Below are 576,716 nucleotides of genomic sequence, written 5' to 3' on the forward strand. Positions count from 1 at the left end.
CCATCACATGTGAACCCTCTTATCAATTATGGTGTCTCCCTTCTTTGATCATTTTTGTAACTTCCTTCTGACGTTTATCATGTTCTGTTTGGCCATTTCGTTTATTTTCATTTTTTAATTATTTGGCTACACCCATGCCATGTGAAAGTTCCAGGGCCAGGGATAGAACCCACACCACAGCGGTAACCCTAGCCATAGCTGTGACAACGTCAGATCCTAAACCCGCTGAGTCACCAGGGAACTCCGCCACTGAGTTATTTTTAAACTTATTTTTCCTATAAGATTTTTCAGCTCTTTGAAAAGACAGTAGCAAAGTAAGCTTGCTCATCACGTAGCACATTGTCTGTGGTGCAGTGGGTAGGGGCTCAGGGACTATTTCTTGAATGTTTACTATGTTCTAGCTTCTTCTGCACTTTGCACAGTTGCTGCCTCTGTTTCCCCAGATATGTCCCCATGGCTCAGGGTCACCTTATTAGAGGGACCACTCTCTCACTCTCTCTCTTTTTTTTTAGGGCCGCACCCACGGCATATGGAGGTTCCCAGGCTAGGGGTCTAATCAGAGCGACAGCTGCCGGCCTATGGCACACAGAGCCACAGCAACGCCAGATCCGAGGTGTGTCTGTGACCTACACCACAGCTCATGGCAACACTGGATCCTTAACCCACTGAGCAAGATGAGGGATCGAACCCACAACCTCATGGTTGCTAGTCGGATTTGTTTCCGCTGCACCATGACGGGAACTCCCGGAGTGACCACTCTCTTTAACGTGGTATCACTGTCCCTCCCCATAGTCCTCTCGTTTGTTATTCCCCACATGGCTGCTATCAGCTGGATGTTACTTATTTATCTGTATACTGCCCATCTCCTTTCTCTAGAACATAAACTTCACGAAGAAAGGCCTTTCTTTTTCTTGCTATTATATCTCCAGTGCCCAACTCCATGCCCGGCATAGAGGGAATGTCAGAAAATTGTCTTTAAGTTGAATGAATGAACTTAATGGACATTTATTTTCTTTTGTTTATGTAGTCCGTGTAACTACCCATGGCTAGGCAAGGTAGGTATAATCAGGGCATCATTCGATAAGAATGATTAAGGTTTGAGTGCAGGGATAAGCCTTTTGGCCAAGATGACAAATTTTTTTTTCTTTTTTTTTTTTTTATGGCTGCACTCATAGTATATGGAAGCTCCCCAGGCCAGGGATTGAATCTGAGCCTCAGCTGTGAGCTACGCAGCAGCTGTGGCAACGCCAGAGCCTTTAACCCCTTGCATTGGGCTGGGGATTGAACCTGCACCTCTCCAGCAGCCCAAGCCACTACAGTTGGATTCTTAATCCACTGTGCCACAGCGGGAACTCCAAGATGACAAATTTTTATATGGCAGAGCAGAGCTCGGAACTCAGCTGTTCTGATTCCCAGACCGGCCCCCTGTTGCCTTCCTGCCAGCCTCTAACTATTGAGTTTGTCAGTCTTCCTTTTTTTTTTTTTTTTTTTTGTCTTTTTAGGGCCACATCCATGCCATATGGAAGTTCTCAGGCTAGGGTTTGAATCGAAGCTGTAGCTGCCAGCTGACGCCACAGCCACAGCAACGCTGGATCCAAGCCTCATCTTCGACCTACACCACAGCTCTCAGCAATGCTGGATCCTTGACCCACTGAGCGAGGCCAGGGATTGAACCCACGTCCTCATGGATACTAGTTGGTTTTGTTAACTGCCGAGTCAGCGTGGGAACTCTGAGTTTGTCAGTCTTTCCTTCCCCTTCCTTTCCAGACCCATTGCTAAGAACCGAGCGGACCAGTTCACAAAGGCAAAGGGAGCCTCACACACCATTCCCTGAACTATCAGAAGGTTACATGCTCTGCAAGCATCCTATTAAATAGGTCTATTCCCCCCCCCCCTTGATCAATATATCTTTTTAATGACTTCATAGGTCAGGTTCAAAGGCAGAGTTCTCAGATTCCTTGAAGTTCTGGGCATAAATCTGCCAGTTGCCATGTCAATACAGAGCTTCCCACCTCCTCCCCCCACCCCACCCCCTGCCCCACTTCTTGGCCTCACGTGCTCATCTCACCCTACCTGTATGTCTGAGTCCCCTCCTGTCCCTGCAAACACCCACCCGCTGGCTGATCCTGGGACCAGACACACCAGCTGTCAGCCCAATGTCTGGCAGGAGGAGGCCACATAGGCATGGAAGAGAGCCTGGGGCCGAGTGGGCAGGAAATTCTGGGGGCCTGGGTATCTGAGCTTGGGAAAGCGGGCTCCTGGTAGGGTGGCTTCTCAGACTCCTGAAGTGTAGTTTCAGCAAGTTGGTACCCACTGTGCTTAGTTCTAAGAGTCTTACTGATCCTACCTCTCCTCTGTCCCTACACAGACTGTAAGCCTTTACAGGACCCAGGCTAAGTCTCCCTTTCCCCCAGACGCTGTATGTTACCAGAAAACAGGTGATGAGAATTCCAGTTGTGGTTAAGTCCTAAGTAAATAAACTAACCTGTCTGGCTCCTTTAACTACACACTGAGAATTGTCTGAAACAGTTTCTGAAATTGCTTCTCTTATCTCCTTTTATATCTGCACCGTGTCTTTCCCCCACACCGCAGCATTAAAAGGTCACAGTTGGTGCTCAGAAGTATTGCTGCATTTATTGTTGTATAATTTAGTATTACTGCCCTAAGGCCTTATCTTAATCCCTTCTCTTCTCAGACACAAGTATATAGGTGTGTGTGTTTATACATGTGAGGACTGTGCACACACGTGTGTAAACACCCCCCCCCCACCCTGTACCATTCAGCTTGTCTTGGACTTCAAGTTAAGCTGGACAGTCAGAGCCCGGGAGCCATTTTCTTTCTTTCTTTTTTTTTTTTTTTTGTCTTTTTGCTATTTCTTGGCCACTCCTGCGGCATATGGAGTTCCAGGCTAGGAGTCGAATCGGAGCTGTAGCCACTGGCCTACGCCAGAGCCACAGCAACGCGGATCCAAGCCGCGTCTGCAACCTACACCACAGCTCACGCAACGCCAGATCCTTAACCCACTGAGCAAGGGCAGGACCGAACCCGCAACCTCATGGTTCCTAGTCGATTCGTTAACCACTGCGCCACGACGGGACTCCCGGGAGCCATTTTCTTAGGCACTCAGCCAGGATGCTCTAAATCCCATAGAGGGAAGACTCAGTTTTAAACCTTCGGAACTGGGAAACCAGGGGACCCTAGGGATCTCACTTTCCTTAGAGAGTTAGTGACTTATTTCTATTATCTCAAAGTCGCAATTTTTTTTCTTTTTTGATTTTTAGGGCCACTCCCAAGGCAAACGAAAGTTCCCAGGCTAGGGGTCGAACTGGAGCTACAGTTGCCAGCGACAGCCACAGCCACGCTGGATCTGAGCCACACCTGCAACTTATACCACAGCTCACGGCAACATCGGATACCCAACCCACTGAGCGAGACCAGGGATTGAACCCACATCCTCATGGATACTAGTCGGATTCTTTTCCTCTGTGCCACAATGGGAATTCCTTGCAATTTTTTTGTTGTTCTCTCGTCTTCTTAGGGCCGCACCCATGGCATATGGAGGTTGCCAGACTAGGGGTCGAATGGGAGCTGTAACTGCCGACCTACACCACAATGCCAGACCTGTAACCCACTGAGTGAGGCCAGGGATTGAAACCATGTCTCATGGATACTATTTGGGTTTGTTACCATTGAGCCATGACGGGAACTCCTTTGCAATTTTTAATACATACTGATGTCAAACCCTTCTTAATGGCTGGGGAAACATTTCATTTTTCTTGAACTGGCTGAGAATTGGGAGGCTCCTTTTTTCCAGCGTTGGTGGAAGCTTCCTGGAGGCTGAGGCCAGATCTGAAAGGTTGCACCTCTTCACTGGGCAGGTGGATTCTGTGGTTCAAATCTACAAATGCATAACGACGGTTGACTGGTGCCATGGGCAGTCCTAAGCAGGATGACACCATCTTCGAACTTCACGTTAATTTGGTTGGAGAGGCAAAGCATAAATACATAAAAAAGAAAATAACGTAACAGGACAAGGCAGTTGAAGAATCACCCCCAAGGCAGTGGTTTGTGGTCAAACGAGGTGAATTCAGAAAATGAAGATCTAGGGCCATAGTATCCAGGGACCAGGGACCAGACATGCCTGGACAGGCAGTGTCTCCACACCAGCACGCACCTGGAGATTATGAGTGAGCAGCCAAGTACACAAAGCTCTCTGTTTAGGAGGGGAGAAGATCAGCTGCTAAGGACAAGGACTGTTTATGATCCAGAGGCATTACAAAGTATAAAACAGATCAGGAAATCAACGAAAGTTATCTTTGGAGTTCCTGCTGTGGCTCAGTGGGTTAACGATCCAGCATTGCCACAGTTGTAGCTTGGATTTGATCTCTGGCCGGAGAACTTCCATAGCCCACAGGTGCTGCCAAAAAAAAAAAAAAAAAAAAAAAAAAGTCGTCCTTAACTTTTATTTTCAATTCTCTTCCTTGAAACTAACAGGTAGGTACTTACAGATGGTGCCTCAGCCTTATTTTGAGGAAGGGCTATCACTGATTCTCCCATCTTATCACCAGGCACGATGCCTAGTTGGGCTGGAGATGCAAGGCTGGGCCTAGCAGGGGAAGAGGACTGGAGAGCAACCCGATTGCTTTTGTCAATGTGGATGATTTACATTTTCCATTGTCCTCAGAGCTTCCTGGGCAATAAGATAATGCCCTCAATTCACGCCTTTTTGTACCCTGCCTGGTGCAAACGTTCCAACAGGATGCAAAGATCCAAAATTGCATCGACGTTCCAACGCCTCTAAACCATCGGGCGTCCTTGGAGTTAAATGCCTGGCACGTAGCTGGTAGGAGACAAATGTTAACTTTCTTCTTGGCTTTCCTCATCCCCCAACCCATCTCTACTCCCCAAATGCTAATCCTCAGACAGAAGCGGTGCTTTCCCTAAAAGGGCCTGGACGTGCGCGGTTCCCTCCAGCTCTGCTTCAATTCCATTCGGCAGACGCCTTCTGCAGGCCTACTACGTGCACGGGCTGCGGGTTTCCCAGGCCCAGAGCATCTTGTACGTTTCTTTCACAACAACCTGGACAGGAGGCGAGACCTCCAGACAGGCGGCAGGAGGGGGAGAGCTGTGCGCGCGCTTTTCGAGCCCCCTCGACCGCACATCGGGATCCTGGGAAGAGCGCCCGACCTTCCCTGCGCTTTGTCCCGGCAGCAGCCCCGCAGCTGTCCTACAAACGCAGGCGCCCCACGCACACCTGCTGCCCCGCACGGGCTCCAGCGAGAGGAGGAGCGAGAGGCCCGCCGCGCTCGCGCTGGCCCGGTTTTCCGGCTCCGACCCCTCCTCGCGGGCCTCCCTCCCTCCATCCTTCCCGGCGAACCCAGGGCGGGACGCGCGGGGCCCCCGGGGCGGCAGGACCCGGGGTTCGAGCGGCGCCGGCCGCCGGCCCGGCCCAAGCCTCTCGCGTCCCCCCGCGCCTCCTCCCGGGAGGAGGCGGATCCCGGGGGCGGACCGGTCCCCGGCCCCGCAGCCCCCGCGCCCCGCGCCCGCCGCCTGGCTGCCGGGCAGGCAGGCGCTCGGCCGGCCGGGAGGTGGTGCTCGCCTCCCCGCCCCCGGGCCCGCGCGTTGCCGGGCAGCGGCTTGGAGGCTCCGAAGGGGGCGGAGCGGCGAGGCCGGCGTGCGGCTGGCGGCCCCCGTCCGTCCGCGGTTCCGGCCCCCGGCCCGCCCCCGCCTCGCCGGCCTCCCTCCGCGCCGGTGCGCGGCGCCCCGTCCCAGCCGCCGCCGCCGCCGCCGCATCGGCCGTGCCTCCCGGGCCTGAGAGCGCCGAACCGTGAGGCCCGGCCGGGCGCCGGCCGGGCTGCTGGGGGCGCGGCGCCGACGCCGAGGCGCGGCCATGGAGGGGAAGACCCGCGCCGGGGTCGCGCTGGTCCCGGGGCCGAGCGGCCGCGGGCCTTCCGCCCGCCGCGCCCGCCGCCGCCGCCGTCGCCGCCGCCGCCGCCCGGGGCTGCTGCTCCCCGGCCTCTGGCTGCTGCTGCTGGCCGGGCCGGCCTCGTGCGCCCCAGGTAAGCCCCGCCGGGACCCTCCGGCGCGACCCTGCCTGCCTTTATTGCTGTTATTTTCAGAATCTAGCTTTCCCCTCCCATCCTCTTTTATTCTCCACCGCTCCCTCGCTCTCCTTTCTTGAGGTGGTTTTCCATTCTTGTGGGGCCCAGCAAATAAAGGCACGGAGGAAATAACACGAAAAAGGAAGCGAATTCTGGCCAATCTTGCCAAAGGTCTGCAAAGCTATTCTGTTATCCACGGAGCCCCAGGCGGGTCTGGTGGCTTCATTTCAGAATGTGCCTTTATTTTCTGTGCAAAACACAGGCACTGGAATTGTGCTTGTGCATGCCCATGTGAATGTGGTTACATCAAATTTTTGGAAATACTTTATTGTCGGGTCGAAGGGGTGCATTCGGTGTGTGTGCTTTAAAACAGTATTGCATTATTCTGGGCAGCCCAGTGTCCCCCAGATGCCGGCAGCTGGCCGTGTCCCCCAGTGCACCAGGACACAAAGAACATTTAAAGACTATCTCTTGGAAAGCGCCCTGGCCATGGATCTTTCCAGGGAAATAGCTCTTGCTATGACTTCTGCAAAGGCATTAGTACAATAGAGTGTGAAAATATTGTGATTCTTAAGTGTCAGGGCCTGAAAGGGATAAAGGTTGTTTTTGTAGTAGATGCAGTTTACTGGCTGTTCGTCAGCATGGAGTTAAGAGGCATGATTTATGAAGAAGCATGTGGGCGGGTTTTGTTGTTGAGGAAATGATTTAATTCACATTGCTTCTCTGAAATGTTTATTTGTCCACCCCGAGCATACACACAAGATGGTCTGGAAACCATCTCTGAGCTCACACGCTGCGAGCCCGTCATTGCCCCAGCACACACACACTTGGCCACTTTGGGGGCAGGAAAGGTGGGGTGAGTGGTGTGCAGAGCTGCCGCATGCTGAACAAAACCAGAAAGCCGTGGAAGCAACTCCAAATCCTCCCTCCTCACGGGAGCAGTGCCAGAGGACTGCCAAGTGGCTTTGGAAGGAAATGGAACACATTTGAAGGTGTCCCTTGGACCTCACTGTCGGAATTATAACCAGTGCCCCATAGAGGATGGGACAAAAAAGCACAGGGAGGGACTTCAGGGATCATAGAATGGAACTGCTCCTCTACCTAAGAAGGAAAGTGACCGGAGTTCCCGTGGTGGCTCAGTGGTTAACGGATCCGACTAGGAACCATGAGGTTGCGAGTTTGATCCCTGGCCTCACTCAGTGGGTTAAGGATCCGGCGTTGCCGTGAGCTGTGGCTAGGTCGAAGACGCGGCTCGGATCCCGAGTTGCTGTGGCTGTGGCTGTGGCTGTGGTGTAGGCTGACAGCTACAGCTCCAATTAGACCCTAGCCTGGGAATCTCCATATGCCACAGGAGCAGCCCTAGAAAAGGCAAAAAGACAAAAAAAAAAAAAAAAAAAAAAAAAAAAAAAAAAAAAAAAGAAGGAAAGCGACAGGGAGAAATGACTTGCCCAAGGTCATAGGCTAGTTGGTGCGGAGTCATCACTTTTCCATTCTCCTTACTGCTCTTGATCCGTGATATACACCTGAGGCTTCTTCAGAGGTTTCCCGGAGCTGGGCCGAGTCCTGCTGGGGGAGCCACGCCAGAGCTGGGGGGACAAAAATGAGTCTCTTTCAGGCAGTACACAGAGGGTGCAGGAGCCTGACCCAGCTCCTCAGCTCTCAGTCCTGCCCCCGCATGTTCTAGCCTGTGTGTCCAGAAGAGAGGAGACTGGGCTTTCCATGCGAAGACAGCATCAGAGAGAGTGCCCGGGGCTTTAGGAAACAAAGCCCGCAGAATACTAATGGAGTCGTCAGCTGCCGGAGGCGCACAAATTGTTTCCTTATACTGAGCGCTTCCCGTGTGCTAGGTGCCGAATTTTATGTGCATGATCCGGTCACATTGTGCGCTAGGCATCCTTATCCCCATTTCGCAGATGAGAAAGCTAAGGCTTCAGGAGTTTAGGTTAGTTTGACTCCGAACTCCACGTACATAACCCCTGAACAGCTTTGCCCTGTGAACGTGGCCATCTGGATGTGCTGCAGAGGTTGCAGATAACATAGGTGATTCTTTTGATAAGTTTCAAGTAAACGGAGCTTTGAGTACCATGCCTCCACACCTCTCTCTTCTGTACAAGTCTGTTCCTATTTTCCCTAAAGCCTCCATATGAATATTCAATCCAGAGACTTGAAATTAATTATGTTTCCGCTCTGGGGTTGACGTCACCGGAGCAGAGCCGTCATCTTTTCACTAAGTGGTGTATTGGGCTCCTCTGGTTTGCACAGCTGCTTCTAGGCTGGGCATAGGATCGGAACTGGAAAAGGGGAGGACACGGCGCCTGTGCTCGGGAATCCTCTTGGGGGCCCAAAGCCGTACATAAGCAAGTGCAGATCCCTCCATGGACTGTCCCTGGGCAAGAAAGGCAGCGAATGAAAGGGCTCCTTAGGAAAGACGAGTTTGATGATTTTTTTTTTTTTTTTGGTCGCACTCATGGCATGTGGAAGTTCTTGGCCAGGGATGGAACCTGAGCTGCCATGGAGACTTGTGCCACCGCTGCAGCCACGCTGGATCCTTAACCTGCAGCACCACAGGGGAGCTTTAGGAAAGACTTCTTAAAGGTGGCCCTGATCCACTTGAAGGCTGTGAGATCAGTATTGGTGAAGGGTGGCTTCCTAAGTCGGATCCCTGGGCGTGGGGAGTGGTGGGTGAACCTGAGGAGATGCCTTTCAGTTGTTTGGCCCCCGTCTTGTGTCTCTGCCACTAGGACCCTGGGGCTCCGCATCCCGAGTGTTGTATTTTTACCATCAGAGTCGGGGGGTGGGAGAGGCTTTGAGGAGCCCTGCCTTGTTGGTTCTCTTTCCTGAGAGTAAGTGGTGTTGGGAAGTGGCCCATCTTATTCCTGCCTTGGGGCTCTTAGATAAGGCCAGAGTCCCTTCTGTGGCTGCCTGCAAATTCACCCCTCCTGCACCTTTTGCTTTCCTTGTTTTTTTTTTTTTTTTCCTTTTTGCTTTTTAGGGCCCCACCCTTGGCATACGGATGTTCCCGGGCTGGGGGTCCAATTGCAGCTACAGCTGCCAGCCTATGCCACAGCCACAGCCACGCCAGATCTGAACCACATCTGTGACCCACACCACAGCTCATGGCATCGCCAGATCCCTAACCCACAGAGCGTGGCCAGGGATCGAACCTGTGTCCTCATGGATCCTAGTCGGGTTCATTAACTGCTAAGCCACGAAGGCAACTCCTTGCTTTCCTTGTTAACTTTGGTTAAATGGAGTCCCCTCTCCAGTTGTTCCCCTTACTTCCCTTAAATTTCTGTGTTTTATTGATTTCTTGTCTATTTCTGTTTCATTCAGCATTTTGAATGTGCCCTTTTGTGTTTGTTTAAACATTTATAAATTTGGTCTTGACCGTTCACTGTTGTGGAAACAACCTGTAATACTTTGGACTTGTTTTTGAATGTAGTGCTTTTAGGAGATTCTGCGTCCACAATAGAAAAAGAAAGAATTGTGCCCCTTTTCTTCATCTTACTCAGGGATAAGTCTTAATAGTTATTATGCAATTGATCATTTTGGAAATTACTGGAAGGTACAGAAAACAGGTACCCATAACTCCACCATCTGTAGATAACATTGTAAATAGTTTATTTATTTTTTTGGCTGCACCAGCAGCATTCCCTAAGTTCCCGGCCAGGGATTGAATCTGCTGTAGCAGTAATCAGAGCCACAGCAGTCACAGCACTGGATCCTTAACCCACTGAGCCGCCAGGGAACTCTTATCGTTTTTTTAATACTGTAAATAATTTTCTCTTGTTAACATGAAGAAAAGAAAATTGAATTATATATATTTACTTTTTCACTCACTCTTTAACTTACGCATTTCCCTAGTCATTAAATATTGTTTGAAAACGCAAGTTCCATCCTATTAATTCACTTAATTATTCTTTTATTATTTGCAGCTTTTTTTGCTGTTACAATGTTAGGACGACTAGCTTTGTAGTAAGGCTTTGTCTCTCTTTCTTTGTGTGTGGGCTTTTTTTTTAAAGTATACATTTCTAGGAGGGAAATTAGAGTGTCATTTAGATCTAAATTTAAATCCGCCAGGCTGGATCTTTGCATGTTTCGTTTAGTGCGCTTGATGCCTAACACGGGCGTCGTAGGTGGTTGTTGAATGAATCAACTTTTTACGTAAAGCTGTAATACTGAAAGTATCCTGAGCAGTTTATGCAGTTCACGATTTTCTCTTCATCGTCACCAGCATTGAATATTATTATTTTTGAAACTCTTGTGAAATAAATTTGTAAGGCATTGCTTTAACTTTTTATTACTTTTGAATTGAATATTTTTTGTTTATTTGCTATCTGTATTCTGTGACTTTTCTCTCTGTGTCACTTATTTATCTGCTGTGATATATGTATACACACATATATTTAAAAATCTTCATATAGTAAAGATAGCAAATTTTTTTGTTCTGGTTCTTGTTGTGTTCACCCCTTCCTAGTGGATATTTTTTTAAATGTTATATAATCTTGACATTCAAAAGTTTTGATTATTTGATTAGAAAACTCTGCCATTTTTGGAGTTCCCTGATGGCCTAGCGGTTAAGGATTTAGCATCGTCACTGCTGTGGCTTGGGTTCTATCCCTGGCCTGGGAACTTTTGCATGCTGCGGGAGCAGCCAAAAAACAACAACCAAAACCCCCCAAAAACCCTACCACTTTTTCCATTGCATGTATGCTTAATGGCATGTTAAATATTCGTCTTACTTAATGCCCTGTTTTATTACTAGCAATTTGAGGTGAAGATTTTACACTTTTGAGTGGTTTAGTATCCAGTAAACAAAGGCAGATAATTGTTTTGAAGGTGTGATCCCCAGATGTCAGCGTAACCTTGGGGATGTGGGATGCCTGTTAAGAATTTAGATCTCCGGGGCTCCCCCTGGACCTACGTTAGAATCTTTGGCAGTAGTAACTGGGGATCTTTCTTTTTAACAAGTTGGAAGCTAATATTTTAGGCATTTTAACCTTTGGAGAAACACTGATTCAGTTACTGTAGACCCCTCATTGACCGGAGTTCTCTGGCGTGTTGAGACACCTGCGTTCTCACCGCTGTGGCTCTGGTTGCTTACTCTGTGATGTAGGTTCTATCCCTGGCCCAGGAATTCCCACATACTGCCTGTGTGGCAAAAAAAAGAACACACACACAAAGAGAGAACCTTAAATAAACGTTGCAACTGTCATTAAAAAAAAAAAAGTTGCCTCGGGAGTGGCTCAAGGAAACTCAAAAAGAAAAAAAAAAAGTTAACGGGGGTGTTCCTGTCGTGGCTCAGCAGAAACGAATCTGACTAGGAACCATGAGGTTGCAGGTTCGATCCCTGGCCTTGCTCAGTGGGTCAAGGATCCGGTGTTGCCAGTGAGCTGTGGTGTAGGTGGGCGGCTACAGCTTCAATTAGACCCCTAGCCTGGGAACCTCCATATGCTGTGAGTGCAGCTCTAAAAAGACCAAAAAAAAAAAAAAGTTTAATGGCCTTTTGCAATTGTCTTTTCACTGTTAGAGCAGTTGATTTAAAATTGTGATGTTGGAACCGTATTTTGTTATATCTGGTTTGTTTGCTTCTCGTTGGGTTTGGTATCAAAGGGCATAGAAGTTGTCATTTTAAATCCTCACCTCCTGGCCACTCGGGAACAGCTGCTGCAGCCTTGGTCAGGAAATGCCTCATTTAATCCTGCAAACAGAACCCAGCCAGGGGTTGTTAAAAGCCACTGGGGACCTGGGAGCCACAGGTTTTCTCTTTGTGCCCTGGGTGCTCTAGGCAGCTAATTACTGTAATTATAATCACACTAGGTTGATTTTCCCCGACAGGAAGATGCTGTTCTCACTGATCTCATTTGTTTCCAAGTGGTGACCACCCACCTGTCATCTGCAGCTCCCAGTGAGTGATTTCTCCCTCCTGTGCTGAGGACCCAGGGTTTGTTGAAAAGCGCCTTGAATGTGAGTTGGCAAACCTCAGCTGACAACTTGCTGTGTGTGACTGTGGACAGGTTACCCTGTTCTGGGTTTTTGTTTTTTGTTTTGGCTGCGACCCTGGCATGCAGAAGTTCCCCAGCTGGGGATTGAACCTGAGCCACAGTAGTGACCACGTTCCATCCTTAACCACTAGGCTCCCAGAACTCCTGTCCTGGGTTTTGTCATCAGCAGGGGTCTCTGAGATTATCTCTAAGCTCCCTTTTAGCTCTTTTATTTCGAGTGTTGGGTTCCTTAGAATGCACTTGTCATAGACAGAAGCTGTCCTGCTTCCACTGAAAGTGAGCATCACTGTCTCACTGGTCTGTGGATGTTCCAGCCCAGTGACCTACTGAAGGCCATTGCATTCTATTCTTCTTTTTTAAGAAAAATCCAGAGTTCCTGTCGTGGCGCACGGAATTGAATCTGACTAGTAACCATGAGGACGCAGGTTCGATCCCTGGCCTCACTCAGTGGGTTAAAGATTCAGCGTTGCCATCAGCTGTGGTGTAGGTTGCAGACGTGGCTCGGATCTGGCATTGCCATGGCTGTGGTTGTAGCTCCTATTCACCCCTAGCCTGGGAACCTCCATATGCTGCGGGTGCGGCCCTAAAAAGACCAAAAATAAAAATAAAAAAAATAAAATTAAAAAATCCTCCTCTACTCCGCCCTCCTGCCTCTCCCACCCCCAGGACACATACTTTGCTCTCTCTCATTCTTTCTCTTTGTGGCTTCCTTTTTTCCATCTTTGTTAATAATGCTTTGGACGAGGCTAGTGCTATGGCTGCTTCAGGCATTGCCTCTCGTTAGTGAAAATTTAAGTTTGTGGCAGAAAGTGTGGTGCACAGACCTGCAGAATGGTGGTCATCTGGTAGCTCGTGAGACATGCAGTCTCGGGTCCTGCCCCGAACCTTCTGAATGCAAATCTGCCCGTTCACAAGATTCTCAGGTGCTCTTGGCCACACACTTAAGAATTTGAGACGCTCGGGGCGAAGAGGTAACGGCTCCTGCTCTGGGCGTCTGGGAGTACGTGGTGTTAGGTTGCGAGGGCCTGAGTCAGCCCAGACTCCGCTGGAGTCCGTCCAGATCTTTGGAGACTGAGAGCTACATCTGCCTTGGGGACCGATGCCTGTGAATAGGGAGCAAAAGCCCTCTTCCATTTGACCAGGCAGCTTCACAACAGAACGGTTCTCTAGACCTGCCCCTGATTCCTGACTCATTGTTTTTTTTTGTCATTATGGACATCTGACTGGTGGTTAAAATACTCAAATACTACCACCAGTTGCTAAACAGGCTGCTCTATGGAGCATTCTCCCCATCCCGCAAGATCCAGCCACTGAAGGGTTAATGCTCAGCGCTGCAGAAACCTCAGGACCTCAGGACGCTGCTCTAGAATGTCCCCCCTTCCTCTCAGCTCCTGCTCCTGCCTCCTACCGCCCGCTGTGAACCCTGCTCTGTGTCCCCAGTATGTCCATTCACTCAGCCATTCATCCATCCCAGATCCAGCACTTAAAAGTGTAAGTGGATGCATTTGATGGTAGTTGAAGTCATAGACCTGGAAGAACTGACTGAGAAAGAACAGGAGGAGCTGGAAGGGAAGAAGGTCCAGAAGAGAGGAAGAGAAAGAAAAGCTCACCCAGGCAACCGACTGTCATGACAAACTAGTGTCGTGAGAGCTGGGGGCGGGGGCGGGGGGGGGAGCGTTTATCAAGGCGAGGGATCCATCATATTCAGTGCTGCTCCCCTGAAAGGGTGGTGACGGCCACCCGGTCAGAATCACCTGGGTTCTTGCTAAAAACTCAGACTCGGAGTTCCCGTTGTGGCGCAGTGGTTAACGAAACTGACTAGGAACTATGAGGTTGCGGGTTCGATCCCTGGCCTTGCTCAGTGGGTTAAGGAGCCGGCTTTGCCATGAGCAGTGGTGTAGGTCGCAGATGCTGCTCAGATCCTGCGTTGCTGTGGCTGTGGTGTAGGCCGGTAGCTACGGCTCCAGTTGGACCCCTAGCCTGGGAACCTCCATATGCCACGGGAGCGGCTCAAGAAAAGGCAAAAAAAGACAGAAACAGAAACAAAAACAAAAACCCCTCCGACTCATGGTCAAAGGACACCTAATGACATATGTGATGCCTGAGATGGTGTAGCTGGGAAGTGTGTTCAGTAAGCTCCTCACGCGATTCTCACTTGTGGTGAGGTTTGGAATACTCTGCACTCACTGTGGTCTTTTTCTCCTGAGCCCCCACATCCTAGATCCCCACTCCCACCCCCGTCACACTTCTAGTCCCGAGAGCACAGACTGTGGAGAGCACAGACTGTGGACTCGGACTTGGAGGAGCGGGAAAACCACCGCAACTGCTGCAGATGATGAAGCACGAAGGGACCAGATCTACCACCTGAAACTTCGTGGTGGCCTGGGCTTGATGGAGATTTGAAAACCTGTTGCAGACCTGGTCACGTGTATCGGCTTCGGGGAAGAATCAGTAAAGACATAGTGGTTGAAAACTTAAGAAAGAGGAGAAGTAATGAAGGATAACTCACCCGAAGGGAAGTGGTTCCTGCGCACAGGCTGGTGGGCTCCCCCTTGGGCCGAGGGGGGTAGGGGGAGACGTCTCTATGAGAGAAGGAAGTGGAGGGCGCTGGCGGAAGGTGGGGAGTGAAGTTGAAGGTGCTGGGAGGCATCTGTAGTGTTGTCTGTACACAGGCGATGCCTTTTTGTCCTGGGGCATCTGACTTGCCAAGTGCGGCCAGGGAACGTGGGCGGTTGGCTTGAGTCGGGGTTGGGAGTCTTGGGCAGACGCGGTGAAGAGCCGAGGGGAGCGGAGGGATCCGTCAGGACCTGGACCAGAGGATGCCGTGTGGAATCTGGGCTGGTGGAGGAGGGGACAGGGAGGCCGTGGGAAAGGGGGTCCGGATGAGATCCCAGAGCAGGGGGCAGGGGGAGGGCTGGAGGGATGAAGGTTTCAGAAGTGGATCAACCCTGGTGTTGGTCTTGGTTGAGGACCCAGGGCGGGGTGTGGCTGCGGGAGTCGGTTGTTGGGGTGGAGCCTGAACGTGGGCTTTGGGTGAATAATCTGTAGATGCCGAATTTGCCGGGAGTGAGGCCAGAGGATGCGAGCTGGGCGCTTCTTCCTCAGTGAATGAAGGGAGGTGACTCCCACGATGGAAGAGGAGGTGACTCTTTATTCTGTCCTCTCGGCTCTCCATCATTCCCACCACTCAGGTCAGGCTCCCTTTATTTTTCCTCCGCTTCTGCTATTGCTCGCCCTTCACCTGGAGGGTCCTTTTAGAAACAAATCTGGTCGCTTCCTTTTTTCATGAACACTTGTAGGGGCTGATGTCCAGGTCCCTAGCCCACAGCCTGTGCTTTGAGGCTTGTGATGGTAGGAGGAGGAGGCTCATGAGAAAGGGACACAGTGGGTGCAGAGTATTAAAATGTCTGTGCCGCAAATGAACCTTTCCCCAGAAAGGAAACTCAAGGACTTGGAGACTAGACTTGTGGTTTTCAAGGGGGAGGGGGAGGGAGCTGGGTGGGCGGGGAGCTTGGGGTTAATGGATGCAGACAGTTGCCTTTGGAGTGGATGAGCGGTGAGAGCCCGCTGTGTAGCCCTGGGAACTAAGTCTAGTCACTTATGATGGAGCATGATGATGGGAGAAAAAAGAATGTATACATGGACGTGTAACTGGGTCGCCATGCTGTACAGCACAAAAAGAATTGTTTTCGGGAAATAACAATTAAAAAAAAAATGTTCATGCTGAAAAGGACCCACAAGAGGGGAAAGTGACAAGATCTGAAGTCTGAGATGTGCCCTCCTCAGATCGAGGCTCAGCTGCGGAGAGGCTGTTTTTCTTTTTTTTCTTTTCTTTTTTTTTTTTTTTTTGTCTTTTTAGGGCCACACCTGCAGCATATGGAGGTTCCCAAGCTAGGGGTCTAATCACAGCTTATTGCAGCCGACCTACACCACAGCCACGGCAATGTGGGATCCTTAACCCACTGAGTGAGGCCAGGGATCGAACCCACAACCTCATGGTTGCTAGTCGGATTTGTTTCTGCTGTGCCACGACGGGAACTCCCTGTTTTTCAACCCCAGGGTGTGCTTTGTGGTGACCCACCAGCAGCTGCTAGAAGGCCAACTCCTGCTTTGGGGAGCTGTGTTTGTTCAGGGAGCAAAATAAGGCACTTGGTGAGGGGAAAGGAGGGGGCAGAGTAGGGGCCACCTGTGCCAGTAGGAAGTGGCAGAATCAGCTGCTTCGGGTGGGCTGGAGGCCTAGACGGATAGTGTTGGAAGGGGAGGCAGTGGGGTAGGAGCCAAGTCTCAGGGATTGGGAGGGGCTGGGATCCAGGGTTCGAGAGGAGAGCAGAAGGAGAAGCAGGAGGCTAGATCTGGGAGTAGCGACGAGGAGCCGGGGACTGTCCAGGGACAGCAGGGGACAAGGCCAGTATGAGATGGGGTCGGGAGCTTGAGAAACCGCTGCCAGTCTCCAGAGTGAACTGAGAGGAGGTGAGTGAGCAAATTGCAAGGGCCCCGCTGATGCTGCTAGGCCAGGTGGGTGCCCTCTGCTTGCCTTTCCAGTGGCCCTGGTGGCCCAGAGCCTTGGCCGAACGTGAGCAGGTGACAGTTGTCCTGGCCTATGGACGGCTGGCCTAGGTGCGAGGTCGGGGCTCTGGGGGCTTCTGCTCCTGGCCCTGTGGAGTCTCTGGGAAACTCCCCTCACCTTGCCTTGTTCTCTTGTCCGGACTTCGGAAGGATCCCTGCCTCACCATCGTTTTGGGTGCTGGGATTAGCTGTGGAGCCGCAGTGCCTGGAGGGCTGTTGAAACACCAGGCAAATCCTGCGGGGGGCGGGGGGGCAGGGAGCCTTCAAAGTGGGGTGCCTCACACGTGCCAAACAGACCATCTTCTGCAGCCAACTTCTTGGGGAACTTGGGCCACACCAGCTAGGAGCTGGTGCAAGGGCAAGGCCATTGCGTGGAGGTGTGGCACGTGGAGCTGCCACAGTAGCACACCTGGGAGCTTGCTAGAAAAGCTGATGCTCAGGTGTGGCCCCAGTTGCCCCAGTCGACTTGCAAAGAACAGGTCCTGGTGAGCTGTCTGTGCACTAAAGTTTGAGAAGCTCCGGCCCCGGCAGTGTCTCATTGCAGTTGGGTGCATTTCCCAGCCTTTGGGTTGTTATCTGTTCGTGGGGAGTCTTTAACCCACAGCAATTCAGGTGTCGGGTTGGTTGGAGAAACTGGGGGAAGGAGCAGCAGCAGGTTCAGATCTGGGCAGGCGTCTGGTGGGATGTGTAACTCAGAGAACTGCCTCCCTCTGCTCTGTGTTTTTCGCTCGGCCTGCCCGCATTTGTAGGCCTTGTGTCCAGTCCCAGGTTGCCCTGCTCTGACCTTGGTGGGGCCCACAGCAGGCTCACAAAAGCACCTGGAGGCAGTTAAAGCCCACAGGTGTAAAAAGATGAAGGTGGAAGCAATTCAGGTGTCCCTCAACAGATGGGTGAGCACAAATGCAGTCTGTCCACACACAGCGGTTGTTACTCCTTTGCACAAAGAAGGAAGTTCTGATACCTGCCCCCTGGGTGATCCTTGACATTAATGCCTAGGGAAATAAGACAGTCGCAAAAAGACAAATGCGGCAGGATTCCACGTGTATGCGGTTTCTAGAGTTGGTCAGAATCACGGAGACAGAAAGTAGTGGTTCTTGCCAGGAGCTGAAGGGAACGGGGAAGGGGAGTTAGCGCTTAGTGGGTGCAGAGTTTCAGCTTTGTTAGATGAAAAGAATCTGGTGACTGGTTGCACAACAGTGTGAATGTACCAAACGCTGCTTAGCTAGAAACTTAGAGATGGTTACTATGGTAAATTGTGTTATTTTTATTTACTTAACTTACTTATGTTTGTCTTTTTAGGGCCACGCCTGTGGCATATGGAGGTTCCCAGGCTAGGGGTTGAATCGGAGCTATAGCTGCTGGCCTACGCCAGAGCCACAGCCACGCCAGATCCAAGCCGTGTCTGCGACCTACACCACAGCTCACAGCAATGCCAGATCCTTAACCCACTGAGCAAGGCCAGGGATTGAACCCACAACCTCATGGTTCCTAGTTGGATTCATTTCTGCTGCGCCAGAAATTTATTTTATTTTTTAACTACAGTTTGTTGGCAGCCGGTTGTTAGGACAACAGTCACATTCCCTGCTCTTGGCTCTGTGGCACTGTTACCGTCTCGGGGCTCTTGGCTTCTTATTCTATGGAAATTGATAAGGGGCCAGACAAGAAAATTCAGGCAGGGCTTTACTGGGGACCCTGCTGCAGCAGAGGGAGCGAAAACAGCAGGTTCCCTTGCTCATTTGCTCCCTGGCGGGGGCTTGGGCGAACCTGGTTCCTTATGTGGGTCGGGGGTAGGGGTGGGTCCAGGGGTTGGCCTCCGGGGGTGGCTTAGGTGGTCTGCCCACCCCTGCGGTGCTGCTGTGTGCAGAGGGCACGTACGGCCCCCCTGCTTTTTCTCCCGACACCTCCTTTTGCTTTTGGCTCTTCAGAAGTGTCAGTTGGGTTTTTCCTTTTTTTTTTTTTTTTTTTTTGTATCTTCTTGCCCATGATTTGCCCCAACTGCATGCGCCCAGTTATTTTGAATCCTTTATAGTTTTTTTGAATTTTGTGACTCAAGATGTTTGTCCAAGTACAAGCATTGCAGCCACTGCAGCAGAGGGTCCCAGGTCCCAGGTCCGGCCTGTCTCAGCACCGTGAAAGATCCCCTGGCCTCTCGGCCTCAGGATTGCCCCCCACCCTCACTTCCCACCTCACCTTTAACCTTACAAGTCGTCGCTTGCCTCACGGCACCATCCTTGTGTTGTTTGATGGACGACGGAGCGGGAGACGAGAATGTTAAGAATTTACAAAAACAAGTTCTTTTTCCTAGCTCTTGGAATCGGGCTTTTAAAGATTTTGATGCAGCAGTGCCCATCGTGGCACAGCGGAAATGAATCCGACTAGGAACCATGAGGTTGCCGGTTCAATCCCAGGCCTCGCTCAGTGGGTTAAGGATCCAGCGTTGCCATGACCTGTGGTGTAGGTCGCAGACGCACCTCGGATCTGGCGTGGCTGTGGCTGTGGTGTAGCCTGGCAGCTGTAGCTCCGATTCAACTCCTAGCCTGGGAACCTCCATATGCCATGGGTGCAGCCCTAAAAGACAAAAATAAATAAATCCATATTTTGATGCATTTTCAGGCTTACGGATAGCTTTATTTTTTTTCCTTCTGATTGTAAAAATGGTATGTGTTCCTTGCACTAATTTGTACTTGCTGTTCCCTCTGCCTGGGACATTCTTACTTCAGATAGTATCTGCATGGTTCACTGCGCCCCTTCCTTCAGGTCTCTGTTCAAACCTCAGGGAGTCGGAGAGGCCTCCTCTGTTTTAAAGAAACAGCAGCCTGCTTCCTCATTCCTCCCACCTGACCCTGCTTTGTCTCCACAGCCTGTATCGCCTTCTTATATGTGTCTGTTTATTTCGTTTTCCTCCTTTGGTCTTTTTTTTTCTTTCTTTCTTCTTTTTAGGGCCAAACTCGCAGCCTATGGATGTTCCCAGGGTCTAATCGGAGCTGTAGACGCCGGCCTGCACCACAGCCACAGCACCACGGGATCCGAGCCTCATTTTTAACCTACACCAGAGCTCACGGCAATGCTGGATCCTTAACCCACTGAGCGAGGCCAGGGATCGAACCTGCGCCCTCATGGATACTTGTCAGAATTGTTTCTGCTGAGCCTGATGGATCACCCTTTCTCTGTTTTGTTCTGTGTCATTCGTTTGTCTGCTCAGCACATCTTTCTTGAGTGCCTACTCTGTGCAGACACTGTGCCGAGCCCTTGGTATTCATCTGAGAGCAAAGGTGGGTGATTCTGTGGTGTGTTCCTAAGCGGGAAGTGCCATGAAGAAATGGACTAGATAAAGAGCTTGGGAGCGAGGCAGTGGAGTTCGAGTGTGCTGGTTGGGGTGGCCTCATGGAGAGGGCGACTGTAGTAGTTGCTCGGGCCCCATACCGAAGTGTCACAAACCTGCGGCTTATGCACCGGGAATGTATTGCTGCCCAGTTTGGAAGCTGGAAGTGCCAGCTCACGGTGCATGGGGCCCTGCTCCCTTGGAGGGCACAGGGGAAGGATCCATGCCAGGCCCCTCTCCTGGGTTCTGGTAGGCCTTGGCTTGTAACCCCATAACTCTGGATTGCCTGTGGGCTTCTCCCTGTGTGTGTGTCTGTGTTAAATTTCCCCCTTTTGTAAGTAAGGATAGTCACTGGGTTAGTGGCCACCCTCCTCCAGCATGACCTCATCTTGGCTAATGGCATCTGCAGTGACCCTGTGTCCAAGAAAGGTCACATTCTAAAGCACTCAGGATCAGGACCTCAACACGTGAATTTGGGGGGGAAGAACCATGTCCCACCCATAACAGTGACTTTGACTCTAAGACTTGAAGAGGCCAGAGGGTGAGCCGAGTGGGTGTCTGAGGGGCACCTTCGTTCCCTGGAGGTGAGGCAGGCAGTGCAGAGGCGGGGCGTGCCTGGTGCTGGGGCGTGGGAAGGAGCCCCGTGCGCCCAAAGCAGCGAGGGTGGGGTGGGGAGTGGGGGACAGTGGGAGCGCAGGCGGGGGAGGGAGTGGGTGTTGGGTGGAGGCCATGGGTGTCCCAGGACTTGTCATGACTCCAGGTACAGGGGAATGAGGATTGGCAGAGGAGCGATGCGCACAAGTGATGGGAGCAAACCTTTATCAACAAATGTTTGATAAAAACATTTATTGCACCTTAAATGAATTCAGATGGTACAAAAAGATGTAAGTTAGAAAGTGAAAACCACCCCAGATCCCTCCACTCAGATGTAACCACTCTGACATTTTGATGTTTCTCCTTTCAGACTCTTTTTTTTTTTTCTGCACATTTAAGCGCAGACACATCCATGCGAAGAAACAGCGCTGTGTTCAGTGTGTTGTTTGCTGACTCTCTTTTTGTCGCTTCACACTTTGTCGTAGAACTTTACGCTGTCGGGAACTAGAGAGCCACGTCACAGTTTTATTCGACACCGTGGAACATCTATACTTTAACTGGTTCTCTGTTGATGGATAATTCTATTGCTTTCAACTGGTGCTGTGATTAAAAAAAAAGAAAACCCACTGCTCTGAGCATCTCTTTATATCTATCTTTACACACTTTCTAATTATTTCCTTAGGATAAATTCCCAGAAATAGAACTGCTGGACTAGGCAGTATTCATTTATTAAATGTTGATATCTATTGCCAAATTGCTCTCTAGAAAGGTTGAAACAATCAACATTCTCTCTAGCAATGAACCTGAGTGCCAGTTTTGCTTCTTCCATGATATAAGCTATTACCAGTCTTTATTGTCTTTGCCAAATTCACAGGTAAAAAAATACCTCCTTTAAAGTTGCATTTCCGGAGTTCCCGTCGTGGCGCAGTGGTTAACGAACCCGACTAGGAACCATGAGGTTGCGGGTTCGATCCCTGCCCTTGCTCCGTGGGTTAACGATCCGGCGTTGCCGTGAGCTGTGGTGTAGGTTGCAGACGAGGCTCGGATCCTGCGTTGCTGTGACTCTGGTGTAGGCCTGTGGCTACAGCTCCAATTAGACCCCTAGCCTGGGAACCTCCATATGCCGCAGGAGCGGCCCAAGAAATAGCGAAAAAAGACCAAAAAAAAAAATTGCATTTCCTTTCCTCTCCCTTTTTTTTTTTTTTTTTTGCTTTTTTAGGCCTATACTCACTGCATATGGAGGTTCCCAGGCTAGGGGTCTAATCAGAGCTGCAGCTGCCAGTCTATGCCAGAGCCACAGCAACTTGGGATCCGAGCCTCGTCTGCGGCCTACACCACCGCTCATGGCAGCGCTGGATCCTTAACCCACTAAGTGAGGCCAGGGATCGAACCCGCAGCCTCATGGTTCCTAGTTGGATTCGTTTCCACTGTGCCATGATAGGAACTCCTGAATTTCCTTGCTTAATAGGCACTCAGGCCTTTGATTGAGTTTGAATTTGCACTCCTTTCTCTGCAGAAATCTCAGGGCTGACCTGGGAATTATCCTACCCAACAACTGCAGAGGGCTCGCTGTGTGCCCGACATTGTGCTAGATGCAGTGTGTCTAGTTTAATCTCTACAGCGACTCTCCGAGGTAGGCACTGTTATTACCCCCATTTTCCAGATGAGGAAAATAAAGGTCCGAGAGCTTCACACGCTTACTCAAGGTCACGGAACTAATAGGAGTCCTCCTCGCCCTGGGGGTTTCCTTTGCCCTGGGTCCATGCTAGAGAAGGACTCCGTGACCTCTGCCATTGACATACCCCCTCACAGGCTTTGCTTGCTTGGTAGAGTGAATTCTGTGGATCCGGCACTACAGCCAGAGTCGCTGGGGCCCCTGGCCGCCCCCTTGCCTGTGTCAGAAGTCCTAGCTGTGCAGACATGGCCGAGGCCCGGCACATAGAAAAAGGTGCTCATCAAATATGAACTAAGAAAAATGAACGAAGCAGCCTTTTGAAAATGAGAGTATTATGTAAAAGTGCCATTTTGTTTTACTTTGGATTAAACATTAAAAAATTTAAAAATAGACGATTTCAGAAACTTAAAATTCGTATTTTGAGCCCCTATGCTGTATCCTCCAGGACAGAGGATGACATTTTTCCTGATACTAAGTGAAATTTTCTTGACTGCATTTCCCTTCTTATCACATCCTGGATCATATCCTTATGGTTTTGATCATATTTCTACTTTGTTTCAACTATACTGTTTTTCTGTGGCTTGTTTCTGCCAGCAGCGTGGGTGGTTGTAATACATCCTCCTGGTGAATAAATTGGTGTGTACCACTGCTTTAAAATCCGTTTCTCATTAGCTGTGAGATTTTGGTAGAAGGAAGTCAATGCCTTAAAATAAATACCTTGTTTGAAACCAGCCAGTGCACCAAGCAGTCTTATCTCCATTGTTTCATGTGCCCCTTGAGCCTCTTTAGTTCTTCATCAAACACGGTGTGTTAACACCTTGAGTTCTTGCCTGGATCTAGTGTTAGAGCTTAACCTTCTAAGTAATTTACAGAAATTTTAAGCCTGACAGTTAAATCAGCTTTTTTTTTTTGGTCCTTTTGTCTTTTTATTTTTTTTTAATTTTTTTTTTAGGGCCACGGCATATGCAGGTTCCCAGGCTAGGGGTCCATTCAGAGCTGTAGCCACTGGCCTCCACCACAGCCACAGCATCGCAGGATCCAAGCCGCATCTGTGACCACAGCTCTTGGCAACATCGGATCCTTAACTCACTGAGCAAGACCAGGGTTTGAACCCGTTGTCCTCATGGATGCTAGTCGGGTTCGTTAACCACTGAGCCACAACAGGAACTCCAGCCTTTTTTTTTTTTTTTGTCCTTTTTGCCATTTCTTGGGCTGCACCTGCGGCATATGGAGGTTCCCAGGCTAGGGGTTGAATGAGAGCTGTAGCCGCTGGCCTACGCCAGAGCCACAGCAACTTGGGATCCGAGCTGTGTCTGCAGCCTACACCACAGCTCACAGCAACATTGGATCCTTAACCCACTGAGCAAGGCCAGGGATCGAGCCTGCAACTCCATGCTTCCTAGTGGGATTCGTTAACCACTGGGCCATGACGGGAACTCTGAGCCTTTTTTTTTTTTTTTTTTTTTTCACATCAGAGTTTATATTGACTTTGCTATTGACAAACTTCAAGTTCTTCTTCCCTCTTCCAATTTAGGGTTCAGCTCCCTGTGAGAACAAAACAACATGTACTTGTGGAGTGTGTATTCATTCCATCAGTCAGGATAAACTGGTTGGGCTGCAGAAAAAACCCTCACATCTCCGTGCGGCTCACCAGACTCCATCCTGCCGATCTTGCCCTTCCTCTCTTTCCTGCGTCTTTGGAATTTTATCTGGGTCTAGAAATTTTGCTTTCTTCGAGCCTGTGTTTTCTTCCATCTTTGGCTTAGGTCTTCCAGTGCCAGAATGCATGTCTGCAGGTTGACCAGTTGTGTGGAGGGTCCGTTCACTGGTGCGTGCCTGCATCATTCATCTAACATTTTTGAGCACTCCCTGGCACGTGCTCAATGTGATGCTAGATGTGGGGATACCTAAGTACGGCAGTCCGTCGTGTCCTTCGGGGAACTCAGTTCAGTAGGAGAGCTCTCCTGTAACCATCCACAGTTGCTAAGCGCTATGCTGGAGGACTGCAGGGGGGATACAGAAGTCAGTGACTGGTAGTAAATGTGGGTGGGAAGATCTGTGTGGGTTGTTTTGTTTGAAGATGGGATATAAGACGGAGCATTCTTTTAGTGCCGAAGGGGAGCATTGTTTCCATTATCTGTTACATGGCCAGTCACCCCGATATTGAGTGGTATATAACAACAGTGGTGTATTATTTGCAGTGATTCTGCAGGTCGGGAATTTGGACAGGGCCCAGATGGGCGATTCTTCTGTTCCTTTTGTCTTTTTTTGTTGTTGTTGTTGTTGCTATTTCTTGGGCCGCTCCCGCGGCATATGGAGGTTCCCAGGCTGGGGGTTGAATCGGAGCTGTAGCCACTGGCCTACGCCAGAGCCATAGCAACGCAGGATCCGAGCCTCGTCTGCAACCTACACCACAGCTCACGGCAACGCCGGATCGTTAACCCACTGAGCAAGGGCAGGGACCGAACCCGCAACCTCATGGTTCCTAGTCGGATTCGTTAACCACTGCGCCATGACGGGAACTCCGATTCTTCTGTTCCGTGTAGCCTTGACTGAGGTCGCTGACCTGGCTTCAGGTGGTTGTTACTGGGACTGGGCTGGAAAGTCCAAGAGGGTTTCACTTGCCTGGCCAGTATCTATTTTTTTTTTTTTTTTTTCTTTTTAGAGTTGCACCTGTGGCATATGGAAGTTTCCAGGCTAGGGGTCAAACCAGAGCTGCAGCTGCAGGCCTACACTGCGGCCATAGCATCGCTGGATCTGAGCCACATCTGTGACCTACGCTGAAACTTGAGGCAATGCCAGATCCCTAACCCATTATTGGAGACTAAGGATCGAACCTGCAGCCTTACCAACTCTCTGTTGGGTTCTTAACCCACTGAGCCACAAGGGGAACTCTGTATCTAGTATCTTAATGCTCTTTCATGTAACCTCCCTCTCTCTTCCGACGAGGCTGGCTTGGGCTTCTTCAAAGTGTAGTGGTCTCAGGGTAGAAGGATGCTGTATTTAGCGCCACACTTCCAAGAAGGATGAAGTAGAAGCTGCCAATTCACTTGAGATCCAGGGCTTGAAAGTTCCCCTGCTGCATTCTGCTGGTCAGAGCAAGTCACAAGGCCAGCTCAGGTTCAAGGGGTGGGAGGGAATAGGAGCTACCTCATCAGTGGCTGGAATAGCACATGCTTATGAATTGATAGTCGTCGTCTTTGGCGATTATCTACCACGAGAACAGATTGGTCGAAGATAAGGGAGAGAAAGGTATAGTTCCCGGGGCGAGTTCTCGGAAGAGACAGGAATAAATGATAAAAGCAATAGGAATTATAACAGCTAACTCACATTTAATGTGCGCTTACCGTATGCCAGGCATTGTTCTAGGCATTCATCATGTAGTGATTCCATTACTTTATGTAATCCTAGCAGTAAGCCTATCAGCTGCAATTTTCCATTTTACACATGAGGAAACTGATATCCATGAAAGTGAAGTAGCCCCCTTAGGCCACACAGCGGTTAACTGGGAGAGGAGGGATTCAAGGGCATTCTTGGAGGAAGAATGGTGCTTTTTCCATTGAGACTGGTGGGACTGCCAGAGTGATGGGTGCAGGTGAGGCGTGAGAGGATGATGCCACAAGGAACCTCATGTTTCATTGCCTTTTTTTTTGGTTTGTTTTTCTTTTTTGGCCACTCTACAGCATATGGAGTCTCCTGGCCAGGGATCAGATCTGAGCTGCAGGTGAGACTGATGCCACAGCTGGGGCAACACCAAATCCTTGGGTTGGGGATTGAACCTGCGTCCCAGTGCCCCAGAGGTGCCACTGATCCCGTCGTGCCACAGCGGGAACTCCTTTTTTGTTTTTGTTTGTTTTTTGGCTGTGCCCACAGCATGCAGAAGTTGCCAGGGCCAGGGATTGGACCCCAGCCACAGCAGGAGCGGTGCCAAGTCCTTAACCACTAGGCAGTCAGGGAACTCCGCTTTTTTCTTTTTGATGGTGGCATGGTCATCACTTCAGTGTGATGGGGCAGGAGCAGGTTGGGCTTTGTGCAAAAGTGGTTGATAGCTGTAGAATCGGTTTACAGCCATAGAGAGTAGAGTGCGAAGCTGTAAAGTGGTTGCGAGTGGCGGGGTCCCCCAGGGGAGGATCACTGGAGGAGAGCAGCCTCCCTTGGTCCTATGGGGGCTCCTGCAGCAGGATTTCCAGGTAGGGAAGGTATATCCCACAGCGGCTCTTTGAACCCCTAAGAGGGTAACAGATGTGTTTCCTATCCAGCTGCTTCTCCGATTGCCTCAGTTTCACAGGATTTCTCTGGTAGCTCTCACAAAGCAGTTATTTCCTTCAAAGATGTGCAAAAAAAAAAAAAAAAAAAAAATCCCCCTGCATTGCCCCTACAGATATCTTTTGGCCTTTAAATGGGTACCTATTCTCTCTTTTTTTTTTTTTTTTTTTTTTTTTTTTGTCCTTTTAGGGCCGCACCCATGGCATGTGGAGGTTCCCAGGCTAGGGGTCGAATCAGAGCTGTAGTTGCAGCCTACACCACAGCCACAGCAACTCGGGATCCCAGCTGCACCTGCGACCTACGCCACAGCTCATGGCAATGCCAGATCCTTAACACACTGAGCAGAGCCAGGGATCGAACCCGTTGTCCTCATGGATGGTGGTGGGGTTCATTAACCACTGAGCCACGATGGGAACTCCTGGGTACCTAGTCTTAGTACCCAAGTCAGTTTATGGACAACCTAGAATGGGATTTTATCCACTTGCTGTGCACCCCAACTCCACTCTTCTTGGTGGGCTCAGGGTGTGAACATTGGCTGTCACTCAGGTCAAAGGGAGGAGGAGATGGCCCCAGCTCCCCAGGCGGTGATGCTGGTTATGAGGGGCATGGCGGGGGGCGGGCGGGGGGCTGCACTGTGTGGCCATCCAACCCCTTTCATTGCCTGTGTCGTGTGGGGTCCACACTGCGCGTGTCTTGCAGTTTCCCTGCACTCCAAGCCCTTATGTTCTTGGAGACTTTAATTGGTTCATAGGATATGTCTTCAAACTAGTTTGAGCTCTTTGGAAAACCCAGAAGGCACCTCCACGTGTCTTTCTGGTTCTACGGTGCTTAGAAAGCTTTTGCTGGGAAAAGCCCATCTCCTGGGAGTTCCCATTGTGGCTCAGTGGGTTATGAACCTAACTGTATCCATGAGGATGTGGGTTCGATCCCTGGCCTCACTCAGTGGGTTGGGGACCCGGCGTTGCCGTGAACTGTGGTGTAGGTCGCAGACACGGCTCAGATCTGGCGTGGCTGTGGCTGTGAGGTAGGCTGGCAGCTGCAGCTCCGATTTGACCCCTCCCCTGGAACCTCCATATGGCCCTAAAAAACAAGCAAACAAACAGAAAAGAAAAGCCCATTCTTTCTGAAGGACCAGCTTTACCTCCAGGAGGCACCAGAAAAACTCCCGGGAGTTGCCCGCCGCCAAAGCCCCACTCCAGCCTGGGTGTCTGGGAGCTTCCGCCAGCTGCTGGGCTTGAAGTGTTTTCATGTGTGTTTTCTGACCTCATGTGGGCTATTTCCCATATCACAGGGTTCCAGGGGTCCGTTCGCTTTCTCCGGGACCCCAGTAGCCCCACCAGCCTTTGACCAGTTGCGGCTGGGATGCGGCTCTAATTCCTGCTTTGATCCACTCTGTCTTGAATGAACTTTTGAAGCCTGTGTCTAACCCGACCAGACCTCATCCACAGCAGGGAGCTGGCGGTCTCTCCAGTGTCCTCTGGTCCTGAGCCCTGACCTGATACAACACAGCCATGACACGGGGAGCTGGGAAGTGTTAGTTCTTGAGTGTTTGAAGGCGGATCATGTCTGGTTCAGAGACCCCGTTCCCCACGCAGTTGCTCTGTGATCACTGCATCGCCTTTGACCCGCCGTTTAGCTCTTAGGAATTTACTGTCAGAACCCTTTCGCATACATACTTTAACATGTGCATACTTTTATAAAGAGGTTTGTTAATGGGTCCTCTAATCAAGGAAAAAACGTTTCTAATTTAACATAAATTTAAATAAATCATTTTGTAACCTAATATTCAGGACATATTTTATGCTGAAATAATTGATACCCGGTGTCAAGGTTATAAAGGATCATAACAAAACGATTACATCTTCTCGGCTTATAAAATCTGGATTCTCCCTGACAGAGTGTGTGAGGATGCGGGTTTGATCCCTGGCCTTGCTCAGGGGCTTAAGTATCCGGCATTGCCACAAGCTGTGGTGTAGGTGGCAGATGTGGCTCAGATCCAGCCTTGCTGTGGCTGTGGTGTAGACCAGAAGCTGCAGCTCCATTTCTACCCCTGGTTCGGGAACTTCCATATGCTGCAGGTGTGTCCCTAAAAAGAAAAAAAAAAAAAAAATCTGGGTTCTAATGGCAGAAGCGACTGTAAAGACCCTTTGCCCTGTGTGGTTTGGATGCCTCCTGCCCACGCCCTCCCTCCCTTTTTCCCACGGCGGGACCCCTGGGAGAGTCACCTGATTCCACAGCGCCCAGCATAAAGTCTTGTACTAGTGGATGAATGAATGAGTAGATAGATCAGTGGGCCTTCTTAGTTCATGGTGGTTGTGATTTCTGGCCGTCTTTTAGTTTTGATGGTTGGCTAATGGCCAAGAGGGAATAAATGATCCTACACCAGGTTTTGATAATACTGCTAAGGCTGTCTGGTTAAAAAAATTATGGGTTGGAGCTTTGGGCCACAGTTAAAAAAACCAGTCTGTGTTTCTCTAGTAGTGTAACTTCTACGCCTGCCTGGACAGGAACAGTTTCTGAGCTCTGCCACACTGTTTGGGTCATAATGGATTATTGCTGAGTGATCCAGAAGTGTCTGCCGTCCACATTAGTTAGGGGTTACTAGGCAGGAGCCGGGAGAGGAGGAGTCACCGTGCAGGGCAGTAGGGCAGCAAGACACTGGACCAGGGAGAGAGAAATACAGTGTTAAAAATAATCCCAGGGAGTTCCCGTCGTGGCGCAGTGGTTAATGATCTGACTAGGAACCATGAGGTTGCAGGTTCGGTCCCTGCCCTTGGTCAGTGGGTTAACGATCCAGCGTTGCCGTGAGCTGGGGTGTAGGTTGCAGACACGGCTCGGATCCCGCGTTGCTGTGGCTCTGGTGTAGGCTGGCAGCTACAGCCCCGATTAGACCCCTAGCCTGTGAACCTCCATATGCCACAGGAGTGGCCCAAGAAATGGCAAAAGACCAGAAAAAAAAAAAAAAAAAAAAAAAAAATCCCAGGCAAAGCCGTTGTCATGGGAAGTATGCGACGGGGTGTAAACTAGCTCCTGAATCATAGAACTTTACAGCTGGGAAGTTATATAAATATTCACGTGTGTGTCAGTGTCTGCTTCCATGGCCCTGACAAGATGCCCCATGGCCTGTACTTCCAGGATCCAGGCTATAGGAGTTGGAGGCTCTTCCTTCAGGGCACAGCCCATGGCATGAATTTCAGCCGTTATTATTGTCTGGTTCAAGATTCCAATGCTGGAGGGAGAGAATAGGTGCCCGTCCCTTGGCCACGAGGGAGTGGGCATTTTGGGTGACAGAGGTACCTCGATCTGGGTGGGAGGAGTGTTCGCCAAAGCAGGATTGGGGGACTGGGTGCCAGGCAGGTGAAAACCACAGTTGTCCACTCCAGTGGCCCACGTGCCCGTCACTTGTCCACTCACACTCTAGCACTTTTTTTCATTTGTATTCACTCACGTACTCACAGATAAACCTGCATGTACATACATCCAGAGGAAGACAGGGAGGGATGAAGAAAGACAGAAATACATGTTAACAGACATTGTCACAAATACAGAATACACAAAGACATCATGAGCACAAGTCTGTAGGTTTTTGTTTTTTCTTTTTAGGGCCACACCTGAGGTATATGGAGGTTCCCAGGCTAGGGGTTGAATCGGAGCTACACATGCCAGTCTACGCCACAGCCACAACGCAGGATCCGAGCCTCGTCTGCAACCTACATCACAGCTCATGGCAACGCCGGATCCTTAACCCATTGAGCGAGGCCAGGGATCGAACCCGCAACGCCTCATGGTTCCTCGTCGGATTCGTTTCCGCTGCGCTACGACGGGAACTCCTAAGTCTGTGGGTTAATAGCACTCCATGCAGAGGCGTAGATGGATGCTTGGAAACCCATGTGTAAGTATCCAGGCAGTCTCTTGAGTAGGTGCCCTCCGCAGAGGGCCAGGGTACTGAAGAGTCGAGGGTGGGTGAGGGAGAGAGTCGAGGCACAGGAGGGATACGGAGGGCACAGCACGTGATGTGGATGTGAGTGGGGCCAGAGTTACAGGCGTGAACGAAGTCGCTGGCTGAGCTTTATCCGTTGACTTTGGGTTTCTGCTTGTCTCTTCTTCGTGGGCCTCTTGGCTCTGTTCCTAGTCAGCGTGCTCTCTAAAGCTCATTCAATCAGACGGGCAGAACGGATGCACAGATGGCAGTGCCCCTGGTTTGTTGAATCTGCATCTCTTTCCCTCGGCCTGTAGTAGTGGAACATCCCCCGTCTCATTTCCTGCCTCTGCCCCCACTGCTCTGGCCACACGGTTGTTCTCTTATGACTCAGTGCCTTTGCACATGCTGGTCTCTGTGCTCTTCCTGCTGCTAGAATGTTCTGTCTCTTCCTGATTTTCTTCCCCCTTCATAGTCGCAGCTCAGATGCGACCTCCTTCAGGAAGCCTTCCAGAAGCCCCAGAATGGTTTGGATGGTATTGGTCCCCGTGCACCCTTATGGGAGCACCAGCCACTCTGCGCAGTATTTGTTTCTTAAAGGATCGGAGACTTCTCAAGGGTGGAAAAATGGCGCATTTTTCAATTTTGTCTCCTCACCACCTAGCACCATGCCTGGCCGTCAGTAATTGTTTGTTGACTTCTTAAATGGATGATTGAAGAAAGGAGTAGTATTGCCAGTTAGTGTTTAAGTGAATAAAGGATTATATATAACGATCGAATGAACTGGAATGATGACTCAGTGAGTTCAGCACCCTGGACTCATCAGCCAGATAAGTTTAGATAGCTTCCTTTTATTAAATTTTCAAATTAATTTTATTAAAAAATTTTAATAAAGCCAGGTAGACTTTTTAAAAATTTAAAAAATTTATTTTATTAAAAAATTTTTAAAAAAATTTTGCTTTTTAGGGCTGCACCCATGGCATATGGAGGTTCCCAGGCTAGGGTCGAATCAGAGCTGTAGCTGCCAGCCCACACCACAGCCACAGCAACGTGGGATCTGAGCTGCATCTGTAACCTACAGCTCACGGCAATGCCAGATCCTTAACCCACTGCGTGAGGCCAGGGATTGAACCTGCGTCCTCATGGATAGGAGTCAGATTCATTAACTGCTGAGTCATGACTGGAAACTCCTAGATCGGCAACCTTTTATCTTTCACTACGCGCGTATTTGCTTCCTTCTCCTGAATCCTAACTCCGAGCTCCTCTTCACGCCCTCTTTTCTTTCTTGAAGATTTTAATCACTCTCTTGGCTTCGGGAGTCATGTCTATGTATTTGAGCCTCAAAACTGCCTCTTTGACCCAGACCTCGTCCTTGAACTTAAACCTGTGTGGCTGATTAGATGTTATTTTTTTTTTTTTTTAAGTGATTAGATGTTATTTTAAACTCAGCACTGTCAGTGTCCAAGTTTCATGCGTGTTGTTGATTCCTTCTCTCTTGGGTTAAAGTTTATTTGCCTCTGTTTATGAGTAATACTCATATATTATTTGGAAAACATGGAAATATATTTAGAAGAAAACAAACACCTTTATTTCTACTAACAAACGGTAACTACAGTATCTCAATCTCAAAGAGGTTTTTTTTTTTTTTTTTTTTTTTTTTTTTTTGTCGTCTTTTCTAAGGCTGCACCCTCGGTATATGGAGGTTCCCAGGCTAGGGGTCTAATCAGAGCTGTAGCTGCCAGTCTACACCACAGCCACAGCAACTTGGCATCCGAGCCACATCTGTGACTTACACCACAGCTCACAGCAATGTCTGATCCTTAACCCAATGAGCGAGGCCAGGGATCGAACCCATGTCCTCATGGTTCCTAGTCAGATTCCTTAACCACTGAGCCATGACGGGAACTCTTCAAAGAGTTTGATACGTGTCTTTCTCATCTTTTAAAAAAAGTATAGGAGTTCCCGTTGTGGCTCAGTGGTTAAGGAATCCGACTAGGAACCATGAGGTGGCGGGTTCGATCCCTGGCCTTGCTCAGTGGGTTAAGGATCTGGTGTTGCCACGATCTGTGGTGTAGGTTGCAGATGTGGCTTGAATCCCGCGTTGCTGTGGCTCTGGCATAGGCTGGTGGCTACAGCTCCAATTCAACCCCTAGCCTGGGACCCTCCATATGCTGAGGGTGTGGCTCTAGAAAAGGCGAAAAGACGGGAAAAAAAAAAAGTACATATGGGAGTTCCCTGGTGGCCTAGTGGTTGTCACTACTGTGGCTTGGGTTCCTGCAGCGGCTTGGGTTTGTTCCCTGGCCCAGGAACTTCCTCATGCCACAGGCAAGGCCAAAAAACAAACCCAAACCCAAATGTACATATAGATGTATACATAATAGACTTTCTTTTGCATGAAATGGGATCATACTATCTTATAATTTTTCGTATTGTAATTTTTATTTTCTTATAAATGTTTTCCATGCCGCTATATATTCTTTAAAATCTTTTTTGATGGACGTGTAATACTCCTTTGTAGAGCAGAATTTGCCAAGCAGTTTTGCTTTGGCGTCTTTACTGATGCTCATCCCTGCCCTTTTCTACCTGCTCTGACGAACCTCTTTGTACTTAGATCTTTGAGCGTCTGGTTGTTTCCTATAGGATGGGCTTATGGAAGGAGAATAACTAGGTCAAAAAGGAAAAACACTGTGTGCACACACGTGTGTGTGTGTGTGTGTGTGTGTGTGTGTGTGTAAACCAGACTCTTTTCCAGAATAACTGTTCCAAGATATGCCCTCCGTTTTGGGATTTTAGAAACAGGTTTATAGTTTGGATTGTTCAGTAGTTTTCCAGAGAGAGGATACCTGGCCAGCACTGTTGTTTCTTCACAGCCACGTTGTCTGGTCATCTTCGATTTCCTCTCATTGTGAACAGGTGTTTAAATGACCATAAAAGGGTCACTACCCTCTGCACAGCTTTCAAGATCCAGGGCCCGGGAGGCGGAGGTGGTTTGGCCTCAGGAATCTTGGCCACAGCAGGGATGTGATCAGCCAGCACCGTAATATCCTGGGGACCGGGGGTGAAGGGCTGGAAGCTGGAGGAACACAGGCTGTTTTCCGGAGCATCCCTCTTCTCATCCTTCAGAGTCCAGCCCAAGCTTTCTTTTAGGCACCTCGTTGCTGACCCTCTTTTGTGCCACAGCTGTGTTCATTGTCACTATTGGACTGTTGCCCCTGTGTATGAGAGCAACTGATTGGTTCTTGTGGTAAAAATGCGTAAGATTTACCTTCACCTTTTTTTTTTCTTCTTTTTTAGGGCCACACCCATGGCAAAGGAAAGTTCCCAGGCTAGGGGTCGAATCGGAGCTGCAGTGGCCAGCCTACACCACAGCCACAGCAACTGGGGATCCGAGCTGCATCTGCGACCTACACCACAGCTCATGGCAACGCCGGATCCTTAACCTGCTGAGCGAGGCCAGGGATGGAACCTGCATCCTCATGGATGCTAGTCTGGCCCATAACCCACTGAGCCACAGTGGGACCTCCCCCTTCAACCATTTTTAAGTGTACAGTTTTTCAGGGTATTAAGTACGTGCCCATCGCTGCACATCCATTGCCATGTCTGTCCCCAGAACTCATCTCATACTGAAATTCTCTCAGCGACTTGTTATTAATTCTGTTTTTATGCTCAGACTCTGAGCACCTCAGGGACAGTGTCTCCAGATCCCGGTAATGTGGAGCTGTCTCTGACACGCAGTAGGGCCTGTCGGTGGTGGTATGAAGAGATGGAGGAGCCACCTGAGGGCCGAGAGAGGGTGGAGACCTAATGGGTCCTAGCCAATCTGTTTGGAGGTTTTCCTGTTGCTTCCCGTGGTGCCAACAGCCTGTAGGCATTGAGGCTTGCATGCTGCCTGCCTGACTTTGCTGTCTCTCTGTTCTTGCCCTGGGTCACTGCATCTGCCTTCCAGATGCTCCTCAAAATCTGCGGCTGGTTTTCTTTTCTTTTCTTTTCTTTCTTTCTTTTTTGTCATTTTGCCTTTTCTAGGGCCATACCCATAGCATATGGAGGTTCCCAGGCTAGGGGTCTCATCGGAGTCATAGCCGCCAGCCTAAACCACAGCCACAGCAACACCAGATCCGAGCTGCATCTGCAACCTATACCACAGCTCACGGAAACACGGGATCCTTGACCTGCTGAGCGGGATCAAACCCGCAACCTCACCGTTCCTAGTTAGATTCGTTTCCGCTGCGCCACAACGGGAACTCCTGCAGCTGCTTTTCTTTCCCCTGCTACCACCTCCAGTCCCCCATCACTTCGTTCCCAGCACCACTCAGTTTCTTCTGTGCTGCATGAATCTTCCTATGGTTCTTGCTTTTTTTTTTTTTTTTTGTCTGTACCCATGGCATGTGGAAGTTCCCAGGCCAAGGATGAACCCCATGCCACAGCAGCGACCCAAGCTGCTGCAGAGACAATGCTGGGTTCTTAACCCACGGTGCCACAAGAGCACTCCTGGTTTTTGCTTTAAAATTTTTTCTTTATTGAAGTAACAGTTGATTTGCAATGCTGTGTTAATTTCTGCTGTACAGCAAAGTGACTCAATTATATATACATACTTTGTCATTCTTTGTCATATTCTTTTCTCTTCTGGTTTCCAGAATTCTTTTCCGCTGTGTTTTATCACAGGATATTGAGCATGGTTCCCTGTGCTACGCAGTAGGTCCTAGTTTGCGTTTGCTAATCCCAAGCTCCCAGTACATCCCTTTGCCCCGTTCTTGCTTAATGCCACCTCTGCCCTGAATCCTCAGCAGCTCTGCATGGTCCAGATCCCTTCCAGGAGAGGCAGAAGCCTCACTGAGCCGGGGACGGTGGTCCGAGACAGCATCTAGAGGGAAGGCCAAAGTGGAAAACCAACTCTGGCATCCTCTGGGATCTGGAGCCCAGAGGCAGAGAAATTCCCTGCAAGACGTGGGGGGGGGGGGGGGGCAGCAGACCATTTCTGGTCAGAGAGCAGGCACCTGGGGGGTTTCTTTTGGCGGATGCCGTGAGCTGCGCTTTGGCAGAGGGTGGACGTGAAGGAGGCCAGACCAGCTTGTTCAATCAGTTCCAGACTGCCTGGTCTGGCAGTTCAGGTCCTCAGGAGTCCAATCCCTCACCCACCCCATCTCCCATTACCAGAACAGGCCGCTCGACCCAGTTTAATCATGTCCCCAGATGGGTCTTTATCATCTTGCTCGTGCTGTTTCCCTCAGAGGTAGCACCTGCCCACTCTTTCCCAGTTTGCTAAAGCAAAGTTCAGTGGTTTTTTTTTTTTCTTTTTTTTTTTTTTTTTCTTTGCCGCCCTGTGGCGTGTAGAGTTCCTGGGCCAGTGATCAGATCCAAGCCGCAGTTGTGACCTACGCCGCAGCTACAACAGCTCCACATCCTCAACCCACTGTGTCAGTCTGGGGATTGAACCTCTGTCCCAGTGCTTCAGAGATGCTGTGGATCCCGTGTGCCACAGCGGGGACTCCAGGGCTTATTTTTACCAGTGGAGTTCAAGGGCGTGAATGCCTCCTGCTTGACATTCTCTTAGCAGTTTCAGTCTACTGCATCCATGCTGCATATAGCCCCCTATGAGGAGCTGATTTGAATGGTAATTGATCTAAGTTTCTCAGCATACCTCCTGTCCCTGTGATTAGATTCTTGGCGCTTTGCTAGGATAAAACCTCGCACATAGTAATATTATTGCCGACTACTAATTACTAGATCATTGAAGCTAAGATGCCATCGATAGTGCGATGAACCATTTATTCTCTGTACCTCTGAGGAAGAAAAATTATAAGGAAAAACAGTGCCACTGAAACAACAGCACACCTTTGGTTTGCAAATGCATCCTAACTTCAGATAGCTTAGAATGTGAAAAGAAAATGCACCTTTGAAGGGATGAATCACAGCAGGTGTGACATATGTGTTTATTTAGTTTATTTTGTTGCATTGTGTGTATATTTGTGTTGTGCGGTAGGTGAGAAAGTTGATGACATTATAGGAAAAGCTCTTAAAATTTTATTTTTTAAAAAATTAAATTCCTATTGATTTTCTTTTTGGGACTGTGAATCCCATAACTCCCCCCATCCTCTTTTTTTTTTTTTCCTTTTTAGGGCTGCGCCTGTGGCATATGGAGGTACCCAGGCTAGGGGTCAAATCAGAGCTATAGGTGCTGGCCTACACCACAGCCGCTGGCCTACACCACAGCCACAGCCACAGCCACTTGAGATCCGAGCCGCGTCTGTGACCTACACCACAGCTCACGGCAACACCGGATCCTTAACCCACTGGGTGAGGCCAGGGATTGAAGCTATGTCCTCATGGATACTAGTCAGATTTGTTTCTGCTCCACTGCAGCAGCAACTCCAAACTTCCCCTTTGGAATGGAGCGCTGTGTTTCTTTCCTAAGGTGGCTTTCTTCACTTTATTTCACTCATGTTTCCTCTCGTGTTTTTGTTTTGCACTGTAGATTTTTCAGCATTTTTTTTTCAGTGATTCTTGTAGGAAGGGGACCCTTTTTCTTTTTTTAAAAAGCCTGTAGGACCTTCTGGAACCCCTTCAGGAGCCAAGAATCTGCTCAAGATGCTCACAAGGCAACAGACGTGATCAGAGTAAGAGTTAGTGTCTGTAATGCCACGTGCAGATCTTAGTGGGTGAAACATACATTTTAGAGTATAAATATTTAGCTAAAGTGACCCATTAGGTACTTAGGATGTTAGAGCTGGTCAGAGCTTCAGGCTCTGGAAATTCACATCCGCAATGCAGGTTCCTGCTCCTTAAGCAGGAGTGACCTTCCTGAAGGTCCCTCGATTGATAGAGTCCTTCTTTTATTCCTGCCAATGATGTATTTTGATTTCACTGAGAAGAGCAGAACCAGAAGGCAGCGTTTGAGCTGATGTGCCCTCAAACCCCTTTTCCCTAAGCTTCCTGGAGGTCAACATGCCCTCTTGAAGTGCCTACGCTTGCTGAGGCCAACATCTCCACTCCTTCCTTTTCCAGGCCATATTATGAACGATCATATTAATGGCATTTTGATGGGAGAGCTTGCCACATGTTAGTTCAGTGGTTCTTGCCCGTGTTTACATTAGAGTCCTCTGTGAAGTTCCAGAATAACAGCCACTTCCAGACATATTCAGTCTGAGCCTCTGGGAGTGGAACCCGGGTGTCAGCAGTCTGTTCCGTGCCCCGTGTGATTCCGCCAGGCAGCCGAGGCTTCTGCGTGATCTTATCCTGTTGAACGCCCCTCTGGGCCATGTGTTCTCTTCGTCCTTTTGTGGATGGAGGCACGAAGGACAGGCTTGATTAACTGGTGGAGATTCGAACCCGCTTTGACTCCAGCAGCTGTTCTTTCAATACATAGCAGTTATGCCTGGAGCCCGACTGTTTGATGAAAACAGAGCAGTGGCGCCCTGCGCTATTTACAAAGGAAACTCTAGGAGTTCCCGTCGTGGCACAGCAGAAACGAACCTGACTAGGAACCATGAGGATGCGGGTTCAATCCCTGACCTTGCTCAATGGGTTAAGGATCTGGCGTTGCCGTGAGCTGTGGTGTGGGTCACAGATGTGGCTCGGATCCTGCGTTGCTGTGGCTGTGGTGTAGGCTAGTGGCTACAGCTCCGATTGGACCCCTAGCCTGGGAACCTCCATATGCCACAGGTGCAGCACGACAAAAGATAAAAAACAAACAAGCAAAAAACCCCAATAAAACAAAGGAAACTCTAACATCAGTTCACGAAGTACTTTTATTTATTTAATTTATTTTTGGCTGCACCTATGGCATGCAGAAGTTCCCCGGCCAGGGATCGAACCTGTGTCACAGCAGATGATGCCTGATCCTTAACCCACTAGGCCGCCAGGGAACTCCTGTGACGTACTCCTGACTTCCTGGCTCTTGTGCAGGCCCCTGTTATGTTCTCCTCTATAATTTGCTCACCAGGACATAGGGCATTTCTGTTGGTTCAGAAGTGTTTGCCCATTCACTTTTTTTTTGTCTTTTTGCTATTTCTTTGGGCCGCTCCCTTGGCATATGGAGGTTCCCAGGCTAGGGGTTGAATCGGAGCTGTAGCCACCGGCCTATGCCAGAGCCACAGCAACGCGGGATCCGAGCCGCGTCTGCAACCTACACCACAGCTCACGGCAACGCTGGATCGTTAACCCACTGAATAAGGTCAGGGATTGAACCCGCAACCTCATGGTTCCTAGTCGGATTCGTTAACCACTGCGCCACGACGGGAACTCCCCCATTCGCATTTTTTGAACTCGGGCCCGAATTCCTTAACAAGGAGTGACTTGTTAAGCTTTTGGCACAGTGCGTTAAAGGGGTACCTGTTAGGCATCAGTTCTTTGTTTGGAGGAGCAGGTGTCACCACCTAACGGAGAGTTTTTTGCTGAAGCCCGTGCAGTTGTTCATCCGTGAACAGCTCGCAGAACCTTGGAGCTGGCCAGACCCCGTCCCGTGGCCTGGCCGTGCGCGTGCGGAGCTGGCAGAGAGGAATTGCGGGAGAAGAGGTCAGCCCAGGAAGCGCCCAGGGCAGGGAAGGGGAGGGCAAAAGAGGGAACCTGCGCCTGGGGCGCACCAGGGTTAAGGAGTCAGGGTGCCAGGGAGAGAGGGCCTCTGATGCTTGAAGGTGAGGAGGAAGATCCTGAGAGGAACGGAGAGGAGACGCAGCCTGTGGCGGGTTATTCAGGTTCTTCAGAGAAGGTGGAGCGTGGGGGAGGGGAGAGGCGCCCCTGACCTTGGGGATGGAGGAAGGACAGGGAGGCAACGGGGGACAGAGTGGGCTGAGGCGAGGGTGGCGGTGGCAGGGACCTCATGGGAGAGGGTGCTGGTCATTTCAGCAGTCGGGGGGGGGGTCTGATGGGAGAGTGAGGTTTCGGCCCCAGGGGAGGGCAGGGGTACCGCAGCATCGAGGGCTGGGCTCACCCAGCAGGACTGCAGCACCAGGTTGGCCTGAGCTGGTGCCCAGCCCTTGTCAGCTGCACAGGGAGGTAAATTGGAAGTTATGATTCCTGGGCTAGAGAGTCTTTGAAGGACAAGTCCCCTTAGGCATTTAAATCTCTTTCTGGGAGTTCCTGTCATGGCGCAGCGGAAATGAATCCAACTAGGAACCATGAGGTTGCAGGTTTGATCCCTGATTTCACTCAGTGGGTTAGGCTGTAGCTGTGGTGTAGACTGGCATCTGGAGCTCCGAGTAGACCCCTAGCCTGGGAACCTCCATATGCTGCAGGTGCGACCCTAAAAAGACAAAACATAAAACAAACCAAAAAAAACCCCTCATTCTGATGCCAGAGGTAGTTTTCATGCAGCTTTTCAAGAATTCACCTCATAACCAAAATTAACGCTCACCAAGCTCATATTCTCTCTTGAAGACTGAGAAGGCTACAAAGAAGGAAGATTGCAGGCAACTTTTCCTTTTTTCAACAACTTTAGTGGAGTGGCTTTAAGTGACCAGCTTAGTATGAGTGTTTGGATCTGTTAGAAGTGTTTTGGGGGAGTTCCCGTCATGGCTCAGCAGAAGCAAATCTGACCAGCATCCTTGAGAACGCAGGTTTGGTCCCTGGCCTTGCTCAGTGGGTTAAGGATCCGAGATTGCTGTGAGCTGTGCTGTGGGTCTCCGACGAGGCTTGGGTCCTGCATTGCTGTGGCTGTGGTGTAGGCCGGCAGCCGCAGCTCCAATTCAACCTCTAGCCTGGGAACCTCCATGTGCCGCCGGTGTGGCCCTAAAATGAATAGGAAAAAAAAAAGGGGGGTTTGGGGATTTTACAATTTTGATAGAAATGTAGCTTTTGAAGTTTTGTGTACTTCTGTCTAGCTACACTTTTACTCGTAACTTAAAGCATAATATATACACAGAGAAGTACACTTAGTGTAGATAGCCTGACAAATTTGCACAAACAATACAGCCATGTAACAATATGGAGATCAAGAAACAGAACATCATTGGCCCTTCAGAAGCCCCCCCCCCTGCCGAGGTGACCCCTGTTCTGATTTCTAAGAGCTGAAATAGTATATAGTATATTTATGTTTATGCAATATGTAGCATATTTTCATGTGCAGTCATGTCATACACAGATCTGGGCATAGCTTATTTTGCCAGGGTAACGAGTTTTGTGCAGATCTTAAAATAAGACGGCCTCAGCCACCTTCCTGAAAACGTGGGTGTCAGTTAGGAGCTTGTGGCTTGGCACAGGCTGTTGACTTCAGATCTGTTCCGTGCATCCGTGAACTTGCACAGGCTGCCCCCGCGCCCTGCCGGAGACTGGCTCAGATGTGTCTGCTTGGTGTGTGTGTCCTACCCATGGGCCTCCGGGAGCCTGGCGTGTTACAGGCGGTTCTGGGACCTGTCCCAGCTTCTGGGCGCCCCTGCCTCTGTATTCATCACAAGGAGCACGAGAAATGGTAACTTTAGCAGCTCTTAATCCTGATGCTCACATCTCCTGGTTCTCTTCCCGCAAGCTTGAGCCTGACAAAGCGGTTTCATTGGCTTGGAGATTTATTTGTTTTTTTTCCAAGTGTTGAAAGAATTGCCAACATTTAAAAATCGGGAGATTTTGGAGTGGCCGTCGTGGCTCAGTGATGCTGAACCTGACTCATATCCAGGAGGACACGGTTTCCATCCCTGGCCTTGCCGAGACCAGCTCAGCAGGATGGGGCTGAAGATCGGGTGCTGTGAGACTTAAGGAAAAAAAGTTAACATAAAACAAGACACAGAGACATTTATCTTAAGTAAAGGTGGGAACCGGGGGTCTCAAGGTCTCAGGGACCAAGAGCCCCGCCTCAAGAAACCACACTGCTCTTAGTGTGCTCTGGAGGATGCCTTCAAGTGAGGAGGGGCTATGGGTGGAGGATATAGGGTTTTTTTTAATTATTTTATACGTTCTTTTATTACTTTAAAAGTCACTTAGCTGGTAGATGGTTAAACTTTTACTCTAAACTTTAGGCATTTAAGAATCATTAGCATTTGAGTGAGCTGTCTATGCACAGCATTCCAGAGAATCCTCACTGTGCTTCTGCAAAAGGCATGCTTACTTGTGGCAACCCTGGGTGCCTAGGTTTGCACCTTGGTTCTCTTTTCTAAGGCATATTCTGTGAACGACCACTCATAAACCACTTGGCCATGAGGTTCCTCTTTCTCTTATTCTTTAGAGGACACATCATGCTTGTGCAAATGGCGTGCCATTCTGCACAGGTCCAGTGCGCCTAGACCATTGTATTATATCCACATTCAGCTGACCCCGCGAATAACCCATGCCTTTAGGTCTTTGTTCTCAAGCTTAAGTCATTTACCATCACCCGACTGTTTCTCAAGCAGCAAGACGGGACGAAGTAAGGAAGGACAAGATGGAGTTTTCAGCAAAGAGGCTAAGAAAATATTATAAAAACATGTCTCGCAACATGGCCTTGCTCAGTGGGTTAAGGATCCGGCGTTGCCATGAGCTGTGGTGTAGGTTGCAGATGCGGCTCGGATCCTGTGTTGCTGTGGTGTAGGCCGGTGGCTACAGCTCCAATTCGACCCCTAGCCTGGGAACTCCATATGCTGTGGGTGTGACCCTAAAAAGAAAAAAAAATCGGGGGATTTCGTTTCACAAGGTAGATTTCTGTCTCCTCTGGGAATGACTGGCTTCTGGGCCTCTCCAAGCCTGCTTTTCTGAATTGCGACTCTGTGTCCAGGACAAGTCTCTGAGGTCCCCTTTCTATCCCTGTGCCCTTTGTTTTCCGAGGTTCACTCTTGGGTCTCTTCTCTCCCTTGTTTTTCTGGGCATTTGTGTTAAAGAGTCTCCTGCGATCGCAAAGGGAGAACTTTCAGAATCCCTGCAACTTTGTGTCATTTGGACGGAGGACCTTCTTGGTACCAGTCACTTAACTCTTTTCAATGAAGGCTGTCATCTAAATCATGGATCATAAGCTTCGAGCCAGAAATAGCCAGCATGCTCTTGTATTTTGTTGTAAACCTTTTTTTTTTTTTTTTTTTTAAATTAATCCCACTTTTATTGACTGGCTCATCCTTTCACATGGTTCATCATGTACTAATGGAGTGTGTCACCCTGTTAGTTTGGAGACCACTGCCTGGGCTCTCCGAACAGAGGGGTCAGGTGCCCAGGGCTGGAGGCCTGCCTGCACATCCCAGGTCCATGGCTTACTAACAGCCAACCCTCTTCAGCTTCCTTGTTTGTAAACTGTGTTGTTGGGGAAATTAAGTGATTTGATGTCTGCAAGGTGCTTGGCACAGAGCTTGGCATATAGCAGGCGGCTGATACATATTAGCTCTCATCGATCTGCTGGGTTTTCCTACACCAGTTGGTAGTGGGGGTGTCAGGGGTGACTTGGAGCTTGTTTACCACTCTCTCCAGGCCTCCCCAGTGAAGATGTAGTGCACGCCAGTGGTTCTTCGCTGGGCACTGTCCCTGCAAGGGCATTTTTTTTTTTTTTTTTTGTCTTTTTGCCATTTCTTGGGCCACTCCAGCGGCATATGGAGGTTCCCAGGCTAGGGGTCGAATCGGAGCTGTAGCCGCCAGCCTACATCAGAGCCACAGCAACGCGGGATCCAAGCCACGTCTGCAACCTACACCACAGCTCACGGCAACGCCGGATCCTTAACCCACTGAGCAAGGGCAGGGATTAAACCCGCAACCTCATGGTTCCTAGTCGGATTCGTTAACCACTGCGCCACGACGGGAACTCCATGCAAGGGCATTTCTTGTCGTTGTCAGAGTAGGGGGAGCATTTTAGACAATGGATGGGGTCAGGGATTCCCAAGGACGGGGTACCACCAGGTAGGAGGAGGTGGAGGTCCTCTAGTAGGACTGCTCTAAGGCCTTTATTTTCATTTTTTCAAGTTCAAGTTCTGTTTTAGGGAATCTCGGGTCCATGAGAGGCTTTTCTCTTTGTCCCTGTCGCCAAGCAAAAAAGAAGGAGTAATTGTATCATTGACAGTAGAGTAGTTTAAAATTCTCACTGAGGATGCCCTGTGTTCCTTATTTAAATAGCATCAGTAATCAAGAGTCTTTTTCTCTTGGAGGCCACGGATTCCTCCAGAGAAATCAACCCAGGCTTACATACCAGCAGAAAAAAGTTTTTTTAGAACACATTGTAACCAGTGTTTAAAAGCAGAGAATAAAAACCTCCTTCAGTAATTGTAACAATGAATATAATATATTATTTGGTTTCATATTCTTAGGGTTAAACCAGTTGAGGAAAGGATGCTGAGAGGCTGATAAGACCACAGGGCTGGGGAGAGGCTGGCAAAGGATGGAGACAGACTGGGGGAGGGACAGGGAGAGGGGGTGAGGAAGGGGTGGTTCGTGGACTTAGAGATGGGGGAACCAGCCTAAACCATGTTCTTTGCCAAGATTGCTGTTGACCTAGACTGTGGGTATATTTTAAAATTACCGTATATATATTTAAAAACCTTACAAACTTATTTTAAGATTGGTGGGTTTTGAAGGATTGTTTTTTTTTTTTTTTGCCTTTTTTTGGGGTGGTGCACACCTGCGGCATATGGAGGTTCCCATGCTAGGGGTCCAATCGGAGCTATAGCCGCTGGCCTACACCAGAGCCACAGCAACGCGGGATCCGAGCCGTGTCTACAACCTACACCACAGCTCACAGCAACGCTGGATCCTTAACCCATTGAGCAAGGCCAGGGATCAAACCCGCATCCTCATGGATCCTAGTTGGGTTCATTAACCACTGAGCTACGAAGGGAACTCCTTGAAGGATTTTAATATGCCTAGAAGAAAATATTTTGGCAAACTGGTTTTAAAGTGGGGATGGTCAGAAATCAAAACAAGATGGCACGTGTGAGTTCATGCCTTAAATACGGACAGTACTTTAAATACATAATGTTGGTAGAGGAAATACAAACATAGGAAATCCCAGAAAGTCTCATCAGTCTCAAAAACAAGAAGTGGCACAGAACTGCAAATAGTGGGGCCAAGGTTAGCTTCTGCCAGATGGAGGGGCTTGACTCGGAAAGTGCAGCTGAGAGCCAAACACAGCAGGTGCTGCAACAGCTCAGAGGTGGTACCCAGACAGCAGCTGTCAGCTGGTAGCAAGGAGGTGATGAACCCTTTCCTTTTGAGACGCTCCAGCAGCTGGCATACTCGCTAGAAGGACAGAGGTGGGAGTATTCGAGGTGAAGCAAAGGTACTGGGGTGTGTGTTATACTCTGTATTACTGGGCTCTGCCCCCTTGGCGAGTCTGGAGAGAGACCTGGAAATCCACTAAAATTTTTTTTTTTTTATTTTTATGATTTTTATTTTTTTCCGCTATAGTTGGTTTTCAGTGTTCTGTCAATGTTCTACTGTATGGCAAAGTGGCCCAGTCATATATACATATATACATTCTTTTTCTCACATTGTTCTCAATCATGCTCCGTCATAAGATACTAGATAGAGTTCCCAGTGCTATAGAGCAGAATTTCATTGCTTATCCACTCCAAAGGTGATAGTTTGCATCTATTAACCCCAGATTCCCAGTCCATCCCACTCCCTCTCCCTCCCCCTCGGCAACCACTAGTCTCTTCTCCAAGTCCATGAATTTCTTTTCTGTGGAAGGGTTCATTTGTGCCTTATATTAGATTCCAGATATAAGTGATATCATACGGTATTTGTCTTTCTCTTTCTGACTCACTCCACTTAGTGTGAGTCTCTAGTTCCATCCATGTTGCTGCAAATGGCATTATTTTGTTCTTTCTTATGGCTGAGTAGTATCTGTTGTGTATATACACCACATCTTCTAAATTCATTCATCTGTTGTTGGGCATTTAGGTTGTTTCCGTGTCTTGGCTACTGTGACTAGTGCTGCAATGAACATGGGGTGCATGTATCTTTTTCAATGAAAGTTTTGTCTGGATATATGCCCAAGAGTGGGATTGCTGGGTCATATGGTAGTTCTATATTTAGTTTCCTGAGGTACCTCCACACTGTTTTCCATAGTGGTTGTACCAATTTCCATTCCCACTAACAGTGCAGGAGGGTTCCCTTTTCTTCACACCCTCTCCAGCATTTGTTATTTGTGGACTTATTAATGATGGCCATTCAGGCTGGTGTGAACTGGTACCTCATAGTAGTTTTAATCTGCATTTCTCTAATAATCAGTGGTGTTGAGCATTTTTTCATGTGCTTGTTGGCCATCTGTATATCTTCTTTGGAGAAATGTCTATTCAGGTCTTTTGCCCATTTTTCCATTGGGTTGTTGGCTTTTTTTTTGTTGTTGTTGTTGTTGTTGTTGTTGTTGTTGTTGTTGCTATTTCTTGGGCCGCCGCTGGAGGTTCCCAGTCTAGGGGTCGAATCGGAGCTGTAGCCACCAGCCTACGCCAGAGCCACAGCAACGCGGGATCTGAGCCGCGTCTGCAACCTACACCACAGCTCACGGCAACGCCGGATCGTTAACCCACTGAGCAAGGCCAGGGACCGAACCCGCAACCTCATGGTTCCTAGTCGGATTCGTTAACCACTGCGCCATGACGGGAACTCCCTGGGTTGTTGGCTTTTTGGCTGTTGAGTTGTATAAGTTGTTTGTATATATTAGAGATTAAGCCCTTGTCAGTTGCCTCATTTGAAACTATTTTCTCCCATTCCATAGGTTGCCATTTTGTTTTTTTGTTTTTTTGTGTGGTTTCCTTCACTGTGCAAAAGCTTGTCAGTTTGATTAGGTCCCACTGGTTTATTTTTGCTTTTATTTCTGCTGCCTTGGGAGTGGAAGTTCATATTTTAAAAAGATCTTCCAGTGCTTTTGAGAGCAGGACCGCTCTGAGAAGCTGGTTGAAAGGAATGACAGCTTGAGGGTAATGAGGGCTTACGAAAGTCAAGTTGAAATAAACATGTTTACTTTGCACCTGGGAGTTTTTGTATTTGAGCTCTGGAATTGGTTGCCTTTAACACAAATTGTAGTAAGATACACATCACCTCAAATGACCACTTTAACCCTCTTAGAGCGTGCAGTTCTGTGGTCTTAAGTACGTTTGCAGTGTTACGTGGCTCCACCTTCGCCGTGTGGTTCCATTGCCCCATCTCTCACCCCGTGGCAACCACTGATCTGCTTTCTGTCTCTATGGGTTTTTGTCAACTCTAGATCACTTAAATATGTGTTTTTGTGGGTGTGTCTGGCTGCTTTCACTTAGCCTGACCTTTTCAAGGTTCACTTGTGTCAAAGCGCGGCTGAGTACGTCTTTCCTTTTCGGCTGGAGAACATTGCATTGTGTGGACGTGCCCCCCTCTGTTAGCCGGTCATCCGCCGGTGAAGGTTCGGGTCGTTGCTACCTGTTGGTTATTGTCAGTGGTGCGGCTGTCAGCATTCCTGTACAAGTTTTTGTTTGCACTCCTGTTTCCAATTCTTTTAGGTATACACCTAGGAGTGAGTTCCCGGGTCCTATGGTAATTCTGTGTTTAACTGCAAAACTCTTCCACAGCGGATACACCAGCAGGGTGTGAGGATTCTGATGGCTCCACATCCTCCCCAACACTTGTGTTTTTTTGTCTTTTTAGGGCCACACCCACAGCATATGGAGCTTCCCAGGCTAGGGGTCTAATGGAAGGTACAGCTGCCAGCTTATGCCACAGCTACAGTAACGCAGGATCCGAGCCATGTCTATGACCTACACCACAGCTCAAGGCAACGCTGGATCCTTAACCCACTGAGCAGGGCCAGGGAGCGAACCTTTAACTTCATGGTTACTAATCGGATTTGTTTCTGCTGTGTCACAATGGGAACTCTTGTTTTTTTTTTTTTCCTATTTTTGTAAAAAAAACATGGCCATCCCCGGAGTTCTCATTGTGGCGCAGTGGTTAACGAATCTGACTTAACCCACTGAGCCTTGCTCAGTGGGTTAAGGATCCGGCGTTGCTGTGAGCTGTGGTGTAGGTCACAGATGTGGCTCGGATCCTGCGTTGCTGTGGCTGTGGCGTAGGCTGGTGGCTACAGCTCCAATTAGGCTCCTAGCCTGAGAACCTCTATATGCTGCAGGAAGTGGCCCTAGAAAAGGCAAAAAGACCAAAAAAAAAAAAATATATATATATATATATGTCCATCCTAGTGGGAGTGAATTGGTGTTTCACTGGGTTTTGGTTTGCATTTTCTTAATGACTAATGACATTGAGTATTTGTTCATGCGCTTGTTGGCATCTGTATTGCTTTTAAGTTAGAACTGTGGGGGGGGTGTTTTCTAAGTGGAGGGTAACAGTTGTGTATGTTGTGACTGAGACAGCAGGTGCTGGAGGCAGACAGACCAGGGTCCTAGTTCTGACTCTTGCTGGGCTTTGGGCAACCTCAAACTTTCCGTGCCCGTCTGTCTTGTTGGTGAAACAGTAATGCTAACAGTACCTCCCCCACAGGCCTGGTGACAATCAAAGGGGTCCCCTAAAGCATCTGGTTGTGGGGTGAGGATTCTGTCACAAACAGGTCGATCATTCTCTTCCTGCCTCTTTCTCGTGGGTCCAGCAAGCTGCCTTAGCTTCCTCAGCGTGGGGGGTAGGCAGCCTGCAGGACACAGTTTAGTTGTCCATCTGCTGTGTGAGGCCCCGGGGAGCCGCTTCTGGGTTGTCAGGGATAGCGGCCCCCTGTATCCCTCACTTGAGTTTTCCTGCTTCTGCCCCAACCTCCCGTTTCCCCAGCAGTAGGGGAGTGGACGCGTTATCAGCCCAAAGCCCAGGAAGGCCCATCTCCGGGAAGGTTCCCATAGGCCTGAGCGACCAAACCACTTACAGGGTCCTCCGGTGGCAGCAGCCATTTGTGTTCCTGGCGCAGAGCTGGCCCAGGAGCTCGCTTCATGCCCCTGTGGATTTCGTGTCCACGATGCTATTTTTACTGTGTTGTTCTTTGAAGTATTGTTTAACACCCTCCAAGTTGATAGGGCCGTATTGGGATGCCGTGAGCACAGTTCTCCTTTGAAATTGGGAAGCTATTTTTATTTATTTTTTATATATTTTTATTTATTTAAAAAATTTTTACAGCTGCATCTGTGCTGTGTGAAAGCTCTCAGGCGAGGAGTTGAATTGGAGCTGCAGCTGCAGGCCTGTGCCACAGCCACTTCTATGCTGTATCTGAGGCTCATCTGCAACCTGTGCTGTAGCTTGTGGCAACACGGGATCCTTAACCCACTGAGCGGAGACCAGGGATTGAACCTGCATCCTTAGGGAGACCACGGTGGGTTCTCAACCTGTTGAGCCACAATGGAAACCCAGGGTGCCACTTTTCATATATAGAATTATTGGAGTTCCTGCTGTGATGCAGTGGGTTAAGAATCTGACTGCAGTGGCTTGGGTTGCTGTGGAGGCATGGGTTCGATCCCTGGCCTGGCACAGTGGGTTAAAGGCTCTGGCATTGCCACAGCAAGGGCAGAGCTCTCAGATGTGGCTCATATTCAATCCCCGGCTTAGGAACTTATGTGTATAATATAGAATTCATGTTTACTGTCTAATTATGAAGATTTCAGTGTATAGCTATTCAAGAGCAATAATCTAGATATGTTGCTGGAAAACTCTTGGATGCAGTGCAGAACACCTCCCCAGAGAGGCAGCATGGTGTGGTGGAGAGAGGAAGGGATTTTGCCGGTGGATGGATCCAGGTTCAAATCCTGGATTCCAACCATTACTCATTATGGGCTTTAAGTTACTTCATCATTTGAAGCGTCCGTTTCTTCACCCAAGGAGTGGTGAGGATAACGGATACCTGCCTGGCAGAGTGGTGGTTATTGTTGACAAGGGCCCTTGAGCCCCCTCTCAGTTGACCAGTGTGACTTGTTTTGTGTGTGTGGTAAAATATACATAACATAAAAGTTACCACTTTTTTTTGTTGTTGTTGTTCTTTTTGCCATTTCTTGGGCCGCTCCCGCGGCATATGGAGGTTCCCAGGCTAGGGGTCCAATTGGAGCCGTAGCCACTGGCCTACACCAGAGCCACAGCAGCGCAGGATTCGAGCTGCGTCTGTGACCTACACCACAGCTCTCGGTAACGCTAGATCCTTAACCCACTGAGTGAGGCCAGGGATCGAACCCGCAACCTCATGGTTCCTAGTCGGATTTGTTTCTGCTGCTCCAGGCAGGGAACTCCTAAAAGTTGCTATTTTCATATTTTTTTTTTTTGTCTTTTGTCTTTTGTTGTTGTTGTTGTTGTTGTTCTTTCTTGGGCCACTCCCGCGGCATATGGAGGTTCCCAGGCCAGGGGTTGAATCGGAGCTGTAGCCACCGGCTTACGCCAGAGCCACAGCAACGCAGGATCTGAGCCGCGTCTGCAACCTACACCACAGCTCATGGCAACGCCGGATCGTTAACCCACTGAGCAAGGGCAGGGATCGAACCCGCAACCTCATGGTTCCTAGTCGGATTCGTTAACCACTGCGCCACGATGGGAACTCCTATTTTCATATTTTTTAAGGACACAGCTCAGGGAATTCATTGCAGCATTTGTTGCATTTCCTGTTTTTTTTTTTCCCCCCTATGGCGTTCAGGCCCCCTCATCTTCATCCCTGGAGGTCACACCTGACGGCAGGGACCCTGCTCCCCTCCCGATTGCCCCAGGCTGGTGAAGCTCTGTGTGAGCTGCAAGTTCCCTGGCCCAGGAAGGAAAGACTGGCGTCCTGGAAGGTTTGGCTGAGAATAGAGGCTTTCTCAGGGTCATTAAATCAGTCTGCCGGTGGTATTAACTGTCCTCTCCAGTTTGGAGGTGAGGGGGATTCTTACTTCTATCCACACAGGTATCATTACTGTTTATAACCCCTCTCCGAGTGTGGGATAGGGAGCCAAAGATTCAGACTCTCTTTGGTTGTTTTCTACAAACCCTAGTTCATGGCTTTGGGAAGAAGCGGAAATTGAAATTGTTTAACCATCATGTTTTAAGGTTATTTTAATACTTCATTAATCTCTCCTTTGGAAAGGGACTAAAATAAATGTCCTGATTTGTGAATATTCTGCTCTTTCTATTTCCTTCTCCCTGGCTCCTTCATAACTGTCATAATAGCCAACATTTCCTTTGTTCTTTATTCAGTGTCTTTTTGGAACTTTGACCTCCAAAGAGAGAGAGAGAGGGAGACAGACAGAGAGAGACAGACACATAACTTTATTACATGCACAGTCAGGAATTTATCTGTAATTTTTCTAAAGAATAGTCTAGAAGTCAGCGTCTTTGTACTGAATTTCTAATTAGATGACTTAAGAAATGTTCTCAAACATACACAAATATGTTATTGTTTCAGGCACCAAATAATAATTATTCTTTCTGTAATTATATCTCTGAGCGCTAGGAATGTCTAGTTAAGGCAGGCTTAAAAAAACCCGCCTCCCAGATGAACTGACCCATGTAAGCCGTGATCCTCTTGACGGCTTCATCGTTGGCTGGGAAGTCGATGGGGGGGGGCTGTTCATGGTTGAAGCCAGCTGTCGCCACCCAAAGCCCCAGATAAATGTTCGTATCAGTCAGAGCGGGGCAGCAGGTATTAGACGCCTCCTGGTGTGAAGCAGGGGCAAGTACAGAGAACCACCTGGAAGGTGTTCCTGCCGCAAGCATTGATCCTAAATTTAATAAAGCCTCCCCATGTAACACCCAGTTTATAGAAGATCCGAGGGTCGGCAGAACTGGTCACATGACACCGTGAGAATATAGTCAGCTAAGCATAGAATGTGGGCTGTCTGCCGTGACCAACCACCTTCTCCTCTAGCAAGTCAGTAGCGAGAGCTTCAACAAAGAAAAAAAAAAAAGAGGGGGGATCATTATCAGGTAACAGAGACTTGGGAGACATACCCACCAAAGCAGTGTGAGCACCTGTTTTGGCTCTTGATTTGCAAAATGCAATTGTACAAAAATATGTGGAGGCCACCCAAGGAAAACGAAGCGTAGACAGGATAATTGGATGATGTTGGGAGTGACTTTTCGTTTTGTCGGCTGTGTCAGTGATTGTGGTGATGATTATTCAAAGACCTTATCAAAGATTACCGGAGGATTTACTAGTGAAATAAACAGTGTCTGGGATTTGCTTTACTTTCATTAAACAAAAAAGTTGGGGGACTTGAGAGTTCCCGTTGCTGCTCAGCAGGTTAAGAACCCTTCCTAGTATCCGTGAGGACGCGGGTACCGTCCCTGGCCTCGCTCAGTGGGATAAGGATCTGGTGTTGCTATGAGCTGTGGTGTAGGTCGCAGACACAGCTCTGATTCAACCCCTTCAGCCCCTAGCCTGGAAACGCCATATGTTTCGGGTGTGGGCAAAGAAGGAAAAAATAGTTGGGGGACTAGATGAGGTGAGCTTGGCTAAAGTTGGTGTTGATGCTGGGTAATGGGTTCCAGTCTTTCAACTTTTGTGTATGTCTGAACAGTTTCATAACACAGAATTAAAAATGCTGAACCAGGAGTTGCCGTCGTAGCGCAGTGGTTAACGAATCCGACTAGGAACCATGAGGTTGCGGGTTCGGTCCCTGCCCTTGCTCAGTGGGTTAACGATCCAGCGTTGCCGTGAGCTGGGGTGTAGGTTGCAGACGCGGCTCGGATCCCACGTTGCTGTGGCTCTGGCGTAGGCTGGTGGCTGCAGCTTGGATTAGACCCCTAGCCTGGGAACCTCCACATGCTGCGGGAGCGGCCCAAGAAATAGCAAAAAGAAAAAAAAAAAAAAAATGCTGAACCAGTTTATTGGTGGTATTTAAACACATCACTTTAGGAGTTCCCATTGTGGCTCAGTGGTTAACGAATCTGACTAGGAACCATGAGGCTGTGGGTTTGATCCCTGGCCTTGCTCAGTGGGTTAAGGATCCGATGTTGCTGTGAGATGTGGTGTAGGTTGCAGACGCGGCTCGGATCCCGCGTTGCTGTGGCTCTGGCGTAGGCCAGCAGCTACAGCTCTGACTAGACCCCTAGCCTGGGAACCTCCATATGCCACAGGCGCGGCCCTAAAAAGACAAAAAAACAAAAAGCAAAAAACAAAAAAACCAAAAACAAACAAAAAAAGACTTCACTTTAAATAGCAAAAGCAAATAGAGAACTCTCCGGGCTGGTAAAACCTCAGTTTTGGAAAATTGCCTTTTGGCGTATCTGCATATTTGGTCTGGTTGGTTTCTTGGCAAATCATGTTTACATTAACTTCATGTTATTCCTCATCCCGAAGTCCCAAGGAGCCCTCCAATCAACCAAGAGAAGTCGTAATTATAGTGACTTAGAGAGTTAACGCCATGGGTAATTGCTCATCAGTGGGCTCTTCATACCAATGAGCTGGCAGAAGAGGGGGTTTGGGGAAGATTGTCAGTGAATGGAAATAAATCAAGGAAGGACGAGAATAATTGGCGTGCTTGACCGAGTTGCATTGTAGAGGTGTTTGTAACCAGCACTCTTATTTGGTATGATTGCTAAAGGTGGCACTTTTTTGCGGGGGTGCATATCCTTGGCATATGAAAGTTTCTAGGCAAGGGATTGAATCGGAGCTACAGCTGCCAGCCACAGCAATGCGGGATCTGAGCTGTGTCTGCGACCTACACCCCAGCTTAGGGCAACTCCGGATCCCTGACCCACTGAGCGAGGCCAGGGATTGAACCTGCACCCTCACAGATACTTGTTGGATTCATTTCCACTGCGCCAAAATGGGAGCTCCCTAAAGGTGGCCCTTCTGACTGCTGTAGAACACGGGGTTCTCCTGCCACCCCTTAAATGAAAGCAGCGTCGTAGAATGTGGGGATCAGGCTTTTTTTCCCTCTCTCTGCCTTGATGGAGTCATTTGACTTCGGCGATCTTCTTTCTGCAGCGGGTCACCACATCTCTATCCTTGGCCCTCATTCCTCTCGCGGGCACTGGACTCACATTTCCACCCACCTGGACTTGGTCCCCTGCCTTCCACGCCAGCCTCGCCCCCAGCCAGGCTCCCCTTGCTGGCTGTGAACCATGCACACCAGCTCTTTGCACATCTCTCGAGATCCTTCCTGCTTCCGGCCTTTGCACACGCCATCCCTTCTGCCTGGAGCCGTCGCCCACTCTTTTCCTCCTGGCTCCTCATCCTTCAGGCCTCGGCACAGACCTCACCTCCTGAAGTCACCTCCTTGATCTTCTTTACCCGTCATCCTCAGCTGCAGCGTCTTGCTCATAGGCTCAGCTCTCCTTTTCTCCACTGTGAGGTCCGTGAGCAGGAGGCCTTGGCACCTTGGTTTTCACTTCCTCCTCTGTCCTTAGCGTCCAGGGTCAGTAGATATTTCTTGGACTCATGCACGAATGACAGATAAATGAATGGACATGTCAGACTTTGGGACAGACCTGGAGACAGACTCAGACCTGGGAAAGACACAGTCTCTCTCTTCAAGCAGGGCGTGGGGTGAGACGGCAAATGAGCACACCAAATAGTACAGTTTAAGTTTTATGAGAAAGGTACACACAGGGTTCTGGGGATGGTGGACAAGGGAAGTCTGGGAGCCTGACAGGAGTTAGAGAAGGGGGGTTCCCATTGTGGCTCGGCGGTGATGAACCCGACTAGTAACCATGTGAATGTGGGTTCACTCCCTTACCTCGCTCAGTGGGTTAAGGATCCGAGTTGCTATGAGCTGTGGTGTAGGTTATAGACGCGGCTTGGATCTCGTGTGGCTGTGGCTGTGGTGTAGGCTGGCAGCTGCAGCTCTGATTCGACCCCTAGTCTGGGAACCTCCATACGCTGAGGGTGCAGCCCTGGGGGAAAAGAAAAAGGAGTTAGAGGAGGAAGGAGGGATGGGCATTTCTTGGAGAAGGAGCAGCTTTTTCAAAAGCATGGTGGTCAGAGAAATCATTGAGAGGTAGGAGTGTGGGCTGCTTGTTGTCAGGGAGGTGACACCAGCAGGACAGGCAGTGACCAGAAGGTGAGGACTCTTGGGTTGCAGCTGAGGACGATGGATTTCTGATGGCCGTTGCAAACTTTTGGCAGCTCTTCAGACGGGAATGACATGGAAAGGTTTTTCCTTTTCTTGCTTGAGTTAATTAAACCTCAGATATACAGAAATGGATCAGTCAGAGCTGCACGTTCGAAGACTCCAGATGGGCTGGAGGCGCTAGAAATGGCTTCAGGGTTTAGGGTGCCTTGTGGCTGCAGGGGAGAGACCACACCCTGGACCAATTTCCTTGGCCAGGAAACACTTCCCATCAGGCAGGGGCAGTTACAGCATTGCCTAGAGCCCGAGGGGCTGGGTGTGTGGGAAGTGGGTCGTCACACAGCTCAAGGGATGCTTTGCAAAACGTTGTCATGTTGCAGGTGCTCAGCTATTCTTGGGCCACCCCCTCTGCATTCTGGGTGTACAGTGCCACCCAGGAAGCGCTTCTCTTTTTTATTTATTTATTTTTTTTGTCTTTAGTCTTTTTAGGGCTGTACCCACGGCATATGGAAATTCCCAGGCTAGGAGTCGAATTGGAGCTGCAGCCGCCGGCCTACACCACAGCCACAGCAACTCGGGATCCAGGCTGCATTTGTGACCTACACCACAGCTCATGGCAACGCTGGATCCTTAACCCACTGAGTGAGGCCAGGGATCAGACCACATCCTCATGGATGCTAGTTGGGTTCGTTAACTGCTGAGTTAACTGCTGAACTCCAGGAAGCGCTTATCAAAGCAGTCTCTTCTTTGCGATTGGAAGGAAGGTTTACAGATGTTCTGGGTTCTTCTTGTTCTTGAACCAAACTCAGGGTGAGCAATGAAGCAGGGTTGGTGTCCAGAGTCCCAGCATCTCTCTGCCTCCAGGACTCGGGGAAGCCCATCTCACAGAGGCTGTGCCAGGTGCAGTTCTGAGTGGCACAAAGGTCTCTTTTTTTTTCGGGGCCTGTTGGATGCTCAGGTGGCACTGTCTACAGGGGGCAATTGAGTCTGTGGCTCAGAATCGCCTTGATTTTTTTTCTTCTTTCTTGCCCCACCCCTCCCATCAGTAGCTAATTTGAGTCCCGGCCTTCTGTGCAGGCTCTCTTGTAACTTCTCCATCCCCCTCTGATCATCCTCTCCTCACTCCTGGCCCATCAACCATGCGGGGTAAATCAAGGTTTTGTGCTTGTCTTTGCTCTGCCAGGCTGATGTCTGCAGCGGAACTTGGGTAAAAAGGCCACTTTGCCCTAAGTACAGCTCGCCATTGTCTCCTGACATTCTCAGGCTCCTCAGCCAACTTTTCCAATATTCTCTCCAACCAAATGGAGCCCCTATGGTTGGTTATGCAAACACACCCTGCATTGTCCCTTTGTTCATGCCATTGCTTCCAGCCGGGGGTTCCCCCCCTCCCCACTTTTAAGCCTCCTGCTCCCTTGTTATAAAATCAGAGCTTAATAGTGAGCAGAATAAAGGCATGGCACCTGTAGCAGAAGCTCCTGATTGTGACTTGGGATGAGAACCACCCATGAGGCAGCAGGCTTGCATGCTTGTTTGTGTGGAAACAAATGGGTTCGGGCTTCTGTGTTTGGGGGTGAAGTGCCCGCTTGTGCTGAGTCACGGGGTGTTGTGCGCCACTCCAGCTCCGGGCGTAATCGGAGACGGCAGATTATCTTGAAGCTGACGGTGTCCTTTTCCCTGTTGTGATGGCACCGTGTTTTGAATTAAATTATTTTAGAAACAGATGGCTGACTGTGAGCTTTTTCGCCTTTGTTCTTAGTGAATGGAGTATTTAGTTGAGTTTGTTTTGGTTACTTAAAGTGCTGGCAGTCCTGCTTTCCAGGTTGGTAGAGAGGATTGCCTTGTATTTAGGAAGGACTAAAACAAAACAACGGGAAATGACATCTTCCGATAGATACTTCCGTAACATGCTTTTTGAATTAAACCAACATTTTAGTATCCTTACCGCCTCATATGAGAAAATTGTGCCCAGAGAGTCCCAAGTCCCAATGGGAAGCTATCTGGTTTTTTTAATTAAAAAAAAATTTTTTTTTGTTTTTTGTCTTTTCTAGGGCCACACCCAGGGCATATGGAGGTTCCCAGGCTAAGGGTCCAATCGGAGCTGTAGCCACAGCAACGTGGGATCCAAGCCGCGTCTGCGACCTACACCATAGTTCACGGCAACACTGGATCCTTGACCCACTGAGCAAGGGCAGGGATCGAACCTGCCACTTCATGGTTCCTAGTTGGGTTCAGTTCTGCTGCACCACGACGGGAACTCCTATCCTGGTGTTTTAAATATAGTGAGTATGAATTAGGAAGCTGGGCGGTAGCATTATCTCAGTGTTGTGTGGTCCCACTTGTTTTCTGAGGTTACTCATCAGTTCTCCTGGTATTTCAGTGAAGTCCCTTGTGGTTTTCTGAACCCCCACCTGTGGAGGAGGTAACGGAGATGCGACTCATTACAGGAGATCTCTTCAGGGGAACAGAGCGAGTTTGCTACAGAGCAGGACCCAGTCGTGTTATCTGTGGAATGTTCTGGAGCAGTTGTCTCCCGCTGACTGGGATCGTGTTACATCAGTGCCGTGCTTTTGGTTAGCTCTGCCTTTTTCCAGCTAGAACGGAAGCCCCCCACTACACGGATATCATGGTCGCTGGTCCTTTAGGGGGGACCACTCTTTCCTTTTCTGGGGCATCTGTATGGTGCCAGGGTCAGCGGGCCACAGGGTTGACGAGGGAATGGGGCATGCACCCTCCGTGTGGCTGGGAAGATCACTCCCCACTGGACCTGGAACTTAGCGGGAGCAGTGCCCTGGAGGAGAGGCCTGGCAGGCCCCTCGGTGGCCCTACCAGTGGCCGTCCCTGCTCCGTGTCATCGGCAGATGCTCCCTGCAGCGGCCCCAGCGGGCTTCTCTGAGATCCGGCCTCCCTTGGCTCTCAGATGTGTCCTGAATCTGAGCCGCCTCGGCGGTTCCTTGGGCCCCCTGCTGTTTTTCCGTCGGCTCCCCTCCTGCTTCTGTGGCCAGAGCTGTCCCCACTGCAAGCAGCAGAGCACCGCGGCTGAGAAACGCTTACGGCGTCCGTGAGCGCGGGGCTGCGTGTCGGACCAGTGCTCGGCGAGTCCACACGCCAACAGCCGTTACTCAGCTGCCAACTTTCAGGAGCCTGTGTCTTAGGCGCAGAAGAGGGAGCTGAGGCCCAGGAGTATGAATGAAGTGAGCGCCTCGGGGTGTGCAGTTAATGAACTTGCAGGAGACCAGGGCCAGACCCGAGGCTGCAGGCTCTCGTTTCTCGTTTCTCCACTCCGTCCCGGAGTCTCTTGCTTGAATCAGGGGTGAAAGATGATGTCTTGGTCTCTCGAGCCGCCAGAACAAGATGCCACAGTGCGCGTGACTTAAACAACAGAACATTCTGGAGGCTGGAGGTCAGGCCAGCAGGGCTGGTTTCTGGTGCAGCTCCTCTCCTGTGCTCACAGGTGGCACTTCCTCGCCGTGTTCTCCGCGGCACCATGATGGGAACTCCCACCTTTGCTGTTTCCTCACCATTGCATGTTCCTGGTTTCCCCCGCCTCCCAAACTTCCCCTTCTTATTTTGCAGGTTTATCTCCCGGTGCAGATAGCCGCTTGCAAACCTGATATCTCCACGTGGACGTCTTTAAAATAAATCTCAGGCTTATACCTCCTAAACTTTAATGGGCATGCAGATCACCTGGAACTCTTGTTAAAAGCATTTTTGACACAGCCTGATCTCAGTGGGTCTAAGACACTGCATTTCTACACACCCAGCGGATGCTGATGGTCTGCAGGTCACAGCCTGAGTGATAAAGTTCTAAAAACCCCGCTGTAATCTAAGCCACCATCATCTCAAGCTTCAACTGTTGTGACCACATAACTGATCTCTCAGCATCTCCTCTTGTCCCTGGGTACCCTATTCCTCGCGCTGCAGCAGGAGGGATTTTAAAAAGACCATTGTTCAGGTCGTGTCATTCTCATTCTCATACATTTAAATGCCTTGGGTGGCTTCTCATGGCATTCATGATAGTGTGCATTATCCTCAGCTTCGGGCCTTCTGAGCCTGACATGCTCTGATCCCCCACCTCCCTCTGACCCATCTTGGAGCTCTTTTTTTCTTTTTTTTTAAAGGGCCACAGGTGCGGCATGTGGAAAGCTCCCAGGCTAGGGGTTGAATCTTAGCTATAGCTGCCGGCCTGTACCACAGCAACGCCAGGATCTGAGCCGCATCTGCAACCTATACCGCAGCTCATGGCAACACTGGATCCTTAACCCAGTGAGTGAGGCCAGGGATCAAACTTGCATCCTTATGAATACTAGTCAGGGTCATTTCTGCTGAGCCATGATGGGAACTCCCAGCATCTTGGAACTCTTGATTTTTCCTTCTTTCCCAACTTCCTGATCCTCTCTGTGTTCTTCAGTGGCCTACAGCACCTGTAAAGCCCCCACCCACCCCACCCTCGCCGCAGGCAGAGCCCACCTCCTCTGCCCACACAGTACTGTGCCAGGAGCCGGCCCGCTGACTCTTGTTTCTGTCCAAGTGGAGAAAAGGAAATGAGACCAGAATAGGAATCGACCCGTTAGGCAGCATGCTGCCTGGTTCAGCTGGCATATTTTTGTAGTATGCCCTCCTCTCTGGAGAAGCAGTACACACCCGAGCACACACACGCGCACACACACACAAACACCCCCTTTACCTACAGGCCCATTTGACTTTAAATGAGGGAGACAGTATAGAAGAATATTATCATGGCTTTTAGTGTAGGTTTCTTCAACCACCCGTCTTAAGACACGCAGATCTCAAACCGCCGTAGACAAGACCGATACATTTGACCATATTAAAACTGAGAACTTGCGTTCAGCAAAAGACCACATAAAAAGAATCAAACAAACTGCAACCTACTCTTTCTATGTCAGTAATAACTGAGAGAAGTTGTTACTGACATGGAAATAAGATCCCAAACCTTCCAAAGTATGCCTTTGCATCAGAAAGAAGAAGGCATACAAGCCAGTAGCAAAGTGGGCAGTAGAACTGCAGAGACACTCGAGGACACATGAGTGGCCATCAGGTAGGAAAAGGGGCTCAGTCTGTCTGTCACAATCAGGGAGCCATCAGGTTTCATAAAAATGTGAGAATCCAGGAGTATTAAGTGTTGGTGAGGATTTGAGGCAGTCAAGCGTGGGAGAAGAAATTGGTTCAACTACTTTGAAAGATTGTTTGATGTTACTTAGTAAAGTTGCACATGAAGATGCCCTCTGATAGTTCTTATGTATGCATGCACACATGCACACACACAGATACACACATGCACACTTGTAATTCACACATGCATATGCACACATAGACATTTGTAACACAGAGAAATGTACATATATACACATGCACATACTTAATACTTTATATATACATTTGTGTTCCAGGAGGTAGGTGAGAAAGTTCCCATCAGAGGTGTCTGTTGGAGTTCCCGTTGTGGCTTAGCGGGTTACGAACTTGACTAGTGTCCACGAGGATATGGGTTTGATCCCTGGCCTTGCTCAGTGGGTTAAGGATCTAGTGTTGCTGTGAACTCTGGTGTAGGTCGCTGATGAGGCTTGGATCCCATGTGGCTGTGGCTGCGGTGTGGGCCGGCAGCTGCAGCTCTGATTCAACCCCTAGCCTGGGAACCTCCATGTGCTGCAGGTGTGGCCCTGAAAAGAAAAAAGAAATGTCTGTAGTAGCGAAAAATGGCAACAATCCAACTATCCATCAACCATAGACAAAATAAATTTTGGTACATTCATATAATAGAATTCATGTTGAATTAAAAATGAATGGATTACAGGTTCATACGAAAAATGCTTATGGGCGCAAAAGAACACGGAGTTAAAAAAGAAGTTGCAGTAGAATATATGCTGTATAATTCCATTTTGATAAAGTTTAAAAACATACAAAGCTGAAGAAGATACTCTTTAGGGATACATACATATGGTAAGACCATAAAGAAAAGGACGTGAGAGATGCGTAGTTCCAAGTAGGGCTTCCCGCTGTGGGAAGGAGAGCGGTGGGAAGAGCCAGACGGGGGATGATATTCATTTGCTTAAACTGAGTGATGGGAACTCAGCTGTTCTTTATGTTATTATATGCTGCCTGGTATATATATCTTTTATTTATTTTTTTCTTTTTATGGCCACACCTGCGGCATATGCAAGTTCCCAGGCTAGCAGTCGAATCGGAGCTGTAGCTGCCGGCCTATGCCACTGTCACAGCAACGCCAGATCCAAGCTACATCTGTGACCCTGTACCTCAAGTTGTGGCAACTCAGCATCCTTAACCCACTGAGCGAGGCCAGGGATTGAGCCCACATCCTCACGGACACTATGTTGGATTCTTTTTTTTTTTTGCTTTTTAGGGCCGCACTCGTGGCATATGGAGGTTCCCAGGCTAGGGGTCTAATTGGAGCTACAGCTGCCGGCCTATGTCTGAGCCACAGCAATGCCAGAACTGAGCTGCTTTTGCGACCTACAGCACAGCTCTTGGCAACACCAGATCCTTAACCCACTGAGCGAGGCCAGGGATTGAACCCGAAACCTCATGGTTCCTAGTCCGATTCGTTTCTGCTGCACCCCGACAGGAACTCCGTATGTTGGATTCTTAATCCACTGAGCCACAACGGGAACTCCCTGTATCTTTTCAAATAGTATATCTTTTTTTTTAAATAAACATTATTTCTTATCTATTTGATATTTGATAATAAAATCAGTAGTGGTTGGAGGAGAGAGTGAACTGGTGGAGGTATTAATATAACAGGGTTGGAGAAAGAGTCAGTCTTTTTTTAAACCAGGGGGAGAAAAATGAAGAGGAGGAAAGGGGAAAGATAGTTTTAATAATGGCACTAAAATCCTCCTAGGACAACCTGAGGACTGAAAGTAGGATAAAAATTGCTGAAGATTTGCCAACTTGGGTATCGCTTTAATTATCTGACTGCTTTTGTCTTAAAACCCCTAGAAATTCTAACGGGGGAGTTTCCGTTGGGGCTCAGTGCTTAACAAACCCAACTAGCATCCCTGGTCTCACTCAGTGGGTTAAGGATCCAGTGTTGCCGTGAGCTGTGGTGTAGGTCGAAGATTCAGCTCGGCTCTGGCAGTGCTGTGGCTCTGGTGGAGGCTGGCTCAATTGGACCCCTAGCCTGGGAACCTCCACATGCTGAGGGTGTGGCCATAAAAAGCAAAAAGAAAAAAAGGAAAAAAAGAAGAAAAATTCTAGCAGGCTCTTGTTTTGTGGTAGGCTTGATACCCACATGCTCAAGATGACTCATCCCGCTTTGGGAACTCCAGTTTAGCTGAGAAGCCAAAGTAAGGGTTCTATTTGGATTAAAGTCCTTTAGAGATTTTTGACGCTGTGGTCCCCTGGGTTTCCCCAGCCAGCCCTCAGGGGATGTTTTGTTTTCCTAGCGCCCATGCCTGCAGCTGTGAGCTGTCCCGTGTGGACGGAGGGGGCGACGGCAGGGGGCGCGGGTTGGGGGGGGGGGGCTTGGTTTTGGTAACACCGTTTTTTTTTAGCAGGTGCTTTAATCTCCTTTCAGTATAACATAACTCAGCAGGTTTTTCAATGTAATTTCTTCACTGGCAGTTTTAATGAAATGGACTGATTGGACTAGACAGTGTGTGTTGTGAAGAGCATTCAACCATTGAGAACTTAGGAACCTGCCTTTCTAGGCTGGCTTTGCCCGGGATGCTATTTTGAGCAAGTCAGCTTAAACTCTGAGCCTCATTTGCAATGTGAGGGGATTGCCAAGGTCTTAAAGGATCCGTTCAGCTTGGAAATTTCACAGTTCTGTGATCTAGTGACTACGGTATTTTGGGGAGATATCCAGAGGGACAATATGGACTTTCAAAAATGTAAATCAAACACCAGAGTTCCCGTTGTGGCACAGTGGAAATGAATCCGACTAGTATCCATGAGGATGCAGGTTCGATCCCGGGCCTCGCTCAGTGGGTTGAGGATCCGACGTTGCCGTGAACTGTGGTGTAGGTTGCGGACGTGGCTTGGATCTGGCATCGCTGTGGCTGTGGTGTAGGCCAGCAGCTGCAGCTCAAATTCACCCCCTAGCCTGGGAACTTCCATATGCTGTGGGTGTGGCCCTAAAAAGCAAAAAACCAACCCCCCCTCCCCAAATTATGCAGGTGTAAGGCCAACAAGTTCTTGGAGACAGGCTTCTTCTTCATGAGTTTTTAAACAGTTTGATTATGTTTTTTTAAAAGATTTCATTTTTGGGGGCCATGCCTGCAGCATGTGGGAATTCCCAGACCAGGGATTGAACTCACATGATAGCTATAACCAGAGTCTCAGAAGTGACAAAGCCGGATCCTTAACCTGATGAGCTACAAGGGAAGTCCAAGATTTCATTTTTTTAAGAGCAGTTTTAGGTTCACAGCAAAATTGAGAGCAGTGGCTGGGAATCTGGGGTTAGTAGATGCAAACTATTGCCTTTGGCGTGGATCAGCAATGAGCTCCTGCTATACAGCACTGGGAACTATATCTAGTCACTTATGATGGAGTATGATAATGTGAGAAGAAGAATATATATGTATGTGTGACCGGGTCACTTTGCTGTACAGTAGAAAATTGAAAGACTGCTGTAAACCAACTATAATGGAAAAAATAAAAATCATTAAAATAAATAAAAAAAAAGAAAAATCGAGAGAAACGTACAGAGGCTCTTCATATACTCCCTACCCACACCCATGCACAGCCTCCCCTATTATTATTATTTTTTGCCACAGCATAAGGGGGTTCCTAGGCCAGGGACCAAACCCGAGCCACAGTTGCCACCTGTGCTACGGCTCTGGCACCACTGCATCCTTAACTGGCTGCACCACAGGGGAAGTTCTGCCTCCCCGTTATTAACTTCCCCCACCAGAGTGGTACATTTGTTACAATGAATGAACACAGCTGATACAGCATCGTCACCCAAAGTTTGTAGTTCACGTTGGCATTCACCTTCGGTGTTGTACAGGCTATGGGTTTGGCTTCTGACTTTTTTTTTTTTTTTTTGGTCTATTTAGGGCCGTACCCATGGCGTATGGAGGTTCCCAGGCTAGGGATTGAGTTGGAATTGCAGCTGCTGGCCTCCGCCACAGCCTCAGCAACGCCTGATCTGAGGCACATCTGTGACCTGCACCACAGCTCACAGCAATGCTGGATCCTTAACCCACTGAGCGAGGCGAGGGATCGAACCCGCATCCTCAGGGATACTAATCGGGTTCATTATCACTGAGGCACAGTGGGAATTCCCAGACTTGTGAATTTTTAATCACCGTGCATCTGCACGGCACTAAGGCAGTCCCTGCTCTGTTACATACAGCATGGCAAGGACGTAGCCCAGGGGGAGGTACAAGGTGGAGACCCGACGTGTCTGTGCCGTGTGGTCTACACTGGAGACAGTGGCTCAATACTTGCTGCTCAGAGTGTGGGGAGCCTCGTGGAAGCTCAGTGCCCCCAGCCCCCAGCCCCACCGGACGTTGCCTGCCTTTTAACCAGCTCCCTCCTCCTCCTCTCTATGCTCCCAGGGAGAACCTTTCACTCTTGTGTGAACTGACGCCTGAGAGCTTGAAAATTGATCTCCAGGGCTTGAAATAGAGTCCCTGAAGCCTTTTCTGCTGGGAGAGACTCACCTGGGTTTTCTAACCTCTTCCTGAATTAACTACAGAAGTGATTCCCGTGGCATTTTCAGCTGCCATCTCGGCAGAGTTGGTTTCTCTCTCCTGGGGCTTGGCCAGAAGGAGGGGGGCGAGAGCATCACAGCTTGGCTCCCCTCACCGTGGTTAAAGGGAAGTTTTTGGTCTTCGGTTTCACTAGCCAGGAGAAGTGTTCACTCTTAGGATCACTTTGCCTTCCCTGTTCTCTGTCCTTGGTGGGCAGAATTGATTAAATTCTAATTTGCATCAGATACCTGGGCTCAGAAATGAGCCACTAAATGCTCCTTTCTTTTGTGTTTTATCTTCTGCAGTCTTCCGGTGTACTTACAGATATGTTTCTGATTCATTTTCTTTTCTTTTCTTTTTTGTCTTTTTAGGGCTGCACCCATGGCATATGGAGGTTCCTAGGCTAGGGGTGGAATGGGAGCTGCAGCCACTGGCCTACACCACAGCCACAGCAATTCGGGATCCAAGCTTTGTCTTTGACCTACCCCACAGCTCTCGGCAACGCTGGATCCCCAACCCACTGGGCGAGGCCAGGGATCAAACCCACGTCCTCATGGATGCTAGTCGGGTTTGTTAACTGCTGAGCCATGACGAGAACTACTTTTTCTGATTCATTTTAAAAGGGATCTTGCTCTCTGTTCAGATCTTCTATTTCAAAATAAGTCATATCCTAGCTGAGTTTTAAAACAAACACATAAAATAATTTATTCTTAGGGAAACTTTAAAATCTCTTAGGCTACATAGTTGGACAGAATGTTTATTACTTCTTAAACTTACAACCTTTTAACCTTTACTGTAGAGAAGAAGAGCTGCTGCTTTGTAGTTGTAATAAGTGTCATCCATACTTTTACGCATGCTTGGAATATGGCAGGTAAATAGCAAACGTACATAGACAGGGGAGTTCCTGTTATGGCTCAGTGGGTTAAGAACCTGACTAATATCCGTGAGGATGTGGGTTCAATCCCTGGCCTCGCTTAGTGGGTTAAGCACCCGGTGTTGCCATGAGCTTCGGGTGTAGGTTGCAGATGCAACTTGGATCTGGAGTTGCTGTGACTGTGGCTGTGGCTGGCAGCTGCAGTTCCAATTTGACCCCTAGCCTGGGAACTGCGAGGGTGGGAACTGTGGGTGAGGATCTAAAAAGACAAAAAAAAAAAAAAAAAAAAAAAAGCCAAAGTACATAGACAGGAAATCCTAGAGCCAGGTAGTATGGAAGACAATAGTACATGCCTAATAATATTGCTATGAAACAACCTAAAAACCTCTGAAATAGTTTTCTTCCATTATTGTTCATTCCTTTTTAAATAGTCGTATTCCATAGAAAGGAGTGTGCAGCTTATATCTTGTGTAAGTTTGTGCCTTTCAGATGCTAACAGAACCAGCTAGAAATACCTGATGTATGTAAATATAGGACACATAGAATTTACAAGTTTTAGTGTATACACACAAAATCTGTTCACAGAATTTTATCTTAACTCTTGATTTCCATCTCTGCTGGTGAGTCATAAATTCCTCTGGATGCCCCTGTTTCAGCTTCTGTGTGATATAATAAGCTATTTGGATTCTATTATGTGTTTTTTGCAACCTCACAAATTACATAGTATTGTTGCTTTTTGTACCATCAGTGTTTGTTTAGATGTTACAATCTTTTTTATCATTTCTTCCATTTCTTCTCAGATCTTCATTTTGGGAGAATTACTTTTCTTTCTTTCCTTTTCTTTTTTTTTTTTTTAAGAGGTGCACCTGTGACATATGGAGGTTCCCAGGTTAAGGGTCAAATCTGAGCTGCAGCTGCTGGCCTACACCACAAACAGCAACTCCAGATCCGAGCTGCGTGACCTACGCCACAGCTCACAGCAACACTGGATCCTCAGCCCACCGAGTGGGGCCAGGGATCGAACCCGCATCCTCATGGATCCGAGTCGGGTTCGTTACTGCTGAGCCAAGACGGAATCTCCTCCCTTTCCTTTTGAAGGACATCCTTGTTTAGAGACTCCTCTATTGGTCTTTTGCTGGTGTAGCCACTCTTTTAAATCTGAAAATGTCCTTATTGTAACAAATTGAGACGATTTCTGGTTATTCAAATCCAGATGTCACATGTTTTCTCTCAGTACCTTGAAGATGTTATTATCACTTAGCCCCTAGTTCTGTGAAGTAGTTATCTGATAGTGTAACTGTCATTCGTTTTTTCTGACTGCCTTTGCAGCTTCTCTGTTTTTCCTGTTCTTTGTTACTAGCAGGTGTGTCGGTGTGGGTTTTTAAAATTTCACCTGACTTGGGATTCTTTGTCCTTCTGAATTGAAGGATTTATGTCTCAAATTAGTTTTGGACAATTCTTAGCACTCTCTCTTTGAATATTGTCTGTGTCCAGTTTCTTCTAGGACTTCTTTTTAAAACTGATCAAATGTATTTGGACTCTCTCATTCTGTCTTCTATGTCTCTTCATTTCTCTTTTTTGTGTCTCTCCTCCTTTTGTTTCTCTGTGCGCCATTCTGAATAATTTCCAAATCTCTCCTCCAGTTCCCTGAATCTTCCTTCAGCTATGTCTAAATTGGTGTTTATTGTTTATTATATATTGTTTCAAAATTTTAATTATTATATATATTTTTTCATTTCCAGTCATTCTTTTGGTTCTTTTTCAAATCTTTCTGGCCATTGTTCATGGTCTCTTGCTCCTTACTCACGTTTTCAGTCCCCTCTTTATTATTTTAAATGAATTAAACATACTTTAAAAATATATAAGCCATAATTCTAACATCTAAAGTCTTTATAGATCTGATACTGTTTTTGTGAGTTTCTTTTTATTTGGGGGGAGGAGTTCTCTTGACTTCTTTTCATAGTACCTTATTCCTTATTGTTTTGTAATTTTTTTTTTTTTTTTTTTTGTATTTTTAGGGCTGCTCCCGAGGCATATGGAGGTTCCCAGGCTAGGGGTCTCATTGGAGCTGTAGCCACCGGCCTACGCCACAGCCACAGCAATGCTAGATCCGAGCTGCGTCTGCATCCTACACCACAGCTCACGGCAACGCTGGATCCTTAACCCACTGAGCAAGGCCAGGGATCGAACCTGCCACCTCATGGTTCCTAGTTGGATTCGTTAACCACTGAGCCACAACGGGAACTCCTGTTTTGTAATTTTTTGCTTTGTACTCCTGTATGTTAGAATTCTAATGGCACTAATTCTTTGCTGCCTGGTTTGAGACTGTGTTTTTCTGGAGATGTTTAATATGAGCCTTTAATAGGCACTGGGTACCTGGGACATTTTAAATTACGATTCTCAGCATATAGTTTTTAGGACCATAGAAGTAATATATTCCAAACTTGGAGAGATTTATAAAATATCTGCCTGAAGTCAGAGTTGAAACAGGCACTTTTTCTTGCTGTCCTTTGGGGGTGAGTATTTTTCTTCCTAATTCCTTCTTTCCTTGAGGGTATGGCACATTCTGGGTCTTCTTTTTTAGGAGATAATTTTCAATAAGTTTATTTACCTGTCCAGACCCAGCACTTGTCCCTTATGCCCTAAGCATTAGGCTCTCTGGTCCAGTGTCCCTCTAGGCTCTTCAGTGGCATCAGTACTAACTTCTTGAGTCCAGCTCCTGCTTTGCTCCTGCACTGAGAATATGTCTCCTGTTGTTGTGAAGGCTCACTCAGTCACGCCAGAGGAGGCTTTTGACTATTTTAAGCCTAATCGTTAGGAGGTGGGAAGGCTTTAAGATCTCTAGTCTGTCATACTGGTAGGAATAGAATAGAAATAATTTACGTAAAAAATAAAAAGAGTGAATTCTAGTTTATCCCTATATTGAACACTCCTACGCTGTTGGTGGGAATGTAAATTGGTGCAGCCACTAATGGAAAACAGTATGGAGATTCCTTAAAAAACTAGATATGGAACCATCATGTGATCTAGCAATCTCACTCCTGGGAATATGTCCAGAAAAGGCAAAAAAGTAATTTGAAAAGGTATATGTACTCCAGTGTTCATAGCAGAACTAGTTATAATAGCCAGGACATGGAAGCAACTTAAGTATCCATCAACAGAGGAATGGATAAAAAAGATATGGTGTGTATATACAATGGAATGTTATTCAGCCATCAAAAAGAATGAAATAATGCCATTTTTCAACAACATGGGTGGACCTAGAGATTATCATACTAAGTGAAGTAAATCAGAGAAAAACCAGTAGTATATGATATTACTCATACGTGGAATCTGAAAAATAATACAAGTGAATCTGTTGGCAAAACAGAAACAGACTCACAGACAGAGAAACTTACCGTTACCAGAGGGGAAAAGGGGTGGGGGAAGGATAAATTGAGAGTGTAGGACTAACCCGGAGCTCCCACTGTGGCACAGTAGGATTGGCAGCATCTTGGGAGCCACTGGGACATGAGTTCAACCCCCAGCCCTGCACAGTGGGTTGGGGATCTGGCATTGCCGCAGTTGCAGCTTACATCAAGACTGTGGCTCTCACAGTCATCAAAACAGTGTGGTACTGGTATCAAAACAGACAGACAGACCAATGGAACAGAATAGAGAATCTGGAAATTAACCCTGACACCTATGGTCAATTAATCTTTGACAAGGGAGGCAAGAACATCAAATGGGAAAAGGAAAGTCTATTCAGCAAGTATTGCTGGGAAACCTGGACAGCTGTATGCAAAGCAATGAAACTAGAACACACCCTCACACCATGCACAAAAATAAACTCCAAATGGCTGAAAGACTTAAATATACGACAGGACACCATCAAACTCCTAGAAGAAAACATAGGCAAAACACTCTCTGACATCAACATCATGAATATTTTCTCAGGTCAGTCTCCCAAAGCAATAGAAATTAGAGCAAAAATAAACCCATGGGACCTCATCAAACTGAAAAGCTTTTGCACAGCAAAGGAAACCCAAAAGAAAACAAAAAGACAACTTACAGAATGGGAGAAAATAGTTTCAAATGATGCAACTGACAAGGGCTTAATCTCTAGAATATACAAGCAACTTATACAACTCAACAGCAAAAAAACCAATCAATCAATGGAAAAATGGGCAAAAGACCTGAATAGACATTTCTCCAAGGAAGATATACAGATGGCCAACAAACACATGAAAAAATGTTCAACATCGCTGATTATAAGAGAAATGCAAATCAAAACTACCATGAGATACCACCTCACACCAGTCAGAATGGCCATCATTAATAAATCCACAAATAACAAGTGCTGGAGGGGCTGTGGAGAAAAGGGAACCCTCCTGCACTGTTGGTGGGAATGTAAACTGGTACAGCCACTATGGAGAACAGTTTGGAGATACCTTAGAAATCTATACATAGAACTTCCATATGACCCTGCAATCCCACTCTTGGGCATCTATCCGGACAAAGCTCTACTTAAAAGAGACACATGCACCCGCATGTTCATTGCAGCACTATTCACAATAGCCAGGACATGGAAACAATCCAAATGTCCATCGACAGAGGATTGGATTCGGAAGATGTGGTATATATACACGATGGAATACTACTCAGCCATAAAAAAGGATGACATCATGCCATTTGCAGCAACATGGATGGAACTAGAGAATCTCATACTGAGTGAAATGAGCCAGAAAGACAAAGACAAATACCATATGACATCACTTATAACTGGAATCTAATATCCAGCACAAATGAACATCTCCTCAGAAAAGAAAATCAATCATGGACTTGGAGAAGAGACTTGTGGTTGCCTGATGGGAGGGGGAGGGAGTGGGAGGGATCGGGAGCTTGGGCTTATCAGACACAACTTAGAATAGATTTACAAGGAGATCCCGCTGAATAGCATTGAGAACCATGTCTAGATACTCATGTTGCAACAGAAGAAATGGTGGGGGAAAAACTGTAATTGTAATGTATACATGTAAGGATAACCTGACCCCCTTGCTGTACAGTGGGAAAATAAAATTAAAAAAAAAAAAAAAAAAAAAAAAAAAAAAAAAAAAAAAAAGACTGTGGCTCTGATGTGATCCCTGGCCCGAGAGCTCCATATGCCAGTAGGGTGGCCAAAAATGACCAAAACAAAAAAAGTGTAGGATTAACAGATACACACTGCTATGTATAGAATAGACAGCAACAAGGATTTACTGTATAACACAGGGAATAATATTCAATATCTTGTAATAACCTGTAGTGGAAAATAGTCTGATGTGTGATGTGTGTAAACTGAATCATTTTGCTGTATTATCTGAAATGAACACTGTATTGTAAATCAACGCTACTTCAACTAAAAAAAAAAAGAATATCCCTGGAGTATTTCACACATTTGTGTTCAGACAGACTGGATAAGTGAAAGGAGGGTGTTGTCATAGGTCATGAGAGTTGCTCTGTCCCCAGCCTGTCCTGTAGAGACCCTCTCTCTGCGGCGTATCTGAATCACAGGTGGAGACACCTAAACTACTGTGCTTGTGACAGCTGTCACAAGGGTGAAGAAGATGAAAGTTTGAGAGGACGATAGGATGCTTTTGGCACATATCAGACCTTGGTCATCCAGCACCATTCATTCATTCCTTCACTTCACATGTTTATTGCGCTCTTACTCTGTGCCACTCGCTGTGCTAGGCACCGGGGAAGCAGAGCAGCCGTCTCTGTCCTGAAGAGGCTCACAGTGTGATGAGCAGACGCTTCATCTCAGTGGGACACACTGAGGGATGTGTCAGGTGGAAGCCTGGGGGAGAGGCACTGTCCCACCTTTAGCGGATTGAGGGGGGAGGCGGTGTCTTTGCGGCATCTGCAGGGCCGGTAGGAGCGGCCCAGGTGGAGAGCCAGGGAGCCCCGGCCCGGGCAGGGAGAGGGGAATGTGCGAATCCCCAGAGAACGTGGGTTCTGGGCAGAGCAGGTAGTGCGTTTGGCCGGAGCGCAGTTGGGAAGACGTGAGAGTGGGGCCGAAAATGACTGGAGGGCAGCCTGGAGATGGTCTGAAGCCTGGATGTGGAAGGTCCTGTAATCAGGAAACTGCTGAGGTCTTTTCTCTGGGCAGCGAGTGATGCTGTCCTAGTGGTCATTTTCATTTCTCTGAAGAGCCAGCCAACTCTTAGGGAAGACAAGGAACATGGATTTGGGAGGCAAGGCAGGCTAATCCTCAGATTCCAGCTCCACCTCTGCCCTGGAGAGCATGTAATTGATTTAGTCCCTTCTCTGAACCTCTCTTTCTCAGGGAGTAAATGAGAGAGAACAGAACACACAAATAAAAGTTGTGCTCAAATTTATGACTCTTTGCAGGTATTGTGCTGACAGTAATTATGGCAGTTTCTGGCTTCCAGTTGATTAACTTCTGTTTTTTAATTTAATTTAATTTTATTTTAGTCTTTTTAGGGCCATACCCACGATATATGGAAGTTCCCAGGCTGGGGTTGAATTGGATCTGTAGCTGCCAGCCTACACCACAGCTCACGGCAACGCCAGATTGTTAACCCACTGAGTGAGGCCAGGGATCGAACCCTTGTCCTCATGGATACTAGTTGGGTTCATTACTGCTGAGCCACAATGAGAACTCCACTTCTAACTGTGAATCCTGGTTATTCACAGTGAGTGGATGTTCACTGATTGCGTGTGTGTGTAACATGTATTTATATGGCCGCACCTGCAGCATGTGGAAATCACTGAGCCAGGGATTGAATCTGAGCCGAAGCCATGACCCACACTGCAGCTGCAGCAATGCAGGATCCTTTTTAACCCACTGCGCCTCACGGGGGACCAAACCTGCACCTCTGCAGTGAACGGGTTTTTATCTGCTGCAGTTGGGTTTTTATCCCACTTGGCCACAGTGGGAACTCTGATCGAGTGTATTTTTGTATTTGAAACAAAATGTTAGCAGTCTGACTTTGATTGTGTTGCGGCCAAACTCAGCTTTTATTTCCTTTGTAGATGAGCTCCCTCTGGAACAGCACAACCTGTCTTTACCCTCCGTGGAGCTCATGTTGAAGGAAAGCATCATGCACAGCACTGCACATGTGGCCTTAACCGAAACCACTCCAGGGTCCCAGCAAAGCAGGTCTCTCCAAGTCAGACCCTCTCCATCTGCCACTACTTTTGATACAGCCTTTTTTAACCAAGGGCAATGGACCCAAAGTACAGCCGAGCACAGCGTCTTTCTGGCAAATTATGTGTCAGTGACGAGCAACGAGGTCACAGAGGATGAGGACATGGATAACTTTTTGCCAGAAACTCCCTGGACCACTTCCCGCGAGGTCTCTCCGGCTCGATACATCACAGTCCGCCCGCCAGGGCCACCCAGAGACATGTCAGACCCCATGCCGACTCCCTCATTACCCATCATTGCTTTCCAGGATGAAGAAGTGACATCAGCCTGGCAAAACACTGTGCAGCAACCAGCGACGTCTGCTGGATCCCCCGGTCGTTTTAGTGCTTTTCCGTCAGCTCTTCCCACTTCCAAGGGCATAATTGCAGCTCCTAGTGGGAGCTGGGTGTTTTATCCTACCGATGCTTATGGGCACGTATCAAGCAGGACTTTGCCGGAGATCACGTCTTCGGGAGTAGAGGGTGCAGAAACCCTCCTCCTCGGCCTGCCGTCTTCCGAGCCTCAGACACCAGGTGATGGTGTCACAAAACAGCCACCTCGCCCATCAGGGGAGGTTTTACCGCCTCCAGAGGATGCTCTGGCCACAGGTAGAGACAGATTTCCCGATGTGACTGCTGATTGGGGTCAAAGTCTAGATGAAACCATCTCTCCAAAAACATACCGTCCTGCAGGTGTGTCCCCAGTGGTGCTTGCTTTCAGCAGCAGCACGCATTTGGCTTTGTTCTCCACTCCTCTTGCGTTTGGACCCTTTTCTACGCAATCAGCCGATAACCCCTTTCTTCCCAGCAACTCGGGCGAGGTATCCGAATTGCCTGGCCGTTCTCTGGTCCCAGGTCATGAGGCCGACACTCACATCCGGAGCCTGGTGTCTTTGTTCAGCCCGCACACGTGGTGCACGTCCTGTACCATGGTGTCGCCGCAGTACGAGCTGTCGGCAAGCCTCACAGAGGACGTGGGATCGGGCGATGGCGCCGAGACCCTGTCCCTAACCCTCTTGGAAGCCAGCAGCATCTCTCCACGGAGCAGCATCATGGCAGACGTCCCCGAATTTGAGGAAGATGCTCCAGCATTTAATACACTTTTCCCCTCCAGACCAATAGTTCCCCTTTCTTCCCCATCCGTGGAAATCTCAGCCACGGGCGTTGCGGTTTCAGTGGAGAGAAGAATGAGTAGTGTTCTGACCTCACAGGTGTATTCTCCCCACGGCCACCTCCCTGGATCTGGGTCCCTCGATCCTGCTCCTGCTGGCTCCCCTTCCATCGCTGAGTCTCATGTAATGCCATCGGGCGTGACCGCTGTGGTTTCCTCCGTCTCCCCCCGGCTTCCCCTTGACTCATCTTTCCGCATCACAGCGAACAGAAACACACCATCCCCTGATGTCAGAGGCCCAGGTCTTTTTACGTCTTATGGTTTGGATCCTTCAGTAGACTCCTCGCCTTTTCCTGCCCAAGGACCTGCCAGTTTTTCCCGGCATGAAAGTGCACGTATTTCGGATTTTGCCTCCAGCGTTTTCTCCACTCCACCGCTGGAATCCAGCAGCTGGGTCCCGCCCTCTCCAACGTCAAGGGCTAAGTCAACCTTCAGTCCTCAGGCGTTTTCTGCCTTGGTGGAGACATTGACACTGACCAGCTCTGTCAATTCCCCATTGCCTCAGCTTTCTGTTCCCAATTCCACACACCTTGACTTGTCTCAGCTCCGGCCAAGTTCGGAGCTTCTTTTAAACACATTCACTCTCCTCCCTGCCTCCTCTGAAGTGTCACCGCGCTCCAGCGTCCCCTCGGAGTCTCTGAAGGTTTTGGAAGCATCCACAGTTTCACAGACGGATTCTGAAGCTCCTTTTACCTCGGCTTTCACCGAGTCTACCTCCTCTTTTGAGTTTTCACACACATCCCGCACGTCTGCCGTCGCCCCACTAGTGCCCTCCAGTCCTGAGCCCATTTTGCCCTCGGAAACTCACTTCACGCCACTTTGGACTGCTGTTCAGACCACACCCGCTTTAACTGAATCTTCTCTCGTTTCAACCCTGACGCCTTCTGAGGGTGACATCAGTGCTGTGCAGGATCACACGTCTGTCCCAGCCTCCTCCTCCGAAGTCATCCCTACCCCCACTCTGCCGGTCACTGCCGGGTACCCGACCCCAGCATCCTCATTCGTCCCTGAGCTGAGCCCCTCACCTCTGCCCACAGAGCCAGATCCTTTACATGGCCCATCGTTCGTGCCCACGGATGTACCAAGGAACACCTCCACTGAGCTGATTGTGTCTGATACCAGCGTTGCACCTGGGAATTCTGTGGACACAACCCCAAACAGCAGAACCTCAAGTCAGAATCCCCATGAGGGCAGCACGGCGCTCCCCCCGCCATCCCTTCATCCTGTGACCGCTCCCGTTCCCGAATCAGAGGTTCATACTCCGGCCCTGCTCACCACCAAGCCGCCGTACGTGTGTGATATTTCGGTGCCCGATGCCTATCTGATCACAACCGGTAAGGCCCTGCTTCACGCCGCTTCTCCGGGTTAGGTGAGGTTCTGAAGGAGCTTGTCTGAAATGCTTGTGGGACACACAGCATCATGGCAGGGAGTGTAGGCTTTGGACCCAGACATCTCCTGGGTTGTCGCTCACTCCTTCGCCAGCTCCCACGAGTCCTCTGGACTGGTGCTTAGCCTCTCTAAGCCTCGGTTTCCTCAACTATTAAATAGGGATGACCATGGTACCTGCTTCATTGGATTAAAGACTTTGATGCATTAATGCATATAAAATACTTAACCCAGTGCCTGGAGCATAAGAAGCAACCACAGAATACTACAGATGAGTCGATCGTAGCAGTGAGAACAGAGGAGAGATTTATTTATTTATTTTTAAAGCATCCCAGGATTTATTTGAATTCTTGTACAATCCATGGCTGATGACAACCCTTAAAATTGGAGGCCATTGTTTTTTTTTTATTTTTGATTTTTTTAGGGCCACACCCGCAGCATATGGGGAGTCCCAGGCTAGGGGTTGAATTGGAGCTACAGCTGCTGGCCTATACCACAGTCACAGCAATGCCAGATCTGAGCTGCATCTGTGACCTAAATCATAGCTTGAGGCAACGCTGAATCCTTAACCCACTAAGCGAGGCCAGGGATCAAACCCTGTGTCCTTGTGGACACTATTTTGGTTCTTAACCCACTGAGCCAGAACGGGAACTCCAGGAAAGATTTAAACGAGCCGTAGAAGCGTTTGCTAGGGTCTTTGTCTTGGGTGCTTGTAACCACTGGATGCATAGATGACACAGTTAAAGCAAAAGGCCATCGTGTGTAGTTCAGGCAGTTAGCTGGGCAGACGCCTAAGGGCCACGTTGCAATTTCTTACTAATGCACCATCCTCATTTTTCCTGGGAAGGAGGGACTTTGTTCTTGTACAGTCCAGTAAAGCTTCCTTGGATTCTGAGGCGAGAAGCATGGAGTGACTAAGTAGCCTCTGATTTGGGTCCCGGACTTTGACCTTCTCCCCAGCCTGCAGCCTGAGTTACCAGGTGACAGACAGCTACAGCTACTCCCTTGCAGCTGCCCAGCTGCTTCCGTAGCTGGAACCTGGAGCACTTGGATCTGTACAAGTCTGGGGACTGTGGTCCATTGGTCAGGCTCTCCCACTTGTTCCCCCCCCCGCCAGGAGTTGTGGGCGAAGCCATGTAGCTGGGTACCGTGGACTGAGGGCGCTGTGCTGTGGATCAGCAGCCTGGCTCTGTGTGTTGGTTTACGTGGGGATGCGGGATGGAAATGAAGCCAGGAGAGAGGTAGCCCAGGAATGCCCCGGGGTGGGGGGGGGGTCGATGGGAGAAGAGAGGACAGGGCAGGTGGGTGGGGGCAGGCAGGAGAACGTGCCGGGTCTTTTTCCTCCCTGCCGAGCCCCCAGTGGGCCGTGGGTCCTCTGCTCATTCATAGTGACACTGAAGCGCACCCGGGGGTCGGCTTTGATTTGCAGTGCTGGCCCGCAGAGCCGTGCAGGAGTACATCATCACGTCCATCAAAGAGGTGTTGAAGAGTCACTTCAACCGTGTCGTGGAGCTCAAGGTGGGTCCCCGAGGCGCGGAAGGCTGCTGGGAGAGCCCAGGTTGAATGCACATGGCCGTGGGCGTGTGACACTCTCACCCCTCCCTTCTCTTGCTGGACACCTGCTCCGCCTTTGGGTCCCCCCTCAGCCGTCACTTCTCCTGGGAAGCCCTTTCTGACCCCAGATGAGAACAGTCTTAGTCCATCGGGGGGATGTCTTGGCAGAGTTGGAACAAAGCCTTGAAGCCCAGAGACCCGGGCAATAACCTAATGATCTTGCTTCCCTTGATTTACTTGAAAGGGCTTGGATTAGAGTTTACCTAGAGCTTAGAGCGAGTGCATATGTATGTTTCTGTAAATCCAGTGAGACACAGAGGGATTTCGAGGTGTTTTAGGTGGGGCAACTGCTAATGCCTCCTCTCCACCCAAGAGCTGAAAGCCAAGCTCTAGGCCTGCTCCATCCCAAACGGAGCCACAGGCCCTGCTGTGGCTGTTGAGCACATGAAATAGGGCTTGTCCCAAATGAGATATGCTGTCAGCACAAAATATACACCAAATTTCAAAGACTTTGAATGCAGAAAGAAATGTAAAATGTCTCAGTAATAGTTTTTTGCATGGCCTACAATTGAAATAATAGGTCAGATATATTGGGTTAAGTAAAATGTATTTAATCTGTTTCTTTCTTTTCTTCCTTTCCTTTCCTTTCCTTTCCTTTCCTTTCCTTTCCTTTCCTTTCCTTTCCTTTCCTTTCCTTTCCTTTCCTTTCCTTCTTGTGTGTGTGTGTCTTTTTAGGGCCGCACCCAGGGCATATGGAAGTTCCAGGCTAAGGGTTGAGTTGGAGCTGTAGCCACTGGCCTACACCACAGCCACAGCAATGCCAGATCGGAGCTGCATCTGTGACCTACACCACAGCTCACAGCAACGTCAGATCCTTAACCTACTGAGCGAGGCCAGGGATCGAACCTGTGTCCTCATGAATCCTAGTCAGAATTGTTTTCCACTGAGCGACGACGACAGGAACTCCTTAATCTGTTTCTTTATATATATATATATTTTTTTTTCTTTTTTTTGGCTGTGCCCACGGCATATGGAAGTTCCTGGGAGCAGGGATCAAACCTGCACATCAACAGTGACCCGAGCTACTGGTGTGTTGATGCTGGATCTTTCACCTGCTGAGCCACACTAAAACTCCATCGTTTTATATTTTTTAATGTGGCTATTAGAAATGTAAAAATGGGATAGATGGCTCATGTATTTCTTTTGGACGGCTCTGTTTAGTAGGATAAGTGCTCCTTTACGTGAGGGTTCATTAAGCGCAATGAAACACCTTGCCTTCTCCTTCTTTCCTTACTCAGTTCATGTTATTGATTCTTCTTTTCCACTGTCCTTGCTTTGGTGCCATTTTTGAGAAAGTTGGCAGATGTGTAAGGGGCATAACTAAAATAAAATTTTAATTATCTGTGAAGCACCACCTCTTCATTGAAAACTACTTATTTATTTATTTTTTTTGCTTTAGTATTTTTCGACTCAGAACAACTTCCTTTAAGTGTGAATTATGAGACCCTCAAACTTGACACCTTGATAATCACTGTCTTTTGCATTTTTTTGTTTTTATAGGTTTACGAACTATTTGCTGACTTCACTTTTCTGGTGACATCTGGTCCCTTTGTTTACACGGCAATATCAGTCATAAATGTGCTTATAAATAGTAAACTCGTACGTGACCAAACTCCTTTAATCTTGGCTGTGAAGCCCTCCTTCCTTGTGCCTGACTCCAGGTTCCAAGTTCAAACAGGTAGGAAAACTGAGTAGCGCTGTTTTGATCTGTAAATGTCATTTGATTTTTTTATGTTTTAAAGAAATTTGGGGAGGATTATGTTAAAATTGTTTAAGTTAAAAAATTATATTTATGAAAAATTTCCAGCATATGCACAAGCACGCGGAGTAGTTCAATAAACCCCCAGGTACTCATTGTACAACTTCAATAGTTTTCAACTCCTGGCCAGTTTTGTGACGTCTATACCCCCATCTATGTCCCCTCCTCTCATTTTATTTTAATATGGCCTCATGTCCTCTTATTCATAAAGGGAAGACTAGTAAGCACATAAATACATACACATATAACGTATACTTCAAGATGCATATACACACACACACATCTATCTACACTATTATTGTCACATCTCCTAAAGTAATTCCATGTGACTTTTCATTATGGACACTTTTATTTATTTTATTTCTTTCTTTTGAAAGAAGACACTTTATTGTGCCATTTTAACCATTACTCACATGTAGAAAATATTGTTATTATAAAAACAATAGGAGTAACCGAAGCTACTGTTAGTCACTGTGCAATGCTCACTGGGAGTTTTATTTAATTTATTTATGTACTTATTTATTTATTTTTTTATTACTCAATGAATTTTATTAGATTTATAGTTGTACCATGAGCATCACAAACCCAGTTTTATAGCATTTTCACCCCCCCCGCCCATCCCCCTCCCCAACTTGTCTCATTTGGAAAACGTAAGTTTTTCAAATATTATGGACATTTTTAAACATATGCAAAAACAGAGAATAATATAGTTAGCCCACATATGCCTGTATAAGCTTAAAAAATTATAATCATTTTCCCAGTTACGTTTCATCTGTCTCACACAAACTTTTTTTTGAGCTAGAGTATTTAAAAACTATACCAGATATCATGTCTTTTCACCCATAAATACTCAAGAATTCATCTCTAATGAATTTATTTATGTTTGAAATGTTTTAGTGTTGCACCTTTTGATGCTGCAGTTGTTATCTTAGGTATTTTTCCATTTTAAAATGAATAGGTGTCACCTTTACATGGCATGTAGTCATTTGGTACAGTTGGCTTTCGGCATTTCCATATGATACATATAAAGGACCCATCACAGACCCTCATACGCAGTTGGAATGTTGGGAATATAAATTGGTGCAGCCACTGTGGAAAACTAAAAATAGAACTATCGTGTGACCCAGCAGTTCCACTCTTGGGTATATATCTGAAAAAATGAAAACACTAATTCTCAAAGAAATATATGTGCCCCAGTGTTCATAGCGGCATTATTTACAGTTACCAAGGTATGGACGCAACATAAATGTTCATCATCAGATGAATGGATAAAGAAGATGTGCTGTGTGTCTCTGTGTTTGTATATTCATATACATGTACATCCAGTGGAATACTATTCAGCTATAAAAAAGAATGAAAATTTTGCCATTTGCAACAATGTGAATGGACTTGGAGGGTATTAAACTTTCCGACAGAGAAAGACTAATACTGTGTGATATCACTTATATGTGGAATCTAAAAGATATAACAAACCAGTGACTATAACAACAACAAAAGGCTCACAGATACAGAAAACACATGAGGGGTTCCTAGTGGGGAGAGACAAGGAGGGAGGGGCAAGATAGGGGTAGAAGATTAAGAGGTACAAACTAGTCTGTATAAAATAAATAGACTGCAAGGATATATTGGCTCATACAAGGAAGATAGGCAGTGGTTTATAATAACTAGGAGTGGCATATAACCTGACTCACTGTGCTGTACTCCTGAGACCTCATGTACATCAGCGGTACCTCAAGAAAAAATAATACCTCACAGTACTTAATCCTCTACTACGGATGAGTTAGTTGCTTTAGACATTGTTTCGTGCCTCTCTTCATTCCTTAATGCTCAAGAAACGCCGCGTTCATGGGCCTGCGATGCTGTCCTTCTTTTCAGTCCTTCAGTTTGTGCCGCAGAGCGTGGACACCGGCTTCTGCAACTTCACTCAGCGCATCGAGAAAGGCCTGATGGTCGCTCTGTCTGAAGTGAGAAAACACCACCAGGGGGCGTACAACCTCACGGTGCAGGTGAGAGCAGCGCTGAAGGCGGAACAAGACACTTTATCATGTAAAGAGGTTTCATCTTTCCTTTAAGACATGCTAACTCTTACTGATTCCCTCGCGGTGAGGAGCTTTGGTTCACGTGGATCAGGGCTCATTCTTCCGTGGCATCGAGTCCACAGAGCATGAGCGTATTTGAAGACAGCAGAATAGCTTGATAACCAGGGAGCTCAGATAAGGTGAGCCGAAGAGAGCTGCGCCTATGCAGGAAATGCTGGAATGTTCTAGAAAGGAAGGATATTACCTTAAGTATCCAGGGGGAAGAATGCCTAAAAATGCTAGTGTTTCATATTATAGGACACCATGAAATGCAGGGTTTCACTCTAAAAGCAAAGACTATAGCTTCTAATAAAAAAACAGGCTTCATATATATTTTATGGAAACTGCTGACATGTTACATTTCTTTGATTTTTTTTTTTTTGTCTTTTTTTTTTTTTTTTAGGGCCACACCCCTGGCATATAGAGGTTCCCAGGCTAGGGGTAGCTGTAGCTGCCGGCCTACACCACAGCCACAGCAGTGCCAGATCCGAGCTGCATCTGTGACCTACACCATAGCTCACCACAATGCTTGATCCTTAACCCACTGAGTGAGGCCAGGGATCGAACCCTCAACCTCATGTTTCCTAGTTGAATTCGTTTCTGCTGTGCCATGATGGGAATTCCACATTCCTTTGATTTTTATTCTTCTGTATTCTTTGTGCTTTCTTTCTAGAATCATTTTAAGTAGATTTAGTGCTCCTGGATTCATCTTCCAGGTTTCTTGTTTTCTCCATCTTTTTTTTATAAAAAAAATTAAAAAAATTCATTTCTTAAATTAAAAAAATTTTTGATTTTTTTGTGTGTATCCTTAAATTTATTTAAACTTTTTAAAAATTATAGTTGATTTACAATGTTCTGTATATTTCTGCTGTACAGGAAAGTGACCCAGGTATACATATACATACATTCTTTTTCTCACATTATCCTCCATCACATTTCATCACAAGTGATTAGATATAGTTCCCTGTGCTATGCAGGAGGATCTCATTGCTTATCTACTCCAAATGCAATAGTTTGCATCTACTAACTCAAAATTCCCAGTGTATCCCACTCACTCCCCTACCCCTTGGCAACCACAAGTCTGTTCTCCATGTCCATGAGTTTGTTTCTTTTCTGTAGATAGGTTCATTTGTGCCATATATGAGATTCCAGATATGTGATATCATATGGTATTTGTCTTTCTCTTTCTGACTGACTTCACTTAGTATGAGAGTCTCTGGTTCCATCCATGTTGCTGCAAATGGCATGATTTTGTTCTTTTTTATGGCTGAGTAGTATTCCATTGTGGATATGTACCACATCTTCTTAATCCATTCATCTGTTGATGGACATTTTGGTTGTTTCCATGTCTTGGCTGTTGTGAATAGTGCTGCTGTGAACATAGGGCTGCATGTATCTTTCTGAATGAAAGTTTTGTCTGGATAGATGCCCAGGAGTAGGATTGCTGGGTCATATGGTAGTTCTATATTTATTTTTCTGAGGTATATCCATACTATTTTCTATGGCAGTTGTACCAATTTCCTTTCCCATGAACAGTGTGGGAGGGTTCCCTTTTCTCCACATCCTCCCTAGCATTTGTTATATGTAGACTTAATAATGATGGCAATTCTGACTGGTGTTAAGTGGTACCTCATTGTAGTTTTGATTTGCATTTCTGTGATAATTAGTGATGTTGAGAATTTTTTCATGTGCCTGTTGGCCATCTGAATGTCTTCTTTGGGGAAATGCGTATTCAGGTCTTCTGCCCATTTTTCAATTGGGTTGTTTGTTTTGTTGCTGTTGAATTATATGAATGTGTTTATTTTGCAGATTAAACCCTCGTTGGTTGTGTCATTTGAAACTATTTTCTCTGCTTCCATAGGTTGTCTTTTTGGTTTTTTTATGGTTTCCTTTGCTGTGCAAAAGCTTTTGAGATTGATTAGGTCCCATTGGTTTATTTTTGTTTTTATGTCTATTGCTTTGGGAGACTGACCTAAGAAAACATTTGTACGGTTGATGTCAGGGATATTTTGCCTTTGTTCTCTTCTAGAAGTTTTATGGTGTCTTGTCTTGTATTTAAGCCTTTAAGCCATTTAGAGTTTATTTTTGTGCATGGTGTGAGAGTGTTTTCTAGTTTCACTGGTTTACATGCTGCTGTCCAGTTTTCCCAGCACCACTTGCTGAAGAGACTGCCTTTTCCCCATTTTATATTCTTGCCTCCTTTGTTGAAGATTAATTGACTGTAGGTGTCTGGGTTTATTTTTGGGTTTTCTATTCTGTTCCTTTGGTCTGTATGTCTGTTTTTGTATTGGTACCACACTGTCTTGATGACTGTAGCTTTGTAATATTGTCTGAAGTCCGGGAGAGTTATCCCTCCTGCTTGGTTTTTGTTCCTCAGGATTGCTTTGGCAATTCTGGGTCATTTATGGTTCCTTATAAAATTTTTGGATTGTTTGTTCTAGTTCTGTGAAAAATGTCATGAATAATTTGATAGGGATTGCATTGAATTGTAGATTGCTTTGGGTAGTATGGCCATTTAAACAATATTAATTTTTCCAGTCCAGGAGCGTGGAATAGCTTTCCATTTCTTTGAATCCTCTTTAATTTCTTTGATTAATGTTTTACAGTTCTCAGCATATGTTTCTCACCTCTTTGGTCAGGTTTATTCCCAGGTATTTAAATTTTGGGGGTGCTATTTTAAAAGGCATTGCATTTTTATATTCCTTTTCTAATAATTCATTGTTAGTATGCAGAATGCAACTGGTTTCTGAATGTTAATCTTTATCCTGCTACTTTGCTGAATTCATCCACTAGTTTGAGTAGTTTTTGTGTGGAGTCCTTAGGGTTTTGTATATATATAGTATCATGTCATCTGCATAGAGGGACAGTTTCACCTCTTCTCTTCCAATTTGGATACCTTTTATTTCTTTTGTTTGTCTGATTGCTGTGGCAAGGACTTCTAATACTATGTTGAATAACAGTGGGGAGTGTGGGCATCCTTGTTTCAGATTTTAGTGGGAAGGCTTTCAGCTTTTCTCCATTGAGTATTATATTGGCTGTAGGTTTGTCATAAATGGCTTTTATTATATTAAGGTATGTTCCCTCTGTACCCATTTTGGTAAGAGTTTTTATCATGAACAGATGTTGGATTTTGTCAAAAGCTTTTGCTGCATCTATTGAGATGATCATGTGGTTTTTGACTTTTTTGTTAATGTGGTATATAATGTTGATTGATTGGCTATGTTGAACCATCCTTTTGAAATTGGGGTGAATCCCACCTGGCCTTGGTGTATGATCTTTTTTATATGTTGTTGGATTTGTTCAGCTAAAATTTTGCTGAGAGTTTTTGCATCTACATTCATCAAAGATAGTGGCCTATAGTTTTCTTTTTTGGTGGTATCTTTGTCTGGTTTTGGTATTAATGTAATGGTGGCTTCATAAAATGTCTTTGGGAGTGTTCCTTCCTCTTCAACCTTTTGGAAAAGTTTAAGAAGGATGGGTATAAGTTCTTTGTATGTTTGGTAGAATTTACCTGTGAAACTATCTAGTCCTGGACTTTTGTTTGTAGGGAGTGTTTTTATTATGTATTCAATTTCATTTCTAGTGATTGGTCAGTTCATTTGATCTATTTCTTCCTGATTCAGTTTTGGCAGGCTGTATGTCTCTAGAAAGTTGCCCATTTCTAGGTTGTCAAATTTGTTGGCATGTAATTGTTCATAGTATTCTCTTATGGTTTTTTGTATTTCTGCAGGGTCCATTGAGATTTCTCCTTTTTCATTTCTCATTTTGTTTATTTGAGTTCTTTCTCTCCTCTTCTTGGTGAGTCTGGCCAGGGGTTTGTCAATTTTGTTTACCCTTTCAAAGAACCAGCTCTGAATTTTATTGATTTTTTTCTTTTTTTTTTTTTTGAATCTCTATTTTATTGATATCCTCTCTGATCTTTATGATTTCCTTCCTTCTGCTGACTTGAGATTTCATTTGTTCTTCTTCTTCAGATTCTTTTATGGGATAGGTTAAGGTGTTGATTTGGGATTTTCTTCTTTTTTGAGGAAGGCCTGTACTGCTACTGAACTTCTCTCTAAGCAGTGCTTTTGAGGCATCCCATAGATTTTGAATGGTTGTGTTTTCATTATCATTTGTCTCGAAGTATTTTTTTAAATTTCCCTTTTGATGTCCTCATTGACTCATTGGTTTTTTAGTAACATCTTTTTTAGTATCCATGTAGTTAGCTTTTTCTCATTTCTTTTCCTGTGGTTGATTTCTAGTTTCATGCCATTGTGGTCAGAGAAGATCCACCATGAAATAATGATAATAATTATTATTGAAAAAATTTCTATACTCTTAAATTTGCTGAGGTGAGTTTTGTGCCCCAGTATGTGGAACATCCTTGAAAATGTTCCATGAGCGCTTGAAAAGAATATATATTCTAATTTTTTTGAATGTAATGTAATGTTATCAAGTCTAACTTTTCTACTGTGTCATTTAGGATCTCTTTTGCTTTATTGATTTTCTTTTTAGAGGCTCTGTTTATTGATGTGAGTGGGGTGTTAAAGTCCCCTACTGTTATTGTATTCCCATCACTTTCTCCTTTTATGTCTGTTAGTATTCGTTGTATGGATTTGAGTGCTCCTATATTAGGGGCATGCACACACACACACACACATGTATATAAATGAGTATAATATCCTCTTCTTGAATGAATCCTTTTATCATTAAATAGTGTCCTTCTTTTTCTTTCTTTATGGCCTGTGTTTTGAAGTCTATTTTGTCTGATATGAGTATTATAACTCCTGCTTTCCTGTCTTTTCCATTTGCATGAAATACCTTTTTCCATCCCCTCACTTTCAATTTGTATGTGTCCTTTGCCCTTAGGCGAGTCTCCTGTAGACAGCATCTTGTAAGCTCTTGCTTTTTTATGCAATCTGCCACTCTGTGTCTTTTTTTTGTTTTTTTGTTTTTGCCTTTTTCTGGGGCCGCATCTGCGGCATATGGAGGTTCCCAGGCTAGGGGTCTAATCAGAGCTGTAGCTGCCAGCCCATGCCAGAGCCACAGCCACAAGGGATCCAAGCCATGTCTGCAACCTACACCACAGCTCACGGCAATGCCTGATCCTTAACCCACTGAGCGAGGCCAAGGATTGAATCCACAATCTCATGGTTCCTAGTCAGATTCGTCGACCACTGAGCCACACCAGGAACTCCCACTCTGTGTCTTTTGATTGGAGCATTCAGTCTATTGACATTTAAGGTAATTATTGATAAATATGTATTTGCTGCCATTTTAAGCCTTGTTTTCTGATTGATTTGATGTTTCTCCTTTATTCCTTTCTTTTTTTGGTTGGATGATTTCCTCTTATTTTATGCTTGTGCCCTCTTCTTTTTAGTTTTTGTGAATGTGTTATTTTGTTTTGATTCATGGTTGCCCTGTCTTTCAAGTATGCTGACCCCTTCCTATATCTGCTTGCTTTTAGCCTGGTAGTCATATAGGCTCAAACACATTCTAAAAAAAGAAAAGAGTCTAGATTTTACTTTGATTCCTCACATTTTAGGATTTTGATGTCCTTTTTTTAACATCTTCATGTTTATCCTTTTTGTTGTTCCTGTGTTTAGCTTCGCTTTTACAGAAGGTTTTTTTTTTTTTTTTTTTTTTTTTCCCCTTTTAGATCTGTATGCCAGCTTATTTAAGCAATTACTTTCCAATTGTGATTTCCTCCATCCTATTTCTTCTTACTTGTTTATGTAGAGGAGTCCTTTCAGTATTTCTTTTAGAATGTGTTTAGTATTGCTGTACTCTTTTAGTTTTCGTGTGCTGGAGAAATTGTTTATTTCTCCTTGATTTTAAATGATATTCTTGCCGGGTAGAGTATTGTGTAGACTGTTGGTGGTGGTCTGTAGGAATGAGGAAGCAGGTGGTTAGTTTTGGCACCTTGTCCATCTTCCCCCGTTAGCTGTGGAGTCTGCATCAGCCCTGCCTCTTGATGGGCGGGTTCATTAGGGCCCTGGGTACCAGGCAGTGTGTGGTCAGAGACTGGCAGACTGGGCCCCCTCCCCCCCTGCGTGCGATGAGGAGGTTGCATCCTGAGGGGAGGGGACGCTAGTGTGTTTTTCATGGCGGAGCTGCTCTTTTCTTTCGTTGTCTTTCCATCTTTGTCTCTGTCTGCTCTGCAGTTGTCTCCACCCCCACTTCCTGCTTAGGGGCCACCCCATGGCGGGTCTTGGGGTCATCTCAGGCAAGGAGATCATCTTCCTTAGGGAGCAGTTCTTTGGGCTCCTGGGGTGAAGGTGGGGTGGCTGCTTGCACTTCTGAGCTGGCCTGGATGTGAAGCTAGAAGGGAGAGAGAAGGGAGACAGTTGACTCAGCTGGTGGCACAGTCTTTAATAAGTGACACTGCTTGCAGTCTTGCAGCCCACACTGCATGTCAGCTCCTGAGGGTCTCCGCCATGGAGGCCTGCTGGGGCCCCTGGGGGAGGTGGCTCTTAGGACCTCTGGCGTCTGTGCCTGTGTGTGTTGGGGCCTCAGTTCCCTCCGTTCTGGTCTGTGTCAAAGTGATCCTGTCCTCTCTCCATCTTCCAGGAATTTGACAGAATCTCTGGTTTTCTTCCATTTTCAGGGCTGTTGTGGATTTAGTCCCCTTTGTTTATCTTTTTGTTGTTTCAGTGGGATTTGGGATGGGAAGGAAAAGGGGAGGGACTGTAAATACGTGTGCTCAGTTCCTGACTTAATACAAAAAACACTTTCAATAAACTGCAGGTTTAAGGGATCACAAAAGGGAACCAGGTTGTAAAGCCAATTACTCTTCCTTTAAAAATGCTCATGCCAGGGGTTCCCTGATGGCTCAGTGGGTTAAGGAACTGGTGTTGTCGCTGCTGTGGCTCTAGTTAAAAATGTCGGGGCGGGGAGGGTTTGATCCCTGGCCAGGGAACTTCCACATGCCACAGGTGCAGCCAAAAAAAAAAAAAAAGTTCATCCCTTTGAAAAAAACTTGAGGAGAGAAATTGTGAGAGAGAAATCCTACTTGGGCTTTTAATTTTTTTTGGTGGGGCACTGGTATATACTATTTCTTTATAAGCAAATATTGTTTCTTTTTAAAAAATTTTATTGGAAAAAAAGAAAAATTTGGGGGGTATAGTTGATATTTTGTTGGGGAGTAGTTGATTTACGCTGTTGGATTAGTTCATGTGTACAGCACGGTGCATCAGCTTGGTTTTTTTTTTTTTTTTTTTTTTTTTTTTTTGTCTTTTCGTCTCTTTAGGGCCACACGCGTGGCACATGGAGATTCCCAGGCTAGGGGTCCAATTGGAACCGTAGCCGCTGCCTATGCCAGAGCCACAGCAACGCAGGGTCTGGGCCGCGCCTGCGACCACAGCTCACAGCAAAGCTGGATCCTTAATCTACTGAGCGAGGCCAGGAATTGAACCCTCGTCCTCATGGATGCTAGTTGGGTTTGTTAACCGCTGAGCCATGGTGGAAACTCCCGCTTAATGTGTTTTGGAAGCTCACTCCAGTTTCTTCTCTTTAGATCTTGAACATCACGGTGGGGTCCTCAAGGCTGGCCCCTCGCCGGGGCCCCGTGAATATCGTCTTTGCTATTAAAGGCGTGCAGGGCTTTCTGAACGGGTCCGAAGTGAGTGAGCTGCTCAGGAACTTGAGTGTGGTGGAGTTCAGCTTCTACCTGGGGTACCCGGTGCTGCAGATTGCCGAACGTGAGTGCTGCCCTCCCTCCAGCGCTGGGCCCTGGGGCCTGCGGGTCCGGGCCTTGGCGGACCTCTCCTTGTCAAATGAAATAGCACAAATGCAGACTGTCCATCGGCTAAAATTGGAGCGGCTCAGATCCCAGCAGGGGGGGCCTCCAGAGCCCTCCTCCCCCACTGGGCTTGCTTTATTATTCTCTTTAGAGAGTCCAGGGCCCTATCAAAGGCCATGCCAGTTCTGGAAAAGATGAAACCAGAGGGATGGAGAACAGATCTGTGGTTGTCGGGTGAAGGGCATGGGGAAAGCTAGACGGTGGTAGCAGAAAGCAGTTCTGGGGGCAGATGAAAGTGCCCAGTGTCTTTATTGTGCTGGTCACTCGCCTCTGTGCATTTGTCAAAGCCCATAACACTGAACACCAGAAAGCGAATTTTACTGTGTGTTCACTTAAAAAGAAATGAAAAGAAACCGCACCTTCTGCCTGATGGATGCAATTCGGTTCACAGTACAAATGGACTGGAATGGGGGCAGGGAAAATGTTCACTTCACAAAACAGTAGATTCCAGAGTCAAAGTCAGGCAAAAAAAGGATACCAAATTCTTTTTCAAAATGGAGCAGCCAAATGGCTTAATGAGTCTTTTAGGGTACTGTTAATTAAGTGTAAAAAAAAAAAATAACTTGTAAAATGCAAAAGTAGACAGGGATGGGAGTTCCCATGGTGGCTCAGTGGTGACAAACCTGACTGGTATCCATAAGGACGCAGGTTCGCTCCCTGGGCTCGCTCAGTGGATTAAGGATCCAGCGTTGCCGTGAGCTGTAGTGTAGGTTTCAGACACAGCTCAGATCTGGCATTGCTGTGGCTGTGGTGTAGGCCGGCAGTTGCAACTCCGGTTTGACCCTTAGCCTGGGAACTTCCATATGCTGTGGGTGTGGGCCTAAAAAGATAAAAGAAAAAAAAAAAGTCAGGGAATAAAGTTGTTACTTATGAATAGCAACTTTCAGTGTTGTACAGTGCGGGGATGGATAAAATAGTGAGTATGCTGGACATAGGGTCACTTTACCCTGCCTGAGTCAGTGCAAAGCCCAGGGCTCTGAGGAACCCAGTGTGTGAACTCACTGTTCTGGGACCGTGACAGTTCAAGGGGAACTTATGCCCCATGATGTCACTTGAATTAGCTCTTTCTTTCCCTTCTTTTTTTTTTTTTTTTTTTTTTTTTTTGTCTTTTGTCTTTTTAGGGCTGCACCTGTGGCACATGGAGGTTCCCAGACTAGGGGTCTAATCAGAGCTACAGTTGCTGGCCTACACCACAGCCACACCAATGCCAGATCTGAGCCGTGTCTGCACCCTACACCACAGCTCAGGGCTGCGCCGGATCCTTAACCCACTGAGCGAGGGCAGGGATTGAACCCGCAACCTCATGGTTCCTAGTCGGATTTATTTCCGCTGTGCCAAGACGGGAACTCCCCCTCCTCTATTTTTGTTTTTTTGTTTGTTTGTTTTTTAGGACTGCACCCTCGGCATATGGAAGTTCCCAGGCTAGGGGTTGAAACTGGAGCTGCAGCTGCCGGCCTATACCACAGCCACAGCAATGCAGGATCTGAGCCTCATTTGTGACCTGCACCACAGCTCACAGCAACACTGGATCACCTACCCACAGAGCAAGGCCAGGGATCGAAGCTGTGTCCTCATGGATACTAGTTGGGTTTGTTTCTGCTGAGCCACGGCAGGAACTCCTCTCCCCCCTCTTGCTCCTGGAGACTTATGTGCTCCAAACCCTCTTACAGTCCCTGCCTTAGTGTCCCCACTCTGGCACTTTGATCTTCCAAATTCAGAGCTCATCAGTGTAGGAGTGGCATCGTGCTGTGACTTAGCCACCACTCCCGGGACCACTCATCTCTCTGACTGTTGCAAACATGTTTTTTTTTTAATGGATCTTTTTCCTTTTCTAACCCTTTCCTTTTTATAGCCTTCCAGTACCCCCAGCTCAACCTGTCTCAGTTGTTGAAGTCGTCTTGGGTAAGAACAGGTATGTTTAACTTACATAACATTTTGGTTCCTGTAGGAATAACGAAGCTTGTGCGGGGGTGTTGAGAAGGATACCGCCTTTCCTGTTTCTGGGGCCTAAATTCAGGGCAAAATGTACCTTGGATCCTTGGCAAAGAATGAATGAGGAAGGGATTCAGATCTGGCTCTGGGACTGTGTCCTGCTGAGTTATGGCACACAAAGAATTGGCTTTCTTTAAAATTCATGCATCAAATCGAGGGCAACGTCTAACAGGAATTGACAGTCCTCTAACCCAGAACAGGATGAGGTTCTGAATAAAGCAGGGATCTCTCTTTTTTTTTTTATTTCCCCTAAGAGTCTTATATGTCTGGTTTTAAAAGGGCATATTTGATAAGCTAACTTGGTGAACAAATAAGAAGCATGTTTTAAAGTCTTGGGGGCCCGAGTGGGGTATTTACTGCTAAGGCTATGCAGAGAAGGGCTGGCTCACCCAGTGCACGGAAGGGTAAAGGTGGTTAGATGCCTGCAGTGCCCCGTGTGGAAGCAGCGCAGCAACGCATGGGGGGGGGTGGGTCGGGGTCGGGGTCGGGAAGCTTGTGGCGTGGGCGTGGCCGCCACTTACAGGTTCCCCGACGGCGCGCACGCATTGCTTCACATAGGAGCTCCCACAGAAAGGCCCCACCACTTTGCAGGCTACAGTGGCCTTATCCCAGATAATTTTCATCGTGGTGTCATGACTTGCCCAGGGTCCTCTGTCAGAGGGGAGTCGACAGTTCTGGCTGAAAAGCACATGCTTTTGGCTCCTGTGCCCTGCCGACTCGCCGCCGCCGCCGTCGTCGTCCGTTTAGATCTTCTTGTTTCCAGCAAATGTCTGAGCACAGGCACCCTTATCTGGAGTCAGTTCATGAGTCCACATCTTGAGTCGTCGTAAGAGAGGGACTCAAGCCATTTCCAGAAATCTGGAATACGTGCAGACAAGGTTTGATCTTGTGTAGGGAGCTCCTAGCTCCGCAGCTCCTGCACTGCCGAGCTCCTGGGACTTCTGGCCACTGGTCTTTGGAATCTTTAGAGATAAGACCCTGGGCTACTCCACGTGGCTCTTCTGTACCCCGTTCACAGTCCTTCTTCCCCGTTTAACATCTCCTCTTGGGGGACTGGCATTTTGTTGTAATCCTGTGTTAATTTCTTTGACACACACACACCTCCACCTACCCACACCCTTTTTTTCCTCCACTGCTAACTTGTCTGGGGGCCTGTGTGTGTCTCGTCTGACATGCAGTCCTCCTGGGTGTTGTTGAGAAGCAGCTCCAGAACGAAGTGTTTCAGGCTGAGATGGAGCGCAAACTGGCCCAGCTGCTGAGCGAAGTTTCCACCAGAAGGCGGATGTGGAGAAGGGCCACTGTTGCTGCCGGGAACAGCATGGTGCAGGTATGGCTAAGAAGCCTAAAGGGGTGTGTGTGTGTGTGTGGCGGGGGAGACGGGAAAAGAGAGAGAGCTGTCCTCAAAAAACCGGATGAGTTTTCATGCAAATGGGAAGTGCCAGGAGAAAATTCAGCTCAACAGATGGGTTGCTCTCTCGGGCAGCCGTTGAATGTGGCAGCCTCTCAGCTCAGCTAGAGGCTAGACAGAGAGTTCCTGAGTCTTTCGTCCATGGTCAGCGCAGCAGAAGGCCTTGTGGGGACCCCAGCAAAAGAACGTGTCAGTAGATTGCCATCTCTTTGGATGACCTGATTTTTCAAAGGGGAGCTTTTTCATTACCAAAAAGGGAGTCAGTTGTACGGTGAGCGTTGCGGATCGCGTCAGAGGTAAATCATACAGCGGGAAGAGACCTCGAGAGACCGGAAAGAGAAAAACATTCTGTTCGGGCACCTTGTCCTCCCCACCTCTCCGTGTTCCCCAAAGTGTCGTCACTGTGTAAGCCAGCAGAAAGGTTGCAGACGACAGATTCATTTGAATCCAAAAGTGACCCACTTAAAAGCGCACATCCCCACAGAGAGTTGGAGGTTGGGCTGTAATTTATTCCCATCTCCATGTGAATTACATGATTTTGGATTTTTTTTTCTCCTTTCCTAATGCTGACGTGTAGAGTTAGGAAAATGAGATATTTAGAGCCCTGGCATTTCAGAGATGGGAAGCCAGGGTGAAATCCAGGCGTGCAGGGGTGGGGAGGTGGGTGCTTTAGAGGCGCTAGAGAGAAAGTTGGGAAGCTGACCCCTGGTAGGGAGAGCAGGGGTCAGCAGCCCTCAACCCTTTACCAAGGTTTCGCCTATAAGTGTTGCTCTTTATTTTCCCTCCCAGAAAGGTGGTTGTTAGGTTTCTAAAATAGTTCCTTTGCCAGATGCAGTAGAATATAGAGGAAATTAAAAAACTCATTTAAAAAACTGACAGTAACATTAAGCAAATAGCTATAAAACTAAGATTAAAAATTAAAATGAGGAGTTCCAGTTGGGGCTCCAGTAGTAACGAACCCAACTAGTATCCATGAGAACACAGGTTCGATGCCTGGCCCTGCTCAGTGGGTTGAGGATCCGGCGTTGCTGTGAGCTGTGGTGTAAGTCGAAGATGCGGCTCGGCTCTGGCATTGCTGTGGCTGTGGTGTAGGCCGGCGGCTACAGCTCCCATTTGACCCCTAGCCTGGGAACCGCCATATGCGGCGGGTGTGGCCCTAAACAGACACACACACACAAAAGTTAAAAGGAGTTATGCAAACCTTATTTAGCAACCCCGGCTTTGTTGAGCTCGAGGTCTGGGTGGAGGTTGGTTCGTGCACATAGAGCAGTTGGAGAATCCCACAGAGCGGCAGGATGAGGTGCTCGACGAGTGGTGCAAGTTCCCTAGGATAGGAATACGGGCTTTGGGGAAGTTCACCAAGCCATCCCAGGTGAACGGTGCCATCTGATGGATTGATGGCTCGAAACTGTGCCCGATAGGTCCTCCTTTTGCAAGGATCAAACTCAAGAATGTAGATGAGAATTTCTGTACCACAGTCTAGGACTCAGGGAAACATAATGTGTGAAAGTGAAAGTATTAAAACAAATGTCTGGCAACTGGAGAATGGATTTATTTACAAATTGTAGTGAAATCTTTATGTGTTGGAATGTCCCATTATCAACTTTTTTTCATTTAGCGAAGAATATAGAAAAAAGCTCAAGTAAAGAGAGGCCATAAAAAAGCTATATGCCCTATAATCCAAATATTAATATAAAACTCATGAAAAAATAACAGGAGGAAATATGCCAACATGTTTACAATGATTTTCTTTGGTTGATTGAATTTCAGGTGATTTTCATTTTATTCTTTTTTTTAGTTGATTTACAATGTTCTGTCAATTTCTGCTGTACAGCAAAGTGACCCAGTTATACATATGTATACATTCTTTTTCTTGCACTATCCTCTATCATGTTCTGTCACAAGTGATTAAATACAGTTCCCTCTGCTATACAGCAGAACCTCATTGCTTCTCTACTCCAAATGCAATCATTAGCATCTACTCACCCCAAACTCCCAGTCCATCCCACTCTCTCCCCTTCCCCCTTGGGAACCACAAGTCTGTTCTCCACGTCCATGAGTTTGTTTCTTTTTTGTAGGTAGATTCATTTGTGCCATGTATTAGATTCCAAATATAAGTGATATCATGTGCTATTTGTCTTTCTCTTTCTGATTTTACTTAGTATGAGAGTCTCTGGTTCCATCCATGTTACTACAAATGGCATGATTTATTTTATTCTTTATACTTATTGTTCATGTTTTTCAAATTTTCTCTAAGAAGTATATACTTTGTATAGTGAACATATGATTTTATTTATTTATTTATTTTTATTTATCTTTTCGCCATGCCCAGGTGTAGGTAAGTTCCTGGGCCAGGGATTAAACCTCTGCCATGGCAGTGACTGGAACCAGAGCAGTGACAGTACTGGATCCTTAACCCTCTGGACCACAGGGAAATCTGAAACATGTGATTTTATTTTATTTTATTTTTTCTTGTGATGAAAACTAAAATCTCCCCTCTTTAGCAGTTCTCTTTCCAACTTTCTAATGTGTAATATGGTGGTTTTTTTTTTTGTTTTGTTTTGTGGGTTTTTTTGGCTTTTTAGGGCCACACCTGCAGCATATGGAAGTTTCCTGGCTAGGGGTCGAATCAGAGCTGCAGCTGCCAGCCTACACCACAGCCTCAGCAATGTGGGATCCAAACCATGTTTGCAACTTACTCCGCAGTTTATGCAACACTGGATCCTTAACTTACTAAGCGAGGCCAGGGATCAAACCAGCATCTTCATGGATACTAGTTGGGTTCCTAACCTGCTGAGTCACAGTGGGACATCCACAAACCTATGATTTTAATCAGAAAATATTTTTTAAATAAAACGGACACTGTTGACCCAAATGGTGACTCCATCATACCGTGGTTGCATGGATTCCAGCTATGACTCTGGTAAGAAGTCACCTAGAAACGATACTGGGATTAGATTTTTTTTGACCGTGACTTTCAGATTGAGGAAGTTTGTGGAATCTTTCATCAAGGCGAATATCATTGGGTACTTGGGTATATGGTTTCTGCAAGAAGTGGTGTTTCTAAAATGTACCAGAACTTCTCAATGGAATGAATAGCCACAGAGATAGGTGATACACTCTACCTGGGACAGGTGATATAATCTACTGGCTTTTCAGTAGCCCTTCAATGGTGTTCTTGTAAAGGCTAATAAAAATTAACCATGACAGCATAGTTCAGGGGCAAGGGGAGGTAGTAGATGTTTAGGGAGCAGAGTGGTCCAGGGATTGGCCTAGAAAGAGCAAACAAAGGGCTGGACATGTGAGCCCTTCTCAAGGTGGGAGAGTGTAAAGAACAGCTTCTCCAGGGATGAGCGTTTGGACCTCTGTCATTAAGGATTTTTGTTGTTGTTGTTGTTGTCTTTTTAGGGCTGCACCCACAGCATATGGAAGTTCCCAGGCTAGGGGTCGCCACAGCCACAGCAACACAGGAACCAAGCCACGTCTGCGACCTATATCACAGTTCACGGCAATGCCAGGTCCTTAACCCACTGAGGGAGGCTGGGGATTGAACCCGTGTCCTCATGCGTACTCGTCAGGTTCGTTACCGCTGAGCCGCAAGGGGAACTCCAAGGGTCTTTATACATTATCTGTAAGGAGGCATTCACAGTGAAATCATGAAATGGTTGATTTGCCAAAAATTTCCAGGAGTAAAGGAGGCCAGCAGCCATGTCCAGAGCACAGGGCACCATCACAGTTCTGGACCGCGGCTGGAAAAGCAGCAGCTGCATTTTGCAAATGGCAGATGTAGAGAGCAAACATTCAGGTTATGTGTATACTCTGGGGTTATTGTTGATTGTTCTCTCAGTCCACCATTTGGAGTCTAGAGGGGCGAGAAGGTTGTTGCATACTACTAAGAGGAAAAGCATCGAAAGCAAAACCTGTATTTACGCAAAACTGTGACACATCGAGTGTACTTGATTCTAAAGTACGAATGGAAAAGAATGGCCCTGTTAACCCCAGAAAGAGATAAATTTGGGACAAAACAGAGTACTCTTTGGCCCAGCATATTACGAATTGATGAGATTTATTTCCAGCTTGATTGAGATGTAATTGACGTATAACATTATATAAGTTTAAGGTGCATAATGTGATGATTTGATACATGGATATATAGCAAAATGATTATAATAAGATTAGTTAACACATCCATCGCTCACATAGTACCTTTTGTGTGTGTGTGTGTGTTGTGTGTGTGGTTAGAACTTAACCTATCTACTTTCTTAGCAACTTTCCTTTTATTTTTTTATTGCTCAAATTTTTTTATTCAGTTGTTTTATTTTTATTTTTTTTAATTGTTATTTCCCCAATACAGTTTTCTTTTTCTAGTCTACAGTGTGGTGACTCAGTTACACATACATGTATACATTCTTTTTTCTCATATTATCATGCTCCCTCATAAGTGACTAGACATAGTTTCCAGTGCTACACAGCAGGATCTCATGGCTCATCCATTCCAAAGGCAACGGTTTGCATCCATTAACCCCAAGCTCCCCATCCAGCCCACTCCCTCTCCCTCCCCACTGGCAACCACAAGTCTATTCTCCAAGGACATGAGTTTCTTTTCTGTGGAAGGGTTCATTTGTGCCTTATATTAGATTCCAGATATAAGTGATATCATATGGTATTTGTCTTTCTCTTTCTGACTGGCTTCACTCAATATGAGAGTCTCTAGTTTCTTAGCAACTTTCAATTATGCAATGCTGTGTTGTTAACTATAGTCACCATTCTGTAGTTAGATCCCTTTATGACTGGCGGTATACACCCTTTGACCACCATCACCCATTTCCCTTACTTCCTACCCTTGGCAGCCACCCACCCACTCTCTGTGTTTGGCTTTTTAAGATTCCATATGTGCATGAGAGCATACATTATTTGTCTTTATCAGACTTATTTCACTAAGCATTATGCCCTCAAGATTCATCCCATGTTGTTGCAAAAGACAGGGTTTTCGTCTTTTTTAATGGATAAATAATATTCCATTGTGTGTGTACATGTATGTGTGTGTGTATCATGTATCATACCACATTGTCTTTATTCATTTGTCTTTATTTTTTTATTTTTTTAATTTTATTTTTTGTCTTTTTGCTATTTCTTGGGCTGCTCCCACGGCATATGGAGGTTCCCAGGCTAGGGGTCCAATCGGAGCTGTAGCCACCAGCCTACGCCAGAGCCACAGCAACGTGGGATCCGAGCCGCGTCTGCAACCTACACCACAGCTCACGGCAACGCCGGATCATTAACCCACTGAGCAAGGGCAGGGACCAAACCCGCAACCTCATGGTTCCTAGTTGGATTCGTTAACCACTGCGCCACGACGGGAACTCCTCATTTGTCTTTTTTTTTTTTTTTTTTTTTTTTGTCTTTTTGTCTTTTGTTGTTGTTGCTATTTCTTGGGCCGCTCCCGCGGCATATGGAGGTTCCCAGGCTAGGGGTTGAATCGGAGCTGTAGCCACCGGCCTACGCCAGAGCCACAGCAACTCGGGATCCGAGCCACGTCTGCAACCTACACCCCAGCTCACGGCAACGCCGGATCGTTAACCCACTGAGCAAGGGCAAGGACCGAACCCCCAACCTCATGGTTCCTAGTCGGATTCGTTAACCACTGCGCCACGACGGGAACTCCCCTCATTTGTCTTTAGATGGACACTTAGGTTGCTTCCATGTCCTGCCTATTGTAAATAATACTACAGTGAACATGGGGTGCAGATATGTTTTCAAAATAGTGATTTCACTTACTTTGGATCTATGTGCAGAAGTGAAATTGCTGGACCATATGGTAGTTCCATTTAAAATTTTCCGAGGAACCTCCATACTGTTTTCCACAGTGACTGTACGAATTTACATTCCCACCAACAGTGTATGAGGGTTCCCTTTTCTCTACATCCTCACTAGCACTTATCTCTTGTCCTTTTTTTTTTTTTTTTTCCTGTCTTTTTTTGCCTTTTCTAGGGCTGCTCCTGTGGCATCTGGAGGTTCCCAGACTAGGGGTCTAATCGGAGCTGTAGCCACCAGCCTACACCAGAGCCACAGCAACGCAGGATCCGAGCTGCGTCTGCGACCTACACCACAGCTCATGGCAACATTGGATCCTTAACCCATTGAGCAAGGCCAGGGATTGAACCCGCAACCTCATGGTTCCTAGTCGGATTCGTTAACCACTGAGCCACAACGGGAAGGCCTCTTGTCCTTTTGATTATAGCCATTCTAACAGGTATGAGGTGATACCTCGTTGTGCTTTTGATTGGCATTTCCTTGATGATTAGTGATGTTGGACACCTTTTCATGTACCTGTTGGCCATTTCTGTGTCTTCTTTGGAAGAATGTCTGTTCAGATCCTATGTCCATTTGTTAATCAGATTATTATTATTATTTTTTTGCTATTGAGTTGTGTGAGTTCTTTATATATTTTGGATATTAACCTCTTATCAAATATATGATATTCAGATGTTTTCCCCTGTTCCACCTCTTCATTTTGTCGATTGTTTCTTTTGCTGTGCAGTAGCTTTTTAGTTTGATGTAGTCTTATTTGTTTATTTTTGCTTTGTTGCTTTACTTTGAATGTTTTATCCAAAAAAGTCATTGCCAACTCCTTTGTCAAGGAGCTTTTACTCTGTGTTTTCTTGTAGGAGTTTTATGGTTTCAGATGTTTCCATTTGGAGTTAATTTTTGTGAGTAAGATAACACCTAGTTTCATTCTTTTGAATATGAATACCAAGTTTTCCCAATACCACTTATCAAAGGGACTGTCTTTTACCCATTGAGTATTCTTGGCTCACTTCTCACAAGCGTCTTTTGTGGTTCCATGTGAATTTTATGATTTTTTTATTTCTGTAAAAAAATGCTGCTGGAATTTTGATAGGGATTGCATTGATTCTATAGATGGCTTTGGAGAGTATGGTCATTTTAACAGTATTAATTCTTTTGATCCATGATGATGGGATATATTTCCATTTTTTTGTGTCTTCAGTTTCTTTTATCAATGTTTTATACGTTTCAGTGTACAGATCTTTACCTCCTTGGTTAAATTTATTCCCGAGTATTTTATTATTTTTGATGCTATTGTCAATGGGACTGCTTGTCTCTTTTTCAGGTTCTTTGTTGTTGATGTTTAGAAACACAACTGATTTCTACATGTTGATTTTATATCCTGCAGCTTTATTGACTTCATTTACTAGTTCTAATAGTTTCTTGGTGGAGTCTTTAGGGTTTTCTATATCATGTCATCTGCAAACAGAGACAATTTTACTTCTTCCTTTTCAATTTTGGAAGCCTTTTCTTGTTTTTCTTGTCTGTTTGCTCCAGCTGGGTTTTCTAGTACTGTGTTGAAAAGGAATAGTAAGAGTGGATACTCTTTGTCTTATTCCTGATCTTAAAGGAAAAGCTTTCAACCTTTCACTGTTGAGTACAATGTTAGCTGTGAATTTATCACATATGGCCTTTTCTTTGTAGAGGTACGTTCTTTCTACACTCAATTTGTTGAGTTTTTATCATGAATGGATGTTGAATTTTGTCAGATGCTTTTTTTTTGCATCTATTGAGATAACCATATGATTTTTGTTTCATTTATTAATGTGATGTATCAGTTATTGATTTGCATATGTTAATGAATCCTACTTGATCATTGTGCATAATCCTTGTAATGTGCTATTGAATTTGGTTTGCTAATATTTGGTTCAGAATTTTTGCATCTATATTCCTTAGAGATATTGGCCTGTAGTTTTCTTTTCTCATAGTGTCTTTACCTGGCTTTGATATTAGGGTAATATTAGTCTCATTAAACAATTTTTTTAATGGCCACACCCACAGCATGTGGAAGTTCCTGGGTCAGGAATTGAATCCGAGGCGCAGCTATGCCGAAGCTGTGGTGACACTGGATCCCTTAACCCACAGTACTGGATGGGGGTTGAACCCACACCTCTGCAGCGACCCAAGCCACTGCAGTCAGATTCTTAACCCACTGTGCCACAGCAGGAGTCCCTCGTGAAACAAAATTGAGAGTGTTCCCTCTTCTTCAATTTTTTGGAAAATATTGAGAAGGATTGGCGTTGATTCTTTAAATGTTTAGTAGAATTTATCTACTAAACCATCTAGTGCTGGGCTTTTCTTTGCTGAGAAGTTTGTGATTGCTGATTCAGTTGCCTACCTTGTTATAACACAGTCAAGATGGAGTGCCCCCAGAAGGGGCATCTAGAAACATGAGCTTCTAAAATGCTCATGGTTCCCCTTATCTTTCAGGTGGTAAATGTATCGCGGCTCGAGGGAGACGACAATCCCGTGCAGCTCATCTACTTTGTGGAGGATCAGGATGGAGAAAGACTCAGTGCAGTCAAGTCTTCAGATCTGATTAACAGGATAGATATCCAGAGAGCGGCCATCATCTTGGGTTACCGGATTCAAGGCGCTGTTGCCCAACGTAAGTGTGTGAGGCTTGGCCCCAGGGTCCTCTGTGCTCTGCTGAGGTCAAAAGCCAGTCGTTTTTGGACAACACACTCTGAATGGAAAGCATTCTTATGTGTGCATAGTAGACTTATGTCTTAAATCTTTATTATTAAGTGCCATTTATATAAGATGTTGGTGGTTAAAATTAGTTTGCCAAGACCTTTTTTCTTTCAATTGCTTGTAGGGGCAGCCTTCCCTCTTCTTTCTCCTACCTAGCATTTTATATTCTAGTGAGTAGGTTAACTTGAACATTTTTTCCTCCTCCTCCTGTACTATTTCTTTTTAAAAATGTTGTCTTGGGTAAAAGAATGTGTTTTCTCTGTATTTATTCCAGAATTTTATATGTCATATTTTGAATGTTGGCGGGGACAGTGAGTCACGCAGGAAGCTGGGAGGTGCCCCCTGCATTTATTGGCTTCCTTCTGGGTCTTTTGACACAAAGAAGCCCTTCTTCCTTACCCTTTTCAGTCCTGTTTCTCTCCCACCCAGTCCTCACACCTCTCACCATTTAGAAAGAGGTATTTTGATGCTTCTTTGTTATTGTTGGGAGAGTCTAGGTTCCTGCGCCCCACCTCCCCGCCGGCAATGCCTGCTCTCAGTGCCTTTTTTCTTCCAACTTGTAGATTTGGGATATTTAAAATTAAGAAAAGGAGAGGCATGGAGGAGTAAATTTATCTAAATAAACCTTTGTGAATCAAACTACTATTTTTTTTTTTTTTTAAGGGCTGTACCCTCAGCCCGTGGAAGTTCCCAGACTAGGGGTTGAATCAGAGCTATAGCTGCCGATGTACGCCACAGCCACAGCCATGTGGGATCTGAGCTGGGTCTGTGACCTACACCACAGCTCATACAATGCTAGATTCTGAACCCACTGAGCAAGGCCAGGGATCGAACCCACATCCTCATGGGTACTGGTCAGATTTGTTACTGCTGAGCCGTGATGGGAACTCCTAGACTACTATTTTAGTATGGATATCTCTCCTTTATGGTCCTGGGGGCAATCCTGGTAAGAGTTCAGTGAAACTTGCTCCCGTCAGTACGTGCTTAGAAGGAATTCAATATCAGAGGATGTTGAAAAACTCCCACAGAGAGCGCATGGGTGACAAAGGCAGGTTGGTGGGTTTTTTTTTGTTTTGTTTTGTTTTTTTAAGACAGCTTTAAAATTATCCTCAATAATGGAATATTCTTTGTAAGATGTATACTTGACTCTGGAAATTTACCAGGATGAGGGCTAATGGGCACACGTTCTCTATGTTAGGGATGACAATTGGAGAGTTGAAGCAAATAACCATTGGTGGTTTGTGTTTGTATATTTGAGGTATGATTGTATATTAGGGTATTCTGATTCAAAGCACTGAAAAAATGAGGCACTTACTTGTATTTCTAGATAAATGACATTTCTTTTTTTCTCTCTTTTTTTTTTTTCAGGGCTGTACCCGCAGCATATGGAGGTTCCCAGGCTAGGGGTCAAATAGGAGCCACAGCTGCCAGCTTACACCACAGCCACAGCCACGCCAGATCTGAGCTGGCTCTGTGACCTACACCACAGCTCATGACCCCCCTGGATCCTTAACCTACTGAGCAAGGCCAGGAATCACACCTGTGTCCTCATGGATCCTAGTCAGATTCATTTCCACTGCGCCACAATGGGAACCCCAATAAATGACATTTCTGATTGTCAGAGAGGTGGCCCACTCCCGCTGAGCATTTCACTGTTTAGCGAAGATGGCCTGCAGTAGGCTGTGGTTACCCTTCAAGGCTTTTTCCATGTGTCTTGAACCTGCCTTCCCTCAGTTGCATGCTCAAAACCACAGGGCTAGCAGTCCTGGGCTTGGAAGCCTCGGCCAACACCAGGACCAGCCCCCAAACAGCTGTGGACCTCATCCTAGGGCCTTGTTTGGATGCGTCACAGGGTTTTATTAGGTTAGAACTAGGAAGAGTATCCAGTTGTCCCAGCATCTCTGGTTGTGTCACTCCTATATTGTCAGCTGTTTTCATGCAGAATGAACTGAATGTTAACTGTATTCAGGCCCGATTTAAAAATTCAAGTTTTTACCACATTGTCATTTTTTCCATTTCTTGCATATAGCCTTTGCTTTGTAATTTGTGCTTCTTTCGTAGCGCGTGTGCTTTAGAGGGCTCGCTCCCCTCCCTTGTCATTCTCTCAGGGACCTAAACCCAAACTTAATCCAGCGCCGAGCATCTTTCTTATTGTTAGATCTTTGAGTAGAAACATCTTGATGCTGCAGCATATGTTAACCATTATAGGCTGTGAAAAGAGCATAAAACTTAGTCTCTGCCCAGGAAGACCAAGATGAATTTGAAAAGACAAGGTTTAGAGTCATGACCATTTTAATGAGGAAGGTTGTATCGTCCATCAAGATGATACTTTTTTTGTTGTTGTTTGTTTGTTTGTTTGTTTTTTGCTTTTAGGACCGCACTCAAGGCATATGGATGTTCCCAGGCTAGGGGTCAAATTGGAGCCATAGCCACTGGCCTATACCACAGCCACAGCAACACCAGATCCAAGCCGCATCTATGACCTACACCACAGCTCATGACAATGCCGGATCCTTAACCCACTGAGTGAGGCCAGGAATCGAACCTGCGTCCTCATGGATACTGGTCAGATTTGTTTCTGCTGAGCCACAGCAGGAACTCCAAGATGATACATTTATGTAACAAAATGCATTTTGAAAGAATAGCAGCATATCATTTATCAGACAAAGACAAGCAAGAACAAAAGGCCTTAGATGGGGGGAATTTAGTGTCGTCTTGGAGAGGTCCTTGTGAAGTGGCCCTAACAGAGCGAGTTGGGCAGAGAGGAGGGGGCATTTTGATTTTCAGAGCCTGGTGGTCGGAACCTGAGCTTTAAGAGGACTGGAAGCAGTTGAGCTTTCCCGAAGAGCTGACGAAAGAACAACCTGCAAAATGGGAGGAAAAAATACTTGCGACCAACAAAGTACCAATCTCCAAAATGTACAAACATCTCATACAGCTTTATATCCAGAAAAGCCCAAACAACCCAAGTAAAAAATGGTCAGAAGATCTAAATAGACATTTCTCCAAAGAAAGCAGACAGATGGCCAAAAAGCACACGAAAAGATAAGATGCTCCACATCACTAATTATTAGAGAAAAGCAAATCAAAACTATAATGAAGTTACAATGAGGTATCACCTGTCACCGGTCAGAATGGCTGTCGTCAGCGAGTCAGTTTAATATTTACAATGTATTATTGTAAATAATAACTGCCAGAGAGAGTGCGGAGCATGTTGGTGGGAATGTCAGTGGGTGTATCCGCTATGGAAAACAGTGTGGAGGTTCCTTCAAAAACGAAATATGGTGCTACCATGTGATCCAGCAGTCTCACTCCTGGGCCTGTGTCCAGAGAAAACCAGTACATCAAAAAGATACCTCCACCGCCGTGTTCGTTGCAGCACTGTCTACAGTAGTGAAGCCGTGGAAGCAACCTAAATGTCCATCAGCAGCAGAATGAATAGAGAAGACGGGGTACATATGCACATGGACTATGACTCAGTCATAAACAAGAATGAAACCATGCCACTGGCAGCAACGTGGATGCAACTAGAGCTTATCATACTAAGTGAAGTTCGTCAGACAGAGAAAGACAAATGTATGATATCACTTATACGTGGCATCTCATAAAAATGCTGCAAAAGAACTTATTCGCAAAACAGAAGTGGATTCAGAGATTTCAACACTGAACTTGGCGTTATCGAAGGGGAAAAGTTGAGGGGAGAGATGCGCTGGGAGGCTGGGATGGACGTGTCCACATTCCTGTGTATGAGATAAAGAAGTAAGAAGGACCCACTGTACAGCACATGGCCACCTGCTCAGTGCCGTGTAAAGAAAATACAATAATCTGGAACGAAATGGACAGATGTATAACTGATTCACTTGGTTGTATACCTGAAACTAATATCACATTGTAAGTCAGCTATACTCCAGTAAAAAAAATTTTTTTTTGTCTTTTTAGGGCCGCACCTGTGGCATGTGGAAGTTTTAGATCAGAGCTGCAGCCGATGGCCGATGCCAGAGCAACACAGGATCCGAGCCCAGTGTTCGCCTTACACCACAGCTCCTGGCAATGCTGGATCCTTAACCCACTGAGCGAGGCCAGGGATCGAACCTGTGTCTGCATGGGTACAAGTCAGACTTGTTTCCACTGAGCCATGATGGGAACTCCTAAGATTTTTTTCAAAATATTAAAAAACATTTTTTTAAAGATCAAGAAAAAAGCCGAATCCTGAGAGAGGATGCGTGTAGAATAAAGGGGATGAGGGTCCAGTCCTGAGAGGCTGGGGTGGGGGAAGGAGCCAGTGAAGGAAATTAAGAAGGACAGAGTAGTTGAGACAGGAAAGATGGGGTTGGAATGGGGGTGGGAGGGGGGAGTGAGGGCTTCCAAATAAGTAAATTGATTTAATGTCATTTTAAAGTGGACGGCTGGTACCTTAGGTAAAGCAATTTGAATCAAAAGTCATGTTTCAAGGGCTTGGGGGCTGGGGGTGGGGACACAGATAAGGCATGAAGGCAGGGCTCGCAGACCTCGCTCTTGGTGTGGGACCATTCCTGCAGTGAGAGTTTAGGGACCGATCTGGTGGAATGAGCTGGAAGCCAGGAGACCAGGAATAAGCTGACATTGTCGTGAGTTAGCCCTGTTCCTGAGGACACATCACGTATGTCACCGTGGTCGCTCCTGGGCGGTCGAGGCGACCGACCCTCCCGTGTTTGTCACTGCCTCTCGTTTCCTGTCGTCGGGGGGCGTGCTCTCTCCCCAGTCGTCTTGCGCCGAAAGGACGGGGGCTGTGAGGGTGGCTCCTGGAAGAAGGCACAGTCTCGGCCCGGAAGGGCCGCCTGGCCCAGGGTCGCAGAGCAGCCCCTGACAGACCCCCTCCCTCGCCTGCAGCCGTGGACAGGGTGAAGAGGCCGGAGCCGGAGTCGCAGAGCAGCAACCTCTGGGTCATTGTGGGCGTGGTCATTCCGGGGCTGCTGGTGGCGCTGATCGTCGTCATCCTCTACTGGAAACTCTGCCGCACGGACAAGCTGGACTTTCAGCCTGACACTGTGGCCAACATTCAGCAGCGGCAGAAGGTAAGGGCGCCCCCGCCCCCGGCGTTCGCATGAGCACCCCGTGGGCTGGGCTGAGGTGCCTCCAGTCCTGATCCGGAAGGACGGGGGAGGGAGCTGGTAAGGAAGGGGTTTGGTTTCACCGGTGGCGTCCCGTTGTCTCCGTGTGTGCCTAGGGCACCCCAGTTCCTCTGCAGGATTAACTCCTCGCCAGGAAGGTGTAATGGCTTAGCAGTGCCGTGGGCTCTGAATTCCACTGTGATTTTATTTTTGAGATGCTCCCTTAGAAGATCACGTCCATTCTGTCTGTGAATTCTGATCTCTTTTAACCCTGGGTATTTTTCAGAGAACAGGAGCCAGGAAAGGTTTGCTTTGATCTGTGTATCTTTTCGTTCATATGCAACTCTGCTGGGTGGCTCCTTTCTTTTCCTCTCCTTCCATGTCGCAAGCCTACTTATCCACCGTGATCACGACCATTTAATCATTAAGAAAGTGTAATACAGGGAGTTCCTGTCGTGACTCAGAGGGAACGAACCCAACTAGTAGCCATGAGGATGCGGGTTCAATCCCTGGCCTCGCTCAGTGGGCTGAATATCCTGCATTGCTGTGGCTGTGGTGTAGGCTGCAGCTATAGCTCTGATCCAGTCCCTAGTCTGGGAACTTCCCTATGCTGCACATGTGACGCTAAAAAAGAAAAAAAAAAAAAGAAAAAAGTAATACATGCATTAATTTTAATATATAATTATATAAATTTATAAGTATATACATTTTATATATATATAAATGAGTACTTGCCAATCTTTTAAAAAATATTTTGGGGCATTAGTCTACTGGAAGAAATTCTGTGCAGTATTTCTTATAAGAAACAATACACATAATCCACCAGCTGCCATTTCCAATCCAGGCTTCTTATAGGGAACCTGAGTACAATTTTTTATTTTTCCAATATCCCCCCACCCCACTCTACTGTGTAATCTTTTAGAGTAAATTCACTGCCCCTCACCTGACAGCAGTTTCATTTCATTTCTTTTCTTTTTTTCTTCCTTCCTTCCTCCCTCTCTCCTTCTCTCTCCCTTTCTCTCCCCCTTTTTTTCTTCCTTCCCTCCTTTCTTTCTTTTCTTTTTTTTTTGTTTTCTTTCTTTCTTTCTTTCTTTCTTTCTTTCTTTCTTTCTTTCTTTCTTTCTTTCTTTCTTTCCTTCCTTCCTTCCTTCCTTCCTTCCTTCCTTCTTTCTTTCTTTCCGCCTGCCTTCTTCTTTTCTTTCTAGCAGCTCCTTTTCCATGTCTTTCCAAAGCATTCAAGGTAGGGTTTTTTCCTTTTCCTTTTTTTGGCTGCCCCATGAGATGTGGAGTTTCTAGGCCAGGGATCGGATCCAAGCCCCACTTTCGACTTATGCTGCAGCTGTGGCAACACCGGATCCTTTGACCAGTGTTGGCCAGGAATCCAACTTATGTCCTGGCACTGCAGGCACAGCCGTTACTGTTTTAGCGCAGCGGGAACTCCTTGAGTTAGTTTTTATAGTAATCACAGTCCCCTTCTCACACGTAGGTTTCAACAGTTTCTGCAATATTTGTCACATACAAGTTTCAGAGTGAAGATATAGCCTCTTCATCAGTGCCTAGCTCCCTAGTGCAGCGAGAACGTGCCAAGTAAGAGAGGCGCTTGTGAGGTCCGGACACTGAGCGCAGCGCCCGGGCTAGCCACACCCAGAGCATGGGACGTGTGGTCGCCACTGCATTTATTGACATGTGCCTGCTCTGGGTCTCACACATGTAGAGGGCCCACTTAACTCGAAAAGTTTGCTAAGAAAAGGCAAGCAAGAGGCAGAAGAACCAGAAATAAAAAAATTGTCCTTTTAACCTTTTAATTTTATTCTGATTTTCTGGGTATAAAAAAATTTCTGCACATCACAAACCTAGACTTCCTGGATGAAAAAAAAAAGTATTTTATTTTTTTAAATTAATTATTATTATTATTATTTTTGGCTTTTTATGGCTGCACCCGCGAGGGCATATGGAAGTTCCCAGGCCAGGGGTCCAGTCAGAGTTAGGGTTGCTGGCCTACACCACAGCCACAGCAATGCCAGCTCCGAGCCGTGTCTCACGCAACATCGGATCCTTAACCCACTGAGTGAGGCCAGGGATCGAACCTGCATCCTCATGGATACTAGTTGGGTTCATTACTGCTGCGCCATGATGGTAACTCCTGAAAAAAAAAAAGTATTATTTTAAGATGTATTTTACCTTTGTGAAAGTAAATGAGGAGCATTCTTTTTCTTATGGATCCACTAAGAAAGGCAAACCCTTGATTAATTGCAAGTTCATGGTTATGCAGTGTTTGAGAGGCAGTTTGTACATTACGGTTATATTTATGACCTCTCTTCATTTATTATTTACATGGTCTGCTAAGGTCGTTTTGTTGTTAGGTGGTGAATAGCATGGAAAGAACCTGGGAAAAAGTCACCGATCTACTAAATGATGCATAGTGTGAATTTCATTGTAATGAGATCAACAGTCGCTTTGGAAGTGTTTTTGTTCTGGTGAAAGGGTATTGTTACTGAGAGACTTAACCCGTATAGGCGGTTATGTATTTAGGTCTTTAATGTTTGCTGCTTCCTAACATAAACACACCTGTCCCTTCAGTAATTGCCAGCATTCCCACCGTTCACTAGATGCTACTGCCCAAGCTTTCGCCGTCTCCCACTTTTAGTTCCGAAATAGTCTCACATCGCAGATGTTGCTGTACATCAAACGGACAGTTTCCCATAAAACTGGCCTCCAGAGCTGCTCTCTTTGTGCCCAGTGCTGTGGAGTTTGATGCTTTTCCTTTGACGGCATCTTTGCCGGGAGGAACTCCGCCCGGAGGACCACCGGAGGTGACAGGTGTCCTCCGCTCTGTTAGGAGGGTGGCAAGGTCTTTGTTTTGCTGGCACAGGAACCCACCACGTAGAGCTTGTCCTGCTTTTATCGTAGGAAAACGATGATGTCCATGTCGTTGAAAAACGCGTCTCTCTGCTGCGTAAGTGTTTCTTCTGAGACCATCTGTCGATAGCGAGGGTCCCCTAGCCTCGTCTTCGGGGCCCTTTGAAAAGATGCTGTCTTGTCGTGACTGCAAGAGCACTTTTTCCTCCTCGTGTGGCTCTGTGATTTCTCTCTCCCCTCTGCCCACCCCGCCCCCTGATGCTGCTTCACCACTGCTCCCTGACATCTTTGGGCAAATCCCAGAGCTGCCAACATCTGGAATGAATAAATCCACGGACCAAAAATCCACACCCTCCCCCCTTCTTGTAACCAGAAGGAAACCTCTTCACATTGTCTGGGAATAGATTAGTTCTGAAATGTGATAACAGAGAGAGAGACCATTCTGTCCTAGTTTGAGGCAGGGTCTTTTACTGTTTCTAATGAGAAAGGACTGCTAACCCATGTCTTTCTTTTATCTGTGTTCTCTTTAATCTGGAGCCCCAAGGCATCACTTTTGACTGCTCCCAGAAAAATTACAGCTTGGACCCGCCTCGCCCTGTTGAGGTTCTATTTAAAGACACGAATGGCGTTGGCCAGATGCTGCTGGCCCTTTGGAAACTTGTTCCTTTCAACAGGGACAGTCCACACCCCGTGGTTGGCATAGGACCATGGTTCCTGGCCGGCTGGCACTGCGGGCAGCCAGATGGAGCTGCCTGGTGCTGCATGTTCATTCGCCCAATTGAGCAATTTACTCTCAGCCACTCAGGGCCGGGCTGGGTGACAAGCACGGATAACCCACCAACCCATAACCCATCAAGGACTTTCATAAGGGAGAAGGGGAAGCAGTTCAAAGCTGAGGTGCTGCAGTGTAGGTTTGTCTAGGGTGCTGGGGCGGCACACATGAGGGGCAGCACCCCCGAGTCTGGGGCTGAAGCTTGGAGGTGGAGGAGATGATGCCATGTGAATGGGTCCTGCCAGGGGCGACCCAAGTCGCTCGAGGTGAATAGGAGGAAGGGCACAGCTCACACCACGAGAAGTAGGCAGCTCCAGGCTCAGAGGGTTTTATGGGACGTATCGGGTCGGACGTGGTGCTTGGGGCTAAGGGGAGCCAGGGAAGGGTTTTCATCAGAGGGAGCAGCTTGGACGTATGTAGGTTGGGCACTGTCGCTGGAGGGGCAGTGTGGTCACCAGGTTGAAGGACAGCTTGATGAGCAGTTCACGTCCTCCTGGCTCTGTAAGGATCCCTGTTGCACGGAATGGCTTGGCGGTTCCAGGACCTGCTCGCTGTGCCCTGAGGGCTGAGAACCTTGGAGGACTGCTTGCCCAGCTTCTGGACCTCGGGTGTCCAGCGTCCCCTCGCCGGGCTGCCGAGGACACCCGCAGATGGCACTAGCTTTAGTATTGCCCTGATTTAGTCACTTTGGGGATTTGCTCTGTGGTTTCTACTGTCATCTTTCCTTTTCTTTTCTTTTTTTAAATGGCCTCACCTGAGGCATATGGACGTTCCTGGGCTAGGGGTTGAATCGGAGCTGCAGCTGCCGGCCTCCACCACAGCCACAGCCACAGCAACGCCAGATCCGAGCCATGTCTGTGACCTACACCACAGCTCACGGCAACGCCGGACCCTTAACCCACTGAGCGAGGCCAGGGATCAAACCCGCATCTTTATGTATACTAGTTGGGTTCTTAACCTGCTGAGCTGCAAGGGGAACTCCCTCTATTGTCATCCTAACTGCTGCTTCCCTGAAGGTTCAGGCTAACCCCAGGACCTGGGGACATCTCTCTGTCTTGTCCCATCTGCGTTGTATTATATTTATGGCTCACATGTTTTCATATTCACCAGGCGTCTCTCTTGTTGTTTGGCTCACCTGCTCTGCAGCCTACCCTGACTTGTCCGCATTGTATTCCTTTGGGGCACAGACAGGGAGGTCTGTCCCCTCTGTGATAAAGAAAGAAGGCGCAAAAGAGCCGTCTTCCCTCAAAAAATTGGGTCCTAACGGGAGTATAGAAGGCACTAATGAATTGTGACTCTTCAAACTATTGATGGAAGCTTATTCTGTCTGTGGAAGCTGCGGACACAATACGGTCAGACTTAACTCTCGATTTTTTTTTTTAAAGACATGGAGAAACTAGAAAAAGTACTCCAGAAAATAGTGATGAAACAAAAGGAATTAATTCCATAAGTGAGGGGGACCATGTTTCCTATAATTTTTTCCTTCTGTGTGTGGACAGTTTTGTTTTGTGTTAAGCGCAGATCTGGTTCTGAAATTTCTATTGTTATAGAAGGTAGTGATTCACCCGGGGGTCTAATGGATGGATTTAAAGATATGAGTCAGAATTAACAAAAGCCAGTAGGACTTCAGAGCTATAATGGATGGATATTTTGTTTAGAACATATACCCTTTTCTTGGTTCCCCAAAAAATCCAGTAAGTTTGGTGCTTCAGCTGACTTTTTTGAAATTCATTGAGACATCGGATTTTATTAAGGGTCTAACATGCATCGTGTCCTGTTGCTGAAAAAAAATTTTGTACCTGAGAGTTCCTGTGATGGTGCAGCAGAAGCGAACCCGACTAGCATCCATGAGGACGTGGGTTCTATCCCTGGCCTCACTCAGTGGGCTGGGGATCTGGCGTTGCTGTGAGCTGTGATATAGGTCACAGACGCAGCTCAGATCTCGAGTTGCTGTGGCTGTGGTGTAGGCCAGCAGCTATAGCTCTGATTCGACCCCCTAGCCTGGGAACTTCCATATGCTACCCGTGCAGCCTTTAAAAAAAAGCAAAAAAAATTTTTTTTTGGTATCTGAATGTATATCTATAGCTTTACCTAGTCTCTGAGGACTCTTAACTGACTATATTAACTGCTTGGTGTTTCATCAGCCAACAGCAATAATCTTGCTGTCAAGCTCATTCATATGGTGCCTTGACATTTATGAAACATTTTGATCTTGTTGAGGAGGAAGAATTTTCTAGGTTCTGGCTGGTCTAGAAATGAAATTGACCTGAGACAGGTGAGCAGGAGAGAATCCCAGGCAAGGTTCACATCACGCATCCGTAGTTCAGCCCCAGGGAGACTGAGTCACTCAACAGAATGGCCAAGCCCCTCCCTTAAATCCCACCTTCAGCTAAAGACGAAAGGATGTTGGGGGAGTGGGTTAGGAGGGAAGCAGGCAGTTCACACGGAGATGGAAATGCGCATTTTTGGTAAATAAGTGCTTGCTGGGCCTGTAGGGACCACAGGACACAGAATAGGTGCCCTCTGTTCTTTTAGACAGTAAAGGGGAGAAATAGCAAAATGTCTTCCCGAGTCTTTTGGGCCTTGATTGCTTTCAGCTTGAAATAATCCGCGTGTCAAAGAGACATTTGGGGGTGGAAAATTTTGTTCCTCTACAACACGTATATAAATGCGTGTGTATATGTGCATTTTGTTCCCCTACGACACACGGATATATGCACATATACATGCACATGTATGTTTACATATACACACGTCTGTGTGTGTGTATATGTACACACATGCATATAATATATATGCATACATAACGTATGTGCATGTGTGCAATATGATATATAACAACGTTTGCCACTCCCAAATGTCTCTTTGGCCTGTGGATTGTTTCACAAGCGGAAAACAATCAAGGCCCAAACGACTCAGGAAGAAATTTTGATAAATTATGCGTATGTATATATATATATATCTCTCTCTCTCTCATACGAACCCTGAGAGGCTGTCAGGGAAGGCATTTAGTTCCTGGACTTGGGTTCACAGCCTGCACCAAGGAGGCAGTGCTGTCCGTATTTTTTCTTTACTGCCTTTGGAGTCCTTTGCTTAGAGGAGGCTGTCTGTGGGTCCTCCTTCAGTTCGGATAAAGCAAACCATTTTCCAAAAGAGATGATGTTGCTGGTGGTGATTCAGTGCCTACGGACTGCATCTGCTATTCTTTGCTTCAGAGGCGCCTGATGGGGCTGAAATGAGGTGCAGCTGGGGTAAAACCCGCCCCAAGAGTGAGAGGAGGGCTGCTTCTATCAACTAGGAGAAGGAGTCTTGAGAAAGGTGGAACCAGAGTTTATATACAGAGGTCGTCTGTCTGGAATTTGATTCCCTTCAAAGGGCTGCATGCCCCTTGGCAAGTTACTCCCCCAGAAATTTGGGGAGCCCAGCAGAAGATGGCTAGGGGGTGGGGAGGAGTCATGATGCTGCAGGTTTAGGTTCATTGTTTGGGAAACAACATTTCTGAGCTGAGGGTTGTGTGCCCCTCCACAGTCTGCCTGTGCCGTGAAGCAGACTGTTGGTAACACAATATCATCAATTTAGACAATCGTTGCCTTTTGTTTCCAAGCAACATCTTCGTGAATTCCTTTAGAGTAAGTTCTATCTCCCTCTGGTGGCGTAAGTCATTATTGCAGACTACTTCCCTTCTACCCATCCAGCCTTGATTTTATTTGCTAAAAAGACCTCAGAAGCCATTCATTGATGTTGTCACTCATCTGTGCATGAAGAGCCAAGTAACGCTGGACCCTTTCACTTCTGCATGTAGTAGATTGTCTAGAAGAGCTACTTGGACGGTTGGCCTTTGTCTTCTGGCTGATGGACTGTCTGTGGGTGTGGAATTCATCCTGAAAGGAGGGTCCTAGGCTGCGCGTGGACCTCCTGCCAAGGAGACCCGTGGGACGAGTACTGATGTACCATTTAGTTTCCTCCCCTTTGCAACCTTGAATAAAGGAAACGGCTCATCCCCACCCTTGGCACTTTGTGTCACCAAAGGCACCTCGCCTTTATTCCCCATGTTCCTGGATCCCTTCTAGTGTCTTTGTGCTTTAGCACAGGCTTCAAAGCTGTGCCTGGACTCTGGCTGCAGGGCTCATGGGGTCTTGGTTGTGGGTTTGCTACTGGTACTGCATATCCCCAGGTAGGACTTCTTTCCTTCCTTTTTGTGCCCCGTTACTTCCATTGGCAGCTCCTTTCTAGAAGCCCTTTATTCCTCTTGGCTTCTATTACATTGAACTTTTACATTGAAGTGTTTTTTCTTTAGGGCCTCACCTGCAGCATATGGAGGTTCCCAGGCTAAGGGTCCAATTGGAGTTGCAGCTGCCGACCTACACCACAGCCACAGCAACGCAGGATCTGATCCATGTCTGCAACCTACACCACAGCTCACGGCCACGCTGGATCCTTAACCCACGGAGCGAGGCCAGGGATGGAACCTGCATCCTCATGGATACTGGTGGGGTTTGTTAGTGCTGAGCCACGACTAATTACATTTCGAATTCTTCTTTTTCTTTGAATTCACCTATTTTCTTCCTTGCTTCCATTTCTGCCTCTTAGCTCCGAACTATTAGATGTTCTCCAGCATTTTATCCAGAGAGCCTGTTTTCATCTTAAAGATCTCAGCTCCCCTCCATGTCCCTTTCTGTACAAATGCTCTCAAGCTCACACGTGCAGCCTGATGTTTCCCCCGAGCTTGTCCTCGTCCCAGCTACATCGAGCCACGCTCCTTTGGAGCTCTTCCTGCTGTCTCAAAACCAAGCCTGTCTAGCACGAAACCTGTCTTTTTACCTTCTCGTCATCATTCTTTCATGACTCACCTCTTTCCCTTCATGTCACGCCCACTGCTCACGGTATCCTACCTGCAGCCTCCCATCTCACCGGCTTCTTTCTCTCCTTTGCCTCTCGTATCTGTGTTCGGCTTCCAGGTCCTTCTGCTTGGTCTCTAGAGCTGTTCGTTCTTCCCTGTTGTCATTACTGAGGTTCGGGCCAAGGCTTTTGTCATCTCATGCATGGGATACCTTGGGTCTCCTTGTGTGCTTTCTGCTTGGTTTTTAGAAATCCGCCTCTTTAGAAAGATTGAGTGGTTTACCGCTCTAGAAGCTGGCATGTGGAGTCATCCTTCTAGCATAGCTAACTCCATCTCTTCCTAGCTCTCAAGTCGCCTCTGGTCCCCGACACTATGTAGAACATTCTTGGTGGAGCTACCTCTCTTTATTCTCTAGGAAGGGTACCTCGCCTGAGCCCCTCTCTGGAATTGGGTAGCGCGTAGTGAGGCTGCTGTGACAGCAGTCAGGGATTGCCTTGTGATGTCTTTTGTGTTATGGTCTGCGTAACCCTTGTACTTGAATCTGTAGCAAGTATCTATCTTGTCTGCAAACTCCAGGTATAAATGACACCTTGCAGGGGGAGATGTTTTAGAGAGGCACGTTGAGTTGGATGGGTGGCGTTGCAAGCACATTCTCGGATCAGAAGCTGGCACTCACAATCCGGCCAGCCCGCACGGTCTCCTCTACTGTCCTCAGATTCTGACTGACTGTCTCCCGTGTGTGTGTGTGTGTGTGTGTGTGTGTTTCAGTTACAGATCCCTAGTGTGAAGGGCTTCGACTTTGCAAAGCAGCATCTGGGGCAGCACAATAAGGATGACATACTGATCATTCACGAGCCAGCCCCCCTGCCAGGACCCATGAAGGACCACACCACGCCCTCCGAGAACGGAGATGTGCCGAGTCCCAAGGCAAAGATCCCTTCCAAGAACATCCGGCACCGAGGAAGGTTCTTATTGCTCTTTCTGTATTGTTCTCTGTGGCACGCGCATTTCCGTGTCTGGTCTGTCAGTTTCCAGAAGGGGAAGGCAGGCCTGGCGGCGAGTGCTGTCCAGGCCAGCCGCCTAGAAGACAGACAGCACTTTGCCCAAAGTCAGTACACCCGAGGGCTCTGGATCCCCTCTGCGGAATACCAGGGGAGTGCTCTCTTTCCCCAAAATGTTTAAAATTATGAATCATTGTCCATCATGGTTTCGTGGCTCCCCTGGGACTTCCTCAGGGCTTGACCAGCTCCAGTGTATGTATTCTGGGGTGACCACGCTAGACCTGCTGGAGGTGAGGTCAGGAATAACATATAACAGGTGCATGGCCAGTCTTGGCTTGGCCCTTGCCCGTCGCGCCAGCACCTGGAGCTGCGGCTTCTTCGCTTGGTCTGCACGTGACCGTCATCATCACATGCTTCTGCCCTTGCTTGGCTTTTTTTCCACCTGCTCCTGTTGTCATTCTTGTTGGCTTGTGTGCATGCATCTTCATTGCCTCCCCCCTGCCCAGCTCCCCATCCCCAATTTATTCCCAGTCCTTTTTTTTTTTTTTAGGGCTACACCCATGGCATATGGAGGTTCCCAGGCTAGGGGTTGAATCAGAGCTGTAGCCTCCAGCCACAGCCACAGCCACAGCCATGCAGGATCTAAGCCACGTCTGGAACTTACACCACAGCTCACGGCAACGCCGGATCCTTAACCCACTGAACAAGGTCAGGGATTGAACCTGCGTCCTCATGGATGCTAGTCAGATTCGGTAACCACTGAGCCACGATGGGAACTCCCATTCCCATTGCTCTTATCAAAATTAAACACATGGAGAACTGCTTGCTAACAGACTACCTACCATCTCTCTGCGGTTCTCTGAGTTGGGCCACAGCTCTCTGGATAAGATGACGTTTGGAATCAGGTTCTATTAAGTTGACCTCAGATGAAAGCGTAATCAGGCTTTGGCTATTGAAGCCTCAGATTATCAGCTTGCCTTTGAGCTCTGGAATCCCAAATCCTGATGTTTCTGCTGAGCCGGGGGGGGGCGGGGGGGAAGCGTGTGATCGTAAACCAACATTCAAAACGATGTTTTAATTTCCGACTTATCAGAAATCCTGCCCCAGGGGTTCTGGCCTAGTTTTAAGAATCTAATGGCTATGAGAACACGATCTCTTCAAAAGAAGATGAATTATGTAGAGAGAGATCGTTTGCTTAATTATTTTGCCGAGTGAGAATAAATCAAATCATGAAAGCTTAATTGAATATGCTAGTACAGTTTCGCCGCGTCTTCCCCCCCCTCTGGTAGCCTCATCCTAAACATTTCGTTCCAACATCTCAATGGTCTGCTTGGTTAAGACAGCCTTTTCGCATCCCTCAGGGGCACCAGAATGTCTTGGCATTTCAGAGAGCGCAAAGAGAAGGGGTGTTAGCGATTAGGCATTTTCACTGGCCTGGTGCAAGCTGGCTTCTGTGACACCCTTGCTTTTTATATGTTGAATCACATCACAGCGATAATCACTGCTTACGCTTATGTAGACTTTTTCCAAAGAGCTCAAGTTTTATGGGGTGACTGCAGGTATATACCCCTGCTTCCTGGATGTTCTGCCGAACAGGTAACCCCTAACAGGCTTAAACCCCGGATGCTCTGATCTAACCCGTGCCAGCCCCACACGGCCCGTCCAGGCCCTGTAGCTGCAGGACCGTCCTCCAGTGGGACTTGGTTTCCTGGCATTTGTTGAAACGAAGCCCCAAAGCCTTTTCATAAACCTTGTCAGACTGTCTTCAGAGGGTGACTGGGTGCCGTTAGTGCCCCTGAAGATGCCGGGCCACCAAGCAGTGCTTTGGACTGTTTCATTTCTACCAGTTTTGTCTGAAAGCCCGACTTCCACACCCACGTGAATGTGACTTTTCCCTCCCCCGTCTTTCTCTCTCCTAACGTTTGCATTTGTGTTGTGTTTGCAGAGTTTCCCCTTCAGATGCCGACTCTACAGTAAGTGAGGAGTCCAGTGAGAGGGAAGCAGGGGACAAGACTCCAGGAGCGGTGACCGATGGCAAGTCCCACAGAGCCCCTCAGAGTGGTCTGTGACCCTTCTTGTTCTCCACTTTAAAAGTAGCAATGACGAGGTTCCAACAGGCTAGGGGTTTTGCACCGCTTCGAAGGCCCAACATTAAAAACAAAACCAAAAACAGGTGCAGAAGAATATTCCTCATTCTGTAGTACATTTCTCAGATTGACTGTCACCAGCTAACACTGTATTGGCGTTTGCTTTGAGGTCAGGGGCCATGCTGGAGGTTTGAGATTCTGCCGAGGTGTGTTTTGAGGTTAGTGGTTCTATCCTAGTTTAGGGGTCCTCACAGTTTTCTTCTGCCAAGGACGAGGAGGGATCAAGCTAAAACCAGAGTCTCAAAAGCTGCATCCAGCCTGCAGGGACCTTCTTAGAGCCGGTTCGCTGTCACTGTTAGAAAGCTGATTATCTCTCACAGGTGCAAGAGCATCAGACTTGGTCGTGACCCTCGATGTGTCTCCTGGTTCCGAGTGATCAGATGCTGTAGCATATTTGCATGTGTTTTCAGATGCTGCCGCTTCTTAGGTCACGTTTGAGGTGAATGCCAGTCTCCTTCTAAAGAGGACTGTTGGAGTCCCCACTGTGGCGCCGTGATCCGCGTCATCTCGGTGGCGTTGCCAGTTCGATTCCTGGCCCGGTACAGTGAGTTAAGGATCTGGCGTTGTGTGAGATTCCTTCCAGTTGTTTCTTTTTTGGTGTTAAAATAAAATACCGTCTTAACATAAGGGAAGAATCTTTTTCTTTGGATCCAGTTTCAGAGGATCTTAAAAATTATTTAGCACTGTGGTAAGCGGTGTCCTGTTTCGGATAGACAGGATTAAAATCTAATTTTGATCCTGGGAAAGAAATATTTGGGAAAACAAAAACCAACCTAATCTGCCCTGGAGTTTCTCAGTTTCTGTTAATTGCATATCTGAGAATTTCATGCTTTCTGTTCCTGCATTTAACTCCTGGCTGACAGTGTGGGAACCAGTATATTCTATATGGCTAATGAAAATCAAATCTTGCTTGCAGCATATATTCAAAACCTTCAGCAGGAGGCTTATCAGCGTCGGGGCTCAGAGCTGATGGTGGAAAAAGACAAGTGTCTCTTACAGGGTTCTCTAAGAACACCTGTCTCTTGAGGATATTCTTGTGGGTCCTAGAAGCTCAGATGCTGCTGTTTTGATTTGAAGATGCCCCTGAATTGGTGCATTATTTTCATGCCTTAGAAGGATGGTTTTTCTTCCTACAAATACCAATTCATTTGTCAAAGTTTATTTACTTCTTTAAAATTTTAATGCTGCCAGAAGGCATTTTATCGCTTGCATGGAACTTAATTAAAATACCCTATAAAAAGATTCTCAATTTTTATTCAGAGCTGAATTATTTTGCAATTCACATAAAAACCCATCCTGTGTTGCAAATCATAATGAAATACAAGTTCACGGAGACGGAAGGTTGCTTGAGAACCTTTCTGGGTTCCTCCCCGCTGCTGCCCTGGGGCCTGCGTTTCCTCTCCCTGCAGTGGGTGGCACGAGGGTTGGGTCTCTTTGGACTCGTTGGCCAGGCTCTCACAGCTATCACAAGTTATCCGGCCTTTTCAGGGCCCACCCTGCAGTGAAAGCTGAGAAAAGACCGTGGTTTTGGTCAGTTCGTGGTTGTGTTTTGTCCCCTTGGCAGCAGACCGGTTTTGCAGGTGGCTAGACCGGGATGGATGGCTTTATGACTGTCGAGACCCTTCTGAGATTATCTACTCCGTGTTCAGTGTCGCCGTGTTCACGGTTCCTGCAGTTTTGACAGTCACTCGTTACCGCTGCTTCCCCCTTAGCGGAGGTGTGAGGAGATCTGGGATCGAGAGGAACGTACCTTCCTTGAGTGCAGGTGGCTGTTCAGGTTGTTTGTGCTGCGCCAGTGCTGCGTCCGGGCATAAGTGTCATTTTCTTTCTCTCGCCTTGCTCATCAGGAATAAACCACGCTGGGGATGGCAAAATGCTGAGTATTTTATTTATGCTCTCTGTAGTTTGCATGTATGTCAGGCTGTGATTTTTTTTTTTTTTTTTTTGTCTTTTAGAGCCGTACCTGCGGCATATGGAGGTTCCCAGGCTAGGGGTCGAATCGGAGCTGTAGCTGCCGGCCTATCACAGCCACAGCAACATCAGACCCAAGCCTCATCTATGACCTACACCACAGCTCACAGCAATGCTGGATCCTTAACCCACTGAGCAAGACCGGGGATCGAACCCACTTCCTCATGGATACCAGTCAGGCGCATTAGTGCTGAGCCATGATGGGAACTCCAAGGCTGTGATTTTTAGGTAGTTAGAACTTCATTAATAATTCATTAATTTGAATTCAGAAAATCCACATTGTAGAAGAGGATCTAGGCTGACATGTACTTTTGCGTGGAGTAAGAGGTTTTTTTGCAAAAGCAAATTAAAACCTTTTTTTCCTTTTTACGGTTATAGCTGTGGAGGGAGGGCAGAGGTGGAATTGGAGCTGTAGCTGGGGTCTACGCCACAGCCCCAGCAACACTGGATCCAAGTTGCATCTGTGACCTTCCCTGCAGCTTGCTGCAACACTGGATTCTTAATCCACTGAGTGAGGCCAGGGAGCAAACCTGTAACCTCCTGGAGACCATGTTGAGTCCTTAATCTGCTGAGCCACAATGGGAACTCCGCAAATTAAATTTTTAACAAGATTGCAGGATGCTTATTTTGACTGCACAGAACATCAGAGTTTTTCAGGTGACTGTGGAGTACCCATTTATAAAATGATTTATGAATCATAAAATGATTTTTTAATTGAAGTATAGTTGATTTATAATATGTTAGTTTCAGTTAAACAACACAGTGATTCAGATAGATAACATTCTTTTTCAGATTCCTTTTCCTAATAGGTTATTACAAAATATCTCTAGGTCTATCCATGTTGCTCCTGGTGGCATTATTTCATTCTTTTTTATGGCTGAGTGGTATTCCATTGTGTGTGTGTGTGTGTGTGTATACATCTTTTTTATCCATTCATCTGTCAATGGACATTAAGGTTAGTCCATGTCCTGGCTCTTGTAAATAGCGCTGCAGTGAGCATTGGGGTGCATATATCTTTTCAAATTAGAGTTTTCTCTGGATAGGTGCCCAGGAGTGGGATGGCAGGGTCATATGGTAACTCTATTTTTAGTTTTTTAAGGAATCTCCATACAGCTCTCCATAGTGGCCGCACCTGTTTGCATTCCTACCAACAGTGTAGGAGGGTTTCTTTTTCACCACACTCTCCCCAGCCTTTATTATTTGTAGACTTTTTGATGATGGTCATTCTGACTGGAGTGAGGTGATACCTCATTGTGGTTTTGATGAGCATTTCTCTAATAATTAGTGATATTAAGCACTTTTTCATGTCTGTTGACCATCTGGTGTCTTCTTCGGAAAGATGTCTGTTTAGATCGTCTGCCCGTTTTTTGATTGGGCTGTTTGTTTTCTTAGTATTGACCTGCATGAGCTGTTTGTATATTTTGGAGATTAGTCGCTTGTCAGTCACTTTGCAAGTATTTTCTCCCATTCTGTGGGATGTCCTTTTTTTTTTTTTTTTTTTTTTTGCTTTTTAGGGCCTCACCTGTGACATATGGAAGTTCCTGGGATAGGGGTTGAATTGGAGCTACAGCTGCCAGCCTGTGCCACAGCCATAGCAACACCAGATCTGAGCTGCATCTACAAGGTACACCACAGTTCACAGCAATGCCGGAGCCTTAACCCACTGAGCGAGGCCAGGGATAGAACCTGCATCCTCATGGATCCTAGTCGGGCTTGTTAACCGTTGAGCCATGACAGGAATGCCTTTTTTTTTTTTTTTTTTTAATGATTTCCTTTGCTGTACAAAAGCTTTTAAGTTTAATTAGGCCTATTTGTCTATATTTTCATTGCTCTAGGAGGTAGATCAAAAAAATAATGCTGTGATTTATGTCAGGGTGTTCTGCCTATGGTTGCCTCGAGGCATTTTGTAGTATCCAGTTTTACAGTTAGGTCTTTAATCCATTATGAGTTTATTTTGTGTGTAGTATAAGAGAATATTCTAATTTTATTTTTTTACATGTAAATGTCTAGTTTTCCAGCACCACTTAGTGAGGAGACTGTCTTTTCTCCATTGTACATTCTTGCCTCCTTTGTCATAGACTGGAGCTTTCTATCCTGTTCCATTGATCTATATTTCTGTTTTTGAGCCAGCACCATACTGTTTTGATGACTGTAGCTTTGCAGTGTAGTCTGAAGTCAGACAGGCCTGATTCTTCCAGCTCCATTTTTCTTTCTCAAGATTGCTTTGGCTATTCAGGGTCTTTTGTGTTTCTATACACATTAAAATATTTTTTTGTTCTAGTCATGAGACTATAAATTATAATTCTCCTTTTTTGTTATACCAGATTCCCAGATGCTTCTTCCAGGTGGATTTTTTTTTTTTTTTTAATGGCTGCACCCATGGCATATGGAAGTTCTGGGGCCAGTAACTGAATCTGAGCCACGGCTGTGACCTGTGTTGCAGCTGTGGAAATGCTGGATCGTATAACCACTGCACCAGGCCAGGGATCAAACCCAAGCCCCTGCAATAACCTGAGTCCCTGCAGTCATATTCTTAACACACTGTGCCACAACGGGAACGCCTTCCAGGAAGAGTATTATGTATTTAGTTGAGACGACTAGTCATTTAGTCATCCATTTAGCACATGTTTACTGAGTACCTGTGATGGGTCGGGTGCTGGGATGGGATGAGAACAAAGAGACAAATGTGATTCCGCCCACAGGATATTAATGTGGGTCCCAGCATCAGTAATAATGTATTTACCTATAGGTAATGAAATTCCTATTTCTTTTCAAATATTCATCTGCTTTGGTATTTTAATAATTTAGAGAGCCCTTTCCTGTGTCATTCTGCTTTGTGGGCATTGTCCTAGGCTATCATTTCTATCATTATTATTTTTTGCTCATTTTATAATATTTGGAGGAAAGACTTTAATCCAAAGTCGCTCATGCCTTATGGCAGGAGTCATGGCATCGGCCTCTGGTTAGCCTCATGCTTTCCTTTGGTCATTGTTGTCCAGGTAGGTTTTTTTTTTTTTTTTTTAATTGTGGAATGCATAGTAAACAATGCAAATAGCCCCGTGTTTATTTATGTCTTACATATACATAGTAACCCAGTTTATTTCCATGTATGTTTGGGATTATATGTATGTATGCATCTATAGTATATGGTTATGACAAATAACAAACTCGCCATTTCAGCCTTTTAGAAAGGTTGGGTTCCAGGTCGTTTGGAGGCTTGAGGGTTTTCTGTGCCTTCCCTGCTTCTCCAGTGGCAGGATCCAGTTGGGGATGTATTGGGGCATGGACCGGAGTCACCCACAGGCCGGCAGCTCCGGGGACGGGGACACTGGCAGCACATGGCAAAGGGCAGGAGGGGCCTTTCTTCCTGGTGACCTTTGCACCCTGGCCTTTTTTTTTAAATCATCCTGGAGGAACACAGTTGGGCTTTGGGTTATCAGTAAGTTTAATGAGACACCCTCTGTGACATCTGCCAGTCACTCGATAAGTTTGAGTCAGCAAGGCTGCCCTTATCTGGCGAAGCTCATTAGCTCCTTCTAGGCACCGTGCCTGTAAGTGGAGCAGCTGCGGATGGAATGGCCTGCCTGGCTGTGCCTGCCTTGTGTGGAGGGTCAGGCTCCCTGGAGGCAGGGAAAGCAAGCCTGAGAACAGCCTGAAGCCAGACAAACAGGCCTCCTCGCTGGAAGCAGCCTCTTCATTCACAGAGTTGGGTACGGAGTTTCCAGCCACGTGGGATAACAACTGAATGTAGTTGAAATTGAGAGGAAATACAAAGATCCCTGCAGCACCGAAGCGCGTCCCTTCTGTGAACCACCACCCACTCCTTCCTGCTTTGCTCCACCTGCTTTTCGCCTCACTTACGCTTGAGGTTTCAAAACTCAGGCTTTTGTTTGAAAACAGTTTCTGCATGCTCTCACGCCTTCTCTTGGCCCGTTGGCCATTTATTTTCAAGCCGTGTCCAGAGTGTCCGGAGGTGACTCGTGGCCTAGAGGGAGGCCACCAGTCATCTTAGCGCGTCTAATGGGAGAGCTCTTTCTGTTCCTTCAACCCCTCTTCATCTCTCTCTGCCTTTTTGAAATTAAAACTTATCTGATTATTCCTGTTCTAAAAGTAACACAGATTCGTGAAAATCCTCATGACAGAAGATACAAGAAATTGGAGAAAAGCACCCATTGTACAAAGATCTAGTCTCTGTTAACATTTCTTTTCTATCTTTTTTTCTACATGTTTGCATTTTTTTCTTTTTTGTGGTTGGGATTACTTAAAAAAATAAAATTCAGTGTGGGAGTTCCCTGGTGGCTCAGTGGGTTAAGGATCTGGCATTGTCACTGCTGTGGCTCTGGTTACTGCTGTGGCTCAGGTTCAGTCCCTGGCCTGGGAATTTCTGCAGGCTGTGGGTACAGCCCTCCCCCCACCCCCGAAATTCATTGTAGTGAAATAAGTGTTCTCTTGCTCTCTTTTAAAAGTGGGAACTATTGCCCTGTAGGCAGCAGCTTTTGGGTCTCCTGACTCTTTCCTGTAATTTCCTTCATACAGCAGAAGTGATGTAGATCCGAAAAGCCAGAAGCCATCATCGTTAGCCAGTACTTGCCAGCATGTCCCCAGACCCCCCTCCCTGCCATGGTCTTTTGCTTTCTCAACAGTGTCACTGTCTGGGCAGCTAAATTTACATCACTCCAAATAAGCGTGGAGGTGCAGCACTGCTTGCTGTAAGTGTGGTCCTTAAAGTTCTCTAAATTGTTACTGGCTGGTCAGCCTCAGGCCCCTCTTGTCCTTTCCTCTGTCTTACTGAACAGGACCATTTGGGATGCAACGTCTCATGATGATTTTCACATTTTTCCAAAGGATAATTGTAATTTTTAATGAGGCTGAAGGAAATACTATTTAACCCAGAGGATTTAAGCTCAAATAGTGACATTTCAGGTACTCTGCCATGGAGGGGGATGTGTTTTGGTCAGGGGCCCATCTGGGGATTCTTGAAGAAATAATCCAAAAAAAGAAACCAACCCAAGAAGACCCCCCCCATCACCCCCCCAAAGAAATAATCTGCAATTGTGATTTCTTGCTCTTTTTATGGCTGCATCCATGGCGTATGGAAGTTCCCAGGCCAGGGATTGAACCTGTGCCTCTGATCTGCTGCACTTGGATTCTTTTTATTTTTAGGGTCGCACCCATGGCATATGGAAGTTCCCAGGCTAGGGGTCCAGTTGGAGCTACAGCTGCCATCCTAGGCCACAGCCACAGCAATGGGGATCCAAGCCGAATCTGCAACCTACAGCACCGTCATGGCAATGCCGGATCCTTAACCCACTGAGTGAGGCCAGGGATCAAACCCACGTCCTCGGGGATACTAGTTGGATTCGTTTCCATGATGCCACAGTGGGAACGCCTAGAGTCAGATTCTTAACCACAGTGGGGACTCCTCTGACTTGCCCTTCTTTAGGATGACTTCGCGATTTATTGCGACTTTGCTTCTGGTCCAGGGGCACCTCCCAGCTCGGGGAATGAGCAGCACTCGTCCGCCTCCATCTTTGAGCACGTGGACAGGATCTCCCGCTCCTCGGAGGCCAGTCGGCGGGTCCCCAGTAAGATCCAGCTGATCGCCATGCAGCCCATCCCAGCTCCTCCGGTTCCGCACCCCATACTGGCCGACCGAGTGGCAGAAACCAACAAAATCAACAAAGAGGTATTTGGCTTTATGAAATAGTATGTTAATAATAATAATAAAAAAAATCCTGATTTGGTCAGTGCTTAAAAAGCGTGAACGTTACAGAGTCAGAAGGTTGCTAAGGAGCTGTGGACATGTATTCTTAATTTTATTTTATTTTATTTTATTTTTTTTTTTTTTTTTTTTTTTTTTTTTTTTTGTTTTTGTTGTTGCTATTTTTGGCACTCCGCATATGGAGTTCCAGGTAGGGTCGAATCGGAGCTGTAGCCACCGCCTACACCAGAGCCCAGCACATGGATCCGAGCCGCATCTGCAACCTACCCACAGCTCACGCATGCCATCCTTACCCACTGACAGGCAGGATCGACCCGCACCTCATGGTCTAGTCGGATTCGTTACCACTGCGCCCGACAGAACTCCGTATTCTTAATTTTAAATCTGGCGCTCAGGGAATTCCTGTTGTGGCTCAGTGGTAACAAACATGACCAGTATCCATGAGGACTTGGGTTGCATCCCTGGCCTCCCTCAGTAGGCTAAGGATCCGTGTAGATTGCAAATACGGCTCAGATCCTGCGATGTTGTGGCTGTGGTGCAGGCCGGCAGCTACAGCTCCAATTCCATTCCTAGCCTGAGAATCAGGGGTCCAATTTAACCCCCAGCCCAGGAACTTCCATATACTGCTGGTGCAGCCCTAAAAAAAAGACAAAAAGTAAATAAAATAACATTTTATTTATTTATACTACTACTTATAAAAAACTAAAAAATAAATCTGACACTCAGTGCTTTTAAATCAGATGCTGTTCAGAGACGCTAGTGGGCGCTCTCTGCAGGTGTGCAGGAGAGAGATCCCGGATGGCTTTCCTTAGAAAGCCCCACTTCAGTCTGCAGCTGGAGTTTGGGGATTTGGATTTGGGGAAGATTCCTACCATTCCTAGAACAGAGCAGCTTGCTGTGCCTAAACTGTTGGAGCAAACATGGTTTATACTGAACCCCTCTTTCCATCTGGGAGTCTGGAACTTTGCTCGGCAGAGGGTGCCTATGGGACTAGCCTCCGATAAGGATCCTGGGCACGGGTCTCTAAGGAGCTTCCATGGTGGGTGTCATCACAACTTGTTGCTGGAAAAATTAAGCCTATCCTGCATGTTCCCTGATAGATCTACTCTGGCCCCAAAGATCTAGATAATTCTTGGTAAAATACCCTATTCCCGCAATTCCTGGAAGAGTGAGTTAAATCTGCTTCCTTCGTACGATTTTGGGACCCAGACGTCTGGGTCAGGTCAGTGTTAACGGGAACCGGGGAGATCTGACCAGGTTGCACCTCGAGTGGAGTGAACGCTCTTTAGAGCTGCAATTCGGGCTGGGTCCGGGCTGTCACTCTCCTGCCGCTGAGAAACGCCTGCTGTTCTTGTGAGTTCTGCCAGTTTGAAGTAATAATTGGTACCACTGATCCCCCCCCGCCCCCGTCCCCACTTTAAAGGTGCTCCTTAAAGTGGATTATCTGACATAAGTCACGTATCCACAGTTCTTACTGTTTCTCTTCCCCACATTTCATTGGCTCCTTGCCAAGGACGTGACCACAAGAATGTGCTGTGGGTTCGAAGGTGGCACGTGCTGTCGCTTCTCACCGATGCCTGCATGACCCCAGTCCTAGCCTAGATGTGTCCCCAGCAGTCCTGCCTTGTGCCTGCCTCACACTGGCTGTGAGTGAGCCCCCTGGTGGGGATGGGGGTTCTCCACGTGGCCCAAAAAACAAACAGAATGTGCTCCCAGGCCCGTGACCTTCCAGTGCAGTAGCACCATGTCCACTGTTCCCTTTTCTTTTACTGTCTTTTAAAAATGTGTTTGATGCCTGTGTATGGCTATCGGAAGCATAGATATTGCTTATAAAGCATTAAATGAAAGCCTGACTTAAGAACAAGAGCCTTATCAGTACTGATGCACCTGCCTATTTGCTTCATACGTAAAAATTGAAATGTCTTCTTTTTTTTGGTTTCTTTTTAGGGCTTCCCCTGCAGCATATAGAAGTTCCCAGGCTAGGGGTCAGGTCGTAGCTACAATTCAGACCTATACCACAGCCACAGCAATGCCAGATCCGAGCCACATCTGTGACCTACACCACCGCTCATGGCCATGCTGGATCCTTAACCCATTGAGCGAGGCCAGGGATTGAACCTGCATCCTCATGGATACTAGTCAGGCTTGTTACCACTGATGGGAACTCCTGAAACATGTTATTAGCAAATCTCTAGTGTATCTTGGTCCTTCTGGGAAGTTTTCGTATAATTTATTTATTAAAGTGTGTTTTTTTTTTTTTTTTTGGCAAGAAATAGATTTATTAAGATAGGATGCTTTTGAGAGATGCAAGCAGGCAGGCAAGGAGGCTCTGCCCCCAGGATCCAGTGGGCTACAGTTTTATCATCCAAGGGAAGTTCAAAATGTTTTTTAAAAAAATTATTATTTTTAAAATTTATTTATGTTTTGGCTGTGCTCATGACATGTGGAAGTTCTCCGGCCAGGGATCAGACCTGTGCCACTGCAGTGACAATACTGAGTTTTAACCACTAGGCCACCAGGGAACTCCTATACATTTTAAAGAGCGGTTGCTTTTAATAGAGTAAGAGGGGTTTCCTGAATTCTCTTGCCGGGAGGTTGTCGAGAATCTCTTCCACCTGATCCTCCTCAAACAGTCCCAGAGAGTACGTGGCTTCTGGTCCAGCGGGGCATGGCCAGGAATGTTCCACCTTACCTTGGCCTGTGGTCCTGCCCTCCTCTCCCAGGTGCATCCCTGGCCTGGTTTCCCTTTTCTCCCTCTGTCTCCATCTCCCTTGCTGTGAGGTCCTCTGAAGGAGGGCTCAGTGCTTGCAGAACTGGGGGACGCGCCTTGATGAAGGGGAGCCCTTCTCGCCTGCCTTCTGCCACACCTGGCAGACCTGCCACTCCCTCAGCGGTGGCCTGTTCCCCCACACCTGCATCTGCACTCCTGGATCTGGCGTCTCCCTTCACCCCCTGCTCCCACTTTCTTCCCTCCCAGGCTGCAGAACCAACTGGCTCTGTAGACCCGTTCATGCCTCATGTAGCCAGTGAGGCCAAGTTCCCATACTCGGGTTCCTCCCACCCCCCGTTTTTTTTCACTTTAGGGCCTCACCCATGGCGTATGGAAGTTCCAGGCTCGGGCTGAATTGGAACTATGGCTGCTGGCCTGCACCGCAGGCACAGCAGTGTGGAATCTGAGCTGTGTCTGCGACCTTACACCACAGCTCATGGCAACGCCGGATCCTTAACCCACTGAGTGAGGCCAGGGATCGAACTTGAGTCCTCATGGATACTAGTTGGGCTGGTTACTGCTGAGCCACAAAGGGAACTTTGGGTTCTCCTTTTTGAAGAGAAGGCTCTCACGTCAGGGAGCTTGCTTTGGTAACGCTAAGCATCATCAGTAAGGGGCATTTTATTGTCTAATGCAAATATCTTCGTCGAATCTGTCTTAATGTAAAAATCTCTCAGAGTTTCCCTCCTAACTCAGTGATTAACGAACCCAACTAGTATCCTTGAGAACTAGGATTCAATCCGTGGCCTCACTCAGTGGGTCAAGGATCCAGCGTTGCCCTGAGCTGCTGTGTAGGTCCCAGATGCAGCTTGGATCCCTTGTTGCTGTGGCTCTGGCGGAGGCCGGCGGCTACGGCCTGATTGGACCCCTTGCCTGGGAACCCCCATATGTGGCGGGTGCGGGCGTAAAAAGATGAAAAACAAACCTCCCAAGTAGTGATACTATGGGCATGGATACTCTTGGATGTAAGTACGGGATCCTCTTTTCTCAGGGAGAATTGTATCTATTTGTCACTGTCCCTTAGTATCTTCAAAGTTGCCCCTGGCCGATTTCCCAGGTTTGAGTTATTTTGCGTTGGGGGCGGGGGTGTGTGCACCCCCTCTCACACTCCTCACGCTGAGGTTGAGTTTGGAGACAGCTCGTAGGCAGTGGCAAGTTCACTGCGCCCCCGTGTGGGTGTGCCTGGCCTTGTCACTCCTTTGGGACCTCGTGGGAGCCTAGGACAGCCACTGGGAGCGGGGAGGCCCTCTCAAGATGCTTTCTGTGCTGGGCCCCAGAAACCTGCAGAACTTTCGCCTCTCTCGTTTCCCAGATTCAGACGGCGCTGCGGCACAAGTCGGAGATCGAGCATCACCGCAACAAGATCCGGCTCCGCGCCAAGCGCCGCGGGCACTACGAGTTCCCGGTGGTGGACGACCTGTCCTCGGGGGACACGCGGGAGCGGCACCGCGTGTACCGTCGGGCACAGATGCAGATCGACAAGATCCTGGATCCCACGGCCAGCGTGCCCTCCGTGTTCATAGAGCCCAGGAAGAGGTGGGGGCCCTGCTGGAGGGGTACCAGGGCCCGGCCACTTTCAGGGAGAAGCTTCTGGAAGCAACTCCAGCTGTGTAGGTGCTGGGAGGCCGCGATCCCACGGGCCATCAGCTGTGCATAGAAGGCTGCGTTCTTTCCACCTGCCCCCTCGTAATCTCTAAGCATTTCTGTGGACTTAGGTTCTCCTGGAACTTAGCCCTCTGAAAAGGTGGGCCCCTTCCTTTTCAGACCTGCTCCCTGGCGCCCTCTCCTGGTCAGGCTCTCAGCCCCACTCTCTCCACCTCCTATGCTCCGTCCCCAGGTCAGCAGGCAGGTCTCATTTCTTTTCCCACAGCCACCCTCAGAGACTTGGTCTCCTGGCCTCGCAGACCCCTGCCCGCTAATGCAGAGGCATTTTCTGTAAGATCCGCTCTCATGGGTGCCTTGCTCTGCTCACCCCTGTTCGGGCTTGGCTGGCTCTGGGGTGGAGCTGCTTCTCCGTCCTGCGGCTCCCCACCGGCCCCAGCACAGAACAGAACTGCGGCTCCATTAGGCGGTCCTCCATCGCCCCCCAAACATGCCCTTGCATCCCCATTGCTGGCCTCTGGCCGGGTCTTACCGGCGCCTCGTTCTCTTCCCCGTCTGCTGATCCTCTCCCCCTTCGAGACCTTGGTCGGGTCCCAGATTGCCTGTGATGACGTCACTGCTCACACGGCCCTCGCCCTCTTCTGAAGGTCTGTGTAACGACCTAAGGGCCTGAGTACATCCTGTCTTGCGTGCTTCTCACCTGCTCCTGTGTTTGATAGCGTCTGGCCAGGCGGCCTGTGCGCTTTCTGGGAGCACAGACGGTGGGGTGTCTAGGCCAGCGGCCAGCAGATCCTCGCGTGCTCGAAGACACTTCGTGGTTAGGTGACGCGCCGGTGGCAGGAGGGTTTATTTCCCACGACGATCACATCTTTTTCTCCTGGCAGCTCCAGGATAAAACGTTCTCCTAAGCCCCGCCGGAAACACCAAGTCAACGGCTGTCCAGGAGATGCCGAGAGGGACAGACTCATCACCACAGACAGCGACGGCACGTACAAGAGGCCCCCGGGTGTCCACAACTCTGCCTATATGGGGTGCCCGGTGTGTTATACTGACCTTTGCTTCTGGAATGGGGGCGGGGCGGCGGGGGGGGTGGTCTCCGGGAGAAGAGGATGGAGTGCCCGGTGTGATGGGGGTGCCCGGTGGTTGATGCTGCAGGGCCAGCTGAGGTGGGGGCGGCGTGGGCCGCTCCTTGAGGAGAGACTTAAGAGCAGGTGCCCCTGGGGGAGCCCTCTGGAGACACATTCCTATATACAAACCCTGCCCTCTCAGACGTGAAGGAGCACCTCTTGAGGTTAACTTGAAAACAGAGAAATGTCCAGAAAGTTTTTTTTTTGTTTTTTTCCTTCTCTGGGTCAGAGAGTTGTTTGAGTTTCCTGATGGTTTCTAGAAGGATATTTAGGGGTTTGCACCCCCTTCTGCTCTTAGAGTGCTAAGAAGATGTTACATTTATTAACTTATGTATTTCTAATTTTAATGGAAGAAAGAGCTTCATGGGAATTAAGAAATAGGGAATTAGGGAGTTCCCAATGTGACTCAGTGGATTGGGAGCCTGACTAGTATCCATGAGGATGGGGTTTGATCCGCTTCGCTTAGTGGGTTGGAGATGCAGTGTTACCTCGAGCTGTGGTGTGGGTTGCAGACGCAGCTCGGATCTGGTTGTTGCTGTGGCTGTCGTGCGACTGGCAGCTACAGCCCCGATTTTACCCCTGGCCTGGGAACTTCCGTATGGTGCCGGTGTGGCCCTAAATTCAAAAAAAGAAAGAAATAGAGAATTAAACAATTTTTTTAAAAGAAAAGGGGCACCTATAGAGTTGCTTGAAATGTCAGAGCAGACGTTAGTGCTAAAACACATACAGACCCCACCAAGTAGGGAAGAAAGGGTCAGCCTCCCCCATGGGCCGTGAGAAACACACACAAAAACACCCCAAGACGGAGCGGGAGCCCCAGATGCCCAGTGTGTCCGGCAGCACGAGAATACACTGTTAACGTCTGTAGCCCTGAGCCAGGGTGCAGCCTTGTCTTATTGCACAAGGCCCCTTCCTCCTGGAGGCAAACTGACAGAGCCATCCTTGTTAGAAAGAAATTAGCAAAAAACATATACTGAGGCGTTCCCGTCAATGGCGCAGCGAAATGAATCCGACTAGGAACCAAAAGGTTGTGGGTTCGATCCCTGGCTTCGCTCAGTGGGTTAAGGATCTGGTGTTGCTGTGAGCTGTGGTGTAGGTCGCAGATGCAGCTCGGATCCTGTGTTGCTGTGGCTGTGGCATAGGCTGGCATCTGCAGCTCTGATTCAACACCTAGCCTAGCCTGGGAACCTCCACATGCTGCAGGTGTGACCCTAAAAGGCAAAAACAAAACAAAACCCAAGACCAAAAAAAAAAACCCAAAAAAAAACACATATTGGTATTTGGCTTAAGTATAATTGAGACATGATCATCTGAAAGAATCAGGCTTTTTCTTGGGCACTTACTGTGTTTTTGGAGTTCTGAGACTGCCCGAACCTTCACACCCAGCTCATCAAGGCTGGCGTGGTTCAGAGGGGTGGAGGAGCTCCAAATTAGGCGGCTTTGCTCCTCAACAGAATGCATGGGATCTCTTCCCAAGGTGTGAATGGCTTCCTACGGCGGGGGAACCATCGCGGAGGTTCTCACAGTAGGTGGCGCTCTTGAGCTGCTGCTTTGTTTCTGGGCCTCTTCCGCGTCAGGTTGATCTGGGGAGGGCTGTCCTCTTGGCTCTGCAGGATGGTCCTTGGGAGCTTGTGTTTTGTTTCTTGTGGGGACTCTGAGGTCCTGTTGTCTGAAACCAACGAGCAGAAGAAGGGGAAGCATTTCTTCCCCCAGGAAGGGGCCCCAGAGCTCTTTCTCTGAGAAGAATCTGCAGGAGAGACTTTTTTAGTCCCTTCCCCCCCTTTTTTAGGAGTCCCGAGTTCCTTCATCCAAGGCTGCTGAGCTTTGTGTGGGGAGAATCTGTCTTCCCCTTGCTCTCTCCATTCGCCTTCGTCAGAAACCCTCAATCAGGTCTCTTTTATGGCGGCCCAGGCCATCCTTTTTCTCTTTGCTTTTTTTCTTGGCAGAAGGCACGGAGGTTCCTCCCTCAGCTGGTGGAAAAAAGCCCTTCGCTGGAGAAAACCAGCAGTTAGCCCCAGTGACTCCATTTTTATCAAAGATTCCCTGAAATTACTCTTCCTCAAAGGGACTTTTTACTTTCTCTCCCTAAAAATTGTAAAACACATTTTTTGGGGAACCCCCCCCCCTTTTCTTAGGTAGTGTTTCATCTCGAAGGTTATGCTGGACGTACCTGTTTTTGAACTATCTTGAATTTTACCGTTTCCTCTCAAAATATCTTGAGAGTTCTCTTCTCCTGAAGTGAAATAATTGGATTGCTTGCAACTAAAGTTACCATGGTAATTTGGGCCTCAGCAAACTATGGCCCTCAGGCCAAATCCAGCTTGCTGCCTGTTTCTGTAAATAAAGGTTTATTGGAACGCAGCCACACCCATCATTTTGTGTTCTCTTTGGCTGCTCTTGCTATAGTAGCAGAGTTGAGTAGCTCTATGGCTCAGGAAGCCTAAAATGTTTATTGTCTGGCCCTTTACAGACGTTTCAAGCCTGATGTAATTTTTTATTTTTTTGTCTTTTTAGGGCCACACCTGCGGCATATGGAGGTTTCCAGTCTAGGGGTCGAATCGGAGCTGCAGCTGCTGGCCTACACCACAGCCACAGCCACGCTGGATCCTCAACGCACTGAGCGAGGCCAGGGATCGAACCTGCCTCCTCATGGATACAGGCGGGTTCCTTTCCACTGAGCCACAAGGGGAAGGTCACTCTTTGCCTTCTTGGCAGGGGTCATGGGACCAGTGAGAATCTGAGAGAGCCTAATTTCACACCTTCACCCCCTGTCTCTCTTCCTCTAAGAGTTAACCCTTCTCTAAAATTGTGACCGCTGAGGGTGAGGTAGCTGTTGGGGACTCTCCTCAAGTGGATGGTAGGTTTGTCCTCACCTCGGGAATCAGCCTTTGGGGCTGTGGCCGCACCGCTCGCATCGAGGTGAGGCAGTTACCTCGTCCACTTGCGGCACCACTGCCACGAACATTGCTTCTGGCTTTGGAGAGACCCTCGGGCTTAGCAGTCGGATGTTTTTACAGACCTGCTTTCCCTTTTGTCCGTGACCTGTTGCAGTGGCGGCCGTCTCCTTACCACTGTCTTCCCTGTGTACATCTCGAGAAAACCAAGAATGGGGAAAAGAGGTGGGCCTTCTCCGCTCAAGGAGGGGAGCGACGTCTTTCCAGTGCTGCCCTGTCACCCGGAGACCTTTGGGGCTCCCAGTCCTGCCTTAGAGTCCCTAGGGGACAAGGTCATGCCCAGAGCCTGACCGGGCTGTCGTGGTTTTGGAGCCGCAGCCTTACAGAGCTGAGTGGGGGGGGTCCCGGGGGGCGAGACCACCCACTCGCCACGGTGGCCGGAGGAGCACTGCCGTTCCGAGGGCAGGCTCTGCCGAGCAGCGGTTGTCTCCGTGGAGGATGCGAGCCTGCTGATGCTTCCGAGGCTGCCAAGAGAATCCAGAAAGTCTGAGTTCGAATAGGAAATTTCCAGATTGAAAAAATGCCGTTATTGATTTTTTAAAAGACGGTGCGGGCCAAGCAAAACAGGTCCGTGAGCTGTTTGTGTAAGTCTGCCAGTTTGGTCATATGATTTTTCTCTCTGTTTGGAATGAAACAGCTGCTGCCTTAGGTGCTTGATGCTGGCTGGCATGGTGGCGGTCGTCTCTGGAGAGACCAGAGCCTTTAGGACGTGTGTAGACAGTGAGCTAAGCGTAGGGATGTGTCTCTGGAATAGAGATTTTCTTGGTAAGAGACTCACTGATGGGGCGGATATGGCAGTGTCTTCCTTTGCTCCTGGCATGAGCCGGGCCAGCAGCGCACTGCAGTAAAGCATCCACCCTTCCTCATGGGCATGGAGGGCACAGCCTCTGGGGCAGGACGTCCCTCTTTTCCGTGTGTCAGTTGCAGTAATTGTGACCTCTGGGCTTCTGGGGCCACCGAGACCAGAAAGGCCCTTCTTCCATTGGCTCCTTGTTTTGTCTCTTAGTGTTTATCCAGTGTGTATGATGACACCGTTTTGCTCATAAGGCAGTTATCAGGGAATGAGAGTTTTTTTTAAAAAAATCTTTTTGGAGTTCCCGTCGTGGCACAGTGGTTAATGAATCCAACTAGGAACCATGGGGTTGCGGGTTCGATCCCTGGCCTTGGTCAATGGGTTAAGGATCTGGCATTGCTGTGAGCTGTGGTGTGGGTCGCAGACGAGGCTTGGATCCCACGTTGCTGTGGCTGTGGTGTAGGCCGGCGGCTACAGCTCTGATTAGACCCTTAGCCTGGGAACCTCCATATGCTGTGGGAGCGGCCCAAGAAATGGCAAAAAGATAAGAAAAAAAAATCTTTTTTTTTCTTGAAATACATAGGTAAAAAGCTTTTATTTATATATTTATTTATTTGTATAATGATCATAACAATCCAATTTCACAGGATCATTCATGTCCCTGCCTCTGAGCCTGTATGCATAGAACAGAATGTCAACTTTTCTTAACTCAAGTTATTTAGGGATCCCTCCTTTTTAAAGAAATAGTTTCTGAATAAATAATTGGTACTATTTAGTGTTTGTAAAGAGCTGTCACAATAGGTATTAAAATTGTTTTTATGGGGCGTTTCCCATTGTGGCTCAGCGGGTTATGAACACAACTAGCATCCATGAGGATGCAGGTTCGATCCTTGGCCCCGCTTAGTGGGTTAATGTTCTGGCGTCGCTGTGAGCTCTGGTGTAGGTCACAGACTCAGTTTAGATCAGGCATTGCTGTGGCTGTGGTGTAGACTGGCAGCTGCAGCTCCGATTCGACCCATAGCCTGGAAACTTCCATATGCCACAGGTGTGGCTCTAAAAAGCAAAAAAGCAAAAAAAAAACAACACTAAAAACCAAAAACGTTTTTACATACGTAATTGTAGTAAGGTGGTGACTTTGAACTCTTTGAGCGGTATATTTCCTCTTATTAACAAACTGATTTGGTTTTGGGTTTCCAAATCTATGGGAAGTCGACTAGATATTTTAGTATATAGACTCTGAGACATCACTTGCTAGGGGCTTTCAATGAAAAAATGTGTACTTCTAGCTCCTGAGATGCCTTTCAGGTAGTTGATTGAGTTTTGCTGGACACATGATTGTTGAATGTTTTTGCTTTTTTCTGATTCAAGCTTTTTGCCGCCTTGGAAGGTCATGCACATTCCTCAGCTGTGGGTTTAAAAATTCTCGTGGTGAACCTCTCCCTCGATGTCAGTGAACACGTTAAACGCCGTGCCGGTCCCAGAGTTTTGTTTTCGGGGGTCGGGGGTCGCCACGGCCGTCCGTGTCTGATTCCTCACTCTGCTGTCTCCCCCGCCCCAACTCTAGTCTGATCCCGACCTGCCGGCCGAAGTGCAGACGCCGTCCTCCGCTGAGCTGGGGCGGTACCCAGGCCTGCCCTTCCCCGCCTCCCAGTACGTCCCTCCCCAGCCGTCCATCGAGGAGGCGCGCCAGACCATGCACTCCCTGCTGGACGATGCCTTCGCCCTCGTGGCCCCCAGCAGCCAGCCCCCTAACGCTGCAGCTGCGGGCCCCGGGCTCCCGGCGGGCCTGCCCGTGAACAGCACCCCTTCCGGGGAAGAGCGACGAACCACCCAGTGGGGGTCCTTCTACAGCCCGGCTCAGACGGCCAACAACCCATGCAGTGTAAGTGTGGACCTTTTAGAATTCTCTTGTGGGCGAGAAGTTGGAGCTTTGTGCCTGACTGCCTCATGTGCAGGATCCCGGCAATACTCTGGCTGGATTTAGTGAGAGAAAGCTTGGATGATGGGTCTTCGCTTGTATTATGTTCTCCTAAGTTAAGTCTCAGATGTTGAAGGCATTCTTTTATGCAACTTGGGTTTTTGTGGAAGTTCCCGTCGTGGCACAGTGGAAACGAATCTGACTAGCATCCATGAAGACGCGGGTTCGATCCCTGGCCTCACTCAGTGGATTAAGGATCTGGTGTTGCCGTGAGCTGTGGTGTGGGTCGCAGACAAGGCTCGGATCCCGTGTTGCTGTGGCTGGACGTAGCAGGCTACAGTCAATTAAAGACTGATCCATACTGGGTAAGCCTAAAAAAAAAAAAAAAAAAAAAAAAAAGTCGTGCGTCCGTAAAGACAGTAGAAGCAATCATTAAGCTTCATCTGTAGGCCAGCTGGGACTTAAGAAGCCCTTGAGGCTCTTGGGAGCGTAGGCAGCGAGCCCACAAGTAGCCTAGCATGACCATTTTCAAATACCAGGTTTCTACCCTGGGAGTTGACACTTCAGTGTTTCATCTGTCTTTGTGATCCTTTATTTTTTTCATATTCAGTCAGGCCTTTCAAATGTTCTTTTCTTTTCTTTCTGTTCCCTCCCTCCCTCCCTTCCTTCCTTCTTTCCTTTCTTACTTTCCAAAATTTTATTGGGGAGTTCCTGTTGTGGCTCAGCAAGTTAAGAACCTGACTAGTATTCATGAGGACACAGGTTCGATAGCCCCAGGTTAAAGCTGCTCTCTTTCTCCCTAACAGCGTAAAAGTAAGACTTGAACCTGAACAAAGCTCAAGAATATTTATATAGAAAATCAAAGATATACAACATCCAACAAGGTAAACTTCATAATGTCTGGCATCCAGTCAAAACTAACCAGACAAGCAGAGGAGCAAGAAAATGCACAGATGATAGCATTAGTAGACAAAGATATTAAAAGAATTATTATGACACAAATCAAACTTAGATGTGAAAACTATGATGTCTGAGTTGAAAAATACACTGCAGAGGATAAGTGGCAGATTGGATATTGCAGAAAAAAAGATTAATAAAATAAGCTTGAATATGTGGTAATAATAACTTTCCAACATGAAACAGAGCAAATATTCGACTAAAAGTGAATAACTCATTAGTGAGTTATGGGAATAATAGGTAGACTAATATACATGCAATTGGAAGTTTTGAAGGAGGGTAAAGAGAGTCAAAAAAAGCAATTAAAGAAATAATGGCCAGAAGTTTCCTGAATTTGATGGAAACTTTAAATCTGCAGATCCACAAAATTCGATGAACCTATATACAAGAAACATGAAGAAAACTATTCTAAAAATGTCACAGAATTCCTGTCGTGGCTTACTGTTAACGAACCCAACTGTATCCTTGAGACATGGGTTTTATCCCGCCTCGCTCAGTGGTTTAAGCATCCAGTGTTGCCATGAGCTGTGGTGTAGGTCACAGAGGCAGCTCAGATCCTGCATTGCTGTGGCTGTGGTGTAGGCCAGCAGCCATAGTTCTGATTTGACCCCTTGTCTGGGAACCTCCATATGCCGTGGTGCAGCCCTAATAAGACAAAAAAAAAAAAAAAAAAAAAAAGTGAAATTGCTTAAAATAAGTGATAAAGATCTTTAACTCATCCATAGCAAAAGGGCAGATACTACTATATAGTGGAAGAAAATTAGGGATGACAGCAAACTTCTCATGTCCAGAAGACAGTGGAACAAATCTTTAAAGAACTGAACAAAAAAACTATCAACCTAGAAGTCTATATCCAGTGAAAATCTCTTTCAAACTAAGGTGAAATAAAAGCTTTTTCAGGAGTTCCCGTCGTGGCACAGTGGTTAACGAATCCAACTAGGAACCATGAGGTTTCGGGTTCAATCCCTGGCCTTGCTCAGTGGGATCTGCATGTGTGGTTAAGGGAACATGGCTGATGCATTGCTGTGGCTGTGGTGTAGGCCGGCAACTATAGGTCCGATTTGACCCCTAGCCTGGGAACCTCCACATGCTGAGGGAGTGCCCTAGAAAAGACAAAAAAAAAAAAAAAAGCTTTTTCAGACACACAGAGGATGAAAGATTGCATCACTGGCAGACCTGCTTTATAAGAAATGTTACAGGAAGTCCTTCAGGCAGAAGTAAAATGATACTAGATAAATGAATGAATAATACCAGATCATACCAAAAATATGAATGAAAATGAATGAATGAATGAAAAGCAGTAGTAATATAAGTATGTGGGTAATGATAGAAAACTTGTGCTTCATTATTTAAATCTTTTAAAGAGATAATTGACTATTTAAAGTAAAGTAGTAGCTAAGCAGAGTAGTAGTATTGTGAGGTTAGAAGTGAAATGTAGGAAAACTATAACACCTAGACCAAATGATAAGAAATAGAAGGATACTGTTTTAGGGTTCTTATACATCAAGTGGAATAATAGCACTTGAAGGTAGACTGTGATAATGAAAAATATATAATAAAAACCCAAAGCAACACTAAAAAACAGTTGTAGCTAATAAGCCAACATAGGAGTAAAAATGAAATAATTTAAAAAATAGTCCAAAAGAAGGCAGAAAAAGGGGAAAAGAAGAAATGAACAGATGAGACAAAGAGAAAACAGATACCAAGATGTTAGATTTAAATCTAGCCTTGTTAATAATCATATTAAATGTAAATGGTCTAAACACCCCTATTAAGGGGCAGAGATTGTCAGTTGGATAAAAAGCAAGATTTAGTTATCTGCTGCCTAAAAAAGACATCCAGGAGTTCCTTGTGGCACAGTGGTTAACGAATCCGACTAGGAACCATGAGGTTGCAGGTTCCATCCCTGCCCTTGCTCAGTGGGTTAAGGATCCAGCGTTACCGTGAGCTGTGGTGTAGGTCGCAGACGTGGCTCGAATCCCGAGTTGCTGTGGCTGTGGTGTAGACTGGCAGCTACAGCTCCGATTAGACCCCTAGCCTGGGAACCTCCATATGCTGTGGGAGCGGCCCAAGAAATGGCAAAAAGACAAAAATAAATAAGTAAATAAAAAATAATACAAAAAAAAGACATCCACATTAAATATAAAGGCACAATTAGGTTAAAAGTGTGGAGAAGGATATACCATGCTAACAATAATCACAAAACATGGAGTGGCTTTATTAATGTTAGCCAGAATCGGTCTGAATATTGCCATGGATAAAGAGGATCATCTCATAACTGATAAAGTAGCCAATTTATTAACGTCATAAAACCGTAACTATTTATGCACCTAATAACAGCACTTCAAAAATACACAAAGCAGAACCTGGTAGATCTGCAAGTAAATATAAATAAATCCACAGTTGTGGACAGAGATTTCAGCACTCCTCTTTCAGTAATTGATAACATGAGGGCTGTCGCCCCTTGGTTCTGGGAGACTAACCCCAAGTGGGAAGTAAAAGTGATGAGACACGAGGCAGGAGAGTGAAAGTAAGAAGCTGAGAGATTAGGAGACTCCGTCCTGAGAGGAGTGCCTGGAGACAGAAGGGTTTTGAGCAGGCTGGAGACATCGTTAGATGTGCCTTTTTGAAAGATTTCTCTCGTTCTCCACTGAAGAGTGATTTTTCGCAGTGTGAAGACCAGAGGCAGGAAATCATTAGGAAACGACGGTAGTAATCTCGGTGAGAGATGTTGATGGTTCCAGCTGGTGTTACGGATACAAGAGGAAGAAACAGCACGGCTTCCGCATGTCTAACTGCTGATGGCACTGAGCCGGTGGAGAAGGAGCGCTTGATGATACTAGAAACGGGATCCAGAGCACTGATGGAGGAATTCACTCAAGAAAAAAGGGGATCTATTTGCTCTAATTTAACAGGCGGGAGGGAGGAAGAGTTGTGTGCAGGTGCAGTCAAGTTTGTAATCGCGTGGCTGTGCGTTGCAGGACCACCCATCTCATGGCGTAGCTTCTGTTCTCACAGTAGAGAAAGCCATGTATTCTGTTGAGAATGCAGGGCGAAGTGTGGCAAGGCAAGAGGCTGAGGGAGAGTGGAGCCTTGAAATACTGTGGAAAATGAGAGAAAACAGATGAGGGACATGGGAGTGATGACTTAGCATGGAGGCCCCGGTTCAGATGGACGATGGTGAAGTTATAGTGGCAGAACTTCGTAGACTTCTGTAGTTCTGTTTACCAGCATTCAGATACCCAAGAGAGACAAGGAGAAAACAGGCAGCTGGACTGATCTGGGAGGGAAGCTTTCTCAGGCACATGTGATGAAAGTTCAGCTGGACGGAAATGTTCAGATCAGAGGATGCAGTTGAAATGATGGTGGACCAAGGACTGAAAGGGACAGTAGAGGAAGTTGAGGTCAGTTAAACATGCTGGCGCTTTTAGAATCTTCCGCTTGACTCTGTCCCCTGCATTACGCTGGGGGAGCCGCCATCATCTCTAGGCAGATTATCGAAAGGCTTCCTAATTGTCTCCCTGCCTCTGGTCTTGAATGTAGGATGCCAGGGTGGTGGCTGACAGTAAAACACCATTTATTGGCATGGAACAGGCCAAGGAGTTGAGAGGCTCACACAGTAGGTGCATCTTCTGAGTGACAAGAAGACTTGGAGTGAAGAGGGCCTAGCAGGAGCGCCTGCACTTAGTCTTGAGTTTTCCAAAGGGAGAGTTCTCATCTCACTTCCAGTCTGAATTTGTCCCCTGCTGGTGTTTTCATGTTGCTTCGCTATGTTCTCAATGCTCCTTGTAGTGCTGGATGCAGGAATCTGTGGCCATCTTAACTTCCCCCTTCCTAACAGAAGATAGACATGCCCTCTCTACTAGGATGTGTAAGTAGTTCTCGGCACTGAACTAGTTTTTCTGAATCATTTCTCCTCTCACCCCCTCACCCCACATAACCAGTGTCTATCTTGTCTTAAGATTCAACTCTTTTTTTTTTTTTTTTTTTGATTTTTTAGGGCCACATCTGTGACATATGGAAATTCCCAGACTAGGGGTGAAATTGGAGTTGCAGCTGCCAGCTGACACCACAACCACAAGAACACAGGATCTGAGCCACGTCTGCGACCTACACCACAGCTCATGGCAACATGGGATCCTTAACCCACTGAGCGAGGCCAGGGATTGAACCTGCATCCTCTGGGATCCTAGTCGGGTTCATTAACCACTGAGCCACAAAGGGAACTCCCAGGGAAACTTTCTTTTGTTGTGCTTCTGAAGTAATTTTTCTTACTCTATTCTATTTATTGGAGTTGAAGGTGCCGATTATTTTTATGTTGCCTCATCTTTGTCTCTTTTCTGTGTCTATCATTTAATCTCTAATTGCTTTAGCTGCTTTTATTCTTTTTTCTCTGTCTTCATTTTGGTTATCACGAGCCTTTTCTCTGTGGCATTGATTTGGTTTTAAGCCATATCTATTCTTTTCCTTGCGCATTGATTTCTTCAAGTCATACTGGCACTGTTTTGGTCTTTGAATTACTTCCACGGTTCTGTGGTTTCCCATTTTTGTATTTTATCATCACATTTTATTTTATTTTTTATTTTTTTGCCTTTTTTTTTTTTTGGCATTTCTTGGGCCGCTCCCGCGGCATATGGAGGTTCCCAGGCTAGGGGTCTAATCGGAGCTGTAGCCACCAGCCTAAGCCAGGGCCACAGCAACGCAGGATCCGAGCTGTGTCTGTGACCTACACCATAGCTCATGGCAACGCTGGATCATTAACCCACTGAGCGAGGCCAGGGATTGAACCCGCAACCTCATGGTTCCTAGTCGGATTCGTTAACCACTGTGCCACGACGGGAACTCCTATCATCACATTTTAAGACTTAGAAAAGGGATTACTAAAGTTTGCTGGTGGCCTCACAGGTAAGGATTTGGTGTTGTCACTGCTGTGGCTCAGGTTCGATCCCTGACCCAGAAAATTTTGTGTGCCATGGGCACAGCCAAAAAAAAAAAAAAAAAGGTCTTGTTATTCTTACCAAGTTAGGGCTGTATTGTGTGGCCAGAATCTTTTGGGTCTTTTTCCCTTGGCCATTGCTTTTCTCAGTTTCTGGCATGATTCCACTTTTATTTACTTGTTCGGTTTCTGCTGATGAGTTGTAGCCGTGATTTTTGACATAATTTGTGTTACTATTTCTGTTGTTTCCTCATTGTTCATACATGTTGCAGATGAATAATTCCATGATAATGCCTTAATCTACCGTGTTAACTAAGAATGCTGACCCATAACAAGATTTTTGACAAATACTGTTATTGAGTGGTTTTCTTGTTGGGAACTTTTGATGTTACCCTGGTGTGTTTTTTTTTTTTTTTTTTTGCTATTTCTTGGGCCGCTCTTGCGGCATATGGAGGTTCCCAGGCTAGGGGTTGAATCGGAGCTGTAGCCCCCCGGCCTACGCCAGAGCCACAGCAACTCCAGATCCAAGCCGCGTCTGCAACCTACACCACAGCTCACGGCAACGCCGGATCCTTAACCCACTGAGCAAGGGCAGGGACCGAACCCGCAACCTCACGGTTCCTAGTCGGATTCATTAACCACTGTGCCACGACGGAACTCCTCTGGTGTGTTTTGATGGGAGTGGTAACAGTTGAGTCTAGTGGAAAACCAGAATCATGGGCTGTATCGGGGCATATCTACTACAACGTCAACATGTTTATAAATTAGCTGTGAAGTTACTCTTTGTTGCCAGGAGGAACCTGATCACTGTGTATCGGCTGCTTCTGACTACAGTAAAAACCACAGGAATGCGGATTTGGGGGTGCCTTCCGTTACCCCGTGAACCTTTATTTGCCATCTAATGACATTTCTATTCTCCAGCATAAAGATATTATACATGGATAAGTCAGGCCATTTGATAGGTGGTATTTCGGCTTTTCCGAGTGAAGTTAACCTTTCTGGAGTGGTCCTCTAAGCAGCAGGTGTGAGTACTTGACTTAAGATATTTTATGAGCAAAGCTTGCGGTCGGCAACATCCCAAACTCCACCCACCACTTGCCTTTCTTGTTCTTTTGGCTTCTTTTATACTGAATAGAAAGAAAGGTTGCGTTAAAATGGCATTTTAAAACTGGAGATTCTCATGCTAAGTACAATAAGTCAGAAAGAGAAAGGCAAATACCGCATGTTGTCACTTATATCTGGAATCTCATATACGGCACAAATGAGCCTATCGACAGAAAAGGAACAAACTCACGGACTTGGAGAACAGACTTGTGGTGCCAAGGGGGGAGGGGGAGGGAGTGGGAGGGACGGGGCGTTTGGGGTTCATAGATGCAAACGATTGCATTTGGAGTGGATACGCAATGAGATCCTGCTGTACAGCACGGGGAACTGTATCTAGTCACTTATGATGGAGCATGATGGAGGGTAATGTGAGAAAAAGAATGTCTATATATGTATAATGGGTCACTTTGCTGTTCAGCAGAAATTGACAGATCATTATAAATCAACTATAATAAAAACTTTTTAAAAAACTAAATAGGATTTTTATCCACTTAGCTGATTGAAACCTTCAAGAGCTCTTTTGTCCCACAAACTATTACACAGATGTGACCGACACAGAGGAAATATCTGCAATTAAAACAAAAAAAAAACCCCAAGACCAAAAACTCCCAACTTTTCCTTGGGGACATGCAGTCTCTAGAAAAATAATACCCTTTTTTCTGACTACACTAGAGTGGAAAGGCCTGCCGCTATGATAGTAACACAGATAAAGAGTGGACAGCTATTTTGCATTGTTTTTCTTTTAGTTTATCTTTTAATAGACTTTCTGAAATCCTGATAAGCTGTTAAACCTTGATCTTTTCTTTTCGTTTTATTTTGCATATGATCATCTTTTAAAAAATCCAAACTGTACTGGAAGCACAAGGGCCACTGTGAATAATCTTTGTCCAGTCTCGGATTTCTGTTGACTCGTTTGGAAAAGGAATCGACGCTCCTTCTCCTCCTCTTCCTCTCTTCTGCTCTGACTCTTTTGGCTGGTTTACTGCAGAGGGGCAGCTCTACAGGGTCTAATCTCTCTGCCTTTGCCCAGGGGAGGGCAGCAGTGAGGGTCCGAGGGGAGTGATTTGATGTGGTTTCGTGTCTGATCGTCCCTTCGGGCCTCTGTGAGGTACAGAGTCGGTCTGTCCTTCTTGGCCTCAGGAAACGGGCCAAGGGAAGGAGGGTGGTTTGGTCAGTCTGTCTGACTCCAGACCTGCTGCTTTCCTCCCCCTAAGGAGAGATCAATTCAAGAGGGAAAGTCTAGGAGTTCCTGTCATGGCTCAGTGGTAATGAACCTGACTAGTATCCGTGAGGACGCGGGTTCGATCCCTGGCCTCGCTCAGTGGGTTAAGGATCCAGCATGGCTACGGGCTGTGGTGTAGGTTGCAGAGACAGCTCAGATCTGGCATTGCTGTGGCTGTGGTGGAGGCCAGCAGTTACAGCTCCAATTCGACCCCTAGTTTGGGAACTTCCATATGCCGCAGGTATGGCCCCAAAAGACCACAAAGGGGGGACGGAGAGTCTGGCTTTAGGAATCCTGAGTGGTGCAGCCCAGTGGTTAAAAGCACGGTCTTCGGGCCAGAAAGATAAATGAGGAAATTGTTTAACCTCTTTGTGTGTTTCATCTGTATGCAAAGGGAGTGAACAGTTTTTTATGTTACTGTGGGTCAGAGTTAGTGTTCCTGTAATGCTTAGTAAAATAACAATCTCATAAATGGCAGCTTAAAAAAATTAAAGATCTAATGTTAGAGCAGGTCCAGAGCGAAGCTGACTTAGTACCTCAGCATCGGAAGATCCTGGACAACCACTTAGTTTAAACTGATGGGTTGAATGGGTGCTGTCCAGAGTTACTATGCTGCTAAAATATCTGAGGCCAAAATAATGATTCCCAGTAACTGAAGAAGCAGTGTTGAAATTAGAGCCCGTGCATGTTAGGGTTAGGTTATATTGATTTCATGGGGAATGCACCGTATTTCTATGTTTCTTTAAATCTGGTGCTGGCTGTTTTAGACAAAGAGCCATTGGTCAGAGCAGAGGAGTTCAAATAAAAAGAACTGACTGAAGGATGCAGGGGTACCTTATGCAGCCCACGGGCAGGAAGTGTGGTTGGGCCTCCTGGGTACCAAAACACTGTCAGAAACTGACAATTCACCACTTCTTCTAGAGACTTACTTCTGGTTCTATTTCTTTTTCTTTGTCTTTTTTTCCAGCATTCTACAACATGATACAGCATTTGCATTGTTTAGCTGCTTTAGATCTGGTAACCATCACGGCCCATGTTGGTAGACTCATTTGTACGAAATGTGGCCACTCAGGTCCACCTTATTAGCAGAAGATAGAGGCGTGAAGAGAATGGGCCTGTAGAGAAGAGCAGATGCAGAGAGTCTGCTTATGATTCCTGTTTTCACAAAAGAAAAAAACGTCTCAAAATGAGTTGTTGCTTATTAGACCCATTCCCCAAACCGAAACTTCTGGCATTGCTTGATGGCACGATGCCCTGAGCTTTTTATGAGAAAATAATTCTCCTGGAAGTTGATCCTGCAAATCTGAATTTATAAGTTTGCTGTTGTCACTTTATAATAAATGTTGACTGTAATCTTCATCTTCTTTTGAATTTCTTCCAGAGATATGAAGACTATGGAATGACCCCCCCGTTGGGCCCGTTATCAAGGTAAGGTTGTTAGGAGGAAATAGCTCAAGGCTGTCTCACACGGGCTGTTTCTGAAATTTTGCAAACTTGTTTCTTTTAGTTAACCTGAGCAGATGCAAAATCTGAGTTGTGTGTTATCTCTGTCTAACCAGAAGAGGAGAAAAAAAGTTGCAGTTTAAGTCCTGCTTCCAGTAATGACAGACTAGATAATTTGCTGATGACAACTGGAAAAGCTGGACAAGATTTGAAAACAAAGGAACAAACAAAAAAACAGGTACTCACAGGACAGTGAAATAGTATAGGGCGAAGATCAGGAAATCCAGAGAGGTGAGCCCTGCGTTTGGACCCCTTTCTCCCACGGATACCTGCTGATTCCAGAGGAGGCAGCTGAGAAGCTGAGCAAAACTTTTGAGAGACTCATGTGCCTTGGAGTCTTGAAAATACACTATGTCAAAAGTTGCGGTGTGGAGTTCCCATTGTGGCACAGCGGAAATGAATCTGACTAGTAACCATGAGGTTGCGGGTTTGATTTAAAACCTTAAAAAAAAAAAAGTTGCAGTGGGGAGTTCCCTGGTGGCTCACCAGGTTAAGGATCTGGTGTTGTCACCACTGTGGTGTGGGTTTGATTCCTGGCCAGGGAACTTCTGCATACTGTGGGTGCAGCCAAAAAAAGAAAAAAGGATGAAGGAGTTCCCGTCGTGGCTGATGAATCTGACTAGTATCCATGAGGACGTGGTTCGATCCCTGGCCTTGCTCAGTGAGTGAAGGATCCAGCGTTGCCGTGAGCTGTGGTTTAGGTCAAAGATGTGACTCAGATCCCAAATTGCTGTGGTGTAGGCTGGCGGCTACAGCTCCGATTAGACCCTTAGCCTGGGAACCTCCATGTGCTGCGGGAGTGGCCCTAGAAAAGGCAAAAAGACAAAAAAAAAAGGTAAAACCATTAGGAGCTGATCAGATGACCTGTGTAACATTAGTAATAAGAGTAATGAAAAAGGACATATTAGTCCAAACACTTTACAGAAATTAAGATTTTGACAGAATTTTTTTTTTTTTTTTTTCTGCCTTTTAGGGCCATATCCGCAGCATATGAAAGTTCCCAGCCTAGGGGTCGAATTGGAGCTACAACTGCCAGCCTGTGCCACAGCCACAGCAACGTGGTATCTGAGCCATGTCTGCAACCTACGCCACAGCTCAGGGCAACACCGGATCCTTAACCCTCTTAACGAGGGATTCAACCCACATCCTCCTGGATCCTAGTCAGGTTCATTAACTGCTGAGCCACGAAGGGAGCTCCAGGTTTTGACAGATTTTAAAAAGTCAGGTTTGTTCGTTTATTTCTCTTTTAAGGGCCACAATGGGATCTCCTTAAAAGTCTGATTTATAAAAAATTTCACAGACATTAAGAAGAATTTATGAACACATTTTTTGGTGAGTAAATTTGAAAGGAAACAGTTCTTGGAGAAAGAACACCTAAATGGCCCTATAAATATTAAAGAAGTTAAATTTTTTTTTTTTTTTGCCTTTTTTGGGGCTGCTCCTGTGGCATATGGAGGTTCCCAGGTTAGTGGTCTAGTCAGAGCCGTAGCCACCGGCCTACACCACAGCCACAGCAATGCAGGATCCAAGCCGTGTCTGCAACCTGCACCACGGCTCACGGCAACGCCAGGTCCTTAACCCACGGAGCAAGGCCAGGGTTCGAACCCGCAACCTCATGGCTCCTAGTCGGATTCGTTAACCACTGCGCCACAACAGGAACTCCCAAGAAGTTAAAGTTATTATTAAAATTCTTCCCACAAAGAAAACTTCAGGGCCAGGGGCCTTCACCAGTGAGGTCTACCAAACCCTGAAGGAAGAAAAGACACCAAGGTCATACAAACTCTAAAGAACAGAAAACAAAAAGAGCCCATCCCCCAGCCTATTTTACGAGACGAGCATAACCTTGATTCCAAAGACGAGAGGGAGGCTCTGTCAGAAAGGAAAAACAGTACGGGCCAGTTTCACTTGTGAACATAGAGACAGCATTTTTGAAACTAAATACTGGCAAATATGGATACCAGTATGTACAATAGGATGTTGCATCACCATCAAGTTGGGTTTTTGTCCAGCAACGCAAGGGTGATTTAACACTTTAAAAAATCAATCACTGGGGAGATGCCTGGTGATCTAGTGGTTAGGCTTCGGGACCTTGACTCCTTGGCCCGGGTTCAGGCCCTTGTCTGGGAATGGAAATCCCACATCAAGCTGCTGCACGGCTTGGCCAGAAAACCCCCAAAGCCAAAATACAACAACAGCAAAAAACAATCATTGCCATTCGCCTCTTTGAGGCGAATAAAGGAGGAAAACTTCTCATTGCAGTAGATACAACGTTTGGGAAAATTCAGCATCCATTCGCCGTAAAGTCTTAGGAAACAACGAATAGAGGTAGATGTCTGTTGTGGGATAAAACAGCGTCTTGGCAAATACTACTTAATGGTGGGAGGTTAATATTGTTCTCCCCGTGAGGTCAAGAGCAAGACAGAGATGCCTGCTTGCATCCCGTCTGTTCAGCTTTGCCCTCGGGGGCCTCGCCTGAGTGATAAGGCAAGAAAAAGAAATGAAAAAATTGAGGGACTAGGAGAAAGAAAGAACACTGTTATTATTCGCAGATGACATGATTTTTTAGTGGAAAATCCTTACATAACAACACATGAATTGTAAAAATTAAGGGACTTAAGCAAGACAGCTAAATTACAAGGTAGCTGGATATAAAGATTACAGAGAGTAGCATACAACATTGCAAGATCAGTTTGCAATAATCTATTTATGAACAATGACAGAAAATAGAACAATTTCAAAGATACCATGTAAAATAGCACCCAAAAATATCAAATATAATAAATCTAACTGAAGATATTCAGTGGTGTAGGCTGGTGGCTACAGCTCCGGTTGGACCCCTAGCCTGGAAACCTCCATATGCCACAGGCGCAGCCCTAAAAAAACTCTCCAACGTTTATTTAAAGGGAATGATGCAGGTAGCCTGAGTTTCAGTTGATGAGATGTACTCCAGAAATGACAGTATAGAATAAAGGCAAGTCAGTGTATTTTCTCATGAAACAGGTTTAAGCTACTAATTACTGGTTAACTGTCATTTGTAAGGAGCTGTAGTTAAACTATCATTCTATTTTATTCTTGAATTTTTTTAAAAGAGTGGTTCATAGGGTGGGATTCTTAGACCCCTAGAGGGTTTTTGAGACCCTTTCAGAAGGTGTCTGTGAGGTCAAAACTATTTTTATCATCATAGTAAGATGTTATCTGACTTTTGTCATTGTGTTGATGTTTTCACCGGGGTGTGAAAGTGCCTGGCGGTGGTACCCGGGTGTTCACGGACTCACTCAAGTGTTCTTTGCTGCTGTATAGTCATAGTTGTTTTTGAGAGGTGTTTTTTTTGTTGTTGTTTTTTGTTTTTGGCTTTATTGGGCTGCACCTGCACACATGGGTGTTCCCAAGCTAGGGGTTGAATCGAAGCTGTAGCTGCCAGGCTACACCACAGCCACAGCAGTGGGGGATCTGAGCTGCATCTGCAAGGTACAGCACAGCTCACAGCATCGCTGGATCCTTAACCCACTGAGTGAGGCCAGGGATCGAACCCACATCGTCATGGATTCTAGTCGGATTGTTTCCACTGTGCCACAATAGGAACTCCCCACAGATTTTTTTTTTAATGCCAGTTTTTTTTTTTTGGTCTTTTTGCCATTTCTTGGGCCGCTCCTGTGGCATATGGAGGTTCCTGGGCTAGGGGTCGAATCGGAGCTATAGTCGCTGGCCTACGCCAGAGCCACAGCAACACGGAATCCGAGCCGCGTCTGCCACCTACACTATAGCTCATGGCAATGCCGGATCCTTAACCGACTGAGCAAGGCCAAGGATCGAACCCGCAACCTCATGGTTCCTTGTCGGATTCGTTAACCACTGCACCATGACGGGAACTCCCCTTAGGCCAGTTTTATGTTAGTATGTCCTTGATGAATAGTAGAAATTAATTTTATTAAACCTAGATCCTTGAGTCCATAGTAGTCTGGGTGACAAAAGAGGAGATACATGTAAAGCATATTTGCCAAATACGGACTTTTGAAAGAAAGGTGCTTGTTTGCACTGAGAACGGAACTGGTCTAACTGTTGTCAGGTTTTTGCTTCGAACAAATAACTGGCAGACTTGCCTCGAAAATGAGCAAAGTGTATCTCTTCAAGGAAAATAACTGACAGCCTTTGTTGCCAATGATAAAATTGAGCTTTCCAGTGAAAATTAGAACTTTGGAAACTTTTGTCTGCCACCGTGCGCTTGATAGCATCCTAGTACTTAAAGCCCTTCCTTCCTTCCCCTCTCTCTCTCTCTCTTTCGTCTTTTTAGGGCCGCCCGCACTCCCGGCATATGGAGGTTTCTAGGTTAGGGGTGGAATGGGAGCTGTAGCCACCTGCCTACACCACAGTCACAGCAATGCCAGGTCTGAGCCATGTCTGTGACCAACAACACAGCTCATGGCAACACGGGATCCTTAACCCACTGAGCGAGGCCAGGGATTGAACCTGTGTTGTCATAGATACTGGTCAGATTTGTTTTCCATTGAGCCATGGTGGGAACTCCCAGAATTTTTTTTTAAATGTACAATTCTTCTCATTAATTTTTTGGGGAGGTATTGGAAAATATACTTAATTTTATGAAGGATGTTGACATGTAATAGGTTTAATATTGTTATGTAAAATGAGTTTTTAGGAACTCCTGTCATGGCTCAGCAAAAATGAACCTAACTATATCCATGAGGATGTGGGTTCGACCCCTAGCCTTGCTCAGTGGGTTAAGGATCTGGCGTTGCGGTGAGCTGTGGTGTAGTTTGCAGACAGAACCCGAGTTGCTGTGGCTGTAGTGTAGGCTGGCAGCTACAACTCCACTTTGACCCCAAGCCTGGGCACTTCCGCATGCCGTGGTTGAGGCCCTAAAAAAAATGAGTTTTTAAATTTCTCAGTGTTATTTTTGAATATAATAACCATGTATAGATACAGTCCACATAAACAAAGGCTCTTGGGAGTCCTCATTTTTATGAGTGCAGACAGATGCTGAAACTTTGAGAATCACTGTTTTAGAGCACTAGTTTTCAGCCTTCATGAGCCTCAGGGTCATGAGTGGAGCTTTAAAAACTACCAGGGTCTGGGTTGCCCCATCTAAAGATTCTGTTTCAAAATGCTGGAGGGGGTGTGGAGAAAAGGGAACCTTCCTGCAGTGTTGATGGGAATGTAGCTGGTATAGCCACTATGGAGAACAGTATGGAGGTACCTTAGAAAACTATACATAGAACGACCATAGGACCCGGCAGTCCCACTCTTGGGCATATATCCGGACACAAGTTTCCTTAAAAAAGACACATGCACCCACATGTTCATTGCAGCTCTATTCACAATAGCCAAGACATGGAAACAACCCAGATGTCCACTGATAGATGGCTGGATTAGGAAGATGTGGTAGATATACACAATGGAATGCTACTCAGCCATAAAAAAGAATGACATAATGCCATTTGCAGCAACATGGATGGAACTAGAGACTCTCATATTGAGTGAAGTAAGTCAGAAAGAGAAAGACAAATACCATATGATATCACTTATATCTGGAATCTAATATCCAGCACAAATGAACATCTCCACAGAAAAGAAAATCATGGACTTGGAGAATAGACTTGTGGCTGCCAAGGGAGATGGGGTGGGAGTGGGCTGGATGGGGAGCTTGGGGTTAATAGATGCAAACTGTTGCCTTTGGAATGGATTAGCCATGAGATCCTGCTGTGTAGCACTGAGAACTATGTCTGGTCACTTATGAGGGAGCATGAGAATGTGAGAAAAAAGAATGTATACATGTATGTGTTAACTGGGTCACCTTGTTGTACAGTAGAAAAAAAAATTGTATTGGGGAACTAACACTAAAAAAAGAGATTGTGTTTCAGTTGTTCTGGGGTGCGGTGTGGGCTCCCCCAGGAGACCCTGATGGGCAGCCAGGATTGGGAATCACCCCTGAAGTCAGGTGCTGGTGATGATGGACATTGGAGCTTGGGCTGCACCCTCTTGGGGTCTCTAAACTACAGCCTTTCTTTTTCAGCCATCTGATAGATTGGTCAAGCATCAGCTATGTTCCAGCATATGTACTATATATATATATACTATATGGTTCTCAGCACTGGATATTCATCAGTGAGCAAATACAAAGAGCCCCTGACCTCAGGGAGCCTGTGTTCTAGAAGAGGAGATGGATAATAAGCCAACAGACAAATAGGTCTTAGTCTTTAGGCTGAGGGTGGACTTACATAGCAGAGCCAGCGCAGGTGTGGTCCTGATGCTGGGGTGTGTTTTGCCTTCAGACCAGGTTTTGGCCCCGGTTTGCTGCCGTCTGCGGAGCTGGTGCCTCCAGAGGCCCATCAGCCACAGGCATCGTCCGAAGTCACCTCGTTTGCTGCCCGGGGGATCTACTCTGAGGAGGGGCCATCAGTGGCCCGGCCTCGGCCGGTCGGGGGCACCACAGGTACGTGTGGCTATTTACCTTGCATTTCTTTTTGGCTAAACTCTGCAGAGAGTATTTCAGACTGCCCGGGGTATCAGCATCCCCACGTGGACCGCCTCTTCCGCCGGTGAGAGCTGTGTTCCTTGGACCCTGGTGGAGAGGTAGGGCAGGGGAGGTGGGGAAGGAGAGGGTGGCTGTGATCCCAGGGCTGATGGCCTCCAGTTTGTTCCTGAGTCCGAATCTCAAAACGGTCCCTTCACCGGGAATGCACAGCATGCCTCTTCCAGGAAAAACGCTCTGAAGTCTTCCTTAAACGGAAAGACCTACTTCTGAGTGCCTGCTCTGGCATTAAAACAAGCATTTATTTTAAAGAAGGTGGTTTCCCAGTTTGTAATAAGTGACCCTAAAAGTTGATACAGGAGTTGCTATTGTGGCTCCGCAGTGACAAACCAGACTAGTATCCATGAGGATGCAGGTTTGATCTCTGACCTCGCTCAGTCGGGTAAGGATCCTATGTTGCTGTGAGCGGTGGTGTAGGTTGCAGACACAGCTCGGATCCTGCATTGCTGTGGCTGTGCCCTAGGCCTGCAGCTATGGCTCCAGTTCAACCCCTAGTCTGGGAACTGCCATAGGCCGCGAGTGTGGCCCTAAAAAGCAAAACAAACAAACTCAGAGCCAGAGAAAGGGGAGTTTAAGATTTCCCGGTTGCCTCCTGTGCATTTGGTACTTGACCTATTTTTTATGTCTTTTGATCCATGAAATACCACCATGTGGTAGATTTTTATCTCCCTTTGAGAAGGAAGCGCGGAGGCTCAGTGGGAGTGGTCGCTGGGTGTCTAGGGTCGTGGGGCTTGTCATGGGCGGAGCTGGAGCAGAGATCCAGGCCTGCTGGGCGTGATGGGCCCCTTGCATCATGGGGAAGCCCATGCTGTCTCTTTAATTGCATAAAGCCGGGTACCAGGTGGAATCTGAACTGTGGTCTGAAGTATGATGTCAGCTGCTGTAAGGATTGAACACAAAGGGGAGCTTTTCTCCCTCGTTCCTTGTCTGACCCTTTAGAAAATGGGAAGGACACGGTGCCACCTTTCAGTTCTTTGCAGGATGTGTTCAAACAATGTCTGGTAGGCAAACAGAATGGATAGTTTTATTACTTTTCATACTGTTATGAACTGTTATGAATCTTCGGGAACTGCAGGTGCTCCTACAGGGTACATTTTCAAAAATGTATTTGATTCACAGAGGCTGTTGTTTAGGCAGCTGGCGTGGGACTAGACTTGAGAGTGGAGAGGGCTGCCTCCCTTACCTCCCATGCGGGACCAGTCTGAGAGCAGAGATGAGTTAGATGGTCCTTGGAGCGTTCGGACATAGGTGTCTTTCACAGCACTTACAGATCTGTTTTCCGCCTGTAATTATAGGATAGGGATGTGTTCATATGGTGAAGTCGATGGGGGGAGAAAAATGTGTTGTTTAAAGCCTGGTCCACAGAAGACTATGGCCTGTCTAAGGGTAGAATGAGCGCTAGAATCCATCTGCCTTTGCCATCAGGATGCCTGGGGGGCATCATGTCTTAAAGTTTTAATCAGGATATGACTAAATTATGAAAATGGTCTGAGTGTAACAAAAAGGTACTTCCACATCCTGAATTGAAATACAGGAGTTCCTGTTGTGGCTCAGTGGTACTGAACCTTACTTGTATCTATGAGGACATGGGTTCGATCCCAGGCCTTGCTCAGTGGGTTGAGGATCCAGTGTTGCCGTGAGCTGTGGTGTAGGTCACAAACTCGGCTCCAGCCCCGAGGTGCTGTGGCTGTGGTGTAGGCTGGTGGCTACAGCTCTGATTCGACCTCCAACCTGGGAACTTCCGTATGCTGCAGGTGCGGCCCTAAACACACACACTCACACAAACCATACACGCTCTGTCTGTTAGTGGCGGGGAGTGGCAGGGGAAGCACATTGTATTTTCAGCCCCTTGTGAGTCTTGAAGCCACAAGCAAGAAGGAGCCAGCAGGTTTCAGGTTCTTTCTGGCTCCAAAGCTTTTCACCCCTTTCTTCTGAATAAATAAGATCACCTTTATTTGTGGCCTCTGCAGGAATGAATAGAAGGGCTCTCTGTAACGCCACTTATTCTCAGCCCTTTGATGTCTGGCCAGGAAAATGCAGACATCACTATGGGCGACCGTTCTGAAAGGAAGTCAAAGCCCACGAACCAAGAAGCGCGTCTGTTTTTCTTAGGAAATGCCTCCTCTGGAGGTGGAATTGGTGCCCGTTGTGAGCAGCGCTGGTATCCCCAAGGGACTGCCATGGTCCGAGCCGCAGTGTCTCCCGGGGCAGCCTTGCTCCGGCATTGTTGACCGGACCCCTCACTGTGTCCCTCCAGGCTCCCAGATCCAGCACCTGACTCAGGTGGGAATTGCCAGCAGAATCGGAGCTCAGCCAGTGGAAATCCCACCAGGCAGAGGTGGCCAGTACGGGGGACCAGGCTGGCCTTCTTACGGGGAGGATGAAGCCGGCCGGAGAGAGGCTGTGAGTATCTTTGGGCTGGGATCATCGTCGAGAATTCAGACGTAAGCACTTAGTGTAGCTGCTGCTGCTTCTGCTTTGCGGAACTCTTTGTAAATTTACATCAAGTTTAAAAAACATTTTTTTTTCTTATTGTTGAGTTATAGTGTTCTGTCCATTTCTGCTGTAGAGCAAAGGGCCCCAGTCATCCGCACATTCTTTTTCTCACATTACCCTCCATCATGTTCCATCACAAGTGACTAGACATAGTTCCCTGTGCTGTACAGCAGGATCTCATTGCTCATCCACTCCAGATGTCACGGTTTGCATCTGCTAACCCCAAACTCCCAGCCCACCCCGTCCCTCCCCTCCCCCTCCCCCTTGACAACCACAGGTCTTTTCTCCAAGTCCACGAGTTTGTTTCTTTTCTATGGAAAGGTTCATTTGTGCCATATATTAGATTCCATATGGTATTTGCCTTTCTCTTTCTGACTTCACTTAGTATGAGAGTCTCTAGTTCCATCCATGTTGCTACAAATGGCATTATTTTGTTCTTTTTTACGGCCTAGTAATAGTCCATTGTGGATACATACCACATCTTCTTAATCCACTCATCTGTCCATGGACATTTTGGTTGTTTCCATGTCTTGGCTATTGCGAATAGTGCTGCACTGAACATAAGGGTCTTTTTCAAGGAAAGATTTGTCTGGATATATGCCCAATAGTGGGATTGCTGGGTCCTATGGTGGTTCTCTATTTAGTTTTCTGAGGTACCTCCACAGTGGTTGTACCAATTTCGATTCCCACCAATAGTGCCAGAGGGTTCCTTTTTCTCCACACCCTCTCTAGCATTTGTTATTTGTGGATTTATTAATGATGGCCCTTCTGACTGGTGTTAATTGGTACCTCATTGTAGTTTTGATTGCATTTCTCCGATAATTCGTGATGTTGAGCATTTTTCCGTATGTCTTCTTTGGAGAAATGTCTATTCAGGTCTTCTGTCCATTTTTCAAATGGGTTGTTTGTTTTGTTGCTGTTGAGTTGTATGAGTTGTTTTTATATTTTGGAGATTAGACTTCATCATTTGAAACTATTTTCTGCCATTCTATAGGTTGTCTTATTATTATTTTTTTTTTATGGTTTCCTTTGCTGTACAAAAGCTTGTCAGTTGATTAGGTCCCATTGATTTATTTTTGGTTTTATGTCTATTGCTTTGGAGACTGACCTAAGAAAACATTTGTACAGTAGATGTCAGAGAATGTTTTGCCTATGTTCTCCTCTAGGAGTTTTAAGGTGTCTTGTTTTACGTTTAAGTGTTTAAGCCATTTTGAGTTTATTTCTGTGCATCGTGTGAGGGTGTGTTCTAGTTTCATTGATTTACAGGCAGCTGTCTGGTTTTCCCAGCACCACTTGCTGAGAGAAAACTTACATAAAATTTTAACCTCCCTCACTTTCTTTTCCTTAAATGTGTATTTTTCTTGTAGTTTTTAGATGGTAGATTCCCTCTGCTCAGAGTGGGAGAGTGTTGGCCTTGAAGTTTGGGAAAGTATATACTTTTTCTTGATGGAGATGTCAGGCTTGGAGTAGTGAGTTTTAAAAAATAACTTAAAAATAGGATTTCCTTGGTGGCCTGATGGTTAAGGACTTGGCATTGTCACTGCAGCAGCATGGGTTTGATTCCTGGCCTGGGAACTTCTCATGCCACGGCCATGGCATAAAAATAAAACCACTTAAAAATAATAAAAACAATATTTATTACAGATAATCTGCTCAGAGACCTTATGACGCCTCTCCCCATTTTTTTTCCAATTACGATAAAGCATACATAGCAGAAAACTTAGCACTTGAACCATTTTGAAGTGTATACTTCAGTGGTTTTAAATGCATTCATAATATTATGCAACCATCACACCATCCGTCTCCATGGTTCTTTTGATCTTGTGAAACTGAAGCTATACCGTGAAACACTAGCTCCTCATTCGCCAGTTCCTCTAGGCAACCACCCTTTGTCTTTGAAGCAGTGAATGTGAATGTGAAAACTGGACTCGATCTTTGGGGTGATCTCTGTGTGAATATCCATGAGCTTATGGACGTGCTTGCTCACCGTTTGAGCCTGATTGTGGCTTTGTTAATGTCCTTTCCATTACGGCCACCCGAGTAGAGGTCTTTGTGCCAGGCACAATACTGGGGACACAAACCATCTTTTGGAGGGTTTTTAATCAGTCTAATCACTCCTTTAAAGAGTGGAATCAATATGGACACAGGGAATTCCTATAAATGTTTTCCTTTGTGTTTCTCAAGAACGTCACATCCAAGGGGAGTGAAGTGATGAATTTGAAAAAAAGAAGCCAAAAAAAAAAAAAAAACAAAAAAACTTTTTGTGTTATCCTTCTCACTGTGCCTCAACTTCTGTTGCACTTCACTGTCTTTCCATCAGATGCACTGAATTCCTTTTGTGGCTGGATGCATTTGCTCCGTGAAAGGAAGTTCTCTTTAGAATAGTTTCTCCCCTCTAGAGGAGAGAATAATCTTCTTGCTTTAGAATAATTCTCCCCTGAAAGATGCATTGTTATAATGTCAGGTCTCTGTGTTGCATTTGCTGACAGTTTGCTGTTTCTCTGCCCAGCTTAGTTTCATGAAGTGTTTTGAGTTTTCCTGTCAAATCCAGTGTTCCCTTGGGGGGGGGCCTCTTTGTCACGATTTGGAGAAACGAAATGTAGAAATCATTCTAGGGCTTCAATGTCATGTTTACCAGCCTATCAGGTTGCCCTTAGCACAAGAGAAACTGCAGATGGGGTGTGTGTGTGAGTGTGTGTGTGTGTGTGTGTACAAAGACAGATTTTTCACTGAGAGAAATACAAAAAAAATTACTAAAAAGTATAATTCTTGTCAAATGAATGCCCAGGTCGTCTCTACTGTGACAGTGTCAGTACAGATGACTTTTTAAAACACAGGTGCTCCAGAGCACTTACGTACGGACACAAAGAAAGGCAGCCGGACAGATAGAATGGGGAGTGACTGTGATCGCGTGGCCGCCCCGTGGGCCCAGCCTGTGTCCTCATCACGCCCTCCTTGCGTTTGGGATGCAGAGCAAAGGCAGTTGCTGTTCCCCTTGGTCTGCGTGGCAGCATCTGCTTCTCTCTTTGCACAGTATCCTCTCGCGACCCTTCCGCTCCGTGGGGCACCCCTGTCTCCATCCCTGTCCAGCCCTGCAGGTCCCTTCCTGTTTCCCCAGTTGGGTGGACGGTGCATTCATCTTTCTGTCCACCTTTAAGCACGTGTCCACTTGGCCCTCGTTAAGTCCGCGGGTCTCTTTATTGTGCACCGCAGTCCGGGAGGCCCTCTCGGAGGCCCTGAGTTGTCGGGTGGGAGGTGGGCAGAGCACCCCTGCTGCCCGTTTGCATCCTGATCTTGCTCCCGTTTTCCCGAGGGACGCGCAGTAACCTTTGCCGTGTTTTCCAGACACACGTGCTCGGCCATCAGGAGTACTCGTCCTCACCGCTCTTCCAGGCGCCAAGGACTTCAGGCCGGGAGCCCTCCGCCCCTCCCGGGAACCTGCCGCCCCGGGGGCTGCCGGGCGCCGGGCTGGCCTACCCCGCCAGCTCCACGGAAGACCTTCAGCCCGGCCACTCCTCGGCCTCGCTCATCAAAGCGATCCGCGAGGAGCTCCTGCGGCTCTCGCAGAAGCAGAGCGCCGTGCAGAACTTCTACAGCTGATCGGCCTCGCCTCCCGCATTTGCCAAGTATCTGCTTCCTGTGGAAGCAAGACTGGAAGGAAAGCAGCCGGGCGGGTGTTTGTCAGAGGACGAGCATCTCCTGGGGCCACGTGCCCGAGGAAGGCAGCAGGTTGCAATTTTAGAAGATGCCATAAGTCCGTGACAGCTTGTCATGCTTTTTCTACGTTGGCAGTTTTTGTGACCACTTGGGTAGCGTTGACGTTTCTGTACTTTAGGCCAAAAGCCAGCAGCACTTCACGAAAGACAGAGCGCGATTCTGAGCTCATGAAGTGACTGTGAGTCTCGTTTTTAAAAGGCAAAAGATGACCATGTGTAGCTGGTGTAGGGGTTAAAGGGATCGAGTGTTTCCGTGGGAAGATGTGATTCAGACTGGTTTGTACGATGAACCTGCTGCTTTGTTTTCTGAGAAGAGAGATTCGAAGACATTTTCTTAACAGCTTGATTTCCCTCTTTTCCTCCATAGGAACTTATTTTAATAGTAATATTAACAACAAGAATACCACCACTGGGAATTTAAAAAGCTACTCGTGAGAAACCAAATGATAGATTGTAGAGCCTGACGATTCCAAATGAAGCCATCATCTGCGTTTTCCTTCTATTTCTGGTGCTACAGCCCCAAGAGCCCCCTTAGCCTTGTCCGTGAAATGCAACTTTGGCTTTCTCAATGGAAGAAAAGCTTGAAGGTTTCATTTTGTTCTAAAAGGAAAAAAAGAAAAAAACAAAAAACAAACAAAAAAAACCAAACTCCCTGCATGGGAGAAAAAGCTTAATATTTATTTGGTTATTCAAAATACATATCAGAGTTTAGATTTACATTCTTAATTGTCTTTGCGGTTTGTTCATTGGCTCATGCAACTACTGGTGGCCTCTCATTGGCGTGCGTCTCTCTCTCAAGGCCAGTCCTGTAGAATGAAGCTTTCAGGGGGTCCCGAGTGAATCCTTGCACTTGGCTGATGAGTTGCTCCCCCATTATGTTTGAATGAGGAATCATACATGAGCAAAAATTATTGTGTAAAAAAAGAAAAAAATCCCAGGACCACTGGCTGGTTGTCCGTGAATACACTCCTGGTGAGCGCATCCCCTGTGTTCAGCAAAGCGGAGTCCTGGTCGGTCTCTTCGCAGTGAATCAAGAGAGGAAAGAAGAGCCTTGAGACCCTGAGGGGGTTGCTTCTAATCGCTGGGTGTATTGTGCGTGGCTCTGCTGCGTGACTGTTGCGACTGTCTCTGGGCCTGGTGGAGAGAGGCCGCCTCTCCCTGAGACTGACTCCCGAAGGGTACGTTTCTCTACTTCCCGAAGCAGAGTAAGGAAGAGAGTACCCAGGGCTGTTCTGTCTTCCAGTTCCTGAGCAAAATGAAGAAGAACAGCAGATTTTATTAGAGCAACTCATACTTTTAATTTAATAGCAGATACACAGGCAGAATGTGGGGCCCTGGCTAATTAGACTCTGTATCTGTGTCTGATTTTAAAACCCCTGAAACGGCTAAAAAAATAGGTTCCCAGCGTGTAATCATTGAGATTCAGAATCAGGTTTCAGTCCTTCCAAAATTAAGCCTGTTGTATAGACTCAGAGTCTCAGAATCCAGGAAATGTTGGTTCTGGGAAGTTGAAATGTGGCCATTTTTCATGATTACTCCTCTGAAAGGGGGCAGGGGTGCCAGGGGACAAGTCTCTAGAGGATGTCAGGTAAAGGAATGGAACTCCTTTTCAGCCCCAAAAGCGTGGGAGCGAAGCCCCCTGTCTGGACTTGGTATCTGACCTCCCGGGCTTGGTTCAATACCAGACCTACCCACTCGTGTTTGCATGTCAATCAAAAATACCAGGTTCCCGGAATGTGTACTTCAGAATCTCCATCATCCGAGCAGAGTCTATTACGGACAGCTTCGCGTGAATTCAGATTGTGCGGCAGCTGATGGAGTGAGTGTGGGCCTCTCCCCGTCCTGCCTAGGGTCCACGGGTCCGCACACACAGAGCACGCAGTCGGTTACCTCTCAGTACAGCAGAGACAGGCCTGTTTCCCTGGGGCTGCAACAGGGTTTTGAGGCCTTTTCAAACGGATGTTAGGGGATTCTGCCTGGATTTTTATTCTTAGAGCGGATACACTTTTGAATCGACACCAAGACCAAAGATGACAGAAAAGAAACAACCGGTGGTGTGTGCTGGGTGTGAGGAGGTCCGTGGGTCCTCAACACTCTCGTGCACACTCGTGCACTCAGTTTTACCATCACCAGACTCAGAACAGACTAGCTGTCGTGGGGAGCACCAGCCCAGAGGGGTCTTCAGACACTCAGCGAGCAGCTGGCTTCAACACAAGGACCTTGGGGCAGTCACATGGGGCTTTGGCGTTCCATTTATTGAAACACTGCAAAATGCAAAGTTAATTTTTACGTCTGTTGTTTTTTCCTACTTTAAAATTCGAAGTGGTGAGTAACACGAGCTATCCATTGGAATCAGAATTTGAGAGAAGATTGTTTGGAGAAATGACCATTTCAGAATCTGCTTTGTCACTCACTGACTGTCAGGTGGCTTCTCCGAGCCTCATTCCCCCTTCAGCCAAATAAGAACGGGCCTCCCCTGCGTGCCCCGCCCCCTAGGATTTCTCATTGCGAGAATCAGATGTGGTCACGTGTGCAAATGTCCCTTGAGGAGGGAGCACACAGCACTGTGAAAATGGAGAATAACATCAGAGCAAACCTAGAGGCCCCGTGTGACTCCGCTTCCTCCTCCTGTTTTGCTTTAAATTCACTTCCTTCATCATTACGTTTCAAATGGTATTTATTATGCATCTTTCTGCTCCTGATTTTCCGCTGTTTCTGGCACCAGCCTGAGCCCTGCCTTCTGAGATCTTAGAATCTGAATCAGACAACACGGACGGGTATAAAAGATGGAAGGAAAAATAACGCGTTGTAAACTTCGTAGAATATGCTGACTGTGCATCAGTGCATCAGGTGCTCAGGAGGAGAAATGGAGGTTGCACATTTGGAAACATCGGGATCGTGGAAAGAAGCCAGTGTGAGAATTGACTTTAAGGACGACAACCATGACAACGACGACGGGCGCTTCCCAGGTGCATGATGAGATGGTGTGAGAAGAGCTGAAGCAGGCCTGGAGAGGGCCTGGAGAAGGATGTGGAAAATGGGTGAAGCTGCCATTGAAAATAACCTTGATCCTGATTGGCTACGCTATGGAGACAAGATCCCGTGTGCACCATGGAGGGAGTTTTATAAAAGGAGGGAGTGATGCCTTGAGGACAGATACAGTCGCAGCCTACAGGGAGAAAATGACCAGACCTGGGAGGAAGGTCTGCAGCGGAGGAGATGGATTCTGGAGGGGAGGGGCGCGTACCCGGAACCCCGGGAGGACCGATGTCACGTGTGAAAACAGTGAGACTTCCCCCGAGCTCCGCTGCTTTGGAGCAGATCTTGGGGCTCAGCCATTCGGCTACATTGAATCCTTTGTGGAGCATAGTGGGTTATAAATAAATACATTTGACTTCTTTACAGCTACCTATACGTTTTCCTCCAAATTGTATTGGATTTCAGCGCGTGTTTGCGTGGCGGTGGTATGTGGCTTTTGAGCAGCAGACGAAGCCGGTTTTTGCCAACCAGATTTTTCAGGGCACAAGGCCTGTGACGCAGAGCACAGGTGAAGGGACGCCTGGAGGCTGTGGGCCCAAGCAGGTAATTCTGTGCTTTATGAGCCTCCTGTTGAACTGTGTACAGGGTCGGTATGTACTGCGTTCGTGCAATTCTTAGTGTTCCAGTGACCAAACCAGTCCCGTGGACACTGATTTGCATTTGCAGTATTTCAGGAGTTAATCATTAAATACATTTCTCTATCCTTTTTCATGTGAGAGTCCTAGACACGAATGAATTTGTCGGTTGGAAGCTGGTTCGGGTTCAGGGGTGGGGGGTGGGGAGGGGCTCCGGTATCGCAGCCGCTTTCACGGTGGATGTTTTAGCCGATGATTTCATTTCTACCTCCAGAGCAAGTCCTCAAAGCCCGTGTCCATTTGTCCCCCTTTGCCTCAGGCAGGAGCTTGAGGAAGTTCACTTCTGCACCTGCACGTAGGCCATTTGAACACAAAACACGTTTTTATGGGACGGTAACCTGAACTTCGTTTTTACGTGTAACCCAGCACCGTAACAGACATTCTTACAACAGGTGAGTGGGGATGGTGTGCACACCTGCGGTAGTACACTCATACCCCACACGAGGCTGACGTTTGTTACCTAGTGAACAAGAGGTGTGTGCCTGTTGGGTGGGTTTTGATGTCTTTGGAGGTGATTTTCAGTGTTTAAACCAGGACTCCTTTCTCTGAGCATGAAAGAGACTTGAAAACCGAAACCTCACGGTACGATCCTCATCCCCTGCTGTGTGTGGATCAGTGCACTTGACAGTGGCTCTCAACACGCAGCAGCATTGGCATTCAGGAGAAGAATATCACATGCCTTGGAAACATGAGACAGAGTTGGGAACCCGCGAGCAGGTGAACGAAGGCGGAATGTCTCCGTCTGAGGCACGTCCGCCCCGATGACTTTCCCACAGGGTAGACACTCGTGCAGCCTCTTCGCTTTTCCTCCTTCCTCTGAGTTTTTCTGCTCTGGGGCCACTTCACGTTTAAAGAAAGAGGAGATAAGCATGGAGTTCCCGTTGTGGCTCAGTGAAATGAACCTAACATCCATGAGGACGCGGGTTCCATCCCTGGCCTCGCTTAGCGGGTTAAGGGTCCGGCGTTGCCCTGAGCTGTGGTGCAGGTTGCGGACTCGGCTTGGGTTGGGTGTTGCTGTGGCTGTGGCACAGGCCAGCAGCTACAGCTCTGATTTGACCCCTAGCCTGGGACCCTCCATGTGCCGCAGGTGCGACCCTAAAAAGACAAGAAAGAAAAAAAAAATTAGAAAGGGATAAGTAGAAAGGACAGAGGGAAAAATGGCAGTGATTTGGGTCTCGAGGTCCCCGATTCCACGACCTCTTCCTGGAGGACTTGCAGCAGCGCGAACAGCCCTTTCTCATGCCCACCGGACTTCACACTTCACAGCTTGACTCCCTAAGTGTACAAGGTGGGACTAGAACAGGGCCAGGTCCTAGCCAGGCTCCCTGCGCTGTTCCTCCCGCAGATGGGGGGCAGGGAGAAGGCACTCGGGGAACAGAGGCTCCAGCAGTGGGCTCAGTTGCTCTAAGCAGTGGAGGGCTCGTTTCAGAAAAGGACAGCAGGAGCTCAGTGTTGCTGCCTCCGGGGCATCATCTAGGGAGCGTGGAGATGGGGCGAGCCTCACCCTTGCACGAAAGGCTGCTTAGCCGCTCTGGGAGCGGCCCCTTGTTTCCTCCGACTTGTCACGGTCCATGTTCTTCTGACTCTCCCTGCACTCTTGTTCCTAGGTTATGTGTGTTAATGTACGAAATGCAGAGTAAATTGAGGCTGCTCTTGGCCTCAATCCTGCAACTTGAACTTGACAATCATGGTTTGCTGGTCTCAGACGGGCCCTTAAATTTCAGTATGGGTATATGATGTAGTAAGCGAACCCTCCCTTCTCTTTGTCGGTTATGTTTCTACCCTTCAATTAGCTGCACTGTTTTCTAATGTGCTGTAGAGTTTTTGAGATAATTTATCCAAGTGTTTGGTTTCCATGTTTACAATTTATACAGCTTTCCTAGCGTTTTAAATGGAAATGTCAATAAATGCTCTGAATTGATGTCAAGTGATATTTTGTTTATTTCCTTTGCACCCGTGCTCTTTCTCTCATTTGTAAAATGTGCATGTTGAATGAGAGAGTTTTTGTTCTCGGACTTGGGTGTTTCTCATGAGAACACCTCGTCCTTCGATTGTCCCAGGAATTAAGTTGAAAGTGGTCTTTTGCGTGTGTGGGATTTGCAGCACTGCGGTCACTCACATTGGTCGGTGCCCTCCCTTCTACTCGCTGTTCTGCTTTTCCATTTCCCGCTAATTAACACTGAGGCTTCCACTAAGGGCAGATTCATTTTGGAATTAAATGATTAGGACTACAGCTGGAAAGATCTCTGGGAAGAGCGACATCTGTACCGTCTTGAAAGGTAATAGGACGAACCTGGAGTTGTTGATGAAACTCAAGAAAATTAAAAAAAAAAGGAGCTCCCGTCGTGGCGCAGTGGTTAACGAATCCGACTAGGAACCATGAGGTTGCGGGTTCGATCCCTGCCCTTGCTCAGTGGGTTAAGGATCCGGCGTTGCTGTGAGCTGTGGTGTAGGTTGCAGACGCGGCTCGGATCCCGCGTTGCTGTGGCTCTGGCGTAGGCCGGTGGCTACAGCTCCAATTCAACCCCTAGCCTGGGAACCTCCATATGCCGCGGGAACGGCCCAAGAAATAGCAACAACAACAACAACAACACAAAAAGACAAAAAAAAAAAAAAAAAAAGAAAATTAAAAAAAAAAAAACCCTTGAACCTGAGAAAAGCAAAAGGAGCTATGAAACGCAGGGGAGCACGACAAAGGAATGAAATGAAGCCTGGACAGGATTCTGGAACAAGAGCAACACCAAAAAAAAGGTTATCAGTGGAAAAAAAAAAAAAGGTGAAATCCAAATAACGTCTCTAGCTTAGTTAGTTGTATTGTGCAAAGCTTTTGGTTTTCTTAGGGGGAGCTGCATAGAAGGTGCACAGAAACACATTATTTTTGCAGTTTTTCCTCTCAATCTAAAATTAATTGAAAATTTAACAAATTGGGTAGAAATAAAGCCTGTAGGCCCCTGCAGAGACTGATACAGCCTGCTCTGGGCATCCAGGACCTGCTATTCTTCTCAAGGCAGCCAATTCCTGCTGACATAGAAACCACCGTTAGTAGCTGCAAGTTTCAGTTGTCCTGTGGTGCAGCAAGTTAAGAGTCTGGCGTTGTCTGCAGTGGCCTGGGTTGCTGCTGCAGCACAGGTTCGATGCCTGGCCTGGGAACTTGAACGTGCTGTAGGTGTGGCCAAAAAACAACAATTGCAGATCTTGACAGAAAATAAGCCTTTATGAAGGAGAGTTCTCAGGCTCAACCAAAAGCAGAATTTGAACCTAAACATTAGAGAAAATTAGGCCCCTGAAGAAACCTGAAAGAAAATGTTTCAGCTGTTTAAAGAGGTTGAACAGGAGTTCCCATTGTGGCTCAGTGGTTAACGAATCCGACTAGGAACGATGAGGTTGCGAGTTTGATCCCTGGCCTCGCCCAGTGGGTTAAGGACCTGGCGTTGCTGTGAGCTGTGGTGTAGGTTGCGGACTTGGCTCGGATCTTGCGTTGCTGTGGCTCTGGTGTAGGCTGGCAGCTACAGCTCCAATTTGACCCTGGCCTGGGAACCTCCATATGCCGAGGGAGTGGCCCAAGAAATGGCAAAAAGACAGAAAAATAAAATAAAGAGGTTGAACAAATAAGAGTTCCCCCTGTGGCACAACAGGGTTGGTGGTGTCTCTGGAGCCCTGGGACACAAGTTCAATCCCTGGCCCAGCACAGTGGGTTAGGGATCCAGCTTTGACCCGGCTGTGGCATGGGTCACAGCTGTGGCTTGCATCTGAACCCTGGCCCAGGAGCGCCATATGCTGGGGAGTGGCCAAAAAAACCTGGTAAACAGGAGGAGAACGGATTACAGGAAAATTTAAGCACATTTAACAAAACCGAAAAATAATCCTTGAGAGAAGAATAAAGGGGTTTAAAAACATACGTATTTACACACAATGACCAGATACTCTCTAGTATTTTAGATGTAGCTGAAGAAATAACTATAGTAGTTTTAGTATGTCTTTATATTATGTCTTTTCAACTCAATGAATTTTACTGCATTTTAGTTGTACAGTGATCATCACAACCCAGTTTGATAGCACTTCCATCCAAACCTCCAGCTCATCCCCTCACCCCCCAAACCTGTCTCCTTTGGGAACCATACATTTTTCCAAGTCTGTGAGTCAGTATCTGCTCTGCAAAGAAGTTCATTGTGTCCTTTTTTTAGATTCCACATGTAAGTGGGAGCATAGGACGTCGGTGTCTCACTGTCTGACCCCTGTCACTCAGCATGATCGTTTCTAGGTTCTTAGGTGTTGCTGCAGATGCCATTATTTCTTTCCTTGTCGTGGCTGAGCTTTCGATTATGTTTTAATATACTTTAGGTTCAAAACGAAACCTGTAGATTGACGGGTACACCTCATTTCCTTCAGAGATAGCATATGCTCTGAAGGTAGAAAGGTTCGAAACGGTAGAAGAACAAGGAGTTGGGAGAAGGAGCCGAGACCCAGGCTGGTCCCACCCTCAGCGTCTGACCGCTGCATTGACGTGAATATGCGCTAAACTGTAATTGGCGTTTCTTGTCCCTCTTTCTCCTCTTCCACGTTGCACCTGCCAAGACAGCTTAAGGTAAAAAGCAAATAAGAAACAATGACAAGAAGAGAAAGCCTTTGGTCCAGTGCCTGGGTTAGCGAGTTAATGAAACGATTTAATTGTTGTTGCACCGTGTGCTGTTTATCTAGTGCCTTTCTGCCTCCAAAGGTCTCCCTCGCTTTTCTGGCTACTCCCTCCTGGAGGAATAAATAGAGGTGGTGTGTGTGTGTGTGTGTGTGTGTGTGTGTGTGTGTGTGTGTAGAGAGTCTGGCAAAATTACAGACACAAGTCTAGGTAATCCATATTTATGTAGTGAAACTACTCTTTGTTGTACTTGTGCCAAAAGATAGCTTTACAGAAGCGTGTAGTGGAATGTATCTCAGACTCCTTTGGTCAAGTTGCTTTTAGAGACCGTGGGACATGGATGGTTATGTCAGTACCTGGGAAATACCAGTTAGTGTGGTATTTCGATTTTGATTCTGTGATGTGATGATATACCTCAAATTAGTGATTTCTTTTTTCTTTTTTTGTTTTTTAGGGCTGTACTCCTGGCATATGCATGTTCCCAGGATAGGGGTCGAATCAGAGCTACAGGGGCTGGCCTACACCACAGCCACAGCAACGCCAGATCAGAGCCGCATCTGCGACTTACGCCACAGCTCACGGCAACACCAGATCCTCAACCCACTGAACGAGGTCGGGGCTCAAACCTGCATCCTTATGGATACTAGTTGGGTGTGTTACTGCTGAGCCACGACAAAAACTCCCAAATCAGTGGTTTCTTTCATTTCATTCATTTTATAATGCTGAGATTCTTCTCAAGAAAACATTAGTACAAAGAGTTAAGAGAAGAATGGCTTAAAAACTAAAATGGAATTGCCTCACTTTCAGTACAAATGAATGTGGGTCTTTCCTCCCCAGAGTAGTTCAGCACTGTGACTGCTTTTGAAGAGCAGCAGGGATGTTCTATTTTTAGCAGAATTCAGAAGTAGTTATACCCTTTAGAAATTCGTAAAGTTACAAGAGAGAGAAATAACTGCTCAGATTTGAAGCCCAAGGACTGTTATGTGTTTAGACACTTACGTTTCCCTGACCCTGTTCTGTTTGGATTCCTTGCAAGACAAATCTGATACACAATTAGGAGTAAAGTTCGTTTGTTTGTTTGTCTTTTAAAGATGTAAGTAGGAGTTGCTGTCATGGCTCAGCAATAACAAATCTGTCTAGGATCCTTGAGGACACAGGTTCAATCCCTGGCCTCACTGGTTAAGGATCCTGCATTGCTGTGGCTGTGGTGTAGGCCAGCAGGTACAGCTCCAATTTGACCCCTAGCCTGGGAACGTCCATATGCTGCAGGTGTGGTCCTAAAAAGAAAAACAAACAAACAAACAAACAAAAACCAAACCTCCATATGCCACGGGAGCGGCCCAAGAAATAGCAAAAAAAAAGACAAAAAAAAAAAAAAGAACATCATATTACTAATAGCTAGTCTATTAACCATCAACTTTTTTTTTTTTTTACTTTTTTTGGCCAAGATGCGCATTAACGAAAAAGGAAATAAACGCCACTATAATTTCACCATTAGATACTGCAATCAAAATTTTAATAAAAAATTTTTAAAATAAAGAATCTCAACCGATTTAATCTTGTGACGTGACGGGACTGATCAGGATGATGCACTTTCGAATTGATTTTATCATAAGCTGTTGACTTAGATTCCAGAGTATACAGGGGCGGGGGAAGGTCAGGAGGAGGGCAAAAGGATTAGAACTGATACAGGATGTAATCTGGAAAGAAAGCCGTTGGGGGGGGGGACAGGGAGGGTGCCTGGGAATCTTCAGCTACTGGAGGAAAGTGGTGCCATGACCTTGAGAACCCCACCTCTTCGTGCCTAATTCTCTGCTCCATTGCGGGGGGGCGGGTACTGCCTGATTGACCTCTTGACACAGGTCATGGAATTTTGCAGGGACCCTCCCCTGAGGGATGCTCGTAGCTGGAATAGAGGACTTCATGGATAGAGAGAGCAGGTCCAGAAAGTGAGATTCCATTTCCAGACTTTGGCTTTTTTTTTTTTTTTTTTTAATTTTTTCTCACTGTACAGCAAGGGGATCAAGTTATCCTTACTTTTTTCCCCCACCCTTTGTTCTGTTGCAATATGAGTAGTATCTAGACATAGTTCTCAATGCTGCTCAGCAGGATCTCCTTGTAATCTATTCCAAGTTGTGTCTGATAAGCCCAAGCTCCTGATCCCTCCCACTCCCTCCCTGACCCGTCAGGCAGCCACAAGTCTCTTCTCCAAGTCCATGATTTTCTTTTCTGAGGAGATGTTCATTTGTGCTGGATATTAGATTCCAGTTATAAGTGATATCATATGGTATTTGTCTTTGTCTTTCTGGCTCATTTCACTCAGGATGAGAGTCTCTGGTTCCATCCATGTTGCTGCAAATGGCATTATGTCATTTTTTATGGCTGAGTAGTATTCCATTGTGTATATATACCACATCTTCTGAATCCAGTCATCTGTTGATGGACATTTGGGTTGTTTCCATGTCCTGGCTATTGTGAATAGAGCTGCAATGAACGTGTGGGTGCATGTTTCTCTTTTAAGTAGAGTTTCCAGACTTTGGCTTTAATGCAGGTAACTTAAATGTGTCTGCCCACAGACTGCCTTGAGGGGAGACCCTTGAGAAAAGTGTCTGCCTTAATGTCTTTCTTTCTTTCTTTCTTTCTTTCTTTTTTGGTCTTTTTAGGGCTGCACCTGCAGCAGCATATGGGAGTTCCCAGGCTAGGGATCGAATTAAAGCTGCAGCTGCCAGCCTACACCACAGCCACTGCAATGCCAGATCCAAGGCACTTTTACAACCTACACCACAGATCACAGCAATGTCGGATCCTTAACCTACTGAGCAAGATCAGGGCTCAAACCTGCGTCCTCATGGATACTAGTCGGGTTCATTACCACTGAGCCACAAGGGGAACTCTCACCTTGATGTCTTTCCCTTCACTGGCTAATTAGGCCTACACATCAAATCCCCATAATGCATTTCCTGCCCTGGCTGCTCACCTTCTCCACCCCACTTCTTGATGGATGGGCCAACAGAAGCATCTCAACTCCTTCTGGAGGGTCAAAAGCGGGCTTTGGCCCGTGACAAGTTCTCATGGCCCGTAACCTTGCCGCAACCCCTTTCTGGATAATTGAGGTTTCTATCTTCTGGAGGTTACTGGCCCCTCCCTGGACCTCAGGAGTTAGGGTGAGTGTGCTCTTCGAATCAGTGGGTGCAGAGAGACTGAATTTGATACGTCTCAGAATGTGGAAGGGTGGTATTGTGATGCGTGGCAATCAAAATCACAAATGATATTGTCAGGCTACAACACAAGCAAGAGGCATCAACAAAGTTTCATTTATTCCTACTAAATTTAAAGTCCTACTTGTAGATTTGGAGACTCTATAATATGCATATGTGATAAAGGGGACATGGTCTGACAGGACCTAGAAAAAGATCTGATTGATGTGTTACGGATCATTGGGAACACTGAGGATGTTGGGGAACAACCCAGACGTAGGCATTATAAATAGAAATATATTGCCCTCTAAGAATTTCTATCTCCCAGGCTGGTTCTTTGAAGAAGATAGGTGCCCCAGTTTGAGAGCAATGCTTATGAACTAGATGGAGAGACTGGGGAAAAGGGAGCCAGAATGTCAGGAGCGGAAACCGTGTCATTCAAGGAAGAAATGAAGAAACATGGAGTAAAGACAGAAGTAAGTGAGAGGCTGGGATTCAGAGGGTGATGGGGAAATAGATGTTCAGAGGAGCAGGGCCCTTGTCCTGTGGCGTAAGGAGGGAAAACCCACACAGCCCGGATTCAGGTCAGTCCGTAGAGATGCAAAAACAGCCTTTCTGCTGTGGAGGAAAATTAATTTCAAGTGACCTTGTTACCATTTCTTTACATTTATTAGCTTAGGCAGCAAGAACACTGTTTCATAGGAAATGGTCTAATTTTGTGCTTGTGTAAAGACGAATTCTGCTTTATTTTCCCTGGCTGGAAAGATAGAGTCATAGCAATAGAATCTGTTAGTTGAGCTAACAGAAGGACTGCGCGACACAGGGGTAGTTCTTCTCTTAATTTGGGATGGCCCAGAATACGGCCTGTCTTGGCGCATCTTCCACGGGAGTTTGAGAAGGATGTGTGGTCTGCTGTGGTTGGATGGAGGCATCTGTAAATGTCAATTAAATTCCATTGGTGGATGGTGCCCTTCTCTTCCGCTGTGTCCTTACCTCATTTCCTGCCTGCTGGCTTTGTCAGTTACGGATGGCGGGGTGTTGAAGTCTCCAGCGATAACAGGGGATTCATCTGTTTCTCCTGCAGTTCTATCAGTTTTTGCCTCACATATTTTATTGCCCTGTTGTTAAGAGTATATCCATTAAGGATTGCAATACTGTCTTGGAAAATTGGCCCCTTTATCATTTTATAATGCTGTTCTTTTTCCCTGATAAATTTCCTTCTCTGCATTCTGCACTGTCTAAAATGAATATAACTGCACCAGCTTTCTTTTGATTTGCTCGAGCATGGTGTATCTTTTGCCATCTCTTTGCATTTAATCTACGTCTTTGTATTTAAAGTGGGTTTCTTATAGAAACATATAGTTGGTCTTGTTTTTTATTTCTGTTTATTCCGATAGTCTTTTCTTTGATTTATTTAGACCATTCTCCTTTAAAGTGATTCTGGGGAGTTCCCATCATGGCTCAGTGGTTAATGAATCCAACTAGTATCCATGAAGACGAGGGTTCGATCCCTGGCCTTGCTCAGTGGGTTAAGGATCCCGTGTTGCTGTGAGCTGCGGTGTAGGTTGCAGATGTGACTCAGATCTGGCATTGCTGTGGCGGGGGTGTAGGCCAGCAGCCGTAGCTCCGATTAGATCCCTACTCTGGGAACCTCCATATGCCGCGGGTGTGGCCCTAAAAAGACAAAAAGTCAAAAATAATAAATACATAAAGTGATTCAGCACATGTTTGCCGTGCTTGTTACTGTTTTCATTCTTGCTCTTGATGTCTGTTTTTCATCTTCCACTCTTTTATTGCCTTCTAGTTTTATGAATATTTTATATCAGTCTGTTTCTCTCCTCTCTTAACCTATCAATTTTACTTCTGTTTTCATTTTTTTTTTTGAAGGCAGTTGCCCTAGAGTTTGCAACATATGTTTATGACTAATCCAAGTCCACTTGCAGATAACGATACGCTGCTTCACAGGTGGCAAAAATTCCTTCTAACAAAGTTTCAAGCTCTTTACATGGAAGCTGCAAGGCATGGTGGCGGTCAATTCACAACTAAGTACAAACACACGTGCCACCCAGACATACGTGTTCACGTATATAGTGTTGCTTGCCGTCACTATACAGCTTTTTCAAACAGCTCGCAACATTTGGGTAGAATTCCTTTCAGGCTTTTCCCTGTGCCTCTTTTTTTGTTTGTTTTTTTGTTTGTTTGTTTGTTTGTTTGTTTTTTTAAGGCTGCACCTGTGGCATATGGAAGTTCCCTGGCTAGGGGTCAAATCGGAGCTACAGTGGGGTCCTTGAACCCACTGAGCAGGCCAGGGATTGAACCCACATTCTCATGGATACTAGTCAGGCTCATTACTGAGCCACAATGAGAACTTCCTCCCTACGCTGCTTATTTTACCGAGCTGAGGGGCATAGACTCTAGGTACCGTCTTCTGTCCCGTTTTCTTTCTTGAGCACTGTCATAAACATTTTCTCATGTCACTAAAATCTGTTTTTGGAGTTCCGTGTGGCGCAGTGGTTAACAAATCCGACTAGGAACCATGAGGTTGCGGGTTCGGTCCTGCCTTGCTCAGTGGGTTAACGATCCGGCGTTGCCGTGAGCTGTGTGTAGTTGCAGACGCGGCTCGGATCCCGCGTTGCTGTGGCTCTGGCGTAGGCCGTGGCTACAGCTCTGATTCGACCCTAGCCTGGGAACTCCATATGCACGGAGCGGCCAAAAAAACAATAATAACAACAACAACAACAACAAAAAAAAAAAAAAAAAAAAAAAAAATCTGTTTTTATCCATCATTCTATGTCTAAGTAGACATAACCCCCCCCCCACATTCTCGTGCAATTCATTATTTACCCTCTAGCCTCCGTGCGTCTGAGTTAATTTCTTTACGAAACACATCTTTTCCTTTAGCAACGTGATGGCGTTGGTTTCTTTGTAAAGGTTTGTGGCTGGCATTCCTGTTTCCTTTCATACTTCGACAAAGAATTTCTGGTTCTTTCATAACATGGCCTGAATTTGGAAAGTCTGGAGGCTTGGAGACCAGGGTGTCAGCCTGGTGGGGTGAGGCACGTGTTCCGCCCTGCAGTCTGGCTGTATATCCTCCCGTGACCAAAGCGGCTCATGTTTTTTGTGCATAATGGTGCTTTCTGTGGACCTACCACCATTCAGCCATCTCCCAATGTTAAGCACTTGGTTGTTTCTAATGTTTTACTCTTGTGAAATAACAGTGTGCTAAATATTTTTGTGTGTAAATTGTCTAATTTTCAGATTATTTCCTTAGAAAAAATTCCTAGCAGTGAAATTCCTGAGGTGCGTGGTCTGAATGGATGTAAAAAGTCTTGTCATGTTATCAATTATTTTTCAGATGTCCCGAGTCAATATCTATTCTCTGGGTCACTTTTTTTTTTTTTTTTTTTTTTTTGTCTTTTTAGGCCTATGGAGGTTCCCAGGCTAGGGGTCCAATTGGAGCTGTAGATGCCGGCCTACACCACAGCCACAGCAACAAGGGATCCAAGCCGCATCTGTGACCTACACCACAGCTCATGGCATTGCTGAATCCTTAACCCACTGAGTGAGGCCAGGGATTGAACCCATGTCCTCATAGATCCTAGTCAGGTTCGTTACCTGCTGAGCCATTTAGGAAACTCCTCAATCCATATGAATTTTAAGAGGCTTTTTCATAGTGTAATGAACATCATTTCCTAGAAGTCACCAAGCGAAGCCAGGTCATCTTTCTCAAGGCGTAGCTAAGTGTGTGTGTGTGTGTGTGTGTATGTGTGTGTGTGTGAGAGAGAGAGAGGGAGGGAAATGGAATATACTGGCCTCTAAGATCCCTTCCAACTCCGATTCTGTGTCTCACTACATTGACCCAGTATCCCAGGCAGTCTTATTGAGGAGGTTTTAATGCAGAGCATTCCAAGCCTGGAAAGGATCCGATTTATTATTATTAATGTTTTTAATCCGAGCTGAGCTCCTTAGACCCATGTGACTTTGATCAACTCATGGCATCTGCTTGGATTTCACTGAAACCCACAGATGCACATAAAAATAATTTATGTAGATAACATTCAAGTTACACTAAATGTCTCTGGGCAAAACATTTTTTTACTGTTATCACATGGTACACTTTAAACACACAATTTTTGTCCATCACACCTCAGGGAAGCTGAAAAAAGATAAAAACATTGTCATCCTCAGAGCGTCATGGATCTGACTTGTCTTACAGGCGACTTCCTTGCCTTGCACAGAGCTTATCTACTTGGCCCCTCGCCAGCCCCCACCCCACCCCCAGCCCAGGGTTTTGCAAAGGGAATGGGCTTGAGAAGCTAGGGGCGACAGGTTGGTTTGCTCCTGTTAAGCTGGCTGCCTTCCATGTGGCTTTATCCACATCTCTGAGTGCAAATTGGAGATGCTGTGGCCTCTGGGAGGTTCCATTTGTCTCCTGGAAAATTTTACACTTGCAGTCATATATCAAGTCTGCAAAAATTATTTTCTCTTTTTAGGGCTGCACCAGCAGCATATGGAAGTTCCCAGGCTAGGGGTCAAATCGGAGCTGCCAGCCTACACCCAAGCCACAGCAACACCAGATCTGAGCCTCATCTGTGACCTACACTGCAGCTCATGGCAACTTGGGATCCTCTGCCTACTGAGCGAGGCCAGGGATCGAACCCACGTCCTCTCGGATACTAGTCTGGGTCTTAACCCACTGAGCCACAATGGGAGTGCCTGAAAAATTATTTAAAATATTAAAAATGATTTTTAAATTATTAGAAACCCCTGCATCCCTGGCATTTACTTTCCAGTGTTTGACAGAATAACAGTGGTCTGAAATAGCTTTAATATAAGCTTCGTAGGTCACAATGTCTGAGGTTTTCACACCCTCTGAGCAAGGAACACAGCTGTCATCCAGTCCCTGGTCCACTCTGTTGTTCTTACTGCGAGGACAGACTTTGAGAACTGACCTGTTGAAGCTGCATTTTGGTTCATTTCCGGGAAAAACACACTGAGGTCCCATCATAGTTCCAAAAAGATCCATCAGATTTGCTCTTTTGAATCAAACAGTTTCTCCCCAGGTCCCCAATCCTGGCAAAATCTTGGCATATCTGAAGGCGGGAGAATTCTGCTCTGGAGCCAGGAATATAGTAACAGGGCAGTACGTTTTATTTTTTAATTCAGCTAAAATGCACAGCTGCCTAGAATTTCATTCATGGCTGACCTTTAAAAAAACATTGAGACAATGTTTGCTAACTCTGAGACAAATCAATAGCAATACTGTTTTTAGACCTGGGAGAAAATTGAATTCAATAAATTGAATTCAGTATCTAAGACTGGGAATGCTGTGCATACTGGTGTTGGATGAGACATGGGTATGACAGACGCCTCTCCCGGAACGGGGAACTAGAAAGAAACAACAAAAAGTCAATGTTAATTTCTTTTTTAAAAAAATTTTGTATTACTCAAATGAATTTATCACATCCGTAGTTGTATAATGATCATAGCAATCTGATTTCACAGGATTTCCATCCCACAGCCCAGGCACATCCCCCCACCCCCAAACTGTCTCCTCCGGAGACCATAAGTTTTTCAATGTCTGTGAGTCAGCATCTGTTCTGCAAAGAAGTTCAGTCTGTCCTTTTTTCAGATTCCACATGTCAGTGAAAGCATTGGATGTTGGTGTCTCATTGTATGGCTGACTTCACTTAGCATGATAGTTTCTAGGTCCATCCATGTTGCAAAAAATGCTGGTATTTCGTTCTTTTTGATGGCTGAGTAATATTCCATTGTGTGTATGTACCACATCTTCTGGACCCACTCCTCTGTCTATGGACATTCAGTTGTTTCCATGTCTTGGCTATTGTAAATAGTGCTGCAATGAACATCGGAGTACATGTGTCTCTGTGAGTCGCGGTTTTCTCTGGGTAGATGCCCAGGAGTGGGATTGCTGGATCCAATGGTAGTTCTATGTTTAGTTTTCTGAGGCATGTCCATACTGCTTTCCACAGTGGTTGCACCAATTGACAATCCCACCAACAGTGTACTAGGGTTCCTTTTTCTCCACACCCTCTCCAGCACTTCTTGTTTGTAGACTTTGGGATGGCCATTCTGGCTGGTGTAAGGTGGTACCTCACAGTGGTTTTGATTTGCATGTCTCTAATAATGAGTGATGTTGAACATCTTTTCATGTGTTTCTTGGCCATCTGTATGTCTTCTTTGGAGAACTGTCTTTAGATCATCTGCCCATTTTTGGATGGGGTTGTTTGTTTTTTTGGTATGGAGCTACAGAAGGTGTTTATAAATTTTGGAGAGGAATCCCTTGTCAGTCGATTCACTTGCAAAGATTTTCTCCCATTCTGTGGGTTGTCTTTTTGTGTTGTTTAGGGTTTCCTTTGCTGTGCAGAAACTTTGAAGTTTGATTAGATCCCATTTGTTTATTTTTGTTTTTACTGTCAATACTCTGAGAAGACGTTGCTGTCGTTTATGTCAGAGAGTGTTTGGCCTATGTTTTCCTCTAGGAGTTTGACAGCGTCTGGTCTTCTATCTAGGTCTTTAATCCATTTGGAGTTGATTTTTGTGTATGGTGTCAGGGAGTGTTCTAATTTCATTCTTTTCCATGTGGCTGTCCAGTTTTCCCAGCACCACTTATTGAACAAGCTGTCCTTTCTCCATTGTATATTCTTGCCTCCTTTGTCATAGATTAGTCGGCTGTAGGTGTGTGGGTTTAATTCTGGGCTTTCTATCCTGTTCCAGTATATATTTCTGTCTTTGTGCCAGTACCATGCGTTTTTGATGACTGTTGCTTTGTAGTATAGTCTGAAGTCCAGGAGCCTGATGCCTCCAGCTCCAGTTTTCTTTTCTTTTTTATTTTATTTTATTTTATTTTATTTTATTTTTTTTATTATTAGTTTTCTTTTTCAGGATGTCTTTGGCTATTCTGGGTCTTTTCTGCTTCCAAACAAACTTTAAAATATTTCGTTTGAGTTCTGTGAAAAATGTCCTTGGTGATTTGATAGAGATTGCATTGAATCTGTAGATTGCCTTAGGTAGTATAGTCATTTTGATAATATTAACTCTTCCAATCCACGAGCATGGTACGTCTTTCCATCTGTTTGTGTCATCTTTGATTTCTTTCATCAGTGGCTTGTAGTTTTCAGAGTATAGGTCTTTTGTTTCTTTAGGTAGGTTTACTCCTAGGTATTTTATTCTTTTGGATGGGATGGTAAATGGGATTGTTTCCCTAATTTCCTTTTCAGCTTTCTCATTGTTAATATATAGAAACACAGTCAATTTCTGTGTATTGATTTTGTATCCTGCGACTTTGCCAAATTCGTGGATGAGCTCTAACAGTTTTATCGTAGAGTCTTTAGGATTCTCTAGGTATAGTATCATGTCATCTGCAAATAGGGATAGCTTTACTTCTTCCTTTCCAATTTGGATTCCTTTTATTTCTTTTACTTCTCTGATTGCTGTGGCTAGGACTTCCAGAACTATGTTGAAGAGTAGTGGCGAGAGCGGACATCCTTGTCTTGTTCCTGATCTCAGCGGGAATTCTTTCAGTTTTTCACCATTGAGAAGGATGTTCGCTGTGGGTTTGCCATATATGGCCTTTATCATGTTGAGGTAGGTTCCCGTTATGCCCACTTTCTGAAGGGTTTTTATCAGAAATGGGTGTTGGATTTTGTCAAAGGCTTTTTCTGTGTCTATTGAGAGGATCATATGGTTTTTATTCTTCAGTTTGTTAATGTGGTGTATCACACTGATGGATTTGCGGATATTGAAGAACCCTTGCATCCCTGGGATAAATCCCACTTGATCGTGATGTACAATCCTTTTAATGTATTGTTGGATGTGGTTTGCTGGTATTTTGTTGAGGACTTTCGCATCTACATTCATCAGTGAAATTGGCCTATAGTTTTCTTTTTTTGTGGAATCTTTGTCTGGTTTTGGTACCAGGGTGATGGTGGCCTCATAGAATGAGTTTGGGAGTATCCCTTCCTCTGCAATTTTTTGAAATAGTTTCAGAAGGAAAGGTGTTAGCTCTTCTCTAAATGTTTGATAGACTTCGCCTGTGAAGCCATCTGGTCCTGGACTTTCGTTTGTTGGAAGTTTTTTAATCACAGTTTCAATGTCAGTTCTTGTGATGGGTCCATTCATCTTTTCTATTTCCTCTTGGTTTAGTCTTGGAAGATTGTACTTTTCTAAGAATTTGTCCATTTATTCTAGGTTTTCCATTTTATTGGCATACAGTTGCATATAGTAGTCTCTTATGATCCTTTGTACTTATGTGATGTCCGTTGATACTTCTCCTTTTTCATTTCTAATTTTATTGATTTGAGTCCTCTCTCTTTTTTTCTTGCTAAGTCTGACTAGGGCTTTGTCAGTTTTGTTGATCTTTTCAAAGAACCAGCTTTTCATTTCATTGATCTTTTCTATGGTTTTCTTTGTTTCTATTTCATTGATTTCTGCTCTGATCTTTATGATTTCTTTCCTTCGACTAACTTCAGGTCTTGTCTGTTATTCTCTCTCGAACTGCTTGAGATGTAAAGTTATCTTGTTTATTTGAGCTTTTTCTTGTTTCCTGAGGTGGGCTTGTATTGCTATAAACTTTCCTCTTAAAACGGTTTTTGCTGCATCCCATAGGTTTTGGAGTGTTGCATCTTTGTTGTCATTTGCTGCCAGGTATTTTTTAATTTCCTCTTTGATTTCTTCAGTGATCCTTTGGTTGTTTAGTAGCATGTTGTTTAGTCTCCACGTGTTTGTGTTTTTTGCAGTTGTTTTCTTGTTGTTGATTTCCAGTTGTATAGCATTGTGGTCGGAGAAGATGCTTGATATGATTTCGATTTTCTTAAAGTTACCGAGGTTGGATTTGTAGCCCAGGATATGATCAATCTTAGAGAATGTTCCATGTGCACTTGAGAAGAATGTGTATTCTGTTGTTTTTGGATGAAATGTCCTATAAATATCTATTAAGTCCATCTGGTTTAATGCTTCATTCAGGGCCTGTGTTTCCTTATTGATTTTCTGTCTGGTTGATCTGTCCATTGCTGTAAGTGGAGTGTTGAAGTCCCCCACTATGATTGTGTTATCATCGATGTCTCCTTTTAAGGTTGTTAGCAGTTGCCTTATATATTGTGGTGAACCTGTGTTGGGTGCATAGATATTTAAAATTGTTATATCTTCTTGGATTGATACTTTGATCATTATGTAATATCATTCTTTGTCCCTTAAAATATTCATTTTAAAGTCTATTTTGTCTGATATGAGTATTGCTACTCTGGCTTTCTTTTGATCCCCATTTGCATGACATATTTTCTTCCATCCTCTCACTTTCAATTTGTATGTGTCCCTAGAAGTGAAGTGGGTCTCTTGAAGACAGCTATATATGGGTCTTGTTTTTGTATCCATTCAGCCAGTCTATGTCTTTTGGTTGGGGCGTTTAGTCCATTCACATTTAAGGTAATTATTGATATGTATGTTCTTACTGCCATTTTATTAATTACTTTGGATTTGTTTTTGCTGCTCTTTTTTCTTTCCTTCTTCTCTTGTTCTTTTCTGCCTAGAGAAGTTCCTTTAGTATTTGTTGTAAGGCTGGTTTAGTGTTGCTGAATTATCTCAGCTTTTGCTTATCTGTGAAGGTTTTGATTTCTCCTTCAAATCTGAGAGCCTTGCTGGGTAGAGTAATCTTGGTTGGAGGTTTTTTCCTTTCATCATGTTAAGTATATCATACCACTCCCTTCTAGCCTGCAGAGTTTCTGTTGAAAAATCTGCTGATAACCTTATCGGGGTTCCTTTGTATGTTATTTGTTTCTTTTCCCTAGCTGCTTTCAAGATTTTCTCTTTGTCTTTAATTTTGGTCAGTTTGATTAGTATGTGTCTTGGGGTGTTCCTCCTTGGGTTTATTTTATATGGTACTTGTTTTGCTTCCTGAATTTGAGTGAGTGATTCCTTCCCCATGCTAGGGAAGTTTTTGGCTATTATCTCTTGGAATATTTTTTCTGTCTCCTTCTCTCTCTCTTCTCCTTCTGGCACCCCTATGAAACGGATGTTGGTGCATTTCACATTGTCCCAGAGTTCTCTGAGACTCTCTTCATTTGTTTTCAATCTTTTTTCTCGTTTCTGTTCTGCATCCGTAATTTCTACTAATCTGTCCTACACCTTGCTTATTCGTTCTTCTGCCTCCTGTATTCTGCTGTTAGCTGCTTCTAGTGAGTTTTTAATTTCAGTTATTGTATTTTGCATCTCTTCTTGTTTCAGTTTTATATCTTGTATCTCTTTGGTCAGTGTTTCCTGTAAGTTATCCATCTTTGCCTCTGGTTTATTTCCAATGTCTTGCATCATCTTCAGCATCAACAGTCTAAAATCTTTTTCCTGGAGGCTAAGAATCTCCTCCTCACTTAGCTGTTTTTCTGGGGTTTTTCCTTTCTCCCTCTTCTGAGTTATAGTCCTCTGTCTTTTCATTTTTATAGGTTTTTGGTGTGGTGAACTTCTTACAAATAATAGGGTTGTAGCCTCTCTTACTTCTGATGTCTGCCTCCTGTGGCTGAAGTCAGTATGGGGGCTTGGTGTAGGCTTCCTGATGGGAGGGGCTTATGCCTGCCCCCTGGTAGGTGGATCCAATTCTAATCCCTCTGGTGGGAGGGGCTTAGTCTCTGGATGGGATTAGAGGCAGCTGTGTGCCTGAGGGGTCTTTAGGTAGCCTGTTTACTGAGGGGCGGGGCTGTGATCCCACTGGGTTGTTGTTTGCCTTGGGGCTTCTCAGCAGCTGACTGATGGGTGGGGCCAGATTTTCCCTAAATGGCCACAACCAGAGAAAGGCACTGCTGATGAATATTCCCAAGAGCTTTGCTTTCAATGTCCTTCCCTCACAACAAGCCATGTTCACCCCTGTTTTCCCAGGATGTCCTCCAAGAACTGCGGTCAGATTCCCTTGGAGACTTTGCTTTGCCCTGGGACCCAGTGCACGTGAAAGTCTGTGTGCGCCTTTTAAGAATGGGGTCTCCATTTCTCCCAGTCCCATGGAGCTCCTGCACACAAGCCCCACTGGCCTTCAATGCCAGATGCTCCAGGGGCTCTTTCTCCCCGTGCCAGATCCCGACATGAGAGAGTTTGATGTGTGGCTCAGAACTCTCACTCCTGTAGGTGAGTCTCTGTGAAACAGTTAGTTTCCAGTCTGTGGAGGTTCCCACCCAGGAGGTATGGGATTGTTTATATCGTGAAATCGCCCCTCCTACCTCTTGATGTGTCCTCCTCTTTTTCTTCTGGAGTAGGATATCTTTTTGAAGGTTTCCAGTCCATTTGGGTGAAGAGCGCTCAGTCTTTAGTTGTGAATTTTATTGTTTTTAGGAGAGAAGTTGAGCTCCAGTCCTTCTATTCTGCCATCTTAATCCCGTCTCCCATAAATGACTTCTTATTACTGATTCTAATCCTTGGCGGAGGTCTTTCCTTTTGCTTTTCCTGGTTGCAGTGGGTCAGATTCCCATGAGCGTTCAGCATAGCAGCAAAAGAATCTCCTCAATAGCTCTTCTACCCAATGTTAATTTCTGATACCACTGAATGAAACGTCTGTATGCCGATTTAAAAAGCAAGTTATCCCTTGGCACTTCGTTTCATTATGAGTGAGTTTGTCCTGTGACGCGGTGTTAATGCAGCTATCAGGATTGCCCAAGGGAATATATTCATCAACCTATAAAGGGAGCCTGGAGGATTTTGGGGGCAGTGTGATGTGGCAGTGAGGCTGGGAGCCAATCTAGGCTTCCCTCCCCATGGGAGCAGGGAAGTCAGCTGTGGACACCCACACAATAAAATCCTGTGTAGCAACTAGATGCTCTGGCCACATGGACATAAAATAAATCGATCCTAAAAACACTACTGCAGGAGTTCCTGCTGTGGCACAGTGGGTTAAGAATCTGACTGCAGCGCTTGGGTGGGGTGGCTATGGAGGTGTGGGTTCAATCCCTGGCCTGGGGAACCTCCCTATGCTGTAGGTGTGGCCATAGAAAACAAAGACATTATTACAGAGTGAACAAAGTCAGAAGCAGGATGAAATCTAGCCTATGTAAATTCAAAATATCCACACTTATAATAATATTTGGCAGAAGGAGAGAAATGGGGGTAAAAGTGGGTAAAGAGTAACATGAGGAAAGGCTGGGCCGACCGTTCGGTGTATATCATACATTTTCCCCAAATAAGTAAATAAATGAGTGGAGTTCTCTTCAGAGTAAACAAGTACTTACAATTTTGATTTATTCAGTGATCCCAAGAATGGGCTTGATACACCAGGCACAAAAATCTCATGCTAGGTAGTTCCCTTCATGGCTCAGCGGTTAATGAACCTGACTAGGACCCCTGAAGATGTGGGTTCCATCCCTGGCCTCTCTCACTGAGTTGGGGATCCCACGTTGCTGTGGCTGTGGTGCAGGCCGGCAGCTGTAGCTCCAATTCGACCCCTAGCCTGGGCACTTCCATATGCCACAGGTGCGGCCCTAAAAAGCAAAAAACAATAAATAAATAAAAAATAAATAAAATAAAATACAGTGCTCATACATGAGATATGGAAGTTATCCTTCCATTAGCAATCTTTTGTTCAAGATTTTAAACTCGAGGCTATTTAATTTGATGGGTTAAAAAACCCTCTCTTCTCGAGTGGGTACTGAGATTCTTCCCAATATATATGTTTTTTAAGTTTAAAAATGTAAATCCATTTTAAAAAAATTTGACTTTATTTTTTAGCATTTAGGTTCACAGAAAAATTGAGTGGAAGGTTCAGAGATTTCCCAAATACCTCCTGCCCCTTCATATGTACGCACAACCGCCCCAGCTCTTAACCTCTCCCACCAGACTGGTACATTTGTGACCATTGATGAACCTGCAGTGACATGTCCTTACCACCCAAAGTCCATGGTTTCCATTTGTGTTCACGCTCGGTGCACATGCTCTGGTTTTTGACAAATGTATGTGATGTGTATCCCTCATTATTGCATCATCCAAAAACATTTTATTGCCCTAAAAATCCTCTTTGACCAGCCTCTTCCTTCCTTCCCACCCCAACCACTGGTCTTTCCACCGTCTCCATAGTTTTGCCTTTTCCAGAATGTCACATAGTTGGAATCATAACAATGTGTAGCCTTGTTGGATTGGCTTCCTTCACTTATTACTATGCACTGATGGTTTCTCTATGTCTTTGCATGGCTGGGCAACTTAGAAGTCAGTTTTTAGGGGAGTTCCTGTCGTGGCTCAGTGGAAACAAATCAGACTGGGAACCATGAGGTTGTGGGTTCCATCCCTGGCCTCGCCCAGTGGGTTAAGGATCCGGCGTTGTCGTGAGCTGTGGTGTAGGTCACAGACAAAGCTCAGATCCAGCGTTGCTGTCACTCTGGTGTAGGCCAGCTGCTGCAGCTCAGATTCCACCCCTAGCCTGGGAACCTCCATATGCCCCGGGTGCGGCCCTAAACGACGAAAAGCCAAAAAAAAAAAAAAAAAAAAGAGTCAGTCTTTAAAAGAATAATTAGGGAGTTCCCGTTGTGGTTCAGCCAGTTATGAACCTGACTTGTATCCATGAGGACTCAGGTTCAATCCCTGGCCTTCCTCAGTGGGTTAAGGATCTGGTGTTGCCATGAGCTGTGGTGTAGGTCACAGATGTGGCTCAGATCTGGCATTGCTATGGCTGTGGTGTAGGCTGACAGCTGCAGCTCCAATTCAATCCCTAGCCTGGGAACTTCCATATATTGTAGTGCAGCCCTAAGACACAAAAAAAAAAAAAAAAAAAAAAAAAAGGATCTGAGCACCTCCAGAGCATAATTTCATTGTTCTCTGTATTTCATACATCACTTATAATAATACAGTAATTTGAGAAAGAAGCTATGTGCTCAAACCAATGAAGATGGAGAAATATTTGCTTATTTTTATAGCACCAATTTAGCTCTTACTCCTTCTTGACAGAAATGAATGTGTCTCAAAAGAAATATGATCGTTGCATTTGTGGTCCTGTCTGCATTAGTGGGGAGGAGGCGTGACTGCACGTGGGATTTGCATGACTCCGCATTTGTAGTCTGTCAGACAGTGTTGCCCTCTGCACTGTGGCTTCTTTCATCGATAGCACGATAGCACGTTATCAGTCTGGCTGTGATGGATTACTGTTGGCAATTAAGTTCTCTTTTTTTTAAAACTGTAGCCTTTTCTTTTCAGTATGGTTTAAACCATGCATTTGCACATGTGCTGTATAGCAAGCGTGTTTTGTACCAGACCAGCCTGTCACTGAAGCCAAGGGTTACATCTTATGTGTCGTTTCTTTTTTCTTCGGTTTTGGCAGCCCTTAGGATACCTCTATGCAAAGTTTAAAAGGTGCCTGTTCCTCAAGGAAAACTGAGTGAGTGAGTATGAGCTGCGTGAGTGTGTATGAACTGAGTGTGTATGAACTGAGTGTGTATTAACTGCTGAGTGTGTATGAACTGAGTGAGTGTGTATGAGCTGCGTGAGTGTGTATGAGCTGAGTGTGTATGAGCTGCGTGTGTATGAGCTGAGTGTGTATGAACTGAGTGTGTATGAGCTGTGTGAGTGTGTATGAGCTGAGTGTGTATGAGCTGCGTGAGTGTGTATGAACTGTTTGAGTGTGTATGAGCTGAGTGTGTATGAACTGAGTGTGTGTGAGCTGCGTGAGTGTATATGAGCTGAGTGTGTATGAACTGCGTGAGTGTGTATGAGCTGAGTGTGTATGAACTGCGTGAGTGTGTATGAGCTGCACTGGAAGAACTTTCCAGAACCCGGTGGGCAGTATCCCGAGCCCCACACTTGCTCTCCCTCTCATGGGTACCCCAGGGTCCCCTCAGTGGGCGTCTCAAACACCCCGTGTTCCTTTTCCCAGGGCCTCCGAGTGGGGCGATGGAATCCCGCGTGACAGTGTCAGGCCAGAAGCAGGGAGCCGGCTGGGGGGAATCAAGCTGGGGAGGGAATCGAGCTCAGGGAGCCCAGAGTGTGGCCGGAACAAGGAACAGTGCGTGCGTGCTCCTCCGAGTGTCTGCACAGCCATGGGTGCCATGTGGTTTCTTTAGAGGGGTTTTCTAGAAGGGAGCTTCCTGCTGCCCTAGGCCTTACATGAGAGCCTCCAAGTGCCACATTTCTCACCCTGCCCCCCCAACCCCCACATAGTTAAGTCTGGATGGAATGGCGCTTTTGTGCATAGCATGTGTGTGACTCTGGGGCTGGCATCTGCCCCCTCTAGTCGCTGCATCTTCCAAGGTATCCTCGTCACCCTCTTGACCTGTTCTTGGACGGGTAGCCTGTGGTGTAGGAGAGGAGAGCATGCTGGGCCATGGGCAGGTGCAGGAAGGCAGCCTGGGCCTCCCGTCACCAAGGGTGAATCACTCCACATTCCCACGGCTCAGAGCTTCATGGGAAACTGCATCCTGCTTACCTGTTCACGTTCGGTCACTTCTGTGGTCCACACATTGCAAACCCCAAGCACAAGGCTACCCTCGGTTTCAAGTTGAAACTGTTCCGTTTTCAAAAACCCATACTCCTGGAGTTCCCGTCGTGGCGCAATGGAAATGAATCTGACTAGGAACCATGAGGTTGCAGGTTCAATCCCTGGCCTTGCTCAGCGAGTTAAGGATCCGGCATTGCTCTGAGCTGTGGTGTGGGTTGCAGATGTGGCTCTGATCTGGTGTTGCTGTGGCTGTGGTATAGACCGACAGCTGTAGCTCCGATTCGACCCCTAGCCTGGGAACCTCCATATGCCATGGGTGCAGCCCTAAAAAGAAAGACAAAAAAGCAAACAAACCCATACACCTGGTAGGTTTGCTAGGACTGCTCTTAGAAAGTACTGCGAACGGGGCGCCTAAGAGCAATGGAAATGTACTGTCTCACTGTTCTGGAGGCTGGAGGTCTGGGTGTCGGCCTGGTTGGTTCCCTCTATGGGATGCGGGAAGCATCTGTTCCAGGACTGCCCCCCAACTTCTGGTGGGTACTGGCCACCTTTGGGGTTCCTTGGCTTGTGGACGCACCACCCTGATCTCTGCCATCATCGCATGTTATCCTCCATGTGTGCGTATGTACGTTGTGTGTGTGCGCGTGTGTGTGTCTGTTGAAATCTCCTTTTTATATAAGGACAGTTTGGATGAGAGGCCCAACAGAGGTCTATTTCAAAGTGACCTCATCTTAGTTAATTACAACTGCGATGACCCTATTGCCAAATAAGTTCACATTCTGAGCTACTAGAGGTTAGAACTCGGGGGGGGGGGGGACACACACTGTTCAGCCCATAACACTGATTCCGTAGTTCCCCTCATTTTGACCTGGTAACAGGAATCTCCCAGGTAAAAGATCTCCTTCAAGGTACAAAAAATGGGACACATGTTTCAACAAAGAGTTCAACAAATAGTCCCCGTGGAAAGAAATCAAGGCCATGCCACTGAGAAGAAGCAAAAGCTGTTTTTGCCAAGGGTCAGCCACCGCCATTTACACTTGGTAGAGACTCAAAGGCAGACAGGAGGTGGGAAAGCTTCATGGTGAAAAAGGGGGGCTTCTGTGTTGGTCCTAAGTTGGAGTAGGGCAAGAATTGACTAATTAAATAAACTGAAGCTGTCAATTATTGACCGAATCCCGACTCTCTGGGGCGATTGCCGTGGAGGTTGTCTGGCTTCCTGGACTGGTGCCGAGGGGGGTGGGTTGGCTTCCTGGATTGGTTGCTACACATTGTGGGTGAAAGTTCTATTTTGATACGTGGTCCAGCCCTTGTATATTCCTTCCTCCCTCCCTCTCTCTCTCTCTCTTTCTTTCTTTCTTTCTGCTTCTAAGGGCCACACCCGTGGCATATGGAGGTTCCCAGGCTAGGGGTCAAATCGAAGCTACAGCTGCCAGCCTACACCACAGCCACAACAATGAAGGATCCGAGCCATGTCTGTGACCTACACCTCAGCTCATGGCAATGCCGGATCCTTAACCCACTGAGCAAGGCCAGGGATCAAACCCGCAACCTCATGGTTCCTAGTCGGATTCATTTCTGCTGCACTACGACGGGAACTCCAAGCCCTTATCTATTATTTCACCCTCATCATAGAACCACCTTTGGGACAGGTCTGCCAGAGACTCTCTCCACAAATGACCTAATTATGTATCCTTATCAACTTATGAAAGCAGTGATTTAAATTTCTCGCAGCCTCGAAACCTCAAGTTTTCCCAAGAGCCTCCTTTGTTTTCACAGCTCTCCACTTCACCGTGGTTATTTGCACAGGCCACATTCGTGGTTCTCCTCAGCTTCACTAACTCATCAGACATTTGTGGAATTTTTGCTGCACACCCCAGTCTCTGGGTTGGTGGAAGCAATCAGAGGCTAAAGACATAGTCTCTGCCTCGAGAGAGACCATTGAGAGAGAAAAGCGATCGATGCCATAGTCCAAAGTGCTCAGTTGTCAAAGACGCACAGAGCTGGACACCAAGCTGGTAAGGACAGATTTTAACAAGAACTGTAACTGTTGCAATAGGGAAGAGGGCCCTGTATGAGCTGACCTCACCTGCACGGAGGTGGGTGGGCGTTTTACAGGGAGAATGAAGGAGCATGGAGGTTACGAGTCGGGGCTCAGTGGGGTCAGGGAATTGAGAAATGACAGAGTCGGTCATGATGAAGCCTAGTGAGGCCAACTCTACCTGCTGGGTGGCAGTCCTCGAAGCTAGGATTCTGTCCTTCTGCAGAGACTGGGGGACAGAGGCCCCCTCCTTCCTGATGATTAAATCTTAAAGGAATGGCCTCCAGGTCCTGAGCTGTATAGACGGATGGGTAGATGGATGGAAATAGAAACATCTCAAAGGGCCAGGGGGAGGATACACACCTAAGCGCTAAGGCAGTGTGGCCGGGGGAGGGGCTCTGGTCAGGCAGGGGTCAGGACAAGCAGCCTTGAACTTTCTCAGACAGGCGCTGCGCGGGAGGCTAGGGTCTTCCTAAGGATGCCGTTGGGAAGCATGTTGGTGTTTGCTCAGGTCTGTAAGGTGGGGAGATGGGGTGGACCAAAGAGTCTATAGTTTTCATAGGCCAGGTTGAGGCTTAGGGGAGCAGAAGGTTTAGAGAAGTTTGGTCGAGGAGAGTCTTTGTGGGTGTGTTTTTAATTGAAGCGTAGTTGATATACAATATGTTTGGCAGTACAGAAAAATGATTCAGATATATGTGTGTAATATATGTATATATACTCTTCTAGAAGATTCTTTTCCAGTTTAGGTTATTATAAGATATGGAGTACAGGTCTCTGTGCCATGCGGGAGGACCGTGCTTATCTTTTACATGTAACAGTGTGTATCTGTTAATCCCATCTCCTAAATTATCTTCCTCCCCTTTCCCCTTTGATCACCAGCAGTTTGTTTTCTGTATCCGTGAGTCAGTTTCAGTTTTATAAATATGTTCTTTTGTATTATTTTTTAGATTCCACATATAAGTGATACATATGGTATTTGCCTTTTTGTCTGACTTACTTCACTTAGTATGATCATCTCTAAGTCCACCCATGTTGCTGCAAATGGCATTATGGCATTCTTTTTCATGGCTGGGTAATATTCTCTTGTGTATATGGTACCATGTACCCCATCTTCTTTATCCATTCCTCTGTTGATGGACACTTAGGTTGCTTCCATGTCTGGCTATTGTAAATAGTGCTGCTATGAACTATTGGGGTGCATGTATCTTTGCAAAGTATGGTTTTCTCCAGATAGATGCCCAGGAGTGGGATTGCTGGATCACATGGTAGCTCTGTGTGTAGTTTTTTTAGGAACCTCCATACTGTTTTCCACAGTGGCTGCACCAATTCACGTCCCACCAACAGCGTAGGAAGGTTCCCTTTTCTCCACATCCTCAAGGAGAGAATCTTTTTCCTATGCTGCCCTGGGGGTGAGCACAGGCTGTTGAGGTGGGGTGGGCATGTGTACACGTGTGTGTCCGTCCAGGGAGGAGGGGGACGGCTTGACTTGGAAGACGAATCCCAGTAAAACAGATGCATCCAATCACAAGAGGGAGCGGGGAGGGAAGAGCAAAGGCAGGTCCAGATTGGAGCTGCATCTTCAGTCTACGCCTCCTCTCACAGCAGTGCTGGATCCTTAACCTGCTGAGCGAGGCCAGGGATTGAACCTACATCCTCATGGGTATTAGTTGAGCTGGTTACTGCTGAGCCACAACAGGAACTCCGATTACTGAAGGCTAAGTTTTGAAATGGAAAGCACATCTTCTGTCAGGCAGGCTCTACTGCTTTATCCCAGGAAGTAAGTTCTTAGATCCCTGAGCGTCCATCTCGGTCCCCCCACCCCGCTCCCCGCTCAGGTTTTCCCTTTTAATTTCCTGACACATCTCTGCCTTGCTGGGATTAAGAGATGCTGTGTTGAGGGTAGATCCGAGACTGCATCTGGGAAGCATAACCTGCAAATTATATAACCGCCTTTCTTTCTAATCTCAAAGAAAAGAGTGCTTGTTTGGATTTGATCTGTCCTCCCTTTTGTGAAAGAAAAACAATTCACAAATGCCTCAATTCTATTGTGACAGTGGCAGCAGCTACATGGAATTCCTTTTGATGTAGTCTAAGAATCTGCATGTTGTCTCCCACACCAAAGGGGGCTCTGACTCTCTGCTCTTTAAAGCAGCAAATGCAGTCTTGCCACAGAGGTCCAAAAACGTACAAAAGAGCTAAGAGCCCCGCTGCTCTGGTTACAAGGAAGGGCCTCATGCCCACCCCCTTCTGGGCAGCACCCCCTTCTGGGCAGCACCTCAAATAATTCCATGAGATTTTGGCAGCGGGGTTGGTTTTTTTTCTTCTTTCTTTTTATGGCCACACCTGTGGTATACGGAAGTTCCCACGCTAGGGGTTGAATTGGAGCTGTGGCTGCCAGCCTACACCACAGCCGTGGCAACCCCGGATCCAAGCTGCTTCTATGACCTACACCACAGCTTGCAGCAGTGCTGGATCCTTAACCCACTGAACGAGGTCAGGGATCAAACTTGCATCCTCACAGACACACCATGTCAGGCCCTTAACCCACTGAGCCACAACAGGAACTCCCTCAACGAGCTTCTGTAGCCTCGTTTGCAACTGCCAGTTTGATCCCGCCCTTACATTTTCTGCTTCGAAAGCTGATGCTCAGCAAGGTAAAGCGAGTCAATTCTGGTCTCATTCGCCAGAAATAAATCTTACTTTCCGTTCTTTGCCTCCTTTTTTAAAGCCAATGCTCTCATCACTGTGGCACATTGACTTATTTCAGAAAATGTTTGCATTACACCAGTCAGAGTGGCCATCATTAATAAGCCCACAAATAAATGCTAGAGAGGGTGTGGAGAAAAGGGAACCCTCCTGAACTGTTGGTGGGAATGGAAATTGGTACAACCGCTATGGAAGACAGTATGGAGGTACCTCAGAAAAGTAAATAGAGAACCACCATAGGATCCAGCAATCCCACTCTTGGGCATATATCCGGACACAAGTTTCCTTGAAAAAGACACATGCACCTGTATGTTCATAGCAGCACTATTCACAACAGCCAAGACATGGAGACAACCCAATGTCCATTGACAGAAGATTGGATTAGGAAGATGTGGTATATATCCACAATGGAATACTACTCAGCCGTAAAAAGAACAAAATCATGCCATTTGCAGCAACATGGGTGGAACTAGGGACTCTCATACTCAGTAAGTCAGTCAGAAAGAGAAAGACAAATACCATATATCACTTATATCTGGAATCTAATATAAGGCACAAATGAACCTTTCCACAGAAAAGAAAATCATGGACATGGAAAACAGACTTGAGGTTGCCAAGGGGGGAGTAGGATGGGCTTGGAATTTGGGGTTGATAGATGCAAACGATTGCCTTTGGAATGGATAAGCAATGAGATCCTGCGGTGTGGCACTGGGAACTGTATCTCGTCACTTAGGATGGAGCAGGAGAATGGGAGAAAAAGAATGTATACATGTAGGTGTAACTGGGTCACCTTGCTGTACAGTAGAAAACTGACAGAACACTGTAAACCAGCTACGATGGAAACATATCAAAATCATTAAATAAAAAAGTTTGCAGATATTAAACTAAGTGCCATCCTGAATCTTTTCAAAAGAATTAAACAGTCTTGTGGACCCTCTTCCCCCGAATTTCTAAAAAAGGGGAACACACAGGCCTGTGGACAACCACGACGTTGCTCAGGGCTCCTGCAGACACTCGTGTCCACATGACCACGTGGCGTGGAGGAGCCGTCATTCCATCCCGCTTTGCTGAGCAAACAGCCGAGGTTCTGAAAAGCATCTGTCTCTTCAGAAGACAGCAAAATGAGCCAGGCTGTCTCTTTTGTTTCCATTGTCAGGGAAATGTGTTCAGACTCTCTGACAGAGCAATCAAGAGGCTTTCCGTCACTTGCTGCCTCTAGAAAAATGTTTCTTCCTTTTTTAGAGGCCTCTGGCTTTTCCTTTTTTTTTTTTTTTCTGGTATTCTGATTATTTGTGGTTTGTCCCATCTAAACACGCATTTCCTCTCAAAGGGTAGACATGTTTCTGTAAAGAGTCATTGTCCTGGAGTTGCCATCGTGGCTCAACAGAAGTGAATCTGAGGCTGCAGGTTCGATACCTAGCCTCGCTGAGTGGGTTAAGGATCTGGCGTTGCTGTGGCTGTGGTGTAGGCCAGAAGCTACAGCCCCAATTCAACCCCTTGATCCTTAGCCTGGGAACTTCCATATGCCTCAGGTGTGGTGCTAAAAAAAAAAAAAAAAAAGACCAAAAAAAAAAGACTCATTGTCCTTTCTTCCTAAAGAACCCCCTCTTCTCTCCCCCTGACTCCCACTGGAAGAATCCACATTGATGGTGACACCCTGGCGCTGAGTGACTCCCTGACCCAGCAGGAACCAAGTGGCTTCTCCAGAGGTCCGTTACGTCAACCACCCTTGAACAAATGGAGGTTCTGCGTGCGAGATGATCGTAGGTACTTCTAGAGCAAGAGCTCCGGTGTTTGTTTATTTGTTCATTCATCGGACAGACAGTATGAGGTGCTTTCTGTGCCCCCAGAGCAAGAGGAAGTATAAGCTGATTGTGAGGAGGCCTATTCACAGCGGCTGTGCTCAGGGCCACACAGAAGTGCCCTGAGACCCCCGGCTCCTGGTCCCCCAAACACAAGAGCAGGGAAAGCTTCGTTCTGGAGGCAGACGTGGAGGGCAGCCTCGTTAGCAGAGGAACCAGCAGCAGAAAAGCAAAAGACATTCGGATGAGGGGTGGGTCGGTCAGAGCCTCACCCCAGATGTGCTGGGATACAGAGTCGGGGGGATGGGTGGACTCGTGTGAAGAACGGAATGCCAAGGTGAGAGGCTTCCATCATTCGGTGTTCCTGGACGTTATCGGCAGGGGAGTGACAGGCCCTGGTCTGGCAGCTGCTGGTGGGGTGGAGAGTGACAGGCAGGGGGGTGCAGGGAAATCCTGAAGGCACTGAGAATGAAATGAACGATTCCCGAAATGGCATAGGGACCGGGCCAGGAAGATATGTTGAAGAAAGAGACAAGAGCTGGAGAAGCATCGGCACAGGTCACAACTCTGGTGAGGGTTCGATCCCTGCCCACCCCCCAAAAAGCAGGAGTTCCCACTGTGGAATTAGGGTTTGGCAGTGTCTCTGCCATGCCAGGATGCAGGTTTGATCCCCGGCTTGGTGCAGTGGGTTAAGGATCCAGCATTGCTGTAGCTGCAGGTGCAGCATAGGTTGCAATTATAGCGGGATCTGATCCCTGGTCCCGGGAATTCCATATGCCTCGCGGGGGAGGGGGGGGAAGCAACATGGGACGTGGGCATGAGCATGTTGGGATGTCCAAGATGAGTCTCACATCGTGAAATGACAGTGACCCCTCTGATTGAAGAAAGGGATAAAAGACAATGATTTTGGGTGACGTGATGAGTTTAGTTTCGAATGTGTTGACGAAAAGACTAAAACTTATTTCTTGTGAACCACACCCTTGGACCCCAGCAGGAAATGATGATTAGAATACAAGCCACTCCCATGGGGACCCTCTTGAGAAAGGAGCTGATCAGATTATAAAAGGACCCAAGGGCCTTTGGAAATTAGGGGTGACAGAGGCACTGGCCTGGCCTGGCTCGGGTCCATCTTTCCTTCTTCCTCCCCTTTTAAAAGTAACCAGAGTTTAAAGGTGGAAATGACTTTGAAATGATGGCTCTCCCCTGGCACCCTCACCCACACACGGGCGGTGCTGGACATGCTGGGGACGGGGATTCTCAGCCTCACGCCTGCAAGTCCTTGGGGTCCTCTGGCGTGAGCTTCATCAGTTTGTCCACGCAGAGCAGGATGAGGGTGAGAAACAAGAGACTCCAACCAACGGCAGCCGCGATCCAGCCATACTCATCCACGCCGGTGTGGCAGCACCGGGCTGCCTGAGGGCAGAAGTCGGCATCTGGTGGCGAAGAGAGATGGCCAATGACAACAGTACCCCGGCCTCCCCTCCCCCACCCTGCCTCACCCCTACTATTCATAAGATCCAGGCCAGGGACCCTAGGATCCGCCGCCGTTGACTAAAGCACGCCCTGCCCTGGGCTGAGTGCTCCTCGTGTGTTACCTTATCCCTTCCTCACAAAGTGACAGGCAGGCATTCCTCCTGCCTGACTGAAGAAGCTGAGGCGGACCCCTGCCCAAGGTCACGAGATTGCAAGACTGGACGCGATGCCAGGCTGCAGGGGTCCAAAGCCATGTCTGCAACCTCCATGTCTGATCGTCTGTTACCCTCCTTCCTAAGTGCCCAGAAGTAAACACATTCGGTCATTCGATGAGGGCAGAAGAAAGGAGCCAAACGTAGAATAAAGCAAACTTTATATGAATTACACAAGCGGAACAATGGTTGCTTTATGAAGCCCCAGGCTCCTTGCCACTGGAAGTATTAAGTGGAGGATAAACAGAAATACGCAAAGGACCGAAAGGAAGCTCCTGCGCCCGGCAGACCTTGGGCTGGCTGATTTTTAGGATCTTTCTACTTCCGAACATCTATAAGTGTTTGAACTCCAGGCATTTGGGCTGCTGTCCTGTGGATGGGCCATTAAAGCCACCTGCACCAAAAATTGTGAGCCTAGATGGGGGCCAAGGCCAAGAGAGCTCTTTAAACATGCTCAGCAAACACTTCTGGGGCTGCAAACGAACCACACCGGTGCACCGGTAGGCCAGGCAGGCATTCAGCCACCCGATGCCAATGAACAGAAAGCGAGGAGCCTTAAGTGTCCCTGCCCTGCTCCAGGGTGGGCCCTGAGGTTAGGGCAGGTGCCAGGAGAAGCTTACTGGGGCACTGCTCCAGGGTCTCAAGGTCTGGATGGTGGACAGTCAAGGTTGAGTTGCTGCTGCCGCTGCTTGATTCTGAAAGAAAAGGCAGAAGATAGTCTCAGGCAGCAGGAAAAACCCATTCTCCTTTTTTTTTTTTTTTTTTTTTTTTTGGTCTTTTTGCCTTTTTCTAGGGCCGCTCCTGTGGCATGTGGAGGTTCCCAGGCTAGGGGTCTAATCGGAGCTGGAGCCACCAGCCTACGCCACAGTCACAGCAACGCCAGATCTGAGCCATATCTGTGACCTACACCACAGCTCACAGCAACGCCGGATCCTTAACCCACTGAGCAAGGCCAGGGACCGAACCCGCAACCTCATGGTTCCTAGTCGGATTTGTTAACCACTGAGCCACGACGGGAACTCCCCATTCTCCTTTTTCAATGAATCAGTAGTGAGTATGTTGAGAGTATTACAGAAGTGCCGGTATAGGTGCTTGAAGATTTCTTGCAACAAAACGAACCCTCAGCTCTAGATCAAGCTTTGTCTCCCAAATTCATACGATGAAGTCCTAACCCACAGTAGTGCTAATTTATGGAAAGCGTGCTTTAAAGAGGCAATTTGGAGTTTCTGCTGTGGCATAGTAGGTTAGGAATCTGACTATAGCAGTTCAGGTTGCTGTGGAGGCTCAGGTTCAATCCCCAGTCCAGGAACCATATACAGCCAGGGCAGCCATAAAAATAAACAAACAAATGAAGTGAGTTTCTTTGGAGTCCCTGTTGTGGCTCAGCAGGTTACGACCCTGACTAGTATCCTTGAGGATGAGAGTTTGATCTCTGGGCTCGCTCAGTGGGTCAAGGATTCAGTTCCATGAGTAGTGGTGTAGGTCTCAGATGTGGCTTGGATCTGGCATTGGTGTGGCTGTGGCATAGACCTGCAGCTGTAGCTCTGATTCAACCTCTAGGCTGGGAGGAACTTCCATATGGTGCAGGTATGGCCCTAAAAAGCAAAAAAAAGCAAGCAAACAAAAGCAGTTAAGATTAAGTGGTTAAATTAATCCAATATGAGGTGTCCTTGTAAGAACAGAAAGAGACACCAGGGATATGAACTCACAGAGGAAAGATCACATGAGGACCCAGCGCAGAGAGGGCATCTGCAAGCCAAGGAGAGAGGGTGAGAAAATAAGCTTCTGTTGTCTTGGGTACCCAGGCTGTGGTGTTTCGTTGGGCAGCAAATTCACTCCCCTTTTCGTAACACTCCCTATGCCCCACTCAGAGATGCCTTATCTTCCTCTCTTACTGCCGTTCAGGTACCAATGGCCTCTAAACACTGCATTTTATTTTATTTTATTCAGCTCTTTAAGGCTGTACCTGCGGCATATGGAGGTTCCCAGGCTAGGGGTCCAATCGGAGCTGTAGCTGCCAGCCACATTAGCCACATGCCCAGGGCTCAGTCACCACGTGTGGCTAGTGGCTACCATGTTGGAAGCACAGCATAAGTATGGAACATTTCTGTCATCAAAAAAGTCTTGAGAGTTCCCTTCATGTCACAGTGGAAACAAATCCGACTAGGATCCATGAGGATGCAGGTTCGATCCCTGGCCTCACTCAGTGGGTTAAGGATCCCTTGTTGCTGTGAGCTGTGATGTAGGTCGCAGACACAGCTTGGATCTGGTGTGGCTGCGGATGTGGTGTAGCCTGGCAGCTGTAGCTCTGATTCCACCCCTAGCCTGAGAACTTGCATATGCTGTAAGTGTGGCCCTTAAAAAAAAAAAAAAAAATCTCTTCGTGCTAATCTAGGTAGAGCAAGACCAAGAGACACTTAAAAGAATCTTTCTGGAAATTATATTGCTGTTCGATCTGCTTCTTTGAGAATTAAAAAAAAAAAATTGGAAATTCTCCGGACCCCATTGACTCTAGGTTAGCATGTCCTTCAAAGGTGCTTGTTGTCACATGTCACATAGCAGGACGAGTTAGAAGGAAACTTCTTGCTCAGCCAAAGCCATGAAATTGCTGCTCAGGCTCATTTTATGCCACCCACCCCTCAGCTACTCCAATGTCCTGCTGAAGAATAGTAATTAGCTTGATGCAATCGGATTGTTACTGTAAATTATTTACAGCGAAATGCCTTAGAGCTTGGTTTTATTTGCTTTGGAAAAATTGATTCCTCAACATTTTAATTTCCCTTGTAACCCACATAACTTCTTTGACCCTGACTTTCATCTCCCCTCTCCCCTAGAATGGAAGCAGTCCCTGTCTAGAGCTTGGGAGTGGGAAAAAAAACCCTAGTTAACGGTACACTGGTAGCAGGTTAAACCATACGAAATTGCCATTCCTATCCGTCAGCAATTATTCAATATCAGACATTTTATATGGTTTATACTGAATAGCCTCGTTATAAATCCTGAAGATTTTAATCCTCTCCCGCGGCCTCATAAGCAAAGCCAGCCAGGGACTGGTCCCACCTGGAGTCCCTTCTAAAGTAAAGGCTGCTGAAAAGACACAGCCAATCAGCACAGTTAAATCTGTCACATGCCGGAGGACTTATTTGGGAAGAATAAGAATAAGAATAAGCTGCCCCCACCCCTTCTTATTTGGGGAAGGGGTGATACTGGAAAATGAAGGGAACATGCAAACTTTCGTTGAGAGTTTACCACGTGCTGTTTTATTAAAAATTCTCTGCATGCAGTAACCCGATTTCATCTTTACAACAACCCTCTGCATAAACACAAGGATTATCCCCACGTTAGAAATGAGGAAACTGGAGCACAGAGAGGGGAAGTCATTTGCTCGAGGTCACACAGCTAGTAAGTTGTGGATGCTGGAGCTGAGCTGAGGCTCGGTGGCTTGCGAGCCCACAACCTGAGCCGTCACAGGAGAGACTGTGAGGATGAGAGAGATAGATAGAGCCTGGGGGGGAACCGTGCGGGTTCGTTTTGAGAGACAGAAAACGTGTCAGGGAGCAGGGCAGACTGTTCTGAGGAGCAAGATCAAAGCCAAGAGCATGAGAATGTGAACGAGGTCCCTGGGGTGCAGAGGGTAAGAGGGGGGTGTCACCGAATACACCCCTCAGCCTCCATGAGAGAAAGGGGTGATAGCCCCCCAGCTGCCAAGCCGAGGCGACGTGGGAGAAGTTTAAGCAGCATATGGCAGCTTTGTGTGTTGAGGTTTTGTGAGGGTTGCAAAGGGCGCACAGGGTCAAGGAAGGAGCAGAGGTCCTTAGGTGAGAGGAAGGGGTGCAAAGGGAGGGTGCCAGCCACAAAAGGTGGGATTGCAACACAATTGTGCAGAGAAGGAGCCATTGAGAGACAGCAACCGACCAGAAGATGTCATTTTAGGGCAATTTGGTCCCCTGCTGGGAGAGGCTCTCTGTGGCAAAGGCCACAAAGCAGAGGTGGCTGCTGCTAAGCTAATGCTGGTCTTAGGAGGACTTCAGACACCCCCACCCACCCTATCCTCTCCTGCCGAATCCCTCAGATGAGAAAGTGCTGTTTCCTCTTTCAGGACCAACCCTGGCCAAGGAATCCTCCTCCCGCCCCCTGCCCTCCCTCCCTCTTCCCAGCGTGGCGAGAGTAAAGCTCCCAGTTCTACCTGCCAAGCAAGCCGAGTGGAAGGAGGCAAAGGCCAGGCTGAGGACCAGGGGGGCCCAGGGTGCCGAGTGGAGGCGCTTCATGCCGGAGAGGGAGGCCTCTGTCCGCGCTGTGCCCACGGAGGCGAGCTGAGGGCCACCTGCCATGCGCCCCGGGCGTGCCGCGTCCTGCTGGAGCTTGCAGACAACGCTGCTGGCAAAGGTGAATTTCTGCTCTGTGTTTGGGGGAGAGGAGAGGGGTGGAGCAAAGCAGCCTAGGCTCCCACACCTTGCTCTCCCCTCTCCAGAAGGGAGGCCGAGCTAGGTTGGCTGGGAGAGGAAGGGAGGTTCTTCCTTAGCTCCTATTTTGTCCCTGCTGAGAAAAAAAGAGGAGGGCGGGGGAGGAGGTCCGGGCCCTGCTGGGTCCTTGTAGATGAACTTGGTGCCACTTCCACCTGCAGCTGCCGCGCGGGACTCCCCAGCCCCTCCCGTCCAGTATGTCCTGACCCCGGCTGCATGCACTGCCCTAGGCTAACTCTGCAAAGACCTGCCCTCCAAGTGCTTTAATAACAAACATGCATCATCCAAACACAGAGCAGCGTTTCAGCGGTGACCTGGGAGGGCGAAGCACTGCTTCTCAGCAGCCAGAGGCCTCACCTGCTGAGGGGCAGCTTCATGAAGAAGATGGCATTTGAGTTGGGCCTTGAGGGATGGCTAGGGCTTGGACAGGCAAAGAGGGACAGGGCCTCAGAGGCAGAAGGGACAGGTGGGCAGAGGCCCGGAGGTAATAGGTGCTCAGATGTCCACTGTGACAGTGGGGCTGAGCGTCTGGTGGGCCAGGCTGCGGGGTCTGAAACAGTCAAGAGGCCAAAGGGAGGCTTCGTGAATTTGGAGGGGGATTTTTGGTCTTTTAGGGCCTCAGGTGCGGCACATGAAAGTCCCAGGCTAGGTGCTGAATGGGAGCTACAGCTGCGAACCTACGCCACAGCCACAGCAACACGGGATCAGAGCTACACCTGCGACCTACACCACAGCTCACAGCAATGCCGGATCCCCAACCCACTGAGCGGGGCCAGGGATCAAACCTGGATCCCCGTGGCCACTAGTCATGTTTGTCACTGCTGAGCTGCAACAGGAACTCCTTGTGAAGAGATTTTTAAGTGAGTACTAATGTGATGGAAGTTCTGCCTTCGGTCTAAAACATTTAATTTCTACCATGTGTGTGAAAGCTACCATTCCAGGCATTTGAGGCTCAAAGAGGATTAAGATGGGATCCCTCCTTTTTTTTCTTTTTTTTTTTGTCTTTTTATGGCTGCACCTGTGGCATGTGGTGGTTCCCAGGCTAGGGGTCTAGTCGGAGCTGTAGCTGCCGACCTACACCAGAGTCACAGCAACGCCAGATCCGAGCGGTGTCTGTGACCTACATACACCACAGCTCTCACAGTGCCGGATTCTTGACCCACTCAGCGGGGCCAGGGCTCAAACTTGCAACCTCATGGTTCCTAGTCTGATTCGTTCGCTCTGTGCCACAACAGGAACTCCTTTTTTTTTTTTTTTTTTTTTTTTTTTTAGGGCAGGTGTGGCATATTCTTTTTTCTTTTCATATGCAGGTGCGGCATACAAAAATTCCCAGGCTGGGGTCAAATAGGAGCCACAGCTGCTGGCCTCCACCCCAGCCACAGCCACACAGGATCCAAGCTGTTGACCTACACCACAGCTCACGACAACGCCGGATCCTTAACCCACTGAGCAAGGCCAGGGACGGAACCCACATTCCCATGGATGCTAGTTGGGTTTGTTACTGCTGAGCCATGACGGGAACTGCAAGAGATCCCTCCTCTTGACTCCTGCTCACAGGGCAGCCGTGAGCCCAGGCAGTGAAGAAAGAACCGGAAGGCAGTATCGTAGGATTCACAGGCGCGTCTTCCACAGTGAAGGGGGCATAGAAGAAGGAGGGGTTAGGTCTGCTTGAGAGCAGGTGAGAGATTCACAGTGCATGTCACCTTTGGGCTGGAGTTGACGTTTGCATGTGCAGAGGGACTCTATGGGTCTTTCCAGAAAAACCCATAGATCATACAGAGGCAGGAGAATTGTCTGCAGGCCTGCCGGCTGCGTGTCTGGATCTGTGCCTTGTTTTCTGCAACAAGGATGGGCCTGGTTAAGAGAGAGAGAGGAACTGCAGCTCATGCAAAGCTCTGTGGAAGGACATGTACACCATGGGTAAGCTCAGAATAAGGGTGTCTGATGGGAATCTGTCAGCCTGGTGGAGGCACTTTTTTTCCCTCTTGTTGGGGTCACACCTGCAGCATATAGAAGTTCCCAGGCCAAGGGTCCAATCAGAGCTCCAGCTGCCGGCCTACACCACAGCCATGGCAACACCAGATCTGAGCCGAACCTGGGACCCATGCCACCGCTTGCAGCAACACTGGATGCTGAACCCACTGTGTGAGGTCAGGGATCAAACCCACATCCTCATGGATACTATGCCAAGTTCTTAACCCCCTGAGCCACAATGGAAACTCCTGGAGAAGACACTTTTTTCTCATTTGCCCAAGGTACAAATTAGTGGTGGCCCTATATGCTTGGATTTGGGGGTTGGGGACAGAACTGCTTTAGGAAGGCTAGACTTCAGACAGTGGATCAAAGTCCAGGTTAGGCCAACTACTTGGTTGACTCTCTAACAATTACCAAATAGCTGCTGTGTCCAGGCCCTTGGTTCGGGGTGGGAGTCTCACATGGGTAAGAAACACAGCCTCCATCTTCAAGGAGCGCGGAGTCCAGGGAGGAAGATGGATGAATAAATAATGATGACACATGAAATAACTGTGGTGAGGAGGGTTGGGGACCGAAGGACGCAGAATGTCCCACAATGGAAGTGGCGTTTTGACCTGAAACTTGAGAGGTGTGTGGTTTACCAGGCACAGGAGAGGGAGGAGCGTGGGCCAGGCTCTGAGACATGAAAGGGTGCCCCTTGTTTGGGAAGAAATTACTGTCCTCGGAGCAAGAGGGTGGGTCAGCCTGGGTCTGGTTAGACTCAGCACCCATCGTACCTGGGCCTACATGCCAGACTAAGGAAACGGGGCTCTGTCTTGAGATTGGGGCATCCTATAAGGACCGCGTAGACATGGCCACCTGTGCATTCCAGGAAAAAAATCATAGATGTGGCTCAGATCCCTCATTGCTGTGGTTGTGGTTTAGGCCAGCAGCTGCAGCTCCGATTTGACCCCTAGCCTGGAAATTTCCATATGCCACGAGTGTGCCCCCCCCAAAAAAAAGGCAAAAAAAGTATTTCAAAAGCAAGTTACACGATTCATTTCACGCATTTAAACGGAAACAATTTAATGTAGGCTGTCGTGTGCATTGTTATGCTTGCTATGAGTAGACATAGATGAGCGTGAACTTGCAAAATGACCAGAGCCTGCGACATAGATTTGAAACAGCTCTACCCGGGGTAGTTGTGATGGTGGTTTGAAGAGCATTCCAAGCCAACAGCATCGTATCAAGTCATAGAGCAAAAGTGGTCTGGACAGCAGTGGCTGTGGGAGACAGGGATTCACCTGTCTCCTCTCTCTCTCTCTCTTTTTTTTTTTTTTGCTTTTTAGGGCAGGCCCCACGCACATGGAGGTTCCCAGGCTAGGGGTCAAATCGGAGCTACAGCTGGTGGCCACAGCCACAGCCACACAGCAACCTACACCACAGCTCATGGCAACGCTGGATCCTTAACCCACTGAGTGAGGCCAGGGATCAAACCAGCAACCTCATGATTCCTAGTTGGATTCCTTTTCGCTGCACCAGGATGGGAACTCCCTTTTTTCTTGTTCTTTTTTTTTTTTTTTCCTCTCTCTTTCTTTTTAACACATTGTTCGTTGATTTGGGACTATTTTAGATTAGGTATTTAAAAGACAATTTAAAGGACCAACATTCTGGAGTTCCTGTTGCGGCTCAGCAGTAACGGACCTGATTAGTATCCATGAGGATGAGGGTTCAATCCCTGGTCTCGCTAAGTGGGTTAAGGATCAGGCATTGCTGTGAGCTGTGGTGTAGGTTGCAGACATGGCTTGGATCCTGAGTTGCTGTGGCTGTGGTGTAGGCTGGAGGGTACAGCTCTGATTCGACCTCCAGCCTGGGAACCTCCAAATGCCACAGGTGCAACCCTAAAAAGAAAAAAAGAAAAGAAAAGAAAAAAATAAAAGACAAACATTCTCTTATCAACAGATGAAGCGATTTTATTTTTCTAAAACAGGATGGTCTTGACTCCCTCTGCTAACTCATTACTTCCACTGTTTTACAAGTCTCCCCACTATTAGCTGTCTTTCTTTTTAACAGGTCTATAACTGATAACTTCGTGCAGCTGGTGACCTCACCTAGTAAGTCTTTTATGCATTTTGCATCAGGTTTGCTTCGGAAAGTGTACCAGGAAATTGCTTTGCTCAAAGCTAGACATTGTGCAGGAACTTTCTCAAGATTGTTTTTTTAAAACAATTGAGATAAGTGTTTGGTTACACATACTTTAAAAAAAGTCCAGGAGTTCCCACTGTGGCTCAGTGGAAACACACCCAACTAGTATCCATGAGGATGCAGGTTTAATCCCTTGCCTCGCTCAGCGGGTTAAGGATCTGGCATTACTGTGGCTGTGGTGTAGGTTGGTGGTTACAGCTCTGATTTGACCCCCAGTGTGGGAACTTCCATGTGTCACCGGTGCGATCCTAAAAAGAAAAAAAAAGACAAAGATTATCAGACTGGGTTTTTTATAATCCTACAATGTATAGGCAACACCGGATCCTTCACCCACTGATCATGGCCAGGAATCAAATCCATACTCCTCGTAGATACCCATTGGGTTCTTAACCTGCTGAGCCACAATGGGAACTCCTGGATTGAGTTTTTTATTATTCATTTTTTAGAGATTAAGACATCTATTCTGATCTTATCAAAGTCTAATATTAATTGATATTTTTACCTTCTTCATAGATAATGAAAAGACTCTGGAACTTTGCTTATCCATGCTTGACTTTCATGCCATTATGGTCATGTATTTTTAACTATACACATGCATTTTAACTCAATAATTAATTATTACTATTTTGTAAAATGAATGTTTAAATTTACCCACCTATTTACCAATTTATTGTTCTTGACTCCTTTTTGCATGTCTGGTCTTCCATCTGTGATCATCTTCCTTCACTTTGAATTATGCTTTTTAGTATGCCCTCAGTGGTGTGATTAATTCTCTTAGTTTTTGCTTGTCTGGATATATATATATATATTTTTTTTTTTTTTGTCTTTTTGCTATTTCTTTGGGCCGCTTCCGCGGCATATGGGGGTTCCCAGGCTAGGGGTCTAATCAGAGCTGTAGCCGCCGGCCTACGCCAGAGCCACAGCAACGCGGGATCCGAGCCGCGTCTGCAACCTACACCACAGCTCACGGCAACGCCGGATCGTTAACCCACTGAGCAAGGGCAGGGACCGAACCCGCAACCTCATGGTTCCTAGTCGGATTCGTTAACCACTGCGCCACGACGGGAACTCCCTGGATATATTTTTAATCTTGAAGAAAACCTCAGAAGATATTTTCATTGGGTGTAGAATTCTAGGTTGACACATATTTTCTTTCAGTGCTTTAAAGATACCATTCTAGAAGTTCCCATCGTGGCTCAGTGGTTAATGAATCCGACTAGGAACCATGAGGTTGCGGGTTCCATCCCTGGCCTTGATCAGTGGGTTAAGGATCCGGTGTTGCCGTGAGCTGTGGTGTAGGTCACAGATGCAGCTCAGATCTGGCATTGCTGTGGCTGTGGTGTAGGCCAGCAGCTGTAGCTCTGGTTGGACCCCTAGCCTGGGAACCTCCATATGCCATGTATGTGGCCCTAAAAAGCAAAAAAAAAAAAAAAAAAAAAAAGATACCATTCTATTTCTTTTGACTTCCATTGTTTCTTGAGAGAGCTATGCATCTAATTGGTGCTCCCTTGTAGGTAATTTGCCTCTTTCTTCTTTCATTGTTCCTGTGAGTTTTACTCTGTCTTTGGTTTTCAGCAATTTTATTCTGATGTGCTCAGGTATTAATTTCTTTTTATTTGTCTTGCCTGGGATTTGTAGGCAACTGAATATGGGGTTTTGTGTCTTTTATCAGTTTTGAAAAGTTCTCAGCCATCAAATACAACTCTGTCCCATTCTCTTCTCTCCTTCTGGGACCCCAGTTACACATAAGCTGGGTGTTCCCCACTGAATCCTCAAATTTTTTACCCTCTTACCTGTTCTCCATTCTTTTGTTTTCGTAGGCTTTAATCTGGATATTTTCTTCTCTCCTATTTTTTGTTAATTAAATCTCTTGTCATCTGTGTCTCATCTCCTTTTGTAGCTACCCCTTGGGCTCTTATTTTCTGTTATTTTAGTTTTAGTTCTAGAATTTTCATTTCGTACTTTAAAAATAGTTTTCTCTTATTCAGTCTTGTTTTTCACCTTCATGAACAGAGTGAACGTAATTTCTCAAAAATCTGTGTCTGACGCTTCAATATTTGCTCACCTCACCACCATTGGTCTGTTTCTATTATTTCTGTTGGTTTTCATTCATGTCGCTGTGTTTCCATGTGACCCTGGTTACTTTTTATTGTGTGGAAAATTGTAACTACATACAATTGTAGCAATAACTTGAGACCTAGGATGACTTGGATGACACATGATTTTTTTTCCATTGTTTGATCAGGTGCTTGGGGCAATGACCATGTGCCATCATGTTAATCTAGGCTCAGTGTTGGAGATAATTTATAGCTAAGTTGTAGACTTTGTTAGAATTGGCTTATTTTGGTCACTTTTCCTTCTATGTGGCAGCTCTTTGGAAATTTTTTCCCCTGAAAGAAATATTCAGAGATGAGCATACACACACGCATGCACACACACACAGTGTAGGAATCTAAGATTCTCCATCGCAACATTACAATATTTGTAAAAACAAAAGCTTAGAAACTGCTTATAATGGAATAAAATGTTTAAAGATTTTTTTAAATTAAAATGGTATTTTATTTATTTATTTATTTTTCCTTTTTAGGGCCACACCTGAAGCACATGAAAGTTCCCATGCTAGGGGCTGAATCAGAGCTGCAGCTGCAGGCCTGTGCCACAGCCACGGCAACAATAGATCTGAGCTGTGTCTATGACCTACAGCAACACCAGATCCTTATCCCATTGAGCAAGGCCTGGAATCGAACCCACCTCCTCATGGGTACTAACTGGGTTTGTTACCACTGAGCCACAATGGGAACTCCTAAATAACATTTTAGAATAATATTTATTATTGGGTTAAACACTTGCTGTATAATTCAAAACAGAAAAAGCAGGATATAAAACGATTCCAGTTTTGTAACACACACACACACACACACACACACACACAGAGAACAGTTTGGTGAGGCTCTTACCAAGATGTTAGCAGTGGTCATATCTAGAATTATACTTTGATAACTTTTATTTTCTAATTTATACTTTTGCATGTCCTTCAAATTCTCTCAAGGAATATATTTTACAATCAGGAAATCAAATCAAATTAATTCATTTTTAAAGAGTAGTGCATGGGAAAGCAATGCCGTTACAGTGGCACAGATAGACTACAGTTTACAGTGTCTGTCTGATTGCCTGGGGAAAATTTCAATGTTAGAAAATCTTTTCCATTTAAAAAAAATCTTTTTTTTGGGGGGGGGGGCAGCACATGGAGGTTCCCAGGCTAGGGGTTGAATCAGAGCTACAGCTGCCAGCCTACACCACAGCCCACGGCAACACCGGATCCTTAACCCACAGAGTGAGGCCAGTGATCAAACCCTCAACCTCATGTTTCCTAGTTGGATTCGTTTCCACTGTGCCATGACGGGAACTTCTAAAAAAAAAAATCTTAAATTCCAAGTTGTATATGGTACAAAAAAATGCTTATTGAAAGCCTCTGTTCTTGAGGTGCCCAAAGTGCGTAACAAAATGTATGGACACAGTCATGGTGCAGTGGAAACGAATCCGACTAGGAAACATGAGGTTGCGGGTTCGATCCCTGGCCTTGCTCAGTGGGTTGAGGATCTGGCGTTGCCGAGAGCTGTGGTGTAGGTTGCAGACGCAACTTGGATCCTGCGTTGCTGTGGCTCTGGCGTAGGGTGGCAGCTACAGCTCCGATTCAACCCCTAGCCTGGGAACCTCCATATGCCGTGGGAGTGGCCCTAGAAAAGGCAAAAAGACCAAAAAAAAAAAGAAAATAATAATAATAATAATAATAATAAAAGAATGTTCAGGACATAAGACTGGAAATAAGACACATGGAATAAACAACAACAGCAAAGAATTTTGATATTGGAAAGACACCAATCCTTAACCTGTAAGAATTCTCTCCTGCAAAGAAAGTAGTAGGTTAGAGGTTGGTATGGCTGCATCTGACCACTCAAGGTTGTTACCTGAACTTGGCTAAAATGAGTCAAGTGACAGGTTTCTCACTAACTTGGAAGACAACCATTTCCACTGTGGGATAGCTCCAACAGTGAGAAAGTCAGAGAGGTACTAGCATCAAGCTGGTAAGGGCATTTTAAGGTGAAGTTAATAAATGGAGGGGAGGCCCCGCTCAGCCACACGCCTCTGGGATCACAAATTCCTGCTGCCTTCTCTTCCTGGTCTCACCAATTGTGCAGAGTGCGTCTGTTGCCACAACAGTGCTTGTGGTCAGATTCCTCTTTTGTTTAATAAACAGAGATGTGTGTTCTCAAAAAGTAATTTTGAGCTAAGGTTTTGGGGAAATAAGCTGCATGCCTGCGATAAACACTCAGCTTTTCCCGTCCAGTTTTGTCCACATGAAACTAGGACCAGGTGGCCTCGTGAGAGACTGTTGCCTGGCCTCTCTTGCCGACATCTGACTTCTCTCCTCCATGGCCTTCCAGCCTCTTCTGTAACTTTCCTTCACTCTGTATCTCTCATTCTCTCGTCTCTCTTGCCCAGGCTGACCTTGGGGGTCAGCAAAACCACCCCTGAGTCGGGAGTCCTGGATTCCAGCTTGCTTGCTTGCTTTTTTTTATGTTAAATGATTTTGATTTTGTCCATTATAGCTGGTTTACAGTGCTCTGTCAATTTCCACTGGACAGCAAGGTGACCCCGTCACACACACATATATACACTCTTTTTCTCACATTCCCTCCATCACGCTCCATCACGAGTGACTAGATAGAGTTCCCTGTGCTAGACAGCAGGATCTCATGGCTCGTCCACCCCAGAGGCAATACTTGGATTCCAGTCTTCATGTCGTCACTTCCCTTGTGACCTTGGGGGGAGTCACAGCACTTTGCTGATGACGCCACCCAGGAGATGTGGGAACATGTCGGGGAAGTGCTGCCTCCTTGCCGGTGCAGGAAGACCTTTGTCTGGGATCCTCGGGACTCCCCCGAGGGGATAAACTATCCCCAGAAGGGTTTTTCTGTACGTGCCTACACAAAGTAATGTTAAGTCCTATGAGAAACAAACTAGACAATTCCAGGGATGAAGTGAAAACCGGGTGTCGGGGCCCTGTGTTCTGTGGCTGTCGCCGATCAGCTGTGTGAACTCCCTTCTCCTCTCTGGGCTTGTTTCCTTGTCTCTAAAGTAAAGGGATTGGGAGTTTCCCCTGGAGCTTAGCAGGTATGATCCCTGACATTGCTGTGGGCTGTGGCGTAGCCTGGCAGCTGGAGCTCTAATTCCACCCCTAGCCTGGGAACCTCCATAGGCCGTGGGTTTGGCCCTAAAAAGACAGTAAGTAAATAAATAAAGTAAAGGGATTGGATTAGATTTCTAAGCTGTCTTCCAATGGCACACTTCTATGACTCTGGGTTCCATTTTGTATATTAAATGGAGAAGAGAAACAAGCTAGTAAGTTTTGGGTTTTTATTTTTGGTCTTTTTAGGGCCCTACCCGTGGCATATGGAGGTTCCCAGGCTAGGGGTCAAGTTGGAGCTGCAGCTGCTGGCCTACACCACAGCCACAGCAATGTCGGATCGGAGCCATGTCTGCAGCCTACATACACCACAGCTCATGGCAGCACTGGATCCTTAATCCACTGAGCAAGGCCAGGGATCAAACCTGTGTCCTCATGGATGCTAGTCAGATTCGTTTCTGCTAAGCCATGATGGAAACTCCCAAGTTTTGTTTTGTTTTTTTTTTTTTTAAGAAAGTAGAGGTGGAGGGAGTTCCCTGGTGACTCAGTGGGTTAAGGATTCGTGTTGTCACTGCTGTGGTGTGGACTTGATCCCTGACCTGGGGACGTACGGCATGCCATGGGGCAGGGCCGAAACAAAAAAGAAAGCAGAGGGAGAAATCATGCTGAAGAGAATCTCCCGAATAGAATTTCGAGTAGATGTTATGACAGAAAAGGCGAAGAACGGGGTGGGGGGGTGCTCCCCAGGGAAAAACTTGGCGACACACGATGGGGAAAATCACCTGCAACACCCTCACAGGCGTTCTGTTCTCTTTGTGATGACATTTTCGATTCCTCAATCTCACCCCCACTCGGTCCGTGACTTGAAGCCAGGAGTGAATGATTGCAGAGTAGCTCTGCTCTGGAGAGAGAGGAAAGAGGGAGACAAGACCAAGGCATTAAGGAGGTGGCGAGAGGGGGAGGTGGCGAGCTCCGTGATGGCGAGGCTTCTCCTTGGGAATGAGCGGGGCAGGTGGGATGGGATGGGGCTTGGAGGAGAGTGGAGCTGTCTCTGGGGGACACGGGTGGGCTCTTTCTCTCGGGGCATGGTCTAGAGGACAGAAAGCTATAGAACAGCAGTGAGGCCAACAGACATTGGATGGCACAGGGCTCCTGCGACCCATCACTGGAGAAGGTCCATGGCCAGGAGGAGCGGGGATGGATGTTCACAGCAGAGCGTGGTCCTGGTGGCAGCAGGCGTAATATTGTCCTCTCTGCACTGATAACACAGACTTAGGGACTCAGCAGGATGCACTTGCTGTCAACGAAGTGCATCTAATGGCGTGGATTCGCGAGGTCGACTGTCTTCCCGTCTTCTTCAAGCAACCTCCAATCATTCTCTTTCTGTCTCCAGCGCTTTCTCTGTGACCGCCTGTTGTGAAGGCTCGTGGATGGTGGGCTCGGGGCCTGGCCTGTGGTGGAGCAGTGCTAGGTAAGTGGATGGTAAAAAATCAGTTCTTTGAATGAAGGCGATCTGGTTTGAATTCCGTTCAGGAAAATTAGATACTGCTTTGAGAAACATCAGGTTTCTTTTGCGGCTTAGCTCTTTTTAGAATTTCTGGCATGCGTTGCCTGCAAGCGTGTTGGTTTGCTCTCCACTTAGCCCCTTCCTTTTTAAAATTATAAGGATCTCTTGTAAGTTGATCTCGTCCAGCGGAGCACGTGGTTGTCTCACCCTAATCCTGGATACAGAGATATGAGAACACAGAGGGCCCTTTGTTGAAAGGAATGTCCACTTTGAAGGGGTGTAAGTGGAGCACTCACCCCTTCAGCTCTTCATGAGCCGTTTTGTAGAAAGTCCTCAGGGCATGAAAGAGCCTTGCCAGAAGCCTGTGTGGACAAGTGTATGGTGACCGCAACTGGCATCATGCCCCAGACTTGTCTAAAGAATGGGAACAGTGGTATTAAACACTCAAAATCAAAAACAGTGTTCATTTGGATAATATAGGCAATTGCTTCTGCTCTATGAAGGTAGTTCCTCTCAAGACCTACTGCCAAACTTAAATGTTATTGAAAATTTTGAGGATATATTAAAAATATGTAGGGGAATGCCCATGGTGGCTTACTAGTGGTAACAAGCCCAACTAGTATCCAGGAGCATGCGGGTTTGATCCCTGAACTCACTCAGTGGGTTGAGGATCCAGCTTTGCTGCAAGGTGTGGTGCAGGTCGCAGACTTGGCTCCAATCCCGCATTGCTGTGGCTGTGGTGTAGCTGGCAGCTGCAGCTCCAATTCAACCCCTAGCCTGGGAACTTCCATATCCTTTAGGTGTGGCCCTGAAAAAAAAAAAAGTGTTTAAGTGGAGTTTCTCAGTGGCCTAACAGTTAAGGATCTGGCATTGGCACTGCAATGGCTGGGGTCACTATTGCGTTGTGGGTTCAGTCCCTGCCCTAAGAACTTCTACATGCCATGGAACAGCTACAAAAATAAATAAATTTAAAAGATATACATATATAATATTTAATGGTTAATAGGAGAAGTAATTCCTTTAAAACAAAAAGAGTCAGTGGAATTCCCACTGTGGTTCAGTAGAAAAGAATCCAGCGAGTATCCATGATGATGCAGGTTTGATCCCTGGCCTCGCTCAGTGGGTTAAGGATCTGGTGTTGCTGTGAGCTGTGGTGTAGGTCACAGATGTGACTTGGATCCTGCTGTTGCTGTGGCTGTGGCTGTGGCATAGGTCAGCAGCTGTAACTCTGATTTGACCCCTAGCCTGGGAACTTCCATATGCTGCACCTGTGGCCCTAAAACCAACCAAACAAACAAAAACCAAAAAAAACAAAACAAAACAAAACAACTCAGTGAATTTTATTGCATTTATAGCTGTCCACTTTTCCCAGCACCACATTTTTGTTTGTTTGTTTGTTTTTGCTTTGTTAGGGCTGCACTCACAGCATGTGGAAATTCCTAGGCGTGGGGTCAAATTAGAGCTACAGCTGCCTGCCTATGCCACAGCCACAGCAATGCAGGATCTAAGCTGCATCTTTGACCTACACCACAGCTCAGAGCAACTCTGGATCCCCTATCCACTGAGAGAGGCCAGGAATTGAACCCATATCCTCATGGATATTAGTGGGATTTATTTCTGCTGCACCACAGGGAGAGCTCCCCCAGCACCACTTGTGGAAGGGACTGTCTTTTCTCTATTGTATAATCTCCCTTCCTTTGTCATAGATCAGTTGACCTTTGGAGCATGGGTTCAATTCTGGGCTTTCTGTCCTGTTCCACTGATCTATATTTCTGGTTTTTTTGTGCCAATACCATATTGTTTGATGACTGTAGCTTTGTAGTATAGTCTGAAATCAGGGAGCCTGATTCCTCCAGCTCCATTTTTCTTTCTCAGGAGTGCTCTGGCTATTCTGGGTCTTTTTGTGCTCCCAAAATCTTTAAAATATTTTGTTCTAGCTCTGCATTGAATCTGTTGATTGCCTTGGGTAGCATAGTCATTTTGACAATATCGATTCTTCCAGTCCAAGAGAATGGTACATCTTTCCATCTGTGTCATCTTTGATTTCTTTCATCAGTGTTTTATAGTTTTCAGAATACAGAACTTTCTTCTCTTGAATTTTCCATCTCCCTCTCTGTTTCTTTTCTTTTCGTTTTTTCTCCTTTTTTTTTGGGCTGCCTGGAGGCATATGAAATTCCCAGGTCAGGGACTAGATCTGAGCCATAGTTGTGACCTGCACCACAACTGCTGCAGTGCTGAATCCTTTAACCTCCTGCACCGGGCTGGGGATGGAACCCACATTCTGGCACTGCAGCAAACTGCCGCTCCTATTGCACCACAGCAGGAACTCCTCCCTCTCTGTTTCTTGTCCATCTCCTCTGTCTTGTCTTGAAAGCTTGCATTCTCCCTGCTCAGGCTTGACTTTATTGCTTTCCCCTTCTTAATGGCTGGGTTGCATGCACCCCCAAATTCACATGTTGAAATCCTAACACCAGCCCCTCAATGTGACCTTATTGGGAAATAGTATCTTTGCAGAGGGAATTAGTTAAGGTGAGGTCACATTCCTACTGGGCCCCTGCTCCAATATGTGTGGTGTCCTTGTGAAGAGGGGAGGTTTGGACACAGGCACACACAGGTGAAGATGAAGGCAGAGATGAGATGATGCTTCTACATGCTAAGGAAACCCAGATGCTGCCAGCAAACCACCTGAAGAGAGGCATGGAACAGATTATCTCTCGCAGCTCTTAGAAAGAGTCAACCTTGCTGACACCTTAATCTTAGGCTCTAGCCTCCAGAACTGTTAGACCATAAATTCTGTTGTTTGAACTTCCCAATATGTGGGGATTTGTTAAGGCAGCCCTAGCAAGCTAATATCTCCCTTCCACCGGTCGAGGTGCCCCTTTATACTCCTAAAAATTACTGAGGACCCCAAAGAGCTTTGGCTAATGGGAAGTCCATTCACTGATATTTATCACACTAGAAATTTAAACTGAGAAATTTTAAGAGTTCCTGTTGTGGCTCATTGGTAATGAACCCAACTAGTAAACATGGGGATGCGAGTTCGATCCCTGGCCTGGCTCAGTGGGTTAAGGATCTGGTGTTGCTGTGAGCTATGGTGTAGGTTGCAGACACGACTGGGATCCCACATTGCTGTGGATGCGGTATAGGCCTGCAGCTGCAGCACCAATTCAGTCCTTAGCCCAGAACTTCCATATGCTGCAAGTGCAGCCCTAAAAGGAAAAAAAATAAATAAAATAAAAATAAAACTGAAGAATTTTAAAAGTATTCATATAGTAGCTGATCTAAAATAACCCTAAACCTGTTATATGTTGATGTAAATATATATATTTTAATGAAAATAATATTTTCCAAAACCAACAACAATTTAGTGAGAAGAATGACATTGTTTTATTTTGCAAATCTCTTTTCTGTCTGACAGTGGAAGACGACTGGATGTCTTTTGCATCTATTTTTGCTTTCAATCTGTTGCTGTTTGTTATTTTGGTTCGAGTATATGAAGAAAGCCTGGGGGGGGCTGTTTTACTCTCTTTTCCAGATAGTTGTGGATATTTTTCTTTGATACTACATCAAAATTAACAAGTAGTAATTTTTGAAAGTTTAGTTCCAGTGTGGGATCTGAAATGAAATCAGTGGCCTTTTCATTAAAATCTACTGATGAGGGTGTCCCCATTGCGGCTCAGCAGTAATGAACCCGACTAGCATCCACGAGGATGTGGGTTCGATCCCTGGCCTGGCTCAGTGGGTTAAGGATCCGGCATTGCCATGAGTCGTGGTGTAGGTCACAGATGTGGCTCGGATCTGGCGTTCCTGTGGCTGTGGTGTAGGCTGGCAGTTGTAGCTCCAATTTGACCCTTAGCCTGGGAATTTCATAGGCCACAGGTGTAGCCCTAAAAAGCAAAATAAATAAGTAAATAAATAAATATCCACTGGCTAATCATTTGCTTTCAATGAATCATTTGTCTATACATGATTTTATAACATCATGTGTTGGTCATTTGGAAAATGTTGGTTTGCTGAGTTATGTAGATTTTCCAAATGTTGCTCTGTTTCGTTATATAATGCACTAAAAAAAGATCACATTTATATCACAGAATATGCTCAGTAGAAAAGTTTTTAGTATTAGGAAGCTGTCAACTTGTGATGTTTCCTAAAATTATAAATGGTGGCAGACAAATGTTTTCCTAAAATTGTCGTTTTGTCATTGGCAACAAACAGTGTCAGTTGTTTTCCTTTGAAGGGGTAGAATCATTTGGCTCACTTTGGAGAAAATGCCTGCCCAGTGCCAAAGTCTGAATAACCATCGTTTGTCAGCCGTTCTTTCAAGCAAAAGTTGGTGTTCTGTGAAAATAACAGCTAATTCAGCTTGCAACTCAAATAACTGCTTTTCTGACTTCCCAGTGCTATAAAAGTGCTTTGTATCTACTTTCCATTTTGTCATACCGGATATTAGAAATAAAATACATTTCACCTTTGGGAGTTCCCTGGTGGCTCAGTGGGTAAAGGACCTGGCATGGTCACTGCTGTGGCACAGGTTCAACCCCTGGCCCTGGAACTTCCGCATGCCACAGGCATGGCCAAAACCAAAAACAAACGGGAAAATATTTCCTCTCGGTCTGGAGCACTGCCGTAATCTTATAACTGGTCTGCCTGCTGCTGCTTCTCCCTCCCCTCCAGTCGACCCTGTAATCAGAAACATGGTTTCAGATTGAGTCATTGAACCCCACCCCCAGTCTTCACACCTCGTCGCACCTATCAAGGCCTTCCTGTTGCTCTGAGGCCAAAGACACCATCTTGAATGTGGGCCACGCGGTCCTGGATTTCCTCATCCCGCCGGCGTCCCCAGCCCCACCTCTCAGCCCTCCCTCATCCTCTCTGCCCTGTTTATACTGCCTTCTTTCCCAAGAATGCCTTCCTCAGCCTGGGCTGAGTCTGCTTATGCAGCTCAGACAGCCGTGTAGCCTCCTTCGGCATGTCCATCCCAGGTGCTGCACATCTGTCCCTCTGAGTATTTGACAATGTGATGGCTAAGACTGTAGTGTCTTGGCTCTGGAGTCATTGTCTGGTTCAAGTCCTCTCTTTACCACTTACTAGCTGAGTGGCCTTGAAGAGGTCACTTCCCCCTGCCTCGGTTTCCTAATCTGTAGAAAAGACAGTCAAGCAACAAGGATCCTAGTAGTACCTGTTTCTTAGGGGTTTGTCTTAAATCAGCCCATAGAAAGCCTCGTCTGTGTCTTAGCTATTCATGGTAGGATTACTGGATCTGACTCTGGGGACTTCGCAGGAGCAGAAACTGATTTGCCTGAGCTGTGCCCTAAGCCCTAGGTGCCTTCCCTGGGGTATTGCAGTTACTCAACAATTTTTTGTTTTTGTTTTGTTTTGTTTTTTAGGGCTGCACCTGTGGCATTTGGAAGTTACCACGCTAGGGGTCGAATCGGTGCTGCAGCTGCCAGCCTACACCATGGCCACAGCAATGCCAGATCTGAGCTGACTCTGTGACCTACACCAGAGTTCATGGCCACACCGGACCCACTGAGTGAGGCCAGGGATAGAAACCGCGTCCTCATGGATACTAGTCTGATTCTTTACTGCTGAGCCACAATGGAAACTCCCTGTCCTACTTTCTGGGGCAGGGGGTACACTTTTTACATGGGAGATTTATTTTTCTGCTTTTATGGAGACAGAAAGGAGAGTCAGCGTGTCCCTCTTGCATGGGCTGTTTTTAAAGTAGCTTTAAAATAACCAGTAAGCCATTCAGGCACATTTTGGGGTGCCCTACCCTGGGCCCCAACAGCTTCCTCCTCTGAAACATCCCTGGAAGTTTCAGATATTAAAGGCTGAGCTGATGACTTTGGAAAGAGAGAGATTGGATTATTAGAGTCTTCCATTTCTTTGAGCCAGTTTTAAGGTCTAAAAGCAAGTCATTTCACTTAAACAGTTGAATCTCATCTTAGGAGGCGATAATTCTGGTGGGCTCCCCAAGCTAGGCCTGTCGTGCAAGTGATTGGGTATTTAATATATTTAATACAAGAAATTCCTATGGAAATTGGCGTTCCTGTCGTGGTGCAGCGAAAATGAATCCGACTAGGAACCATGAGGTTGTGGGTTCAATCCCTGGCCTGGCTCAGTGGGTTCAGGATCCGGCGTTGCCATGAACTGTGGTGTAGCTCACAGACATGGCTCGGATCTGGCATTGCTGTGGCTCTGGCGTGGGCCGGCAGCTACAACTCCGATTAGACCCCTAGCCTGGGAACCTCCATATGCTGCGGGAGCATCCCTAAAAGGACAAAAAGACAAAATAAATAAATAAATAAAAAGAAATTTCTGTCAAAATAAAAGGAAAACAATAAAAGGCTAATGATTGGATCAAATTATAACCCGGTTTCTGAGCCCAGAGTTTGTTTATTTATTTTGTATTTTGGGTGGGCCACACCTGCAGCATATGGAGGTTCCCAGCTAGGGGTCCAATCAGAGCTGTAGCTGCTGGCCTGCCACAGCCACAGCAGTGCGGGATCCGAGCCACGTCTGCGAACTAATCCACAGCTCATGACAATGCCAGACCCTTAACCCACTGAGTGAGACCAGGGACAGAACCTGCGTCTTCATGGGTACTGGTCAGGTTTGTTACCACTGAGCCACGATGGGAACTCGAGCCCAGGGTTTAGATGTCAGGGTCGAAGCAGTTTGCAGTTTGAAAATGTCACTGAGGATGTCATCAGGTATTAGGCAAACTTCCAGAGTGACTCACCCAGTAACAGGCAAAAGGAATGTTTGAATATGAGTTGTTGCGGAAATTTCTCTGAAATTTCTATCTGGTCATCTAGTTTCCGTTTGCAGGACTTCAGGAAAAGGACAGTTGTAGTTTGAGAGTCTCTGAATTCTGGAGGGATGAGGAAGGGACAAAAAGATCCATGTTTTGATTCTTTTTTTAAGGTACAATTGACCAAATTGCTGTAAGTCCAGCTTTTCCATTGGTTCTTTTGACCTCACCTGATGATTGAGGGTGACAGGGACAGTGACATTTCCAAAAAGTTTGCAAGATTTTTTTTCAAGGCTTTGTCTGATTTGCCCAATGAAGCGGGTACTTTGATCACTGGTGACTCTGGAAGGTATACCCCAAGTGCAAAACCTTTTCTTTTTTTTTTTTTTTTCTTTCTTTTTGTCTTTTTAGGGCCACACCTACAGCATATGGAGGTTCCCAGGCTAGGGGTGGAAACAGACCTGGAGCTGCTGGCCTACGCCACAGCCACAGTAACTCGGGATCCAAGCCACATTTTTGACCTACATCACAGCTCATGGCAATGCTGGGTCCTTAACCCATCAGTGGTGAGGCCTCAGGTGAGGCCAAGGATTGAACCTGCGTCCTCATGGATGCTAGACAGATTCATTTTCGCTGAGCCTCAATGGGAACTCCAGGTGTTGTTCTTAATACAGCTGGAAGTGTCCTTGAATCTGGTACAGTTCAAGTTCTCCATGGTGCAGGGATGTATCTGAGACAAGATGCTCAATGGCCATCCAACTCCATTTCTGGATGCCTGAACTGTGATCACTCCATTACAATTTTAATTTGTCATCGATACTATATATACAGCTTCTTAAAATACTTTTCACCAACAGTGTACCAAGAACAGATTTCCTCATCAATAGAACGCTTTAGGTACTATTTTATTTTATTTATTTATTTATTTATTTTTTAAATTTTGTATTACTCAAATGAATTTATCACATCTGTAGTTGCATAATGATCATAACAATCTGATTTCACAGGATTTCCATCCCACAGCCCAGGCACATCCCCCAACCCCCCAAACTGTCTCCTCCGGAGACCATAAGCTTTTCAATGTCTGTGAGTCAGCATCTGTTCTGCAAAGAAGTTCAGTCTGTCCTTTTTTCAGATTCCACATGTCAGTGAAAGCATTGGATGTTGGTGTCTCATTGTACAGCTGACGTCACTTAGCATGATAGTTTCTAGGTCCATCCATGTTGCAAAAAATGCTGGTATTTCGTTCTTTTTGATGGCTGAGTAATATTCCATTGTGTGTATGTACCACATCTTCTGGACCCACTCCTCTGTCGATGGACATTCAAGTTGTTTCCATGTCTTGGCTATTGTAAATAGTGCTGCAATGAACATCGAAGTACATGTGTCTCTGTGAGTCGTGGTTTTCTCTGGGTAGATGCCCAGGAGTGGGATTGCTGGATCCAATGGTAGTTCTATGTTTTGTTTTCTGAGGCATCATCATACTGCTTTCCACAGTGGTTGCACCAATTGACAATCCCCCCAACAGTGTACTAGGGTTCCTTTTTCTCCACACCCTCTCCAGCACTTCTTGTTTGTAGACTTTGGGATGCTGGCCATTCTGGCTGGTGTAAGGTGGTACCTCAGAGTGGTTTTGATTTGTGTGTCTCTAATAATGAGTGACGCTGAACATCTTTTCATGTGTTTCTTGGCCATCTGTATGTCTTCTTTGGAGAACTGTCTTTAGATTGTCTGCCCATTTTTGGATGGGGTTGTTTGTTTTTTGGGTATGGAGCTGCAGAAGGTGTTTATAAATTTTGGAGAGGAATCCCTTGTCATTCGATTCACTTGCAAAGATTTTCTCCCATTCTGTGGGTTGTCTTTTTGTGTTGTTTAGGGTTTCCTTTGCTGTGCAGAAACTTTGAAGTTTGATTAGGTTCCATTTGTTTATTTTTGTTTTTGTTGTCAATACTCTGAGAGGTGGATCTGAGAAGATGTTGCTGTCGTTTATGTCAGAGAGTGTTTGGCCTATGTTTTCCTCTAGGAGTTTGATAGTGTCTGGTCTTCTATCGGTCTTTAATCCATTTGGAGTTGATTTTTGTGTATGGTGTTAGGGAGTGTTCTAATTTCCTTCTTTTCCATGTGGCTGTCCAGTTTTCCCAGCAGCACTTATTGAACAAGCTGTCCTTTCTCCACTGTATATTCTTGCCTCCTTTGTCATAGATGAGTTGGCTGTAGGTACGTGGGTTAGGTACTATTTTAATATTTGCACTGTATTCTAGCACACAGCTGTGTCATAATTTATTTAATCAGTTCCCTAAGTTGAACATTTATATTGTTCTAACTTAAGATCTCTTTGTCCCAAGGTTTTGCAATTTTTTTTCTTTAAGGGCCACAGGTGCAGCATACGGAAGTTCCCAGGCTGGGGGTTGAATCAGAGCTGCAGCCAGCAACCTATGCCACAGCCACAGCAACACAGGATCTGAGCTGCATCTGCAACCTACACCGCAGCTCACAGCATCACCGGATCCTTAACCCACTGAGTGAGGCCAGGGATTGAACCACATCCTCATGGATACTGGTTGGGTTTGTTACCACTGAGCCACAATGGGAACTCTCCAAAGTTTTGCAATTTGTTTTTATAAAATTATACATACGTATCCCCAAAAGATTAAATAATTAAAAATTCATAACACGATGTCTGTAAAGGCTGCTTCATTCTTTTTGCCAATTACAGGGTAAGGATGAACCACCAGCACGCCCTGAATCATTTCAAACTCCTTCCAGACCAGCTTTTGTTCTTGTCCATTAATAATTCTTTCTTCATGCAGCTTTCAGAGTAATTTGGTTTTTTATTTCCACTCCCCCGTCCCCCCTCTAGTTTTCATGGGGAAATCCATTGTTTAAACAAAAAAAAATTGGGCAGCAGTGCCAGAAATAAACAGGTTGCTCAGGAAGTCTTCACTCTTCCTTTCCTCTTCTCCAGAATGGTGCCTGAAGAAGGCTCTGCAAAAACCCTGGGGCTCTGGGCCCCAGCTTGAACACCCCTGATCTGGCTCAACATCTTCATTTTGCAATGAAGGAACTGAGGCTCAGGGTGGGGATTTATCTTTCCAGGACTGCTCAAATCCCTTGGGCTAGCTTGATCTGGAACATACATCTGGAGATTTTTCTCTCCCCTTCGCCACTGTCTGATGCCACGAAGCACAAGTCACCTTTGTTCTTATTGAGATCTTTTTTTTTAATAATACAATCAATTTTTAATGAACTCAAGAACTTCAGTTTTTCCTTTTTTTTTTTTTCTTTTTTGTCTTTTGTCTTTTTTTGTTTTGTTGTTATTTCTTGGGCCGCTCCCGGCATATGGAGTCCAGGCTCGGGTCTAATCGGAGCTGTAGCCACCAGCCTACGCCAGAGCCACAGCAACGCGGGATCCGAGCCGCGTCTGCAACCTACACCACAGCTCACGCAACGCCGGATCGTTAACCCACTGAGCCAGGGCAGGGACCGAACCCGCAACCTCATGGTTCCTAGTCGGATTCGTTAACCACTGCGCCACGACGGGAACTCCTTATTGAGATCTTTTTTAAAAAACCCGCTTGCATTTTGAAATCATTACAGATTTCAAATGAAAGTTGCAAACATAGTACAGGCAGGTCTCCTGTACTCATCACACAGTTGAGTGTGTCTTATATAACTACAGTAAAGTATCAAATCAAGGAAATTGATGCTAATATAAAAATATAGCACAGGGAACTCTAGTCAATATTTTGCAATAATCTATAAAGCAAAATAATATATATGTGCGTATATATTTATACACATATATGTATATATATATAAAACTCTGAATCATTGTACTTTATACCTAGAACAAACATGAAATTGTAAATCAACTATACTTCAATTAAAAAATTATATAAATGGGACCATATAGTATGTGACCTTTTCTCATTCAGTATAATGACCTTGAGACACATCTGAGCTGTGTTGTTCAATAGGTCATTGTTTTTAGTGCTGATTAGTAATCTATGGTATGGATGTATCATAGGTAGGAAATTTTGGTTGTTTCTGGGTTTTTGGATATTATAAATAAAACTACTAAGATCGAAGTACAGATTTTTTTGTGAACATAACTTTTCATTTCTCTGCGGTAGACGTCTGTGAATATGATCGCCGCATCATAAGGGAAATGTGTGTTTAGACTTTTAAGAAACTATCAGATTCTCTTCCAGAGGGACTGTACCATTTTACATTCCCCCCAGCCATACAGGAGAGATCCACTTTCTGTACATTTTTTCCATCATTTGGAATTGTTGGTATTTGTTATTTTAGCTGTTTTTGTAGATATATACTGACCATTTCATCATTTTTTTTGTTTGGTTTGGTCTTTTTAGGGCCACACCATGGCATATGGACGTTCCCAAGCTAGGGGCTGAATCAGAGCTGCAGCTGCTGACCTACCCCACAGCCCCCAGCAATGCCAGATCCTTAACCTACGGACTGAGGCCAGGGATTGAACCCACATCCTCATGGATAGTAGTTGGGTTCACGGGAACTCCCCATCATGGTTTCAGTTTGTATTTCTCTAACTGCTAAGGACGTCAAACATCTTTTCTTATGTTTTTGCCATCTGTATATCCTCTTTGGTGAAATGTCTTTTCAGGTCTTGGCCCATTTGCTAATTGGATTGTTCAATATTTTCCTATTGAAATTTGAGAACTCTATAGATTCTAGATATGAGTCCTTGATCAGATACATGGGTTGTAAATATTTTCTTCCAGCCTTTAGCTTGTCTTTTCATCCTCTTAACAGTCTTTTTAATATAGCAAAAAAAAAAGTTTTATATCGAATTTTTTCTTTTGGGGATTGTACTTTAGGTGTCCTAAGAACTTGTTACCAAGTCCTCAGTTCCGGAAATGTTCTATTGTGTTTCTTCTATAATACTGTGTATAATACTGTGTTTCTGCTTTTATAATTTTATGTTTTCAACTCATCTCTGAGCCACTTTGAGTTAATTTTTTTTTTTTTGTCTTTTCTAGGGCCAAACCCGGGGCATATGGAAGTTCCCAGGCTAGGGGTCCAATCGGAGCTGTAGCTGCCAGCCTACACCACAGCCACAGCAACTCGGGTGGGATCCGAGTGCACGGCAATGCCGGATCCTTAACCCACTGAGCACAGCCAGGGGTCAAACCTGCAACCTCATGGTTCCTAGTAGGCTTTGTTAACCACTGAGCCACAACAGGAACTCCCGAGTTAATTTTTAAATAAGGTAAAGTTCAGGTGTGGGTTCAGTTTTTGGCTTGTGGGGTGGTTGACTGGACTTGTGTGAGGCCACTTCTGGGTTCTCCATTTTCTTACTGTCTTTACCTTCCTACCCATGTCTTGAAATCCGGTAGAGTGGTTTCTCCCACTTTAATTTTTCTGTTCACTAGTCCTTGGCCAATGCCACTGTTGGAGGGGGGGGGGCGCAATTTCCCCCTCTACGCTCCTCAGTTCTTGTGGCTGGACTCATAATATAAGTGATACAAAACAGGAGTTCCCTGGTGGCTCAGTAGGTGAAGGATCTGCATTGTCACTGCTGTGGCTCAGGTCACTGCTGTGGTTTGGGTTTGATCCCTCGCCCTGATATTTCTGCGGGCCTCGGGTGTGGCTAAAAAAGAATGGACACAAGACAGATTAACAGAAGAAAAAGATATACTCTTTTTTTTTTTTTTGGTCTTTTTAAGGCTGCACCTGCAGCATATGGAGGTTCCCAGGCCAGGGGTTGAAGTGGATCTGTAGCTGCCAGCCTACATCACAGCTCATGGCAACACTGGATTGTTAACCCACTGAGCAAGGCCAGGGATCATAATCCACGTCCTCATGGGTACTAGTTGGGTTCGTTAACAACGGAACTCCAGAAATACATTGTAATTCACGTGCACAGAGGGCCATAGAAGTCGCTATGAAGAGGCCAAAGCAGGCAGCTTTTCTCCTTTTTAGATAAAGAGGCAAGAACTTTGTGAAGAATGGACAGGATAAAGAAACTCGGATTTGGGGCATCCAATCAGTGAAGAATCTAAACAGAGTTTGGGCTTGGGGTGGTATATTAACCAAGTAACAAGGTTGTTTGTTAGGCCTCCTGAATTCCCTGTGTCTGGCGATAAGGATGCTCTCCAGATGCAGGGAGGGTACCGCTCACAGGCCAGATTCATTTCCTGCTTTTAGGGAGACAGAGGGAGAGCCAGTGTCCCTCTTGGGTTGGCTCTTTCTTAATCACCTCTAATTCAAAATCATCAGTATGCCATGGAGGCTCATTTTGGGGTGGCCTACCCTGGGCCCCAACACCGCCCTGGCTGGAAGGAGCGAAGGTGCCTGGTTACTGCACCTCACGTGACCTCCATGTCCCCGTGGAGGGGTGGCCCAATTAGCAGTGGGCAGAGGTGAAGTTTGTAATTAAGTCTCATCTGACAGCAAAACCCAACCCTGGTTAACCAGGAGAACCTTGTTACCACGGGGAGCTGGGAGTTCAGGTTCCACGGCTCGGCCTCCTCTGACACCGCACTGGGCAGAGTTGCTTTAGACCAACTGAGAGAGGGGTAGAAGTCTAGGCATGGGTGGGCATGGGGCCCACACACAGTTTCTGCGGTGATGTGTGGCTGGATTAGAGTGATCTTTATCTGAAAGTCTTTTTTATTTTTTAATAATGATTTTTATTTTTTCCATTATAGTTGGTGTACAGTGTTCTATGAATTTCTACTTTAAAGTGACCCAGTCTCACACACACACACACACACACACACACACATATACACACATTCTTCTTCTCACATTATCCTGCATCATGTTCCATCACAAGTGACTAGATATAGTTCCCTGTGCTACACAGCAGGATCTCATTGCTCATCCACTGCAGGTGCAATAGTTTGCATCTATTAACCCAGACTCCCAGTCCATCCCACTCTCTCCCTCTTGGTAACCACAAGTCTGTTCTCCAAGTCCATGAGTTTCTCTTTTGTGGAAAGGTTCATTTGTGCTGTGTATTAGATTCCAGATGTGAGTGAGATCATATGGGATTTGTCTTTCTTTCTTTTTCTTTTTCTTTTTTTTTTTTTTTTTTTGTCTTTTTGCCATTTCTTGGGCCACACCCGCAGCATGTGGAGGTTCCCAGGCTAGGGGTCTAATCGGAGCTATAGCTGCCAGCCTACGCCAGAGCCACAGCAACATGGGATCCAAGCTGTGTCTCCAACCTACACCACAGCTCACGGCAACGCTGGATCGGTAACCCTCTGAGCAAGGGCAGGGATCGAACCTGCAACCTCATGGTTCCTGGTCGGATTCGTTAACCACTGAGCCACAACGGAACTCCATGGGATTTGTCTTTCTCTTTCTGAATTACTTCCCTTAGTATGTAAGTCTCTAGTTCTATCCATGTTGCTGCAAATTGCTAAAAGTCTTCTTTCTGGCAAAGCTGCCCCCTTCCTGTTCCTTTGGAACAGAGAGGAGGCTTTCTGTGGAATATATATATATATATATATATTTGCTTTTTAGGGCTGCATCCATAGCATATGGAGGTTCCCAGGCTAGGGGGTCCAATCGGAGCTATAGCTGCCAGCCATAGCCACAGCCACAGCAATGCAGGATCCCAGCCACCTCCACAACCCACACCACAGCTCACCACAACACCAGATCAATAACCCACTGAGTGAGGCCAGGGATCAAACACACAACCTCATGCTTCCTAGTTGGCTTTGTTTCCACTGCACCACGACAGGAACTCCTCCGTGGAACTTTTTTTGTCTGCATCTCTTGCTGACTTCTGCAACACCACGTCCCCGAATACACAAGGCAGAAGAAAAACCTTTATGTCATTCCTTAGATCTCGAAGTCCCTAGAAGGTCTAGCTTCTCTCCTCCTTTTAAGTCTTCTAATAGTTGTCATCTAAATAATATTCACTGTTTTTTGTTTTACTGATTGGGAAGAAAAAGTATTCTACTCCATCTTTCTAGAAGCAGAAGTCAAAGTAATATTTTAAAAATGTGAATCAAATAATGTCACTCTCCTGTTTCAAATTTCCCAAGGGCTTCACAATGTGATAGAATAAAAATCCAGCTTTCTGATTGGCCCATCAGCTCTCACATGACTTGGCCCACCTCCACTCTGACATACCTCTCCCAGCTGCCCACGTGTTCCTGCTGCTCTGGCATCCCTTCTGCGTCTTTCTTCTCCTTCCTCTCCTCCTCCTCCTTCTTCTTTTTTGGCAGCGCCCACAGCATGTGCCATTCCTGGGCCAGGGATCAAACCCGTGCCACAGGAGTGACCAGAGCCGCTGTAGTGACAATGCCAGATCCTTAACTCACTGTGCCACGAGGGAACTACTTTCTTTTCTTTTTTCGCTTTTTTGGCTGTGCCCCCTCCCAAACCAGGAATCAAAGCCTGCCTCTGCCACAGGCAACACCGGGTCCTCAATGCACTGTAACGGGCCAGGGATGGAACCAGCAATGCCACAGAGACTACCTGGATCATTAACCCACTGCGCCACTTCGGGAACCCAGGGAACTCCTCCTTGCTGTTTCTTGAACGTGTTGGCCCTTTTCAGACTGTGAGAGGATTTTGTGCAATGGTTGTAAACAAGGACTCTGGTGTCAGGTGACCTTTCATGAGTGACTGTGTGAACTTGGGCAAATTACTTAGCTTCTTTGCGCCTCTGTTTCCTCATGCGTAATATGAGAATAAGAGCACTGCCAACCTCACTGGGTTATTAAGAAGATTACATGGGCTAATGCGTGTACTTCTAAAGTAGTGTGTTGTAAAGTAATGCATGTATTCTGAAGTCACCAAAACAATGCACAGCACATGGCAAGCCCTCAGTCGATATATTAGCTGTTGTGATGACATCACACCCCTGCTCTTGCATGGCAGCTCCTGCTGCCTGGAATACCCTTCTAGCAGCTTCTTTTGGCAAGACTGATGCATTTTCATCTTTCGTGCCTCAGCTCAAATGCCACCTTCTCTCAAGTGAGAGAGGTCTTTCCTGAGCATTTATCTAAGATAGTCTCTCTTGGGAGTTCCCTTCATGGCACAGCAGAAATGAATCCAACTAGAATCCATGAGGATGTGGGTTCAATCCCAGGCCTCCATCAGTGGGTCAGGGATCTGGCGTTGCCATGAGCTGTGGTGTAGGTTGCAGGTAAGGCTCGAATCTCTCAGTTGCTGTGGCCTAGGCCGGCAGCTGCAGCTCTGATTCAACCCCTAGCCTGGGAACTTCCATATGCCTCAGCACGACCCTAAAAAAGGCAGAAAAAAAAAAAAAAAAAAACCCCCAAAACCAAAAAACAAACAAAATCAAGTAGTCTCTCTTCATTTCTCTACAGCCTTTCTTTCTCTGATTGCATGTCTCATAATCTGCAATATCTTGCTAACTAATGACTTGTTTACTGTTTGTCTCCTTTGGTCTGGACATAAGCTTTCTGAGGGAAGGAATTGTCTCTTATCTACTGCTGCCCTCTCCTCAGAGCCCAAAACAGAGTGGCACATAATAGACCCAATAAATATTTATTAAAAATAAATAAAATATTTATTGGCTGGATGAAAGAATTCAGATCTTTTATAATTACACACTTATTACAAACAATGATTGTAGTTAAATTTTGGTTTACACCCTAACATTTTTTTAGGACAAACTTCCTAAAGTGGCATTATTGGGTCAAAGGACATGCAAATTGCCTTTCAGACAGATTGCAGTAATTAAATAATTAATTTTTTTGTTTTTTTAGGGCCACTCCCAAGGCATATGGACGTTCCCAGGCCAGGGGTTGAATTGGAGCTGTAGCTGCTGGCCTGCACCACAGCCACAGGAATGTGGGATCCGAGCCCCATCTGCAACCTACACCACAGCTCACGGCAATGCTGGATCCTTAACTCATTGAGCGAGGCCCAGGATCAAACCTGCGTCCTCATGGATGCTAGTCAGATTCCTTTCTGCTGAGCTGACGGGAACTTCCCAGATTGCACTAATTTAGAGTCCTGCCAGCATCTAATAAGCATGCTGGCCTTTTGCACCTTTGATTTGAGGATTTAGGAGGGAAAAAAAAGCAAACGTTAAAATCACCTCTTCCTAAATTTCCACATGCTAAATAAATATGTAAGATCCTATTGATTTTATAGATATGGACACTGAGACCCTGGGGTTAAATAGCTTCCCCAAGGTCGCAGATGGGAAAGGGCTCCTAACCCAAGCAGTTTGGATCAGATTCTGCTCTTTTTTTTTTTAATGTTCACACCCCCCACATATGGAAGGTCCCAGGCCAGGGAGCAAATCCAAGCCGCGGCTGTGACCGGCCACCGCTGCAGCAGCGCTGGATCCCTTAACTCACTGCGCCGTGCCGGGGATTGAACCCGTAGCTCTGAAGCGACTCAAGCCGCTGCGGTTGAGTTCTTAACACACTGTGCCATGTGGGAACTCCCTGACTCTGCTCTTAACCATCCAGATGTGCTTTTTTCTCTCTATGCTTCTCAATGATTCCCGGGCACCAGGACCGTTGAGAGCTGCTGTTCCCCTGCTGAGCAGACGACAGCAGCGCCGAGGTGAAGAGCAGGCCACGAGGTGGGTGGGGAGGAGCCAAGGCCAGGCTTGCGGTGCCTCTTGCCTCCAGAGCTTCTCTGACCAGAGAGGCAGAGTCAACACTGGGGATGCCTTTGGAAGCTTTCAGTTCAAAACTTCTTGCTCTGCTTGTAAATCCTGAGTTCAGTCTTTGGATCTTTGCCCAGGTGGGTCTGGACTCTTTGGAGTAGATCCACCCTGTTGGGATGGGTGGTCGTGGCCAAGCTCTGCTCCTTAAGAAACCCAAAGAGTGGAGTTCCCCTCATGGTGCAGCAGAAATGAATCTGACTAGGAACCATGAGGTTGCAGGTTTGATCCCTGGCCTCGCTCAGTGGGTCAAGGATCCGGCACTGCTGTGAGCTGTGGTTTAGGTCACAGACACGGACCAGATCTGGGGTTGCTGTGGCTGTGGTGTAGGCAGGCAGCTATGGCTCCGATTCGACCCCTGGCTGGGAACTTCCATATGCCGCGGTGCGGCCCTAAAAAGACAGACAGACAGAAAGAAAGGCAAGGAAGGACCTTCCTTCTGGACCCTCTAGGCCCCAGCCGTCACTGCCCCAGATTCAGAATTGTTGCTGCTGTTGTTTTGCTGATTGTTTCCAAACTGTCTACACCCTCCTTCTCCCTACTGCCTTCCAAGCTTAAGGTTAGATGGTTCAAGCCAAGGTTAGATCGTTCGCCCCATGTTCTGACCCCATGCGAAAATCACCTGATTGAGGGCCTTAGCTTACGAAACAGGCAAACCTCGGACACCCAGGAAATATGAACACTGGTGGGATGTTTGATATTAAGGAACTACCGTTGCATTTTAGATATGATCATAGTACTGTGTGTCGTGTGTATGGGTGTGTGTGTAACACATACACAGAAGGATCCTTATCTTTTGAATTTTTTTTCATGAAGGCCGCACCCACGGCATATAGAAGTTCCCAGGCTAGGGGTGAATCGGAGCCACAGCTGCTGGCCTACCCCACAGCCACAGCAACGCCAATCCCAGCCGTGTCTGCGACCTACACTGCAGCTCATGGCAATGCCAGATCCTTTACCCCACTGAGCGAGGCCAGGGATCAAACTTGCGTCCTCATGGATGCCAGTTGGGTTCTTAACCTGCTGAGCCACAATGGGAACTCCTCTTTTGAATATTTTGATACACAAATATTTTGAAAGAAAAAACAGGACGCATGAGATTTGCTTCAGAAGAGTTGAGGGGGTGGGAGAAGTGGATGGGGATTAGACGATACAAAAATTCAACCCTTGTGGATGCTGAGTGGTGTGTACAGGGGGGTTCTTTATGTTATTGTCTGTACTTGTGCAGAGGTTTTTCTGTTTTTTGTTTTTTTGTCCTTTTAGGGCCACACCTTCGGCACATGGAGGTTCCCAGGCTAGGAGTCGAATTGGAGCTGCAGCTGCCAGCCTCCACCACAGGTCACAGCAATGCTGGATCCCTAACCCACTGAGTGAGGCTGGGATCGAACCCATGGATACTAATTGGGTTTGTTAACTCTGAGCCATGACAGGAACTCCATTGTGCAGAGATTATAATTTGTCCATAATAAAGTCTAAAAAAACTGAAAGCACCCCCCTCATTCTGGGGTGCATTTTACAGCGTCCAGGGAGTCTGATGGGATCCACCTCCCCCACCTGGAGAAAGGCTTCTACAGTGTGACCTCTGGTGGCCCCCCCAGAGTAACTCCGGAGACACATCTAACCAGCTGGCTCCTCTGCTCCTCACCCCTCCAGCCGATAACTGGGAAAGACAGCCGTCCTCAGTAAGAAAAGAGTAAATCTCATGTCTGGCCCTGTCTCTTCTTGACTGGGCTACAGGGAAGCTGAATTTTAGCCATAGAATGTACAGATGGACTTGTCTATTCTCCTTTGAAAGTAAAAGTGTTTTCGAAATTAATTGTCGGTAGGGTAGGGTGGCGAGTGTGTTGTTGTTTGGTTTTCCCAAAGTATTATTATTAGTTTTGCTTTTTAGGAGCACACTCTCAGCATATGGAAGTTTCTAGGCTAGGGGTTGAATAGGAGTTGCAGCTGCCGTCCTACACCACAGCTACCAGCAACACGGGATCCGAGCCACATCTGGGACCTACATCACAGTTCACAGCAATGCCAGATCCCTGACTCACTAAGCGAGACCAGGGATTGAACCGGAATCCTAATGGATACTAGTTGGGTTCGTTTCCTCTGAGCCACAGCGGGAACTCCCCCAAATAGTTTTTAAATGTTATTTCATTTATCCAGTGAAAAGGAGTGTGTTTTTGTTTGTTTTTGTTTTTGTTTTGGCCCTGCCAACAGCATGTGGAAGTTCCTGGGCCAGGGATTGAACCTGGGCCACAGCAGTGACACAAGCCATGCAGTAACAATGCTGGATCCTGAAATTCCCATGGGGCTCAGTGGTAACAAACCTGACTAGTATCCATGAGGATGCGTGTTCCATCCCTGGCCTCGTTCAGTGAGTTAAGGATCCAGCGTTGCCATGAGCTGTGGTGTATGTCGCAGACACAGCTTAATCCCAAGTTGCTGTGGCTGTGGTGTAGGCCAGGAGCTGCAGCTCTGATTCGACCCCTAGCCTGGGGAACTTCCATGTGCGGAGGGTACTACCCTAAAAAGAAAAAAAAAAAAAAAAGCTGGATCCTTAACCCACAAGAGAACTACTCCAAAAGAGAAATCCGAAAAGGAGTGGTTTTTTGTTTGGTTTTGGCTGCACCCTTGGCATGCGGAAATTCTTGGGCCAGGAATTGAACCAGAGCCACAGCAGTGGCCATTGCTAGGCTGCCAGGGAACTCCAAAAGGAGTGTTTTACTGTGCATAGGAGGAAGGTTGTCTCCAGGGCCTCTCTGAGACCCCAAGCAATCTCTTCCCTAACCCTCTGCTCCCTGGGGGGTAAGTTAGTCTCCTTGGGAAGAAAGTCACTGCTTCCCAATGGAGCCCCAAGGTCGTGGCCGAGGGCACAGGTGGGGCAGGGGGAGGGTTTGAGCAGGGCCGGCCCGGCGGGGCTGGTTTGTCCTCATCCCGGACTGGCTGGTGTTGATACAACAGAGCCGCCTCTAGGCCTGCGGGCGCCCGGGGAGGAGAAGCCGCCGCCGGGAGGGGCTCATCGCTGCAGGGAGGCTGCCTGTGGAGTCCCTGGCTGGGCTGTTGCATCCGCCTGCCTGCCACTCAGAGCCCCCGACTGACCTGCCTGGCCGCTGCAGCCCGGGCTCCCTGTTTGGGGTCGGGCAAAGGAAGCCCCTGGAGAGCCGCAGCCCCAAGGCCAACCACGCCAGACCTCCGGCCAGGACCTGCTGGGACAAGGTGGGGTAGGAAAGAGGGGGCTTTACCTTGTGTGCTTTGATCTGCAAGAAGCTCATGTCTTGTGTCTTTTTTTTTTCCTTTGCAAACATTGCCTTCTTTACCAGAATGGGCAGCATGAAAAATGCCTTCATCGTGGTGTCAAAAGGCAAACAGAGAAGACAGATGGGACTGCAATTCAGGAGGGAGGGATGAAGCTTAGCCTCTAGACAATAAATGGGGAACAGTTTTGGAGCAACTTCTTGGGGTTGAGCTAGACCAGAGAGGGGTGAAAAAACATGCAGTAGTTCGGCCCTCATTGGTTTTTCTGGCTAGTGGGCGAAACGGACACAAAGCAAGTCCCTGCAGAGGGTTGTATTCTGGGCGCATAGAGCACCCGGCTTCGTTCCCTGGGAGCGTGATGGGGATCAGGAGGGGCTTATGGAGGGAGAGAGAGGTTACACGGAGGGAGGAAGGGCGGGAGGGCAGGTGGATGCAGCGCGAGGAGGGAGAGGGTGAGCTCCCAGAGTGGGGGGAAACTCGGACCAACGTTCTGAGGGGGCCCCTGGAGAAGTCTGGTGTTAGGAGAGATGAAGCCGCAGGGGACAAGAGAGGCCAGAAGAGTCACACGGCCCCTCCTTGGCTACGTCAAGGATTTTAGACTTTATCCTGTGGGACAGCAGGACAATGGGAGCATTAAAATGGGAGGGATAAACTCAGTGGCTGGCAAGTGGTGGATTGTACATTATATATATATATTTTGTCTTTTTAATTTTTTCTTTTTTTAGGGCCACACCCTCAGCACATGGAGGTTCCCAAGCTAGGGGTTGAATCGCCGGCCTCCGCCTCAGCCTCAGCAACGCCTGATCTGAGCCGCGTCTGTGACCTACACCACAGCTCACAGCAACACTGGATCCTTAACCCACTGAGTGGGCCCAGGGATCAAACTCACGTCCTCTTGGATACTAGTCAGGTTCATTAACCGCTGAGCCACAGTGGGAACTCCGGATTATACATTATACAAGGACAAGGAAAGGGGACCCCTCCCTCTGGAGGTGTGACAATTCCTCCACAAAGCTGGGCTTTGGAGAAGACAATTTGGTTTGGCGGCAGTAAGGCAGTCTAGAGGGTCTTTGCTGAGAATGGATGCTAAGCGAATATCCTTTTTCCTTAGAGAGGACACACAGCTTTATGTAATGCCTCCTGACTACGCAGAATTGTATCAGTTTAATCATTCCCCTGTGGATGGATATCTAGGTTAGATCCATATATTATAATTATTATACACGGTGTTATCAGAAACAAGATCATTTATTATAATTATTATGTGCAGTGTCACCAGAAGCATCCTTACGTGTTTATTTCCCATCCTTCTCCCAGGTAAGGCTGAAGAGCTCGTGGGAATCTGGGGTCATGGGTATGAGTGATATAAAATCTGATGGATACTGACCGGTGGCTCTCCGAAAAAGCCGTACCAATCTACCCTCAGCGACTAAGTGTCTGGAAGTGCCTGCTTCCTTATGCCCTCCACCAACACAAGTCCGTCATTATATTTTCTAATCTTTTGCCACCCTGACAGGTGGCGAAAAGCACTGCCTTGGTTTTGTTTCCGTTTTAAAAATCGACAGTGATTCCTGCTGCATGTTTTCTGTTGGATTTTAATCGAACTCAGCCAAACCCCGTCTTCGTCCTCAGGTTGTCACACCTTCGTCCCCTCGAACGCCTCTGTCGCCTGCAGAGCAAGGCTGGGTCGCGATGGCGTCTGTGTTCCGAAGCGAGGAGATGTGCCTGTCACAGCTCTTCCTCCAGGCGGAGGCTGCGTACTGCTGCGTCGCTGAGCTGGGAGAGCTTGGATTGGTTCAGTTCAAAGATGTAAGTACTGCATTCTTTGGAGACCAGAGGAAGGTGGAGTTTCCACCTCTTGGTAGTGGACAAAGCTCAGGGAGAAGCGCCCTGGGCTGCACTAGATGGAATTCGGTGGTGCTGGTTCTTCTGGCTAAGATGGGTGATAACATTGGGCCAATGACTGGCAGACCTGTGCTCCTTTCCACCTTATGTGTCTCTCTCTGCAAATGATTTGATACTTTCATGCAACCACTAAAGGATTGTATATTATGTATTTTATGTCCTGAGTACCATCTTCAAAGCATTTGGTACATCCAATGGCTACATAGGTTGCCGACCTTGTGCTGAGGGCAGAAACCTATTCTTCCTGAATCAGTCAGTCTGAGAAAAAAAGTAGCCCAGAGTCAGAAACCTATTCTTCCTGAATCAGTCAGTCTGAGAAAAAAAGTAGCCCAGAGTTCGCAGTCTCTGTAGAGTGATAGTCTCAGGCTAGAATTTTTTTCTTTGCTTCCAGTTTTTTTTTTTTTTTTTTTTTTTTTAAGGGCCCCAAGTGCAGCATATGTAGGTTTCCAGGCTAGGGGTCAAATTGGAGCTGAAGCTGCCAGCCTACACCACACAGCAACATGGGATCTGAGCTGTGTTTGCAACCTACACTTTAGCTCACGGCAACGCCAGATCCTGAACCCACTGAGTGAGGTCAGGGACCGAATTTGCATCCTCATGGATACTATGTGGGTTTGTAACCCATTGAACCCACGTGAAGTATAACTGACCCACAGCACTGTTTAGTTCCTGGCACACAGTGATACCAAAATGTCAATATGTCTATACATTTCAGAATCACTGTGATAATTCTATGTACCCTTTACCACCTGTCACCTGGGACTGTCTTCTTTTTTTTTTTTTTTTTTTCCTTCCATTTTATGGCCACACTTTTGGCAAGTGGAAGTTTCCAGGCCAGGAGTTGAATCCAAGTTGCAACTGTGACCTACGCGGGAATGCCAGATCCTTTAACCCACTGAGCTGGGCTGGGGATTGAACCCGTGCCTCTGCAGCACCCAAGCCACCGCAGTGGGATTCTTAACCTACTGCTCCACAGAGGGACCTCCAGCATTGGGCTGTCTCGAGTGTGATGTTGGGGTATCATTTCCCCGAGATAGTTTAGATCTTCACCAAATCATTTGAATCCAGTTTAGAAAATTGGACTCTTTATCACCTCACCAAGGTCAAGGTGAAAAATAAGCCCTTGCAGAGAAGGGTCACGTCTTATTCTTTGTGACCCCCAGTTCCTAGCCCAGGGCCGGACGGTGAGGCAGCACCCCAGTAACACCTCTTGGGCTGAGCTGAGGGATCACCAGCATGAGGACACTGACTTTTTGTTAATGTCCAGGGTACACTCATGGATCTGGGCAGGTTTCAAGGTCCCGTCATGTTCATGACTCCACTGAGGAATTCAAGATGTGTTTTTTAACGGCTGCACCTTCGGCATATGGCATTTCCCAGACTAGAGGCCTAACTGGAGCTGCAGCTGCCAGCCTTGACCACAGCCGTGGCCACCCTGGATTGGAGCCACATCTAAGACGCACGCTGTAGCAACACCGGATTCTTAACCCAGAGGGTGAGGCCGGGAATCGAACCTGCATCCTCACAGAGACAACATTGGGTCCTGAACCCATTAAGCCACAATGGGAACTCCTCAGGATGTATTTGGATAGTACATGCAGGTAAAAATAACACAACCTCAGTTAGGACTTTCAAAGCTGAAAAGGCCAGAGCCAAGGCCTTTGAGGCCTTGAGTGTGAGAACATCAAGGTGCGTTTTGCTTGGAACTCTTTTGTCTTGTGCACGGAAGGATCTATTCCTACGACGATTCCAGCAATATTCTCCAGCATCAAAAAATAAAATAAAATAAAATAAAATAAAATAATAAAATAAAGTAAAATAAAATAAAATAGAAAAACCTAGGAGAATATGTTGGCAGCTCTTACTACTAATGTTTGCCTTGTGGTTTCTCCCCCTCTAGTTAAATGTGAACGAGAGCCGCTTCCAAAGGAAATTTGTGAATGAAGTCCGGAGGTGTGAGTCCCTGGAGAGAATCCTCCGTAAGCCACTTTTCTGCTTGCTGTCTAAACGTGAACGGGCAGCGTGGGAAGTGGTTTGCAGGGCTGACATCCTGCAGCGTGTCCCTTTTTGTAATTCTCCTCAGTGGGATCCTGGAGACAGGGCGGGGGAGGTTGGAGGTGGGATATGGGTGCTGTGGCGGGTCCCCAGGGCAGCAGAGGCCGCAGAGCTGGGAAAGCCACCTGTGGTCTTGCTTCCCCCGTTTCTTTCTTTGTTTCTTTCTTTTTCTTTTTTCCTTCCTTCCTTCCTTTTTTGTTTCTCCTTTCCTCCCTCCCTCCTTCTTTTCTTTCTTTCCTTCCTTCCCTCCCTCCCTCTTTCTTTCTTTCTTTCTTTCTTTCTTTCTTTCTTTCTTTCTTTCTTTCTTTCTTTCTTTCTCTTTCTTTCTTTCTCTCTCTCTCTCTTCCTTCCTTTCCTTTCCTTTCCTTCCTTCCTTCCTTCCTTCCTTCCTTCCTTCCTTCCTTCCCTCCTTCCTTCCTTCCTTCCTTCCTTCCGCTTTATAGGGCCGCACCTGCGGCACTTGAAGCTTCTCAGGGTAGGGGTTCAATTGGAGCTGCAGCTGCCAGCCTACACCACAGCTGCAACAACACAGAATCCGAGCTGTCTGTGACCTACACCACCGCTCATGGCAACGCCAGATCCTTAACCCACTGAGCGAGGCCAGGGATCAAACCCGAGTCCTCAGGGATACCAGTCTGGTTCGTTACCACTGAGCCATGAAGGGAACTTGCACCCCATTTCTCAAGGGTGAGAAAACACAGCCGCCTTAGGCTCTCTGACGGGGCTTCATCCCTCAGGTTTTCTGCAAGATCAGATGCAAAATGAGATTGAGATTCAGCTGCCAGAGAAGCCCCCGCCTACTCCTCTCCCGCGGGAAATGATCACCCTGGAGGTAGGCTTTTCTCCACTTGCCCGAGGACCCTGGCGAAGCCCGTCTTGGGGGCCTTTCTGGTTGCTGAAGGCGTGGAGGCGGATTTGTGTGTTTGTCCACTTTGCAGTGTTACTCTCCCGGGGAAACCCCAACATGCGATTTTCAGCCGTTCTTTCTGATCCAGGAGGGAGCTCTTTTTCCTCTCAGCACAGCTCTGGGGAGGCTCACCCCACCTTGAGGGGTGGTTTCCTTCCTGGGCATAAGATCCTCACAGGCAGTCAAGTCTTGTCTCTGTGGTGCCACTGAACAGACCTTTTACTGGCCCAGGGGAATGTTTCCTTCCTTCCTTCCCTTCGTCTTTTGTTTTTGACTTTTCAGGGCTGCACCCATGGCATATGGAGGTTCCCAGGCTAGGGGTCCAATCAGAGCTGTAGCTGCCGGCCTACGCCAGAGCCACGGCAACGCGGGATCTGAGCTGCGTCTGCAACCTACAACCACAGCTCGTGGCAACGCCAGATCCTTAACCCACTGAGTGAGGCCAGGGATCGAACCCGCAACCTCATGGTTCTTAGTTGGATTCGTTTCCTCTGCTCCACGAAGGGAACTCCATTTCTCCTTCTTCTTTTGTCTGTCTTCCTTTCTTCTTTTCTTTTCTTTTCTTTTCTTTTCCTCTCTTTCTTTCATCACCCTGCTGTACATCACATCCCCAGGACTTATTTATTTTAAAACTGGAAGTTTGCACTTTTGACCATCTTACCCAGTTCCTCCATCCCTCTCACCTCTGCCTCTGGCAACTGATAATCTGCTCTCTGTGTCTCTGAGTTCAGTGTCTTTTTTAGGTTCCGCATTCCACATATAAGTGAGCTCGCACAGTACTTGTCTTTCTCTACCTGACTTATCTCGATTAAGAGAAGGCCCTCAAGGTCTATCCTTGCTGCAAATGGTAGGATTGCCTTCATTTTTATGGCTAAATCATATTCCTTTGTGTGTATGTGTGGGTGTGTGTATATGGATATATGTATGTGATGTACATATCACATTTTCTTTATCCATGCATCTGTTGGTGGACACGTTGTTTTCGTGTCTTGGCTGTAATAAATAATTCTGGGAGTTCCCACTGTGGCTCAGCAGATTAAGAATCTGACAGAATCTTCGTGAGGATGCAGGTTTGATCCCTGGCCTTACTCAGCAGGTTAAGGATTTGGTGTTGCTGCAAACTGAGCCATAGGTTGCAGATGTGGCTCGGACCTGGTGTTGCTGTGGCTCTGGCTGTGGCATAGGCCTGTAGCTGAAGCTCTGATTCAGGTATGACCATAAAAAGAAAGAAACAAAAATTCTGCAGGATGCTGATAGCTTTCTAAGATAGTGATTTCTGGGAGTTCCCATTGTGGCACAGTGGAAACCAATCTGACTAATATCCATGAGGATGTGGGTTCGATCCCTGTGTTGCTGTAAGCTGCAGTATAGACCACAGTTGTGACTCAGATCCTGCATTGCTGTGGCTGTGGTGTAGGCTGGCAGCTGCAGCTCCAATTCAACCCCTCGCCTAGGAGCTAACTTATGTTGTGGGTGCAGCCCTAAAAAAAGCAAAAAAAAAAAAAGGACAGTGATTTCTTTTGGAAATTGCTGGATCCAATGGGATGTTTCCTAATTATCTGTCTGGTGGGAACTAGCTAATATATTGGATCCACTCTGGATTAAGCTCGATCCTCAGACAGGCTTCTATGATCACGTGTGAGGAGACAATAGTTTTCTCTAGCCGAGGCCATTACGGCCTCCCTCTTTCTTTCCCCTCTCGGTGGACTTGCTTTTATAAAACACGTGCCATGCACAAAGCACCTTAGACAGAAACGAAACATGGCCTTCCCCTCTAAGAGCTTCTGGAGCAGGTGGTGGAGAGACAAGTGAAGGCAGGGCAGAGGGAGAGCATGTGAGAAGATAGCAGAGCCAGATCCTGGAAGGCCCTGTGGATCTTGACACAAAATTGGGCTTTTTATCCTTAAAGGAGAAAGGGCTCATTAAGGGAGGCGGGCAGGTACGGAATTGTGTCTTATCTCTGGCTGGGTTTTTTGTTTTGTTTTACGATAACCTAAAATTCTTGAGATTGTTGAAGCTGTCAGTAGTACAAATCTAGATTCTCCAGCAGAAATATGAGACGGGCAACTACCTTAGAAAATATCTTTGGCCCTTGTCATGTTAAAGTCTGGTTGTTTGGGGGAGACGTTTTTAATCCATGTGAATAGGGTTTCCCTAAAATCCAGTTTCAGGGTGAGCACCATTCCTCTACTACCAGCTCTGTTAGCTCCCTCCCAGTCATTCCCCTCCCTTCCTAAACATCCCCGGCTGTGCTTGTGGACTTTTGAGCTGTCTTAATGGCTCTGCATTCACCCTAATCTCTCTCTCTCTCTTTTTGTTTGTTTGTTTGTTTGCTTTTTAGGGCCACACCTGCAGCATGTGGAGGTTCCCAGGCTAGGGGTCAAATTGGAGCTGTAGCTGCTGGTCTACACCACAGCCACAGCAACATGGGATCCAAGCCATGTCTGTGACCTACACCACAGCTCACGGCAATGCCGGATCCTTAACCCACTGATCGAGGCCAGAGATGGAACCGGCATCCTCATGGATGCTCGTTGTGTTTGTTACTGCTGAGCCATGACGGGAACTCCTAATCTTTTTTTTTTTTAATTGAAGTATAGTGAATTTACAGTGTTGTGTTAGTTTCTGGTGTACAAGGAAGTGATTGAGTTACATATATATTCTTTTCCACATTCTTTTCCCTTATAGTTTATTACAAGATAATGCATATAGTTCCCTGTCTGTATTGTTTATCTGTTTTATGTATAATAGTGCGTTAATTCCAAATTCCTAATTTATCCCTCTCACGTCCCATCCCCTTTCCCCTTTGGTGTCCATAAGTTTGTTGTCGATGTCTATGAGTCTTTTCCTATTTTGTAAATGAGTTCATTTCTATCATTTTATTAGACTCCACATGTAAGTGGTATCATATGGCATTTGTCTTTCTCTGTTGGACTCACTGCACTTAGTGTGGTCCACTCTAGGCCCATCCACGTGGCTACAAATTCACTTGAATCTTTTTTCTGAGTTTTGGCAGAACTTTTCCAACTTCCTTCTTCTTCTTCTTTTTTTTTTTTGTCTTTTTGCCTTTTCTAGGGCCACTCCCGAGGCATATGGAGGTTCCCAGGCTAGGGGTCTAATTGGAGCTGTAGCCGCCGGCCTACGCCACAGCCACAGCAACGCAGGATCCGAGACAAGTCTGCGACCTACACCACAGCTCACGGCAACACCGGATCCTTAACCCACTGAGCGGGGCCAGGGATCAAACCCAAAACCTCTTGGTTCCTAGTCAGATTCGTTAACCACTGAGCCTCGACGGGAACTCCCCCCAACTTCCTTCTTAACCATTTCATTGTATTCTGCCTCCTACGACCCACTCATTTTTGTCACAGTGTTGCTCTGTCTTGCCACCTCCCTGCTTGAGAATGGATGGTGGTTCCCTTTTCACCTGGATCAGGTCCATCCTGGGCCAGCAAAGCTGGCTCTCCTCAGCCCTGTCCTGTCTCTCTCTCTCTCTCTTTTTTTTTTTTTTTTTTTTTTTTTTGTCTTTTTAGGGCTGCACCTATGGCATATGGAAGTTCCCAGGCTAGGGGTTGAATCGGAGCTGCAACTGCCAGCCTACACCACAGTCACAGCAACATGGGATCCAAGCTACATCTGTGACCTACCCATAGCTCACAGCAATGCCAGATCCTCAACCCACTGAGCAGGGCCAGGGATCGAACCCACATCCTCATGGATACTAGTCAAATTCTTTTCCGCTTCATCTTCCACCTACACCACAGTCATAGCAACATGGATCCAAGCTACATCTGTGACCTACCCACAGCTCACGGCAACACCAGACCCTTAACCCACTGAGTGAGGCCAGGGATGGAACCTGCGTCCTCATGGATACTAGTTGGGTTTGTTACTGCTGAGCCACAGCGGGAACTCCCTAGCCCTATCTCCCAAGTGCTCCACTCTCCTCAGGCTGCCCCCCTGCTAGCCTCCGGTTCATCTGTCAAGTCCAAGCTTTCATTCATCTGTACCTCGTGCCCTGAGCCTAGAGTCCCTTCCCATACGCACACCACCACTGCGCCCCAGTCTAACCACGCCTCCACATGCAGCTTCAGTCCTGCCTCTCCAGTAAGCCTTCTCTAACTACGCAAAGTCACTTGAATTCCAAGCTTCTCAGGACTCTTATTGGGCATCTGATCAATATTACATTTGCATAATTTACCCTCCGGTTCAGTGCTTCTCAAGCATCTTAATCTCAGGCACCTTTATGCTCTTACACACTGTCGAGGATCCCAGAGAGTTTTGCTTATGTGGGTGATAGCTCTGATATTTACTGCGTTAGGAACGAAAACTGAAAAAAAAGGTGACCTCTTTATTTACTAATTAGCTTAAAAATAACAATAATACGTCATTATACGTTAATGTTTTTTAATGAAAAATAATTGTATTTCCCCCCAAAAGAAAACTTTTGTGAGAAGCGTGATGTTTGCAAATTTCTTAAAGGCACAGCTTCATAGAAGACTGAACTCTGATAGCTGTTCTGCTTTGAATTTGTTGCCACATGTTATTCTTAGGGATGTATATAAGGAGAAGTCAGCCTTGCATAGATAGCTAATTGCAAAAGGGAGAAGTTTTTTTGCTTTTTTTTAGGGCTGCACCCAAGGCAGTTCCCGGGCTAGGGGTTGAATTAGAGCTGCAGCCGCCAGCTTATGTCATAGCCGTAGCAACGCCAGATCCGAGCTGCAGCTGTGACCTACACCACAGCTCACGGCAACACCAGATCCTTAACCCACTGAGCAGGGCCAGGGATCGGACCTGGATCCTGTGGATACTAATCGGTTTTGTTACCTCTGAGCCACAGTGGGAACTCCCAAGAGGAAGAGCATTGTAATAGTCTTTTTAAGTAATTATGGATATTCTTTGATATTATGTTGAAACTTGACAAGGTGGAGACTTGTGCTTTCGTTAAAGAAGTGTTTTTGTTTCCAAATTGATGTTGGTTATATGTTTTGGATAGTACCTTAAAAAATCTATTCCTCCCAATGAGTTTGTTATTGGCCGACTGGTTGGTTTTGAAACTGTACACATTAGTAACAACCAGTAGGTAAGAGGCCATCAGATGTGTGCCAACAGCCTTTGCTCAATAGTCTCCTCTAGATACTATTTACTACAGAGATGAAATTAAAACAGCACGTAATGGAATTAAAACCACAGAGTAATGCCTGTCTTAGTATTGATCATGGGATTGGTTGATCGATTTAGCTGATCTGGCAGCTCAGTGTTCCCCCCACATTCCTAGAAAAGAGACTTCTTCTGGCAAGAGAACCCAAGTGGCTTGGGCCGTTGCCTTGTAGAATTTCTCAAGAGGCTTTCATAACAGTCCTAGAAGAAAGAAGAAGTCAGGAAAAAAGTAATCTACCCACAAATGTACCATTTCAGCAAAAACTGCCTAAGTTTTTGGTTTGCTTTCTTTTTTTCTTTTTAGAGCTATACCTGTGGCCTATGAAATTTCCCAGGCTAGGGTCAAATATATATATTTTGAATATATATATATATATATATATATCCAAATATTAGTTCCTATCTTTCAAAAAAGCACATTAATATCAGACAAAATTGAACATTTAACCTTTTTCTTTTGTTTTTTGGTTTTTTTTTTCCTTTTTAGGACACACAGGCTAAGGGTCTAATCAGAGCTACAACTGCTGGCCTACACCACAGCCACAGCAATGCAGGATCCGAGGCACATCCGTGACCTACCACAGCCCATGGCAATGCCGGATCCTTAACACACTGAGCGAGGCCAGGGATCGAACTTGCATCCTCATGGATACTAGTCAGATTTTTTTTTTTTTTTGGTCGTTTTTCGATTTCTTGGGCCGCTCCTGCGGCATGTGGACGTTCCCAGGCTAGGGGTCAAATCAGAGCTGCAGCTGCTGGCCTGCACCAGAGCCATAGCAACACAGGATCCCAGCCACGTCTGTGACCTACACCACAGCTCACGGCAACGCCAGATCCTTAACCCACTGAGCGAGGCCAGGGATCAAACCCACATCTTCACAGATACTCATAGGGTTTGTTACTACTGAGCCACAAGGGGCACTTCTCTCCTTGTATTATCCCAGAATTGGTGGTTTCTCTTTTATATTTTATTAGCAAAAATATTTTTAAAGTTAATTAATTAATTGATTAATTTATGGCCATGTCTACCACATGCAGAAGTTCCTGGGCCAGGGATCAAACCTGAGCCACAGCAGTGACAACGCCGAGTCCCTAACCTCTAGGCCACCAGGGAACTCCTACATCTTATATTTTGTGATTACAACATGACTGGGGCAGAAGGACTTCTCAGCGTGTAAGCTCACCCTGGCTTCCCTACTCAGTGTTTAGAATGGGGGAGAGGCATGTGATTTGCTGACATGCCTTGACTTCCTCGTGGGGCCAACTTCCCTCCCCCCAGAGTGTTTTCCACCCCACTTGATGATGGAACTCATCAAGTGTGTGACAGTGGCTCTCGGGTAGGGCTCTCCCGTCCTGTTGCATGTGACAGCGTGACAGGACAAGCCTCTCAACATCAAGCCACCTTATGACGCCCTGAATAGTCTTCGATGTTTAGTTACCTGCAGTGGGTAATGTATAGCAAATATTACAGTGCTTTCCACCTGCTTACTTTCTTTTCTTTTTTTTTTTTTTTTGGCTTTTTGCTATTTCTTGGGCCGCACCCTCGGCATATGGAGTTTCCCAGGCTAGGGGTCTAATTGTATCTGTAGCCACCGGCCTGCGGCAGAGCCACAGCAACACCAGATCTGAGCCACGTCTGTGACCTACACCACAGCTCACAGCAATGCCAGATCCTTAACCCACTGAGCGAGGCCAGGGATTGAACCCACAACCTCATGGTTCCTAGTCGAATTTGTTAACCACTGCGCCACGATGGGAATTCCCTGACTTACTTTCTTTTTCCCTCCTGCACAGACTACTCTAGAAAAACTGGAAGGAGAGTTACAGGAAGCCAATCAGAACTATCAGGCTTTGAAGAAAAGCTTCCTAGAACTGACCGAACTCAAACATCTTCTGAAGAAAACCCAAGACTTCTTCGAGGTCATAATTTGGGGACCGTTTATTCCAGGGCACTTTCTCCCAGATCCTCAGATTTTTATTTTGACAACTGGCTGGTTAGGAATATGAATGAATTACACTCTTTCTGTCCCAAGGCAGGGCCATGGGGGAGGGGGAGGTATGCAGGTGGAATGTGGCCCTGGTTGCATTGAATTCAGAAGTAGTAAGGTCCTTCCTAGAGGTATGAGCCCCAAATGGTCCAGACAGAAATGCAAGTCAGAATAAAGGACAGCATTAGTTTTAGCAGATTTGGGATCTTAGTAGGAAGAGACTGGGGAAGCTTTTGGATCTAACGAGGAGTACTCTAATTTTTTTTGAACGTGCCCAGAGCATGCAGAAGTTCCCAGGCCAGGGATCAAACCCATGCCCCCACGCCACAGCAGTAATCAGAGCTGCAGCTGTGATAATGCTGAATCCTTAACCTGCTGGGCCACCAGGGAACTCTCGTGCCTGCCCCCATTTTTTTTGTTTGTTTGTTTCTTTTTTGGCTGCCCTGTGGCCTATGGAGTTCCCAGGCCAGGGATCAGATCTGAGCCACAGTTGCAGCCGATGCCCCAGCTGTGGCAATGCCAGATCCTTAACCCACTCTGCCAAGCCAGGGCTGGAACCTGCAGCCCAGCGCTCCAGAGATGCTGCCAATCCCATTAGGCCATAGCAGGAACTCCGCACCACCACCCCCGCCTCCCTTTTGAATACACATATAAATCTTTATTTACAACAGAAAAACAGATCAGGTCTCAGCTCTCTATACCTTTTGAATTCTGTTTGTGGAGAATTAAAGCGTCATTAAAAGCAGACAAAATGGGTGTGTGGGTGCTTTCAAGGTAGTCTAAATACATTTCAATGGACATAGTGATTCTTTGACTTTCAGACGGAAACCAATTTAACTGATGATTTCTTCTTGGAAGACACTTCGGGTCTCCTGGAGTTACGACCTACGCCTGCACACATGAGCGGAAAGCTGGGGTTAGTGAAACTGTGCTCGGAAGGTTACCTGTAGATGGGTCCCTTGTTCGTCACTGAATGCCCGGTGTGAGAGGGGTTTCCCTGAGTGTTTGAGTGAGTGGGTGAACAGCCATGGGCATGAGGGCTCTAAGGCCTCCATCCCATAATAACCCCCTAACCTTACCAGGTTGGGGAGTTGCAGGCAGCGCGACCTTTTTCATGGTGACACTGCCATGACTGAGCCTAAAGAGTGTGATGTTTGTATCATCTCCACATGGGAAGGATGCGGTGATAATTGGTTTTGTTTGTTTGTTTGGTTTTGGTCTTTTTAGGGCTGCACTTGGCATATGGAGGTTTCCCGGCTAGGGGTTGAATAGGAGCTGCAGCTACCGGCATACGCCACAGTCACAGCAACGGCAACACTGGATCCAAGCTGCATATACGACCTACACCACAGCTCACGGCTACTTCGGGTCCTTAACCCATTGAGCGAGGCCAGGGATGGAACCTGCATCCTCATGGATGCTGCTCAAATTCATTTGTGCTCCTGGGAACTTGTTTTTATGGGGTTTCTCACCTGTTCCCTGGCTTGGGAACAAGGCTATGGAACACATGTTTTTCTCCCCTCAGTCTTTAAAACACTGTTTTGATAATAAGATAGATTTGGAGCTTGAAGGTTCAAGTATAATTAGAAATGAGAGGAGTTCCCGTCGTGGCGCAGTGGTTAACGAGTCCGACTAGGAACCATAAGGTTGCGGGTTCGGTCCCTGCCCTTGCTCAGTGGGTTAACGATCTGGCGTTGCCGTGAGCTGTGGTGTAGGTCGCAGATGCGGCTTGGATCCCGAGTTGCTGTGGCTCTGGCATAGGCCGGTGGCTACAGCTCCGATTAGACCCCTAGCCTGGGAATCTCCATATGCCGCAGGAGCGGCCCAAGAAATAGCAAAAAAAAAAAAAAAAAAGAAAGAAATGAGGTAGTTACGCAATCATGTCTTCCACAAGAAACAGTAATATGATGTGATAATAGCCACCAAAATGTGTAGTGATTCAAAGTGGAGGGATTTCATTTAGTGTTTGGGTAAAACTGAAGAAAAGCACAAGGTTTGGAATTCTAGGGTTTTATTCCAAGGAGATTTAGGGGTCTGCTCTTTGCGGCACTAGATAGTGAATTTGAAATGGAAAGGAAAATATGTACTGAAAATATTTGATCAGACAGTGATATGGGATCAACATATATTTAAAGAAATAGGCCAATGAAATTAACCATTTTAAACTTAACATGGGGGTTCCTGGCATGGCGCAGTGGCTTAAGGATCTGACTGCAGTGGCTCGGGTCACTGCAGAGGCTCAGGTTTGATCCCCTGCTTGGCACAGTGAGTTACAGAATCCTGCCTTGCCACAGTTGCAGCTTAGGTTGCAGCTGTGGATCAGATTCAATCCCTGGTGGGGGGAATCTTCCATATGCTGTGAGTATGGCATTAAAAAAAAAGAAAGAAAATTCATTGGAAAATGTGGGTCAGAAATGATCTAGGTACCTAGATGATTATAAAAATAGAGATGTATAGAAATCTGTCCGTCTATCTATATATCTATCTATCTTAGCAGGTTGTTTGTATAAATGCACACAAACCCCTGTTAAGCACATTAAACACTCGTGTCCTTTAGCCACAATGCTATAATGAATGGTCTCTCATATTTTATTGGGAATAAGTATATGACTATTATTGGGATGATTAAGGAAACCTCAACATGTCACGGGAGATAGGAGGTCCAAAGGGACTTGGGATGCAGAGTGGCCCTGTGGCCCCTGCCAGCGAGGCTGGTCCTGTCCTCCTTCCCAGAGGGAGGCGGTGCAGCTGTGGCTGCACATCTTCACATCCCCCAGGGCCTCCTCCCTGCACGCCAGCCCCGGGGACTCGGTGACGTCTCCCCTTCTCACTGCCCAGGTTCACCGCCGGCGTGATCCACAGGGAGAGGATGGCTTCCTTTGAGAAGCTGCTGTGGCGCGTTGCCGAGGAAACATCTACTTGAAGTTCAGTGAAATGGACACGGTGCTGGAAGACCCCGTCACGGTGGGTCTCTCAGACGGCAGGTTTCCTAAACTTCCCGCAGCCCCCACCGGAGGGGCTTCCTTCTCTCCAACACGGAGTCTTAACTCTGTGAAGCTAATAGGTATTTGCTTTTTCTTTCCTTTCTTGTCTTTTTTCCTCCCCACTGCCCCCCTAAAAAAAATACTGATAAAGAGTCAATTCAAGGACCGATCCTCGTTAACACCCGTAGGTGTTCGTTCCTTCAAATCACTGCACCCCACCAGTTCCTAGGAACTTTGCTGTCCTAGTGTCCCGAGGGGTGGCAGCTGTGTCTTCATCACAAACGCTAAGGACTGATTTAGGTCAGTTCGCCCCAAGCTCCATAGTGTACGTGGAGATAAGATCTTGTGAAATGTAGATGCTGGGAATTCCCGTCGTGGCTCCGTGGTTAATGAACCCGACTAGTACCCATGCGAACGAGGGTTCGATCTCTGGCCTCACTCAATGGGTTGGAGCTCTGGCATTGCTGTGAGCTGTGGTATAGGTTGCAGGTGCGGCTCAGATCCCAGGTTGCTCTGGCTGCGGTGTAGGCAGGTGGCTACAGCTCCGATTCAACCCCTCGCCTGGGAATTTCCATATGCCACAAGTGCGGCCCTAAAAAACAAACACACTACAATGTAGATTCTGATTCAGTGGGTCTGCTCAGGGGCCCAAGCACCTGCATGTCTAACAAGCTTGCTGTTGGTTGCTGGTAGTCATTGGACCACACACTTAACAAAGATTTTGAGGGTCCCCTTCGCTGAGTGCCACACACTTGTTGCCGTTAATTCCATGAGGTTTGCTTCCCCCACCCTTCTGGTTAGTATTTAAATCCACTTACTTTTGCTTTTTTTTTGGTCAAGGCATCCAGCAGCTTGATGGATTGCACCCGGGCTGCAGTGGTAAAATTGCCGGCACCAAGTCCTAACCACTAGACCACCAGGGAACTCCCTGGTTAAATTCACTTACTTTTTTAATTCCAAGAGACTTGGCTTATTTCTAAAAGAGTCATAGTCTTATATAGAGCAGAGGCTGAAAAGTGTAATTTTGAGTTTTATTTCATGGAAAACAACTTCATAGTTAAAATCAAACGTAAAATAAGAAAAAAAAGCATGGAATTTCACCATTCTAATGTCTTTATTTTTATTTTTTATTTAAATTTTTAATTCAAATTTCTGAAGTTTCCTTGAGGCATAATTATTTACAAGGTTGTGATAATTTCTGCTATACAACAAAGTGATTCAGCTGGACATGTACACACATTTCAGATTCTTTTCCCACATAGATTATCACAGACTATTGAGTAGAGTTCTCGCGATGGCAGGTTCCTGTTGGCCAATCATTTCATATATTTTTACTTATTTATTTATTTAATATTTTTTTAGGCCTGCACCCACAGCATATGGAGGTTCCCAGGCTAGGGATCAAATCAGAGCTGTAGTTGCTGGCCTATGCCACAGCTCATGGTAACCTGGATCCTTTACTCACTGAACGAGGCCAGGGATCGAACCCGAGTCCTCATGGATACTTGTCAGGTTTTTTAACTGCTGAGCCATGATGGGAACTCCTATTTTTATTTTTTTCTTGTGCTCTTTTTTTTCAGTCCATAGCCACAGGCAGGTATAATTTAATATGGTTGTAGTAATAACATGGGAATAGTGTTTTTGTCTTCTCTTGAATTTAGATGGTATGAATTTCCTCCTATATTACGATGTGTCTTTTATGAACATTAGTTTTAAATTTTTTATTTAAAAGATTTTTAATTTGGGGGCTACACCCATGGCATATGGAAGTTCCGGGCCAGGATCTAATCTGAGCTGCGTCTGCAACTTATGCCACAGGTGCAGCAACACCAGATCCTTAACACACTGTGCTGGGCAGGGAATTGAACCCACGCTCAGCAGCAAGGGCACTGCAGACAGTGCTGGATCATTGACACTGCTGTGGCTTAGGTCACTGATATGACACAGGTTTGATCCCTGGCCCCAGAACTTCTGTATGCCATAGAAACAGCCAAAAAAAAAAAAATTTTTTTTTGATGTTGAATCATCACTTTTCTTTTTTTTTTTTTTTTTTTTTTTTTTGTCTTTTGAGGGCCACACCCGAGGTACATGGAAGTTCCCAGGCTAGGGGCTGAATTGGAGCTGTAGTTGCCGGCCTGCACCACAGCCACAGCAACGCCAGATCCTGAACTTACTGAGTGAAGCCAGGCATCGAACCCTCATTCTCATGGATCCTAGTTGGTTTCCTTACCACTGAGCCACGGCAGGAAGTCCTGAATCATCACTTTTCCTGTGTTTTGATGTGAGATAGTCCTGGTGGCGGAGGGAGTACTTATAAAGTAAACACCTGGAAAAAGATGCCTTTAGCTTGAGGGAACCCAGAGGTCAGTGAGCAGATAACATGAGATCAGAATGGATTCCTTCTTCTGGTGGCTCAAGACACAAGAAGACCTGAGAGATTCAGAAAAGGACTAAGGGTGGGCTCCACGGATGTAGGAACCTTTGGAAATAATGTGAAGCAAGCATTTCCCCAAATCCTCAAATACCCCTTCCCTGCTCCCAGGAGCAACTGCCAGAGAGATGATTCGTTTTGACGTTATGTTCAGTTGGTGCCTAATATTCCCGTTGAGTTGATGTGACATGATCTATTTTTTGGCCCTTTTTTATTTCCAGTATTTCTTCAGAATTTAGAGAGTAGGATAAGCATCTTCATGCATGTGGATTTTTATTTTCTCTTGAACTATTTCCATGATATGAATTCAAGGAAATAGGATTGCTGGCTTAAAGGATGTGGGCATTTTCATGACCCTCCGTGGGTCCTGACAGATGGCGTTTCAGTGGGGTCTCGCCTGGTCCCGGTGATACCTAATACCTGAGTGATATGTCATGAGTGTGGTGGATTTGTTATTTTACCAAAATGGGCTTCATCATTTTACCTTCACCCCCTAGCCCCAAACTAAGTAAAGCACATTGCTTTGCTTATAGTAAAAGCTGAACATTTTCAGAGACGCTTGTGAGATGCATAGTCTCTCTTGCTTGTGAAATGTCAAACTTGGATTTGATTTGATTTGATTGTCTTTTGTCTTTTTAGGGCAGCACCTGCTGCATACGAGGCTCCAGGCTAGGGATCGAATTGGAGCTGCAGCTGCCGCCACAACCACGACACAGCAATGCAGGACCCAAGCCATGCCTGTGACCTATACCACAGCTCATGGTAATGCTGGAGCCTTAACCCACTGAGCAAGGCCAGGGATCGAACCCACATCCTCATGGATACTAGTCAGGTTCATAACCACTAAGCCACAATGGGAACACCAAACATGGATTTTAAAATTACATTTAGGAGTTCCTGTTGTGGACCCAACTAGTATCCATGAGGATGCAGGTTGGATCCCTGGTTTCAGTCAGTGGGTTAAGGATCTGGTGTTGCTGTGAGCTGTGTGTAGGTTGCAGACACAGCTTGGATCCCAAGTTGCTGTGGCTGTGGTGTAGGCCAGCAGCTGCTGCTCCAATTAGACCCCTACCTGGGAACTTCCATGTGCCTCAGGTGTGGCCCTAAAAAGAAAAATAAATAAATGAATAAACAAACAAGTAAAATTACATTTAATCTGTGTTCTTATGGTTATACAATGAGTGTAGCAGTCAAACATTAGACCTGGTTCTAGCTTTGTTTTTTGTTTTTGTTTTTTCCTTTTTCGGGCTGCATCTGTGGCGTATGGATGTTCTGTGCCCAGGGGTTGAATGGGAGGGGCAACCTCTGGCCTGTACCTCAGCCATGGCAACTCAGCATCAGAGCCACATCAGCAACCTGTATGCCGCAGCTCACAGCAATGCTCGATCCTTAATCCACTGCGGGAGGCTGGGGAGCGAACCTGCATCCTCAGACACCATGTCGAGTCCTTAATCCACTGAGCCACAATGGGAACATCTCTATTTCTGTTAAATAGCAAATACCTACTCATCCCTGAAAGGGAGATGAGTTAACATTGGTGAGCAAGGAGTTCCTGCCATGGTGCAGTGGTTAATGAATCCGACTAGGAGCCATGAGGTTGCGGGTTCGATCCCTGGCCTTGCTCAGTGGGTTAAGAATCCGGCGTTGCCTTGCGCTGTGGTGTAGGTCGCAGATGCGGCTCGGATCCCCTGTTGGTGTGGCTGTGGTGTAGGCTGACAACCCCTAGCCTGGGAACTTCCATATGCCGAGGGAGCGGCCCAAGAAAATGCGAAAAGACAAAAAATAAAAATAAAACATTGCGAGCGAGGTCAGCTGTGTTTATTTTAAGCCTTGCAATGTCCTGGCCCCTCTGTCCTGGATGTTCTCCTGTTGATTAACACATCTCTTCGGTCCAGGGAGTAGAGCTGAATACAAGACTCAACTGTAAGTAAGCCAGTCAGCGCAGCAAAGAGCGAGGCTGTCGCTTTTAGGCTGTGTCAGCCTCCCCAGGGGCCCTGCCCTCCACCTAATAATGTTATGAACTTGAAGCAACTGAGAGAAGTTGAAGTTTCCCAATTTTAAACTTAGACACATTTTGAGATTTCTAAAAATACATGTTTTACTGCTCTGATTTGCCAGAGAGAAGAAATTAAAAAGAATATATTCATCATATTTTATCAAGGAGAGCAGCTCAGGCAGAAAATCAAGAAGATCTGTGATGGGTAAGTGACTGTTTTTTTGGCCTTTCTCTAAGGCCGCACCCGCAGCATATGGAGGTTCCCAGGCTTGGGGTCTAATGGGAGGTGTAGCCACCAGCCTACGCCAGAGCCACAGCAATGCCAGATCTGAGCCGCGTCTGCGACCTACACCACAGCTCACGGCAATGCCGGATCCTTAACCTGCTGAGCGAGAAAAGGGATCAAACCCACAACCTCATGCTTCCTAGGCGAATTCCTTAACCACTGAGCCATGACGGGAACTCCCAGGTAAGTGACTTATATATTAAGGGCTCTTTTCATCAGCAGTTTGGGTCAGGATGAGGGCAGCGGTGTGCAGTACTCAGCAGGCTTGAGGTTTGAGTGGGGCTTCTTTGAGGTTTTAGGATAAGTTTCCTACGTTTGACAAGATAGTGTTAAAAATACAACTGGTGTTTGGAAGTTTCTATTGTGGCTCAGTGCTAATGGGTCTGACCACTATCCATGAGGATGTAGGGTCCATCCTGGACCTTGCTCAGTGGGTTAAGGATCTGGTGTTGCTGTGGCTGGGATGTAGGCTGGCAGTTGCAGCTCCGATTAGACCCCTAGCCTGGGTGCTTCCATATGCCAAGAGTACGACCCTAAAAAGAAAAATAAATAAATAAATAAATAAATAAGAAAAATGCAACTGATTTTTAATAACTATGGGCATAGGAACAGAGGACTGGATGAGCTAAATTTTCTGGTAATGCCAGATATTCTAGCCATTTCGATTTATTCCTTCTCACCCCCTTTATCAGCTGCTAAAGAGTGGGCAAAGGAATGGTCAGTTTTTTCTGATGTTACAGAATCATCTTACATGCAGCCCCTTAGAAGCAGAAATGCAGTTGAGGAAGACATTTGGACATTAATAAATTCTGGGGCGACAAAGAGACACTTCAAGCTTGTAGCTTTATTGACATAACACGGTTTGAATGAAGTTCATTTTATAATAGAACCATAGATGTGTGTGTGTGTGTGTGTGTGTGTGTGTGTGTGTGTGTTTAGGGCCACACCCAAGGCAAATGGAGGTTCACAGGCTGGGGTCAAATCAGAGCTACAGCGGCCAACCTACACCACAGCCACAGCAATGCAGGATCCGAGCTGCATCTGCAACCTACACCACAGCTCATGGCAGCACCGGATCATTAACCCACTGAGCGAGGCCAGGAATCGAACCTGCATCCTCATGGATACTAGTCGGGTTTGTTTCTGCTGAGCCATGATGGGAACTCCCGAACCACAGCTTTAATTCAAATCGTAGGAGCAGCGTGTGGGGAAAACTTGTTTCCGGGACTCCTGTTCTGACTGCCCAGTAGACATTTGTTCCAGGAGAAGGTGGCTTTCTAACCAAAGTCAGCAAGTGATAGCTTCATGGAATAGGATGTGCAAAATGCTTCTCAGCAATGACCCACGTGTGTCCTTTGCCATGTTTGAAACACAGGTTTCGAGCCACCACATACCCCTGCCCGGAGCCCGCAGCGGAGCGCAGAGAGATGCTGGCTGGTGTCAACACGAGGCTGGAAGATTTAATCACTGTGAGTGAGGCATTGGAGAGAGGGGCCCGAGCGGGGCTGCCGATGGGCTCTGTCTGTATTTCCTTCTAAGTCCTGTCTCCCAGGGCCTTGCTCCAAGCCGGGCTGGAATGTTTGCTGTGCTCTTCCTAATTAGGAGACGGTGTTCTGTGAGCTTCCCACGATGATGCTACGTGTCAGGGAAGCTTTGCCTGGGCTTGGGATAAACCACAGCCCTGACCAGCACTTCTGGTGCCCACCCGAGCCTCATCAATGGAGCCTTTTACTGCCAGACTGGCTTGGGCTGCATATGGGATAGAACTAACTAGCCAGTTAAGTCGGGCAGCCAGTCTTGCTGATCTTTTTCCACTGAATTGCCCAGTTGTATCTGCCAACCAGTAAATTCTCTCAAGACAGCGAGTCTAGTGTCACATGTGAACACGCCCCCAATTCATATCCTCTTGTCAAATCTGTCATCACTTTGGATGGTCCTGAACACCGTCTTTCTGAATAAGCTTATTGAAGCTTAGTCTTCAATAGATTTGCAAGTAATCCCTAAAAGCAGCCGAGCCTGCAATTGAGTTGTGTGTTTTAGATCAGCCCTGTCCCATAGAACTTTCTGTGGTGGCGGAAATGTTATATCATCTGCAAGTCTAGGGCCATAGCCAGGAGGCACATGTGACCACTGAGCCCTTGAAACGTGGCTGTATTATTATTATTGTTATTTTATTATTATTATTTTTTGGCCACCCCACGGCACATGGAGTTCCCAGGCCAGGGATTAGATCTGAGCCGAGGTTGCGAGGTGCACTGCGGCTGCGACAGCCCTGGATCCTTTAACACACTGTGCGGGGCTGGGATTGAACCCGTGTCCTGGCGCTGCAGAGATGCCGCTGATTCCATTCAACCATAGCAGAAACTCCGAAGAACTGGATTTTTATTTTTATTGAGTGCGCTGCTGTATTGATCAGCACAGTTCTAGCTCCTCAGTGTGGGTGTGTTTCAAAACTCTTAGGCTGACAAACACCTTTCTTTCTCTTTCTAGAAAAGGTCATGTTTACTTTCTTCGATCCTCTTCCCTCTTTGCCACTTGTCAAGGACACTGTGGTTCCCTGAAGCAATTACCCTTGAAGTCCTTTTCCCCAAAGACTCCACTAGATTTTATGAAAACTTCATGAAGAGAATGGAAGTGATACTAAAACTTATTTTTTTTTAATTTTATGGCTGCACCCATGGCACATGGAACAAGTTCCCCAGGCCGAGGGGAACTTAAATCTGAGCCACAGCTGCAACCACACCTTTAACCCACTGTGCTGGGGCGGGGATCGAACCCGTGCCTCTGCAGTGACCTGAGCCACCGCAGTCAGATTCGTAACCCATTGGGCCACTACGGGAACTCCAAGTGATGCTAGGCTTCCATTGTGTTTCAGATGACTTGGGTAGCCGAGGGTAAAAGTTACTGACATGAGTTACGCTATTGTATCATCAAAACAAAGACTAATTCGATGAAATGGATCCCATGTGGGCCAAATCGCCTATTCACGCCTTCATTCATTAATTTATTTCTCATTTATAGGAGGGGTTATGTATGTAAGGCATTTTGAGAGGTGTATCAGTTTCCTAGGGCTTCTGTAACAAATTACCCCAAACTGTGTGGCTCAAAACAACAGAAATGTATTCTCTCACAGTCTGAGCCAAAAAGTCTGAAACCAGGGCATAAGCAGAGCCAGACTTCCTCGGAAGGCAGTAGGACAGGACCCTCCCTGGCTTGTTCCATGATGCTTTCAGTGTTTGTGTCCCCTCCAGATTCATCTGTTGAAAACCTCATGACAAAGGTGGTGCTGTTAGGAGATGGGGCCTTTGGGGTGGGATTAGGTCATGAGGGCAGAATCCTTATGGGTGGAACTAGTGACCTAATGAAAAAGACCCCAGAGGAGTTCCCATTGTTGTAGCTCAGCAGTAGCCAACCCAACTAGTACCCAAAAGGACGCGGATTGGATCCCTGGCCTGACCTTGCTCAGTGGGTTAAGGATCCAGCATTGCCAGGAGCTATGGTGTAGGTCACAGACACGAATTGGATCCTGTGTTGCTGTGGCTGTGGTGTAGGCCGGTGGCTGCAGCTCTGATTCACCCCCTAAGCTGGGGACTTCCATATGCTGTGGGTGCGGCCCTAAAAAGCAAAAAAAAAAAAAAAAAAAAAAAAAGACAGAAAGACAGACAGAAAGAAAGAAAGAAAAAGACCCCAGTGGGCTTGCTTGCCCCTTCTGGTATGTGAGGTTAGGATTTGAGGTCTGCAACCCAGAAGAGGGCCTTGGCCCAGCCGTGCTGGCATCCTGATCTCAGACTCAGCTTCCAGAACTGTGAGAATTTTTGCTGTTTATAAGCCACTCAGTCTGTGGTATCTAGTAGGAGCCCGAGTAGACTAAGCCATCTCCCTAACCTCTGGTGGCTGTCAGCAATCTTTGGTGCTGCTTGGTTTGAAGTTGCATCACACCAGTCTCTGCCTCTGTTCCAGAGTGTTTCCATGTCCTGGTGTGCCTGGATGCCCGCATTTCTTTCCTTATTTCTTCCTTCCTTCCTTCCTGTCTTTCTCTCTTTCTTTCTTTTTGGCTTTTTAGGGCCACACCCAAGGCACTTGGAGGTTTCCAGTCTAAGGGTAAAATCAGAGCTACAGCCGCCAGCCTATACCACAGGCACAGCAATGCCAGATCCAAGCCACATCTCCAACCTACACCACTGTTCACAGCAACACCAGATTCTTAACCCACTGAGCAAGGCCGAGGATCGAACCTGTGTCCTCATGGATCCTTGTCGGGTTTGTTAACTGCTGAGCCACAACAAGAACTCCCACATTTCTTATAAAAATGTTAGTCATGCTGAATTAGCGCCCACCCTACTCCAGTGTGACATCATTTTAACTTGATGACATCTGCAGAGACCCTGTTTCCAAATAGGATGACATTCACAGTTACCCGGCTTAGGACTTCCACATTCTTTGGAGGGAACACAATTAACACATCACAGTCACACTCTAAGGAATTTTGAAGAAAAGGCAGCATCCTTGCTGTGGGTTTTAACCTCTAGCAGGGAGATCAGTGGCTCATGAGAGTTAAAGGCCAGATGAGCGCTACGGGCCAGAGGAGGGAGCCAGGAGCAGAGGAAGCCTCTCTGGCTGAGGTGCCTCCATTTGGCCCCACTGTCGGGCACCTCCAGGAGGGTCCCCTCTTGTGGTGTGCTGTCTTTGGCCCAGGTCATCACGCAGACAGAGTCTCACCGTCAGCGCCTCCTGCAAGAAGCGGCTGCCAGCTGGCACACCTGGGCCACGAAAGTGCAGAAGATGAAGGCCGTCTACCACACCCTGAACCTGTGCAACATCGACGTCACCCAGCAGTGCATCATCGCCGAGATCTGGTTCCCTGTGGCCGACGCCGTGCGCATCAAGAGGGCACTGGAGCAAGGCATGGTGCGTGGCGGGGGCAGCGGGGCGGGGGGCACAGTCACGTCCAGACGGACCACCCCCTCTGCCCGGCACGCAGGTCGGCCATCTCCAAAGTCACGTGAACGTCACCCAGTAGGATTGTCTCCTTTATCGCTGGTCCTTACCCAGCACGAGGGCACACGTCAGACACACCTGTTCTTCTCAGCATTCGATGAGCACCTTTCTTTGGTTTGGGCACTGATGTGCCGTCACTCCAGTCAGGCCTGTAGATGCCACCCTTGACCTCGCGAAGGTCTCAGTCTAGCTGGAAAGAGAAATAACCAGGCACTTGCAGTAACAGCCAGAAGGCAGGGAGGGGATTGCTTCCTGAGAGTCTGCCGCTGCCCCGAGCATCCTGCACCTTATGTAGCTCACTGCGCTCTTGATTCATCTCTCTCTGTGTTGGCTGTGCTCCAGGAACTGACCTAGGGCTGTGCTGGCAGAACAGGACCCTGTTCTGACAGACCTTTTAGAAAGGGAGAGAGATAGCAAGAGTGTCCCTAAGTCACGTGATTCAGGCAGTGATGCTCGGTGGGCAGGAAGTAAAGCAGGGGGCAGGTAAAGGATGGGGGGGGATGGTTGGCGGGGAAATGGGGGGCCTGTCTGATCCCCTTTTCACTTCCTTGGTGAAGAAGGGAACTTTTGCCCTAAATAGCACAAGGTGGCCAAACACATGACAGCTGACACTGGAGAGATATTTGGGCCACAGTGTATTAGTCGCATATACTCAGCCCAGGGGAGAATGCCACACGTCACTCAGGGCCACGTGGTGATTGGAGGAGGTGGTTAGCTTGTCTGAATGATTTTCTGGGGTGACGGGGAGGCGAGACTCAGGCTGAAGGGGAGGCAGCGTGCTGTTTGTTGGTCTGGCTGATGGGACGACGAGCTGAGTAGGGAGCCTGTCCTGCTAGGAGGTGGTGTATGTGGTGGAAGCAGAGGAACTCCTGGCTCGGCCTTTGGGGCCCTGAGGCTTTAGGTCTTTATAACACCAGAGAGGCAGGCCCCTCTGAGCAGGAGCCAGTGGAGCAGCCTTGCCTAATGTCATGGGACAATCGAGGCAAGGCGGGTGGAAGAGCTTTGGGGCTGCAGGATCTGCAGGGAAGGGCTGGAGGTGGGCTGGGGCTAGGAGAGAGGAACTGTCTTTAAGCCTTTGCACAGACGCCTTTGTAAACGGAGGCACCAAGAGTCGAAGAAACTTGACCCCGTCCAGTAGCCTGGAGGCAGGATTTGAATGTTCCCATAGTGTGGTCTAACAACCGCCGTGGTGGGGCATGTAGACAGAGCATTCACCCAGACTGGGAAAGACAGGCTGCTTTCCTAGAGGGATGCTCGAGCTGAGCAGTAGCTGGGTGGTCAGGGAGCAGGTGGAGAGAGGTGGGGGTGGGGGCACGTGGTACCCATCCACCCGGAGACCAGCGGCTGGGGGAGGCTGTGGCAAGGTTATTTCTTTATTTTATTTGTTTTGCTTTTTAGGGCCATACCCGCGGCATATGGAGGCTCCCAGGCTAGGAGACGAATCACAGCTGTAGCCGTTGGCCTACACCACAGCCGCAGCAACTCGGGGTCTGAGCCATGACTGCGACCTACACCACGGCTCTTGGCAACGCCAGATCCTTAACCCACTGAGCGAGGCTAGGGATCCAACTTGTGTCCTCATGGATGCATTAACCACTGAGCCATGGTGGGAACGCCAGCTGTGGCACGTTTAAAGACTTGGAACAAGATTGGGGAGAGGCTGCAGGGCAGGTCTGACAGACTATTTATAAGTGGTGTATCATCCCAAGCAGGGGTGACACGACCCAGTGTGCATTTTAGAAAGACTTGACAGCTGTGTGGGGAAGACAGCAGGGCTGGCAGGGAGATGCTGTCCTACGCAGGGGTCTGAGCCCAGCAGTGTCATCCTGTCATCACGAAGGAATCAAACTCTACAGGGCTACTTAGGACGGTTGCTACGTATCTTCAGTTCTCTGAGATAATGAAAGTCTTTTCCCCCATAGGATCAGAGGACGTGTGGGTAAGTGATGACAAGAGGAAGGGGATGGCTATCTCTGTGAGCATCACCAATAAGCAAAAACAAACACAAAAATCTCCATGCCAGCTCCTTGTGGGCATGTTTTTTTAAAAAAGGAGGGGGAGTTCCCTGGTGGCCTAGCAGCTTAAGGATCCAGTGTTGTCACTGCTGTGGCTCAGGTTTGATCCCTGCTGGGAACTTCCATATGCCATGGGTACAGAAGAAAAAAAAAAAAAAAAGAAAGGAAAAGAAAAAAAAAAAAAAGCGGACACAGCGCTTGCCCTCAGGGAGATCACAGTCACACATACAACAGGTGCATAAACACCGAGTGAGCATCTGCTCTACTTGCTGTGTGACCTCGGGGGAGTTCGTTAGTCTCTCTGTCCCTTAGTTTCCTCATCTGTAAAGTGAGGTTTGTGGTGATACCTATGTCATCGAGCTGTCAGGAGGATTGATGAGCACGAAGTCGCACCAAGTGTGTGGGCATGAGCGCTGTTGGAGTTTGAAGTGACCAGCAGTTCCCGGGCGGCCGGGCTTCAGAGCTGTGCATGCTTGTTGGGTGAGTGAAGAAGAGCGAGGCTCCTGCGGAGCTCGGGCTGGTTTCCGTGGAGAAGTGGGGGTGAAGGTGTGAAGAGAGGATTACACACGGTGATAAGACTAAAGGGTTTTCATTCAGTAGATAGGCTCGTTTGTGCCGTATTTTAGAGCAGAAGCAGACTCATAGGCCTGGAGAACACACCTGTGGTTGCCAGAGGGACGGGGAGGGAGTGGGGTGGACGGGGAGTTTGGGGTGAGTAGATGCAAACCATTGCATTTAGAATGGATGAGCAATGAGCTCCTGCTGTGCAGCACCGGGAACTGTATCCAATCACTTGTGACAGAACCCGATGGACGATAATAGGAGAAAAAAATGTATATGTATGTATGACTGGGCCACTTTGATGGACATACAGGAGAAAATGACTCAACCTTGTAAGTCAACTACACTTTAATCCTTTTTTTTTTTTAAATAACCATTGTTTGGGGAAAAAAAAGACTAAAGCGTTTTGATTTCATTCTTTAGGTAACAGAAAGCCTTTGAAGAGCTTTTAGTAGGAGGGTAACATGACACAAGTAGTGCTTTTTGTTTGTTTGTTTTATTAAAAGAAGATCGAGTTCCTGTCGTGGCACAGTGGTTAATGAATCTGACTAGGAACCATGAGGTTGCGGGTTCAATCCCTGGCCTTGCTCAGTGGGTTGAGGATCTGGTGTTGCTGTGAGCTGTGGTGTGGGTTGCAGACGCAGCTCGGATCCTGCATTGCTGTGGCTGCCGGGGGCTACAGCTCCGATTCGACCCTAGCCTAGGAACCTCCATATGCTGCGGGAGTGGCTCAAGAAATGGCAAAAAGACAAAAAAAAAAAAAAAAAAAAGTAGGATCACACAGCCTGGGGTGTACACTGCAGGGAAGGGAAAGAGACTAGAGTCAGAGGGTGAGGCTCGGGAGAGGGCTGGGGGCTGGGAGGAGGAGGGACTTGAAGGGGACACGGAGCAAGATTTGGCAATTGGTTGCATCAAGAGAAGGGACGTGTCTCATGACTCTATAAACTTTCTGGAATCTGGAGCTTGGAGATTGCTGAGAGGTCAAGGGAGGACCCGCTTTGGGGCACGTTGATGAGTTCGTGTTGGGCTCCTGGATTTTGTGGGCGTGCTGAGACATGAGCGTTTGAAAGCCTAAGCAGGCAACTGAAAAGGAAGTGGAATTTGGGAGAGGGTCAGGGCCGTTTGGACTATAGGAATGAAATTAGGAAAGCGAGTGAACTCTTAAGAGAGTGGGTAGAAAGAAGGGATGAGTCAAGGGCTCAGAACTGGGCAGAACATAAGCATTCGCAGGAGTAGAATAGAAATTGCCAGAGGATCAGGAGGAACTCGGCTCTCTTGACGATGCTCTATAAGGTAAATGAGATAAGCACTGATTTTATTTATTTTTTTTAAGTTTTAATGACTTTTGTTTTTTTCGATTACAGCTGGTTTATAGTGTTGTGTCAGTTTTCTACTGTACAGCCAAGTGACCCAGTCACACACACATAGATACATTCTTTTTTCTCACATTATCACGCTCCATCATCAGTGACTTGATATAGTTCCCCATGCTATACTGCAGGAAGTACTAATTTTACAGAGGAGATCCTGAGTCTCACAGAGGTCAAGAAATTGTCCCAAGTGCCCCCAGTAAGTGATGGCAGGAGCTGGACTGTGTTACTTGTGCCACCATCCAGCCCAAGGCTCTCTTGCTTACGTTTTTCTTATATGTTCTTCTTGCAGGAACTGAGTGGTTCCTCCATGGTCCCCATCATGACAGCAGTGCAATCTAAAACAGCTCCTCCCACATTTAACAGGACTAATAAATTCACAGCTGGTTTCCAGAACATTGTAGATGCCTACGGCGTCGGCAGCTACCGGGAGATGAACCCAGGTAAAGGGATCTGGTGTGTCTGTGCAACTAGACAGCTGAGAAACAAAAATTGGGTAAGAGTTACCCTTGTGGTGGCCTCAGAGGTTAATCGCTTTGAACGGTGACATTCCTAAAATTTTATTTGGTTTCCTAATGCCCTGCATTGTCTTTTGTAAATGGTGATTAGTGAAAGATTTTCTCCTTGTCAAGATTTCGCCTGTTCTCCCTTAAGCCGTAGATTGATCAGGCAGCCAGATTCAGTTCTTGTTTCCTTACCCATTCAGTGCGGGTCATCTGTAGGCATCTTCCCAGTTCCCGTATCTGTTATGCGGGAGAGATGGAGATGGGCTCCCGCAGGACGTGGAGTCGAAGCCTGGGTTCTTTGTGGCACAAATTATATCACTAAGTCTGATTTGTAAAATAAAGGGATAGACCAGATGCTCTTTAGCCAAGCAGTTCACAATGCTGTTCTCTCCAGCCTGAGTCCCTATCGAATTTGTGACCTGCACTGCAGGGACCCCATCAGGTTGAGGTTGGAGGCGTGCGCTACGTGTGAATGGGGGAGAAACAGACAAAAGAGGTGCTGGAAAGTGTATAGAAAGTGCCGAGAGTCAGGACACTGATTTTAAATCCCATCAAACTTTGTGTTCTTGGGCACAGTCAAGAAGCCCCTCTAAAACTCAGCTCAAAAGTGGGGAAATGATAATGCCCACTCGCTGATGAGCGAGTGTGTGGGAGCTGAGTGAGTGCCAGGCGTGGGGTTGGTGAGGGAAGACAGAATCAGAAAGACACACAGAACCAGCTTGTTGATCATGGAGCACGATAGAGAAATCTTGGATGTGAAGCCCAGAGGGTATTGGGAGGACTCAGGCTGTTGTGGGTCTCACCTCTCCAGCTCCCTACACCATCATCACTTTCCCCTTCCTGTTTGCCGTGATGTTTGGAGACTGCGGTCATGGGACTGTGATGCTTCTGGCAGCCCTTTGGATGGTCCTCAATGAGAGACGCTTGCTCTCCCAGAAGACCAACAATGAGGTACGTGCCCCCAAACGTCTTGCCTCACTTCTTGGAGGTTATAAGTAGAATATTCAAAATGTGTATAACGGGGAGTTCCCTTTGTGGCTCAGGGGAAATGAAGCCAACTAGGATCCATGAGGATGCAGGTTCGATCCTTGGACTCACTCAGTGGATTAAGGATGCTATGTTTCTGCGGGCTCTGGTGTAGGTCATTAGATGTGGCTTGGATCCCGTGTTGCTGTGGCTCTGGTTCAACCCCTAGCCCTGGAACGTCCATATGCCTCAGGTGCGGTCCTAAAAGCAAAAAACAAACAAACAGAAAGTGTATATTGTTTTCTCTGTGGAAATAACGTGAAAAGTAAGGGAAAGACAGAAAGTAAACAAGGACTTGGACTCAACATAAAAACTCCTGGCCACACACTGGTCAGTCCTTTGAATGGTTTCATGTAGTTCCTTTTAGAACCTTTGTTTTTTGCACATTGCTTGACAAGACATTGATCTTTTCCTTTACTCTCTTTTTTTTTAGGGCCACACCCATGGCACATGGAGGTTCCCAGGCTAGGGGTTGAATCAGAGCTATAATTGCCGGCCTACACCACAGCCACAGCAACGTGGGATCTGAGCCGTGTTGCGACCTACACAATAGCTCATGGCAATGCCAGATCCTTACCCCACCGAGTGAGGTCAGGGATCCACCCGAGTCCTTTACTTTTTTTTTAACATAGATTTTTTTCTTTGATTATCAAAGCAATATATATTTGTGGTAAAAATTGGGAAAATGCAATAACCTGGCTATCTAGAGAAAAATCACAATGTTTTTTCCTGTGCTTACGCATAGATGTATAATTTTCTAAAACTGGGATGAAATAGTGCTTATTAATTTGTAGCCTCCTTTTTTTCCCCACTCAAATATCACAAATAGGAGTTCCCTCATGACTCAGCAGGTTAAGGACCTGGTGTTGTCACTGCTGTAGCTCTGGTTACAGCTGCGGTATGGATTCCATCCCTGGCCCGGAACTTGCGCATGCCTTGGGTATAGCCAAAAAAAAAAAAAAAAAAAAAAAAAATCACAAATATTCTTTCATGGCAGAGCCCCTTACAATCAGCCCTTGATCAGCTTTCTTATGAAACACAGAGAAATCCTGAATATTGCACCTTCACTTTCATACTTGAAGTTTCCGCATTTTCTATGAAGTTTCTTCATAATGTTGTGAAGGTTGAAACAGCTCAAGTCAACATTGTTTCAAGGTTAACCTGTTAGCATCACTTTATGTACATCGTGATACATGTTATAAAACCAGAAACATGCCTTTAAGTTGGTTCTGAATTTGTAGAATATCTGCAATCCTTTTTTTTTTTTTTTTGGTGGCCACACCCGTGGCATATGGATTTTCCAGGGCTGGGGATTGAATCTGAGCTGCAGCTGTGATCCATGTCACAGCCGGGACAACGCTGGATCCTTCAGATCTTTTAACTGATTGTGCCAGGCTGGGGATCAAATCCACACCTCTGCAGCAACCCGAGTCTTTGCAGTCAGATTCTTAGCCCACTGCGCCACAGTGGGGACTCCATATCTGGGATCCTTAATACAAGTTGACTTAACTTGTATGCTAGTTCGGCGATGTCACACCAGGGCAGTCACAAGCAGGGTTAGTGGGAGAATCAACCTAAGGACAAGAGAGTTTTTTTCCATGACAGATGTTTTAACAGATGTGCTTTCCTACAGCATTTGAAGCCTCAAACTTTCACTTTAGCATCTCTGAGAATATGGAGTCATCCACTCTTGGAAAGCATTTTAGTTTACTTTTTTTGTCTTTTGCCTTTTGTCTTTTTAGGGCCAAACCCATGGCATATGGAGGGTCCCAGGCTAGGGGTCTAATCAGAGCTGTTGCCACCGGCCTATGCCACAGACACACCAATGCCAGATCCGAGCCGTGTCTGCAACCTACACCACAGCTCATGGCAACACCAGATCCTTAACCCACTGAGTGAGGCCAGGGATTGAACCCTCAATCTCATGGTTCCTAGTCGGATTCCTTTGCACTGTGCCACAACGGGAACTCCGCATTTTACTCTTCTTGATGGATGTGCTTAGACAGAGACCCAGTGTTGTAACAAGGCCCAGAAATAAGGGTTGATTTGACTTGCTATAAAATTTAGCAGCATGGGAGGCACCTCGGTCCTTGTCTCTCAGAAGCGCTCGAGACTGGAAGCAGCTGCCTGCTTTCAGGCTCTTCCTCGACAGGTGAAGCCTCAGCTTCTAACCAAGACTGAATGAAAGAATATGAGGACTGGGGAGTTCCACTTGTGGCTCAGGGGTTCACAAACCCGACTAGGATCCATGAGAATGTGGGTTCGATCTCTGGCCTTGTTCAGTGGGTTAAGGATTGAACGTTGCCATGAGCTGTGTGGTGTAAGTTGCAGACTCGCCCTGACCTCCTGTTGCTGTGGCTGTGGTGTAGGCCGCGGCTACAGCTCCGACTGGACCCCTAGCTGGGAACCTCCATATGCCGCAGGTGCGGCCCTAAAAAGACAAAAAAAAAAAAAAAAAAAAAAAGAATGTGAGGCTTATATGGCTTTCTTTCCCCAGTAACAACTACCATTCTAGGACTTTCTAGAACTTAGGGGGTGTGTGCCTGGATCTGTGCGGGACGCCCTTGTGCCTTGCTGTGGCTGCCCCAGTGGTGCCGGAGGCATCCTGTAGCACACATCCCCGGGGGCTGGCACAGAGCCGGCTGCCAATCACCCTCTGTCTCCCGGGCCCAGATCTGGAACACCTTCTTCCACGGCCGCTACCTCATACTCCTCATGGGCATCTTCTCCATCTACACGGGCTTGATCTACAATGACTGCTTCTCCAAGTCTTTCAACATCTTCGGCTCTTCCTGGAGCGTCCAGCCCATGTTCAGGAACGGCACCTGGAAGTAAGTTTGGACAGAGACGGGTCACTCACTGACACGCAGGTGGACTCAGGGACGGTTTTCGTGGCCGGGGGATTCGACACCCGACTCTGCTCAGAGGTGCCCCGGCCAGTTCAACAAATCATCTGTTTTTATCTATCGTGAGACCTTGCGCCCCTTCCCCAGCAGCTGTGCCGGTAACTGTAAGGCACGGAGAGAGGTGTTAAAACTTCAGCTCAATGAAGTCTGTATCTGGAGTGTATAGCACGCGCCAGGCAGTGTTGGGAAAACAAAGCCCCAGCAGGTATCCACTGGGTGTCGGGAGAGCAGTTGTGGAAGCGAGGCTTCTCCGAGAAGGAGGTGGCCCTTGAAACATACCTTGCTGGGCAGGAAATCAGCAGTGGAAGGAGGTTATGCAGCCACACCCTTAGGACAGAAGGCTTTGTTTTTAAGGAAGGCTGATGACGGCTCAGACAAGCTTGATTCAGTGTTACAATAAAACCAGCAATAATTGAAATATAGTTGATTTACAATGTGTTAGTTTCTCATATACAGCAAAACGATTCATTTATCTATATGTATACATATATACATATCCTGTATATATACACACATATGTATTTTTTTCCTTTTCATATTCTTTCCCATTATGGTTTATCACAGGATATTGACTATAGTTCCCCGTGCTGTAAAGTAGGACCTTGTTGTTGATTTTGTCCATCTGCTAATCCCAAACTTTTAATTTATCCCTCCCCCACCCCTCTTGATTCGGTGTTAAAAGCGAAGGAGGAGATGGTGAGTTTTGTGATGCTGGTTCCCCATGTTTGCCGTGTGGGTGGCGGGGTGAGGAAGCCAGGGCTGGCGTGGACTGTGCATGGATGGTGAGGAGAAGTCGTGGCTGCAGCTGGAAGAGACCTGGAAACTCTCTGCAACCTTACAAACCGCACCTCCCATAGGCATCACAGGGCTATTTTGCACTTAGTCGGACACGCAGTCATCAGAATGGAAATAGTGCTTCAGGAATGGAACTTTTGGAGTTCCCCTCGTGGCTCAGCGAAACGAATCCGACTAGGAGCCATGAGGTTGTGGGTTTGATCCCTGGCTTTGCTTAGTGGGTTAAGGATCTGGTGTTGCTGTTAGCTTTGATATAGGTCACAGACTTGGCTTGGATCCCAAGTTGATGTGGCTGTGGCGTAGGCTGGCAGCTACAACTCCCATTCAACCCTTAGCCTGGGAACCTCCATGCAGCCCTAAAAAGCCAAAAAAAAGAAAAAAAGAAAAAAGGAATGGAGTCTTGTGGCGAGGGAGAAAGGTTTTCGAGTTTTGAGAGCTGGGTCAGTGTGATGAGTTGGGCAGGCGGGGAGGGGGTGGAGGAGGGGGGCTCCAAGGGAAACACGTGGAAATGCTGACGACCTTGTGAGCTGTGGGGCATCTTCAGCTGCCGGCATCCCACACCCGAGACAACCCGGTGGCTTCTAGGCTGCTTTTCGAAGCCTAAAAGTCTCAGGGGACGTCCCTCACATCTGTCTGCCCCGCTTCCTCAGGTCAGCTTCAGGCTCATTCTGGAACATTCAGCGGGAAGTGTGATGGGAGCACTGGGAGAAGGGGAGGCAGAAGTGGGTAACTGTACCTGCAGCCTCGATCCCAGCTTTTCTCGCTCGAACATGGTAGGATTTGAGGAACTTCAGGGGTTTCACCTGCTCACCAAAACCCACCCTGCCATCATAAGTGGAGGGGACGAATGCCATTCGGGGGCTGCTCAGGAGAGATTGAGGGCAGGGTTCCCTTTGACCTGGAGTGTTTGCAAGTGCATTTGAGGACAGGGTGCTGCCTGAAGGCCCAGGGGACCTCAGAGGGCTGTAATAGGGTGGATGGGCAGGTGGGTGCATGTGTCACTGAGGCTTCATGCATTTCCTTTTAGCCCGTCTGCTGGGTCCAAGTTCCCTGTGGTAGAGACAGGAACATTAAATAATGCATAAGTAAATAAAAATGAAGAAGAAAACATTTTCCAGAATTATAATTACAGATGGCTATTGATGGGGTTGTGTCTGGCTTGTTTTCCCCTTTGCCTCCTGAAGAGATGCCTAGAACACACAACTTTCATAAATTTGAAGACACATTGCTTGGTTCTGTTGCCCAGAGTTAAGCTCATAAGTGTAGGGATGGACTCTGAAATTTGTGTTAAATTAGCACAATGTGGAGTTGCCACTGTGGCTCAGCAGGTTAAGGACCTGATGGCATCTCTCTGAGGATGCAGGTTCAATCCCTGGCCTTGATCAGTGGGTAAATGACCTGGCATTGCCGTGAGCTGTGATGTTGGTCACAGCTGTGGCTTGGATCTGGCGTGGCTGTGACGTAGGCCTGAGCTGCAGCTCGAGTTTGACCTTAGCCCAGGAACTTCCATATGCTGCAGGTGTGGCTATAAAATTAATTGATTGATTTTTTGGAAATAAAAATAAATTAGCGTAACTTTATTGAATTTTTACACAAAATTTCATTCGCCCTGGAGCGTCAGTGGGAAAAGTCTGAGTGAGCCGGGTTGCTGTCATTCTGCACACGTGGGCAGGAATATTGTTCTTTGGTGTGCGGGCAAGGACCACCACCCCGAATTCAGGCTCTTGGAGACCAGGCCCCGTCTGAGAGACCACAGGTGTGGCTACAGGCCCAGGCATGGATGGTAGGAACAGAGCCTCATCAGCAGTGAGGCAAGAGAAACTGCAAGCACCCATCAGAGCAGCGTCAGGCACAGGAGGCTGATTTGGTGGCTGGCCCCAAGTCAGCTCTCGGGTCGCTTTCCCTGATGACAGGCCAGAGATGCTGTCACACTGTCTTTTAGCCACAGACCACCAGAAGCATGTGTGTCATCACCAGTATTGGGCTTATGGACCCAGGAAGGTGGCGCCCCCTGGGGACAGTGGGCATCTTGGCAAGAGGGTATTAGACGGTTTTGAAGGCTTGGACTCCGAGAGGATGAGGGGAACATTGGGTCCTTTTTGGGGTTTGGACAAAAGGTCCTTATTTTGAAATGTCCGTATTTTGGTATCAGATGTGACCGTGGAATGGTCTCGTTTTTGTCGTGCTCCTTCATGGTCTCAGGGCGCCTTGTCTGATCGGCTGTGCAACTGCTCATGTTCCACCACAGCCGCTCTGGCTTAGCTGCGGGCACCAGGCCGGTTCCCTCTGCTTTTCTTTGTCGGCACACAAACACATCTCTGCTAATTAATTCCGTTGTTTGCACGGAGGCCTGCCGTTAGGACAAGGGGTCTCTGTCTGAGCCGGCCAGTCAGACCAGCGGTTTGCACTGTCACTGAGGGTCTGGTCAGCGTAGTCAGGCTTCCTGACTTCCCCACGTGCTCCCAGATACCCCAGCACCTCAGCTGCAGGAGGCAGGAAGTGTGTTTCTAGGCAGCCTGTGTCAGAGTTGCCACCGTTCAGGGAGTTCCCGTCATGGTGCCGGGGAAACGAACCCAAGGTTGTGGGTTCGATCCCTGGCCTCACTCAGTGGGTTAAGGATCTGGTGTTGCCCTGAGCTGTGGTGTAGGTCGCAGATGTGGTCGGATCCTGCATTGCTGTGGCTGTGCGTGGGCTGGCAGCTGCAGCTCTAATTGGACCCCTAGCCTGGGAACCTCCATATGCCAAGGGGTGGCCCTAAAAAAGTTGCCAACATTCCAATCTCTATCCTTTCATATGCTCATTCTTTGGCCACTCTATGGAAGTGTGTTCTTACACACACACACACCACGGCCCTGATGTTCTTAACTCCTGCAGGTTTGCAGAGACAGTAAGAAATTGCTGTCTGTGGACAGGTGTGTCTCTGAGCCAAAATGGGACCCAGATTTAAAGGTGGTCAGTGGACCACAACTTTCAGAGGCTGAGTTTCCAGAGGTCAGGGCCCTGTGTGCAAGCCTGGTTACTCCTCTCGTGCCCCTAGGGGAGTGTTACCAGGCTGGTCCCAGGGCTGGCTTTTATTTATTTATTTATTTATTTATTTATTTATTTATTTATTTATTTATTTATTTATTTTGCTTTTTAGGGCCATACCCACAGCACATGGAGGTTTCCAGGCCACGGGTCCAATTGGAGCTGTAGCCGCCGGCCTACGCCAGAGCCACAGCAACATGGGATCCGAGCTGTGTCTCCAACCTACACCACAGCTCACGGCAACGCCAGATCCCCAACCCACTGAGCAAGGTCAGGGATCAAACCCACCACCTCATGGTTCCTAGTCGGATTCGTTAACCACTACGCCGCTACGGGAATTCCAGGGCTGGCTTTTATTTCCTCTCCCCACCTTGAACCGCTGCCTCTGCCTCTTTTCTGATGTAGTGTAAATTTTTTTTACTACACCCCATCCAGCTGATGGATGGAAACTCAGACTATGAACTCCTTGGGGGCCAGATGGTAATTTCTGTAGCCTCAGCCTCTAGGACAATACTTGGCACATAGTAGGTATTCGATACCTATTCGTAGAATAACTGAATGAACCAATTGATGAGTTGCACCAACAGCTAGGCTTTGATTGGCTTGCAAGTCAACGACCAATTACTAGAGTATTTTTCTACCTCTGGTTGATCACGGTTTTTTTTTTTTTCTCCCTCTGCAGTACTCAGGTAATAGGAACAAATCCATATTTACAGCTGGACCCAGCCATTCCAGGAGTGTACTCTGGAAATCCATACCCTTTTGGGATTGATCCGGTAAGAATGCCTTCTGAGGTTAAATATTTATTATGTAATGTCTTGCTGAGGATTTGGGGGTGGGGGGACAAGAGGGTGCCAGAACTTGTCAAATCCACAAACTTGTACTGTGATGAAATAGCATGTCCCAGAGGTGTTTTTGACCCACTGCGCTGGAGTTAGGTAAATGTCCTACCTGCATCCTTTACCCAGCTCCTGGGGCATTTTCCATGCAATTTCCCAACATCTGCCTTTCTCCTCCATTATGTACTCCTTTGGTGGTTAACAGTTGCTTCTTTTAAAGGCCCTTGGTTGGAGTTTCCACTGTGGCACCGTGGTAAGGAACACAGCTAGTATTCATGAGGTTGCAGGTTCGATCCCTGGCCTCCCTCAGTGGGTTAAGGATCCAGCATTGCCGTGAACTGTGGTGTAGGTGACAGATGCAGCTTGGATCCTGCATTGCTGTGGCTGTGGCATAGGCCTGCAGCTGTAGCTCCAATTTTGACCTCTAGGCTGGGAACCTCCATATGCTGTGGGTGCAGCCCTAAAAAGCAAATAAATAAATGGCCCTTGGTGTCTGTAAAGTATTCATATTAGATAAGCAATTTAGCATCCTGACCAAGTTCCTGACTTTGGCATTTTCTCGCAGTGATTAACAACTCTTTTTCCTTGAAAAGCATGGGTTTGCTTTATTCTGCTGCATAGAATTGATACAAAGGTTTTAAAAAGGGGGTTTACTTGAATTTGTTATATCTATCTCGTCTGAATTTGAGCCAAGCAAAACAAAGGCGCTTCCTCGCCAGCCTTCAGATATAAAGGGGTTTGGAGAAGATGTGCGTGCTTATTTGTGTAAAGCCACACAACGCGTGCGGCCCAGCGCGTATCGCCACCAGGTGGCAGCCTTGTGCTCCAAATGAGCGTCAGCGTCGAAACTCGGCAGAGGGGGTTCATAAACATTCCTCCACCCTCATTTTGTTGGAAGAGAAACTGAGAGCACACTTTTAGTTGCTGACAGTTGAGAGTAACAGCACTGGCCCTGAAATTGGTTCTCTGGTTTCTCCTATCTGGTGGGTCATCTCCTCTCAGTCTTCCTGGGTCTTCCCACTGTCTGCTGCCTCCCCTCCTTATAAAAACGATAAGCATCACCCAGGATTGCTTTATTTTATTTACTTTATTCTATTTTATTTTATTTTGCTTTTTAGGGCTGCACTTTTGGCACATGGAGTTTCCCAGGCTAGGGGTGGAATGGGAGCTACAGCTGCCGGCCTACACTACAGCCACAGCAACACTGGATCCTTGGCCCACCAAGTGAGACCAGGGCTTGAACCCACATCTCATGGATCTGAGTCAGGTTCATTAACTGCTGAGCCACAAAGGAAGGGAAATGGGAAATCCCTCCAGCATTGCTTTATACTTGCCACGGGGGCGGGGGGGGGGGGGGGCCTCTTACATTCTAAGTTTTAGCAAAAGCGCTAAAGTCCTTGAAGGCTAGTCTGTGAGCTGCAAAATGCTAAAAATAAACGCAAGTTGTTATTTTGTAGACTGGAAGGCTTTATCTTTGGTCCAAGGAGTTTCACAGTTAGCAAGCAGGCAGCCAGGGAGTACAGAGGGGAACGATTTAAGGGTCTGGTTGCATTTCCTTTGTTTGAATCTCATGGCTTGTGCTGTCTTGTCTCTTCCCTTCGCAGCCCACATATTAATGCATAAGCAGATCCTGCCCGCCTAGGTCTGCTCTCAAAAGGGAGGGTAGCATATTTCACATTTCAGGACTGAGTGGTCCGGAGTTCCCATTGTGGCGCAGCGGAAACAATCTGACTAGGAACCATGAGGTTGCGGGTTCAATCCCTGGCCTCGATCAGTGGGTTCAGGATCTGCCGTTGCCATGAGCTGTGGTGTAGGTTGCAGCTGAGGCTTGGATCTGGTGTTGCTGCGTCTGTGGTGTAGGTGGGCAGCTGCAGCTCCGATTAGACCCCTAGCCTGGGAACTTCTATATGCTGTGGGTGAGGCCCTAAAAAGATAAAAGACAAAAAAAAAAAAGAAAGAAGAAAAGAAAAGAACTGAGTGGTCCAGTTTCTATGCTGTGCAATTTTGTCCTCTGCCCACTCGTTAGAAAAGGAAAAGGAAAAAATGTGAAGGTGGAGGAAGGTGGAGTGTTGAAAATAATGCATTTTTTCCTGGTAACACTCATTTCATTTTTCTGCATTCTTAGTTGAAATATAGTTGATTTGCCATGTTGCGTTAGTTTCAGGTACACAGCAAAGTGATTTAGTTCATGTATATGTGTGTGTATATATATATATTTTTTTTCCTTGTTCAAGTTCTTTTTCTCTATTTGTCATTACAAAATATTGAGGATGGTTCTTTGTGCCGCACAGCAGAAGCTTGTTGGTTTTCTATGTTGTATGTGGTCGGGTGTATCTGTTCATCCCAAACTCTTAATTAATCCCCCTTCCCTGTGGTAACCATAAGTTTGTTTTCTATGTCTGTGAATCACGTTCTGTTTTGTAAATAAGTTCATTCGTACTATCTTTTGATTCCACATATGTGATATCTTATGGTATTTGTCTTTGTCTGATTGATTTCACTTAGTGTGATAACGCTATCTCCATCCGTGTTGCTGCAAATGGCATTATTGCATTGTTTTTCTGAATGGCTCGCTAACATGCCGCTGTATAGGTATATACATCACCGCATCTTCTTTAGCCAGTCCTCTGTTGATGGCCAGTAGGTTGCTTCCATGTCTTAGCTATTGTCAGTAGTGTTGCTGTGAACATTGGGGTGCATGTATCTTTTCAAATTAGAGTTTTCATTTTGTCCGTATGCCCAGGAGTGGGATTGCAGAATCATATGGTACCTCTATTTTTAGGTTTTTGGGGAACTTCCATGCTGTTCTCCACAGTTTGGCACCAATTTATGTTCCCACCAACAGGATAGGAGGGTTCCTTTTTCCCCTGCACCCTTTCTAGTCAACATTTAGATTTGAATAGGTTTTGGTCTTGGAGTTCCTGCTGTGGTGCAACCGGATTGGCAGCATCTCTGGAGCGCTGGGATGCAGGTTCGATCCCCTGCCCAGCATAATGGGTCAAGGATCTGGTGTCACTGCAGCTGCCTCATAGGTTGCAGTTGTGGCTCGGGTCTGATCCTTGGCCTGGGAATTCCATATGCTGAGGGGTGGCCAAAAAAGAAAAAAAATGTTTTTGGTCCTAAAACATTGTAGGTCTTTTTATTATAAAATAATAATACATAATGCAAAAATTATTAAAAATGAAGAGACTTTTCTTTCTTGCCTTTTTTTTTTTTTTTCTTTTTTGAAGGGCCACACCCACAGCCTTATGGAGGCTCCCAGGCCAGGATTCCAATCGGAGCTACAGCCGCCAGCCTACACCACAGCCACATCAGATCCGAGCAGAGTGTGCGACCTACACCACAGCTCACAGCAGCACCAGATGTTCAACCCACTGAGAGAGGCCAGGGATCGAACCCACAACCCCATGGTTCCCAGTTGGACTCATTTCCGCTGAGCCACAATGGGAACTCATCTTTCTTGCCTTTTTTTTTTTTTTTTTTTTTTTTTTTTTGTTAGAGTATAGTTGACTTACAATGTTGTGTTAGTTTCAGGTGTACAGCAAAGTGAATCAGTTATACATATGCATACATCCATTCTTTTTTGTTTCTTTGTTTTTTGTTTTTTAGGGCTGCACCCTCAGCATATGGAGCTTCCCTGGCTAGGGGTCTAATCGGAGCTACAGCTGTCAGCCTATGCCGCAGCCACAGCAACAGCAGATCTGAGCGGTGTCTGCAACCTACACCACAGCTCACGGCAACGCCGGATCCTGAGCCCACTGAGTGAGGCCAAGGATCAAACCTGCAACCTCATGGTTCCCAGTCAGATTTGTTTCTGCTGTGCCACAATGGGAACTCCTTTCTTGTCTTTCTTGTTCTGCAATCCTATTCCCCAGAGAAAACCTCTTTAACAGAACACTTCTGTTCTGACATTTATATATATATATATATATATATTGTTTTTGTTTTTGTTTTTGTTTTTAGGGCCACACCTGAGGCATATGGAAGTTCTCGGGTAAGGGGTTGAATCGGAGCTACAGCTGCTGGCCTACACCACAGCCACAGCAGCGCTGGATGCTTAACCCACTGAGCAAGGCCAGGAATCAAACCCCCATCCTCGTGGATACTAGTCAGATTCGCTCCCTCTGTGCCACAAGGGGAACTCCAGCACTTTTGTATATTAATGAAGGGTTTGATTTTTATGTGTTACAAATTCCCGTAGCTGCACTTATTAACTGTCGAGCATCTATTTGTGAATCAGATCACAAAATATTTGGGCATCAGCACTGAGGGGGCTTTCTAAAAGTGTTTGTGAATATTTTATAATAAATAACATCACACAATGGTTAAAAACCCATGCTTTAGAATCAGGCTGCCTGTGTTTACATTTGGGCCTTTCTACTTCCTTGCTGTGTGATTTTGGCATGTTATCATCGCTGTATCTCTGTTTCCTCATCTGTAAAATGGGTATAATAACAGTTCTCAGAGAACTGCTCAGAAGAGTACATGAATTTTATGGGTTAAACACCCAGAACAGAGTCTGGTGTGTAAGCAGAGTCAATGTTCCATTTGTCATTTTATTATTTCTCCCTGGGTGTATAGTAACTTCATCTCCCTGAGATTATCGTAAATTTTCTGACCTATAAAATGGGAATACTTATATCTCCCTCATAGATTTTTGTTAGAATTAAATGAGAGAAAGACACTTAAAGAGCTTAGTATGTGCCTGGTACTTAACTGTGAACATTTTTCGTTTTTCCAAGCTGGGTCAAGGTGCACTGGTAACCCTGCCATCACCCTGTTGTGTGGGGACTGGCCAACCAGGTGGGCAAAGGGAAAAGCAGAGGGTGGAGGGCAAGCCTGGTGCAGCTTCAATGCCAAGGCAGGTGGGGAGGGGAGTAGCGGTGCCTCTGGTGTCTGGGCACCTGTTTCCCCTCCTTCCCAGCAGCCCCCTTAGTGATGGCTCAGCTGGCAGCCACTCAGGACCCTGTCAAAGCAGAATCACTGAGAAGCGGTCCCTGCCCCTCTGGGTGTGGAGGGAGGGGAAGGTGGCTGCACACTGAGGCTGCGCCAGGTAGATGTTGACCTCTTAACAGAAGCAGAGGAGTTTGGAGGAGGAAGTTGTTTAGGAGGGAATATAGAAGACCCGTGGCTTTGTTGGTTCTGGAAAGCAGTATAGACAACCCTCCAGGTGCCAAAATCCCAGAGGGGTCAGGAGTCGGAGCAAGGACTAGAGTCGTTTGCATGGGGGTGGGCACTTAAGATTTCCATGGAAAGGAGAGCATTGGTGACTGGGACCATTAACCAGGGTGAGCCCCTGACCGGCCCCCCAGCCGCTCTGAGTGCTTTCTCTGTGTGGGCAGGACAGGTGCACGTGTAACCTCTGTGCAAGCCTGGCAGCTCTGTTTAAAACACAGCCTATGCAGGAGGCAGGGACCATGGCTTATTCCAAGTGCTGATAAGTGTTGGCTGCAGGAGTGGCATCTAGAGAAGGGCCTGGGGAAATGCTTTGCTGTGTAAAGCACTGTAAGAAAAATTCAGGGTAAAAGGCAGTTGTACCGTTTACCATTCCAGAAGAAATGGGACAGATTCATGGGCTGGAGATCTACGCCAATAAAAGGGGACCCAGGCAGGTTTGAGATCTCTCCGTGATGTTCCAGAATGTCTTTCCATGTAGATCGGGGGGAAAATCATATCAGGTTTGTTTTTTCCTCCTCCAACTACCTGGAGTTTCACCCGTCATGCTCTTGGTTCTGACACATTTGTCATGAGGGTTGTTGTGTTTATAACGGGTTTGGTCCTTTTCCTTTTCTGAACCTAAAAGGCACGTGCTGACCTGGAGAGAGATTTGAAATGTGGCTCTCAGAGCCACCGCCTCAGGAGAAATTGAGCTCTAGCCCCCAACTCCAGTAGGACTTCTGGACTTCGGTCTCATGTGTTTCTTTTTTTGCCTTTTTGTCTTTTGAGGGCCGCACCCATGGCATATGGACATTCCCAGGCTAGGGGCCGAATCGGAGCTGCAGCTGCCGGCCTGCTCCACAGCCACAGCCATGCCAGATCCAAGCCGCGTCTTGGACTTAACGCCGCAGCCACAGCAACACTGGATCCTTAGCCCACTGAGCGAGGCCAGGGGTCGAACCCATGTTCTTATGGATACTAGTGGGGTCCTTAACCCACTGAGCCACAACGGGAACTCCTCTCACGTGTTTCTTGTCATGTTTCCCCTCCAGATTTGGAACTTGGCTTCAAACAAGCTAACATTCTTGAACTCCTATAAGATGAAAATGTCGGTCATCCTGGGAATCGTCCAGATGGTTTTTGGGGTCATTCTCAGCCTTTTCAACCACATGTAAGTTTCACGATGAACTGTCTGCCTGTTGTTCTGACCATGTTGATGATGGGCAGTGGCAAGGCCACCAGTTCGGTCCTGTGTCCCTTGGTTCGCGTCTCCTTCCTATGGGGACTGCTTTCTTGTGTCTCTTGGCTCCCCCTCGGACAAGCTGGTTGGCAGAAAATGGCATCTTGGTTTCTCTTGAGCAGAGTGCCCCTTTCACCCCAGAAATATTTGAGGGTTCAGAAAGAGACTGCAAGCCCACAGGGCTTTGTGTCCCTCCAGCCTGCAAGGCCTTGGTTGGTGCCATATCCAGGCTTAGGTCTCCCGCCAGTCTTGGGGACCTAACTGCGCTTTGGCCAAAGTGCCCTCAGGTCTTGAATTCCAGTTGGTGTAATTTCTTCCTGCAGAAGCAGCCTCTCTCTCGCTTCTTTGCCTGTTAATGTTCTTCCGTTTATTCTTTTCTTTTTGTTAAGCTCTGTCTCTGGAAAGCTTCTCAAACGTGCGTATTTGCACTCAAGTTGTAAATGCTTGAAATCAGCCTCAAATATGTCTATTCAGAGACCCCTTTAGAGAACACAGCAGCTTGTCGGTATCGCTGAAGCCCACCCTCCAGGAGGTCAGCGTGATGCTGCAGGATCGATACAGGGTTTGGAATCAAAAGTTTGGCTACTGGTTCTAACTCTGTCTAGCTGCGTGATCCTAGACATGTCGCTGCACCTCTCAAGATGGTTTTCTTCTATAGCGTGGGAAGGGAGGAGTCAAATGGGTCAACTTAGCGTGTGGTGACAAACGACTCCCAAATCGCAGTGGTTTAAGACCATGGCACATGTCATTGTGGGCCCACTGGGGGGCGCTGCTCATCTCATTCGCACCCTGGGACCTGGGCTGATGGGCAGCCTCACCTGGAACCAGCTCGTTGCCATGGCAGCAGAGTGTGGTCCACTCCACACTGACTTTTAAGCTTCCCCTCAGAATGACAGGTGCCGCTTCCATTCCCATTTCATTGACCAGAGCCCCCAGCCTGAAAACCAGTAGATTCTCCCTGAAAAATAAGAACTGTTTAGTGAGTAAATGAGTGACCACAGCTTGGTTCTACTGCCTGCCTGAAAGGGCTGTGAGAATTAAATGATAAAACCAGGAAGTTCTTTCTGGAAGGGAGTGTAACGTGTCAGTGTGTGTCACGCTGGCCTCAGTGCTCTTCAGTAATCCTGCCTTATCGTGGGATGTCCATGTCCCTCCAATAACTCTTCAAGTTAAAAAAAATATTTTTGGAGTTCCCATTGTGGCTCAGTGGTAATGAACCCAACTAGTATCCATGAGGACTCTGATTCAATCCCTGGCCTCACTCAGTGGGTTAAGGATCCAGCATTGCTGTGAGCTGTGGTATAGGTTGCAGGTGAGGCTCTGATCTGGTGTTGCTGTGGCTGTGGTATAGACCAGCAGCTACAGCTCTGATTGGACCCCTATCCTGGGAACTTCCATGTGCCAAGGGTGTGGCCCTAAAAAGACAAAAAAAAAAAATTTTTTTTTTGGCCATTCCCACAGCATGTGGAAGTATGTGGGGCCAGGGATCAAACGTGAGCCACGGCTGTGACAACACCAGATCCTTAACTGCTAGCCCACCGGGGAACTCCCAATTACTCTTACAATTAACAAAGAGTGTGGGGGCCCTTTCTGACATTTTAACTGGGGTGGGGGAGTCAACTTAGCCTTGTGGGACTCTGTGTCTTAGAGCAGAAGTTGGCAAACTTCTTCCATGGAGGGCTGGAGAGTAAATATTTCAGGCTTTGCAGGCCAGGCAATCTCTGTTACAATACTCGATTCTGGTGTGAACGCTGCCACAGACCACATGTAAACAAATGAGTGGGACTGTTCCCGTGAAACTTTATTTATGAAAACGGAAATTTGAATTTCTCGTAGTTTTCATGTGTCCTAAAATAGTGTTCTTTTGGTTGGCCCCCAAACATCTGAGAAGGTGCAAACCATTTTTCACTTGCAGGCTGTACAGAAATAGGGGATAGTCACAAGCCATTGCTGACTTTCTCAGGAGAGAAGCTGCCAAGCCACTGCTGTGTATCCTTCTGCCTTTGACCGTGTCGCTGTGAACGAGGTCTGCATGCGAGGCTGTGGCCAGGTCCTCGGCTGTCCATGTGCACCTGACCTTTCTCTCAGTCTTCACCTTCCAGATCCTGGTTCTTTCTGAACCTTTTGTGCAAAAGCACCTTTCTTTCTTTTCCATCCTTGCATACGCGGGGTGTGGACCAGCGTTCCCAAACAAAACCAAAACCAAAACCAGAGATGGACATTTGAGGCTTTGGAGGCAAAAGTGAATGCCTGACAGTCCCTCCGTGTTCTTCCTTGTGTGTGTCTGTGCTTCCCGCCCCCAGATTCTTCAGAGACACCCTCAGCATCATGCTGCAGTTCGTCCCCGAGGTGATTTTTATCCTGTGCCTGTTCGGGTACCTGGTCTTCATGATCATCTTCAAATGGTGCTCCTTTGACGCCTCCGTGTCCCGGCGCGCCCCCAGCATCCTCATCCACTTCATTAACATGTTCCTGTTCAATTACAACGACCCTTCGAACGCCCCTCTCTACAAGCATCAGGTATTTCGGGTTGGTTTTTTTTTTCCCCCCTTCTTTACTCATGTGATTATGTTAAATCTCTCTCATCCTCTTACAGGAATTCTGTGATTATAAATATAAAATGTCATGACTATAAATGGTGTACAACCATCCTCACAACCTAATTTTAGACCATTTCCATCCCAGACCCCCAGCGATCCCTTCCCCACCCCCCACCTGTCTCCTTTGGTAACCACAAGTTTTTCAAAGTCTGTGAGTCATTTTCTGTGCTGCAGATAAGTTCATTGTATCCTTTTCTAAGATTCCACATATAAGTGATCGCACATGACGTTGGCGTCTCCCTGTCCGAGTCTCTTCACTTCGCATGATCATCTCTCGGTCCCTCCAAGGTGCTGTCTGTCCTACTCCTGAATACGGCAGAGAGTAACTGTCCGCAAGCCTCAGTCCATGGGTTAGGTTCTTTCACGTTTCAGGAGGTCCTTATGTGATGAGTGTCCAGGTTCGAGGGCTGTGCTGTGGTCCAGCTCCGGCCCTTCCTATTGGGTCACACGTGGGACGGATTTTCGGGTGGGGTTGAAAATGAGCTTGTGCGTGGTCTGTGCAGAAAGAAAAAAAATAACCCTTCAAATGGATTGGCTTGAAACTAAATGCTTTAAACACCTTAACATGTAATAATCTTTTATTATAAAAGGAAACTCTAGTTAAGATTCACAAGAGAGAAAATTGAGATGGAATCGAGAAGAGGAGGCCCTCTGTTCACAGGGGTCGTGACTTTCTGGAAAACTGAACCAAACTCATGCTCTTCTATGAGCTTCCCCAGCTTGGTGTAGATGCTTTTTTTCTTTTTTCTTTGGGCTCTTTTTCCATGGACGGGACCTCCCAGCCGTTGGATGTTATCACTATTCTGACTTTGTTTCTTTCGGCCTCATTATCAACTTGATACTTTAGTTTTAGAAAGCATAAATGTTCCATGAGCGATGGGTATAAAAGTATCTCAGTGAGCAATTTTTGGTAACTCAAGTAGTTTTTTTCCTCTGGCCTCTCCCAGTGATAACCTAATAATATTGTTTGCTGGTAGATTTTCACTAAAGAAGGACCACTCATATAGGTTCTGGCTCAAGCTCTAGGGCTAGTTCCCAATACCAGGGGGCCCTTCACTGCCCATGGCACCTGCCAATGGCCACTCATCCTGGCTCCTCGCCACGCTCCTCCTACAGCTCTGTACATCCCCATGCATTTGATTCCTGGCTGTGTTCTCCTCCCCTGCAGAAGCAGCAAAAGTAAGGACTGATTTTAGATAATAACAGAGAAGACACACAGCTCTGAAAGCTCTCTTGTGTCCCACCTTACTGTGTAGCACCTGCTTGTTATCCATCAGCACCGTGGAGGCCATTCTTAGACTCTTGGCATCGAACGATGTCTTTGAGAGGGTCGTTTACTCATTGCTGGTGTCTCAATGCAAGTTTACCTGCATTTCTCAAACAAGTCATCTTCTTGAGGCCTGGGAATCAGAATCACCAAGTATTTCATGTGCCCCTGCCTTTCCTAAAGACTGAAGTCCCCCTGAGGACATGGAGCACTGCACAGGGAGAGACTTTTCCAGCTTTTTTCCTATTCAAAGCCGTTATTTGGAGTTGGCTGGTCTCCACGCCCCAGAAGAAGATTAATTATCTTGACACAGTTTGAAGTTTCCATAACCCCGTTTTCCCATGATGCAGTTGGAAGAGACAGTGTGAGGTAAAAAATCCAGCCCCCTCCCAACACTGCTTTGGCTGCTTCATGCTATGTTTCAATAGCAAAGAAGAAGAGCAGCAGATAAATAGGCATCTTTGATCTCTCTAGACATTGTGGTGTGTTTGCAGGGGGAAGCACGAGATAAAAATGGACTAGCGCAACCAGGTAGCTTCAAGGGTGTGGACCTGGGACAGGCAAGTGCCAAGTCTGTTCCTGTGGTCGCCCTCCTTCTTGGGAGCAGTTAAGAGTGGAGGAGGGTATTGGATGGAGCAGATAGGGTTCCCACTGTTATCAGGATGTATCTTGTTACAGTTGGGATAATAAACGAAAGCCTCAGTGGGAGCTTGGTCAGAACAGTTAAAGCAACGAGAGAAACATTTTTCAGGAGTTCCCATTGGAACTCGACAGGTTAAGAACCCAACTAGTATCACTCAGTGGGTGAAGGATCCAGGGTCGCTGTGGCTGTGGTATAACCCAGCAGCTGCAGCTCCCATGTGACCCCTAGCTTGGAAACTTCCGTATGTCACAGGTGTGGCCCTAAAAAGACAAAAAAAAAAAAAAAGAAAAAAAAAGAAACATTTCCCCTTTTATTCCAAGTACCCAGTTCCCACACCTTTTCACTGGCTCTGACCAAGCCTCCCAAGGCTTCCTGCTTCTTTTGCAAATAGCAGCTCTGGGTTATCCTCAAACCAGTGACCTAGAGGGTAGGAAAAAGAGGAGGTGAGATATGAAAGGAAGTACATCACAGGATGATAAAGTGGGATGAGTCTCAGGAGTCAGCGAGGCAGGGAGACATAGACGCCTCGCTCCAAAGTGAACTGTGCCCAGAGAACGAGAGAGAACGAAAGACTTCAATTTGGATAACCCAGAACCTGGTGGGGAACCAGCCCACAGGAGACGGTGAGCCGGGTGGCCATTTCGAGGCCTTTTTTTTTTTTTTTTTTGAAAGAGAGCAAGAAGCCTCAGTAGTACTGGAAATGCAAAGTTACCGATGAGATAATGTTTGTGACTTAAAGAGACCTAAAGACTTTTGGCGAAGTCCCAGACCTGCTCTTCATCTCGGGCCAGGGCTAACTGTCCCCCTGGAGCAGTTAAGGGAACAGGGACAAATAAAGTTGCTCTTATGCTGTGTGTCGTTAACACCTCCATCCAATGACGCTCCATATGGTGTGGGTGTAGGAAGAGGGGCTACCTGGAGAGCAAGGAATAAAGAGTGGCTCTTTTTTTTTGGTCTTTTTGTCTTTTTTAGGGCCACACCCATGGCACATGGAGGTTCCCAGGTTAGGGGGCCAATCGGAGCTGTAGCCACTGGCCTACACCACAGCCACAGCAACACAGGATCCGAGCCGCATCTGTGACCTACACCACAGCTCGTGGCAACACCAGATCCTTAACCCACTGGGTGAGGCCAGAGATCGAACCTGCTTCCTCATGGATGCTGTTTGGGTTCGCTAACCGCCGAGCCACGATGGGAACTCCAAGAGTGACTCTTTTTCACTGGACACCCAGCACCGGTGTTGGAGAGAACTCACAGTTCTCTCTGCAGTAGGAAGAGGTGGGCGGGCGAAACGGTTCATTGAGATGCTTTCTGTCTCTCCAAGTGACCTGCCACTGAGAGCATCCCTGTTGGTCATTTGTGTCATATCAAGCATGCTTTGCAGTCACCTTGAACTAATAGGATCTTACCATTTTGGTCTTACAGCAAGAAGTCCAAAGTTTCTTTGTTATTATGGCTTTGATTTCTGTGCCATGGATGCTTCTGATTAAGCCATTTATTCTTAGAGCCAATCATCTGAAATCACAGGTAAGTGCCATCCCTTCTGTGCACTCCCCATGGGCAGCAAGGCGGTGCCTTGGAAATACAAGTCAGGGGGTTAGGGAGAATGCGGCTCCACTGGGGCCTGGAGGATGGTGGTGAGGTGAGGAACTGGCCCGCCCCAGGCACGTCTCCTTCTGCAGAGTTCAACTTTTCCTTGGGGTCTTATTTCCAATATAATGCTCACATTTAAATCTTATATGCTGGAGCTCCGTTGTAGCTCAGCGGAAACAAATCCAACTAGTATCTATGAGAATGTGGGTTCGATCCCTGGCCTTGCTCGGTGGGTTGGGGATCTGGCGTTGCCCTGAGCTGTGGTGTAGGTTTCAGATGTGGCTCAGACCCCGTGTTGCTACAGCTGTGGTGTAGGCTGGCAGCTGCAGCTCGGTTTGGACTCCTAGCCTGGGAACTTCCATATGCTTTGGGTGTGGCCCTAAGAAAAGCAAGACAAAACAAAAAACTTGGTGCTACAAGCTGTGCTTGGGCTGTGTGTGTGCTGGGTCTGCTGGTAGTTAATGACTTCTAAGGGCCTGAATGTGGCTGTTTTATTGGTTGAAAAGAAGAGTCTTTTACTCTAGTTTCAGTGTGTTAATGAATATTGAAAGTTGTTTTCATCAGGATTCTAAAGTTGTGGGCTTTTGGAGTTCCCTGGTGGCTCAGCGGGTTAGGGCTCCAGCGTTTTCACTGCTGTGGCCCAGGTCACTGCTGTGGCCCAGGTCACTGCTGTGGCTTGGTTTGATCCCTAGCCTAGGAACTTCTGCATGCCTCAGGCATAGCCAAAAAAATACGAAAAAAAAATGAAGTTGTGGCTTTACTATGTTATGTTACAGATTATGTAAGAGAACCAGACGAGTAAACCCATTCACATGCGTCTGTTCTTATTTGTTTGTGACTTTCTCCCTGTCATCCAACACTCATTTCAGCCCATTTTCTCTTCTGTCTAAACTTCTCCTGAGCCTCAGGTTCACTGAGGGGTGACGCTGAGTTCACTCTCAACCTAAATTAATAGGATTTGGGAAAATCAACCTTCCAGGGAAGAGAGTTGATTAGAGTCTAGAAATGGCACAGGCACTGTGTCACTTTTTTCAGATGGTCACTCTGTGCTCCCCTCCGTGCCAAAGGTTAAGTGGACTCTGCTGAAATCGCATTTGTTTTAGGTCGTTGTAGATAGTTTCAGGAACTTGATGGGACGAGACTGGAGTTCCAGGGGTTAGTCCCTAGGTGGCGCCCTCTTTCTAAATCGCCTGCCTCTCCTCCCACTCCCTATTTCCTGCCAGCCTTGAGTAGATCCTAAGCCTGTCTGAAATATCATTTATGTGGGATATAAATACCTTGGAAGGCAAAGCAAACAATATTTGTTTATCGCTGGCCAGTTGGTGAGAGACCACGATGGTAGAGGACAGTTGAGGCGGGTCACTGTCCGAACAGCTGACAGATGTTTCAAAGGAAGGTGGCAAATACCTTTTTGCAGAAATGAATGCAACTCCCTTTCCTAGAAACCCAAGCTGTCCGTAAGTCGTGGGCAAGGTTACTGCTGATTCCCCCGAGTCCTGGGACTCAGACAATAACTCGTCTTGTTCTTTGCTCCACAAAGGCTGTTTAAATAGCAGCTGCGCTCCCAGTGAGCTCCCGCCCGCCCGTGGATGACTCGTACAGCAGAAGGCACTAGAGGGGGTTTTCTGTAGTGTGCCTTCTTGGATGATACTTCTTGACCCTGGGTAACAGGAGCTTCCAAAGACTGCCAGGAGGCCCGCCTCCTTGGCCCTTGAGAAGCATGGCTGTTGGCTGGTTCCTTAGGCTGCTGGCTGTGTGGGCCTTTTCATGTTAGAAACATTTCTTTCTGGAGTTCCCGTTGTGCTTCAGGGGTAACGAACCTGGCTGTCCATGAGGATGCGGATTGATCCCTGGCCTCCCTCAGTGGGTTAAGAATTAGCACTGCTGTGAGCTGTGGTGTGGGTCACAGATGCAGCCTGGATCTGGTGTTGCTAAGGCTGCAGTGTAGGCTGGACCCCTAGCCTGGAAACGTCCATATGCTGTGGGTGTGACCCTAAAAAGTGCCCCCCCCCCAAGAGAAAGAAAGAAACATTTATCTCCGCCTCCATCCAAGAGATGATTCCATAACGGAGTTATCTGGGCTTCTCCCAGTTCCCCCCTGTGAAACCTTAAGGAGGCCCAGTGCTTAGAGATTATAAACGCTTTTGTTCTGATGGCTTCAGGAGATAGCAGCAGAGTCCCATCTACTCGGGCTCCTCTGTAACTCTAATCCCCGCACCCCTGGCCTGCACAGTGGGGTTTGGAAACCTGTTCACTAGAGGGCCGCCTGCGATATGGCCCTTTTGGCTGCATCCCATAGGCAGCCAGTGGGTTCACATCTCCTCCCCAGAACCACTTGTGGTAAGCCCCCTGGACCGACTGGGCCTCGCACATTCTGCTCCCTCTTCTGACTTGCTGCCATGGACCTGGGTCTCCTGTCACTCCTGTATCCTGGGTCACAGTGAACTGTGCACCTCTATTTATTTATTTTTAAATTCTATGCCTTCGCAGCATATGGAGGTTCCCAGGCTAGGGGTGAAATCGGAGCTGTTGCCACTGGCCTACATCACAGCCACAACAATGCCAGATCCCAGCCATCTGTGACCTACGCCACAGCTCATAGCAACCCTGGATCCTTAACCCACTGAGCAAGGCCAAGCTACAAACCTGTGTCCTCATGCATCCTGGTCTGATTCGTTTCCGCTGAGCCATGGAGGGAACTCCCTGCATCTTTATTTAAAACCTTTATATTTACATGCATTTTTTTTTAATGGCAAAGTTTATAGAAGTACAAGCTACATGATGAAAAGTGCTCTGATGCTAAGGTCAAAGCTCAGTGAGCTCCCATGACCTGACCAGCACTCAGGTAACATAGAGACACAGGACGCCGTCGGATCCCCAGTCCCGCTGTGCCGCCTTCCCCTCACTCTCCCCCAGGGCAACCACCATCCTGACTTCTAACACTGTAGCTTAATGTTTCCTGTTCTTGAACTTGATGTAAATGGATCATACACCATGCCTTCTTTTGGCTCTGACTTCTCTTCATCCACTGTTGCATTTGAGAGACTGTATATGTGTGATTGCTTATGTATATGTATAGTATTCCCTTGCATGAACACACCTATTTATTTATTTATTTATTTATTTATTTATTTATTTTAAGGGCTGCCCCCACGGCACGTGGAGGTTCACAGGCTAGGGCTTGAATTGGAGCTGCAGCTGCCAGCCTATGCCACAGCCAAGCAACGTCAGATCCAAGCCGTGAGCGGTGTCTGTGACATGCATTCATTATAGCCACAGCAATGCCAGATCCTTAACCCACTGAGCGGGGCCAGGGATCAAACCTGCATCCTCATGGATGCTAGTCAGATTTGTTTCTGCTGAGCCATGACGGGAAGTCCATGAACACACCAATTGAGTTATCCATTCGTAAATGGGTAGTTATTTGGCTTTTCCCCAGTGTTAGTAATGGCAAACGGTGCTGTTATGAGCAGCCTTGTGTCTGTCTTTTTGTACATGTGTTTTATGAGTTTTTAGAAAGCTGCCGGTAACTGATTTAAAATCGATTACTGTTTTATTTCAGACAGCATCCAGCTCAAACATTGTGAGATATTTCATTAAGGAGACAGCAAAGCATATTCTGAATGGGGAGAAGGGTCGCTAAGATTCAGAAATTCCAGTTTCCCACTTCTGCAAAGTCGTTCATGTTCATTTGAACCAATTTCAGGATTTGACCAGAAAGGGCTAGCGGTTAGGGATGGAAATGGAAAACTATCTTCTGTTTCTTCTTTGGTATTTGCTTCCTTAAGTTGACAGGGACAGAAAATAGGATTTTAAGAAGACAAATTCATGTTAACGTGAGCCACATTCCTCACCATGGGCCAGGGAACCATGGGTCAAGGGGAAAGGCTTACTCACAGCCCCCTCTTGGTACCTGGCATCCTGGAATTCCTTCCTGTCCAGATGGACTCAAGCCCACTTCTAGGCCATACAAAGAGCCGACCACACACCACTGGCTGGGTTCCACTGACTCAGTATGGCCTAGGGGCAGCTGTTTGTGGGGAGGGTGGGTGGAGCATGGACATCTCGGGCGGGCATGTCCACGCATGTGCACACAAGGCCATGGCCTTTGTGCCATGAGAAGAAATCAGGGGAGTTCCTCTTGTGGCTCAGTGGGTTAAGAACCAGACTAGTATCCATGAGGATGTGGGTTTAATCTCTCACCTTGCTCTGTGGGTTAAGGATCTGGCATTGCCATGAGCTGTGGTGCAGGCTGGCAGCTGTAGCTCCAACTTGACCTTTAGCCTGGGAACTTCCATATGCGACAGGTACAGCCCTGAAAAGATCAAAAAAAAAAAAAAGAACAAAGAAAGAAAGAAATCAGTGGTGAGAAGGAAAGGATTACACACTGGGGAGAAGGGCCAGCTCTCCCCTGCTGCCACGTCCTGGCATGGGACACGAACTTTAAACCTGGCCTTCCAAGTTCTTAAGGGAACATTTTTATCTTTGCCCAGAGTTCTGCCAATATAGGGTGTAGACCTGCCGAAGAAAGAAAGGTGAAGATACTTTAATGTCTAATTTGCCACATAGCACCTGTGAAATCATTCTAAGAAATACTGGACATGGGATATTAAGTTTTACAGTGACTGGATAGAAACACTCTCTTCAGACTCAAGGATAAAATCAGGCCAAATTGAATGGTGACCATACCTAGGTTTTTTTTTTTCCCCTGAATTTTTTTCTTAGCTATTTTTTTTAAGGTGATGTTTTTCTTTTTAAAAAAGTATATTTGTGTTGGAGTCGTCATCTCGTCTGTTGGGGCTGCTGTAACAAAACACCGCACACCGAGTGGCTAAAACAACAGAATTTTTTGCTCACAGTTGTGAAGCCTGGAAGTCCAAGATCAGGGTGTCAGCCTTGTCACCTTCCGGTGAGGCCTTCTTTCCTGGTCCACGGCTGGCATCTTCTCTCCATGTCCTCCCCCACGTGATGGAAGGTGCTAGGGAGCTCTCAGCAGCCTCTTTTCTAAATGCACGAATTCCATCCACGAGGACTCCAACCTCATGACCTAAGTGCCTTTCAAAAGCTCCACTTTCTAATATTTTCTTTTTGAGGATTAGGATTTTAACACGATTTTTTTTTTGGGGGGGGGCGGTCACAAACTTTCAGACTGTGACAGGCATGAATCTCTCCTGGTTAATTTTGCTGATAGAAATGTGGCTGTTCAGATCACAGGGCTGTTGATTTACTGTAAAGACTGATTAATCTGGCACATTCTGGATCACTCTGGAGAAAAGCATGGGCCTTAGACTCAGACTGCCTGGGTTTGAATCCTGTCTGTGCCACTTACCAGCTGTGTGCCTAGGCTCATTTTATTTATTTATTTATTTATTTATTTATTTATTTATTTATTGCTTTTTAGGGCTGCACTTGCTGCATATGGAAGTTCTCAGGCTAGGGGTCTAATCGGAGCTGTAGCTACTAGCCTACACCACAGCCACAGCAACGTGGGATCCAAGCGGAGTCTGCAATCCACACCACAGCTCATGGCACTGCCAAATCCTTAACCCACTGAGCAAGGCCAGGGATCGAACCTGTATCCTCATAGGTACTAGTCACATTGTTTCCATTGTGCCACAATGGGAACTCCCGCTGGGCTCATTTTTTTCTTTTCTTTTCTTTTTTAAAAAATATTTTCTTTTTCTTTTTTGGGCCACACCAGAGGCATACAGAAGTTCCCAGGCCTAGGGATCAAATTGGAGCTGCAGCTGCCGGCCTACACCACAGCCATAGCAACACGGGATCTGAGCCACATCCATGACCCACACCGCAACTGGCAGCAACACTGGATCCTTAACCCACTGAGCAAACCTAGGGATCGAACCTGCATCCTCACCAATACTAGTCAGTTTCTTAACTCACTGCGGGGCTCATTTCTTAAGTTTCCTGTACTGTAGTTTTCACCTCTGTAAAAAGAGGTGATAATTGCGCTTTCCTAAAAAGACTGTCATGAAGCCTAAATGAGATACTAGAGCCTTAAGAACAGTACCTGGTATGTAGCTAATATTAATGAGAGCCTGTACTTTACAGAGAATTTTGGTACTTCCAAGGGTGAATTTAATGCTTCATTTTCTTGGGTGCTGACAGATGCAGGCCTCCAGGATCCAAGAAGAGGCCACCGAGGACATCGAAGCTGTCAACTCCAGCGCTTCCGTGAGCTCTGGGCGGAGGGCTTCTGCAGGTGCCCATGGGGCTCACGATGACCATGAAGAGGAGGTATTTGTGACGTGTTAGCCTGTGAATGTGTGCGGTTGCTAGAAGCAAGACCTAGTTGGGGCGATGCTCACGTATGTTACAGCTTGGGCAGGGGTGAGCCCAGCGGCCCATCACGGTGGACTTGGGCTGCAGGGCTGGGAGGGCTGGGGGCACCCTGCTGGTGGCAACTCTGTCATCACTGAGTCCTGGGAAGTTGGGGAGGTCCCCAGGAAGGTGGAACACTTAAATTTACAGCTATTGACCAGCCCAGCAGAGAGTATTTTATTTATTTTATTTAAACGTTACTTATTTATATGGAAGTATAGTTGGCACACAATGTTGTGTCAATTTCTGCTTTAGAGCAAAGTGACTCAGTTATACAAATGCACAGATTCTTTTTTAATATTCTTCTCTGTCATGGTCTATGCCAGGAAACTGGGTATGGTTCCTTGTGTTACACATAGGACCTTGGTCTTTCGTTTTTTTTTTTTTTTTATTTTTCAAGGCTGTGGCATATAGAGACTCCCAAGCTGGGGGTCAAATCAGAGTGGCAGCTGCAGGCCTAGATCGCAGCCACAGCAACGCCAGATCCAAGCCTTGTCTGCAACCTACACCACAGCTCATGGCAATGCCAGATCCTTAACCCATTGAGCAAGGTCAGGGGTTGAACCTGCGTTCTCACGGATGCTAGTCGGGTTCATTACCACTAAGCCATGATGGGAAGTCCCAGGACCTTGTTTATCCAACAATAACCTTGAGTATAAGAGAAACAGAATAGAGTTCATTTTGGGTTCTTCTTCTTTAGAGACAGCTGCATCCATTCTTTTTTTTTTTTTTTTTTTTAAATATGGAATGACTCACGAATTTGCATGTCATCCTTGCACAGGGGCCATGCCATCTTCTCTGTGTCATTCCCATTTTAGTCTGTGTGCTGCCAAGCAAGCACCAGAGAGTGTTTTAATAAGTTCACCCAGGTGCTGCTTCTTCTGCAAATGTGAGGTGAACCTCAGCCTCAGATTTAGTGTTCTAGAAGGTCCTAAATGTTCCTGAGGCCCCCTTGGCTCAGACCGAGCCCCGGGAGTCTTCTAGATTTATGATCTTGCCCACCAGTGCCCCGCGAACCATGACAGCAGAGCCCAAAGCTGGTGCCTCACGTTGCAGCGGGAAGTGGGTTATTGTTCCCAGCCCTTCTCCTCCCTCAACCCTGGCTCTGACCTTGTTCACTGATCTTTGTCACCTTGTCTGCCTCTCCCGTGAATTCATCCTGTGTTCTCTCCCCCGTCCCTGCCCCAAGGGCAGTCGCTGCCCCCTCGGGAATGTGCTGTGTTTTCCCCGACGAGGCAGCTGGCTGTTTGTATACCGTGATCGGAGTCACCCCCCATCCCGAACCCCAGGCTGGGGGTTTTAACGGGAGCTCTGTTCCAGTGAGGGGGTAAGGACAGGGTTCCTGTGAGGCCTGAGAGATTCGAGGAGTAGCTCCATTTGTGGTGTTCATTGTTTGAAAAAAAAGTATTCGTGTGCACGGATGGACAGCTCATTAGAATGAATGAAAAATCCGGATCATGGCAAATTGTCCCAACGAGATTCCAGGGAGTCAGTGATCCCTGTTAGTGGCGATTGGGGTTACTAGGTTTTTGCAGACCTGCTGGAATGACTTAGAATCCAACCTAAACGTCTTCTCTGCCTCTTTTTTTTTTTTTTTTGGTAAGATTTTTATTATTTCTGTTATAGTTGATTTGCAATGTTCTGGCAATTTCTTCTGTATGTCAGAGTGACCCAGTCATATATATATATATATATATATATTCTTTTTCTCACATTGCCCTCCATCATGCTCCATCACAAGTGATTAGATTTCCTGTGCTGTACAGCAGGATCTCATTGCTTATCCACTCCAGATGCAATAGTTTGCATCTACTAACCCCAAACTCCTAGCTCCTCCTACTCATCTTCTGACTCATCAAGTCCCAGCTCATTCATTCTCCTCCTGGTCTCAGTAAATATCCAGTCAGTGTCACCTGCCACCTCTCCCATGAACTGGCTGCTCTTTTTTTTTTTTTTTTTTTTTTTTTTTTTGCCATTTCTAGGGCTGCAGAGCAGCATATGGAGGTTCCCAGGCTAAGGGTCTAATCGGAGCTGTAGCCACCAGCCTACATCACATCAGGGCCACAGCAACACAAGAACAAAGCCACGTCTTCGACCTACACCACAGCTCACAGCAACGCCGGATCCTTAACCCACTGAGCAAGGCCAGGGATCGAACCCACAACCTCATGGTTCCTAGTCGGATTCATTGACCACTGAGCCACGACGGGAACTCCTGAACCGGCTGCTCTTGTCTGGGCAACCTCAGGCTCCATGTGATGGTTCCTCCCGCAGTGCAATCTCTCAGCACTAAGCAGACACAGGGTGGACTCTGCTTCCCCCTCCAGGTCCTCTCCCACCTCCCTCCTCACCAGGAATTAGCCAAGCTCCCGCTTAAGGACACAGTTCTCTAGGCTGCCAAATCTACCTAACACTTTGGACGCCAGCCGCAGGTTTGCAGGTCCCCTCAGCCCCCCTCAGGGTCAGTCATTTGCAGACAGCTCACAGGACTCTGCAGCGTGCTATACTTTCAGTTATAGTTTTACTTACAGCAAACTCCACGCATCAGAACTGGCCGGAAGAAGAGGCCCATAGACAGAATCTGACACTGGGACGTTTCCAAATGCAAAGCGTCTGTGTCCTTAGGGATGTGGGACTCTCCCAGCATCCACGTGTGGCAAAATGATCATGGTATTGCCAACTCGGGGAGCTCACCTGAGTTTCTGTGTCTGATGTTTTTTTACTGGGGTGTGGTTGTGCAGGCGTGATGGGTCCAAGTCATTCCGGCTCCCTCCCTCCCCTGGAGACCCATTTGGCTTGTTAACCTGTGGCGCAGAGTCGCAACTCTCTCACCACACGGGTGGTCCTTCTGGTGAGGCCAGCTGCCACCAGGTCACCTCACTAGCAAAAACTATGAGGTGTGGTCCCAGGGTCGGACCATGCATCTCAGAGCTTCCGTTCACTTGGGAAAGGCCATGGGTGTCTAGGTTGCCTTCCAGACGCTGAGACAAAGGCAGGCCTGTCTTTTCCTGAAGTTAACCCTTTACCACACATTCCTCTGTGTCTGCCACCTGCTGCCCCCCCCCCCACTCGCTCTGTTACCTCCCATCCCCGCCCCTTCGGTCCCTCCTCTGTGTTCACTGAAGAACGAGGAGGCAGTGATTTTGGTCTTTTCCCCAAAGCATCTGACTTCAAGCCACAGTGACCAGAGCCCCCATTTCTTCCTGGGTTTGGCCTTCCGTCCTTGCTGTTCCGGATCACAGCCCTGTGACTCCTCTCTAATCTTTGCTCTTTCCTTTGCATCCTCATTTTCTTATCTCTGAGTTGAGATGGTGCTTGTTTTCATGCTCACCTGAAATACAACCTGCCCGAGAATCAGCTAAGCTCTCCCCCTCCAGGTTATGCCTTTCTGTCAGTGTCATCTTTTGACCTGCTCACATACAAGGACCTCGGAGCCCTGTATGACCCTGGCCCTGCTGGGCGAGGCACCCTTCTCTGTGTTCCCACAGCACCCTGATTCTTGGTTGTTGTCCTTCCCCTGCTGTTGGGTGGTAACTGTCTACTGCATCTTCTGCCTCCCGGGCGGTGCGCTGCTGGGGGGCAGGGATGGTACCCATCAAATTGTCTCCCCCGTAACACAGAGTGTGCATGAAAGGAAAGAATGAGCCGTTGCTGTCTCTGCACCTTTTCTTTCCCCTCCTTTCTGGATGACTGACCTAAGCAACAGGTTGGGTTTTTTGCCTTAAAGGCTATTCCTTCCCTGATCCATTTTGCTATTCAATTACTCTTCCCCCAAATACTTTTTTTATTTTAAAAAAATTCTTGGCCACACCATACATGGCTTCATGTGGGATCTCCGTTCCTGGATCAGGGATTGAACCCCGACTACAGCAGTGAGAGCACCGAAGCCTGGTGTTGTGTTTGTGGCTCAGCAGTAATGAGTCTGACTAATATCCATGAGGATCCTGGTTCGATCCCTGGCCTTGCTCGGGGAGTTAAGGGTCCAGCATGGCCGTGAGCTGTGTGTAGGTTGCAGACGTGGCTCGGATGCTGTGTTGCTGTGGCTGTGGTGTAGGCCAGCGGCTGCAGCTTCGATTCAACCCCTAGCCTGGGAATTTCCATATGCTGCAGGTGTGGCATAAAAAGAAAAGAAAAAAAAAAAAAGAACTGAATCCTAACCACTAGATCACCAGGAAACTCCCCTGAATATTTCCTTATTCCCCTTGCCACTTTCTATTCAGATACTTTTATGGTGCCTCATGACTCCAGGTTTTTTTCTCACCTCTGCTCATGCTTGGCTTTCCAGCAGCGTCGGCAGCTAAGTCTCTCCCGACCTCAGCAAGCTCCCAGTTCCAGCCAAATGGTTTTTCTCCCCCATGTGCCGTCATGATGTTTGCAACCACCCACCTTTTTCTTACCTGGAGTCATTTCCTTTTCTAGGAATGACCTGGCTTCTCTGGTCCCTTCCCATCGTTCAAAGCTCAGCGTAAATCTCAGCTCCCCTTACCAGCCTGCTGCTTCTTTTCAATCATTTGTGGGAAACCTTACTGCACACACACCATGTCCTTCTTTGGGCTGCTCATTCTCCCCCCCCTTTTTTTTCCTGCTTTTTAGTGATGCACCTGTGGCATATGGACGTTCCCAGGCTAGGGGTTGCATTGAGGCTGCAGCTTCAGGCCTACACCACAGCCACAGCAATGCAGGATCTGAGCTGCCTCTGTGATCTACACCACAGCTCATGGCAACGCCAGATCCTTAATGCACTGAGCAAGGCCAGGGATCGAACCGGCATCCTCATGGATACTAGTCAGGTTTGTGACTACTGAGCCACAATGGGAATTCCCAGGCTGCTCACTATCTTTCTTTCTTTTTTTTTTTTTTAATCTTTTTAGGGCTGCTCCCGTGGCATATGGAAGTTCCCAGGCTGGGTGTCAAACCGGAGTTATAGCTGCCAGCCTCCGCCACAGCCACAGCAACGTGAGATCCGAGCTGTGTCTGCAACCTACACCACTAAGCAAGGCCAGGGATGGAATCCGAGTCCTCATGGATGGAATCTGAGTCCTCAGATCGGTTTCTGCTGCACCACAAAGGGAACCCCTGCTCATTCTCTTTCTCCAAGCTTATGAATGCTTTTTTCCCCTCATTCAACTGGAAATGTTTTATCCATCTGTGTATCATTTGTCATACATCCCTGAAGAAAGCACTTAATGAAATAGTGTTAAAAATTCTCTTTTTTCAGTTCCACTTTGGAGACATCTTTGTGCATCAAGCCATCCACACGATCGAGTACTGCCTGGGCTGCATTTCGAACACAGCCTCCTACCTCCGGCTCTGGGCCCTCAGCCTGGCACATGCGCGTAAGTGGGCCGCCAGCAGGGTCACGAGCACGTGTCCCCTTGCCGTGTACTTGTAGCTGAAAGTGCCACCTGAGTCATTTCCGGTGTGTTTGCAAGAAGAATGGCTCATCGTTCTTAGTAGAAGTGACTTTTCCCATCCATCTGGCTTTATCTGCAGGAAAAGTTACCCTCTGTATCAGCCTCCCACTGCTGCTGTAACAAATTAGCAGAAACTTAGTAGCTTAGAACACTGTGAAATTGACTGGTTTACAGTTCTGGAGGCCAGAAGTCCTAAAAACAAGATGTCAGCAGGGCTGTTTTATTCTGGAAGCTCAAGGAGAGATCCTGCTTCTTTGCCTTTTCTAGTTTCTACAGGCTGCGTGCATTCCTTGGTAAAGATTCAAGCCCCAACAATGACTTAAGTCTGGAATCTTGACTCACCAGCTTACCTTGTAAAATCCCTCTTGAGTTCTGCCTACTTCTCCAGTCTTGTCTCTTGGTATTTCCCTCAGTGCTCCACTGGCCCCTTATTAACCCCCACCCTGCCCCTTTCCCATTTCATATGCAGTGGCCACAAGGAATTGCACTGAGACTCCTGAAGATGCCAGACTGTCTGAGCCCCCTTGTATGTTGGCCCTGCAGCTCCCTTGCCAGTAACATTCTCCCACTTTTTTTTTCTTGCTTTTTAGGACTGCACCTGTGGCACATGCAAGTTCCCAGGCTAGAGGTCAAATCAGAGCTGCAGCTGCTGGTCTACACCACAGCCACAGCAATGCAGGATCCAAGCCACATCTGTGACCTACACCACAGCTCACGGCAACGCCGGATCCTTAACGCACTGAGCAAGGCCAGTGATTGAACCTGCATCCTCATGGATGTTAGGCAGGTTTGTTACCACTGAGCCACAGTGGGAACTTCCATTCTTCCCTTTTTTAACTCTCCCCACTGATGTCTCATTCCTCCTTCAGAACTCAGCTTGGAGGGCACCTCCCTGGAAGTCTTCCTTCCTGGTGCCCCGTCTGCAAGGTGCCCTTCTCCTGGGTTCTGGAGGTGCCCCTATACTGGACCTGATTGTAATTCTGTCTTGTTAGCCTTTCTCCCTACTAGACTGTGAGCTCCTGAAAGGCAAGGACCTTGACTCTTATCTCTGCATTCCCAGCACTGAGCGTAACGCCAGGAGCAGAGAGGCCAGGCCAACATGTGTGCTAAGTGGATAGAAACCAAAGTAGTGGAAGTGAGCCTGATTGTTGATTTACAGCAGGAATGAAAAGCAAGTGGTCAGCCCTTAGTGTGGTCTTGACTGCTCTGGTGGGGTTTGTTTCCTTGCATAAACTCCTAGTACAGTAGCATCCCCCAGGAAGGGGGGGGAGGGAGAAAGAAGAGAAGGAGGGAGAGGGAGGGAGGGAGAAAGAAGAGAGGGAGGGAGAGGGAAGGAGGGCGAGAGAGCGACATATGGTGTCTTTTCTTATAAGGGCACTAATCCCACTGTGAAGGACCCCACCCTCATGGCCCCATCTAGTCCTAATTACCTCCCCAGTATGATCACCTGGAGGTTAGGGCTCTAACATGAACTTGAGGGGCTGGGGGAGAAATAAACATACCATGCATATCAAATTATACTGCATGTATTCTTTTGTGTTTTGCTTCTTTAGCATAACAGGATGTAACTCAGATTTATTCACATTGTTGCTAATAGCTATAGTTTGCTCACTTTCACGGGTGAATAATATGCACCATATGTTTGTCCTCTTGGTGGACACTCCTCCAAAGCTGCGGCAGACGCTCTCACACAGGTACCCTAGGGCACCCACACCTGCGTTCTCCACCTGGGAATGGAGCTGCTGAACTGCAGGGTTGCAGGTCAGGATTACAGGGTGGGGAGAATCTGCACGTTGCAGCTGAGCCTGGTTCCCTTGCATCTTGCAGAACTGTCTGAGGTGCTCTGGACCATGGTCATGACCATCGGCCTTCGAGTGCAAGGCTGGGGAGGGCTCGTCGGCGTGTTCATCATTTTTGCCGTATTTGCTGTTCTGACGGTAGCCATCCTTCTGATCATGGAGGGCCTCTCCGCTTTCCTGCACGCCCTGCGGCTGCACTGGTAAGAACCGTTGTACCGTAGACACTCTCATGGTGCTCTGGGGAAAGAGGATGGGCCGCAGGGCCAGCTGCCTGGGTTCACATCCTGACCAGAGCAACAGACATACCATTTTGGAACCTAGCTTTAGTCCCCTGTTGGTGTCAGATTAAATGAAGTAAGATCTGTGTGCATATGTACAGATATGATGGCCGCCCTGTAAGGTATGTTCCCATTAACTCCTTTTTTTTTTCCTGTCTTTTTGTCCTTTCAGGGCCGCACCCATGGCATGTGAAGGCTCCCAGGCTAAGGGTTCATTCAGAGCTGCAGCTGCCGGCCTACACCACAGCCACAGCAATGCAGGATCCAAACCACATCTGAGACCTACACCACAGCTCAAGGCAATGCTGGATCCTTAACCCACTGAGCGAGGCCAGCGATCAAACATCCTCATGGATGCGCTTGGGCTGCGTTAACCACTGAGCCACGATAGGAACTCCTACGCCTCCTCTTTTAAATATTCATTTGTTATGATAATTGGCTTCAAAATAAGGGACACCGCCAAGTGCTGCTTGATGGGGGATCAGAAGGGCTCACAGAGGGCATGCTGGGCAAATCTGCTGTGTCTGGCCCCTCTTGCTGAGCAGGAGTTATGCCACGAGAACAGACGCCTAAACTCCTGGAAAGTCGAGACAGAAGGAGGGTACCCACCAGGAGACCCTTGACATTCACAGATGCACCCAGAGATTCTCGCCATCGTGGGGCTTACGGAATATGAAAATGTTTCTTTAGGCTTCTATTTCTCTCCCAAGTCACGTTCCAGCCGAGAATGTTGAGGGTGCCCTGCATCCCGAAACATCCTGGACCACACAGACGGTCCTTAGCCCTCCTGCCTCCCTCTGTGGCCATGGTGCCTAAAGAAAAGGTTTTACACATCACGTGCTGAGTTGAGAGACCACAGCATCTCCCTCCCCGCCCCGAGGCTATAACATCGTTTCTGTGTCATTAAGAAATGAACTCCAGGCGTTCCTGTTGTGGCTCAGCAGTAGCAAACCCAACCAGTATCCATGAGGTTGCGGGCTCCACCGCTGGCCTCGCTCAGTGGATTAGGGATCCGGCATTGCCATGTGCTGCAGTGTAGGTTGCAGATGAAGTATGGATCCCGCACTGCTGTGGCTGTGGTGTAGGCCAGCAGCTGCAGCTCTGGGAACGTCCATATGCTGCACCTGTGGCCCTAAAAAGTAGGGGGGAAGAAAAGATAAGAACTCGGCAACATAATAAACAATCACACATGCTGTCTGTGAAGTAAATGGTAGATTAAGTTGAGGCTCTGGACATTTTGCGGTTGTATAAGGCGCGCAATTTAAGGCCAGGATGTAAACAAAAACCACGTATGACCTTCTGTCATCACCAGCTCCTCAGACGACACTGCCCAGCAAGGGCTTCCTTGCTGGTGGGGGGCTGGGGGTGTTATGCTGTGGTCCTTGAGGCCAGTGACAGAGACCTGGAGGAAGTGGGGTGGGAAGGGGAGGGGAAGGTGTAAGAGGGAGGCAAGAGAAGGAGTTTTCATGTTTTTGGCCATGCCCATGGCACATGGAAGTTCCTGGGCCAGGGATCGAACCTGCACCACAGCAGCAACCTGAGCTGCTGCAGTGACAATGCTGGATCTTTAACCCGCTGGGCCACAAGGGAACTCCAAGAGAAGGATTTTTTTTTTTTAAATCCTCAGGAGTTCCTGTCATGGCTCAGTGGAAAGAAATCTGACTAACATCTGTGAGGATGCAGGTTCAATCCCTGGCCTTGCTCAGTGGGTGAAGGATCTGGTGTTGCCATGAGCTGTGAAGTAGGTCACAGACACAGCTCAGATCCTGAATTACTGTGGCTGTGGTGTAGGCCAGCTGCTACAGCTCCAATTCAACCCCTAGGCTGGGAACCTCCATATGCCATGGGTGCGGCCCTAAAAAGGCAAAAAAAAAAAAAAAAAAAAAAAAAGAACCTTAGAGAATTCCTGTGGTGGCCACCAGTTTGAGGCTCCTTCCTCACCCTGTGCTTTATTTTATTTTATTTATATTTATATTTTTATTTATTTATTTATTTATTTTTTTTGTCTTTTTGCCATTTCTAGGGCCGCTTCCCATGGCATATGGAGATTCCCAGGCTAGGGGTCTAATTGGAGCTGTAGCCACTGGCCTACGCCAGAGCCACAGCAACTCGGGTCCGAGCCATGTCTGCAACCCACACCACAACTCATGGCAACATCCGATCCTTAACCCACTGAGCAAGGCCAGGGATCGAGCCCGCAACCTCATGGTTCCTAGTCGGATTCGTTAACCACTGAGCCACAATGGGAACTCCCTGTGCTTGATTTTGCAAGTGTTCTGCTTTTCCCCTCCAGCTGCCAGGGTCTCTTTTAGGTGTTCAATTCCCCCTTCTTCTTGCCCCCCATGACAGGGTGGAGTTCCAGAATAAGTTCTACGTGGGAGCTGGTTACAAGTTTGCTCCATTCTCCTTTAAACAAATCCTGGATGGGACGGCCGAGGACTAGCGTCAGGTCCAGGGGCTGCAGCCACCTCCTGTATTGGTCACCTCCTCCACCAGCCACTCCCTCCATGGGTCACCTCTTGTGCCAGCCTCTGTGCCAGTGAAAGACGTTAGTCTTGTTTTAAACGTCAGCCTGTGCCAGGCAGTCAATGGCATGATTGTGCTCAGCTAACTGGACGCAGGACCTCAGGTATTATATCTATAAGCCGTGGGATTTGATATGATTTAACCATGTCACAGAGACGCTACCTAGGCAAGTCATTTCAGCCTCGCGTGGGGTCTTCACTGTCGAATGGGAAAATGATTGCGGAGTGGGGGGGAGGGGCATGCCAACCTGCTGTTTTCTTGTGATAGTTTTACATATTATTTTTAAGAAAATAAACTTCCAGACCATTCACTTTTTCTTTAAGGTGTCTTTATTCAAAATCATTCCGTAAAGTTTAGTACTGATAATTATAGGCCCAAGCTAAACAATAGGGTTCCACAAACTAATCCTGGGGAGGGGTTATATTTCTTTTATTCTTTCGTTTCCTCCTTCCTCAAACAGCTTGTTTCCTTGTCTGGGGCTGAGCTTTACAAGGTTAGGACCGGTTCCCATGAACTTGCCCTCGGGGGGCAGGACACACAGAGAAAGTTTTCTGTTCAGACGGAGGGCCGGCTCTCCGATTGCTCCCAGTTGTGAAGAATGAGGGGTGACAGCATGATGTCACCGGTGACCTTCTTTATTCTCAGTGCACATTATGCTAGAGTAACCGGGGAAAGAGGTTTGGAGGCTTGGGCGAGTTCTGGAAAATGGCTTGTGCGAACGGAGCCTGCCGGATGGTCTGCCCTCGCCCTCTGTGGGTCACTTGACCCCAAAGACGTTTCTTAGGTACCTGGATTAGTAAACTCCCAAGAGCCAGGTGTAGAGTGAGCTGTGTTGCATCAACTATTTAGTCTGAATGAACTTTATGCAGGTTAATTATCACGTGTGTGTGTGTGTGTGTGTGTGTGTGTGTGTGTGTGTGTGTGTTTAGGGCGGCACCCATGGCATGTGGAAGTTAATCATATGTGTCACATCTGTATGACACATCTTATTCCAGTAGTGATTCTCTTCATCACTACTTGAGGGTTTTTTTTGTTTGTGTGTTTGTTTTACAGTTGCCTGTGTGGCATATGGAGGTTCCCAGGCTAGGGGTCGAATTGGAGCTGTAACTGCCTGCCTATGCCGCAGCCACAACTATGCCAGATCTGAGCCGTATCTTCGACCTACACCACAGTTCACAGCAACGCCGGATCCTTAACCCACTGAGCAAGGCCAGGGATCAAACCCGCGTCCTCAAGTATACTAGTCGGGTTCATTACCACTGAGCCACAACGGGAACTGCAATTATCATCTTTTATGGTAACTCTACTGGGAGAATTCAGTGTCCTTAACTTTAGTAGAGCAGAGTTCCCCTTGTGGCTCCGGGGAAGCGAATCTGAGTAGCAACAACGAAACAGTGGCCTAGTGCTTTACTTTCACGTAGTTTCTAGCTCTTAATAAGTTTCCAGAAGATCTGACCAAATTCAAAATCGCCTTTAGAACAGATCTCTATTTTTTTTTAAAGCTCCCCCCCCCTGCCCCTCTGTATAGTGAGGTTGATTGGTAATCGCGGAAGTGTCATTGTTCAGACCCAAGGACGCATCCGTGAAGGTGCCATGTTGGTGGCATGACTTGTCCAGGACAATTTTCAGGCACAATCAGATGCTCAACGAGTATTTATTGAACAATTAAAGCAGGTTGCGCCCAAGAATCACAGCTGGAGTCAGAAGCTGTGTATCTGAGTTCCAACTCTGATACTTTGTCTGGAGATGGAGTGGGGCCCCTCGTGGCTGAAGTGGGGAGAGTGAGCTCCATCCCTTTGGGCTGGGGGAGGGGTCACAGCGCCAGGCATGGCCCAAGTGCTCGGCCAGTGCCTCCAATCCAAGGAAAGAACGGACTAGAGCAGTATGTCAGCAGTGGTTGTAAGTCTGTAAGTCCCCAGGCCGCCAAGGTCCCTGGACAGGTTCAAGGTTCTGAGGTCCTGACTGCCCTTCTCCATGGCTGTCTAAAGCTCTGCTCCGCCTGGATGGGTCAGAGCCTTTCACCCTTTGACTCTCAACAGTGACGGCTGTGAGAAAAGCCTTGCAAGAGCAAAGCTGCCCTGTGCTCCTTGCCCAGAGCGCCCCCTTCTTCCAGCCCTCTCCGGCATTCCTGAGAACAGCGGTAGTTTCCTCCAAGGTTTGGCGGCCTCTCTCTGTCTCAAGGACAGGTGTAATTTCCCCTTTAAAAAGGGATCGGGTGAAGGGCTGCTGAGAAGGGGGTGTGACTTGGGTGCCACTCACTCGCCCAGGATGCAGGGTTGTTGCTAATAGAATCTTGTTCACAGAACTGAGCTGAAAGGGGAGGAGAAGCCCTGGGAGCCAGGCTTGTGCGGAGGGTAAATCCAGAGGCCCCCAAGAGGCCGTCGGGGGTCCAACCTCTGCATGAGACGTGGCGGCAGGTAAGGTGTTTCCAGAGCCAGAAACTGGAAAGCTCTCCAGAAAATATACAGAGGTAAGAAACTCCAACGGGCAACAGAGATAGAATTGGTTTTTATTTTTTCTGTGCTCGGGAGGGGTGGGGGATGCTTGTGGAAGGATTAGACCATTAGCTCTGTCTCAGAACACAAATGGAATATAAAAATTTCACTCTTCTTACTGATGATTTTGCAAAACAAATTACATCACACACACACACACACATATTCAGCTTTAAAAGACTCTACAGGCATTCCCATTGTGGCTCAATGGGATTGGCGGTATCTTGGGTGCACTGGGACATAAATTCAATCCCCAGGCTGCCACAGTGGGTTATGGATCCAGCATTGCTGCAGCTGCAGTTTAGGTTGCAACTGCAGCTCGGATCTGATCCCTGGCTGGGGAACTCCATAACCTCAGGGCAGCCAAAAAATAAAATAAAATTAAGATGTCTATCTGTCCCTTAGAATTTGTTTTAAGGAAACTTGAACTTCATCTGAGCTCTTGTTTTTCACAGTAAATCCCCCTTGAAGGTGGACAATGAGTTACTTTCCTATTGCAGTTTTTAAGGAATGATGGTGGGGGTGTGGCATATTCTCCCCCATGTTAGTTTCTAATTTCTTGAATTGGTCTGACTGGCGATCCATCCACCATGCATCCGCCCACCCATCCATCCATTCATCCATCCATCCATCTATCCATCCATCCATCCATCCATCCATCCATCCATCCATCTTCTTCCTGGATTAGAAGGGATTTAGAATGACTTAGGGACCCAAAGAAGACAAGATGCCTTCTCAGCTTTTCCAACGTTCCATTTCAAGCTGAGATTACAAGTGCTGCCCTAGTAACATTGCTTATATCCATCTCTGAAACATTTTATCCTCTTTCTGAAAACTTTTTGAATGAAACTTTTGGCCGACACTCAAGAAAATAGAGAAGAGTCGCCATATCTGCGTTACCCTTGAGCTGGTGTTTGAGTGTCCTCTCAATGACTTGGAATGCAGGCCCCTTATAATTCACAGACGTGAATTCCAAAATCCTGAAAAATCCCCTACCAGCACCCCTGAGCCCCCCACCCAGCAAGTTCCCACTGAAGGAACCTCATCATTAAAGACCCTGTGTAACCTACGAGGGCAAAATGAGGACTTGGTCACTGGTAGTTTGTACACTTGTTTTTTACAACCCTCGGCAACCTCCCCTGACACTGGGAGCACACCCAGCCTTGACTATCTCCAAGGGCAAGACTGATGCCACAATCGGTGAAATTAAACAGGCTTGCTCCTCTGAGTGGCGTTGGCGGGAGTCACACAAACTGCCAGCTCTTTTGCCCAGCAGCACCCACCTGCACCAACACCTCACCCCTGAGCCATCTAGGCTATGCTGTGTGGGCAAGGTTTTCCTTTCTGTAAAATATACTTCCAGGTAGAACAACGGGAGTGTTTTTAGTGAAACTGACCCATTTTCTTGTGCCTTTCTTAAGTACGAGGTGATGGGGTTGGGTGGATCTCGGTATTACGTACCTGACTGGAGAGATTTGTTTGGTCTTATTTTCCGACAGGCCTGTGGCACATGTGAGGTTTTCCTCTGAGGTTCACCCTTGAAATGTAATTAATCTACTGCAGAAGACAAGTAACTTTTTATTTCCCAAATTTGGGTAATTTTTCATTTGAGCCCAGAGTGTTCTCCTGTTAGCAGAGTATTAGCAACAAATACCTTTGCTTGATACATTTGATAACTCCGTATATAATTACAAACTTAACCTGAGTGTATTTGTTTTGTGACTATGGTGAAATTTTAGAAATTTCGTTGTTAGGTTTCTTCAGAGGATAAGAATACTTGAGTCCTTATCTTGCAACGGGCACTCTGCCACATTATACGAGCATCAGCCCATTCAGTCCTCAGAACACACTTAAGGAAGTTTGCAAAGAATTGCACACACCTGGCTGTGCGAGGGCAGTGGTCTTTGCAGTTGATCACAGCCAGTTACAGATTTCTTTATTCCTTCTCTACTCCCACTGCTGCACTTGAGTAGCCCAAGGTCGGGGGTGGGGGGGTGGGGGGGAGCACCCAAACAAGATAGCTTTATTCCCCCCCCCTTTGAAAATATATCTGGAGGTAGAGTCTAAAGCTATCAGCGGGAGTTCCCGTCGTGGCGCAGTGGTTAACAAATCTGACTAGGAACCATGAGGTTGCGGGTTCGGTCCCTGCCCTTGCTCAGTGGGTTAAGGATCCGGCGTTGCTGTGAGCTGTGGTGTAGGTTGCAGACACGGCTCGGATCCCGCGTTGCTGTGGCTCTGGCGTAGGCCGGTGACTACAGCTCCGATTCAACCCCTAGCCTGGGAACCTCCATATGCTGCAGGAGCGGCCCAAGAAATAGCAACAACAACAACAACAAAAAGACAAAAGACAAAAAATAAATAAATAAATAAATAAATAAATAAATAAATAAATAAATAAAGCTATCAGCGACCTCCACGTCATTATCATCAGGTCCCAGGCTCTTTCTGGTTTATGCTCTCAGACTTAGCCCAGACTATCCATCGTTCCATCTTCACATTTGTTTTGTTTTGTTTTTGTCTTTTTGCCATTTCTTGGGCCACTCTCAGGGCATATGGAGGTTCCCAAGCTAGGGAACCTCTAATCAGAGCTATAGCCTCTGGCCTACACCAGAGCCACAGCAACACGGGATCTGAGCCGCGTCTTCGACCTACACCACAGCTCATGGCAACACCGGGTCCTTAACACACTGAACAAGGCCAGGGATTGAACCCGCAACCTCATGGTTCCTAGTCGGATTTGTTAACCACTGCGCCATGACAGGAACTCCGCATCTTCACATTTGTATCACCACCCAAAATGGCTGCTGAAGCGCCAGCCATCACGTCCCCATGATGCAGGGAGGAGATAGAGGGCAAAAGAGGACTTTCTTAGAAGCTCCCCACCCCCTCAGAAAAACTTCCACCTGTATCTCAGTGGCCACCCCAACAGCAAAGCACAAGGGGTGCACTTGTTGCTAGGAAGGCAGAAAGTATTTCTCCCGCGGGTAGCTGGTATTATTTTGATTTTCAGATGAGGAAACAGAAGAATCTCAGCCTCCATCTCCCCAAGGCCACTGACTTCCTTTCTCCCTCTCCCTCTTCCACCCTCATTCCTCTCTCCCTTCCGTCCCCCTTCCCCCCTCCTTGTCATCTCTAATTCCTCTTCCCTCTGCCCTTCCTTGCTTCGTGCCCTCTCTTCATCCCCCTCCTCCCCCTCCTTCCTCTTTCCTCCTCCATCCCTCCTTCTCCCCTCCCTCTTCTTTCCTTCTTCCTTTCTTCCTTCTTTCCTTCCCAAATATTTATTTTGTAAGCATAAAATAAGACCTAGAGATTTTTTTATCACTAAACATTGCCAGTTTTTGTTTTGTTTTGGTTTTTTTTTTTTTGGTAATTTATATATCCTCTTGCGAGTTGCCTGTTCACCTAATGTGCCTATGAATCCATTCGGATCTTAATCAGCTTCTTATGATTTGTGGTTGTATCTATTACAGACACGTACTACATATACAATGGTTTTTCTTGTTTCTTTGAATTGAAATCGTGATAAAACACACATAACATAAAATTTACCTTTGAAGTGATTTTAAAGCGAACAGTTCAGTGGCATTAAGTTTTACAATGTATGGAGTTCCCATCGTGGCTCTGTGGTTAATGAACCCAACTAGTATCCATGAGAAAGCGGGTTCAATCCCTGGCCCTGCTCAGTGGGTTAAGGATCCGGCATTGCCACGAGCTGTGGTGTAGGTCACAGATGCGGCTCGGATCTGGCCTTGCTGTGGCTGTGGTGTAGACCCGCAGCTATAGCTCCGATTCAATCTGTAGCCTGGGAACCTCCATATGCTGTGGGTGCAGCCTTAAAAAGACAAAAGACAAAAAAAAAGTTTTACAATTTAGTTTCACAATGTTGTACAATCACCCCCACTAGCAAACGGGGCCTTTTGTGCTCCCTGTGGACTTCCAGATGGAATTCTTATGGTTACAGTAATAGCCTTTCTAAAATTTCAAACCATGCAGAGAATTCTTTTTTCTTTTTGTTTTTTTTTTAGAGCTGCACCTGCGGCATATGGAAATTCCCATGCTGAGGATCCAAGCCACAGCAACCCAGACACGAGCCGCATCTGTGACCTACACCACAGCTCACAACAACGCTGGATCCTTAACCCACTGAGCAAGGCCAGGGATGGAACCCGCATCCTCATGACTACTAGTCGGGTTTGTAACTCCTGAGCCACAGTAGGAACTCTAATGCAGGGAATTGAAAGAAAGAAGAAAGAAGAAAGGAAAGAGCATCCTCAATTCTACCTACCAGGTAATTCTTTCCTCGCCTTCTTCTCTTGGCCAAATCCTCCTCGTCCTGCAGGTCTCAGTCCTCCAGGACTTGCCTGACTAGGTCCCAGGACCCGGCAGAACAGTGCCACCTTCATGTTGCCAGAGCCACCTCTGCCTCCCCTGGGACCACATGGTTCCCACCTGAATGTCTGCTCTCCTTCCCCGTTAGACTGTAAGCGCTCTGGGGGCAGGAACCCTTTTCATTATATTTTCTTGTCTGATTCATAGTGGGGCTCCATGGGAGTTCCCTGGTGGCTCAGTGGTTTAAGGACCTGGCTTTGTCACTACTGTGATTCTGGTTACTGCTGTTGTGTAGGTTTGATTCCCGGCATGGGAACTTCCACATGCCACTGGCACAGCCAGGAAAAAAAAAAGGATGAACTCTCACATGTGACTCTCTGTTTCTGGGATCAGCACCCATAGCATTGGGAGGTTCTTGGACCAGCAACACCAGATCTTTTCACCCACTGAGGGGGGTGGGAGTAGAGGGGGTGGAATTGAACCTGCACCTCTGCAGCAATCCGGGGGCCACTGTAGTTGGGTTCTTAACCCTCTACACCTCAGCGGAACTTCTGTGATTGGCTTTCACTCAAGAGAGACTGTGAAGCTGTTATCTTGGACCTAACACCTTTTGCCAGGCCCTCTGCGATGAATCGCTTCTCTTCAGTGATAAAAGAAGGAGAGTTTGTATGATATTCATGACCCATGGAGCTACCTACACACATACAGCAAATTAAATCCTGTCTGCTCAGTAGTAACAGGCAGATTTCCTGGGTTTCTTCCCTGCCACGCAATCCTTTAGCAAGAAGATTTGCTGAAGATGGTCTTATTACTCCTCTAAAACGTAAGCCTTTGTGATGGTTAAAATTGTAAAGCATGTTTAGATTGTTATGAGAAGTCATAAAACTTGAATAGGAGAAGAGATTAAGGGTTGACTGAAGATTGAATTTACTGTGAAGCATTTTGGCTATAACTGAACTTGAGATGAACTTACTGGGTTTTTAAAACATTATTTTCCCACCAAAAGAAATTGTTTTCTTCTCTAACACTGTACATGGCCGGAATCTCTTTTGGTTTTTAAGACGGCTGCCGTGATTTGCATGACTGTTCTTCAGGGGGAAAAAATTGCTGTCATTTACATACCATAAAATTCACCAGTTTAGAGAGCATAATTCATTGATTTTTAGTATAGTTACAAGGCTGTGCCACCATTACCACCACCGAATTCTCACGGAAGGATCTCGTTGTCCTATTTTGATTAAGTTCCATCCATGTTGGTTCATCTCATCAGGAAACATGATATTCAGTCATAGCCAATTTTCAATGTGTCCTGAAGTCCTCTTTATAATCAAATAAAGATGATCTTTCTCGTAACTATTTCAAAAGTTACCAGATAAAAAAACACCCTCCAAAGGGCATTTGGACACTGTCTGGAAAGGGAGAAGTAGGCATTTCTCGAACAGTCTGTCTTCCTGACTTTCGGGCTCTCAGATGGGCCGAAAGACCAATTATTTTTTACTTTTTCCACTCTGGGAAAATAACAGCTTTTTGTACTTCTCATGGTCTCCCTTGGGAGAGAGGATTGCATGGACTGATTTCTGAGCATTATTGATTTCTCTCCCCTCTGGGAACGTTCATGTCTCTGTGACAGTGTTTTAAGAAGACGAATAATCTCTACTTTACAATATAGTGGTTTTTATGTGTATCTTTAGTGTCTCCAGCTAGATTAAAAACTCCTTAGGGCAGGCGATGACTTAAACGTTCCTGCAAAGTCTCCCCGGGAGCCCACCCAACGAGATACAGAGCCAGCACTCAACAAAGCTTGATGATTTTTTTTTTTTTTTTTTTTTTGCCATTTCTTGGGCTGCTCCCTCGGCATGTGGAAGTTCCCAGGCTAGGGGTTGAATTGGAGCTGTAGCCACCGGCCTACACCACAGCCACAGCAATGCGGGATCCGAGCTGCATCTGCAACCTACACCACAGCTCACGAGAACACCGGATCCTTAACCCACTGAACAAGGCCAGGGATCGAACCCGAAACCTCATGGTTCCTAGTCGGATTCGTTAACCACTGAGCCACGATGGGAACTCCAGCAAACCTTAATGATCTTGATGCTGCTGTGCAACTGTGCCTCGGCTACCCCTAAGTTCTGGGGAGAGGGATCTTTGAGTTCTGATTCTGCTGCTTACTGGTGGCTTGACATTGGAAAAGTTATTTAACCATCTCAGAACCTCACATTTTGAACTATTTCTTTATCAGCTCTGCCCGAAGCAGGTGCAGGTTCCTGGGCCAGGAATCGAACATGTGCCACAGCAGTAACCACAGCATCAGTGACAGTGCAGGACCCTTAACCCGCTGGGCCACCAGGGAACTCCTTGAAGTATTTATTTTGAAAAATATTACACATCTTCAAAAGCAGAGGCTAGTCAAAGAAACCCAGTGTAACCCCTAGCCTCCTTCAGTAATATTCGCTATATGGACATTGTTTTTTAAAAATTTTTAATCCAAACTTTAAAAAATTAAGCATAGTTGATTCACAGGGTTGTGCCAATGTATATGGCCATTCTTCATTCATCATCTACACACCCATGTCCTCCTTCTGCACCCTATTCCCACCCCACCATTGAATTATTCTAAAACACATCCCGGACATTCAATGTCTTCTGTAAATATTTCAGCATGAACCTCTAAAAGATAAGGATTTTTTCTACCGTACACATGGTATCATTGTCACACCTGGTGCTGTCATCAGTAATTCCCTCAGTGTCATCAGACTTCCAAACATGCTTACATTCCCCTGAATTTTGTATCATCTTTTTCAAATCAGCCCCTTTCTTCTTGTTTTACAGTGGGTTTGTTTGAATGAGGATCTAAACAAATCAATGTGTTTATTTGGTTGGCTTGTCTCCTCTGTTAGACCACAGCTTTTCCTTTCCTCTCTTTTTCTTGCCATTTGCTCCTTGAGGCAGTTGGGCGATTAACTGTAGAGCAGTCTGAATGTCTCTTCTTGCGTCCACGTGGTGTTGTTTAACATGCGTCTTCATCCCCTATATAAATGGGTAGTTGGAGCTTGAGGCTTGATCAGACTCATGTTTACTTACTCTTCATGAGTTGTGTGGGTTGTGTGGGTCCTTCCTAGTGCATCGCACCAGGAGCCAATCACATCTGATCATCTCTGGTTCAGTGGTGGGAGGAGCCACTTGTCAGCAGGTTCAGGTGTGATCGCCTCATCCATCTGAGTGAAGTCCTCCATTCACCTTTCACTGAGTAATTTCTCAGCCATGGATGATCCTCGTCTAGATCCTTTATTTTGTTAGAAGTTGCACAATCATAATTTAATTCCATCCTTCTTTCTGCATGTTTTAGCTGAAGTTAAAGAATTCTCTTCTTTCACCAACTGTGTGGCTGCCCCGAAATACAGACAATCTGTATAAGAGAGGCAAGATATTTACTAGTTTTCAGAATAATATTAGTATTCTCCAAAGATGATCATGAGATTATCCTTTTAGTAATCCTCTGAACAAGGATTTTTAATATCTTTACTGCATTTCAATTCTTTGCAGCCATTCTTCTATACATATAATACCAAATGAATTAATATTGATATTTCCAGTTCAAAATTAGGGTATAAAGTTTTGACCTAGTTCTTTCATTTTCATATCTTTTTTCTCTGACATTACAAGTCTTAGAGTAACACAATTGCTTTATCCTACAATATGTACTAGTATCAAACTAATGATACCAACTTTATTACTAACAGTATAATTACTGAGAACAGATTAGAATTTCTTTTTCTCCCACTGGGAATATAGAGTTAAATCACTGTGTCATAGAGTCATTTGAAAAAATGTTTCACTAACTTCAGCTTCGTTTTATTTTTCTTTTGATTTTTAGGGTTAAGATTTTTTTTTTAAAGATTAAATACCCAAAGCGGGGGAGGGGAATAAAAGGACGTGCTCCAGGGGTTTTTGTCAGAATTAAATGAAAATAATACCTGAGAAAACACGCTGTAACACACGGTTACACTGTAAACCACCGGAGCTATGGAGAGGTCAGGTACGGGCTGTTGTGATTATTTTTCCGTAGCAAAGCCCAGCTCCACTCCCAGGGAGAAGATCCTGGTGGATAAACAAGAGCGCACCTGGCCCCCGACTCCAGCTTGCTTAGCAGCCCCCCGAGCTCGGGTCTCTCATTTGGCCATGATTTCACTTCTCCGTGTTTCACGATCTTCACATGTAACATGGTGATAAATGATAATACCTACTAAGCTGGTTTTCTGTGACGATTAAAGGAGACTGTGCACTCAATTCCTCTCCATCCTGTTTCTGGCAGGGACTCCGTGTGGGGAACTGGAACCATTGGGAGATGGCATCCAAGCGGCTGGAGCCGGTGACCGTCATTAGCCTTCGGGAACTGAGCCAGGGGGGCCCCGCACCACAGCCAAAAGGTAAGAGGATCGTAGAAGCCGCTGGTCCTCAAGCTACTCTTTGTTGTTGTTGTTGTTGTTGTTGTTGTTGCTGTTGTTGCTATTTCTTGGGCCACTCCCGCGGCATATGGAGGTTCCCAGGCTAGGGGTCGAATCAGAGCCATAGCCACCGGCCTACGCCAGAGCCACAGCAACTCGGGATCCGAGCCGCGTCTGCAACCTACACCACAGCTCACGGCAACGCCAGATCCTTAACCCACTGAGCAAGGGCAGGGACCGAACCCACAACCTCATGGTTCCTAGTCGGATTCGTTAACCACTGCGCCACGATGGGAACTCCTCAAGCTACTCTTTAATTGCCCCCTCCCCTTATAATAACCAATTGGTTTTCCAACATCCTCCAGGGTGAGCAGTAATTCACGCACATTCCCTTCCCCCAGAGGCTGTTCCCTTCACCTTGACTTTCCTTGTTAGAGACAAAGACCTTCACTGTGGAAGATGCCGTGGAGACCATCGGATTTGGACGTTTCCACATTGCACTGTTTCTGATCATGGGCAGCACGGGGGTGAGTCTCCAAAGCTAAGTTCACTGTTGGACATGTAGCGTCTTCCCCCACCTCCAGCTCGGGGCTGTCCATTCAGGGAGGGATGTGGGAGGGACCAGGAGCCCTGAGGGGTGAATCATCCAAAAATAATTCTCTTCCACCTTTGGCAGATGTTTGTCTATGAGCAAAGGAATATCTCTGTGTGTTCTATGTTCTAGGAATTCAATATCTTTTTTTTTTTTTTTGGCTATTCCATTTGCAGTCTCTGCTGAATCTGACTCTGAATCTTTTTTTAAAAAATTGCAGTGTAGGAGTTCCCATTGTGGTTTAGTGGTACGAATCTGACTAGTGTCCATGAGGATATGGGTTCGACCCCTGGCTTCTCTTGGTGGGTTCTGGATCCTGTGTTGCTGTGGCTGTGGTGGAGGCTGGCAGTTGCAGCTCCAATTCTACCCCTAGCCTTGGAATCTCCATATGCCGCATATGCAGCCCTAAAAAGAAAAAAATTGAAGCATAGTTGATTTACAATGTTGTGTTAGTTTCAGGTGTACAGGAAAATGATTCTTTTCCATTATAGGTTATTACAAGATACTGAATATGGTTTATCTGTTTCATATAGAGTTGTACGTATCTGCTAATCCCACACTCATAATTTATCCTTCCCCCTTTCCCCTTGGGTAACCATTAAGTTTGTTTTCTATAACTGTAAGTCTGTGTCTGTTTTGTAAATAAGCTCATTTGTCAATACCCTTTTTTAAAGAAAAAAGGTTTACACTGAGACACTGGGAAGAGAGCAGACAGCTATGGCATCATTCGAACTCAAATTAGAGATACATGTTCTCGAACATTTTGTGCATCAGAATTGCCTGGACACCTGTCGTAATTACAGATTCCCAGGTCCTTTAAGTGGCACCGATGAAGGTTTGTTATCTACCATCTGCTATTTTGAAAAAAGGAAAATGACAGCACAGCCCCAGGGCTTTCTCAAACAGTGGGAGGAACTACAAAACCGCTGCTTTTTTAGTGGAGCGGGACTATGTTAAGAGCCCCATATTGAGACGCATGATGTTGGAGATAATGAGACAGAAGGAAAACTCCAAGACAAGTGGTCAGCACAGCAACGGCTTAGAAAGGGAGAGACAGACAACTAAGGAGGGAGTTCCACAGTGGCTCGGTGGCAGCAAACTCGACTGGGATCCATGAGGATTCGAGTTCCATCCCCGACCTCGCTCATGGGTTAAGGATCCTGCGTTGCTGTGAACTGTGGTGTAGGTCACAGACGTGGCTCGGATCTGGTGTTGCTATGACTGTAGCTCTGATTTGACCCCTAGCCTGGGAACCTCCATATGCTGCAAGTGTGGCCCTAAAAAGACAACAACAACAACAACAAAAAGACAACTAAGGAGACTGTGAGTGACCACTATAGAGCCCTGACCCTCACTGCTCAGCTAAATGGTTTAAGAGAAAGAGCGAGCTGGAGGTAGCACCTGGCTGGTTCTGATGCCTCTCTCGAAAGCCTTACACTCTTAGGATGCCATCGAGTGTAGAGAAAAAGGCAAGCCATGTCTTAGTCCTTCTCTTATTATAACCAATCGTACAGTATAGAACATTCCTTTATCTATAGAGTAAGGTCTCATCTAGGCTCCACATTTTTAAGATTCCATATTTCAAGGGACCCGCAGGGATGAAGTAGGATTTTATCATCAAGGCTACTATCAGCCAGAACGTCTCCACTTCTCCTTTGCATATTTGGTCTCTAGTATGGTTCATGTCACGGCCCTCAGCTTAAACAGTGTTAGAAACTCTCTGCATCTTCCCCCTGCACATGTGTTGGGAATCCTGTCTTTCCTTCAGAATGGCCCTCTGGCAAGTGAAAAGAAAAGGTAGAAAAGATGTGCCTCCCCAAATCAACCAAACGATCCACATGAAGGAAGCACATCCCTACTGGGCGTGATCAGCATTAAAAAGACAGTGCTATTGGACCCCTTTTCCAAAGGCTATTTACCGCCTTTATAGAGGTAACCTCTGGATATCGGTTTCCAGAGCCACATCCATGGAGACTGTATGCCTCTTACACATTTACGCTTGATGTTGTTGCAAAGTGGCTTCTCATCTTTATGCTTTTTTTTTTTTTTTCTTTTTGTCTTTTCTAGGGCTGCACCTGTGGCATATGGAGGGTCCCAGGCTAGGGGTCTAATCGGAGCTATAGCTTCTGGCCTATACCACAGCCACAGCAATGCAGGACCCAAGCCTTATCTGTAACCTACGCCAAATCCAAGGTGTGTCTGCGACCTACACCACAGCTCACAGCAACTCCAGATCCTTAACCCACTAAGCGAGGCCAGGGATCGAACCCGCAACCACATGGTTCCTAGTCAGATTTGTTAACCACGGAGCCACGATGGGAACTCCTCATCTTTAAGCATTTTATAGGCTGCTTTGATTCTTCTCAGCCCACCAGCCAGGAAGAGCTGTTTACCAGGCCTCCCTGTCCCCATCTCACACACACAAAGGAAAAGAGAACTGTTCATTTGGTCATGGTGACCAACTCCTTCTCCTGGTTTTAGGACGGGCTGCTTTGTGGACCAGGATCTTCTCGTCAGAATAGGCACATGGCTCCTCCCAGCCACAGCCTGTTCAGGCCCTTGTTTAGAGGTGGTTGGAGTGGTAGTTGGACTTCAGAGCCCTCTGTGTCTGGGCTGTGTGTGATAGCATCTTGGCGACACAGTAATCTCTTGTCTACTCTCCATGACAAGGACTCCTAGGTCCTGGATTTCTCTAAGGTCTTCTAAGATTTTTTTTGTACAGTGACGCTCCTCTGTGCCCATTCCTGGCTTCTGGCTGAGCCTCTCCCTTAAGGCTGTGATGTTGGAGAGGCTCAGAATCTCACTCCTTCTTAGCTTATTTTCTCCTAAGATCTTTGGAAGGAGTGGAGCCCTGATTAATATGGACCCCACTGCTCTCTATTACTGAATAAGTTTAATGCCTCAAACATCCTTCTGAGATCATCATGCTATCTCTTATTCATGATACTTTTTGGACTAAAACATTCCAGCTATTTGAATTCTAAACATGACTATAATACTCCCCAAGGGGAGACAAGCCATTGTGATATACTTCAAATTCCCACATACTAGCTAACAGGAGCCATGCCTTTTTCATCCCACACCTTCACTTATATAAGTAAAAATGGTATCATAATGAACAACCCATACAGATGTCCTATTGCTCTCGCAGAATGTGTCCCAAACAAATTCCTCTTTCCCCCTTTGACGCCCCCTTTTCCCTCCTTTGGTCCCTGTCAGTGACGCCACTGTTCATCTCTTCCTCTATACGCACAAAACCTCAGAATCAGCTTTGCATCTTCCTTGTTCACTTTCCTCCACTGAATTTCTATCATCTGTTTCTATTTACTCTTTCTTTTCTAGCATCTACGTCTTCCTTTCCCTGAGAGAGGAACTCATCCTGCAGAGAATCACAAGATTTGGACAGAAGATGAAATTTCTTCCCATAGAAAATGTGGATATCTAGTAGCACATCTTATACTAATTTTGCTAAATAGTTGTTCTTTCCTGATGATGAACTCAAATTGGTTTGTACTCATTGCTTGTTTTCTAGCTTTCAGGAATCTTGCCTCCCCATCCCAGCTTCTTGAAATCAGGGACTATTTCAAAGATCCATTTGCAAGGGGCAGCCCTGAGATCTTGACAATGACGAGTATAAAACAGTAATGCTGGCACAGGGAATGATATCTAATCACTTGTGATGGAACATGATGGAGGATAATGAGAAAAGAAGAATGTATATACATGTATTACTGGGTCACTTTGCTGTACAGCAGAAATTGACAGAACATTGTAAATCAACTATAATAAAAAAACTAAAAACAAAACAAAACAGTAATGCTGGGTCGATGTGGATGCTGGTGCTTAGCTCGGGTCACCTGCCAGCTAAGTGACAGATCTCCATACAAAGCTTTCAGAGTGTTAAAATGCAAAACCATGGATCAGCAGCATCATAAGTCTTAAGGGACCTTCTCAGATTATTCAAACTGCACATATGACATCCACAAAAGCGAAAGTTCTTCTGTACTTCATTACCCGATTAGCAGGGCCGAGTGGGTATGTAATAGGTACTGCCTAAGTGGAGGTGGGGAAGGAGGAGCTTATGTCTAGAAAGATGATGGACAGGCAGGCTTGGGAAGAAGCGACGATAAGCCAGCCCTTCAACATGCTGTGTCCCTTCCTCTTCTTTAAGGTTGCCGAGGCCATGGAGATCATGTTAATAGCGGTTGTGTCTCCCGTCATCCGCTGTGAATGGCAGCTGGAGAACTGGCAGGTGGCATTAGTGACCACAGTGAGTGCCTGCTTCCTGTGCTGAGAAGAACCAGCTGAGGACCCAGGGCTTCTGCTCCCCTCCCCGGTCCTGCAGGGCCGAGAGTCACAGAATCCCTCACCCCTTGGTGTGTTGGCTTCCCACGCTCACGCACTGGCAGGTCCACACTAGCCGCTGAGGCCAATCTCCCTTTTCCTCTGGGGAGCAGAACCTTGAACTGCTTATTTTTCAGACCCTAGCGAGAGCCCAGAAGAGATGAATATAAAACAGAAAAAATGACCCTTAGCCATGGGTTAGTTATGGCTCAAATCAGATCGCTAAGAGGCTACTCAGTTAGGCCATAGTGACCTGACCAGTCACCAAATGACCCTCAATGAATTGTATGTGCTACACATTAAATTGTTCTCAAAGACCATTATGAATAGCCTTATGAATTTGATGCCAAAATTTGCTACAAAGTGGATTTAAGGTTGTCATTCATCATCCTTTCAAGAGGTATTTATTCAGCACCAATTAATTACCAGCAGACTGTGTGTGTGTGTGTGTGTGTGTGTGCTCACCTGCACGTGTATGATGGAAGGAACACAAACAGTTGCACGTTGCTTTAATAGAAAACGAGGGAGAAGGTGCAATGGGAGGCAGGCTTGAAGAGATGGGGCTGGGAGGTGGCTAGAGCATAACTGAGCCTGTGCGGGTTAGACCACTGCAGGTCACGGCGCCCCAACTTAGGCCAAAGTGCATAAGCCCTCCAAGCAAACAATAGCTGGCACAAACATGTAAGATGGTATATCAAATGATCATTTTGTGTAACAAAATCAGTTTTACCTAAGCACATCACTGACATCATAGTCAGGATGAATGAACCTTAAAAGTACAGCTTCCAGGAGTTGCCGTCATGGCTCAGTGACTAGTAGCCATGAGGATGTGGGTTCGATCCTTGGCCTCACTCAGTGGGTTAAGGATCCAGTGTTGCCATGAGCTGTGGTGTAGGTGGCAGACATAGCTTTGATCCAACGTCACTGTGGCTGTGGTGTAGGCCAGCAGCTACAGCTCTGCTTTGACCTCTAGCCTGGGAACTTCCATGTGCTGCAGGTGCAGCCCTAAAATGCAATAATAATAATAATAATAATAATAACAATAATAATATTACTATAATATTATGGTAATATTAATAATTATTATAATTAATTAATAATATAATAATAAATCATTATTGTAATTATTATTTCCACTTAATTATATTAATATTATTACTATTATTATTACTATTATAAGGGCATGTTAATACCAATAATCAGAAAGAAAATTAGTCCAGAATAAAAAGAGCCTTTCATAGTTAATAAATTTGGATATATGCAAAATGTGTCCCATTGTCCTTATTTTTACTATTTTGCTGAGGACTGGCTAGAGTTCATTATGGTGTGGCATCTGTCCCAGGCTTGGCATTTAGAAAACACTGGATTTTCTCTCCTCCAATTCTATCCTAAAGAGAACAGTGCACAGAGAAAACGTACAGCTTTTGTTGTTCATGTATTGATATGATTTTTTAAATAGTTCCCCATAGAAGAAATGCTTTTGAGTCTTCCTTATAAAGAGTAGGGGAGAAAAAGAAAAAGCAAAGCAGGCAGCAGAGAGAAACAGAGCTTTTTCATTGAAAAAGTGTTAGAAATGCCAGCAAACACCTTTCCTTTGATTGTCCTGGAAGCAATCTTCCTAGAAAGGAAAATAAGTGAAGCCTGCAGCTGCTGATGGCATAAAAAAAGTCCCTTAAAGGCATGGACATAAGGTTACAGCTCAAGCTGAGTAAAACTGCTGGTATCATACCCGGTTCTTGGATTTTTATCACGGTAGGAAAAACTATTGTGAAAATAAGTAAAGAAAGGAAGTAGGGAGTTCCCGTCGTGGTGCAGGGAACCATGAGGTTGCGGGTTTGATCCCTGCCCTTGCTCAGTGGGTTAAAGGATCCAGCGTTGCCGTGAGCTGTGGTGTAGGTTGCATACGCGGCTCGGATCCCGCGTTGCTGTGGCTCTAGTGTAGGCCGGTGGCTACAGCTCCGAATTCAACCCCTAGCCTGGGAACCTCCATATGCCATAGGAATGGCCCAAGAAATAGCAAAAAGACCACAAAAAAAAAAAAAAAGAAAGAAAGAAAGAAAGAAAGAAAAGAAAGGAAGTAAGTTTCTTTTAGTAATGAAGGATGTTTCTAAATAAATGGTTGGTTTGGGTGTTTGTTGAAAGTTAGGTTTCCCGCTAATAAAGGAAGACTATTTCCGGAAGTCTCAACCTGTGTGAGGAATAAGGCAGAGCATGAGTGAATAGAGTTTGGGGGTTTTCTTATTAAAATAGAAATTCTCCATTACACATCTGAGCGCCTGATCAGAGGCAAAGCACTTATCTGCTCCTCAGACCCCTGTTTCCACCTGGTGTCAGTGACCCCAGATGTGGGATCCATCAACCTCTCAAGTCCTGAACATGTCACACAGGAGTCAGGGGAGAGGCTTTCTTTTTTTTTTTTTTTTCTTTTTAGGGCCACACCCATGGTATATGGAAGTTCCCAGGTTAGGGGTTGAATCCAAGCTGTAGATTCTGGCCAGAGCCACAGCCACAGCAATGTCGAGTCCAAGCGAGATCTGAGCCCTGTCTGCAACCTATGCTGTGGCTTGCAGCAACACTGGATCCTTAACCCACTGAGCAAGGCCAGAGATTGAACCCGCATCCTCATGGATACTAGTTGGACTTGTTCCTGCTGCGCCACAACGGGAACTCCGGGGAGAGCTTTGTAAAAGCCCGTCCTTCAACCACCAACCCTTGCACCTCTCCAGCCTTCTTTTAGTTAGGATGGATGAATGCTTAATGCAGTTAGAGGACATATTATAAAAAAGCTGCTTAGAGGATAATTTCTTCTCGCCCCGCTCCCCAGATGGTGTTTTTCGGCTACATGGTATTCAGCATCTTCTTTGGTCTCTTGGCTGACAGATACGGCCGCTGGAAGGTAGGTTGGCTTTGGAGGATAATGTGGAATTTTCTTTTGTGTATCTATTTGTGGTGATGTCACCACTGCTATTTCTCAATCAGTACCCAAGTTGGAAAGTACAGAAACCCCCTCCTCTGACATCTCGTGCCTGAATTCTTGGCTCGTCTTCTTGCTGTCTCATCTATCCCTGAGGTCTCTGTCCCCATGGCTGGTCCCCCTAGGCCAGGTGTGTGGCTAATGGATGGGCATCGTTAGGTATAGCAGAGACAATGTGGGGCTCTGCATGTGTAACATAAGCAGGTGCACATTCCCCCAAGTATAGCTTAGCCGCTTGCTCAATGTCACACATGTGCTGAGATGCAACATCACGACGTAAACCTATGCCTTGTGATGACAAACCCAGGTCTCCCTTCTCCTCTTGTCTGATTGCTGGTGGGGAAGAGTTCTCTAGCTTAGAGACAAGCTATACTTACCCAAGTAGTACTTAGGCTACAGTTTTTGTTTTTTTTTTTAAACTTCTAACCTAAATGAAATGTATTTCTGTGTATAGCTGAATTATGAGTCTTCTTGTGTGTGTGTGTGTCTTTTTAGACCACACCTGTGGCATATGGAAGTTCCCAGGCTAGGGGTTGAATTGGAGCTGTGGCTGCCAGCATACACCTCAGCCACAGCAATGCCATATCTGAGCCACATCTGTGACCTACACCATAGCTCACAGCAATGCTGGATCCTTAACCCACTGAGCAAGACCATGGATATCAGTCAGGTTCATTACCACTGAACCATGATGGGAACTCCTGTATGAGTTTTTTTATCCCAGACATAGAGTCAATTATTCCAACATAATATAGGAAATTTTTCGTCTTTTTGAAAATTATCGTTGATGGGAGGGGGAGGGAGTGGGAGGGATCGGGAGCTTGGGCTTAGCAGACACAACTTAGAATAGATTTACAAGGAGATCCTGCTGAGTAGCATTGAGAACTTTGTCTAGATACTCATGTTGCAACAGAACAAAGGGTAGGGGGAAAATGTAATTGTAATGTATACATGTAAGGATAACCTGACCCCCTTGCTATACAGTGGGAAAATAAAATTATTTAAAAAAAGAAAAAAGAAAAAAAAAGAAAAAGGAAAAAAGAACAATATGTTTTCCTCTATGAGCAGTGAAAATAGGATAAAACTGTGTTAATAGTATTTTCTCTGGGCTGGAGAATCAAAAGTGACTTAAAGGTTTTTACTTCTTTTTCTTCTTTCCATATTTTCTACTAGAAGCTTTTGTATTAGTTTTACAGTTAGAGAAAAAGCACATCCCTTAAATTGTCTCCTTATGCTCATTCCCACACAGTGGGTTGTCGTGCTCCTGACAATCCTGTACGTGTCCGGGTAGGACAAGGTTTTGCAGTGTAACTTATAAGTTCAGGTTCCTGCACCTGTGAGAGTGGATGCCGTGGCGGAATTCTGGTTTAAACTTGGAACATCTGGGCTTTCAAATATTGAAATCATAGGGATCATATTGTCTGACGATTGTAAGAGCTCAGGGAGCTCCCTAAAGACTAGCTCCACAGAGAAGCGAGCATCTGGATGGAATGAAAAGTCACCCTCAGAAGACAGGTTTTCTTCCCCAGCCTTCCGGGGGGGCAGGTCCCATTCACGTCTCTTTTCATTATTCAGATTTTGTTCATCTCGTTCCTGTGGGGCGCCTACTTCTCCTTGCTGACCTCTTTCTCGCCCTCGTACATCTGGTTCGTCTTCCTGCGGACAATGGTGGGCTGTGGCGTGTCTGGCCATGCACAGGGGTGAGACTTTACTTCCAGGAACCCTGAGGGAGATGTGTGGACACTCACACACATCGCCTGTAGTTAATGGGCTAAGAGCATCAGTAAGTTGCAAGTGTATCGAATGCATTTTTGAGCTGCTTTCCTGGCCACTCCCCCTACACCCCCAATGATGGCTGCTTATTCCGTTAGGAACTCTTTGCTCATCAGCACGATGTTGGATGGTGAGGCTAGCAGGGTGCTAGCCTGAGCATGTGTTAACCTCTCCGTTCCTCAGGCTGATCAGCATTTTTTGGATCAGTAATGTTTTCTTAGACTAAATGCTAACAAAAAGTGCCATGTGAGGTGGGTATAAAACAACGTCAACCTAACGCAATCCATTCATTTCTTGAGAATTTCTGGAAGAGTTTAGTTTGACCACGAGCCTCTATGACATTCAGGAATAACCATTTTAAAGGGCCCTTGCCCTGTAACTTAAGACTGTGGCAAAGTGAATTTGCAAAGTGGGTGACACTGTTGATATAGCCGTGCTGCTGCTTATCTTTTTCTGCTCACACATAAGGGTGTAATATTTCATTGTGCAGTGGCATGAACCTTGTTTCACTCAATTTTCAGCCTACCTTAAATTAACAAGGCCCCTCGAACTAGTCTCTCCTGGGTGACTTGAAGCAAGTTGCCCTTAGAATATATTAGGAAATGTCAGAGCACTTAATTATTACCCTAATGTGTCAGGGGGAATAACTGTTCTTCCCTGGGGCATAAGTTAAGCTTTGGTGCCCAAAGGAGTAGAAGTTAGAATTTGAAACACCCCTTAGGAAGCAGCCCAATAAATATTTTAAAACTCCAAACCCTGGTTAAGAACCACAATGGAGAAGAACAGTTAGAACATGAATGGAATATAAGTCCATTTTTCTTCTATTCACAACATTAATATGTGCTTAATTAGGAATCCGTGCTTTGACTGTCATAGTTAGTTGGAGAAACTATTTACCTTCTCTTGAGTAGATTTTATTTTATGATGATTATTTTTTTAGGGCCGCACCTACAGCACATGGAAGTTCCCAGGCTAGGGATCGAATCAGAGCTACACTTGCCGTCCTTGGGATCTGAGCTGTGTCTGTGACCGACATCATAGCTTGAGGCAATGCCGGATCCTTAACCCACTGAGCAAGGCCAGGAATTGAACCTGTGTCTTCATGGATGCCAGTCGAGTTTGTTTCCACCGTGCCACAACAGGAATTCCTCTTGAGTGTATTTTCATTTCCCATGTGTGTTTTAGAAAAGGGAATTGGAGAAAGCATTTTTTTCAAAAAACAAACATTTTGCTGGTGTTTCTCTTGGCAAAAGAAATAAAGCTAAGACCTCGTAAATGGTAGAAGGGTTAAAATAACTTTGGGAATAAAATAGTAAACAGAAGAGCACTTAGAAGTTTATTTCTTATTCTCTTATATGGGTTAATAATTATATACTGGTGTATGATTGTGTAGGAAAAACTTTCTTCTGTTTTTTTTTTTTTTTTTTTTTACCACTCAATACCTCTTTTTTTTTTTTTTTTTTTTTTTCTTTTCTTTTCTTTTTAGGGCTGCACATGCCACATATGCAAGTTCCCAGCTGAGGGTTGAGTCGGAGCTACAGCCGCCATCCTACGCCACAGCCACAGCAACACAGGATCTGAGCTGCATGTGCAAGCTACTCCACAGCTCACAGCTATGCCAGAGCCTTAACCCACTGATCGAGGCCAGGGAATCAAACCCGCATCCTCATGGATGCTAGTCGGGTTCCCTAACCGCTGAGCCACGATGGGAACTCCATATTATTCCATGCACTTTTTTTTTTTTTGTCTTTTTGCCTTTTCTAGGGCCACTCCCTCGGCACATGGAGGGTCCCAGGCTAGGGGTCGAATTGGAGCTGTAGCCGCCAGCCTACGTCAGAGCCACAGCAATGCAGGATCCGAGCCGCGTCTGTGACCTACACCACAGCTCACGGCAACGCCGGGTCCTCAACCCACTGAGCAAGGGCAGGGATCGAACCTGCAACCTCATGGTTCCTAGTCGGATTCATTAACCACTGTGCCACAACGGCAGCTCCTATTCCATGCACTTTTAACTGGAGTTAGCGTGGACCCCACAAGACTGTCTCCCACTTCGGACACCAATCAGTAGCAGTAGGTCCCCAGGTTACCCACAACTTCTGTCTGATCTATCACAGATTAGAAGTTCCTACAGACAGACTCCTCCTCAGGTTCAAGAATTTGCTAGAGGGGCTCAGAGAACCCAGGAAACAGTTGACTCATTGCAGATTTATTACAATGGATATTTTATTTTTTATTTTTTTTAATTTTTTTTTGTCTATTGTTGTTGTTGTTGTTGTTGTTGCTATTTCTTGGGCCGCTCCCGCGGCATATGGAGGTTCCCAGGCTAGGGGTTGAATCGGAGCTGTAGCCACCGGCCTACGCCAGAGCCACAGCAACGCGGGATCCGAGCCGCGTCTGCGACCTACACCACAGCTCACGGCAACGCCGGATCGTTAACCCACTGAGCAAGGGCAGGGACCGAACCCGCAACCTCATGGTTCCTAGTTGGATTCGCTAACCACTGCGCCACGACAGGAACTCCACAATGGATATTTTAAAGGAAGCAGATCAACAACCGGAGGAGGAGACAGACACAGGACAAAGTCTGGAGAGAGCTCAAGAGCAGAAGCATCTGTCTCCATGGAGTCTGGGGTGCACCACCCTCTCGGCACATAACTATGTTTGCCAACCGGAAGCTCTCTGAACCCCTCATGTTACCCTGGAGCCTTCATCACAGAGACGTGATTGATTGTGAACTCATTTTCCCGCCTGTCTCTTCTCTCCAGGGGAGGGGGGATAGGGCTGAAAGTTCCATGACTCCAATCATGGCTTGTTTTTTTCAGACCAGCCCCATCCAGAAGCTCATCAAGAGTCACCTCTTTAGAACACATGATGTTCCTATCAACCAGGAAATTCCAAGATTTTCTGGAGCTCTGTGTCAGGAACTGGGGTCCAAGACCAAATATTAGAAGGAACCAGGAACAGGGACCCCTGTACATATTTCTCATTATCTTACAATGATGACTATCTGTTTTTGACCTTTTGATCCCCATGACCAGAACATTATGACTGTGCGTTTTTGAAAGTTACTTGGTTTTATAAAAGCAAAATGGTGTTTTCTCCCTTCCTGTTTAGGCTCATCATAAAGACGGAATTTTTGCCTACAAAATATCGAGGCTATATGCTCCCCTTGTCTCAGGTAAGGTACAAAAGGTACAATTCTTCTGTCTTCTGATCCCATCGCATACGGAGAACGTGGCTTTTCTTCTGGCTGGTTCTTTGATGAACACACTGCCTCTTACCTGGTACCAGCCACAGAGTGTCAGGAATGCTGGACACCAGGGGTCCAATTCCAAGGTTTTCTGAGCCAGGATTTTGTCATCTGGCAGCAGCCTTTAGAACACAGTAACCCCTGCCTTAATAACCAGGCAACATGCTGCTGGCTGGTTTCACTGGGATGACAGAAGCCCAGGAATGTCACTGGGATGAACATTCTCCCTAACGGGGGACACAGCTGCCACCTCTTTTAGTGGCTCCCTTCCAGGAATCATAGGGTCTGCAAGGCTGTAACTGGCCCGGGCCTGTGGGGCCTTTATCCAGGTGAGAAGATAAGGATGCTCCCCAGCCCTCCTCAGACCCTGCTGGCTACTGAGTAGAGGTTTTGTATCCAGAAGGTATGTCTGCCTGGGTGCACCTGCACCCTCTTTGGTGTCATTGTTAACCCAAAGCCCTGCCAGTCAGAGGGCCCTGAAAGTTGGGACCCTTCCCACTGAAGCTCTGTATATTTGGCAATAAATAGAGCAGTAGGATAATATTTTTTAGATGTAGTTTTAATTTTTCTGATATGAAATGTCAGCAACCTAAAAACTAGAAAGAACCTAACACCACATGCTGATGCTCTTCTTTCCTCCCAGCTCTCTTCCCGTCTTTATTAAGATGAACGCCTACCCTTTTAACAGTGAGTGGTTGGATTTTACACCTAATGTTATTGGATGGGCATACGCCTGTTCAAACTCAGCGATGAACTTTTTCCTCTTCCACCTGCTCTTCATTCTTTGTCATACTTCTTGGTTCTGCCTTCACCGTGCTGGTCTTATTTTCTAGGCCCCCTTCATTTAACTGATGATTCCCATGGCTTGCGCTACCATGAGCCTAGCCTTGCCCCACCCCCATCTTCATCTGCAGCCACATCTTCATCTGCACCCAAGAGCACCAGCTGGACCTTCAGACCCAAGTGGCCAATTCCCTGAGAGCCACTTGGATATCCCGCAGTTCCCTCAAATACAACAGGCATAGAGCTTGTCTCTTCATCGTCCCCTGGAGCCTCTTGTTTCCATGTTTCTGCTCTTAGTCAATAGCAAAGGCCGTCTCCTCAGTTGTCTGAGCCACGCACTCAGGAGCGCTGCCCGAGACCCCCCAGCCCTGCCCCAGTCTCCCCTCGACTCCGTTCCCTCCGTCACCAGACTCTCCTGATCCGTCCTTGTCAGCAGACCTTCGACTGCAGTGTCTTCAGCAAAGCCTGTTGCTTTTATCTCCAACATATGTGCCAAATCCATCAGACTAAAAAAAAAAAAATTTTTGTCATTTCCCTACTAAAATCCTTTTCACTGCTACATCACCTGTTACCCGTCTACTGCAATGGCCTATGAGAGGCCTTCTTACACCTTGCCGCTTCAATCCTGATCACTCGAGTTACCCTCTCACACATTACATTTAAAAATTTTTTCAGTTGTTGCAACTTCCTGTGAGTCCATAATTATTTCAACATGAAACATTTTGAAAAGAAAACGAAAAAATAAAAAAATTTTCGTAGCCCTTATCACTTTTTTTTTTTTTTTTTTTTTTTGCTTTTTAGGGCCCAACCTGTGGCACATGGAGGTTCCCAGGCTAGGGGTTGAATTGGAGCTGCAGCTGCCGGCCTACACCACAGCCACAGCAACACGGGATCTGAGCCGTGCCAGCGACCTACACCACAGCTCACGGCAATGCTGGATCCTTAGCCCACTGAGTGGGGCCAGGGATCGAACCTGTGTCCTCATGGATACTTGTCAGGTTCATAACCGCTGAGCCATGGCAGGAACTCCCCTTATCACTTTCTGAAATAATTGTTTCTTTTTTTATAATAGAATTCTTTGACGATGAAATAGTCACCCCTTAATTAGGCCCCCAAAGGGTCTTTTAATAAGTTACCTTCTCTCCATCTTCCAATGGGAAAATAATGCTCAGGATAACACTTGGAATTTTTTTAATTCTCGACTCATGGGGCTTGGTCATAGGTGGCAGCCATGCTATTTGTTGATATCAAATGATTTCCAAGATAAATTTTTCAGGACCAAAAGTAGTATTGAGAAATATTTATACTATGTTACCATATTTAAACTATATTTACTCTGCTACTATGGTAAACATTTATATCATATATAAATATGCTATATTTATGTATGCTATGATTAAATTTATGTCTTTTTTTTTTTTTTTTTGCTTTTGTCTTTTTAGCTCCACACCCATGGTATGTGGAGGTTCCCAGCCTAGGGGTCCAACTGGAACTGTAGCCACCAGCCTACACCACAGCCTCAGCAATGCCAGATCCAAGTTGTATCTGCAACCTACACCACAGTTCACAGCAACGCCGGATCCTTAACCCACTGAGCGAGGCCAGGGATTGAACCTCAGATTCATTTCCGCTGTGCCATGACAGGAACTCCCTATGTTTACATTTATATATATATAAAAAGAACAGGATATATCTTTATTAGCTTCCAGATGTTTAGAACAGCTCTGGAAGGAGATAAGAAACTGGGGATGATGGTTTCCTCTGAGAAAAGGACCTGGATGGCAGGAAACTGGGAGAAGAGGAGGGTCTTTGCACAGGGCTCTGCTTTGCTGAGCTGTGGACCAGGGCAGTTATTATTTATTCAAGCAAAGAAATAAACGGGGTCCCAGAGTTTTAAACCTTTTGGTGACACGGCTGACATCCCCCACCGCTCCACCGCATCTCCCACTCCCCTCTCCCACCCCCGACCCCCGTCTCCTTGAGTCTCCGACTTACAAACAGAGCCGTGGAGAACTGAAGCGACTTTCCTAATTCATCCAGGACCTGGGGATGGTGCTGGGGGTAGAAAGGGACCCATCTGCTCCTCCGCAAAGCCTGGCTCCCATCTCACCCCCTTACCATTAAATCACGGGCAGGGCAGCCCCCCAAGAGGGGGTGTGGAGCACATGCTATAGGAGGACCTTGACCTTGCCTCTCTGCCCCAGGTGTTCTGGCTGGCGGGCTCCCTGCTCATCATCGGCCTCGCCTCGGTGGTCATCCCCACCATCGGGTGGCGCTGGCTCATCCGCATCGCCTCCATCCCCGGCATCGTCCTCATCATGGCCTTCAAGGTGAGGACCTCATGGGGGGCTCTCTGGCTGGCCCCCCAGATACCTATCTCACGTCCACCTCGCGCCTTTACGTAAGCATCTGTCTCAATCAGCTTATGAGGAGAGGGTGTTTGGGCAGCATTCACGCACAAGCCCAGTCACGAAGCTGTGAAAGCCGAGGATGTTTGGGGGCAAGCAGGAGGCTGGAATGGCTGGATGAGGGTGCTGGGGGAGGCCGGGAAGAGCCTGTGTCAGACTGCGAGGCCTGAGCCAGGGGTGCTGGGGAAGGGGTTGAGTGCTGGGAAGCTGGGACATGGTGTGTGGAGACGGAAAAGGGCAGAAAAGCCACGAGGTGAGGGTGCGCCATGAGCAGCACCTCAACTGCCCCCTGGCAGGTGGATGGGGAGGAGGGTGCTGCTAAGGGAGAGGTTTCGCTGAGGAAGAACCACTGGTCTTGAGTGAGTGTGAGGCAAGAGAGGCGGGGGATTGACCAAGCCGATTCTCAAGGTCCCAGCATCACTGGAGGGCTCTAGTGTTTTCTGTTTAACGTATGCAATGTGTTCAAGGACTCAGGATGGTTCCTCCAGTCCTGGGTGCTAGAGGACCTGCCTTGGTCACCTTTTAGGTTGTTGCACTGTGGGAGCTCCTGGGGTTCTTGGGGAGGGGCCAGATGATGAAGCGGTGAGAAGCACTAGCTCTTTACACATGGGATGCAAGAATTTTTTTTTTTTTGGTCTTTTTTTTAGGGCCAGACATGCAGCATATGGAACATCCCAGGCTAGGGGTCAAATCAGAGCTGTAGCCACCAGCCTACACCACAGCTCACTGCAATGCCAGAACCAAGCTATGTCTGCGACCTACACCACAGCTCACGGCAACGCCAGATCCTTAGCCCCCTGAGCAAAGCCAAGGATCGAACCCATGTCCTCATGATTCCTAGGGAGATTCGTCACTGCTGAGCCACAATGGGAACTCCAAAGATGTAAGATTTTCACTGTACGAGTTCCCATGTGGCTCAGTGGGTTAAGGACCTGGTGTTGTCGCTGCAGAGGCTCCAGTTGATGCTGTGGCACGGGCTGGATCCCTGGTCTGGGAACTTCCTCCAGTAGCAAGTGCAGCCAAAAAATATTTTTTAAAAATTGTTTTAAATTTCATTGTATTAAGTAGGTTGGGCCAAACTGGTGTGAAGCTCAGTATCAATCTTGTGCCCTCCAAGATCGGCCTATGATAAGAAGATAACAGTTTTTGTTCTACCTGGATTGCAAGAGTATAGCTGCTCCATTGCTGCGGTAAAGCTGGCTACAATGTATCCCATCTTGGGAAACTGGGACAGCTTAGAGTATGCAAGCTTAATAACTGGGACAGCTTAGAGTATACAAGCTTAATAACCCTACTGCTGAAGTCCAAAACAGTTGCCACACTGATGTTTTTGTCATCCACACCCAGTTTATTCCTGAATCTGCTCGGTTCAATGTCTCCACCGGGAACACTCAGGCTGCCCTGGCCACGCTGGAGCGCATCGCCAAGATGAACCGCTCAGTCATGCCCGAGGGGAAGCTGGTGGAGCCCATCCTGGTGAGTTCCTCTCCCCCAGCCTCCCAGATACCCCCTCAGTCTTGGGAAGCTGAGCCCTCTAATCCCACCTCTGAAACAGAGGAAATCCAGACTAAATCCAGCGCCCCTGAGATCCAGGGGCGCTCAGTTACCTTCCATCACTTTTCTCATCGATGAAATGGAAATAGCACCTGCTTTGCAGAGCTAGTCACTCATTTCACTCACCGGCAGGCAGGTCAGCCACAGGCTCCTGGAAGACTTTTATCAGTTCTACCTCCCTCACCTGTCCTGCCAACCTCTTTGAATGTTGGGTAAAACTTGTCCATAAACCGGTTTATACCTAATATTTATTTTAAGGTGAGTGGTGGGAAGATAATTAGGGGGTGTCAAAAGGAGGAGTTTTGGGGAGTTCCTGCTGTGGTGCAGTGGGTTAAGAACCCGACTCCAGCGACTCAAGTGGCTTTGGAGGTGTGGGTTCGATTCCTGACCGAGGCAGTAGGTTAAAAGATCCAGCCTTGCCACAGATGCAGCTGTGGTTCGGATTCAGTCCCTGGCCTGGGAACTTCTATATGCTGTGGGTGCGGCCATAAAATTAAAAAAAAAAAAAAAGGAAGAGTTTTAAAAACTGTTATTCTATTTGTGTAGAGGTTAATGTCTACTTAACACCCTTGATTGAGTTAATGTGGGTGATTTATGTTTTAGAAAATTGCCTAACTCATTTGGGTTTTCAAGTTTATTGATATAAAATTTTTCCTAGTATTATATTAGTTGCAAAAACCTGCTGCGTATGTCCTCTTTTTTATTTTAATATTGTTTACTTGTGCCTCTCTCTCTCTCTCTTTTTGTTTTTGTTTTTGTGGTCCTCTTAAAGTTTTGTCTATTAAACTTCGAAGAATGAGGAGATTTTGTTGTTTTCTCTTTACTGATTTTTTCAGTGATCTCATTAACTTCTACTTATTTTGGTTTTTTTTTTTTTTGGCTTTTTTTAATGTTCTTCTAGCTTCTTGAGATCAGTATTTAGCTCATTTATATTCATTCTTTTTGATTTTTAATAAAACCACTTGGCTGCATTCGGCAAGTTTTGCTGCAGAGTTACTTTTATTTCTATTTTGTAACTGTTACGAGTTTCTCTTTAACCAATGTGTTATCTGTTAATGACCTTTTTTATTTTTTGTTTCTAATTTAATTTCATTTTGGTCGTAGCATGTTTGGAATTTATATGAAGTTTATTGAGACTTCCCTTTTGTTATCTACATGACTTTTAATTAATATTCCATGCGTGCCTAAAAAGAATGTGTATTCCCATTGAGTGTATATATTGTCACATATTATTAATTGTGCCTTGTAAATATCTGACACCTGTTCTAGAATTTTCCTGCTTGAGCTAACGGTTTTCCAATGAGATGATGGTTTTGTTAGTTTCTCCTTTTACGTCTGGTAGTTTACTCTGTATGTTTGAGGCTTTCTTGCTGCATCCGAGCCTATGATTGATATATTCAGTGTGTGAGCTGATCTTACTATTTGAAGTATGTCTTTATCTCTTTACTGCTTTAGGCCTTACATTTTATTTTCTCTCATACTGATATATCAAAACTAGTTTGGGTTAGGAGTTCTCTGGTGGTCTAGTCACTAAGGGCCTGGTGTTGTCACTGCTGTGGCTTAAGTTTGATCCCTGGCCCAGGAATTTCTGTAGGCCGTGGGTATAGCCAAAAAACAAACATACAAATAAACAAACAAAAAAATCTGCATTGGAGTTTCTCGTCGTGGCTCAGCAGAAACCAATCAGACAAGCATCCATGAGAACGCAGGTTCTATTCCTGGCCTCGCTCAATGAGTTAAGGATTTGGCGTCGCCGTGAGGTGTGGTGTAGATCGAAGATGTGGCTCGGACCTGGCATTGCTGTGGCTGTGGTGTAGGCCTGCAGCTGCAGTTCCAATTCGATCCCTAGCCTGGGAACGTCCATATGCAGTGGGTACGGCCCTAAACACACACACACAAGAGAAAAAGAAGAAGAAAAAAAATCTAGGTTGGGTTAATGTTTTCCTGGTGCCTCCTTTTCTAGCTGTTCATTTTCAACTCGTTTCTGTTGCTTTGCTTTAAGTGTATTTCTTATAGATAAATATCTGTTCTTTACTTTTTCCTACACAATCTCATAGTCTGTGTCTTTTAATGATGGGTTTGGTCCGTTTACAACACCTGTTGTGATTATTGGTGTACTTGGACTTACTTCTGTCCTTGCATTTTCTCCTTCTTCTTAACCGTGTCTTTCCTTTTCTGCTTTCTTTCTCCTTTCTCCTTCTGTTAGATTGGTTCACTTTACTTCTCTATGTTTCCTTCTTCTGGCTTGGAACTTAGGTACTCTATTTCTTTTATTAGAGAGGTAGCCCTTAATTTTGAAATGTGCACCTACAATAGCTAATATCACTTTTTATCGTCATCTGCGTCCTGAAAAATTCAAGAACGTTACACATTCATTCTGATTCGCCTGACTTTGAAGTCTCTTTTGTCTGGTATTTTAATTTCATGTTGTTCATAGTTGCCCTGAATTAGACATTATTTTTTAAAGCCAGCATCTATTTAGATTTATTGATGTTCTTACTGCTGCTTTTTTAAAATTGGTGTCTTAAACTTAATTTTTACAATCACATTCTTGCATCCCTCTTCTTTTTGTTGGGCTATTTTGGTTTCACAGTTAATATGTAAATGTTGGATTTTTGTGGTCTAATTGGATATAAGAAGCATGGTTAGGTCTAGCTTTGTCATATCCAAATAGCTAACCAGTTGCATTCGTGTATTTTTATTGAATAATCCATAGTTGAACCTATTGATGAATATATTATGTTCTAAATGATAGGTTTGTAGATTCAAATATATATAGGATTTATTACCTGATAAATAGGACACTTCATATTGTTGAGAAAGGGATACAGGTTAATTCTTGGTCTAATATAAAACTCTTAATTACAGTATTTTGTAATACAATTTTCATATTTAGGAGGGCACATCCGCTTGTCAAAGTTTCTTTTTTCCCAAGCTATTTTCCAATTTTCCAAGCTCTTTTCTCAGTCCTGTTTTTCTGGAACAACTTTGAAGTCACTGTATCAAGATCTTCTCCCAATTCCCCCAGCAAAACCTATGAGAGTTTAATTGGATGGTGGTGAAGTTACACGTTAATAATCAATACTTTTATAATATTGAATATTCCTATTCTATTTCCTCATTTATTCAAGTCTTTTTATATTCCTCAGTAGCATTTTATAGCTACTTATTTACTTTTTGCATTATATAACATTTATTCCTATTTTATGTTTAAAAATTGTTTTATAAATGGAATTTTTAAATGTATTGTATTTATTATCTTGTTTAGTCCTCATATTTTCTGGACCATATGGCTTGTTTATTTTTGTAGTTGTACCACATCTTCATCGGCCATTCATCTGTTGATGATTCTTAGGCTGTTTGCGTATCTTGGCTGTTGCGAACAAAGCTGCAGCAAGCATGGGAGTGAAGGCCTCTGAGATCCTATTTTCATTTGCTTTGGCTCTAGACCCAGAAGTGGGGTTGCTGGATCATGTGGCCGTTCCATGTTCAATCTTTTGAGGAATAGCTCTACTATTTTACATAGTGGCTGCACCGCTTTATGAGAGAGCGTGTTCTTGACCCACCTCTCGCCCTGTGGCTGAGATGGGTCCAGAGCAGCAACACCTCCCCGCATCGTACTTTCTCAGGGGTTGAGTGGCTACAGCAGCACAGGCGATGTCTATGCGTAAAGTTCTTAAGTGTCCTACATGCAAGTGAGAGGCAGGCTACTCTGGGTGTTTCTGATTGGTTTCCCAGGGTATCACTGATGACCAAAGCGTTGTAATCTTACTGCCACCTGGCCTGCTGTGCGACATACTGAGTGTGAGACAGAGTGTGCTCAGCGATAATGCAAAAAATGAGGATGAAGTGCCCCAGACTTCCTCACACTTACATTTAGGGTTTGGTAAAGTGTTGTCACTTTGCTTTGTGGAGTGTGTCCCCTAATGATTACACGGGCCTCAAAGCCTAAGTGTGAAAAAAGAAACTCGAGCGTTCTTCCCAAGAATTTAAGATAATACTGTTATTCTAGCTTATTTTATGGATCTTGGAAATAAGCTCTTGTGGCTCAGAGGTCAGGACCCTGTTATTAGGTAGCATCATCTGTCTCCTACCTTCCTACCAAGATAGCGACAATTACATCTCACCATGAAAAGCATGATGGGAAGACAAATTAGTTGCTAGGCAACTATGATTAAATGAGGGAAGCTGCTATGCTGTGCAGGGATTGGCCCATAATCTTTAAGTGGCTATGAAATTTTGATTGTCAATAGTATAAGCGTAAAATTGGTTGCAATGAGAAAAAAAAATCTTAATAGAGACAGCGATCAGAAAACTGTGGACAACTGAATGATCATGAGGGTCCAAATCCACCCATTTTTAAAATTTTAAAATTTTATTAATTAATTTATCTTTTAGGGACACACCCACAGCATATGGAGGTTCCCAGGCTAGGTGCCCAATCGGAGCTATAGCTGCCAGCCTACACCACAGCCACAGCAATGCCAGATCTGAACCGCATCTGAACTTCCACCTATACCACAGCTCATGGCAACACCGGATCCTTAACCCACTGAGCGAGGCCAGGGATCGAACCCAAAACCTCATGGTTCCTAGTTGGATTCATTGCTGCTGGGCCACAATGGGAACTCCGAAACCCAACCATTTTTGATGTGTATTTTTTTTCTTTGAACCTGGTAGTTCTTCTAGGGCTGAAGAGCACTGATGTCCACTTCTCACTTCTTCCCCTATTGCCTCCTCCTTTTTTCTCCCTCTGCTACCCTCCTCCTCCATCTCCTATCCCCCATGCATCCTCCCTTCCCCACCTTCCTTCTGCCACTATGTATGAACTCACTTGGGCTGCCATCACAAGATACCGCAGACTGGTTCACTTAAATAACAGAAGTTGGGAATTCCTGTCATGGCTCAGCGGCAATGAACCCAACTGGTATCCATGAAGGCCTGGGTTCAATCCCCGGCCTTTCTCAGTGGGTTAAGGATCTGGCATTGCTGTGAGCTGTGGTGTAGGTCACAGACGTGGTTCCCACCTGGCACGGCTGTGGCTGTGGCATTGGTTGGCAGCTGCAGCTCTGATTTGACCCCTAGCCTGAGAGCATCCATATGCTGCGGATGCAGCCCTTTAAAAAAAAGGTGGGGGGAGAAATAACAGAAGTTTATTTTCTCACACTTCCTGGAGGCTGGAAGTCCAAGGTCGATGTGTTGCAGAGTGTTGCAGAGCTGGTTTCTCCTGAGACCCCTTCCCTGGGCTTTTGCCTGGCAATCCTCTCCCTCCATCTTCACCTCACCTTCCCGCTGTGTGTGCCTGCACCTTAACCTCCTCTTTGTACAAGGACACGGTCCTGTGGGGTTACAGTCCAGTCTACTGGCCGCATTTTAACTCAGTTACCTCTTTAAAGACCCCATCTCCAACTACGGTTCCATTCTGAGGGTTAGGACTTCACATGAGTCCGGGACGACACAGTTCTCCTGAGAACCACCCCTCCTCCTCCACCCCCTCGGGGCCCTAGCCCTCTCTCTACCCTCTCCAGCCTCCCTCCCTCCTCTTCCCTCCCGCTCCTTTCCCTCCCTCCCCTCTTCCCCCCACTTGGCATCTTTTGACTGCGGCTTGCCACCTCCATCCGTCATGCCCATTAAATGATCCTTGCTTCTCCAACCGTGATCTACTGAGCGAAGCCCCGTGCAGACGGAGCTCTAAGCAATAGGCCCCACCTTTAAGACTCTTCAGGTCTTAGAGATCTTGCTGTGGTGCAGTGGGTTAAGAATCCGACTGCAGCACCTTGGTTGCTGCAGAGGTACAGGTTTGATCCCTAGCCCAGCACAGTGGGTTAAAGAACCCAGCATTGCTGCAGCTGTGGTGTAGGTCACAGCTGCAGCTCAGATTCAATCCCTGGCCTGGGAACTTCCATATTCCATGGGTGCAGCATAAAAAAATAAAAATCGGAGTTCCTGTCGTGGCTCAGTGGTTAATGAATCCAATTAGGAACCATGAGGTTGTGGGTTCTATCCCTGGCCTTGCTCAATGGGTTAAGGATCCGGCGTTGCCATGAGCTGTGGTGTAGTTTGCAGATGCAGCTCAGATCCTGCGTTGCTGTGGCTCTGGCATAGGCTGGCAGCTACAGCTCCGATTAGACCCCTAGCCTGGACCTCCATATGCCTTGGGAGCAGCCCTAGAAAAGGCACAAAAACAAAAAATATAAATATATAATAAAATAAAAAAATAAAAATAAAACAGGGAGTTCTCTGATGGCCTCGCAGGTTGAGGCTCCTGTGTTCTCACCGCTGTGGCTCTGGCTGCTGCTGTGTGGCATAGGTTTGATCCCTGACCCAGGAATTCCTACATACTGCCTGGGTGGCAAAAAAGAAAAAAACAATTTTTTTTTAATCAAAAAAAATGAGAGAACCTGAAATAAATGTTGCAAGTCTCATTTAAAAAAAAGAAAATAAATAAACAACTTTTAAAATCTCGTTGGAAGGATGAGACTCACATAGGAAAGGATCAATAACGACAGAGTCCAGATGCTTAGAATCAGGTGCATGGTTCTAGCAGCAGCGTGTGTCCGACCAGAGCAGAGAGGTGACCGTGAGCCAGGGCCATCGGAGCCACCTTCTGGGATAAGTGGGACCAAGACTGAGCACTGAAAGGAGAAGCAGCCTCAGGGCGGGGGGGCGGGGGGGGGAAATAGGCCACCCCGGGCAGGGGGAATGGTGTGAGCTGAGACCAAGCGTGGGGACGTGCTGTGAGTTTGGTCGCACTGACCGCTGTCAGAGTGCCATGTGGAGGAGACTGGGCACGACGCTGTGGGTGATGGACACTCTGCGGGGTCCCTTCCAGGACACGGAGGTGAAAGATTATGGGGACTCTGAGAAAGGGCCACACCGTGGAGGAAGTAGATAAGCCCAGCCATTTGGATGGTAGCCAAAGGTTGGGAATCAAATGAGTTATTAGGATAAAGTTTATATATGTCACTCTGTCACTCAGCTGTCTGAGTCTCCAGTGACCCTGGGGGAGGTGAGGGGACTGTTGTCACATCTACAACCAGGGGACATGGCAGAGCGGCAGATGGACAAGACTCGGGACTGGTGCTCAGGAGACCTGCACTCTGGACCGGCTCTGACTCCAAACAGCTGTGTGACCTTGCGCAAGTCACTTGCCCACTCTGGGCCACATACTCTGTGTTGGAATGTGGGAAGATAAGGGCTTGATCAGAGGTTTTCCAAAGATGCATAACTGGAGCACCAATATGTAAAGCAGATGAAGTGGAGTGTCAGTTGTTGAACTCCACCTACAGTGGAATCCAGGAGATGAGCCAAAAAGTCATGGGGGGTAAAAGCCAAGTCTAAGTTCTCTGCAAGGTGAAGTTTTTGTGACAAAAACTTCCAGGACTCCCAGACCACACTTCTGGTCTCCCTAGAAGGGGCTGATAATCTCAGGTCCATTTGTGATAAAAGAGTAGTTGGTTTTCAACTGAGCACCCACCTTGAAGCATTCTTAGCTTTATATAAAAATCCTCTACTGCCCAGGAGTTCTTGTTATGGCTCAGTGGTTAATGAACCTGACTAGGAACCATGAGGTTGTGGGTTGATCCCTGGCCTTGCTCAGTGGGTTAAGGATCCGGCGTTGCCATGAACTGTGGTGTGGGTCACAGAGCAGCTCAGATCTGGCGTTGCTGTGGCTCTGGCGTAGGCCGGTGGCAACAGCTCCGATTGGACCCCTAGTCTGGGAACCTCCACCATATGCCGTGGGTCTGGCCCTAAAAAGACAAAAGGCCAAAAAAAAAAATTTTTTTTTAAATCCACTATTGCCTAATCATATATAACTTACTCTTATTTATTTTGGTCCAAAAGCACTTAAGAGGCCCTGACTATGGACAAGAACTTTTACTAATTACCCTAAAGATACAAAAAGAAATTGGGCACAGTAGGCTTTTTGCAAATTTAGGCCACTAAATAGGCCTCACACCCTTTCTCTCTTTTTTTGCTTTGTTTGTCTGGTTGGTTGGTTAGGGGTTTTTTTGGTTTTTTTTTGTTTTTGTTTTTGTTTTTTGTTTTTTTGTCCTTTTAGGGCCTCGCCCGCAGCATATGGAGGTTCCCAGGCTAGGGGTCCAATTGGAGCTACAGCTGCCAGCCTACACCACAGCCACAGCAACATGGGATCCCAGCCACATCTGTGACCTACACCACATTTCATGGCAACGCTGGATCCTTAACCCACTGCGGGAGGCCAGGGATTGAACCCATGTCCTCATGGATACTAGTCACATTCATTACCACTGAGCCACAAAGGGAACCCCTTCACACCCTTTTTTTTTTTTTTTTTTTTTTTGTCTTTTTAGGGCCGAACCTGCATCACATGGAGGTTCCCAGGCTGCAGGTTGAATCAGAGCTATAGCTGCTGCCTATACCACAGCCACAGCAACACCAGATCCAAGCCGAGTCTGTGACCTACACCACAACTCAGGCCAATGCTGGATCCTTAACCCACTGATCGAGGCCAGGGATTGAACCTGCATCCTCATGAATGCTAGTCAGAATTGTTTCCACTGAGCCATGACAGGAGCTCCCACACTCTTTTAATATTAGGTTCTTTTCATCTTAAAGTTGAAAGCATCTCCCCTCTGTTTTACAGTCGTTTTTCACGTACCCTCCCGTTTTCCCTTCTCCACCCCACCTCTCGCCGGCACTGGTGAGAAGAGGAGTGAAGGGATTAGAATCTTAAATTCAGTGAATTTTGGTACTTGTCATTGATAATTAAACGTATGCCAAGACTGATAGGCTGAGAGGAATGCGTTAAAAACAGCATTTAGAGGAGTTCCCGTCGTGGCTCAGTGGTTAACGAATCCGACCAGGAACCATGAGGCTGCGGGTTCGATCCCTGGCCTCACTCAGTGGGTTAAGGATCCCTCGTTGCCGTGAGCTGTGGTGTAGGTCGAAGACACGGCTTGGATCCTGTGTTGCTGTGGCTCTGGTGTAGGCCAGTGGCTACAATTCCGATTGGACCACTACCCTGGGAACCTCCATATGCCACAGGAGCGGCCCTAGAAAAGGCGAAAAGACAAAACAAAAACAAAACCAGCCTTTAGATGGAGTTCCTGCCATGGTCCGATGGGATCAGTGGCATCTCTGGTGCAGTGGGATGCAGCTTCCACTCCTGGGCCAGCACAGTGGGTTCAGGCTCTAGCATTGATGCAGCTGTGGCAAGAGTGGCAACTGGGGTTTGGATCTGATCCCTGGCCCAGGAACTTCATATGCCCCTGGGTGGCCAGAAATAAAAGTCTGTCTGGGTTTGGGTGACGCATATTCAGGGGAGCTGTGTGGCTCCCTCACCTCATCACACTCCCAGGTTGTCCTTGTTTTCTGTGATCTAACGGACTGGCAGTTTGGGGTGAGTAGATGCAAACTCTAACATTTAGAATGGATGAGCCATGAGACTCTACTGTACTGCGCAGGGAACTATATCTAATCTCTTGGGTTAGAACATGATCAAAGCTAATATACGAAAAAGAAGTACATGACTGGGTCACTTTGCTGTACAGCAGAAATTGATACAACATTATAAATCAACTATACTTTAATAAAAAGATAATTTAAAAAATTGGGGAGCTCCCTTTCTTGGCTCCCTAACCCAACTGGGATCCGTGAGGATTCGGGTTCGATCCCTGGCCTCGCTCAGTGGGTTAAGGATCCCACATTGCCTGAGCTGTGGTGTAGGTTGCAGACCCAGTTCAGATCCCGCATGGCTGTGGCTGTGGCTGTGACAGAAGCCAGCAGCAGTAGCTCCAGTTCAACTCCAAGCCTGGGAATGTCTATATGCTGAGGATGCAGCCCTAACACAAACAAAGAAAACAACCAAAAAATTAGCGTCACCTTTGCCCGTCCTTAACCCAGTAAATCTATTCTGTCTCCCTCTTTCACTACCCTAGGAAAAAAGAGGAAGATTTGCAGACCTGTTGGATGCTAAATATTTACGGACCACATTGCAGATCTGGGTCATATGGTAAGAATTGGAATGATTTCAAAACTAGGTTGAAATACACAAGCATTTTCAGTGGGAGAGAGCCCACTGAATAAATCCCTTCTGAGCGAGTACTCTGGGGAGCAAACACAAGGTGGACCCCAGCAATGCCTTCTCTTTCTGCTGACACCACCAGCCAAAGGGTGTAGGGAAAATACTGACAAAAAAGAGAGAAGGAAAAAATTCCTAATCATCTACAGTGCCTATATTTGATTTTTTGTCCGAGCCTATGAGTTCTTGTTCTAACCTTTTGTAACCTTTGGTCTCTTCCTTCATCACATTTCAGGAACTGATCCTTTGTGGTCACTGATTAGCCAATTCAAAGAGAGAGATTTACTGGTCCTCTCTGAGCAAGCAGGACCTTGAGTAAGCAAAGATTGTCTAAGTGGGACACAAAAAGTATGAATGAGAAAGAAGAGGATTGGTGAGTCTGCCTGCATTAAAGTAGGAACTCTGAGTCCTGAGACTTCATGAAGCTCTTGAAGTGTAAGCCACCAACCAGAGAAGAAATTGCCTATATATATATATATATATATATATATATATATATATATATATGTACCCAACAATATCTATGGGTTATATGTGTTATTAATATATATTACTATTATATATTTTTTCAACAAGATACACAGCCCAGTGGAGAAATAGGCAAGAGACTTGAACAGGCACTTAACCAAAAATGTGTATAAGATAAATGTATGAAAACATCTCAACCCTAAAGTCACTGGGGAAATGCAAATTAAAACCAAGTGAGATACCATGACCCATCCACCCGAATGGCTAAAATTCGAAAGACTGACTATGTCAGATACTGGGAAGGATGTAAATAATGGGAACTTCCAGACGCTGCTGACTGGAGTTCAAATAGTACAACCACTTTGGAAAAGTGTTTAGCGGTTTCTCTTACAGTTGGAAATGTGCATTGCCTACAGCTTGGCAATCTCTTTTTTTTTTTTTTCTTTTTCTTTTTTGCTTTTTTTTAATGGAAGTTCCCAGGCTGGGGGTCAAATCGGAGCTGCAGCTGCCAGCCTATATCACAGCCACAGCAATACCAGATCCAACCCATGTCTGTGACCTAAACAAATGCCAGATCCTTAACCCACTGAGAGAGGCCAGGGATTGAACCTGAATCCTCATGGATACCAGTCAGATTGGTTTCTGCTGCACCACAATGGGAATTCCCTGGCTTGGCAATTTCACTCCTAGATTTATACCCAACAGAAAGGCATAATAACATAAAATAGCATTATTTTATTTGTAACATCTCCAAACTACAAACAGCCCACATGCCTATCCACAGTACAATGGGTAAATTGTATTATATTCATACAGTAAAGCACTATAGCATAATGAAAATGAAAAAACTAGGGCTCTGAACTCAACATGGTGGAATCTTACAAATATAATGTGCAAAGAAAGTCAGACACAGAGTTCCCTTCATGGCGAAGTGGTTAACGAATCCGACTAGGAACCATGAGGTTGTGGGTTCGATCCCTGGCCTCCCTCAGTGGGTTAAGGATCTGGCATTGTGGTGAGCTGTGGTGTAGGTTGCAGACGCGGCTTGGATCTCGTGTTGCTGTGGCTGTGGCTGTGGCCGGCGGCTACAGCTCCAATTAGACCCCTAGACTGGGATCCTCCATATGCCATGGGAGCGGCCCAAGAAACGGCAAAAAGACAAAAAAAAAAAAAAGTCAAACACATGGAGCACATATTATGTGATTCCATTTGCATAAAGACACACAGCAGTAAAAACTACTCTATGGCGTTTGAATCCTGGAACGTGGTTGTCTACCTGCCTTTCCCAGATATAGTCACTCAAAAGAGGCTGGTGTGTCTCCTCTAGAGACTCTTAATATTTGGAAATTAGACAAAAACTGTAGAGCTGCTTTCATAACAGGGGACGATAAGACGATTATTTTCTTTTCGACTATTTCACGACGACAGTTGGCAAGTGCACATGCAAGAAGGTTCACACCGTGATGGACTCTGAGGTGCTCCTCGCTCAGGTCTGACCATCACTAATATCACCTGTATTCGCTTCAGCTGCGTTTCTCCCGTGCGGAGGTTTTTCCAGGCAAGCCCTCGACGTCCTGCCCTTTCAGCCGCAGGTCCTTCATTAAGAGCCTCCACTGCTTGAGGGCGTTTTCTTAGGTGATTCCAATCCTGGAGTCACGCCAACGAGATGCAGCCTCCTCGCGTTCCTATCAACCAGATCGCAGCTCTTCTGCGGCTTCCCCCGATTGGGAAATCAACTTGGCTTCTACCGCCCCTTCTGGAAAACTGAGAGGGCCTTCGGGGGGGGCTGATATCATTCTTTCTCTCGACTTTGATTGATGACCTTGTCTGTATATTATGTGTATATCTCGATTTTAAAAAATCTACGTAAGAGTTGACGGGAAAAAAGTAGGAAGAAAATACAAAAGCAAAGACCCTTCCGCGGTGCCGCACAGCCTGCTAAAGACGCTAAATAGGCAGAATTCTAAAGAGGGGCCCAGACTTCCCAACTCCTGGTGATTCGGGCCAGCACTCATTTGGATGCAGATGTGAAGCAACTGAGTGGGTGTAATTGGGGTTACCAGCCTTAACACGGGAAGGGCAGCCTGGATCAGGCAGGTGGGTCCAGTTTCCTCCCGTGTGTCTTTAAACGGAGAGGCAGTTCTCCAGCTGGGATCGGAGCGGCAGCGGAAGAGAAAGCAGAGAGGAGGCAGCAGGCGAGGGTCCGGGCACGAGGGCTCGCGGGCTGTGACCGGCTCGGTAGACCGGAAACGAGGGGAGCTGCCCATGGCTAGCAAGCAAAGGAGCTGAGTTCTGCAGCCCAGAGCAGCTGGATCCCGCCAACCTTCTACATGGACCTCGAGATGGTTTTTTCCCCAAAAGGCCAGCAGCCTCGCCTTCACTTTCCCCTCGGTCTCGTGAGACTCTGAGCAGAGAAAGTTGCCAGACCCACAAAACTGCTGAGCTCCGGAGCTGTGAGATGCTAAGTGTATGTTGCGTTAAGCTCTACGTTTGTGCTGATTTGTGACAGCAGGTGTAGAAGACAAATCAAACCGTTTGCCGAGTCTCGGCTCCTATTTTTGGCCCCCATGCAGGCCAGTGAGTCCAGAGAGGAGGTGTTGGGCACAAGATAGGGACTTTAGTCGGAAAGCCAGCAGACCAAGAAGATGGTGGACCAAAGTCCTAAAGAATCCTCTTAAACTCAGAATAGAATGCAGGCTGCTCTGAGGCTGAAGGGAGAGGGGAAGCCAGGGGGTTCAAGATGAAAGGGCAAAGGTGGGCACCAGGTTCTTGGAGCCACTTGACCTTCAGGAGAAACAGAGCATTCCTTCTGCTTGCTCACAAGGCTGGATCCCAAAGCTCCTGCAAAACTTCACGCCGTTAGCAGTTGTTTTCACTGAACGTTCTTATCTCTGCTTATTAGCAAGGTTTCTAGGCTAAAAGCAGACTTATCTGCAACAAGTGGCAGCTGTAACTAATCCCAGAGCATGGGATGGGAAGGTTCTTCAAGGAACTGGATGAGCTATTTGGGCAAAAGGGACATTTCTCTACGTAACTCTTGGTGTGCAGGACAAAAGGCATAGAATATTTAAGCTCAAGAGTGGGGGAGGCAGGTTCAACATGGCGTTGCTCCTGGTCTTTCTCTGTTACAAAATGCCTTCCTGGCCTGAGGGAGCCTCCACCCTCTAGTCCCATCCTGCTTTTTCTGGCATATCCATTCCCCACAGTGTGGCCTTCAGTGAGGGCTACTGCCCAGGCTCCCCCTGAAATGGGACCCCACTTCCCCCTCCCCTCCTTTTTTTTTTTTTTTTTTGGCGCTTTTAAGATCACACCTGCGGCATATGGAAGTTCCTAGGCTAGGGGTCATATCAAAGCTACAGCCCCCAGCCTATGCCACAGCCATAGCAATACCAGATCCCAGCCACGTCTGCGACCTACACCATAGCTCACAGCAAAGCCGGATCCCTAATCCACTGGGTGAGGCCAGGGATCGAACCCACAACCTCATGATTCCTAGTTGGATTCGTTTCTGCTGCGCCATGATGGGAACTCCTCCCCTCCCTTCTATACACTGTGCCTTCCATCCAGAGCACCCTCTCCACCCCCCGTGCTGCTACCCGACCCCCCTTCAGGCCTGGCGACGGCCTTTGCTCATGTCCATCTTTGCTCACTTCCAGGCTGGGCATCTCATTCGCCTACTACGGCGTCATCCTGGCCAGTGCTGAGCTGCTAGAGCGGGACCTGGTCTGTGGCTCAAGGTCCGAGTCTGAGGTGGTGGTGACCGAGGGCGTCTCGGAGGAGAGCCAGAGCCCCTGCCACTGCCACATGTTTGCCCCCTCCGACTACCAAACCATGATCATCAGCACCATTGGCGAAATTGCTCGTAAGTGTCTCTGCGTTGGGTGGCTCTCCGTTTCAGGGTGGGGGGCGTGCAACGGGGAGCCTTGCAGAAGAGTGACCTGTCATACACTCGGCTCCTGCCTGGTGGAACTGAACAATCCCCAAATTACACCGATGTGTCTCCAGGGTGGATGGGTGTGGGGAGACGTCTGGAGTAGAGCTTTGAATTTGTGCATCATATCAATTCCTAGATGGATTTCCCCTGCATGGTGACATCTCTGAAATAGGGATGTGTCTTACAACGCCTTCTTAGACTTCAGTTGGCAGCAGCATTTCTGTTTTATTTATTTATTATTGTTTGTTTATGGCCACATCTGTGGCATACGGAAGCTCCCAGGCTTAGAGGTCAAATCGGAGCCACAGCTACCGGCCTACACCGCAGCCACAACAATGCCAGATCCAAGCTGCATCTGTGACCTACACCACAGCTCACAGCAACACCAGATCCTTAACCCACTGAGCGAGGCCAGGGATTGCACCTGCATCCTCATGGATCCTAGTTGGGCTCACTAACGATGAGCCACGATGGGGACTCCTTTCTGTTTTAATAGACATAAAATAATGGTACTTAAAAAACACATGGCACCTTGAATTTGATGAAAAAACAGTACAAGACATTGAAATGGAGGTCTAGTAAGTTGGCAGTTTACAATAAACCGACACACTGTGATAAGCATCCTGGACATAAAATATCCTTCACGGACACCAGTGCTTGTCACTCTCAGGCCCACATGGGAGAAGCACATTGAAGGAGTCACGAGGTTTGTGACGACGTGACTGGGTCTTGGCTGGAGCACACCTGAGGTTGGAATTAAGATGCTTCCTTCTGCAATGACAAGGGAGAATTCATGCCAGTCTTGATAAATGCCATATGCCTTCAAGGTTCTGAAAATCGACTCTGTCCTTTTTCTTTTTTTTTTTCTTTCCTAGTGAATCCTTTAAATATCCTGGGCATTAATTTCCTGGGAAGACGGCTGAGCCTTTCCATTACCATGGGATGTACAGCTTTATTCTTCCTTCTCCTCAATATTTGCACTTCAAGGTATTTTCTTTCCTTCTTTTTTGCTTTTTTTTTCTTTTAGGGCTGAACCCACAGCATATGGAGGTCCCCAGGCTAGGGGTTGAATTGGCACTGCAGCTGCCGGCCTACACCACAGCCGCAGCAATGCCAGATCCGAGCCACATCTGTGACCCACACCACAGCTCACAGCAACACCAGATCCTTAACCCACTGGGTGAAGCCAGGGATCGAACCCGCATCATCATGGATGCTGGTTGGGTTCATTACTGCTGAGCCACAACAGGAACTCCCAAGCTATTTTCTTTCTGGTTGCTTTGAAACAATCTAGTTGTGTGCAGAGATTTTAAAATGAGGTCTCCAGGAGTTCCCGTCGTGGCTCAGTGGTTAACGAATCTGACTAGGAACCATGAGGTTGTGGGTTCGATCTCTGGCCTCACTCAGTGGGTTAAGGATCCGGTGTTGCCGTAAGCTATGGTGTAGACCAGCGGATACAGCTCTGATTAGACCCTTAGCCTGGGAACCTCCATATCCTGTGGCAACAGCCCTAGAAAAGGGAAAAAAAAAAAATTAAAATGAGGTCTCCAGACCCATGGCATTCAGTGGAGGTCGGGGCCAAGTCCCTGCACCAGGAGGTAGAGAACGGACTGCTCGTTTGACTAGAAGCGATCAAGCCCAAGCCGCCCCGCCTCCCCCACCCCTCTTCCTCCTCCCAGGCCCCTCTCCAGTTCTCACAGGACATGGGTACCAATGTGGGGATACTCAGTTTGGTCACGAACACGTGGTGCAAAGCTTCCTGCAGAATGGGGACTCTGGGTGTGACCAAATTACCTGCACCATTGTCAAGACAGTGGTGTAGACAGCATACCTATAAGTAGGAATCACACTCTTCATTTGCGAGGCTAGAGTGGCGTCAGATATAATACACATCACTTGCTCTGCCAGCCGTCTATACCGTTTTCCAGGGGTGATAACAGAGATGGGCTCAGCTGAGGGGCTGGGCTGGAACGGGGCAAGTGGCAGGAACAGGATTGAAGGTTTGGGTCAGGCTCTTGCCTGGGGACCCTGCCGTCAAGCCAGCCGGGAGGCGGCACCTCCCTTGGGGCCTGGTCTCCATGGGGATGTATTGGCGTCTCGGATGCCCTTGGGTCAGGGCCCCTGGAAGGCGCGCCCTGCCACCCATGGTAACTCTCACTTCCGGTTCCCCAGTGCCGGCCTCATCGGCTTCCTCTTCATGCTGAGGGCTTTGGTGGCAGCCAACTTCAACACCATCTACATCTACACCGCGGAGGTTAGTGTGGGGGAGGGGGGCACGGGGGGCCGCTCCGTCCTGGATGCGTGGTCTTGCATGGAGAGCGCACCGATGGCCTCCACCGACTTTCCATGACGTTCTGCAAACATGCTATTGAAATGACGCCACAGGGTTTATTGGAGGATCAGTCTTCTCAGGGTCACGTGAGATGCTGCCTCCCGGGCTTCAGTCCTCCTTTTGCCCCAAATACAACATACCTCTCACAAAATGTTTTTATTTGACATAGTCTTTCTCCTGCCCCATGGAGTCTAGTGAAAGCCAGTCTCTGAAAAGAAAAATAGATCCTGCTGCCTTTCTTACCAAACCACATCCATGTAAAAAACAACTCAGTAAAACAATAAATAAATAAAATAAGAAAATAAAAAACAACTTAGTGCCCTTCTTCCAGAAGAAATAGGGCCTGGTAACTCTCTGTTGCTGAAAAAACATTAAACACCCTGTTTTTCCCTTTTTGAAATTAGAATGTATTTTTCACCTTGATCCTTTTGAAGGATCACATCTCACTGCATCTGTTTTTTTATTGTATGTAGCTTAAATTCGAATATAGTAGTAATTTATTTTAAATGTACTGAATTATTACACCGACTTCGTAATCTACTTCTGATGTAGTGGGGGACCTCCTCACAAACCCCTACTTTAAAGAGCGAATAGTCCCATAAATAAACAATATCTGAATAGGAAACTTAGCATTTTAACTGGCTTTGTCTTTCTTTGAGCTAGAGAAAGTTGTACTCTGGGGACTGATAAAGCTGCATACATCTTCATTTTAGGAAAGGTAGAAGTCTGCTCAGAACACAGATACAGCATGTCAAAACCATTAAATCCCGTGGAGAAAAATAGGAAGTTAGGACACAAGGACGCATTTGACACATACATAATGTTTCTTTTAGTTCCGTTAACAAGATCTTCTATAATTATCATGAATTTATGAACTTAAGAGCCTGTGTGCAATATGGTAGGCCTCTAACGTTACGTTTGGAATATTCAATTTAGCATATTTTGGAGTGTGTTTATTTAAAGGGTCGTTTCTAAGTACTTTTCCCTGATACTTACTGTTTTTTTTTTTTAAATCAAGATGTGTAACCGAAGGTGATTGTCTTCTATTATTTCAACTCCCAAAATTGTCCAAAAGTGAACACAAAACTTTTAGAGCAAAGATATCACTAATCTATCTGAACCCATTGTTTTCAATAGCCAGCAGCCTCATTTTCCAGAAAAAGATAGAAGCTCTGTAAAAAGGCACCCCACCCCTAAACCTTCTCTTATAAATACAGTGGCCTCAGCAGTGTCTCTGAGCCAGAAAAGCATCTTGTTTTTGCATTTGACATATGGTGGCTAACACAGTGTGGCCAAGAAAAGAGGCCAGATACTATGCTTTGGTGAATCAATTAAAGACTGATCAATATTACACAGCAGAAAGAAATTTTTCCAAAATTAAGAAATTCTTTCATGTATTCTCCTATAATCTTTTCTTTCTTTTCTTTTGCCTTTTAGTGCCTCACGTATAGCCTATGGAAGTTCCCAGGCTAGGGGTTGAATTTGAGCTGCACCTGCTGGCCTATGCTACAGCCACAGCAATGCAGGATCCAAGCCAAGTCTGTGACCTACACCTCAGTTCACCACAACACCAGATCCTTAACCCACTGAGAAGGGCCAGGGATTGAACATGCATCCTCATGGATACTGGTCGGGTTTGTTTCCCCTGAGCCACAGCAGGAATTTCCTCTTCCTATAATCTCTTTTTTTTTTTTTTTTTTTTGGTCTCTTTTCCTATAATTTTATTTGTAAAATAATATATACTTCTTTAATAAGAATTCTGCATCAAGAAAGTAGAGATTAATGAGGTTTTACTATAAATGCAAGAAAGTTGCTGCGAGAAAGTAGACCATGCCCTAAAATTTTGCAATGCAATCCTGGTGAATGGCATAGTATGTATCTGGCACTCTGGTCAGTTTCTTTTCACTGTATCTATATTAAAGCTTTGATTGGATTGTTATTATTTGGGAAGTGTCTCCTTTCCATTCAGTAGAACCACCTTTATACATGTATAGCTTTAAAGGGGAACACTTCTGTCTCATTCCAACACTTTTCTAAAAGTGACATTTGGAATATTCAGTTAAACACATCTAGTTTGGTATTTGCTCACTTAAAGGGTAATTTCTAAGCTTTTTTTTTTTTTTTTTTTTTGCTTTTTAGGGTCGCACTTGTGGCATATGGAAGTTCCCAGGCTAGAGGTCAAATTGGAACTGCAGCTGCCGGCCTACACCACAGCCACAGCCACACTGATCCCTGACCCACTGAGCGAGGCCAGGGATCAAACCCACATCCTCATGGATACTAGTCAGATTCCTTCCCGCTGCACCACAATGGGAACTCCCCTAAGCATTTTTTTTTCCTCCTGATACTGTTGAAAGTTGGGTACCTGAGCAAATGAACAAATCTACTGTGTATTCTTTATATCTGTATGGAATATTTGGCGTCTTACATATACCAAAGCCTGACCTGGGGAAGGAAGGGCAGAGGACTTGGGAAGGAAGGGGCCCAAACTGACCGAAGCTCTGTGTGCTCCTCCCTCCAGGTCTACCCCACGACGATGCGCGCTTTGGGGATGGGGACCAGCGGCTCCCTGTGTCGCATTGGTGCAATGGTGGCGCCATTTATATCCCAGGTACAGCCCATGGGTCTCTGCAGGGAGGCTGGGTCTAACAAAGGTGGGGAAAGAGGGACCTGCATCCCTTCAGGTTGTTTATCAAGGATTTTTTGACTTAATGAGTTTTCTTGAGATACTGTTTTCCCATTGTCTGCCCAGTGTGGGTAAGAAGAGAGGCGAAATCAAGGCTTCCAGGCTTCCCGTGAGTCATGAGCATGTATTGCATTGCATGCAGGCTTTGGATTTTGCTGGGCGTTGCTGGGGAAGGATGCAAAAGACAAGTGTGACACCAGGATCTTGGGCAGTTGAATAACAGTGGGCTCCAACCCTGACAGTGTCAAGGGTGCAGTTGAAAAACAGAGCGCAGGGAGTTCCCACTGTGGCACAGTGGGAATGAATCCGACTAGTATCCATGAGGATGCAGGCTCAATCCCTGGCCTCGCTCAGTGGGTTAAGGGTCCGGTGTTGCCCTGAGCTGCGATGTAGGTCGCAGACGTGGCTCACATCTGGCGTTGCTGCGGCTGTGGCGCAGGCCAGCAGCTACTGCTCCGATTCCACCTCTAGCCTGGGAACTTCCATGCCAAGCATGTGGTCCTAAAAAGTGGAAAAAGAAAAGGAAAAACAGCACAAAAGTGCAGGGAGGCTGAACCAGGGTAGCGGGAGGTGGCCCTGGGCAGGGTAAGTCCAGCGCTCAGGCAAAGCAGGCTCAGGCTGGGAAAAAACCCTGCAGTGACCTGGACTATTGGATGGGCCTTGTTCCAGGAGAGAAACGGAGGCAGACAGGGCAGCCTGCACGGCCGTGGTTCTACAGAGGCCAAACAGCTTGCCCTGCTGTGCTGCTCATTCTTTTCTGGCCCCAGGAAGTGAAAGTCCATCTGAGCTGCCTGCAGCTAAAAAGACAGGAGTGAGGCGGGGCCCTGGCTGGGCCTGATCCAGGCAGTGAGAGACGACAGGGACCCAGGCCTTGTCCTCCTCACGTCTGTCTGGGGCCTCTGGTCAACCCTCTGCCTCTTTGAGCATTCGGGCTTTAGTCCCCGAACACCAGGGTGCTAAGCTTGCCCACGTGCGTGCCTGTCCCCCAGATTCCAGACACAGCTCCTTCGATCCCGCCACCAGAAGACACCCGTGCTCTCTCTGCATCCCACTGGCCACGTCTGCTTGGTTGTTCATCCTTGAGCCAAAGCCGTTGTGGCCACGGATCAGGCTTATGTCACACATGCATCTGGGGTGGGGCAGTTTTCAGAGACCGGGTGGACGTGGGCCGAGCAGACTGTAACGTGTATTTCCTGTGATTTAACAGGGGATCTTGCTACTCCCTTCTTAAAACGATTTTGGGAATATTTTACCAACTCTTCTTAATTAAAAAGGACAGTTTGGGCTTCACAGGTTTGCTTTTCACAGTCTTTTTGTACTTATTATTTCACCATGTTCAGAAAAGAACATAATGGCCCAAAACACCAGTAAAATATTAATCTGTTTCTGGATGATCAGACCAAGGTATAGTTTCTTTTTCTTTCTCTCTCTCTCTCTCTTTTTTTTTTTTTTTTCACCTTTTCAGGGCTGCACCTGCTTACTCTATGCCTGGCCTTGTTCCAGTTCTTTTTATTTGGAGCAATAAATGACTCAGGCCAGGTTCCAGTGGAGTGCTGGAGCTGGCCGGCACTGGCTTCTGAAAGCTGATGGTTAAATTTTCAGGATGTTATTTTGCAAGCTAGTTTGAAAGCTAGCATGGTGATAGTATTTACCCCATGGCCACGGCAAATGCCACCATGAGGATTTTTGAGGGGGACAGCCTGCGGTTAAACATTCTGCAGCAGACGAGGTTCCTGTTCACAAGAGGCTTCCTTTCCACTTGAGCACTTGACACATAGGACAGCTGGCCCAGGGTCCCGGAGGTGGGGAGAGATGGGTGTGCTCTCAGAATAGAAAATAGTTGTGGTGAGCAAAAGGCAGAGAAGCAGAGGGAGAAGGTACATCTTTAAGGCACCCTGAAGGCTTTGGATTCTTTTCTCAGGAGTGGGAAGTAGCTGAAGGGATTTTAAGCGGTGTTCAGTTTTGCATTTGTCTGTCTATCCATCCATCCCACCTGTCTGTCTGTCTGTCTATCTATCGATCTATCTATCTATCTATCTATCTATGCATCTATGCATCTATCATCTTTTTAGAGCCCCACGCCTGGCATATGGAGGTTTCCAGGCTAGGGGTCGAATCAGAGATGTAGCTGCCGGCCTACACCACAGCCACAGCAACGCCAGATCCAAGCTGTTCCCGTTGTGGGTCATTGGTAGTGAACCCAACTGGTATCCATGAGGACACAGGTTCGATCCCTGACCCTGCTCAATGGTTTAAGGATCTGGCGTTGCCATGAGCTGTGGTGTAGGTCGCAGACGCAGCTCGGATCCCTCCTGACTGGGCTTTTCAAAGGGAGAAGAGAGAAGACGGTGGGGAGGGTATCCTTAGAAAAAAGGAAGCAAAAACCTGCAGAAAGTGGGAGGAAGAGGGTGGTCCCTATGAAACCCAGTCAGGGCCCTTAACCCCAGGTGCTGACTGGGACAGAAGTAAATTATCTGGCAGCTTTGAGAACTTTCAGGGAGTTCCCATCATGGCTCAGCAGTTAACAAACCTGACTGGTATCCATGAGGATGCGGGTTTGATCCCTGGCCTCGCTCAGTGGGTTAAGGACCCCATGTTGCCGTGAGCTGTGGTGTAGGTTGCAGATGCGGCTCAGATTCAACCCCTAGCCTGGGAACCTCCATGTACTGTGGGTGAAGCCCTAAAAAAAAGAGAGAGAGAGAATTTTCAGGTAGACACTTTAAGGAGGCTAGAGTCATCCAGGGATGTGGCCTTGAGCTGCTAGAAACCTTTCGTCTTTTTTCAAATCTTTGTAGCAAGGTTGAGGCCTAGGTGAGAGGAGGCTTAGAAAAGCCTGGCTAGAATTTGTTCAAGGAGGAAGGTTTTGTCTGTGTCAAGTGTAATTGATAAATATATTTGTTTGTGTTCTGTTTTCAGTGACTTAAGAGATTTCCAAAGGCATTTTTGACCACACGTGACTTTCTCTTCCACACTGAAAACATCAAAATTACACACTAGAAATAAAATTTTACTACTTAATATTTTACCAGTGATGAAAAATACAAAAATTTTAATGAAGCTCTTGCAATGTACCTAAGCATATGTACATATAAATATGCATAAACATCTATATATTTATGCAGATATCACATTCATATTCTTTTAAAATCAGGATATAATTGATGGATAATGTTAGATTCATCTCAAGAACCTAGTGGTTCTATGTATGTATATATTACAAAATGCTGGTAATAACTCGTGAATATCCATCACCATACAGTTATATATTTTCTTTTTTTTTAATTCAATGAATTTTATCACATTTATGGTTATTTAACCATCACGACAACCTGATTTTATAGCATTTTGATCGAGACCCCCAGCCCGTCCTCCCGACCCCCCAACCGATAGTTACATATTTTCTTTCCTTGTGGTGAGAACTGTTCAGTCTCATCCTCCTAGAAATTTTCATATATGTATATAAACTAGAGTCACCTGGCTATATATTACATCCCCAGAATGTAGTTATTTTATAACTGGAAGTTTATACTTTGATCCCCTTCTACCCATTTGGCTTCCACCCCGTGCCTCTGGCAACCAGCAATCTAGTCTCTGTTTTACAGTCCATGTAAGTCAGATCATACAATTTCTACCTTTCTCCCTCTGGCTTATTTCATTTAGCACAATGCCGTTAAGTTCCAGCCATGCTGTCACAAGTGCAGGGATTTCATTCTTTCTATTTATTTATTTATTTTTATTTATTTATTTATTTTTCCCCCGCTGTGCAGCATGGGGATCAAGTTACTCTGACATGGATACATTTTTTTTCCCCACCCTTTGTTCTGTTGCAATATGAGTATCTAGACATAGTTCTCAATGCTACTCAGCAGGATCTCTTTGTAAATCTATTCTAAATTGTGTCTGATAAGCCCAAGCTCCCCATCCCTCCCACTTCCTCCCTCTCCCATCGGGCAGCCGCAAGTCTATTCTCCAAGTCCATGATTGTCTTTTCTGTGGAGATGTTCATTTGTGCTGGATATTAGATTCCAATTATAAGTGATATCATATGGTGTTTGTCTTTCTGACTCATTTCACTCAGGATGAGAGTCTCTAGTTCCATCCATGTTGCTACAAATGGCATTATGTCATTCTTTTTTATGGCTGAGTAGTATTCCATTGTGTATATATACCACATCTTCCGAATCCAATCCTCTGTTGATGGACATTTGGGTTGTTTCCATGTCCTGGCTATTGTGAATAGTGCTGCAATGAACATGCGGGTGCATGTGTCTCTTTTAAGTAGAGTTTTGTCCAGATATATGCCCAAGAGTGGGATTGCAGGGTCATGTGGAAGTTCTATGTATAGGTTTCTAAGGTATCTCCAAACTGTTCTCTGTAGTGGCTGTACCAGTTTACATTCCCACCAGCAGTGCAGGAGGGTTCCCTTTTCTCCACAACCCCTCCAGCACTTGTTATTTGTGGATTTATTAATGATGGCCATTCTGACTGGTGTGAGGTGGTATCTCATGGTAGTTTTGATTTGCATTTCTCTTGTAATCAGCGATGTTGAGCATTTTTCAGGTGTTTGCTGGCCATCTGCATATCTTCCTTGGAGAACAGCCTATTCAGGTCTTCTGCCCATGTTTCCATTGGTTGATGGGCTTTTTTGCTGTTGAGTTGTATAAGTTGCTTATATATTCTGGAGGTTAAGCCCTTGTCAGTTGCATCCTTTGAAACTATTTTCTCCCATTCTGAAAGTTGTCTTTTTGTTTTCTTTTTGGTTTCCTTTGCTATGCAAAAGCTTTTCAGTTTGATTAGGTCCCATTGGCTTATTTTTGCTCTTATTTCTATTGCTGTGGGAGACTGACCTGAGAAAATATTCATGATGTTGATGTCAGAGAGTGTTTTGCCTATGTTCTCTTCCAGGAGTTTGATGGTGTCCTGTCTTATATTTAAGTCTTTCAGCTATTTTGAGTTTATTTTTGTGCATGGTGTGAGGGTGTGTTCTAGTTTCATTGCTTTGCATGCAGCTGTCCAGGTTTCCCAGCAATGCTTGCTGAATAGACTTTCTTTTTCCCATTTCATGTTCTTGCCTCCCTTGTCAAAGGTTAACTGACCATAGGTGTCAGGGTTTATTTCCGGGTTCTCTATTCTGTTCCATTGGTCTGTCTGTCTGTTTTGATACCAGTACCACACTGTTTTGATGACTGTGGCTTTGTAGTATTTCTTGAAGTCTGGGAGAGTTATGCCCCCTGCTTGGTTTTTGTTTCTCAGGATTGCTTTGGCGATTCTGGATCTTTTGTGGTTCCATATAAATTTTTGGATTGTTTGTTCTAGTTCTGTGAAAAACGTCCTGGGTAATTTGATAGGGATTGCATTGAATCTGTAGATTGCTTTGGGTAGTATGGCCATTTTCACAATATTGATTTTTCCAATCCAGGAACATCGAATATCTTTCCATTTCTTTACATCTTCTTTGATTTCTTTGATTAAAGTTTTATAGTTCTCGGCATATAGGTCCTTTACCTCTTTGGTCAGGTGTATTCCGAGGTATTTAATTTTGTGAGGTGCAATTTTAAAAGGTATCGTATTTTTGTATTCCTTTTCTAATATTTCATTGCTTGTATACAGAAATGCGACTAACTTCTGAATGTTAATCTTATATCCTGCTACTTTTCTGAATTTATTAATCAGTTCAAGTAGTTTTTGGGTTGAGTCCTTAGGGTTTTCTATGTATAGTATCATGTCACCTGCATACAGTGACAGTTTTCGCTCTTCTCTTCCTATATGGACGCCTTTTATTTCTTTTGTTTGTCTAATTGCTGTGGCTAGGACTTCCAAAACTATGTTGAAGAGCAGTGGTGAGAAGAGTGGGCATCCCTCTCTTGTTCCAGATTTGAGTGAGAAGGCTTTCAGTTTTTCTCCACTGAGTATTATATTTGCTGTAGGTTTGTCATAAATGGCTTTGATTATGTTCAGGAATCTTCCCTCTATACCCACTTTGGCGAGGGTCTTGATCATGAATGGATGTTGGACTTTGTCAAATGCTTTTTCTGCATCTATTGAGATGATCATATGAGTTTTGACTTTTCTTTTGTTAACGTGGTATATGACGTTCATTGATTTGCGTATGTTGAACCATCCTTGTGAACCTGGGATGAAGAACCCTACCTGGTCATGGTGTATGACTTTTTTGATATATTGTTGGATTCAGTTGGCTAAGATTTTGTTGAGAATTTTTGCATCTATATTCATCAAAGATATTGGCTGATAGTTTTCTTTTTTGGTGTTATCTTTGTGTGGTTTTGGAATCAGGGTGATGGTGGCATCATAGAGTGTCTTTGGGAGTATTCCTTCTTCTTCAACCTTTTGAAAAAGTTTAAGGAGGATGGGCACCAGATCCTCTTTATATGTTTGATAGAATTCACCTGTGAAGCCATCTGGTCCTGGACTTTTATTTGTAGGGAGTGTTTTTATGACCACTTCAATTTCATTTCTAGTGATCTGTCTGTTCAGTTGGTCTGTTTCTTCTTGATTCAGTTTTGGCAGGCTGTAAGATTCTAGAAAATTTTCCATTTTTTCCAGATTGTCAAATTTGTTGGCCTGTAGTTGTTCATAATATTCTCTTATGGCTTTTTGTATTTCTGCAGTATCTGTTGTGATTTCTCCTTTTTCATTTATAACTTTGAGTTCTTTCTCTCCTCTTCTTAGTGAGTCTAGCCAGGGGTTTGTCAATTTTGTTTACCTTTTCAAAGAACCAGCTCTTAGTTTTATTAATTTTCTCTATTGTTTTTTGAATCTCTATTTTATTGATTTCTTCTTTGATCTTTATAATTTCCTTCCTTCTGCTGATGTTAGGTCTTTTTTGTTCTTCTTTTACTAATTTGTTTAGGTGGAGGGTTGTCAACTTGGGATCTTTCTTCTTTTTTGAGAAAGGCCTGTATTGCTATAAATTTCCCTCTGAGCACTGCTTTTGCAGCATCCCATAGATTTTGAGAGGTTGTGTCTTCATTATCGTTTGTTTCAAGGTATTTTTTAATTTCCTTCTTGATTTCCTCATTGACCCATTGGATTTTTAGTAGCATGTTGTTTAGTCTCCATGTAGTAGGTTTTTTCTCATTTCTTTTCCCATGGTTGATTTCTAGTTTCATGGCATTGTGGTCAGAGAAGATACTTGAAATAATTTCTATGCTCCTAAATTTGTTGAGGTTAGCTTCGTGTCCCAATATGTGGTCGATTCTTGAGAATGTTCCATGTGCACTTGAGAAGAATGTGTATTCTGATTTTTTTGGATGTAGTGTTCTGAAGATATCAATTAAGTCTAACTTTTCTGTTGTTTCCTTTAGGATCTCTGTTGCTTTATTGGTTTTCTGTCTAGAGGATCTGTCTGTTGGTGTGAGTGGGGTATTAAGGTCTCCTACTATGATTGTATTCCCATCAATTTCTCCCTTTATGTCTGTTAATATTTGTTGTATGTATCTGGATGCTCCTGTATTTGGGGCATATATGTTGACGATAGTAACATCCTCTCCTTGGATGGATCCCTTAATCATTAAATAGTGTCCTTCTTTGTCTTTATGTCTTTTGTTTTAAAGTCTGTTTTGTCTGATATGAGTATTGCAACTCCTGCTTTCCTGTCATTCTATTGGCATGAAATATTTTTTTTCCACCCCTTCACTTTCAATCTGTATGTATCCTTTGTCCTAAGGTAAGTTTCTTGTAGGCAGCATATTGAAGGTTTTTGCCTTTTTATCCACTCAGCCACTCTGTGTCTTTTGATCAGAGCATTCAGTCCATTGACACTTAAGGTGATAATTGATAGATGATTATTTATTGCCATTTTAAACTTCGTATTCCAGTTGATTCTATGGTTCTCCATTCTTCCTTTCTTTTTTTGGTTGGATGGTCTCCGATTATTTTCTGTTTGAGTGGTTTTTTTTGTTTTTGTTTTTGTTTTTCCATTTTTTGAGAATGCAATGTTTGGTTTTAGCTTGTGGTTGCCCTGTTTTTTAAGTATGCTAATCCCTTCCTATAATTGTGTGTTTTGGCCTGATGGTCCTGTAGGTTCAAACACTTCATTACTATACTAAAATTAAGAAGAGAAACAAACAAACAAACAAACAAAAAAGGTCTGTTTATTTCCTTACTTCCCTTGCCCACATTTTATGATTTTGATGACTCTTTTTTTTTTCTTTTTCTTTTGTTTGAAACATGTTCATGATTAAATCTGTATGCTGGCTTATTTGAGTGACTGCTCTCTGATTGTGGTTTCCTCAGTCTTAGTTCTTCCTCTTTTTTTTTTTCTTTTTCCTCCCTTTCTTTCCTTCCTTTCTTTCCTTCCTTTCTTTTTGGTTTAGAGAAGCCCTTTCAATATTTCTTTTAGCCTGGGTTTTGTATTGCTGTATTCTTTTAGCTTTTGTTTGTTGGGAAAAAATTTTATTTCCCCTTCTATTTTAAATGATATTCTTGCTGGATAGAGTATTCTAAGTTGCATATATTTTCCTTTTAGCGCTTTAGATACCTCTTGCCATTCCCTCCTGGACTGTAGTGTTTCTGTAGTGAAATCAGCTGATAACCTTATGGGGTTCCCTTGTAGGTAACAGTCTGCTTTTCTCTTGCTGCCTTTAGGATTCTCTCTTTATCTCTAACTTTTGCCATTTTTATTATAATGTGTCTTGGTGTGGGTCTATTTGGGTTCAACTTGTTTGGGGCCCTCTGTGCTTCCTGTATCTTGAACTCAGTATCCTTTAGATTTGCAAAGTTTCCAGCGATAATTTCTTCAAATATATTTTCCATCCCCTTATCTTTTTCTACTCCTTCTGGAATTCCTATTATGCATAGATTGGCCCGCTTTATATTATCCCATAGGTCTCTTACATTGCTTTCATGTTTTTTCATTTGCTTTTCTGTCTGCTGACCTGATTGGGTGATTTCCATTATTCTATCTTCCACATCACTGATTCCTTCTTCTGCATTATTCATTCTGGTTTTTACTGCCCTTAGTTCAGTTTGTATCTCTGCAAATGAATTTTCTAGTTTTTCTTGGCTCCTCCTTATATTTTCTAGTTCCTTTCTGAGGGTTTTTGCATTACTGTTCATATATTCTCTTAATTCCTTCAGTATTTTCACTACTTCTCTTTTGAACTCCAGGTCTGTCATGATGCAGAGATCTGTTTCATTGTTGACTGCTTTAGGTGAGTTCTCCTGTTGGTTTAACTGGGGGTGGTTTCTCAGCTTCTTCATCTTGCTTGTTGTTTTCTTTTTCCTGGTGGAGTTGTACTCTCCATGGCTGGGCAGTGTTTGCCTTGGCATTGCTGTGGAATGTTTCATGAGGGCTGGCATTGTTGGTCAGTCTTCTTTGAGGCAGCGTGGCTTTTCCAGAGGGTCGGCGGGGTTGACAGGGTCTCTCTGAAGCAAGGGGGACTTCCTGAGGGCAGACAGGACTGGGAGGTCCGCTCCACAATGGAAGCAGATTTCACTCAGCCGGGCAGAGCTTGCTCTGGTGTTTTTGGGCTGTGGGGCTCTTGCAGGAGGCTGGTGGTGCTGGGAGTGCAGAACCCCCCCAAGGGCTAGAGCAGCTAGCTGGGCCGCTGAGAACCCAAGAGGCTCTTCCCCAGGGCAGCCTGATGCGGAAGGACTGCCTGAGAATGTAGGCAGATTTTTCACGGCAGAGCTTGTTCTAGCTTTCCTAGGCTGTAGACCTTTTCCAGGGGGCTGGCGGTGTTTGGTTCTGCTCCATGGGGGTGTAGCCCCTCCAGAGGGCAAGCAGGCCAGGGCAGGACAGCCCCTGAGGTAGCAGCTTCCGGCAATTGTTGAGGCCGGCCCTCCAGGATGGCAGGCAGCCCCACGCATGCGTGAGGGGGAGGGGGAGGGAGGATGCACTGGGAAGCACAGCTTTCTGATAGCTGGCGGGCCAGTGAGCTCGCTGTGGCGCGGGGAGTATTCTGTGGGGGCCCACCCTTTCTTCTCTCCCCTCCCCAACACTGGTGCCTTGTCCAGCTCTTCTCCCAGGTTCCCTCAGATGTGGCTTTCCACTTCCCAGCCCTTAGCGTACTGCTCCCTTCCCCCGCGCTGCTCTGCTTTCTAGTCTCCCAGGCAGTCTCTGCCCCCTCAAATCTGACAGACCGGTTCCTAGACCCCCAAGCAGCCTCCGCACCACCCACCCCAGCCGGTTCCCGGGGACTAACCTCTGGAGCCAAGGTCCTGGTGCCCAGCCCCCACCCAAGTGTCTCAATTTTTGGTGACTGTGCCCATAGTTCAGATGATCTGTTCGGTTCTCACTCTGCTTTTCAGAACTCCGACTTACTGCTGCCCTCTTCTCTGCATCTGGAGATTCGCCGATTCGGTTGACGATCTTTCTGAAGAGTGGGTGACTTTCCAGGGTGTGGGATCCCTTTCTCCTCCACAGTTCCCTTTCGGGAGTGCCCGTCCAGTTCAGATTCACCTTCTCTCACTCTCTTTTCTCTTGTGTTTTACCCAGTTATGTCTCAAGATTCTTGCCATTATTGGAGTTTAGGTTCTTCTGCCAGCGATTGATTGCTGTTCTGTGCGAGTCGTTTAACCTGTAGATGTGTTTTTTTTGTTGTGTTTGTGGGAGAGGGCGAGCGTGTCCCCCTACTCTTCTGCCATCTTGCCTCCGTCTCTCTCATTCTTTTGTTTTATTGCTAAATGATGTCCCACTGTGTGTATTTATATATCACATTTATTTTATTTTTTTGTCTTTTTAGGGCTGCCAGCCATTAAGACCAAGGCTCAGCCCTATTCCTTAAGGAGACGAATAAGATACTTGGTGACCAGTTGACAACACTGGGGCCCATTTTTCCTGGAAGGCCAGGGGTTTGCTTTCTCAGGAACAGATGCCGATTCCAAGTATGGGGTTGCCTTTCCTGCCTGCAGGAACTCAGTAGCACCACTCTCTGGGGGCTTTTTTTTTTTTTTTTTTTGTCTTTTTTAGGGCCGCACCCATGGCATATGGAAGTTCCCAGGCTAGGGGTCTAACTGGAGCTGTAGCCGCTGGCCTATACCAGAGCCACAGCAGCACAGGATCCAAGCCGTGTCTTCGATCTACACCACAACTCATGACAACACGGGATCCTTAACCCACTGAGTGAGGCCAGGAATCAAACCCCCATCCTCATGGATACTGGTAGAGTTTGTTAACTGCTGAGCACAACAGGAACTCCTATATATCACATTTATTTCATGCCTTCATCCCCTGTTGGACACTTAGGTTGCTTGCATGTTCTGGCTATTGTAAGTAATGCTGCAGTGAACCTAGGAGTGCAGATGTATCTTGCAGTTTTTGGTTCTTTTGGTTAAATACCTAGAAATGGAATTGCTGGAACATATGGTAGTTCTGTTTTTAATTCTTTAAGGAACTGCCTGTATTGTTTTCCATAATGGCTGTACCAGTTTATATTCCTACCAAAAGTGAACGAGTGTTCTTTTTTCCTCTGCATCCTATCAGTACTTGTGATCTTTTGCCTTTTTGATGCTAGCCATTCTGACAGGTGTGAGGTGATATCTCACTACGGTTTTGATTTGCATGTCCCTGATGAAGAGCTGACGTTGAGCACATTTTCATGTACCTATTGACCATCTGTATGTCATCTTTGGAAAAACATCTATTCAGTTCCTCTGCCTGTTTTTTTTTTTTTTTTATTGTTTTCTTGTTAGTGAGTTATATGAGTTCTTTATGTATTTTAGATATTAATCTCTTATCAGATACATGATTTGCAAATATAATATTTTCTTCCATTCAGTAGGTTGCCTTTTCATTTCATTAATGATTTCCTTTGCTGTGCAGAAGCTTTTTAGTTTGATGTAGTTTTGTTTATTTTTGCTTGTGTTTCCTTTGTTTTTGGTATTAAATCCAAAAATAGCAGTGCCATGACCAATGTCCAGGAACTTAGCACCTGTGTTCTCTTCTAGGAGTAGCTTATGTTGAATCATTTTGTATTGATTTTTGTGCATGGTTTAAGAGAGCGCATGTGGATATATTTTGCATGTGGCTGTCCAGTTTTTTCCAGCATCATTTATTCAAGAGTTAGTCTTTTCCTTATATATTCTCGGCTCCTGTCATTAGTTAATTAACCATAACTGTATAGGTATATTTCTGGGCTCTTTGTTTTGTTCCATAGATCCAGGTGTCTGTTTTTATGGCAATGCCATTCTCCTTTGTTACCATAGCTCATAATGTAGTTTAAAATCAGGAAGCATGATGCCTCCAGCTTTGTCCTCTTTTCTCAAGACTGCTTTGGCTGTTTGGGATCTTCATGGTTCCATACACATTTTAGGAGGTTTTTTTTTTTTTCTATTTCTGTGAAAAATGCCATTGGAATTTTGATGGGGATTGCCTTGAATCTGTAGACTGCCTTGGGTAGTATGGACATTTTAACAATATTAATTCATACAATTCATAAACACATAATATCTTCTCATGTTTTTGTGCTTTATTCAGTTTTTTTAATCAGTGTCTTATAGTTTTAAACATAGAGGTCTTTCACCTCCTTGGTTAAATTTATTTCTAGGTATTTTTTTTTTGAAGCAATCATATGCGGGATTGTTTTCTTAATTTCTCTGATAGTGTGGATCTAGCTTTGCTGTAGCTGTGGCCTAGGCCAGCAACTGCAGTTCCAATTTGACCCCTAGCCTGGGAATCTCCATATGCTGTGTGTGGGGCCTAAAAAAAAAAAAAGGCAAAAAAAGAAGTAAATTTCTCTGACAGTGTGTGTAAACACAGTGGAATTTAAAAAAATTTTTTTTCCATAGTGGATTTTTACTTATTGATTTTTGTGTCATGTCACTTGACTGAATTAATTTATCAGTTCTAACAGTGTTTTGGTGGAATATTTGGGGTTTTATATATATAATATCATATCATCTTCAAACAGTGACAGTTTTACTTCTTCCTTTCCAATTTGGATGCCTTTTATTTCTTTTTCTTGCCTGATCTGGTTAGGACATCAAATACTATGTTAAACTAAAGTGTGAGAATGGACATCTTTGTCTTGTTCTTGATCTTAGAGTATAATTTAACTGTAGGCTTGTCATATATGAACTTTATTATATTGAAGTATGTTTGCTCTATACTACTTTATTGAACTTTTTATCATAAGTAGATGTTGAATTTTGTCAAATGCTTTCTCTGCGTCTATTGTGATGATCATACAATTTTTTTTATCCTTCATTTTGTTAATGTGGTATATCACATTGATTGATTTGCAGATGTTGAAATATCTTTGCATCCTTGGAATAAATCCTGCTTGATTATGGCATGATGTTTTAAATGTATCATTAAATTTGGTTTGCTAATTTTTTTTGAAAACTTTTGCATCTCTGTTCATCAGGGTGTTACCTGTCATGTCATTTTCTTTTTTGGTGACAGCCTGATTGTGGAATTAAGGTAATGCTTGCCTCGTAAAATAAGTTTGGAAGTGTTCCTTCCTGTTTTATTATTTGGAACAGTTTGAGAAAAATTGGTATTCTTGAAATCCACCAGTGAAGCCATCTGGTCCTGGACTTTTGTTTTGATTACTGATTCAATATCCTTAATTGCTGTATTCAGATTTTCTATTCCTTCATGATTCAGTCTTGGTCGGTTGTATGTTTGTAGGAATTTTTCTATTTCTCCTAAGTTTTCCAATTCGTTGGTGTATAATTGTTCATAGTAGTCTCTTAGGATCCTTTGTATCCCTATGATATCAGTTGTAATGTCTTCTCTTTCATTTCTCATCTTGAGTCCCTCACTTTCCCCCCGCCTTGGTGAGTCTAGCTAAAAGTGTGTCAATTATGTTTCCTTATTTTTGTTAAAGCTCTTACTTTCAGTGATCTCTTCTTTTAGTTCCTTCCAGTATAGAGTTAAATTGTTTGAGGTCTTCCTTGTTCTTTTTTTTTTCCTCCTTTTTTTTTCTTTTTTTTTTTTGGCTGTGTCCATGGCATGTGAAAGTTCCTGGACCAGGGATCAAACCTGCACCACAACAGCAGTCTGAGACACAGCAGTGACAATGCCAGATCCTTAACCCACTGGGCCACAAGGGAACTCTGAGATCTAACTCATTTTTTGATGTAGGTATTTATTACTATGAAATTCTCTCTTAGAACTGTTTTCACCACATCCCTAAGTTTTGGTTTGTTATATTTCCATTTTCGTTTTTGTCTCAAGAGATTTTTGATTTTTCCTTTGAATTTTTCTTTGACCCAATTTGTTGTTAAGCAGCATGTTGTTTGATCTCCACATATCTGTGAATTTTACACTTTTTTTCTTGTAATAGATTTCTAGTTTTATACCATTGTGGTCAGAAAAGATGCTTGATAATGCTTTCAGTCTTCTTAAATTTATTGAGAACTTATTTTCTGTCCTAACATATGATCTGTCCTAGAGGATGTTCCATGTGCAGCTGAGAAGAATATGTGTTCTGTTGTGTTTGGATGGAATGTTCTATCTATACCTGCTAAGTCAATCTGGTAAAATTTAAGGCTGGTGTTTCTTTATTGATTTTCTGTCCAGATGACTTACTCTTTGCTGAAAGTGGTGCGTTAAAACTCTCTACTTTATTACTGTATTGCTGTCTGTTTCTCCTTTTAGATCATTAATATTTGCTTTGTATATTTAGATGTTTCTCTATAATGTACATGAATATTTACAAATGTTATATTTTCTTCTGGGATTGACCCCTCTATTATGTAATAATATTCTTTGTCACTTATTACTGTCTTTCTCTTAAAGTCTGTTTTGTCTGGTAAAATATAGCTCCTCCAGATTTCAGTTTCATTTCCACAGAATATCATTTCCTATCCTTTCACTTTGTTCACATCTTAATATATGAAGTAAGTCTCTTGTAGGCAACATAGAGATAGGTCTCACTTTTTTGTTTCTTGGTTTTTTAAAAAAAATCCATTTAGATAGTCTGTCTTTTGATTGGAGAATTTAGTCCTTTTACATTCAGGGTAATTATTGATAGGTATATGCTTATTGCCATTATTGCCATTTTTTAAATTGTTTTCTTTTTTCCTTGGCTCAATTCTTTTTCTATTGTTCTCTCTTTGTGATTTGATGATTTTCTGTAGGATCCCTTTATCTTTTGTGTATCTACTATAGGTTTTTGCTTTGTGGCTACCATGAGGCTTACCTAAGATATCTTAGAGGAGAGTTCCTATCGTGGCTCAGCAGTAACAAACCTGACTATTATCTATGAGGATCCGGGTTTGACCCCAGTCCTGCTCATGGGTTAAGGATCTGGCATTGCTGTAAGCTGCCATGTAGGTCACAGACACAGCTTGGATCCTTCATTGCTGTGGCTGGTGGCTGCAGCTCTGATTCAACCCATAGCCAGGAAATTTCCATATGCCAAATGTGTGTCCCTAAAAAAAAAAAAAAAAAAAAAAAAAAAAAATACAACAAAAGTTATAACAATCTATCTTTTTGGTGTTTTGGTGTCATAATTTACATCTTTTTACCTAGTTTATTCATTAACATATTATTGAAGTTACAGTTATTTTGATTACTTTTGTGGTGGGCAGAGGGAGAGCAGGAAGATGGCATCAGCCAGCCTGCCAGGTCTCTGGGGAGGATTATAGTTGGTCCCTAGAGGTGTGTTCAATGAGAAGCCTGTTGCTCAGGTTGCAGCTGTAAAGATAAGCTAATAGGCCTCGTTCACAGAAAGAAGGTGTTTCTGTCTTCTGGCTCTCTGTTATGGTGCCCCGGGGTGTAGGTGATTAAGAATGCTTTCTGTTTGTTACACTCATGTGAGACCTAAAAACTTAAGCCCCATTGGCCACCAGGGCCAGGTGATCAATGGGTGTCCCCTGGGCAGCAGCCCCTCAAATTTGGGCACCATGCTCCTTTCTGGGACATACCAGAGATCTGGAGCAACACAGAGGAAGAGAACAAAGATGGAACCTGCCCGTCTTCATCTTTGCAGAGTATTTCAGGAGGCTTCTAATTTTTGCTTTTTAGGGCAGAACCCATGGCATATGGAGGTTCCCAGGCTAGGGGTCCCATTGGAGCTACAGCTGCGAGCCTACGCTGCAGCCACCCAAATGCCAGTCCAAGCCATATCTGCAACCTACACCACAACTCACAGCAACATCGGATCCTTAACCCACTGAGCGAGGCCAGGGATCAAACCCACAACCTCATGGTTCCTAGCTGATTCATTTCTGCTGCGCCACAACGGGAACTGCAGTAGGTTTCTAAATGTGTGCTAAAGTAGATGCCTGCTCTACAGGATGGTGCTTTAAAATAAGCCAGTAGGAGTTCCCGTCATGGTGAACCCCATCAGCATCCAGGAGGGCGCGTGTTCGATCCCTAGCCTTGCTCAGTGAGTTAAGGATCCTGCGTGGCCGTGAGCTGTGGTGTAGGTCACAGATGAGGTTTGGATCCTGTGTTGCAATGGCTCTGGAATAGGTTGGTGTCTACAGCTCTGATTGGATCCCTAGCCTGGGAACCTCCACTTGCCACGGGTGCAGCCTTAAAAAGACAAAAAGACCAAAAATAAAATAAAATAAGCAAATAACCCTCTTTCACAGAAAGACTGGATGTGTTTCAGTGAACTGCCTCTGCACCCAGCCCCTGGTGGGCAGCCAAGTGAGTCTTCCTGAGCCCTCGCTCTGCCACATAGCCTTGTCTCATGGATGCAAGCCTCATCAGCTTTAAAAATTAAGATGTTTGGGGGGTAGATCTCTCAGCTACAGGGCTTAAAACTTAGGGTGCCATTGTGGGGTTCAAACCCTTGACTCTTCAGGGAGAAGCTCAGGTTGTGAGTTCCGAGTTGACTGTGGGTCACTGCACTGGGGGCAAGTTCCTGGTAAGGCTGTGTCTCGGGCTCTCCTACCCATTTTAATGTGGGTTTTTTAGTTTGCCCAATATGTAGAAGTCATTCAGCTAGTTTCTGCGGTTCCCCCCCCCCCCCCGAGGATATTTTCTTGTATGTAGCTGTGATTTATTTATTTAAAAATTTTTTATTTTTTTATTTTGGTTTTTAGGGCCACACCCATGGCGTATGGAAGTTCCCTGTCTAGGGATTGAATCAGAGTTGCAGCTGCTGGCCTACACCACAGCCACAGCAATGGGGGATTCAAGCCACATCTGTGGCCTACACCATAGCTCATAGCAAAGCTGGATCCTTAACCCACTGAGTTAGTCCAGGGATCAAACCTGCGTCCTCATGGATACTAGTCAGATTCGTTTCCACTGAGCCACAACCGTAACTGCTGTAGCTGTGATTTGGTGTGTCCATGAGAGGAGATGAGTTCATCCTGAACCAGAATCTTCATGTACATTTCATCACTTGCTCTTGGCATGCAGCATGTTAGAGACATTTTTCATGTCCATAAAAATAAAAGTCACCCCTTTCTCATGCTGAAAATTGTTATTCTGTGCATACTCCGAAAGTTACTTTCAATTACTTTATCAGTTCTGACTTGTTATTCCCTATTGTTATAACCCTTGTGATCACATTTCTATCCGACTGTGCAATTCTCTCTTTAGATAAATTCCTAGAAGTTAGAGAGGTAGGTCAAGGGGTCTGCTCATTTTCCATTTTGATACATTGTGCGAAAACTTTCCTTGGGAAGCTTGTGTCAGTGTGTTAGGACCTGCTGCTTCACAGACTTGCCCATTGCTTTTGTTAGTCTTTTTCATATTTGCCAATTTTACTGGCAATAAATGACATCTCTTTGTTGTAATTCCTATTTCTTTGATTAAGAATGAAACTCAATGTTCTTTTCATGTTTTAATTGGGTATTATCTTTTTAGCTTGTTCGTTCAGGTCCCTACTCTTTTTTGCCTTCTTTTTTTTAGGGCCACACCTGTGCCACATGGAGGTTTAGGCTAGGGGTCAAATTGGAGCTGAAGCTGCTGGCCTACATCACTGCCTCAGAAACGCCAGATCCTTAACCCACTGAGCGAGGCCAGGGATTGAACCTGCATCCTCATGGATACTAATCAGATTGGCTTCCACTAAGCCATGACGGGAACTCCTCCCTACCCATTTTTCGCTTCAATCTTTGAAACATTGATTTGTGAGAATCCTTCAAATGTATAAAGGACTTAATCATTTTTCTGAAATACTGCCAATATTCTCCCCAATTTTCTTTTTGTCTTTCATCCTTATTTATCCTCCCCTTTCTCTGTACAGAAACTTAAAGTTCATAGATAACTCAAATTTATAAATTTTTTCCTTTACACTTTGGGAGTTTTGTGATGAAGATACTGAGAATACACAACTCTTTTCTTGTGGTCCTTCTCTAGCTTTGTCTTTTTGGGGGGTAAGGGTGTGTAAATTTTTGATTGAAGTGTAACATACATGTAAAAGAGTCCAAATTCTGAGTGTACAACGTCATCAATTATCGCAATGTGAAGTGCACCCTAAATTCTGACCTGGAAATAGCTGAGTCTCCTCCTCAAGGCTATTGTAGAATCAAAGCATGAGGTCTAATGCAGGAAGCAGCTTTATGCTTTCTTGAATGGCAGGCCAGTTGTCCCTATGCTATCTATTAAATAATTTATTTTTTACTCATGGATTAGAAATGTCTCCTTAGGCGTTGCTCTGGTGGCTCAGTGGTAATGAACCCAGCTAGGATCCATGAGGATGCGGGTTCCATCCCTGGCCTCGCTTGGTGGGTTAAGGATCCGGCATTGCTGTGAGCTGTGGTGTAGGTCACAGACACGGATTGGACGTGGTGTTGCTGTGGCTGTGGCGTGAGCTGCGGCTGTAGCTCCAATTTGACTCCTAGCCTAGGATCTTTGGTATGCCGTAGGTGTGGCCCTAAAAAGACAAAAAAAGAAAGAAATATCTTAGATTCCCACAATTACTTGGTCTATTCTTTTCTTTTTTTTTTTTCTTCCAGATTTTTAGGGGTGCATCTGCGGCATATGGAGGTTCCCAGGCTAGGGGTTGAATTGGAGCCTCAGCTGCCAGCCTACGCCACAGCAGCTTGGGATCTGAGCTACGTCTTCAAGCTACACTACAGCTCATGGCAACACTGGATCCTTAACCCACTGAGCAAGGCCAGGGGATCGAACCCCCAACCTCCTGGTTCCTAGTCAGATTCATTTCTGCTGCACCATGACAGGAACTCCACTTGGTCTATTTCTAACCTTTCTATTTTAGTCCATTGATCTGTCTGGTTTTGTCATTGTCATATTCTTTTCATTAGTCAGTTGGGGTTTACAGTACACTTTCAAAACTGGCTATGCAAACGCCACCTCATTGCTATTCCTTCTCAGATAAGCTTTAGAATCATTTAGTTGCAATGTTCCTCCTCTGTCTGCCCAAATCCTATTAAGATTTAATTGTTGGAGTTCGTGTGGCGCATGTTACGATCGACTGGAACATGAGGTTTGGTTCGTCCTGCCTTGTCAGTGGTTAACGATCGCGTTGCGTGAGTGTGGTGTTGCAGACGCGCTTGATACGTTGCTGTGACTCTGTGTAGGGTGGCTACAGCTCCTACTTATATGCCCGGAAAAATAGCAACAAAAAAATAACAAAAAAGACAAAGAAAAAAAAAAAAAAAGATTTTAATTGTTAATTCTTTAAATGCATCGGTTAAATTAGGAAAAATTAACTTTTTTTCCCTAGTGTTATCTTCCTATGTAAGAACAAGGATTTTCTCTCCATTTGCTCAATGTTCCTTCTGTGCTCCTGGCTGGGATTTTATTGTTTTCTTCAAATAGATTCTGCATATCTTGTTAAGTTTATTCGTAGGTGTTTTAAGGCTTTTCATTGCTATTGCAACCAGATTATTTTCTTTCATTATAACTTCTAGTCTAACATTCTAAATAGTTATTTGTATTTAGAGAGGCTGTTTTTTTGTTTTTGTTTTTTCGTCTTTTGTCTTTGTAGGGCCGAACCCACAGCATATGGAGGTTCCCGGGCTAGGGGTCTAAACAGAGCTGTAGCCACCGGCGTACACCAAAGCCACAGCAATGCGGGATCCATGCCACATCTGCCACCCACACCACAGCTCACGGCAACGCTGCATCCTTAACCCACTGAGTGAGGCCAGGGATCGAACCCGCAACCTCATGGTTCCTAGGTGGGTTGTTTCCACTGCACCATGACGGGAACCTTGAGATTTTTATTTTCTGATTTTTCTGTTATGAAACTTTTAATGTTCTCTTTGGCCATGCCCATAGTATGCTGAAGTTCCCAGGCCAGGGACTGGACATGTGCCAAAATGGAATTGCTGGGTTGGAGTTGCACAGCTTTAAATTTTCAGCTTCTGGGGAAAAAAAAAAAAGTTCCCATCATGGCACAGCAGAAACGAATCCAACTAGGAACCATGAGGTTGGGGGTTCGACCTCTGGCCTCACTCAGTGGGTTAGGGATCTGGTATTGCTGTGAGCTGTGGTGTAGGTTGAGCTGGTGGCAACAGCTCTGATTCAGCCCCTAGCCTGGGAACCTCCACATGCCACAGGTGCATCCCTAAAAAGACAAAAGACAAAAAAAAAAAAAATTACTACAGATTATTTTAAGAATTATTTTTTAAAAATTACTGCATTTTTCTAAGAACTAAGAAAATGTATTCAATTTCTCATGTCCCTTAGTAGAGTTGTAATTTTTTTCACGTCTTATACATTTCTTAAATTTATTCCTGAGCGTTGTATTTTTGTTCATATTAGCTGTGTCCAACAAACTTAATACGCTGTATTCTTATACTTCTCAATGTTATTTTTTTCTTTTTAAAAAAATTTTAAATGATTTTTGTTTTGCATTATAGCTGGTTTACAGTGTTCTGTCAATTTTTTATTGTACAGCAAAGTGACTCAGTCACACACATACATTCTTTTTCTCATATTATCCTCCATCATGTTCTATTATAAATGACTGGATACAGTTCCCAGTGCTATACAGCAGGATTGTATTGCGGATCCTTAATACTATTTTTTAATTTTCTTGAGACTTTTTTGATCCAGGGATTGTTCAGAAGTGTTTGGAGATGCTGCTGCTACCTGTTATTTCTAGCTTTGATACCATTTTAGTCAGAGAATACATTCTATGATTTCCATTCTTTGAAGTCTTTTGAGGTTAATTTTATGGCCCAGAATGAAGTCCGTCTTGGTGAATGTTCCATGGACAGAGAAGAATGTGTATCCTGCTGTTTGTTGGGTAGGGTGTTCTATCAAGGTCACTGAGATCCTTTTGGTTGAAGGTGTCATAAAATTCTACATCCCCGCTGATTTTCTGTCTAGTAGTTCTATCAGTTGTTGAGAGATGGGTATTTAAGTCTACAACTATATGTAGTTTGGTTTCTCCTTGCAATTTTTACTGAAAGGATATCTTTGAAGCTCTTTGGTATCTAAAACTTTAGGATTGTTGTCTCGGACAGAAACTGTTTTTTAAATTGAAGTACTGGTTGATTGTATAGCAAAGTTATACATATAGATGCATATACAGGTATATAAATATATACACATTCTTTTTTCTATTCTTTTCCATTATGATTTGTCTCAGGATATCGAATACAGTTCCCTGCGCTTTACAGTGGACCCTCGCTGTGTATTCCTTTCGTCCTTCCATATGATAGCATCTACTAGCCCCAGCCTCCCAACTATCCCTCCCTGTCTGTTCTGTCTGTGAGTCTGTTTCTCCTTCATAGATACGTTCATTTGTGTATTTTAGATTCTACGTATAAGTAATATCATAGGATATTTGTCCTTCTCCTTCTGACTTCACTTAGTTCAGTAAACTCTAGTTCTATCTATGTTGCTGCAAATGGCATTATTTTGTTCTTTTTAAAGAATAAGTATGGGATTCCCGTTGTGGCTCAGTGGTAATGAACCCAACTAATATCCATGAGGATGTGGGTTCGATTTCTGGCCTCACTCGTGGGTTAAGTAGCCAGTGTTGCCGTGAGCTGCGGTGTAGGTTGCAGATGTAGCTCGATCCTGCGTTGCTGTGGCTGTGGTGTAGGCCGGCAGCTGTAGCTCTGATTCAAACCCTAGCCTGGGAACTTCCATATGCCACAGGTGCAGCTGAAACAAAGAAAGAAAGAAAAAGTAAGTATTCCATTTTTTTATTACCACGTCTTCTTTAACCACTCATCTGTCAATGGGCATTGAAGTTGTTTCTTGTCTTGGCTAATGTGAACAGTGGTGCTGTGAACATAGGGGTGCATGATTTTGTTTTTGTTTCTGCTTTGATGGCAATGCCAAATCTGAGCTGCATCTGCGACGTACACGGCAACTTGCAGCAATTCGGGATCCTTAACCCACTGAGGGAGGTCAGGGAGCGAACCCACATCCTCATGGATACTAGTCAGATTCGCTGAGCTTCGACAGGAACTCCAGGGTTCGCTGACCTTCGACAGGAACTCCAGGGTACATGTTTCTTTTTGAATTATAGTTTTGTCTGGGAATATGCCCAGGAGTGAGATTACTTGGTCACATTGTTACTCTATTTTTAGTTTTTTTGAGGAAACTGCATGCTGTTTTTCATAGTGGCTGCACTAACTTACATGCCCACCAACAGTGTAGGAGGGTTCCTTTTTCTCCATACCCTCTCCAGCATTCATTATTTATAGACTTAATATTTTTTAATTTCTAAAAATTATTTGGGCGTGTGGGGTTCGCTGATGCAAACTTTTGCCTTTGGAGTGGATAAGCAGTGACATCTTGCTGTCTAGCACAGGGAACCATCTCTAGTCGCTTGTGATGGAACACGATGGAGAAAAAGGTAAAAAAAAAGAATATGTAAATGTCTAATTGGGTCGCTGTGCTGTGCAGTAGAAATGGACAGAACATTGTACATCAACTGTAATGAAGCAGCTATTGCAGTTGATTTACAATGTCATGTTAATTTCTGCTGCACAGCAGAGTGATTCAGTTACATCTTTTTTTTCATACTTTTTCCCATTAGGATCAATCACAGGTACTGGTCCCTGTGCTGTACAGCATGACCTTGGTGTTGATCCCGTGTGTAACAGTTGCTTCAGCTAATAACCAAAATCCTAATCCTTCCCTCCCCTAGTCCCCCTCTCTTGGCAGCCACAAGTTTGTTCTCCATATCTGGGAGTCTGGTTTTGTTTCAGATATGTTGACTTTTGTCTTATTTTAGATTCCACATATACGTGACACACGGTATTTATTTTTCTCTTTCTATGCTTAGTATTTAATCTCTAGGTCCATCTGTGTTGCTGCAAATGGCATTATTTCATTTTAAAGGCTGGGTAATATCTCCGTGTGTGCATGTGTGTGTGTGTGTGTTGTGTGTATACACCACATTTTATCTGTTGATCAGTTGTTCATCTGATGAACCTCTAGGTTGTTTCTATGTCTTGGCTATCATAAATACTGCTGTTGTGAACATAGGGGTGCATGTATCTTTTCAAATTGTAGTTCTGTCTGAGTATATGCCTAGAAGTGGGATTGCAGGATTATATGGCAACTCTATTTTCAGTTTTTGAGGAACCTCCGTATTTGTTTTCCATGAGGGCTGCACCAGTTTACATTCCCACCAACAGTGTGAGAGGGTTCCCTTTTCTTTGCCCACTCTCAAATACTTGTAGACTTTAATCATGGCCACTCTGATCAGTATGAAGTGCTACCTCATTGTATTATGTATATTATTATTTTTTTGGCTGCTCCATGGCATATGGAGGTCCTGGGCCAGGTATCAGATCCGAGCCACAGTTGGAACCTACACCACAACCAAGGCAGTGCCAGATCCTTAACCCGCTGTACCAGGCTGGGAATCAAACCTGTGTCCCTGCCCTCCAGAAACACTGCTGATCCTATTGTACCACACTGGGAACTCCCTCTTGTAGTTTTGATTTGCATTTCTCTAATAATCAGCAATTATGAGCATCTTTTCATGTGCCTATTGGCCATCTCTCTGTCTTCTTTGGAGAAATGGCTATTTAGGTTTTCTATGCATTTTTTCGATTTTCTTTTGGTTGTTATTGAACTGTATGAGCTGCTTTGGAAATGAAGCCCTTATAGGTACTTCGTTTGCAAATATTTTTTCCCAGTCAGTAGGTTGTCTTTTTGTTTATGGTTTCCTTTGCTATGGAAAAGCTTATGTTTGATTAGGTCCCATTTGTTTTTATTTCTATCACCTTGGGAGACTGACCTAAGAGACGGGTACAGTTTATGTCAGAGAATGTTTTGCCTATGTTCTGTTCTAGTTTTAATGTGTCTTGTCTTAAATATAAGTCTTTAAGATATATTGTATTTAAGATACATTGAATACAATGCAAGGGTGTGTCATAACCTCATTGATTTACTTGCAGCTGTTCAACTTTCCCAACACCCCTTGCTGAAGAGACTCTCTTTTCCCTGTTCTATATTCTTGCCTCCTTTGCTGTGAAGATTAATTGACCATAGGTGTATGGGTTTATTTCTGGGCTGTCTATACTGTTTCATTGATGTGTATGTCTGTTTTTGTGCCAATACCATGCTGTCTTGATTTCTGTAGCTTTGTAGTATTGTTTGAAGTCTGGGAGGGTTATGCCTCCTGCACTGAATTTTTTTCTCAGATTGCTTTGGCAATTCTGGGTCTTTTACAGTTCCATATAAATTTTAGGATTATTCTAGTTCTGTGAAAATTTTAGGATTATTCTAGTTCTGTGAAAAATGTCCTGGGTAATATGAAAGGAATTACATTAAATTTGTAGATTGCTTTGGGTAGTATGGACATTTTAACTTGCAATCCAAGGGCATGGGATAACTTTCCATTTGTTTGAATCTTCTTTAGTTTCCTGTATTAATGTTTTCTAGTTCTCAGCATACGTCTTTCACCTCCTCGGTCAGGTTTATTCAGAAGTTTCTTTTTCTTTTTTTTGGGGGGGTGGATGGGTGTGATTTTAAAGGGTATTATTTACATTCTCTGATATTTCATTGTTAGTGTAAAGAAATGCCACGAATTTATGTATGTTAATCTTGTATCCTGCTACATTGCTGAATTCATCAGTTTTAATAGTTTTTGTGAGGATTTTTTAGGGTTGTCTATATATAGTATTATGTCATCTGCATATAATGAAAATTTTACTTCTTCCCTTCCAATTTGGGTGATTTTATTCCTTTTTCTTGGGTGATTGTTATGGCTACGACTGTGCTGAAAAGAAGTGGTGAGAGAGCGGGCATCCTTGTCTTATTCTAGCTGAACATTTTATCATTTGTGTAAAAGGTCCCTGGTCTGGGCTGATTTTTAGAAGATGACAGATCTTTGTTTCTGATCCAGTGAATCTGCAGTGGGGCCTGAAAAATGCATTTCAACAAAATTCCCAGATGATTTTTAGTGTTTTGGGCTTATTTGGATTTTGGGGGGGGGGGGGACACATACACCCAGGAGTAGAATTACTGAGTCACATGGTAGTTCTAGTCTGCTGAGGAATCTGCAGTTTTCTATAGTGGCTGCACACATTTACATTCCTATCAACAGCATAGGAAGGTTCCCTTTCTCCACATCCTTGCCAACATTTGTTATTGTGTACTTTTCGATGATCACATCCTGGCAGGTGTGAGGTGGTATCTCCTTGTGGTTTTGATTTGCCCTGCCCTGATGATTAGTGATGTCACACATCCTTTCATGTGCCTGTTAGTCATCTGCATTTGCTCTTTGGCCAGCTGGTTTTATTTTTTAAAAATTTATTTACTGGGAGTTCCCATTGTGGCTCAGTGGGTTACAAAGCCAACTAAGATCCACGAGGACAGGAGTTCAATCCCTGGCGTCGCTTGGTGAGTTTAAGGATCCGGCGTTGCTGTGAGCTATGGTGTAGGTGGTGGATTTGGCTCGGATCCCGAGTTGTTGTGGCTCTAAGCTGCAGCTGCAATTTGACCCCCTAGCTTGGGAAACTTCCATTTGCCATAGATGCAGTCCTAAAAAAAAAAAAAAATTCTTTTTGGTTGCACTTGCAGCATACAGAAGGTCCCAGGTTAGGGATCAAATCAGAGCCAGAGACATGACTTATGCCACAACTGTGGCAATGCTGAATCTTTAACCCACTGTGCTGGGTCAGGGATAGAACCAGTGCCGCCACAGAGACAAGCTGGATAATTAACCCACAGTGGGAACGCCTGCGTGATTTTTATAATTAGTCATTACTTGGAGCTTTTGATCACAAGGAACAGAACTTGACTTTGGTTAACTTAGGCAGAAAGGAATTTACTGAAAGAAGGAATTTCGGTCAGGGAGAAGCGGAAATGAATCCAACTAGGAACCATGAGGTTTCGGGTTTGATCCCTGGCCTCACTCAGTGGGTTAAGGATCCGGCGTTGCGGTGAGCTGTGGTTGTAGGTCGCAGATGCAGCTCAGATCCCTTGTTGCTGTGGCTGTGGTGTAGGCCGGCAGCCACAGCGGATTAGACTCCTAGCCTGGGAACCTCCATATGCCGAGGGCACGACCCTAAAAAGCAAAAACAAACCCAAAAAGAATACCTGGTAACACTGATGGGATTGCTTGAGTCCTGCTGTATCCCTCTAGGGAAGTCAAAGAGGGGAGGAATTACTCTGCCTGATCCTTGCTGGTAGAGCATTTCTGTAACCTAAACTTCACTCATCACGGCCTCTCACCATCTTGGAATGTGGATCTGGTGCAGAGGAGATGAGGTGGTTAAGAATGCATCGTAGTGGTGGTGAGAACTTTGGTGTCAAAAGACAAGTGGCAGCCATGGCAGCCAGGCAGACACATGACTAACTGTGGCATCACTGGGTCATGGTTCCGACTGTCTCGTCTCTTGTGGTTTTTATTCCTTCTCCCCTTTTGTGAGCCTGGTTCCCCAAACTCCTGTTTGGGGAAAATTAACTATTTCATTTGGGGAGATAAAAGCATAAAATAATACCTATCACTGGGTAGGTTAACTACAAAATAGTTCGTTCACGTGGTTGACATCATGGGTTCTGTTTGCCTGACAAATGGGATATTTTAGTTTTGGACGACGTGTAGGCGTATGCGCAGGATGGGCTCTTCGACTGTGCACCTCAGGCAAGTCTGTCATGGTGACAACACTAGGGATCTATGATGTGTCAGGGATCTACCTATGACTCTGCACAGTCACTTAGCCCTTACTCTAGGCTCATCTTTAAGGTGAAGAGGTGGGCCTAGACCCCATAATTTCTGCTTCTCTCCAGATTGCCATATTGTGTGACTCAGGAGAGACTGGCTGTTCCTTACTCATTTCAGTTAACCATCCTTGTGAGATTAGTTACCAATTACCAAGTGCTTGGTTTTTGGCTCACTCTGGGCAAAGTCCTGGGGAGGCTGACGTGTGAAGTAAGATGTCTAAAGTAACCAGAATCAATTTAAAAAATAACAATAATAAAAAGTAACCAGTACAAGGATGAGAAGGTCCAGGCCAAAGGAGAAGCTGGTAGAAATCCATTCTTTCTGTCTGATATCCATTGTTCCATAGTAAGTCTTCTTTTGGCTGGATCCTTTAACCTACTGTGCCCGGCCGGGGATCGAACCCTCGCCTCCGCATGACCTGAGTTGCTGCAGTCGGATTCTTATCCCACTTGGCACAGTTCCCTTCTCCTCCCAAGACTTTTAACTCCCATCTCTTTTAACTTCCTGCTACAGGAAGTCCCCATTTGGCTGGTTTTGAGCCAGGAAGCATCATTTCAGAGACCAGGGGACCACCTCTACTCCCACAGGACTTGGGTCATGGAAGCCACACAAAATGCCTATAACAGCTTGACCCAGACGACAGATCTAGGACGTCAGCAATGCAGTTTACAGAATGGCTGCCAAGTGCTTTCATTTATGTATTTGATGAGATGAATCTTTATTTTTCTTTTGACATAAAGACCAACTGACTGGGGCGCCATATGCTGAGTCATGCCTTGTGCTTTGCAGGTTCTTATGAGTGCGTCGTTCCTGGGGGCCCTGTGTCTCTTCTCATCTGTCTGTATTGTGTGTGCCATTTCTGCTTTTACTCTGCCCATTGAGACCAAAGGACGGGCCTTACAAGTAAGTGATCAAGTATTCTCAAAGTAACACCTTTTGACCAAAGGAAATGCACTTGATGTAGGGAAATTGTTTTCCACAGACATACTGATGCCCCAGTCTGCTAACATACATTTGCTCAGTGGGTGCCGGTGGACACACTGAGTATCCAGTGCTGCTACATGTACCTTTGAGCAGCACTGAAGGTAAAGAAGCTGATTATTCAATTCAAACCTTGATTGCTGTAAAAGGTGTAGCTTGAACTGGGACTGGAGAGAATGATACTGCAGACACCTCAGCCTCTTATCCTCCCCGCTTTTTAAGAGTTGCTGCGAAAAGTGGCCAGATGAGCAGAAACTATTTGCATGGCCATTCGGAACACAGGTTCATCAGCTGCCTGTGCTAAGAGTGGAGTCACAAACTTCAGTGTTGCACCAGTGGCCATCCAATACTAATAGTCAGTAGATACAAAGCTAGGAAGTACAGAAAAAAGGATACCCCAAAAGTAGAAGGTAAGCTCCCAGGGGCAAAGTTCTCTCAGAGAGGGCCTCTCCTCGCCCTCTGCCCTTCTGGTCGGCTTCATCTGTAAGGATAGGTGGTAGCTATGTTGGTTCCCTGCCTTGAGCACAAGGCTTGCTGCAGGTAGGTGCGTGCACATGGAAAGGGGAAGGGCAGTCCGGATTAGGTGTTTATGGTTGTAGGCTGAACAGGGAGCTTAGAGGGGGCTTAGAAGCAATAAGCCTCCAGGCTGTCAAAAATCCCAGTTCAACTTACACTAAGCCTTCCGTATCTGCAGTTGTGGATTCAACCAACCATGGATTACAGTTGCAAAAAAAAACCCACATAAAAGTGGACCTGCACGTTCAAACCTATGCTGTTCAAGGATTAACTGTAGTTTGGTTCATCTGAGCTGCCACATCTTAATGAGGCTGTGAAGTCAACATGCTTCAGTTGGTAAATGTGGCCTGCCTTTCTCTGCTGTCCTATTTATAGTGAACTATAGACACATGTTAATATTTCTGTTGGCAAAGATCAGTTAGGTGTGTTTCGTTGTCTGCGAGAAGATGGAAGTTCCTCTTATGTCATCATGAATTTAGGGGCTTTTTTAAAAAAGATTCCTTACTTGGAACCTACATAAACATTTTTTTTTTTTCTTTGAAGACTAAAAGCAATCATTGGAATCATCACCCACTGATCACCCATCACCCATTGATGATTCCAAAGATTCCTTTTAGTCTTAAATAAAAGGACTGATCCATCCTCCACCCAGATGAGGAAACAAAGGCAAAAGAAAGTTGAGTGACTTGTAAAGGAAAACACTAAGATAGGGTGTGACTGGAATTTAAACTTATTGCAAAATTAAGTGATGCTAAACCTTATGCTAATTTTCCATAGTGGTTTTGTTTTAAAGGTAGTAAGAATACATATAAAATGAAACCAGGCTTACCAGCTAACCTGCTTTATGGATTTGCCATTCAAGCCATCTCCACATTCCCTCTCCTTTTTTTCACTAGGACTTGGAATTAGTATTGTAGTGAAATAATTTTGCAGGTCTGTTGACGAGACGCACTGCTTCCGGTACCTTACAACTTCAACCTGTGGATCCAGTAAATACAGTTCTATGGGCATATAGGCCTTGATGGCTCTGCCTGCCAATGTCTTTGGGCAAATCTTAAAAGGGTGTACAGGTATATATCTCAGTGTCGCGAGCACTTAACATAGCAAACTACCTGGTTTCTGATGTAGTAAAACTTCGAGAAATGTTTAAAATATGCGAACATTTTAAACTTTCAGTAATACAGACAGTATCCCCAATAATGTGTTTTTTTTGTTTTTGTTTTTTTCAGGGCCGCACCCACAGCATATGGAGGTTCCCAGGCTATGGGTCCAATTGGAGCTACAACTGCTGGCCTACACCATAGCCATAGCAACGTGGGATCCAAGCCATGTCTATGACCTACAGCACAGCTCAGGGCAACGCAGGATCCTTAACCCAGTGAGTGTAGCCAGGGATCAAACCTGCGTCCTCCTGGCTGCCAGTCAGATTTCGTTTGCACTGCACCACAACGGGAACTCCAGTATCTCCCATAATGGGAATGAACCAATCTGGTCAATAGTTTAAGAGTAGTTAAGTACACTTCAGAATTACTCTAAGGAACTTATATTTTGATCACACAATTGCACGAGAATAACTGAGTCATAAAGGTACCTTTGCACTGTCAGGTACACAAGGGTAACTGCTAGGATCTTCATTCCTTCTCAGCTTATTATTAAAGAACCTTCTAGCACTAGTTTTTAGTGCCAAAGAGCTGAATGTAAATGGAGAAAAATTAAATTGTATTAATTAAATTACTTCTTGTTCCAGCAAATTAAATGAAGACCTGCAAACCTACATCTACCAGAGAAGAAAAATGCATTTTTATCTTCACAGAGAGCTGAAGAACATTTTTTTAAAACCTGATTTAATTTCTGTATGCTATTCGTTAATTAAGAAATTATTTTGACACATCAGACATGAGAAAAGAATAAGTTAGTTAGAAGAGATCGATACTTTTATAAAATAATTAAGGTTGGAAGGGTGTATCTGGGAGATGGGTGGAGGAGGGTGGCTTTTTCTGAAATTTGTTAATGTTTATACAAATAACAAATCTCAGACAAAACATATCTGACATTCTCCCATGAGGTTTATAGCACAACTTGGACTGAAATTTTGCAGCTAAGACATGAATTGAGGTGGTATTATTAAACGTTTCAAAACAGAAATCATCAAATTCACAATTAAAATTAGCATAAATTGCAACCTCCATGGTTTAAGCGTTTTTCATTAATATCCCTAAAATAATATGCTTAAATTCATTTGAGTCTTGTATGTAATAACCATAGAAAGTGAGAATAAAGTAATCCACATTCTGTTTCTACTGTAATTTCATAGGGGCACTATGATTCCCATGATGCAATTTTAAAAAACAAAATCAGAGTACAGCAAGCTTTCCCACATCATGTAATCATATGCCCTTTGTGAAGCGACTGTGTGCATGCACGGTCATACCTGTGCACACAGGAATGCTGTGGAAGGAAAACCCCCAAGCTTTGACACTGAGATTTAGTTTTCCTCCTCAGGCTTCTGTGCAGACTTCTGAAACTGGGATCCCCAAAGACCTGACTAAACTCCGTTTTGCAGTGGAAAAGGAAAAACTTGCTTGCTACCACAATGAAATGCCTTAGCCCAGCAAACTATGTGTATGACAGCGTTTATACCACTGCTTCAACATGGGTACAAATCATTCCCACTTGAAACACAGGCACAAATGGCTTGAAGTCAGGAAAGCTTTTCTAGAAAGGGCCTAAGAGGAAAGAAACATTTTAGACTTTGAGCTACATACGGTCTGTCACAGCCTCAGCTACTTCCCTCCATGCCAGCCTTTAAAAATGTAAAAAAAATAGTAGCTCTCAGGCTAAGGAGGCCATAGGTTGAATTTCGTTCACAGGTCCTAATTTTGCTGAAATAAGTTTCGAGGCCCAAGATGGAGCCAGTCCTGTCCAGGTGCCACCTTTGCAAACGACAGCTACATAGATTTCACAGCCCTGTAAATGCTCTGCTTGACCAGGACCACAGAAAATCCAGTTGGCAAAACAGCAAGTCAGCTCTGGGCTCTGTACTCACCTCCTTGGTTCTTATTTACCCTCCTGCCTTCAGCCCCGTGTTGCAGTTCTTCGGGCCCTTGCACATGCAGACTGCCTGCTTTCAGGAAGTGTCAGCGTTTGTCTGGGTTCCCTAAATTGTCTTCTTTGGTCATCTTTAACAGTCTTTGGTGAGAAGTCGGGATCCAAAGCTGACTGTGCATGGCCTGCAGGAAAAGACACCCAGGCAAGGAACACTACTCTGAACCCTCTGTGTTCCCTGGGACTCTCCCGGGAATCGAGGGCAAGGTTCACGTTTGGATTTGAGCTGTTTGCATCCACACAGCTCTGATCCAAACGAATAGATACACTTCCCCCCGAAGTTCCATGGTAATAACACTGGGACCCCACAATGAGTGGCAGTAGTTAGGGGATGCAAAAACAAGGCCACAGCATCAAGTGCTGGCAGACTTGGAGAACTAAGACACAAGAAATTAGAACTGTTCAAATTAATGGCACAACAAAAGCTAAGAAGCGTGAGGCAGACTATCGGAAGTCACTAGGCTGTCTGTCACTTCTACAAAGAAATGTTCTCATTTAAGGATTAAATAGATCAACTGCTAATGGGAATCTGGAAGCCAAAGCTGCAAGACTGGTGGGCATAGTTAAAGCACTCCAAAGATTTAAGAACATGTGCCACCGAAATCTAAGGCTCCTGTGCTGAGGTGGTCATGGAATGGGTTAGACTGACACTGGACCACCTGCCAATCTCAAAAAAAAAAAAAAAAAAAAAAAAAGGTTCTGTGCAATGAGGTATACTGTAAAATACAACAATATCACCAACCTAACAGAACATCCCTCTTCGGTATTAAATTGGCTCCCAGACACCAAGATTTAGCTAAGAAACAGGAAGGTGGACAATTGAGCACTCTGCCTTCCAGCACACCTGCTTATTTTGTGTAACCATTGTGGTACTGGACGCTGTGGGTATCTACAAAAAAAGCGGCAAAATTTCACGAAGACAACCTAACATCACAATGGCCATTGTGGGAACATTCCAATTAGACACTGCACTTCAAAGTAAGAGTTCCCAAATCAACAACCAAAATGAGATACCGATTCTAATTGGTATGCAGAAGCCTCCAAAAGGCTCCGAAATTCAGGTGTTCCTGTCGTGGCTCAGAGGAAACGAATCTGACTAGCATTTATGAGGACGCAGGTTCAATCCCTGGCCTCGATCAGTGGGTTAAGGGTCCAGCGTTGCCGTGAGCTGTGGTGTAGGCTGCAGACATGGGTTTGGATCTGGCGTGGCTGTGGCTGTGGCATAGGGCAGCAGCTACAGCTCCGATTTGACCCCTAGCCTGGGAACCTCCATATGCCGAAGGTGTGGCCCTAAAAAGACCCAAAAAACACATAAAAACACACAAAAGCCTCCAAAATTTCAAAATAATTTCATTGAAAGAGTCAATGCAAAGCCTAATGAAAAATTTAAACACAAAACAAGACTGATGTAACTCTTAACAGTTCTTCTCTATCACTGTCTATTCCTCCTCTTAATTGAACTGCCTTTCCACAGTAAAGAGACAAGATCAAAACCAAAGATCCAACATAACTTTAAAACTGTTTTAAAATTGCTGCAGTTCCAAGACAAATCTGCTCCCCCTGCCCACCCTGAACACCCCTGTAAGTACTCCTATCTCTAGCCAAGGAGAAACTAAAAACTAACAGAAAACTCTGTCCAATTGTGGTAGATACCAGACGTATTGGGAACCCCACTCATGGGTGTCTACAGAATGGGCTCCTGGCAAGGCTGGCACAGCCAGCCCAAAGTGAGACTTCCTACAGAGTCAGCTCTTCTTGATCCCTGTAGTTCTTGGGTCTAAAGAGCAATTTCACATCCTTTCCCTTCTCAATTCAGGCTCTTGAAAATATGGTTTTGGGAAGCCAGCAGCCATTGATCCTTTCTCTCCCGGCTCAAGCATCAGGCCCCAAAATATGGTCTGACAAAAGTGTCCGCTGCATCCCATTTGCAGCTAGCTGAGTACCAACTGTTGCCAGCTCTCAGAAGGGTCTAAGTACTTCCCTCTCTTGGCTACCTTTGGGACTCGCCCTGGATCTTGGGAGGGTAGTATCTTTGGGAGTTGTTCAATACTGCCAGCAATAGTTACCATTTGTCCAGATTGAAACTTGACAAGGTATTTGAACAGAATTTTAAAAAATTTAATGCTCAGGGACTTCCTGTTGTGGTGCAGCAGAAACAAATCCAATTAGGAACCATAAAGTTTCAGGTTTGATCCCTGGCCTCACTCAGTGGGTCAACATCTGGTGTTGCCAGGAGCTGTGGTGTAGGTCACAGACATGGCTCAGATCTGATGTGGCTGTGGCTGTGGTGTAGGCCAGCAGCATCTCTGATTGGATCCCTAGCCTGGGAACCTCCAGATGCCACAGGTATGCCCCCCCCCCAAATATTTAATGGTCAGAAATTAGCCTACGGGGAGGCTGATACTCAGTTATATAGAAACTGTTTAGGTCCTCTCTCCTCTAAGCTAAAAATAAAACTGTGTATCCAGAGGGGAGGAAAATATATTCCAAACAACCCTAAGTCTAGAACATAGGAATCTTGTGATTCCTATCTTAGCTGAAGATCTTCTCCCTGATAGAAAGAAGCAAACTGAAGACAAGGTAGTTGGATGGGTGGGCCAGCTCCATGTTACCTATAGCCCCAATTAACTGTCTTGTCTTACACATTGAGTCTTTTTAAGACCAGAAAAAGTCCACCTTTTCTTTTCACTAATTACAAAAGCTACCCCCTGTTCATCTCAAAAGGCTTGCAGGTATCGCAAAAATTCTGGTTCTAGGCAATAAAAATCTTGGAGGAAGACGCATTCTTTCTCAGCGCCTCTGAGAAGGGTCTTTTCAAGGAACTGAGGGACATCTCTTTGGAAGGCAATGCCAGATCCAAGCCATGTCTGCAACCTACACCACAGCTCACAGCAATGCCGGATCCCTAATCCACTGAGCGAGGCCAGGATCGAAACCGCAACCCTGTGGTTCCCAGTCAGATTCCTTAACCACTGAGCCATGACGGGAACTCTGAAAATAAATCGTTGGAAAGGAATTTTATGTGTGATCAAGCTGGCTGACTGGAATGGATTTAAGTTCTAAAAACCAGTGAATTTTAACATCTAAAGTACACTGGTGCAGAATTAGAATTTGGATTCTATTAAAGTTTTCTTAGATTATTGGTCTGTCTTAATAAGAAATTGTAAGTAAAGTGTTTTCTTTGAGTAATCTGCCTAGAAAACAAAGCTTCTGTGTCTTACCCAATAATTTATTGTGCTTCATGTTGTCTTTGCCAATCCTTTGACTACTTAAGAAAACCCGGTCTTCTTAATGTTAAAGCTCCCAGTCCCATACTATGCCTCTGAAGTCACTTCAGTTAAATGGCTGTTTTTGACAAACTCCCCCAAAGTCAAATTCTAAATGAAGTGGTTTTGACCTTGAGTTAACTTCGGGATTTTCCAGAGAACCACTGGAAGATGTCAAAAGATGTTCATTCTCCTTAAAGAGAAATGTAAAACTAATTAGGTTCGTCTGATACGTTAAATAGGAAGCAGAGTCAAATGAGAAGGGATGTTTAACCTTCTCGGGTTACATTTGTGTGGGTATATGCGATTGTACACCTCTCTCAGCTCTTTCACCGTGTCTTGTCATGTACAGACAGTTATTATTTTACTCTGATCCTTCAGCAAAAAGGATCAAGTACTTGGGACCAGACACTACTGTCGACTTGCAAGGTGTCAAAGCACAACGGATGAAGCCTCTGACCCCTGGTCCTATGGAAACACGAGCCCTCAGAGCAGTAGCCCACATCAAGACAGCCTGCTTTCTCAGAGGATACCAGGTCAAAAATGATTCTGCCTTTCCTGGAAATCCTTTTCCTAATTCGTAAACCACCAAAGTCTTTATGAGGCTGCATTGCTCTGGCATGGAAAAGGAACTGCATTAGTCACATTCCTTAGGCCCTTAAAACTGCGTATAATCCAAACATATAAGGTTAGACTTGCTGTGATGTTGGGGATCCTGGAGTTATTTCCCCCGATTGCCAATGCCTCAGTTTCTCTGGAACAAGCTCACTGGATACCTCTTTCTGGAGAAGTACAATCATACATTATACAAAATACAGAGGACAACTGGCTCAAGAAGTGTCCCCCTCTTTCAGATAATTCCTTGACTTAATGGATTCCAGCTGGTTTGGGACATGGAAACCCTGGCTCAGGAACACTCTTCAATCCATGGGCATTATTCTGATGCTAAAAACTATTGCTGCCCTAATATGCTGTGTTCTCAGGAAGGTTTTACATGCACCTATGCAGCCACGGACCAGCCAACACATCATCTGGCCAGAACAACCAGAGAGAACAGAAGAACATAACCAAGGCCAAGAGTATGAGCCTGAAATCTCTTCCGTTACACGAAGCCCCAAAGAGGAAATGGTTACGAGAGTCACACTACAACAGACATTTTTGATCAAAAATTCTCAAATGGTCAAGACGATAATGAAAAGGTGCTATTACTGGGAGTTCCCGTCATGGCTCAGTGGTTAACGAATCTGACTACGAACCATGAGATTGCGGGTTTGATCCCTGGCCTTGCTCAGTGGGTTAAGGATCCGGTGTTGCCGGGAGCTGTGGTGTAGGTCGCAGACGCGTCTCAGATCCTGCGTTGCTGTGGCTGTGGTGTAGGCCGGCGGCTACAGCTCCAATTAGACTCCTAGCCTGGCAACCTCCATATGCTGAGGGTGCGGCCCCAGAAAAGGCAAAATAAATAAATAAACAAAAGGTGCTATTACTGAAATAAATTTCTAGCGCAAGGTGGAGCCCCTCCTTCGAGGAGTGCCACTTAAGCAAAATAAAAGTTAAACGACTTTCATGTTCCAATAAGTGCTGTTTGACAGAAATGTCGTATATCCAGTCAGCCAACCCCCAAACGCCAAGCGACCTCTGGGCTCCATACTTTTTGCCTTGTTCCTTATTCTTTACCCTGTAAAAACTGCCTGCCTTCCCTGTTCTGCTGTTCTCTGAACCCTCGTGAATGGAGATGCCCTCTTCATGAAACGTTAAATACAGTTTGTTTGGAATACCTACCCTGGCGTCTTTAATCATTTCATTAGTTTTCAGACCTTGGTGGACTTTTTAGAAATTTTAGGTCAAAACATTTTTGATGCAAAGATGTCTTGGCTGCGTGTATACGGTCAGGCAAACAACCTGTGACATATCATAAATGAAAACTCCAAAGATCATATTAGTAGCAATTTATAATGAAAATGAAAAGATAGCAGTATTGAGAACCACGGTCGACCACTGACACAACTCAAGCTTCAGTAATTTCCCAAGGATTTCAGGAACTTTCAATACTTGTGGGAAGTCACCTGAATTAAGATATTTTAAAATGTTGCCTAGCACTGCCTAGGACCCAAGCTTCCTAGAAAAACACTCATTTGGTCTACAGCAACTTTATCAACATAATTTTAACTGAAATACTGAAAGAAATGTCCAAAATCCCTTATAAACTCTGGTACATTGCTTACCTTAGCAGCACAGGCACTAGCAGAAACGGAAGTCAACCAATTTCGGGTTTACCTTTCAGAACTCATAAAAGACAACACTGTGATGAAGTAACACAAGCGGAATCTTTCTACAGGCATGTTGTGCTTTATGCAATAAGACGGAGGTTGACTTTGTCTGAATCTAATAGTTTTTTGGGTTTGGGTTTTTTTTTTTCCTTTTAGGGATGCCGGTGTGGCATACAGAAGTTCCCAGGGTAGGAGTCGAATTGGAGCTGCAGCCAGCTGCAGGGCCACAGCCACAGCAATTCAGGACCTGAGCCCCATCTGTGACCTACACCACAGCTCACAGCAACGCTGGACCCCTGTCCCACTGAGCGAGGCCAGGGACTGAACTCGTGTCCTTACGGATGCTAGTTGGGTTCGTTATTGCTGATCCACAACCGAACTCCTCTAACAGTTCCTCTAATAGAAGAGAATTTGATTGATTCCTGTCTCTTCAAAGCAGTCTAGAGTGGCCAAAAAAAAAAAAAAAAAAAAAAAAGAAAAAAAAAATCCTTCTGTAATGTAAATGCCAAAACCTTTTATCTTGGACTTTTTGGATCCTGGGCTTTCTTAAGATACACCTTCATTAGTAAATGCCTTATGCAATCAGATTAAAGAAACAGAATCATAAGCAAAGCATGCTAACTGGTGACTTACTGAGCTTGTTGCCACTCCTCTTCTTTCCAAGGAGCAAGACCGATTTCCTTTGGGACCACACACCACTTCTCAGGTCAGTACATTCCCGACATGCTCAACTCTGGGTGATCCTTATATTCTATCCCCTCCCCTCAACGACAACCAGGTTTCAGCCATTGGTTCTGGACTGAATTTTCTGGCTCACCTGACTTGGTTTAAAAAGTAGCAGAGAACATGGGTAAAGAATTCACCTTCACGGAGTTCCTGTCATGGCTCAGCAGAAATGAATCTGACTAGCATCTGTGAGAACACAGGTTCGATCCCTGGCCTTGCTCAGTGGGTTAGGGATCTGGTGTTACCATGAGCTGTGGTGCATCTCAGACGAGGCTTGGATCCAGCACTGCTGTGGCTGTAGTGCAGGGCAGCAGCTACAGCTCTGATTTGACCCCTAGCCTAGGAACCTCCATATGCCTCAGGTGCAGCCCTAAAAAGACCAAAACAAACAAACAAGAAGAATTCACAAGTATATTCCTGCATGGTTAGATGCTATTAAAATAGACTTTCTTCCATACCACATTTGAAAATGTAGGAAAGAAATTATTTTGCTAAATGTTTAGCTTGTCATGTCCAAGAAAGCATGTTTTTTAAAGGACTCGATTATGACTTTGTTATTCCGTTTAAAAACTCATTTAAAAATCAAATAGAAGGCTATTCCCACCCCCATCAATTTAAGACCTATTTGATATACAAAAGTTTTAAAAATTGTTCTAACATCTGAGAATCACAACTTTCCAAACTTTATAGGTGAAATTAACACAGGTAAACTTTTAAAGTGGCTTGTAAACTCCCTGCTGTGTTCCCCCCACCCCCTTCTTCCAACAGGCTTCAGACAAGTAGAATTTTTCATGGCCTCTTTGGTTCTCCTACTGCCAGGGTGTTGGGTTCGTTCAGGGGAGCAGGAAACAGTGACTTACCTCCTGGTGAAAACACATGCGTTAGGGCTTTTTTTCCTCTTAAAAGCTTTCCTATTTATGGACTAGTAGCTCTTCCCTATATGTATCAGTTTTACAGAGGAGCATACAAAGGTAGTCATGGAAACTCAAACTCGTTAATAGTCTACTGCATGACATACAGTCATTTCTCAGTTAACAATTCCTCTTTGTGGTAAAATATTCACAGTTTATATCCACCATAGATGATACTGATTAAATCAAAGCACCAGTTGACTCCCCCAAATTAAAAATAACCACAAAGACCTCTGCCTCAGATGTCCTTCACAATCAGCAAAACCTTCATGGGGGAGAGACCTGTGGTCTGACTGACTGGCACTATTCTGACTCAAGAACATGAGCCACCAACACGAGAATTATGACTCGGTAAGTTCACGCCCAAGATGAAGGGGCAATACATATAAAAGACATGACCTATTAACTTACATGAGGTTCTAAAATGCTTAAAAAAAAAAAAAAAAATATATATATATATATATATATATATATGCATGGTTATTTAAAAGGAGGGCCTCTATTTCCTAAGAAGTTAGATTGTTGAACTCACAGTTATGTCCGTAATTTAAAGGTCAATGAGATCACACAATTTCTTTCATTCATAACAGATACAGAGAAGCAGAAAGTAAATACAGCTTCAGTTTAAACCTAAAAACCTTTTGCTCCTATGCAGCAATCTACTTTTGGGATTCAGGTTCATTGGTAGATCAGGCCTCAACAATAGTTCCCCTCCTTTCATTGCCTAACTAGTCTCTCCATGGAACCCAAATTTAAAAGTTTAAAACACTGCAGCAGCACAGAAATTTGAAATGCAAATCCACAAATGGAGAAATTGGCTATACACTCACCCTTTGGACTGTGGAGTGAATCCTAAGCAGAGTGAAAGCACTGCTAAGTTATGTTACATCAATAGTACTGTGTAGGAGTAAAATGTGAGGTCTATTCTTGGCAAAGTCTAAACTTGGAAAAGAAAGTAAAATTACCAAAGGAAGAGCACATTTTCCCTTTGGCACCTTCCAATGTGCTACACTTCCATTCAGAAAAGATAAGCAGGGCCTGTTCAAGGACAAAATACATTAGCACTGTCAGATGCTAACGTACAATAGTGTTTCAAATAGGGTACACACTATCTAATTAAGCCTAGGCCACAGTCATGTTAAGTCGCTGTGTACTGGGTTTTTTCATTGCTAGAAAGATCAAATGCATGGCACCTGAGAAAGCTTTCCATGAGTTGAACTGAGTGAATTCTAGCTGCCACATAGCCAGCTCATCCTGTGACGACATTCAGTATTGGGGGTCCTGCAGCTATGACACAAGGCTATTGGTTTTTAAATACTGAGGGAGATCTCCTGGAGTTCTTTAAGGTCAAGGTTGCCTGAATTGCACTGACTTTCCCGGAGAATGCTCTCCAAATGGGCGTGTGGTATAGTCAGACTCATAGCTTACCTCTTATTTTAAGGATGACTGTGCTGGGATCCACCTGGGCACACAGGTGCTTGTTACAATAAGGTCATAGGACTTCAGTTTTAAAGACCATTAAAAAACTGCTATTTGGAGAGAGAAACATTTTAATATGTATAATGTTTGATTACAGGAAAGATGGGTTTCAACTGCCTTTCATTCAGCAAAAATATGAGAAAGGTGAAAGAGAATACTGCTCTGAAAGATTAATACGGCACTGAAAATAACAGTGTAAGTTCTGGGTACATTAGTAGAAATTCTGGCTCAAATGCATTTAGGAAATTACACATTTTTCTCTGTTAAGTGCTACTTCCCTTTGTGATCATCCTCAAAATCGATCCGTGTTGCCTGCTTTAACTCAGGAGACAAGTACGGAAGAAAAAAAATGTCAGAGGAACAATACAGTCTAAGATAACAACAATAAACTTACTAGCAGAATTACCATAGCTGCTGTGCTAAAAATGGTGGAGCAAAAAAAGATAAGCGGTAAATTTTGTTAACTTCTTTGGAGAATGTCAAATGCATATTCAAAACAATAAAACCACAACAACTACCCTGAAAAACCGATTTTGAAAATTAAGACGTTTTAAGCATTTAATACATGATTGATATATTGTGGACTAAACCTAAGTTTACTGCCAAGAAGTTATTTTCTCATTTTATCTCTAGCAGTATCTGAAAACCCAGTGACTTAGCCACAGAATACTTTCAAATGTCTATTTTAGGAAATGATGCTATGTGGGTAAAAGCAAGTCCTCTAGGTTGAATTCGTGAGAGATGACATGATCCAAAGGGTAAAAATTCTTCGAAGTCAGCTCTATTTTAATTCTATCAGCCGAAAGAGAAAAATTTCCTCCTTTACTGTTTCATAAATAGAGGTTTACTTTGGCAAACAAAGAAGTCCACATGTAAATGTTACTGTCACATGTTAGATTAGCACGTGGCACAAAATTTTCTTCTATCTTAATCTCATCTCCTTCTTTGACATTAACAAGTAAAGGGAATGAATGAATGTTAAAGTAGCTCTGACCCATTAAGAATATACTTGCCCTCAGAAGACAGGTCTTTTGTATCTCTATTAAGAGAACGAAAATGAAACCCAGAATTAAGTTAGATCAAAGACTCAATTTGACAGTTTGACTCTGAAAAATAGGAAATAAATGCTTCTGAAAAAAATTTTTCAGTCTAATTCCTTCCGATTGCCTGGCCCCAAATTCTACAACACACTTTCATCCGGAATTATGAAGACAGATGAAAACCACAAAAACTATTCCCTTTCAGGGGAATTTATATTTAATGCCCAATAGGGTTTAAGTTGAGGAATCCTGACATCGCATATGGCATACACTGCTGTATTTCAAATTCTGAGAAGTTCCACTAAAAGCCATACTGCAAACAATTGAGTCTTATTATAAAAGGGTCACCTGCACAGTTAAAAGGCAAACAACAAACCACACAGACACAGAGCAAAACCAAACAAGTACACTTACTTCCACAGCAGAAGGTAAGACTTAGAAACGTATGAAAAATGGCCTTGAAAACCTGCTATACCAAACACCTCTAGAGACAAGAAAAAAACAAAAACAAAAATCAAACATTCGTTTTCCTGCTTTTTTTTTAATACAGTTGCCATCTTACATGATATACTATCAGGTGCTTCGTAGTAGCATCTAATCTACTTTTTCGTTGCACCAGTGGGCATTCTAGGATAGAACTCTTTCTTACCACTCACATTCATGGAGTACTGCTCTCAAGTACAGTACACCTAACTCATGGGTTGGTCCATAATTAATGGGTAGTGGTATTTTCTAAAAATGGGTTAATGCACACATCCAAGCCATTAAACTTTCAATTTAGAGTTCATACAACATCTATTTCCTTTCTAGAATAGCTATCGCTCCAGACTGCAGTTTGAAATCCAATACGTGGGGAAAATGTCTTTTGTTGCTGATGCTTCTTTCTTTCTTCCTTTTCCTTCCTTCCTCTTCTTTGTTCTTTCTTGTAAGGTTAAAAGAAATGGGTTATTAAGAAAATCAAGTCTAGCAAACATCAAAAACTTAAAGAGTGGTCACAAACTCTTCTTGGTAATGATGTTAAATTACTGACAAAAATCTAAAAACCAGCATGGGCCAGTGGTGCTGCTTATTTAAGCAACTGGCGTTCTTCTATGCTTTTGAGGCGTTTCTTCCGGGGCTGTACAAAGTCATCATCTGAGTCGTCACTAAATTTATTATCTTCTGATTCATTCCTGAATTCTAGTTTGGGAAACTTTTTTTCCGGGTAAAGGTTCTTCAGAAGTTCTTCAAAATAGCTTTCAAGTTTTATACCGGCATTGGCTACTTCTGAATCAGGCTGTTGAATAAAAGCAAAAATATTATTTAGAAAAATCTGTAGATAATCAATAAAAGTAGTAGATTTCTCCCATTTTTGTTCCCTTTTAACTCAAGACTACAAATGCCAGTGGAGTGTTTTGGGGAAAATGTGTATGTACAGTATTGCTATAAAGTAAATGACAGTCAGGAGCTAGACAAAGTCTAGAGAAGATCAGATAAAAAGTAAATAAAAGGCCTTGACTCATCTGGATTATTCTACGAGGGGTGGTAGTCGGAGATTACCAAAGAGAGATCAAAGAGACACCATCATCACAGAATCAAGTAACAGGTATTTTTAAGAACAGATCAAATGAAATGTGGAACTCTGGAATGAGAGACTAACACAGAACCAACCCCCTCACCCCCCCCCCCAAAATCAGCAAAAGGCTGTAAGTCTGACTGATAAACTGACTGATGACAAAGTTTTGGGGAAAATTCTTAAGAACTTATTCCACATTTCAATATCAACATCACAAAGACTAAAGTTTGAAAGTGCCATATTTCAAGAAATAAAGGTGATAATGAGAATGACAAAGAATACTTTTGGTTTAGAACCAATATTTTCTAAGCTGGTTTCAAGCTGTCAGCTGTAATTCGCATTTCCCTTCACCACATAATAAACCTTCGAATATACATGCGGATAAAATCTTCCTAATTGCCTCTTTCACTCCCTGACAGACTTGAACTTTGGAAATAATACGCTACCAATGATAGTATCTTGATCTTGGTTGCTGATAAGCTATTTGGTTTAGTGTTACTCTCACATTGCTATTATTATTCTTCCTTCTCACCTCATTGAATTCGGCACAGTTTTGAAAGATCAATCTAAAATCAGCTACAAAATCTTCAGGCTTTGTATACATGGAATAATCTTCCTGTAGTCTTTTCTTGATGGTTGACAAGTCCATTGGGTTTTTAATTATTTTATAATAATCAGGCACCTTTCAAAAGAAATGAGATGCTGTAATAAATAACTAAATTCTACCTGGTCCTAAATAAATTCTATAAGAAGTAGCATAAAATTCTTATTTTTCTCACTGCTTTTCTCTGTTCTATTTTGTCATTGACAAGGCAATCTATTCAACAAAATTTACAAATGCCTACAGGCTTCCACACACTGATAAATGTTTTGTGTCGCTTTCATCAAAAATTCTCCCCAGGAGTTCCCATGGTGCCTCAGCGGTAATGAACCCAACTAGTATCCACAAGGATGCAGCCTCACTCAGTGAGATAAGGATTTGGTGGTGGTGTGATTGTCGCTGGCAGCTACAGCTCTGACCCCCGGCCTGGGAACTTACCTATGTCATGGGTGTGGCTGTAAAAAGACCAAAAAGAAAAAAGAAAAGAAAACAAAACAAAACAAAAAACCAAAACAACAACCCCGAAAACCCCACCCAAATTTTTTATTAGTTATTCCTTTTTATTTATTTATTTTTTTTGTCTTTTTGCCATTTCTTGGGCCGCTCCTGTGGCATATGGAAATTCCCAGGCGAGGGGTCTAATTGGAGCTGTAGCCGCCAGCCTAAGCCAGAGCCACAGCAATGAAGGATCCGAGCTGCGTCTGCGACCTACACCACAGCTCACAGCAACGCCGAATCGTTAACCCACTGAGCAAGGGCAGGGACCGAACCCGCACCTCATGGTTCCTAGTCGGATTCGTTATCCACTGCGCCACGACGGGAACTCCTATGAGTTATTTCTAATGAAAAAAACTTACCGCATTTCCCTCTTATTATTCTTCATCATTATTAAACAAAAAGCAATCACTAGAAAAAGCATTACTTCTAGTAAGATTTGACATGTTCTTGTTCCAAGTGTTCAGCAAGTGAGCTTTCTGAACCCCAGCTCTGCTACTCAATAGGGTACGACTTAATGAGTTACTTCATGTCACTGAAACTGTTCCTTCATATTTCAAATAGGACTAATTCCACCAGTCCCACAGGATGATGTATAGACTGAGATGATATATATTAAGAAAAAAGGGGGCTACTTTGCTGTTGCTGTTATTAATACCAAATGTTAACTGTAAGCTAACACCATAAAGAGCGCCAAACCTTAGGTTAAATTTTTAAGTGAATAAAGTTTTACTGACCTACTTTTGCCCTGCCTGTTTTGAGTACAACAGGCCCTTCCCCCTAAAAACGACTTACAGTGGAGCCTCGAACTCTGCAGGCACATGTATGCATTGATTTTTTTTCACTAAACTCACACTATAGCACTACCTGATCCATGGTGGGCTGATTCTGCAAACGGAAAGGCCCGGATGCAAGGTTACATGCCGCTTTCTAATCATGCAGAGCTGGTGCCCCAACCTCCTCACTGTTCTAATTAAGAGTTAACTGTATTGATTTTTCCTATCTCAAGTTCTCAAAACTTGTTTTCAAGAAATTTTAATTTTGCATAAAATTTTTAAAATTTATTGAACTGTACATCTATTAATTTTTAAAAGGAATTTCAGACATCAGAGAATAGAACAACACATTTTGAGTAGCAGGCCCTTACTAGCACCATTATAATGAGACTATGCATTAAAGTCACATCAAACTTCAACTACGAAGCCTTTTGAAGTCAATGGTAAACACATACACACACACACACACAAATACACCTCTCTTCTTCTACTGTTAAAAGTCTAGGAGTTCCCATCGTGGCACAGTGGTTAACGAATCCGACTAGGAACCATGAGGTTGCGGGTTCGATCCCTGGCCTTGCTCAGTGGGTTAACGATCCGGCGTTGCCGTGAGCTGTGATGCAGGCTGCAGATGCGGCTCGGATCCCGAATTGCTGTGGCTCTGGCATAGGCTGGCGGCTACAGCTCCGATTAGACCCCTAGCCTGGGAACCTCCATATGCCGCGGGAGCGGCCCAAGAAAAGGCAAAAAGACCAAAAAAAAAAAAAAAAAAAAAGTCTATTTATTGCTTGAAGTTTGGACCTATAAACTCAAATGTGTACAGAGAACTTTGAGGCAGGGGATCTTTATCTGAAATACAAAGTTTTTTTTCCCAACAGCTTAGGACATGTATGTAAAACTCCTGAGACAGAAACGATAGAAAGCATCCCAGAGAATAGCAGGTAAAATACATGAGATGAAAAGAAAGATTATATGAGAAACGAAGTTTTGAGCCACTTTGTTAACATTAAAATGTATTTAAGATCAAAGCATTCAGTATCTATTAATAAGCTTTACAGTTTGGATTAATGTAAGAAACTTACTACTGAAACAGAAACTAGATTTTCAAATCAAATTTCAGAAAAATCACCCCACTGTGCAAAAATGCACAAAATGACATTAATACTTACAGTTAGAGGAACTGGGTCTTGAAAAGCCAGGCTCATTTCATGGCAGTAAAGAAACAGAAGTAGACGTTCACACTTCTAAGCAACAAAAAGAAAGAAAGAAAATGAAAATACAATGAGATAATGAAGTCACAACTAAATTTTTGTTGTTACAGGTCAAAATACCTGAATAAAAATTAAAACTAGATGAATGTAAGAAAAATACTGATACTTGGAGCTGTGGTGTCGTCTCCTTTTTTATGGAGGCCTTATACCTATTTTCCTTTGGTTAGTGAATTTTCATAACATCCTACTTCATTATGTGATTTTAGTGGAATTAAACTTGTTATTTGAATTATTATCAATTTCACTTTTTTTGTCTTTCTGTTTATTTATTATTTTTTTGCTTTTTAGGGCTGTGCCTGCAGCATATGGAAATTCCTGAGCTAGGGGACGAATCGAGCTGCAATGACTGGCCTACACCACAGCCCATGGCAGCAGCAGATCCTGAAGCCACTGAGAGAGGCCACGGATCGAACCCACATCCTTATGGATACTAAGTTGGGTTCATGACCCACTGCCACAATGAAAACTCCCTTTGATGTCTTTTCCAATCATTCCTTGCAGTGTACTGTTTAATATTCTGGGGTGTATGTGAAAACATGAGAGCAGTCCCTATAATTATAGAACAAAAGCAGTTATCACTAGAAACCTTTAAGTTCCTTAAAAATAAATTTCCACGTATCTCTCCAATTTGTGTATTGAATTATTCGCCGTCAATAAAAGAAGACCACCCAGAGCTGGAGCCCTTTCCACGGCGTGTTGGGTCCTAAGGCCCCTCTCCGAAGGCGGATGGTTCTATCATGCACGCTCTGACTTCACTGCTTCTCAGTTTACCCGAGTAAGCAGGGTAGCAGTGGTAGTGCACGTTTCAGCCCTCTCCTGCACGACAACATTCACACTGATTGTTCTACTTAGTAACTGAGCAAAGGAGCTTCTTTAGTGATAAAACAGTCGTCATCATAACTGTACCTTTAAATGTTACCTAAATTAAACATTAGCTGGCTTAGAGGTATAAGCCTAGTACCACTTGGTGAAAGAATTTTCCCATTTCCAAGAAAAGTAAACAGAAAAGGCCAATTCTTTAGTCTTTTATGGCCATACCCTCGGCATACGGAGGTTCCCAGACTAGGGGTCCAGTTGGAGCTACAGCCACCGGCCCACGCCAGAGCCACAGCAATTTGGGATCCAAGCTGCATGTGCGACCTGCCCCACAGCTCATGGTAACACCGGATCCTTAACCCATTGAGTGAGGCCAGGGATCAAACCTGCATTCTCATGGGTAACAGTCAGGTGTACTAACCGCTGAGCCACAACGGGAACTCCATGGTGCCAATTCTTAACAAATTTTGAGGAAGAAAATATAACTGTAGCAGAAAATAAAACCAAAATTTACTGAAGTGGACTAAACTTTAAAGTCCAGACCACATGAAGTACCCTGTTCAATTATAGTATTTTAAGCTTCTAGAAAATGTATATATAGCACTGTGATTTTATTTAATTAAAAAAGTTACAATCTGCCACTACTTAAGATTCTTTTGTGTATGTGTGTGTGAGAAGAAAGGACTAAAGAAAAAAGAAGTCAGTATAAAATTTGATTGAAGGTACACTTCTTTGATGAAAGCACATCTCAATTACAATGGTGCATCTAACCAAAACGACTGTTTAATAGTCTGGGTTGGAAACTTACCCTTTTATCTATTGGTGTTAGTTTAACAAGGCCTTCAGTTTTCTTTTTTTCTGAGTTGTGACTGGGAGCATCACAATCATACTCAACTTCTGGTTTGGATAAGTCTCGGCAGAAAGTGCAAATCCACTCTCCACTGTTGGGGATAAAGCATTTGACTGAGTTCTTAATGCATCATTTCTGTCTTCACCTTCTCCCTAATCCCACCTCCTCCACGGCATCCATGATACACCATTACTTGTTTGGCATAAATTTTAAGCCCTGAGGATTTACCACATACACACGATGTACATGGCACCATGCTGAGAGCTTAACAGCAGAAGCACAACACAAGAGCTGAAGTGGTAAATGTTAGTCTAGTTAAGGAGGCATGAAATACATACACGAAGTAAACAACACAAGTGAACACACACATTAATCTATGGGTGATGTGAGGCACAAGTGACAAGCTCTTTTTCCAAGAAAAAGAAGCGCTCTTGGTTCTACTGTCATAACTTTGAAATTATAACGTAAATTCTTAAAAGTGCAGCCTTGAAAGAACTAAAAGGTCAACCCAGTGGATCTTCTTCATGTCACAGCGTCTATCTGTGGAGTTCCGCGGTGGTGCAGCAGGTTACGAATCTGACGGCGGTGGTGGAGGTCACAGCTGCGGCTCCGATTCGGTCCCTGGCCCAGGAAGTTCCATATGCTGCAAGAGCAGCCATTTAAAAAAAAAAAAAAAAAGAAAGAAAAAAAACAAAAAAAACAAAAACAAACCACAAGGATATAATAACACAGCTCAATGCCTGGCATGCACTAAACTATGGCAGTTGCTGTGCATAAGGACCATTGTTCTCTATGGTAACGTAACCCCCTTTAAAAGGGCCAGTTTTTGTTTTTGTTGTTTTTTCTTGTCAAAACAGAGTAGGTTTTTGAGAGAAGTACTGGGGATGGGAAACTGTATGTTGAAAAATTTTGGAGTATGAATTTATGCCACATAGACTTGCTTTTTTTTTTTTTACAGGGTTTTTATGTTACACTGCTCATCAAAACTTTATTGTGGTTATTATAGTGAGAGAAGGTACAGAAGAAAGAGAAGCAAGAGCTCTCTTACCTCGGAAAATTTGCCAGCGTGGGCACGTGACAAGACAGGTGGAATACTTTGGGACACTTCTCACAGCACAGGAGTTCCCCTCCGTTCTGACACACTGCACACCAGTCCTCATTGGGGTCGTCCTCTTTCCTTGTCTCTCCAACAAGAAGGGGGGACTTCTGGGAGGCATCCAGCCACTCTGACTTGCCAGTGGAGGAAGTTTCCTGGTGAAGCCCAGGTTGATCTCCTGTGCTATCAGGGGCGTCTGATCTTAGCACAGACTCCTCAGAAGCAGAGCTCTGACTGCTATTCAAGAGCAGGGACGTAAGTATGCTTCTTGGATAGTTGGTCTGCAAAGGCAAGAGGGAACACCCATGTGTGCATTTCTGAAATGGGCATGCTCTTGTTTTCTGAGCATGACTACGCTTCTGGACAGCAGACCGCTCACTCCTAAGCCCCCGGCTCGTTCAAAGCAATGTGTGACTCTGCATGAGACCAGAACATGCTTACAGCTAACTGTCCCTAATGGTACAGACAGGGGCCGCAACTGAAAAATATCTTCAGAACAGATCAGCAACAGTGAGGAGGTATGGAAAACACAGAAGAAAAACGTTTGGATCTGCTGATGGTTAAGAAGTGGAAGAATAGGGGGGTAGTACAGAAGTCATTCACATGAGCTGTAAATACGCCTTATAATAACTGTTAATTCCAATTACCTAAACACAAAACATGCCTATTGTAAATTTTTTTGTCATTCATAAAAAGGTGGAATTCCTATCCTGGCCAATGGGAAAAGGATCCAGTGTTGCCTCGAGCTGTGGTGTAGGTCACAGACATGGCTCAGATCTGGTGTTGCTGGGGCTGTGGCACAGGCTGGTGGCTACAGCTCCGATGGGACCCCTAGCCTGAGAACCTCCATGTGCCTTGGGTGCAGCCCTAAAAAGACATAAATAAATAAATAAATAAAATAAAAAGGTATACTGCTTTAAACCCTTAGAAGTAATTTCACTCCTCTAAGAGCCATTAATGAACCTAGGATGGTGAAAACTCCAAATTAATAACAGAATCTATTATATCATTAAATAGTTTTAAAATCTGAAGTAATAAATGGAGATTTAGTTAAAAGCATGGGTATATGACATCATTCCTTAGAGGCAATTATTTCCAAATTATTTAGCTTTTTCTTCTGCTAATTACTTCTATATTTCTAAATAACAGGGTATATAGGGTTATATTATAATTCTCAGGCTTTCAATTTGAAATATATTTTCAGTTTTAAATATACATATTTCCCCTAGAATGGGAGATTACATTTCTTCCTTCCTGGCTCTCCACACCCTCCTTACCCACACTTATACACCCATTCATAACATCCTCTTAACACAGTTTCATTAAGCACTGGTTTCCTTTGTTGGTGGGTGCCAGTTTAATTGTTTATAGCCAGCATCAATTCCCACTGGTCAATAACACTTCTGTACTGGTTAAGTATTCCGAAAAATCAATTTTGGTCAAAATGCATGTTTAGGTTATATTTAGGTATAGGTTTATATTTTAGGTAAATTTGTATTAAGGTATTTGTTCACATCATGATGACTACATATAAATACTGTTTATTGCATAACCACAAAATGTATGGTTACTGCACTTCCTTTTTCATCTTTTTGTTTTTCTTATGAGTCAATCATCCACTTATCTCTCTTTCTAGATGTCTATCTTGAAGTCATTCTGTCTCCAACAGGGCTTTAAGCTGCTTCTCAATATTGTCAAAACATTATTCTCCCCTGAAACATAGCCCTGGCAGAGTCTTCCATCCTCCTTCTACAGGGGGGTCCTGGCGGAGCTACTGTGCTGGGGACTCGCTACCCCGTCTCTGCCTTTCTTCTATATTAGATGCCATTTCTGGGATCCTATGGCTTCCTCTTTCTTGGTTTACTTCATTTTTGATGAAGCATATCCTCAAGTATCTTCCAGAGAATTAGTGCATGGAATTACAATTTTGAGACTCTCCATGCATGTCTAAAAATATTTAATCTTTACACATAGTTGATAATTTGCCTGGGTACAAAATCCTGGCTACAAAATACCTGTCCTCTCAAGTCCGCTATTTCTCTACTGTCTTCCAGCTTTGAGTGTGTGCTGAGGATGTGGTGACATTACGATGTCTAATCCATTAAATAAGATGTTTTTTCCTCTGGAGGCTTTTAGAATCTTCTGTTTTCCATCCATGTTTTTGTTTTAATTTACTGAGAGATTTCCTCAAATTCTGCAACCTTCAGACTATTTCCTTGCTTTTTATTTCCTATGAGCTATTTAAAAGTTCCTCTTATACCCCTCAAATAGAAATAGTATTGCAATCATAATATAATTACATTTTGAGGCCTAGATTCTTCATCTGATTCTTGCTTCACTATAACAACAGGAAAATCATAATTTTCAGGTGGTCCACTGTTTTCTTGTTTTATTCGGATTGGCTCCAACATGACCACTGGGACTTTGTGTGTAGAATCAGCTCCTGTTGGTTTGCTGGAAGAGCCAGAGCTGAAAGTATAAGAAAAAAGAAAGACTAAGAAAAAAAAATCTAAGAATGCTACTTTAAATATCTCAAAGCAAGGTATAACAAGAGCTTTAGGGAATAATCCTGCATCTTCATAGCAATGGTAACTATATTACATTAGCAATAAGTGACACAGAATTGATAATGCATCTCCTGTATGCAAAACAGTTTAATTAATGTATAAAAGATGTTCTACCTATTAACTTATCTAAATAAACAGTTACATTATATACCTGGAAAGATATTTCAATAAATTTATATAAAACCTATGTTAAAGGAAAACTGACTTCAATATCCTGAGGCTCTAAAATTGGGCAGATCTTAGAACGAGCATCTTTTTTTTTTTTTTTTTTTTTAGGTTTTCCAGTTTCCTTTGCGGGTCAGTGACAGAGATTTCTAGCTCACGTTAAAGATTTATTGTCACAAAGTGTGAAGAGAATTAACTAGGGACATAATTTATTGGTGTTCAACTATTTTAAAAAAGCCAGTGAGACAAAAGCCTTTTACAGATGGCTACTATGTTCTCACAAGATTGAAGGCAAACTTCCCCCCTTGCATATGCTTCCTTCCTATGGTTAGAAAATAAGAATCAGGTTCAGTCTATGAGTGGTTATGTGAAGCAGTGAGTTAAAATAACATTTCAACAACTGCAATGAATTTATTGTAAAACAAAATCGATGTTCGGTCATTAGAAAAGTCGCAACACCAAAGTTAGCCTAAGATTATTATGTGTTTTCCCGAAGTTTTTATTTGTGGATGTTTCTACACATTGCAGTGTATTACACATACTCATTTGTTTTTTCCTTGCTGTTACGCTAACACCAAACATATTTTCTCATTGTCAACACACACAAGGGTTTCTGTATCTTCACAGATAAAACTGTCCATTCCTTAACCCATTACTTGAGCAATGGCAAGAGAAGACTAGTTACAGACCGTGTGGACTCACGAGTAAGTCAATTTACCTTCCTCGGCTCCCAACACTGGAGGCACTCGGTGAACGTATTGGTGGGTGTACACCTGTCATGGTAACAGGTCCTGAGGAGGAAATCATACAGCTTCATCAAACAAATTCATCAACTATGGAATTCCTACTGAATGTTCTCAGTACTGCACTGAAACTGGAAACATAATGAAAGGACATAAAACAGTAGGGAGCCTAAGTGCCCTTAAACGAGCAGGGCTGTTCAACCTCAACACTACTGACATCTCAGGCTAAATAATTCTGCGATGGGGGGCTGCGTGTGCACCGTGGAAAGTTTAGCAGCACCCCTGGTCTCGACCAGTTATTAGGAGGAGCAGCAGTTGTCCATACTTCGCTGCCAGGCGCGACGATCAAAAACGTCTCCCAGCACTGCTGAATGCGAGAGCAGCCAGAGCAGGGCCGAGTGAGGACACGACCGACAGGAAAGCTACACAGCACAGGAAGGAGGTGGTAGGGGCTGATACCAAAGCAGGCCAAGAAAGCAAGCCACACAGAGGCTGCTAATTAATGGGAGACAGTGAAACAAATATTCCAGCGCCTGACACAGAACCTGAACTGGAAAAATGCAGGCTTTGGGAATAATGCCAAAATGGTTTCCAGAAAAGTCTTGCCAAGTTACACTCCCAACAGTATGTACCGGAGGAGTTTACATCTCATCAATGAGTATTTTTGGTATTTAAGCCTATTTAATAGCAACGAAGTCATCTGACTTTACAATGACTGGTAGTGAGGCGAACCGCCTGGTCTCTTCCTCCTGTTTTACTGGCTGTGTGTATTTCCTTTTTAGGGAATTATCTACTCAGGTGCTTCGGCAACAGCAAATACTTTTCTTATTTATTTGTGTGAACTTATAACACGATTGAGTAGTTTCTCTGCCACATTTTGTCAATCATTTCCTTTGACTTTGTTGATGTATTCTAAATAAATTTCTCCTTTAAAATTCCACAGCTGCTTTATGATGCCTGTGTGGCTGGGCTGGCTGGAGAAATTCTCTTCTTTCCTTATTTGGTCTAAGACATCTAATTTGCAAAGGTCTCCGGGAGAAGCATTAGCCAGAGTGCTTCTCTCCTGGAGGAGAGTTGTGTTAAAAATTCTTAAACACAATTAAATACCAAACAAACCACCAAGAGTGATGGTCACTGGTAAATTTTGAGTCTAAGCAAATTCCATACAGAAAGAGAGGATACAACAGGCAACTTATCAAGAAGAAAAAGTATAATACTTATTTCCTTCTAGGAGGGCTATAATGCCTCTAAGTTTTGTTGAACTGAAAATGTACTGAGGCTTAATCTTTGCTTCCCACTTTGAAAGTGTGCTAATTTTAAAGAGTAACCCAAACTCAGACCCATTTTAAGCATCTGACCAAAAAAAGAGCAGGGGTGGGAGTGTGAATGGAGGATGATTTTTTTTTTTTTGGTCATTTTAGGACCACAACCAAAGCATATGAACATTCCCAGGCCAGGGATCGAAGTGGAGCTGTGGCTGCTGGCTTACATCACAGCCACAGCACCTCAGGATCTGAGCTGCACCTGGGATCTACACCACAGTTCACTGCAACGCTGGATCCTAATTCATTTATCGAGATGAGGGGTGGAACCCGCACCCTCATGGTTACCAGTCAAGTTCGTTAGCACTGAGCCACCATGGGAAGTCCTGATTTTTTTTCCTTATGATAAGTAAAAACTGAAATAAACACTAGTAAAATCAAAAGAGGTCCACTTTACCTGCAAGGCCTGGAGATGGCACTGATGAATTTGGTGACTGGACGGTCCTGTTGGAGGGTGGTCTGGGCTGGCCATGGTCTACACTAGCATCCTTCCTCACTATATTGTCCAGCATGATTGTACTTGAACAGTCAATCTTATAAAAAAATAAATTTTTTCATAGTATCTCACTTTACAAATTAAAAGCTACCTTAAATTTGTAAGAAAACTTCAATAGTTAAATTATGATTAAAAATAATAAAATATGTAAATATCCTGAGCGGGTCTGATGCATAATTTCCCCATAAACAATCTTGAAAAAAAGCTTTCACACATCTTAGTATTTCAACTTAGTAAATATACTAAATATACGGAGGTCATACTATTTCAGAAGTTATAAGCCAGGAGAAAGCAGTATTGTGTGCTACTCACACCCTTAAAAATTAAAATTAAAAACAAAGGTTCCAACTTAAAAACACCTTGGTGAGAAGAGTAGCACGATTTCGCATTTTGTAAATTTCTTTACTGTCTGGCTTAGTAAGAGCCACATGGATTCCTGTATCTGCTTCTGTACTCAATCTACTGAGATGCGTGGTTTTGACTGAAGAATATGAAGGAAATCTGGTCTTACACAGAGTGGACCCTGGGGAACCTCTGGAAAGGTTGTAGGGATCCCCGAGTCCTGGGCCTACACTCTGAGAACTATGCAGTAGGTAGATGAGCCAAGTGCATATATAACCCATTTCCAGAAGACAAATTCACTTAAATACATTACTTGATCCCTTATAGATACCTACTGTAATGTAACACCTCATTCCTAATTGCATGCTGGATAAAACATTGATAAATTTCTACTGAATAAAAAACTTGAATACTTTATTTATTTGGGGTGGGGGGGGGCTTTTTAGGGCTGTACCTGCAGCATATGAAGTTCCCAGGCTAGGGGTCGAATTGGAGCTACAGCTGCCGGCCTACACCACAGACACAGCCACATGGGATCCAAGCCATGTCTGTGATCTACACCACAGCTCGCAGCCATGCCAGATCCTTAACCCCACTGAGCAAGGCCAGGGATCAAACCCTTGTCCTCATGGATACTAGTCGGGTTCGTTAACCACTGAGCCACAACGGGCACTCCCAAAACAGTTTCTTTATTCTGTGATTCACAGGAGGAATCCCAGGTGAGGAAGGCTGGAGAACCATCTGACCTGAGGACCACAATTATTTACCCTCCGGGTGCCTCTTTCAGTTGGTGGAGGAGTTATTTACTTTTAATATTCTTTGGGCAATACCTTGGCCAATACTTTTCAGAAAGTGTAAAAAGTACTAGAATGACTGGATTGGTTAGATCTTAACCTAAGGAAAGTTATTTACATTACGGAGTAATCCTAAAAGCTAAAACAAAAATTACAGGAATGAGACAGAAGTTCTCCTATCACCTATCCGTGAAAAATACATGCACTCTATCCATTTAAAGTATACACGATTATTGAATAAATGAAGTAACTCTGGTAAGGGTAACGATGCAACTTTTGGAAATATCAGTTGATCTCTGTACCTTGAAAAAACAAACTAAATAATAAAATTTTTAAATTTTTTCAAAATTTCATAAGATTTATTAAAGTTTTGAATGTCTGTATGCATGATTACCCGAGCTTACCGAATGAGAGATTAAATCAAGTATCAACTTATGTATATGGATCTGTTTATAGAATGTTATACATTCAGCCTTTGATAAGATTTTTTGAAAAGTCATCCTGACAGGGTCTAGAGAGTAAATATATTTAAGTTAATTATAACAGAAATCAGAGGTAATTTTGCAGGGTTCAGTATAATCTGGCAGAAAGTGTTTGCATTTCTATTACTAAACGTCTCTCCATCCCTTTGATACGTTGCTACATGTTAGCTTCCCTCTCTGCATCAGGTCCTCCTCCCAGTTCTCCTTCCTCCCCTTTCCCAGGTCAGCTCCCACAACCCCTCACCACGACCTTTCATTACAAACACTTTCAGTCCAGTTCCCTGGAAGACATTCTGCAGTATGTTCAAGTGTCAATATTAGTCGTTTTATTTTTCCCTATGTTAAGGATAAAAATAACTTCTAAAAACAAACATATTCAACCTATAATCCAACAAAGCCATGACTTTTACCAAAGTAAAGTTCCCGTAAAATTTTCAAAACAGATTCTTAGTATAAGAATGTACTTACATCTGGAAGAGAAGGAAGATTATAGGGACCCCCCACTGGTGAGCTCAGATCAATCATAGGTGAGCCAAAAGCCTTGCCATCGTATCCGGCTGCACTAGTGATGGTGGGGCTGGAAGGAGTAGAGGACGTGCTGTTGGCAGTCGAGGGGGTGGCCTGCCCACTGCTGATCTGCCACTGCAGAAGCAAGAAGGGAAAGAGAAAAGTTCGCTATCAGTAGGCCTATGACATAAAATGTCTAATCCCCGTTTCTGACACAAAGTAAAAGACACATTTTTGACACACCAAAAGTAAAAGATACAGTCTGCTATTTGATTTCAATTGTCATTTTAAATGGGAAGGGGAGAGAAAACAGGTATATATAATTTCCATTAATCCTGTCCAAAAATAAAAAATAAAAAGCACTGATTTTTACCAGAAGACAATAGTTAGTATAGACCAAAGAACCACAGTACGCTATTTTTAGCCATGCCTGTGGCATGCAAAAGTTCCCTGGCCAGGGACTGAACTTATGGCGTAGCAGTGATGGTGCCAGATCCTTAACCCACTGAACTACCAGGGAACTCCTACGTACTAAATCTTATACATAGTGGAAAATAAATATGAACAACACATACACAGCAACTTCAAGATTAAGATGGAGGACTGAAAACACAAACTTTCTTCTCTCTTTACCTAACACATGTGAAACTTAAAGTGACAGTTGAAGACATCGCTTTAAATAGGCACTGAACCATAAAGACAAAGAAACAGGAGAAGACGGAAAACTCATTTTGGAAGCTGGAGCAAATGCACAAAAAGTAACGAATTAGTCATAGTCAATTTGACAAAGCAGAAACCTAAGCTGGCAGCAGGGAAAACAAGAAAAACAAAATACAGCTCTAAGAGCTTGGGAATTAGAAGCATAAGAAGTAAAACTGGGGCTAAGAAAAGGATCATCTATTGAGAATCTGCTTAAGAAGGATTAAATCTCATGTTCCTTTCCTACTTTCCTTGTAGCTACGTCAAGATAATAAGGACTTTCTTCACCTCCAGAGAAGAAGGCTGGAAGTTTATTCTCTGGGATAGATAAGGGCACCAGGGTCAGTTGAAGGCAGAAGTATTGCACCGACAATGAAAATTAAGACAGCATACACAATAAAAATTAAAAAAAAAAAAAAAAAAAAAGAAAAAAGACTGAATGCCGACTGCCTGCCCACTCTTGTCTCTGGCCTGCTACCAATCTCCCTTCCCCAGCGTCTTCAACGAGTAGTCAGGTCCATCATTTAAGCCATAAAATGGAAGGATCTTTTTTTTTTGTCTTTTGTGTTTTGGGAGGATGCACCCAGGAATATGGAGGTTCCTAGGCGAGGGGTTGAACTAGAGCTACAGCTGCCAGCCTAGGCCACAGCCATAGCGACGCAGGATCCAAGCCTCACCTGGGACCTACACTACACTTCACGGCAATGCCAGATGCTTAACCTACTGAGTGAGGCCAGGGATCGAACCCAGGTCCTCATGGATACTAGTCAGGTTCGTTAAACACTGAGCCATGACTGAACTCCTTAATGGAGGATCTTTTGGCAATCAGACCACTACCTGAAGACGGTGACAATAAGTAACTCATAAACACATCTCGCAGCCCTCATACAGAGCAAGACCTCAGCCATCAAACATTAGCCTCAAACCCTGGCTTTCAGGTTGGCTGGTTGGTTTGTTTTACACTCAATTCTCATACATGAACAGGTAAGTAAGCATCGTCGAACATCTGAGGAGACTTTATCATTATGTTAGAGGCTGAAATCAACACGGCAGGGTAAGACTAGGAAGCTAAAGTAGATAGTCAAGGAAAGCTGCTGTCTACAATTTACGTAAAATAACAGCAAAAGAGAAGAAGGTTTAATTGATGGATGGGTGGATACAAGGGTATATGGATAGTAAGTGAGAAGGCAAGTAAGAGCAATCAGACCCCATAAAGCTTTTTCACTTTACTATGTTTGAAAATTTTCATAATAAAATACGAGGGGAGGAGTGCCTGTTGTGACGCAGCGGAAACGAATCCAACTAGGAACCATGAGGTCATGGGTTTGATCCCTGGCCTCACTCAGTGGGTTAAGGATCCGGCATTGTTGTGAGCTATGGTGTAGGATGCAGATGTGGCTCAGATATGGCATTGCTGTGGTGTAGACCCACGGCTACAGCTCCATTTGACCCCTAGCCTGGGAACCTACATATGCTGTGGGTGTGGCCCTAAAAAGCAAAAAAATAAAATAAAATAAACTACTGAGGGGAAAAAACCAACTAAGAGGTATCTCAAGACTGTGCAGGGGAAAAAAATTCCCAAATACTTTATCACCTAATATTTGGAGTACATAATACCAAGCGACAGTGTCGGAAATATTCTAAATATTCTAACTTTGAGAAATCTAATTCATATGCTCCACTATGTAAAAAACCCTGTGAATATGAATGTCATTTTTACCACCTACCCCTCCACATATCCAGCCATTCTCCTGTCTCTGTCGCTCTCTTTCTCCTTCCCTCCCCAGAATAATCGGTTACAGCTGATGTATATCTTTCCAGTTTTTTCTATGTGTATGAGATTAAAACAAACAAAAAAAAACCCTCACAAAAATCCAAATAATATACTCAAAAAGATCATACGTAGATTACTGCATCCCGCATCCCCCCCTCCCACCTCGCGCCAGGGACAGACTCTGAGCCGCATCTGCAACCTAGGCCATAGCTGCGACAATGCCAGATCCTTAACCCTGGGTCCAGGCTGGGGATGGAACCCCACAGAGCCAAGCCAGATCCCTAACCCCATGGCAACACAGCAAGAACTCCAGATTACTGCATTTTCTTAATACCTAAGAAGCATTTCCACGTTACTCTGCCACTTAAATCCCCCACTCTATTTTCTCATAGTTTGTTCCTTTATTCATTGATGTTTAGAGTTTTGACAAGGAAACAGTACTCAAGTCTATTTTTCGCAGAACCTATGGCATATGGAAGCCACAGGGCCAGAGGCTGAACCTGCACCACAGCCACGACCTAAGCTGCTACAGCGAAAAGGCTGGATTCTTAACCTGCTGGGCCACAACATAACTCGGACTGGGAAACATCTTTTACAGTGTGTCTACCCATTAAAAATACTACACAGGGAAGAGGTAGGTAAACATTTGCGTACCCAGAAGGTGTCAAGTGCTTTCATATAAACTAGCACTAGGTCTCAGCACAACTCTGCAAGGTACTCACTCATTTTAGTTGCGGCAAATGAGATTTAAGAGTGAACTTGTACAGCATAAAGAATAAAATTATTAGGAAGGAGTTCCCATCGTGGCTCAGTGGTTAACGAATCCAACTAGGAACCATGAGGTTGCGGGTCGACCACCGGCCTCGCTCAGTGGGTTAAGGATCCGGTGTTGCCGGGAGGTGTGCTGTAGGTCGCAGTCAAGGCTCGGATCCCGCGTTGCTGTGGCTCTGGCGTAGGCCGGTGGCTACAGCTCCGCTTCGACCCCTAGCCTGGGAACTTCCATATGCCGTGAGAGCGGCCTGAGAAATGGCAAAAAGACAAAAACAAAAACAAAAACAAAATACGACACAAATGAAGTTATCTATAAAACAGAAGTAGACTCACGGACACAGAGAACAGACTTGTGGTTGCTGGGGAGGGGGCACAGAGGCAGTGGGTAGGAGGGTAGGAGTCGGGGGTGGGGGGGATGCAGGAGGGTTGGATTGGGAGTTTGGGATTAGCAGATGCAAACTGTTATATATATGATGGATAAACAACAAAATCCTACTGCGTGGTTAACGAATCCGACTAGGAACTATGAGGTTGTGGTTCATCCCTGCCTTGCTCAGTGGGTTAACGATCGGCGTTGCGTGAGCTGTGGTGTAGGGTGCAGACGCGGCTCGGATCCGCGTTGCTGTGGCTCTGGCGTAGGCCGGTGGCTGCAGCTCCGATTCAACCCTAGCCTGGGAACTCCATATGCGCGGAGCGCCAAGAAATAGCAACAACAAAAAAAAAAAAAAAAAAAAAAAAAAAAAAAAAAAAAAAAATCCTACTGCGTAGCACAGGAACTATATTCAGTATCCGTAGCGAACCACAATGGAAAAGAGTATGAAAAAGAGTATATATAGAAAACATAGGCCAAACACTCTCTGACATAAATGACAGCAACATCTTCTCAGATCCACCTATCAGAGTATTGCCAATAAAAATAAAAATAAACAAATGGGACCTAATCAAACTTCAAAGTTTCTGCACAGCAAAGGAAACCCTAAACAACACAAAAAGACAACCCACAGAATGGGAGAAAATCTTTGCAAGTGAATCGACTGACAAGGGATTCCTCACCAAAATTTATAAACACTTTCTACAGCTCCATACCAAAGAAATAAACAATCCCATCAAAAAATAGGCAGAAGATCTAAACAGACAGTTCTCCAAAGAAGACATACAGATGGCCAAGAAACACATGAAAAGATGTTCAACATCACTCATTATTAGAGACATGCAAATCAAAACCACTCTGAGGTACCACCTTACACCAGCCAGAATGGCCAGCATCCCAAAGTCTACAAACAAGAAGTGCTGGAGAGGGTGTGGAGAAAAAGGAACCCTAGTACACTGTTGGTGGGATTGTCAATTGGTGCAACCACTGTGGAAAGCAGTATGGACATGCCTCAGAAAACGAAACATAGAACTACCACTGGATCCAACAATCCCACTCCTGGGCATCTACCCAGAGAAACCACGACTCGCAAAGATGCATGTACTCCAATGTTCATTGCAGCACTATTTACAATAGCCAAGACATGGAAACAACCTGAATGTCCATCAACAGAGGAGTGGGTCAAGAAGATGTGGTACATACACACAATGGAGTATTACTCAGCCATTAAAAAGAACGAAATACCAGCATTTTTTGCAACATGGATGGACCTAGAAACTATCACGCTAAGTGACGTCAGCCGTACAATGAGACACCAACATCCAATGCTTTCACTGACATGTGGAATCTGAAAAAAGGAGAGACTGAACTTCTTTGCAGAACAGATGCTGACTCATAGACATTGAAAAGCTTATGGTCTCCGGAGGAGACAAGTTTGGGGGGTGGGGGGATGTGCCTGGGCTGTGGGATGGAAATCCTGTGATATCAGATTGTTATGATCATTATACAACTACAGATGTGATAAATTCATTTGAGTAATAAAAAAGAAAAAAAGAAAAAAAAAGAGTATATATATAATAATCACTTTAATGACACTAGAAACTAACACAACACTGTAAATCAACCGTACTTCAGTTAAAAAAGATAATTTCTCTTAGCTTTGTCTCTACAGGATGACCTATAATAAACTTTTGTAACTCATGTTTATTTTAACAAGTTTTTGTCTTCCTCCACAATCAATGATCTATTCATAAATTCGATGTGATCTGGACGTAGAGAAGCAGAACAAGCAGCTGAGGGGAAGGCCGTCTGTACCTGTTTTATGGCTTGCTGCGCCAAGAACGCCATCTGCAGGGGGTTGGGCTTTATGGCTTGTCGGGGCATACTCTGGTTTGGAGGGTATCTTAGCTGTTGAGGATGAGGAGGAAGAACTGGTCCATTGGATTTGGGGCTGTGATTCTGAAAATTTATCAAACGTGGAGGGGGTTGCTGTAAAAAAAGAAATGAAACCAATTCAGTGACAATCATCTCCTGAAAGAAAAATTACAGAGAACTCAACTTTTATAGAACAATAGCAACTCTGTCACAGGTGAATCATTTATGAATATTACAACAAGTATATGGGGGGGGAACAGCCTTCCAGAATGTGTACAAGCAATTTAAAACAAAGAAGTTTCATTAGGAAAGAGCCTTAAGAGAGAATTTTCCAACTTTAAGTAGGTTACACTACGACTAGATCTAGGCCACACTGGCAAGTACGAAAAGCTTGTCTTTGGTATTGTTCTAAGTCCCTGATTATAATCTTTTGCAAACAACTGCCCTCTGCAAACCTCATAAAGTAACACGGTAGCAGAATAATAATTGCTAGCATTTATGGAGTAGTTATTACATGTTAGGTACCATTTTAAGTGCTTTACATGTGTTAACTTATTTAATCTTTACAGCAATCCTCTGAGGTAGGAATTCTCTCTGTTTTGTAGGAAAAAAAACTGCAGAGAATTTAAATAACTTGTCTAAGACTAACAAAGACAGGAAGGAATGCAACTAAGATTTGAACTCAAGTACGCTAGCTCCAAGGTCTGCACTCTAAGCAAAACATTAATAATGAAAACAGATGATATTAACAACATTTAAAACCTACTGAATTTTAGATCTCCTTCAGATCCAAGTGTATGCCAGGCATGGAGATCAGCCTGTGTTACATGTGTTATCTCATGATTACCCTCCCCTCATTTTACACATCAGAACACTAACATTAAAAGGCTTGGATAACTTGAAAAAAAGCATAGCTCATAAAAGGCAGTGCTGAGGCTTTAATTCAAAACCAGTCTTGCCATTTCATTACCAAAACGTGTTCTGGGACTTAGCCAGGGGTACTAATTACAGCTCGGAGGAAGAGTTTTGCGCACAAAGAAAACAGATTTTCAAAGGAAACCCTTCAAATGGGGAGATTACAGGATAGGGCACGGGCTGGGAAGGAGAGCCTAGTTTGTTCACAAAATGCCAGTCCTAGAAATTGAGACCAGTGTTCTAGGAAAAAAGTAACCTCACACGACAGTCTCATCTTAACTATCCAATTCTCTCTAAGGCTGGCAACTTACTCAAGGTAAATACTAATTTTCGGGCTATCTCACTGAATAACAGGGTTAGAACTTTTCAGACAGGGAACTGTCAAAGCCCACATTCGAAAGGAGACCAACAAATGTGGAATTTATAAGGCTGAAGTACTAACACCTTCAACTTTGACACTGTGAGGGCAGACAGCTAAAAAGTATAGCCCTGCCCTCTTTTTTTTTCTTTTCCTTCTCCCATTTTTGGAATTTACTCCCCTTCTGGGTCAACTGCAAACTCGCTGGCACTGGGTTCACCCTCAGTAACTTTTAAGAGTGGCCAGCAATTGGTTCTATACATAGTGAAGAGTAGATTTAAACACTATTTCAAGAACAAAGGAAATTATGTGGGTGAAGAATATCAAAATATTACAAAAAAATAGAGAAAATGTATAAGCCTGAAGGAGTCTTTGAAGTTTACCTGTGTTCTATGGACAGATGTGAGCATACCCACAATGAAGCACACATACACTCCTGCTTATAGACTGCTATTTTCCCACAAGTATATGCAAATAAACTGTTAGAAAACTAAGAACACAGGTGGGCAGGGCAGTGTAAAAGTTTATAGAAGAGAGAAAATTGATGAATGGAACATGTAGAGAAGTAATCAGGCAGAGGGAAGTCAAAATGAGAGATGAGAGGGTCCGAGAGCCATTAGAGGAGAAAGAAAAAGAGCAGTGTGTGGGCTAACGACCCAAAGATGAGAAAATTACTTTACAGCTGACTCTTGAACAACTCGGGGTTTGAACCTCATGGGTCCACTCAGACAATGATATTTCCCAATGGTAAATACTTCGTACCCCATAATCCTTGGCTGGTTGAATCCTCAGATGCAAAACAGTGGACGGGCAGAGCCAACTCTAAGTTACACGTGGATTTTTTTTCTTTTTCTTTTTCTAAGGCTGGGATCAAGCCCACATTTTCATAGACACAATACTGTGTTTTTAACCCACCGGGCCACAATGGGAACTCCTACATGTAGATTTTCAACGGTATGGAGGATTAGCACCCTTAAACCCTGTACTGCTCAAGGGTCAACTCTATTTTTAAGTGGGAAAATTAGGCTGTATAATAATAAAGATTGTACATTTTATATATATCTTACACAGCAAAAGCAAATATCCGAGATAAGCAAGCTAAAGGCTCAATCCAGGTCTGTTTTGTCATTGTTTTAAAGAACTATCTATGAGAATGTGACCAGGTCACATACAGTATCTATTTACTGCCTCACTTCTTCACCTCTTAGTGAAAAGGGAATTAATACAAATGATGGATTTATTCTATTTCAGATTAATAAAGTGTTAAATAAAAATCACTTTGCCATCTCTCACACACTTAAGTATTAATCATACAAATGCTTAGCACTAGATACTCCACAAGTAATTATTTTCTCTCTTTTCCTCTTCACATTTATCTTCAGAACAATTTTTGCTCTCTGCAGTTTATCTGCAATATGTCACTCTGCAGTCTGCAGAGACAGTGACAAAATTATTCCTCAATGTTCTTAACAAAATCTCAAGTCTGCCAGTTGATTCCTGGTATCTAAAGCATACAATTATTTTCCCATGGAACACTCACCAAAGACCTGTCAAATTGGTTGTTATTTACTTCCTTTAAAAACCTGGGTTAAAACAAAGTTCGAGAGGAATGATCAACTGATCACACTAATATTCTCCTGGATTTGACAAGCTTTCTTCATCAATTACAGAGCCATAAACCTCAAACGCATGGCCTCAGGTCCTCTTAGAAGCAACTCAAAAAAGAGGATCTACACAGACCCATGACTTTTATTCAGGGCCCAAGAAAGAGTCTGTCCTTCGATGATCACCTCTTTGTTTTGTAAAAATGCTACACAAACATTATTGTGCCATTTAACTGCTTTTTTAAAGAACCACACTGTACACTCCTCTTAGTGCTAATATTAGTGCTAATACATATCTTATATCTTATCAAATACAGATAGTACTCCTGTTTCTTTTTGTCTGGTTGACAAAAAATTGAGATGAGTGTTGTTCTCAAGCAAATTGAGGGAATTCTTAGCCTGGTCCCGCATACTTTATTTGAATCTTATTTAAAAAAAAAAAAATCACTGTGCCATTTCATTTGTGTCATTTACTATAAATCAGTTCAAATCCTTCTAGGAAATAGGGAAAATACAAAATAAATAAAAGTAACAGAAAATATTAATTTGAATTTGTGTAAGTTAAGACATTCTACTCTGTATTAAACCATTTAGTAATCTGAGCAGGACAGTTACACTACTTAAAGTTAAAAACCTTTTATCTTCAAAAACGAAATTGAAAATTAACAGAATATTTCATATCTAGTAAAAATGAGAATGGTTCATGGAGTATTTGCTCAGAAATAAGGTCTGAAAAAGACAGACTTCTAGAAAACCACACCCTTGCACTTCTCTATTTCATCTTGCCCTAGATTCCAACATGCAACGTGCTTTTCTAAACACTGCATCCCCACTCACAACAGACGTCTAAAGTGTTAGTCATTCTGATGCACTAATCTAAGAAGTATGACTTATAGGTACGCGACTTTTCCAATCAATTGTAAGCATGGGTTATTTAGGAATGCAATTATTTATCCTCTGTTATAATTTGAAGATGATGAAGCTCAGATAGAACAGAGGTTCTAGCTAAATACACCATTAAGTTCTTTTTGAGAAGGGCTAAAAACTAGGAATGAAATCAGGGGTCCTTAATGGGATAAAATCTTATAAATTCATTATATTTATATCACGGATGAAGGATGCCTTGGTTATTTTAAGAGCTGCTGAATACAACTGTACTATAATTATCTAAGTTAGGACAGGCCTGCTTCCAAATTTACCTGATGAGAGATGGAAGGTTGCTGGATGGGCCCCTGCATTCTAGGGTTTGGTAAACCCACAGGTGCTGGCCTCCGTTGCACCTGTTGCCTCTGAGCCATTACCTGTTGCTGCATATGCTGGAGTCGTAACTGAGCTAGGCTGATCTGTGTTGGAAACTTGGATAACTGGTTTGAAGATAAACCACCTGGTGGCTGTGAATTCTGTTCCACGACAGGATTCTGCTTAGGCATTTGTGGTTGACTCTCTTTGTCTTCGATTACTAAAGAACCTAATTAAAGAGAAGAGGTTAAGTTCTAAAGATTTTCTGACAGTGAAATACTGCATTTTGTAAGACTATTGTTGCTGATCTTCAGAATTGCCACAAGGAGCCTTTTTGTCTCAGGAACCCTTTACACTCTTAAAAATTGGAGCCCCAAAGAGCTTTTGTTTATATAGGTTCTATTGAACAAAACTTACCACATTCAAAACTGAAATAAATAAAAACATTTTTACTCACTAATTCATTTAAAGATGATGACCCCAAATAAGATATTTTTATGAAAACTTATTTTCAAAAAAATTTAGTGAGGGATGGCATTATTTCACGTTTTTGGCCATCTTTTAACTGTCTGGCTTACTATCTGAATTCACATATCTGTTTCTGTATTACCTGTCATAATACACTGTTTAGGTTTAAATACATGAAGCAAACCCAGACACACATGATGTGCACTTGGAAAAGGGAGGCTGCCATCCCTGAAGGAGTGTCAGACGTACTCTGAGAACTGCTGCTGGATATCAAAACAAACAAGCAAAAACGACACTGGCTCGAAAAACAATACATCAAAGCATTCCGGATTTAGTATCTCTCATGTTCTTCACACCTTCCCAGTGCACACCAAGTTAGTTCTCTGGTAAAGAATATTCTGGCTTAAAACTACATTGTTAGAGTTCAAAGCTACCTCGAACAGGTCTGCTCCAAGCACAATATAAAGCTTGCTTCTCTAACAGCAGAGACTCAATTAAATATTTCTGATCTACTGAGCATATGCATCCTAAAAATATGGTTATCACTCATTAAGCACTTACTATGTATTAGATACTAGGACAGTAGGTCTATGCATATTATTTAAGTTCTTTGTACAGATAAGGCATCCAAGTTTCAGAGAGACTGAACAACTTACCATGCAGTACAGGACACTGTTTTATAAATTTCTCACAAACAGGAAATGCTGTTTTTACTCTGGTTTTGCTGATGTAGATCTGTCTAAAACTACACCCATTTTTCTGTGTAGTCATACATACTCTTACTTTTACCTATGTCTACATCATGCAGTCTACATTTTAAATAATATATTTGTAAGTACATGTAACTCTACATGACAACTATGTGGCTATGTAACTGCGTCACGAGACATGTTTCTATAATATTTTCTTAGCCTCTTTGCTGAAAACTCCATCTTGTCCTGCTTTACTTTATCCCATCTTCCTGCTTGAAAAACAGTCACAGTGATGGTAAATGACTTAAGCTTAAGAACAAAGACCTAAAGGCATAAGTTATTCACAGGGTCAGCTGAATGAGGACATAATGTGTTGATCTAGGCACGCTGGACCTGTGCAGACTGGCACGCCATTTGCACAAGCATGATATGTCCTGTAAGAAATAAGAGAAAGAGGAACCTCATGGCCAAGTGGTTTGTGAGCAGTCGGTCGTTAGCAGAATGTGCATTAGCCAAGAGAACCAAGGTGCAAACCTAGGCACGCAGGGTTGCGGCAAATAGGCATGCCCTTACGGAAGCACAGTGAGGATTCTCTGGAATGCTATGTATGCACAGACAGCTCACTCAAATGCTAATGATGGTTATGTGCCTAAAGGTCAGAGTATACGCTTAACCTTCTACCAGCTAAGTGACTTTTAAAATAATAAAAGAACGTATAAAATAATAAAAAAAAAAAACCCCTATATCCTCCACCCATAGCCCCCTCCTCACTTGAAGGCATCCTCCAGAGCACACTAAGAGCACTGTGGTTTCTTGAGGCGGGGCTCTTGGTCCCTGAGACCTTGAGACCCCCGGTTCCCACATTTACTTAAGATAAATGTCTCTGTGTCTTGTTTTATGTTAACTTTTTTCCTTAAGTCTCACAGTACCCGATCTTCAGCCCCATCCTGCTGAGCTGGTCTCGGCAACTGTGACAGGTTCTTGATATAGCACCATGTATGGGGAGGGTGGGGGAGGCTAATAGACAGTTACCTAAACACATTAAGACGCTTTTTTTTCCAGTTACGTAGCCAACAGTGTGTTACTCCAGCTGCCCGCTATGTGTAAAACAATCAATAGATATATACTCCTAAAGTGAGCTGCAGGAGTCACCTGATCACCCTTCCTTCAAAGGGCCACCTTATGTTACCATTCTTTTTTGTGCCTTCCTTGCACAGATGACATTTGTGTAAGCCTATTTCTTCCTTTCTTGAGGTGTTCTGAGAGCACTGCCACTTTCCAGCCATTTCTTCCTTTCTGACCAGTCTCTAACTTAGGAAATGAGAAAGAACCATCTTTGATGATTTTGAACCAATGTAAATGAGACCAAAAACTGTCATCAAAGAGAATATTAATATTGGTGGTTGGTGAAGACCACACAGAGAAAAAAAGAAGATACACAGAAATCTTAAATTTCTGTTTCTATATTTTCCTGTGAGAAATGTAAAAAGGAGGCAAATCCTGAAAACTTTTTCTCCTGGCACATAAGGTGACAAGAGAGCTAAGTTAATAAGCTTCTCTGGGCTGCCTGCAGAGGAGATACATGATGTCACCAAGAGGTAACATAATGAGTCTCCCTTTGTCGTAAGTCAGTGGGCTCGGACTTAAAGTGTGGGCGCTTATCTGCATGCAAGTTACCCTTCAATTAGGAAGTTAAAACTTAATTATTACATCAAAGGCAAAAGAAAACAATGAGAAGTCTTCCCTAGCAAGATAAAGCCAATGAAACATGAGGTGCCTGAGGACTGGGTTTCAAGAATAAATAAGCCAATAAATACATAGAAAATACTATTTTAACAGAAAACATCCTAAATATAAAAGAATGGCAGTTAACAAGTCAAGAGCTTTATCAACCACACTGATAAACATATAATTTAACAGTATCTGGGGGGGGGGAACCTCCTAAATCCAGGAGATCATATGAGTCAATACAAAGGATGTTCCATATAATCCACATCTCACACCTGTGTTTATATTCATTCATGTGTCACACATGTACACACACTAAGGAAATACTTGTAAAAATTCAGTATCTTTAAAACAAGGTAACAAAAATACTTTGGGGGTGGAAAGGAATACGTTTGTAATAACCTCATAATCATTAAGAGTTCCAGAAACACGAATTCCCATCGTGGTGGCACAGCGGAAACAAATCTGACTAGGAACCATGAGGTTGCGGGTTCCATCCCTGGCCTCGCTCAGTGGGTTAAGGACCCTGCGTTGCCATGTGCTGTGGTGTAGGTCGCAGATGTGGCTTGGATCCTGCATTGCTATGGCTGTGGTATGAGGGCCAGCAGCTGTAGCTCTGTTTGGACCCCTCACCTGGGAACCTCCATATGCTGCGGGTGCAGCCCTAAAAAGCAAAAAAAAAAAGGTTTTAGAAACAAGTGCCGCTTTGAGAAAACGTACATAATGGCCTACCTAGATTGATAATATTTTGAGCCCAGAAACTAGGATCACAGTGAAACTGGATGGTATTGTTGGTCACTGGGGAAGCATCACACCTTGCTCGAAGGAGATGCCGTAACCGGTATGTAATCTAGAAGAAAGGAGAGAGACAACTAAACATCAAAATCTTTATTAGGCAAATAATTTATGAAGTTCCCAATAAACACACATGTATGACAACACAAAAGGAGCAATCTTTATATATACATATAAAACAAAAAGTCGACATAAACCAGAAGTTTTGAGGTATAACTCAGTGGGTTATACTATTGAATCAAAACTGAAAACTATCTTGAAGTTATTTGAATTTCTGAAAGTTCACAGAAACACCAATCAAATATCTGTAAAATAAATTTTTATATATTCTACTCTTTTGATTTTTTTTTTTTTAATTTTTTTTAGGGCTGCACCTGGGGCATATGGAAATTCCCAGGCTAGGGGTTGAATTGGAGCTGCAGCTGCAGGCCTATGCCATAGCCACAGCAACTCAGGATCCAAGCCACATCCAAGAGCTACACCACAGCAACACTGGATCTTTAACCCACTGAACCAGGCGAGGGATCGAAACCACATCCTCGTGGATGCTACTCGCGTTAGTTACTGCTGAGCCACATCGCCTACTCTTATTTTTTTATAATGTATTCTTCCAAAGGATTCAGAATTTAGATTGGTGGCCAATAAACTGCAAAAAACAGAAACTGATCTCTGCTCAGGAATCATGAGCACAGCCCACCACAGGCCTGCCAGTGGGATGGCCCTCCTCGTCCCTATGCTTCGACACAGCACCCGCCCTTCCGCACTGCAGTCCTCAGTGACTACTCAGTCATTCTCCCTCAGCCCTTCATGAGCTCAGCTCCTGGCTCACTTATCACCATCGCCAAACTCCTCCTGTCCCAATTCTTGATGATTTTAATATCCAACTAGATGATTTTTCTTTCCACTTACTGCCTCCAGTGCCCAGATACCAATAATCCTGCAAACCCTGAAGGTCCTATAGACCTGTCCTTACCCTATCCCTCAATCCCTCCTTATCCAGCTTCGAGCCCAGGGCCAGTCCTCACCATCTTTTCCTTGCTTCTAACACGTCTTTCTCTATCCCATCAAATTATACACACTCCCTTCCCTCTCCCCAACATTATCCCCCAAACACCACTGGGACAAATATAACATCTGACTGATTGTAATTATACTGATGAAGGTACTGACTGATCAAACTTCAAACCGAGGCAGGCTCCTAAGACAGGCTATCATGACTTTCCTCTGGTCCTTCACGGCCCGACTGTCCTAAATGACTGTTTGAAACCAACTTCCACTTTTCCAATCTCCAGCATCTCTTCCCCCACCCCCATGTTAGCTGACGGTCCTGCTTCCTCTTCAATGGAAAAAAGGGAACAATAAGGACCCTCCATCAACTTCCATCAACTTCCATCACCTACCAGTAAATGCTATGCTTCCCTACCGTTATGGATTAAGTGGCCATGCTTCTAGCCAGAGCCAGGCCTTGCACCTGCCCAACAGGGCTCGATACCTCTTGGCGACTCAAAGACATTACTAAGCAATTTTCTCCCTTCTCCTGGATCATCAAGCCTTCCATCTTACTCAATCAGTACCACCAACACATCAACATGTTTTAACTTTTCCCATCTTAAAAACAAAGCTTGGCTGCTTTTCTCCCATCATCAACTGCCCCTTTTTTCTGCTCTGCTTTATGCTTAAACTCTTCCAAAGACTTCATCTGCATTTACTGTCCCCCATTCCTCTCCTCCCATTCTTTTCTGAAACCACTCCTTTCAAGTACTTTTCACCTGAGTGGTCACGTGGCCCTCATGGAAACGTTTTCCTCTCATAGCTGCTCCCTTACTTCACCAGCTGCCACTTTCTAAGGCCGCTGAGAAGAGATCTGGGCTCCGCTGTACCACCTCTGTCTCACTGTTGGTTCCTTCTCTTCCACACCAGGACTGACCCCAGGGCTCAGTCTTTCAACTGCCTGTTCTCTTTTCTCCTATACGCATATACCTTTAGTGACTTCATCCAGTCGCATAATTAGATGACTCTTAAATTTATATCTCACGCCTGGGCCCCTCCTTGAACTTGCACTTCCAAAGGCATGCTCCACGTCTCTCCCAGGAGGCTCACGGGCACCTCAAATTTACCATGTCCAGAAGGGAACTCGTCTTGATCCTTCTCAAGGCTACCTGTCCTATGGTCTTCCCCATCGCAATTACTGGCAAGACTGTTTCTCCTACTGCCTAGTTAGTCCTTGGTTCCTTTCTTTTCCTCATACCCTACATTCCACCTGTCAGCAAATCCTGTTGACCCCATTATTAAAAGATACAGATAATCCTACCAATTCTACCAACATAATAAACTCTACTGTTACCACCCTGGAAAAGCCACCTCACTGCAGCAAGTCTAACTGGTTTCCCTTATTTCTCCCCTGCTTTTAAATACCTACAATTTATTCTCACCAGCCAAATAACTATGTTAAAACATAGGCCATACTGTTACTCCTCTCAAGTCCCTCTAATGGTTTCCCATGACACTCAGATTAAGAACCCAAGTCCCAATAAGAACGAAAGGCCTGAGCTATCTGGTTTCCGAGTACTTCCGCTAACTCACCCTACAGTCCGCTCATTCACTGTGTTCCAGCCTCTAAGGCCTCTTTGCTATCCAGATCACAAATAAATCTCACTCCAGTCTTTGCACTTGCTGTGTGTACTTGGGCTCTGTCTGAATTCTCTCCCTGAGTATCTGCATGGCTTGCTTCCTCACTTTCTCCAGGTGTTTGCTCAAATTCATTACTTTCTCCTATATAACTGATCACTACTTTGCAAAGAGGTCTTCATCAATGCTCCACCCACCATCCACTGCTAACTGCTTTTGAATTTCCTCTATGACAAGAAATGTGCTTAATTTCACTATTCTTTCTACACTTAATTGCATTCTGACATACACTTTTTCACTTTTTTGTCATTTACTTATTTATATCATCAGAGACTCATGTATTCCTACTTAATTCAACATGTTTTAATCCGTTATTATTTTTATTTAGTTTGAGCCTCAAATTTGTGGATCTGCCTAGGGAAGCCCCTTGAGGCTAGGGGATCCTAGTCCTTGCCACATGTCCCCATCATTACTCTGGTACAAGATGTTCTGAGTACAACTTGCATGTCCCGTCACTTTGCCTGCTATTTAGAAACCAAGATGGAAGGACAGTGGACTCACTGCTTTGGGGTGTAGCCCACGAATATATATACACATATAGATACATATGTATACACTGATAACTAATTCAAGATCTCTCTGTGTACATACATAAAATTCTGAGATCAGAGTTGTATTTCCAATTCCAATCCAACACATCCTAGGGCTCTTCATACTGCCCTGCCTCCCCCGCCCCCGCCGCATCTTTCTAAGGATCTTCTTCAGTAGCAGATAACGTGGCTGCCATTACTCTCAATATATTTACTTACTTGCTCAGGCCATTTACGAAGTTGCTAATAGAACCAAAATCCAAATGACACTGGCTGTCTCTGCTTCCCACCTTGGTGTTCCCCACGCACCTCTTGAGAACTGTGGCTGCTGCTCTTGCTCCTCTCCGTGGTCCCCTGACCCTCTTCACCACCCTGGGTCCTCACAGTCATGGTTTTAACGCCTCCATGTCAGGAAGGGGAATTGCTTGGTTATTTTTATTTAAAAAATGTTCTTCCCTCCTTTAGACACATTACACTGACTTAGTACTTTGAATAGCGTATGATGTTTAGCGTAGAAATTGAATAACAGGAGTTCTCGTTGAGGCTCAGTTGGTTAAGAACTTGACAGTGTCTGTGAGGATCTGGGTTCAACCGCTGGCCTCGCTCACTGGGATCTGGTGTTGCTGCAAGCTGTGGCTTCGATCCAGCACTGCTGTAGCTGTGGCATGGGCCGGCAGCTGCAGCTCTAATTTGACCCTTTGCCCAGGAATTTCCATGTGCCACAGATGTGTCCTTAAAAAAAAAAAAAAAAAATTTCAAAATTAATAGTAAAGCTTTCTCTCAAATAAACTAACAAAATGAACATTAAGTCAGAAAAGTAAGTATTTCCTTAAAAGGAAATTAAAAAAAAAAAAAAAGAGAGAGAAACTTGAGGTAAATCACTTGCACACACTTTTTTTCCCCTTGAGGTACTACGCAGTAAATTCTTTCTTTTGCTGATGAGACAATAGAAGACATAGAATTTATATTTATAACTCAGATCTATTTGCTAATTAAATTGTGACAAGGTGTGAAAGTAATACCAAATTTGGCTAAATTCTGCTCCTTATCTTAAGTGGCATTATTTTCTTCCGCTATACTTTTACTGCCATTCCACGTCAGATATAAAGACCTTTCTTGTCGAATTCTTTTATTACCCACCTCAAATGTAAACTATTATATTTATCAAAACTCTTGATGCACATTTTAGATACTTCTGAGGCAGTTAAGCTAGTGTAAAGGGTAAATAATGGTTCATTAAATATACATGTTGATCAGAGTTCACGTCATGGTGCAGCAGCAACAAATCCAACTAGGAACCATGAGGTTGTGAATTCAATCCCTGGCCTTGCTCAGCAGGTTAAGGACCCAGCGTTGCTGTGAACCGTGCTGTAGGTCTCAGACATGGCTCAGATCCCACGTTGCTGTGGCTGTGGTATAGGCCGACAACTGTAGCCCCAATTCGATCCCTAGCCTGGGAACCTCCGCATGCTGCGGGTGCAGCCCTAAAAAGCAAAAAGAGAACAAAAAACAGAAGTTGATCCCTTCAAGTGTATCTAAACTTAAAACTCAGGGTTCACGCTAAAAACTGCTACTGTTCAAACAGCAAAAGGCAAATTTTTTAAAATCTCAAAGATGTCAGTCAAAATAGCTCTTGCGATAGCAATCATCTATATAGTCTCCTTTCTACTGAAGTTAAATTAAAAAAAAATTATTACTTGAGTTTCCAATCCTATAAAATTTAACATAAAGTTCTGTCTGTATTTATAGCTTCTGAAAGCAGATATTATCTGGTACCTATTAATTCACCATCGACTTTTTTTTTTTTTTTTTTTTTAAGGGCCACGCCATCGGCATATGGAGGTTCCCAGGCTAGGGGTTGAATTGGAGCTGTAGCTGCCGGCCTACACCACAGCCACAACAATGCAGGCTCCTTAGGCCACTGAATGAGGCCAGGGGTTGAACCCGTGTCACAGATGCGGCTCGGATCCCACAATGTTAGGGCTGTGGCATAAGCAGGCAGCTGTGGCTCCGATTCGACCCCTACCCTGGGAACCTCCATATGCTGCAGCTGTGGCCCTAGAAAAAAACCAAAAAAAAAAAGATAAAATGTGTAAATGTAATAATAATAGCAACAGTAGTAATCAGTAATAGTATAAAGTATATATGCCTAAGGGCTTTCTGAACCCAGAGAAGGGTAATCCAGCCCAGTCTTGGTCATGGAAAGCTGCCAAAGGAAAGCAAGGCAAATCTAAACTGAAGCTGGTAGTCTCTAAAAAGATGAGCACTAATTACTCAGGAGAAAGAAAAGGCATTCTAAGAAACAGTACCCAGGCAAGAGGGTATGCTATACTCTGAGCCCTGAGGACTCAAAGTAAGGAACTGGCAAAGAGACATTCAGGAAACAAAGATGGTCTTTGAAGATTAATTATATGGGAGGGGGTGGGGGAAAGGGAGTGAAAAAAATAGTGGAATTCTATTTTTCCTACTTTTATTTTAACAAGTTTCCTAATCACTAGTGTTGTAGAAGTATCTATTGCTAGTAAAAGAGAGTAACTGGCAATATTTCTTGCCCTCCAAAATTACATATGGATAACCTCAATGCTTAACAGATGACAGAAGAATCCTAAGGAAATACTGGGAAACGTTTTAAAATATATTTGAAGCTGGACTTCTGAATGGATTCTGCAATTCCAGTGGGTTTGGTTTTTTACTGACTATAATTCCTATAGCAAAAAATGAACTAAGAATTGCAAACTAAGCTTGAAGTTTCAGGCTGACAAGGCATTCCTTTTTATTTTTTATTTTTAACTTTTTTGTCTTTTTGTCCTTTTCGGGCCCACACCCGTGGCCTATGGAGGTTTCCAGGCTAGGGGTCGAATCGGAGCTGCAGCTGCTGACCTACACCACAGCCACAGCAACACCGGATCCTTAACCCACTGACTGAGGCCAGGGATCGAATCCGAAACCTGATGGTTCCTAGTAGAATGTTTCCGCTGTGCCACAATGGGAACTCCAAGGCATTCCTTTTTAATTTTTAAGCATATAAAGGCCATTCTTTAAGAAATGACCTGAATAAACATGGCTACATTTACTAAGTGTAAAAGCTCTAATGGATAGTTGTATAATTCAGTGACGTTCAAATGGTCTACTGTTGGAAATCCTTCTCAATGTTTAAAAGTGATCAAAGCCTCAACTCCAGTAAATTATTTTACTAGTTACATCTGAAACTAGTGATGTTCAAAGGCCTGTGCAAAGGTTCCATAGGCTTTGAAAATTTTTTAAAAACCCTGACTGAGTCAATTAGGAATTGGGTAATATTGGCTCCTTGTGATTCACTATGCCTATTTTTGCCCACGTATAACATGGAGGATAATCTCTCTCTATTTTAAGAGATCACTGTGCAAAATAAGTAATCCCATCTTCTATTTTTGTTTTCTGCATATTACAATCACAAACAAAATCACAGAATGAAATTAAGAGAAGCAAATTCTTAAACGATAAGGAGAGCGAATATCTAGTTGTGTGAATATGCTTTCTTACACATACAAACAAAAATATTATGGGTCTACTTGAAAACAACAATTATCTTACTTTCTCCATTTATCCCTTTTTTTGTTTGACTTACAGGAAAATAAAAGAAACAGAGACAGTATGTACTATATAGAGGCTATTTTTCACTACATCAACAAAGCAATAAAAAGGAAGAAAAAGAAAAAAAGACTCAAGATTGAGAGACTACATCATTGATAATAAGAAAGAAAAATCGTGAGAATTGAATACAATGTATGATTTTGCATAGTTTTAGAAATAGTTACACACCATTTTCTAATAAGTTACTCAATATTTCAACCTAGCTTTAAAAAAGTTTATCCCAATAGAGTCCATTTCCTTATTTCAAAAGGATCATAGAAAATCCCGTCCATAAAGCAGAGTGAGTGAACCGAAAACAGATTTGCATGTCACAATTTGATTTCAAATGTAAATCTCTGTGGACTCTTTAATAAAACATATGTTTTATTAAGGTTTTTAAGAATGTGTATATGGTGTGACTCCATGTCTAAATGTCTCCTAGACCCTTGCTACTAAAGGCATGGTCTACAGACCAGCAGCATTAGCATCACGGGGGAGCCTGTCAGAACTACAGAATCTGGCACCATTCCACAGTTAATGAACCAGAATCCTCAGGTGATTAGTACGCAGTGATCGTATTTTCAGTAGCAAGGCTCTAGACTATTCTCAAGATGGTTCATCAAATCAGAGCCACTTTTCTGGAGCAAAAGGGGTTGAAATATCCAGTGTCATCCATCACTGACAGAGTAAACAACGCATTGTCAACAAGAGGAACACAGCCACTGAGCTCAGGTGGCCAAGCTGGAATTCTGAGTGGACTTAGGCATGTTACTTAACTCTGTGCCTTGGTCTCATTATTCACAGAATGGAGATGCATAGGTATACCTATCTCAAAAAAATGATGTCAATATTTAAACGAACAATTACGTGGAAATGCTTAGAATTAGTGCCTGGCACACGACAGGCGATCAGGAAATGTTCACTATTATCATTACTGTTAGTATTAAATTCACTTCTCACTAAGACAGAGAAAACTTGGAAGAGTGAGATGGTAGATTAAAATGGAAGTTACACCTAAATCACAGTAGTTTAAAATAAGATTTTAAAAAAAGAATCAATATACTTTGATCAATTAAAATTAGTAATAGGTAAAAAGCATTTAATTACAAGCAGATTAACAAAGACTTGAATTTTCAGCATTTTAAAAACTGCACTGTTTCTCTCTGTTTTGAGAGTATGTTAAACGCTACACTTAGATTATCTTACCAGTCGCTTGCTATAAAGTAACGCTGTACTGCTGCCACTGGAAACTGCCCATTTGGAAAAATGCATGACATGTTCCAACTGTTTGGAAAGTCCAGCCACTTCCTGCTGCTGTTGCATAAGTTTCATTCGATGATCCTTTGCAAGACTCTGAAAAGAAAATCATTTCAAAATTAGTTGTGCATGTAACATACATTAACAGTCATTTTCAGATTACTCAATTAGAATAACCACTACCTCTAGGTACCCAAGAGAGAGAAACCTAACATACCCTTAGTGTTTTTATCCCTTGGTACAAAGGAGCACTCTTGCTATTGCAAAAAACCATGTCCCCAACTGCCACAGCCACCATCAACGCCATGGCTGCCTCTGCTGCCCACCTCTTCCTCCCAAAGCTCTTGTTCTGGCTTTACACATTCCGGGATTTAAGTTTCTGTTCATACCTCTTCCAGTAACCAAGAAGGTACAAAACTGTGCATTAGCTGTAATACAGTAAATGCCTATGAAATTCAAAACTCCACAAATGAAATAGGGGTACCATCTGACAATCTAGTAAACTTATCAGATCACACAATTTACTCCATCATTCGATTCTCCCTTTGAGGCATTCTAATCCTCGTTGCAACTAGTTCGGGTCCAGTCACGCCATGACAACATTTGCACTTCTGATGTAGAAAAGAGGAGGGGTATAATTTTCGCCTATTGAAAATCACCATGGGAACCCACTGATTTAACAACCAATGACACCCATGAACTCTAAGAAAAGCTACAGAAAATCAGACTCTAGAATTTCACTAAGGGAATTACATAAAAAAGGACACAGGTTAATCAAAGGTAGGCTACTTTAAAGGTCTCTGTCTTTACCGGCTTGAGTTAGTTTCAAATTTGGAAAATGAATTAGGGGAAAAATTTGGAAAATGAATTAGGGGAAAAACTGAAGTGACTCTCAATGGCCTTATCATGTCTAATTTGCATTTCAGAGTTAACTTACTTAGGATATTTCTGACCTCTGTAAAAACTGTATTTCTTTGGAGACATTCTAGAAAGAATAGAAATTCTTTTGACTTGTAGAGAGGTTGCAAATTGAGAATAAGAAGCCCAGGTTTCTTGGATTTTTACTGTAACAGCTATTGGGGCTGAATTATCTTGAGTCTTAGGAAGTACTGGCTACATGTATTAACCTTCAAGGAGGATTCTGTGAACCAAGACAACGGGTATGGAAACTGAAAGGCGTATTTAAAAGGTACTGTAAAAATTATAGTCAATAAAGTTGATTTAAAGTAATAATGACGACCTGGTTCATTCCTAGAGATTCTGGGATGTGGTCATCTTTTTTTTTTTTAATCTCGATTTAAAAAAACAAAAAAACAAAAAAAACTCTTCAAGTGATTCTGATTTACAGTGACATCTGGAAATAGCCACAACAATGTATGCACTATTCACCTCTGAGAAAGAAATCTAAATTGACCTTTGATTTTAAGCAGAGCTTTGAAAATTTTAAAATAGTTTAAATGCGGACTTCCCGGGTGGCTCACAACCTAACTACTCGGCGTCGCTTTTACACTGGCGGTGGCTCGACCCCTAGCCTGGGAACTTCCATATGCCACAGGTGCGGCCCCTTGTTTAAAAAAAAAAAAAAGTTTAAATGCTTCTATTAAAAAAAAAAAAAAATCATCACAGAACCTTGAAAACATAGTTAATATAAATAAGGTCTGATCCCTCTGGGACAGAATACTTCTTCACTAAGTATTTGTTTCCAAAAGGACAGAGAATTGTTTTGGTCTTTGTTTCCTGTACAGATGATAAACCATGGCAATGAACGTGCTTTCCAGGAAGGACAAAACTTTCTGACAAAGACCGTATAATTTTGTCAGCTATAAAATAAAGGGGTGGGAGTTCCTACTGTGCACAATGGTTTATGAATCTGATAGCAGTGGCTCAGGTCACTGTGGAGGCTTGGATTCAATTCCTGGCCCAGGAACTTCCATATGCGGTGTGATTGTGGCCATAAAAATAACTAAATAAATAATAAACACAGTTAAGTGATCTGACTAAATTATTTCTAGAAGGCATTCTTGGGGGGTGGGAGGAAGCAAATCCACAGCATATGGAAATTCCCAGGATAGGGGTCACATCAGACCTACAGCTGCCAGCCTCTACCACAGCCACAGCAATGTGGGATCTGAGTCGCGTCTGTGACCTACACCACAGCTCACAGCAACGTCAGATCCCCAAGCCCGTGAGCAAGGCCAGCGATCGAACCTGCAATCTCATGGATACTAGTCGGATTCGTTTCTGCTGCACCATAATGGCAACTCCTTTAGAATTCTTTTAAGAAATATTCAAGTATCAGGATTCTTTTATCTTCTTCTCCTTCTTAACTTGCTTCTTTACTGTTAAATTCTTTGAGCACCAATATAATTACAGCATTGTCGAGAGCTATGGTGTAGGTCGCAGAAACAGCTCAGATCCTGTGTTGCTGTGGCTGTGGTGTAGGCCGGCAGCTGTAGCTCTGACTCAATCCCTAGCCTGGGAACCTCCATATGCCGTGGGTACGGCCCTAAAAAGACAAAATAATAATAATAATAAATATTAACATACCACATACAAGCAGTAACAACATATTAGTTGAGTCAAACACTGGCTCTGACGTTGACCTTCATGAGTGCAAACAAGCTGATTAAGACAGTAATATTTTACTTACCTGTGATAAGAAACACTATCCTAAGTGCCTTGAGCATCTCTCTGAGCACTGCTTTCACAATTAAGATTGCTGAGGACAGGAGGCACATTCTTTTACCTAATTTCCCAGAAAGCCAAATGTACATACTTGAGAATTAAACATAGCTCACTAAGTGTATCTTTCTGAAAAACTTTGCTCAGTTGCACTCCTTTGGTAACCCAAAGTTGTGAATTCAATAAATCTCTAAAATTGCTAAAAATGACTTCACGCAAGGCATTATTCTTTATGCTATTAAGTAAACAATAAGGATTAAGACAATGAGTATCATAAAACCATAAACTGTCAGCTACATTGTAAAGCCTCGCAAAAGAAAATCTGCAAATAGAGAATACTACTGAATCATAAATGGAAGCAATCACATGAAAAAGTCTGTGACTTCAAATACAAACACGTGTGAAAAATACTGTATGAATCACAACACACCGCCCTATTCACAGGAACTTACCTCAAGCTGATGCAGAAGAGCTTTTCCTTTTTTATTTATTTCTACCATCAAGGTAAATATGGCAACTTTAATATCCTGTTCCACCTGCTTCTGATTTTGATTTACTTCAATTATCCTGAAAATTAAATGGAAGGGGGAAAATCTAAGGCTGAATATTTTATAATACGCAATATTGATTTTTTACAATGTAATACAACAGGTAATATTGATTTTTACAATACGTAAAATTCACTTTTTTTCTTTTATGGCTGCACCTACAACACATGGAAGTTCCTGGGCCAGAGATTGAATCTGAGCTGCAGCTGCGACCTATGCTACATCTTTTAACCCACTGCGCTGGGTCTGGGATTGAACCTATGCCTCTGCAGACCCAAGCTGCTAAAGGTGGATTCTTAACCCATGTTAAGAACTCCGGTATTAATTTTTTAATATATAAATTAGACCAAAATGTTTTCAGCTCTTAAAAGCTCAGCTATTTCTAAGGATCTTTCAGTTTAAATTTGACTTTCTTTCTTTTTTTTTTTTTTTTTTTGTCTTTTTGCCATTTCTTGGGCCACTCCCACGGCATATGGAGGTTCCCAGGCTAGGGGTCCAATTGGAGCTGTAGCTGCCAGCCTATGCCAGAGCCAGAGCAAGGCAGGATTCGAGCCACGTATGTGACCTACACCACAGCTCAAGGCAACGCCGGATCGTTAACCCACTGAGCAAGGCCAGGGATCAAACCCGCAACCTCATGGTTCCTAGTCGGATTAACTACTGCGCCACAATGGGAACTCCAAATTTGACTTTCTTAAAGATGAGACAGCAGAAATATAACTCTTCCAAAACACAGTCACTTAATTCAATCTTAAAATGAAAATGTATAGGAGTTCCTGTTGTGGCTCAGCAGTAATGAACCCAACTCCTATCCTTGAGGATGCAGATTTGCTCCCTGGCCTTACTCAATGTGTTAAGGATCCAGTATTGCCATGAGTTGTGGTGTAGGTGGCAGATGAAGCTCAGACTCCTAGTGGCTGTGGTGTGGGCGGGCAGCAGCTGCAGGTCCAATTTGACCCGTAGCCTGGGAACCTACCTATGCTGAAAAGCAAAAAAAAAAAAAAAAAGAAGAAGAAAACTGCAAGGGAATGAACACATTTTAAATAAATATTGTTTAGAAAGATTATGATGACACTAGGGAAAATTCTTAGCCTCAAAGGATGGAAAAAAAATGACTTATAAACAAGATAAGGAATGAATGAGTTCTATTATATTCACTGCAACTAAGAAGTAGATAAACCTAAATGTGTCACTTAGTCATCTGAGCTGCTACAGTATTCACTCTATCTGAACAAAAGCCAATAAACAGAAGTCTGCTACTTTTAATAACACATTTGTCTTGAAATAAGCAGCCAAATAGCCAAGTTTTATCAACTACCATATACATTTTTTTTTTGATTAGAGAAAACAGAAATGCTATTCTCATAGAGATTAAGACAGATAAAGAAAAAATACCTAGCATCACACTAGAATATCTTACAGGAGCAGAAAAAGAATAGTGCATTCATCACCAAACATTCTGCAGTAAATAGAAGACTTCATTTCTTCTGTCTGCTTTTCCTATAGTTACCCTCCAAAACTTAAGATCAAATGAGCAGGAATTTTATCCTCATTGGAATCTTTTTAATTGAAGTATAGTTGATTTACAATGTTGTATAAATACCGGGTGTACAGCAATGATTATACATATACGCGTGTGTGTGTGTGTGTTGTGTATGTATTCTTTCTTTTCATATTCTTTTCCCTTCTGGATTAACTAAAATCTTTCTATATCATAATGTATTATTTTATTTAAAAAAAGCATAAATCACTAAAAAAAAAGGTAAAGAAACTAATTTGGAAAAGTCACACTTTGATTTTAAGATTTATTATAAAAAGGTCTAGTCATGAAGACAGTGGGGTATTAGTAAAAAAGAACAGAACAGAGTTCAAAATAACCTCATATACATGTGGTCAACTGATTTTCTATAAAGGTGTCAAGGCAATTCAAAGCAAACAAATGGACCAAGTGCTAGAATAAATGGACAGCCATATGTTTAAAAAAAAAAAAAACCCTCTGGCCCATAGCTCATACCATGTACATAGTAAGAAAAAAGTCAAAAGGGTAAATTTCATCAAGGATGGATCTTTTATTTAAAATTAGTTATTTTACAATTGCTACTGTTTGCCACTAGATGGTAGAAATTATCTATCCTACCATTCTATAAATATGCATTATATATTTTCAATTACTCAGATAAAAAAATTTTAAACTTATCAGTTGCATTAATTTGGCAAAATATAGTACTGTGATTAGGAAATGGTAAAGAAAATCATATTTGGTCAACTACAGCTCTTCTGTGAAACAGAAAGGTAAAATGAAACAAAAGCCAATACAAAATAATAAAACTAAAAGACAGACACACCATAGAATTTTTATTGCCACGATGTATATTAATAATAAATAGATATAATAATAATACCAGGGCATCAAGAAAAGGTTAAATTATGCTTAAATCTCCTTCAAGGAAATCAGGTAAACCAAGAAATTCCTTCCGGGGGTGGGTGGCGAGAGTACCAGCTGCCCCACCTTAGCCATGTTCCAAATGATGAAAGCCTAACAGACTGTGCTGACTGATCTCAAGGAAGACGAACTACAAAAGACCAACACACTTTTCCCTGGGATTAACATTCAAAGCCCCTGCAAGGCCTCTCTTATTCAAGCTCTTTCTAATAAGTGTTTCTTGATCTCTTTAGGCAGTGGCAAAACAACAAAGAAAGGGGACAAGGGAACTCAAGGTTCTGTAAAAGGTCAGTGTGTGTGCTCCCCGAACGGGGGTAAAAAGGAGGGTAGACAAACGGCCTCTTTCACAGGGAGGTCAGTTGTTTGTTCCCCTAACCACTGAACTCTAAGACATGTATGTCCCTTTGGACAATCTGATGATTTGCTCCCTTGGAGGACAAAAGGCCTAACGGGGAACATTTACAATCGGGTGAAGTACTGCATCTGACAAGGAATAAAAGGTACGTGAAACAGTTTTAACAATCCCTGTCTCCTGGTGTCCAATCATCTCCACTTCGTTGCAATTAAAAGATGAGGGCCCATGGGAAGCATTTCAAAGTTTAGCAATCCTTAAAATAGCAATTAGTTAGATAGTCAAGGGTAAAATATATTCTGGCATTTCTTGAAAAATTGGAAAACATCAGATAATTATAAATTATTAATAACTAACAAATAAGCTGTTACTAAATGTAGCTTATTATAATAATTTTGAAATTTCATGGCTAAATCACTTTCCAATCTAAAGTTTCTAGAAATCCAAAGATTCTAAAAAGTCTTATCAAGTATGTATTATTAGACCCATGCGACAGCTTACTTGGTTACAATTCACCATGAGCTAAGTAAAATGCCTGCTAAGTTAATATACTTAACATACTACATAAAAATCTTTTAAATAACATAATAAATATATAAATTTACCTGTTTTGGATTTGATTTCCTGTAAACTTTATGTATTTTGTTTTTTCCATCAGTTTGGTGATTAGTGTATCTATGATCACTTTCTGATTCTGAAAAGCTTCTTCTATAAATTGGTATCTGAAGAAATAAATAAGACAATTATTTCACGCAAATGTCTGCCTAAAAAGAAAAACCCTGAGCAAGCAATTAATACCAAACTATTTAAGATAATGACCATAAAGGATACAAATAATCATCTTTTAAAAATACCAAATATACACATAAGACAAGTTTCTCCCTCCTCTCAAAATTATCCCTTAAGAATCTTAACAGATCTAACCCATGGACATTTTTAAAGCATTTTGAAAATGTAATGAAGACATTCATCATCCAAGCTTTGACAGGTTTAACAGGCTCCCTCTGCAGACTTGGCAAAAAGTAATCAGATATTAACTATTTTGCAATTTCATAATTATCAAAGTTTGATGCTTTTATAAATAAATATTTTGAAGATCACTTTTAAACAACAGGAAGTTGTGCTATGGGTCACAAATCACAAACACTACATGCTTTTAGGACAAATGAGGGGAAGTGAGGGAAGGCACATCTTGCATGTGATAAAGCACTAAGCAAGGAGCTCCTCTGTGATGCAACAGGATAGGCAACTCTGCTATAAATCCTGGACCTGGCACAGTGGGTTAAAGGATCTGGCTGTGGTATAGGTCATGACTGCAGCTTGGATCTAATCCCTGGACCAGGAACGCCAGGTGCTATGGGTCGACCAAAAAAGGGGGTGGCTGGGGCGGGGGAAAGCATTAAGCAACAGTATCATGAAATACATAAATTTTTAAAAACTGCCTTGGAAGTGAAGATGATAGCCTCTGACAAATTATGTAAGATGACTCAAGCATATTACTGGGGAAATAAGACAGTGTGTAAGTAAGCATAGAGTTTAATTAAAAGTTTCATATAATGAACAAAAGGAAGATACAATGTAATATTAAAAGAAATGGTCAAACTGGTCATCAGTATTTTAGGTGTATCTTAAACTCAATGTAAAACCGGCAATATTCCATTGGAATGTAAGCTGGTAATGGAGAACAGTATAGAGGTACCTTAGAAAACTGTACATAGAACTACCATATGACGCAGCAATCCCACTCTTGGGCATGTATTCGGACAAAACTTCCCTTAAAAAAGACACATGCACCTGCATGTTCATTGCAGCACTATTCACAATAGCCAAGACATGGAAACAACCCAAATGTCCATCACAGATGATTGGATTAAGAAGATGTGGTATATACACAATGGAATACTACTCGCCATAAAAAAGAACAAAACAATGCCACTGCAGCAACATGGACGGAAAGACTCTCATACTGGGTGAAGTAAGTCAAAAAGAGAAAGACAAATACCCTCTGATATCACCTATGTCTAGAATCTAATATATGGCACAAATGAAGCTTTCCACAGAAAAGAAAATCATGGACTTGAAGAATAGACTTGTGGTTGCCGAGGGGTAGGGAGTGGGATGGATGGGGTGCTTGCGGTTAACAGATGCAGACTATTGCCTTTGGAATGACAGGCAATGAGCTTCTGCTGTACAGCACTGGGAACTATGTCTAGTCACTTATGATGGAGCATGATAATGTAGAAAAAAGAATCTATATACGTATGTGTAACTGGGTCACCATGCTGTACAGTAGAAAATTGACGGAACACTGTAAACCAGCTATAATGGAAAAAAGAAATCATTACATTTAAAAAAAAAACTTGCAATATTCCATTATGACGTTTTCTAGTTCTCTTTCATAGCTAGTGTTCATCAGGTTTGAGAAATTTTCCTTTTATTCTTAGTTTGCTAAGATTTTATATCATGGATGTACTTCTTTACTGAATTCTGCCTCTACTGAGATGATCATATAATTTTTCCTTTATTCTTCTAAAATGATGACTTACTTGAATGATTTTCAAAGGTTAAATCACCATGCTACTGCATTTGGTTTCCTAATGTGTTTCTTAGAAATTTTAAGTTCATTTCACGGATAACACTGCTTGGTAATTTTCATTTTTTTCCCTCTCATAAAACAACTTGAAGAGAATTAATTATTTTACAATTCTATAGACAAGAAGGAATAGAAAATGTATTTTTACCTTACCTATTTTGTAGATTCATCAGTGAAATCATTTGGGTCTATAGTTTTCTTTGTGGGAAAGTTACATATAGATTTATAATAAATTTTAAAAGACCATTTTGATTTTCTATTTTATCTTGCACTAGTTTTGGTAAATGTATTTTCTAAGAACTAACTCATTTCACGTAAAAATTATCAAATTTAATGAAAGATAACATTTTTATATTTTTAAGTGCCTGGACAAAATGTGGCAAATGCCCTCTTTTCACCCCTGGCATTGGTTATTTGAGCCTGTTCTTTTTCTAATCACTAAAGAGATTTGTTAATTTTATTAATATTTTGATGGATCCAATTTGGGGCTTTGGCTATTTCATTAAATTTTGCATTGTCTTTACTGGATCCTTTTGCTACTTATTTCGGCTTTAATTTGCTACTTTTTACAACCTGAGATAAATGTTTAGCACATTTATTTATCCTTAATATCTAATATATGCATTTAATGATATATATTTTCCTCTGGCTTTAGCAGTATACTTAAGAATGGTATTTTCACTATCATTGAGATAAACATAGCTTCTAATATCTACTGGAATTTTTTTGATATTTTATTTAAATTTATTTTTAACTGCTTCTTTTAAAAATAATTTCAAAGTTATATAGCACAGAGATCGCACATATACCTTTATAAAGATTAATTCCTTTATCAAACATTGCCTCACCATTGCCCTTTAACGCCTTAATAATTTGTATGCATTTCCTAAAGGCAAGGATATTCTATTATGTAACCATAATTACTAAATACAGGAAATTTGACACTGAGATAATACTTTCATGTAATCTACAGACCATACTCCAGTTACGTAATTTGTCTCAGTCACGTGCCCAGTAACATTTTTCCCCTCTAGTCTGGGATACAGTCCAGGATCATGTATCAGTGCATTTAGTTTTCATATGAATTACATTTCATTTTCAAAAATATGGAGATTTTTCTCATCTATTATTGTTTTCTAGATTGACTGTACTGAATTTACACAAGAATTTATGACTTCAATTATTTGAAATGTAAAACTGCCCTGGCATATGGTTAGCTTTTTAGGGCCACACCTGCAGCATATGGAAGTTGCCAAGCTAGGGGTCCAACTGGAGCTGCAGCCGCTGGCCTATGTCACAGCCACAGCAACATCCAATCCAAACTGCTTCTGTGACCTACACACTACAGCCATGACGGATCCTTAACCCAATGAATGAGGCCAGGGATTGAACCTGTATCCTCATGGATGGATACTAATTAGGTTTGTTACCTGGTAAGCCACATAGAACATCCAATTTTTCTTTCCATGTTTGAAAATCATGTGCACTGGCGTCCAGTTGTGGCGCAGTGCACTAAGGTTCTGGTGACGTCACTGCAACAGCTTGGTTTGCTGCTGTGGTGCAGGTTCAATACCTGACCCGGGAACTTAAACTATGTTCTAAGTAATGTTATTTTTCTTTAAATGTTCTAAGGCTGTGAGGAATATAAATTTAGAACTGCTTTATATTTTTTAGATAGAATATTTTATGGTTATGAAGTATCTTTATCCCAAATAAAGTACTTTGATACAGCAGCTGACCTCTGATTAGTGTTTTTATGGAATGTCTTTTCCCGTCACTCTTTTTTATATACATAGGCTTTACATATTTTTCTTATAAAAAGTAGCACATTCTCCATTAGCTTTCTTATCCAGCATGCAATCTTTTAATTTAGAATATTTATCCATTCACATTTATTATGATTACAAATACATTTACAGATCTAACAACTTAATAAAGTCTTATTAAATCCCTTTTGTTCTTTTTTCTTTTTTTGGCCAGAGTTTAGACTGATTATTAATTTTTCTGCTTCCTCCCTCTCTTACCTTGGTAATCCTATTGACTTGCACTATTCTTTTAGTGACTGCTCTACATTAGAAGATGCAGGTATTGAAGTATCATCTAATATTAATTTGTAGTTTACTACCTTCTTCCTAAACAACACATGAACACAAACTCTGTTCTGTATCCTCCTAACGTGTGGTATGTGATATATAACACACACATGACACACACCAAGACATTATTATTTCTTAAGTCAATAACATTTTAGATTTACTCACATAACTTTTTTTTTTTTTTAGGGCCACATGCGCGGCATATAGAGTTTCCCAGGCTAGGGGTCAAATCGTAGCTACAGCTGCCAGCCTATGCCACAGCCGAAGTAATTCAGAATCCGAGCTGTGCCTGTGACCTACACCAGACCTTACAGCAACGCCGGATCCTTAACCCACTGAGCAAGGCCATGGATACTAGTCGGATTCATTTCTATTGCACCTCAATGGCAACTCCCAGACTTTTTAACTTTTTAACATTTTAACTACTCTTTGTGCTGTCATGCATCACCTAGCATTCTTCTTCTGACTCAAGTTTGCTTCTGTGTTTACTGGGGAATGTATTCTCCCAGTTTATTTTGTCTGAAAACGTCTGTCATTAACTTTCAATTCTGAGGACTATATTCATTGGGTATAAAATTTTAGTTTTGTGGTTATTTTCTTTTTGCACTTCAAAAAGATTATTTTTTAATTATTCTGCTGGGAGTACTGCAGCTTCTAGAACATAGGCCAGATGTCTTTCTTCAGTATTACAAAGTTCTAAGCTATTACATTCTTTCCTCAAATGCTGTTTCCTTCCCATTCTCTCTCTCCTTCTTGGGTCCCAAGTACACCCTGTATTAGATCATCTCCATCCCTCTTCCATTTTCCATCTTTCTGTTTATCATGCTTCATTTAGTTATTTTCTCCTAGCTCATTACTCATTTTCTGGCATACCAAATCTGCTGTAAACGAGTTAATTTCAGTTATTGTAATATCAAGTTCTAGACTTTGTTCACATTGCCTTATTTCCCAGTATACATGGTTACTTCGAATTGTGAGCTGAACCATTTTAACGAAACTCATTAAATAAACCTGAGGTCTAGGATGATGTTTTGTTGCTCCAGGGAGGATTTCATTTTATTCTACCAGGTACTCTGAGGTACCAGCAATACAATTCTGATTTAATCCCACTCTGGCTACCGAGAAGATCTGATTCTGCACTTTTGGAACCTACCTGTGAACAACTATGTACCAGCTAGCTCATCTTTTCTATGACAGTGTAGACTTTCAGGATCCCAACTCAAGGCAAGGAGAAGTCTTTAACCTCTGAAATCCCCGAAGTCCAATCCCTGTCTTTCAGTCCTGTGAGCCTATTAAACGTACCCCTCAATCACTAGCCAAGTGCTTCCAAGGGGAAAAAGCCTATACCTTTTTCTGTTCCCACTCCATGCCAATCCTGGCCCATTAGCTCTTAATTATCAAGCTCTAAAATATCCTATCAATGATTTCTGCATTTTTCCCATGTCTTCTAAGTGACCCTCACTGGTATGGTTGGTCAAATTATCTAGTCTGCCACTATCGGGAGCCCAGAGCATTTTCACCAATTATATTTGCATTGATTTATCAGAATCTGTTTTTAAGTCAGTTGTTAATTCAAATGGCTATGGAAGACAGCTTTCAAAGTAAGCTTTGGTAGGGACTATGATGATTTAGAAAAGCCTTCCCATTCTAAAGAAGACTAAAGTCAATTCCAGCCAAATATTGACATGAGAGTATATGGAGCCCAGGGCTAGAATAGATTCCATTTTATTAAACCAAACAAAACCCGATCAAACCAAAATCAAAGACCTAACTTTTTTAATATGTAAAATCTCATTTACAACACTGGCAACTAACTAATTCCATGCATTTTTAAAAACTGTGTAGGAGAGTTACTGTTGTAACTAATATCTATAAGGCTGTCTTTCCGATCCTTGTCCTTGCTCAATGGGTTAAGGATCCAGTGTTGCCATGAGCTGTGGTGCAGCCCACAGATGTGGTTCAGATCCCATGTTGCTGTGGCTGTGGTGTCAGCTCCAACTTGATCCCTAGTCAGGGACCTTTCATACGCCACAGTGCAGCCCTTAAAAAAAAAAAAAAAAAAGCGTGTAGGCCAGTGGTTTGGTGACTTTGCTCTCCAGGGCATTTGGCAATATCTGGAGAGTTTGGTTTTCACAACTGGAAGAATGCTATTTGAATCTGTTAACTAGAAGTCAAAGATGCAGTTAACACCATACAAGGCACCAGACAGCCCCCCACAACACAGAATTACCTGGCTCCAAAGTTTGCAACACCCAAGGTGAAAAATCTTGAAAATCTTGCAACAGGCCAACATATTGCTAGCCAAACAAAACATTATCTGCAGACCGACATTGGGTTGGGGTGCCATCAACTGTCTAGTCCTCATAAAGCTGTGTTATAAATCTATGTACATAATGAAAGATGCTGGTACCTATGCTCTTTATGTTCTAATAACTGGCAGTCCCGACACGTCAGTTTGTCACATGTTTCACAGTAAAGCTTCAGCTGCTCCTTCTTATGAAAAGGACAAAACACTGGTCGCTGACTGGTCACACCAACTGCCTCTGTGGAAACAATGGGAGGCAAAAAGAAGAAATTCACATAATTAAATAGTGAATAACTCCTGGATGGTTCATTTATATTCAAATCCGTTGTGATATAAAGGAGCTGCAGTTTCACCAACACCATCATTGCCACTAGGTTTTATAATATAGCCCAGATAAGTGAGCGGGACCTAAATGGAATAAATGTGGGTGATTACCTTTTTAATGCAAGGCAGAATAATGTGTTAAAGGGTGATGGGAAAATTATTTCCCCACTTTTGCAAAATTCCTAAACAGAGCATACGCATCAACATGGCTAATCATAAAGTTTTTGCTATTAATAGTTATCCAACGTGGAAATAAAACTCCGCAAGGCTTATGTTACAATGTTAAATGGAAAAACGAGAATACAAATAAGTAGAATACAAAGCTACGTTGAGAGAAATTAAATATAAAATGAACTAAAATGTATAGAGAGGGTAACTAAGATAAATTTAAAGATAAAAACGAAAAGGTAACCTACTATCTAGTCATATCAAAAAGAAGGGAAAAATAAATAAAATTCTGAAAAAAGGAAAAATAACCAAGTAGAGAAAAATACATTAAAAGAATACTAAAAGCACAAGACATCAAGACTGAAAGGAGGAGTTCCCGTCATGGCTCAGTGGTTAACGAATCCGACTAGGAACCGTGAGGTTGTGCGTTCGATCCCTGGCCTCACCCAGTGGGTTAAGGATCTGCACTGCCGTGAGCTATAGTGTAAGTAGTAGACGAGGCTTGGTTTCCACGTTGCTGTGGCTGTGGCGTAGGCCCGATTAGACCCCTAGCCTGGGAACCTCCATATGCCACGGGAGAGGCCCTAGAAAAGACCAAAAAAAAAAAAAAAGACTAAATGGAATTAATTCCAACAATGAATGTATAGTTGGTTCAATATCAGTACTGTCATAGCTCCCTGCACTCTTCTCCCTAAGGTTCACGCCATCTGGGCATCACAGTAGGCAGGGTGACCACACCTCCTTAGCTGGCTTGCAACAGCCTGCTTTGCGTCGGCTCCTCAGGAATACTTATTGAGATTCTGATGTAGACGATTAAGGCATTAGTCACCCATTTATAGACTTCCTTTATTTATGAGGAATTTAGACTCTGACTCACAGTCATCCTCCTAGCCTAAGTCTCATCAACACCCTGGATGATTTAGAAGTCCCCAGAGTATCACAAGCCTCTCAGACTTTTTCATCTCTGAAAACCTGCACCTCATTTTAGCTACTTATTCAATTTACTACACATCATGGTCTCATCCTAGATTTTTTTCTTGTCCATTGCTCTTCCATTTCTGTAATCATAAATTCAAACATCCCACTTTAATAACTTCTGCTTTCTCAGCTTCCAATTCTTAACTACTCTCACTGTAGCTATCGCTATTGCTAGTCCCTAATCATTTCTTTCACCCTGTCAGCTGACACCATCAACTTCACTGCCTTCATACAGCTAACATCCCCAATAATTCATGCCAAGGCTTGGCATTTTCTGCATCTCTCACCCTGCGGAAATTCAAGAACACCAGTCCAGCTAATCTCCAACCCTAAATAGTTTGGTCCTTCTCTATCCCCACATCAGACTGGCGAGAACTGACAGATTAAGTTTTAAGAACTGTATCAAACGGAACCTTGATGCTACTATGCAATCCAAAGCTCAACTCTCTTCTAACTGGAATTATTTCCAAGAATAACTGGAATGTGGAATCCTTCACATTCTTTACTTTTTTAGTCCTATGTCCTCTGCTCTCCTTTTAAATAACTGCCTACCTTCACAGAAAAGCAGGTCTTTCTAGCACTAATCTATTATAGTTACCTGGGTCTATACCTGGCCTTTGCTCCTTTGTGTCTTCTCTTCATCAGTGATCTCAGAAGTGACACTCTCCTTTCCCTGTGCGTCCTCAGCTCTTACCACTCTTCCTCTTGCATCTTACTATTCAGCTATACTCAACATCCCCCTCTGGAAATGTGTGCATGTGCTTCAGTTTGCCCACCCTTCTCCTTCCTGTAATGAATTTCTATTCATCCTTGAAGCCTCAGGTTTGGCCTTTAATGCAAATCCCCAAATCTGAGTTTGGTACTCCTTTCATGTGCTCCCAAGGCCTGAACTATGATTCCTAATTTGTTTAGTCTTCATCATACTGTTAACTCCTGGACGGCAGGAAGTATCTGTCTAATTCACCATTTCATCTTTTTAATCTAGCACACTTTCTGGAATATAGAATAGGTGTACAAACAGTACTTGACTCAATGAATAAAAAGCAGTGAATTAATTTTTAAACAAAGATATATTAATGACTCACAAAACCAAATGAGGTTCTGACAAACATTACAATATGGATGGAGCCTGAAAACATTGTGATAAGTACAATAAGCTGGACAATGAAGGACAAATACCGTAGGATGTCCACTTGTATGAAATACCCAAAATAAGCAAATTCACAGAGACAGACACAGGACTAGAAGTTAGCGGGGGCTGCTGGTGAGAAGGACATAAGGAGTCATTATTTGCTGGGTACAGTTTCTTTGCGGGGCTGCTAAAAAAGTTTTGGAAATAGCTAAGTGCTGATGGTTGCATAACAATGTTGAATACAATTCATGCCACTGATCTGTACACTTAATATGGTTAGAATGTCAAATTTTAAGTTACAGATATTTTACTATAATAAAAAATACATTTATAGAACAAATATCATGAAACAGCCTTACCATAAGAATATCAGAGAGAAAAAAGTTTTAAAACTTTTTTAAAGCTCATCTGTTATCATCTTAAAAATAAGATAAGAAAAAAGTTTTAAAAGCTACTTTCTTCCTCATTTGCTATACATTCACATAAGGCATTTATATGAGGATGGTGAGTATAAATATAAAGCAGAACAGTTTATCTATTCATACCTACCGACATTTATAAGTATTCAAATACAGACTATAAACAACATAGACTTCCTTGTATTAAAATACAAACTATATTCAATACTTACTGGTGTATCTAAACAAGTCAGTATGGGAAGAATGACTATGGAAGGGATAGAGAAAAAAAGAGATAAAAAACGATTACCTGGAGATACTTCTTCTTTCTGTCTCACAGTGTGGTCTTTTGTGAATTTCACCCTTTGATGAGCTCGGATGCATGTCTTGCAGAGCCATTCAACACACTCTACACAAAACCCATTAGCTTCTGCATTGTCCTCACAGCTTGTACATACCTAATAAAAGAAACATGTCCCATCAATTTTTGAGATAAAAACACAACATGTAAGAAAAGGTAATCATATTTTAATGACATACCAAGCATGCTTGTCTCTGTCAGTTACCTTCCCGTGTTCATAAACTTAAACTGATACTATGTTTTCAACTATAAACATATGAAATGGAAATAAAAAGACATTAGCCCTAGTTCAATGTCAAATATTCCAGGCACTATGCTATTTGTTGAGGATACCACAATCAGAAAAAGCAAACCCAGTCCCTGCCCTTTTGACACCTGGGCTCCTAGATGGAAGTGTGGGTTCAAATCCCAGTTCCTCTACTTACTAGCTGAACAGTCTTGGGCAGGTGACTTAGAATGCTCATCTTTAAAATAGCGGTGTTCCCATCATGGCTCAGAGGTTAACGAATCTGACTAGCATCCATGAAGGCGCAGGTTCAAACCCTGGCCTTGCTCAGTGGGTTAGGGATCCAGCGTTGCTGTGAGCTGTGGTGGACAGAGGTCTCAGATCCTGGGTTGCTGTGGCACAGGCCAGCAGCTACAGCTCTGATCTGACCCCTAGCCTGGGAACCTCCATATGCCGCAGGTGCGGCCCTAAAAAGCAAAAATAAATAAAACAAAATAAAATAAATGATAACAACATGGATTTTACTGAGTGGTTCTGAAGACTAAACATGAGAAAGTCACATAATAATCACACTAACATATAACGACAAATTGAGAAGTGCCATCAAGGAAAAGAAGCTGTCAGCACGTATGATGGAGGAAAGTGATCTGATTCCAGTGGGGTTGTAGGGCTGGGGAAAGCACAAGCAGAGAGAGCCAGGCGAGGCTTTCTCTAAAGCGATCATATTTGTCCAAGATATGAAAGTGGAGTCCTCAATTACTGATGAAAGCCTTCTAGGCAGAGAGAACAGCATGTACCAAAGGCTCTGGCAAGAATATGGCAGGTTCAAAGAACTGACAGAAAGCCAAGTACGACTGAAGTGGAGAGATCAAGGGGAAGACAGGCAAGAGAAGGAGCGGGTGGCTGGGCAGGCAGGGGCCAGATCGAGTAGGATCACACAACAGTATCGGTCTTTGTCTGAAAAAGTGTCCTAAAAGCTTTCAAGTCAGTAGGTGACACAGACAGATGTGCATTTAAAAAATCAATGTCCCTGCAAAGTAGAGAACAGATTGGGAAAAAAAGCAAGGGTTTCGACATGGAGATTAGTAGAAGTCCTTCTCAGGGGTTTATTGAGTGAGGAGCAGTGGAGATGAATGAAGGAGATCGGGAAGTAGAACAGGCTGGCGTGGGGGATGCACTGGATACAGAAGGTGCAGGGATAGCCCCTCTGCTTCCAGCTTGCTGACCTGTGTAAATGGTGGCACTATTCTCTGAGAACAGCTATTAAAAAGGTACACAAGATATAAACAGTCCCCATGACATCATTTGTGGTTGGGGAAAAAAATTTCCCTCCTCAATCAGCGGTTTACATTAGCTAAATTCCAAATACCTGGATAACATTTCCACAACCCAAACCTGCCTTTTCTTAGCTCTTGTCTTCAACATTGTGAACAACGCTTGATACCGCTCATTCTTTTATTTTTTTTTTTTGAGGGCCACACATGCGGCATATGCAAGATTCCAGGCAGGGGTCCAACTGGAGCTGCAGCTGCCAGCCTATGCCACAGCTACAGCAACGCTCCATCCGAGCCGCGTCTAAGACCTATGCCTCAGCTGGTGGCAGCGCCGGATCCTTAACTCACTGAAAAGGCCAGGGATCAAATCCAAATCCTCATAATAAACATTATGTCAGGTTCTTAACCTGCTGACCACAACGGGAACTCCAGTGCCACCAATTCTTACTTCCCTGACACTTGCAGATCCTTTTCTCTCCCAGATTGCCTCTCTGGATCCCACCACTACTCCTCCTCCCCTGATTCTGTAGATTTTTGTTAGATCTGGGGATTAGTCTCATCTATTCCCTCAGCGTCAACTCTCAACTCTATAAGGATGCCATCTAAAACTTAATCTCCATATTAGGCAGCAAAAAGGAGTAAGGGATCACTACACATACTGTTAGGAAGGGATTTCTAGGATAAGAGGTAAAATTTAGAAAGCAAAGCCAGTAGTAGTTCCTGTCTTGACTTAACAGTTAATGAACCTGACAAGGATCCATGAGGATGAGGGGTTGATCCCTGGCCTCGCTCAGTGGGTTAAGGATACAGCGTTGCCATGAGCCGTGGTGTAGGTCGCAGATGCAGCTCAGATCTGGCATTGCTGTGGCTGTGGCACAGGCTAGCAGCTGTAGCTTTGACTGGACCCCTAGCCTGGGGACCTCCATATGCCAAGGATGAAGCCCTAAAAAGCAAAAAAGAAAGAAAGAAAGAAATATGGCAACTTGGCAGTAATAATTAAAGGCCAATAACATCAGAAAAAAAGATAACGCGGAGTTCCTGTCATGGCTCACTGTTTAATGAATCCGACTAGGAGCCATGAGGTTGCAGGTTCCATCCCTGGCCTTGCTCAGTGGGTTAAGGATCCAGCGTTGCCGTGAGCTGTGGTGCAGGTCACAAACGAGGCTCAGTTCATGTATTGCTGTGGCTGTGGCACAGGCCAGCGGCTACAGCTTCCATTTGACCCCTGGCCTGGGAACCTCCACAGGCTGCGGATACGGCCCTAGAAGAGACCAAAAAAACAAACAAACAAACAAACAAACAAAACAATGCAACATCATACACCTCCTGCTTGAAATATACACAGATATATGGATGCAAGTATTCGTATGTCCCCTTACTGAAGGAGACTCCAATCTAAACTAGCCTCTAGATTTTTATCACTAGTTTACACAAAATACAGGAGACAGGGAAGCATGTCAAATGACTATAGAGATGGTCAGCAAAATTCAAAATAAGGCTAACTTTACTGGACTGACAAGACAGTTTATCCAACAAATTATGTTAAAAGGGAGGAAAAAGAAAGCCAGCAAGGCCAAGGGGCAATGCGTAATTTGAGATTAATTAAAAGATACATCTCAGACAAATCAACCAAGTGCATTATATAGGCCTTACTGGATTCTTATAGAAACAAATACTGTTTTTTTTTTTTTTTAAAAAGGGAAAAAAAAACCTACGATTTGAGACCTTGATCCCTGTCTATCCGTTTGATGCTATTAAGGAATTACTATAAATTTTCTACCTATGAATTTAATATGGTAGTTATGTTTACAAAAAAAATCGTGTTACATAAGAAACAGTGAGATCGTGTGGAGGGAGGTGGTGGTACGTGGGTTTCCGCGTAGCCGATCCCGGCCCGAGGCAGTGGGGAGAAGCAGACTGGCAGTTTGCTGTGACACCATGGAGGGAGGTGGGGGAAGCAGCAACAAAACCAGGGGGGTTGGCCGGCTTTTTAAGAGCTGGGGGAGCTGGCTAGAGTCAGGCTAAGTGGTATGAACCCTTGGTCTCCTTATTTAAATGTGGATCCACGATACCTTGTGCAGGATACAGATACGTTTATTTTTCCAACTGGACCTAATAAAACCCGGGGCCGATCTGAACTGGCCTCCTTTACCATCGGAGGATGTTGTATGACAGGGGCTGCATTTGGGGCTGTAAATGGCCTGTGGCTAAGACTGAAAGAAACCCAGAACATGGCCTGGTGCTAACCAAGAAACGTACAGATTTTGAACATGGTGACTAGGCAAGGGCCGCTTTGGGCTAATACTCCAGGTTCTCTGGCTTTGCTCTATGGTGCATTTGGTGTCATCGTTGAGGAAACAAGAGGTGCACAAGATGACCCCAACACAGTAGCAGCTGGAACCAGGACAGGCATGTTGCATAAATGTACCGGTGGTCTTCGAGGGGCAGCATGAGGTGGTCTAGCAGGACTAACACTTACGAGCCTCCACACACTATACAGTAACTGGGAGCACATGAGAGGCTCCTTACCGCCACCATCACTCTCAGGCTTCTGCTAGTTTATGCATGGAGGACACTTCCGGAGTCAACCAGATCAACTTAGAAGTTAGTCTGGAGTCACTCCCTTTTCTGTCTACCATTAGTCTGAGAAACTGGAGGCTCCAATTTGCTGGGATGAGGATCATGGACAGCTGACTCGGACTGGCACTCCTTCCAGCCGTTAATGAGTTGAAGCCAGAACCCTCCAGCAGCTGAGTAAGTGGTTTGCTTCTCCTTTGAAGATCTTGCATCTCTTTTCTCTCCTACTCCTTGGAAAACCACTTACTCCCAGAATTCAGGTCATCTTGTTGTCAATACTGTATCACCACATTTATTCATTTAATGATCCAAGTCTGTAATACTGCCCTGTATTCCCAATAAAGGGTGAAAATAACCAAAAAAAAAAAAAAAAAAAAATTAAACAAAACAAACAAAAAAGGAAATAAACACTGAAATATTTAAAGATTAGATGATAAAATGCCAGGGACTAACTTCAACATAAAACAAGAGTTGGTAACCATCGAGCTAAGTAATGGGTACATGGGAGTTTATTATGCTACACTGCTTCCTCTCCCACTTATACAATAATACTTGAAATTATCCATAACAAAAAGTCTCTAAAAGTACCTCTACCTAGGAACTGTGTTTAGAGCTCTAATCTGACCAAAGATGCCATTTCCACCTTAGTCTTATGGGCAAACTCAATTGCATGCAAGACCAATTATATTTGCCTCTACCTACCTAGATGCTCCCTTGGTCACTGTGAAAGGCCCCCACCGTCCTGGGAGTGAGCCCTCTCTCACCTTCTACATTCGATCAGGTACAGTAAGTCCTATGCGGACGGTAATTTACCACCTTCCTTTCCTTGTCGCCACACCAGGCTAGCTCGGCTTGCACCACCTCTCACCTAGTGCTCCCTAGCTCCCGTTCATCCTGCATTATCAACCCCTCCAGTCTTCGTTCCCAAAATACCCCTATACTGGAACCAGAGTTAATAAACTCCCCATCCCCACTATCCTCACTGAAGATGTCTACAGGATTCTCTCTCAAGTTGAATTGATTATAACATCTTCCTACTGTGTTTTGTGACAGAATAAGTAAATACAAACACACTGAAAACTAACTGATACACAGACACATAAAGCAGACTCTTAAATCTGACTTTTAAATTAAAATTCTGGAGTTCCCACTGTGGCTCAGCAGTTAATGAACCCAACTAGTATCCATAAGGACACAGGTTCAATTCCTGGCCTTGGTCAGTGGGTTAAGGATCCAGAGTTACCGTGAGCTGTGGTGTATATCACAGACGTGGCTCAGACTCCGAGTTGCTGTGGCTATGGTGTAGGCCAGCAGCTAAGCTGCGATTCGAACCTTGCCCGGGAACCTCCACATGCCACGAATGCAGCCCTAAAAAGACCAATAAAATAAAATAAAATAAAATTAGAATCCCTTCAATTATCATCCCGTCTCATCCCTTGTCACTGCATGTCATATCACTACTCTACCCTGTTGATTATTTATGCTACTTTGAATTTTCTGGACTGAGCCTTAACAGAGTTCACCTAACAAAGTACAGCTGGTCAGTGAAATGACTCACAAAGACTATCTAGTACAAACACCATCATGTATGAAACTAAGTGACAGGACACTCTAGAAGAGAGGGACAAAATCGTTAGTTCTCAGAAGAGAACTTTCAGAAGGTTTACGTACTGGACACTGTAAACTCACATAATTATGTTTCCACTCTTTAAAGCTGGTTTCACAACAATTCAAAGTTTTACTACCTGAACGAAGCCCTGTTTTAGTCTTTGACAAAGGCCACCTTAGGAAAAACTATGGATACTCTTGAAATAAAAAGAGGTACTTTCATTAGCTGCAGCTATGTTTATTTAAAGTAAACTCTTAATTTCCTAGTTTCCCCAGGAATCAAAAAGCTGAAAATGACGAGTATAGAAGTTTAGTTGTGTGAATACCAAAGAGTCCTAAACATTACCTCTTAGACATTTTAAATTAATAATATTTCCATAACCAGATTCAGAGCCTTCACAGATCTTCTATTCCCAATTAGAGGAACTGCCGAGAGAAATCATCAGCGACTCTTGATCCCCAAGTACACTGATACATTATACTTAGCACACAGTGTAGAATTCATCAGAGCTCACCTCCCTGGGAGTACTACAGCCCACCGACTAAGGACCTGTGCGTTAGGTTTAAGAGACGAGGAGAAACATTCTGCATGTGAGTAACAGAAGGAGGAGAAAACACAAAACAAAACACTAGCGGGACTCTAAATGCAACATCTTGGACAATGCTCCCAAATGAGGCTTTAAAAGACAGCATGTAGAAAAGAAAACATTATTAAACGTAAAACTGTACTGATCAAAACATGGAATTTTTCATAAACATCATTATAGTTTACTGTTAAAACAAAAAAAAACTTTAAGGGGAGGGGCTTGAAATTAAAAAAAAAAAAATCTGTCAATATATAGTGCAATTACACAGAAATGAAATAAGACCAAGAGAGAGGCGTTTCTGTCATGGCTCAACAGTAATGAGCATGAGTCGTATCCATGAGGACTTGGGTTCGCTCAATAGGTTAAGGATCTGGCGTTGCCGAGAGCTGTGGTTTAGATCACAGACGTGGCTCAGATCCTGAGTTGCTGTGGCTGTGGTGCAGGCTGGTGGCTGTAGCTCAGATTCGACATCCCACCTGGGAACCTCCATAGGCCATGAGTGGGGCCTAAGAAAGACCAAAAAAAAAAGTGAAAAGGCATAATAGCAAATACAGAACAAGGTTTTTCTCTGAGGGAATAGGGAAGGTTGGGGTGGAATAAGGACCTCTGGTATTGGCACTGTTTATTCCTTAAGATGAATTATTCATTATTCTTATACACATTTAAAATATCACACAACTTCATACATATAATGGTCTAATACATCTGACATCTTTTATTTTAAGAGCTCTCCAGTGTTTTATGCTACCTAATTAAGAGGAGGCAAAAGATTCAAAACTTTACTTTTTATTTTATTTTTTTGTCTTTTGTCTTTTTAGGGCCGCACCTGCGGCATACGGAAGTTCCCAGGCTAGGAGTCCAACTGGAGCTACAGCCGCCAGCCTACACCATAGCCAGAGCAATGCAGGATCCGAGCCGCATCTGCAACCTATACCACAGCTCACGGCAACACCAGATCCTTAACCCACTGAGCAAAGTTAGGGATCAAATCCACAACTTCATGGCTCCTAGTCGGATTCATTTCCACTACACCATGACGGGAACTCCAAAACTTTATTTTTTAATGATTTTTATTTTTTCCATTATAGTTGGTTTACAGGGTTCTGTCAATTTTCTACATACAGCAAAGTGATCCAGAGATTCACAATTTAATACACTTACCTGATTAGACTTTTCTACTGTACTGCTGGGAACCTCAGTAGTGTCCTTCACAAAAAAATTATCTATGATGTGTCTCTCTGCACATTCTTGGCTGCAAACCGGACATCGAATGACTCCAACTGGGAAAGACAAAATTGCATTCTAAGTGTTTTTTGAACTGACACGACACTATATTTGATTAAGGTGTACAATGTAATGATTCAATATTGTATAATTTGCAAAATGACAACCACAACAAATTCAGTTAACATCTGTCACCACATAATTACTTTTTTTTTTTTTTTGGCCTGATCATGAGGCATGTGGAAGTTTCCAGGCCAGGGATCAAACCCTTGCCACAGCAGTGACAATTCTGGATCCTTAACCTACTGAACCACCAGGGAACTCCCAACATTTTTTTTTTTTTCCTGCAGCAAGAACTTTTAAGATGCACTCCCCAGCTACTTCCTTGGTTTTTTGGGTTTTTTTTTTTTTTTTTTTTTCTATCTTTTCTTTTTAGGTCCATACCCATGGCATATGGAGGTTCCCAGGCTAGGGGTCTACAGAGCCACAGCAATGCCAGATCCAAGCCACATCTGTGCCCTACACCACAGCTCGCGGCAACGCCAGATCCTTAACCCACTGAGCAAGGCCAGGGATCGAACCCACAACCTCATGGTTCCTAGTCGTATTCATTTCAGCTGCGCCAGGACGGGAACCCCTCCCCAGCTATTTTCAAATAGGCAATACAGTATTATTAACTACAGTCACCATCGTGTACACACAACCGCATAACTTATTCATTTTATAATTGGAAACTCATCTCTTCCAATCCTCTTCATGCATTTTGCCCAGCTCCTATCCCCCACCTTAGACAAGCACCAATCCTATTATCTATATCCACGAGTTTAGAGTCTAAGGTTTAATACAAATATCCTGATACCAAACCAACACATAGCATCCAAACTGTGAATGGGTTCTTTCACAATGTTCGCTCTCTTCAAATTCACACTTGCTATTACTTAACACAAAGCAATTCACATTATGCACATATATGGATATTAGGTGTGTGTTTATATGTGGGGTGTGGATGTGGATGTCTCACATTAGTATATCATTAGGTGATGAACAAATGCTTATAATTGTAGATGAGATGCTCTTCCAAACAAACACCCCTTTGGGCTATTCTTTCTGTTGTTTGTTTAGCAACTTCTCGCCCAGTGTGTTTCAGATAGAGATGTGCAGAATCATATGGAGAATTCTAAAAGAACAAAGAGTTCTGGTTCGTTCTGGACCTAATCAGGATTTCTGAAAGTGGAACATGGACATACTCATTTTGTTTGAAATCTCCACAGGAGATTCAGAACTCCAGTCTGCTTTCTTTAACATGTACAAAGAGCATTCCTTCAGGGGGAATAAAAAAATCTTTCATAGTGTTTGGTAAAACAATAATAACTAGTAACTCTATATTAATTAAAATATAAAATTTCATTAAACAATTTAATATAAACTTGATACTGCAATTTACCAAGGAGACTATTATCAAGTTCCCAGACAAATGTTTTACAAAAGGAAATGCATCAAGCATGAGGACAAAATAATCCAAAGATCAATTTCATTGGTATATTCAAGCAATATACAAAAGTTTTAAATAAAAAAACCATTTTACAATAGCAACAAAAATATATTAAGTACGTAGGAATAAACTTTTTTAACATAAAAGGCCACCGTGGAGAAAAATGCTAAGCTATACTTAGAATTATTAAAAAATATCTAGGTTGAAATTCCCGTTGTGGCACAGCAGAAACAAATCCAACTAGGAACTATGAGGTGACAGGTTTGATCCCTGGCCTCGCTCAGTGGGTTAAGGATCTGGCATTGCCAGATGTGGTGTAGGTTTCAGACATGGCTCAGAACCCACGTTGTAGCTGTGATGTAGGCCGGCAGCTGTAGCTCTGATTGGACCCCTAGCCTGGGAACCTCCATATGCCGCAGGTGCGGCCCTAAAAGGCAAAATAAATAAATATATAAATAAAAAATTTTTCCAAAAATTTTTTAAAAATACCTAGGTAATGAAAACACCATGTCCATGATGATAAAGATGCCAATTCTCTCCCAAACATATCGAAAGATTCAATGCAGTTTTTAATCAATCCCAACAGGAACTGCAGTAGAGTTTTGACAAGCTGGGAGGACATACCTACCAGATAGCATAGTAAATATGTAAAGCTATAGTAATTAAGACAGTGTGATATTTATGAAAGATAAACAAAAATGGAACAGAATGTTGACAGGCTCACATATATGTACATTTTCTTGTTTGTTTTTTTAGGGCCGCATTGACGGCATATGGAGGTTCCCAGGCCAGGGGCTGAATCAGACCTGTAGCCACGGGTATACGTACATCACAGCCACAGCTACACCAGATCCGAGCCACATCTGTGACCTACCCTACACCTCATGGCAATGCCACATCCTTAACCCACTGAGTGAGGCCAAGAATCGAACCTGAGTCCTCAAAATGGTTACTAGTCAGATTCGCTTCTGCTGAACCACGATGGGAACTCCATCACATGTATATACATTTTACATGTGACAGATGTGGCACTCAAACTCGGTGGAAAGAGAGATGACCTTTTTACCGTACCATAGTTCTCTACAGTGAGAGGGGAATGAAATCAGATCCCCACGTTACTCAATTCAAAAAGTAATTCTTTGGGATAGGATAGATTAAGAACTATCTGGAATAAATTTCTTAAGAAACAAAAAGAGCATGAGGGAAAAATGAATAAATTCAACTTCATTAAAGTTAAGCATTACAGTTAGTCAAAAGATTACCATAAAGAAAGTAAGACGAGTCCCCAACTGGAAAAGATAACGCTAACACAGAACTGACAAGAAATTAGTAATTAAAATCTGTAGGAGTTCCCACCGTGGCGCAGTAGAAACGAATCTGACTATGAATCATGAGGTTGCAGGTTTGATCCCTGGCCTCGCTTAGTGGGTTAAGGATCCGGCATTGCCATGAGCTGTGGTGTATGTTGCAGATGCGGCTCAGATCAGGAATTGCTGCGGATGTGGTGTAGGCTGGTGACTACAGCTCCGATTTGACCCCTAGCCTAGGAACCTCCATATGCTGCAGGTGTAGCCCTGAAAGGACAAAAGACAAAAAAATAAATTAAAAAAAAAATCTGTAAAGATGTGACAATGCATTTCACAGACTAGAAAGACTGAGTAAACACATTTTTCCTTATTCCAATAAGTACAGCTAAAGACTAGAAACATTCTATATAACACTGAAAAAGGGAGAGAGACGACAGACTGTCTAGAGACCTCAGGACCTGAGATGACAATGGTGAGTTCACTGAGTTTCCTTTTAGCTTCATATATTCCAAAGTAGGTGCTCACGAAGCTACCACCTCAAAAATACCAACAGGTGTAAAAAAAAAAGTCCACAAAATCCTACTACCTCTATCCAAAGGATGAGGAAAAGGGCAGCCTGGCAAGACAGAAATACTCATTTTAACCCATCTGTCTTTCCTGAACCAAACCACTTCCAAGGCCCAAGAGCACATGGAAACAAACACGTGGAAGCCAGTGACACCTCAGGCCAAGTCTAGGGTTAGAAGAAAGCTTGAGGACAAGTAATGCCCTCAGCAACCCAGCTTTAGTGCCTTAAGTATTATCCTAATTTTACAAATCAGGACACAGAGCACCAGATTTCTCCGTGGTCATACAACCATGAAATGGCAACTCTGAAATCTGAATCCTGCCTAATGACACATCTTGCATACATTCTACATGGAAAGTACATTTTAAAAGGATATAGCATGGATTTTAAAGCTATATAGAGCCAGATTATTCCTCTCTACTGACTCCTCTATAACCCCTAAACAATCTTTCTGAGTCTCTATTTCTTCTGCTATAAAACAACAGCACATGATAATCATGATGTAATGGCTACCATATCGAGAACTTGTGCTTCAGTTACTGTGCTACATATTCCAAGCTCAAAAGAACAAATCTGAGGCAGAATTGTTAAATAGATTATATCAACAAATATATAAAGAGGGGCTGATGACACTGGGATGCTACTCGGTAAACCTGTGCATTATATACTCTGTGACCCCCTTAAAATCAGACAACAGTTGACTCCTTTGCAAAGGACCAGCACATCCTCACCTACTTCATTCCCTCAAATGATCTCTAGGACTACAAATGAATTCTGAGTCACAGAGGTAATGAGACCTAACATAGACCTAAGGCTAAATGTTGGTGAATCTCAAATTTGTGTCTTCATCCAATGCTTTACTCCTGAGCTTAAGATGTACCTTGTCAGCATGTTTAAAAAAAAAAAAAAAAAAAAAAGCACTGCATATTACAAAGTAAATAACTAAACATCTATATGAAAGTGATTCTTTTGACATATTATTCTGGGAAGGGTGAGAATACTGCAGAAACATAATTCAATTCCCATTTTTGAAAAGGGAAAATTTGAAATCTGAAAGGCACACTGGGAGTCAACCATAATGCAAGAGAAACAGTAAAACAAATGGACTAGTATAAATGCTATAAATTGCTTCTCTTTGCTGGTATCAGAAGATTTTAGACTATGCAATGAGAATAAGCTAAACAAAGAAATCGCCTATTTATTTGTTGTCTTCCCGCCCTCCCCCACCACCACCTTAGGGCTTCACCTGCAGCATATGGGAGTTCCCATGCTAGGGGCTGAATTGGAGCTGAAGTTGCCAGCCTACACCACAGTCACAGCAACACCAGATCCAAGCAGTGTCTGTGGCCTCACCACAGCTCATGGCAACACTGCATGAGCTGCATTAAGCCACTAAGTGAGGCCAGGGATCAAACCTGCATCCCCATGGATGCTAGCTGGGTTCGTAACCTGGAGAGCCACAAGAGGAACTCCCAGAAATCACTTATTTATTATTCAAGTTAAAACAACTAACAATTCAGTATTCTATTTACCTGTACATTAAAGGAAAAGAAAGGACTGTTGAAGTCACACATCAATTTCCATGTTTGCTAAATGAAATCATGAAAGATGTTTAGATAATTATATAATTAGAAATCAGAAAATTACACACTTACAAAAGTAGCAGGACAGGAGTTCCCGTCGTGGCGCAGTGGTTAACGAATCCGACTAGGAACCATGAGGTTGCGGGTTCGGTCCCTGCCCTTGCTCAGTGGGTTAAGGATCCGGCGTTGCCGTGAGCTGGGGTGTAGGTTGCAGACGCGGCTCGGATCCCGCGTTGCTGTGGCTCTGGTGTAGGCCGGTGGCTACAGCTCCGATTCAACCCCTAGCCTGGGAACCTCCATATGCCGTGGAAGCGGCCCGAGAAATAGCAACAACAACAACAACAAAAAAAGACAAAAGACAAAAAAAAAAAAAAAAAAAAAAAAAAGTAGCGGGACAAATGTACTAGGATCTAGTTTTTGCCTTTTTTTCCTACAAATTAAATATTTATAGTTTTGGGTTTTGAGATGTAAGACTTGCTATCTCCTTTCAGTTAAGGTTTTTTTTTTCTTTTTTTGTCTTTTTGCCATTTCTTGGGCCGCTCCTGCAGCACATGGAGGTTCCCAGGCTAGGGGTCGAATGGGAGCTGTAGCCGCTGGCCTATGCCAGAGCCACAGCAACACCAGATCCGAGCCGCGTCTGTGACCTACATCACAACTCACGGCAACGCCAGATCCTTAACCCACTGAGCGAGGCCAGGGACCGAACCGCAATCTCATGGTTCCTAGTCAGACTCGTTAACCACTGAGCCACGACGGGAACGCCTTGGTGAAGTTTTAGTGTCTAAACCTAAGCATGATGCAGGGCTAATGCTTTGACATTAAGTACTAGAAACAGGTGGCAACTCTGATTACTCATCTCTATAAAAGAGATGTATGTGAATTTAAATCCTCTTTTACACACTGCGGATCACAGGCACAGGTAAGGTGAAGGACAGGACCATAAGACGGATCACCACCAGTCAGGAAACTGTACTTCAACCTCCACAGGAGAAAACTGGGAGGATCTATACAATGTCAAATAGTGCTCTGTCCATGGTCCTGTCAACACCATTGATGGCGTTCTACAGTTGTGTAACAAAAGACCAAATTAAATGCTACCTACAAGAAACCCAACCAAAATACACAAGTTAAAGAAAACGAAAGGATGGAAATAGCTACACATTAAAATAATAAGCACATGAAACCTAGAGGGGACAGATGGGATTAAGATGGTGGAATAGAAGGACTGGAGCTCAACTTCCCTCCTAAAAAAATTCACAACTAAAGGCTGAGCAATCTTCACTCAAATGGACCAGAAACTTTAAAAAAGATATCCTACTCCAGAAGAAAAAGAGGAGGCCACATCAAGAGGTAGGAGGAGCGATTTTGTGATATAAACAACCCCATACCTCCCAGGTGGGAAGCTCCACAGACTGGAAACTAAGTGAGACTCACCTACAGGAGCGAGAGTTCTGAGCCCCACATCAAACTCTCATATGTGGGGATCCGGCACTGGGAGAAAGAGCCCCTGGAGCATCTGGCATTGAAGGCCAGTGGGGCTTGTGCGCAGGAGCCATGGGACTGGGGAAAATGGAGACCCCATCCTTAAAAGGCACACACAGACTTTCACATGCACTGGATCCCAGGGCAGAGCGAGGTCCCCATAGGAATCTGGGTCAAACCTGACCACAGTTCTTGGAAGACATCCTGGGAAAAACGGGAGAATGCAGCTTGATGTGAGGGAAGGCCATTGGAAGCAAAGCTCTCGGGAATATTCAGCAGCCTTTCTCTGGGGGTGGCCATTTTGGGAAAATCTGGCCCCACCCATCAGTGCTGAGAAGCCCCAGGGCAAACAACAACCCAGGGGGGACCAGCCCCACCCCTCAGTAAGCAGGCTCCCAAAAGACCCCTCAGGCTCACAGCTACCTCTAATCCCATCCAGAGACTACCCTCACCCACCAGAGGAATTAGAATCAGCTCCACCTACCTGTGGACAGCCATCAGCCCCTGTTATCAGGAAGCCTACAGCAAGCCCCCACACCAACTTCAAGCCACAAGGGGGGCAGACACCAGAAGTAAGAAAGGCTACAACCCTATTATCTGTAAAAAGGTCACCACACCAAAACCCTGTAAAAATGAAAAGACAGAGAACTATAACTCAGATGAGGGAGAAAGGAAAAACCCCAGAAAATCAGCTAAGCAATGAGGAGATTCTCAGCCTCCAAGAAAAAGACTTTAGACTGTTGATGCTGAAGACAATGCAAGACACTGGAAATAAACTGGAGGCAAAGATGGGTAACTTACAGGAAACAATAACAAAGAGATACAAGATATAAAACTGAAACAAGAAGAGATGCAAAATACAATAACTGAAATAAAAAATTCACTAGAAGCAGCTAACAGCAGAATACAGGAGGCAGAAGAACGAATAAGCAAGGTGGAGGACAGATTAGTGGAAATTACAGATGCAGAACAGAAAAGAGAGAAAAGATTGAAAACAAATGAAGAGAGTCTCAGAGATCTCTGGGACAACGTTAATAAATGCGCCAACATCTGTATTATAGGGGTGCCAGAAGGATAAGAGAGAGAGAAGGGGACAGAAAAAATATTCCAAGAGATAACAGCCAAAAACTTCCCTAACATGGGAAAGGAACCACCCACTCAAATCCAGGAAGCACAATATAAATACCATATAAAATAAACTGAAGGAGGAATACTCCAAGACACATACTAATCAAACTGACCAAAATTAAAGACAAAGAGAAAATCTTGAAAGCAGCTAGGGAAAAGAAAAAAATAACAAGGGAACTTCAATAAGGTTATCAGCAGATTTTTCAGCTGAAACTCTGCAGGCCAGAAGGGAGTGGCATGATATACTTAACGTGATGAAAGGAAAAAACCTCCAACCAAGATTACTCTACCCAGCAAGGCTCTCAGATTTGAAGGAGAAATCAAAACCTTCACAGATAAGCAAAAGCTGAGAGAATTCAGCAACACTAAACCTTACAACAAATACCAAAGGAACTTCTCTAGGCAGAAAAGAAAAGACAGCAACAGGAAACAAAAACTCCACAAATGACAAGGCTCACCAGTAAAGGTATATATACAGTAAAGATATGAACTCATCCATGCACAATTATACCACCAAAATCAGAAATCATGAGAGGAGGTGGGTGCAAATGCAGGACACTGGAGATGAACTTGCAATTAAGAGAACAACTTAAAGCAATCTCATATACATACAGACTCTTATATCGAAACTTCAGAATAACTGCAAACCAAAAATCTACAATTGATACACAAAGAAAAATCAACTCAAATACAACACTAAAGATAGTCATCAAACCAGAAGAGAGAACAAAAGAGGAAGGAAAGAGAAAAGAGCAACAAAAACAAATCCAAAGCAATTAATAAAATGGCAGTAAGAACATACATATCAATAATTACCTTAAACGTTAATGGACTAAATGCCCTAACCAACCGACACAGACTGGCTGAATGGATACAAAAACAAGACCCATATACACGCTGTCTTCAAAGAGACCCACTTCACTTCTAGGGACACATACAAGTTCAAAGTGAGAGGATGGAAGAAAATATTTCATGCAAACGAGGATCAAAAGAAAGCTTAAAGGTGTGTGGTGATCTCCTACTGTGGTGGTTTTTTGTTTTTGTTTGTCTTCTTCGAGTTACACCCAGGTATATGGAGGTTCCCAGGCCAGGGGTCAAATCGGAGCTGCAGCTGCCACAGCCTATGCCACAGCCACAGCAAAGCCAGATTCGAGCTGCATCTGCATCCTCATGGATGCTAGTCAAATTCATTTCCACTGAGCCACAAAGGGAATTCCTTACAGTGGTTTTGATTTGATTTCACTTGTGACCAGTGATTTGGCACATTATCTCATGTGTATTTGTCAGATATGCATCTTTTTTTGTGTTTTGTTCAAATCTTTATCTCATTTTAAAATTGGTTTTTTAATGACTGAGTTTTAAGTTATTACTATTAATGGGATTGTGTCCCCCCAAATTCATGTGCTGAAGTGTTAATCTCCACTGACTATACTTGGAAATCGGAGTTTTAGAGATTAGTTAAGGTTAAATGAGGTCACAGGGTGGGGTCCTAATCCTACAGAATTGGCAGCCTTATGAAAAGAGAATGCATGTGCACTAAGGAGGTTCCATGAGGACACAGCAAGCAGGCTGCTGTCTACAAGCTGGAAATGGAGTCCTTGCCAGTATTCTACCCTGCTGGCACTCTCATCTCAGATTTTCAGCCTCCAGAATTGCGAGAAAGTAAGTTTCTGTTGTTTAAGCTACCCAGTCTAAAGGATTTTGTTATGAAAGTCCAAGCAGGATAAGACAGGTTATATATATCTGGCACATATATATATATATATATACATACACACACACACACACACATTTATTTACTTATATGTATATTTTCTTGGTGCAAGCCTTCCTGAGATATATGCTTTGCAGATACTTTCCCCCAGTCTGGGGCTTTTCTTTTCATTTTTAAAACTGTTTTTAGAAGAGCAGATATTTTAAATTTTTATAGAGTTCAATTTATTAATTTTTTCCTTTCTGGACCGTGCTTTTGTGTCAAATATCAGAAATCATTGCCTAACTCGAGATCACAGAAATTTTCTCCTATGTTTACCTTTAGAAGTTTTATAGTTTTATGTTTTACATTTAGGTCAGTGATTCATTTTGAGTTATTTTTTGTGTATAGTGCAAAGTATGAATCAAAACATGATGGGGTTTTTTGCATATGGAAATCCAGTTACTATATTGTCTTCATTTTGTAGCTTTATAATAAATCTTGAAATCATGTAAAAAGAAAAAAAAGAAAAGAAACCTAGAGGATTTAATACTTCTACCAGAGTAGACAACAAAACTAGAACTATTACCAGATGTAAAGTGAGGACAGTGCATAATGATGAACAGCTTGATTTCTCATAAAGACATACAATCCTAAAAGCTCATATGCCTAATCAACAGAGGGTCAAAACACATAACGTAAAAACTGATATAGTTGTCAAGAGAAACAGACAAATCCACATGATACGTGAGATTTCCACTCCCCTCTCAGTATATTCAATAGACCAGTAGACAGAGAATCAATTAAGATATAAACACTTGAACAACAAGAAAAAATCAAGTAACTTGATCCAATTTGTTAGCAGGATGCATATTCTTATAGTGTGAATGGGTTATTCACCAAGATGTAACATATACTGGGCAATAAAACAAGTACAGATAGATTACTAGAACTAAAATCAAAAACACAAAATATTCCATGAAAACAATGAGATAAACTTAGAAAACAATTTTAACAGAGAGAACTGGAAAACCCTCAAATATTTGGAAAGTGAACAACTTACTTCCAAACAACCCATGTTTTTAATGAAGAAAAGCCTAAAAAAATCAAGATCTAAGCTTCTCCTCAACAAGCTAGAAAAAGAGCAAACTAATGCCCCCCAAAAAGGAAAAGAAAGGAAATAATGAATAGAATACAATGAAGAAGAAAATGGGAAAAAAGAAAGAATAAATCAATTAAATCAAAGCCAGTTCTTGCGCCTGGGGGAAGAATTAATTAACCTCTAGCTAGACTGATCAAGAAAAAAAAAAAAGGGGGGGGGAGACAAAAATAAAAAATAAAAGAGGCTATTTCTACAGATTTCAGGAACCTTAAAAAATTATGGAAATATTATCAACTTGATTAAATGTGTTGATTCTTTTAAAGACATAATTATCAAAATCTTCTTAAGAACAGAAAACCTGAAGAGTTCTCTATCAATTAAAGAAATTAAGTTGGTACTTAAAAACCTTCCCACAAAGCAAATGTCTAGACCTAGAAAGGTCCACTGGTGAATTCTATCCAATATTCAAGGTAATACTAACCCTAAACAATTCTTTTAGAAAATAGGAGGCACACTTCCCATCTCATTTTATAAGTCCTATAGTACCCTGATAGTACAGACCAACATCTCATTAGCAAGTATCAGAAAATCAAATGGAGAAATATACAAAAAGGATAATGTATTACTTAACCAGGATTTAGTAAAGCAATGGCTGGTTGAGCATTCAGATCAATTAAAGTAATTCACTATATTAACAAAACAAAGAAGAAAAGTCATACAATCACCTTTGAAAAACTGAATACCCATGCAAGATCAAACAAACAAACAAAAAAGCTCTTCAGAACCTAGAAATATAATGAAATTTCTTCAACCTGATAAGGACAGCTTATGAAAATCCTATACCTAACACATTTCATGATGAAATACTGAGTACTTTCTTGTGTGATTTGGAAGAAGGCAAGGGTGTCCACCCTCACAACTTCTATACCTAGCTATTTTAGTGTCTTTGGATAAACAAAGGAAAGGGGTTGGAAGAGAAGTAAAAGAGTTTATAGTCACAAGTAACACAATCATGTATGTAAAAAACTCTAAGGTATCCACCAAAAAAAAAAAAAAAAAAAAAAAAAAAGACATACTCAGAATACTTAACAAAAGATGTGCAAGACCAATATAGCAGCCTCTTCCTTCATCAAGCATACCCCTGGCTCTTTTGAGTGTTTGATCAAGGTCCAGGTCTGAAATAGTTGATTCTGGTAATTTTTTCTGGTTTTTTATTATCAGTGGAGGGACTGACCCTTAGACAATCCTGCTCTGTCATTTTTGAAAGCAGTCACTTTTTGATTTCATCAAAGTTTAAAAGTATTATACATCAAAGGGCACTAGCAAGAGAGTGAAAGAAAAGACAACTCACAGAAAGGGGGAACTTATTTGCAAATCATAAATCCAATAAGGTTTTAATATCCAGAATATATAAAGACCTCTACGACTCATTGAAAATTTAAAAATGGGCAAAGGATGAATAGCTATTTCTCCAAAGAAGATACGCAAACAGCAACTAAGCATAAGAAAAGATCCTCAGCATTAGCCATGAGGGAAAAGTAAATCAAAACCACAGTAAGGTACCATGTCACACCCGCAAAGAGGGCTGTTACAAAAAAAGGTGTATGTGGTGGGGAGGGGGTATGGACAACAAGTGTTGCTGAGGATGTGGAGAAATTATAGAGGCCGCATACATTGCTGTGGGATGTAAAATGATGCAGTCAATGTGGCAAACAGTTTGGTAGTTGCTCAAAGAGTTAAACACAGAATAACCATATGATCTGGCAATTCCACTCCTAGGTACCTACTCCAAAAGATTCAAAACAAGGACTCAAATAAACACAGGCACATCGTGTTACACTGTACTTTACTTTGCAGATATTCTGCTTTTTACAAATTGAAGGCTTATGACAATCCTGCATCAAGCAAGTTGGTGCTATTTTGGTGTTATTTTTCCAAAGCCTTTGCTCACTTCTGTGTCTCTGTGTCACATTTTGTCAATAAAATATTTCAAACTTTTTCATTACTATTATGCTTTTTATGGTAATCTGTGATCTTTGATGTTACTATCACAAAAAGATTATCACAAGATCCCAGATGATGGTTAGTTAGCATTTTTACAATAAAGCACTTCTTAATTAAGGTATGTACATTTTTTAGACATAACGCTATTGCCCAGTTAACAGACTATAATATAGTATTAAACATAACTTTTTTATATGCACTGGGAAATCAAAAAATTCATGTGAACTTGCTTTATTGTGATATTCACTTTATTACAGGTGTCTAGAACCAAACTGGCACTATCTCTGAGGTATGCCTATACTAGTATACTAATGTTCACAGCACTATTATTCACAATAGCCAAGTGGTGAAAACAACCCAAGTGTCCATCAACAGGTGAATGGATAAACAAAATGTGCTCTATCCACCAAATAGAATATTATTCAGCCAAAAAAAAGGAATGAAATCCTGATACATGCTAAATGATAAAACTTGAAAATATTACACTAAATAAAACAAAGCCATGCAAAAAGTTAGACCTATTTAATATTTCCACTTACATTAAGTACCTAGAATAGACAAATTCAAAAAGGACAGAAAGTGGAATGGCAGTTTCCAGAGTCTGAGAAAAGCAAAATGATGAGTTATTGCTTAACGTATACAGAATTTCTGTTCAGGATATTTTTAAAAAGTTCAGGAAATAGTAGTTACGGTTATGAAACACTGTGAATGTACTTAACATCATGGAATTGTACATTTAAAGATGGCTAAAATGATAAATTTTGCATATCTCAATTTTTTAAAAAGGTAAAGCACAGTAAATAAACCCAAAGAAATTCCATTAATAAAATAAATGGAATAAAGCCATGTAGTCCTTCAAAGAAATGAATAAAGCTGAAAGCCTCTGGCGGGGAGGGAGGGAGGGCACAATTAAGTGGCTGCACACCTACAAGACCAGTAATTGGAATAAAAGAGGATATAGTGTTAGATGATACAGAAAGGAAAAACCGGCAGAGGTTATCATGAACTGTTTGTATCAAAAAAATTGAAACTTGATACAAAATGTACAAATGCCCAGCCAAAAAAAAAATGAAATATCTACCATACTCTCTCAAGTGGAAAAGAAACCTTCAAGGGTCTTGCAGTTCCCATTGTGGCTCAGTGATTAACAGATCTGACTAGCACCCATGAGCATGCAGGTTCGATCCCTGCCCTTGCTCAGTAGGTTAAGGATCCGGCGTTGCCATGAGCTGTGGTGTAGGTTGCAGACACAGCTTGGATCCTGTGTTGCTGTGGCTGTGGTGCAGGCCAGTAGCTGCAACTTGGATTTGACCCCTAGTCTGGAAATCTCCATATGCTGCAGGTGCAGCCCTAGAAAACAAACAAACAAACAAACAAAAACAACCTTCATAGATAAACCTTTAAGAAAAACTGATTCATGAGTCAAAAATTTTCCCACAAAGAAAAGTCTAAGCCCTGATTGTTGCCATATATCCAAGAAAAAAAAAAAACCTTTTAATTCCAACCTTATACAAATTCCTTCAGAGAACTGAAAATGGTAGCGCTCTGCATTTCATTTTATGAGGTCCACATCACTCTAAAGGAAAATTCATCAAATATAAAAAGGAAAATCACAGGCCACTATCTCATTAACATAGAAGCAAAAATCACAACATGTCAGCCAAAGCAAATTCTACAATGCTTAAAAAGGATAATAAACCATCACTAAGTAGATTTCTGCCTAGGAATGCAAGATTATTATTATGAAATTAATGTTTAGAATTCACCACATAACAGATTTAAGAAAAAAATTATCCCCTCACTAGGTGCAGAAAAATTGTTTGACTTCCAAAAAAAAAAACCTATTCACGATTTAAAAAAAACCCACAACCCTTTTGTAGTTATTAGGAATAGATGGGGTGGTGTAAAGCCTTCAGAATGACACTGTTTCAGGGAGGGACAAGTAGACCAATAGAATTGGTCAGAATTGGCAGACTTATGCAAATATAAATACCTAGTAACTGACAGGGATGGCAGTACATTGGCAAAGAGTGGTATTTTCAATAATGGTGCTGGTGCATTTGGTAAAAAGCGAAACTAGACTCCACCTCTTACAAACCAACTGCAGTTGAACTGGAAACCTAAAAATAAAGAGCAGAACTATGAAACTTTCAAAAGAAAACAGAGGAAAATAATTTCAATGCTTTGGGGCACAAAAAGACTCAAAACTAAAGCACTAGCAACAATTAAAGAAGATTCATTAAATTAAGTTTGGGTAAAGACCCAACAAAAAAAAACTAAGACAAACAGAATGGGAGAAGATACTTAGAATGTTAAAAAATTCCTATTAAAATGAAACAACTCAGTATAAGGATGGGAAAGACACAAGAACAAGCACTTCACAAAACCTGAAATCCAAATGGTCAATATGCATATGAAAGATGCTCGACCTTACTGGCACTTAAGAAAAGCATACCAGATCCAAAGAAGTTAAGAAGAGACTACCATCAGACTGCCAGAAACTACCAAGGATAACACCAAGGGTTGATATGCATTCACATCTTAGCCAAGAGGAACACAGGTTAGCTGCTGGTGGGTATATACCTTCATACCCTATGACCATGAATTCTACTTCTCAGCTTAAAACAAACAAACAAACAAAAAAAGCCTCAGGATTCCTGTAAGTGAACAGGATACACTAACAAAAATATTAATAGCTGCTTTGCTCTAAAAAGTTCAAAATGAACATTTCAAATGCCCAGCAACAAAAGAAAAACTGTGGTATATTTATATAATGGAATATTAAATAGCAATAAAAATGAATGAACGGAGTTCCTGTCATGGTGGAGTGGAAACAAATCTGACTAGGAACCATGAGGTTGCAGGTTCAATGCCTGGCCTCTGCTCAGAAGATCAAGGATCCCGAGTTGCTGTGGTAGGCCAGCAGCTATAGCTCTGAGTGAATCCCTAACCTGGGAACCTCCATATGCCACGGATGAGGTCCTAAAAAGACCAAAAAAAAAAAAAAAAGAACCATAAGCTAAATGCAGTAACACGTATGACCCCTTCAATGCTAAATGAAAATAACAAGAAATGAAATACACCAATGTTGCTCCTTTTACCCAAAGTCTCCAAACAGGCAAAGCTAAATTATACTTACCATAAAAGTGAGGAAAGTGACTAACATAGATATTGGGCAAATGGATTCTCTCTACGTGACAGAAGCCGGTGATGAAAAGGGGGCACAAGGGGAGTTCCTGCTGTGGCTCAGTGGTAACGGATCTGACTAGTATTCATGAGGATGCAGGTTTGATACTTGGCCTCACTTAGAGGGTTAAGGATCTGGCGTTTCTGTGAGCTGTGGTGTAGGTTGCAGACATGGCTCAGATCCTGCGTTGCACTACTGGCTGTAGTGTAGGCTGGCAGCTGCAGCTCTGAATCAAACCCTAGCCTCGGAACTTCCACATGCTGCACATGTAGCCCTAAAAAGCAAAAAAAAAAAAAAAAGGAAAGAAAAGAAAACCAAAAGGGACACAAGAACTCACAAGAACTTCTAGGGTAAAGGCAATGTTCATTTCTTGATATGGTTGATGGTTACAAGTGTTCACTGAAATAGTGACCTATATGTGTGTTTTCCTTATACTATTTAAAAGTTTAAAAGTTCTAAGTTTTTTTTTGGGGGGGAAGCTTATTCAACAAAACTGAAAAAGCATGAAGAACACTTAGAAAGCAGCTGCAAAGACCCTAAGAAATAGATAAGGCCTGAACTAAGGGGATAAAAAGGGAGCAAATTTCTTACAAGACATAGAAAGGAAAGCTGACAGAATCTGTCTGGGAGGATAGCTTTAAAAAGTCAAAGCAGCAGCTTTGAACTTTTAAACACATACTGAATAAATATAGAGGAAAAGAGTATATAAATAATGAACTTTTCCATGATCCAATTAAATATTGTATTAACCAAATACTGCCACACAGGTATGTTTTTAAGAGATGTTTTCCACTTTTAAAATAATTTAATTTGGAGTTCCCTTTGTGGCTCAAAGGGATTGGTGGTGTCTCTGGACCACTGGAACACAGGTTCAATCCTGGCACAGTGGGTTAAGGATCTGGTGTGGCCACAGCTATGGTGCAGGTCACAGCTGCAGCACAGATCCAGTCCCTGGCTCAGTGAGTCCATGTGCCATGGGGCGGTCAAAAAAAGAAAGAAAGAAAGAAAATTAATTTGCCCTGACCAACACTTTTCTAGCTTTTGCTTTAATTCTACTAATAGCTGTACCAAGTACATTTTATTTTTTAAATTTTTTGCCATAACTGAGGCACATAGAAGTTCCCATGCCAGGGACTGACCCTGCGCCACAGCAATGACAATGCCAGGTCTTCACCTGCTAAGCCACCAAGTATCTTGTTTTTTCCCTACATACTTTTTAAAGTACCTATTTTATAAGTTGTTATAAAAAACAGGATTCCCCAGTCCAAATGTACAATGGACGACAGATAAGTCTTCATCCAAAACTCTTTCCCTCTTCATTATCCTGAAATTTCTTTTTTCTTTTTTTTTCTTGTTTTGTTTTGCTCTTTAGGGCCGCACCTGCTGCATGTGGAAGCTCCTGGGCTAGGGGTCCAATCAGAGCTGCAGCTGCCAGCCTACACCACAGCCACAGCAATGCTGGTCCGAGCAGCACCTGTGACCCACACCACAGCTCCCACAACACTGGATCCTTAACCCACTGATTGAGGCCAGAGATGGAACCCTCATCCTCAATGGAGCCTGGTGGGGTTCATTAAGTGCTGAGCCAGGAAGGGAACTCCCTGACATTTGTTTCTATTAATTTTCCATTAAATGAAACCATTATGAGCATTTACTAATAATACACACAACTGAGCCACAGAGTATCTTACATGTATATTTCCTTTCTCAAATAATTCTGTTCATAGTAATTAACAGTTCCTACATTTTTAAACTTGCTTCTTCTTTTTTTTTTTTTTTTAGGTACTTGGCACTAAACCAGTCCCAAACTTCCCAACAAATCCCGTTCAGTATTTTCAAACATATCAAGTCATCTATGAATTTTACTTTTGTTTCTTCAGATGTACCTTCTCTGAAGTCCTTCCTCCAGCTCCAATCTTCCTCAAGTTTGTTGCAAGCTGCCGTCCGGGGACTTTCCTTCATTATCCTGGAAATTCCTTTGCCTGATGACATTAACATAATTATCTATTTGCTTTATGCCAATGAAATTGGAATAGTTTCAAAGTAACTATACCAGTATAACAACTAAAAATAAACCACAGAAAGAAACATAGTATTTCTTTTTCTGTTTAGGATATAGCATATATACTAGAGATGCGCAATTAATGTTATGAGTTAAAATCAGATGAAAAATGCCTTTACTATATGTTAGTAAAACCAGTCAGTTGTTTATACTCATTAGTTTTAGGGTGGATTTTTTGGGGGGTGGGTTAATACTTTAGTTTTTATTATAACACACATTGTTCCAAAGAGCAGTGCTGCGGAGTTCCCACAGTGGTGCAGCGAAACGAACCCGACTAGGAACCATGAGATTGCAGGTTGGATCCCCGGTCTCACTCAATGAGTTAAGGATCCAGCATGCTGTAAGCTGTGGTGAAGGTTGCAAATGCAGTCGGATCCCACACTGCTGTGCCTGTGGCGTAGACCAGCAGCTGTAGCTTGATTCACCTCTAGCCTGGGAACTTCCATATGCTTTGGGTGCAGCCCTAAAAAGCAAAAAACAAACAAAAACCAATACTGCAATACAGGTTACACTTACACAGGTCTGGCTTTCATCCCTATCCCTTCCATCTCCCTCTTCCCTCCATTTGTAGCCATTTTTAGTTTTTTAAATTATTTCTCTTAAAAATATAAGCATTGGAGTTCCCATCGTGGCTCAGTGGTTAACAAATCCGACTAGGAACCATGAGGTTGCGGGTTCAATCCCTGGGTCTTGCTCCTCCCACCTGCACAGTGACATCCTAGAGTGTATCCCAACAGTTATCCATTGCTAGTCACTCCCAATTTTTCATCATGCAAGCAATGCTGCAACAACCCTGCACAGATCTCATTTTACACTTTTATGATTCTACCTTTGGGATATATTCCTAAAAGTGAAGGTAGCTGGTCAAGGAGGAAATACACTTCCAACTTTGCTAAATGTTGTCAAATTCCAATTTTACATTCCCACCAGCAAACACTGCTTAATGTCCTACCTTCTCCACAGTGTCACCCAGAAAGTATGTCAAACATGTGGGGGTTGTCATTCTAGTAATTGAAAACATGGTGTTTCACTGTAGTTTTAATTTGTATTTCTACTGCTATGAGCATAATGTCCTGTTTAACATACTAGTTCTACCACTTTTCTATTATCTAAAATCCACTCTACCATTATTCAATCTTTTCCTCTGCATTTTTTTTCTTTTTTTGGTCTTTCTATCTTTTGGAGTATTCACTTATTTTCATTTTCATTAGTGTAAACATTTGATGGTAAGAATTTTCCTTTTTTTTTTTTTTTTTGGTCTTTTTGCCATTTCTTGGGCTGCTCCCGCGGCATGTGGAGGTTCCCAGGCTAGGGGTCCCATCGGAGCTGCAGCAGACGGCCTACGCCAGAGCCACAGCAACGCTAGATCCAAGCTGTGTCTGTGACCTACACCACAGTTCACAGCAACGCCGGATCCTTAACCCACGGAGCAAGGCCAGGGATCAAACCTGCAACCTCATGGTTCCTAGTCAGATTTGTTAACCACTGAGCCACGACAGAACTCCCAGTAGGAATTTTCCTATGATAATTGCCTTGGCTATGATACAGACATTCATGACCCATATCCAGCCTGTCACCTGCTATAAAGTTTTAGAGGAACAACCACATCAACTTACTTATATACTGCCCATGACTCCTTTCATGCTATAATAGAAGAGTTTGAAAGTTGCAAGAGAGACCATATGGCCCACAAAATATTTAAATATTTACTATCTATCCCTGTGTAAAAAAAAAAAAAAAAGAAGTTTACTGACTCCAATGATGTATTGGTTTTGCTGTATCATGTTAAAAAACCTAGTAATTCTATTTAAATTTGCACCTAAGCCAAGAGATATTTAGCAGTATGTTAGTTCTCAGGTGGAAAGGTAGAAAGGCCTTTTTGAATTTTTGTTGTTGTTACTGATTTTTGGTCCAAAAATGGTCTATTTGGGGGAATTTTTGGAGAATTTCTTTGGGGGGAATTTTTGGAGAATTTTCTTTGTATGTCAACAAAAATTTTTTTCATCAATGTTGCACATGCATTTTTCAAAGAAGGTATATTCTCTCATCTGCACTATACAACCATGAGATCCACCTTTTGGCTTTGTTATTAGGTCTTCAACAGTCAATAAAATATTTGTTCACTTTATCATCAACTGAGGTTTTAAGTCTTTTATTAATATGCCCTTATTCTCATTGACTCGTCTACAACTTTTTTTAAAAAATCAAAGTTGTCATTAATATTCATGAATCCAAGAATACATCTTCATTAAGATTTGCAGCTTATAGCCTTTTAATATGTCTTACTTCTTTAATGATTCTAGCCTGAGTTCTACCTTCTGCAATATCAAAATAGTAACTTCTCTTTTCCTTTTATTTCATTTGTCTGGTGTATCTCTGCCTAACCTCTTATTCTGAACCTTTCTGAGTCTTTCAGTTTTGTGGTTTCAACCTTCTGCATGGAGCACAGTGGTGCATTTTGCTGTTAGTTAAGCTAAAAGTACTTTTTTCTCTTAAGAGGCCAGTCAGGCTTATTTAATGATATGCTTGGTATGGTCTCGAGCCTGTCATAAAATATATAAATTATTTCATTGTGTTTACTTCCTTTGTTCTTTTTTTCCCCTTCCATACTTCTTTTAGTATCTAGAATGGTTTTTGTCCTAATGGTCCTCTTTATATGAATATCTACATATAACTTTAATCCTCTCTTAATTAGTTTGAGCAATATAGAAATTAGCTCTTTTCTTCCTCTCATACCATCCCTGAACCACATCCCCCAGCATCTATTTAAAGTAATAATATCCTTTTGATGTCCTGGTGAATTTCTACAAAGCAATCAATGAGCCTATTAAATTATTTCTTGGTTGGCTGAAACTTATTCTCTAATAGCTTCCTCAGGAAAGATTTATGTGAACTACATTGCTTAAGTTCTTGAATAACTGTCTTATATGTACATTGTCAGGGCATATAACAAATATATAGTACTTTGTCAGGCCACCTTCCCTATGGTTCTCCTAGCATAAACTCTTCTGACATTAACATACAGACCCAACAGCATGGGACTGGCATAAAGATGGACACACAGATCAGTGTGACAGACAGAGGCCAGAAATAAACCCAGACATACATGGACAACTGGCATTTGACAAAGGCAACATGGTACAGAAAGAACAGCCTTTTCAACAGCAGTGGTGGAAAAATTAAAATATCTTTACGTAAAATGAACTTGGATTCATACTTTATATCATATACAAAGTTAACTGAAACAATAGATCATGGACCTAAATATACAATGAAAATTATGAAACTTCAAGGAGAAATCTGTGCTGGTAAAGATTTCTTCAATACAGCGCAAAAGAAAAATTAATGAAAGATAAATTAGACTTCCTCAACATAAGGAACTGGGGACCCTTGGAAAAACTACTAAGGCAGGTATAGAAAAAGTATGAGATGAATCCAGAAACTCTTTGTTTCGCCACGTAAATGCTTAAAAATCCAACGGGGATGTGAAAGGACACAATGTCACCCTGCAGGGACTTCTACTACCCAAGCTACAACAATTCAATTATCAAAATAAACAATGAACGAAACGGGAGTTCCCGAGTTCCCGTCGTGGCGCAGTGGTTAACGAATCCGACTAAGAACCATGAGGTTGCGGGTTCGGTCCCTGCCCTTGCTCAGTGGGTTAACGATCCGGCGTTGCCGTGAGCTGTGGTGTAGGTTGCAGACACGGCTCAGATCCCGCACTGCTGTGGCTCTGGCGTAGGCCTGTGGCTACAGCTCCGATTAGACCCCTAGCCTGGGAACCTCCATATGCCGCGGGAGCGGCCCAAAGAAATAGCAAAAAAAAAAAATAATAATGAACGAAACGGATTATAACAGGTCCAACGAACATTTTCAGAAGCCCATGTTAAATATACACATGGAAAAGGACAATGTCACCAAAAGAGTAAATTATCAACTAATAAGCATAGAATGATATAAAAATCACCATTTTGCAACATTCCAGTAGTAAGTGAAGAAGGCATGAATCAGTGGATGCCCATCTAAGGTTGTGGGGAATGGAATAGTCACAGATCCCAAAAGGTCTCCGGGGAAGTTAATTACTCACAAAGGGGAGATAAAACATCTATGAGGTAGAGAAATCTGGCCGTTTACCACCTTAAACAAATGATCAAAGTCAATGCTAATCATAATGGGACAGAAGGACAGGTCTTGGTTTCCTAATGTAAAGCAATGAAAGGAGACATCAATCGTGCCCCAAATGATGAGTCAGTCTGGATACAATAAGGAGAGAGAAACTACACATTGAGTTTGAAAAAAGTTTAACATAAATAATTGTTAACCACATCAAGAAACTGGGGTAACAAGAACTGGTCAGTAGAAGTAGAGTGGACTCTAAAAGACTATAGGAATAATATAGAAGATATGATATAATGACGTAATAGCCTCTACGGCTGAGAGGGAGTGCCCAAAGAAGAATTTTCCCTCCAGGGCTGATTCCAGACTTTGCTGGAGAAGGCACAGCCACGGCTCACACTGGCGCTCCAGCAGTGCAACTTGCTGGAGATCCACTCTCTGAAACTTACCATCTGTGTCTTGGAGCCCCACAACATCCCATCCACCAAAACAAAAAGAAACCAACAAAACCCCACAGTGCTGAGAAGGCCAATATTGGGACAACTGGAAAAATTTGAATATGGATGATATATTAGACAACAGCGCTATATTAATGTCAAAATTCATGAATTTGTTAATTATACTGTGTTTATATGTGAGATTTGCAAATGTCAAAACTCATCACTGCTACACTGTACATATGTGCAGCTCATGCTGTGTTTAATCTTAGCTCAATAAAGTTTAACTTTTTAAGGAGAACCTATTCTTCAGAGACACACTGAAATATTTGGGGCTGAAGGGTCACAGTATCTGTAACTTACTCTCATATGAGTCAGAAAAAAACAAGTAAGTATGCTAACATAGCAAAATCTGGTATCCCGAGGAAGGGCACACAAGAACAATACTTGCTAAGTTCTTACCTGCGGACTTTATGCTTGAAAATCACTTAGCTGGGTATAGTCTCAACTCACACTTTCTTTCCGTGAAAGCCTTAAAATCTTTACTCCAGTCTTCAGACTCAACAATGATAGATAATAAGATATTTTTTCCATTGTAAGCGATGTAGTCTTTTTGTATAGCGGTCCAAAGTGTATCCTTTTTCTTAAAGAAGACCTAGAACACATTTCAATGGTGACTGTTCTGTTCCAATTTTCCTAGTCACTTTGTTGGCCCTTTCAATATGGATGTTTACATTCCTTTAACAACATTTTCTGAGATTTCAATTGTTTCTTCTGTTGTTCCTTTGTTTTAGGTCTCTTCCGATACTATTATAAATATCCATATATTTATGGGTGTGTGAACGCATCTTCTTGTCACTTTCTCTATAAATTTCTTCTGTTTCTTCTTTGGCTGCGCCCACGGCATGTGGAAGTTCTGAGGCCAGGAATCGAACCTGTGCCATAGCACTGACAACGCCAGATCCTTAACCTGCCAAGCCACCTGAGTCATTTTCTTTTAGATTCCACATATCAGTGATACCATATATTTGTCTTTGTTTGACTTAATTCTCTTAATTAGTATGATAATCTCTAGGTCCATCAATGTTGCTGCAAATGGCATTATTTCGTTTTTTAAGGCTGAATAACATTCCACTGTGTGTGTGTGACACATCCCACTTCCTCATCAAGTCATCTGTCAATGGACAGGTTACTTCCAAGTCTTGGCTATTGTATATAATGCTGCTATGAGCATTTGGGTACATGCATCTTTTCATATTAGAGTTTTTGTCTTCTGGGTATATGCCCAGTAGTGGGACTGGAACCTCAATACTGTTCTGCAGAGTGGCTGCGCCAATTTACATTCCTACCAACAGGATCCAAGAATTCCTTTTTCTCTACACTCTCTCCAGCATTTATTATTTACAGACATCTTTTCTGTCTGTCTGTCTGTCTCTTCAGGGCTGCACCCAGGGCATATGGAAGTTCCCAAGCTAAGGGCTGAATCAGAGCTGTAGCTGCCAGTCAATGCCACAGCCACAGCACACCAGGTCTGAGTGCTACCTGCAACCTATACCAAAGAGCTCACAGTAATGCCAGATCCTTAACCCACTGAGCGAGGTCAGGGTCCAACTTGCATCCTTATGGCTATTAGTCCAGTATGTTACTGCTGAGCCACACAGGAACTTCTCTATAGACTTCTTGATGATGCCCATTCTGACCAGTGTGAAGTGATAGTACCTCATTGTGGTTTGGATTTGCATTTCTCTTATAATTAGTAATGTTGGGCATCTTTTCATGTACTTGTTTGTTGACCTTCTCTGTAGGTCTTCTTTGAAGACATCTGTATATCTTCTTTGGAGAAACATCTATTTAGGTCTTCACATTTTTTCATTGGTTGGTTGTTTTTTCTGATATTGAGCTGCATGAGCTATTTATATATTTTGGAGATGAATCCCTTGCCAGTCATGTCACTTGCAAATACTTTCTCCCATTCCGTAGGTTGTCTTTTATGGCTTCCTTTGCTGTGCAAAAGCTTTTAAGTTTAATTAGATCCCATTTGTTTATTTTTGCTTTTATTTCCATTACTCTAGGAGATGGATCCAGAAAAAATATTGCTGCGATTTATGTCAAAGAGTGCTCTGCTTTCCTCTAGGAGTTTTATAGTATCCAGTCTTCCATTTAGGTCTTTAATCCATTTTGAGTTTATTCTTGTTAGAGAATGTTCTAACTTCATTCTTTTACACATAACTGTCCAGTTTTCCCAACACTACTTACCGAAAAGACCGTCTTTTCTCCACTGTATATTCTTGCTTACTTTGTCATAGCTTAACTGATCATAGGTGTTGGGGGGGGATAACTTTGTATGGCTATTACATGTGCCCTACATCCTATATTTTAGGGACTTTACAAACTGCTGAAATCGAGGGGCTTTTTTGACTGGCATCCATGTGGGAGTTCCCAAGGAATGGACATTAGAGGGTTTTATGGTAGGATCCTGGTAATGGCCTACCATGATCATCAGCCTTCTGACAAGTCATTTTAATTAAAAACAGATGCAAGGAGTTCCCATTGTGTAACTCAGTGGTAATGAATCCAACTAGCATCCAAGAGGATGTTGGTTCCATCCCTGGCCTCACTCAGTGGGTCAAGGATCCAGCGTTGCCATGAGCTGTGGCAGAGGCGGCAGATGTGGCTCAGATCTGGCATTACCGTGGCTGTGACGTAGGCCAGAAGCTACAGTTCTGATTCGACCACATGTGCAGCCCTAAAAAGGAAAAAAACAGAAAACCCAAAAAACAAAAAAAACCCACAGATGTGAAAGTCCATAAACTTATTGAAAAAGCACATGTAAGGAGTTCCCATCGTGGCACAGCAGAAATGAATCTGACTAGGAACCTTGAGGTTGTGGGTTGGATCCCTGATCTCGCTCAGTGGGTTAGGGACCCAGCATTGCTGTGAGCTGTAGTGTAGGTTGCAGACACGGCTCGGAACTCATGTTCCTGTGGCTCTGGTGTAGGCCAGCGGCTACAGCTCGGATGAGACCCTAGCCTGGGAACCTCCATGTGCCATGAGTACAGCCCTTGTAAAAAAAAAAAAAAAAAAAAAAAAAAAAAAAAAAAAAAAAGCGCATGTAAACTGTGCTACCATTCGTGGAAGGAAAAAAACACACAATACTGTCTCAGTATAAAAATCCCATCACCTCCAGGGCAGCTGTATATAGTTGTTGTTTTGTTTTGTTGGTGGTTTTCTTTTGTGAAGGAAGTGCTAGGTTCCACTCTACCAGGGCTCTCACAGCACAATTAAGCTGGATGGGCAAGTGAGGGGAGACGCATTCAGATAGAGCCCAGGGACTGCCTACTTTAAGAGGGCAGACAAGGATTGGATGCACTCCATTTGCTAATCCATGTATTCCTTTGGTGCGATACATGCCAAGAGGGTGCTTATTCTAACTCACACGAAGGTACCTACTGGACTTGCAGCAGCCCTGACTCCTTCCCCGGGGTACTTCATCGACATTATGGGCAATGCGGCTGTCTGACATGCTGATTCATGGGACCATGACAATCTACGCACCAAGTACTTTGGAGTTTAATTTATGCAAAGAAGTTGTAATGTGTTCTCTCACTTCAACAGATTACATTTTATCTCATAATGTGGCACATACCCCATTCTGGAAACTACGGGTCCAGCATGTACTTGAAAATGCAAAAGTAAAATCTGATAAAGAGGTCAAGGTTAGAGGAAGATTTAAATTGATGTGGTTGCTAAGAAAAATTAAGGGAACAAAGCTGTCTAATTACCCATACCCGAATATATGAAAAAGGTGCCATGTGATTGAAAAATGACTTTCTGACATCGACTTTCCACCAGGACAGTGTAACTAGTACCAAGAGAAGCCTGCCGGACATAAACTACTATATGTAACTTGGAAGGACATATGAGGGTAACTGTTTTTAGGCACTGGACAAGAGAAATGCAAGCCAGTGATGCCCGAAAAAAGGGAAACTTAGGAAGTGAGTCCCTATAATGAAACACCTTGATTCTCTCCTAGGAACTAGTTCCTGACTGTGGTGCAAGGAGAACCTCAGCAGAACACAGCTTAGGAACCAGAGGAGAATTTGGGGCTGTGAAACAGATATGCACTGGGGAGATGGGAGCTGCAGAGAGGAAGGGTGCCAGTGGTCTATAGGGTTCCTCCAAATCCTTGGCTGACAGTTACCACACATGTGCAAAGCGAGACTTAAGCACCTTTACCAGACTGCAGCTGCTGAGGGATTGAGAGAAGAGCCAAAATACTAGAGGCCCAGCAGGAACAAAGAGAGAACAAATGAAAAGATGGCAGTCTTAAACTGGACCATACTCATAATTACTTAAAATGTGAATTAATTAAAAATGTAAACAATTAAAAGAAAAATTTTACAACTTGGATAAAAAAAGCAAGATACAACCACGACCTTATACTACCTACAAGAGATAGACTTTAAATATAAATGTTAAAAGTAAAAAGTGAAAACAGACCATTTATACATAACGATAAGAAAATGGGTAGCTACATGAACACAAGGCAGTGTAGACTTCATAAGACAGTATCATGAAAGATAAAGAAGAATACTTCAGAGTGTTAAAAAGGGCAAGCAATTCATCAGTTAACACTTCAAAATACCTATTCCAGAAACTGGATTAAAAGAATAAAGAGAGGAGTCAGCAATCATGACTGAAGATTTTAACATTCGTCTTTCCCTAACTAATAGAACAAGCAGACAGAAACAAACAAAAAAACCTAACCGAAAAAAAACAAAAATCAGTAATATAATTTTTTACAGCACTATCAACCAACCTGACCTAATTCAAATTTATAAAACACTACTCCTAACTGTAGAATCTAAATTCAAGTGCACATTCACCAAAATAAATGATATGCTAGAACACAGAATGTCTTAAAAAACTTCAAAAATGTCAATCTCATAGGGATTTTTTTTTTTTAAACTACAATGAAATATGTTACCTAGAAAACCCCCAATTTACCTATAAATTAACATATTTCTAAGCAACCCTTTGGTCATAGAGGAAATCACAAGAGAAATTTTAAAACTTTTTAAGGGAATGTTAATAAAAACAACAGAAAATTGTTTGAGGTGGCTAACACATGCTTAGAGAAAAAGATTATATCTTTAAAGCAAAGACAAACAATAAATAAAATTAACAAAGCCAAAAGTTTGTTGATAAGCCTTAGTATTAGTAACCAAGGAAAAGAGTAAACATGAATTACACAAAGAAAAGAAGAGGGGAGATCATTTAGCTTCTGAAACACTAAAAGGATAAGGGAATGCTGTGAACAAATTCATGCCGATAAATGCACCAATTAGCTGAAACATTTAATTTTCTTCTATTTACCAAAATGGATTTGAGAAGAAATAGAAAATCTGAACAGCCCTATTCAATGGTGTCTATTCAAGATACTCTATTCTTAATCAGAAACCTTCCCATTAACGAAAACTCCAAGCTCAGATGGAGTCACTGGTGAGTTCTGTTAAATGTTTAAGGAAAAATTAAATACTAATTTTACAGGAGTTCCCGTCGTGGCGCAGTGGTTAACGAATCCGACTAGGAACCATGAGGTTGCGGGTTCAGTCCCTGCCTTCGCTCAGTGGGTTAACGATCCGGCGTTGCCGTGAGCTGTGGTGTAGGTTGCAGACGCGGCTCGGATCCCGCGTTGCTGTGGCTGTGATGTAGGCCGGCGGCTACAGCTCCGATTCAACCCCTAGCCTGGGAACCTCCATATGCCGCGGGAGCGGCCCAAGAAATAGCAACAACAACAACAACAAAAAAAAAAAAAAAATACTAATTTTACAGAAACTCTTCCAGAAAACAGAAGGCCTCACACCACATTTTGAGGTCAGTGTTACCTTGATACCAAAATCAGATAAAAACACAAGCAAACCATACCACTCCTGAACATAAAAGAAAAAAAAAAATCCTTAAAATACTAGCAATTCAAATTCAGAAGTGCAAAGAAAGGATAATGTATCATGACAAGTGGGGTACATCCCAAGAATGCCAGATTAGTTTAATATCTAAAAAAATCAATGTAATTCACCACATTAACAGGGGAAAAAAAGGGAAAACTATATCACCATTTTAATATATATAGAAAATGCATTTGACCAAATTCATCATTCATTCATGATAAAAACCCTCAGTACACTTGGAATAAAAGGCAACCTCTTAATCTTGATAATGGGCATTTATAAGAAAAAACACAGAGCTAACCTATTAAAGGTGAGTGAAGGAACGTTTTAAGATCAAGAATAAGAAAAAAGGACATCATCTTTCATTTAATACTGAAATTCAAACCTCTATTCAACACGGTACTGGAAGTCCTAGCTAGTACATACAATCAGGGAGGAAAACATCATAAATTATAAAGGATGAAGAGAGAGAAGTAAAACTGCATAGCAACATGATAGTCTATGTAGAAAATCCTAAGCAATCTATCAAAAACTGCTAGATTTAATAACTGAATTTAGCAAGATAACAGAATGCAATCAATATACAAAACCCAACTGTATTTCAATATACTAGCAACAATTAAATGGAAATGAAAAATTTTAAATATCCTCACTTTCAATACTGTGAAAGAACATTATCATAAAATATTTTAGAATAACCTTCACAAAAATTGTGCAAGACCACTACAATAAGAGTACTAAAAGAAATTAAAGAACTAAAACTAAATGGGAAATAAAACATGTTCATGGCTAGGAAGAGTCATATCTTTAGGATCAATCTCCCCAAATTGCTATCTAGATTCAATGCAAGTCCAATCAAGTTTATAGCAGATTTTGGTATAGAAACTGATAAGCCAATTCCAAAACTTTTAAATAAATGCGATGACTTTAAAGAGCCAAAACAATTTTGAAAAAGAACACAACTGTCAAATTTCAAAATCTGCTTAAAAAGCTATAATAAAAAAAAATTATTAGTACTGAATGGATAGATCAATAGAACAAACATAGAAATGGGACTATACATACAGTTCAACTTTTTACAAAAATGCCGAAGTAATATAATTTGGACAGTACTCTTTACAATAAATGGTGCTTTAACATATAGTTTTAACATATAGTTTTGAACTTCACCCTTACCTCACACAAAAATTACCCAAACTATATTACAGATCTAAATATAAAAGCTAAAACTATAAAAGTCCTGAAAGAAAAGACAGGAGAAAAGTCTTAGTAAGCTTGGAATAGTCCCAGAATTGTTAAAACACAAAAATCACTTAACTGTAAAAGAAAAAGAACTTAAAAACTATACAACCAAAATGTTAAACTTCAGCCTTTCGAGACACCATCAATAAGAAAATAAACAGACAAGCAAAAGGAGTGGAAAAATACCTGCAATATATGTATGCAACAAGGGCCAAGAGACCTGATATACATAAACAACTTTTAGGCCAAACCACCTCATTTTTCAAAACTACAAAAGCCTTAAGCTGAAATTTTACCAAAAATATGTTAAGAATAGCCAAAGTACAGGAAAAGTGCTCATTATTATTCATCAGGGAAATGAAAATTAAAACTATGAGATTCTCCTTCAAGCATATTAAAATGGCTAAAATCAAAGACTAACACTAACCAAGTAGGTGAGGATGAGAACCAGCTGGAACTCTTACCCACTGCTGGAGGGAATGCAAAATGGAAAAAACCCAGGTAAAAATCACATTTATGATGCAAACAAAGGACTTCCAATTCTAAGTATTTACCCAAGGAAACGAAAACAGTCAGGTAAAGACTTGTCTATAAATATTTATAACAGTTTTATTCATATCATCCCCAAACTGAAATTAATAGTAATTTCCATCAACAGGTGAACTTATATAGAAAACTGTATTGTTGCTTTTGCAGCAATAAAAAAACCCTGGCAGCGCAGAGAGACAAGGGACTAGGTTTATTCAGCATACTCGGAGGAGTCCGCCTCCAGGTCTTTGCTCTGGGTAGCTTTTATACAATACAAACTTCCCGGTCTTGTTTTTCCCCCAGCAAGCAGTTGGGTCCCCCACCCCTTCCTTTCGCCACCTTGGATAACGTTCCTGCCTAAGAAGCTGAGTAAACAAGATTAGGAAAAACAAAACTGATAAGCAATGCTTGGAGCAAGGCTAGCAGAGCTGCTAGCAAGGACATAAGGCACACAGTCACTACAAGATGACAGGAAGGATGGTATGGGGCAAGCAAAGCAGCTGTCGGGCACTAGCTGCCTCCTGGGCAGGGGACGTTCTCTAGTTAAAACTCTCACTTTGGTTATGTGTATAAAAGTGACACTAGATGGGAGTTCCTGGTATGGTTCAGCGGTTAAGGAACTGCACTAGCATCCATGTGAAGGCAGGTTTGATCCCTGGCTCACTCAATGGGTTAAGGATCCGGTGTGGCCCTGAGATATGGTGTAGGGCGCAGACCCAGCTTGGATCATTGGATCCCTGGGAACATACTATTAATCTTTTGTCATTACACCTTGCAGTCATAAGGTGATTAGTACTTTTTTGCCAATAACCAAAAGAAATTAGCTTCCAGAATTGATAGTCACATCTTATAAACTGCGAGTTAAAAAAAAAAAAAAAAAAAAAAAAAAGGAGTTCCTGTTGCAGCTCACTGATAACACAACTAGTATCCAAGAGGATATGGGTTCAATCCCTGGCCCTGATCCTGCATTGCCTTGAGCTGCAGTGTAAGTGACAGAGGCAGCTTGGATCTGCCCCTGCTAGGCTGCAGCTCAGATTCAGCCCCTAGCTTGGGAACTTCCATATGCCACAGGTACAGCCCTTAGACAAACAAACAAAGCAAACAAAGACAACTGATGGCCTTATGTTTTACTCTCCCCTGGACAACTAATGTGACCTCTTTCCAAGTATGCTCTCAGTATTCTTTAAAAATAGCTCTTAGAGTTTGCTACTCTGCTGAACAGTACATCCACACCACAAAACATTGCACAACATTGTAACATTTCTCCAAGATCAGCTGTCTCTTGACTTCATGTACCACTTTACACCTAAAGAAAATGTTTTCTAAACTCTTCCCTCTTTCCTGGACTTAACTGCATATTAAGAAAAGGACAGTCAGAACTACTTAGTCAACCAACTTTAGCCTGTGGTCATGCACCTTCATTCCTACCAACTGGTAGACGTACAAAATGACAGTTTAAACCAATGTTCTCAATGGAGGCTTGGTGGCTAGTGTAACTGTGTCTAAGCATTTATAAAGATTTTTGTTGTTGTTGTTATAAATTAGCTTTGTTTCTTTTTTAAAACAAAGCATAATATATAATTTCTGTAAAAAAAAAAAAAAAAAAAAAGGTGTTCTAGAAAGGACTTAAATTTATACAAAGTTCATTTAGGATAACAAAGGGAGTGCCACAAAGTATTTAACAGAGATGAAAACTGGGTCTGATGGTGCCGAGAACACTATACCTTGACTTTTGGCCTTAATTTTCTAAAGGAGGTTTGATCAGTTGTACATTGGAATGTGATACTGCTTAAACTAAAAAAAAAGAAAAAAGAAAAAAACACTAGGGATTAAGATTATACTCCGGAACTCTAAAACTGTGACAAACTGGGTTCTCTAGGGAGAGGCCTAGAAATCTAGATTTTTTACAAGTTTACCAGGTGATGCTAGTAGAGCTAAAGTTTGAAAACCCATACCTGAAAAAGTTTAAGTGCAACATAAATAGTTTAAAAAAACTTTTGTTTGGCCTACTGAATGGGTCTATATTATGCATGTATTTTTAATCACATGTCAATATCTAATACTAGAGAAATTCTATACAAAATCCAGACTTTAGACTCCTTGTTAAAACTAAAAAGCTCCTCCACCCCTGGCCCTGCACCATCACTCAACAATATACTGGAGCTAAGCAGAGGCTGCCCCCTTTCCTTTCCATCTCCACCATTCCCCATTATTTTATCCCAGGCTCAACAGGTCTCTTTCCTAATTACTTAACTCCTGAAGGTACTGTAGTTTGACCTCTGTCGCCCATACCCATGAGTTCATCAGGAGAATGAAGAACAAAGATAATCAAACGAACTCTTCTTTTTTTTTACAATTGATCCTTGAACAAGTCAGGGGGTTAGGAACGCCAACTTTTCCACAGCTGGAAACTTGAATATAACTTCCTATCGCCAGTTCCACCTCTTGGGATTCAACCACTGCAAAACTACTGCAGTATTTACTACTGAAAGTAATCTGTGCAGAAGTGCACCTTTGCAGTTCAAACTCTTGTTCCAAGGGACAAATGCAGTTCTGAAATATACTGTCTAAACTTTGGCTACAGCTAGTATTACAATGTTTGTAAAGAGAGAGGAAGAGAAAAAACACCCAAGTCATTAAGTCTCAGGATGGCATTTTTAATTGAATGACGAGAACCCAAACTTTTTTAGAAGTGCTTTCCAGAACTCTTGCTCACTATGCAAACCCAAAAATAAAAATATCTAGAGACTGGAACATTTTGAGAACTCTAGAATTGCAAACTTGCCTCAGAACTGATGATCAGAGAGTTCTTATTACCCGTGTTCTCATGCATTCACATCTTAAAAGTCATGGCCTGGAACATGATAAATCTTAATTCTAGAATTATGCAAAATTCAGATCCTAATCAGATACTGGCCTGTTTAAACAGCTAAAATGCAAATAAAAGAAACCTTTTAAAATGTCTAAAAATTAAGAACTAAAATCTAAGGAGTTCCCATTTTGGGTCAGCAGATTCAGTCCCTGTTGTTGTCTCCGTGAGGATGCAGATTCAATCCCTGGCCTCCCTCTGTGGGTTAAGGATCTGATATTGCTGCAAGCTGTGGCAAAGGTCACAGCTGCAGCTTCCATTTAACCACTACCCTGGAAAATTCCATATGCTGCCATAAAAACAAACACACACACACAATTAAAATTTAAGTTTCACCTGTACTATCTTTCCAACATGTGGGCCATGTCAGAGCAAACTAGTGTGAAGGATCTGACAGTTTTACCCTACTTGCAAGCTAACAAAGTAGTTTCCCATCCATGCTGGTAGAAGACACAAGACTCCTGGGTCAGAGACAAAGAGCAGTTAATTACTTCCAGTAATAAGCCAAAGTGTCAAGGTTCCTGCACTGGTTCCCACAGCAACAGTTCCCACCTGGTAAGGTGAAGAGGGCCAGGTAACATGTGCACCCACAATAGGTTGTGTTCAAGAGAGGAAACCTAAGCTTAGGGAACCCTCATCTTTTATGATGGGCAATAAGCATGCCTGCCTTTTACTACAAAAGGAGACATTTTTCTTTATTATACTGGACCATATGCATGCCTGCTCTTGGCTCTGGTAAAAGACATTTTTCTCCATCTTCCAAGGCTGTTCCTTCTACAAGCATCCTTCAAAAACAGAAACAAAGGGGAGTCAGCACCTCCCCTAGCAAGACTCCCCTAGCAAGACCCACGGAAAACTGTCTTCCTCAAACTAGATTCTTTTCCTAACAAATAATTAAATCAAAAGTCTAACACTAAAATCTATTTTAGGCATCAATTTCATATGTTCTTTGACCTAGCTCAATTACTTATTAGCTTTTTATCTCGAATTAAATAAACTAGTCACTTTTAAAAAGGCAGTATATATTAAAAATGAATTAGTTACCTTGTATTTTTAAAAGGAAGGGCTCAAATATTTGCAATATGAACATTTAAAAACCTCAATTACTCTGCTAGAAACAATTTACCGTACTTACTTTAAGTGTTCATGTTAGCAATGGGAGCTACCTGTCAAAAGTCTCATTATACAGTAACAAACACCACAAAGAGAACAGTAACTTCAACATTTCCAGGTGCTGTCTACAAAATACAAGAAAATACTGCACCCCAAATCACTTTGTTCTATTTCTCTTTACCATTTACTGTCTTAAAATAAAATCTCCGACAGAGGACAACAAAACATCGTCTCTCAGTTCCTTTGTCCCCATCAGAGACGAGAGAATTGGGGGCTCATTAAGGAAAATAACCCAAAACATTCAAGACAAAAAATAGACGGCATCCGATGTGTAATCAATCATCAAAGAAAGTCACTATCACTTCATCTTCATCCCTTCCTTTCCCCCCTCCGGCTCAAATAACGTGGGTATATACGAGATGATTAGGATCATATGGACCTGGACAAAGCTTTGGGGAGGCCAAGGGTAGCAGTTAACTAGATGCAGTCGGCAAGGGACCCGACAAACAGTCTGCAGCAGACTCCGACAGGGGTTTTCAAAAGTGCGGGTCGCACCAGCCAGGCACCCCGGGAGGAGAAAGCTGGGGAGCAGGAGCAGCAGAAGCAGCAGCAGCGCTGGAGTCCGCGGCGCCGGTGGAAGTTGCTCACGGGGCGCGCGGCACGCCGCAGAGCGCGCGGGCCCTCCATGTCACCGCCGCCAGCACAGACCCTCTCCGCCCCTCCCCCGCCGCGCACCCCGAGCGGCGGCGACATGACAGCGGGTCGCCGCGACGCACCGGGGCGCCGGCCTCCCGGGGTCCCTCCCCGCGTTCCCCAGCCCCCCGCCTCCGCGGCCGGCTCTCACCTTGGGTAGCGAACGGCGAGGAGCCGCTGACCGGCGAGCCGGGGGCGGGGACCGGCGGCGGGGTCTCGCCGGAGCCCAGCATGGGCGCGGGCAGCATGAGGTAGCGCTGGGGCGCGGGCAGACAGCGCTGGCAGAACGAGTGCAGGCAGGGCAGCAGCTTGGGCGCCCGGCTCTGGATGTTCTGGTGGCACACGGCGCAAGTGTCCAACAGGTTGAGCCGGGCCGCCTCGCTTCCGCGCTCCGAGTCGGGGCCCTGCCGACTCTCGGCCTCGTTCTCCCCGCTCGGCGCAGCCGAGGGCCCCCCGGCGGCCGCCACCGAAGCCGCTGCGGCCGCCGTCGCCGCCTTCTCCACAGCCACCTCCATTGTCCTGCCCCCGCCGCCGCCGCCGCCGCCGCCGCCGGGAAAGGAGGAGCGCGGTCTCTGCCCACCGCCCCCGACGACCTCCTCCTCCACCGCCTCCTCCTCCTCCTCCTCCCAGGCCGCTAGGGTGACCCGCAGGAGAGGGAGGGAGGGAGGGAGGCCCGGGCCAAGGAAGCCTTCTCAGGCCCCAGGGATCCGCCTCCCGGGTGGCGCGGCCGGAAGAAGGGGATCTGTCAGCGGGGACTGCTCCTCGCACCGGGGAGGCTGCGCCCCATCCGCTTCGCCAACCGCCGCGGCGCTCGTCGAATCCGCCCAGCCCGCCCTCGCCTCCCCGCCTTTCTTTCGGGCCCCCTGGCCCACCTCAGGCCCCGCCCCCTCCCTCCCTCTCCCAGCAACCGAGACGTCGGCGAGCAGCGCGCCACCCAATAGCCGCCGCGCCTGGCCGGGGGGCGGGGCCTTCCCAAGCCCGCGAGGCTCCGACAGCCGCGGCGGGAGGCTAGGAGGTGGGAGGGCTCTTGCCCAGCCCCTCCCCCCAACTCCTGGAACCACGGCCTCTGATTGGGCCTTTGTGTGTGTTTAGCTCCTCTGAAAAGATTAAGGGCTCATTTGTTAACGATCAACCACCTAATTCGGTCCGCCTGTGTTAGCCCCACCTATGGGGCGGAGCTTCACTTTGTCTACCGACGCTTTTAATTAAGTAACTGCTTCGAAAACTCCCGTTCTGCTACTGAAGATGGGCTCCTGTAGGGGAAGTAAATATGTTGGGAGAGTCGAAGTGGAGATTGTGAAGAGCAAACAAGGAAAAAATTTTAAAAATGGAAAAATGTTGCGTAAAAAAGATATTGTGCAGGCAGCATATATTTTGCCACATGAATTGAGTATGATGAATTATGAGCATGAATTGTTAAGAGGGGAAGTTCTCTTGCAAGTCGGGAAATTTTAAAGGATTTCCCCAATGAAAAAGGTGAAATCAATTTTTAAAGTCAGTGATTTGCTTTTCAAGTGAATAAACATGGTTTATTCTCCAAAGAATTAATACATAAAGACTGTTCAAAAGTGGTTTTTTTTATTACAAGGAATAAAAATAAATGTTAATACTAATGTCCAAATAATTCTAAAATATTCTTTTCCAGCCACCCACCCGAAGCCCTCCCTCCCAACACACACACACACACACACACACACACACACACACATTTTAGAAGTCGCACACATTTTTCACTCTAAAGTGGCTAAGCTTTTAAGGATTTTGAAGTATAGAAACAGGGTGGGAGAAACAAAGCTTTTGAACACAATTATGGGAAAAAAATTATATGGAAGTGCCATTTTTTAGGAACACATGAAGTGATGCTGAATCTTTGAGAGTGGGATGGGGTCAGAAAAGGCTTTGTTAAAATTGAAATGATCCTGGAAGAAGCGATGACAATGGGGGAGAGCAAACTCTAGGCAACTCAGCTCTCCCTCATGACCTTACCTTTCCCAAAATATTCCTCTCCTAGCAGGCTCTTTCCCAGATTCTTAAATCCAATCTCCAGTGGCTTCCAGAGTGTCATTTTCATTCTTAATGACATTCAAGGGCTATTTATCTTGTATAGTTGTTTCTTAAACCTTAGTTTGCATAAAAATCGCCTGCCACATTTACTTAAAAGCTGGTTCTTGAGCCCCTCCCCAGATTCAGTTTTAGCAGGATCTCCTGATTGTGATGTGGATGGTCCAGGACCACCCTTAAAGAAACAAATTTCTTAACCCACTTATTGTCCCTCAACGATTTCATCCCTATACACCTCTCAAGCTGAAGCTCCCACTACTCTCATACTTTATGCTCTAGCAATTTTAACTCTTACCCACTTTGCACAAGCTTTTCCCTTTGTTTTGAAATGCCCTTCGCTCTGTACCCTGTTATGGTAGCTGTACTTTGAAAATCTTCATGTAATAGGAAAGCAAATTCTGTGTTATAAACTAGTGCTTTTAACGTGTTAATATTTCATTACAGAGGTGGTATACAGGATTCAAGTAGACTAAGAGACAAGTGCCTTTTAGTCCCTCAGATGATGGTGGTGAAGAAAAGAGAGGTAAATTGAGAGCCTTGTTTTGAAAGAATGCTGTGCAATCTGATACAGCCTACTAGTTTAGTTTCTCAAATCATCATGGATAATCCAGTTTCAAAGAAAACTATCTTCCATATTCTTAGATTTCCTAGTCTCAGGTAATTAAAACAATCATATGTTTTACTTTGTTCAAATATATATGGCTTCTGGGTTTTTTTAAGTCCAGAAAATGAAAATGTTGAAGTCTTTTTAATCATGTGATTATCTTACCTAGATATCATCCTCCCAAGTATATTGCAAAAATACTTCACAGAGATCCACTATTTTAGATAATCCTTCCTTAATTACAGCTTTCTCTATCCCTCTCCTTTTCTATAATTACTATGGCTCCCACTGCATCCAAGACTCTCCCCAATTTCATCCCTGTCTGATACCCCTATCTGATCTTCCTGCCCTGGTCACCTCTTTCCCATTCTCATTCTAAGCTTCAGCCTCACCGGATGACTTGCTATTTTCTTTTTTTTTTTCCTTTTCTAGGGCCACTTCCCGCGGCATATGGAGGTTCCCAGGCTAGGGGTCCAATCAGAGCTGTAGCCACCGGCCTATGCCAGAGCCACAGCAATGCCAGATCTGAGCCACATCTGCGACCTACACCACAGCTCACATCAACACTGGATCCTTAACCCACTAAGCAAGGCCAGGGATCGAACCCACAACCTCATGGTTCCTAGTCAGATTCGTTAACCACTGGGCCACAATGGAAACTCGGGATGACTTGTTATTTTCTAAACTACCCAGCACCACCTCTACCACCACCTGTGAGAGAGGAACTCTGGTTTGCCTGTGCTAGAAGAGAAGAGAGTCTGCAAGGAGAGAAGGATCATTAGACGCTCGTGAAGATTCCTCCTTTCCACCCCTTAAAAGGTAGCAATTGACGGAAATTCTTTTTTTTTTAATGAGTTGCAACATTTATTTCAGGCTCTCTCTCTCTCTTAAATTTTTTTCTTTTTTGCCACACAGGCAGTATTTGGAAGTTCCTGGACCAGGGACTGAACCTGCGCCACACAGAGGCAACCAGAGCCACAGTGGTGAGAACACAGGTGCCTTAACCCTGCTAGACCATCAGACAACTCCCTGGATAGAAATTCTTGAATTTCCAGGGAAGTTTAACAAAAACATCTTTGAGTAGGACTCTCACAGAGGTTGTGACACAGGTTTGGACAAGAAGGGTTGGACATAACCCCTTCTCTTAATCTCCTGTACCTTTAGAGGAACAAGGAAGAAATAGCTGTACCTTCAGTAGTAGACCAGAGGCTTAGATGAGTTGAGGCTTCAATGTTAGGACAAGGAGGATACAGTGTCCAGGGACCAAAGACTGTCCTGGATTATGCCAGTGACTTCCACAGAGAGGCCAGGAGTAGAGAACTGATGGAGGCAAGGTCCATTCTGTGCATGCCACCATAAACCAAGGATGCCCAAGGATCCAGGTCTCTCCCACATATGCCATTGCCCTATTACACCTTTAGATCTTCAAACTGGCTGTAGACAGAAGGGAAAATGAATACTACATTAACTTATTTAAAGCCCGAAATGATGACCAAAACCAAAATGGAAACAAAACCAAAAGTAACTGAGAATATGACTAGATTTAGTTTATGTCATCAGAAAATTTTTAATTTCAGTTATTTAAAAAAATGTTTATAGTGTACATACCACTTGGGAAGGCGAAAGGGTTAACTCAATAAAGGTGGGTTACACAGCCCTACACATTCCAAAGAGAGAACTGGTCCTTGAATAACTCCTGGGAGATGACCGCTAAACCTTTATCCTATCTAGTGAGAGAATCTTTGGGCCACACTCTGTCAGGTTTTTTGTTGTTGTTGTTGTTTTTGGTTTGTTTTTAGAGCTGCACACTCAGCATAAGGAAATTCCCAGGCTAGGGGTCAAATCAGAGCTACAGCTGCTAGTCTATACCACAGCCACAGCAACTCTCAGGATCTGAGCCACATCTGCAACCTACACCACAGCTCACAGCAACACTGGATCCTTAACCCACTGAGTGGGATTAGGGGTCGAACCCGAGTCCTCTTGGATACTAGTTGGGTTCATTACCACTGAGCCACAATGGTAACTTCTCACACTGTCAGTTTGATCTAATAGTTCACACGAACAAAGCAAACACCAGTTTTGGCATACCCAAGGCCCTGGGCCAGGCTGTGTCAATTTGACTGGTGAGGGGCTAGAGAGGAAGAAGTCACAGGAGCAGCATATCTTTGCAACTAACCCTCAATTAAAATCCTGGCTATCAGGTCTTGGGGGAATTTCCCAGGTGAGCAACCTCTATTGTTATTACATTGCTATTGGGAGAATTAAGGCTGAATGTGGGACTACACTAGGAAAGGACAACTGGAATCTTGCTCCTGGTTTCTCCAGGACTTTGCCTATGCACCTTTCACCTTCGCTGATTCCAATCTGTGTCCTTCTACTGTAATAAACTGTAACTGGGAGTAAAGAAGCTTCCTGAAATTTGTGAGTACTTCTACCAAATCAAAAACCTAAGGGTGATCTTGGGGACACCCAAAACAAAAGGCATATTAATTCTCCTACTAGATTATAACTCCTTGAGGCTAAGAACCATTTCTACTCTTCTGTATTCCTTTAATATCTCACAAATTTCATGAGAGCCAAAAATCTAGAACTTGCTTCCTCTTGCTTTAGTCCTCTCATCCTCTATTCCTTTCCTATGTTTGCCTCAATTATAGCTCCTTTCCTCAAATATTTTGCTCTTGTGAACCATCTGCAGAAGAGTAAGTAAGGTCCAGGGCAGATATTTGCAGGTGATTTTCCTCTTCCCTCAACACCTCCCTTCCCCAATCCTGTTTTTCTTCCAGATAAATAATGTTATCAGAATGTTACATGCAGTAGGAAAAAAGCCATGTAAAAGCTAGAGAGTGATAGAAGGGACATATTTATTCCCTTGTTTGAAGGAAAGGAGTAATGAAGAGGGCTATAAAATGAATGAGGTGCCCGTCAACTTAGCTACCTTTCTCAGCAATTGGAGTGGGTCAACCTAAGAACTGGGAACAATACCTGAGCAAACTATTCTGGGGCTACCTAGGGGCAGAGAGAAGCTCCACATTTTAATACTCTGTCTGCTCTGTGAGGGCACTTTTAATTTTTTTTTCTTGTTGTTGATTTACACTGCTGTATTACTTTCAGGTGTACAGCAAAATGACTCAGTTACATTATATATATATGCTTTTTTTGATTCTTCTCCTTTATAGGTTATTATAAGATATTGAATATAATTCCCTATGCTATATAGTAAGTCCTTTTTATCTATTTATATATAGTCGTGTGTATCTCTTAATCCCAAACTCCTAATTTATCCCTCCCCCTCATTTTCCCTTTGGTTTCTATGTCTGTGAGTATACTTCTGTTTTGTAAATAAGTTCATTTGTAACTTTTTTTAAGATTCCACATATAAATGATAGCATATGGTATTTGTCTTTCTCTGACTTATTTCACTTAGTATGATGATCTCTCTAGGTCTATCCATGTTGCTACAAATAGCATTATTTCATTATTTTTATGGCTGAGTAATATTCTATTTTACATATGTATCACATCTTCTTTATCCAGTCATCTATCCATGAAGTCTTAGGTTGCTCCATGTCTTGGCTATTGTATATAATGCTGCTATGAACACTGGAGTAAATGAATCTTTTCAAATTATAGTTTTCATCTTTTCTGGATATACACCCAGATGTGGGACTGCTGGATCATATGGTAACTCTCATTTTTAGTTTTGTTTGTTTTTTTGTTTTTTTTATGGTTGCACTTGTGGCATATTGAGGTTCCCAGTCTAGGGGTCGAGTCAGAACTGTAGCTGTTGGCCTACACCACAACCATAGCAATGCCAGATCCAAGCTGCATCTGTAATCTATTCCACAGCTCATGGCAAGACCAGATCCTTAACCCACTGAGCAAGGCCAGGGATCAAACCCATGTCCCCATGGATACTAGTCAGGTTCATTACCTGCTGAGCAATGACAGGAACTCCTTATTTTTAGCTTTTTAAGGAACCTCTATACTGTTCTCAATAGTGGCTGTACCAATTTACATTCCCACACACAGGATAGAAGGGTTCCCTTTTCTCCACAACCCTTCCAGGAGTTATTATTTGTAGACTTTTTGATAATGACCATTCTGATAGATATGAGGTGATACCTCATTTTGGTTTTGATTTGCACTTCTCTAATAATTCATTATGTCGAGCATCTTTTCATATGTCTGTCGGTTTCTTTTTTGGAGAAATGTCTATTTGCTTATTTTTTGATTGGGTCTTTTTTTTGTATTAGGATATATAAGCCAGTATATTTTGGAGATTACTCCTATGCCAGTCACATCATTTGCAAATATTTTCTACCAGTCTGCAGGTTGTCTTTTAATTTTGTTTATGGCTTCCTTTGCTGTGCAAAAGCTTTTAAGTTTAATTATATCCTATTTGTTTATTTTTGCTTTTATTTTCATTACTCCAGGAGACAGAGCCAGAAAGTTACTGCTGCAATTTATGTCAAAGAGTGTTCTGCCTATGTTTTCCTCTAGGAGTTGTTTAATATCTAGTTTTTGATTTAGGTCTTTAATCCATTTTGAGGTTTTTTTGTATAAGTTATTAAAAATGTTATAATTTCATTTTTTAACCTGCAGTTGTCTAGTTTTTCCAGCACCACTTATTTAAGAGATTCTTTTCTCCATTGTATTTTCTTGCCTCCTTTGTTTAGATTAGTTGACCATAAGTACAGTGGTTTACTTCTGGACTTTATATCCTGTTCCACTGATCTATGTGTCCATTTTTGTGTATAGAGTTTTATTATGAAGTTAGAGGTTGCAGAAGGGAAAAAGAAGGGAAAAGCAATGAAAAACTCAATAGATCAAGAGTAAGTCAAGAAGAAGACCAAGAAAAAGAAAGGATAAGAATAAGGAAGATAATAAGGGAACAAATGAAGGGAAACTGAATAAAAGGAAAAAAATAACAACTATTGCAGATAACAAGACAAGGAAAAGCAAAGTAGAACAACTAGGAACTGTAAGGAGAATGAGGAGATCCATGACCCTTTGTGAGAAATGAGTGACTGAATCTAAGCATCAGTCTGAAAGGACTCTGAAAAAGATGATACAGTTTAATCTTAAGAAATAATTTTTAAAAACTTTATCCATGAACAACTCAATATAAAGCACAGCAAAAGCAGAAGCAATTTCTACTTTTCAAGAACTATTTCAGGAGTTCCTGTTGTGGCACAGTGGAAATGAATCTGATTAGTAACCATGAGGTTGCAGGTTCGATCCCTGACCTCACTCAGTGGGTTAAGGATCTGTTATTGCCATGAGCTGTGGTGTAGGTCACAGATGTGGCTAGGATCCTGTGTGGCTGTGGCTGTGGCTGATAGCTCCAGCTCTGATTTGACCCCTAGCCTGGGAACCTCCATAAGGTAGGTGCCGCCCTAAAAAGGAAAAAAAGAAAGAAAGATTTCACCTGATAGTAGAATTCATTGTACAGATTTCTTTTTGTCCGTCTTTCTTTCTTCTTTTTTTTTTTTTTTGGTCTTTTTGTCTTTTTAGGGCCACACCTGTGGCATATGGAGGTTCCCAGGCTAGGAGTCCAATTGGAGCTGTAGCTGATGGCATACACCACAGCCACAGCAAAGCAGGATCCAAGATGCATCTGCGACCTACACCATATCTCACAGCAATGCCAGATCCTTAACCCATTAAGCAAGGCCAGGGATCTAACCTGCATCCTCACGGATGCTATTAGGGTTTACTAACCACTGAGCCACGATGGGAACTCCTGTACACATTTCTAGTTTTTAAAAAATATCACACTGGGGAGTTCCCGTCGTGGCGCAGTGGTTAACGAATCCAACTAGGAACCATGAGGTTGCGGGTTCGGTCCCTGCCCTGGCTCAGTGGGTTAACGATCCGGCGTTGCCTTGAGCTGTGGTGTAGGTTGCAGACGCGGCTCAGATCCCGCGTTGCTGTGGCTCTGGCATAGGCTGGCAGCTACAGCTCCGATTCAACCCCTAGCCTGGGAACCTCCACATGCCGCGGGAGCGGCCCAAGAAATAGCAAAAAAATAAAATAAAATAAAATAAAAAATATCACATTGGGTTTTTTGGTTTGGTTTGGTTTGGTTTGGTTTGGTTTGTTGCTTTTTACGGCTGCACCCACAGCATGTGGAAGTTCCCAGGCTAGGGGAGGCTAGGGGTCAAATGGGAGCTATAGCTGCCAGCCACAACCACAGCAACTAGGGATCCAAAGCACTTCTGTGACCTACACCACAGCTTGTGGCAATACCGGATTCCTGACCCACTGAGCGAGGTCTGGGGATCGAACTGCATCCTCATGGATACTAGGTGGATTTGTTTCCGCTGAGCCACAATGGGAACTCCCTGGGTTTGTTTGTTTGTTTGTTTTGCCTTTTTGCCTTTTCTAGGGCCGCACCTGCAGCATATGGAGGTTCCCAGGCTAGGGGTCTAATCAGAGCTGGAGCTGCTGGTCTTCACCACAGCCACAGCAACACCAGATCCGAGCCGCATCTTCGACCTACACCACAGCTCATGGCAACACCGGGTCCTTAACACACTGAACAAGGCCAGGGATCCAACCCAAAACCTCACGGTTCCTAGTCGGATTCGTTAGCCACTGAGCAACGATGAGAACTCCTGGTTTTTTTTTTTTTTTTAACTTTAATTTTCCTTATTTGAAACCAATCTTCATTTGTTGTATAGATTTCATTTGCTTTTATGGTGACAATAGACATCATTACTTTTAGATATGCCTGCTTTTCTGTTCTATAATTTGTTCTTTTTTGGCCATGCTCATGGCATGCAGAAGTTCTAGGGCTAGAGATCAAACTCCACTATGGTAGCGACAATGCCAGATTCTTCAGATCCTTAATCCTCTGAATCACTAGGGAACTCCTATAATTGGTTCTTAATGTAGCCCAAAGATGCCTGTCATTGCCTTGCTAAGCCCACCTACAGAGTTCATTGCCACTGGGGGAGCTTTCTGTGTAAACATAGCTTTACATACACACCCACATTTATATAATTTTAAACAGTTGGAATCACAAGATTTATGATTTTAGTAATTTTTAAAATTCAATGCTATGGCCTGAATTGTGTCTGCCGTCAAGTACACACATTGAAGCCCTGTCCCCAGACGTGACTGTATTTGAATGCAGGGATTTTAGGAGTTAATTAAGGTTAAATAAAATCATAAGTGTAGAGTCCTAATCTGATAAATTGGAGAGACCAGGGAGTTCCCATTGTGGCGCAGTGGAAGTGAGTCTGACTAGCATCCATGAGGATGCGTGTTTGACCCCTGGCTTCGCTCAGTGGGTTAAGGATCCAGCATTGCTATGAGCTGAGGTCTAGGTCCCAGACGCGGCTCAGATCTGGCATTGCTATGGCTGTGGCTCTGATTCAACCCCTAACCTGGGAACTTCCATATGCCACAGGTGCATCCCTAAAAAAAGAAAAAAAAAGTGCTTTTTTGTGACCCTCTGCTTTCTCTGTCTCTATCTCCCCAAGCATACATACCAAGGAAAAGCCATTGTGAATACCTAGAAATGTGGCCATGTGCAAGCCAGGAAGACACCTCTCATCAGAAACTTAATTGGCTGGAATCTTGATCTTGGACTTTCCAGTCTCCCAAACTGTGAGAAGTAAATTTCTATTCTTTACGCCATCCTGTTAAGCCTGTGGTAGTTTGTTGTAGCAAGCAAACCATGAAACCCAACAATATATGTAGACATCTATAAATTTATAAAGCCACTTTTTTTTTCCCCCTGTGCACAGGCGTGCAGAAGTTCCTGTGTCAGGAATCGAACCCAAACCACAGCAGTGACAACAATGGATCCATAACCTGCCGTGCCACCAGGGTATGCCCTAAAGCCACTTTTAACAATTGCCTATGATTCCATCATAACAAAATTTAATGGGAAAAAAACTATATTGACAAACTTTCAAATGTGTATTAATTAAAGTAGTGGGCTAAGCTGGTATGAAAATTTCTGTGGCTCAAACAGTATCAAGTTTATTTCTCTTTCATGTATTTGTCCCAGGGTGGGGTGGGTCCACAGCTCTGCTTCTTAGTCATTGAAGGTGACAAAATGTTCCAGCTTGTTATTCTGCCATCCCTTAAAATGTTGTCCTCATCTACATGGCTAGATCTGACCCACAAGCATCATGTTTTCATTTGGGAAAGAGAAGAATGGTTGGAGTTCTCATTGTGGCTCAGTGGTTACAAACCTGACTAGTATCCATGAGGATGTGGGTTCGATCCCTGCCCTTGATCAGGTTAAAGATCTGGTGTTGCCGTGGGCTGTGGTGTACGTCAAAGACGTGGCTCGGATCCGCCGTTGGTGTGGCTGTGGTGTAGGCTGGCAGCTGTAGCTTGGATTAGAACCCTAGCCTGAGAACTTCCATATGCTGCGGATGCAACCCTAAAAAGCAAAAAAAAAAAAAAAAAAAAAAAAAAAAGAGAGAGAGAGAGCGAGGAATGAGCAATTTTCAGCAGGTAACACAGAAGCTCAGCACTCACCACCACTGGCATGCATCATGCTGTTACAGAGCCACACCAAGCTTCACCGTGGGAAAGCTGGGAAACCTCCTCTTAGCGCATTCATTTCACTGCATTCAGTTTACACATGCATCCTTCCAACCTCAGAGGAGTGAGGTTCTATTAGTAACAGGATAAAAAGATAAGGAGAGGGGTTTCCTTGTAGTGCAGCAGTTAAGGTTCTGATCTTGTCACTTTAGCAGCCTCAGGTTGCTGCTGTGAAGGTTTGATCCCTGGCCTGGGAACTTCCATATGCCGCAGTCACAAAGAAAAAAAAATTAGTAGCTTAAAACTGGCCATATTCAGGGAGTTCCCTTCATGGCTCAGTGGTTAATGAACCTGACTAGGATCCATGAGGATGTGAGTTTGATCCCTGGCCTCGCCCAGTGGGTTAAGTAAGGATCTGGCTTTGCTGTGGCTGTGGTGTATGCCGGCAGCTATAGCTCCTATTAGACTCCTAGCCTGGGAACCTCCATATGCCTCAGGTGTGGCCTTAGAAAGACAAAAGACAAAAAATAATAATAAATAAATAAATTAATTAATTAAAAAGTAGAAATGTGTACAGGAGTTCCGGTCGTGGCTCAGCGGTTAGCAAACCCGACTAGCATCCATGAGGATATGGGTTCAATCCCTGGCCTCACTCAGTGGGTAAAGGATCTGGCATTGCTGTGAGCTATGGTATAGGTTGCAGATGCTGCTCGGATCCTGCGTTGCTGTGCCTACAGCTCTGATTTGACCCCTAGCCAGAAAATCTCCATATGCCATGGGTGGGTCCCTAAAATAGCAAAAGAAAAAAAAAGAAAGAAAGAAAGAAAGGAAAATAAATTTGCCATATTCAGAAAGAAAGAAAGAAAAATAAATCGGCCAGATTCAGAATATTTACGCCATGGAAAGAAGCACACACATAAATGGACACTATCCTAGTTTACGTCCCGAGCTGGGTAGCCGTGTACAAGCACATCACTGACTGGGCAAAGGAGAGGCTCCCGGTACAGTGACCAGACATCCCCCATCTGCCTGGGGCAGTCTCACTGGACACCAGTTTTCCTGATGTAATTATTAATAGCTCCCTTTTCACTGTTGAAAGTATCTAATGTGGACAATAATTATTTGGGCACTGGAGTTTCCCCACCGTTGGGCAATGGGATCAGAGGCAGTTTGGAAGCTCTGGGATGCAGGTTCTGATCCCTGGCCTGGTACAGAGGGTTAAGGATCCGGTGTTGCCATAACTGAGGCTTAGGTTGCCTCAGATCTGATCCCTGGCCTGGGAATTTCATATGCTGTGGGGTGGCCAAAAATGAAGAAAAAAATACAAAACTGGGCCACTCCCTTAAGGGGCAGGAGACTCGCCCTGCAGTCTGGCAGATGGGCAGGCTCAGGAATTCCTAGTTCAAGACCCCAACTGAGATTGGGACCTGTGGAGTATGAGAAACGCCGTTCCTGACTATCCTTTTATTTAACATCTTTAATTCATTCCTCTAAACACTGACGCTAACTCAAAATCAGTTTTCAATAACTTTATTTATTTATTTATTTATTAATTTATTATTTTTTATTTTTTTGCTTTTTTAGGGCCACTTGTGCCACTTATGGAAGTTCCCAGGCTAGGAGTTGAAATGGAGCTGTAGCTGTGGGCCTATACCGCAGCCACTGCAACGCCGAATCCGTAACCCACTGAGCGAGGCCAGGGATTGAACCCGCATCCTCATGGATACTAGTCAGGTTTCGGCCCCACGGAGCCACAGCAGGAACTCCTCAATAACTTTTCTTCCATTCATTTTAAAAGGAAAAACTGTGATGCCTTAAACTGCAACCTGAGATCTTGTGTAATATTTGCAGAAAAATATGACTAAATAATACAAATATATGTGTATAAATAATAAAAAACAATTTGAAAGTATCTACACATTATTTGCACATACAGTGAAATGTAATGAAGGTTTACCGTACTTGTCAAAGGATGAATTAAAGACCTGGTGGTGGCCTCTGGAGGAGAAGCATGGAGTCTTTCTGAGTTGGTACCGAGGAGAGCACTGGTGGACTTTCAGACAGACGTTCAAGGTCAGAGTGAGATGCTCTGATAATAATCTCTTCCTTCTTAAGACTAACGCTACAAGAAGCTCCTTGTGTGGACATGATCAATTTCCCAGCGTTTGTGACTGACTCAGAATTTTTTTTTTTTTTTTGTCTTTTTGTCTTTTTGTCTTTTGTTGTTGTTGTTGTTGTTGTTGTTGCTATTTCTTGGGCCGCTCCCGCGGCATATGGAGGTTCCCAGGCTAAGGGTCCAATCGGAGCTGTAGCCACCGGCCTACGCCAGAGCCACAGCAACGTGGGATCCGAGCCGCGTCTGCAACCTACACCACAGCTCACGGCAACGCCGGATCGTTAACCCACTGAGCAAGGGGCAGGGACCGAACCCGCAACCTCATGGTTCCTAGTCGGATTCGTTAACCACTGTGCCACGATGGGAACTCCCCTGACTCAGAATTTTTAATCTATCTTTCCATAATCTGCAAAAATTCTACACACAATATATTGAGCTCTCCCTTAAAAACAGTTTGAGAGGGAGTTCCCGTCGTGGCGCAGTGGTTAACGAATCTGACTAGGAACCATGAGGTTGCGGGTTCGTTCCCTGGCCTTGTTCAGTGGATGAAGGATCCAGCATTGCTGTGAGCTGTGGTGTAGGCTGCAGACGCGGCTTGGATCCTGAGTTGCTGTGGCTGTGGTGTAGGCCAGCAGCTGTAGCTCCGATTAGATCCCTAGCCTGGGAACCTCCATATGCTGAGGGAGTGGCCCTAAAAAGGCAAAAAGACCAAAAAAAAAAAAAAAAAAAAAAAAAGCAGTTTAAGGGTTTTATTTTTTCTACCTTCTCGTGCTTTTTACCATATACCTTTTGGTTCCATGGTTAGCATTCTTGTTCTTTTATTCTCCTTTCTGTACCATTTTTTCCCCCATCAGTATTAGAAACTTTTAGAGGCTCATACTACTTTGCACTCAAAATCCTTTTAAAAATAAAGTTTCGACACAAAAATCCCTGTCGGACAAAATGAAGGCTGAACAGAAAAGCACTTCAAAATAGACTGAAGGATCTCTTACCTTTAATGCACATGAAATCACATGCAATACACAAACACAGCCCACAGTTTGGATTTGTTTCACATGGTATTCTTTTTTTTTTTTTTGTCTTTTGTTGTTGTTGTTGTTGCTATTTCTTGGGCCGCTCCCAAGGCATATGGAGGTTCCCAGGCTAGGGGTCCAATCGGAGCTGTAGCCACCGGCCTACGCCAGAGCCACAGCAACTCGGGATCCAAGCCGCGTCTGCAACCTACACCACAGCTCACGGCAACGCCGGATCCTTAACCCACTGAGCAAGGGCAGGGACCAAACCCGCAACCTCATGGTTCCTAGTCGGATTCGTTAACCACTGCGCCACGACGGGAACTCCCACATGGTATTCTTTAACTACAAACTGTGAGCTAATTAAATTAGCCAGTGGGTCTTCGACATGGTAATGTCAAAATATTGCTCCTGATAGAATATTTGTTTAGGATGTTTTTGAGTGAAAATACATCATAATGGAAAAAATGGGTTGTCAGAAAAGGGGTGTAATGGCTATTGTGGTGAGAAGTGTAAATCGAATAGTTGCTGTGGGTTAAGGAAGATACATACAAAAAAAATTAAGCTGTGGGAGTTCCCTGGGGGTCTAGCGGTTAGGACTTAGAACTTTCAGCGCTGCAGCGTGGGTTCAATCCCTGATCTGTGAGCTGAGATCTCACATCAAGCTGCTGCATGCTGCAGCCAATAATGATAATAATAACAATACATTATAATAATAATTATTATTTAGCCTTGTGCACAACAATAGCAATATATGTTGCAATTCCATCCTGAAATCGTTAAGCATTTAGTAAAGATTTGTTAAATGTGCCAGCTAAGGCTTAGCTCTCACCGTTGGGGACAGGAGGACGTGTACGTGCCCATACTTGGGATCAAACAAGAGAGAAGGGGCGCTGCTTAGATAGAACATGAGTAGTAAGACACCCTCTAAGCTTCCAAGGAGAAGAAAAAAATCAGACTTCTCAGCAGTCATACAGGAAGCTTCAACAAAATGGGGAAAAGCTTTTAGAATTATAAGGAAAAAATTATTACCAATCCTGAAAATTTTTCTTTTTTCTTCCTTTTTTTTTGCTTTTTAGGACTGCACCCCTGGCATGTGGAAGTTCCCAGGCTAGGAGTTGAATTGGAGCTGTACCCATCCGCCTACACCACAGTCACAGCAACTCGGATCTGAGCTGCATCTTCGACCTCTACCATAGCTCCTGGCAACACCAGATCCTTAACCCATTGAAAGAGGCCAGGGATCAAACCCACATCCTCATGGTTCCTCGTCGGGTTCATTATGGCGGAGCCACGACAGGAACTCCTCCTGAAAATTTTTCTATATTATTCACTTAATTTTTAAAAAGATAAAATCAGTTCGTAGCTTTATGATCATGTGTATTCCTAACCACTCTGCAGCCTGAAAAGTCATCTCGTGGGAACAACAGCTCTGTCCTATTTTTAATGTTATCATCATAGTAAAGTGTTGTCTGCAACAGACTTTAAGGACTGGATGCCCTAGAAACTGTGAGGTCTTCCTTGAGCAGCCCTGCTCCCTCACATACCTGTTTCCCATGTATTCTCCTTTCCAGACTCCAGTGTCATATATTTTGTATCGTGATTGTCTCCTCCTTAGATTGAGGGTCAGAAGCTGAATTTAATCAACTGATTACAGCCACTTGCCAGCAAAGGACCTTGAACCTGGCTGGTGCTGAAAAGATCTGTGTTCAATGTTTCTACACCTTGAGTAACCTGACATCTTTGGAAATCTTTCTAAAAATTTTTCATTATTTCAGACTCCCTCTCCTACACCATTCCTACCTCATAGGGCGAAGAGCAAAAGCTCTTGCAGAACCATGATTTCCTATAATGGGTTGCAGAGGAAAAAAAAAAATCATGTCCAAATCATGAGGTCCAATCACCCTTCACCCCCTGAGAATATTTTCCTTCTTTCACCTAAGTATCAATCATTAAGAGAAATAGCTATTTATCACCGTCAAGTCATTATTCATTGCTCATAAATATTTTAACTGAATCACTCCAGAGGAGATTTGGTAATAAAAAATGCAATTTGAAGTCTTGCTTGCTATTGGAATATTTGATTCAGAACTCTTTAGAGCTTCAAGTATACTTTTTTTTTTCCTAAATTGTACAATGAATGAATCCAGTTTGTTCCTTAAACTGGTAAATATCCATTTGCTAGAAATGGAAAGCAGGGAGTTCCTACTGTGGTTCAGTGGGTTAAGAATCTGACTGGTATCCATGAGGATAAGAGTTCAGTCCCTGGCCTTGTTCAGTGGGTTAAGGATTTGGCATTGCTGTGAGCAACAGTGCAGGCTGCAGATGCTGTTCGGATCCTGTGTGGCTGTGGCTATGGTGTAGACCAGCAGCTCTAGCTCTGATTTCATCCCTAATTTGGGAACTTCCCTATACCACAAGTGTGACCCTAAGAAAGCCAAAACAACAACAACAACAACAACAAAACCACCAAGCATTGGTATGGCATTGAGCAAAGTAATAGATTCAGTAACTCCTCTCCAGATTTTTTACCACCTATATTGGCTATCCTGCTTCTCTCATCTTATTCTACTCTCTAAATTACATCTTTTTAAAAACATTGGAACTATGTGTAATTAGAATAAGTTTATATTTTACGCAGCAAACAAAAAGTTATCCTGCCTCCAAGAGAAATGACATGGCAAGAAGAATTCAAGATTATAAACACAGACGATCCAATAAAATTACAACATTGTCACACATCCTTCAGTGAAATAACGGATCTAGGAGAGGCTCATCAATGGCTGCAAAAACCATTAGGTGACATGTAGGGGAAACTTGATAATGAACGATCAGGCCAATGGCTCCAGAAGCCAAAGATCAATACTAACATCACAAAAAGAGAGAATGTGAATTTTTTACATTTCTCTTGATGCAGTGCAATAGGGAGTGTATTTTTACCACCAATAAACATTTTTTGGGGAAAAAAATTCAGACGTGATTCTGATCATGCCCCCAGATCTGCCAGTTTATAGGAAATTCATAGAACTGAAGAACAAGGGTGGTGGGGGCAGGGCTGGGGAGATTGGAGAAGATGGAGGTGCAACGGGCCGAATACAGAAATGGGGAATTCTATAGACAGAACCCGAGTTCTTCAACATCAACAATAAAGTGAAGGGTCAGAGAGAGGGAGAGACGTAGGGAGAGAGAGACAGAGACAGAGAAGGAGAGAGACCATCTGAGAACATCAAACATTTCTGAAGGGGAGGAAAATTTTCCTCTGTTCTCATAGGTTCTCCAGTGTAGTTTGCAAAATTAACTGACAACAGGTTAATTGGAAAACAGGCACACACATTTACTTGCTGGACGTCTTGTGTTGCTTAAAGGGACTTCACAGAGAGAAGAGAAAACCCCCCAAAGATATGGCTTGGCTTGGAGGCATTTACACCATTCTCCAAAAGAGGTTACAAGTGAAAAAGAAGTGACAAGGCAAAGCAAAGGGACTTGAAAGAGGCAGCAAACTGCAGGAAGGCAAATACACTGGGAAACCAGTGGTAGATAAGGTTGGTTCGAAAGATGTATTTATGTAGACTCTTTCACAGCGCCTTGGGTGATAAGATGTGTCATTCTCTTCCTTCTATGGGAAGTGGGGGAGGGCAGCTCCGACAGGAGGATATACAGTGTTTTCAGGAAGAGAAGAGAATGGCTGAGAGCCCATCCTGTGTCTGCTTTCAGCTCAAAATTATCCTTATGCCAGAGGGGCGTATTTGGGGGTGAAATACACCAGATCTATACATCTGTAGGTGTCATCTGGAATTCACGTTAAAATTATGCAGTTTGGGAGACAGGCGCGTACATGAATAAGATTGATTATGTGCTGATAGGCATTGAAGTAAGGTGATAGGTTATTATATTATTCTCTTTAATTCTGTGTACAGTTGATCCTTGAGCAACACAAGCTGAGACGCATGGGTCCCCTCACACATGACGCTTTCTTGATAAATATGTTCTACTGGACTATGTGACTTGGGCGAATCCAAGGATGCCGAACTGCAGATATGGAGGGCCAGCGGTAAAGTCACACACAGATTTTCAACTCTTGGAACCCCTAACCCTGTGTTGCTCAAGGGTCACCTGTGTGTTTGAACCACAATCAAATGTTTTAAAATAAAGAGCCTATATAAAGATTGATTTTTCCCACCCACTTTTCTGAAGAGTTACTTGCACATGAGGAGCCTAATAAACTGTACCCAGATTTTTTCCTTAGTCTAGTACTTAGTCTAAAAATGTTCAGGAGTTCCTGTTGTGTCTCAGTGGTAATGAATCCGAATGATATCCATGAGGATGCGGGTTCAATCCCTGGCCTTGCTCAGTGGGTTAAGCGTCTGGCGTTGCCGTGAGCTGTGGTGTAGGTTGAAGACGCAGCCTGGATCCTGTGTTGCTGTGGCTGTGGTGTAGGCCAGCAGCTGCAGCTTGGATTTGACTCCTAGCCTGGGAACTTCCATATGCCATCGATTTGGCCCTAAAAAGCAAAAATAAATTAAATAAATAAATAAATATCTAGCTACGTACTCTTGCTAGAAAAAGCGTCTATGAACGAAATGTACGAACTGACGGCTTTCTTTAAGTTCCCCTGAGCAAGATCGAAGGAGACTCTGGCTATGCTTGCAATAAATTGTTGCCTTGACAATTGTTTGAACAACCCTGGCAGATAGGTAGTGTAAATATTAGCATGCCCATTCTTTAGATAAGGAAATTGAGATTCAGAGAAGTTGACTTTCCCAAGGTTGGAGCGCTCTCTCTGCTTGACTAATTGGAAAAATGATTAGTCGAATCCAGGTCATGTAATATTAAGTCGAGGGCTATTTCTATTGCACCAACTGCTTCTCCACCACCCCCACTTCCCTGCAAGGTGGAGGGAGATATTAATTATTTCAGCCCTACAGAAACCAAGCTCTCTGTGCTGTCGGGTATTAGACATTCTCTCTCTGTTTTTATTTTTTTGCTTTTTATGGCCGCACTTGCAGCACATGGAAGTTCCCAGGCTAGGCTTCTAATTGGAGCTACAGCTGCCAGTCTACACCACAGCCACAGCAACGCCAGATCCAAGCCACGTCTGCAACCTATGCCACAGCTCACAGCAACGCTGGATCCTTAACACACTGAGTGAGGCCAGGGATCGAAAGTGCATCCTCACGGTACTAGTGGGGTTTGGCGTACCTGCGGAGCCACAATGGGAACTCCTAGACATTCTCTTGATACTATCCCTTTGATTGAAATGTGCACCAGGAAAGAGCCCTCTTCCTTGCTTTGTGGATCATCCTGATATACGATTATTGCATTCTAACAGCACACGAGCAGAGTTTTGCCATAAGAAGATCACTTCATGTATGAGAGTCTATTTTAAGGTCACTTAACACTGTTCGTTTGGGGGAAATACAGTAAATCTCTCAGACTAGATGTGAAAGGAATATAAAACACTGGCTTACAAAATATGACATCTCTTCTTGGTCAGCCAGACCACTGATATTCCTCATACTCTATCCTCAATTCCATTTTAAGTCATCTAAAATATTTCAGTCTCTTTCAACTCCATCTGAAGGAAATCAGAACAGGCTTTGTCGGAGTTCCCATCATGGCTCAGTGGTAATGAACCTGACTAGGATCCATGAGGACATGGGTTCGATCCCTGGGCCCACTCAGTGGGTTAAAGGATCTGGCATTGCTATGAACTGTGGTGTAGGTTGCAGACGTGGCTGGGATCCCACATTGCTGTGGCCGTGGTATAGGCTGATGGCTACAACCCTGATTCTACCCCTGACCTGGGAACTTTCACATGCTGCAGGGCAGCCCTAAAAAGACCAGAAAGATAAAAAGAAAAAAGACAAGGCTTTTGTCTATTTTTGCTCCAGAGAGTTAGTGTGGAAGCAGGGTAGCCCTATGGGTCAGGATGATGGTAGCTGTAACCACGGCCATATCAACTTCAACTGTGCAACATAAGAGTTTCCAATTTAAGGTTTTTTTTTTTTTTTTTTTTTTTGGTCTTTTCGCCATTTCTTGAACCGCTCCTGCAGCATATGGAGATTTCCAGGTTAGGGGTCCAATCGGAGCTGTAGCTGCCAGCCTATGCCAGAGCCACAGCAACGCAGGATCCGAGCTGCGTCTGCGACCTACACCACAGCTCAAGGCAACGCCGGATCGTTAACCCACTGAGCAAGGGCAGGGACCGAACCCGCAACCTCATGGTTCCTAGTCGGATTCTTTAACCACTGCGCCACAACGGGAACTCCTCGAAGTTAAGTTTTATTCAAGGACCTTACTGAGGACCCTAACTCAGGAGACAGCTGCCCTGAACTCTGAGGAAGCTGTTTCAAAGAGGCTGGGGAGAAGCCAGTTTCTGTGTGAATTTTGGCTGTGGAACATGTGCAGACAGGTAAACATCTTGGTAAAAGATGCTGCCAGTCACAAAGAACACATGTCTCCAGTTAAAGATTTTAGTGCTTTTCTATATATGGGAAGATGCAAGACGCTGGATTCATTAAAATTCTTCCTGAGATATGCATCTAACTATCCAAGAGGACTGCTTGTCCAGAGCACAGAGCCCCCTGTTATCATTTTCATTTCCTCTGCCTGGGGTACAGAGTGTACCGTCAGTCAACAACTGCTTTGGGTTAATCTTTGTACAACTGGGTGGTGAGCAACACCCTTTGTTCTTCTTTGTTTACAGTTTTGTTTTGTTTTGTTTTGTTTTATTTGTCTTTTTGCCTTTTTAGGGCCGCACCCGCAGCACATGGAGGTTCCCAGGCTAGGGGTCTAATCGGAGCCTTAGCCACCAGCCTACGCCAGAGCCACACCAACTTGGGATCCAAGCCACATCTGCGACCTACACCACAGCTCACGGCAATGCCAGATCCTTAACCCACTGAGCAAGGCCAGGGACCGAACCCAAAACCTCATGGTTCCTAGTCGGATTCGCTAACCACTGCACCACGACGGGAACCCCAACAAATATTTATTGTTGACACTCTGAAGCTAGATCTCTACTAGCTGAAGGGAAACAGAAGCACAGTAATAACTTAGGGCAGCTTACAAAAGGAAAGGCTGAGAAAGGGAAAGCTTCAGCCAGAAATTACAAACCACTTCTCCACAATCAAGGCAACCAGATTCTCTTCCAAATTTTACTGCAATCATTCCAACAAGAGTCTGTTAGATTCTGGTGAGACTGAAGCAAAAGCAATGGGAGAATTAGGGCAACTTAGAAGAACTTCGAACTGATTTATCAGTGGTTGAAAGATTAAGCAATTGAGAGGATCATGGCATGGCAGGGCTTGGTGTGAGAGCTCTAAATTTTCAGTGATCACTGCTGAAGTCAGTAAGTAATGTCTAAAATTGATGAATGATAAAACAATGGTATAATGAAAACATTAGGAGCAAACCTATTTTTCGTATAAATGGGGAGAGGGTGGGAAAAATGGGTGAAGATACAAGCTTCAGTTACGGAATAAATAAGCCCTGGGGATATAATGTACAGCATGGCTACTATAGTTAAGAATACTGGATAGCATCCTTGAAAGTTGTTTAGAAGCTAGATCTTAAAACGTCTCATTCCAAGAAAAAATTCCCGCAACTTGTGGTGGTGGATGTTAACTAGACTTATTGTGGTGAACATTTGGCAACATATACAAATACGGAATCATTAAGTTGTACTTGTGAAACTAACATAATTTTGTATGTCAATTGTCCCTCAATTAAAAAAAAAAGTACTGGAGTTTTTGTTGTGGCACAGTGGAAATGAATCCGACTAGTATCCACGAAGACTTGGGTCTGATCCCTGGCCTCGCTCAGTGGGTCTGGAATTCGGCATTGCTGTGAGCTGTGGTGTAGGTGACAGATGTGGTTCAGATCCTGCCTTGCTGTGCCTGTGGTGTAGGCCAGCAGCTGCAGCTCCAATTTGACCCCTAGCCTGGGAATGTCCATATGCCATAGGTGCAGCCATAAAACGTGAAGAAAAAAAAAGTACTAATATGACAAACATAGTTCTAAGTTCTTGATATGTAATAATTTACTTTACCTCTCAATAATCCTATGGTATAGATATTATTCAATTTCCTTAAGCGTGTTATTAAAATTAATGAAGGTAACTTACTAAGAGAAGAGCTAAGAATTAAATGTGAGAGGGAAGAAAACGAAGAGGAAGGGTACCACTGTTTTTCATTAAAATTTTTCTGTATTATTATTTTTTTACAAATTACTCTAGCATGTATTTTCTTGTAAAAATGTAAACATTGGAGTTGCTGCTGGGCATCCAGCATTGTCTCTGTGGCAGCAAGGGTTCAACCCCTGGTCCAGAGCAGTGCATTAAGTTCAACCCCTGGCCACGGCCACAGCCACAGCAATACCAGCTCTGGGACCTGCAGTGCTACAGCTGTGGCGTAGGTTGCAGCTGGGGCTCAGATTCAGTCCCTGGCCTGGGAACTTCCATATGCCACGGATACAGCCAAAAAAAAAAAAAAAAAAAAAATTGAAAATAAGTAAACATTGCAGATAAGGGGCAAGGCTAAAATCTACTATGATTACTCACCACCAGCAGCTGAAACTAATTATCAGTTCAGTGTGTACATTTCTAAATATTTCCATCTGTGTCTACATATATACATCGGAGTACATGTGTCTTTTTGAGTCACGGTTTTCTCTGGGTAGATGCCCAGGAGTAGGATTGTTGGGTCAAATGGTAGTTCTATTTTTAGTTTTCTGAGGAATCTCCATACGGTTTTCCACAGTGGTTGCACCAATTTACAATCCCACCAACAGTGTAATAGGGTTCCTTTTCCTCCACAGCCTCTCCAGCACTTATTGTTTGTAGACTTTTTGATGATGGCCATTCTGGCTGGTATAAGGTGCTACCTCATAGTGGTTTTGATTTGCATTTCTCTAATAATGAGTGATGCTGAACATCTTTTTATGTGTTTTTTGGCCATTCGTATATCTTTGGAGAATTGTCTGTTTAGATCTTCTGCCCATTTTTGGATGGGGTTGTTTGTTTTTTTTTGGTATGGAGCTGCAGAAGGTGTTTATGAATTTTGGAGATGAATCCCTTGTCAGTTGATTCATTTGCAAAGATTTTCTCCCATTCTGTGGGTTGTCTTTTCATTTTGTTTAGGGTTTCCTTTGCTGTGCAGAAACTTTTAAGTTTGAAGAAGTCCCATTTGTTTATTTTTGTTTTTACTGTCATTACTCTGAGAGGTGGATCTGAGAAGATGTTGCAGAGAGTGTTTGGCCTATGTTTTCCTCTAAGAGCTTTATAGTATCTGGTCTTCTATCTAGGTCTTTAATCTATTTGGAGTTTATTTTTGTGTGTGGTGTTAGGGAGTGTTCTAATTTCATTCTTTCCCATGTGGCTGTCCAGTTTTCCCAGCACCACTTATTGAACAAGCTGTCTTTTCTCCATTGTTTCCTCCATTATCTTTATAATTTTGTTTTCTCTTTGATTCTTCTACTATGTGCACTGCATTACATTAACACAAGTTTTAGGAGTTCCCATTGTGGTGCAGTGGTTAACGAATCTGACTAGGAACCATGAGGTTGCAGGTTCGATCCCTGGCCTTGCTCAGTGGGTTAAGGACCCGGTGTTGCCATGAGCTGTGGTGTAGGTTGCAGACGTGCCTCGGATCCTGCATTGCGGTGGCTCTGGCATAGGCCGGCAGCTACAGCTCCGATTGGATCCCTACCTTGGTAACCTCCATATGCCTTGGGAGTGGCCCTAGAAAAGGCAAAAAGACAAAAAAAAAAAAAAAAAAATTATAAAACCCCACAAGTTTTAAACTTATACAAATTAAAAAAAAAAAACCAAAACAGGATTTGAATCAGTCAGAAAGATGTGGGTTAGAAGCCAATTCTGCCACTTCCCAGTCACAAAACCTAGGACAGATGACCAATTATAACCTCTGGATTTTGAAAAATGAATTAAATAAATACACATGGAAGTAGTTCAATAAATCCTATCAGTATTATTTTGAAGTTAATCAGTGATAATTGCACAATATTGTAAATATGTTTATTGTCACTGAATTTTATACTTAAAAATGGATAAATGGGTTATCCTTATGTTATGTGTATTTTACATGATTTTCTGGACAATTGGCCAAGATAAACTCAAAATTTTATCAAAGAGTCTGTGAATTTAGGTTTGACTTAAAAAACGAAAACTGTATGACTTAAAAAGAAAAAAAAACTAATCTTAGAGTTTGGAAGACTATGACAATAAATACTTGGAAAGAGAGAAAGAGGAAAGATATATAAACAATAAGAATTGATTAATGCAAAAATATTAACTAGTATAAAGATGTATTTTAGATAGTAAGAGGACCTGGAGGAAAAGAGGCTATGGATAGTATAAAATAAAACTATCAAATCCCATAGCTGACTTCAGGGCCATATAACAGGAGCTTCCGGTCTAAGGACCACAGATAAAATGGTAAAAGAAGAAACTGAATCCTTATCTTACACCATACACAAAAATTGACTCAAAATGGACTAAAGACTTAAACATAAGACTTGAAATCATAGAACTCATAGACAAAAACATAGGGAAAACACTTCTTGACATTGGCTTTTGCAATGATTTCAAGAAAAAGCCCAAAAACACAGGCAAAATTAGATAAGTGGGACTATATCAAAACCAAAATGATTCTGCACAGCAAGGGAAACAATCAATACAATGAAAAGGCAACCTACTGAATGGGAGAAAACACTTGCAAATTATCTTACTTGATAAGGGGTTAATATCCAAAATACACAGGAACACATACCACATAACAGGGAAAAAAAATCTGATTAGCAAATGGGCATAAGATCTGAATAGACATTTTTCCAAAAAAGATACACAAGCGGCCAATAGGTATATAAGAAAGTGCTCAACATCATTCGTCATCAGGGAAATGCAAATCAAAACCAGAATGAAATCTTCCCCACACCTGTTTGCACAGCTACTATCGAAAAGGCAAAAGTGCTCTAGAGGATGTGGAGAAAAAGAAACGCTTGTATACTGTTGGTTAGGATAAAAATTGGTACAGCTGTTACCGAACCAGGTTTCTTTGTTGGATGCACAGCAAGCTGGATTGTGGAGAATGCCGAGGTTTGCATCAGAGAAAGGCTTCTCACATGGTGGTCAAGAGAGAAGACAGGAGAACATATCTCAAATCTGCCTCCCCCCGTGGCTTGGGCTAGGAGTGTTTATGGGATAAAGCTGAGGCATAGGGAGCTTGGGAAAAGGGAATTGAAGATAAGAGGAAGTTAAGATAATTGTTGGTCTGTGCAGGCCCAACGGGGCACCTAAGCTATGAGCTTCTTCAAGGGATGAAAATGGTGGTGTTTGCATGTCCTGAAGGTGGAGTTGTTGGCCCTCTGGCACCAAATGGTCACCAACCACACTTGTGCATGCCTACTTGGAAAGTCAATGGTCTCAACCAGTCTCAACTGGCTTACACCCAAACTAGACACAGCTGATGCCAAGTTCCTAAAAAACAAATCTGAAAAACATCTTATTGTTTAAAGTTTTTTTTTTTTTTTTTTTTGTCTTTTCTAGGGCCGCTCCCTCAGCATATGGAGGTTCCCAGGCTAGGGGTCCAATCGGAGCTGTAGCCACCAGCCTACACCAGAGCCACAGCAATGCTTATTGTTTAAAGTTACCTGATGCTTGGAGGACATGCAAGTTTTTGTAAAAATAATTAAAACAAGCTTGATCAGTGAAGGCAGATTTACGGTTCATTATTTCTTAAGCAAGTTATAGTTCCATGGATCTAACTGATGACTATCCTCAGTTTCAGAGCCGCTGTGGAAAACAGTAGGGAGGTTCCTCAAAAAAAAAAATGCTGACGGAAGACAGATACACTTGCATCCTAAAATGGCAATATGAGCACATGATAGTATTTGAAGGCATGTATAGCCGAATTTTTAGGGAAAAGCCTGCATATTGAAAGTGGCAATAAGCTTGGTAGCCACCAACTCTAAGGAACAATTTTCCATGAATTCCTTCTACAAAAAGGAGAAGTTTTATTTGCAAAAGATTCCACAGAAGAGTTTGAGATTCTAAAAACGATTAAAAGGGAGTTCCCACTGTGGGTTAAGGACCTGACGTTGTCTCTGTGAGGATGCAGTTCAATCCCTGTTCTTGCTCAGTGGGTTAAAGATCCCGTGTGGTGGAGTTTCCGTCGTGGCGCAGTGCAAACGAATCCGACTAGGAACCATGAGGTTGCGGGTTCGATCCCTGGCCTTCCTAGGTAGGTTAAGGATCTGGCGTTGCCGTGAGCTGTGGTAGGTGCGGCTCAGATCTGGTGTTGCTGTGGCTGTGGCGTAGGCCAGCGGCTGTAACTCCAATTCGACCCATAGCCTAGGAACCTCCATATGCTGCAGATGCGGCCCTAAAAAGACAGAAAGAAAGATCCTGTGTGGCATCAAGCTGTAGCTTGTACGTCATACAGCTCTGATTTGACTGCTGGCCCATGAACTTCCATATGCTGCAGGTGTGGCTGTAAAAGGGAAACAAACAAAAGATTAAAGTATCCTGGGCATTGAGTTAAACTAAAACAACAAAAAGAGAAAAAAATGAGAAAATATAGCCAGATGGACATTGCTAACTATTTCAGGTTCATGAATCTTCCAGAAACACCCTAAATAGAGACTATAATCCAAATAATCGAAATAATTCACTGTGGAGTCTTTTTCACCAACTTCTATAAAGACTTAGAAAAATCATCAGGTTTGTTTGGCTTTCTAACATGATCAACTTTAACTTGTGTTCAGTTTAGAGCTTTAGCTTTCTATAGAAAGACTTGAAAAATTGACTTGCTCCCAAAGAAAAGTCTATCTTCTACTAGAAGAATGATGGAAGGATTTAAAATATTCATCTAGAATGGCAATATAGAATAAAATCCTAGAGTAACTAAATGAGATATATATAATGGAATACTACTCAGCCATAAAAAGAAGGAAATCTTGCCATTTGTGACAACATGGATGGAATTTGTGGGTATTATCCTAAGTAAATAAATCAGAGAAAGATAAATACCATATAATCTCATTTACATGTGGAATATATTAAAAAAAACAAGCAAACAGGAGTTCCCATCATGACACAGCAGAACAAATTTGACTAGGAACCATAAGGTTGTGGGTTCGATTCCTGGCCTTGCTCAGTGAATTAAGGATCCAGCATTGCTGTGAGCTGTGGTGTAGGTCACAGAGGTGGCTCGGATCTGGTGTTGCTGTGGCCGTGGTGTAGGCCAGCAGCTGTAGCTCCAATTCGACCCCTAGCCTGGGAACCTCCATATGCTGTGTGTGCAGCCTACAAAGCAAAACAAAAACAAAAACAAACAAAAACCAAAACCAAGGTTGTAGATACAGATTGGTGGCAGAGGTAGAGAGTATAAGGTTGGTAGAGGATCATGAGGTACAAATCTCCAGTTATAAATAAATATGTCGTGGGGATGTAATTTACAGCATGGTGACCATAGTTAGTAATACCATATTGTATACTGAAAGATGCTGAGAGTAGATCTTGAAAGTTCTCATCACAAAGAAAAAAATTGTAACGACGGTGACACATGTTAACTATACTTATTGTGGTGATCATTTTGTAACATATACAAATACGAATTAAAAAAAAGAACTGATTGGGGAGTTCCCTTCGTGGCTCAGTGGTTAATGAACCCAGCTAGGATCCATGAGGATGCAGGTTCGATCCCTGGCCTTGCTCAGTGTGTTGGGGATCCAGTGTTGCCATGAGCTATGGTGTAGGTTGGTAGACACAGCTCGGATCCTGTGTTGCTGTGGCTGTGGTGTAGGCTGGCAGCTACAGCTCCAATTTGACCCCTAGCCTGGTAAACTCCATATGCCGCAGGTGCAGCCCTGAAAAGCAAAAAAAAAAAAAGAACTGATTAAAAAAAAAATGCTCTCGGAGTTCCCATCGTGGCACAGTGGTTAACGAATCCGACTAGGAACCATGAAGTTGTGGGTTCAGTCCCTGCCCTTGCTCAGTGGGTTAAGGATCCGGTGTTGCCATGAGCTACGGTGTAGGTCACAGACGCGGCTCAGATCCTGCGTTGCTGTGGCTCTGGCGTAGGCTGGCGGCTACAGCTCCGACTGGACCCCTAGCCTGGGAATCTCCATATGCCACGGTATCGGTCCAAGAAATGGCAAAACGACAAAAAAAAAAAAAAAGGTTCTCTGGTCAGATGACAAATAATATGCAAAAATCTATCTGGGCACTACCTAATAGAATACATTTAAAATGAACTCCCCATAGGAATCACAAATAGAAAAGTCTACCTGTTGTAGAAAGAATATGGACACTTAAGTGTTAAAAAAAAAAATGTGGTTTTAATGCATTTCTAGCTGGGCAGATCTTTCGGGAATATGATTCTTAGCCAATCATGAAGTCTCAGTTTTCTTATTTATCTTGAGAAAATGAAACGGTTTCCAACTCTAAATTTCAATGATTCTAGTCGTTTAAAAAATATTGTATTTGCTATTTAATTTAGGGTCTGACAGGAAGAGGTGATCTATCTTTGTTAAAGCAACTGGAATGGATAAACCACTAAAATTAGAGTTCATTTTTGCATCCAAATTCCTCAAAATATTGAACAGTTATAAAGTTTTTAGAGGTGATGAATAATTAGTGAGGGCTCTAGTTTAATAAGAAATTTTACAATGGCTAAATCTTTTCATTTGTAACTCTCATGGAATGTAGAGGAGAGAGTGTGTAATTTAATATATATAATAATCTCATGGACAGCTGGGAAACACAAAACTCATCTAAAAGAGATTGCATTTTTATTCACGTACATTCAATTTCCTCGAGTGGATTATTTTTTAATTGTATATGTTCGAAGGAATTTAGTTATATCAAAAGAGATAAAACAATAACATATGTCTCACTCTGCAAGCTTTTTTTAAAAAATACAGCCGACAATAAGATCCTACATTGTAGGCTTAACTGTTTTCTTTTTTAATGCTCCACAACCATCTGTCACATATTTTCTACGACAGACCTGTTTTACTATCTTTTCCAACCATCTCCATAAACTTGTACAATTCCCCAAGAACTCAAATATTTTAAATATTTTGGCGAGTGGGAAACAAATAAACCATACATCTATCAAAAAAAAAAACCAAAAAAAAAAAAAAAAACAAACCACAGGAAGTCACAAGTGACAGAGAATCATAGCTTTAAGAAATATCTTGACTGTTTACAGAAACGCATGCATGCCTGGTAAGTATTTACATACAATGTCTTCATAGACCCAGAAGCTTTGGGGAATAAACACAAATTCGACTCAGCCCCCTAAATCTCCAGACACACTTTCTCAGATAAACATGGTTCCACCTCTGTTGGTTGCTCCGTTTCTGCCCATCTGTTCTGACAATTGTTTTTCCTTCCTCATTATAGTTTCCAGTGTCTGGACAGGCTTATCCTGTTTCCTCCGGATGGTGTTTTTGTTTGGAGTCAGTTCCTGATTCCTCTTCCTGTTCCCTTTTTGTTTTTTTCAGGGCTGCACTCACAGCATATGGAGGTTCCCAGGCTAGGGCTCAAATTGGAGCTATAGCTGCTGGCCTACGCCATAGCCACAGCAACACCAGCTCTGGGACCTACACCACAGCCCACGGTAACGCCAGATCCTTAACCCACTGAATGAGGCCAGGGATCGAACACGCATCCTCATGGGTGCTAGTTGGGTTTGCTACTGCTGAGCCATGATGGGAACTCCTTCCTGCTCCCTTTTAGGCACTCTTGTTTGGTCACTATAGACTCCTTACGCAGAACATTCTAAGCATGATTCCAACAACTACTGGTGTGGTTTAATGGCTGAAATACTCTGGAATTTAGGTATAATGGCTGGAATACTCCAGAATGCTTTGGCACTTGACTTTAATATCAGATCTTTTGTATCATTACACACACTCAACTTTGGGAAATTGAGAAGAACAGGGTAGATGGTGGGAGTGGCTAAATGGTTTAAACATATTTTGGTACCTAAGTTGTAACAGCAATATACAGACAACAATTGATAAAATTCTACTTGAAAAGTCACGAAACAACAGAAAGCAGTTAGCTCTGTTTTGGGGCCACAGGGTGGACTGAGTATATATTTCTCTGAAGTTCCAGCTATTAAACCATGAGCTAAAAGAGAAGGTATCAAGCCTGACAAATATCGGTAGTAAAAAGTCCAACTTGCTCACAGGAAAAGGGGAACTTATCTGTAGTTATGGGGGTGGGAGTCACTGCAAAACACCAAGTCCAAACAGGGGCTGTTGAGAGGGACACTTCTCCAAGAGTTTCTTGCATTTCTGCACAACTTGCAACCAGGGCAGTGATCGCCCTTTGTTCTGAACTGTGTTTTCAAGGATGTTTGCATAGAAAACTGCCTTGGAAGATAGAGATAGTGTCTCCTGTCAGAGTAAAGGACAAGTTTGCTTACTGTCCAGTGTAGTAAAAATGTTTCCTTCCAGAGCAAAGCGCATGTGTACTTCTTACTCCCTAAGCCCAAGGTGTGTTTCCTATAAAGGAACCCACTGTATATATGAGTATAAGCTGGCCCTCACATCACCCTGTGAGAAGTGGGGATTGGGGAAATGGTGCAAATACTGCTCTTGCTGTGTGTAGTAAACTGTCCTTCATGCCTCACACAGGAGTCTCATGTCTTCTACAAGCATCCATGAAACTGTGGCAGGCTAGCACATAAGGTAAAATCTCAGATCCTCTAAAGTTCTTGATAGAGACCCAGTCCAGACATTAAGATTATTTGGGCACCTGATCCCGAGGAGTCAGGTGGGGAGTGAGACCTGGAGCTAGAGGGTTTCAGAATTTTCATTACAAGCCAGTCAAAGAGGAGCATGAAATGGACACACAAGACTCCTAGCAGGTGCCAGTTCTCTGACTGGGAGCAGGTACCCAAGAAGTCCAAGGTACCCAAGAAGTCTGGGTTGAAGGGTTCAGATAGATTAGCAGGCTTCCCCACGGAGAAGTCAACAGTTGCTGCTGTCCCACGGTGCTGTAGAAATTCTTGGTACTGCGGTCTGTGGACTCTGAAAGGGTTGATAATCTCCAAATTCTTTTTTTTTTTTTTTTTTGTCTTTTTGCTATTTCTTTGGGCCGCTCCCTCAGTATATGGAGTTTCCCAGGCTAGGGGTCGAATCGGAGCTGTAGCCACCGGCCTACACCAGAGCCACAGCAACGCGGGATCTGAGCCGCGTCTGCAACCTACACCATAGCTCACGGCAATGCCGGATCCTTAACCCACTGAGCAAGGGCAGGGACCGCACCCGCAACCTCATGGTTCCTAGTCGGGTTCGTTAACCACTGCGCCACGACGGGAACTCCTCCAAATTCTGATCTATAGCAGCAGGCTGTCCATGGGCCCCACATGGTTTCTTCCCTCTTCCTTCCTGTCTTCTTTCCTTCCTTTTTTTTCTTTTTTGGGCCACAGCATATGGAAGTGTCCAGGCTAGGGGTTGAATCGGAGCCGGAGCTGCCGGCCTATACCATAGCTCACAGCAATGCCAGATCCTTAATCTACTGAGCGAGGCCAGAGATAGAACGCGAATCCTCATGGATACTAGTTGGGTTCCACAATTCACTGAGCCACAGCGGGAACTCCCCCACATGGTTTCTTAGCGGGAGGGTGGATGGAGCTAAGATCACTGAATGCCCACTTCGTTTTTTCGTTTGTTTGCTTTTGGCTATTTAGGGCCGCATCCGAGGCATATGGAAGTTCTCAGGCTAGGGGTTGAATCGGAGCTGCAGCTGCTGGCCTACACCAGAGCCACAGCAATACCAGATCTGAGCCACATCTGTGACCTACACCACAATGCATGGCAACACAAAATCCTTAACCCACTGATCGAGGCCAGGGATCGAACCCACAACCTCATGGTTCCTAGTCAGATTTGTTTCCGCTGAGCCATAGCAGGAACTCCATGAGTGTCCACTTTGAATAGCAAGTATGGGGCAGGGACTGACAGATCATTAGGGCAGGAGGCAGCAAACTTTTTCTTCAAGGGCCAGATGGTAAATAGTTTGGTCTGTGTGGGCCACACCATCTCTGTAGCTGGTATAGACCCTGTGCTACTGCAGAGCAAAAGTAGCCATGAGCTATATTCCAATATAACTTTACTTACAGAAATAGGAGCAGCTGAATTTTTGGACTGTGAGTGGTAGTTTGCTGACTCTTGCAACAAAGATTATTATGTGTAGGCTGACTTCATTGGTGTGTGACCTGACCCATTCCTCAGAGTTGATACTATTCTGTCACTGTCTTGAAATTCCTAATATTTTTCATACAAGGCTCTCCATATTTGTGCTGGGCCCCACATTCTATGTAGCTTAGCTGGTCTTGGTTATATCGTTTTGTTATCATATCCCTGTAGGCCTTAACAAAACAAAATTAATCTGAGGTATGAAGTGTATAGTTATGAAATAAGTCAGATGTATATTTTGAAATAAGGTCAGATGTATATTATATATATATGTGCCAGAGGTGCGTTAGAAATAAAGAAGGGCTGGGTCTGTCTGAAGAATGGCTATTTAGTGATCCAGTAGGCAATATTCCGGTCTGCGGTGGCTTAAGGTTTCAATATATCCTTAAGGGGCAGTGGGAATCTGGTGCTGATATGTCAAGGCTAATGCCAGCAGGTACCCAGAACAGACCATTTCCTGCCTTGAGTCCAAGAACCATAATTTCAACTATAATATGGTTTCACATCCATTTCTCTCCAAGGATTCAATACTACCTTGGTCAGTCGCCGGTCCTCCTGCCAGATAAAGTGCTCGTGTAGGTAAGTCGATTGGGATTGTGGTTTACATACCAATCTTCTGTCACTTTGGTGAGCCTGGTAAGTTGACAAAATGAACCGAAACAAAGACCCTGCACACAAGGGGTGCCCTCAGCCGGGCAAATGCCATCTTGACAAGACAGCCATGCGTCGGTACCATTTTCTTTACCATATGCCTTCGTTTAGTTTTCTTCATAGTCTTTATCCAGGCAATAAAAATCTCTTACAAAGTTTGATACAGAAAAGTTATAGATGTGACTCTAGATCTGGCAAAAGTTTGAAAGAAGGGATGGCTAGAGAGAGACTGGTGGGGTGGAGCCAGGACGGAAAGTAAGGAGGGAAGTGAGAAGGGGGTGGGTGTCGAAAACATTCCCTGGCGTCTGGGTCTGATTGTTTCCATGACATCTATACGAGGTAGGCTTTCCACTCAGCCTAGTGATAGAGGGTGTAGGATTACCTCACAAGGACCCTTCATCTCACTAAGTGATCTGTGCGAAGATAGGACAACAGGTAATCTTTTTCATATGTGGTGGCTTTGCCCAAGGACAGTCAAGATGTAGAACAGCATACTTTAATTATGAGGAATGTTTGCTTAAAGACATTTGATGACTATTAAATACATTCCATGAGATCAATGTTTAATTTACAAAAGAAAGTTTGCTTTTGATTGTAAGAGCTGTAAAATTCGGCTAGAGAAAGAAATCAGAAGAATTTGCTCAAATCCAAGCATGGGTAAATGAGATATAGAAAGATAAGATACCAGAAAGAATGATCATAAATGAAAACACATTTGCAACTTAAGGATGTCATTTGAATAAAAAAAGAGGATGACTTGTATAAAAGATCAAAAATTTAAAGATAGTTTTATTTTATTTTATTTTTTGTCTTTTTCTAGGGCTGCACCCGCGGCATATGGAGGTTCCCAGGCCAGGGGTCTAATCGGAGCTGTAGCCGCTGGCCTACACCACAGCCACAGCAACGCCAGATCCAAGCCACGTCTGTGACCTACACCACAGCTCATGGCAATGCCGGGTCCTTAAAGGTAGTTTTAAAATAAGCTACAAAAGGGGAGTTCCTGCGGTGACACAGCGGAAAGAATCTGAGTAGTATCCATGAAAATGCAGTTTGATCCCTGGCCTCACTCCAGATCGGATCGTAGGTGGCAGATGCGGCTCAGATCCCAAGTTGCTGTGGCCGTGGTATAGGCTGGCAGCTGCAGCTCTGATTCAACCCCTAGCCTTGGGAACATGCCATGGGTGCGGCCCTAAAATTGATTAATTTTTAAAAAATAAAATAAGCTACAAAAACCAAAAGGTGATTTATAAACATGGTAATATGGCACAGAATAAAATGAGCTATAAATAGCTGGATTAACATCTAAGAACAAAACAGTTGTTGAAGACATTTCTATGAGGCAACCTACAGTGCATGCTTTTTTGTTACTAAAAAACGTTTGATAGAAAAGTCCAAAATTGCCTATTGATTACCTCCATTATGTAAAGTAACTATTTTAGAGGAATTAGAGTGTGTGCATTATATTATGACAGAATCTTTCTCTCAACCTTGGAATCCAGTTGAGGGAGAAAGGGCACACAGAAAGACCAAAGGAATTTTACACAAGCAAGAGTCATAACAAGCAATATTGATAAAAATTTAGCTCTTAAGCATTTTTATGCTAATACAACTAAATATTTTTTAAAAATTGAAAAAACACAAGGGACCTTTTTTTTTTTTGTCTTTTTAGGGCCACACCCACAGCATATGGAAGTTCCCAGGCTAGGGGTCAAATCGGAGCTGCAGCTGCTGGCCTACACCACAGCCACAGCAATGCCAGATCCTTAACCCACTGAGTGAGACCAGGGATCAAACCTGCATCCTCATAGATACTAGTTGTGTTCACTATCACTGAGCCCCGACAGAAACTCCACAAGGGACTATCGATTGGAGAGGAAAAGCTCTCCTGTATGACTCGCCATCTCTGGGGTCATGCAAATTAAAAAAAAAATAGGAGAAAAGGCACACAATTTTAATTAATATTCACATGCATGGGAGTCATAGGAAGGAAACAAAACTCAAAAAAAGGGGTTAGACTCAAGGGCTTATATACCTTTTTAACAAAAAAAAGGGGGGGTTTGGGTTTCAAGGGGTAATAAATTTTGGTAAAATGACTAAGAAATATCTGCAGGAACTGGAGGAAGTTAAGGGCTATTCTAGAGAGGTTTTTTTTTTTTCCCCGAAATCTCATCTTGGCATTGACTGCCTGCCTTTTCTCTCTGGTGATGGTGGGGGCTACTTCCTCAAGGGAAAATTTATGCCTCGATTTTAGGCAGATAAAGGGAAGGCAGAAAACTCTTCCCCAATCTGCAGATACTCAGTTGCCTTTAGCTCAAATTAATCCTTATGCCAAAGTGGCTGGAGTTCCTGTTGTGGCCCAGTGGTTAACAAATCCAACTAGGATCCATGAGGTTGAGGGTTCGACCCCTGGCCTTGCTCAGTGGTTAAGGATCTGGCATTGCTGTGAGCTGTGGTTGCAGACTCGGCTTGGATCCCATGTTGTTGTGGCTCTGGTGTAGGCCAGTGGCTACAGCTCCGATTAGACCCCTAGCCTGGGAATCTCCATATGCCGCAGAAGCGGCCCTAGAAAAGGCAAAAAAAAAAAAAAAAAAAAAATCCTTATGCCGAAGTGGCTTATTGTAAAGTGACTCCTGAAGATCAGTGCAGCCTACCCCGATGGCCAGGTTTAAGACTTGTGATAGGAACACTGGGAAGGAAGATGACTCTGCGGGCTTCACAGATACAGGAAACTTTTCCTCAGGAAGCAATGACAAACTTGCTATCTCCTATTAGGAAACTCTGAAATAACTTTAAAAGAGTTTTTACTGATTATAAAGTAATACATGCTGCTCCAAATGGAAAATTAGGGAAGTTCAGAAAAAAACAATTCCATCATCATCATACCATCCCTGTGATGTTTTTTCCACATTATTGTTTATTTTTTATTTTATTTTTGTCTTTTTAGGGCTGTACCTTGTCATATGAAGTACTCAGGCTAGGGGTCGAATCGGAGCTGTAGGTGCTGGCTTATGCCACAGCAACACCAGATTTGAGCCGAATCTGCGACCTACACCACAGCTCACGACAACACCAGATCTTTAACCCACTGAGTGGGGCCAGGGATCAAATCCCCATCCTCATGGATACCAGTTGGGTTCATAACTTGCTGAGCCACAATAGGAACTCCACCCACATTACTTTCAAACAACTTTTATTTTTATTTTTTATATATATTTACAAACATGTTGCTCGAATGGCAAAAAAATTTCTCTTAAATACCAAATCTAATTAGTAGGTATTAGAGTATGGAATGGAGAAAGCTACTAAAATCTCAGTCCAGTCTGTGTTTTTTAATGTCAAAAAATGCATGAAATTCATTGATTTTTTGTTGTTGCTATTGCTGTCTTTTTGCCATTTCTTGGGCTGCTCCCTCGGCATATGGAGGTTCCCAGGCTAGGGGTATAGGACCTGTAGCCTATACCACAGCCGGCCTACACCTCAGCCACAGCAATGCGGGATCCGAGCCGCGTCTGTGACCTATACCACAGCTCACAGCAATGCTGGATCCTTAACCCACTGAGCAAGGCCAGGGATCGAACCTGCAACCTCATGGTTCCTAGTCGGATTCGTTAACCACTGCGCCACAACGGGAACTCCGAAATTCATTAATTTGTGAAGGTCCCGTTTTGGATGATTGCCCAGAGGAGAGTGGCAATTGACTCTTAACTATTTGTTAGAACTTCTTGATTACATCCTGAACAGCTTTAATCAAATATAAGTCACAACCAATCTTTTTAAAATATACAATCCAATGGTTTTTAGTGTATTTACGGAGCTGGGCAACCATCACCACAATCTAAGTATTGCTTTTTTCTTTTTTTTTTTTTTTTTTTTTGCTTTTTAGGGCCGCATCTGCAGCATATGGAGGGTCCTGGGCTAGGGGTCGAATCAGAGCTACAGCTTCCGGCCTACACCACAGCCACAGTAACGCCAGATCTGAGCCGTGTCTGTGACCTACACCATAGCTCACGGCAACACCGGATCCTTAACCCACTGAGTGAGGCCAGAGATCAAACCCACAACCTCATGGTTCCTAGTCAGATTTGTTTCCGCTGCACCACGACGGGAACTCCTAAGTATAGAACACTTTTATCAACCCAAGGAAATCCCGTGCTTCATAGCAGTCACTCTCCATTTGCCCCAATCCTTCCAGCCCTGGGTAATTAGTAACCTATTTTCCGTCTCTACAGATCTGCCTGTTTTGGGCATTTCATACATTGGAGAGTCTCTTGTGACTGGCTTCTTATACTTACCCACACTTCCTTTCCTCTTATCAACAACTCACATTCCATTGTACGGATATGCCGTATTTTATTTATCCATTCAACTGATATATATTTGGCGGGTTTCTTTTCCTTTTTTTTTTTGCCCTAAAGAGTAGTGCTGCCATGAATATTTGTGTATAAATTTTGGTATGGACATATGTTTTCATTTATCTTGACAGATACCTAAGAGTGAAATTGCTGTGTCATATGATAACCCTATGTTTAACATTTTGAGGAACTGCCAGACTGTTTTCTGAGGGAACTGGGCCATTTTATTTTATTTTATTTTGTCTTTTTAAGGCTGCACCTGCAGCATATGAAAGTTCCTAAGCTAGGGGTCAAATTGGAGCTGCCTCTGCCAGTCTAAGCCACAGACACAGCAATGCCAGATCTGAGCCACGTCTTCAACCTACACTGCAGCTCGGGACAACGCTGGATCCTAAACCCACTGAGCGAGGCCAGGGATCAAATCCACATCCTCATGGATGCTAGTTGGGTTTGTTACTGCTGAGCCACAATGAGCACTCCAAGAATAGGGCCATTTTATAGTCCCATACATGTGAGAGATTTAATTTCTTCATACCTTGCCAAAACTTGTGTTATCTATTTGATTACAGCCCTCCTAGGGGGTGTGCGTGTGGTTTTGATTCTGCACTTCCCTGATAGCCAATGATGTTGAGCATCTTTTCATGCGCTTATACGCCATTTGTACGTCCTCTGGAAAAATGCCTTTCAGATCACACTTGTCAAATTGGATCATAAAAAAGACCACAAATAACAAACTCTGGAAGAATGGAGAGAAAAGGGAACCCTTATATACTGTTGGTGGGGATGTAAGTTGGTGCTGCCATTACAGAAAACAGTATGGAGCCTGCTCAAAAGCTAAAAAAAAAACTACAATATGATCCAGCAATTCCACTCCTGGGTATATATCTGAAAGAAATAAAAACACTAATTTAAGAAGATACATGCAAGATCATAGCAGCATTTTTTACAATAGCCAAGATGTGGAAACAACTTAAGTGTCCATACACAGATGAATGCATAAAGAAGTTATGGGATAAGTTAGGGGACCATTGACTGAAACTCCCCACATTGGTCAGGCATGATAATAGCTGCTTGCATGAGTTGTCTCACAACAAGAGGCCCAGATAAGGAGTAGGGTGCTGCCCTGAAGACTAACCCGGAAGATTTGGGAGGGACCATTAGGGAGGAGAAAACCAACCTCCCAGGATCCTTGGTGCTGAACTCCATCTTGGCTGAGGTATGCACGCCACTAAGAAGGACCCTGCGCCAGATCAAGTAGGGGCCAAGCAAGATTATTGGCCAGACACAATCAGGAAACTAACCCCATTCCCATAGAACCTGAGGCTGCAGGCCACGTGGCCAAGTTGTTCTCCTGGGTTTCCTTACCCTGTTGCTTTCCACCCAGGCACCCCTTCCCAATAAAGTCTTTTGCTTTGTCAGCACAAGCGTCGCCTCAGACAATTCATGTCTGAGTGTTAGACAAGAGCCCATTCTCAGGCACTAGAAGGGGGTCCCCTTCCTGTGACATATAAATGTGTATACAATGGAAAACTACTCAGCCACAGAAGGAAGGAAATTATGCCATATGCATCATAGACAGAACTGGAGGGTATTTTGCTTAGTGAAATCAGTCAAACAGACAAAGACAAATACTATATAATTTACATGTGGGTTGCAGACGCAGCTCAGATCTGGTGTTGCTGGGGCTGTGGTGTAGGCTGGCGGCTGGGGGCTCTGATTTGACTCCTAGCCTGGGAACCTCCATATGCTGCGGGAGTGGCCCTAAAAAGACAGAAAGACCACAAAATAAAACAAAACAAAACAAAAAAAATAAAACAAACGAATGAATATAATAAATCAGAAAGAGATTTGTGATATAGAGAACAAACTAGTGGTTAGCAGTGGGGAGAGGAACGAGGGGGGCAAGACAGGGATGGGAATTAAGTAGTATAAACGGTCATGTGTAAAATAAATAAGCTACAAAGATCTACTGTACAGCGCAGGGAATACAGCCAGGATTTTCTAACTTTATTTTTTTTTGATCTTCAAAAAATTGAAATTTGTTTTATCTTATTTGCTCCTTATTTTGGATCTTCTTTAGTACTTTTCTTTTCTTTTTTTCTTTTTTTTGGTCTTTTTGCCTTTTTCTTGAGCCGCTCCTGCGGCATATGGAGGTTCACAGGCTAGGGGTCCAATCAGAGCTGTAGCCACCGGCCTACGCCAGAGTCACAGCAATATGGGATCCGAGCCGAGTCTGCGACCCATACCAGAGCTCACGGCAACACCAGATCCTTAACCCACTGAGCAAGGCGAGGGATCGAACCTGCAACCTCATGGTTCCCAGTCGGATTCGTTAACCACTGAGCCACAACGGGTACTCCAAGTACATTTTTTTTCTGATAATTTAGTTGTGAGCACCTATGAAACTTTTATTTACATTTGTCACAAAGAACATGACCTAGATGTACCAAAGATTAATCCTTGGTTGTGAGATTCTATAAGAAAAAAGAGAGATTAAACAATTACCTAATCATTCTTAAATTAGATTTAAAAAAAAAGGAATGCCTAGATAAAAATCATTAAAATATTCACTGATAGGCAACTGATTGGATGAATACATAGTTTTTCAGAGAAGGTCTGAATTAGATTTAGGTTATTAGAATTACCTAAACCTTTTATTAGGGCAGCTAATTTCTTTGTAGAAGAAGATAATGAAGGAGTAGAAATTCTGGCTTAAACCAGCTTTGGGAAATTTTTTTTCTTTATTCCTCTATTGTTTTTTCCTATTCCCTCAAATTTTCTTAAAAGAAACAAATAAACAAACAATTCTACATGCAGTCAGGCAAGCGAAGTCACCTAATAAGTCCATCAGACCAGACTAGATTTCTCAAATAATATTTGAACAGCACAACAAATTCCAAAAAGATTCTCTTGCTCATTAGTTATCTATTTGTAAAGGCAACAGGAAAATATTATCTTTTGGGCAAATCCTTTGGAAAGGTCCCCAGAACCTTTCCCAAGGAAACAAACAACAAAAATCCAACCACAGTGTAGAGAAATAAATTTAAATAATTTACGTAATAAATTATTTAAAATAATTTTCTCTTTTGTTCTGAGCTTTTAAAATTTTTATTTATTTATTTATTTTTTAGGGCCGTGCCCTTAGGCTAGGGGTCAAATCTGAGCTGCAGCTGCCGGGACACCACAGCCACAGCAATGCGGGATCCGAGCTGCATCTGCGACCTACACCACAGCTCAAGGCCCAACTCAACAAGGCCAGGGATCGAACCTGTGTCCTCATGGCTACTGGTTGGATTCATTGCCACTGAGGCACCATGGGAACTCCTGTTCTGAGATCTTGCCCGAGTACCCCGTAATAAAAGTCAGCTTAACAAGTAGATGCAAACCAGAGCATTTGGAGTGGATAAGCAATGAGATCCAGCTGTATAGCACAGGGAACTATATCTCATCACTTGTGATGGAGCATGATGGAGGATAATGTGAGAAGAAAGTATATATATGTATAACTGGGTCACTTCACTTTACTGTACAGCTGACATTGACAGAACATTGTAAATCAAATATAATAAAAATAAAAATTAAAAAAATACAGACTAGGAGTTCTCGTCCTGGCCCCATGGAAATGAATCTGACTAGGAACCATGAGGTTGAGGGTTTGATCCCTGGCCTCACTCAGTGGGTTAAGGATCTGGCATTGCCATGAGCTGTGGTGTAGGTTGCAGATGTGGCTTGGATCTGGTGTTGCTGTGGCTGTGGTGTAGGCCAGCAGCTATAGCTCCGATTCTACCCCTAGCCTGAGAACCTCCATATGCTGCCAGTGCGGCCCTAAAAAAACAAAAGACAAGACAAAACTAAACAAAAATACAACTTAACAAGAGAAAAAGAAAAACAAGTTTATTAAAGTGGTAAACCTCCTGGCTGATAGGAAAACAGAGTAACTCCCTGAGATGGCCCCAAGCCATCACTTTTAATACTACCTTCAGCAAAAGACACAAGAAAGACATCCAGGGTTGGGGAAGAGGCAGTTACGGGAGCTTATGAGGAAAAGCGCTGGAAAGAAGGTAAGGCTTACTATGCAGATTTAAGTAGGTGCCTTCTCTACTGACAAAATTCTGTCTGATTTAGAGTCAACCTTCTTCTCTTCCTAGGAGAGAGGGAGACACTTACAAATGGAGATTTCTTTTATAAATGTACATTTCCCTGACAAAAGAGTAACTTCTACTCTTTTTTTTTTCCCCCAGAGCTTCTCCAGTGTCTGCAGTTTCTCAAAATAACCAGCTCAAAATAATCCTTAGGCCAAAGAGGTGCATTTTGGGGGTGGCATATTCTGCTCCTCTTCAACATAAACCAACTAAATGATATAATCCAACACCAGGGAGAAGAATCAAACACAGAAAAGACAAGAAGGAGGACACAGTTATGACAAATAAGGGGCTGCAATTAATTCATGTACTTACCCATTGAACCTAGTCTAAATACTGCTAAAACAGGAAGTGTATGCTATGATTTTTGAAAGAATGTAAAATGGATGAGAGAGGGATTATCGTAGATTTTGTTTACCGTTGTGTCCTAAAAACATGGTAAATACCCAATAAATACTTGTTGAATCAAGGAAAAATAGTGCTACTATATAGTTATAATGAACTGGAGCAAAAAAAATTTTTTTGACTGTGCCTGCAGCTTGTGGAAGTTCCTGGGCTAGAAACTGAACCCACATCACATCAGTGACCTGAGCCACTGCTGTGACAAGGCCAGATCCTTAACCTGCTACACCACAAGGGAACTCCTCTAGAAACTCTTATCAATGCAAAAGGGGAAGGTTTAAATTTGCTTAACAACCTTATCCTTGTTTGCCAAGCTTTTCCTGGTAACGTCCCATGACTGATTCTTCCACTGCCAACATCCTCTTTTTTTTTTTTTTTTTTGTCTTTTTAGGGCTGTACCAGCAGCATATGGTGGTTCCCAGGCTAGGAGTCAAATTGGAGCTGTAGTCGCCTGCCTACACACAGCCACGCACAGCCACAGAACGTCAGATCCAAGCCGCATCTGTGACCCACACCACAGCTCAAGGCAACGCCAGATCCTTAACCCACTGAGCGAGGCTGGGGATCAAACCTGTATCCTCATGGATACTAGTCAGGTTTGTTAACCACTGAGCCACGATGGGAACTCCCCAATAGCCTCTTTTGTCTTTAGCTAAAGGTGGTATTTCAGGTGATGGTTTCCCCCCATTTCAGAGAGTTACCCAGTTTTCCTGAGTCTCTTTCACGTATATAGGAGGTATGCATGTTATTAAACTTTGTTGTTTAATCTTTTTCATGGTTAATCTTTTTCATGGACATTTGATTATTAGATCACCCAAAGAATCTGGAAGAGCAGGTATGAAATAAATAACAACATTCATATTTTATGGCAAGACAAGAAAATGTAAACAAAATGTTTTCTTTGACCTTTGGCTTCCCCTCCCCCACTGTATATTGTGGCTCTGCATTGACCAAACCTCCCCCATTGGCAGAAACACCTGTTCAACCATAAAGAGCAACATTCTTCTAGCACCCTCAAGACAACTCCTTAAAAGATAACATTCCTTCTTGATCTTGTAAGGGACCACATGACTCTTAGATCTGGATTGTGTAACAGTCAATAATATGTCATTTAAGGAGTTTCCATTGTGACTCAGTGGGTTAAGAATCCAGCTAGTATCCATGAGGATGCCGGTTCAATCTCTGGCCTCGCTCAGTGGGTTAAAGGATCCCATGTTGCCATGACTGTGACATAAGCTGGCAGCTGCAGCTCTGGTTCAACCCCAGCCTGAGAATTCCCACATGCTAAAGACCAAGACAAAAAAATGTCATTTAATGTTAAGTCGAAAGACTTAAAACAATTGTGCCACGACTTCTATCTAACGGATGGAACAGTTCTCAAAACTTCAAGAGGCTCTTCCCAAGTTGTAATCCTCCATTTGGCTCAAATAGAAATTTCCATTTCTTTCTTAGATTGACTGACAATTTTTTATATGATTTTTATTTTTCCATTATAGTTGGTTTACAGTGTGATAATTTTTTTTATGGACAAAGGGAAAGTCTTTCCCCAACAGCTGCCATGGTATTAAAGCCATCTCAATCTAAAAGCTTCTTTGTTCAGTTAATTTCACAAGCCTAAGTTAACATTGATGGTAATTTCAATCTTTTTTTTTTTTTTTTTTTGGTTTTTAAGGCTGCCCCGTGGCATATGGAGGTTCCCAGGCTAGGGGTCTAATTGAAGCTATAGCTGCCAGCCTATGCCAGAGCCGCATCTGCAACCAATACCACAGCTCATGGCAATGCCAGATCCTTAACCCAATGAGCGAGGCCAGAGATCAAACCTGCAACCTCATGGTTCCTAGTTGGATTTGTTTCCTCCACGCCATGATGGGAACTCCAATTTTTATCATTTTGATATGGTATCAATGAATTACTAGGGTTCCATGCCTGCCATCCTCCACTCTTCTCCATGTCAGGGATGAGACTAGGATGAAGCTGGCAAGGTACTTAGGGGGTGCTCACTCCTGGCCTGACCCTGAGAGTGACGGCCTCCTTAAGTTTTGTGCCTTAAGTGCTTCACTTACCTCACCCTAGTCCTGGCCCTGCCCACATCCCACAAAAGAGGTTACTCTTATGTTCCTCAGATATGTGAACCACCTAATCTAGAAGTCTATTCTGAGGATATGTTTTCTGGGGTCACTCCTGGCACCAATTAATTCTATCCGTCAGAATCCCAGGAGGGAACAGATGTCACACTCAATGAGAGTAATTGAGGATGATTTATAAATGGACTGTTTGCAAATGTGAGGGCCAAGTATAGAGAAACCACAAAGGCCCTGGGAATAAAGACCGCAGGGACCTATCACCATGGAGATCTAAATGGGCAAAGTCAGGGCTGGGGGTGGGGTGGGGGGGGTGTTACTGGGGCTCAGAGGCAGAGCGTGAGAGCAGAGAGGGCGCCTGCCAAGTTCTTTAGCTCTGATCAAGTGCTCAGCGACCTTGCAGGGAGGGAACTGGGGAAATGAGTGCCCAGGCCTCTCTCTCTATGTACTGATTTACTATTGGTTTTCCCCACTGGCCCGTCACTATCAGTCAGTCTCTTGGAGTGGGTAAAGACAGGGGGAGAGTAAATTGAGAGGAGCAAGCAAAGCCTATCCCTGGTGGCACCTATATGCCAAGTAAAAGGATATCAAAGAAACATAAGGAATAGAGGAGTCATTATACTCATATGGAAGTGGAGTGCAAGACAAAGAGTGACAACTAAGATAGGGTCACTCTCATTTACAAATCACAAAAAACCCTGTATCACTTTCATGGACACTTTTCTTTTTTGCCTCTAGTAACATTGCTATAAAAAAAATGAAAAAAAAAAATTAGCCGCAAGAAGTCTAAGTTGAGATTAACAGATGACATGTAGCGATGAGGAAATGAAATTCGTATTTTTGGCAAGACAAGGGAAATTCAAACATAATTTTTTTCCCTCTGCCCATTTGGGTCTCCTCCCTCCCCTTTAGTGGATATTGTGCACCTGCCTCCATCAGACCTCCTTAGGAGATAACCTTCCTTCTTAACCTTGAAAGGAGTCACAGTGACTCACTACTCACTTTATAACTGTGCTTTTCCTGGTAACCTCTCGTAACTTGTCTGTTGTGTATAAAATGTCAACACATCTTTTCATGTATAAGCCTTTGTCTCAAAAAATGTATGTAACAATCCTTTGACCTCTGATGGATGGAAGACTCCTCAGAGCTTTCTGAAACACTGTCTCCTCATGTTGGCTTCAATAAAATTTTCCTTTTTTTTTCTTGTTTGTTTCTTTTGTTTTTTGTTTTTTAGGGCCGCACCCACAGCATATGGAGGCTCCCAGGCTAGGGATCTAATTGGAGCTACAACTGCTGGCCTGCGCCAGAGCCACAGCAACGCCACATCTGAGCCGTGTCTGTGACCTACACCACAGCTCACAGCAATGCTGGATCCTTAACCCACTGGGTGAGGCCAGGGATTGAACCCACAACCTCATGGTTCCTAGTAAGATTCATTTCTGCTGCACCATGATGGGAAACTCCAAAATTTTCTATTTCTTTCATAGATTGAACATTGGTTAACTTTTTTGTTGATAGTGAGAAACTTTAGTATTCAGTTTAGGAGGCATAAGCTTGGGAGAGGTTGATTCAACATTAATAGGAAAACCTGTGAAACTTTTCTAACTGATTAGGCTGCAAAACTGGAAAACATATTATGAATCAGGAGCTGGAGATCTCCACTGAAGAGATGCAATATAGATGTGACCAGAGTATACGAGCTAAAATTCAAGCACTGGAGTTTGTAGTACTACTGCAGGTTTAAATTGAAATGTTTGTCAGTTAGGATTCAATTCAGCTGCAAGTAACAGAAAATCCCCAAATAACATTAGCTTAAACAAGATATAGCTCAATGTCCAGAGGAAGACTGTCTAAGGCTGATACCATGGCTCTATACAAAATCCTCAGGAATTCAAGCTACTTCCACCTTACTTCCCCATTGCAGTTAAAAAGTGGCTTGAGGGAGTTCCCGTAGTGGCGCAGTGGTTAAAGAATCCGACTAGGAACCATGAGGTTGCGGGTTCGGTCCCTGCCCTTGCTCAGTGGGTTAACGATCCGGCGTTGCCGTGAGCTGTGGTGTAGGTTGCAGACGCGGCTCGGATCCCGCGTTGCTGTGGCTCTGGTGTAGGCCGGTGGCTACAGCTCCGATTCAACCCCTAGCCTGGGAACCTCCATATGCCGCGGGAGCGGCCCAAGAAATAGCAATAACAACAACAACAAAAGACAAAAGACAAAAAAAAAAAAAAAAAAAAAAAAAAAAGTGGCTTGAGCTCATGGTCAAAGATGGAGCCATGGTTTTATTCATAGTGTGGGCAGCAGGGTGAGGAAGAGAGAAAGAATGGGCAAAGCAGGAGTTCCTATTGCGGTTCAGCGGTAATGAACCCAACTAGTAACCATGAGGATGCGGGTTAATGTCTGGTCTTGCTCAGTGGGTTAAGGATCCAGCATTGCCATGAGCTGTGGTGTAGGTCGCAGATGCATCTTGGATCTGGCGTTGCAGTGGCTGTGGCTTGGGCTGGTGGCTACAGCTCTGATTAGACCCCTAGCCTGGGAAACTCCATATGAAGCAGGTGCAAAAAAAAAAAAAAAAAAAAAAAAGAATGGGTAAAGCAGAAGTGCCAACTATCTACTAAGGGAAATTCTTGTTGCCATGTGATATTTCTGCTTATATTCCTGGGGCTAGAACTTGGTCACGTTGCCATACCTATTTGAAAAGCATCAAAGAAAATGTAGAATTCTTTTTGGTGTTCTGCCTGGCTATGCAACCAGTTGAAAATCTCTGACTAAGAACGAAAGTAAGAACAGATACTGAGAAGGAACCAGCAGTTCGTCTCACCACAGCCAGCCCTTCACACACACTTCCTGGTACACAGGGGAACCTCAGTATTTGTGAAGACATGTTGATGGTTTTTATCAGGTGCTTAAACACAAAAACACTCAAAATGAGAAGGTTGGGATTATGTACTCAAGTTGTTTTCACTTGGACCCATCAAGCTGGAAAGCCAGGAGGTGAAGACAGTGTACGACCACAGCTCCATTTACATTTTCTCTCATTAAAGTCCCTGCCCCTGGCATAGGAACACCGGGTAATGTACCTGAGAGTGACTGTGCCTGGCATGCTCAGTTACAGATCAAAGGATGCTGTTTTTCCCCTCTTCTTTATTGGGATGGTGCCAAACCACTTTGGACTCACTAAAGGAACCTCTCTCAACCGTCAGTTAGCTTCTTCATCATCTGCAACCATGTTAATAAATGAATTTGGGGAGTTCCTGTCTTGGCTCAGTGGTTAACGAATCTGACTAGGAACCATAAGGTTTCAGGTTTGAGTCCTGTCCTCACTCAGTGGGTTAAGGATCCGGCGTTGCCATGAGCTGTGGTGTAGGTCACAGACATGGTTCAGATCTGGTGTTGCTGTGGCTCTGGTGTAGGCCGGCGGCTGCAGCTCTGATTTGACCCCTAGCCTGGAACTTCCATATGCCGCAGGCATGGCCCTAGAAAAGGACCAAAAAAAACTGAATTGGAATAGGAATAACTCTTGGGTCCAAGTTTAGTAGTCAAGTGATTCTTTCTTTCTCTCTCTCTCTCTCTTTTTTTTTTTTTGGCTGCAGCATTCAGTGGCTTAATATGGGATCTTAGTTTTTAGACCAGGGATTGAACCTGGGCCGCAGTGGTGAAAGCACTGAATCCTAACCTCTAGACCACCAGGGAACTTCCCTAAAAGGCTGGTGAGTCTTAAACTTAGAAGTGCATAAGAGTTACCTGGTATATTTGTTGAAAATTATTATTCTTTTTTTCTTTTTTCTTTTTTCTCTTTTTACAATCGCTCCTGCAGCTTATGGAGGTTCCCAGGCTACTGGTTAAATCAGAGCTGCAGCTGCCAGCCTACACCACAGCAACACTGGATCTGAGCCACATCTGCAACCTATGTGGCAATGCCAGATACTTAACCCACTGAGTGAGGTCAGAGATTGAACCCACATCCTCAACACTGTGTCGGGTTCTTAACAAACTGAGCCACAATGGGGACTCTGAAAATTCTTATTCCTGAACCTCATTACTCAGATATTCTTTTTTTTTTTTTTTTTTTTTTTGGCTACCCTGCTGCATATGGAGTTCCCAGGCCAGGGATCAGATCTGAGCTGCAGTTGTGACTCCACACAGCTGTGGCATGCCAGATCCTTTAACTCACAGTGTCAAGCGGGGATCAAACCTGGGTTCTGGTACTGCAGAGGCACTGCTGAGCCTGTTCTGCCACAGTGGGAACTCCTGCTCAGATATTCTGATTTAGTGTCAGATAAGGAGTAGGACCTGCAATCTATATTTTAACAAGTTTTTCAGATAATTTCAACACTTACATGGAGAACAACACTATCCAACAGGAATATATTGTGAGGCATATGTCATTTTAAATTTCCCTAGTAGTCACTTAAAAAAAAAAGCAAAAGGAAGAGTATATATCTAAAACATGATCATTCAGGCATGTAATCAGCATAAAAATTATTAATGAAGCATTTTACATTTTTTACATACGAAGTCCTCAAAGCCTGGTGGGGATATTACACTTATGACACACCTCAGTTTGCACCTTCCATACTTCAAATGCTCCATCACCATGTGAGGCCATGGCTCTTACACTGTGTAGGTCAGGTTTAGAAGATCAGACCGCGCTAGACTGAAACTACGGAGGTCAAAGACTGCACTTCATTCTTCTATTAGTAGAGCCTAGCAAAGTGGCCAGAATGTAGGAAATGTTCAGGAGATGCTGGTTGGCTAGTTAGTCACACTAACACTTTGGGCAATAATCCCGTGAAGCTGCGTGCCTATGGTTGTTAGTGCGGCTCAGAAAAGAGCCCCAGGTTTTTCGGGGAGGGAGGAACAGAAATTTCTGGGGTGTTCAGAAGTCTGCTAGGGCAGTTAATAGCTAATGGATAGGATTCTATTAAAAATAACTTCAAAGGCAGGGAGGGAGGAAGGACTAACTTCAAAGGCTTTAAGAGGAGAAATAGAGCAGGTTAGTAAAGTCTGTTGCTAGGACAACGTTCTCAGGATTGAAAGAGGAGAATCACACATTGTAGACTTCGGCTTGGTGTAGCTGTGATCTCTCTTTTTGTGATACACTCTCTTTTTGCTGGGCTCGGAGGAAGAACAGTTTTTAAATGGCTATTGAAAAGTGCAGTCTGGACCCAGAGGGCCATGCGGCACTGAAAGTGTATAATGTGCAAAGAGAAGAAAAATGGACTGGACACTGATTGGAAAAGGGCCACTTGAAGTGAAGTACAATCACTGATAAGATTCCTGTTAAACTACTGGTATATGCAGCTCAAGAACTTTTATCTCCTAGCTGCTAAGAGACTTCACTTATGGGAGTCAAGAATGGGGGTCAAAGTAATTTCTTCCTGGGGCCTGGAATATCGTTAGACTAAACAGTTTAAGACTGTTAAGAAAGTAATTATTTGGTACTAAATTGATTTTATTTTATTATTTTTTAATTTTTAAAAATTTTTTGGAGTTCCCATGGTGAGTCAGTGGTTAACGAATCCGACTAGGAACCATGAGGTTTCGGGTTCGATCCCTGGCCTTGCTCAGTGGGTTAAGGATCCGGCGATGCCGTGAGCTGTGGTGTAGGTTGCGGACGCGGCTCAGATCTGGCATTGCTGTGGCTCTGGTGTAGGCCGGCGGCTTCAGCTCCAATTCGACCCCTAGCCTGGGAACCTCCATACGCCGCAGGTGCAGCCCTAAAAAGAAAAATAAATAAATAAACAAAAAAACACTTTTTATTAAACTATATTAAGTTTAATTAGGTCCCATTTGTTTATTATTTGCTAAAATACAGTTGATTTACAATGTTGTGCCAATTTCCACTGTACAGAAAAGGGACAGTCATACGTCTATACACATTCTTTATCTTCCATTATGATCTATTGCAAGAGATTGGATACAGTTCCCTGTGCTGTACAGTAGGACCTTATTGTCTATCCATTCTAAAGGTAATAGTTTGCATCTATTAACCTCAAAATCCCAGGGCCTCCCACTCCCTACCCCCTCTCCCTTGGCACCACGAGTCTGTTCTCCATGTCTGTGAGTCTGTTTCTATTTTTCTGTTTTGTAGATAGGTTCATTGGTGTGATGTTTTAGATTCCACATGTAAGTGATATCATATGGTTTTTGTCTTTCTCTTTCTGACGTCACTTAGTATGAAAATCTCTAGTTGCATCCATGTTGCTGCAAATGACATGATTTCAGTCTTTTCTTATGACTGAATAGTATCCATTGTATACATGTACCACATCTTAATCCATTTATCTGTCGATGGACATTTAGGTAGTTTCCATGTCTTGGCTATTGTGTATAGTGTTGCTATGTTTTTATTTCTATGGTTTTGGGATAGAAATGCAGTTTCCTAAATGCAAAAACAAACAAACACGAGTCTCCCAAATGCAAAAAAAAAAAAAAAAAAAATTGTACGGTTTGTCAGATTGTTTTGCCTATGTTCTCTTCTAGGAGTTTTATGGTGCCACGTCTTACGTTTAAGTCTTTATGCCATTTTGAGTTTATTTTTATGCATGGTGTGAGAGTGTGTTCTAGTTTCACTGACTTACATGCAGCTGTCAGTTTTCCCACCACCACTTGCTGAAGAGACTGACTTTTTCGCCACAGCAGTACCGTTATCTGAGCTGCATCTGCGAAATACACCATAGCTCAGAGTAAGGCCAGATCCTTTAACTCACTTAGTGAGGCCAGGGATTGAACCTGCATTCTCATGGAACTAGTCATATTCTTAACCCACTGAGCCACAATGGGAACTCTGAGGATTTCTTTCTTTTTGATGTGTTTGGGGGGAAAGGTGAGTGCCATGTTCTACTCCTCTGCCATCTGATCCCAGATCTGATTTTATTTTTTAGAGTCTTACTCTCAATTTATCATTGAAGTATTTACACAGATACTAGCTGTTTGTTAATATTTAAGTTTTAAAATAAATTCTAAATGGTGATTTTTTTGGTCAGTTACTATGTCTGGCATTCTGCTGAAGGCTTTCCATTTATTTAATTAAAAAAAAGTCTTTATCTACACTTTACCAATTTTAATTAAATTGAAATTGAGCGAGATTAAGTGACTTGTCCAAGAATTGTTTCTATAGAAACAATATAACTGGGGGCAATGTTTATAAGTGTGCTTTCCACTTTTAGAAAGCACTTGTATTATTCCTCATTAATAACCTTAACTAAGCTGTAAAATTCAAATTTGCAATAAGATGGTAAATGCATAGGGTCTTAGAGTCTTTGACTTTAACAATAGATTACAAATGTAGGTTCATATAATGAATGTAACATTTGAGAATTACATTGCCCTAATGATATCAGGAGAAATTGAAATAAGAGATTGGAGGCTGTTGTGGCTCAGTGGTAACAAACCCAACTAGTATCCATGAGGACGAAGGTTCAGTTCCTGGCCTCACTCAGTGGGTTAAGGACCCAGCATTGCCATGAGCTGTGGTAGAGGTCACAGATGCGGATTGGATCCCAAATTGCTGTGGCTGTGGTGTACGCTGGCAGCTATAGTTCTGATTGGACCCCTAGCCTGGGAACTTCCATATGCCACGCATGTGGCCCTGAAAAAATAAATAAATAAATGAAATCAATAAAGAGAGAGAGATGAATAGAAGGTCTTCCATAGTCAAATTACATGGCCAAGGACATTCTTGGTGTGGCTCAGTGGTGATAAGCCCGACTAGTATCCGTGACGATGAGGGTTCGATCCCTGACCTTGCTCAATGGGTCAGGGATATGGTGTTGCCATGAGCTGTGGTGCAGATTGCAGACGTGGCTTGGATTTGGCGTTGCTGTGGCTGTGGTGTAGGCTGGCAGCTGCAGCTCTTATTCTACCCGTAGCCTGGGAACCTCCATATGCTAATGGGTATGGCCCTGAAAAGTAAAAGAATAAAAAAGTTATATGGTCAAGGCACAACATGTTCTAACTTCCTTTTCTGGTCTGTTTGTCAGTGATACTATTCGTGGTAGTCAAATGTTCCTGACAAAATGAGAGGGTATAGAATGTCCAGAAATGTGGGCATTTGTAGGATAGCCTTTCAGTGGAACCCACAACAAAATTTAGAGAGCGTTTATGTGACAAAGCCTGATTACAATTAATCTTTACAAGGATTAAATTGAGGTTATGATATAATATAATCACATTATAATAATTATTATGATATAATGAAATTTTTAACGAAGTAGGGTGAAGTTAAGTAAATCCTTCTAGTTAGACCGAATGCTCTGAGGCTGGGAGTGGAGTGAAGCAGGGATGTTAAGGGGGCAGTGCTCTCATCAGAGCTTGATAAATCTCAGGACTCCTCAGTCCAGCCAGGCAGAATTATGGGGGTGAGAAAGCCAAAAAATATAGAAAACCAAAAAAGTAGAGCTAGAAGTAAACTGTGCTTGAGGTTATTCTTTCAGTTAACTGGAATCAGCAGATAAGAAGCTGACTAGAGTAGGTGCCAAAATAACTGCCATCTCAGACTAAAAGATACTGATTTTTTTTTTTTTTTTTTTTTGCTTTTTAAGGTCTCGCCCGAGGGAGGTTCCCAGGCTAGGGGTCCAATAGGAGCTACAGCTGCTGGCCTACGCCACAGTCATAGCAACAACAGATCCAAGCCATGTTTGTGACGTGCACCACAGCTCATGGCAACACCGGATCCTCAACCCACTGAGCGATGCCAGGGATTCGAACCTACAACCTCATGGTTCCTATTCAGATTCGTTTCTACTGCACCACAATGGGAACTCCTAAAAGATAGAAGGTTGAAACTATAAAACCACACTTAGTCCCCAAACTTCTATCAGCAGGAGGCAGATTAAGGAAACTCCTCCAGGGAGTTTCCATCTTGGCTCAGCCGTTAATGAATCTGAACATCACCCATGAGGATGCAGGTTCAATTCCTGGCCTCGCTCAGTGGGCTAAGGATCCAGCGTTGCCATGAGCTATGGTGTAGGTCACAGACTTGGCTGGGATCCCGCATTGCTGTGGCTGTGGCTGTGGCTGTGGCCGGCAGCTGCAGCTCTCATTTGACCCCCAGCCTGGGAACCTCCATATGCTGTGGGTGTGACCCTAAAAAACAAAAAAAAAACAAAAAAAAAAAAGCTCCTTGGTCCCCAAGGAGGGCATATTCTCCAATGCTCTTTTCAAATATACCTGAGGGGCAAAATAGAAAAGGGAGGAAATTCCAGAGGGTGGAGCCAAGGATGACAGAAAATCATGGACTGTGGAGCCGTACCAAGGAGCTGATGTGGACACATGACTTCAGTGTCTCTCCTACTCACTTCCTTTTCAAATGACAGTATTTTGGGTATCCTGTACCTGTTCCCCCATTGTACACTGGTTGGATGTGGGATGAATAGTACTTTTAATTTGTAGGTGTGTTGCATCAGATTTCTGTTCATCAAATATTCACTCCTCTCCTCTTCTGCCTTGTGTGGCATTATAGTTCTGTGTCCTTAAGACTTTGAGTGTTGACCTGTGATTTTTGCTTGTGACTTGTTTACCTCTGACTTGCTGTGGCCAAAGGAATGGCCATGTATATAACATTTGTACAGGCTTTAAATATTGAGCATTTATTTGGTTTGTACTCCCTTGCTCTTGTCCCTTGCCCTTGCCACCACCACCACTCTTATAAATAGTCATGAATTGAACTTATGCCTAGGGCCAAGAAAATGTGAAGACACCTGGAGCAGAATCAAATCAAACCCAAGCCAAACCAGAAATGTTTGTTGTTTTAAGCTATTGAGTTTAGAAGTGTAACATTACACATTGTTATTGCATCAATGTCTGACTATTACACTAATTCTTTGAATGAAGAGAAGCTACCTCTACATATGATGGAGAGAGTTTACAAATCATTCCAGACATAGAGTCTATCATGACTTGAGTTTATTACTCTAACTAGCTGAAACGTTCAGGTTGTTAACTTGGGGAGGTGGTAAATGGGCTTGGGGTGCAGAGAGAAGAGTGAACTAAATATTTGACGACCATAAGGTATACAGTGGTTGTCCTAGTGCTATTCCATGCATACAGGAGAACTGTATTTGATGGCCCCCTGTGACTGGGAGGTCAATAACGAATACCAATAAATAAGTTGTAAGCAGAAGTGACATAGGACAGCTAATATGAGAACCTCAAGGGCTTTCTTTTCATTTTTGCCCGGTGATTATTATTCCAGATTATGGCTGCTTTATCAGCCTGGAGCCTGACTGAGGAAACAGCTGACATTAGGGCAGAGCACAAACACTCAACGGAAGTGTAGCGTTAATAAGAAATATTAATCTTTGTTGTGTTAAGTTCATAAGGATTCTGTAGTGGGAGCTAAGATTTTTTTTCCCATGCATTTTTGGATTTGATGTCTGGATGTGGAACAGCTGGGTTGATATTTTTCTAGCGTTCAAACTGATTTTATTACAATCCATTCACATTCTGTTTATTCAATGCCTACATCCTGCTGATTATTAAGTACTTTGAGTATCATTCCCCTGGCTTATCAAAAATAATAGAAAATGCAGAATGTAACGTTGTAATAAACATTTTGAGCATGAAGAATATTTGTTTAGTCATAAAAAATTTTAAGTCTTGGATTACATCATTAGTACAGACTTCCAAAAGAAGGTGTCTTATCTTACATTATCATAGTAGTAAGCAGTGTAAAAATTTACTTGCTCCAGGAGATACCTTATGAATCAACTGATATTTATTTACGAAGATTATAATATACAAATCAAGACTCACTTGCCTCGCTGTGTCCACCAATCTAAAGTTATTATGTGATAAACTATGCCAAATACTTAGCATTTCCCCACCTGGCATTGGAGTTCCTGTTGTGGCACAGCAGAAATGAAATCTGACTAGGAACCATGAGGCTGCAGGTCCAATCCCCAGTCTTGCTCAGTGGGTTAAAAATCTGGAGTTGCCCTGAGCTGTGGTGTAGGTTGCAGATGAGGCTTGGGTCCTACATTGCTGTGGCTGTGGGGTAGGCCGGCAGCTGTAGCTCCAATTTGACCCCTAGCTGGCTGGGAATCTCCATGCACTGTAGGTGCGGTCCTAAAAAGACAAAAAACTAAAATAAAAATAAAAGCCTCCCAGTCCAGGCACTGAAACTCTAAAATTATTCTACTTTAACCAATGTCTCTGATAAACATAGACACAAAAATTCTGAACAAAATTTTAGCCAACTGAATCCAACAACATACAAAAAAGATCATAAACCACGACCAAGTGGGATTCATCCCAGGTTCACAAGGATGGTTCAACATACGCAAATCAATCAAAGACATATACCACATTAGCAAAAGAAAAGTCAGGAGTTCCCTTCGTGGCTCAGCAGTTAACAAACCCGACAAGGATCCATGAGGATACGGGTTCGATTCTTGGACTCACTCAGTGTGTTAAGGATCTGGTGTTGCCATGAGCTGTGTTGTAGGTTGCAAATATGGTTCAGATCCCAAGTTGCTGTGACTGTGGTGTAGGCCAGTGGCTATAGCTCTGATTTGACCCCTAGCCTGGCAACTTCCATATGTCATGAGTGTATCTGACAAAGTCCAACATTCGTTCATGATAAAAACTCTTACTAAAGTGGGTATAGAGGGAATATACCTTAACATAATAAAAGCCATTTATGACAAACCCATAGCAAATATAATACTCAATGGAGAAAAGCTGAAAGCCTTCCCACTAAAATCTGAAACAAAACAAAGATGCCCACTCTCACCACTTTTATTCAACATAGTATTGGAAGTCCTAGCCACAGCAATCAGACAAACAAAAGAAATAAAAGGTATCCAAATTGGAAGAGAAGAGGTAAAATTGTCACTGTATGCAAATGACATGATACTATACCTAGAAAACCCTAAGGACTCAACCCAAAAACTACTTGAACTGATCAACAAACTCAGCAAAGAAGACGAATACAAGATTAACATTCAGAAATCAATTGCATTTCTGTATACTAACAATGAAATATTATACAAAAATATAATACCTTTTAAAATTGTACAGAAAAAAATTAAATACCTGGGAATAAACTTGACCAAGGAGGTGAAAGACTTATATGCTGAGAACTATAAAACATTAATCAAGGAAATTAAGGAGGATTCAAAGAAATGGAAAGATATTCCATGCTCCTGGGTTACAAAAATTAATAATGTGAAAATAGCCATACTACCCAAAGCAATCTACAGATTCAATGCAACCCTTATCAAATTATCCATGACATTTTTCACAGAACTAGAACAAACAATCCAAAAATTTATATGGAACAACAAAAGACCAGAATTGCAAAAGCAATCCTGAAGAACAAAAACCAAGCAGGAGGCATAACTCTCCCGGACTTCAGACAATATTATAAAGCTCTAGTCATCAAGACAGGGTGGTACTGGTACCAAAACAAGACATACAGATCAATGGAACAGAAGAGAGAAACCAGAAAGAAACCCAGACTCCTACGGTCAATTAATCTTCGACAAAGAAGCCAAGAATATAAAATGGGGAAAAAGACAGTCTCTTCAGTAAGTGTTGCTGGGAAAACTGGAGAGCTGCATGTAAATCAATGAAACTAGAACGCACCCTCACACCGTACACAAAAATAAACTCTAAATGCTTAAAGATGTAAATGTAGACAAGACACCATCGAATTCCTAGAAGAGAACATAGGCCAAACATTCTCTGACATCAACATTGCAAATGTTTTCTCAGGTCAGTCTCCCAAGGCACAGAAATAAAAATAAATAAATAAACAAATGGGACCTAATTAAACTGACAAGCTTTTTGCACACAAAGGAAACCATAAAAAAATCAAAAAGACAACTTACAGAATGGGGGAAAATAGTTTCAAATGATGCAACTGACAAGGGATTAATCTCTAAAATACACAACTTATACAACTCAACAGCAAAAAAGCCAACAACCCAATGGAAAAATGGGCAAAAGATCTGAAGAGACATCTCTCCAAAGAAGATATACAGATGGCCAATAAGCACATGAAAAAATGTTCAACATCACTGATTATTAGAGAAATGCAAATCAAACCTACTATGAGGTACCACCTTACACCTGTCAGAATGGCCATCATTAATAAGTCCATAAATAGCAAATGCTGAAGAGGGTGTGGAGAAAAGGGAACCCTCCTGCACTGTTGGTGGGAATGTAAATTGGTACAACCACTATGGAAAGCAGTACGGAGGTACTTAACCCACTGAGTGAGGCCAGGGATCAAACCAGTAACCTCATGGTTACCAGTCAGATTCATTACTGCTCTGCCACAACAGGAACTCCTGGCTAGCCCTAATTATTATCACATTACAAAATCTTTCCTTATTGAGGGGGTGGGTAGTATTTTATTGTTTTAATTTTCAACTTAGAGAACTTTTTTTTTTTCCTTCTAGGGCCTCACCCGAAGCACATGGAAGTTCCCAGGCTAGGGCTCAAATCAGAGCTGTAGCTGTTGGCCTACCCCACAGCCACAGCAACAGTGGTTCCTAGCTGCATCTGAAACCTACACCACAGCCACAGCAACACCGGTTCCTAGCTGCATCTGAAAACTACACCACAGCTCACGGCAAGGCTGGATCCTTAACCCACTGAACAAGGCCAGGGATCGAACCGTGTCCTCATGGATCCTAGTCAGGTTTGTTATAGCTGAGCCACAATAGGAACTCTTAAAGTAGTCTTAGGTTTGAGCATATTTCAAGTTTAAGTATACTATCTATTACATAATACACATGGAGTGAGACCTAAAATTAAGACCCAATATTATGAACTTTGAAATCTGGTGAAATTGAGAGGACTTTCAGTGATATAACTGCAGGTTCCCCAACCCACTCTGTCATCTAGGTTAAGGTGTCCTAATCAAACGGCCCTCCTTATCAAAGGGACTGGGTGCAGGTCCTGCTGACCCCTGAGTGTTGGGATTCAGTTCCCTGTGTCAAAGTGGAGCTATGCAAACAAGCCAGTCACATCCTTTGACAAGAGCTGGCAGCACTGCACCCTCATGGTACGCCAAAGCCCGCCTCCTGTAGCACTGGTTATTCACTGTGTTCCCACGTGCCAGCCCTCTGTGGCCTTGGCTGGTATGTCCTCCGTCCCAGGCTCGGACTATATCACACCAGTAAACTGCTGTTGATCTCACCTGTCCAGTGTCACAAGTTGTGTCTTCAGCCACCCTCACAACCTAACCCTAGGGCAGGAATCCCTTCTCCACCAACCTGGAGAAAATGAGATGATTAAAGCAATTGAACAAATATTTATTGCGTGCCTACAGTGTCAAGGTGTGTGCCGGTTGCTGAGGTCATCAAAGTGGGTGAACAAAACAGGAGTTCCCATCATGACTCAGTGGAAACAAACCTGACTAGCATCCATGAGGACACAGGTTTGATCCCTGGCCTCGCTCAGTGGGTTAAGGATCCAGCGTTGCCATGAGCTGGGGTGTAGTTTGCAGACGTGGCTTGGATTTGGCATGGCTGTGGCTGTGGTATAGGCTGGCAGCTACAGCTCCAACTTGACCCCTAGTCTTGGAACCTCCACATGCTGCGGATGCAGCCCTAAAAAGACAAAACAAAAACAGACTTACTCAGCCCTCACAGAGCTCAGAGGATTGTGAGGAAGACAGACTTTATACAAATAGTAACATGATAGTATCTAATTAACATTGAGCTAAATGCTTTGAAGGAATATGTAAGGATGCTTTTGTGAATTGCTTATGTCTTTTGTGTATTTATCTGTTGGGTTCTTAGTGTTTGTCATGTTAATTTGTTTGAGCTAATAATAAGTTAAGATATAAACTTGTCAAATTTCTTGTGTAGTTTTGTTTACAGCTTAATTTTTGTGTTTCATACTATAGATGTTTTGAATTTTATGTTGTCAAATTGATCTTTTCCCTCCTGATTGTTTTGTTGCTTTTACTTCTTTCCTGTCAGAAAGCTAACTATTCATTCGTTTTTGCACATACTTTTTTTTTTTTTGAAAAGAAACATGTGCACATGTTACATGCCTGTGCAAAAAAATACCAAATAGTACCAAAGACTATTGAATGAAAACTAGGTCTCCTTTCTAACCCAAGTCTCCAGGATCCATGGGTCTAAGTGTTCTTTTGGAATTTTTAATGCACACACCCACATAGAGCCTTTAAACAATGATAGCCTATTACAAACTATCTTCTGTCCCCTGTCTCTTTCTTTTTTTAAATTTTTGTTTGTTTGCTTTTTTAGGGCCCTACCTACAGGATATGGAAGTTCCCAGGCTAGGGGTCGAATCAGAACTGCAGCCTAGGGAGTTCCCATTGTGGCTGAATGGTTAGCGAACCTGACTTGTATCCATTAGAATGCATGTTCATTCCCTGGCCTTGATCAGTGGGTTAAGGATCCCGTGTTGCCATGAGCTCTGGTGTAGCTCGAAGACATGGCTTGGATCCCTCACTGATGTGCCTGTGATGTAGGCCGGCAGCTGTAGCTCTGATTCAACCCCTAGCCTGGAAACCTCCATATGCCATGGGTGTGACCCTAAAAAGCAAACAAACAAACAAAACCCCAAAGAACTTCAGCCAATGATTTATGTTACAGCCACAGCAACACAGGAACAGGCCAAGTCTGTGACCCACAACACAGCTTGTGTCAATGCCAGATCCTTAACCCACAGAGCAGAGCCAGGAATTGAACCTGCACCTTCACAGATACTAGTTCCTGTTGGCAGGAACTCCAGGATGAGCATCTATGCCTCCAGTCTACTGTGTTATCTATAATGTTGCACTGAACAATATGTCTTTGTTATACATATGCAAGAATATCATGGTTATGTTCAGTATTTGAATTGCTGAGTGTTTGTTAAGAACAAGGCAAGTGTTTATTAAGAACTTTCTATATACTGGAGTTCCTGTTGTGGCGCAGCGGAAACGAATCTGACTAGGAACCATGAGGTTGCAGGTTCAGTCACTGGCTTTGCTCAGTGGGTTAAGGATCTGGCATTGCCATGAGCTATGGTATAAGTTGCAGACATGGCTCGGATCTGGTGTTGCTGTGGCTGTGGTGTAGGTCAGCAGCTATAGCTCTGATTGTACCACTAGCCTGGGAACCTCCATATGCCAAAGGTTTGGCCCTAAAGAGCCAAAAAAAAAAAAAAAAAAAAAAAAAAAAAAAAAAAAACCCCAAAAAAACCTTCCTATATACTAAGAAAATTAGTACTTTGCCAAATAATTTATAATTATTTTTTCCCAGTTTGTCATTTAAATTTGTGATATCGTGGGCCACAGAGAAAATTTAAATGTTTATGTAGTCCGATTTATCAGTCTTTTCCTTTAGAGTTTCTGGGTTTTGTATTTTGTTTAGACATATACTAAGATGAATTTGTTTTTTTTCCTATTACTTTTAAGATGTCATTTTTACATTAAAATTTTGATTCACGTGAAGTTTATTCTGGCAAAAAGAATGAGATAGCGAGCCAAGTTAATTTTTTTCCAGATGGCTTCTCAGCATCCCAACACCATTTATTACAAATCAATTTTTTTTTTCTCTGCTATTTTGGAATGTTGCCTTTATCTTACACTAAATTCCCATTTTACATTTAGATCTATTTCTACAGTTTACACTTTGTTCTATTGATCTGTTTGTTTATTCATGCATGAGGAACAAACCTCTTAAACTACTGTACTTGACAAGACATTCTGCACATGAGTTTTATTCTCTCTGGAACTGATTTGGGTACAGGATGTCATGTGAGAATCTAAATGCCAAATAAAGTCACTCTGTAGACAGAAAGAAAAAAGAAGTGGAAGAAAATGGAGGTGGTAGGTATGGCTCTCGTGTGATTGTGTAATTAGTTTGTGAAAAGTGGGAAAAGAGAAAGGAGAGCTTACAACTATGGCACGTTTGCCATTTTACTCCTAAAAATACGCTAAGATGTTTATTAACAGTGTAATAAATGACCACCGGGGATGACCACTTTGATCACTGTTTTCCGTCCCTCGTTCTTTGAAATTTGTTAATGTTACGTTTTGCTACCTGAATAAATTATGCTACCCGAATAAACAGGAACATTCTATCCTGTTATTACACTTCCCTACCCGAACACTCTCCCTTTATAATTTTGCCGTTCCTACTTGTTGTGATTAAAAAGATTTAAATACAAAATAATATGTTCGAATTTTGCCACAGGACTCCAAGAGGAGCAGAACCACGATGTGACAACGATGTGGATCTGAGCCCAGACTCTTCATGCAACAGATTAGACTTGCCTATAATTATAAGTATTAGCTTCCTTTGGGTGAAGTACAAAATGAACTCCATCTCTAAAGAAAACACAAGTTTTAAACACTGGTAGAGTTTAAAAGTAAGACTACAAAAGAAAATGACACTAAGTTGCCTCCTCCTGGATGTGTGTGCCCCGGAATAGAGCTTAATTTTCCAAGGAACACAACTGTTTAGGGTTGACTTCAGCTTGCAGCTTTGTGGCAGACACTGCTCACAACAGTATCCACCACAAAGACTTGGAAAAGCAAAGACTGACTTCCTTAATCTTCTTTTAGCCAGTTGTGGTCGATGTGACATGAACAAAAGGCTGTTTCTGACTATTGGGAGAGCTTTTTCATTTCTGAGGAAAGAGACTGCTTTAGATTGAAAGTTTGGGTCTTCTCAAGATTCATATGCTGAAACCTAATCCCCAGTGTGATGACATAAGGAGGTGGGGCTTTTGTGAGGTGACTGGGTCATAAGAGTGGAGCCCTCATGAATGGGATTAATGCCCCCATAAAAGAGGACCCAGGAGCTCCCTAGTGCTCAGTGGCCAATGACTATGGCTAAAGAGAAAAAAGTCAAGTAACAAACTGATTGCTTGCTTACATAAATTTGATAGTTTTTAAGTTTTTTATTAAAGTATAGTTGATTAACAATTTTGTGCCAATTTCTGCTGTACACCAAAGTGAAGCAGTCATATATACACACACACACACACACACACACACATATATACATACATTCCTTTTTCTTTTTTTTTTTTTTTTTTTTTTTGTCTTTTTACGGCTGCACCTGATGGCATATGGAAGGTCCCAGGCTAGCGAGGGAATTGGAGCTATGGCTGGTGGCCTATACCACATCCACAGCAGTGTGGGACCTGAGCTGCGACTACAACACAGCTCATGGCAACGCTGGATCCTTAACCCACTGAGCAAGGCGAGGGATCAAACCCATGTCCTCATGGATCCTAGTTGGGTTCGTTAACTACTAAGCCACCACAAGAAACTCCCACATTCCTTTTTTTTTTTTTCCCAACAATAGAAATGTTTGGTCTCATAGTTCTGGAGGCTAGAAATTAAAAATCAAGATGGTGGCAGGATTGGCTCCTTCTGAGGGCTGTGAGGGAAGCATCCATTCCAGGCGTTTTTCCTTGGTTAGTAGATCGCCAACTTCATATTCACTTGACAGTCTTCTTGTATGTGTATCTGTTCAGACCTTGGCTCCAGTTTATGCTTCATGTATAAATCACATGGGATGTGGGACTATGAAATTAAGATATTTTAAGGACTAAATCTATGCTTCATTACCAGACTTGTTCATGCTGTTCAGTTCCATCCAGAAGTTGAAACTAACTATGGGAGCAGGCTGAATTGACTTTACAACATGTGTTGCAGATCTTCCTTGTATTTTTAGAATACCTTAAATTTTTTGCTTCCAAGACCTTGACTTAACATGTTCTTGAAACCATGTGGACCTACCTGTCAACCGGGAGTTCAGCCAAGGCTGAGGGCTGGGGATCATAGTTCCTCCCCAGTTGCACTTTGATTGTCACAGGCTGGTTGGATTTCCTCCCATTATGATGGCTGAATTTTTTTTTTTAATTAAAAAAAATTTGGGGGTAGTTCCCTTCGTGGCACAATGGTTAAGAATCCGACTAAGAACCATGAGGTTGCGGGTTCGATCCCTGGTCTTGCTCAGTGGGTTAAGGATCTGGCGTTGCCGTGAGCTGTGGTGTAGGTCACAGATGCGGCTTGGATCCCGTGTTGCTATGGCTGTGGTGTAGCCAGCGGCTACAGCCGGAGAACCTCCATATGCCCTTGGGAGCGACCCTGGAAAAAGGCAAAAAGACAAAAAAAAAAAAAAAATTTTGTTTGCTTTTTAGGGCCACACCCCTGGCATATGGAGGTTCCCAGGCTAGGAGTCTAATCAGAGCTACAGCAGCCGGCCTGCACCACAGCCACAGCAACTTGGGAAGCAAGCTGCATCTGCAACCTACAACACAGCTCACGGCAACGCTGGATCCTTGACCCACTGAGCAAGGCCAGGGATCAAACCTGAGTCCTCATGGATGCTTGTCAAATTCATTAACCACTGAACCATGAAGGGAACTCCCCTGAATTCTTTTTTATTGTCCTGTGCAGGTCTTCCAAAAGCTGGACTTCCAGCACTTGTTTCCAAGCTGTAAATTGCAGAAGCACTTTTGGTCCTCACCACACATTCCTGTTTTTTTGCATTATTTTCCATCATGGTCTATGCCAGAAAATTTGTTACCATTGAGCCACAACAGAAACTCCAAGAATTAGTTTGCCATTACAGTATTATGGTGTGAGCTATCTCACTTTGTTATTCTAATGGAAAAACTGTATATTGAGTAATTTATCTTTTTTCTTTTCTTTTTTTTAGGGCCCCGCCTGAGGCATATGTAAGTTCCCAGGCTAGGGGTGGAATTGGAGCTACAGCTCCCAGCCTACACCACAGCTCATAGCAACACCAATCCTTAACCCACTGAGCAAGGCCAGGGATCGAACCTTCGTCCTCATGCATTCTGGTCGGGTTTCTTAACCGCTGTGCCACGAAGGGAACTCTGATCCTTCCTCCATTTATTTGAGCTGTCAACATTAATCATTCAATGATCATATATATGAGTACATGCATATACTCCATTATATAGAGATGGATGTTGACAATATTGTGGGTTGGTTCCAAACCACCACAATAAGGAGAATAGTTCAACAAAGCAAGTTGCACCATTTTTTTTGGTTTCCTAGTACATTTAGAAGTTATGTTTATAGTATACCACAGTCTATTAAGTGTGTAGTTATCAATAGCATTATTTCTAAAAAAGTACATACCTTTTTTTAAAATGATTTTTGTTTTTTCCATTATAGTTGGTTTACAGTGTTATGTCAATTTTCTACTGTACAGTAAAGTAACCCAGTCACACACACACACACACACACACATATATATATACATTCTTTTTCTTACATTATCTCCTATCATGTTCCATCACAAGTGACTAGATATTATTCTCAGTGCTATACAGCAGGATCTCATTGCTTATCCATTCGAAAGGCAACAGTTTGCATCTATTAACCCCAAATTCCCAGTCTATCCCACTCCCTCCCCATCCCCCTTGGCAACCACATGTCTGTTCTTCAAGTCCATGAGTTTCTTTTCTGTGGAAAGGTTCATTTGTGCTGTATATTAGATTCCAGACATAAGTAATATCATATGGTATTTGTCTTTCTCTTTCTGACTTACATCACTCAGGATGAGAGTCTCTAGTTCCACCCATGTTGCTGCAAATGGCATTATTTTGTTCTTTTTACGGCTGCATAGTATTCCATTGTGTATATATACCACATCTTCCTAATTCAGTCATCTGTCGATGGACAGTTTGGGTTGTTTCCATGTCTTGGCTATTGTGAATAGAGCTGCAATGAACATGCAGGTGCATGTGTGTTTTTTAAGGAAAGTTTTGCCCGGATATATGCCTGAGAGTGGGATTTCTGGGTCATATGGTAGTTCTATGTATAGATTTCTAAGGTATCTCCATACTGTTCTTCATAGTGGTTGTACCAGCTTACATTCCCACCAACAGTGCAGGAGGGTTCCCTTTTCTCCATATCCCCTCCAGCATTTGTTATTTGTGGACTTATTAATGATGGCCATTCTGACTGGTGTGAGATGGTAGCTTATAGTAGTTTTGATTTGTATTTCTCTAATAATCAGGGATGTTGAACATTTTTTCATGTGCTTGTTGACCATCTGTATATTTCTTTTTTTTTTTTTTTTTTGTCTTTTTGTCTTTTGTTGTTGTTGTTGTTGTTGTTGCTATCTCTTGGGCCACTTCCGCGGCATATGGAGGTTCCCAGGCTAGGGGTTGAATCGGAGCTGTAGCCACCGGCCTACGCCAGAGCCACAGCAACGCGGGATCCAAGCCGCGTCTGCAACCTACACCACAGCTCACGGCAACGCCGGATCGTTAACCCACTGAGCAAGGGCAGGGACCGAACCCGCGACCTCATGGTTCCTAGTCGGATTCGTTAACCACTGTGCCACGACGGGAACTCCCCATCTGTATATTTCTTTGGGGAAATGTCTATTCAGGTCTTTTGCCCATTTTTCCATTGGGTTGTTGGTGTTTTTGCTGTTGAGTTGTATAAGTTGTTTGTATATTCTAGAGATTAATCCCTTGTCAGTTGCATCATTTGAAACTATTTTCTCCCATTCCAAAAAAGTACATATCTTGATTTAAAAATAATGCTATTGGAAAAATGGTGCTGATGGACTTATTCAAGGCAGGGTTGCCACAAATCTTCAATTTGTAAAAACACACAAAATCTTAGAAGTGTGATAAAACAAGGTATATGATATATAGTAATATAATAACAATTTATATATTATACATTTATATATCCATATATTTATATAATAATATAATTATATATAAATGTTATAATTATAATATAATGTATATTATATATTTACTTATACCCATATATTTGTAAACAAGGTATATGATATATATTAATATCTTAATATTTATAATATATATTAATGATTATATTATGTTATATATTATGTATTAATATATTAATCACATATGAAACATGTATGATTATACAATATATGATAAAACAAGGTATATGATATATAATATAACATATAATATACAATATAATAATATAATTTATATATTATACATTTATATATACCCATATATACATGAATACACTCAATTATATACATGAATACACTAATATACTAATTTATACACTCAGTATATACACTCATATATATATACATATATATGAGTCGATTCCTGGACTTTCACTGTTGCCACAGTGTAACTACATATTTCCAGGCCCCACGATACCATCTTAGCCATGGGTACTTTTGTTTTTACATGGCACTCTTTTCAGAGGTTAATGTGTGTCCTGGTGTGGATTTCTTTTTTTGGGAATTCACTCAATTTCTTTAATCTATATATTTGTCTTTTGCCAAATTTGAGAAATCTTCAGCCATTATTTCTTTGGATATTTTTTCAGTCCCCCTCTCACCCTTCTTCTTCCTCTTCTTTCAAGGATACAATGGTTGGATCATTTGTTATTTTCCCACAAGTCCATGGGGCTCTTTTTTTCCCCAGTCTTTTTTCTCTCTTCTGTTCACATGGAGTAAATTCTTTTAAATGATAGCTAAGTTTCTGATTCTATCCCCCTCTGTCATTTCCACTGTACCGTTGAACCCATCTGTTGTTTTTATTTCATTTATTATAGTTTTTAGTTTTAAAATTTCCATTTTAAAAACCATATTTCTTTGCTGATATTTTCTAATTTTTGTTTGTTTCAAGAAAATTTGTAAGAGTATTTGGGGTGGGGAGCATGCCCGTGGCATGTGGAATTTCTTTGGCCAGGGACTGAACCTGCACCACAGCAGTGACCCAAGCTGCTGCAGTGACAATGCTGAATCATTAACCTACTGCACAACAAACTCCCATAACAGCAGGTTTTTTTTGTGATGGCTGCTTTAAAATCTTTGTCAGATAATTCCAGTATCTGATTCATCTCAGTATTGGCAATTGATTGTCTTTACTCATCCAATTTGTGGTTTTCCTGGTTCTTAGTATGCGTGATTTTTCCATTGTATCCCAATCATTTTGGATATTGTTAGGAAACTTCGAATTCTATTTAAATCTTATACTTTGGTAGGCAATTACGATGTAGGTCTTGGCTTACTTTGGTGGGCTGTGGTTCCAACAATAATTTAACTTTCCCAGCTCTTGCCAGGCTATTCTGGTCTCTTTAGTTCACTTGGGGCTGTTCTAGTCTTCTCTGGTGCTGGCAATGCTGGGTGGGCAGGGAAGAGGCCAGGACGAAGTCTCTGGGCTGCCCAGTGCTGGCAGGACCCTGCTCAGTCCCTACTGGTGCTGTGCGTGGAGTCAAAGGAAGTGAGGGATGCCAGGGTCCAGGGGATAGAGAGTGTTTCCTCCTTTTACTCTCCACACTTTGAGGTGCTGGTGAGCTTTTCACCCAGTATCTGTTTTGCTCACGGCAAGGAAGAGCCTACCTAAGCCACCTTGAGCTATGCGGGCAAAACTTTACCCATTTAGATTTTTAGCTGGAACGCTTTAACAAAAACTCAGAATAACAAGAGAAAAACAATTAAAAAAAAAAAAAAGGCAGCCCATATTATGAGAGAGAAGACTAAACCAAAGGTAACTCAGAATTGCAACTTAGAATTCCAGTTTATACAGCACCTTCAACAAAGAAAAATAATCCTCCACAAAAATTAATAACAATACATTTATAGAGAAATGACAGGACAAAGGAAAGCAGTTTAGGCTTCCAAGGGCCACAGACTATGGGAAGGTAAATATATGGGTGCGAACTAATGGCTATTCCTCCAGTGCCATCTCTGGGCTGATAACGTCTGTCCTCAGTAAAAGGAGAATTTAATTCTTGCCTTTAGGCAGACAACAGAGAGCTTTTTCTGTCTTTGCTGCTTCCTAGTTGCCGTTAGCTTGATTAAAAAAAAAAAAAAAAGCAAATTTAACTGAGTAAATTTGAAGCTCTAATTGGCTTTATTAAGCACCTCATGAATTGGGCAGCATTCCACCTCGTAACTAAAAGGGGAAAAAAAGGAAGATTTTATAGGCAGGAGGGCGGGGCCCTGGAGCGACTGGGAAAAAAAAGAAACAATTATTTTTAGGCCAGGACATATTTTTGGGGGGCGGGGAAGGAATGGCAAGGGTTTCATCATGCATATTGCCTCTTCACCCTCTCCAGGACGGAGAGGGCCATGTGACAGATGACCTCATTGGGGCCCCGACACAAAAATTCCACACTGGTTGATGAAGCTTGCGTTTCTGGAGAAGGTCAAAACTGCAATTAGGTCACGCATTAAATCTAGGTTTTGTACCATGAGCTTTAGCACAAGGGATGCCATACTGGGTTTGTGGTTTTTCTTGTTCACAAGCTCTAAGTAATTTTTATGTCAATGAGACATATTTTGGGGTGATATTCTGGGGAAAGAGTTGAAAAAGGCCAGGTCTAGGCTGCTTTCTACAGGATGTGGAGGACAGATCTGCTCTGCCCTGTCTCTCCTGACAGACTTCTTGCTGCCAATTGCCTTGGGAGTCATGGGTGAGGGTCCCTGTTAGGTATCTGCTGGGCTGTCCCTTACCTGGTCCTTGGGCCAGATGGAGCAAGCTTTTCTTGGGGCTTCATTTTGGTCTTTCCTGTTGGCTATCCCAGGTTGCAGGGCTCTCCAACACTCCTTTCTTGAGACCCATAGGACACAAAAAATTGAGCCCAGGGAATTCAATGCCTTGTTCCTGAAGTCCTGAGATCTCTAGCCCATCTGCCTTCTTTTTTTCCAGAGTCCTGTTATGGTTGTCTATTTTTATGGTTGTATTTATTTATTTTTGTCTTTTTGCCATTTCTTGGGCCTCTCCTGCGGCATATGGAGGTTCCCAGGCTAGGGGTCAAATCAGAGCCATAGCCACCAGCCTACGCCAGAGCCACAGCAACTTGGGATCCGAGCTGTGTCTGCGACCTACACCAGAGCTCACGGCAACGATGTATTCTTTACCCACTGAGCAAGGCCAGGGATCGAACCCGCAACCTCGTGGTCCCTAGTCAGATTCATTGACCACTGAGCCACGATGGGAACTCCTTTATGGTTGTATTTAGAAGAGAGGGAAATTTGTGTCAGGGAACAAAACTCCCAAAGTGTGTCTCTTTGGCATGAGGATTATTTTAGGCTGATGTTTTTTTTTTGTTTTTTGTTTTTTTTTTTTTGGCTGCACCTGCAGCATGTGGAAGCTCCCAGGCCAAGGACTGAACCTGTGAACAGGTTGACACAGAAGCAACCTGAGCCATAGCAGTGATATCAAAGGAACCTTAACCAGGTGCACCACAAGGGAACTCCCTCAGCTGGTTATTTTTAAAGCCCCCAAAGACTCAAGGAGAATCTTTGACCTTCCCCTTAACTACCTAAAGGAATGTAGATACAGGACCTATTCCAGGAAGGAAACGACCACCAGAAACAACTACAGCATGAAGCTGGCATGTAGACAGGGAAGAACTTAGCAAAGTCTGTTGGAATTCCTCTCTGTGTCCCATTGTCTCTGCTGGCTGGGCAAACCTTTGTTTACCAAACACTTGTTTTCCCATCTCTCTGTGAATTGCCTTCCTCCCTTTTGAGGTCCCAAACCACCACCTCCAACATCCTCTTTTCGTTTCAGCAGAAGATGGTATTTAAAATGATGGCTTCAACTATTTTGAGTTGCTCAGTTTTCCCGGGCCTCTCCTATTTTATACATGTTATTAAACATTTGCTTGAGTAAAAAAAAAAAAAGTAGGCAGCAAAAAAGAAATACAGGGGGTGTCAAGCAATTTATTAAAAATAATTTGTTAAAGTTATTAATGTTTTAGATTTGTGACATTTGTGGTAACTTATTAGCTTTATAAAATTGTAATTTGTTGTGAAAACAAAAAACATTTGCTTGATTTTCCCCTGTTAATCTGTGTCATGTCAATTTAATTTTTAGACCAGCCAGAAGACCCTCCTACCCTAGAAGGGTAGAGGGGAGTTTTTCCTCCCTGACAAATGTATGTTTTTATTTTTATTATTATTATTAATATTATTTTTGTCTTTGTGCCCTTTCTAGGGCCGCACCTGCCGCGTATGGAGGTTCCCAGGCTAGGGGTCCAATCGGAGCTGTAGCCAGCTGCCTATGCCAGAGCCACAGCAACGCGGGATCTGAGCTGCATCTGCAACCTACACCACAGCTCATGGCAATGCTGGATCCTTAACCCACTGAGCAAGGCCAGGGATGGAACCTGCAACCTCATGGTTCCTAGTCGGATTCTTTAACCACTGCACCACAATGGGAACTCCCCTGACAAATGTATGGAGCCAGGAGCTAGTCTCTAGAAATTATTTCAAATATCTAGCATAAAATTATAGGTGGATGATTTAGTTCTCATTAATACTTGGTCAAAACTATGAATAAAAACAAATTTTAAAAGATAATTTATACTAGGAGTTTCCATTGTGGCTCGGGGGCTAAGAACCTGACTAGTATCCATGAGGAGGTGGGTTCAATCCCTGACCTTGCTCAGTGGTTTAAGGATCCGGGGTTGCTACATGCTGCGGTGTAGGTTGAAGATATGGCTTGGATCGGGGTTACTGTGGCCGTGGTGTAGGCCAGAGGCTGCAGGTCTGATTCAAACCCTAGCCTGGGAACTTCCATATGCCACAGGTGCAGCCATACAAAGTAAAAAATAAATAAATAAATAAATAAATAAAAATCAATTACACTAGAAAAAAGATCAAATTACTTTCCCTTTCTCTTTATGAAAATGCAAAGGTATTATTATGTGAAGAGGCAATTGATATACAACCATGTATTTTGAAGATCTGCTGCTATCTGGAAAAACCTGGGAATGAGAAATAATTTTTATTTTATTAAAAATTTTTCTTAATAAATGTTTTCCTTTTTGTTAGGGCCACTCCCACAGCATATGGAGGTTCCCAGGGTAGGGGTCGAATTGGAGATGCAGCTGCCAGCCTATGCCACAGCCACAGCAACGCCGGATCTGAGCCGCGTCTTCAATCTACACCACAGCTCATGGTGACGCTGGATCGGTAACCACTGAGCGGGGCCAGGATCAAACCTGCAACCTCATGGTTCCTAGTAGGATTCGTTTCCACTGCACTGGACGGGAACTCCGAAATAATTTTATTTTTGAATCTGCCAAGTCCTGAATTTTTTTTTCCCCCATTTTTATGGCCACACTCATGGCATATGGATGTTCCTGAGCCAGGAACTGAATCCAAGCCCCATCTGCAACCCGAACTGCAGTTGCAGCAGTGCCAGATTGAGTCAGGATATCAACTCAGGTAGTCAGTGTAGGAGCATGGGCTTCGATGCCTTCTTTGATATGGCCATTGATTAACATGTGTGGCTTAAGGGCTCCAGGGAGTAACATCCCCACAGGCCTTGCTTACTATACGGAGTGTACCTATGCTCAGAAGGACATTAATCCCTAATCCCCTGTGACTCAGTTTACAGGACGAAAAGGTCAAAGAAACTATGAGACTTATAGGACATTTCCACCCCAGGACCCCAGGACAAGGACTGACATGGGTAACTGAATAAGGCCAATGGGAGAAGACCACATCTCTCTGGACCCCACTTTGGTGCCTCACCCTCCAACCTTAAGGAATAAAAGCCCCTATAGGAGAGTAGAGAAAAGGGGGGCTCTTCTCCCGCCTCCCAGTAACCCTGGGAGCTATCTGCTTCCCTTTAGTAAAAACTTGCTTGCTTGCTCTCTGTGTGTTCATGGAGTTCATTCTTTGACCACTGAGAACAAGAACCCGGATTCCTGTACCATCCTTCCGACATCAAGATCGTGTAGCCCACTACGCTGGGCCAGGGATCGAACCAGCACCTCCCCAGTGACCCAAGCCGCTGCAGCTGGATTCTCAACCCACTGTGCCATGGTGGGAACTCCCTAAATCTTTTACATTTCCTCTGGTTCCTTAAAAACTGAACAGTTCCTATTTAAGGTGACCTTTTTCTACTTATATCTTACAGGCAGGCAATAGAAGGTAAGTGGTTCAGTTCCTCTGTGGCTAAGCAGGTTAATGGCCCGGTGTTGTCACTGCTGTGGCTCAGGTCGCTGCTGTGGTGTGAGTTTGATCCCTGGCTGGGGAACTTCCACATGCCAAGGGCATGGCCAAAAAAAAAAGTTAAGTGCTATTTTAAATATTCCACCTTGAAATCTCATTAGCTAGATCACAGAGCATATCAGGTACATTTTCTAGTATCCACATTGTTGCAGGCAACAAACTTCTGCTACTACATAACAATAATAACCACAATAGTGACTACATAACAATAATGACTTCCTGCTACTACATCACAAGACCCTCCTTCCCTCTAGTTTTCTAGAGCATTTCTTTACCTCTTACCTTAAGCCCTGACTGACAGCTTCCTCCAGGCTCCTTCAGCTCTCACTAGTAATCTCCTCAAGGTCCTTCCAGCTTCCTTCTGCTGCCCAGTCTTCAAGCTGATGCTGTGTTTTCAGTTTTTGTTGCAGCAGCACTTCACTTTTAGGTAACAAAGTGTGCTCTGTTATCTACTGCCGTGTAACAACAAACTGCAAAAGCAACTCCTTGGCCAACCATCCTTCCGTCCCCCCATCTCCCCCACTGGGAGGTTTGACTAAACTCTGCCTGCCTCCCTACAGCCTAAGGCCATGTCCTTGGGACAACCCTGCCTTCCTGAACTTCCAGCCCGGGAAAGATCCAGGCCACAGAAAGAACTGATTGTTTCTTCCAGCCCAAACCGTGGTAGGCACCAGTCCTCACTTTTCTTGGATCATTTGTTTTAGAAAGCCTCTAATTTGCTATTGTAAATCCTTTCTCTGTCCCTCTGAGATGTATCGGTCCCTTCTACAGCCCAGGAATGTCTTTGTGGAGCACTCTCTTTGCAAGATAATCACAGAGAAGGAAACGGCCAGGTAGCAGACAGGGATGGCCTGCCCACCTCTCTTAAGCACTTCTTTAGCACAGGCGAGTTTTCAAGGGGTGAAGAATACTGCGTGGATCTGGCTTGGGGGGTCTCAGCTAGAGCTGGAACAGCTGGGGGCTAGAACAGCTAGGGGCCGGCTGGACAACTCGCTCACTTTCTGTGGTCTCTGGGTGCGGCTGAACGTTGTCTCTGCGAGGGCTGGCCTAGGCCTCAGGGCAGCTGGACCACCTAAGTGCCAGCTGCAGGGTTCAAGGGCTCGGATTCCAGTGAGCAGGGGAAGAAGCTACCAAACCTCTTCTGATCTAGCCATGTTCCAAATAGAAAGTTCCAGATGTTCCAAGTGATTCACCAATCCATCCAGGGTAAGCAGGAGGAAAAGCAGAAAAGCTAAACCCCATTTTACAAGGTCACAGTGCAGATAAACCGGGGGAATGGCACTATTTGGGGAAACATAATTCGCCACAATATATCTACACTTAAAGCATTCAGATTGAATATACTATATGGTCGTTTATATACATCGATAGAAATAATTTTTGCCCCTTCATTTTCTACTGAATTGCAGATTTTTATCCCTGATTTATGGGAGTTTGCAAAATGGTAGGCATTTTTGCAAGACCTCTAAAGTTGGGAGAAATAAGCCTCATAAACAGGGTTAGAAATCTGTGCTTTTGAGAACTTTCTTACCCAATTCATGCTCTGGGCAACTGTGACTACCAAACCACCTTCATTACTAATCCTAGTGCTCAAAACCAAGGGTGTCAGCCTCCTGAGATTTGTTGTTATCACTGCTATTTAAAAAATGAAGCAATATGGGAGTTCCCATTGTGGCTCAGCAGTAGTGAGCCTGACTAGTATCCATGAGGACGCAGGTTCAATCCCTGGCCTCACTCAGTGGGTAAAGGATCCAGCACTGTTGTGAGCTTCAGTGTAGCCTGAAGATGTGGTGTGGATCTGACATTGCTGTGGCTGTGGCAGAGGCTAGCAGCTGTAGCTCCAATTCAACCCCTAGATTGGTAACTTCCATATGCCGCAAGTGCAGCCCTAAGAAGACCAAAAAAAAGGAAGCAGCAGAAGAAGCAAGCAATAAAAATTAGTAGTGAAATATTAATTTTTCTTTCCCTAAAATTGCTCACTGGAGGAAGATGAAGAATAGGAATAAGTAAAAATGGAGGAAATAAAATGAGTTGTATTGAATTTGACTTTCAAAAAACTTTAATCTCAATAATTTTTTGCTAATAGCAGGGTTCTCCCCTCCCCATTAATCTACTTGGGAAAACGCAATAATAAGCAAAGTGTTTTTATTCCAAAAAAATCATTTAATCCACACCCTTTTCCACCTTTAATTATTCAGAGAATGTCAACCAAAGAAGATAAAGACAGTCACCAACACACAGATAAAATCCCAGGTCCAAGTCTGAGTTACGGTGGGGACTTGTAAGTAGGTGAGCATCCCGGGAAGGGTGTTCTCATGGATCCGGAGGAAAAAGTAGCCTGTGGAGCCAGTCCACTTTACAGGGATCGGGATGCTGAGATGCCTAAATCTTTTCCTTCTTAGTTGCCTGCGATTTACATAGGCTGCTATAGACACGAGCCTAGACCTACAGGCGGGGCTGTTGGATCCTCCTGTAGGAAGGAAGTCAAATCTTCCTCGTCTCCCTGTGCTCCTTGTGTTGGGCAGTTTTAACTCGGCGCTACAGTTAGTTTTATCTTTCTGCACTTTCTTAGTTCTACACTCAGACTTACATTATTTGGCAAACATATTTTTCTCTAGTCATTTTAGTGCATTCTGTTACAGAGCTAAATTTTAGTGCATATAATCTCTGTATTTTGACTGACAAGGCGTTTTTTTGGGGGTTTTTTTTTTTTTTTTTTTAGGGCCACACCCCTGGCATATGGAAGTTCCCAGGTTATGCCACAGCCAGCCACAGCAACACCAGATCCGAGCCGTGTCTGCAACCTACACCGCAGCTCACAACAACACCAGATCCTTAATCCACTGAGCGAGGCCAGGGATTGAATCTGCATCCTTATGGATCGTTACTGCTGAGCCACATTGGGAACTCCTTGCCTGATAGTTTTCTACTATCATTTCCACCCCCAAAACCCCACATTTATAGACAGTCTCTCTACGGTATTTCTTACCCAGAGATGCAGTCACAGACGAATATTGAGGGTTGAAAATTTGGAGCCTTCAAGGAATGAAGAACCTTTCCCTAGATAGTTTTCTACTACAATACACGTAACTCCAATTACATATATAAACATTGAAAATATCTGGCTTTATTATTATTCTTTTTGGCCACGCCTGCAGCATGTGCAAATTCCTGGACCAGGGACCAAAGCTGTACCACAGCTGTAACTGTCACCAAGCAGGGCCCTGGGGGCTCCTGGGCGCACAGGCTCTCTGCGTTCTCCATGTCCTGTCTTTAGGGAATAAGCTTCAACCTCCGAGACCTCCCCTGAGTTCCAAAGGGCAGCTGCTAATCAGGGAAGGGAGGGGATGCAGACACCAAGGGAGGAGCAGTCAAGAGACAACAGTGCAGCCTTGGAGCAGGTCCTGGTTCCTCCTCAAGGAATATCCATAACAATATCTTTGACCCTTTCTGCAGAACTAAAACCTCCAACAAAAGGAAGAACTGTTTGATGAAGCATTCTTCATTCCCATAAAGGGGACCACCAGGACCAGCCCTGGGGCCACTAAACCCCAACTCTGAAAGCCGATGCCAGCTTGCCACTACCCTGATCCTTAACTATGGCCCTATTTTCCGCTTCCCCAAACTATAAAACCACTTCCTAACCCCTTCCAAAGGGGCATAGTCTTTGTTTTTTTGTTTTTGCTTTTTGTCTTTTTGCCATTTCTTGGGCTGCTCCCGCAGCATATGGAGGTTCCCAGGCTAGGGGTCGAATCGGAGCTGTAGCCGCCAGCCTACACCAGAGCCACAGCAATGTGGGATCTGAGCCGCATCTGCGACCTACACCACAGCTCATGGCAACGCCGGATCCTTAACCCACTGAGCAAGGCCAGGGATCAAACCTGCAACCTCATGGTTCCTAGTCAGATTCGTTAACCACTGCACCACGATGGGAACTCCCAAGGGGGCATGGTCTTTAAGGCACTAGCCTGCTGTGCCATCTTTGGCTGGCAAAGCAATAAAACTATCTTTTCCTCCTTCACCCAAAACTCTGTCTCTGAGTTTGTATTTGGCACCGGCAGACAAGTTCTGGCAACACAACCAGAGCCACAGCAGGGACAATACTGAATCCTTAACCCAGTAAGCCATCAGGGAACTGCTGGCTCTATTTTTTTCAACTTATTTCTTCCATTTTTTCTTACATAATTGAAATTATCTTATACATACTATTTTGTAGTCTGCCCTTTTGCATTTTTTTTTCTTTTTTCTTTCTTTTGGCCATACTTGCAGCATGAGAAAGTTCCAGAGCCAGAGACTGAGCCGGATCCACAGCAGTGACAACACAGAATTCTTAGCCAGTAGGCTACCAGGGAACTCCCCCTTTTCCATGATCTTTATATATATACACACTTTGATAATAACAGTAACCCAGGAGTTCCCAGCGTGGTGCAGTGGAAACGAATCTGACTAGGAACCATGAGGTTGCGGGTTCGATCCCTGGCCTCACTCAGTGGATTAAAGATCTGGTGCTGCCATGAGCTATGGTGTAGGTTGCAGACAAGGCTCGGATTCTGCGTTGCTGTGGCTGCAGTTGTGGTGTAGGCCGCCAGCTACAGCTCAGATTCTACCCCTAGCCTTGGTTTTTTGGTTTTTTTTTTTGTCTTTTTGCTATTTCTTGGGCCGCTCCCGCGGCATATGGAGATTCCCAGGCTAGGGGTCCAATCGGAGCTGTAGCCACTGGCCTACACCGGAGCCACAGCAACACGGGATCCGAGCCGCATCTGCGACCTACACCACAGCTCACGGCAACGCCGGATCCTTAACCCACTGAGCAAGGGCAGGGACTGAACCCGCGACCTCATGGTTCCTAGTCGTATTCGTTAACCACTGCGTCATGACGGGAACTCCTAGCCTTGGAATTTCCATATGCCATGGGTGCAGCCCTAAGAAGCAGAAAAAATTAAAAAATTAAAAAATAATAATAATCCATTATGACATAGTGCAATTTATTTCATTAATAAATTACTATTAGACATTTTGCTTGCCTCCAGTTTTCACTATTATCAATAACAATGAGATGAACACATTTGAGAAGAAATGATTTTGCACAGCTATGATGTCTTCCTAGAATAATGTGGAATTTCTGAGCCAAAGAAAAAAATTTAAGTCCTTTGATTTGTCCAAATGACCCTCCAACTAGGTTATATCATTTGGTTCCCCCCAATGATACCTCAAGTCAACGGTACTGCATATGACCATTAAAAAAAAAAAAAAAAAAAGTTTGTTTTTTTGTGTGTTTGATAAAAAAGAGACACTGAAAACAAAATCCAGTTCTTGTAAGTTTACAAAGCTTGCCTGTTCCAAGTGTTTTTGTTTGTTTTGTTTGTTGGTTGGTTTGTGTTTTGGTTTTTAGGGCCGCACCTGCGGCATATGGAAGTTCCCAGGCTAGGGGTCAAATTGGAGATAAAGCTGCCAGCATACACCACAGCCAGAGAATACAGGAATTGAACCACATCTGTGACCTACACCACAGCTCACGGCAACGCTGGATCCCACTGAGTGAGGCCAGGGTATTCATTTTTGCTGCATCACAATGGGAACTCGTGCAGGTTCCAAGTTTTCCCTGTCTCTGTTTCTCTCTTCTTCTCCATCTTATAGCCTTCACTATACGGCTGACTGTGCTCCAGTTCCACTGACCTCTTTTAATTTCCCAAAGGACCAACTTCTTTCCCCAAATTAGGGCAGTCCCACATCTTTGCTCCCTCTACTTTTTTCGGCCCTGCCTGTGGCATGTCAAAGTTCCTGGGCCAGGGATAGAACCCACTGTAACTACAGCCACAGCAGGGATAACACCTGATCCTTAACCCACTGACCCACGAGGGAACTCCTGCTCCTTCTACTCTGCTCATATCAAGACAATGCCCCTTAGGATCAATGGCAGGATTTTAAAGGAAAGATGACATTCCAAAGTAGGAGACCCTCATTATACAGAAACCTGAGAAGATTCAGCATCTTTTAGTATATGTTACCACCCTTCTGCTGATTTGAGTAAGTGCCATGACAGTCCTAGTTTGACTTCATAGGGTCAAATACTCTCTTTCCAGATAGGAAGGAGGAATTAATGATGTACGCCTGATGTCTGCTCAAAGAAAAGAGAGGAAGAAGATGGTCTTTTCCCACTCCCCACTTTCCTGGGATCATAAAAGTGTAGCCCAGCTCATCCTTGGGGCAGAGCCTCCTTGTCTTGCCTGCCCACTTGCATCTCTCACAAGTGTTTTTTTTTTTTTTGCTTTTTCGGGCTGTACCTGTGGCATATGGAAGTTCCCAGGCTAGGGGTTGAATTGGAGCTGCAGTTGCTGGCGAACACCACAGCCACAACAAGTATTCTATCTTAATAAGTTTATTTCTTGCCTAGCACTTGGTCTCTCACTGAATGCCTTCTGCGCCGAGACACAAAGAATCTGAACCTCAGTAGGCCCAGACACCAGGTGAGGGATTCTAATTTAAAAACCGTGTGTTCAAGCCGCAATCTGGGTTTAGGCTGGGTTCCCTCCTGGCACATGGGTTCAAGTCCCAATCCAGGTTCTAGCTAGGTTCAAGTCCTCAGGGTTGACAGTTTCTCTTTCATTTCCTCCTGGGTATTTCTTTTTAAAATTCACACCTAGGAGGTTGACATCGTATTTTCCCTAACATAAAGTGGTCATGAGTGGCCTTTCATGTGCTGCTGGTAAGAGTTATGGGGGAAATTTCTTACACGCTCCTTAAAACTAAGTATCAGAAGTTCTTTAGGAGATTGAAAGGTTATTCAGAACCTTAGAGAGTCCCTTCTGTCATTGTAGTGGCTAAAATTAAACTTAGAGTAAGAAAGACGCTTCAGTGGTCACTCGCTGTGAAGACCTCAGATGCTCACTTCAATTGTGAGAGTGAGAAAAGAGTAGTCATCAAGTAACACTGATTTCTAATTAGAAAACAAAGTTTTCAGTAAATTTGTTCTGAAGTTATCACTCAACATTAGTAGGATCCAGAAGGTTATGTTTATGGATTAATGGATAAAAATTTTTTCCACTTTGACTTATTTCTAAATTAGCAATTCTCAAAATGTATTTGGAACAAAACTGAATATGATATTTATGCTGCTTGCAATAAAGGTAAGTTTCAGAAAGGCTGTATGGAACACTGCTCATTTAAAGTCTCACAAATCTTTAATCTTCCATATTAAAGTTTGAGACATCTTGCTTAAGTTAGTGTTAACTTAGTGTTCCCCAAACTTACTTGACCATGAAATCATTCTCAACAATATCCTTCAGAATACAATTTAGGATTTAACTTCTGGAGAAGAATCGTCCTTGGATAAGCAACAGTGCTCCTACAATTTCTGAAAATAGAGGCTAAGTAATGTTATCGCTTATCTAAGGGTTGAAATCTCCAGAAATATTAGTCATCACAGTTTGGTACACCTATAAATGAAGAAAGAATATCTTAATAATTAGTGCACCGCTTGGTAGGAAATGTTTACTCAGGAAGATATACCATATTCTTTCCCAATGAGCCAAATAAGGAAGAAAAGAAACCAGGTCTTATTGATTAATCACAGAAAATTTTTACACGTGTCCCCTGAATTAAGGGAAATAAACAGCTGATTCTTGCTTTCGTCTAACAATATTTTTTCTCTTTGAAGTTGGAAAATAAAAGATGAAAGATTTAGAAATGAGTGAATTTTATTCTAAAAATATAGCTCCTTAAAAGCAGATATTTTTGGACTTCCCATTGTGGCACAGCAGAAACAAATCTGACTAGTATCCATGAGGATGGGGATTTGATCCCTGGTCTCACTCAGTGGGTAAAGGATCCGGTGTTGCTGTGAGCTGTGGTATAACTCGCAGACATGGCTCGGATCTTGCATCGCTGTGGTTGTGGCACAGGCCAGCAGCTGTAGTGCCAATTCCACCTCTAGCCTGGGAACTTCCATGTGCTGTGGGTGTGGCCTTGAAAAAAAAAAAGTACATATTCTTATGGCTCATGAGGTTGAGATCATTTCATTTAGAAACCCACCCTGTAATATTCCAAGAGAGGAATTCTAACCTGGAAAAAAGTAACTGTACATATTATGTAGTTCATTGTCATATGCTACTTGGGTAATAGCAACATGATTAAATGGTTCTGGTTCATCAGCATTAGACAGGCTGCAGGATATCCGCAGTTTCTGCAGTGCTCTTTGGATGTGAAATGTCCTTCAAGAAAGAAGGATGGGATGGTCATGGGAGAACTTAATTCCTCCAAAATGGCTTTGTCCAAGGGAGGAGGTGAGGACAGGCCAGGATAGTAGACAATAGATAGGATGATGATTTTTTTTAAAAAAAGAAATAGGGAGTTCCCGTCGTGGCGCAGTGGTTAACGAATCCGACTAGGAACCATGAGGTTGCGGGTTCGGTCCCTGCCCTTGCTCAGTGGGTTAAGGATCCGGCGTTGCCGTGAGCTGTGGTGTAGGTTGCAGACACGGCTTGGATCCCGCGTTGCTGTGGCTCTGGCGTAGGCCGGGGACTACAGCTCCGATTTGACCCCTAGCCTGGGAACCTCCATATGCCGCGGGAGCGGCCCAAAGAAATAGCAAAAAGACAAAAAAAATAAATAAAATAAAATAAAAAAAGAAATAATTTCCATCTATTTAGAAGATATTTAAACATTTATTTCCTAGTGCTCAATGTAGGGAATTAATTCTTGTTGGTCTTATCTACTTCTTGTAGTCTTTAAGATATTTATAGTTTCTCAAATCTTCCCTTTTGTTTACTACATGGCATTTATTTAGTTAATTTATTTTGGCTGCACCTGCGACATGCAGAACTTCCCTGGCTGGGGATTCAAACTGTGTCATAGCAGTGGCCAGAGTCACAGCAGTGACAATGCCAGATCCTTAACACACTGAGCCACCAGGGAACTCCCGTTATGGCATTTAGATGCATGGCTTTAGTTGTTATATTTTGAGCTACTTATTGTATCAGCAACAGTTATTGGCATATTCCTCATCTAGTGTATAAATGATGACTACACACACACCAATTTTTAATTTCCTTAGTATATTTAAAATCCATTCAGTTACAAAGTATGGTACCCATTAGTTTCGATTTCTTTTGTTGTTGTTTTGTTTTGTTTTGTTTTTTGGCTGTACCCTCAGCACTCAGAAGTTCCTGGGCTAAGGATCAAATCTGTGCCACAGCAATGACAACACCAGGCCCTTAACCTATTGAGCCACCAGGGAACTCCAAGGAGCCATAATTTTAGATATTATGTTCCTCGTGGAGGAACCAAACAGCTTATGCTGTGAACCGTCCTTCCATAGTAATGCTACACAGTCACTGCAGCAGTCTTGTTGAAGTAAGTGCTTCATTTGGCCCTTCCTCTATGTGTGTGTTGAGTGTGTATGAAATGGGGTCATGATAAGAACAATAAAAGTGTACTGTTTCTCCGAGTCCCTCCTTATTTGCAGAATACTAAGAACTCCTTCAAATTCTCTTCAACCAGCAGTTCAGGAGCCGCAGGAGGGGTGCGGTATGAGCTGTGAAAGCAGTTCCCCCCAGGCGGCTGCTCCTCCAACATGGCCTCAGAGACAAGTCCCTCAGTTTGCCTGTGGTATCTCCCACTCAGGCTGTTACACATACTCCCTGTCATTGCTTCTCAATTCAAAAAGAGATTCTTCTGGAGTTCCCATTGGGGCGTAGCGGAAACAAATCTGACTAGGTACCATGAGGTTTCGGGTTCGATCCCTGGCTTCGATGAGTGGGTTAAGGATCTGGCATTGCCGTGAGCTGTGAGCTGTGGCGCAGGTCGCAGATGTGGCTCGGATCCTGTGTGGTTGTGGTGTAGGTTGGCAGCCGTAGCTCCGATCCGCCCCCTAGCTTGGAAACCTCCATATGCCGTGGGTGCGACCCTAAAAGGAAAAAAACAAAAACAAAAACAAAGCAGAAAACACCCAGACTCTTCTGGCTCATTGCTCAGGTAGAAGTTAGGTTCTGCACTCCGCTACACCCACAGTTCTGAGTGGGAGTGTGGCTGATTAGCGATGATCACAAATTCTCAGCTTCTTCATGGAGAGAGAGGCTCATTCCCTTACCCTTGAACCTGGACTAGCTCTAGGACTCTCTTGACCAATAAAATATGGCAGAAGGGAGATTTTAGGGTTTCTGGGACTGGGTCTTAAGAAGCTTTCCATGTTCCAAGGGGACACTTTAGAATGATCGTTCTGAGGTGGGCCAGCTATCACAGAAATCCACCCTACCTATAACTGCCATGCTATGTGACAGCCCAAGCCAGTCGTGTGGACAGGCGGCATGAAGAGAGATATTTCTGCGCCCCTACTGTTCCCAGCCCAGCCCAGATACCAGACGTGCATGAGGAAGCCATCCTGGCCATTCAGTTCCAGCCGACATGACATGGAGAAGAGCTGAGGAACCAGACGACAGTCCAAACTAGAGCCCCAGACATAGGACCCCCATCCCAACTCTCCCTCCATTCGAACCACCTAAAGACATAGTCATGAGCAGAGGTGAGCTATTCCTACTTGCTCTAATCAAATTCCTCATCTACAAAATCATGAGCAAAATAATAACATAAAAAAGATTACTGGTTTACACTACTAAGTTTTAGAGTGATTAATTTCTATCTTAGTCCATTCAGACTGTTCTCACAAAATGCCATAGGATGGGTGGATAGGTGAATTATAAACAACAGAAATTCTCACAATTCTGGGGGCTTGAAGTGGTAAGATCACAACACTAGCACATTTGGTGTCTGGTGAGAGCCACCTTCCTGGATCATAGACAGCATCTCTCGTTGTAAATGTATGTGGTGGAAATGGGCAAGGGAGCTTTCTTAGGCTTCTCTTTATAAAGGAACTAATCCTACTTGTGAGAGAACTAAACGCTCGTGATTTAAGCACCTCCCAAAGACCCTGCTTCCTAATACCATCACCTTGGTAGTTAGGATTTCAACACGTGAATTTGGGGGGTGGGTACACACATTCTCTGTACAGCAGCTATACAGCAAGACAAGTGGAACAGGGAGAGTATTCTCTTACCTCTACTCATGCTGTCTGATGTTGCCCAGACAAATGAGCAGGTTCTCTGCACTTTGGTTGCTCTTCAGAGATTTGAGGGGAAACAGCTGTCCTCTGACCTCTGGCATGAGTCCCTGGGCTGGGGGCCGAGAGAAATTGGTCAGAGATGATATGAGCAACACACATCCTGTTTTATTCAAAATTATTCAACTAGAAAATCACCCCCAATATAAGGAGAAGCAGAAACACATACTCTAGAGAGGGGGGAAAAAAGTCACTTACAAAGAAATGGGAATTAGAATCATTAGACTTTCCTTTTTTTTCTTTTTCTTTTATTGTTTTGCTTTTTAGGGCTGCATCTGTGGCACATGGAAATGCCCAGGCTAGGGGTGGAATTGGAGCTGAGCAACTATGGATCCCAGCCTCATCTGCCACCTACACCACAGCTCATGTCAACGCCAGATCCTTAACCCACTGAGCGAGGCCAGGGATCAACCTGCATCCTTATGGACACTTGTTGGGTTTGTTAATGCTGAGCCACAACAGGGAGCTCCTAGAGTCATCAGACTGTTTAACAATATTGGGAAAAGCTTGAATATACTAGAAGAATGCCCACAAAATTGAGTGAAAATAATTTCAACTTAGAATTTCACACACCGGGGTTCCCGTTGTGGCTCAGTGGTTAACAAATCTGACTAGGAACCATGAGGTTGCAGGTTTGATCCCTGGTCTCACTCAGTGGGTTGAGGACCCGGTGTTGCCGTGAGCTGTGGTATAGGTTGCAGACACGGCTTGGATCCCGTGTTGCTGTGGCTCTGGCGTAGGCTCGTGCTACAGCTCTAATTGGACCCCTAGCCTGGGAACCTCCATATGCTGCGGGTGCAGCCCTAGAAAAGACAAAAAAAAAAGAGAATTTCACACACCATCCAAACTGATACTACCAAACGCAAGTTCATGTGCCCGATGCACCGTGAGGCCAAACCAATCAAAATCTTGGAGTTTGGAGGAAAGGAAGTTATTGCAGGGCGGAGCAAAGAGAAGGGGTAGCTCATGCACAAAATACCCAAATTCTCTGATGGTTTTCAGGGGGAAGTTTTTATAGGCAACATTTGGGGTGAGGGCTGGAGGATGTGTGAGTTTCCTCTGGTTGACTGGTGCAGAAGTAACAGGGCAGTGTTCTAGGAATCTTGTGCTCAGCTAGAAGCTGCCATCCTCTACCGGGGTGGAGGCTTTAGTTCTTGCAGAAGAACTCAAAGATGTTATTAGGTACGTCCCTTAAGGAGGAACCAGGATCCCACTTTAATTGCTGCACTAAGGTTTCTTGATTGCTCCTCCTTTGTTTCTGCATCCCCCGTTTCCCTTATTAGCAACTGTTTGCATCTGCTCTTTGGAACTCTGGGAGGTCTAGGAGGCTAAGGCCTTTATCTTGCAAATAAGAAGCAGAGGACTTGGAAAAACTTTTGTAGCTGGGATGGTCAGTTTCACTAACTGTCAGGTACGAAGGTAGAATAAAAAGTTTCAGGAGGAAGTTGCCCTTATAGCTTATTGGTAACCAACCTGATGAGTATCCGTAACCTCAATCCCTGACCTTACCGGTTAAAGATCTTGCATTGAGCTTTGGTGTAGGCTGCAGATGGGACTCAGATCCCGAGTTGCTGTGGTGTGGTGTAGGCTGGCAGCTGCATCTCCGATTGGACCCCTAGCCTGGAAACTTACATATTCCACAGGCGTGGCCTTAAAAAGAAAAAAAAAAAAAAGTTTCAGGAGGAGTTCTCTGGTGGTAAAGGATCTGGTATTGTCCCTGCTGTGGCTCTGGTTGCAGCTGTGGCACATGTCCGATCCCTGGCCTGGGAACTTGAGCATTCTATGGGCATGGCCAAAGAGAACAAAAAAAGTTTCATAACAGAAAAATCAGAAAATAAAAACCTCAGAATTCCCATCATGGCGTAGTGGAAACGAATCTGACAAGGAACCATGAGGTTGAGGGTTCAATCCCTGGCCTCGCTCATTGGGTTAAGGATCTGGCATTGCTGTGAGCTGTGGTGTAGGCCAGCAGCTGTAGCTCTGAGTGAACTCCTAACCTGGGAACCTCTATATGCCGAGGGTGCAGTCCCAAAAAACAAAAAAGAAAAAAAAAAAAGAAAAGAAAAATCTCTGAAGTAAATTTTCTCAAGAAAGTACTGAAAAATACTGTATACAAATAAAAAGATAAGATGAAAGAAACAAGAGATTCAGTACAGAAGAGGCAAAAAGAAGTCTTTAAGTTCTTAGCTGTGCAGCCTCTAGAGAACAACCATTCTAGATCTAAGCTCAAGCTTGGGTTACAAAAAAAGTGTTTGTGTGTGGGTGGGTGTCGGGTGGTCTAACCACATTAAAAACTGTATTGAAGATATTTTATAGAACTTTTGGAAATTGTAGGAAGAATTAGTCAGATGGTTCAAAGGAAATTAACAAAATCAACTCCAGATAAAAGAGAAAATTGTTTGAGAAAAAAACCATCACTTTAATATACCCTCTGACTCACCAGGGAACAATATTTACTTAGTCACAGTCCTAAGAAGGAGAAAATGAAAATAGGGACAAAAATGATAAAGAATAGGGGTGGGGGAGGAAAGGAAACATGGGCAGGGAGTTTAATCTTTGTTATAATACGGAGTCATGGATATTATTTAAAACAGATGATGCAGGAAGCTATATGTATTTTATTTAGAAGTATGGACATAGGGAGTTCCCCTCATGGCTCAGCAGTAACAACCGAACTAGTATCCATGAGGGCTGGGGTTTGATCCCTGGCCTCTCTCAGTAGGTTAAAGATCGGCATTGCTGTTGTTACAGCAGCTACCCAGCAGCGCTGCACCACAGCGTACCAGCTCTAGTGCAGCCCTGTGGCTGTAGCATACTAGCTCTAGCAGCTCTGTGGCTGCAGTGGATCAGCTCTTTCACCCCTCGAGAAACCAAGCGAGCACTCGGAGAGCCGGAGACCTCAGGTTTATGACGCCGGCCGGCTCAGAGGAGATCCATCTCCAGAGTCTGAGCCCGGAAGAAGGGTTTCACAAGGCTTTTATGGGCTACCTCTTCCGGGTCCAAGCTTGGCTAGTTGGACAGGAGTGATGCCAGGCAAGGTAGTGGATGAGGAAACAAATTGACAGAAGCAGGTGTGTGGGGGAGGGGTGGTTGGGGCAGTTGGATGGACTTTGCTTAGTCATCAAGGCCGGGGTCTCTCCTTTCTACCTTTTTTTTTTTTTTTTTTTTTTGTCTTTTGTCTTTTTTGTTGTTGTTGTTGTTGTTGTTGCTATCTCTTGGGCCACTTCCGCGGCATATGGAGGTTCCCAGGCTAGGGGTTGAATCGGAGCTGTAGCCACCGGCCTACGCCAGAGCCACAGCAACGCGGGATCCGAGCCGCGTCTGCAACCTACACCACAGCTCACGGCAACGCCGGATCGTTAACCCACTGAGCAAGGGCAGGGACCGAACTCGCAACCTCATGGTTCCTAGTCGGATTCGTTAACCACTGCGCCACGACGGGAACTCCCTTTCTACCTTTTTATTGGGACATTTTCTCCTACACTGTGAGCTGTCGTGTAGGTCACAGATACGGCTTGGATCCTGCGTGTGCTGTGGCCAGCAACTGCAGCTCCCATTTGACCCCTGGCCTGGGAATTTCCATATGCCAAGGGTGCAGCCTTAAAAAGCAAAAACAGGAGTTCCTGTCTGGCGCAGTGGTTGATGAATCTGACTAGGAACCATGAGCTTTCGGGTTCGATCCCTGGCCTTGCTCAGTGGGTTAAGGATGGCATTGCTGTGAGCTGTGGTGTAGGTCGCAGACGCGGCTCGGATCCCGAGTTGCTGTGGCTGTGGTGTAGGCTGGCAACTGCAGCTCCGATTAGACCCCTAGCCTGGGAACCTCCATATGCTGCGGGAGCGGCCCAAGAAATAGAAAAAAGACAAAAAAAAAAAAAAAAAAAAGCAAAAACAACGACAACAACAACAAAATCCAAAACGAAAAACACAGGACCAAACAAAAAAAATTTTTTGGATATGCCCACGACCATTTTTTGGGCGCACGTGGATGTTCCCCAGCCAGGGATTGAACCTGTGCCACAACACCGATCCAGTCCATTGCAATGCCAGCTCCTTTACCCGAAGCACCACAAGAGAACTCCAACAGTGAGATATTTTACACCATTCCTTTTTTGTCCATTGACTCTTACTGTCATTCTATGTCAGAGTAGAAAGAATGTCCATACTATTTATATACTAATGTAATATATTTTATGCTTAGAGGCCTTTTATTGATCACTCTATAATACATATGTGTACCTATATATACATGCACAGCTGTCTCTTGGTATCTGAGAGGGACTGGTACCAGGAACACCCTTATAACTACCCAAATCGGAGGATGCTCAAGCCTCATATAAAACGGCATAGTATTTGCATATAACCTACACACATCTTCCCATATACTCTAATTACCTCTAGATTACTTAAAATACCTAATACTATGGAAATGGCATGTAAATAGTTGTAAATACAATGTAAATGTTATGTAAATAGCTGCTGGGAAGACAAATTCAAGTTTTGCTTTTGGGAATTTTCTGGAATTTTTCCCAAACGTTTTTGCTCTATGGTTGATGGAAACCATGGATGCAGAACCTGCAGGTATGAAGGGTTGTCTGTATATACGTATATATAAACACTTCAGAAAATTCTAATGATTTGGCTTATTATGTGAAAAAATCTTCTTGATTCAGTTATCGTTACAACAGCTATAAATTCACAATTAATCAGAGCAACATAAATATTTTACATTTTGATGAACAATTATCAAATATAAAAAGTAAAAAATTAATGGGAAGGCATCTTTTAATAAGATGGATGGTGCTCCTTCCCAATTACTTCATTTATCTGTGTCTAAATTGCTACTTATTGCTAGAATGAGAGAGGGCTCAGCATCAATCCTATTCCTATTTTTCAACTTCATAGAAATAAGCACTGCATGAATGTGATTGCATGAATATGCAGATGAAAATGGAAGGTGTTTTGTTATAGCAATGCCAATCAATTCCTTGGATGCTTTCTGAGTTATTTTTGAAAAAGTCATAGAGTTCTCTCTATTGAAAATTGTTTTTGATGAGTTATCAGCTGGCAACTCAATTAAGTCTTCCAATTTTGTTAAGCAAATAATTGGAAATCATTTGACTTGCAAAAAGATTTATCTACTTGTTAAAAGCATTTATTTACTCAGTTACTAATAAGCATGTTGAAAAAGCCCTGCTAAGAATTGTCAGTGACTATTAACTAACTACTTGCTACTAACCAGAGGTGCCTGGCTTTGTTAAGCTAAAAAGGGAGGAAACGGGGGTTAAAAGAAGCCTATAATTGTTTAAAAAAAAAATGTTCATTTTAGGATTTTTTTTCCCCCCCAGAGTGTGCAGTAGCTTGATGTGGAATCTTGGTTCCTAGACCAGGGATTGAACCCGGGCTACAGCAGTGAAAGTGCCAAGTCCTAACCAGTAGACCACCAGAGAACTCCCCTGCTCCCCACCCCAAGAGATTTGTCAGTTGTCTAAAGTGGATTAGTTCTACAAAATGATATGATTAATAGACACTTGAAAATTATATTACTCTCTGTAATAAACATTCATATATTCATCATAGATTTAATAATTGTTCTTTCTTCTGCTATATTTGCCTAATTTTTTGAAGTATTTTATATAAAATGGAGATTCTGAATCATTTCACCACTGTGTACTTAATGAGGTATCTCTAACTTTAATTAGGTATCCCGAACAAAAGAATATTTTGCTGCTTATCCACATTATTGTCACACTTCTCCACACTATACCTTGCCTTTTCTCCTGTCACGATATTTATTTGTTCCATAGATCCAAACTATCGGCTATTTCATCTTTTTGATTTGTTTGATTGCTTCCACATGATGTCATTTATTTATTTATTGTCTTTTTGCCATTTCTAGGGCCGCTCCCAGGCATATGGAAGTTCCCAGGCTAGGGGCCGAATCCGAGTTGTAGCCACCGGGCTATGCCATAGCCGCAGCAACTTGGGATCTCAGCCTCGTCTGCAACCTACACCACAGCTCACAGCAACTGGATTCTTAACCCACTGAGAGAGGCCAGGGATCGAACCTGCAACCTCATGGTTCCTAGTCAGATTCATAAACCACTGAGCCACGACGGGAACTCCCACACATGATGTCATTTAAATTGTTGTTACACTGACCTCCATTTATATCTAGAAGTTGTTGGAAGTTCCCCTTGTGGCACAACAGAAAGGAATCCAGGAATTTTCGTAGTGGTGCAGTGGAAATGAATTCAACTAAGAACCATGAAGTTGCGTGTTCCATCCCTGGCCTAGCTCAGTGGGGTAAGGATCTGGTATTGCCGTGAATTGTGGTGTAGGTCACAGACATGTCTTGGATCTGACATTGCTGTGGCTCTGGTGTCAGCCAGCAGCTACAGCTCTGATTAGACCCCTAGCCTGGGAACCTCCATATGCCGCTAGTGTGGCCCTAAAAGGACAAAAAGACAAAAAAAAAAAAAAAAAGAAAGAAAAAAGAAAAGAAAGAAATCCAACTAGTATCCATGAGGATATAGGTTCGATTCCTGGCCTCACTCAGTGGATTAGGGATCCAGCGCTGCTGTGAGCTCTGTGTAGGTCGAAAATGCAACTCAGATCCTGCGTTGCTGTGGCTGTGGCACAGGCCAGCAGCTGCAACTCTGATGTGACCCCTAGTCTAGGAACCTCCATATGCCACAGGTATGGCCCTAAAAAGACTAAATAAATAAATAAATAGATCTAGAAGTTGTAAAGATCTAGTTACAGATGAAATATATTTGGTGAGAATTATTCATAAGAGAGGCTGTGTCCTTAATATTATACCATATCAAGAGGCACATAATGTCAGGTAGTTACAATACTAATGTTCTCATGTGTGTTTTTTTTTTTTTTTTTTTTTTTTTTTTTTAAGGGCCACAGGTGTGGCACATGGAAGTTTCTGGGCTAGGGGTGGAATCACAGCTGTACCTGCCTGCCTAGACCACAGCCACAGCAACGCCACATCCGAGACGTGTCTGCGAGCTACATCACATCTCAATGCAATGCTGGATCCTTAACCCACTGAACAAGGCCAGGGATCAAACCATCATACTTATGGAAACCAGTCTGGTTTGTTTCTGCTGAGCCATGATGGGAACTCCTTAATGTTCTTAGGCTAATCTTGGATTAAGGTGATGGCCACTCAGTCCCTCATTGTGAGGTAATTGGTGGGGTGACACTTCAGAATTATTGGATTATCATCTCACTTTATTAAACATCATTCATGTTTTCTTTCTGAGTCAATTTCTTCATTTTCTGTGCCTCTTTGCTTATTCTGAAAAATAAAATCCTAATAAAAGCAGAAAAAAGATTCTCTTGATGTTTCTTGAATTACTAATCTACTAATTTTTAGAGCAAGGAGATGATGGAATAGCTCTCTCCAATGGCGACAAATAAGGTTTTAATTTATTTTTAGTTTTTTGTGTTTTGGGTTTTTGTTTTTGTTTTTTTGGTCTTTTTAAGGTCACTCCTGTGGCACACGGGAGTATGGAAGTTCCCTGGCTATGGTTCGAATCGGACCTGCTGCCCATGCCAAAGTCATGGTAGCGCCAGATCCAAGCCTTGCTGCAAACTACACTCCAGCAAAGCAAGGCCAGATCCTTAACCCACTGAGGGAGGATTTGCATTTTGGTTTTCTTCCTTCTGAGTTTTTATTCAATTCAATAGATTTTCACATATTCAATACATTTAAATTAAGTAGAATAAGGCAAAAATTATCCCAGTTTTGACCAGAGGTAGCCCTTTTAATCTGGTTTTTATGAACTTTTGACATCATCTCAGGTTTTTTTTTTTTTTTTTTTTTTGTCTATTTGCCTTTTAGGGCAGCACCCTCGGCATATGGAGGTTCCCAGACTCAGATTCCAATCGGAGCTGCAGCTGCCTGCCTACACCACAGCCACAGTAACACAGGATCCAAGCCATGTCTGCAACCTACACCACAGGTCATGGCAATGCCAGATCCTTAACCCACTGAGCAAGGCCAGGGATCAAACCCATATCCTCATGGATGCTAGTCGGGTTCACTAACCACTTAGCCACCACAGAAACTCCAACATCATCTCAGTTTTTGAAGGCTTTCTTGCTTTTTGGGTCAACAAGATGTCTCTGACATCAGTTGGTATCATTAACTAGATTTAGTTATTTCCCTGGTTCCCTTTAATATGGACATGTATTTAGATACCAAAATTTTGGGTCCTACAACTGCTCAAAGCTAGGAGAGTGTCACCATTTCTTTGACTTTTCACAGGAACAAATAAGGAAAAATGTCTTTAAAAATGATAAATTTGATTCAATGCAATCTCTATCAATTTACCCATGACATTTTTCACAGAACTAGAACAAATAATTCAAAATTTATATGGAACCATAAAAGACCCAGAATTGCCAAAGCAATCCTGAGAAACAACTACCAAGCAGGAGGCATAACTCTACCAGACTTCAGGCAATATTACAAAGCCACAGTCATCAAGACAGTGTGGTACTTGTACCAAAACAGACATACGGACCAATGGAACAGAATAGAGAACACAGAAATAAACCCAGACACCTATGGTTAACTAATCTTTAACAAAGGAGGCAAGAACATAAAATGGGAAAAAGTCTTTTCAGCATGCATTGCTAGGAAACCTGGACAGCTGCATGTAAACCAATAAAACTAGAATACACCCTCACACCATGCACGAAAATAAACTCTAAATGGCTTAAAGACTGAAATATAAGACAAGACACCATCTAACTCCTGGAAGAGAACATAGGCAAAACACTCTCTGATAACCTTATGAATATTTTCTCAGGTCATTCTCCCAAGGCAACAGAAATAAAAGCAAAATAAACCAATGAGACCTAATAAAACTGACAAGCTTTTGCTCAGCAAAGGAAACCAAAAGGAAAACAAAAAGACAACTTACAGAGTGGGAGAAAATAGTTTCAAATGATGCAACTGACAAGGGATTAATCTCTAGAATATACAAACAACTTAATACAACTCAACAGCAAAAACGCCAACAACCCAATGGAAAAATGGGCAAAAGACCTGAATAGACATTTTTCCAAGGAAGATGTACAAATGGCCAACAAGCACATGAAAAAATGTTCAACATCACTGATTATTAGAGAAATACAAATCAAAACTACCATGAGATATCACCTCACACCAGTCAGAAGGCCATCGTTAATAAGTCCACAAATAACAAATGCTGGAGAGGGTGTGGAGAAAAGGGAACCCTCCTGCATTGTTGGTGGAATGTAAGCTGGTACAACCACTATGGAGATCAGTATGGAGATACCTTAGAAATCTATACATAGAACTACCATATGACCCAGCAATCCTACTCTCAGGCATATATCCAGACAAAACTCTACTTAAAAGAGACACATGCACCCGCATGTTCATTGCAGCACTCTTCACAATAGCCAGAACATGGAAACAACCCAAATGTCCATCAACAGACGACTGGATTAGGAAGATATATTTCATATATACGCAATGGAATACTACTCAGCCATAAAAAAGAACAAAATAATGCCATTTGCAGCAACATGGATGGAACTAGAGACTCTCATCCTGAGTGAAGTAAGTCAGAAAGCGAAAGACAAGTACCATATGATATCACTTATATCTGGAATCTAATATACGGCACAAATGAACCTTTCCACAGAAAAGAAAATCATGGACTTGCAGAATAGACTTGTGGTTGCCGAGGGGGAGGGAGTAGGGTGGTTGGGGAGCCTGGGGTTAATAGATACAAACTATGGAATGGATTAGCAATGAGATCCTGTTGTGTAGCACTGGGAACTATGTCTAGTCACTCATGATGGAGTACGATAATGTGCGAAAGTAGAATGTATACATGTATGTGTAACTGGGTTACCATGCTGTACAGTAGAAAAAAAAATTGTATTGGGGAAATAACTATTTAAAAATAATAATAATAAAAAAAATTTATGGAACCATAAAAGACCCAGAATTGCCAAAGCAATCCTGAGAAACAACTACCAAGCAGGAGGCATAACTCTACCAGACTTCAGGCAATATTACAAAGTTACAGTCATCAAGACAGTGTGGTACTTGTACCAAAACAGACATACAGATCAATGGAACAGAGTAGACCCCAGAAATAAACCCAGACACCTATGGTCAATTAATCTTTGACAAAGGAGGCAAGAATATAAAATGGGAAAAAGACTTTTCAATAAGTGGTGCTGGGAAAACTGGACAGCAGCATGTAAATCAATGAAACTAGAACACACTCTCACACCATGTACAAAAACAAACTCAAATTGGCTTAAAGATTTAAACAAAAGACAAGACAACATAAAAGCCATAGAAGAGAACATAGGCAAAACACTCTCTGACATCAATTGTACAAATGTTTTCTCAGGTCAGTCTCCCAAAGCAATAGAAATAAAAACAAAAATAAACAATGGGACCTAATCAAACTGAAAAAGCTTTTGCACAACAAAAGAAACCATAAAGAACACAAAAAGACAACCTATTTAATGGAATAAAATAAAATAGTTTCAAATGATGCAACTGACAAGGGCTTATTCTCCAAAATACACAAACAACATATACAACTCAACAGGAAAAGAATGAACAACCCAATTGAAAAATGGGCAGAAGACCTGAATAATAAACATTTCTCCAAAGAAGACATACAGATGGCCAACAGGCACATGAAAACATGCTCAACATCACCAATTATTAGAGAAATGCAAATCAAAACTACTATGAGGTACCACCTCACACCAGTCAGAATGGCCATCATTAATAAGTCCACAAATAACAAATACTGGAGGAGGTGTGGAGAAAAGGGAACCCTCTCATGGCAACCCACTGAGCAAGGGCAGGGAACGAACCTGCAACCTCATGGTTCCTAGTCGGATTCGTTAACCACTGCACCACGATGGGAACTCCTATATTCAAACTTTGATTGAAAAAGATACAGGAATTCCTGTCGTGGCTCAGTGGTTAATGAATCTGACTAGGAACAATGAGGTGGTGGGTTCCATCCCTGGCCTAGCTCAGTGGGTTAAGGATCTGGCATTGCTGTGAGTTGTGGTGTAGGTGGCAGACTTGGCTCGGATCTGGCGTTGCCATGGCTCTAGCGTAGGCTTGCGGCTACAGCTCCGATTAGACCCCTGGCCTGGGAACCTCCATATGCTGAGGGTGCAGACCTAGAAAAGGCCAAAAAAAAAAAGGGACAAAGATACATGCACCGCTATGTTCATAGCAACACTGTTCACAATAGCCAAGACATGGAGACAATCTAAACGTCCATCAACAGACGAATGGATTAAGAAGATGTGGTAAATATACACAATAGAATACTACTAAGCCATAAAAAAGAACAAAACAAGGCCATTTGCAGCAACATGGATGGAACTAGAGACTCTCAGACTAAGTGAAGTAAGTCAGAAAGAGAAAGACAAATACCATATGATAACATTTATATCTGGAATCTAGTATATGGCACAAATGGACCTATCTACAGAAAATAAACAAATTCATGGACATGGAGAACAGACTGTGGTTTCCAATAGTGAAGGGGAAGGAGTGGGATGGGCTGGGAGTTTGGGGTCAATAAATGCAATCTATAGATAGCATTTGGAGTGGATAAGCAATGAGATCCTGCTGTAGAGCACAGGAAACTGTATCTAATCACTTGTGATGGAATATTATGGAGGATAATGTGAGAAAAAGAATGACTATGTCACTTTGCTGTTTAGCAGAAACTGACAGAACATTCTAAATCAACTATAATAAAAAACATTAAAAAAAACCCCAGAATAAAATAATAAATTTGTAATCATGCCAATTAACATTAACAAATGAATATATTTCTTACCTCTTAAACTGAAAATCTTGGGTGCAAATAATTTTAACATTTGTTGTATCTTACACATACAACTATTCCAGAACAATAATATAATTACTGGCAATGAAACTACCACATAAAATTAAAAATTTCTTCCCAATCCTTTTTATCTTAAATCCCACTATAAATATATAGTCAAAGCACTGAATTTTACGACACTTTAAAATAATTATTTTCTCTTCAGAGTTTTCTTACCAATATGATTGGAAGGACAATTATTTTAATTTGTTTTCAGTTTTAAGAACTGGAGAAATGGAAGGACAATTATTCTAATTTGTTTTCAGTTCTAAGAATGAAGTTCTTCGGTGGCTCAGCGAGTTAAGGATTTGGCATTGTCACTGCTATGGCTCCAGTCATTCCTGTGGTGCAGTTTGGTCCCTGTCCTGGGAACTTCTGCATGTTGTGCATGTAGCCAAAAAAAAAAATTTTTTTTTTTAAGAATTTCTTTTTGTCTTCTTGGTTGAATTCGGTTTGGGCTTTTTTTGTGTGTGTGTGTGTGTGTTTTTCTTTTCTTTTTAGGAGTGCATTTTTGACACATGGAAGTTCCCAGGTCTGGACCACCACTCACCACAACACTTGATCCTTAACCCATTAAGTGAGGCCAGGAATCAAACCCTTGTCTTCATACATATTGGTTGTGTTCAGTGAGCCACAATGGGAATTCCTGATTTGGGATTTTTTAAGCATTTAAAGATTCCAAAATCAGGTACAAAATAGTTGTATGCAAAGAAACCTTGGGAGTTCCCATTGTGGTGCAGAGGAAATGAATCTGACTAGGAACCTTGAGGTCAAGGGTTTGATCCCCGGCCTTGCTCAGTGGGTTAAGGATGGCGCTGCCGTGAGCTGTGGTGTAGGCTGGCAGCTGTAGCTCCAATTGCACCCCTAGCCTGGGAACCTCCATATACCATGGGTATGGCCCTAAAAAAAAAGACAGAAAGACAAAAAAAAACCCCCAAAACAAAGAAACCTTCTTTTCATCAGATTAGCTGTCTTTTCTGTATAAAGAAGCACCCAAGGCTTAAGACAGCAACAATTTATTAGTTCTTGCCGTTTTGTGAATTGCTTTGACGATTCTATCATACTTGGTTTGGTTCACTCAGATGGTACCATTCCGCCGGCCTCTGGGCTGGGCTGGGCTGGAACGTTTAAGGAGCTCTCTCTTACATAACTGGGGCCTTGGAAGTGAATGTAGACGTGAGCACTTTGAATTTTTCTCCAAGTAGCCACTCTTTCCTAACAATGATGTCTCATCACACAAGTTTCCCCACGGAGCTCTCTCTTCAGGATAGTCGGGACTTCCTTGTAACTTGGCAAATGGATTCCAGGAAAGCAGACTCTTGCCAAGTCTCTTAAGGGCTGGGCCTGAAACTGGCAGGGCCACTTCTGTCACATTCCAGTAGTCAAAGCAGGTCAAAGGCCAGTCCAGGTTCAAAAGTAGTGGTAATAGATTTCACCTCTTGCGAGGGAGAGCAGCCTCTTTGTACAGGGAAAAGAGGCATCATTGGTGACTATGTCTAGTGACCATCTACCACACCACTGCTGTGCTCTCCACTGCAGATCAGCCTCTTTAAGATGAGTTTTTGGTTTATCCTTACTAAATTTCGTTTCAAAAATATTCGTGAATATATCTACACATCCTGATTTCCTCTCCTTTTAAAATAAAATTGTCAAATGAGACAGCATTATGGCAGACCTTGCTTTTTTCACTTAATATATCC

At 44.4% G+C, this 576,716-nt stretch overlaps 5 protein-coding genes and 1 pseudogene across 13 annotated transcripts; 4 read left to right on the forward strand and 2 right to left on the reverse strand.

The window, feature by feature from the left end:
- On the forward strand, positions 5,830-158,472 carry KIAA1549 (KIAA1549 ortholog). The gene is made up of 20 exons (XM_021078582.1): positions 5,830-6,059; positions 71,815-74,472; positions 75,954-76,042; positions 77,639-77,816; positions 79,773-79,903; positions 87,474-87,657; positions 89,611-89,670; positions 90,929-91,077; positions 99,436-99,613; positions 104,569-104,753; positions 114,029-114,225; positions 116,207-116,322; positions 123,863-124,065; positions 128,184-128,407; positions 129,358-129,511; positions 134,912-135,229; positions 144,866-144,912; positions 151,275-151,435; positions 153,792-153,937; positions 157,376-158,472. Exons 1-20 carry the CDS (start codon positions 5,891-5,893, stop codon positions 157,628-157,630), a joined length of 5,802 nt encoding a protein of 1,933 aa, XP_020934241.1. The 5' UTR covers positions 5,830-5,890; the 3' UTR covers positions 157,631-158,472.
- Positions 191,178-197,569, reverse strand: TMEM213 (transmembrane protein 213). Its single transcript, XM_003134621.4, has 3 exons — positions 197,077-197,569; positions 193,511-193,585; positions 191,178-192,638 (listed from the first exon to the last, which is right to left on the reverse strand). Exons 1-3 carry the CDS (start codon positions 197,219-197,221, stop codon positions 192,469-192,471), a joined length of 390 nt encoding a protein of 129 aa, XP_003134669.1. The 5' UTR covers positions 197,222-197,569; the 3' UTR covers positions 191,178-192,468.
- ATP6V0A4 (ATPase H+ transporting V0 subunit a4) lies at positions 197,193-295,786 on the forward strand. The gene is given in 22 exon segments (XM_021078735.1): positions 197,193-197,276; positions 230,493-230,669; positions 232,666-232,744; positions 233,558-233,652; positions 240,682-240,807; positions 241,697-241,791; positions 243,714-243,772; positions 243,775-243,839; positions 248,409-248,491; positions 249,948-250,041; positions 253,268-253,480; positions 257,809-257,959; positions 258,834-258,973; positions 261,722-261,879; positions 266,459-266,552; positions 272,825-272,943; positions 275,316-275,532; positions 278,948-279,049; positions 285,242-285,370; positions 290,673-290,790; positions 292,696-292,867; positions 295,295-295,786. Coding segments are annotated over 22 exon segments (2,637 nt in total). The 5' UTR covers positions 197,193-197,219; the 3' UTR covers positions 295,389-295,786.
- Positions 297,702-374,350, forward strand: SVOPL (SVOP like). Of its 6 annotated transcripts, none has more exons than XR_002340283.1 (17): positions 297,707-297,941; positions 306,608-306,722; positions 307,176-307,267; positions 311,504-311,602; positions 314,501-314,572; positions 316,226-316,350; positions 319,538-319,601; positions 322,661-322,786; positions 324,212-324,340; positions 334,339-334,412; positions 338,606-338,811; positions 339,759-339,870; positions 341,056-341,137; positions 343,737-343,826; positions 353,031-353,074; positions 371,678-371,791; positions 374,133-374,350. XR_002340283.1 is itself a non-coding variant. In XM_021078780.1 (16 exons), the coding sequence occupies exons 2-16, from the start codon at positions 306,641-306,643 to the stop codon at positions 374,142-374,144; spliced, it is 1,479 nt and encodes a 492-aa protein (XP_020934439.1). In that variant the 5' UTR covers positions 297,714-297,941; positions 306,608-306,640; the 3' UTR covers positions 374,145-374,350. The 6 variants fall into 6 exon arrangements, 4 of the variants coding, with proteins under 4 accessions (XP_020934438.1, XP_020934437.1, XP_020934439.1 ...); XR_002340282.1 differs by lacking the exon at positions 353,031-353,074 and adding an exon at positions 372,564-372,721 and having other exon boundaries at positions 297,708-297,941; XM_021078780.1 differs by lacking the exon at positions 353,031-353,074 and having other exon boundaries at positions 297,714-297,941.
- TRIM24 (tripartite motif containing 24) lies at positions 384,196-480,740 on the reverse strand. Of its 4 annotated transcripts, none has more exons than XM_021079186.1 (20): positions 480,020-480,671; positions 462,741-462,836; positions 445,246-445,364; positions 437,762-437,909; positions 434,557-434,689; positions 428,063-428,179; positions 424,567-424,681; positions 421,382-421,528; positions 413,283-413,400; positions 409,623-409,891; positions 405,487-405,660; positions 400,019-400,192; positions 397,834-397,969; positions 396,090-396,162; positions 394,940-395,108; positions 392,592-392,920; positions 391,502-391,634; positions 389,776-389,850; positions 387,267-387,416; positions 384,196-386,455 (listed from the first exon to the last, which is right to left on the reverse strand). In XM_021079186.1, exons 1-20 carry the CDS (start codon positions 480,381-480,383, stop codon positions 386,246-386,248), a joined length of 3,249 nt encoding a protein of 1,082 aa, XP_020934845.1. In that variant the 5' UTR covers positions 480,384-480,671; the 3' UTR covers positions 384,196-386,245. The 4 variants fall into 4 exon arrangements, with proteins under 4 accessions (XP_020934845.1, XP_020934847.1, XP_020934846.1 ...); XM_021079188.1 differs by having other exon boundaries at positions 409,725-409,891; positions 480,020-480,641; XM_021079187.1 differs by lacking the exon at positions 462,741-462,836 and having other exon boundaries at positions 480,020-480,740.
- Positions 441,251-443,128, forward strand: LOC110257617 (annotated as a pseudogene).

This window comes from Sus scrofa, chromosome 18, assembly GCF_000003025.6.
Source record: "Sus scrofa isolate TJ Tabasco breed Duroc chromosome 18, Sscrofa11.1, whole genome shotgun sequence".
NCBI classification, from domain to species: Eukaryota; Metazoa; Chordata; class Mammalia; order Artiodactyla; family Suidae; genus Sus; species Sus scrofa.

Coding starts and splice junctions, on each gene's coding strand:
- KIAA1549 (XM_021078582.1), top strand. CDS start 5,891: ATGGAGGGGAAGACCCGCGCCGGGGTCGCGCTGGTCCCGGGGCCGAGC. Junction 99,614..104,568: donor TCAAGGCGCTGTTGCCCAAC/GTAAGTGTGTGA, acceptor CCTCGCCTGCAG/CCGTGGACAGGGTGAAGAGG. Junction 153,938..157,375: donor AAGCCGGCCGGAGAGAGGCT/GTGAGTATCTTT, acceptor CGTGTTTTCCAG/ACACACGTGCTCGGCCATCA.
- TMEM213 (XM_003134621.4), bottom strand. CDS start 197,221: ATGGCAGGTGGCCCTCAGCTCGCCTCCGTGGGCACAGCGCGGACAGAG. Junction 193,586..197,076: donor CCACTCGGCTTGCTTGGCAG/GTAGAACTGGGA, acceptor CTTTTCTTTCAG/AATCAAGCAGCGGCAGCAGC. Junction 192,639..193,510: donor GACCCTGGAGCAGTGCCCCA/GTAAGCTTCTCC, acceptor CTTCGCCACCAG/ATGCCGACTTCTGCCCTCAG.
- SVOPL (XM_021078779.1), top strand. CDS start 306,641: ATGGCATCCAAGCGGCTGGAGCCGGTGACCGTCATTAGCCTTCGGGAA. Junction 319,602..322,660: donor ATATGCTCCCCTTGTCTCAG/GTAAGGTACAAA, acceptor TCTCTGCCCCAG/GTGTTCTGGCTGGCGGGCTC. Junction 324,341..334,338: donor AGCTGGTGGAGCCCATCCTG/GTGAGTTCCTCT, acceptor TCACTACCCTAG/GAAAAAAGAGGAAGATTTGC.
- TRIM24 (XM_021079186.1), bottom strand. CDS start 480,383: ATGGAGGTGGCTGTGGAGAAGGCGGCGACGGCGGCCGCAGCGGCTTCG. Junction 397,970..400,018: donor ATCTTCCTTCTCTTCCAGAT/GTAAGTACATTC, acceptor TTTTTTTATAAG/ATTGACTGTTCAAGTACAAT. Junction 387,417..389,775: donor AAGACCCAGTTCCTCTAACT/GTAAGTATTAAT, acceptor TTCTTTTGAAAG/GTGCCTGATTATTATAAAAT.